This window comes from Peromyscus maniculatus, chromosome 20 (assembly GCF_049852395.1).
Source record: "Peromyscus maniculatus bairdii isolate BWxNUB_F1_BW_parent chromosome 20, HU_Pman_BW_mat_3.1, whole genome shotgun sequence".
NCBI lineage: Eukaryota > Metazoa > Chordata > Mammalia > Rodentia > Cricetidae > Peromyscus > Peromyscus maniculatus.
In genome coordinates, this window is record NC_134871.1 from 40,661,281 (window position 1) to 41,108,852 (window position 447,572).

General features: G+C 41.1%; 1 protein-coding gene and 1 non-coding gene across 3 annotated transcripts; both read right to left on the reverse strand.

Moving 5' to 3' along the window:
• Window positions 1-69,083: 69,083 nt before the first annotated feature.
• On the reverse strand, window positions 69,084-69,186 carry LOC121824591 (U6 spliceosomal RNA). Its single transcript, XR_006066517.1, has one exon. It is a non-coding gene; the product is annotated as a U6 spliceosomal RNA (small nuclear RNA).
• Window positions 69,187-92,491: 23,305 nt separating this feature from the next.
• Window positions 92,492-376,780, reverse strand: Fam135b (family with sequence similarity 135 member B). 2 transcript variants are annotated; one of them, XM_042264605.2, is made up of 20 exons: window positions 376,512-376,780; window positions 268,866-268,961; window positions 212,546-212,625; window positions 183,052-183,191; window positions 178,083-178,153; window positions 173,049-173,222; window positions 167,262-167,388; window positions 140,971-141,124; window positions 138,136-138,185; window positions 128,099-128,254; window positions 127,274-127,347; window positions 121,746-121,900; window positions 116,071-118,078; window positions 113,597-113,763; window positions 110,956-111,047; window positions 106,988-107,085; window positions 105,513-105,664; window positions 101,513-101,623; window positions 99,826-99,939; window positions 92,492-94,180 (listed from the first exon to the last, which is right to left on the reverse strand). In XM_042264605.2, the coding sequence occupies exons 2-20, from the start codon at window positions 268,940-268,942 to the stop codon at window positions 93,975-93,977; spliced, it is 4,206 nt and encodes a 1,401-aa protein (XP_042120539.1). In that variant the 5' UTR covers window positions 268,943-268,961; window positions 376,512-376,780; the 3' UTR covers window positions 92,492-93,974. The 2 variants fall into 2 exon arrangements, with proteins under 2 accessions (XP_042120539.1, XP_042120540.1); XM_042264606.2 differs by lacking the exon at window positions 376,512-376,780 and adding an exon at window positions 304,253-304,459.
• Between the last annotated feature and the right edge of the window lie 70,792 nt (window positions 376,781-447,572).

A 447,572-nucleotide genomic window follows, 5' to 3' on the forward strand; every position in this document is an offset into this window, starting at 1 on the left:
ATCTGACTTGACTTAAGGCCACTCCATGAGATGGACCCAACACTGCTGTTCTAACAAAGAAAATATAGTAATAAAATGACTCCTAATGACATTCTGCTATATTATAGATGAGTGCCTCTGCTTATCAGAGAAACTTCCTCCTGCAGCAGGTGGGAAGAAATACAGAGACCCACAGAATTATTGGACAGAATTAGAGACCTACATGAGATGTCTCCATCATATCCCTCCTATCTGGCCTCAAGGGAGCCTATAGAAGATGAGGCAGAAAGAGTATCCTTTGGGTATATATTATGGCTTCCAGTTTAGTGTTTTTATGGGATTCCTGAGTGTACAAATGAGTGGGTCTCTGTGTCTATATCTGTTTCTAGAGCCTTTTCTTGTTTTTTTCCCTTTTCTTTATTTTATGCTAGTGTCATGTATTAGTTTCTGTTTTATCTTACTATATTTTATTTTAGTATTATTATTTAGAATCCTACTTATTTTCTAATGAGACACAAAAAGGGGTGGATCTGGATGGGATTGGAGAGGAGGGGAGGAGGAACTTGGAGTAGTAGAGGAAGAAAATACCATAACTGGTTTATATTATTTGAGGGAGAAAGCTATTATTAAAAGAGGAAAAAAGAAATATATATTCATAAGCAAAATATTTATGTGTGTTTCTTTTTAATAAAATGTGAATCACATATCAAGATAAATCATATATATTCAGGTACATAAAATATATAAAACAATAGAGTGTGAAGACAAATCAGTAACCAAAGGTGCTCATAACATCAAATAGTTGAGAACAAAGAGCATATCTTTACATAACTGATGCATCAAAATTAAAAGGAATTTTTAAAATAAAATGTAAAGTTTTTTCAATAAATTAAAATGTAATCAATGCATATTAAAATGTCTAAAGTACCACTGAAGCAAAACTTTGGGGAGAGAGGTTTTGCAGTGTTGTGCTCCACTGCATTAAAGGGGATACAGACCAAATCACTTTCTTTCCAGAGAAATGTGAAGGGAAGGAAGCAAAAGTCAAGATCAGTATTCAACGGGAATATTAAAGTTAAGACTAAAGCAACAAAATAACAGACAAAGGAGTTGTTTTTGAATCACTGCAAAGGCTAGTTCTTCAAAAATGCAAAAGAATCTGGAAGCTTATAATAATTCAGAGAAGAAAAAAAAGTCAGACAACATCATCATGACTGAGCAAGGAGACATGACTACAGACTCAACAACTATGAAAAGAGCAGTAATGAAGATGATGAATAGAAAAATTATGGCAATATACTCAACAAATAAGTACACACATCCTTTAACATCATGAGAGGTCAACACTTATTCAAGGAAATAATCAGTTCTATATACTTAAATAAATTGATTGTATAGTCTACAACTCTCCCACAAACACCCCTATAGTCCTCCTTGATTTCTTATCTAACTAAAAAGAAAGAAATAAAGCAAATGGTGCAAAGCTCTTTCCTGAAATTTGATTATAATAGGCATTTGTCAACTAATTTGTAAGGCTCTTATTACTCTAAACAAGTCAGACATTATAAGAAAAATACGCAGAATCCACAGATTGAATCCTTAAAACCAAGAAATCATCTCCAGAAGATAAAAATAAAATCATGAAATAGATAAAAAGAGATAATAAAATAAAAAAGGGAATTTATGTCCAATGTGATAAATCTTGATCACTGGTACGATGATAAGAAGGTGTAACGCTGTCTTAGCAGCTGAAAACCAGCATCATTTTCAATATTAACAACCCCTTTGCACATGTAGAGGAAACAAAAGCCAGAACATCCAACAGTCCTCCTTAAAAACATTCAAAATCTAAGTCATATGAGGGGACTTCCCTCAGAGAAAGACTTGATGAAAGCTGGAGCTGGGGTTGGAGAGATGACTGAACAACTATGGGTGAGCGCTGCTCCTGTAGAGACCTCACTCAAGAACTAAGAGTGTGCACTGCTCCTGTAGAGACCTGACTCAAGAACCAAGAGTGTGCACTGCTCCTGTAGAGATCTCACTCAACACCTAAGAGTATGCACTGCTCCTATAGAGAACCTGACTTTGTTTCCCAGCATTCACTCTGGCAGCTCCCAACCACCTGTAATTCCATTTTGAAAGTATGACCACAATGATCTGGACTCTTGGGCACCTGTATATGCATGCATGTACACACATATTTTTTAAAATTTCCATGGATCTTTAACCAAAAAAAAAAAAACAAAACCCTGGAGTAACATTATATTTTTATGATGAAGGACAGAAAGCATGGAACTAAACAGGTGAAACAATTCTTGGTCAAACTGGTCTAAGAAGAAATTGTTTTACTGTCATTACTTAATGTATTTTTCAACACAGTGACAGTCATGCAGGGAAATGTAAATAAAATCCATGACTGAAAAACAGTTTTGTTTCTCATAAACAAAAGAATTAATTGCCCTTAATTCAATTAATTAATTTTATATCAGTGGCAATTAATCAAAAACAAGGCAAACTCCAGAAATGCTTATGGGTTGCTAAAATAATTATTCAACAAAATTGAATTTTTATACCAGTAAAATACTTTGGAACACAAAAGTGAACAAATTGCAACCCTATAGTCTCAGAAAACTTGTGGCATAATGAGGCAAGCAGACACTGTGCCATCTTCTGTTTGGAAAAGACACAGTGTGGTAATGCCTTCTGTAATGTTGGTTCACTTCCAAAGAGATTAATTTCTAAGTGCTTTATATTAGTGGGCGGGTATAATTGTGACCATCTTGAATATACTATATATGAATGGTTGATTGCCGTAAACTTTTAAACCAGTCAGTATTTTGTGAAGAGCTGTCCTCCATGCTCACATAGGGACAGATGAGCTCACAGGGATATGAAAGGTTTCCTTTGTCCATGATTGAGAGGGATGTTTGTAGTCACCAGGGAGCACCTGGTCCTTTATCAGCTTAATGGTGCATCAGTCCCTGGAGCAAAGGTGGAGTTGCCTATGTTAACCATCTGGATGCATCCCATTGGCTCTCCTCAGCACCGTCACATCACATTAACCCTGTCATTTAACATAGATCTGTACCGCTGGGCACACAGAGTCTACTGCCAGGACCACCTGAGACACAACAAAACAGATAGATTTCAGGAATGACCTTGAAGTAAAATGTTTCCAGATCACTGTCATGCAACAGCACCACAGTGCCTGCTCAGAAACCACAAATAGGCAGGAGGAATAAGAAATCCTATTCTCCACGTTGGAAGAGTCCCTCACAATCCTGTGCTCATTCTTTAACTAATTTTTAAATAATTTCAGATAGTACTGATCCAAAGCTGACTGAAACATCCCTAATATCTCCCACAGACTTGCAGTAATATCTCCATTGAGAAAAGCCATACTGTGTCAAAAGTTTTACTCAGGGTCTTCCCTTCTTGGAGAAACTTGGAACATCTGGCTTTATATCTGTTTATATTAAAAGTTTAGTGCCCATCCCTGGAATCCAGTCTTCTTTTCTAGATCCTACATGTTTCCTGTATCTGTACTCCATATCCACAGAGTACCTACTAGTACATATTTTCAGTGCGAGGGATGTAGCTCATCTGGGAGAGTGCTTACTTAGCATACACGAAACCTTTGATTCAATCCCAAGCAACACATATTCAGGATGAGGTGGCGCATGCCTGTAATTCCAGAACTTGTGGGGAGAAGGCAGGAGAATCAGAAATTCAAGGCTGTCCTGGAGATGCCATCCAAGGCTACATGAGACTTTAACACACACACACACACACACACACACACACACACACACACACACACACACACACACACACACAATATGTGCTATATTATAGTCATTTTCAATTATGGGAGAGAATTTGCTACAAAATTTGCTCTTTACCTCAACACCAGCCAAGCTCTTCAGTGTTATGGTTTGGTTATGTAATATCCCCATGTGCTTGTGAACTGGGTCCTTTCTACTTCCTGCTGTGCTTCCTCATTCCTGGTCAGCCATGAAGTGAGCACTTCTTCTCCACCACACACTCCTGCCACCATGGTGTCCTACTTAAGCACATGGTCCCCAACAACCCTAAGCAGGACCCTCTGAAACCATGAGATGAAATAAACAAACCACCTGTGGTAGTTTCAATATAATTGACCCCTACAAGTTCAGAGGGGGTGAGACCATTGGGAGGTGTGTCCATGTTGGTGTAGGCATTGTTGGAGGAAGAGCATTCAATTCACTTCCTGTTGCCTGTGGCTCAAGATGAACAATTCTCAGCTCCCTCCTTTCCAGTACCATGTATGCCTGCATGCCATGCTGCCTTGCCTCCTATCATGACAGTAATATACTAAACATCTGAAACTATAAGCTAGCCTCCATTACATGTTTTCCTTTATAAGAGTTGCCATGGTCATGGTGTCGCATCCAAGCAATAGAAACCCTAAGACATGGTCCCTTACAGTATTTCTAGTTTGGTCATAGCAGGTATAAAAGTAACTAATATAGTGTGACACTCACTACCTCCCTTATCTCAAGTAATCCCACCAATATGCTCTCCCCATAGGGCACCCACAAAACAATTGCTACTTTAGTGGAACACACCATGTTCTCCATTTGAGTGCAAAGCCAGTGATAAGAGCCTTAAGTAACAGATTTATCACCCACAACAGATAAGGAAAGCATGGGGGTTACTATTCAGTTAATGCCCCCTTAACAAAACAGATTTTGCTTGATGAGATGGTTGTACATATTTGCATAAGGAATCATTTTAAGGAAAGGTGCATGTCTTAGATCAGTTTAAGATGCACATTTCTGATATTTCCCCATTTAGGTGATAGCTCAAGAAGGAAAGATGGTATGTAGACTTTTGGGCATGCTTCCCTCAAGGTTATGGAGCACAAATGGAAAGCTTCTGGCCATGCTCAGTTTCTTTCATCAAAAAAATAAAGTTTTAGTGAATGAAACAAAAGGGAAACTTCGAAAGTGTTAGTACAAAAGTTTCCTCCAAGGGCACAGACTTTGCTTAGCTCCTAACACTATAACACTTTGCAAATAGCTATCCTGCATCCTGTATGTGAGTGGCTAATCCTGCATCCTGTATGTGAGTGGCTAATCTTGCATCTTTTATGTGAGTGGCTATTCCTGAATCCTGTGTGTGAGTGACTAACCATGACATGTCCTTTGCCAAAGTTTACAAACACTAGCCTAATGGAATAAAACTTCTACCCACGATGAATTGTGTTTATTATAGATTAATAAAGCAAATCTTAAGTGTTCTCTATTCAACACTGTACAGATAAAAGCATGGTTTTGTTTTGCTTTCTCTCAATGAGGTTTTTTACCTCTTTCTATCAAATATTTCACATTTTTATCACATGACATTTGTTAAGGAATCAATGATATGTCACAACACTGAGGCAGCTTGCCTTTCATGTGTATTTTCTTATTTCAATCTCTTTGTAACTTGGCAGCTTTAACATTACTGTTTTATGGATCAAACCCACATCCAACACAGATGTTTTACAAATGACATAGCAAGCATCACTTACAAAACAAGGAAGCTCAAGCTGGGCCCACAAGCTTATGAATATGCTACAACTTCACAGTAGAGCCAGTTGACCCTGGATATATATTGACTCTAATAATTTTACCATATGATATTCCAGTAGCCTTAAATACCTTCAAGTATGCATTTTTCATGTACTAAAATTTAAGAATTCGACCCAACTGAGGTTTATTCATTAGATATTTTATTTCTTTATCATTCTTTTTCTGAATTAGAGTTACCTGTAATAAAGTGATTTCTATTCAGTATTGGATTTATATTGAGGATTATTTTTTAAAGTCTTACAAATTAAAATAAGAATATATTACCTGTTGCTGGAGGGCTTCTCTCCAGGTTCCCCAAGCCCGCAGTCCCACAATCCACTTATAAAATAATCACTCAGACGCTTATATCATTTATAAACTGTATGGCCGTGGCAGGCTTCTTGCTAACTGTTCTTTTATCTTAAATTAACCCATTTTTATAAATCTATACCTTGCCACGTGGCTGGTGGCTTACCAGAGTCTTCACATGCTGCTTGTCCTGGCGGTGGCTGCAGTGTCTCTCCTCCTTCTTCCTGTTTCCCCAATTCTCCTCTCTCTTTGTCCCGCCTATACTTCCTGCCTGGTCACTGGCCATCAGTGTTTTATTTATATAGAGTGGTATCCACAGCAATTACCCTTTCTCCAAGTTTTAGAGAATGAAAGAAAGAGAACAGAGAAATAAATATGGGTAGTGCCACCATCAAATACCCATAACTCAGGTGGCAGATTTCCCAAGTACTGGGACACAGCCATAGAGCCATATGGAAATTAGTACTCCTTCATCCTTGATCAACATAGACTATGAATCCAGCTCCCTTAAGAAGGTGTGTGCAGGAAACTGGGATGGATCAATGCCAGGACTTTGAGTCAGAGGAAGCTTAGCAAGTAATTTAAGCTCTCTCAGCCTCCATTCCTAAACTGGCAAAAGAGAATTACTTTTACTTACTTTTAAGGCTATGGTGGAAATCACATTTAAAAATATATAATGCATGGAAGAACTTCTCAGCAAAGTAGCATCCCCTTCTTCTATGAACCCATAATTAAAAGCATAAGGTGGTAAAACCTTTAACCTAGATAATAATAATACCAATTTTATGGATTTTTAACTCAGGACATGCATATTGAGGATACAATCATCCTTAACTGTCCTGATTAAATTTATTTGTCAAATTGGAATGAAAAACTCAGATGTTGGTTTGAATTTGTGATATTTATACTAGCATGAATCTAGGCTGTTCTCTTCTCCTCCTTTCATGAGGTGGGAAAGGTGTCTTCTTTCACAGCAGCTCCTTTCCTCGACCCAGGTTCTTCTCTCTCTCTCTCTCTCTCTCTCTCTCTCTCTCTCTCTCTCTCTCTCTCTCTCTCTCTCTCTCTCTCTCTCTCTCTAATCTGCTTTTCAAGAACTAAGTGGAACCAAGAAGCTCAAAGCCATATTGGCTCTGCCTAGAGTGACTGCACTCTTTGTCCCCAGATTCAATCCATTAGCCAATCCAACTAATTCATTCTGGGAAAAGGGAGGACTTGGCCTCTTTTACGCCTTTCTGAAGGCATAATGACATAGCTCTGAGGGCTTGGAATTAAACGCCCAATCCTCCTAAATGAAGGGGTTGACTTTGTAGCTAGAAGAAGAAGTGTCATTTCATGGGGCACTTTTAGGAAATATTTCCCTTTCCCTAATCATTGTTTAGATTGCACTTTGGTTATTTACGTTTGTCAATGCTTTTTCTTATTCACAAGTGATTGGGAATAATGACTTTAGGAGTGGGAGAACGGTTGGTCACAGTTCCCACTCAGCACAGTGTAAAGTCTGAAGCAAGGAAGGTTAAAGCTGGTTTGTGGAGTGAATGAACACTTGAAATAGGTGGATGAATCAGGACATTATCACATAATGGGCAAATTATCATTGGAATGACAGTGGGAATCCACTAGTCATGAGACAAGGCTTTCTGGTGTGAGTACTAGGGCAAATGATACTTCAAACATCAGGAATTACATGAAAGGAATGGTGTTTGCTTACACTTGTCTAGATCTGTAAGAAGACTGTGTGCTGAAGTCATCATTAGATGTGACAACAGATGTGTCACATGATCCACCCAGACCTCTGGAAGATGGGAATGTGATGGATGGCAGCAGAGACATGTATGAGGTATGAGTAACTTCATCTTGGAGCTATTGAGTCAATCTGCTGCTTAGACCAAATGATACTTCAGGAGACCAATACTGGCTACAATGAAGCAAAAAACAATTTAGTTATAGACACACTACACAAGAGCCTGTGCTGGTTCAGGCTAATACATCTGATTTTGGGGACAGTGTCTAATGTAAGTTGATATGCACTTCTGACATATCAAAGTAACTTAAGAGACTGTGAGATTGTGTCCAGTTTTGAACAACACCTGGGAAATTTAAGGTCATTGTTTGTGTTCAGGCTGATTTCATAAGGGAAAGCAGGTGTGCATATTCATAAGCTGCAAATTGCCATGAGTGGACCCAAAACGTGAATCTGTGCCAAGTACTGGTTAGAACAAGGGCAGTCAGAATGGATGTCTGGTTGATGACAATATCTTGAGGACTCAAGAACACATAGACACATGGAACAGAGGGCTGTATTCTTGAATCCAGACTCACACAAAAAGAAAAAGAAACCACCTTAATGTGTAGTTCATGTCATTTAAAATCTGCAAATCCAAGTTACACATGAAGTAGCTCCAAAGAGGGAAGATTGCTGGAGCCAGCAAAACACAGAAGTCAAAGCATCCACAAAGGAGAGCTGGGATACTGAATACTTTGTGAAGAAAATCCAATGTACAAAGACAAGAAAGGAAAGATACCAAATTGGGATATAGACATGTTTAGCATGATTTAAGAATTGAACAGTGTGTGTGTGTGTGTGTGTGTGTGTGTGTGTGTGTGTGTACATTAAGACATCATGTGGTACTCATTGCATAACTTCTATAATGTATATATTTGGTATGAATGATTAGTTCTCCCCTTTCCTGATTACAGTCTGTTGGCCAGCAAATCTTAAAACTGAAATTTCATTTCTATATATAACTTTGTTCACATTATACACATTGTGGTATATTATATTCTCATTGTTAATTTATATATTTATCTTTCCCATTTTCCTACCCTTTTATTTTTTTTTTTGACAATTTCATATAAGAGTACATGCATACATGAGTTTATACACACAATTTACTGAGTATGTTTAACGTTGTTTATTTCTTCATGTTTTAAGGCTGACCTCTTGATATTGGAAACCATAACAGAGGGCCTATCCCTGGAGAAAACTGGTTCACCCTTTCTCATTAGCCATTGACTAGATGTAGCTCTTCATCTTGGAGTGAGGATTTGTGAAAATTTTCATTCCATTTTTGCATGCCAGCAGTTGTCGTCAGTATGTAAGTCTTGTTAGGAGACCATATGGTTGAGATTTCACTGACGAAGGTTCCTTGTCATTCTGGAAAACACTGGCTTACAGCAGGTATCCTGGTCCTCTGGCCCTTACAGTCTTTCTGCTCCCTCTCCTGTGATATTTTCTGAGCTTTAGGTATAGGAATTGCATTATAGATATATCAGTTGGGACAGAGTGCCCCAGGGTAACTTATTTTCTACATGTTGGCCACTTGTGGATCTCTGTAATAGTATTTATCACTTGCAAAGAGAAGCTTCTTTGTTGAAACGCAAGGACTACACTTCTTTGTAGTTAGAAGGATAAGCACTTTGAATACAGTTAGAAAGAATACAGTTAGAAATTATATTGATTTAGAAAAATGTCAGTAAAAGGCACTCCTCTAGGGTCTATGACATTCCATCCATGGATACTTCTATTTCTCGTCTGAAGGTTAATGCTCTTTACATTTAGATGAATACACAGTGTTCTACATCTTCAAAATACCATTAGTACAGAAAAACACTATTTTCCCCTACTATTTAAAATTTGCATTAGACATTAAAGCCTTTCTTGGAATATTTAACATTTCCTTACATGATTCGAGAAAATAAAAATAACCATCATTCTTAATATAGTAATGCCTAATAAATAAGCATGATATAGATAAAATATCACATGATTAAATAAAAATGACCAAAGCCCACCAGAGAGGCAAATTATCCTGCAAGACCCATCCTGGGTTCTGATCCCATCTTGACACCTTGAAAATATAGCCACACATTTTCTGTTCTTTGGGTTTTGCAACTGTGAACTGTGGAAAAAACCTTTTACTGTAGTGCTGTGAGATGGGAAATCAGGAGAGAAGCATGTCTATTTCCAAGACAAATCAGCCCATAATAATTTCCCCCTTTTGTCAACTGGGATTTTTTATTAATTAATTCACAGAGAGTTCACATCCTTGTGAGACAGAATCTGTTTTTATGATATTCACAGATGAATTTCTGTTACTTTTCCATTTATTTATCAGTATTTCTCTGTGGAATTAGGCTGTTCCAAATTTGAGTTGATCCATGTATTTTGTGAGGGACATCCTTGAAAACTGGAGCATTTGGGGCACCTCTATTCCTGGGGTTCAATTAGTAACACCCTCAGATACTGTGATAAAGTAATAGTTTCTTCCTAAGAACTTACTGTCCTTCAAGCCATTTTTCTGTGTTTTTCATAGATTTACATGTTTTATGTTTATTTCTGTGTACATTATAATTCTTGTTGCTATCATGAACAGGAGGCTGTATATTTTTCTCTCTTCTTCCTTTTCTTCTTTAATTGCTTTATCTTTTCCTCCCCCTGCCACTATTCCTCCATCCCCCTCCTCCTTGTCCTCTGCCTCTTCCTCCTCCATCCTATTCTACTACTTTGTTTTTAAAAGTCTATCCAATTGCACTTTCTCATGTATGTGTTTTGTCCAGATTGTAGGGACCCCCAAAAGACCACCACAGAAACCAAATCTCATATATAAAAGCAAAGAGCCTTTATTTCAAGCTTAAGCATGGTCTCTCCATCTGTCAGGATCAGGGAGAGAGGGGAGAGCAGAGAGCACCAAGGGTTTTTATCATACCAGAGGTTGAGAGTAAGAGGATTTCTGGGGTTCAGAACCCTGATTGGCTGACATTTGTCTAGGAGTGTCTTGGTTAAAGGGAAATAGATGTGTGCTGGGCTCAAGGACATCTGGTGATCTTATCTAATCTTATCTAATGGTTCGACTGTTTGGAATGTCAGGTACTTCCCCTTAGATACTGGCCTGTTCCTGGGTGGTGCCAGGGTGGTGTCAGCTTAGGGCCTTTTCTGGATCTAGGTGTTGCCTGCCAGTAAGCCTGTCATGGCAGCTGTGTCTTGGCCCCTAAGCCTGTCAAGGCAGCTGTGTGGTCAAGCTGTTTTGGGCCCCCTACATATGTATTTGTATGTGTGTAAGCATGCCTTCCAGTGTGTGTGCTCATGTGGCTGTGAAGAGCAGGTGTCTTGGTTAGGGTTTAGTATTGCTGTGAAGAGTCACCATGACCACAGCAGCAACTCTTATAAAGAAAACATTTAATTGAGGGTGGCTTGATTAAAATTCAGAGGTTCAGTCCATTATCATCATGACAGGAAGCATGACAGTGTGCAGGCAGACATGGTGATTGAGCTGAGAGTGCCATATCTTGCACAGGAAGTCAACTGGCTGTCACACTTGTTGTGCCCAGATTGCGACCCCCAGAGAGACCATCAAAGACGAGCATGCTGGAATGCAAAAGCAAGGTTTAATTTGGGATATCCAAATACAAGCCTAGGTAGGGACTTCATCCAACAGATCCAGTACAGTGGAGGCTGGAGGAAGTACCTACCTCTTGCAAGCTCAGTTTTTAAAGGCAAAAATCACAAGGTTACATCATTTAGGGGTGCTAGTACAGGTACAATTCTGATTGGCTCACTTCTAGGGACTTTCTAGAAATCATGGCTTACTCTTTACTTCTAAGGAAGTGGTTGCCTGCCACCATCTCCCATTAGCTGCCCTCAGGTGAGAACATTTTTATGGTCAGTTACCCTAGAAACCAGGGAGAGGACATTCCATAGTCCGGCAGTCATTACCTCGTGACTTCCTTGTGACTCTGTACTTTTACACTTCCTGGTTTCTGGAATCTGGACTCGTGGCCTATTCCAGTAACTCATGGCCTGCACCTAAAAGGAGAAATCTTAGGCCTTAGTTTTAGGGTGAAAGCATTTTGGTCTTTTTTCAGAATATCTGTTTGCCTTGTCAGGAGTTTTACAACCCATCTCCAGGGTCTGGTCATGTTGTCTCTGGAGAGGGGTGTCTCGTGGTTAATCGGTCACCACCAGACATCCTGATTTTGTTCTTTTGAAAACTCCTGACTTCACCCTCTCCAGGAAGGGGGAACTGACTCAGTTCTGTTTATCTTTAAGATATCTCTTCCCTCAGCTCTTTTGGGTTTCTGGGGGAAACTGTGTCTGGGCCTTTCAACATTGAGGGAAGCTTGAGAAAAAGAGACCTTAAAGCCTGCCCCCACAGTGACACCCTTCCTCCAAAAAGGCTATACCTCTTAATATTACCACTCCCTTTGGAGGCCATTTTCTTTCAAACCACCACAGCAGGGATTGACTTCGTAAGTCTAACACTCTCCATCTTTAAAAAAAAAAAAAAAAAAAAAAAAACCCGAATTTATCATTCAACCTGGAGCTCACGGATTTGTTAGACTGGCTGGCCTGCCATTTTGGAGATTCTCCCATCTTTCCCTCTCATGCCCTAGTTCTGGGTTGCAGATATACTCCATCATGCATGGCATTTATTGGATGTTGAAGATTCAAACTCAGGTCCTCAGGCTTATACAGCAAAATACTTTACTCATTGAGCTGTCAATCACCAGATCCTCATTTGAATTTGCAATTGAGATTTACCTAGTCAATTGAGTTTTTAATCTATGAAACTCTGTATCTAGAAAGCCTGTTGAGCATTATTATTCATCATAATCTATAAATCCGTTTTCATTTTCTCTATAGATATTTGTATCTGCATGTGTCAGACAGCTCTTGAATTGCTATGAGGAAAAAAGTTCAAAGATGAAAGGAATGTTTAGATCAGAGATTCAAAGGTTTCAGTCTGTGGGTGCTGGCCTTTTCTTGCTTGTGGCTGTGCAAAAGCACCTTGCGGGGAAGGGCACAGTAGAAAATGTGCTCACCCTACAATAGCTGGGGAGCAGATGCAAAACTAGAAAGGAGCTGAAGACAAGATTTAATCTGTTGAAGGTCTAATACCAGAGAATGACTGTCTTCAACCAGGCTCCACTTTCTAAGAGCCCATCCAGATGTGACTGTCTCGGTGATTTTATCCAAGGGAGAAGCTGCTACCCTCATGATCCAATCACCTCCCATTAGCACCAGCAGAAAGAGACCAAGCCTTCAGTACATGAGCCTGTGAGGGGTAGTCCATATTCAAATCACAGTACTTCAAGAACTAAAGGCCATCTTTAACCTGTTTTCCTTTTCTTTGATTATTTTTATTTTCCATTTCAGTGGCTTGGACTATTTAATGGCATCAAGTAAAGAAAAAAATGGTGAACATTTGTCTTTCTGACTGTACATAGAATACTCCCAACTTTTCTGCAGTTGTCGATTAAGCTGTAGATGTGGATCAACATTCCTAAACCATGTTTCTGTACCTTTACAATTATGTTAGTCTAATAAAGTAAGTTATACCTGGAAGGAAGGTGATAAGTCACTGTGTTTTCATAGATGGTCCTGGTGCTAATGAAATACCCATGGGCACAGGTGTTTGAACCAGATTATAAGAACCATGTTCTTTCCACTCTGGTGTGTGTCTCCAAGGAAAGAACTTTAAAGTGGAAGAGATCTTAGAAGCAATGTGTCCTAAGGTCATCTAGACAAGAAGCAACACTGCCAGGATCAGAGTCCAACTCCCCCTCCAGGTTACTTCAGTGCAGCTTCTGCTCCCAAAGAGCTTACCTCCCTGTGGGCAGTGAGACTCTCCCTCAGAAGCAAGGTCAGTACCTAGGACTCACACTCCCCTTGCAAGCTCATTAAAGCACTCAGGCTACCAACAACTCTCTTTGATTTCTGAAACCCAACAACTGTCAAATGAACTGCTTTGAAGTTCTGTTCCCACCTCCTTTTGAAAGGGGTGATTTAAGTGGAGTGGCTTGGATCAAGGAGGTCAGATGGGGGACTGAAGCACCCACCTTTTAGTGGCAAGCTTCAGGAGACAAAGAGAAGTGAGAAGTACTTCTACCAGGAAAGGGTGTGGGGTGTGGCTAATTGTATCTGGAAGGCAATCATCGAAGAATTCTGCTACTTTAAAGTAGAAAGATATTACATTAAAACAATTCAAATATAATTATATCACTTCCCTCCTTCCCTGTCCACCCTTTTCACACCTTTCCATGTCCCATCTCTTCAACTCCTCCCATGCCCTCCCAACTCATTCTCAGATTGATGGCCTCATTGTTTATTATTATTATTATTATTATTATTATTATTATTATTATTACATATATAAAAGTAATTTATTTTAAACAATATTTAAATAAAATCCAATTATTTTGCTTTATTGAAAATAAAATACAGGGAAGAATACCTGTTAAATTGAGAGAGCATGGCAGTCTCAGCCCTTCCCTCTAAGGCACTAGAAGTTGAGCTCCAGTGTTGACCTTTTAACCCTGACATCAACTACTATTATATCAGGGAGTTCCAGGACTGGGGAGCCCTGCCTTCCTAGGTCTTGTTCCTTGTTTGCTCCTCCATTCTGCTTAAGCTAGTGACTTTCTGACCTACATCCATTTCTTCTTCCTTTCTCTTCTCATTCACTCCTTAAAGCACTGTTTATATGTTAATTATAACCTGAATGCCTGAATTTTGAAGCATACATTTAATATACTCTGTTTATGTTTAGTAATAACTAAAGCTAACATGTGGTGAAATTTTGTTGTCTTTGAAAGTATGTTGAGGGTGCCACATGCTTTAGTCCATCCAATTGTTCACATCTCAGCTGTAGAGGACCACTGGCAGTCATTTCAAATGTGAGGAAACTGAGTGTCAGGAAAGATTTGAAAGTAGTTCTAGGTTGAAGTCAATGGTAGCATTTCACAGATGAGAATACTGAGCTCAGAGTCATCAACTGGGATGGTTCCAGATATATACAATTGATAGATGGTCATACCAACATGCAGTCCATCTGTGTTTGGTTCCTATGCCTCTGCTCCTTGGGAGATCAGCAAAATTCAATAAGGCCTGAGTTTATAATGTTTATATGGCATGAAATAAACTATATTCATTTCTATAAGGAAAGTGATGGCCAAATGGTAAAATATAATGCACATGAAGAGTAAATTCTATGAGCAGATGATTCATATCTGGAATAAGAATAAAAAGAAAGCAGGACCTGAAAGAATTAGGTACAGAAACCTCCAGGACAATTATGATCCACTTTGGTATGTGACAATGTGTTAATAATATTCATTTCCTCTGTTTCAGTTGGCAATAGCTAGATCTGAGGACTTAAAGATGGAAGATTAGTGTGGACATAGTCATCAAAGATGCTGTAGAAACTATATGGCAGACAAAGGTAGCAGTCTCATCCCAAGAAATTGTAAAGTAGAGTTTATTTTAAAACAAGGGTAGCTAATGCTGAACCCTATGCTCAAGTTTCACAGCTTTCTTTCACTGGACAAGTGAGTCTGTTGATCATAATGGAAAACAACAGGAATGCTTTGTCTATTTGCCAGACACCAAAGGCTGTGTGCTATTTCTGTGGACCTCTACAGATGCACAAGAAAGGAATGCTCTGCAGGATGAACAATGGGAACTAAGAGGTTTTAGTAAGATGTGAGCAAGCTGGGTGTGAGGCCAGCACAATGGGTGTTGTATAACTCAGCACAGACATGCAGTGGTTTGGCTGGTAATCATAGCGCTGATTTAGAGCACACACTGTGAGGCAAAAAAAGAATATGCATTTTTTTTCTTGCAAACCAGAAGGAAAGTGAAAAGCAAACCCATTATTTCTCTTTTAAGAGATGCAGAAGGAAAAATCAACAGGGCAAATGTGTCCAAGAATAAGAGAAATTCTATTGCTTGGCTGAGGAAGAATAATTAAGTTGGCAGGATAGTTTCCAGTCTTGCAGCACCTGAAAAGAAGGGGAAAGCTGAATGTCATTACTGCAGCCGAGGGTCTGCCTCACATCAACTCCAGATCTCCTACAGCTTCCAAATCTCACAGTTTTCAAAGCTCAATATGAAATACAGAGCCTCCCAGAGAGTTGATGACTGAGTATCAAGACTTTATAACATTTTATTGTTGACAAGCTCATAGGAATTCACAAACTTTAGACTGACAACTGTAGAACCCGCATGAGACCAGACTAGGCCCTCTGCATGGGGGAGACAGCTGTGTACCTTGGTCTGTTAGGGGGCCCCTGGCAATGGGAAGAGTATCTATCCCTGGTTCATGAGTTGGCTTTTTGGAGCTCATTACCTATGGTGGGTGGAACACCCTGCTCAGCCTTCATGTGGGGGGTGGGGAAGGGGCTTGGTCCTGCCTCAACTGAATGTACCAGACTTTGCTGACTCCCCTTGGGATCCCTTACCCTTATGGGGGTGTAGCTAGAGAGTTTTCCCCCCAGGTCCCGCCAAGCCCCGGCACACGCTTATATTATTTAAACTTTTTGGCCTAATGGCTCAGGTTTCTTGTTAACTGTTCTTATACCTTAAATTAACCCATTTCCATAAATCTGTATCTTGCCATGTGGCTCATGGCTTCTCAGCATCTTCACATGCTGCTTGTCATGGTGGTGGCTGGCAGTGATTGCCTCTGCCTTCCTGTTCTCTCAATTCTCCTCTCTGTTAGTCCCGCCTATACTTCTTGCCTGGCTACTGGCCAATCAGTGTTTGATTTATTGACCAATCAGAGCAACACATTTGACATACAGACCATCCCACAACATAGAGGAGAGAATGGGGGTGAGCTGGAAGGCTAGGGGCGGGCAGGAGAAGAGATGACAGGGGAGATCTGTGGTTGGTATGTAAAATAAATAAAAAAATCTTAAATAAAAATAATTAAAAAAACTTTTTATGGTTGTATTCAAAATTATGTATGTATGTAAGTGCACATAATTTTATGGAGGAACAATTTTAGTAACTTGCTAAATTTCTTGAAGGAGCCTGAGCTCCCAAATGTTTATAAACACTGTCTTTTTAACTGTAACTAGGTGTTAATGATTGTAAAGTTGTTCTCACCTCCCTGTCTTGGGTTCTCACCATGTACCTTAGAATATTTAGAATTAGCACTCTCATCCCAGCAATGTGTCAATCACTGCAGCTGACAGCTGAAACAGCAGATTGAGTCATCAAGGAATCTTGCAGAGCAGAGGTCCATGAATATGTTTGGAGTTGTCTCTATGACCTCTTGCTTGCCTGCATTGCCATCTGTACCCTGTGTCTTTAAAGGGAGCTTCACAGGAGTATGTTCGGTGGAGTCTGGTGAATTCTTCCAGATATCTAAAAGGGTAAATCCTTAGAAAGTTCTTGTAATTCCAAGTCCATGGACTTCACTGTGGGATTAGCCACATGGGGAGTTAGTAATGAGGATACAGTGACATGATGTGCTTAAAGAACAGAGGTTGGCCAATTAGCAGTCAGTTCTGTGACTGGGAAGACAGGTTTAGAGTGTATTGATGAAAAATAAATGATTAAGGAGTAGGGCAGACCATAGCTAGGTACCTTAGCCGGGGACAATCAGCCAGGACTAGGGCCTCACATTTGTATTAGTGCATGTAGACAAATTGCTGAACAGACTTATTAATAAAAAATCCAGAACCAGATACTGGGGTTAAAACCTGAGAGATCAGAAAAGCAGAAAGAAGCCAGCCATTTTCTCACCACTTTGAGATCCTCAGCCAAAGAGACCTACTTCCTGTATACCCACACCTATATGCTTTTCTGTTTGGCCATCTCGTTTCCTCTCCACCCAGCTACATCACTTCCTCTTACAGCCCACCTCTGTCACTTTCTGTCTATCTGTACAGACCTCCAGACCTAACTAGTGTTGAAATTTAAGGCATTTGCTCCCATGCCTGGTTCTGTTTCCAGTGTGGCCTTGAACTCACAGAGATCCAGATGGGTCCCTCCCCCTGGATGATAGGATTAAAGGCATGAGCTACCATTGCCTGACTTCTATGTTTAATATAGTGGATGTTTTTTTTTCCCTCTGATTCTCAGATAAACTTTATTGGGGGACACAGACAAAATATCACCACAAGTGTATGCTTATTTATGTGTAGATAAAGTAAAGATTTACAATAGGTAATAATACATGTACAACATAAAGTGTAGGGATGTATACATATAGTGATAATGCATAGGCAACAGCAAAATATAGGGTAAATAAAATTCTATTCCCATTAGGCAATCAGTATTTCCAGTGACTCATGCTTCACTTCAGAGAGGAGCCAGTGGTGGGTTAGTTTTCACTCTAAGAAAGAGCACACAATTTGACAAACACAGACTCACAAATATAGACTCACAAATGTAATAATACAGCATCAGTCACCACTTGCAATATATCCATCTACTGAAGTTCAAAAGTTCAGGTAAAATAATTAAATTACTTTCCCAAAAAAGTAACTAGGTGAGAGAAAAACTTGATCTCTATACTCCCCTTGCTGATCTCTATGGCTAGAATCCAGATTCAGAGGAAAGAGTCATTGTAAATGACACTTCTCTTTCTGCTTTTGTAAGAGGCATAATGCCATAACACATTTAAAAAAAAAAGCTGGACAGTGGTGGCACACATCTTTAGTCCCAGCATATGGGAGGCAGAGGCAGATGGATCTCTGAGCTTGAGACCAGCCTTGTCTTCAGAGCAAGTTCCTGGACAGCCAGGGCCTCCAGAGAAACCCTGTCTCATTAAACAAAACAAAACAAACAAAAAAAAAATGAAGTCACAATTCTGCAAGTTAAAACAAACTATCAGGCCTTTGTGGAGAAAGACAATGTGCAGTTGATGGGCACTATAGAAGGATCTGTCACCATTGGAACAAAGGTACTTTACCTTTGAGGCTAAAGACTAGGTATCCACATCACTGAGCACTACAACCTTCTCATGTGTACTTATGCTCACTTGATAGTACATGCAGTACCCCTCTCCCATAGACACAACTTATCAAACCATAGTGTGAATATTGGACGATAGGTAAATGTAACAGGATCATTGTGCCATGACACATAGGCCACAGACTCAGATGTGGAAAGATTTATGTCTTTCTTCTCAAGCACTCTTTGCAGGATTTAATCACCATGGCTTGCTTATCAGTTTCTTTACAGAAAGAGTTGGGAATGAGCAGTAATGGTGCTGATCACAAAGACCATAACAGTTCTAAATGTGGACACATGCAAGGAGCCTTGAGCATGATCTGTGGTGATATTTTGTTTGTTCTCTAACAAATAAAGTTTGCTTGGACTTCAGAAAGCAGAGCTAGCCACTAATTAACCATAGAGGTCAGGCAGTGGTGGCATACACTTTTAATCCCAGCACTTGGGAGGAGGAAACAGGAGGTGATTTAGCTGGTCAGAGAGAGGAAGCGATAAGGCAGAGTGGAAACAGGAGCTTACCCCCTTTTCAGCCTGAGAAGTCATGTAGGTAAGAGATGACTTTGGCTAGCTCCTTTATTTCTTTGATCTTTCAGTATTTACCCCTCTATCTGACTCCAGCTTTTTATTATTAAGACCAATTAAAATTTGCACTACATTAATCCAAGTGTTACAAAAGAAAAAGAAGAAATTAAACAAGGACACTTCCTTCTCTAGAGCCAGACGAGAACACAGTGTTTCCTAAGAAAAGCCACCACTATAGAGCAAGCCAGAGGGGCTTCTAACTCAGACATAAGAGTTCAGGTAGACAAAAGGGTGGATATGATCTAATAAAGAGATTAAAATACCAGTCCAGATAAACAGTCCTGGGGAAATTAGTACACTTATATTATCACTGCTGACCAGTTTCACAGCAATGGAAAATTCAAATTGCTAGAAGCTCCTGGGTGGGCAGTGTTTTAATCAGAATACTGCAGCTTTTCCCTGAGCTTGATCTTTGCTATTAACATGTAACTTCCAAGGAAAAGAAGTCGGTTTCTGTGATTAAGGATCTTGTAAGTAAATCCCTTAAACAAACAAGGCTTCTCTGATTACTCTCTCCTCTACCTTGGCCGGAAACTGCTTAGCATGGAAGACTCATCTACCCCTAGTCCTTCCAGCTCCAACCTAAAATCAGCCTACCGAAGGCCTTCAAGTACTGTTCTGAACAAGTGAGAATCAACAAGAGAATGCTCAGGCCAACACAGATTGGCCCTGCTGACTATGAAGATATTTAGCAGCAGTGTGCTGGTTCTCTTCCTAACCCCTTCACCAGAGTATTTGTGTTCTCAGTTCCTACCTGCCACCTGTCCGTGCATGTCAGTCTCAATGTTGTATTTATCATAAGGATAATAACTGACAACTTTCCTCAATTTGTTTTTTATTCTTTCCCATTTAACAAAAAAAAACAAAAAAAAACAAAAAAAAAACAAAACAAAAAAAAAAAGATGCACACCTCTTTAGTCTTTATGTGGGAACATTCATTTCCAATTGTTATAAGCATCATTGGTCCCCAGATTGTTGCCTGGGTTAGATAAGTAACAACGTGTTATCCTCTCCCAGGAGCAGATGAGACTTAACAGCTCAATCTTCTGTATCTCTTATGTATGGCACAAGGAATCCTTTTTCTGTGGACCACACCCACTGCTAATGCCCACATAAAAAAACTATCAGCCCTCTCCCTCCACCGAACTTACTTACTTACTTACTTACTTCTTCCTTCCTTTCTGTCTTTGGAATAATGAAATTGAACCTGTTTGATTTTTTTGGAGCTCTGTGTCACCTGAGTACATTAGAGAAACCATGAGTGGGGCAAAATGTTTCTCTAAATAGATGCCAGCCCAAATCCAAGAAAGCAAATGCTCCCTCAGTTTCTTATAACACTCGCCAGGTACGGCTTTCCCGATGCACTGGTACTTCAGCAACTGTAGGGACAGATTGCTATCAGCGGGCAAAGGGAACTGAAGGAACCAAAAAGAAATCAAGGCCACTGCATGGACAAGAGGTTCCCATTTTGTGGAATGATGAGTAGAAGAAGGGTCTAGAGAGGATAGTGGAAGAGCAGAAACATCAGCCTACAGACAGCCACTGAGAGTCCAGAGAAAAGCATTTTTATAGGTTTCTGAAGTTTCTGAAATTTCTGTCTCACTCTTTTCAGATAAAAACTAGGGCATGGTCAATCTCCCAGGAAGGGTGACGATTAATTGGGGGGGGGGATCTTAATAAGATTTCCTTATTTTTTCCTGGGGTATATAAGAATTAATTTGCCCATTTGTTTGGGTCAGACACAGAAGAAAAGACATTCTGGTTAACTCTAGGTCATATATCCTCTCCTTGCCCACTCTCTGAAAAAGAAACCTCACAGGTACCTCCCTTCCTTCACAGTCATGCAAACACATAAGCTGCTTTCAACAAGGAAGTAAATGTGAGCTCAGACATGAACTGGAGTTAACTGCAAAGCTTAGCATGGAAAGATTCTGAGAATCACCGAATCTGAACCTCAGCTACTCCGGAACAGCTATGATTTTTAATGTCTACTAGAGAAGATGCAGACCTGCTGTTAAAATGCAAGTGTAAGGGTAAGGGTGGAGCCTCAAATATGGTATCTGTGGAAAGACCACCTTGCTTCCTCATCCCCCTGCCATTTGGGAAAGCTATTAAAGGCTCTTCTGTGAGACATTTAAAATACCCTTCACATTTTTTTTCCTGAAACTTGCCCCAATTAAATTGTCAGGGACTAACTTGACAAATATCTTCTAGCAGAAGAGCCTGCAAGGATGCAGCATTCAGCCTTCCACATGCTATACCCCCAGGAAACAGAAGCAACAGAAGGTGGAGAGGATGTTGCACCTTAAGTAGTTCAATTTCAATAATCCAGAGACTAGCATTATCAAATAAATCCCACAAACTGCACCTCATTGCAAATGGCCCCCATGAATAATTGATTTATTGAACATCAACCTCATTATTTAAGGTGTTACATGGAGGCAAGGGGTTCAAGTCTGATTCTGATTGACATCCAAACCCCCTAGTGACCACTGGACTGCATCCTCAGAGGCCATGGTGAGAACCTTGTGGCTGAGAGCACCACACACTTGTAGGTTCCTTCGTTGAGAACCACATTGTGTTAGAAGAAAGCCCAGCCCTGGTTTCTGGGCTTGTCAGGCTCTGCTACACAGTGGCTGTTATATGAAGGAGGTGGCCACTTTCTCTGAAGCTACTGTGCTTCTAAATGTGGACTCTAGTTTACACAAATATGTACCATCACTTTTCTTTGAAAGCATTTTTTTAATTTTTTGAGATTATCATTTAATTACAACATTTCTCCCTTCTCTTTCTTACATTTAAATCTTCCCCTATACTCTTCCTCTCTCTCCTTCAAATCCATGGTCTTTTTTTCACTAACTGCTATTGCATGCATAAATATATATGTATATTCCTAAATATAACCTGCTTAGTCCAAGTATTAGTCATAGTTCTCTAAGAGACAGAACTGATATATATATATATATATATATATATATATATATATATATATATATGTATATATATAACACATACATATGTAACACACATTATATCAATATATAAAACACTGTGATTTATTAGAATGGCTTACAGGTTATGGTCTATTTCAACATTCAATTGCCAGCACCAACATGACCCTTTATGATCATCTATAACTCCAGTCCCAGGGGATCCAATGTCTTCTTCTTTCCCCCATGGGCATTGCACACACATAATGCACAGACATACATGTAGGCAAACACTCATGGACATAAGATTAATAAATAAAAAATTAAAAAGAAATAAACCTCTTTTCCAAATACAGGTACATAAACCTTCCTTTGGCAGATGACCTTGCATGGATGAGTGAACCTGAATGCCTGTGTTTTCAACTATCACTCAAGCACTTTAATGTATTACCAGTAAATAAACCCTTTTCTTCATTAACACATGATTTGAGATTTTTCAAACCTTTGGCCTTAATGCAGTCAAAAGAAAATCAGATCTGTTCAAAATTAGCAATTATTTCATAAAGCACAGAGCTGGGATTTTTTTCTTACCAGATTCCTAACTGTTATCTCTGAGGAAAAGAAGATCTACCTTTAAAAAATTACAGTCTGAGGACATTTTACTGCCAAACACAAATTGGTGACACACACAACTTTTCAGATGAAGCATTATCTAACTGCAAAGGCCATCTGAATTATCCAAGTATGGTATCACCCTGATTAAGACAATGTCAGGGTGATGAGGAGGGTTAAGCGGGGTATTGTGGATTACCTTGTACTTCTTGTAGACTTAAGTTGCTTAACAGATGATGCCAGGCAGTGTCTTGGTTGTGGTCAATGAACTGATTTAGCACAAAGAAACGTGAAGGATAAACACAGGTTCAAAGCTGGATATGATGGCATAGGCATGTAGCCTCAGCACTGGGGAGGCAGAGGCAGGAGGATCATGAATTTGTGGCAACAGGGGAATAGATATTGAGGCTTTCTGTTCAAACACAATCAGGCTGAAATAAAGATGGAAGGTCCACAGCCCTGACCCAGTTGTTGACAGCTGTCCCTGGTGGTGTGGTCCTCAGAGATTGTCGGCAGTCTTTGGCCATGCTGGCCCTTGGACTTGCTGGCCCTTGGACAGGGGCCTGTCCTTCATGTCTAATATCAGTGGCTGAAATGCCTTTAGGATGTGTCCTAAGGCAAAAATTAGTCGTAACTGGTTTCTCCTCTTTACTAGCTTCTGTTTGAAATACAGTTCTATATCCTTTACTTACTTGAATTTTAAGTATCTTCATCACTCTCCCATAATTGAATGGACATGCCCTTCATTTTGGTATCTCCACTTCAGATACACACAAGGCCTCAATAGGTACTTTCCCAAATCAATGGACATTGTTCTTTTGTCATTGCCTTAAATGAAGTAGTTGGAATTCTCTGTTTAGGAGGAGAAATGGGAGAGATATGGGGTATGAGAGAGTAAAGAGTGATTACGATCAAAATACATCATATATATGTATAGACATGGTATCATGGAACCTAGAAACTTTTTATAGTTAGTATGCACTAATACTGCTTTTATATATTTTAATTAAATTTACTGTGACAGTTTCATACATGTATATAATGCATTCAAATTACTCAGATTCCCATCCTACCCTCTCTTATTTCTTTCTCACTTCTGGCAACCCCCTCATCCTTAGACTTCCTACCTTACTATCATGGTGTGTGTGTGTGTGTGTGTGTGTGTGTGTGTGTGTGTGTGTGTGTGTGTGTTTGTGTGTGTGTGACTCTGAGACTCTGAATTTATCCCATTATCACCTGGGTGTTAGGGTACAGAATGTAGGTGATAATTAGCTTCCGCTGCCAATTTGATTTGACTTGGAATCACCTAGATGTGTCAAGTATATTTCCACTGCAGGAAAAAGACCCATACTGTATGTGGGCACCACCTTCTGTTATGACAGTGTAGTGGTTTGGAGGAGAATGCCCTCCCTCATGGGCTCAGATGTTTGAATACTTGGTTGTCAGTTGATGGTTCTGTTTGTTCAAGTTTAAGAGGTATGGCCTTGCTGGATGAAGTATATCACTAGGGATAAGCACTGAGGTTTCAAAGCCAAGTGCTATTCCTCTTTGACTCTCTCTTTCTCTCTCTCTCTCTCTGTTTGTATGTGCAGTTCAAGATGTGCGCTGTCAGCTGTACCTCTTATTTGTTGCCACAATTCCCTTCCATGATGGACTCTTACCCCTCTGGAATCATAAATCCAAATAAATTTATTTTATGTAAGTTACCATAGTCATGGTATTTTATCCAAGCAACAGAAAAGTGATTAATACAGATGGAATCCTAGAATGAATAAATATAGATAAATAAACATTCACGAGTGTGCTGACATTGCCTGTATTCTGCTTCCTGATCTGCCAAGCTATGAGGCAACTCGCCGCCATGAACTCTTGGTGCATTCCCCTCCATGCCAAATAAGTCCTCCCTCCTAGAGTTGATTTTTTTTAAGATATTTGATTTCGACCATAAGAAAATTAGTTAATGCACCCCTCTTTACACATGCATACTTCAAGGCTCATTGGAAGGTGACATATGACAGATGAAATATGACTACCCAAGAACACATTTGCTGGAGAAGCTTGCTGCTCGTTAGTGAAGGAAGGTCATCATTACTGATGATCTGAAGCACAGATTCTAATTTTCAGGTGACACTGAAACCCACGTTTATCTGCCACGATTCAAACCCGCCTAGCACTGACCCCACTTGTGTCTGCCTTTCTGGGTGCAGTATGCACACCTTGATCTTGGGCATCCTTGATGAGAAAGGTCACATTTTGGAAGGATGTCACAATGTTTCCCTAACAGAAAGAAAATGTACCACACAAAAAGCTGCAAAGACTGTGGGCATGAAAATCAGTTAACTTTGACATGAAAGTGATGATTGTCTTTACAAGGAACATGTAGTGTGGCTTCATGTTCACAGGAGGGGTTGTAGAAGAGATACCACTCATTCTTCAGTGGTCTGCCATTACCCCAATTCAGTGAACATGCTGCAGATGTCTACAGCTCAAGCTGGGCTGCTAGACATGCTGAAAACAAATAAACAAAACAGAACAAATGTCGCAGAATTGCCAGAGCAAAGGAGAGGTGTCCAAAGAAGACAGCTGACTTTTGAAGGACAGGCTATCAGCAGCCTTTTATTCTTGTATTTCTAGAAGTGTTTCTTTAATTCCAACAGGAAACTTGCCCCCAATGGAACCTGTATTTTTGTCATCAAAGCCCACAGGGAAATGTTTTCCACTTTATATACATTCACTAAACTCTTAAATGTATGGAGAAAAAAAATGTTTACCATCTTAAATATTTTCATGCATAGATCTTGAATTTTAACTGAAAGATACATGCTTTTGAATTGCCCATGTTATTTTTAAATTCTTGTTAGATCATAAACATTGAAAGTGAGAAACCCTTCCCTTCCATTTGCAGTATTCTTCTCTGTGGAAACTACTGTATTAAATGCATTAACCTGAGTGATCTTTGGAGAATATTGATTGCATCAAATTAAAATGAAGCATAGCCTTTCTTGCTGTGTGAATTCAAAAGCAATGGCAGTGACCTGCATGGTCAAGTTGGGGACAGTCTCAGAGCTTAGAGAAGTGTGCTGAGAATAGTGAATGCTATCCTCTGTGAGATGAGAGGTGGGTGGCTTTCCCTATCCAGTGCATAGGAAGAGGAGGAAGTGAAGAACAGTCACCAGAGCACCAATCTCTGAGTTGCTGTCATTTCCGACTTCATTGCACTATATCCTGGATGACACGGATAAACTATGGCTATGCCTTCCTACGTGTGTTCAGAACCGCCTATTGCTTGTTTCCTCAAACTGCACCTCTCTCCCTTACCTTTCATTTACTCGCTCCTGGTCCCAGAGTATCTCTTCTCACTTGCTTCTCCCCAGCACTCTTCGCTCAAAGTGCAGCCTAAAAATAATAATAATTGTCATTTAAAAAGCTAAAAATATTTCTCCACAGAACCTCTCTAAAATAGCAGCTCATCATGATTCTCTTGCATTAATGCAACATGACACTCAGTGACAGGCTATTCCTACGGTGCAGGCCTCCCTCACAATACAAAGTATGTGTGCATGCTGATTCCACAAACAAGATTCCTATTTGCAATCACTTGTTTCTTTTTCTCCAACTCTTTGTATCTGTGTCTCTGTCTCTCTCTCTGTCTCTCTCTGTCTCTCTCTCTCTCTCTTTCTCCCTCTCTGCAAGATGTGTGTATCAAGATATATGTGTCTATTGGGCATGTGTGCAAACCAAATGGGGGATTGGGTTCCTAGCTCTGCCTTATTTTCTTCAGTTAGAGATCTCACTCACTGAAGCCCCTAATTTTTAAAGATTAACACACACACACACACACACACACACACACGCACGCACGCACGCACGCACGCATGTACGCATGCGAGCACACACACACAGATATATGAGCATGTTAGTAAGTTAGTGTGGGTGCCCACGGAGTCCAGAAAAGGGCATCATTATCCTTAGAGCTGGAGATACAGGCAGTTGTGAGCCACCTGATATAAGTTCTGGAACTAAACTCTGGTCTTCTGTAAAGTAATGGAGCAGATCAAACTCTAGTTTTCTCACCTGTAAATTGCTAATGTCAAGCAGAGTATTGTAACAAAAAGAGAAAAACCACTTTAATAATGTGATCAACACAATATATTTGGTTATGAATACACATTGTTCCATTAAACTAATCATCAAATAATTGTCTTGTCTATATTCTGAGACAATACTAAGAAAAGCTAGCTTCATTGGCCCACAGATGAAAATTAAATAATTATACAAATGCTCACATACAGTTGGAAGAGATTTACCACGAGAAGAAAAAATGTGTACTTTATCAGAAATGAGAGCTACACATAGAGCTAGGTAATATGCTTCTCCCAAGGCAGCTTGTGGTCTTCACTAAGGATGGCTTAAAGTCATAGGACACATTCTTCTTTAGTCTCCTGTTATGATTCTCACTTCCTCTGAAATCCCAAGGGTCCAAGAAACATGTGGTACACACACATACACACACAAATGCGTACACAATTAGAGAGAGAGAGAGAGAGAGAGAGAGAGAGAGAGAGAGAGAGAGAGAGAGAGAGAGAGAGATCCATAAATTGATTCTGTACAATAGAACCTTCTGTACTGGTGAGAACATCCTATGTTTGTACAACCTAATATAGTAACACTAGGTCTTTGTGGCTATGGAGTCCTTAAAATATAAATAATAAAACTGATGAAATTATTCTTTGTTATTTGAGTTTGAAATGAAACTTAATTCATCACACACAGCTAGTGGCTACTTCCTTAAGACCCTAAGCTATCTACTATACTTTTCCTTTTAACCTCAGAATCAGCTCGACTCAAGACAGTCACTGACACACAGTTAGTTTGGTGGTCTGACACATACTCTAGGTCATCAGGACATTTGGGCACCTTATCTTTAGAATGACAGCATTATTTGCCTGCTCAGAGCAACCATTGTCCACACATAGTGCCTACACCAAAGCATGGACTAATCTGTAAGACTTTTCACATCAGACACAAGAATAAAACCATGTTCTCTATCAAATAATCAGTTACCTCCTTTTCTTTCTTTGACACTAGGGCAGTTCTCTCAATTTATATTCTTCCTCCTGACAGGGTCTTGGGGAAGAAAAGTAAGGGATGCCTCTGAACTGAAAATGGTTGCATCTTTAGAAGTGACCTGAATGAGCAACGGAGTCATAATGTGGCTGAGGTCAGATGATCTAGAGGACTCTACAGGCAATAACGTGAAAAGGGCTCCAGAAAACAAGGCAGCATCTATGCCTCACCAAAAAGAGATCTAACCCATTCCCTACCACTTTATTAGAGTTCCGCTGTGGGTAAGTGTTCTGAAGCTATTTCTTCTGAATGGAACATCCCTCCCAAAGGGAGCAGGAAAGCTCAGAAAACGTAGAAAGTCATTAGGTTCAATAGGACCCTACACAAAGTTAAATAAACAGTAAATACACCATCTTCAGTGGAGTTACCTGCCTTTTGAACAGGAAGCTCCTGGGATGCAGCTTTCATGAGTTCACCCACCCATGTGAAGGCAGGCCTTTTCATGATGTGGCTCTCTGTGAGTCACATATTCTCTTGTTTGTAATCTCTAAAAACTTGACTCACCAAGTTAGACTTTGGTGTAATTCTGGTTTTGGCTCACCACTGCCTTATATAGGATGTGAAAACACTTGTTAACATAGCCTTAAGAAAATTTATACAGCAGTTAGGTCCAAGATCTAATAATGTTTATTCACTCCTTGCACATGATGTTGATTTCCTGGTCAGGCCTGCCTCCTGCTATTATTCTTACATAGTACATCTTCAACCATCTTCCTAAATCACCCCCCTGCCTTCAGAACAATATATTAGGGTGGCTGCCAATCAAACACAATCAAAAAGCTAGAAAAGAAAAATTATATAAAATATGCAATTCCATAAGTAGATGGGCTAGGTAGTAACAGCATGCTTTTTTTTTTATTTTTTACTTTTGTCATGCCAACACATTTTAACAAAGAATGAATCAACAATAAATCAAAGCATTGTTTGACAGAAAATACTATATAAGTTGTCATCACCCTCAATGACAAAGCAAAGCATAGGGATGTTCTACTCTCAAAAGAAAAGACAAAGCAGCAGTACTTACTTAAAAAAAAATAGTTCCTTCCTCTTTTCCTTTCTTTTTCTGGTCATGAGAGCCACTCCTTGCCCATGGAAGTATGTGTAAAAATAATTAAAGGAAGAAAAGTAAGTGTATGCAGAGATTCATGGAAAGAAATTTGGAAAATGATGGCTATCCTGAAACAGGATGTACAGGACCTTTGATTGGAAGGGAAATGCAATGTTTGAATGTTTGACAAAGCCCAGTGATTGTATGATAACATGCAAGTTACTTGTGAGTTACGTTTCACTTCTTCACCTTCTTTAAAGAATTTGGGAAGCCATGGAAAGTGTTGAGATAAGGAGAGCAAGCGGTAAGATGTTTCAGAGGCAAATGATTCATGCAATATGGAGAGAAAGGAGAGTTGTCAAGGATGATTCCCAAGTTTCTGTTTTATGTAATGGATGGATAATAGTGTTGTTATAAAAAAAAAATCTATTACACAAGAGGGGGAGATTTAGGAGGAATCATAATGAGTACCTGGGGAACAATCATATTGAAATATTTTGTTCCACAAATATCAAATGTAACTCCAGATCAGTGTTTCTCAGATCTGAAACAGGAGAAATTTCACCCTTGTGGGATGCTGTACTATCTGTAATATTTTGGCTGGACAGGGTACTTCTGACATCTAGTAGGAGGAAGTCAGAATCCAAAGATGCTCCAAAAAGCCTGGCTATTCTGGCTGGGTTTTGTCAATTTAACATAAACCTAGACACATCTAGGAAGAGGGAATCTTAATCAAGAAAATACCTCCATTGGTTTGGCCTGAAGATAAGTCTATGTGGTAATTTCTGATTAATGGTGGACATGGGCAGGCCTAGCTCACCTCAAATGTTGTCTATGCTCAGCAAATTATGCTGGGTGCTATCTATTCCCTGTACTAGGCTGCTTCACCCAGCTTAATATGAGAGGAGGAGCCTAGTCCACCTACAACTTAATATGCCATGTTTTGTTGACACCCATGGAAGGTTTGCCCCTTTCTGAACAGAAACAGAGGGGAGATGGGGGAGGGAACAGGAGATGAGTTAGGAGGGGGAAAAAATCCTGTTAGGATGGAAAATAAATGAAAAAAATTAATAAAAAAGAAGGAAAGAAGAAAGAAAGAGATAGAAAGGAAGAAATCAGGTGAACAAGTCATGGGGAGCAGGCCAGTAAGCAACAGCTCTTCCATGGCCTCTTTATCATTTTCTGTCTCAAGGTTTCTGCCTTTAGTTCCTGCTCTTCCCTGATTTTTTAGATGATGGACTGTAATATAGAACTGTAAGCTAAAATAAGCCTTTTCCTCCCCCATGCTGTTTTGGATCATTGTGCTTTATCAGAGCAATAGAAACTTTAACAGAAGCCCTGGGTGTGTCAAATCCAATAGCATGGATTGGGAGAAACCCCTCCACACACACAAACACACACAACTAAGTGAGACACCTGGAAGGATATTGACTTTGGGTAAATCACTCCTCATTCAAATCTCACATCTCCAACTGCTGTTATGGCACCTTAAGAGTGAGATTTCTCTCCTCAGAGACTAAAATTATAGACTTGGAAAATTGGAAAGAATTCCCATGTTGAAAATCCCACATGAAATGCCACATATTGCACTGCCAGGTGCATAAAGAACCATTAGCAAATGTTTCCTCTCTTTATCTATATTTAAAATAAATAACGATGTTAATAAAATGGGGCCACACAATATGGACAACTTACAATTTTGCAGGATCAATTTCTCTAGCATAGCAATTCCATGAGGAGTCTGGTGGTGAATTTCTCCAATCCCTGCCAAATTTCAAATCTATCCCTGATGTTTTCAGACTTTCTGACTAAAGTTAAAGCTTTTCTTCTTGATCAGTACTTGGGTGTGGTTGTATCTCTATTTCTGTAACCACAGCTCCATCTCACAAGTTGTCAGGATTTAATCACCTTTCAAATTCACTTTGTAAGGCATTTTGGAGACAGAGTCTTGGGTAGTTCAGACACCTGCTGCCATTTTCCAAGTCGGAGATTAAAGCAAGTACACAACCATGCCCAGTTCAAAACTCATCCCAAGCTTAAACCATTTTACCTTTGGTAAAATACTCATTGCCTTCTTTGGTTTACAAGTCCTTTTCATATTGTCTTATTGACAGACCCTGCAGTATTTGTCTCCCTGACTTGTTCTCATCATTGTGCCTCTTATTATTTTTCTGCCTTTTACTTCTCTGTCCTACAAAACCAAGATCTGTGTAGGCAAAGTTCATGCACCCTTTTCTACAACCTCATCTCCAGGGTCAATTTCTGTTACCCTGTCTCCACAATGCTCTATTGAAAGCTATTGGATGATCAACCTTTAGAGTATGTTTTTCTTACTAGAGTTTCATTTAAATGTTCATATTTTTCTAGACTAAATATGTCTGCCATGATCCTTTTACATACACCACATGTTCTGAGTCTTCCGTTTCTGTGATGGCCATTTTGCTGGGAACTCGCCTTTCCTTTCCTGCATAAGAGGCTCCATTTCCAGAGAAAGGATGAGGGTGTATTATTTCTTCTTTCCTCAGTCATAAGATTCAACATGAATTGCCATGAGACTCTGAGTTAAAAAGAGAAAATGAGTCATTGAGTCTTTAGAAGGATTGAGATCATCAGTTCCAGCAGGGCAAACACTCACTTGGGGCATGCCATCTACTCCTGAAACTGTATCACCTTCTAGAAAGAGGAAGGGCCACTTGGCCACAGCTTAGATCCTTAGGATGCTTGTTATTTAAAGATGGGAATGCTTCCAAGTCATTATGTCTAACTCCTGCTGAAAAAACTAGGTGCCTCAAATAGGTTGGAATTAACCTAAAGTTATTCAGATTACAGGTGAGGCAGAATTCTCTGTGTGCCTCCTGATCACCCTTTTTCCAGACTTCGCAAATAACCATAGCTCTTTGTGCCTCACTACACTTTTTTAATCACCAACCTAACTGAAATTCTGTTTTAGAGAAGGTCAGCAGACTTTAGCAATATTTCTTCCATGCTACACTGTAACATCTTAAGAATAAAAAAAAGTCCATTCATCTTCACACTCATACTTTCCAACACATTCTACATCTTATGCAAATATTCATCAAATAACTAGTAGTTAAATACACACAAGAATAATACAGTGATGATTTTAATGGTATATGACTGTGTGGGTGACAGTGTAATTTTGTGTGTGTGTGTGTGTGTGTGTGTGTGTGTGTGTGTGTGTGTGTGTTCCTGTATGTGCCAGAAGAGGTTGTCAGATCCTGTGAGTTGTCATTACATGTGGTTGTGAGTCACTACAGGTTGATCCTGGGGACCAAGCTTGAGTTCTTTGGAAGTGAAGCAAATTCTCTTAACTATTGAGTCATCAGACCAGTCCCAGTACATTAGATTATAATTCTCTCTCCTTCCCTTCTCCAATTTATACTTAATGCAATTAAGTATTCACATAGATGAACATGCAAAACCCTGTCATCCTAGGTGGTCCAAATACCTTCAGGTTTCACCCCATACTTAACTAGACATTCATTGTCGACACTCATTTTCAGTTGGCCTAAGAACCTGCAAGGACAGCGATACTGAAAAGGACAAGCCACCTGAGAAAAAGTCTAATCATTTGAGTAACTTTGCTCCTGTGCTCCATTCCCCAGGAGAGCAAGCTTGTGCTTTCTGTAGAGAGCAGCAGCAGAAATAATCTGTGTTTCAGTGCCATCGACGGTGGCTCTTGAGCATCCATGCCAAGGGTGTGGCCTTGTGCACGTAGTTTTGTAGAGGGTGGGTCATTGTTTAAGCACCATAAAGGAAGACATCACACATTTACTCCCATAGCTGTTGGCATTTTTGATGGTTGCTCTACCTCCATGTCCTAGATCAAACCTAGGACATGGCACATAGTATCATTTTCCCTCCTAATCAGATTTACATAATTGTCTCTGGGGATTAACATGGATTAATTCATCTTGTTAATGAGGTAATGATATTTTCACACACACACACACACACACACACATACAGAGTGCACTGAAGTACTGAATGAAATCTATGTCGATATTATATAGTAATCTATTGTGGAGGGGGTGTAAAACTTTCAGAATCATCATTATCATGAGATGTACATAAAAGAGAATCTATATTATTGTAAAGATCAAAAAATACTGTGGTCATGCCTGGGAAAATAAATCTTCCCGATAGCCCAAGTTATCTCAGAAATCAACAAGTGCAACTATGAGAAGGTGAGTGCTTTGTCTCAGGTCATAGAACCAACTGATGGGAAACAATGACCATGACACAATCCTACGAGCTCCCCTCTGCTACTGTAAAGATCCTGCACTACAACCAACAAACCCACTAGAAAAGTGAAGACATTTCTGTATATACCAAAGAAGAATATTTAGAAAATAAAGCAATGATGATTTGTGTGTCATAAAAGCTATATTATAGCCAGGTGGTGGTGGCACACGCCTTTAATCCCAGCACTTGGGAGGCAGAGCCAGGTAGATCTCTGTGAGTTCATGTGAGTTCAAGGCTAGCCTGAGCTACAGAGTGAGTTCCAGGAAAGGCTCAAGCTACACAGAGAAACCCTGTCTGGAAAAAAAAAAAAACTGTCTTCTATCAATGTGCACATTCCACCAGTTTATGGATGGCCAACTCAGGATGTGTGATTCTATCATCTAAATCCCCATTTTAATGGGCCTTAGTTTGGTGGAAGAAGCATTTATAGATCTGTATAGGTAAGCATCTCATCCAAGGATGCATTACCAGTTCAAGGAAAAGCAGGCACTGGAATTGAGCCAGTGTCCTGTAGGAGTGAATAAAAACACAGGCTCAAAACTTGAAAAACAATATTTGCATCCAGACTGGACAGCCTTAAGAATGTTGTATCCAGCTCTATTCAGAAACTAAATCTCAGAGATCCTTCAGTTTCTCATCATAAAAACCAGTAAAGTAAAGGCACATTTTACAAAGTGGTTGTGGGTATTTATGAATTTATTAAACAACCAAATCAAACTTCATAAACAGAAAGGATGCCATAATACTTATATTTACTTAAATATTAAATGTCAACCTCTCATAGCTTTTATAAATATTTCCTAAATTCTGTAAAGAACACTTGATTTTTTTTTAAATAATGCTATGTCATAAAGGGTTGATGCATCTAAATTCCAAAGACTAGTTTCTCCGAGCCCAAAAGAAAGGGCTCCATAAAGACTAAAATGAGGTCTCAGTGTAAATCCAAACGGTCTCACTAGCAATTTCCCAGGACAGCCTTGCTGTAGATCTCAATTCCCCTCCACAGAATCCTGTTCCCTGTGATTGTGGGCATGCAGCACCACCTTATGGGCATCTGTGAACTTGATTCTCTTCTCTCCAGTTTGGATACCATATTACACTTCTCTGCTAGGCAGAGAGGTTAATCCCTGATCAATACAACTCCAAATTACTCTTCTTGAGTTCAAGCGCTAAAACATCACACTGGGGAGCTCCACACATCCAAAATGTAGAGAAAGATCAGGAAGTGCTTTCTGAGCCTGCAGATTTATCTCTCAAGACTTACTTTGTAAATACCTGAGATAAGAAAAATGCAGAAGATAATCTGGAGGCGGCTTCCTGGAGGAGGTGGCAGGTCACAGTAATAACCAGCAGCACATGCTGGTATGAACGTTTTATATGTTTACCAATGTAAGGCTCAGAAAACAGTGTGCTTATGTAGGTGAAGCTGGTCTCAAACCCCAGGAATACTGGATCCCAAATTCTAACTCTCCACTGCAAGCGCTGTAACTACCATCTTAATTGTAGTTTGCATTTTAAATACGTTAGTGCATGCTTGAGAAATGCCAAAACCCTAATCACCTAGTTCCACAGGAAGGAAACTATTTTTATTTAGTAGAATCATAGCCAACAGATAGGATATTTAAAGTCGAGTTATCTGTAGCCCATGGATAAGTCTGTGAGAATTCCAAGTGGTGTACAACACAAAAAGTAAGACGATGAGTAAAGGGCAGTTACAGAAAGGGTGGCTACAGGGTGCCTGTACCATTAGACTCTGTAGATATAGATGAGCAGGATTGGGAGAGGCATCTTCTGCAGAATGATGAACTCAGACCACACAGGCCAGAGAAGAATGCCCACCACACAGGAATTCAAGAATGAATACTAGGTTTCAACTTACTGAGTTCTGTACCCCAACAGGCCACACTCATAAACTGAGCATCCAAAGCCAACTCCAGACAATGATATTCTGTTTTGGGGGGAGTCTTTGCATTCTTCACATGTCAAAGAAGAAGGGACTAGACCAAAAAAACAAGGATATAGGAGTGGGAGTCAGAAGAGATAGACAGACATTGCCCAGCACAAGAACATTATTGTAAAAGTGACAGAAGACCATGAGACTTGCAGCAGGAGATTAGCATGAGATCATTTCTGTTTTCTAAAGAACTCCAAATACATTAATACTTATGAACTGTTCAAACAAAGTACAGAGGTGGAAAGCCAGCTGGAAGAACATTCTCTGTGTTCCCTTTACATAAGATATCGAAATGGACAAAATCTCTTACACCATCACTAGTCACATCCCTATCTTCAGAGTGGGGTGGGCCCATGTTACCTTCATTGTGTGAGACAGAACGGACATGTAATCATAAATGGGCATGTTACAATGTATAAAAATGTGATTTAGAAAGAAAAGAGATCAAAATTCTGTGCTCTGAGTGTGGTGAGTACAATGCTGTAACAATTGGGAGGGATCATGGAATGACAGAGTCAGAAGGGGTCTCAAAAAGGTTTGAAGCAAAAGGCATTCTGTCTACAGCTGTGTAGCGAATGAAGGATACTCAAAGTCAGTATCGTGATGTGCAGAAAAGCATGGTACAACATAGAAACAGCAGAGAGTGAGACTTCGGATATGTGTGCTTTCTAAACACAAGCCACTAACTGCCCTCAGAATAACTCAAATGCTGCCCTGAGAAATGGATACATCAAAAGCAGGAAAGGAAATGGTGGCAATGACTTTGGAACTGTAATGTGTCTTTCTGTCCTATCCACATGTTCTGCCCAATGTCTTGCAAAATAACAAAATAAAAAAAAATTAAAAAACTGACACAAATCTTAATGCTACTTCTGTACATTTTTAACACATTTTCAAGTAAGTGCATGATGCTGAGGCCACCACAGGGAGAGACATGATATATGTTTGCCCTTAACAAATGCTCAGCAGTTTGAAGAGCTGAGAACCATCTTAGATGTTAGAGTCCTTACAGGCCACGACTGCACAGCTGCCCGTAATAGATGGGGCTTGAGTGATCTGTGCATCGTTCTCTGTAAAAGCAGAAGTGTCTAATTAGTCTCAGGCTCTTAGCTGACAAAAGCTTCTAATTCTGAAGCTAGAGAAGTGGCTAATATGTTACTGTTAAGCAAGTGTTAATTAGGGTGTGTTAATCATTATCATCCCACACATATTGGCATATACACTTTTTGGTTTTTTTTTTTTTTTTTTTTTGAGACAAGGTTTCTCTGTATAGCTTTGGAGCCTTTTCTGAAACTCACTCTGTAGCCCAGGCTGGCCTTGAACTCACAGAGATCCTCCTGCCTCTGCCTCCTGAGTGTTAGGATTAAAGGCATGGGCCACCACTGCCCAGTGGCATATACTGTTATAAACAGGAGATTTACAGGGGGCATTCTCATTCACTGAAATAAAATGAAGTATGTTTAGATGATAAGTCAGGAAGAGCCAGATGGATGACCATCCATTATACACTTGGCGGCACTCACAAACCTAAAGTGAATAAAGATAAAATAACCATCCAATATTTTGTTAAGTGTCTTCCTCCATAGATGTTTTGAGCTAGTCAGGAAAACATATCTCTGGGTTATAGCATTTAAGGTAGGTAAATTTAATACATATTTTCCCAAAATGTGTTATGATTGTATGCACACTGTAAATGGGACTTCTGCTTAGAAGATTCTGGATCCACATAGATAAACAAACAGCATTTCCTGGATACAGTGGGTGAAAGGACATTTTATGTAACTAAAAGGAGTTGGTAGCTCTTCTCAGACACACTAACATCAGAACCTCTACTCCTCTGCCTACAAAACACATTGGAGTTTTCAAGTCCTAGAAGTCATGAGACCAGAACCTAGTGGGCTTCTGTCACTCTCACTTTGAAACATCTGTATTTCCCAGATGTGGTGACACACAACTCTAAAGCCAACACTCAGGATGCTGAAGCAGTAAAAACAGGGATTCAGAACATGACCTTGTCTGAAAAACACAAAGAAGTAAACTAAAGAAGCAAAATAGATTAATACCATGCCTCTGTACTATTTTAAACCTGAGGGATCCATCACCAAATGAAATGCATGGCAATGAAATCAAAGGACTCAGCCTCAAAGAACATTAAAGTTGTTGGTGTTGAGACTTGCTGATGAGAAATGAGTTCCAGATTGATGAGAAGGTCCACAGGTAGCATCCTCAAATGCTTTCATATAGAAAGAGAAAACAAGAAATAAGTAATAATCTAGACTTTAATCGTTCATTGTCAACACATAATAATTGCACCTACAGATTGGAGTGTATAAAGTTTTAATACTTGTATACATATGAGGCAAGTAAATTCATAAAGATGCTGAGGGAAATACTGACAATAGCACATGATTGTGTCATGGTGGGTAAAATATTTCACCTCCAAGCTCAAGTTTTCACATCATCAAAATAGTGATTAATGTGAATAATTATCTGAAAATAGCACAGTATCAGGAAGAGTCAGGCCACTGAATTAGTAATGCAGGATTGTTTGGCAAAATATTTAATAGACATTGACATGAATAGTCACCTCAAAGTAGTGGAAATTAATAAGGCACTGCTTCGTAAAATTCTGACATAAAACTGAGCGGATGGTGTTAACTAAATGGTGGTAATGATCCTAAAATTGCAAAACACCAATATACCAACCAAGTACCTTGTCGTGAGTACTCTGTGTATTCTGTCCTCCCCAAAGCAATCAGTAAAATAAAAACACAATGTTTCAAAGCACTTTGGATAAACTAAAACAGAAAAAAAATAAAAAGTGTGGTGAGATGGCTCAGTGAATAAAAGCACTTGCTATATGAGACTGGAATCCTGAGTTCAAGTCTTGAGAACCACATAAACCACAGCATCAATTTCTCAGAGTTGCCCTCTGATTTCTACACAACTCCATGGCATACCCCACCCTCACACACACCAAAAAGAATTTTTAAAACAAAATAAATTGAGAAATAAAAGAAAAGTAAGCAAAGTAAGTTTAAGAATATTTAAAAAATAAAGCAACAAATACAAAAAAGAAATAAAATTAAAACATTAACCAATTATCAGACTAAATCCTAAATTATCAATGTTTGCATGATAAATCATAACCAAATAGATTAAGGGGTAAGAGGTACAATGTAGAACCACACGTACACTGGACCATTTATATTGTATTTTAAGAAACTCATTCAAATGTAGTAGTAGTAGTAGTTAAAATTTAAATAGGGAAAATATACAACACAAGAAGAATTATCTAAATAAAGGAACAAATTAAAATCAAATATGTTGTACCTCAGTGCACAAAGATGATTACTAGGGACAATGAGGACACACTGCATAAATGATTAAAAGATCAAGACATACTATAGTTGAACAGTACTGGACATGAACATACCTAACTGAAATATTAATACATGAAACAGGAACAGAAGTTATTGAAAAGGAAACAGAAAACTCTGCCATTTTAACAAGATATCTAAAACTCTCTTTTTTCCAGCAATGAAAAATTTCTTACCCAAAACAACCACCCACAATCAAATGGGTCTTTCTACTGTTCTAGTACTGACACTAGGGTTATTTCACAGACCACAAAGGACCAACTTCAAGCATGCAATCCAGTGATCTTTGGTTTATACAAGGCACTATGCAATTATTGTCACATTCTAATTTTCAAAAATTTTGTCATTTGGAGTGTAAATAACAACAACAAAAAAATCCAAAACAATGAGCTCCTTTGTGGCTACTGTCATTTTCCATCACACCTGTGATTGAAATGTGACAGCTCAGGCTCTGTCTGTTCTCAATAGTTTTGCCCATGTTGAGCACAGAGTACAAAGGAAGCAGAGGAATATGGAGTCTTTTGTTATTTCTTCTCCAAGATGTACCCATGTTATCATGTGCCTGGGCTTTATTTCTTTTGTTGATGAAGTGTTCTGATGTATGAAGAAGGCACATCCTGGTTATTCATTCTTTACACCACAGTCCTTTGACTTATCCTTAGTTTAACTTTGCACAGAAAATAATGATGTGCACATACTTTTGTAGCCCTGTCCTGCCATTTCAATTAATTGACAGGTCATATGACATTCCTGACACTTTCCAGCTGTTTGGTTTGGTTTGGTTTGATTTAGCTGTTGCTTGTTGGTTTTGTTGTTTGTTTCTTTGAAAGTATCTTAAGTACCCCAGGATATATTCAAACTTGCAAGGTAACTAAAGCTAGCTTTGAATTCCTGATCCTCCTAACTCTGCCTAGAAAATACCAAAATCATAGGAATGTGCCACCGCACTGGGATATTTTTGAAACCTCCCACCAATTTTCCAAATATTCTTATGAATACCTATTTTTTATTATATGCATCCAAGTGAGTACAATTGGGGTTTAGACATTTCTCCCTCCTTCTCTGAGAGAAACGGGGATAGGAGAACTCCATAGTGAGTAGCTGGGCCAGAAAAACTTTTCTGTCCTTGATCACCTATGCCCTTCCCTGCCCAGAGTTAGTGGTGTGGCCTCATGTGCAAAAGGTCCATAGCATCAACCAGTGAGTTCCAGAAGTTCTCCTCATTCTGTGAAATAGGTGATCCCTGCCATGACAGGTGTGGGCCAGGGAAATTAACATTTTGGAAGTTTTTCCTCCCTACATATGATCTTGTGATGAGATCACAGAGAATCTCCTAGATATGTTCATCCAACTGGACATGTTGATACCAAAATAACTCTTAATGGAGCCCAACACATATCCATACACTCACATACAACATAAGATCTAATTTTGCATTCTTTTTCAGCTTGATCATGTAGTTTTTGAAATATGATTGTAGACAGCAACATTGTGCCATAATGTCAAAAAGGCTGGCATCCATTTAAGGGATTCCTAAAAGGACCTGGTAACAATTAATACCATGTAGTCCTTATAAGCTTAATAATTCTTTCATGAAGACACATCTGTCTACCTTATCTGAACATAAAGCTTCAAACCTTAGGGAAATCCAGAAAGGGCCACTTGCAACCACAGAGACACCAAATAAACCAAAAGTTACCAAATAAATCATTAAAGTCTCTGAAAATTAAAGTGTACCAAGAAGGAAAGTCCTGCATGTTAAACCTGATAATGATAATCGCAACAAGCATGTGCTAAAATCACAAGTATCAAAATCCTCAGATACTCTTTCACTTCCAGGCTAGGTCACCACAGACCCATTCTTCCCCTCTCTTGCCTCCTACAAGCGTTCTCCTAGACATGATATACACATAGGAAAACAGAAAAGTTGAGAGAAAGAGCTGGAATACACAGAAGCAATGGCCCTTGGAACCTGAGTAACAGAACAGTAGTGATGCCTCTGTGTATGTGCTACTGTGCAGATTGGACAGGTGATGGTAGTTAATGCTGACCTAGAATCAGCAACAGGCACAGATAATGTCTGGGACTCCTCAATTACTACCACCACCACCACACACACACACACACACACACACACACACACACACACACACACACACACACACAAACAGATGGAACAAAAGAACCTCTAATGGGTAGCTTCACATTCATGGTCCTAGTTAAACCCAGTGAGTCACAAAATAAAACAAAAATGAAGACATGGAAGTGGAATGAGGATTTGGTGGGAAGAAGGATGGGACTATGGGAGGTAGATAAGAGAGGGTGGAGGGATGAATAGGACCAGCATGTACTATGTACATGCATGAAATTGTCAAAAAGTGAACACATAAGAAGAATCTAGCTAAACCTAAAGAACTGGTAGTGCCCTCTTTATACCAGGGATAGCACTAACAAACACTCCTCTCCAGCACACACACACACACACACACACACACACACACACACACACATACACACCACTAATTTCAGTGGAGAATATTGAAGGAAGTGGCCCATACACCCTTTCATCTTTAATTAGAGCAAAGGATACTCATCATATCACTTCCATATCCTCACCTGTATTTAGAGGGAAGCTGTGCTCCTGGCCCATCTTTCATAAGCATGCGAGCCAGTCTTTTGCCTCCTTTCACCCACTGTCTACAGATGCAATGGACATCTTAGTTTACATGCTCTAATAGATGCAAGGAGGCAGTACTAGTAAATGTGAACCAAAAGATATATGTGGAGAATAAGAAGGAGCCAATGTATACTATTCTACTGTAAGCTATGAGCAAGGGTCAGTTTTAACAAAGTTGTGTTTATAAGTCCTTATAAAAGAGAAATGGAGAATAGGTAAATGTATTAAATTCATGTGAATAATAAAGAAAACCTAGAACTGAACAGCATTCTACTTCTACCATATACCTAAGTTATGATTATAGTCATAGGAGAAGAAATGGTATATAGAAGCAACCTGGTTAGCTGGAATCAGCATCACTCTTAGAAGGACATGACCTAATTAATGATTGGCTAAAGGTAGACTGCTATGATTTGTTGAGACTCAGTTAGTTGCTAGGTTAGAAGGGCACTTTTTCCACGTCAATCTAGGCTACAGTTCACTTTGTAACATCTACGCTGGAGTCAAACGAGGGTAAATATTTTTCAATGTAACCACTCCATGGGAATTTAAGCGTGTGCCTAGTCTTCATGCTACACATTAACCTAAGGAATAAAAACCTACCAAAGTGGTTCTATGGCTTCCACAAAGTCCCATAATGTAATAACCAAAATACAAATATCACAATAAAAATAACCTTTATATTAAGAATCAAACTAGAATGAGAAGAGTTTATCAACAGAAGAAATAGAGTTAAATATGATGTCAGAATAGCTGACAAATATTTCAAAGCAGCTCTTAGAAAAAAAACTATACTGATAATCGAAAAATCTTTGGAAATAATTTTAGAAAATTTAAAATATCCACAGATACATAAAATTTTACAAAACTTAGAATAGAAATTATAGGATAAAAAAACCCCACAATGTAAGAAGACAAAAATTTGTGGAATGGAGTTTATAATGGATGGAGATGAAAAGATAAAGTTGGGCATAGATAAATAGATTCTACACACTCTGAACCATGTAGAGAAAATAAAGCATAACTCAATCGAATAGTCTCAGGCACCCATTGAACAATTATAACACCTATCATGTGTGCCATTCAAGTGTCACATAGAAAAAGACAAGAATAGAACTGAAGAAGCATTTAGTAAACAATGGCTTCACACTTCACAAACTTGGCAAAAGACATAAACCTACAGATTGAGAAAGCTGGGTATAAATAAGATAAACACATAAAAAGTTGTGCCAATGTACATCATAATTGAAATTCTGAATAAAAAAAGGGGGGGATTCAAAGTCAGGCAACACTAGCATTGGTGTGGTTTCCTGTTTTGATGTTAAAACACTTGACAATAACAACTTAAAAGACAGAAGCATTTGTTTTGTCTTCTAGTTCACAGGTAGGTCATCATGGCAGGGAGGTCATGGTGACAGGGGCATGCAGCAGTTGCTCACATTGCACCTGCTGTCAAGAAGCAGAAAGCAAGCCATGTCTATGCATAGCTGGATTTCTTTTTTTTATTCAGTCCAGGATGTGTGGGGTGGTGCTGCCTATATTCAGCATGGGTCTTTCACCCCAGTTAGCTTAATACATAAAAGCCTCACAGATCTACTCAGAGGTATGCCTCCTAAGTGACTCTCAATCTTATGAAGTTGAAATTAAAGGTTGACCTTTACAAAGAACCAATCTAAACTAAAAGGTGATCTGTTAACTGGTACCTCTATAAGCCATTGACTAGAAGGAAATGAAGACATTCTTGGATGAAGATAAACTAAGAGAGTAATTTTCCAACAACCAAACCCTTAAAGAATTGCTGTGGGATGGTCTGTATGTCAAATCTTTTGCTCTGATTAGTCAATAAATAAAACACTGATTGGCCAGTGGCCGGGCAGGAAGTATAGGCAGGACTAATATAGAGGAGAATTGAGAGAACAGGAAGGTGGGAAGAGAGACTGCCAGCTGCTGCCATGACAAGCAGCATGTGAAGATGCTGGTAAGCCATGAGCCACGTGGCAAGGTATAGATTTATGGAAATGGATTAATTTAAGCTGTAAGAACAGTTAGCAAGAAGCCTGCCACGGCCATGCAGTTTGTAAGCAATATAAGTCTCCTAAGTGACAAGTAAAAACTCCTGTGTTTACTTATTTGGGTCTGAGCAGCTGTGGGACTGGCGGGTGACAGAGATTTTTCCTGACTGTGGGCAAGGCAGGAAAACTATAGCTACAAAGAATGACTAATGTGTCTAAATAGAATGAAAATGGCCCAGGAAAGAATTTCAAACATCAGAATAACAAAGTTTCTATGTAATTAACCATACTTCACTTTATGGCTTTCTTTATAGTTTATACTACATATATATAGTTTATACTACTTCACATTATAGTTAAAGCAAAAGGCCATCCCATCATTAACTGTGATACTAACTATATGTGTAAACATAAATTTTCTTTTAAGTATGGATATTAATGCTTCCTAAAGCACAGGAAGTTTTCTACACAGACAATATTGAAATCACACACACACACACACACACACACACACACACACACACACACACTTCCACATGTGACAGATTGTCTATATTAAAATATGTTGATTTATTACTAATAAATTGGCAATGTTCTACAGTTTAAAAGTTTAGAAAAAGAAGAATAGAGAAGGAATGTTTGCAAGGAAAAAATAATCAAGAAAGTTGAAAAAGGAGGGTTAAGAAAGTCATGGGGAAAGATGGGAAAGAACTGAGGTGAAAGTGGAAGGGGTTATTTAGTGGATGGTGAAGATGGTGAGAAAAGATCCAGGAATGAAAGGATTATGTGGGAGGCTGATATGAGAGGGAAAAGATGGAGGCCACAGACAAGCACTTCTCATGCCACCAGCCTCAGCTTTCTAAAAAACCAAGACTGTGGGAACAAGATTTTAATGCTTTTGAGAATGAGGACAAAAAGGGAGACTCCAGCTTGTCCCTATTTCATACTTTACAGGAAGAAAGAGACACATGACTCACAGTGTGGCCTCTCCCACTTCAAAATCCTGCTTTCATTGCCATTCTGTCCCCTGTCTTGCTTCTCCTCTCATTCACAACAAAACAATGACCTCAATTTTGTGAAGCCAAGTCTCCTATGTAATTAATAGGAAAAAGATACAACAATAACAACCTTCCTGTGGGGAAATAAAACCAGAATCAAGGCTGATATGTTAGAAGGGGAATACAAAAGGAGCCCAGGCTTTGATAACCGCCAGGAAATGTTTGCATAATGAGGAATATATAAACTGAAAAGCAAGGAATGCTTAGAGACCAAGCAAACAGATGGATTCATTAAACAATGCTTGTGCTCCATGGGAAAAAATGCTAATTTCAGTATTTTCACTCAAAATGAGAAAAGAGAGCTGCATATTTAAGAGTCTATACAATATGAATGTCTGGAAAGGCCATTTCTTTTCAGATAAAACTGACATTGACCATCCTCTCCCATGGGAAACCAGGATCCTGTATGAGCTGTCTTATACTCCAGCTTCCTTAGGGCTTGAAAATCAGCCAAACAAGTTGGAATATGTGAGCTCCAAATTTACCAAGAAACCCTGTTTGAAAATACAAGATGTTGAATGATCAAGAAAAATAACTAACACTGACCTCTGGCCTACACACATGTGTGCACACAAATGCACATATGCAAATGGACATGTACACATATATAAAAGGAAATACATGCTGGGTGGTGGTGGCACAACCTTTAATCCCAGCACTTGGAAGGCAGAGGCAGGCAGATCTTTGTGAGTTCAAGGCCAGCCTGGTCTACAGAGCAAGATCCAGGAAAGGCACAAAGCTACACAGACAAACCCTGTCTCAAAAAAAAAAAAAAAAAAAAAAAAAAAAAAGAGAGAGAGAGAAAGAAAGAAAGAAAAAGAAAAAAGAAATACATGATATTCCAGGCTTGGATTTATCTCAGATATTTATAATATGGCTCAGAGAATAAAGATTCCTACCATCAAACCTGATAATCAGAGTTTTATCTCTAGAACCCAAATGGTAGAATGACTCAGAATAGTTATATTCTTGCCTCCATCCATGTGCCTTGGCATGTTTGTGACCACACACATATACACACACAAGTAAAAATTGTGATATAAATAGATAAAACATTGACCTACTCAATACACTCTACTAAATTCCAAATGTCTTAGGATAATTAATTAAGAAAAGAATTTGATAAGATCCTAATACTCATGATAAAAATCTTAAGCAAGTTGGGACTAGAGGGAAATTATTTAAATTTCATTTTGAAAATATACAAAAATCTGCACTTAACATAATACTTAATAATTACACACTGAATTCTGATATTGAGAGTAAGATGATTGTAGTGCCTAATTATTACAATGTACTATGAGGTTAAGCCTGACAAATATAGTTTTCTGAGCAGGCAGGATTTCAGATTTTACTTCACTAGTCCTCATGGAAGTTCTGCAGGTACGGGGAAGTTTAGATTCTCCTTTCCTGGTTTCAGGGGGAGAGATCAACACAGAAAGGTACCACTGTCATCTCAAATTTCTTCCTCAACTCTCACCAAAGGAGATAAAATTAGCTATTTGGAGGTTGATAGGCTCCAGGTCTCATTATCCTAAGAAGTCTTCTCTCTTAAACCCATTATTTCCTTTTCTGGTCAGTGTCTATTTCTAGATACTTTAGAGGTTGGAGGCATATTGGAAAGGGAATAGTTATGAGCCATTTTGAGAACCATCTCCATTAGGAGAACCAACTTCTTCTAATACTTCCCATTGCTCTCTGTTTTCCCCATCGTTCTATGTTTCCTCTGCTTAGAAGATGAACAGGTGCACCATTTATCCACCCTTGAAACCATAGTGTCATTTTTATTATAACTAAATATTTCTGTGTGAGTCCTTCCATTTCTTCAGATAGAAAAGGAGATGGCCAGTGCTGAAGATTTGTAGAGAAGCAGGCATTAGATTGTGCTAGGAAGATGCAAATATGGGTGTAGTCAAGAATGTAGCATGAGTCTATCTATTAAGACGCAATTTAAAAAATCTATCCTTCTATTACAAACAATGATGATATAAACATAGCTGAGCAAGTACTCTTGTGGTATGATTGAGCATTTCTTGGGTATATGCCCAAGAGTGGTATAGCTGGATCTTGGGGGAGATTGATTCCATATTTTCTAAGAAAGCGCCATATTGATTTTCAAAGTGGTTGTACAAGCTTGCATTCCCACCAGCAGTGGAGGAGAGTTCCCCGAGTTCTACATCCTCTCCAGCATAAAGTGTCCTCAGTGTTTTTGATCTTAGCCATTCTGACAGGCGTAAGGTGGTATCTCAGAGTTGTTTTGATTTGCATTTCCCTGATGATTAGGGATGTTGAGCAATTCCTTAAATGTCTTTCAGCCATTTGAGTTTCCTCTGTTGAAAACTCTCTGTTTATTCTAAAGCCCATTTCTTAATTGGACTGTTGGTCGTTTTGATGTCTAATTTCTTGAGTTCCTTATATATTCTGGATATCAGTCCTCTGTCAGATGTGGGGTTGGTGAAGATCTTTTCCCATTCTGTAGGCTGTTGCTTTGCCTTGTTGACTGTATCCTTTGCTCTACAAAAGCTTCTCAGTTTCAAGAGGTCCCATTGATTGATTGTTTCTCTCAGTGCCTGTGCTACTGGTGTTATATTTAGGAAGTGATCTCCAAAACCTGGAAACAACCTAGATGCCCTTCAACTGAAGAATGGATAAATAAATTGTGGCACATATACCCAATGGAATACTACTCAGCAGAGAAAAACAATGACATCATGAGGTTTGCAGGCAAATGGATGGATCTAGAAAAAATCATCCTGAGTGAGGTAACCCAGACTCAGAAAGACAAATATGGTATGTACTCACTCATAGGAGGATACTAGATGTGGAACAAGGATGACTGGACTGCTACTCACATCACCAGTGAGGCTACCTAGAAAACAGGACCCCAAGAAAGACACGGGGATCACCCAATGATGGAGAAATGGATGAGATCTACATAAACAGCCTAGACATGAGTGGGAGCAATGAACGGCGAGGGTCAAGGGAAAGAGAGCGGGAGATCCCACCTGGATCAAGAACAGAGAGGGAGAACAAGGAATAGGAGACCATGGTAAATGAAGACCACATGAGAAAAGGAAGAAACAAAGAGCTAAAGAGGCCCACAGAAATCCACAAAGATACCCCCACAAAAGACTGCTGGCAATGGCCGAGAGACAGCCGGGACTGACCTACTCTGGTGATGGGATGGCCAAACACCCTAATAGTTGTGCCAGAAACCCCATTCAAGTACTGAGGAATCTGGAAGCAGACATCCACAGCTAGGCCCCGGGTGGAGCGCTGGAAGTCTAATTAGCGAGAAAGAGGAGGGTTTATATGAGCGAGAATTGTTGAAACCAAGGTTGGATAAAGCACAGGGACAAATAGCCAAACGAATGGAAACACATGAACTATGAACCAAAGGCTGAGGGGCCCCCAACTGGATCAGGCCCTCTGAATAGGTGAGACAGTTGATTGGCTTGATCTGTTTGGGAGGCATCTAGGCAATGGTACCAGGTCCTGGGCTCGCTGCATGAGATAGCTGTTTGAAACCTGGGACTTATACAGGGACGCTTGGCTCAATCTGGGAGGAGGTGACTGGACCTGCCTGGACTGAGTCTATCAGGTCGATCTCAATCCTCAGGGGTGTTCTTGATCTGGAGGTGGTGGAAATAGGGGGTGGGCTGGGGGGAAGGGGAGGGGGCAGGAAGGGGGAGAACAAGGGAATCTGTGGCTGTTATGTAGAACTGAATAGTATTGTAAAATAAAAAAAAAATCTATCCTTCATTAAGTTTTCACTCATACCTAATATTTGCTCTCCCAGCCTATTTGATCAAAGGAAGTCTTAACTTCCTTTAAGACAATGGTTCTCAACCTTTTCAATGCTGCACCCCCTTAATATAGTTCTTCATGTTGTGGTGACTCCCAACTATAAAATTATTCCATTGCTAATCCATAACTGCAATTTTGCTACTGTTATGAATTACACTGTAAATATATGATATTCGGGATATCTGATATGCCATTCCTGTTGGGGAGGGGGAGCTTCCAACCTACAGGTTGAGAACCACTGCTTTAAACTTTTTTACACATAGGAAGTAGTTTCCAACTCTCCTGGAAATGTCTCTCATACCTCTGAAGAAAACTAAGGAAGATCAATTCCAGCAACATTAGAAAAATTGATCATAATCTGTAGACCATTGGGCTATATACCAGGGTTATTTATTGCCACCCTGATATTGGCACCATTCCTTATTGAAGAATCCTGCATAACTTTGTATTGTTATTGTAGTCAGAGAAGGAGAAAATCCAGCCATAGACACACACACACACACACACACACACACACACACACACACACACACATTTTATATATATATATATATATATATATATATATATATATATATATATCTCACAGCTACTAACTAACTCTTCATGAGGACTAGTGAAGTAAGGCAGTACTTTTCGAATGTCTTAAAGTCATTGCAACAAAGTGTCTTCCAAGTACAAGCCAGTTTACATGAACAAGACTAATAATCCTCCACAACATAAAAGTGTATAAAACCAGGCAGTGAAGAAGATATTTGTCTCCTTTCCCTTGGCTTTAGGAATCCTATGGAAGAGGAAGTAGAAATAATGTAAGAGTCAGAAGGGAAGAAGGACTTCAAGAAAACAAAGCCCTCTAAATTAGCAGGATCAATGCACATATGAACTCACAGAGCTGAGACAGTATGCACAGGACCTACATGGGTCTGTACCAGACAGGGTCCTAGAGCCCAAAGGAGAAATGGACACATGCCCCAACCTTAACCCAGTAGCCATCTCCAATAATAGTTGTTTGCATATGCAACTTTAGTTTTTTCTAAGGGAGTCTCACTGGAGAAACAAACTACTCTTAAGGGTAGACTGTATGCCCAGCAGTAGACGGCCAACAGAAAACAAGCTCAATTGCATCTTTGAGGGTTCCTTTCTCATAAAGTCCTGCCATGGCTTTTGTTTTGTATTTTTAAAATTATATCATACTTTTATTTTTAATCTATTTTGATTTTATGTTTTTTTTATATGTTTATATGTTTTTCTCTCTTTTACCATACATGCCCTTTGGGTATACATTATGGCCTCCAATTTAGTGTTTTTGTAGGATTTCTTAGTGTGCAAACAAGTGACTCTCTATGACCATATTTGTTTTTTTGGCACTTTTCCTTTTATATGTTTATTTTACCCTACTCCAATGTGTTAGTTTTTGTTTTATTTCATTTTATTACTATCCCTTAGAAGACTGTTTGTTTTCTAATGAGAGACAAAATAAGTGTGTATCCAAATGAGAGGGGAGGTGGAAGGAACTAGAAGGAGTAGGGGGAGGGGAAGTTGTAATCATAAATATTATATGAGAAAAAAATCTACCTTCAATAAAAGGAAAAAAAATAAAGAGGAGATTTGTCTTACCAGATGGCTCTACAGAGCAAGAATAATGAAAGTATTGAAAAGAGAGTATTTGAGAAAGTACGAAATGTTGATTCTGTCCCAGCTGCCAGAGTGTAAACTCTAATTTTCAAGCTACTAGGGGCACAGGAAAAGGGGCTACTGAGTAAGAATCCAATGTGTGGAGAAGAACATACAATAGATTACTCAACAAATATTTGGGAAAATAGATTTTGTTTTCACCTACTAAGTGACCCAGACCAAGTCCCAGAGCCCTATACCTTCTGACCTTGCAGATAGGCTACTACCATCCCTCAGGGGATATATCAGATGTAAAATCAATGAAAAATTTAACATGTAGAAGGAGCTATGGAGATGGCTCAACGGTTAAGAGTATTGATCACACTTTCAGAAGACCAGAGTTTGATTCCCACACCTACAAGGTGGCTCATAACTGTCTACAACTCCAGTTCCAGGAGATGGGACATGTGCTTATGACATCTGCCATGCACATAGTGCACAAACAAGCATGCAGGCCAACCACCCCTATGCAGAAAACATTTATTTTATGTTTTTGCATTGAAACAATTGCCATATAAGTACAGATGACCATTACTAGTAATTATACTGTGTGAAAAAGGCTGTTTTTCACCTCTGGGTGTGAGATAATGTCTATCTTTCGCCAAGCAAAGAAACATGGAAATCCTCTCTTGGTATAATCCATATTAATATTGCTAGTTTTTATTAGAGCCTTACAATTAAAACATTCAATTATAAATTCATGTTGTATATTTAGAAATTAAATTATAAAACAATACAAATACTTCAAAGTGTGATGCAGCAACAAACTTTAAGTGTTTTCATTAAGTAGGATTCAAGTTTTAGATTCTGTAGTTTGGCTGAATCTATGATGTATATAAAGTTTGCAAGAGGCAAGTGAGAAGAAAGAGATTTGCAAATAAAATGTTCACATAAAGAAGTTTAAACAAAAAGAAAAGCTTTTAGTTAATGCAGGCAAAATACCCATACATACATTTATTTTTTAAAAGGAAAATTTCAAGAAAAAAACTATGGTGAATTGAGATGTATAACACCTGTATTTATTGAAATTGAGATTTATGTTATCTTAGTCATATTATAATATGCAAATTGTTTATTGGTTTAAAGTCAAATACAGGTGGATTTTATGGAAAACAAAATCATGGATAGCCTAAGAATTGGTTTCACATCCCTCTGTAAGGCAGGGATGAAGGCCAGTGAGACCTGGCTGATGTAGCAGATATCAGTGATGGTGTCTCAGCAGGAGAAAGATGTTAGTGTTTCAAAGAAACTACTGAGGCCCTTGTGGTAAGGAACACTGTCTTAGGGTTTACCATTGTTGTGAGGAGACACCATGACCACAGAAACTCTTATACAGAAAACATTTAATTGAGGTGGCGGCTTACAGTTTCAGAAGTTCAGTCCATTAGATCATGATCCGGAGGATGACAGCATGCAGGCAGCTGTGGTGCTAAAGCAAGAGTGCTACAACTTGCAGGCAACAGGAAGTCGACTAACTGTCACAGTGAGGGAAGCTTAAGGGAAAAAAAAGAAAAAGACCTCAAAGCCCGAATCCACAGTAACACACTTCCTCCAACAAGGTCAAACCTGCTAGTAGTGCCACGCCCTTTGAGGGCCATTTTCTTTGAAACCAACACAAGCACCATTTTGCCCAAGGCTATAGGATCAGAACCTGGCACATCACTGCACTAAATCTACTTCTTTTGATTTATAGCTAGTGCATTCATGTACTCAAATTAATTAGCATTTGCTGTCATTCATTGGACATTCCAATTATGTAACAAATAGCAGAAACAACAGATCATGTGATCTTCTCGGGGCCTCCCATGAAACCCAAACTCTGATACATGTCTGAAGAATGTTGTCTAATTCCAGTTTGTGAAATACAAATCACTATTGTGCCAAATCATTGTATACATCTTTCCCACTAGTGGAAATACTCCTTCGTGGAAGGAAGACATAAGGCTCACAAAGCTCATACGAATATTACAAAATGTCATAAGGCCCCTCTCTGGTTTTAAAACTATTTTAGCGAGGAGGAGTTTCTGGTGGAGCTGCCAAAAATTTGTGCGGAGAGCTTGAGAGTTGGGTTTTGTGAGTCATCACTAATGCTGGAGTGGGCTTTTCCATGAGGCAGCTGCTCAAGTCATCCAAGCTCTGTGGGTAACACCAATAAAGTCACCAGTCCGAGGAACTGGCCTTGAATGGAGCTGTTGTTTTGTCTGTCTTTGGAGTTCCTCCTGTGGTGAAGAAACATTGGTAAATGCATTCCCAGGAGCTCCCATGCAATACCATCTAACTAGTGAAGCAGCCTTGGCAAGGAGAAATTTAAAACTGTCTGCCAAGGGCTGGTGTGGTGGCTAAGTGTGTAAAAAAGAGATCTGACGCCTACAAGTTGTCCTCAGACCTTCACAAATACACCATACACCATGCACATATAAATAAATAATAAATGTAACAAAGATATTTTAAAATTCTAGTAAAATGTATAATTAAAAACATACTAAAGATGTATTTGAAACTGCTTTGGTCTAGTTTAAAATCGTTTATCTTACAAATGTAACAGTCATAACTCCTGTATGAAGAAGCCCCTCAGTGTGTTTGTGTGTGTGTGTGTGTGTGTGTGTGTGTGTGTGTGTGTGTGTGTAATAGTTGCATAAAGACATACTTACGGAGCTGAGTGATATACGCTGATAATGTGAGCTACTGTGATACCTCAGTAAAACCCCCCACTCTATCCCCTACAGACAAAGAGAAGCTTAAACCAGGATTCCTGAGTGTAGATAAGAACTTAGAGCCCTTTTCCCCAGGTGGCTGTATCTGCTACAGGGACTTTGGAAAACACAGTCAGGATATTCGACCAAAAGACTAAAAAGGGAGGTGGGTTAAAATAAATTATATGGTCTGTGCCTTTAAGAACTAGCCTCACAAAGAAAGGGGAGCACTCCTTCCAACCTCCCTGCTGTGAGTGAGAGATTTGGAAGAGCCTCCCTGGAGGCTTGTAAACTTAGAAAACACCTTACTTTTGCATTCTGTACCTAAAGTCTCCAGTGGCGGCTTTGGGGATGTGATCTAGGCACAAGAAGACCCTCACTCTATTGTCTCAAAAAGGGGGGCTTAGACAAAGATATCTCAATATAGATAGACCCAGGCCAGTTTCAAGTCCCCAGAAATGATGGCACCAGCCCCAGGAACAAAAGAACAGAGTCAGGATGTCTGATGGTAACCAATTAACCATGAGATGCCCCTCTCCAGAGATAACATGACCAGACTCCGGAGATGAATTGTAAAACTCCTGACAGGGCAAACAGATAAGCTAGAATAAGATGAAGTCCAGGCCCGGGAAAAACTGGACCAATCAAGGATGGACCCGTACTAACCCCCTCCCCTCTAAGAAATTTTATGGGTTTTGCCTATAAAAACTAACTTCCCCAAGAAAGAGTAACTCTTCTCTGCCTCACTTGAGATGGCTTGAGATGAGTTCCCTGTCATGACTTGTAACAGATAAACCTTGCTTTTGCATTCTGGTATGCTCGTCCTTGGTGGTCTCTCTGGGGGTTACGATCTGGGCACAACACTACAATGTGCTTTAGAGAGGTCCCATTAATTGCAAACCTGTGATTCTAATCTATCTATGTATTTTAAACTAAAACCCAGATCTCAGAAATGAGATCTGCCATTTTTGCCTCCAAAATTCATGAGTCTGGGTTTTTAAAGAAATGAGCCTGCTATTCTTTACACTAAAGTTTCTTGACTATAGACTACTCATGTGGTTCTCAACATGGCATCTATTTTTTAAAGCTCTCTGCTTTTTTATGAAGCTAACACCAAGGGATCCTGTGCAAGAAAGTCTTGTTGGTAGCATGTCTCTTCATGAAGTATCACTGTACATCCTGAGAATATGTGGAATTGTGACTGTACCCACACAGGCATGGAGAATCTCCAGGCACCTACAGGACACTTTAACATTTCACATGCCCCCTCCTCCCTTCTAAGGAAAAATCCTAGGCTATGTCTCTTTGATTCATTAAGTAGTTTTAAAAGGTCTTTTTCCATTTCCTTCCTGGCTTTAGGTGAAGGTGAGGTGGACTCTGCAACTAGAAATTGCCTCAGCAAACTCTTGGGAATGGCCTCTCAGCAACAGAATCAGTGCTTTCTGGGTTTATTCATATTAATTTCAATGTGTGAGCAGTACCTTATATCCACACTCTCACTAAGTGAATGAAAAGTTTGGGCAGAACCTATAAAAAATATTTTTGACACAAAAACAAAATCACAGATACTACCAGTCCTGCTCTAGAGCAGTGTTCTTTTTCAGAGTTATTTTTTAGAAAATAGAATATCCCCCTGGCAGTTTAACTACAGGATATAAAGCAAATAACTGGGATGTCGAAACATATCAACTGGACTGGGTTTCCAGGAATGGCTCACAGTACTCACTAGAGAACCAGATCCTTGGGTACCATTGCCCTGTGAAGAACCAGGAAAGGAGAGAATCAAACAGCTGTTGGCAAGTCAAGGAAACCAGCTGTAGCCAGTAAGAACTAGACCATGATCAGGGTCAAAAAGGCAGGTGCCTCTGCCTGAGCCCAGCTCTGAATTCATGTGAAGCACCACATTGGACTGATCTCAGTCATGGCTAGGAAAGGAATTCCAAGTACCACATGGGCATGTGAGGAATACATGGGTGTCTGTTCCCCCACAGACAGGCATGCACACAAGAAGAAGGGTGGGATGTAAATCAACAGAGCCAGCATGTACTGTTCACAACAGACAGCTTTTGTTCATTTCCCAGATAATTCCTAGTTTACAAGGGGGCTGAGAATGCAAGGCTTACTTCTCTCTGTTTTCATCCTCTTAACATCTTATTATGTGGAACTTGTAACATGTAATCACACATACAGAATAAAGAAACAAAATTCCACATCTCTATCAAGGTGCTAATCTTTGAAAGATCCCCTGGTGTTTTATGTTGTGCATTCACACATTGCAAATGCAAAATCTAATAGCCCCAGTAAAGTGTTGGAGAAGCTCTGGGGGGCAGGGAGAGGCAGCCAGCCTGAGCCCTTTCCATATGGAAATGAGTGCAACAAGGGCCAGTCTCATCCCTGACACCTCCTGAGAAGAAAGAGGAGGTTGATGTTTTGAAACAGATGTTCTCTGGCACTCAGAGCTCCCACATCACGTTGAGTGGGCTCCAAGATGGTCGTTAGGCACAAGTTTTAATTATAATTATGAAGTACAAACTCCTAGAACTTCTCCCCAAATCTCATACTCTGATTATATTTTTCAAAAATTGCACCAGCAATGTCTCATCTTTCAGTTTCGTTTTCCCTCCAGTGGAATGACACACCAGGCTTCCCACTGAGCAGCATCTCTATGCCCGAAGCATCACAGCTCACACAATAATCATGTCTGGGCTTCTCTGAGGCTCCTCATAGGATCATCATTCAGAGACACTGGGTCAGGAGGGTGAACGAAAGTATGAAACCTAGGGGAAAATTACAACTTTGCATTGAAGTACCAAAGCAACTAGTAGATGTGAGGTCACATCAGAAGAAAGTCTGTGTGAACATGCCTTCTCTGTAACATCTATGGTCCTTCTTGCTAGTGGGAAACCTTTCTTCACCATCTTTATGATTCAATGCCAAGGGCTCATTTATTGCCTTACCCTTACTCACCTCTCCTACCACTGAGAAATGGTGATGCCAGTAGTAACAGCAAAATCACCCCAATACTTAGTCAACAATTTAAAATCCAAGGAATGTCTTCACACTTGGGTATCTACTGGGGATCCTTCACAAACAACAGATCTAGGATTCAGAGCAGTGGAGGCATTTGGAACCCTATTCACACTTCAAAATGTTTCAATACATTCTGAGCTGTGACCAGAAAAAAGGTGGCTCAGAACCAATATAGATTAAGCTTATATTGGGCAAATCTAGGGAAAGGGCAGGCTTCAAAGGGAACATGAACCAGATCTGGACCTTGAACATAGGATACAGTGGTGTTTTGCACAGTATATCAGTGGAACTCACATGGCTTTGGAAAAGGGGAACACTTTTCTTCCTATTATGACTCTCAGCATTTTAGGGGAAACAGTGTGCATAGAAGAAGCACTTACTAATGCTTACTATTTAACTGAGTATTTTGATGACTTAGAATCTAAAAGTTCAACAAAATTTCCAGAAATACCATACTAATAAACTCTTAATTGTTATGCCCAGATTGTGACCCCCCAAAGAGACCACCGAAGACTTTGGATGTCCAGAATGCAACAGCAAGGTTTATTCTGCAGATACAAGTCTAGACAGGGACTCATTCCTACATCCAATACAGTGAGGCAGGGAGGAGCCCCTCTTTCTCGGGGAAGTTAGTTTTTATAGGCAAAACCCATAAAATTTCTTAGAGGGGAGGGGTTAGTACGGGTCCATCCTTGATTGGTCCAGTTTTTCCTGGGCCTGGACTTTATCTTATTTTATCTTATCTGTTTGTCCTGTCAGGAGTTTTACAACTCATCTCCGGGGTCTGGTCTTGTTATTTCTGGAGAGGGGCATCTTGTGGTTAATTGGTTACCATCAGACATCCTGACTCTGTTCTTTTGTTCCTGGGGCTGGTGCCATTATTTCTGTTCAAGTCCTGGCCTAGATCACAGTCCCCAAAACCGCCACTGGAGACTTTAGGTACAGAATGCAAAAGTAAGGTGTTTTCTAAGTTTACAAGTCTCCAGGGAGGCTCTTCCAAATCTCTCACTCACAGCAGGGAGACTGGAAGGAGTGCTCCCCTTTCTTTGTGAGGCTAGTTCTTAAAGGCACAGACCATATAATTTATTTTAACCCGCCTCCCTTTTTAGTCTTTTGGTCGAATATCCTGACTGTTTTCCAAAGTCCCTGTAGCAGATACAGCCACCTGGGGAAAAGGGGTCTAAGTTCTTATCTACATTTAGGAATCCTGGTTTAAGCTTCTCTTTGTCTGTAGGGGATAGAGTGGGGGGGAGGGTTAACTGAGGTATCACATTAATGACAGATTAAAACATAGAACAGGGCTAGGGAGAAGTTCAATGTAACATGATACTTCCCTAGTATGTTAAAGGCTTGAGCCCTAACATCACTAAGATAAATAAATGAATAAACAAACAAACAATAAATAAATAAATAAATAAATAAATAAATGCTAGTATACAGGAAGCCTTTTTCTCTGTGTTCTGTGCTTTCACTTGACTATCCTGTCTCTTTGAAATGTCTAATTATAGAAAAGCAACTGAAAGAATAAGAAGTCGTTTTTGCTATAGAAGTTACTTCAACATTCATGGAGACGTTTGGGGATGGGGAAAAATAGCACTAGATTCAGAATCTGTGCCTTTTTAAAATCTCAGTTGGCAAAGCCCGAGTTTCACTTATCTGATTCATTTGGTGTTTATTGAGAATTGTGCCTCCCCTATCTATTTAGTCATTCATTACCATAATACTAGAATACATGATCGCTGCAAGTGGGGCCTCTCTCCTTGTTATTTAAACTTCACGCAAAATCCCAGCTCACTTTTAATGGAGCAACACAAGAAAACAACAGACAGCATCTGAACAGAAGTACTTTTGTAGTTTGGATTCAGATATTCCCATCTGCACCTGGAGGCTCAGGGTTCATTTTTTCCCTTGCATGATAGTGTTCTTTCTGCTTTTAACAAGTATAGTATCCAAATCTTTTTTGGAAAACAATGATGCCCATCCTGTGATCACCCATCTGTCTATAGCACCTTCGGGATCTAATGCTTTAGTTGGGGAAGTTGCTTCTCAGCTCCAACATCAATATGATTTGTGAATAATATGAGGTCCAATGATAGAATGGCAGTGGCTCCTGGAGCATAGTTGTCATGTACATTAGCCTAGCCTGTGTCCTTGAATCTGCCTTTCTAAGGCAATGTGAAATTTTCTATCTTGGAAATAAGCTCCTTGTTTTATCAGATATTGTCAATGTTTGTATCAAGTGCAGTGTCCTATAGGTATGTGTTATTATTTACAAAGATCTTTGACATTGGATATCTCATTCTGACCAGCTACTCTGGAGGCAGGCAGTACATAGCACAGATCTGACTGTAGACAGAGACAAAGGTTGAAAGAGGCCAGAAGATTTTTCAAAAGCAAACGTACCCATCTGAATACACAAGTGTGATCAATTAACTCCCTCCCTCTTCCTTTCCATGCTTACTTGGTATGCAAAAGAGTGAAAACTAAAAGCTACATTTCTCCAGGTGTTCTGGTGATAAAAGAATATTTTAAGAGTTATCAACACACCTTATCTGTTGTGTGTCTAAATAGTCTATGTAAAACTCCCCACTTCCTGTTCTTATATCCTCATTTTCCAAACAGGAATATCATGCCTGAATTGAGCCTTCATAGCATTTACCCTACCAAACTAATGTAACACTTGGTGTGAACTTCACTCAGGAGGACATAGGTGGGGCAATAAATATTCATTTTATTTGGAAAAATTATGGTTATGCCACCATAGTTCATGGTACTGAATATGAGGTCGTGTTTCCTTATTCTTCTAGTTCCTGAGCCTGGTAAAAGCAACAGCTCCTGGGATGGACCATTCTGCCCTGTAGCTTTAAAGTCACTTCAAACATCTGAGACAACAGTCTGTTCCTGCTGCCTTCATAGAGATTTAAGACATATTTGTACATTATTAAATTACTTTCTACATAGTCATCACGATGGCTGATGCTTACAATTCAACCAGTAACAAAACTCATATTTTATTGAATCAAAGGAAAAAATAAAATGTTTTCTCTAATGGAAAAACTTAAAAGATGCAAGAAAGTACAAATGCAAAAGCAGAAATTAGGCTTTGAGCTATGAGTTTTTTTTCTCTCTCTCAAACTTTAATTCTAAAACTTGGGCATATAGATAAGGTTAAGAATATAGGTGCTGCCAGGTAGCAGTGGTGCACACCTTTAGTCTCAGCATTTGGGAGACAGAGCCAGGCAGATCTCTGTGAGTTCGAGGCCAGCCTGGTCTATAGAGTGAGATCCAGGACAAGCACCAAAACGACACAGAGAAACCCCATCTCAAAAAACCAAAAAAAAAAAAAAAGGATATTGTTATATTGTTATCAAAGCAAGGTTGCCCGAGGTTTTGTGGAATACAGTTGATGCTAGGAAAGATCTGAGATCCAAGTTATGCGAAGAGGACATAGTTACTCACACTAACTAAGTACAGGGTCTTAGTGTCCATAATCTATAGAAACAACTCCTCATGTACCATAGGGAACATGTACATAAAAATAAGGGGAAGCGAGACCGTCAGAGGTACTATGAACATCAGAGCCTCAAGCAGTGATGCAGAGTTAATATGGGTGGCTTTCTTGTCCACTATAGATTAGGAATCTTCTCATTTTTAACTGAATGGTGGATGTTGATCTTCTAAGCAGAGGCATAAAGAACGGTTGAGGGCAGTTATAGGCTCAGTGGCAGAGTGAAAAAGAAACAAGTGTGGAGCCTCTATAGGCTTCTTGGCTACTCATCTTTCCCTAGCAAAACGAGTTTTCCTTGGGCATCATTTGTTTCAGGCCCCATTCTTCCCCATGAGAGCTGTCCAGAAAACTGAAAATTATATGCATTATAAAGAAATTTCAGTTTCATTTGGTCAATATTTTCAACTCCTTTAGGATTTCCTAGATAGACAGACCTCAAAACACTTCCTTACATAGTTTCATTCCTTGGTGATTTTTCCTCTAGTAACTCCCTGCTAAATGGATGCTACGATTTTTCCTTGAACAAATTATATTATTCTCCTTAATCCTATACAGAAGAAAGAATTTTAACCTTGTTTCAAAACATGCTCTCAAGCCAGGCTTTGTCCACACCTTCCTCCCTCGGGACATCCAGGACTCTTAGAGAACAAATAGACACTCTTTTGGAGAACATATTTTCAAAGGCAAGTGAACACTCTGCTCATCTGGGTTCTTGATGCCATGCTCATTTGCATACATTTCTGGTTGAACTGCTGCTGGTGCTACAGAGGGATATAACAGGTGCATAAACAATACGGAGCTCCTCACCCTAGGTGCACTCTAGAGTCTGTGTTTTACTTGTTGGAGTTTTGATAATAGCAGTATATGATGCTTCCAGGATTTTTTTTCCCAGCTGTAATCCTGTAAAATGTCCATTGTAGCAGGAATCTTAAAAGTTCTTATTAATAAAATAAAACCCGAGAGCCAGGTATTGGGGTGAATACTGGAAGGTCAGAGAGACAGAACAAGCCGCAGCTATCTCACCTCGCCGGATTCTCAGCTGGTCTTTTCTCCTCAGACTGGAGGCCTCTGAGTCCTCATCCAGAATGGGTCTCAGCTGAATTATTGCTCAAAAGCCTGAATGCTTAACCAGCCAAATGCTTAACCAGGCCAAACGCTGCTAGTTTCTGGTCCCCACGCCTTATATACCTTTCTGCTTTCTACCATCACTCCCTAGGATTAAAGGTGTGAGTCACCATGCCTGGCTGTTTCTAATGTGGCCTTGAACTCACAGAGATCCCAAATGGATTTCTGCCTCTGGAATGCTAGGATTAAAGGTGTGTGCTATCACTGCCTAACTAGTGGCTTTTCCAGTCTCTGACCCCAGATAAATTTATTAAGGTACACAATATTTTGGGGAACACAATACCACCACAGTCCATGACTGGGGTGGGATGAGTCATAGGACAGAATAAAACTTGCTATTGTTATTTGGCTCAGTGGACCTTGTGCCAAAGTAACTTCTAAATATTTACGTTCGTACACACAGACATGGAATGCTGTCAACCTTGCTCAAAGAAGCTTCTTCTTACAGTGGACTGAAATTAATATAAAATGCCTTGTTTATCAAGTGCTGAGGACAAGAGACAGAGCTCTCTTCCCCATGTCAATCTCTACCTTCACTATTACCAAGGCCCTGGAAATATCACCACAGGAGAAAGCAGAAAGAATGTAAGAGTCTGAAGATTGAAAGGAGAGCTACAAAATGCTGTCTTCTGCACAGGACATGGTGATTATATTCATGAACTTACAGTGGCCATGATGACCTGAGAAATACCTGAACAAGGTAGCAGAAATTCCAAAATTGTTGGGGTCGATAATCCCCAGGCCTCACCTTACTGAGCAGATATTTAGGAAGTTAATAGTTAATGGGGAAGGCAGAATCACTTTTTGTGTGTGTGTAAAAATGTGGTCACTGGTAGTTTTCCATGTTCCAGTGGATGGCTTCACATACATGCCCATATGGGTAGCACTAGACTTAGTGAATTATCAAAAAAAAAAAAAAAATGTGAAGGACATGAAGTAAGGGGTACGTGTTGAGGGGACCTGGGGAATCAGAGGAGAAAGATGGGGCTAACTATGATCATATAGTACACATGTTGAATTCTCAAGAATAAATCAAATCCTCTAAATCCAACAACTTTCAGGAAGGAATGTGTATTTTAAATCATGGCTTGTGAGGACAGTTTATCATGGCTGCGAATGTATGGAAGTAAGGATGGTCTCTGCTCCTACAGAAACAGAATACATTCCTGATAAAACTGGGTACATTGTTAACATTCAGGAAGCAGAGAATGATGAGTGCTAGTACTTAGCTTGTATCTTCATTATTTCATGTGTTTTTTTCAGTCTGGAACCCCAGAACATGGAATGGTGTCACCTACATTTAAAGTGGGTTTTTCTCCCTTCAGATAAATTTCCTTTTTAAGAGAGATTTGTCTGAGGGACAACATTCTGAAGGGTGTGTCATTAACTTAGTTAAGGTTTCTATTGCTGTGAAGAGATACCATGACCACGGCAACTCTTACAGAAGAAAAACCTTTCATTGAGGTGGCTCATATTTTCAGAGGTTTGGTCCATTATCATCATGGTGTGACATGGTGGCATGCAGGCAGACATGGTCCTGGAGAAGTAGCCAAGTATTCTACAACTTGACTTGCCGGCAACAGGAAGTGGTCTGAGACACGGGGTGGTATCTTGAGCATATATGAGACCTCAAATCCTGCTTCCACAGGGATGCACGTCCTCCAGCAAGGTCATACCTCCTCCAACAAATGTCACACCTCCTAATAGAGTCACTCCCTTTAGGGGTGAGGCCATTTTCTTTCAAACCACCACAGTATTCTAGTTTCTAAATCCAATTCTCTTGACAATGAAGATTAAGCACCACACAGATAGAAGGAGTCAAATGCACGTCCTGCCCCATTTTTGGTTGATATGGTAGCAAACAAGTGTCTATGAGAATGGTGGGATATTGCAGTTTTATAATGGAGGACAGGAATGAAAAAAAATCTTGAAAGGTTTTGGTAGGAACATGAAAATGAGGGAGAGAACATGGGTGACATCTAGGTGTAACACTGGGCTACCAAAAAAAAAACCTTCCCACAGGCTGCAAAGCCCTGCTAAAATGGCTCCTTCACACCCTCCAGAAGAAGCTAGTTGTTAAGAAAAAAACATGCTCAGTGGGTTTTTATTTCCATGAAATTGAAATTTATTGAGCAAATCATAGCCAGTAATTTTCAGTCCATTCAGCCTTTTTCCTTTGAGAAATCCTGTTCTGTAGTCCTTTATAAATGATCAACCCTGAAAATAAATTATCTAAAGAAAGCTCAAGTGGTTTTTTTTTTTTTTTTTTTTTTTGGTTTTTCGAGACAGGGTTTCTCCATGTAGTTTTTGGTGCCTGTCCTGGATCTCACTCTGTAGACCAGACTGGCAGGCTGGTCTTGAACTCACAGAGATCCACTGGGCTCTGCCTCCAGGAGTGCTGGGATTAAAGGTGTGTGCCACCACTTCCCAGCCCAAGTGGCTTTTTAACACAAACTTTACCAAAACAAAAGCATCTGCATCCGAGCCTTAGTAACTTCCCACAGAACATACCCCATGACTTCATATCCTTCTTATTAAAGGAAGCTGGTACAGTGTCAACAGCACCCAGAGAAGATTTGGGAATGAGGAATTTTACTCAGTGCATTGAAGAGGTGGCTTTCCAATGCATCGAGGGTATAATCTGTAAGAAAAACTGTGTCAACAACACAGCTTAAAAACACACAAAGCAAACTGACAGTTCTAGAAGGAGAAGAAAACAAGTTCAACTCCTCTGATTCAGTCATAAATGAAACAATGAAACAAATAAGATACAAGTAAACATGGAAGCCAGCGGCTCGGCTCGGCTCGGCTCGGCTCGGCTCGGCTCGGCTCGGCTCGGCTCGGCTCGGCTCGGCTCGGCTCGGCTCGGCTCGGCTCGGCTCGGCTCGGCTCGGCTCGGCTCGGCTCGGCCCGGCTCCGGCTCCGGCTCCGGCTCCGGCTCCGGCTCCGGCTCCGGCTCCGGCTCCGGCCCCGGCCCCGGCCTCCTCAGCCTCAGCCTCTCAACCTCAGCCTCTCAGCCTCAGCCTCTCAGCCTCAGCCTCCTCAGCCTCAGCCTCCTCAGCCTCAGCCTCTCAGCCTCAGCCTGCTCAGCCTCAGCCTCAGCCTCTCAGCCTCTCAGCCTCTCAGCCTCAGCCTCTCAGCCTCAGCCTCAGCCTCCTCAGCCTCAGCCTCAGCCTCAGCTCAGTTCGCCATTCTCCAGCTTCCACTCCTCAGCTCAGCTGCAGGTTTGCTGCAGGCCCTTCTCCAGCTTCCACTCCGGTGTCCAACTCTCAGTTCTTGTTCACAATCAAGCAGTTACATTACCACAGAGCCTTGTTCTGTGATGTTTAGAACCAAGAACAGGAGTGAAAGAAACAATTTGTCCTTATTAAATGTACATGTGGATGCTATTAGAACATAAATAGTATGTATCAAAACAGCCGTCTCAATCTTTCATGAACCCTACTCAAGGCATGAAGAAATGCCACCTTTACAGTTATTTGCTGTGACTTGCATTGTGCTCAGTGGGCATTGTTTTCAGTTATAAAGCTGCTGGGCTGGGCTTGGGCTGGGCTTGGGCTGGGCTTGGGCTGGGCTTGGGCTGGGCTTGGGCTGGGCTTGGGCTGGGCTTGGGCTGGGCTTGGGCTGGGCTTGGGCTGGGCTTGGGCTGGGCTTGGGCTGGGCTTGGGCTGGGCTGCAGGTTCTCTCTACCAACAAAACAGGAGGAAACAGGCCCAGGGGACACATGTGACCAGAGGACAACCTTGGGTGCTCCCAGAAACTGTCTACCTTGTTTCCTACTGGGGTCTCTCACTGTCCTGCACACTGGATGCTTTAGGCTGACTGGCCATCACGCTTTGGCACACAACACTTGATCATCTCAGCCACCTCCCGGCCCCACCCCAGTGATCTTGTTTGGGTTTGTTGTGGGAGACCCACTCCCATTTTTACCCCAGGGTACTCTTGAGGAGGGAGAAGTGAGAAATATTGAGATAGAAGGATAGAGGGGAAAGAGACGGATAGAAACAGGATAGCTAGGAAGGTCTGCATCCTTAGCCACCAGCCCCTTCTGTCTCTTCTAAAGAAGCAAAGACCGTCCCCTAGCTTAGCCAGGTGCAGACCCTTCCGATCCCCTAGTAACCACACACAAGGTCAAGCGATCCTCTAATGCAGCTCTGCTGGGTAAAGCAAGCTCAGATCTCACTAGGAAACCTTTGTGGGCCTCCACAGTTTGTGAAATAGGTTATTTATTTAGCAACTTCTCAGCCGAGAAACATAAACTCATAGCCCTTCTGTGCCAAAGCCTGAGCTAAGCAATGGAGATTGTGAAGGGACTACTACGCTGGAACTAGCCTTGGCCCTAACGGACCCTGGTCTGCCCAATCAACCCCAGTCTACTGGCCAAGGTGAGCGTTCTCACATCAAATCTGCTCGATGTGAGCATCCATACTCCACACATCACATAACTCAGGCCTAGTAAGACACATATCTCAAAAGAACACAGCTGGAATCTCAGTCAACTCCCAGGACTCTGGGTCCCAGGACCATCTCTCCTTGTTTGTCAAGGACACACCGTGAGACACATCAGATTAGACATATTTCCAACAGAGAGCTGGACAACACTAAATAGAGAGATCTGCAAAATCTCCATGGCAAAGAAAGAGGCAGGGCAGCCCCTGCCTCCAGATTCCTGCTTGAGTTCCTGCCCTAGATTCTTTCCATGATGAACAATGGTCCAGACACAGAAGCCAAGTCAATTCTCTCCTCCCAAGTTGCTTTTGGAGATGGCGTTCATCACAACAGAAAAAAAAGTAGTCAGGTGTCAGTGTAAAGAAAACGTGCTGTCACCCCTCAAAAGGCAGAAAATGAGGATCTGGACAATGTCTCCTTAAGGGGGCAGTCGATCAAGGGCCGGAGAGGGAGAGTGTTTGGGTGGTAACGGCTAAGAAGACATCAGGTCATTTAATATCTCACTCTTTCCAGTTGACATGTAATTTGTGTGTGTGTGTGTGTGTGTGTGTGTGTGTGTGTGTGGTGTAGTGTGACTCAATCAGGTTAAATAACAATTCCAGCATCTCTGTATTGACTGTTTCTTGTGTTGGAAACATTCAAAATTATTTCTTTTCATTATAGCTCATTTTATTAGCAAAACGAAGGATTATTAACACTAAGGATATTCAAAAGACATGTGGAAATGTACCATTTTACATGCTACATATATGTTTCATATATAAATATATATTTATATGTTCATGATGCACATGTGTTGTTATAACGCACATTTATATCAACATCATTATTATATCGTCCATATATGTGTCTGTGTATCGGTAAAACATTTAAAAAGAGTTTCATTGGTGTTACTCTACACAAGGGATATTGCTTCTCCCACAAACCACACTTGCCTAATAAAAGGCCCAGGGCCGGATGTGGGGTTCTTCCCCTTGTGCTGGTGGTCAGGGGTGTCCCTGAGACACCCCGAACAGTACAGGGTATTACCACTGCTCCTACCGACCCTCCACAACTTGATGGTAAGACCCAATGCTGACGACACTACATGCACTGGTCACCGGACAGGGATAAATCAAGTCAGTCCTGACCAGAAATCTTCCAGAGGACCCTGGTTCGATTCTCAGCATCCACACGAAGACTCACACCTGTCTGTATCTCCATGGGCACCAGGCACATACAGGGTTCACAGACATACATGTCAGCAAAACACTCGTAAGACTAAGATGCAATTTTTTAAAATAAAATAATCAAAAGGACACTAATTTGGAAGGGACAAGGGTAAATCTGGGAGGAGCTGGGGAGAGGAGTAGGGATGAATATGATCAAAGTACATTGTTGGCATGTATGGCATCCTCGAGAATTAATGAAATTAAACCCGTCCTCTCCTGTATAATCTTTCATTGCATGGTCTGAAATTTAGAAAAAGGCCTGCATACCAGTCCACCAGGGCTCTGGACTTTCAGCACAATTTCTGGGAAAACAGAATTAAGAGCAAAAAGGCCAGAACATCCCAGACTTGCCCCGCAGGAAGAAAAGTGTGCTTCCATAGGAGAGAGAAGAGCCGTGGATTCCTTCACAGGCTGAATCGAGGAAGCAGACTACTGCCAGGTATACAGCAGGTGGTTAGTGATGGGGAGTGCTACAGACTGAGCCCCCAAGGCCACCATGGAAGTGTGACTCACAGTGCCTTGTGGGGGCCAGGAGACACTTGTGTGTGGAAAGCTGAGGACTCGGGTGGGAGGAGCGATCCCATTGCCGGAAGAAGGTGGAGCATGAAGAGAAGGCGGAGCTACAGCCGTGCACCCGCCTCCCCCGCCCCTCCCCCCTCCGCAGGAAGCACAGACAGCAGAATGGGGGGCGATGTGGGCTAGGAACTACAATCAGGGAACAGAAAGGCTGGTGGCCATCAGGCTGTCAGCCCTGGATCCAGTGTGGTCAGCTCTCGCCTTCAGGCAGCTCCTTCTGTCTCTTCCACATGCTTGCTTACTGCGCCGTCTCTCTGCAGATGACCCTAGGGTACCTCATACTCAGTTCTATGCCCAGTCCCTTCTATTTGCCTTACCTATTACTATTATTATTCATTGTGTGCGGGGGGGCGGGGGGGGGGCGGGGAGTGCCAAGGCACACATGCAGAGGTCAGAAAAGAACATGATGGAATCTGTTCTCTCCTTCCACTGTGTGGGTTCCTAGGACTGAACTCAGGTTGTCGGGCTGGACAACAAGTGCTTTACCTGGAGATTCAGCTCACGGCCCCTCTTCATTATCTTACATGGAGACCCGCAGCCTCTACCCTCCTGAGATGTCCCATTTGCTCCCCCCCTCTTCCTGAATCAAACTCTCTCTGTGTATGACTGTGTTCACATGTTTATCTTTCCCTTGTGGTGAAAACATTCAGATGCCTTTGTGAAGATGTTTTGAAATACTCCATAGACCATTATTAGCTACAGTCACTCGACTGTGCACACCATAACTTCTATTGCTCTTGTCTACCTGTGAATTAGTGCCATAAAGCAGCCTTCCCCATGCCTGGCTCTGCCCTACTCTCCCAGCCCCTGATAACTATCATTAAACATTTATCCTCTAGCATAACCAACTTTTAAATTTCACACGTGAGGTAAGTGAGATCATATGGAGAAATACTTCCTATATAAACAACTCATATCCATAGCAGGACGAACATGTTTATCTGTCCACAATACAAGTGCCTCGGATTGTTTTGTGTGGTGTACAGTCGATAAAATGGGACGTTCTGAGTCCTTTATAATGGGGAGCTGTTAGTATCATATTTAATTTATTTCTAATATATACAGTATATATCAATATAGTAAATGCATTTGCCTAAGTGTGAGAACTTCAAACATCCCTACACATTGCCTTCGTGTCTCTATGAGGAATAACAATGATGTATGAAGGAGATGCTCAGGATGAGAAATAATAACCCATAGGTACCCCAAGCCAGAATGAGCCCTCAAGGGGCTCAGACAGGGAGCTGTGGGCCAAAGCCGGTGACTTCTGGGAAGTGTGACTTATTGATGTTCATCCACTTGTTCATGGTGGCAGGTGTTTTCCTGAAGGACAAAGATGAACCAATCTCAAGATATATGGTGTCCACCTCAAAACAAAGTGGGACAACTGTGGGAGCCCATTCTCGGGTTCCTCGTGGCTTTACCTAGCAGGTCCGCATAGTGGATGATTAGGACCACGGGCCTGAGTGCAGGTGTCTAAGATGGTCTGCACTTGGCTGTGCTGGGGGAGGTCTTTTGCTCCACCCCTTGGCATCTCTATAAATACCCTGGGGCAGAGACAGTCTGGGCCCATTGGAAAAGGTTCCAGGCCCTCTTGAGGCTATCCTTTATTTTCTATCTGTTTATCTCCGCAAGATTCTCCACAATAAATCCTCCTATCTAATCTATCTAATATTTCCTGCTGCTCACACTCAAGAAAACTCTGGGGACTTGTGGGGTTGGTGGGTAAACGCCCCACAGACAACCACAAATGTTACATCACCCATAAACCAGGCTCATGACAGCCTTTCCCACATAGAAGTATCATTAATATTTGCTCCCTGGAGATGATGTATGTGTGAATGCATATTTGTCTACTAGGATTACTTGTTGGAACTGGAAAAATCAATCCCATGATGCACTGCAGAAATATTTTGGTACAAAAAAAAAGTGTTAGGTGCTTGGTAGTGGTCAGCTACAGAGAAGAGAATCTTAAGAAGGAGGCGATATCCTGGGGGTCCTGGGTGCTGGACCAATGAGGAAGGATGGGAAGGAGAGACATGAGGCTCACATGTTCACAGGTCAGACTGTGACAGATGATCTAACTAGCTTTTAGAACAAACCATTAAAAGGTGAAAAGGTCAAGAGCCATGGACAGCATCATAGCTCTCACGAGCCTCAACAGGAGTAAGAAAGAGTCCATTAAGAAGTACAATCTGAGTGACCATGGCCTACAGATATTAATTTGGGTCACTCCTATGGACATGACTGTAGTGGGTATTCATTCCCCCAATAGCTTTGGAGTACTGACTTTTTGGGCGTGGCCTTTTGGCTGGTTATGTGACAGCTTAAATCTGAGGAGGGCACATGTGGTCACTCTCTTGGGTGGTGAAGACCAGATCAGGTGGTGTGAAGCAGCTTGTGATGGGTCCCCAGCTTTCCAAGGATGCTGGAACTGGATTTACCTTATCCTGTATCAGTGAGTCTGTTATCCCCATAAAACCCCATAATAAATTGATATGGAGAGAGCATTGAGGGTTGCTTTACACATGACCCACTGTGGATGCTATTAGGTGCCAAACCAAGGATATAGTTTCATGTCTAGAAAAAATAATATAATGGAATTAAGTCATTTCACATGAATATAGCAAACTGCCCGTCAAGTTAATTTTTCTTTGCTTGCTATAATAAAAAGAGGGCACTGGATCTGTATGACACAGCCACATGGTAACCACAAAAAATAATTACCTGACTCTCCCACTCTACAAAACATCCAACCACCATGCCTTAAAACTGTCAAGGTGCACAGGGGCCACACTAATTTTCTCTGTATCATTCCAACTTTAGTATATGTGCTGCTGAAGCAAGATCTAATTTGCAGGCAAATGGATGGAACTAGAAAGATCATCCTGAGTGAGGTAACTCAGGCCCAGAAAGACAAACATGGTACATACTCATTCATAAGTGGATATTAGATGCAAAGCAAAGGATAACCATATTACACCCCACAACTCCATAGTAGCTAGCTAACAAGGAGGGCCCTAAGAGGGACATCGATCACCCTGGGAAGAGGAAATAGATGAGATCTCCTGGGTAAACTGAGGGTGAGAGAGGAATAGAGGGGAGAGGATGAGGGATAAGAACATGAGGGATCAGGATGGCTGAGTTGGGGGAGGGATGGAGAGGAAGAGCAATGAAAGAGATATCTTGATAGACGTGGCCATTATGAGGTTAGGGAGAAACCCGGTGCCAGGGAAACTCCCAGGAATCCACAAAGATGACCCCAGCTAAGACTCCTAGCAATAGTGGAGAGGGTGCCTGAACTGGCCATCTCCTGTAATCAGATTGGTGACTACCCTGTCTGTCACCATAGAATCTTCATCCAGTAACTGATGGAAGCAGATTCAGAGATCCACAGCCAAGCACCACCAGGCCGAGCTCCTGGAGTCCAGTTGAAGAGAGAGAAGTGGCATTATATAAGCAAGGGGGGCCAAGATCATGACAAGGAAACTGACAGAGACAGCTGACCCGAGCTTGTGGGAGCACATGGACTCTAGACCGACAGCTAGGGAGCCTGCATGGGCGGGGGGTGGGGGGTGGGGTGGGGGTTGGTCCTGTGCCGTGTTTTGTTGATTCCATGGGAGGTCTGCCCCTTTCTGAGGAGTAGATGGGCATGAGTAGAAAGAAGGTGGAAGGAGGGAAGGGGAGGAGAGGAGAGAGGAGCAACTGTGGTTGGTGTGTAAAATAAATTTTAAAAATTTAGCCGGGCAGTGGTGGCGCACGCCTTTAATCCCAGCACTAGGGAGGCAGAGCCAGGCGGATCTCTGTGAGTTCGAGGCCAGCCTGGGCTACCAAGTGAGTTCCAGGAAAGGCACAAAGCTATACAGAGAAACCCTGTCTCGAAAAACCAAAAAAAAAAAAAAAAAAAAAAAAATTTAATTAAAAAAACCTGTCAAGGTGCAAAAACGGAGGAAAGACAGAAGTTTCATTAATATCTTCCTCTATAACCCTACCCGTCCTGTACTCTGACCTTAAGTTCTGAGAACTTTAAATCAATTATGTAGCATCATGCACAACACGGCACATATATTAAAATTAAATTTAAAATTAAAATGTGATGGGATTTATATTGCATTCCAAGAAATATTCTGGGGGAATAAAGACTGGAGGTTCTGTCTTCCTCTGCTGATTCTACATTCGATCCTATTTCCCTCTTTAAATATTCAACATGCTTTTCCTTCCTCCCCTCCCCTCTCTTTCCCTTCTTCCCTTTTGGTTTCTCTGCTCAGGCATCATGGTGCGACAGTAAAGTGCCTTCCATTTCATGTTTTGAACACTGTCCACAGCTTGGGTTACTATACTGATTGTTTCGTATCAGTCCACGAGCTCAATCAGCTTTGAGGTTTTAGATTTTTCTTTTATAGTTATGATTATAGGCAGGTCAGTCACCATCTCCCACCTTGTGTTTTCTCTGTACGTAAGATCTGAAAATAATGTCTGTATCATATAAGTGTTGAAAGAATTAAAATAAACACAATATTTAAGGTAAATACCCCTTAACACAGTAACTGACACTAGATCCACACATGCTTATTACATGTTATTTAGTTAATATTAGAGAATGTCAGTGATCCAGAATGTGGTAAATATTGTTGTTGGTGACTATCAGAACTAAACCTGACAGCATATAACCCAAAGCCTAGCACACACTCTAAATCACCCTTTAAAATCACATCTGTGTCAATATTGAAGAGCAACACTAGCATTCTAAAGAAAAACAGAGCTACACTTGATCCTAAGTGTACTTGTGGCTCTGAATTTCCTGGTTTGCTAAAAGACCTGGAACACGTAGAGAAAAGTGAGCACAGCTCTTTGGTTATTACTGAAGTATGAGAACCACATTGATAATAACTAAAAACTACAATTAGAGACATTTCATCCCAGTGCCTCTGGGTCCCATCAGGTTGGTTTCACTACAAGAGTCCTGAGCCATTTTCAATCTGTGCCTCATTAGATAGTTGCAGCCTGCATATCCTACAGAAACATTTGGAAAAATAAGATTTGTAAAAAGGAGGCATCTTTTCCCCTACAGACCTTTTCCACTGTCTAAATATCTGTTTTGCAGATACAGGGAGATACCCAAGTGTGCTTTGAGACACTGACTCATTCCACAAAAGTGCCTTTCCCCCAGCTTATATGTGAGCAAAGTCCTAGGTGATGTTTGGCATTGCATCTTAAATTATTTACTCTTATGTGTGAGTGTGTGTGGGGTGTCCTTACTTTTTTATAACCTGTTTAGACACTGAGATGATTGAGTGCCCTCTGCACTCCACTCAAGTTAGATCCACTTGTTCCTAAACAGAAGAGATGTCCCCCTTGAACTGCCATTAATTACTTCAGCACTACTGATTAACCTTGACTTACCTTAATTTAATTTGAGAAGAAATGGAAACTGAAAGTCATTACCTAATAGTTATGAGGAATAGAAGAAATTCAGTCATAGACTTTGTGTTTCTTCCTCCAGCCTCTAATCTTGCTCAGCAGACAGTGTATCCAAGAAGTATATTCCCTTTCCAGGTGTGCTGGAGAAATAAAACACAGCTATCTGGATCAGGTCCCAAAATGCTTGGATAGCACAGTGAGAATTAACCTCATCTGACTACAGTGGCTGTTAATACCAGGCTATTCCTCCTTGTGATTGTTAGGACGTCAACTTGATGGCATTTAGAATCACCAGGAGACAAACTTGTGGGTATGTCTTTGGAGGGGTTTCTAGATTTTGCTTAGTGAGGTAGTAAGACCCATTGGAATGTACATTATAAGGTCCACTGAGTTGGGGTCCCAGATTGAATAAGAGAAAAATTGGGCTAACACATGCATTCATTTCTCTTTTTTTTTTTTCTAACCAAAGACTCAATGTGAACAGCAGCCTCAAGCTCCTGTCACCGTACCTTCTCTGCTATGTTAAGCAGAACCCTCAAACTGTGAGCCAAATTAAACCTTTCCTTCTGTATATTTATTGGGTACATTTTTACACATTTTCTCCAGAACCTGAGATAGTATCTAGAGGCATCACTAAAATCTGGAGACTACTCGGTGGATCATGTCATCTGCAGTTGAGATCCTTGATATGGATGAGCATTATAAAATGTGAAGGCCAGTCACCCACAATGAAGAATCATCTAAATCAAAATCTTATGTGTGATGAAGTTGGGAAACCCTGCCCTAATATCATACAAGGTTTGATCTGAGACATCAGTGGCCACCACCACCATCAGACTCACTTCACTTGTGAAACTCTCAGTCATGACGGGTGGCTTACCAGAAGACAGTCCCCATTTCAGATTATTCCTTGCTATGCAACTGTAGGGCCTGTCACAGAGCTCTGTGACAAGCAGGTTGCACTATGCATCCTGCTAAACATCTAGCTAAAGATATTTTATAGGAACAAGGATGCAGTGGCTCCAGATGTTGCTGAGAAAGTCTTTACTTAGAAATGAGGGATTTTCTGTGTTGATGAAGGAATACAGTTAAGATCTTGGTATACTTTAGGGTACAGTGAACATGAAGACCTGGGCCACAATCAGGGTAGGCAGAACATGATAAAATACATAGATCAGTCAAGTTTTAACAGAAAGGACACTTGTTATTCTCTAACTCTGCCATGATAAACTGATATTGCTCTTGCAAAAACTTCCCACCTCTACACACTTCATGTCTCACTTAGAAGTATGAGTTTTTTGGGACTAGTCTCTCCCTTTTGTCAGTGGTTCTTGAAATCAATAGGACTCAGGAGACCATGTATCACTATCAGAATGCCACCCAGATATGATCAGAGTATTTTGGTATTCTGATACTTTAATTACATACCTGAGTGTAATTTCATGCTTGTTTTCCCTATGTGACCAGACAGATTAGGATCTGTGGACTCACTTTTACTGTGAAAATGTGTTTTCCAATCAGTGTTATGCCACAGATGCCAAAGGAATCCACCTGGCTCAAAAAGAAATATCCCAGATGTCCACATCAGAAGGTTCTCAAAGAATGCTGGGAAAGTGGCTTAGGTTAGAATAACAAATGGGCATACAGTGATTATCCTTTGGGTTAAGTTTTCTCTCTACACCTGCAGATTCTATATCTGTGTAAATATTTTAAAAAATTGAAAATATACACATTTCTTCTTATCTTTGGAACCTAAGTAATAAAGAATAAGTGTTGTGGAGTGTTTGTATTGGGTTAAGTATTCTAAGTCATCAAAGGATGATGTAAATATATGGGTAGATATGGATAGGTTATATACAAAAGCTACCACATTTTATATGAAGGCCCCAAGCAAGTATCAGGGACTCTGCAAATATGGTGTCCAAAGGCCAAATATTGATCCTCTCTAGATAATGAAAAGAGCTCCTTAGAAGACGACAACTGTTGACTGAAAACTAGTTGATAAATTACAAGCAATAAATCCCATTCACATATTTTTTAAAGGTGCCTTCAACTTAGGGTTATAACTAATGATGCAATCTGTCCTACAAAGATGGGATTTGTTATTTATTTACTTACCCATTAAATATCAAGACTTAATTCATGCCTAATAGTAGTCTAGGCATAAGCACCCAGTTGTAGTCAATGAATATGCAGTGATATGGATATTGATTCAAGAGATAATGATTAGATAGTAATGGAGTCTTCAGGAATGCCATAGATATGGAAAGTAGTTGTCATTGATGATGCTCAAATTTTTACCTAAGAGATAGGTGGGTGGTATACTACTTACAGAGATCAGTGAAATTAGAACAAATGAACCTGAAGGAGAGAAGATCAAGGAGGGTGATAAAGATGCACTGATTGAAGATGCTGAACTCCTCCAAAGTGAAATGCCCAGTGAGTATTTGTACACATAGTCTTTTTTGGCAGACAGCTCTTCTTAAGCTGGTATTGTTGTGAAATGTTATTTTATCTATGCAAAAATGTGTTACATTTGTTAGTGCTGCATTTGTTTACTGATGTAAGGATGTGTGTTTAATTATGTAAAGATGTGTTGCATCTGTTTCAACTTGCCTGCCTAGGGCACATGATTGGTCTAATAAAAAGCTGAACAGCCAATAGCTAGGCAGGAGAGAGATAGGAAGGGATGTTGGGCAGAGAGAATAAATAGAAGAGAAGAAAAAGGAGAAGAGAATGAGAGAGAAAGAGATCAACACACCCAGGTCAAGAAGCTAGGCAACTGCCTGCCAGCCAGACACAAGAAGCAGTGAAAATAAAATATATAGAAGGAAAAAAAGGTAAAAATCCACAAGGCAAGAGTTAGATAAAGAGAAAGAGATTAATTTAAGTTAAAAGAGGTTGCCAGAAACAAGCCTAAGCTAGGCTGATCATTTATAACTAATAAGAAGTCTCCTTGTCATGATTTGGGAGCTGGTTGGTGGCCTAAAGAAAAAGCCTGCTACGTGTATTCTTGAAACTTTGCTAGCAGCAAGGATCTATACTATACTGAGTTTGCCTTATTTCTGACTACATTTATCTGCCAAGCTGTAGAGGAGATCAACTTGAAGTTGGCTCCAGTGAAAAGTTACATGATATTCTACGGAATAGTGAAAATACTGATGGGCATTAAGATAGAAAGACAGTGATGAAGTGGAGATAGAGGTGGAGATGACAGTGAGTAGAGACTTATTCGTCCTAGTCATAAGGGAATCCAGAAAGCCAGCAGTAATCTCATATCCTTTTTACTTTCACCTTTTAGTCCTTCTAACTGATGCTTTCAATTGCTTCTCTGCCAAGACAGGCCCCAGTGAGAAGTGGCTGTTGTAGCTTTTATAGACCTTTGAAAGGATCTTGATGGAGGTAAGCTCTCAAAGTGCCATGATTGTATCTACAAAGTGTTTCTATTTTTTATTTTTCTTACATTTTCTACTTGAAATGTGGAATTCCATTCAAAATACAATGAAGAACAAGATTTTCTGATGCCCAGAACTCACATTTTCTGTGACCATGGTACTCAGAAATCTCAAAAAATTAATCTTGCTTTCAAAAGAAGAGGAAATATTGAGCCTGAAGACAGTGCACCCACAGAAAATGTGAACAAACAAATATGTCTATATCCTCCCACAAGAACAGAAGTGAAGCTTGGGAATTCCCAGTATCCTATACAAACAGATGGAACATTGGTTTTACATCACTTCAGGCACATAAACATTTAGGTGATGCTTGACCCATCAAAACTTCTCACTTGTAACCCAGTGGTGCTTCTCTATGGGCTGGTTTTGTCACCTGAATACATTTGGTAATGGCTGGAGATATTTTTGTTGTTGTACCAGGGGGAGGGTTGTTGTTTCTGGCATCTATTGAGAATAGGGCAGGCAAGCTGATAACAGTCCCACAATGCACTGGGCTCTCTTGCAGGAAAGAGTCACCCTGCCACATCTGCTCACCTTGCTAAGACTGAAGCCCACTACAGAAAAGGATACCCAAACCAAAAGCTGTCCTTTAGATCTTTGGCCTTTTGTGCCAGCTGCACTACCATTTTGCCTTTCTATGTGTTGTTTTTCAAGCTTAGTTTTGGCTTCTAATGTTCAAGGCATTATGAATATACAAATTCCATTAGATTGGGATATTCTTTTTGGTTTGTTCTCTGCTGTGAGTACTGGGGGTACTCAGTAGATAATTTCAGAGTAAATAGTGCTTGAGTAGGTTCCACAGCCTTCTCTGGATCTAACCAAAACCTTGTTGTCACATAACACTGGAGCTTTACCTTGTGAGATGGCTTCCTTTCCCCACACAGAGGGCTGACTGCCAGTAGCAATACTTCTCTGCTGAGTTACTCCCTCCCTTAAACATCTCCCACTTTGTTTGTATCACACAATTTTCTAATTTATCTTCCCTTGTATTCAACTCCTTTATAATACCCTAAGCCCCTTTAAGGCAGGGATCATGCATAATGTAAATTCCCTGGCACTTATCATAGCTTATAATAGAGAATAGATTCTTAGCAAGGCCAATTTGAATGAACTGATGAATGAATGAATGAATGAATGAATGAATGAAAAGTTCGTGAACAACTGAACTCATGACTGAACAATGTGAGAACATGGTGATATGAGTGCTTTAGTCACTAATATTTAATTAATTAATGAACAGAACCCATCACTCAGCATCTGCTTCCCCTGTGTGCCCATGTTTCAACTCTTCATGAATGAGCCCTTGTGAAGTATGTAACCAGCCCACTAATGGCTACTGTGGACAAAAGCCAGGCTTTGTGACAACAGAAACACCATTTAGCATAGATTTGTGAGAGCTAGAGAAATAGAGAACTAGAGCACTCTCAGAAATTTGCAGTATGCATTGGAGCAGCTCCTAAGTTCCTTAATTTCCACAGGGAAGATTTTCATCCTTGGAGGAGGAAAAGACTTGAGACAGAAACTTAAGGCAATCATGGAGAGGAGTGGTCATATTTTCTGTTTGCATTCCAATACATAGGGTCAGTTGGGCTGGAGGTCAACATGAAAGGATCTGAGTAAATGGCAAAGTGGATATTAAATGATGTCAGGGAATTCATACAATTTAATGCAAACAGGTTTCTGGTCAATGCTCCTACTGCTGAGCATGCTGAGAGCAGCTGGGTTCTCTTGTTGAATGTCCTGGTTAGCTTTCTGTGTCTGTGATAAACATTATGACAAAAATTTGCTGGAGGCAGAAAGGGTTTCTTTCATCCTAGACTTCCAGGTACAAGTCCATAACTAAGAAGTCGAGGCAGGAACCTGGATCAGGTAACATTGAGGAATGTTGCTCACAGGTTTGCTGCCAAGCTCACATTCAGTCACCTTTCTTATGCAGCCCAGGCCAACCAGCCTAGGGATTGTATCACACACAGTGGGCTAGGCCCTCCTGTATCAATTAGTGATCAGGAAAATGTCTCACAGACATGCCCACAGGCAAATCTGAGGGAGGCAGTTCTTTCACTGAGGGTCCTTTTTTTACTAGTTTTGTTAAGCTGGCAAATCAGATTAGCCTTCTCATTAATATATATATATATATATATATATATATATATATATATATATATATATATATATATATATATGTATGTATGTATATACACGACCATGGTTTTTGGAATTTTTCAAGTAAAGAGTGCCTGCAAAGAAATGCCTTAATTTATGCCTAGAAATTACAGAAAAGGGCTTCTGCTGTTGCAGAGGCATTTGTACACATATGACTCTAAAAGAGGAGATGTACAAGGTCAGGACCCCAGATGATTCCATGGACCAGAGAAGAGAGAAAAATGCTTCTCTGGACATAACAGATAGTGGCCCACACAACTCTGAAAGTGCTTCCCTCTTTGCCCAGGAATCTATTCTAGGAGTGGCCTAGGCAAAAGCATACACACGCGCACACACACACACACACACACACACACACACACACACACACACACACACATCAGACTCTCAAGGATGGATCACAGTGCTTGGAAAATTTAGTGGAAACATTTATTCTAATATTCTTAGCTAGCTCAGACCTGACTGATAGAATTTGCACTCCATGGTTCAAATGGTTTATAAAATCATGACCTTCTGGACTTAAACATCTAAAGTGCTTTGCTATGGCACAGTTCATCTTAAAATTTGCGTTGGTTGATGGAAAATGAAATATTTTACATGCCTATTGTCTCAGTGACCTCTGTCAAATTGATACAACCTAATCACCTGAGAAGAGACTCTCATTTGAGAGATTTCCCAGATCAGACTGGCCTGTGGACAGGTCTTTGGGAGGGTTATCATTTTTATTAACTGATGTAAGGGCTCGGCTCACTTTGGGTGGCACTATTCCTTAGGCAGGTGGTCCTCGACAGAGAAGAAAGCTAGTTTAATATAGGCTGTTAATGAGTCATCAAGCAGCATTCCTCCATGGTTTCAGCTTCAGCTCCTGCTTAAGTTCTTGCCATGGCTTCTCTCCATTATGGACAGTGACCTGAAGTATAAATCACAAAGCTGCTTTCAGTCAGAGTGTTTTATCACAGCAACAGAAAGGAAACTAGAATACCTACCCAGATGGATGCTTCCTTAATTAGAACCACAGGCATCCTTTCAATGGATCACCTTTCCACATCGCAGCAGTGATAAGAGCTGCATGGCCCAGGAACCCCTCATAGTCTTCCTATGGCCTCTCTTGGAGGTAAGAGTAGGGTCCTCATTCATCCCACACTGACCCGGAACTTGCTGTGTAGCCAAGAACTTCTTTGAACTTATGATCCTCCTTTCTCTGCCTCCCATGTTCTGAAACTGTAAGTGAACACCACCACATCTGCTTCAAAGCATTTCTGAGGTTGAAACAGAGGGTCTCGAGAATGTCAGGTAAGCTCTCTACTAGCTAATATGAAGTCCATTCAAAGCAAGTCCATTGTTCTCCCTTTCTTCTCCCTGGATATGACTCATCATTTCCCTCTTTTTTCTATACTTTATTAGAAACCTTTTATTAAATATATTTTATTAAGTAAGGTATTTCAGCCGCTCTGTGTGCTGCTGTTTCTCTCTAGGTTGATGATGGTAGTTCTTTGATTGTATGTTTAATTTTGCCCAGTAACAGAGTTACTTTTGTGATGTATGTTCCCTTCAGGGTAGGATGTTCATGTACCAACTAAGATATCTTTTCCTTGCTTTTAATCTTTCAACCTGGCCACCATGGACTCACTCTTGAGCTGTCCAGCATTTGTGCCACTTTCTGGGTGGTAGCTGTGTGTCTCCTCTTAAGCCAATAGTACCTTTCCTTCCCCACCTTGGAGCTTGAATGATGTCAGTGTGGCTATCTAGCTAGCAATGCTGTGGGTTTATATTGATCCACATTAAGTTGATCCTCCCTTTGCTCTGATGACTTTTATAAACATGCAGCCCTGAGAATAAGCATTTCTTTCATCCCCACTGGAGCTTGGGTAACATTATTTTAAACTTTTTATTTCTTGAAAAATCTGTTATAACAGATTGTTAAGAAAATATTTGGTCAAAGTTTAAGGACTTTCTTAAGCCCTTTAAAATACCCAAAGTGGGAAGAATTTATAAAGGAAATTTTTATTATTGCACAGTGTTTTGAAGTTCCAAAGTCAAGAGCCTCATAAGGTGGTGCCCTCATTGCTGCCAGAGTCACAAAGCAGTACAGAGCATTTCAGGATAAGAAATATATATATATATTTCTTCCTGTACTCCTGCCTCTTCTTACATCTGGACTCAGTCACCTTAATAACCCTACCTAATCCCAACCACCTCCCAACCTCCCTTGAATACCATACTTTGGTTAAGTTTCCATGTTCATGACACCTCACATGAGATTTGAAATTCAACATCTAAAATCTTGGAGAATTCTCAAGATACATCAAAACTGTAACAGGCTAGATCTGGACTAAATCTCCCATGACAACCCATGATGAATTTAGACATCTTTGACAAGTATTACAAAGTTGGTAGGTAAGGATTAAGACCAGTAAGTGTTTTGCCTTAACCAGCTAGTGTCATAATTGGATTCATTCATGGGTTAATAGATTATGGTGCCAGCGGCTTCACTACAAAAGAGGGATGAAGGGGGGGGGTACTAAAAATTCATTCTTAAGTAGAAATGCTACATTGCATTTCCATCTTTAAAATATGTTCATGAAATGAGCTTTGTACAAATACAAACATTGAATTCTTCCCCCTGTGACATCTGAGCCAAACATCTATTTTCAAATATCTGGACTCATTGTTAATTGTATCCTTTGGGGTTGGGGGAGAAAAAGACTACAAAGAAATGGTTTTAGGGTGAAGTGGTGGAGGACATGAAAAGAAGAGAACTGACCGAGGACTTCTCATCTTTTGAAAAACTTATGACAGCAGGCCCAAGGATGATAAGAAGTCAACAGCAAACATTCATGCTCAGCCTGCAATCCCGAGACTTAAGGGGATGCAATCCTGAGATTTCAAAATAGTTTCTCAAATCCAAAAGGTACAGAGGAGCCTGGTGATTACAATATGAAGAAAAGTCACTCAGATCTTTTGTCTACTTACTTTTTGTATTATTTGTTTGTTTGTTTTTTAAATAAATAAGCTGGAAGAAAATTCTGGTGAAGAAATTTATGAGAACCCTCCCTACCGTGGGACTTCCCAGTAATGGAGGAGCAGGTGTGTAATTCAGGCTGAGGTGGTCAGTGAGCACCAAACTTAGGCATTGATGGTTACTGGGGCCTCGCCCAAGCAAGTTCTCCTGACTTCTGCAGAGTTTCACAGTGAAATGTGTCTGGGAACAGTTGAGGTACCCTTTTTGAGACTGTTTTGTTTTTGTTGTTATTGTTTGTTTTGTTTTTGTTTGTTGGTTGGTTTGTTTTTATCAATGGTAAAATAAAGTGATTAATAAATAGATTAAAGGGAACTCTCATTCTTTGACAATCTGAGATTTTCATGTAATAAGGAACAAAGGAACTGGCCCTGAAATGTGGCCAAGATGGAAGCTTATTCAGTCTGTAGCCATCAGCACAACTGTTGGGTGAATGGCCTCTCCCACTTCTAATGCTTTCTGCAACTATTTGTTGTATTACTTAGATCTCTATTGAGTATCCAGTCTTCTCACTGCATGACCTGCCTTTTTGTGAATCTATGCCCATAGTAGCAGTGTATCCCCTCTTCCAGTGAGGACACAATAATTATGATTCTCTTCATGTTTTACCTCTAGACATTACATAGCCCAAAATATCCCCTCTTCCAACGCGTAAGTCATACCAAGTCAACCTCCAGAATGACATTCTGACACATATGTACCTTTGTAAGAGCCCTTCCTCCACATCTTCTCACCCTTTTTCCATCCTCCACCAAAAAAACTTCTGGATCTTTGCCTACAACCTTAGAAAGCTTCATGCCAGCATATACTCTCCATCACTTGTGTTCCTGAGAATCATTGCTGATCTTCAAAGCACCTGTGTTCATTGAGTCCATTACACCTTCTATAACTTTGCATGATCTGTGAGTCTGAGTTTATCTCTATCTAAATAGGAGAGCACACAGAAGCAAGAATGGCAAAGCTTTACAATGTGAAGATTCTAGAAACGTACACAGAGAGAGGGTGGCAGCTTGGGCTGCCCTGGAGGCTCTGGAGCATGTTGTTGTAAGGTTTCTAATTCTCTGTAGTGTGGGGAATGGAAGCAAAGGAAGGGAGTTACTTTCTTGTTTGACGATCACACTACATGCTCCCTGATGCCTGCTCTACCTCATTGGAAATAGATTCCGGAAATAAGACATCCAGAGCCGCCTCTGATTGTTTACATGCAATAGTATTTGCTTCAGTATTCTCAGTTGGGAAGAAGTGAAAAAAAAATTTTTTTTTTCGAGACAGGGTTTCTCTGCGTAGCTTTGCGCCTTTCCTGGAACTCGCTTTGGAGACCAGGCTGGCCTCGAACTCACAGAGATCCGCCTGCCTCTGCCTCCCGAGTGCTGGGATTAAAGGCATATGCCACCACTGGCCGGCTAAAACTATTTTCTTTCTTTTTTTTGTTTTTGTTTTTTTTTCAAAGCTGAGGATCGAACCCAGGGCTTTGTGCTTGCTAGGCAAGTGCTCTACCACTGAGCTAAATCCCCAACCCCTGAAAATTTGAATGAGGGAGATTCAGGGGACTATTTCCCTTCCTAGTTTATTTCTATGTTAAATACTCCCCTTTCTTTTTATTCTCTATCTCTATCCACGTTCAAGGAGCAATGGAACTGTACAGTTTGAGAAAATGGAAGGATGATGCAGTCCAGGGTCTCTAGTTGTTCAGAGGTTATCTGAATAGCTCTGTAATCTTGTTCATAAAGCCACTGCTGCTGTTGTACATGAAAGGGAAGTGGAAAGCTGCAGTGATCAATGTGTATTACATTCTCCATTAAGGTCCAAACACTGCCACCATGTGACAGTTCTAATCATCTAATAAAGAAAAAGGATATATTGTAATAAAGGAAGCCAGAACCATTGATGTTATCAGGACCAGCATAATATGGCCTATGAGAGAGATAGACTACACAACAGAGAATAATGAGAGATAAATAATTCTACCTGAAAAGTTAACCAAAAAAAGTAAGAGCATTAATATGAAAACCACCACTTTTTTTAGCCAACATAGTTGTCACCATTATATAATCCCTCATGAGGATAAAAGATGTATGGCAGCAGGGATCTTGCCTGTTTGGGCAGCTGATTATGCCTGGGAAAGTGCTTGAATCATACCCAAAGCATGGCAAGGACTCAATATTTATTATATGGATATATAATAGTGAATGAATCCCAACCAATCTTATTAGAAGTCTTCCTGTGCCCTTACTGGTTGGATTCCTTTGAAATGAAACTAATCGATACTTTCTGTATTAGTCAGCTTTAGATTATTACAACTGCACACCTAAAAGATACAAAGTAGAACTTTGGAGATGTCAGTTCATCATGGTGGGAAGTGTGTGACAGAGCAAGGTCAGTGAGGAAGAAGGGAGACACTGTGTGCCTACATTTGTAGACTCTCTCTCTTGTCCCTCCTTTCTTCTATCTGGACTCCCACACTATAGGGTGGTGCTATTCTCATATAAGGTGAGTCTTATTAATTAATGGAAATGTCCTCACAGGCTTCCTTAGAAATGTGCTTTACTAGACTCTCAGGCATTCTCCAATCCCAACAAGATTAGCCATCATACCATTTCTCAGGGGTACAAAGATATAAAGCATCCTGATAGGACACTATTCCAGCTAGTAGCCACAAGAAGCAGTCTCAAGTAGGAAAAGCAATGATTGGTACAGAGGTTCCTGCTAGCTCACACAATAGCTTTCACAAAACTCTTCTGAGTCAGTCGGTGGACTGAATTAGAATGCATTCATTATGCTAGTAACAGCTGCGTACCCCAAACAGTCACTGCCCCTCACAAATCTAACTGCCCCCTGCCCCTTTTGTTTTTTAAACTAAATTTCATTGTATCCTTTTATTACACAGATTTCAATCAAATCTTTTGAAAGCAGGGCACTGAGTTCCTGCAAGCCAGTGGTTTGCTGGTTTCCAGGCTTGGAGAGCCCTCTGCAGGCCAAGGATAACCTTGTCTCTGATACCTGCATGGTCATAGGCATACAAAGTCCAGAGAAAGAAGTCCTGGGGGACCTTACTTAATAGTCACAGGCTGAGCTGTATGTTTTTCTGTTGTGAGGGGGAGATGGCTTATGAGAGATCATTGGAATGAATCCTTATTGCCGAAAGAAACTAGTTAAATGTCCCAGCAATTCTGCGTGTTTAGAACACAGAGAGAGAGAGACAGAGAGAGAGAGAGAGAGAGAAGAGAAGAGAAGAGAAGAGAAGAGAAGAGAAGAGAAGAGAAGAGAGAAGAGAGAGAGAAAGAGAGAGAGAGAGAGAGAGAGAGAGAGAGAGAGAGAGAGAGAGAGAGAGAGAGAGAGAGAGAGAGAAGGTTTGGGGATTTCTTGTCCAGACTCCATTAAACCCCAAACATGCATCACATACAATCTCATCCATCTACTGACCCCATTTTCATTAGGGGCCTATTGAACACCCAAACACAGGAATGCCAAAGGCAAAGTAGTCCCCCAAATAGACCCTATGTCTTCATGAAGGTGACATTCCAGTGAGGAGAGAGGATCAATAAGATGAATGAGTGAAATGGGCAATAAACTGTAGAGTGGTAAATGCTGAGAGGAAAATGTGGGAGATGGGCACTATAGAATTTCCAGAATGGGGGTAATTAACTATAAAATTTGAGATCAAGTGTCCAAGAAAAGCCTTGGTGAGGGGTTGACTTTGCGATGATACTAGGCAAAAGGTAAAAAGCAAGTCCTCAAGCTATGCAGAGACGTACCACCAGGAAGAGAGAATGCACACTGAGAAGCTCCAGGGAGTAGCATGACTGTGGGGTCAGGAACACCTGCAGAGAATCCTGCATCAGCAGTAGGAACACAGAAGGAAGCTGGGAGTATGTGAGGGAGGAGAGGATATGGGGTGGAAAAACTGAGGGGGTTTCAAAAGCAGCAAAACATTGCTTGTTATCATGGAATGAGATGAAGACTTCAGAGACATTTCCTTGTACGAACTCAAGAAAGCCATTTGATGATAGCCCGCATAGCCTTAGGACCTGAATAACATCACTGAACAGTAGGATTAAGAAGAAACCTGACCATCCATCAGACAACAAATTGATGTCCACTGAACAATGTCTTTCCTAATTGCCCCTACATCTAACCCTAGACACCCTATTTTGACATTGACTGAAGGATTTCTGAAACAAGTCTGTTTTGGGAGAATGGTGAAATTGCTTCCGTGGTTCTCACTGTCCACCTCTGTGCACTGGAGGTACTGCTCATGGAGACATCATCAGTCATTGCATCTCCAGGAACTTGGATAACACAACTAGAGACAGGCGTGAGACCAGGGATGGCTTGCTGGTTCTACCACCAGAAACTGGATCTGAGTCAGACACTGGAGCTCTCTGGCTCATTGGCTCTCCCGCTCCATCATCTCACAGAGCCTGAGTCACTAGAGAAGAATGTAGAGGAGCATCATTTGTTACCTGGGATTATAAGTCAATGTGACCTTCACAGAGTTTTGCTTAACTTCAGAGTTCAAGTGACTCTTGGGATATGTGGATGAGATTAGAGCTAGATACCTCTTGACTGTGGCTGAGGTTGAAAACAGTGAATCATTTATTCAGCTCTTTGTTCTATCCAAATATGAGAAATAATGTCTACCGTTGTGGTTTTACATCTTTGTCTGGAGCAAAATACATAAAAGGCCGTTAGAAAACACCATAGAACTTGCAGAGTGCAGGTTTACCCTGACAGTTTAAACCTATGTCTGTCTGTCTCATTTGCACATTGAATTAGCATTTTTTAACCTGACATCCTGCTGATGTAGATTCCTTAGTATCTCATGAAAAACCCAGTGTGACCTTCCTCATGCTCTCAGAGAGATGGTATTAAGAGCTGGGGCAGTTTAGGGGGCGGGGGCAGTGATGCCTGGTAGGCAGATCCTTTTCTCACCAGGGACTCTTGGTATGTCTCTGGCATGTGCCTAGGTGACTCTGTATTTGCTTCTCCTACTGTATACTGATTCACACTACAGATCAGTTTATGACAGAGGAATATTGAAGGTAGCTTGGTCTACTTTATTCATCACTGCTCCATGTATTTGCCTATCTGCCTATCCAAAGTCACCGGCTGGCATATGGAACTGTGGGGAGCCAGACTGGAGCTTTAGAACTGTGCACTTGTCCAGGAACAGACTTGGCAAGGCCACTCGAACACTGGAGCCAGTACCTTAAAGGAGTTGAGGTCGCAGTTTCAGAGGACTTGAGTGTTCCTCATTGGCTGTGGTTATCAGTCCTAAGGCAGTTGTGTCTGAGGTATCCCTGACTTAGCTCTCTGTTGACCTTAGCTGATTTCCCCCCTACAAATTATGTATAAAGATGCTGTGCCTCTTAAGATACTTGCTTGACATAAGACAAAGTTTATGCAAGATCTCCCAAATCCAGATATTTATCTTCTCTGTCTGTCTTTCTCATCCCCATGCACATTCCCTTTAGGAGGCCATCAATAAGAATGACCTACTGGTACAGGTCATAAAACCTCTGTATCTCAGTTGTCCATTTGTGGTACTCTGAGCTGAGCTCATGATGCCAGGGCAAGAGTTACAGACAGTATAAGCTGGCCATTATCACTGGTAATTTCCCCCTGGAAATGGAGATACCCTGATGGCTTTCAGCAGAGTAGGAAATAAGATAGACTTGCTCCTACCACATAGGCACACTCCACAGAGTCACCATCCAGGGACCGGGGCACTGCTCTAGAGAGTCTTATAAGACTCTCTGAATGTGAAAATCTCTGCATAATTGAGTTCATTGAACAGAGACATAACTACCAGAATCTTCAGTCACTGGATGCCATGTCCTGTTCCCCAACCAGATTCTACTGGTTTTCAGCTAAAGGGCTTTCGGCTACATCAGAACACCCTAAGCCTTCCATATAGTATGCACCCCCAATAGCATCCATGCTGCACATGTCCTCTGACAAACTATGGAAAGAAATTCTTTAGCTCTAAAATGATGTATATCTGTTAAAGGCATGGTCACCCTTTTCTTTGGGATCATTTGAGAAGTTATAAAGTTTTCTGGATATGAGAACTAGTGGAAGAAATTTATTTAGGTCACCAGGGTGTGTTGTTAAAGGGCATATCAGGACCTCAGTTGCCCTTTTCTCTTCTATCACAAGGTGAACAGCTTTGTTCCATCTCACAATGTCACCACAGTCTCAACATTCAGGAAAGGGGACCATGGACCCACACCTCTGAAACTGTAACATAGTAAAGCTTTTCCTCATTATAGGTTGATTGTTTTAGGCACTTTGTTATAGCACTGGAATGTTGACTCACACAAAGTGTGACTATAATCCCAAAGAGTAATTATAATGTTAATGTATCCAATACACACAAGTTCTGGTAAAAGAATCAAAGGATTTTTATTATTGTTATTTTGTTTATCATTTATACACATCACATGTTACACAAAATGCCAACCAGGAAGCAAATGTAGAAAAATAGTGGAACTTATTGGCACGAATGACTTTGTTATGACTAAGGATTTTGTGTCACAGACAATTTGCAAGGATGTTGAGGAAACTGATTATTGTATATATATTTTTTTCAGCAGAGTAAATATGAATTAGAAATCACAGTGGCATCAGGCTATACATACAAGTCCTTTCTTTGAGACCATGACAAAATACCTTACCTTTCTTCATCATCTAAAAGTATATAATATTTGCAAAAATAAATAAAAGTTAAAATAAGTAATCTCATAGCCTTATCCTATGCTATCAATGGACAATGGTCCAAGGCAGTTCCCTGCTTAAGCATGCCATGCTTGTGGAAGCCATTATGTGCCTCTTATTTGCTTGCACAGCTATTGCTTATCTGCTAAATGGAAAAAATGTAGAAGCGTTCCTTAGAGTCTTTAGAAAATCCAAAGACTATGCATACATCCAAGTGGTATGCCATTGGACAGGAAGAGCTCCTTGGCAGACTAGATTTTGATACTATTTTGACACTATTCATTTCTCATAACCTCCTACCTTGGCACTGATGAAGGAATGGTGACTGTGCTGAAGGAAACATTGTAATCCTACCTGAGAGGTAGAGTTGACATCACTTTGACATGTCCTGGCCATCAATTGTCTGTATATGGACCCACAAAGGGCACTAAAAGCTCAATATCAGGAGTGTGGTTCAATGTTAGAGTCACAGGATCATATTTTTATTGTTTCCCCTGCACTCTTAGTTCATTCTATCCTGGGCTACTTAAAAGAGCCGTCTTTTCCTTCTACCAGCCAGATTAAAGGAAACATTCTAACCCAACACTTTCTATAACCACCTAGATTTAGCATGGAGCCAAGGAAATGTCAAATAAATGATGCAAGAAATATATTCAAGAGTGAATTATGGGGGAAAATGGGTAAAAGTAAAGTCATAGACTTTTTAGCAAAATATAGAAAATGATTGTGACTACATTAGCTATGATTTTTAGATGCAAAATAATGCAAATATTTACCTTTGCATATGTGCATGTGTATACATATAAACATATAAGCATTCAATGTTAGATGTACCTTATTATTAAATTTCCTTGGGATATGAATATGAGAAAAATTATTTTTCCATGTGCAATAATTTAGCCTTCAGCAAAAAGACATTAAAAAATATCTCTGCAGTTGGGGGTAGTATAAAGAAGTAAGAGTGACATTTACAGATTTCAGCTTCCAAACACCGTTAAATGTAATTCTTTTCCTAGGTGTGTGTCAAAGTTACAAACTTTTCTCAATTCTTAATAATGGCTGATGATATGCCCTGAGTAGAAAAATGATAATCTAATTAATCACACACTGAATTAACTTCCAAATAGGCGGAGTAAAAACACTTGGGAGTCAGTATTTCAACTGATAAAAGCCTAAACCTAAAGTTTCAGACAAGAGACTGTCCCTCAAGGCATCCTGTAAATCACTTTTAGTCACATAGACTGTTTCTTAATTTATTCCTACAAAATTGCCCCCAGTAACCTTTTTGTTACAAAGTATTTCCAGGTTTCCCCCAGATTTCCAAATTCCTGATCTAGCAAATTCTCTATTCCAGCTTTGTTTCTTCTGTCTCTTCCATATCTAAACTGCTTTTTAATAATCATTTTCAAAATCTGTTTCTTAAGTGAGAATGTAGGCTCTTCTCATGATATGAAAATCTATTGTAAGTTATTATCTCATGATGCTATTGCCCGTGAATTCAGAAACACATGGTATCGACATACGAGAATGCTGAGCTGTCCTTGCATCAATTTTAGTTGCTGTGGCTGAGATAAGAAACTGTAGGAAAAAAAAATGGGCTTTCAAAAACCACACACACACACACACACACACACACACACACACACACACACACACACACACACACACACACCCCAGCCGCATTCTGTGGCAAGCAACGGTTTGAGCCTCAGGTTTTCACAAATAGATTACACACGATGCTTGGCTCAGGGAATGATCTATACATATGGAAGAATTATGATTACAAACGTGATGGGAATCTCCAGAGTTAATGAATATGTAGGACCTTAAAAAACAAAGGTAATAGCAAGATATGGTGACTTGGATTTATTCTTCAGAGGAATATCTTCTCCATGGACAGTTGAGTGGTGGATCAAGCCCTTTCCTAAAGGGACTTGCTTTGTGGATGAATACATGTCTGCTAGCCTTGGATGAGAATAGTAGAAAATACAGACATCAGGGTTTCATGAACTATATTGTAGCTAGAAGGAGAAAAGACAACCTGGAGACAGAGAGACGGAGCAATGCAGATGATCTGCTAATAATGGAACACTTCACCTATCCCCCAGCTGCTCTCACTGACAATGGTCTGTGATACCACCTTTGTTGATGAAGACATTTTCCTGCATTATCTAACTTATTGGTTAGGTAGGTGTTTTTCATAGGATATTGGAATCTCACAAGGTTATGTATGACATGGGAGTGATTGGGTTTTGATTTTTTTTTTTAAATTTCCAATTAAGTAACTACTCTGGGTTAAAATAACCACAGCCAAAAAAAAAAAAAAAGGAAAAAAAGAAAAAGAAATTGAAGTGCCAATGTTCAAACCTCAACTCCAGAATAAACAAATACTTGACTTCACCCCTAATATCATGTGTACGTGATATACAAAATACTGCATGACTAACAGCTTGCTGACTGGATTTCAGGTCTTTTTCACAGGGTCTAGTGCTGCAATGCTGGTCAAAAGCCCATGGCCTGAGAGGTCATAAGTGCTAGGATAGAATCTACTCTTATTATTTTGCTAAATGTATGTTTATACCCATAGGCAGAGGCTGCTCTCAACCCCAGCCAGGGAGCTTCTTTTTATAGTGGACAGCAGTCATTGCATCGATGCATAACTGGTCAGAGTGCTGAGAAGAAGAGGCCGGGTGCTAAACCAAAATGGGACATCTATTCCAGTACTCCACCCTGACCAGGCTCAAGGGGCATTGCAGAAGAACAGAGAGATAAGAATAAAAGAGGTGGGGGATAGGAAAGAATACTGTGAAATGCCCTCTTCTGGATATGACATGGTTATCATGTTTCTGTATTCACACCAACTCTGGTCATTTCCACAAGACCTACACAAGATAAAGGCAGGCAAAACTCCCACATGGACAGGGAAGCCGATCAATGGGCGTCACTCCTTCTCAAAGAGCTACTGGCAGGTGATAGCTTCTGGGGGAAGGGAGAAATCTCCTTTGAAAGAGTGGCTACTCATAGGTGTCTCATGCTCCAGTGAATGGCCACCCATCCAGGCACATACAGGGAGTATTACTAACTGTACTTTTAGTTAGTTTTAAAAGACATGAGGTTAGGAGTGAGAGGGCGGGGAGATGATTTGAGAGAAGTATGAAGGAAGAATTGGGAAGAGGAAGTGTATATGGTCATATTTCATATTTCATTGTATACATGTAAAAAATTCTTAAAGAACTAATCAAGTGAAAATCTATTTCTTTTCCAAGCAGCTATTCTGTGTTTTGTCTTACCCTATCTGATATCATCTTCTCAGGTTTCTCAATGAGAAATGCAGAAGATATGTCTGCTATGTACCTCCAAAGGACAGTTCAGAAATGAGTGGTGGGAAGAGCATGGTCACAGACTTCTCACAAGGCTGGGGGCGGGTGTCAAGGATTCCTAAAACCAGCATAGAAGAGGGGTATTATAACAGACTGGGGCAGGATTGCCACTTGGGCATCTTATTTCCATATAGAGCCCCTTCCCATCAGACACCACAGTGGCAATTTCTTTCTGACATGAGACAAAAAATGGATGTGAGTATAGAATTCTCACACCTCCTTTTGTGGATATTGCTCAGATATTCCCCATCTGCCCTTTAATGTACCATTGTCTCCTCTCCTGCTCTCCTTTTACACACATCTCTCCCCATCCCTTAAGTTCTTTTCTTATTCGGTTCCCTTTGGTAGAGATGACTTCAAACAAACTTCCACCAGACAAACTCTTGATTCAGCCTTCATATCAAGACCTCCACATAAAGTTTCCCCAGGGAGGAATTCCTGAGAGTCTAACCTTTCTGGTGCAGGCTGGAATACTGCCTCTGGGCTCCCATAATACCCCTACAGCATCTGTGAGGCCCATCAATTTCAGTTACCACTTGATTTTGCTAAGCCATGAGCTGCTAGAGATACCAATGCATCTTAGCACAGAGAGGCCCTCATACAGATGTATTTAGTGGAACAATGACTTGATGAAAGAAAGCAATGACAGAGGGTGTGTGGAAGAATGGGCTCCACCTTATAGTTTCACTTTGAAGGCTATCTGCTTGTTCTTCTGCAGACAATGCCAACCAGAATTCTACAACACCCTGCTCTAGCCACAGCTCTAGCCCAGTTCGTCCTTGATAAGATCATAATAACAGGGGGGTCCTTCTTGAGTTCTCTACTTCACATGTCTCTGGGGTCCTCTCTGGCACGGACAGAAGCTCAGAAACTCATGGAATTATAGAAATCTATAGGGTGTGTTTTTCCTTCTATCCTTTCCCACGTTCTCAGCACTACACCTGATTTCAGCCTGCCACTGAGGTCATTGACTCCAGACTGGCTTTACATTTCTATCTCCTCCTTTGAGTTTATTTGGCTCATGAACAACAAATTCCAAATAATCTCAATGTTAGTAATGTTTATTTCTAACTAGTTTGGGGAAACTACAAATCATACAAACAAAACCTAAAAATAGAACTGAGGATGGAAACATACTGGCTCGTTACCTTGGCAGGCATTTTGTTTATCATATTTATAACCAATAATATAATGTCCATGTTTACATTATACATATATATTATGTATATTGATATATATTATATATATATATACTTTAATAGAAAGAGACATAAAAAAGCCTTTTCAAATGAGGCATGACAATTAATACTTGACATTCTTATTTATAATACATGAGTACACTTTCTACATGATGATGGTGGATTCTCAGATGCCAGTTAGGTTTACAAAGACAGCAGGAAACCTAAAAGAGGTGTTCCATGCAGCCGAACGGTTATTGCCATTAGTTCTCACTAGTCCAGACAGCATATTGAAGTTAAAAACGGCATCTGATTATTGGTAAAGACGATGATCATCAGACTCATCTTGGCTCCATAAGTACTACATAGTCTTTCAAATGACCAGGGTTGACAAATGCTACTGATGAGGATTGAAACAAAACAGAAAATGAGCATATCAGACCAGATGGGCAAGGCTCTGCACATATCCAGAAAGGAGAACTTGCTACAGAATAACCATGTTGCATTAAGCAACAGCATCTGTCTGTGTCAGAAGATCCTGGGTTACATGACTAGGAAAAAAAAAGTGTTCTCCAAGAAATGAAACCAACATGTCAGTGCCACTGAGCAAAGAGAGTCCGTGTCAAGCCCTGACTCGGGAACTCAGGAAAATGCCCAATGAGAACTGCATGCATTAAAACTAGGTTATTAAGAAATTCAGAAAAGACCCATAGAGAAGTCCTGAACCCACTGTAGGAGGTCTACCTTTGCAAAGCCTTCAGCTCCCCTCCTAGACCACCCATATGTTTACTCTCCTGCAAACTAACAGTTTGAACTCATTTCCCATGGTCTGAATTTATTCATTGCATGCACCCAGAATCCCATGGATTTCTTCCCATGGGATCAGTGATCTGGAAACCCAGTTCAGTTGCCCAGAGCAGGCAGATTTCCATACTGTGCAGGGTCCTTCTGCAAATAAATGGGGGACTTTGTCTTCAGTGTGATCATCCATGCTGCCCTGGTTCATGCACTTCTTCTGTACAGCTAAATGTTCATCCTTTCTGACTTTAGCATACATAATGCACTTAGATGGGGACAGTTTTAAATATCCTGGTTATTTTCAAAACTTCTGCATCAGTCACTTACCAACAACACTTGAAGTTGGGTCTTCAATCTGGCTTTTGTTCTCCAGTCTAATCTCACTTTTGCCTCTCCTATCTGTTAGTTTTTACAAATGTGGTCTTTCCTAGCCCTTTATTTTCCTAAGGCAAGAAGACATCACTATTGAAAGATAACAGCACCCTTCTTAGAGCTCCCCTGAGGTTCTTTACCCAGCATGCCTCCCTTGGGATGTCTTTCTCCTTCCAGGAAGAAGAGAAACAGCTGGCCATGTTAATGGTTTTGAAATGTTGCTCTTGCTGTCAAGGCCAAACCAGCATTTCTTTGGAAGTGCTTCAGCAGGAGTTTCACACATGAATACATTCATCCCACTATCTCCTTCTGCCAGGTAGAGTCTCTCTCGGTCTTCCCTACTTCAGACAGGACTTCGGGCATTCACAAAAACAATTTGTGGACCAGGCTATGCATAGAAAAAGTTTAAGGAAGTAGGTGAAACAATTGGTTCAATATGCTCCCTACAGCTGTTTCTGTTTACACCAAATCTGTTTTTACTAGCAGTATCATCTTTATCTCCCTCTTCCTTAAGTCACCCTACCTACTGCTGCTAGAAAATAACATGTGGACTTGCCACACTTTCCCTTGTCCTTTAGAAAACATGGAGAAGATAAGAGCATGTATAGAACAAGTTTTTGAACAAGTGGTATGTTGGATCTATTAAGGGTTCTATTTACAGGAAGATACCCCACTTCCACACAGAAGTTAACCTGAGTTCTGAAATGTTTGTGTGCACTTAATTGAATCAACACATGATAAAGCTATGACCTAGTAACAGACTGGGGAAATATAGTTAAGTTGGATCAATTCCCATGAGCCAGGGTGGTTATAAAGCTGGGCTCATCAATGGCAAGTGTTCTGTTTCTTATTTTCTCAGATTATCCTTAGAAACATCTTGAATGAGACTCTAGGTAGCTTGACAAATTCAAGAAAACATTGTTGTCTTTTACACTGTTTGTTCAGCTTCCCCAATGTCTCGATTACAAATTTCTCTAGTGTCCAGTCCCACCCCAGCTTCATCCCTCCACACCCTCCATCTCCTTCTATTCCACTCTGGAATTCAGAGGTATGGAAAAGCATGACGTAGCTAAGAACTGAACTGATCTTAAACAGCTCTGGCCAGTCACCCAGGCTGCTCCCTGGAGGCCACTACTTGAAATAGTTGAGTCCTGCCACCAAGAAAAACTTCTCAAGGAAGAGTTCCGAGTCCAGCACAGCTATATGAGCTGCACGGCCAATCAGAGTGTTGGCAGTGTTGGGCAGAGCATGGAACACATTATGTCTGATCAAAGTGCAGCCCTTAGCTTCCACCAGGGGGCCCAGGAGGTTGTTGATCATTTCTGCATACACTGGCCCTGGAAGGAGGGAAGAAAGAAAGGAAATGAGTACAATTCCACAGTACAGTCTAAAGAACAGCTTTGCATGTGTGTTGGCAGAGCACATAATGGACTAAGTTCAAGCCTTATGCTACTGGGTGCAAATAAATGAGGAATGGAATCCAATTTCTCTATAGAGATCGCAATTGATAGGGTTATCATTCTTTCCTTCAGATAACTTAGTGACCTGGTGTCAGAAGTCAAAGCCAAGTGAGGGAGATTCCTAGAGGAGTACTATCTCTCAGCATGGGAGCAAGAGAAAGAAGACTCAAGTACAAGTCCTCAGAGATTCAATTTCTGCTTCAGAACACCAAGGGGACTGGATGCATATGTAAATCAGTCATGAAAGATGACACTTCCTAATGTCAAATTTTAAGGTCAAACAGCATTTCACGATCCCCTGGTTCTGTTGGAAAGGGAGGGGGTAATGCAGGATTGTTGCTGTTAAGTTGCTTTATTTTTATAATTAAAAGACTCAGTTGACTGTGTTTCTAAAAAGTGACTCAGTTTCAGATTGGCTTTGGATAGTAGGGCATAAAGACATGCAGTAACAGAGATCATTGAGCAATGAACAGTGTGCACACATCAGAGTCTGCAGTCTGCATCTCATCCATCTGCTTTATTCCTGCAGCATCTTCATGGCAAATTTTATGCTCTATTGGGACACCTGCTGGAATGATACTGAGGGCCAAGGTGGGCTTCTGACAGTTCAGAAGGTAGAAACCACAAGCTATTACATAAGCCTCCAGGTGTCCATTCCAACTAAGACTTGTATAATCAAGCCAGTATGGTACTCTGAATTTCCACAGAGAGGGGCAACTCTATCGAATGTTCCAGTCAACTATAGATATTACTCCATTGCACATGAACAACCTCACACTGCTTTCCCCTCTCCTCAACTAATCATTGTGCACACCAACAGGGCTGTTTCCCCGCTGGGAGGGTACTGAACTGCACCACATGCTGAGAACACTGCTTCTAGCCTCTTATTCTCCTCTTTCAAGGTCTTGATAGTTCTGAGGCTGAGGAAGCTAAAATGCCAACTGAAATAATCTTGGATTTCTTTGTGGAAATAGCTGTCCTAATCTTACCAATTTGTCTGGGGGAAAAAATGGCTTGTGGTTGGAATAAAAGAAATTCTACTTCCAAAGAGTCCATATGAATAGCAGCCAATACATGTCATAAAATCATATGCACAAAGTATTGCTATTAGAGAGAAAACTGAAGTCAATCAAAAGTCAGTATAATAGAACCAGATGATGGGGAAGAGGTGGGAAAAGATGGACTCTAGATGTGGTATAGCTGCTGCATTCATGAACTCACAGAAGCTGTTGTGACCTGTACAATATCAAGCCAGTTAAAAATTCTAGCATGGAGGGAGAAAGGGGCTCAGGAGGCCCCACCCATATGAGAAGCTATTGGCACCTGATGGTTCTCAGTAGGTGACTCTAGCTGGTCACCACATATCCATGTGTATATGAGCAATGGTAATTGAACTTAGTGGGTTATTTTTTAAAAAGAAAAAAAGACATGAAATTGGATGGGAAATGTGTTGGGGAGTGCTGGGGGGAGGAGTTGGAGGGAGGGAATGGGGGTGGATATGAGCAAGATACATTATATATATGTATGAGCAACAATAAAACACTTTTTTAAAGGAATGGCTGGTAGGTTAGTAGGTAAACCATGCTTGCTGGTCTGGTCAGAAGAGTCCCTGGTTCTTTTACAGATGCTTTTAACAACAAGGATTATACCTGCATGTTGTGACATAATGGAAATAGAAGCGGAGTAATGTTCTATCAATATTATAATCTGTTTATATCATATAGGCAACAGGGCCCATTAAGTCACTCATAAAATAGACAAAGTTACTCAAAATGTAGTGATTCCTCCAGCAATCATTTTCTGCTGAGACACATTGTTGCCTTTAACCCAGAGGTGGTCTTTGGAATTATTTTTAAATATACAAAGCACATCCTTAATTATTTTTCTCAAATAAAGCACTGCTTTCATGTTGGTTGACTTCCAGGGTAGGAACAAATTGTCTGCATGACAATTTGGTGACAAAATGAAGAAGTGACTGCTATGGATGACTGATTGATAAATAAAATGCCGATTGGCCAATAGCCTGGCAGGAAGTATAGGCAGGACAAAGAGGGAGGAGAATTCTGAAAAGTGGAAGGCTGAGGCAGAGACATGCTGCCAGCTGCTGATGAGGAGCAGGATGTAAAGTACCGGTAAGCCATGAGCCACATGGCAAGATATAGATTAATAGAACTGGGTTAATTTAAGATATAAGAACTAGATAGCAAGAAGCCTGAGCCATTAGGCCAAACAGTTTAAATAATATAAGCATCTGTGTGTTTATTTTATAAGTGGGCTGCAGGACTACCAGGGTTTGGCAGGACCTGGAGAGAAACTCTCCAGCTATAAATGACAAACAGACAGGGGAGGTCAGGAGATTTATCATAGAAATTTTAGGAAGTAGGATTTTCAGCAATACTTAATGAAAACAAAACTAACGAAATGAACAAGATCTTCCCACATCGATAAATCTATGAATTAAGGTAAATGTCATTGACAATTCATTCAAAAATGTAACATAAGCATGACTATAGGAAAAGAGGGGGCTGTATCTCTCCCTATCACTGGAAGCATTTAAATTGTGGATGGATATTCTTTAAAAAAGAGGAGCAGCAAGTAAATGTCTCTAAAATGGAACAGAGTGGTATAAAAGGTGTATTCTTGGCAATAACTTTTGGCTAGCGTTTAACAAAATCTCAGACGCTTGCAGAATGAATCATTCCAAATCCAGGGGGAACCATCCTCTGCAGACCTTACTGAGTACCCAACCTATGCCTTTCTCTTTTCCTCTATGAATGTGGAATTACTTCTTTCACAGTTAAGAGGAAATGCAATGTGTAAAGGGCATAGAACTGTCCCTGACACAGGAAGACCACAGTGCCTGGCACTTCCATTTTAACACAGGGTAGCCATAACTTGTTGGCACATGCCAAGGCTCACGAGACATCATATAGGAGTGTCACTAACACGTGGCTCAAATCTGGCACTGAAACATGCAGTGTAAGCAAATGGGTGTGACTGTGGGTTATATTTAGCAAACAGGGCATAAATTTGAGGGGCTCTGCATGAAGCATTTACAAAGCTCAAGTGTCACCAGAACTACATGAGGTCAAGGAGATGAGACATTAAGCAAAGAAGGCTAGTGAACAACCACAGAAGGAAAAGGCATGGCAGCCTTAACAGTGGCATGGTCTTCTGGCAGTGATGTGTTCTGATCAAGTCTGAACTTAAAACCAGATCACTGACTCTTTTACAAGAGTCTTAGGGTAGAGTAGTATGCTCTGGGCATTAAGAAGTCTAAAAATCAACCATCAAAAAGCATCAAATCAAGTTTGGGTTGAAAATAACTAATAAGTGTCTTTAAATTAGTATCTCAGAAACAGAAGTAAGATTGCTTCTAGGGCACTCTTGTACAACAGAATAGATGGAATAATTATTTCAAAAGATAGTTTGGCTTAAATTAATTAATGTGTTTGCTTGGGTAGCACTACACAAACAGAAAGGCTTCTACTGCAATAATATTTTATGTTTCTAAATGAGAAGGACCATATAGGTTCAGTAAATTGTAAATTTTTATTTAAGTTGTAATATTTCCATAAAATAAGCAGAATTTTAAAAATGATGTATGTCTATATGATAATTTAAACATGGGGAATTGAGTATAACATTGTGCTAAACAAATCATGACTAAAAATTGTAGCATGGTGTGTGTGTGTGTGTGTATGTATTTGTACATTGCTGAATATGTGTGAAAATGGGTGAGTGGAGCAAAAGGTCACCCATCCATCATCAGGTGACTTACTCTATCGCTCTCTGCTTTATTGTTTTAGACAGGGTCTCTCACCTAACCTGGGGCTCACCACTTGGCTAAGCTAAATGACCAGTGAGCCCCAGGACCATTCTTCTCAGCACTGGGATTACAGACATACAAAGTCATGCCCAGCCTTTTAATACTTAGGATCCAAACTCATGTATTCAAGCTTGTACAATAAGCACTTGATCTAATGAGCCATCATCAAAGCCCTTATGGCTTACAAATCTACCACTTTTAAGTTGGCACATTCATACAAAGAGACTAGAAGAGAATGATGAGGGGGGAAATGGGAGTAGCAGAAGAATTAACGTAATTGGATAAAATAGGTTTGACTTTTCTCTATGAATGAATACTCTATTATTTCAGATCTCTGTGTGAGTGTATGTGTCTGTGTATGTGTGTCTGTGTCTCTCTGTGTGTATGTGTCTATTTGTCTGTGTCTGTGTGTGTCTGTGCATGCGTGCTTCTCTGTGTGTGTCTGTGTCCGAATGTGTGTGGGGGTGTTCACACTCTCATGTGTGTGTGAGTGCATCTGTGAATGACATGTGTATTTAAGTGCTTTGAGATTGCAGAAAAGGATTCCCTAGAGCTAGAATTACAGGTGGCTGAGAGCTATCTGATATGGGTACTGGGATAGAACTCAGGTCCTCTGCAAGAGCAGCATATGCTCCTAATCACTGAACTATCTCTCCAATCCTTTTTGGAAGAGATTTATTTTTAATAGTTTTCCATTTTAAAGAGTAATTTTTCTGGCCATGTGTGGTGGCAGAAGCAGGAGGATCTCTGTGAATTTAAGGCTAGCCTGATCTATGCAATGAGTTCAGGCCAGACAGGGCCTCATACTGAGACTTTATCAAAAACAAACAAACAAACAAGCAAACAAATTAAAAAAAATAAGTAATTTTTGTGACATGCCTTAGGTTGCTTTCCAGAACACATACTAGACTGTAAAAACCACAGTGCTATTTTCTGTATTTAAATAATTAAGGTATTTTTTTCACCCAAGTTTCTGTTAGGTTTTCCTTGATTTCAATAGAAATTTTGAATGTTTGCATATGAGTACCTAGTTTGGGGACCTTTGATAGACTCGTAAAAAATCAGAATATAAAAAAGTCAGAATATAACAAAAAGCACTTACTTTTGAAACAGTAAAAAATATTTGTAGATATAAACTAATCAACCAAGGGAACAAGGAATGCTAGCCCATCTCCTGGTCCTGGTTGCCTAGAAAACTCCGGACACACTAATCAGTTGACTTTTCTATGGAACCCCAGTAGTCTCCACTCTCTCTCATTTCCCACCGGTAAAAATTGAATGTGTTACACACTACTTCCTCTCTTTATCCATTGTACTTTGCTCTCAACACCTTTGCTTCTCTGGTGCTCTAACTAGACAATAAAGTCCTTCGAGGGCAGAGTCCATCTCCCATGTCTGTATCTATCCTTCTCTTTTCCACGAACAACACACAAACGGAGCTCACCAGTTTTCCTGGCATCTGACAAGCAAATGGCTGTTCACATCACATGAATGAAATACCCAGACTGTTAACAGGAATGTGTGTACACCGAGACAGTGTGCGTAGCCCATGATTCCATTCTAGACTCAGCGCAGCGGTACAGGCTACCTGGAGTCTGAGCCCAGCTGTTATCAACAAATATTCTCAAGATTTCATAAATTTACTTTCACTTTGAAAATTAGAAAGTCCCTGTCAAAAGGAAATGTAGCTTACCTGTGTGTCTGTCTTTGAGGGCCGTTTTACACATTTCGATCCTGGCTGAATGAAATGGCACGTAGCGGTCTTGGGGAGAAGCAACCAGAACAACGTTTTTAAAATACTGCAGCCCTGTAACAAGAAGGCAGGTGAATACTTTCTATCGAGGTGCTTTACTCTGACACCCGCTCTGGGTTGTACACAGTTTGAAGTCTTCCCCAGAGAGTGGCAGTGAGGGGACACCAGACACTGGGCTGCACCCCTGGACAGAGCTGATGTTCTGAGTACCACCACATACGGCTCAGGAGGAGGCAGAGCAGGCCCCTGTGAGAAGTTGAGCAAGGAACTCGGTATGTTAAAGCTTTTTATTGTGGTTTTGGACATAAAAGTCCTTGACCCCAGGAGTATAGAAGCCATGGAGACTCACTGTGAGCACTGAGGAAAATGCAAAAAGGTATCTAGCTATGAGAACAAAACATGTCTCTGTGAGGCAGGAAATTAGGGAGCCCATAGGGAAGATGGTTTTCTCTTTCTCATTCTTCCTGGATCTTTAATCCTAAGCCTCTCCTGCTCTGTCACCTGAAGTAGGAAAGCCTTTTGCCTCGCCTCCTCCAGCCTCGCCTCCACCAAGCTTGCCTCCTCCAGCCTCACCCAGCTCCAGCATTGCCTTCCTGCATTGTTCCCCACAGGGAGAATGGAATATCTTCCAACCCAAAAGTCAGCACAGCACTCATCATGGACATCTGGGAACAGTGCACAGCACATTGCACTCAACCCTCACCTCAAGATGGAGCTCTTCTTCTTCTCCTATCTATAGCCAAACAAGATGGTGGCTGACTGCCCTTGTTGACCCTCTCTGTAGGCCCTCACATCCATATCCAAGATCACAGCTGAGCATCACACACTGGAGCAGCACCCAGGGCAATGGCTGGCTGATATGGGCACAGGATGGACAAAGGTGACCCCAAAATCTGCTTCAGTACAGAACTGTAACAGCACTCCAGCTCTTGACCACTCCACAGCTGAAACAAGCTTTGACTTCTGTGTTGAACTCATTGCAATTCAGCATCTTCGTATGCCCAATCCCACCTCTCTTTCTCCCCACAATATGTAACTGAATAATCCTCTAGGGGTGGGGGAGACACAAGTACAAAAGGAATAGTGTGAGCTTGTAAATGAACTGAATACAGGGTATCAACAAGTGCTCCCTTCCTGGACATAGACAACTGGTCCATTATTGACACTTTCCTCTGCCATAGTCTCTATGAACTGGGCTGGGTTTTCACACTGCTCTTTATATCATCACCACAGGGTGAGGGAAAATATAAAAGGAAGCTCATGTGGGAACACAGACAATGCTCTACTCACTCTTTTTCAGGATGGGTCTACACCAAGTGAAGAGGATCTATACATACAAGGTGAGGGCAGGATACAGTCCTGGACCTGCCAATACAGTGCACTACATGATTGACCGGAAGTAGAAGCCAAAGCTTCTGTGTACTATATTGAACCTACACACACCATGGCTGCTATGCTACACAGGGGACAGGCTGAGACCGGCTGACATGCTGGGTAACTTTTGGCTTCTCAGCATGTTGAAGAGATGCTGCTGGAAGTCTCAGCATACCTCATAGAAGCAAATGAACACAGTATCAAAGTGAATCTGCTTAAAATCTCAACCTCAGATGCCTAGCAAGCCACACACCTGTTTTTTGGCTAAGTTGATAAAGGAAACATTTGCGCAAATCAGCGTTATCCCTGAAGGTCAGCTGCAAAAGGGAGCCAGATTTCTTCAGTTTCTGCATGAGCCACAAGCCTAGGAAGAGAAAAGGAAAAGGAAGATTAAAAAAGAAAAGCGAAACAAAGCCAAAGAAGATATTTTCGGTGCATGCATATATGCAGATAGAGCACTGATACATAAAATATATTAAAAGAAAGAGAGCCGGGTGGTGGTGCCGCACACCTTTAATCCCAGCACTTGGGAGGCAGAGCCAGGCGGATCTCTGTGAGTTCAATGCCAGGCTGGGCTACCAAGTGAGTTCCAGGAAAGGCGCAAAGAAACCCTGTCTCGAAAAATCAAAAAAAAAAAAAAAGAAAGAAAGAAAGAGAGAGAGAGAGAGAGAGAGAGAGAGAGAGAGAGAGAGAGAGAGAAGAAAGAAAGAAAGAAAGAAAGAAAGAAAGAAAGAAAGAAAGAAAGAAAGAAAGAAAGAAAGAAAGAAAGAAAGAAAGAAAGAAGAAAAGATATTTTGAGTTAGCTTAAAATAGAGTTTGGCTAATATATTGTGCACCCCAATAAGCTTATCTGGGGGTCAGGGAACAGAATAGCCACTATATTAAACATAGAGGTTAGGCAGTGGCAGCACACTCCTTTAATCCTAGCATTCAGGAGGCAGAAATCCGTTTGGATCTCTGTGAGTTCAAAGCCACCCTGGAAACAGCCAGGCATGGTGACATACGCCTTTTATCCCAGGAAGTGATGGTAGGAAGCAGAAAGGTATATAAAGCGTGAGAACAAGGAACTAGAGTCCTGTTAAGCTTTTAGGCTTTTGGCAGCAGTTCAGCTGAGATCCATTCAGGTGAGGACTCAGAGGCTTCCAGTTTGAGGAAACAGGATCAGCTGAGAAGTTGGCAAGGTGAGGTTGGCTGTGGCTTGTTCTGTTTCTCTGATCTTTCAGCATTCACCCCAATACCTGGCTCCGGGTTTGTTTTTATTAATAAGACCTTTTAAGATTCATGCTACAATAGCAATGGGACTTGCTATTAATTAAGTTTAAAATAATTAAGTTTGTATATCTATATTTTTATTTTGGTGTGTGTGTATTATATTTGAGTGTGCACATAGAGATCGGAGGAGAATATCATGTATCTGATGAATATCAGGTGCCTGATTTATCACAAACTATTTTATTCCCCTGAGACAGAGTCTTTCTTTGAACATGGAGGAAGGCTGGCAGCAGCAAGCCCCAGAAACCTTCCCATCTCTATCTGCTTTCCCCACAGCATTAGTGTTACAGCTATGCATGGATGCATGGACACACCCAGATTTTATAAGCATTCTAGAGATTTGAACCCAAGTCCTCACACTTGTGCAGCCAGTGTTCTTATCCAATGACTCATGTCCCCAGCCCCCAAATTTACATTCTTATTGTTGGTAGCAGGAGTATATAAACTGTCCTACAAAATTACACAGCAATAGGCTTCTAAGTCCATGAAACCAGGCATACTCTGATATTCACTTGTTCTCTTTCAGTAGAGGAAGCCAAAGGAAAGAACACCCAATAAAAGTCTACAGACTGGAAAACTAGAATATATATTTCTTACAGATCCAATTCAGTGTTTATGCAGACGCTTAAAAGTGTATATTATGTATCAACAACAAAGGAATAAGGATATGAAAACAGTATATAAATATATATATATATATATTAGAGAGAGAAACATATATCACAGTGGTTGATGTGTAGATGTCCACATATGCAGAATAAAACATAATATGAAGCACATGGAATTAATTACTTTAGATATTCTAGGTTGGATGAGTTTGGTAATATACCTTTTTAAAACTTTTTATATTTCAAGTTTACAATTATGAGGGAGAAAGTAGCTAAATTAATTTATCTTTGTCCAAAGATGGCTTTGGGTTTGTTCCAAAGAAAAGACATTATATTTGTTATGTATAAAAGTACCCAAATAGGCCATGAGCACAAGGACCATCCTTAAAAAACTGGAGCAAATAATCATGAGTCTGAGTCACACCGTGAAGAAAGTTGCATAGTTATTGGGAAATATGGGGAAAACTGAAGGATTAGCATGGAGAGAGAGTTCATTAGAGTTGACCACAATGCCACATAAAGGTTCTAGCCAATCAGGAAATACACAGCCCTGTTTCACTTTTTGAGTTCTCTCTGCTCACTTTGAAAGCTATTTTGGTTTTTAAATTGGGTTGCTTGTTTTCTTGGGGTTTAGGGTTTTTAGGTCTTTGTATGTTCTAGACACCAATCCTCTTGCCAGATGTATAGCTAAGAAATATTTGTCTCCCATTCTATAGGATGTGAGGGGTTGGATCTCGAGGAGTAGAAGGTGAATATGGTCAAAATACATTGTATACATGTATAACATTCTCAAACAATTAATGAAACACATTCCATTGTTAAGAGATATGATTTAACTAACACTAATCATTACTGTATATGGACAAATATCTTGTGTGTGTTTCTGAATATAAAACCATTTGCTAAAACCATTAGCAATGTCTATGTGATCTGCACATGTGTCTAGCATCTTGCTGCATTATGTAAGGGCCTTCATCATCTGGCTGTAGTCAGGCACTCTATCCATCTTGCCCTATGGAGAGCTGTGGTTTTATCCCTGAGAATTTCCTTCAGTTTGCTGATTAACCCAGCCTTCCAGGCCATTACATACACTAGAAAACCTTCCTAGAACCTGCTGCCTTAGAAATCCTGCTCATGTTACATCAAGCCTCTCTCCTCCTCCTTCCCAATTCCTACCCCTTCCTCTGCTTCCTCTTTTCCTCTCTCCTCCTCCTCTTCCTTCCATTTCCTTGTTTTCTTCCTTCATCATCCTTTTCTGGGCTACTGGGGATCAAACCCAGGGTCTTGGGAATACTAGGCTAGCACAGTAACATGAGATACACCCCCAGCTTAGGCCTTGCTTCTTTCCCCTCTATACCCCCAAAGTCTCTTACAATACCATTGAAGTTGTGAGGGCCTCAAAACAAAAGGCAAGCAGGCAGTACAGAATTCAGTTATTTATGACCTAGAATAGATGATAGCAAGTCTGCTTCATAATTTTCCTTTTGAATCCTCAGTGTGCATTCACCCACTTACACAACCATGAATGCATATATGCATGTGCACACCCACACATGTCAGATCTTGGTGCAGGTGAGTTCCACATCTGCAGAGTCAACACACCAAGACTTAAAAGTCTTTTTGCAATAGTTTTGTCTCCTGGACATTTTTCTGGACATTATCCATAGACAATACTGTGTATCATTTTTTGCATAGTATTTGCATTTTGTTAGGAAGTAAAATCAGTCTGGAGATGATATAAAGTATGAGGAAGGATTGTCTAGGTTACATTTAAAAACAATGAGAATTTACAGGAGATACTTAAGAATTTTCAGCTTTTGGTATCTGTGAGGGTCCCAGAACCAATCAGCAATAGATACTGAAATATAAATATGAATGCACACACATATTTCATGAATTTTTAAACACATACATAACATATGTGATATGATTATACACATTATATATATTATATATATGTGTATTGTATATATATGTATACTGTAAACATGTATACACATATGCAAACATGCATTAGGTACACATAATCTCCGTTTCACAGAAAGTAAACGAATATTGCAAGGTGAGAGGCCTTAGTCAAATTTAACAATGAGAAGATAGGCTCCACGCATGAGAGCAAACATACAGTATTTGTCTGGATATTAGCTTAATGTGCTGTTTTTCAATTTTCTCTAGTATTTCTACAAATTTCACTTTCCTTTGTAGTTGACTAAAACTCCATTGTGTATATATACCCACACTCTCATACTAAATCCACCCACCATCCCACATTAGGGAAAGCCCTAAGATTCCATCAGTAACTTCTGTCTCTAGTTGCAACTTCCTGACACCTCTGATGAACTCTGAAGGATAATGAGGGTGACAAAGTCTTACCTGTACTAACCAGGGTGCTGTTGTTGTACAGAGTCCCCAAGTGAGGCCCAGACAGTGACAGGAATGTGTGGAGTTTGTTGAGGTAATACCGGAACCGGGGCCTTGTGAGGACCGATCTGATGATAATGTTACCAAGGGAATGGCCAATGAAGCTGTTTAGAGACAGGAATGATACATGTGAGTGATGGCAGAGAACTGCTGTGCAGGGATGGGTTAGAGTGAGAAGCACCAAGGTCTTAGCCTCTTCCCCCAGGTACAGAGGACCTGACATAACAAATGGCCACTACAGATTCATTTTCATCCAGTTTTTGTGAATGGAAGCTCTAGGCAAATACACTGAGGTGCAGGAGAATTGTAGTGTTTACCTTGTATCTCCATTATTAGAGCAGTCCCCCTGAGGGTCTGGTCCTCAGGCCTCCTCTCAGCCCATCTGGGGACAGCATGGAGTCCTTTCTGAAATCCATGTATCTAAGCACTGTGCTCTCTTGGTCATTTACAAGATAAAATCCCAGTCTTAGCCTTTCCCACGAGGCCATTCATCATCTCAGCTCTGACAACTGCTCTGACTCCACTCATCCCCCCATTTCTCTCCACACCTGCTGAGCTGTCTGCTCTCACTTACACTGACTGGCCATTCTCCTCCATGCTCTGTCCAAACTTCCTGCTTCCTCTGACCCATGAATCCAATATGCCATTCAGATTTCAATTAATCATTTATCAAACCCTATAATATGACAGGTGTGCCATCTTACCTCTTCTCACAACATACATAAAACCAGCAAAATAACGCTACAGATGTTAGCCTACACAATTGGATTGCCTGAACTGTGTCCTGTCATTATCGCACAAATCCTTAATTGTGGGATAAATACATGATCTCATATCCCTGGAGACTAAAAAGAATAACTGACACCATGATCTTAGTCTTAGGTTCATGTATGTATATGTTAAAGCAGACAAGCTGCTTCCTTCAGTCTGAGTTATCTAAATATTTAGACCAAATTGTTGTCATATTTTGAGGATACAACTGGCACTGGCTGAAACCCTCTCATTAGTCAGGGTTCTAGCACATCCACTTCCTGATAGTCCAATTAAGACATAACAAAGTGGAGGCTTAAGGATTTGAAAAGTGTGCAAAAAGTTGCACACTCAGTACATGGCAGTTCCTAAACTTTTGAAAATTCCAACATGAATTCAAATGTAGAGATAGTTATATTAATTTTAAGACTCTTAATTCTCAGCAGCAAAATATGTATTCGTAATGTCCATATTATGAAAGATATATGGGTGAGAAGCTAGACTTGCTACTCACTCACTCATTTGCTCCTACCTGAAAGTAATCAGATTCATTAAGAGCCCAAAAGTCAGTTATCACAGTGGCTTTAAAAAAGCATCTAAAGATTAATATATAGTAAACACTCAAAAACATGTCACCCATCTTCCCTCAGCATTAGCTACCTGTGGTTTCCTTTTACCTAATTCGGGATATGGAGAGGTTGTACAACTGGATGTGTTGAATGATCTCATCCAACAATCGATCTGTCATGGTATCAAAATCTGCAAATGTGTCCATCTGGAAAAAAGGAAAGGGGAAAGGTGTTGGGAGAAGTTATGGCCTCTATATTAGAAATCCTCTTTCCTTAAACAGCATGACATGGAAAGCTGTGTAAGCATCTTGTCAGGGTTCTAGTTTGAGATGTAACTTCAAGACAAAGATCCACTGGGGCTCTAATGAAGAAACTGGGCATCTGCTAAAGGATCTTCAGTTAGGGGGATAAGGTGAAAGATCTGAGTATATATATGTTCTTGGAATGTGGTACCTGCTGTCTCAACATGAAATCACTGTGTCTGCAGTGGAAGAAGCAGGGCCCTATGAAAGGAGACCACTTGCTCACTTTGTGTGAGCCAGATTCACACCAAGACATGCTTGACTCTTACATGTGATACCTCAGTAAACCCCCCCACTCTATCCCCTACAGACAAAGAGAAGCTTAAACCAGGATTCCTAAGTATAGATAAAAACTTAGACTCCTTTTCCCTAGGTGGCTGTATCTGCTACAGGGACTTTGGAAAACACAGAGTCAGGATATTCAACCAAAAGACTAAAAAAAGGGAGGTGGGTTAAAATAAATTATATGGTCTGTGCCTTTAAGAACTAGCCTCACAAAGAAAGGGGAGCACTCCTTCCAACCTTCCTGCTGTGAGTGAGAGATTTGGAAGAGCCTCCCTGGAGGCTTATCAACTTAGAATACACCTTACTTTTGCATTCTGTACCTAAAGTCTCCAGTGGCAGCTTTGGGGATGCGATCTAGGCACAAGAAGACCCTCACTCTATTGTCTCAAAAAGGGGGCCTTAGACAAAAATATCTCAATATTGATAGACCCAGGCCAGTTTCAAGTCCCCAGAAATGATGGCACCAGCCCCAGGAACTCAAAAGAACAAAGTCAGGATGTCTGATGGTAACAAATTAACCACAAGATGCCCCTCTCCAGAGATAACATGACCAGACCCCAGAGATGAGTTGTAAAACTCCTGACAAGGCAAACAGATAAGCTAGAATAAGATAAAGTCCAGGCCCTGGAAAAACTGGACCAATCAAGGATGGACCCATACTAACCCCTCTAAGGAATTTTGTGGGTTTTGCCTATAAATACTAACTTCCTCAAGAAAGAGTAACTCTTCCCTGCCTCACTTGAGATGGCTTGAGATGAGTTCCCTGTCATGACTTGCAGCAGAAGTAAACCTTGCTTTCGCATTCTGGTATGCTCGTCCTTGGTGGTCTCTCTGGGGGTTACAATCTGGGCACAACATTACGCTGGTTGGTTTTTATCATCTTAACACAAGATAGAGAGATCTGGGAGGAGTGAATCTCATTGAGAAAACGCTTCCGCAGACTGACCTGTTGGCAAAGCCTATAGTGCATTTTCTTAACTGACAACTGATGTGGGAGGGCCCAGCTAACTGTGGGCTGTGCTATCCCTGAGTATATATAATTAGGACATAATAAGAAAGCAGGCTAAGCAAGGTATGAGGAGCCGCACTGTTCTTCCAAGTTTCCTGCTTCCTGCCTTGAGTTCTTACCCCTTCTCCCCTCAATGATGGACTGTGATGGGGAATTGCAAGGGAAATAAACCCTTTCCTCCCCAAATTACATTTGGTTATGGTGTTTATCACAGCAATAGAAAGAAAGCCAGGCAAACTCTAAAGTCATTGCTTTTCACCCAGCATTGCCTTCAGGTTAGTCTATAAGTTCACGCACAGACATCATCTTTGAAAGATTTGGAAGCCATTCATGTCTTATGAAGGGTGACCAAATGATAAAGGGGCACAAAAGGAGTAAGGGGAAATCCCATGCATGTCTAAGTTCCTGAAGACATAATAGATTGATTTATATAATAAAATTTTAGGAATATGATTGGGAGCAACACAGACATGTATTTAGGGTTAATATCTATAAGCAAAAACATCCTTCATAAACAGTGCAGGAGCAACAGCATCTTGGGATGCCTGAACCTCCAGCCAAAAACTCTAACAAATATTCATTTCAGTGGTGAAGAAGCAAGTAAACCTGAAAAAAGGAGAAGCAAAGAGGTGAGTGACCTGAAGTACATGGTCACCCATCTCTCCATGAAGCCTGCAGCATGAAAGAGACAAAGCACAGTGGTGCTTTTGCTAGGCTTCATGAAATACAATCTTATCTGTAACTCTGCTTCCCCTGAGGCTGTGTCTGGGTTCTGTGGCTTCTGCAGCCTGAACCTGCATCTCCTTGGCCTTTAAAAGTGGAGAATGCAATGTGTTTCTTCTCATATGCTAAAGACTCTCTAAAATATTGTTAACACACCTAAGATTGGTGCTGCTATTATTATGACCTTCTAGTCCCCAAAAGCCTCTTTGCTCCTTCTGAAATTACTGTTTTATATATTCATTATTTTACAATTATTACTATAATGAAGACTTCACTCACTATGATGAAAAATGCTCTCAAAACCACAGCAAGGTACAAAAATAATACTGGGAACTCCACAGTCAGAGTACTTTGAAACAACTGTTGCATTCTGAACTCTTTATAAGACTTACAATATTTAAGCAGTGAAATAACACAGTAGAACTTAATCAGTATTGAGACAGATCTCTCCAGTTCAGTGACTTGCACAGAGATCTGGATCAAACAAGCTTGAGGAATCCATGTGGAACCCAGATGTCCTAGAACATATCCCAGAGTACATGGAGGGACACACAATGAAGGTTGGATTCCTGGCTCTACCTCTGCTATTAACCACATCCATTGTCCCTGAAGAGAAAACTTCACTAGGGCAAAGTCAACACAAGGTCAAGGAACATTGATCAGTCATTATTCTACTGCCTTCTCTAAATGTCCTGGGACCATCTCCCTCAGGAAATGGCCACATATGAAACACATCCCTCAGGACATAAAAGATCTGGAATTTTGTGTGGTAGTTCTTCGGGTCAGAAGGAGGATTCTCTGCAGAAGCCCTAGGCTGTATGCTCTGTGCTGTAAATAATCAGTGCTATTGGTAAGCAATAGAGCTGCTTTGAAGGTGTAATAGGAAAATGGGACAGGTACCATGAAAATAGTGGGCCTTGGATGATGGTTCTCCTAACTCTTCCTCCATCACATAGTACTCTTTACTGCCTGTCATGTGCCCTGGAACATAGTGTCTAAAACAGGCAAAGAAATTAAGCACTAGCAGTTGAGGGGTAAGCAGGATCTTTTCAGCTTTTGATCATTTATTAATTTATGTGTGTGTGGAGGTCAAGGGACAACTTGGGAGGGTTGGTTCTTACTTTCTAGTATGTTGGCCTCAGGGATTGAAGTCAGGCTATTTAGGCTTGGCAGTGAACATCTTTACTCCGACTCACCTCACTAGCCTGACGTCTCAACTCTGATGTCAGATGGTTCTCTGTATAACTACCACTTTGACTAATCATGAGACCTCTTGCTTATTAACAACTCTATTACCCCAAAGGATGCTTACGAGTCATTTCCCTCACTCTCTGAACATCCCAATCACTTGTTCATAGATTAACAGCCACAGCCTCAGGGTACCATGTCTGACTGTAAAACCAAAGTGACCTGACTTTGTAGGTTGCAGAGCTGTGGGTGACAATGCTCTGTCCCTAGTGTGACTACATGGATGCCCACATAGTTGGTAACCTAAGCCGTCATGCTCCTGATGTCCAATTAAGGCAAAAGGCTCTGATCACCTGATATATGCTAACTCCTATCATCATTTCATATTTTTTCCCTTAGACTCCCAAAGCAATACAGTAAGTTTCTTTTTCTCTCCAAACTACCCAAGCACTTGGATATTCTCCTTGAAGATGCCCCCTTCACTTCACGTGTATACATATCATCTTGGTGTTTTTAGGAGACTCCTTCAAATTCGATGTTCTCTCAACCCAACATCTCTGGCATCATACCTGATTCTTTTCAGACATTAGGAAGTCCAGTTTTCCACCGGGGAGCCCCAGTTCTATGAAAGTCTTCACCAGCCGTAGGTCTGCACTGTTCCCTGAAAATGACAGATAACCCCAGACCTATAATTAATCATAATATGTCACACGGGATTTCTTTCTCACCATTTCTCACATTACAATTGGATTTTCTCTTTATTTTAAAGCCCATCTTCCTCTTTTGCTGCCCTAGCCCATGCACACACACAGAGAAGGGGCTCTTTTAAATGGCCATTCTCTAATGAAATTCTTCCTTGACCTGTCACACTAGTTCTCTTTCTTTGCCAGAACACCATTCTCTCAATAGCTTTTTGAAAGGGCTGCCTAGTGGCTGAGATGGCACGGTGGGCAGTCACCTCTTAAATCACTTGCCTACCAATTGTAGATAACTGGGAAGAGATTAAATTATCAACTACAGTTCAGTTGTATAAATAGAAGAATTATCCCTAAGCCTATGGATAATGGATTAATAAGCTTGCAAGTGTCCAAGAGTAGCTGATAGGGTACTTGATAGGGCCAAGGAATGAAAGGTTTGTAATTCCAGGAAGTAACTAGTATGAGAAACACAAACAGCACACAGAATATGTTGTTGGCATAAAAAGTCACATGGAAAGTGGATTTGTTATATCAGAATAAATTAGGCATACATTTTATTCTGGCCATGGGCATTCTACTATATCTACATTAATATATGGCTTGTTCCTCTTCTGGGTCCCCATAGAGTTGAAAAAGACATGCAACCTGTTTCGATATTTTGGTAGTATGCTTTTCCATGTGAATCAACCCTGCAGGTTATGGTTTTGGAGAACTTCTGTACTGTAAGTGAAATTACAACTGATTTTTTTATCACTCTTTATAAATTTCCCCAAAGACTTAAAGGTGTATTAAAAAAACACATTATATTTGGAAGAATTTAAGATTTGAGACAAACCTTATGTGGATATTCCCAGATGATAACCATCCTGTAGGCTGTTATAGCATATGATCAAACCTGTAAGCTCAAGATCATTGGAAGCTTGTGTTTTTTTAGGGGAGACACATATTTCCTCTTGGGAAGTTAAATTTTATCACTCTATTTATGTCAATAAATAAATATTCTTTGGATTCACTCATGTTATAGCCTAAATTTCCCTAATGATATTTTAGGAGTGGTCTTTTAAAAAGTTGATACTATTTATATTAAACACAAAGACTTTAGGAAAAATATATCCTTCTTTCCTCAAGACACTAGGAGTAAAAAGTTTCTGGAACCTAAAGCTTCCTAGAACAGTTTTAGTTAATAATGTGCTAGACTGAGAACATTTACAACAAAATATGCTTTGGACTTTTAGGCACAATAGAGAGCCTGTGTAAATATTCATAACTTGTCTTAATGTACTCGTTCTTAATATAAATATGCTAGTAGGAAGATTTGAATAAACAGATTCTATAACACTCTGAAGAGGTTATACATGTGCACCTTGAACTACAGAAGTAATATTATGAAAGCTGTCTTTGTGATCACTTGTTTTTCTTTTGACCTGTGGCCCAAGGGATGCTATCATGGGTAGCTCAGCTCTCCGAGTCAGTACAATACTAGCAAATCATCTCTACCTCTGTCACACAATTCTGTTTCAATATGCACAAGGTAACAGATGTAAACCCTATTGCATAACCAGAGTTCTTACTTTAAAGATTTATTTTTATTTATGTGTATATCTAGGTGAGTGATTGACACAGGTACCCAGGTAGTCTCAGATTTGGAAAAAGGCATTTGATACCTTGGTGCTAGAGTTACAGGTTCTCATGACCCATTCATCATAGGTGCTGAGAACCAAACTCAGGTCCTCTGGAAGAGCAGCAAGTGCTCTTAACCATTGAGCCATTTCTTTGGGCACCCAGATTTCGCATTTTGCAAAGAATTTTAGAATTTTCAAAATGAGAGGTAGGAATCACCCTTTAATGACAACGAGCTAATGAATGTCAAGGTCATTCTTATCTTTATAAATCCTAGAACACGGTGGTGTCTAGTATACAAAAGGTTCTGTTAAGTGAGAGATGAACAAAATAGACAACAGAAAATAGTTGCGATCACTAACCTAGGCTCATTAAAATGCATCCTGTATTCCTTTTCCTTCTCTTCCTCTAGAACCATCCTATTGATTCATAAATTCCATTAATTCCGGCATTTCATTGAGGTATTCATTCTAACAGTACATTCACTTCTTCATTCATTTACTCCAGTCTCTCTTTCTCTCTTTTATTCAGAACACCCATTCCATTGATTATACCCTTCCTTCCTTCCTTCCTTCCTTCCTTCCTTCCTTCCTTCCTTCCTTCCTTCCTTCCTTCCTTCCTTCCATTGATTGGTAAAATTCATGTCAATGAATTAACTAATTAATTGTGTGTGTGTGTGTGTGTGTGTGTGTGTGTGTGTGTGTGTGTGTGCATGTGAGTGTATACGTATGATATATGTAAGTATCCTGGGCCACTCCATTTCCTTTGAAAGCAATGTTTTTCTGGTTGCTGTTTGGTTGCTTTTTAGAATGAATACCTGATCTAAATTACTTCATAGACATAAAATGAATGTAGGATAGTAATCTGAGGAGGAAACATCCTTAGAACTTACCATCCAGGCCATGGACACAGACCACCAGGTGAATCCCATCTTCCAAGTTTTCCTCCTCTTCCTCTGGTGGGAAATACGGTATATCAGAAGCTAGTACGGATAAGTCACTGTACAGAAATCCTTCAATCTTCAGTTCTTTTTTAAACTTTTCTTTGGCCTGATAAAAACTGGAGAATATACCAATTAATCACAAGCCATGCTGTGTATTCCATGTTGAGCAGGGAATGATTTGGGCTGATAGGTAGGAGTGCTGTGTATTCACAAACAAATTATCTTCTGAACATCAAATGCTGAATGAAACCTTAGGGGAATTGCTGGCGAGCAAAGCTTTGTTCTTAATAAGATAGAAAGGAAAACATCCCCAAGAAAACTGAAGAAGGAGTTTTTATTTTAAAAATTTCTATTTTAGACTGGTATTGAACAGGAGGCTGGGTAATGAGACTTATAAGACTCTGTGCAGTTACAGGACATGGCCATTTTTAAAATTATCTCCCAAGAGGGGAAGTTCCTTTCCTCTCATACAAGTCCAGCATGGTTTAGACTCCATCTGCTTTTTAAGAACTATTTTCCACCATTCCCAACAGCAATGCAGGTTTTGGGTTTTATTTTTTTCTTTGTTTTGTCTTGGTTTTATTTTCTAGTTAGTATCATAAACTACTTGGCTTGGCTTGGCTTGGCTCTGTTTCTTTGGGCCTTGGTATAGTCAGAATATCAGGATGTCAGAAATGACTTTTAAACCCAGCTAAGATGTTGTTTGTGTGGTTACTTGACAAGATGGTAGTTAACAACACTGATTCACAAATGAGATTGTGATGGTTACAATCTTGGTTTTAGCACTTCTGATAATAGCCAGTTATCTGAAATGCTTGGGGTTAGAAGATTTTTAGGTTTCAGTTGGGGTTGTTGTTGCTGTCTTTAAGATATATATATATATATATATATATATATATATATATATATATATATGTAAATATATATGTGTGTGTGTGTGTGTGTGTGTGTGTGTGTGTGTGTGTGTGTACATGCTGAGATACCTGAGGATTGGACCACGTCTATACACAGAATTATGTTTTATTTTCTATATGGCCTAAGCACATTACCTGAAAGTAAGGTATTTTCATGTAATAGTTTTACTAAAGTTGAACATAAAACATTTTCATGGTGCAAAATTCTCCACACGTGTTGTCACACCAGCCTTATCTAAAAATATTTTAGATTTCAATAGCATGAAAATACAATTTTGATTTAGATTTCTTGTCCAGTAAAGGCAAGGCCCTAGTTTTTATCTAGAGCAGTACAAAACAGGTAAACTTTTAGATCTTAGCTAATGTACAATTGTGGATTTTCAAACTAGTGATGTTCCAGTGTTAGCATCAGCATCCTCATCTACTTCCCCTTGGTGAAGACATTCTCTCCTCTAAAGTGTTTCTTCTGGCCCTTTTCACTCTCCATACAGTCATTGCTTCCAGATAAAACCTTTGGCTCCACTGAGCACGCGGAAAGCATCCCACTTGCCCAGCACTGGCCTTGGTTGCTATTCCTGTCTGCTTGGTTTCCTGCAGGTAGAGCAGAGATGACTCTGACCTAGCTTTGGACAGTGTCTAGATGGACTTCTTGATTCGGTGACCAGTGTCATAGGACAGGCATTTAGTACTATTTATTACACAGAATGATCAATGTTTATCCGCCTGGACTTTTTCTTTATGTGAAAATCAATAACTATTAGTAGTTGGCAAGAGAAGAATGAGTATAAGGCACTCTGACAAAATACTTCTATTATGCACCCAATAAAATATATAGCTGATAATTGATGGTACAAAATGAACATAGCACAAGCCAATGATCACGCTATATATTCTAGGACTGAAAAAAGAGTAGTGGCTTTGAGAGGACCACAATCTTAAAGGGAACTTAGAAGGCAAATATGGTGGAGTCCTATTCCCACAAAGGTCCTAAAATCACCTTTTTCAAAATATGAATAGGTGAAGTTACACTAGTGTCATAAGAGAGTGGTATATCACAATAAAAATGGAACAAAATTTCCATATCTATCCATTAAGAATTTGGTTAATAAGTCATGGTACATCCATACAATAGACTATTATGGAGACATTAAAATACTGAATGAAAATGGACTTATATAGAAAGATATTTCTAATATTTTAAATGGAAAAAATAATTAAGAAGCATCATAATGATCCTGTTTTTATTAAAAATGAATATATTTAGGGGACAAATATCTGTATAGAAGATCTCTGTGTAAAAATTATGTCATGTTGTTATGTTGGGTGATGGGCTTATTTGTAATTCTTCTTTATATTACTTAGACATTCTGAATTGCATGATGTGTACACTATTGCATTATTTAAGTGAACAAAAATAATAAATACCTCCATGTTTAAATAGTGTGTATGAAACTGGGAAAACCTAAATGACTAAGGACCTGTGAGCTGTGAGCTATCCCACAAACTTACCTGAACATTCTTTCACTGACTTCTTCTTCCAATTTGCTGGAATAGGTAGAGACAACTCCAAAGGAGCCTAAAGGTTGATGAGTAATGGGGGCTAGGCTTTGTTTAGAAGAGTGTCCAGCCCTAGCAGGGGTCTCCTTGGGTACAGATGAGAAAGGGAGACATGTGGCAGTGCAAGACACAGACAAGTTAACGACCTCCACTGCCTTTAAGCTGTCCAGAGTAAAGGCCTCGGCGGAGTTCAAGTGGGACCCAGAGATGGAAGTTCCTGTCTTCAGCTCATGGTTTCGTGACACTTGGGAGGCAATCGTGTGAGTCACAGTGGGGCACACAGTGCCTGCTTCATGTTTGACCTCCAGAGAGGCAGTATGTCTTCTATTCAATGTCATGGTATCATTGACACTTGATGAACCATTTTGTACACCTGTAGAATTCAAGTTGACAGCTTCAACAGCTGGTACACTACTGATTTCAGGCACCCTGTGGTGAGACACAGCCCTGATGTCTAAGATGCTGTTGTTGGGGACTATGTGTTTACCCCCACTCAATCCTTTATGTCTGCCTTTTGTGGTTTCATCTGCTGCTCTATGAAAAGATCTGGTCCTAGAATTTTCAAGCACTATAGTACATGGTACTTTTAAGTTAAGACCTTTGGTTTCAACACTTGGTATGTTCTCAGCCATGTCATCCATATAGCAGGGTCCTTGAGGACAGGACTGATTCTCTTTACCTTTGGGGATGTCTATGTACCCAGGTCCCTGGGCTTTCTCAGAATCTAAAGCTATGTCTGCAAGGGAGTGTCCTGCCCTGACATCCTGGACCCTGGAGCCACCATAAGAATGAGAACTGTGTCCAGGTGAACTGGTATCCTTGCTAGAACTGTCCAGGTCTTCAGAAAATCCTCCCGTGCTCTTCATGGTGTCTGCACCTTCAGTGGTATCCTCAGGGCTGCTGATCTGGGGTGCAGAGACAGACTTGGTTAGCATAGTAAGTGCCAACTCCCGCTCCTCATCTTCGAAAGGCAAAGAGCTGATAGAGGTAAGAGAAGCCTGGATGCCACTGGGCAGACTAGTGTTGCTTTCTGTATGGCCACCCTCTAAAGAGTTCCTGTGGTGGGCATGCCTTCGAATCACCTGATGTAAAACTTCACGATCACTAGGTAGCTCCAGGGCCCTGCTTCGGGCCTCAGACCAGGCAACAGAACTTGGTTCACTTTCAATGCCTGAGTCAGATATGATAGAGGCTGACCTCTTGATGATGCCAGAGAGCACTGACAGATCTTCCTGCTCTTCTGAATGTTCCTGCAGGGAAGATGTGGTGTCCCAAGGTTCCATTGGAGCAGTATTCAATGGGTCACAAGGTTCAGCAGGGGTGAGCTTCAGGCTCAGCAGCATGGGCTTTCCCTCCTGGTCTGCTCCCCTTTCTAGAGTCTTGAATTCAATGGCAGCTTTTTGGTTTAAAGAGGTGGCATTATTCTGACTTATTCCTGCTACAGCTTTGCTTGGCAGAGTCTTAACAGGATCATAGCTGTCCTGAGAGCTCCCTTGATCATGCTGTACATTAAAGCCCTGCATGGGCTCAGCTCTAGGGTGGTTCTTATTGCTAGATTTCACATCAATGTAAGTCAATGCTGGGGCCTTCCCATCCTCAGGGCCTGGACTCCTCCTACGTATGTCCACATCTGAATCTCTCACAGCATCAGGCCTTGGACCAGTCCAACATGCATCTTCAGGCTTGAGTGCTTTGCTTTGGAATTCACCAATGGTCAAATACACCTGAGATTCTGAGCACACGTCTACAGGATTCCGTGTGGAGACATTCTCTTCCATCTCTGGACACCTAATAACATCCTCATCGGAGCCTAGCTGGGGTGCTTTTGTGGTCGATAATGGAAGGTTCTTCCTCAAAGATGATTTTTGATTTATAATATTCTTTTCTTTCCCTTTTAGATCCATTATTGCAGGACTTGTCAGTGGGACATCAAAATTAGGATAAACACTCAAATTATGCTCTATAACAAAAGAAGAAAATTGTATTGTAGTTTACAAATTAATATTACAAATTATTTAAATACCTGATTGTATGAAAACAATTCAGCAGTCCTGCATTACTGCTTTTTGAAGGGGATGACCTTCAGATTTTTTAAAGTTCTTAAGTTACAGAAAACGTTTCTTATTCAGGGGTGTACAGATAGTTTATGATAACCAGGTGACTCATGTTAAACTTCCAAATAGTTTATGTTGATGAGCTAAATGAAGATATGAACATGACAAAACCATGTGATCTGTGGGTTGGGACAAGGGAAAAGAAACAACTATCAGACCTGTGTGAAAAGATTACATCTATGTGAGGCCAGTGGCTCACATACTTTTATCCACATAAGAAAACATCAATCCTGTGGCTTAGATGAGCTCTTCAAATTTATAGATTGACAACAAAGATGGGTGCCCCAGGAGAAAAAAAAAGTTTTGAGAATACCCAAATATCTGACTAAGCTTCAACCTATATATCCCCTCTCTCTCTCTCCTCTCCCCATCTCTCTATGTCTCTGTCTCTCTCTGTTTCTCTCCCTCCCTCTCTCTCTTTCTTCCTCTCTTTCCATTTCTCTCCATCCCTTCCTCTCTCCCCTCCTGTTTTCATTTGGGGAGACATGGCTGTCCTTTCTTTGTAACAATAAGACTCTCATCATGAACACAGCTCCTTCCTGAGTTCTGTGAGTCATCCCAGAATATCATTAAATATGGCTGAATTACATGAAGCAAGAATTTGTAGCCAATGGCCAGAATTGCGGGCTGCCAGTTTGCCTGCAGAAGTGAAGTTTTGATTGAGAGATGTTAGTGCCTGCCTTATTATGTAAACTAATAAAAGAGAAAAGCAGCTAGAAAAAAAAGGCATTTATTTTCTCTCATCATACCACTTAGCTTTCATTTATTTGAGTACATTTAGCATTTTCTACCTGCAGATGTGATGAGGTCAATCATAAGCATAGTGTTTATAGAGCAAACTTTGGAGCCTGGAAGATTCAATCATGAACTCCAACATTGCCATTTGTGAGCACCCTAGGCAACCACGGTCTTCAGGAAGCTTTTTGACCTTCCTCAGCTGTGGGTGGGCAGATCCATAGGAACCCACAAGCCTTTCATCATTCATAAATCATTATATGAAATGATGTTATGCATGGGGTGAAGAGTTCTGCTTTCTGCAGAACAAACCCTGCAATCAGGTTATCTGTCCTATGTATTAGATAGTAACACCACAGTGAAGCTTCATAAAGCTTCCATAATCACACGCATCTTCAGAGCCTGATGCAGAGAACCAAAGTATGACGTCTTATCTTATTTTTCTTTAACTATTTTCTCTCTCTTAAAACTTTGAATCCTCTCTTTCTTCTTCTCCTGTTCCCCACAACTGGCCAGTAACAAACATTCTCCATGTGCACCTATCATAATCAAAGATCTGAGATGTGACTCCTGACATCTCCCACATATGCCATATAAACAAGAGGATCTTGTATATGTGTTTTCTTTAAATTGTATAAATCCCTGCTAATAGACATCAAGACTGGTTCCATTCCCTGGCTATTGTAAATAGTGCAGCAATGAACATATATCTCTGTGGTAGGATTTAGAACTTATTGGGTACATGTCCAAGAGTATGCACATGTAGGTCATACAGTGACCTATGATCATCAAATAACTTTCAGTGCAATTTGTAATTAGACTGAGGAAGAAATGAATTTTCCCTTTACCTTGGTACATCCAATGAACCTGGGGATGGTTAGCAAGCATTTACTTTCCTCTGCCTGCAGCAAGACCAGTATATACCACTATACTCTTTTGAAAATTCCCCAGCATCCCTCCCACACACATGTAGTATTGTATGTCCTATGACCATGTGATGATCCACTTCCAAACTTTTGTCCCCCTAAAGGCAACAGCTTGTGTTTTATCCCTGTAGCCTGCAGGCTGACCTCCTGTCTAGGACATATTTGAAGAACTGTGTTCCTAAAAGAATCTAAGACAAGAACAGAAATCTAGCAAAACAAAGAATTTGTGGTCACTGATTGCTTGTATTGGCTTGAATATAATTACTACAATGATGTTTAGTTCCACCCAAGACTATACTAGCATGACTAGGTGATGGGTTGGCAAGAAAGAAAGTGGATATTTGTTATAAGAGTAAATGATATTTTGCCTTGATGGGATTTTCCAAATATTTGGAAGCACTCAAAGCTACAATTTGTCTTGTTAAAAAATCACGTGTGTGTGACAGAATCACATGCATGAAGAATGAAATTTATGCTCATTGAAATATTTATCATTATTTGCAATTAAAAATACTGAGAAACAATCTACACCTAACATCAGAGGTTGTTATAAGCAGTGCTTAATTTTTTCAACTGTTCACTTTTGCTGGAAATTATATAAAAGGTATGCATTAATGAAAACACAAGCATATAAACACACACATTCATGCATACACACACACACACACACACACACACCTTTAAAACTTAGCAGTTGGGTTGGAGATTTAGTATAATTCAGTATATATTTGACTTGTCATATACTTACTTGACACTAGATGTCAGAGTACAACTGGAAACCAAATGCATGTTTGCAAACTTGCTATGTCCCTACAAGTCACCTAGCTTCCAGGCTATAAAGCTGCAGATGCAGAATTTCTGAAATGTAGCCATTTTGGTCCACTGTATAAAATGACAAGCAAAGTAGCCTGGCTTAAAACACCTGAGGAAGATACCAGAGCAGAGCCTGGACTCTGGAGTTAAGGAGTTGACTTTGTTTGCTTATTGATACATGGTCTATCTATACCTCAGTTTCCCTCTCTGAAGCTGCATAAATTATTTAAAGAATTAAATAAATAAATAATTTTGTTAAACCACCAACATAGGGCTTGACATTTTCTAGTCATGGTTGTTGGGTTTCTATGGTCAAGTTACAGGGGAGAACAGAAAGGGAACATTCATTTATTCATGTCTAGTTATTTTGCAGTTGACCTCTGGGTTCACTGACAAACAGTAGAGCCATGCTGAACACTCTTATACAAATAATAGGCATAGCCTTGTTTTTTCTCTCCCTGAGATTTTCATTCATAACTTCTCCCAGTTACACAACCTACTTGCTCAAGTCCTTGACCTGCCTTCTGGCATTAAACAAGTGATTGAATTAGTGAGTGGCCACCTAGAATGACATAGTAACCATCAACCAACCAACAAAACAACTTCAATCACCACCACCACAAAATAGGCACTAACACAGTGTCATTAAAGTTAATAATAGATGATTATATTTAAAACTGTACACTTGAGAGAACAAAAGATCTTTACAAGTCTTTGATCACTCTAGGGTGTGTGTGTGTGTGTGTGTCTGTGTGTATGGGAGAGAGAGTGTGTATGTCTGAGTCTATGTACGTCTCATTCTATAGGTAATTCAATAGGTGAAAACACAGGTACCAGGGACATTTTGATCCAGAAGGGGCCAGGTAGGCATTAAGACTAACTCTCCCTTCCCCTTTAAAGAGAAAATACTACCACAATTTGCTGATACTCTTGTGAACAGTGACCATCAAAGCTTCAGGGGCACAATCTGTTAATGTACCAGTACTTCCATGGAAAGCCTAATTCTCGAGTCTTTTCAAAACAACAGAGAAAGACAAACCTGAGACAGGGCAGTCCACATATCTGTCCTCAAAGATAACAGGCAGGGTGTTCCAGTCACCGTCAATATCCAGGCACTCTGCGGGCAGTGGGGGCATGCTGGTGAGGTACTCCGAGTTCCGGATGTCCAGAGATAGCTGGCTGTGGGTCTGTATCCTGTGGAGCACACAGAAAAGTAATCAACTAAACAGGATTGGAAGTTTTCAATAGTCTTACCATTTTAACCCCAAGAAAGCTTTAACAGTGCTTTTAGCAGATGCTGGTAATGACCATCTGCCTGGCCTCCCATCCATCTAAGATATCCCTCAAAGTGGTAGTCTACTTTGCTGAGAAACTGCTCCAAGAGATAGTGTTGGTGCAAAGGATTGTGGTACTGGGTTATAGCTGACGGTGGAAGGTAATTAGCACCATGCTACTGAAAGACTAGCTAAGAAATGGCTGCAGATCTAAAATGTGTGCTTTGGAAGAGAAAGTTAAATTTACTCATCTATTACTCCAGCATCTTTAGCTTTTTAAACCACTTAGTCTGAGTTATATTGTGGTACAGCTGAGCCACCTTAAGTGTTTCTTGTTATTATGTTGACACTGACAGCTTTTATTAGTGTGAAAGCTACTATAATTCAGGCAGCATACTTTTTTTTCTCTGTAGAGGAACTTTCAAAGCTTATATTTATTCTTCCAGACCTAAACATCCTTTTACCATTAAGAACCTGATTCCAGAATCTGACGTAATTACTACTTTAACATTTAAAAGTTTGAAGGTGCATATGACTTTAATTCCTCCTCAGAAGAGAGTAAATTCATGTTATCTCATGAAAGAAAAGCTAAATAATGGTCTATAGTTTTATATATAAAAACTCAATCACTTTCCATTAAGGGAAGAGGAGAGCTTCACTTAAGGGACTGGAGATTTGGGAGAAGCCTGAGCGTGTGTCTGTCTGCCTGCCTGAGGCTTTTCATGTAGCAGGCAGAACTCTGGACACTCATCCCACTTCCCAGTCATGTGGACTATCTACCTCTATAAAATACTGTGTAACCCTACACAAGTTCAGAACAAACTCTGTAAGCATCACATCATCACCATCAACAGAAGTCCCAAGAGTTCAACATATACACATGTATGACTTATAGCATATACAGATTTCATATAATATGCATAAAGATATTAATTATGGCAATATATATTGGCTTTACAGATTAAATATGTTTATCTTATATTTTCTATTTTTAAGTTTCCCTTATATATGTGGGAGTTTTTTTCCTCCTATTCAAACTCTGGAAGTTGTTACAACTTTATACCTCTTTGAATATCTAATCATTTGGATATTATATATGGATGGATATTAAATATGATTTTGTCTCAGTAAGTTCAACACCCTATCCCACCTTGGGTCCCCTGAGTATATAAAGGTGTAGCCAGAAGACATTGGCTTGTAAGCTGGTGACAGGCCTGCCAGATCCACCTTCAGTGAGGAGAGGTACTATCTGACAGGCTGAGCCTCTAGATGGAATGTAGATGGGCAGGATGAACATCTGTTTTTCCGGAACCAGGATATCTTTGTTTTCTCTTCTCATTTGACATCATAATTCCAGGTTCTCCAACTTTTGGACCATGTGGCTCATAGCAGCACCCCAACATTCAGGTTTTCAGGCTGTCAGTCATAAAACTGGTCCCCCCTGGTCCCCTGGTCCCCTGTTCCCCTGGTCCCCTGGTCCCAAGATTTTCAGATGTGGCTGAGCCACACCCCTAGTCTCTCTGGTTCTCTGGCTTCCATATAGATTATAGTGGAGCTTGCAAGCCTGAACCTGAAGCTCACAGATTCACCTAAACTGACTGGTCAACAAACCCCAAGGATCTTCTACTGTCTCTTCTTCTGCAGTGTTAGTATTGCAAGTGCTTGCCATGACACCTTGCTTCTTACATGGGGGCTGGGGATTTGAAATCAGGTCTTCAGGTTTGCATGGAAACCATTTTCCTAACTGAGACATCTCTGCAGGCACTGGAGAATGATCTATAAATGTTACACAGTGCCATAGATGCTACATGTAACTAATGATTGCAAAGAGAGGGGAGAGTTAGTCTCCCTTAGAAATGAGCTTTTTAATTGGTTATTCCATTTGAAGTGATCAGCCCTACTGATACATTTATGTGTATATATTGAATACACACACATATATGTATTAGGAAAAGGAGACTATCAATTTGAGAGGGAATAAGGGGGAAATAGGAGTAGTTGGAGGGAGGAAAAAAGAAGACAGAAAGTGATAAAATAATATTTTGATTAAAATTAAATTTTCTATAAGTTAAACTGTTATAATAACAGTCCCTTTCAATATCCTATCCCAAGACTCATTCTGCTGATCGCACTTATTCACCTTTCCCATGATTTTTTCATTCTGAAATGAAATCTTTTTCTGTGTTCTTGGTGACATGGTTTATTTTGACAAAAATGTATTTCCTGTTGAGCAGAATCTCCCTGGTAACTTGTCTACTTGATGCTTGTGTGGATATTGATGGCCAATTGACTACTTAAAATGTTGTCCAATCTATTTGCTGTATAAGACATAATCACCTTGAAAACTTCAGCCTGACCTCCACTCCTATGTGAAGCTGCAGGGAGACCAGGATAGACAAATACATCAGTATCTACCCCTTTTAAGTTAATAGACACTTCTCATCACCATTTGGTCAACATATCTATTTATTCGTACAGAGAGATTTTGTCTGTTTGGTTCACCTCTAAATAGCCCACAACTAAAATAGTATCTGGAACACAGACAACAATACATACATACTTTCTGAAAGAAGGAATCTCCTTTTATATCTAAGAAACTAACTAAGAGAGGTTGAGGAATGCATGCCATTTTAGTAGAATCTATAAGTTAAAACATTTGAATGGAATTTGAAATGCTAAGGTCCAACTTCATTTTCAGGCTAATAATACATGAACTGAAATGATCATGAATCTGAGTTTTTTTTGTGGCGCACAAGATACCACATGATTTAGTCCTTCCTGCCCTTCCCTCTTACCTTCCTACTTCCCTCCATCCCGTTCTCCTCAAATTCATAACATTATTGGAAGTGCTTCTTGTTGAATAAACACCTTTTACAGTCTGAGGCACAATAACTCCAAATTAAGGTCAATTGTTACTTCCTCAGTTTATTTTTTTTCTCCCATCACTTTGTCAAAATCAGTCCTTGGACCACACACAATTTTCCATAAAGGACAGTTGATGCTGGCTTACAGGAGCAAGCTGCATATGTCTCTTTCTAGCTTTATACTTCCTGATAACTCATGAATGACCTGAAACACTACTGTGGGGAATTCACATGACAAAAATCAACAAAAGCTATATAGAACATAACACGGTTTGGGAAGTCTAAGAATTAGTGGTTAACTATTTATGAGAATACCAGCCACATCTCTTCTCTCTTCCTATGCCCTTATCTTCTTGCTTATTGTTTTTACGCTGGTAACTACCTGAACGAGTTAATTTATTAATTGCCTATTTGTCAGATAGAATGAGAAACCTACAAGACAGCATTCTTTACCACATCTACTTTCCACTGGGACAATTAATGTTCATTCATCAATCACCATTTACTTTAATGTCACCATTTACAGAGGAGGATCTGCAGCTTGCGCTCTGTCTACCTCGTGTGGATGTTCCCACTTTGTCTTTTCATCTTTTACTTTGGACCATTTTATGGGGAAGAAAACTAAGAGCAGTGTACAGGATGCCACGGTGATAAAAAATACCCTACCAAAAGCTGCTTAAGGGAAAAAGAATTGATTTGGATCACATGTCTAGTTTCTAGTCCATTGTCGCAGGGAAGTCACAGCAGCAGATAAAAGCAGCTGGTCAGTCAAAGTCACGATCAGGGAATGACAGATGCATGCTGCACTCAGCTTGCTTTCTCTACTCTTCTATAATCCAGGGATGCCCTGCCTGGGAAATGGTGTTACCTACAGTGGGCAGGTCATCCCACCTCCATCATTCTGATCAAGACAATCCCCATAGTCATTCCCTCAGGCCAACCCGATCCAGACAATCTGTTATTAGTATTCTCTTCCCAGGTGATTCTAAATTTGATAAAATTGACAAATACCAGTCATCACAACTAGCTCCAGTTGAGAATACATTGACAACAGAAAAAAAAAATTCTCAAGGAATCACTCATTGCACATCACCAGATACCCTGTGTTATGAGTACTTTGCATAGGCATCTAGAGGGCTGGCATTCCAACCAAACTGTGCCTGGAGAGTGTGATGCTTCGTTTTCATTGTTAACTTGATTGAGAATCACCTAGGAGACACACCTCTGGGTATGTCTGTGAGCACTTTTCCAAAGTGTAACTGAAGAGGAGAGATCCACTCTGAATGTGGTACCATCAATAGGCTGCGGTCCCAGACTGAATACTATGGATCAAAAGAGGAAGTGAGCTGAGTACATTTCTTGCTCTGCTTGACTTAGATGCCATGTGACCAGCCGTGATTTCCTGCCAGAATGACCCTTCAAACTGTGGGGTACCCTTCTTTAAGTAGATGTTCTTTGGTATTGTAATCCCAGTGATGAGACATATTAATATTAATATAGAGAGCAATGACCTCTGTGACTTTCACTTCCACATGTGTTCACACTCCCTGAGAACGAATGCATGCATTGCTGTACTTGTTGAAGACTCTAATGGTGTCCAAACAAGCTCTTTTCGTAAGCATATGCATTTTCCTTTCTATCCCACTCATTTTCATAACCTAAAAGCAAACACTAAATGTCGCCATAGTTTGCTTACAGAATAAAACCTGTGGAGGAAACAGGGTTATGTATACAAAGATGAAAGATTTCCAGGTCTGTCTTAGGCAACATGAAAATTCCACCAGCCTCTTTGATAGATGCACTGTGGCCTCTCAACCAGGATTCCCCTTACCATTAGGTTTTGAACCGATTATTCAAAATAAAATATTGGTGGCCAAAAGATTTTGGTGAGGTCTCTACCCATCTTCCCTAGAGAATCTAAGGGAAACCTCATCTCTTATCACCACTCAAACTTTCTTGATACTTTTCAATTCTTTCTGGAAGAAGGCAATCTTAAAAAGGCGTCATTCCTCCTGATTAGAGAGCTTGGGCTTAATTATTATGCTAAATAAATGTTTTAACTACTGCATCACTGAGCTTGTCTGACATAGCATGTGGCCACACCACCTGCTTCTATTCATTTTGCAGAGGACTCAGCACAGATGTCTGCAGAGACCTAGGAAGTCTTGATTTTTCTCTATAGAACCATAATGGCATGCAACAAAAGAAACCTTTGGCTATCGACCTTCCCTGGCACCTGCAGCTCCCGCCTCCCCAGTGTGTACTTTCTTTGCTGGCACAGGACTGTAGACAGAGTGTGCAGGAGGCAGCGGAGTGTCTGTTTCACCGCAGGAGATGAAAGGAAAGGGAAACGGGAACAAAGAAAGAGAGCTGAATGCCCTGGGTGGCCACTTTAACAGGGTGAAGTGGGTGTGCAATTTATTACTTACAGGTTTTCCTGAAAGGTCAAGACTGCAAGTTTTTGGTGCTCCATATAAAAGAAAGCTTCAGAAAACCTTCGGACCTGAGGGATGACAATGTAAACAGCTTAATTCCTCAAGTGGATATGACCTCCATTTTCTCAACTTGAGAGTCTGGAGATTAAGTGTTGTGTTTTCGTGGAAAGAAAACTGTGCCTGCATACAGAGGTCTGTCACAAGAGGCTTTCCACCCTCCACAGCTTCCCATGTCTTTAAAGCTCTTAGCCCAAGCAGTGTAGTATATGTTTATAAACTCACTCCTGTTCTGCTTTCATTTTTACACTCAAGTTTATTCTTTCAACTAGAATATGAGATTTTTCCAAACAGGCATTATAAATAAATGTACAACATGGAGAATTCCAAAAGCCAGAAGCATTTGCTATGTGCTTTGTAGACTCTGATCCTCAGACATTTATTTTTCTTGCCCAGGTGAGAAGATCCACATCACTCCATATATATTAATACCTATACATACATAGCCCAGATGAGGGCAACACCTTACATTTAAAAGTACTTCTTCCTAAGTACATTGAGACACTTGTAATAGTTAATTTTATAAGCTCAGATATCTTCAGACACAGATAAGAGAGATGTTTTCTGAATGACAGAATAGGGTGGAATAGCTAAGAGTGTTTTTGATGTCACAATGATCATTCACAGTTGAGTGAGACCATTGTTGAAATCCATAGATTGGCACAATGGCAAATCATGTTCCCCTCAATGAACCAACTCTTGCAAAATTTCTCAAGTATAAATGCATACAGTCAGAAAGTTTATAGCATTTTTATGATTTACCCTCAAAGCATGGTGTTCCTGGGTGAGATAAGTGGTCACTTCCGAGTGCAGAGTCACTGTCTCCAGGAATTGGGTCCACAGGGCCATCATATGGGAGGCCAGCCAGGCAAGATCCTTGCTGATCTGTTCAGCTATCTTCTCCGGGTTGTTCAGCATCTGCAAGGGTAAAACAGTGTCATTCAAAGACCTAGCTCTATTGTGTTGCTCCAGCCTTCCTCTTGGGATCTTTACCAAATGCTCTGTTCTTTATCCTTTCCCTCACATGCCATAAACAATGTGGTATTATAATAACATGTCTCATGTTATATAATGTAGAATTGTGTTATCCTGTCCCTTTGAATATGGGAGCTAAGAGAGACAGCAATAAGAATAAACTATTTGGCAGTTCCTGTCTCTAGATTAATATTCAGAGTCCATGGTTTCATGTAAGTTTAGCCAGTGTCTATACTGAGTTGATGTCTTCCCTCTCCATGCATGCTTTAAGTGCGAGTTATTTCTAGATTTCCAGGAATATCTTGTCTAGTATGTCCTTTCTCCTTTTATAAATAGTTGCTACCCATTTTCAACTCTCTACCCTAAACTTCTAAACTCATCACCTCAGAACCTAGCTTTCCCAAATATTAGCATCCTAGTCTGGGATTCCTTCAGCATGTCCTTTGCACTACTGCACCATAGGAGGATCAGCCATAGCATCCTCCTGTGGACTCACAAACCCAGAGAAGAGATTCTTGTACTAGAATCTACTCTGTATTTCATTAAACTCTGAACTCAGTGATTTATAATCACAATGGCTCCCACTTACTAAGACTGATCATTTTATACATGCTTCACATTCAATTTATGCAATCATCTTTTAGGTAGACTATTAGAACTATCCTTTCACAGGAAGTAAAATGGCAGTGATTTAATAGAACATCCAATTTTCACCCAGCTAGGATTTAACTGAAGGACTCTCTAACCATGAAACCACATGCTCCACCTCAGTAGCTATTTAAAACTGTCTTAGGAGAAAAGATACTCCTTATAATCCTAGAGTACTTAACTAGCCAGGTCACTAGGCAGCCTCTCTATGTCTATAACCCACATTATCTTCTTAACTATCGCTTAACCAAGCCACTTCTTAAGGAGGATTCTAGCATGCCTTAATTACAATGTAAGTCAGTCAGACTACAGTGGGGCCTGAAACGTTTGGAGAAGACTCTTGATGAGAACATGTGGGAAAGGTAACTGGTTTAGAATGGGGAGGACCATATTCTAAGGGAGAAATTTGCATTACGGGAAGGTGAAAAGATCAAATACTCCTGGGAAGAGTGACAAGAAGCCTGCCCACTGAGCTCCAGGTTTCAACAAGACACAGCAATTACTGAGCATCTTCCTTGTCTTGCTCACATGTTTGGCAGAAGAAGGACACATGATGAGTAAGAGACGGCCCCTGTCTTTGTAATGGCAGAGATAGGAATGTATACCAGAGAGAGTGGTGTAGGGCTTTCACAAAGGCACAGCCATGCAAATCCAATCTCTTTCCCTCCTTTGTCCTGTGCCCCAGTTTCCTCTCTGAAGGCACAAAGCAAACAACTGCTTCCAGACACAGTTTTGTAATTGTTATTGGACGGAGGAGGTTTGATGCTGGATGAAGGCAGACAGGTGAAGTGGGGTATCTAAGAGTAAGAGAGCAGCAACAGAGATGTTTGCTGGATGGTGAGGCTCTTAATACTCAGAGATTCTTGCTTTATTATTATGACTAGCTTCCAGATGCAAGGCTCCAGTTAAACACAGCCTCTTCTAAGAGATGCATTTACCCTTTGATAACCATTGACGACTCAGTCCCGTACAGCATCATAAGTGGTCAGAGACAGAGAAGGAAGGGTGCAGGGGAATAGACCTCAGAGACAAGTAGCATCACTGGAAAAACTCCAGACTGGAAAGTGGGGCTTTTGAATTCAGTCTAAACAGCTCATATTTGGATTCTTCTACCAGAATCTTCACTAATGACAGCCAATCTACTGCATCAACACTCAGCACTGTTTTGCTCCTGGAAATAATCCCTACCTTACCCAAGATGACCATGCCTCCTACCTGATGTACAATCATTGAACCAGTCATGCTGACCTACCTATAGCAGCATGCATAGGTCTTTATATTTGTAATACCAGACCATTGTTCAGGCAGCATCCTCTCTTTGAAATGCCTTTTCCTCTTCTCTCATCTTCTGATTTACTTTCATTACCTCTTCATCACTTTGGCATGGTCTATCATCAACCAGGGAATGACTAAGGAGTCGATTCTATTTCCCCTTATTTATGACACTACTTTATGCTACCAGTCTAAGGCTCACCACTCTCTCTTCCTCTTCTTGAACAGGTGTCCTTGACCCTACAGACCTTTCCCCATGGTCCCTCTAACAAGTGTCACTTGCTTTGCTGCCACTGTCTCAATTTGTCTGCATTGGGAATTTAACCTCTCAGCATCCCTACTTCTAGTACAGTAGCTAATGGACACTCTGAACTCAACAACACTTTATTGCAGTAATAGGTGGATGAGCATCCTTGAGAGATGCTCTATGCCTCAATCATGTATCCCTGACTTGCTTGGCTTCTGGTTCTGCCCTTCAAGCATCTCTCTCCACCACAATGGCACTGACAGATGCAGCATGAATTCTGAGCTCAACTACCAGAGGTGAAGAGGGAAAAAAGAAAGATATTCATTAAATGAGTCTTTGGGAGAATTATTTTCTCCCTAGTTGATTAAAAGCAGCTTCATATGAGGTTACAGAGGTTTCTAATTAAGCCACAGGAAGACTTTCCCAGCATCACCAACACCTGGAATTGTGTAATTACACGTGACAGGTGTGGGCGGCTTTCTGCAGCAGGTGAGGTGGGGTCCTTACCCGCTAACAAGCTAGCAGTCTTAGCCCTCTGCTTTCACAGGTGAGTTCTCTTGTGCAAGACTCACCTACCTACCTTGACCACCCCCAAAGCCTTGATCATCTGGGCTCTAACCACATTCACTCCTCTGCTCCCTTTATCTGTTACTCCATGCTCATTTGTGCTATAGGCTGTGCTATATTGCAGGAAGCCAAATAAAACTATAAATACATATAAATATAAATACACCCTGGAAGAAGCATTCCATTCCCTTATAGCTACATACTTAGCTATAATACACCTACAGAGTACTGTAAAAGGTATGTATCCTAGGAGTCATGTAGGAGCCATGGTAACTTGCTGATGAAGTGATACCTACATTCTGTCTTCCAGGTAATCATCTTTCTTCCTGTTTCCTGAATAAACTTGGCTCTTTCAGAATGTTTCTCCATCTCAGCTTCATGTGACAATCACTGGGAGGTTCGGGTCTGTCCATGTTTCCACAGAAGGCTGCATCCATCTCAGAATCTCTGAGGTGCAGTCCAGATATTAGAACTTTAAAATGCCTCCCAGATCATCCTAATGCAAACCCTGGTCCTAACCCCCTTGTTAGACTATGTATGACCCCTGCCTTTGTGCATTGTTTGAATACAAAGTGAACCTCAAAAGTTCATGTGTTTTGCCCCAGAAGTTGTTGAAACACATGAAGTGTAAGACGCCTACAGCATCTGATGGACAGATGAAAGGACATCATTGTGTGGCATTGTCATCCTTGGTAAGCAATCAGACCCACATAACGTGGGTGATTAAGACCACTAGAGCTTAAACAAGGTCAGAGTCCAGACAGTGTGGATGGCCATACTTATTGCTCTCTGTGTGAGATGTTCTGTGATGCAAGAAGGAAATTCACAAAGTCTCTGCCACACAGGGGCATGCAGGCACAAGAGAGACCCCAGAAAACATAGCAATCCTGAGCCCCCACTACCCCTGGCAGCCTCTCTATAATGCAAGTTTTACTGTACTATGAAGACCTAGAGCTGGACTCCCAAGGGACTGGCTAGACAAGGGAATAGGAGATAACAGTAACTGTAGCAGAAGGCACGTTACTGTTTTGAGCAAGACAATAGAGACAGAAGTCCTAAATGCACACTCAATCTAGTCTTCCATTCATTATGGGGCCCTAACACTTTCTCTGCCTCTTTGAACTCAAGGTCAGTGCTTCCTTAGCAGGGACTTGGGAAGTCATCTTGCTCATCTGGCCCATCTAGACCAGGGCATCCTTTCAGATAATCAACTTTCTAAGGTTGCTTCCTGGCTTAAAGCAAGGTCCTTCCAAACCCTCTATGATGGTTAACTTTAATTATCAACTTGGTGACATCACTTTGGAGACTAACCTCTGGATATGCCTGTCAGGGATTATCTTGATTATGTAAATTGAGTTGGAAAGACACCCCACCTACTGTGGGTGACACCATTCCCTGGGATAGGATTCTAGATTGTACAAAAGGAGACAGTGAACTCATAACCAGCATTCATTGCCCTCTGTTTCTTGATCTCGAGGCCCTACTGTTGTGACTTCCCACAGTAATGACCAACCTCCTGGAGATGCAGACCAAAATAAATACTTTCTCCTGTAAGTCGCTCTTTATGGGCAATTTATTGGAGTAACAGGAAAAACAGCTTAGACCCACCTCTGCAACAGGTCTAACCAACACAGAAAAAGCAAAACCCACGTCTCACATTCTTTCTATGTCCTTTCTTTGGATAATTTCCAATAGAAAGGGGCAGCTCCAGGAACAACTACTGGATAATTGAGTAATTCCCAAAAGTTCATAGGGATAAATAGCAGACAGCCTTTTATATCTTAGAAAAATCTTGTGTTGCTGTCCTGAAAAAAAAAAAAGAAAGAAAAGAAAAACCTAACAACCAGGCTTACTTCTTACTTACTAAGAGCTGCTTAGCAAGGGTCAGAAGACCCTTTAGTGCCTTGGTAAAGGGCATGCTACCCTGTTTGGTTAGTTTGTTCTGGGAAGACCCTCAGCATCTCCCCAGCATGGGCCCCCATCCAGATTTCCAGTCTACCATTTATATCTGGCTTCCATGTTCTCCATGCCACAGTGAAGCTGGGATGCATGTTCATGCTCATGTGTGACCTGGACTTCACACTGCTATTACCTTTACTGAGAGGAGTACCCTTCCCTCCCAGGTATCCGACACTCTCCTCCTGTTCCTATTGGCACCTTAACTTCCCTGCCAAAGCCAGGACCTCCCTCCTCCCTGCTTTGCTGCCCTTTGCTTATACTCCCTGACTCTACTCTGGCCATGTGGGCAGAACCTGACCTATCTCAGAACAAACCAATTTCTCACTAGGCATTAAGCGCTGGGTGGTCTCTTCCTCGGTTGTACAGAGGGAATTTTTGAGGGGCCAGTGGTCAGCACAAAACAGGTGTCTTTTAAACTTTTCTAAGTTTCTCACACCAAATAAAGATGCTTCAGGAGCATTCTGCTGCTATAGACATCTGGGTTTTCCAATGTCTTCATCACCTGAAAACATCCAACTTCACCATGAACAGCAAGGCTTGAGAGAAATACATTCACTGCAGCTCATCATTTGCCACGAGGTGGCGCTGTTTCATCTCTAACCAAATCCCAGCTCTGATTTGGGAGGGTAACTGAATACCCAGCAATATTTCTACCACTTAATCTTCAGGCCAGTCAATCCATTAAACAAATTAAGGAGCAGAAAAAGGCCCAACCCCTCCACCCTTGATACCTTGCACTCCATCACTTCTTAGGTTTCTTACAAAATAAAATTCTGCAACAGATTGTGGTTACAAAATAAATCCTGTAGCAGCAAAAGAACTACAGGATTCAGTGGGACACACACACACGCTTGTTTGTGCGCGCGCACACACATACACACAAACACACATACACACACAAGACATGAAATCAGAACAGGAACTTGGGAAGAGAATTTCAGCCAGAGAAAGAGGGGGACATGAAAGAGGAAGGACAGTAGAGGATAAAATGAATAAAATTAATTATATGCACATGTGAGACTGTCAGAGAACTAAAAAAAGCAAAATCACGAAAACCTTCCCACAATCTGGGACTCTGCTGGAAGGGGTGGAGGTGAGCAGTGTTCCTTAGGAAATGCGTCTGATGAAGTTACTGACAGCTCTGTCCTTCAAATCTCTCACCTTGATCACTGTAGTCACCAGAGGTGACCAAATTGTCAAAGATGAAGGTGTCCCAGGGACCAAGGCCACTACTATCAAGTGGAGGTTGCCACTGCACCCTTGTCAAGTTTGGTAATCTCATCCAATGGCTGCAAGTAGCTCAGAGACGTTAAGGAAGCCCCACTTCTTAGTATCCACTGGTCATTATGAATGTGTGTGAGCACTTCCTGTCCTGTCCCTGGATGCTGAGAGGTTGCTCTGGGCACCTCGTTGTTGTAACTATGATAAAAGCCTAGTCACACTTTCCACCTCGAGTTTCCTCCTGGAGATCACAAGGTGCACTTCAGTCTTCAGTTCCTGGCAAGGAACACCTGAAACCCCTAAACACTCCATAGAGATGGGAGTGTGTGCAGCTTTTGTTACTAAATTCTAACAAAGTTATGAAATGGCTTTAACTGACCGCTAACCAGCCATAGTGTAGAGGCTGCTGCCAGAAAAACAAACAAACAAAAAACAATTCATGGTTAGGAGGTGAGAACTGTCCCCAGATTTCAAGGAAAGAAGTGTTTGGGGATTGAATGAATCATCAATGCCAAGGACCTAATCACGTCTCTATACTGGAGCCTCCATATATGGAAAATTAGTACTGCCATTTCTACCAAAGGATTATACAAAACAAAGTTCATTAAAAATTGTAAAGAACCCATTTGGCAGAAATTCAGAGTTTTCTCCTCCAGGGCCAGCACTTCCTGAGATCAAAATACTTGTCCAGGGTTTCATCGTCTTCTTGGGATGGCTCTTTGCCTGTCACCACTCAGGTTTGACTTACATAGCCATGGAAGAGTGTGAGACCAAGCTCTGCCAATTCAGTGACAAAGAGGACCTTTGCATTAGGAATAATAACCCGGTAGGACCTCACTGAGTGTGGATATGCACCTACTTGATGTGTCCGGGATATTCACCCTTCAGTAGAAATGAAATGTTTTGCCTTACTGGAGTAAGTTGGACTATGTGATAATTTTCTTGGGGCCCTAGATCTGCTTCTAATGTATAGAAACCTTTAAAGTCAGGGATGGGAGAGTTCCCAGGCTGGTGAATGTACCCACCTGCCTGAAGTTGGTATAGTCAACTCAAGAAACAGAAGCTCCACTCTTGCCCTCCTTTTCAGACTTTGACCTAGGCATCCTTTATCTAGCTGTTAACTTGTGCCCTTTGTAATATCCTTTATAGCAGACTGGCAATGATTAGAAAAGTGTACCCTGAGTTCTCTAAGCCATTAAAAGAAACTGTCTAACTTGAAAAGCTTAGGATTGCAACCTCCATTGGGTAGCTGATTGGTCAAAGTAGGAGAGTCCCAGAAATTGCAATGTTGCAAGACTGGGCCTTTAACCTATGGGACCTGTTTTGGATTCTAGGCAGACACTGTTCAAATTAAACTACATGGTTGGGCATGCAGGTAGTATTAAAGAATTGATGGAGATGAGACAATTCCTCATGCATAGATGTTGGAAGTTCATTTTTTTATACATGCCCCAAAGGATGTGCCATCCTCCGACTTCATGACTCCTACTGACTTGAAGAATTCATCCTGGCACCATGATGAATGGGGCATTCAGGCTTCTTGATCATTAGCTTTGGCTTGCTCCCTGGTGTTTCAGTCAAACTCCTCCTTGCAGAGGTGAGACTTCTGCTCCCTCCTGTAGACCTGGACCAGGGACCCTCCCAGTTCTGATCCCTATTATGGCCCTAGTGCAAAAGCACAAGGCTTTGGTATTCGCTCAATCCTTGATTTCATATTTAGCTTCTTTGTTAGAGCCCACTAAGATCTTGCTTCATCCTGAAAAGAATTACTGACACACTACCTGGGTTCTGCCACCTTGTATAGTATCTCTGTCCAGATACGATTCTGTTCATGGATTGATTATTCATCAGTGAAAGCCCAAGAGTGAATATAGACTCCTTCACTAACCTTGTGATCCAGGGGGTGAGAATCACTGTAAGTCCCCAGAGCTGACCCAGGGGCTCATAAGTAATGGAAACTTTAAAATTCTGGCTGAAATGAATCAAATTTCACCTCTTCAACGGGTACCATAGTTCCTAAGGAGACATTCATGAAAATGTCAAAGAGAAAGAGGGGAGGGGTTGACTGACTACACTGCCTTCCAAGAACTCATACAGTGCCAGAAACTGCTTGGTGAAGGAGAAATGCCCAGCCAGAGTGACACGTGATTGTGACAAAAATCCTGAAGTTAGCATTATCTGCATTCTGTGTCCTGAACCAGGCCCCATGTGCAAAGGTCAAAACTCTGCTTCTATTTCATGTCACCAGTTTTGTCTCTTATGGTAGCTTTGTGCTGGGGAGTGTCCCATGGGGACTTGTGGCTCTGCTAGCCTTGTGTCCCTGGTAAAAGAACTCAGCTCTGTGAGCTGGTTCCCAATCCCTTCTCCACAAAACATAATAAGATTTCTTATTTTACAGACTGTTGTATTGATTAAATGAGGAAGTTTCACGTAGTACATATCACACATCAGCCGGTAACTGGCAGGCATGTGCCATGCTTTTCGCTATAAGAAAGAGAGACCAACAAATACCAGATGCATTTCTTTGCCTCTGTCTGTGGTGTTTATGTCTTTGCATGTGGATAGGTAGATGCATATGTGCACAGGTGCCCATGCATGTTTATGCTTATAGAGACCCAAAGTTGACATTGGGTAACTTTCTCGGTGGCTATCACTTTTTATTTATCGAGACAGTCTCTTGCTGAACCCTGAGCATGACAACTCTGACTTGTCTAGCTAGTCTGCTTGCCCCTGGGATACTGTATTACAGGCAGCCACCAGGTCTGGCCGTCCCATTCTTTCTTATGAGTTCTGGAGATCTGAAGTGTAGTCTTCATGCTTGGGTGGCAAAGGGCCTTTATCCTCTGAGCCATCTCCTCAGCCCCTGTTTCTGCTTTATGGATAGGAAAACCAAAATTCATAAAGATTAAACAACTCATCAATACTGTGGTACAAAGGTCTCTTTTGAGGCCAGCTTCTGGTGATGAATAGCTCTGTCACTCACCAAGTCAATCAGCTTCCTTCAAACATTAAATTCCTCTCCTATTGAAAGGACAGTGGTCCTAGCCCACATTAATGAAGTATGGTTGCCCCACTCTACAGTGCCCCGGGGATAATAAATCACAGCAGGTGACTCAAACAGATGCACATTCATACTGCCCCCACTCTCCAAGGGCACAACCGTTGTTTGCTTTATAAAGTTGAAACCAAGTCTCCAATATGAAATTACTATTTTTTTTTCCTTTTGCAAGTTTCTGGAGTCATTTTCCTTCCCTGACTATAGCCTAAAAACCAAGAATAAAATGTTCTTTCTTTTGAAGCCCAGTGAATAAGTCCTCTTAATCACCAGGTTGTAGTTTAGTGTTCACTGTTCACTGGTTACAGGGGTCACGGAGGTAAACATGTTAATCACTAGCTTCATTTCAAACAGTGCCCTGACCTATGGTCCATTTGGGATGATTATGTTTTTAGGGACCCAGAGGTAGCTTTGTCTTACTTAAATAGGTTGAAGCCATCAACCCCTTCACTTGAATGTGCATAGTGTTGGATGCATAACCTTTGGACATCTGCAAACCCCACCTACATGCAATGCTAAGACTGCCATTCCTGAACCTTCTGCCTATGAACAACCATTAAGTTCCTTGTACATGTTCAAAATATGATTAGTTTTCCTCATTGTCAGTCATCTTGTCCAACATGGCCTCGGACACCTTCATTGTTTATGCCACAAAACCTTCCAGGTCTTTCCCCAGGGAGGCAGATTGGAGGCCAGGCCTATCCCCATACTTTGGTACCTGTGAAATCACTTTTTCTCATTGGGAAAAAAACTGTGACTTCAGTAACTGGCATGCTGTGTGGCAGGCAAAACTAGCTCGGTCCAGTATTGTAAGTACTTCCATCTGTTCAGACTCAGGGTCAGCGCGGGAATTACCTGTAACTCTGAGCACAGCTGAGAGAGTGTTTCTTCAACAGCGAGGGCCTCTAGAAGGAAGAACAAGGACCACACAATTAAACAGACCCCATGGAAATGCTGCACTTGCTAAGGAAAGGAGAGGCCTAAATGCCATGCTCTAAATTGTAAAGTCAGAGAAAGGGAGACAAAGGCAACTCCAGAGGACTCTGCTAGTCAGACATTGGAGAGAATCAACCTCATTTGACACCACAGATTGAGTACAAGAGGAAATCCACTACTGGGTGGAATTATAAGGTACAATTGAATTGACCCCTTAGTGTGTCTAGCACTTTGTGTGCCCTAAATGAGTCTGTATTTTTTTATGCTTTTCCAGATGCATGTATGCATGCAGAGAGAGAGAGAGAGAGAGAGAGAGAGAGAGAGAGAGAGAGAGAGAGAGAGAGAGAGAGAGAGAGAGAAGGGAGAGAGAGAGAAGGGGGGGAGAGAGAGAGAGAGAGAGAGAGAGAGAGAGAGAGATGGAGAGAGGGAGGGAGAGAGGGAGGGAGGGAGGGAGAGAGGGAGGAAAGGAGAGGGAGGGAGAGAGAGAAACTCCCACAAATGTATATTTTGTAATAGAGAATATGAATTTGTTCTCCATCTTGGAGCTGAAAAGTCAGAAGCTCAAGGAAGTGGAGTGGCAGGCAGATCTGAGTAGACTTTATGCTCCAGGGACCACACCGCTAATGAGCATCATAACCATCCAAGCCACCCACAGTGCAGCCTGCTATGTGTCAGCTTGTTTGCCTGAACCAGTGGCTGCCAACTTTTTGTGATTTAATGGTCAGAGTTTTGAAAGTGTTTGAACCCTCTCCTAGCCCCCTAATGCCAAGGAATCATTTGCCTGCTGTTGTACTGTCTAGGACAACACAAGAAATTCCTTAGTACCTCTGTGCCCTGCTGACCTACCCATTTGTCAGGTCCACGACCCAACAGTACAGTAGACTTTGTTCCTCTTGAACAGGACTGTATCCTAAGTGTCCAGCACAATGCCCAGTGGACAGAAGATGCTCAACAAAAATATGTTGAAGAATATTTGAGTGAATAAAGAACCTTGGTTCTCTTAGGTAACAAAAGTTTCTATTGCTAATTGCCTCTGAATAAAGTCCACTTTCTTTTGAGTTACGTAACTAGCTCTGATTCTGTACTAACTTTTTGCTTGGCTTTTGTGGAGCTGAGGTAAAACCTAAGGTTTAACATATGCAAAGTGAGTGCTCTACTAAAGAGTCACAGCCTGAGTCCTCTGTGTAGTTGGTAGTTGGTGATAGCCTTTGTAAGATCGGCTTCTGAAAACATCCAAGTCAAAGAGTGCATATTCAACGACCCAGGCACTGGCTTGGCCATGTATCATGACAGATGAAAAGAGATGACAAGAGGCTCTGAAATCCAATGTAAGGACCACAAATACCCCTTTGCTCTGGAGACTAGAGACAGAGCCTAAGGAATCTGAGCGGGACCCAGCTCTCACCAACCCCACAATCTGATGGTAAAAAGAAACTTGCAAATATATCATTGTCATGCAATCAACTTTTAATACACAGGCCACAGACACTACCAAATGATATGGTTCTCACAGAAGTTGGTATCCAGAGGAAGAGACAAAGAAGTAAGCACTCAGTGGAATTCTGACATTGAAATGTGCATTGTCCTTGAATCCTAGGCTCTGGGTTGAGCCTCTGATCCAAAGGACTTTGAGCAGAACCTTTGTAAAGGAGGGGGACAGGACTGAAGCACCCTACCACAGGCAGCCAGAGCAAGATCTCAGGGCTTCTGGCACAGCTACATATAGCTGTGCTGTATGACTTTCAGTAGTCGTATTCCTTCCTGTGTTTGACTTCTCTTATTTATCACTCTAGAGGGATTTGAGGCTCACTCATCTCCATGATGTTCATTTTGGAAAAACAGTCTCTTTGTCACCATAACCAAAATACAGCATGCCACTGCAGGTTTCCAGAACCCTTCACAGGATAGACCAGGGGATAGTTAGATAAACACAAATATAATGGATATGAATGGCCATATGTGTGTTAATATACATGTGCACATGATTGTTTTCTATAGCTGTAACTCTCTTTTGTAAGGCTGTTATACATGTTTATAAATTGCAATTCTATAATTGCATCTTAATTAAAAAAGGCTTTAACCTTGAATATTATTCTAGAAAATGTTAGAAAGTGTGTGTGTGTGTGTGTGTGTGTGTGTGTGTGTGTGTGTGTGTGTTATTCAGTGGTAGTTGGTAGTCTGTAAAGGACTAAAGGACTCAAAAATCTTCCCCTTCCCATGCCCTTCTTCCCCTTTACTTGATTAGACAATCACTTTAGATTATGTAGTTGAGCTTCTACCAATGAGGTGAGGTTCAGTCATCACCTATTTCAGCAATGACAGACAAGAGCTGTGGTGGTCCTGGTATGTTGCTAGCCCAGCTTGGGTTCTGGAACAACCTGTTTTTTGTTTTTGTTTTTGTTTTTAAATCACCTGTATGAGATATTTTTGCTTTGTATGTCCCTTTGTATAATACCAAGATTATTTCTAACAAAAACAACTTAACATTATTGAACAGGATGTGTGGTGGCTGTTCAAGAAATATTTGATCCATAAATGAATGAGTGGCTGTCTTGGGGCATTCATATGTTTTCTCACTACATTTGTCCTTCTAAAGAGTTTCTCTTAATACAATGAGGTAAAGCCCAGAAAGACTTGAAGGACCAAACATGTTTTCACCCTGACCTTTGTAAAAGGATACCACCTTTTATCCATCTGTGCTCCCAAATACAATGTCAGCACCTGGCATGAGACTTTCTTTTTCCATCCCCTTACCCAGCTCCATGGTGGGCAGCTCAGGAATGTCTCTCATGATGACCAGGAAGTAGAGTCGGAGGCCCCGATAGGCATGGAGGAGCAGAAGACAGAGGTCCCGATGCCACTTGTGTGCATGTTGTATGCAGTTCTCTGAGGGGACATAGAAGCTTCCCTGAAGAGACAAAAGAAATAGAGCTGAGGCATCTCTACCTCACCCTGGCTTCACAGAGCCCCTCTCCTCCACCCAACATTCACAGACTATTTTGGGCTTTGGGACAGCAGGTCTGGTTCTTAGATAATATGAAGACTTCAGAAAGAAAGCTGGCTGAGTCTGAGTCTCTTCTGTATCCATGCCAAGTAGGAAAAACCACAGGCATGCCATACCTCTGCTATATCATGTTCAAGTTAAGATATTAATAGTTATAGTATTAAAAGCAATGGTAGACGATGATGACAAAGAAACAGGTAAAACTGACAATGCTCCCACCGAGAATGTTTGTGACCACTGACTATTATCCTTTTAGAAGTCACTTTCCCTGATTCCCAAAGGACACACTGTAGAAGAGGTAGGGGGACAGAAGTGGAATCATTTACATGGGTGGCGGGAGGATTAGGAAGATTATTAGAACAGATAGGCAAGCAGTAGATGGTGCTACAAAGGGAGAATAAAACTGTAATTAAATTTTAAGGAAGCATGAGGTCGAGTCCTCAGTGCTGATGTGCTGAACAAGAGCTCTGAGTCTGCCCAGGTAGGAGAAGGCTCTTCACAGTGGAATCTGTTTGAGGCTATAGAATTGGTAGAAAGACAATTTGGTTTGTGCAACAAGAAAATGCCTAAGTCCACAGTCAGCTCAATGCGAGGGAAAAGTATGAACAAGACAGTTTTGTTTATCTTTAATAACACAATTTGTTTCTCTTTCCAGCCCGAGAGAAAGATATTCCAGAGTGAATCAAAGGATATATTTTTTTCTAAGAGCAGAGAAAGGAATCACGGAGTGGGATGTGGACAGTGGAAAACTGAAGATACTGAGTGGTAAAAATATTTGGTGGCATTACACACCCCGCCACCTCATTCACATTCTCCCTCTTGGCCACAGTGGAAGCAAGCACTGGCTCTTCATGGTTCCCTGCTGCTGCCTTGCCCATTCTGGAGGAAGATTCAGCTGGGAGGGGTGGCATCATCCCTCTTGCTTCAGTGGGTGTGTCTGTGTGGGTGGTGAGTATGGCAGCTTCCTATCCCACTTTGTCTCTGTTCTTGTTGCTAACTAAGCGGGCTGAATTGGTCTAGCAAGTCGATGACAAATCAACACTCGAGTATGAGCCACCTCAGGGAAAGATATGAGACCTTGCGTAAGGAGCTCTTTCTAGAGCAGCCATTAGTAGTTGCCCCCCCCCCACATCTCCAGCATGAAAGGGTTGGCTCAGGATGGAGGCAGAACCTGAACACTATATCTTCATGGCTACTACAAATACCTCTGCTACAGTATCCACTTACCAATGCCTTTATTTCCTGACTTCTATAACCTTGCCTTTTATTATGAGGCTGGCTGGTCTTTCTAATTTGAACTTAAAAGAAAAATTTTGCAAGGATAACAACAAGTCATGAGAGTAGCTTATACGCATGTTGCAGTGCTGAGTAGAAATGATAGAGATGAAATTGGAATTTAAGGAGGTAACATAATTAAACAATTCCAAGAATAGTACGGTTTTTTTCTAATAAATTATAAAAGGATGGCAACAAGGACTTAAAATATATTGATTGACATTTTATAAAGAGTGTTAAGAATGCCATATGGACAATGAAATGCATTGTCTAAAACCATAATAGAAATAAAGAATCAAACAGAAGGATGTCTTAATTACTCAGTGCAAATTGGCTTAGGCTATGGTAGAACACTGAAATAAAGAGAGGATAAAATTGACTGGCTCAGGATGAGCAGTCCCTCCCCAAGAGTCTATATTCTGCCATAAGTCATCTCTGTTTTCCTTAGGTGAACCTTTGTCCTCAGTGTACTGGTTTAAATCTCGTATATACTTGTAAAAAGTTACCTCTCATCATGGAAAGAGCTGACAGAAAGCTAAGTAGATTACCATTAATATTAGCTCTACAGGAAAGAAAGCTTTCCAGCTATTGCTTGCCAAGAATAAATGCTGCATACCCTTAATTATGATTCTTATATGTTAAGTAATATCAGTATAATAAAAATCTTTTGTTAAAGAATAACAAAAAAAGTGATTTGGAATCAAGAAATTTACTCAGAAAATTCAGCCCAACTCTCAGGATCGCCTATTTGCTTATGTTTGTTATCTCTCATATTACATTCAGACTGAACACAAAGTAGCCAGCACAGTTGTAGAAAGACCAGAAGAGCTTGTGTACAGCAGGGAGTATGTTAGACTTCCCAGGACCATAGAGCAATAGGAAATCCTGTCTAATGAGCCCCAAAGACAGCTCCATTGTGTTGATCTCATTTGATCTCTAACTAGTTCTGTAACTAGGTACTCTCATTCCTCTTTTTAAAGTTGAATACAGATTTGGAAAAAGGAAAATAAAATTTAGTATCGCCAAACATAACATGCAATTCTTCAGTGTCCAGTAAAATTATTATAGATCTTTCTAGAAAACATCCACATACATATATGTATATTTACACAGTTATGTGCACTTATTGCATGTACGTATATTTTACAACATGTATAGACATGCCCATTAGGTGGAGAATGATCGGAATAGTTCTAGTTTTTCTTTTATAGCAATGTGACTTAGAGTTCTTTTGGATCAGACCAAAGCCCAAGTCACAAGAACACCTATTTCCATATTTCTATTCCATAGATCAAAAGACTGAGGCTCAAAGAATTAAAGGCCCCAGATGAAGTCACTCTGCTTTCCAGTGGCAGTAATAGCTTTTTGAGCCTATATTAAAGCAAAAGATCTTTGTCTGGGTGCATACTCAGAGAGAGGATGTGGCAGTGGGGGAGGGGAAGTGCCGAGAATTGCACCTGTCCAAGAACAGATGCTCAGCAGAGGTCTACCTGCTCTGACAGAGGCCTTAACACAGAAGTCCCCCATTGTCTTCATTTTCTGTGACCAAGCAGCAATAAAAGCAGGAAGGAATTATAGAGGCATCAGATACAGTAGTCATGATGCTCCTGACAGTCCTGAGAATGCATTTTTCTGTCCTTCCTCCTTCTCAAAATTCCATCCTCTTACCACCATGGTCTTCTTTTGAAAAGCAACCCAGAAATTAATGAAGAGGGTAAAGAATTCTGGAAATCTGCTAAGTTTGGCTTCCATTTTATATTTTTAATTCTTAATAATGTGGCACTTCTTAAATGCAATCTGCTATGATCACATTCACATGTCCACTCTGCTACTCTCTCTACTCCTCTCTTACTCCCCTCCCCCACAAATCCATTCAATCTTCCTCCTACCCTTCCTCACATCATCCTCTCTTTTACTTTTGTTGTTGTTGTTGGTGGTGGTGGTGATGGGGGTGGTAGGCTTTTGTTTTTGTTTTGTTTTGGTTATTATTGCAAACTCCACAGAGGCAGTCACAACTACTGAACTGACATCTTGAGTGCAAATGTAATATCTATGTAACAGAACATTTCAGAAGAAGGAGTGGAAGGGACTTTGGGAGCTGAAGAATGAGGAAGAATATGACAGTCTCTGTTTTGTAAGTTTGAATTTTAAATTAGGCCTCAATGTCTTATGGATGTTTTAAGAAAGACAAAAAAATTGGTGACTCTTCATAAGGCAGATTCATTATCATTATGGAGATGGGTAAGGCATCTAAACACTAATCTAAGCAGCTATACTGAAAACTGGCTGGAAAGTATTATTTCAAAAATAATCCCCAAATAAATCCATTGTCCATAAACTTAACAAGGTGTCACATTATGTGACAACATAATGTACAAAAATCACACAGCAAGCTCTGTAGGCCTGCAGAGCCCATGTGTATGTAGAAAAGCCAGTATCCCTCCATCAGAGTTTCATGAAGTATTCAAAGTATAAGGGAAAGCACTTAGAAGCCAACTTTTCTAAATCTGGATTGAAATCTATAAATAGTGAAAGAGGAATCAAATAGGCATGCAAATTTCCAGTCAATACATGGACTCACATCCCCTGGTCTGGACTCTGTCCACAGGTAGATACACAACAAAAGACAGCTGTAGCTTCCTTTCCATGGATGACTTAAATCCTGTGTAAGTAGGAAATATCCATACAGGTGGATAGAAGTGAAATGGAGTCCTTGGAAAAGGCAACAGAGGAAACAACTTTGCTGTCTGAGATTTTGGTTTGATTCTTTGCTACTGTCACCTTGGATAGAGTGCTGTCAATCTTAGTACTGCAGGAACATCATCTACAAAGAGGGGCCACACACAATACAGGCATCACAGAACTGCGATTAGAGAGCAGATGAGGGCATTCAGGTAAAATGTTGAGTCAGTACCTGGTGAAAAGACACTTGGACATACGCGAGGACTCAGTTCCTGATGGACTCATGAGCATGCCCACAGACAATGCAGCCTACCAATCAACCCACTAAAACCGAATAACTAAGACCAGCTCAACAGGTCTCCATTATTAACTTGCAGATATGTGCAAATATCTCTCTGCTTATGGATTAGTATCCCATTAACGATGTGGTAGAGTTTGTCCATTAGTATCAGAAGCACAAATTTCCCAATGTTGGGAGTGGGTAGAGCAGCAATGTGTGGTATCTAGTTAACTGATCAGATGTTCAAGTTTTACTTTGAATGACATTTATTACCTACCAGACTATAGAAAAGTCAAACATAATTTTGTGAGCTCTGGATCCTACCTGTGTATACACACCTCTCAAATGTATACTGATCCATCTAAGTATAGTGCTGGGCTCCAGATCTCTGCATTGCACACTTCCGATTGGGCTTCTTGCCAGATTCACAGAGGCATCTGAAACCAGCTGATTATGTCTCCCATGTGTAACCTTCACTTCTTTTCCCCCTGGTCTTCACTCCTGGATCTTACACCCAAGAAAGGCAGGAAGTTCTGGGTTGCAAGCTTCTTTACGACTTCGAGAATCTGCTGCAAACTCTTAGAGTTTACCTCTGGCATTGTCTACTCTCTGAGCTAGTTTTAGTTGTCTTCATTGCTCCATCAAATTACTAAAAGAAGGTCTCCTTGCTCTGAGCTCCCCTTTGGTCTGCAGTCATAGACCACATATGCTGTTTTTTTATTTTTTCCCATCACCCACCATTTACAAGTCAAACTACAAATTCTTTGGGTGTGGCATTCAAGGTAATATGCAGTACAAGCCTTCTGTAGTCCCTCATATACCTCTTTGTTGGCTAACCACCTTGACCTTTCTCTACATTGCCTAGACACATCCAAAGTAGAAACACTGCACTGTTTGAACTGGAATCATCCAGCACATTGGTCGCCACTGTATACATAGAGTAGCCAAATGCTGGAGTGTCCAGGGCATCCTGTATGGGTCATGGTAGCTCAAGACACCATGGACCTGGTGAGAATACACCTGTCTCTTAAATTCTAACCTAAACTTTAGTTAAGATCCTATCCTTGTCCTCTTTCAGAACTGTGGGATTTTAACAATTTATGGATGTGAACCAGAATTTTACACTGGAATGATAATGCTGTTCAGGCTTGCTCAGGCTTAATATGAATTGCATGTACACTTTGATAAGTGATCCTTCAACAGTGTTTTATGTATCATTATTATTGATCTCTTTTTAAAATATTGACTATATTATTTATATTAAATATTAATAAATTTTGAAATAAGCATTCCCATGAAAGTAAGCTCTTTTATGAAGATATATCAGTGACTTTGTTGCTATGATTATGTGAAAATACATACATGGAATGGTGTTAGTATTCTATATATTTATTTAAAACAGAATTGTGTGTTCAATCAGACTTTGACCTAGAATGTTGTGATAGTTGACCTTGATCATCATATTGACAGGATCGAGGACACCCAGGAGATTAAGAAATCACACTTCTGAGTGTTCTGTAAGGTCATGCCCCAAGGGTTTTCTTTTTTTGTTTTTTGTATTTTTTTAATTTTATAATTAATTTAATTTTACATATGAGCCTCGGATTTTCCTGTCCTCCCTCCCCCCACCCTACCCCCACCCAATCGCCCAATCCAACCCCCATTCCCACCTCCTCCAAGGGAAGGACTCCCCTGAGGATTCAGCTCAGCCTTCTAAATTCAGTCCAGGCAGGTCCAGTCCCCTGCTCCCTTCACCAAGGCTGAGCAAAGTGTCCCAGCATAGGCCCTAGGTTCTAAAAAGCCAGCTCATGCACTAAAGACAGGTCCTGGTCCCACTGTCTGGGGGCCTCCTAAATAGTTCAAGCTAATGCACTGTGTCACTTATCCAGAGGGCCTGATCCAGTTCCATGGGGGCTCTTCAGCTACTGGTTCATAGTTCATGTGTTTCCACTAGTTTGGCTATTTGTCCCTGTGCTTTTTCCAATCATTTTCAAATCAGGAGGGCCTTGATCTAATCAGTGCTCCATTCATTGATGGATTCAAACATTGATGGACAACCGAGAGGTGGTATAACCATGAGGTCTAGTGCCTGGATGGAAGCAACAGTGCTAGAGTCATGTGTTGAAGGCTGTGTCTCACCCTAGACCTTTGCTAACTGTGTTTCCTACTGTCACAAACTGAGCAACTGTGATCTACCATGCTCCTTCACTGTGAAGTTCTGTCTCATACAGCTCAGAAACATGAAGACTTAGATGACAACAGACACCTCTGAAACCATGAGTCAAAGTAAGTCCTTCCTTATGTCCTTAATCTTGGGTTGTGTCACCAAAAGTTAAGTTTTACCAGCACAAAAACCTGCTAGTAGTTGCTTTGTGACCATCTCTCACACAGCAGCTGTGTGGCTGATAAGACGTTTAGGGCCTTATGTTCCTCCTTCCGGTAATTCACTGACTTTTATATTGTTATTACATTTGTACTAGTAGAAACCAGCAAGAACAATGGGCAAAACATCATTAACAAGTTGCTTATTATTGGTCCTTTATGAGACATCCTGTATTATTTAATAGTTTTATCCACAGTAGTGACTCAGTTCTCGTGGTGTTGGGAACAGAGGCCTATACTGGACATGTCGCTGATCTGGATATCCAGCATGATTCAACATGGCTAATTCTGAACACTATGGGGCTATGAGTCTGCATAAAATGATTGACACTGGACATCTGAGAAACTCCAAAGTAATTAGTGATGTAATCAGTTGAAAAACTATTTTTGGCAGAATGCTACTTTTGTGTGAATTTTGCATAAATATGTCCTTGAGGTCAGAGTTGAGTGCCTTTGGTCTTTAACCAGCCCACCTCGTGTGTGTGTGTGTGTGTGTGTGTGTGTGTGTGTGTGTGTGTGTGTATGTGTGTGTGTGTGCGGGCACACGCCTTTAGCTTGTGTGTCTACCTCCATGAGGCATGAGGCATGTATGCCGATCTGCATGTATGTCTATGCTCACCTTTGTTCAGTCTATGTGTGCTAGCCTGTGCCTAGGCACCTGCATGTAGCTGCCTGACTTGTTTGTTGTCTATCATATGGCTTTTGCCTGGAGTGAATAAAATGTGGCTCATCTCCTAGCCTTCCACTTTTTCCAGTATTGGAGGGTGGACCTCACACATAACAAAGAAATAAAATATGTCTCCTTATTTACACCCCATCTGTAGGGCAGGAAGTAATTTTGCCAGTTGTCAGGCCAGGCAAGCAGCAGGTTAAGAATTTGGGAGTGAGCTAGCACTGAAAGTCTACCTACTCAGAGCTTGACTCTGAAATTCCTCTTCTAGTAGTTTGTTCAGTTTGGACAGTTGCCTGTGTTCACAGACACAAGAAGTAATTGAGTTGACTTTCTCACCAGGTCAAGGTTCAGCTTTAAAGAGGAAACCTGTTCCATCGGTGGCAAAGAGAAGAAATCTCCCTATTGATAGCTTCATCTTCTTGTTAAACTAGCTGTTGTTTGGGAAAAATCACTTTTCCTTTCCAGATTCCAATGTCGTCTCTGCCAGACACACATTGCTGAGGTCTCTCGGATGGTTGGTGCTAATTGGCAGCTTGACAGACTCGAGAATCCCCTGGGAGAAGGGCCTCTGGGCATGCCTGTGTGGGATTATATCTTGATCATAATAACAGATGGGGAAAGAGCCATCTGAAATACGGACAATAACATACATTATGTGAGATCCTGGGTTGTATAAAATGAAGAAAGGGAGCTGTGTACTAGAATGCATCATTGTTCTCTGCTTCTTGACTGGATGATTTAACAGTTACTTTAAGCTATTCTGACCTTGACTTCCTCACTATGATAAACTGTGCCTTGAACTGTGAGCTAAAAGAAGCCATTTCCTTCCCAAATTTTTTTCAGCAACAAAAAACAAATTAAGATAATCTCACTAAGTACTTCCTCAATCATATGACTGAATATCCTCAGTAGGCATGAGTGACTACCAATGAAGGAAAAAAAAAAACAACCTCTGTATGTATTACTCCAAATTAAAACATATTTCTTCTATTTACAGGAGACCTTAGGTTTCACAGATAGATCAGCGTATGAATGGGTTTATATGGCGCAATGGGCAATTCCCTGTCTTGCAAGTGAAGGCATTCTTCAAGGGATTCCATAGTGTCCACTACCATTACACCTCTGTAGCAACATACAGAATTTAATATCCATGTATTCTCTTAACCAAAGATGTTAGCTAAAAGTCTCCAGTTTTTCTCCTCTGTGATTCTGGCTTCCCACTGGTCACAACTGCTAGTCCTTTTAATGCTTAAGATAGCTGTCATCATGCAAAATATTTACAGACATATAATAGGTCTGAAGACATTGAGTAAAAGGACTCCAGTCTCACAATTACTAAGTTGGACTTCCAAACCATGCCTGGCTTAAGGCCAAGTGCTTTTCCACAAAGGAATAGTCTATGCTCACCGGACTCACAGTTCTGAAGTTGACTGGTAGCTTCTGAACTGAGAGACAAGACAGTGTGGACAGAGTTACTGAAAATAGCAGCAGCAAGAAGAAACAGACATCAGATAAATAGGATTAGTTATATAACTTATTAAGAGCCCAACAAAGTCTACTCCAAGCCCCTGAAGTTCCTTCCAAGATCATACTCACTGCAGAACTGTGAGTCTTTATAGTCTTCTCTTGTGTCCATGCCTAGAGACACTGTGGCCATTGTGTGTCTTTATACTGGACAATTGATGAGGTCAGTCCAGTGACTTAATGAGCCAATGTTTGTACACTTTTGTGATTTTATATCATCATCATCAACAACAATTATCATCTACAGTTACTGTCTAATGGTGAGGTCTGAGGCTTATTGTGTGAATGTGTTCTTTATTTCTCTCCATGACACTCTTAGTGGTCTTTGTACATGTGACCCAATTTGTAGGAGATCTGGAAAGTAGATTAGAGCTGAACAGCATTAAGAACATAATGTATGTTCTGGTACCAGAGGCATACACTCTCAGGTAGGTTCTGATGGGTCTCCTAACTTAAGACACATAGAATATGGGGAGTTTATTTGACTGTGGTATAGAAAAACAGAAGGAGCTCATCTGTCTCCAAACTGGTCCCCAGTATGGACGTAACTGTTACATGAATGTGGGATGCCTAATACCAGAGACCACATTTCCACCCAGTACCAACCCATCTTCACTGAGGAAGACTCTGCAATAACACTGGCCACCTCTGGATTTCTGTAGAAAAAAAAGCACCTTGAGATATCATTAAGCCATAGAAGAGACCACAGATCCTCTGTTCCCATTCTAAATAACTTCTACCAAAAACCAGCTCAAAGCTTGTCTGGATAATAGTCACATAATGATAGCAATCATAGAAACCAAAATAATAAATATTATTAGCACAAAATAAATCATACTTTGCTTAGGGCTTTTGAATAAACTCTACAAGATTTGTATCATTATTAACCTCTTGTTGGATGTTGAAACAGCATGCTAGATCTCACAGACAATGCAGGAATAAAGAATTCCCAAAAAAGCTTTTTTTTAAATCAAAATTAATAGACTGAAAATAATCTGAGCAAATTTTAAGTAATGCTGAGTCATGTTGATGGCCATATTTCATCCGAATATTACCACATAGTTTAAGTTTCTGTGTATGCATGTGGTATAAGATCATATGACCATTGTTTTGCTGTCTGTATACTGCATTGCAGCCTTTCTGTATTGAGTTTACTGATTTTGGTGTTAGTTGGCATTGCTTGAATCTTTGCTGGTCCTCTGATGATGACAATGAGTACCTTCCTACGTGGCATGTCACTGTATATCCACAGGCAATGTAGCTATGCCATCTGGTCTCCACAACAAAAGAGCACTGCTGATATGATGAGGAGCAGGCAAGCAAGGATCACATGACAGGTCCCCTGGGGAGTCTCACAAAGAATATGCACCAAAGAATAGCTGTTTGTCTTGGGGAGAGCCACAGGTAGCACAGGCAGCCCAACTCACAGCTATGGTCAGAGGGATGGCCTCAGGAAAAGCCAACACAAAGAGAGAATAACACAAGGATCCAACAGGTAAAGTGATGATGCTGGCCATCGGGCCGCAAACACACTTCACAAATAATTTCCCCTTTCCTGCTCTGGACTGGGCACAGCAGGAGGAAGTAAGGGGGAATTCGAACCCATTTCCCCAGAGTCTTGCAGATGTTGCTGCTTTCTACCTAGATCTCTTCATTATTGTAGATAGAGCCCTGATCTGATACATAGACCCTAATACATAGGACCACAAATGATATTTATTGACCACTTTATAAATGGGAGTATCAATAGTGGCCTTGAGGACAGTAAATGCTTTAATTAAGGAGACTGATGTCAGTACAACATTGCAGTGTAGGCAATAATTAACAATCTACAGTTGACAGAGCTGAATCTACCTATGGAAACATTTCCAGCTTCCTCTCTTTGATTCTCTGTATTTTTCTTTCATTTGTTCATTAAAAGCAATTCCCTAAATGCCATGACAGCCAGTGATTTTATTAGCTGTTGGAAGTGGGATTCTTAATATTTAATCTAATTGAGAATGACTTCAACTCAAACAAGTAATTTAGTTGTCAGATCATCCTAAGACCACAAACATCGTTTTGAAGAACGTCTTTTTATTTACATTCTTGCTAGAAGGAAGGTTCTGATTTAAAGGAAAATATTATAACTCTCTGATTCAATCTGAATATATACTGAATATATATATATATATTTCATCATAATGGATGACTTTTGCATCTGACAGCTCTTAGAATTGGATTTTTAGCTCACTAAGGATCAGAAATGGAGGGATTTCATCCCCCTTACAAATTTCCATGTGTGTATTTAAGTGGGAAAAGATCAGCTTAAGCAAAAGAAAAGGACTATAGTCAAATACAATGAAAGTCGATAAATCATGGAAGGTCAACGAATGAGCTATCTTAGGAATAGGGAAATGGCAGCAGCCTTGAGTGGGCTGTAACTCCTTGTCGATAGGAAGGAGTGATGGCCCCTCTGCACCTTCTACTGCCCTTGAGATCACAGATTTAGGTCTGATCTCACCCTGCTTTGAAGTGATTTTCCTGTAGACTTCAGTGGCTTTGTTTAGAGGCCCTTCTACCACGGGAACAAAAATCTAAATCTTGACTTAGTATTCCCTAAATGAGTATGTTCTGTCCTGGAATCAGTTGTCTTTTCCTAACTGAGCACCAATACTCTGATGTTTTGCCTTAGCTCGTCAGGTTCTAGGTGGTTAGGTATCATTCCAGTGTTTTTCCATAGAGACTTCAGTACTTGAGAGCTTATCTCATCTCAGAACGGTTCTGATGCTTCCCCACCTCAAATGCTGCACTTACTGATCCTTCTTTAATTCATGAGTCATTCTACCTAAAACAGCCATATTTCAGAATTAGACTGTATGTATCATTTGTGCATGCAAGAACAATTTACCCAATATTGTTCTGTCAAAGTACTAAGTGAAAATAGGGATGGAAAAATTATTTGCCTATGATTTATGCATTCTGGCCATTTTAGTCTAGTTTATGAAGCAGCACATAGGTAGATTTCAATATAGTCTGGTAAATTATGGAATAATCTGATGCACAAATGTTTAAATCAGATAGAGACACTCATACCATGCTAGGGCAAGCAAGAAAGGTGCTGTGTGGGAATAGTACTGACAAGCATAACAAAATTCCAATCACATAGATAAGTGTGAATACATATGATGTAAAGAGAAGCCTCTGCCGGAGTAAAGATCCAAATCAATGTAGTAGGATGAAGCATGTTTGGGATACATTGAAGATGGATTGAGGTTTGGCTTAGAGCCATAAGACATAGATTTTTCATGGTTTGGTCTGATGAAAAACACAAGATTTATCACCTCAAATTAGCCAAGGTGGGGATGGAGTAGGGTGTAAGTACAGAAGCAGAAAGAAAGAGATAAGCTGGGAAACTGCTGTGTTAGCCAATAGGAAGCAATTATGATGATGTTTAGGCAGTTGAGGAAGGTGAGGAAGAGATATGAAAACAATAGGAATCAGTCCATCTGAGGTGACAGAAAATGGATTGGGGATGGTTCTGAGGTTTCTGGTGAAGCAGTTAACAAACCACTTAGGGAAAAATTCAGGACACAAGAAGATGTCCCCAAAGTTCTCTAGTCTAGCAGCTCCATTCCAAATCCTCATATAATAGGTTTTGGGACAGTTATTCCTCAATGACATTTTTTCTTCCTATCTGTAAAACAGAAATACTAATAGCTCCCTGGCAGAGTGCTAGAGGAGGATAAATCAGAAAATGTCTGAAGATGCTTAACATGGTTAGGGGTTGGAGGACAGTGAAGATTCAATACTACATTTTAGCAAATACTATTCTTCAGTGTAAATAAGGCTAACCTAAATGTTATCCATGCAGCCATATCTTTTTATAACTATAAATCTACTACATTAGCCACTTGAGACAATATTTTATGAATTCACTGTTCTGGCCACAGAGCAAACATAGAACCAGACTTGTCTTAAGTCCAGGGTCCATTCTCTAGTGCATAGAAAATCCTCAGCAAGTAATCCCACTGTCATGTCGCCAGGCTCCCAGTGTGTGAAGGAAGTGCTATGGCCATTAAATGAAGCAAGAGGATGCAAACACTTTGGGACCAGAAGAACACTTCAGAAACCAAGTCATGTGGTGTCCTTGCTGGAAGCATCAAAGTTAATTTGCAACAAGTTCAACTGATGCCCTTTGGTAAGCTACCTGAACTACCAGCTCTCTCACCTGGTCTCCTTTCTAAAAATGACTTAGGTACTAAAAGCCATGCAGAGTGAAGTTTGGAGTTAATTTCCCAGAGCCCAAAGAACACTTTCTCTCAGCCGGGAGCAAACATTGATTTATGTGAAAGTTCTTTTGGGAAAGAGAATGAGATCAATATGTAACATAATTCTCAGAGTTACCCTGATAGGCAATTCAAGGAGGCAGTGGTAATTGTGAACGGTGAGGAATAAGGCCACTCTCTACTGATAAATGCTGGAGTCAACTGTGAAACTGAATGGCCCAGCTGACATACCCCAATATGTGTGCTTGTAGACAAGGAGACTGCATTGGGAATGTTCTAAATGCCTGAATTCAAGAGGGTCATACTTCTTGCCTACTCTATAAGTAGGAGGTTCTATGTGGACAGGTGGTTGTGGGGTTCTTGATGTCAATTAAACTAGATGGTTCACATGGGGTTGTTTATAAACAAAGCATAATTGTGAATAGATGCTCAAATATCAGTGACACATTATTTTGTATGCTAACTGTGGTGGTTTGAATAAGAATGGCCCCTATATGCTCATACATTTGAGTATCTACTCATCACAGAGTGGTGCTATTTGAGAAGGATTAGAAGGCATGGCTTTGTTGGAGAAAGTGTGTCATTGGGGTGGGATTTGTGGTTTTCAAAAGCACATGCTAGGCCTAAATATTCCCTCCCTCCCTCCCTCCCACCTTCACTCCCTCCTTCCCTCTCTCCCTCCCCCCTCTCTCTCCTTGTAGATCAGGATGTAGCTCTCAGCTACTATTCCAGCACCATATTTGCCATCATGCCCCCTGCCATGAAGATAATGAACTGACCCTCTGAAACTGTAGGCAATTCCCCAATTAAATGCTTTCTTTTATAAGATTTGCCTTGGTCATGGTGTTTCTTCATAGCAATAGAACAGTGACTAAGACACTAACTAAAAATTAATAATAAAAATAATTTTAAAAGTCAGTTTAATTAAAACAAACTAGAAACAGGATCTCATGGGAAGTGAAAGGAGACTATCCAGAGTGGGAACCAAAAGATGATGGGGGTGTGATTATGATGAATGTACACTATACAAATACATGAAAATATCATAATATAATTCTATGAGTAATGTACATTAATAAAACATACTTTCCACAGGGTAAATAAAAAATGGCCACAACAAAAATCTCTATATAAAGTTATTACTAACAAAATTTATAGTCATTGGAGGAGAGGAGAAATTTAAATAAGAGTTGACATATCTCATGAATTTAGGGCTAGGGATCTTCAGAGAACCAGTGCCATGTGTGCACACAGTATTTATTGAATGATGAATACTTGTGCATGTAGACAATGATGAATTTAGGGAAAGACTTTCAGTTTGCATTAAAGTAAACAATATTTGCAGGGAGATGATCTCTGCACTGAGTATAGAGGGAAGGGATGTAGACAAAGCCTCTCTGGACAAATAGTACTTTTCCTGGATCCCAGAGTCCCATCAAGGAGAAAAAGAAATAGTAATAATGAGGAATTATCTCGTGGTTGAGAAGCAAACACAGGGACAGCTGATATTCTAGGGACAGAAATGGCACAGGCTCTGATATCTACCAACTTATCACAGCTTACCACAGCTGTGCGGCCAAGAACAAACTGCACAAAGGCAGTTTGCTGATGCATGTGATACTGGAACAGTTCTAACCACACAGTTGTTGTGAGGGCTAAATATGCCATCTGTCACCATTTTGGTTATCACCAAGATTCAGAAAAGCATACCCACTAAGGTTGAAAGTCTGAAAATTTTGTCTACAATCTCTGTTTACATAAACAATAATTAAATGGGAAATGTGATTTATGGCTAGAATTACCTACATATTGTCACATGATTATATCTAGACAATAAAACATTAGTTCAAGGAGCCCTTGGCCTAAGAGCTAGCAGAGCCATGTTTCAATTCTTACATTTCCCATGAATATGAAAAACTTTCCCTGTTCCCCTTTCTCCTGGGGTTATTAATGTGAGTTTCCTCCCACATAGACAATGCTGAGGATATGGCAGCATTTTGAAAATCCATAGTCCCATATGAAAGCATGGGACACAAGAAGATTGAAGCTGCTATAAAGCACCCATGGTAGACAGAGCTTGGGGTTTCCTCCTTGGTAGCTTTTTAAATGTAAGTAATTAAAATACTATACCAACCATTACCTCTCCATTTCAAATAGTGAGGCCAGTAATGAAGACATATCTAACCCCCATATTAAGCATAATCAGTAGATTTTAATAAAAGAATTAGTGTTCATGGGGATATGATAATTTAATTACTTCTAAACACACAAGAAAAGAGACTTTGGGGGAAAATAAAACTGAATCCATATAAGTGTAGTTCTTGAGTTAACTGAATATCATTTATGCATATGAAAATTTAGTAATATTTTTCTTTCTAGTGCTTCTAATTGTAGCTAAAGAAAATTAAAAACAGAAAAAGGAGAAACAGAAGAAAATAGCTACAATTTATGTAATATTTACTGTATGTCAATCACCATAAGTGTCTTAACCATGAGGAAGATCATCAAAGTGATCACAGGTCAATTGTGTACATATGCAAACAGAGTGAGTACTACAGAATTCTGTGGAGGTCAGTGAGCATTTGAGCTCAAGTCAACAGCCCTTATGTAAAAAGGCACCTACTTCTCAATGCATTGGTTTTCTCATGTGTAGACAGATTTCCATGGGTGCTACGGGATCCAGAAGAATACATACATACATACATACACACACACACACACACACACACACACACACACACACACACACATATCAGACCAGACAACTCAGCTTAAGAAACTGCTTACCTGACATTGGCAGTACACCCTTTGAGAAAGTTAAACTGAAACAAACAATGGGGGGAAGGTCACTTCTAAAAACCCAAGAGTAAATGTAAGTTGGGATGATTTCCATACATTTGCAGGCAGTGATAAATATCATATACTTACTGGCCAGGCTAACCCAGCAAGTGTGGTTCTCAGCAACTGCCAATAAAAATCACAGAGAGAACACTAGCAATTTGGTCTCCATGGAAACAGAAGGTAATATCCCATCCCTGTTCCTAGATGGATCTTTTATTATTTCAATCTCTGAAAAGCGATATTTCAAGGTGATAGAAACTATCAAATATAGTCAATTATTCATAGCAATGGTGATAGAAAGCATGGGTCTTCAATGTTTCTCTGGCCCTGCTGATTTTTCAGGGAAAAAAGAGGATACTGGTGAGGGGAATGGCTGATACTTGAAGACTGTATATCACAACTCCACTTTTGCTCGAGTTGTTCAGCTCGGAACCTGACCCTCACAGCTTTTATCACAGAGTTGACTCCCTGCCTTTAGTCATTTAACAGAACAGCAGTTGGTACCAGTGCCCAGAACCCTTATGAACTCAGCCATCACTTGGTGTGGGCAATGAGTATTGTAAATATCGTAAACTGTAAATGCTGGGATGGGGCTGCAAACATACCAAGGAAGTGCAGTTTAAGAAACAAAGATCAAGAAAACAACTCACAACAAATGGTATGAAGGATGTGGGGAAAGTGGGACCCTCATTCACTCTTGGTGGGATGGAAGCTGGTGCATCCACCCTCAAAATCAGTGTGGTAAACTCTTCAAAAAGCTGAAAGTGATATGAGAGTGTGAGATTCTCTTCTAAGGTATATAACCTCACTATCCTTGAGAATCTGGCTAGGTTCCCAGTACTAGGCATGACTGTTCAGTGGACCTTAAGTCCAACTAGACAGCTGTTGGGCCCCACAAACATGTGGGGACCACTTATTTCACCTTTTGTATTTATTCCATGCTGGTCATTGTCATGATTCATAGGTGTTGAAGCTGGATAGGATGGTTTAATTGCTTCCCTCCCTTGGTAGCTCAGATAATATTTTCTGGAACCATGGAAGCTAAATGACAGGAAAGATGCTTTTGTGTGAGAGCCAGCTATATATTATCATCAACAATAAGAGCCCACCCTCAATCCCTGGGAGACACCTAAGGGCCACATCAAGGTCCATATTGTTTGGGAAGTCACTTGGGCAATTCTGACCAACCATCCAAAAGGAGGTTTCTTAAGTCTGGTACTGAGGTTTTTGTTTGTTTGTGCTTCTTATGAGGAATATTGTCAGCTCAAGTGGTTTGCATACATAATTCCTTACTGCATTCTAAATCATACTCCTTTTTTTTTTTTTTTTTTTTTTTGATTTTGTTTTTTTCCGAGACAGGATTTCTCTGTGTAGTTTTGGTGCCTGTCCTGGATCTCACTCTGTAAACCAGATTGACCTCAAACTCACAGAGATTCTCCTGGCTCTGCCTCCCAAGTGCTGGGATTAAAGGTGTGTCCCACCACAGCCCAGCTTCTAAATCATATTCTTATACCCACAAGTAAATATACTACCACCCTTCATCAAAGACCCCTCTCTTTAAATAAAATGGAGATGATCACAGAAGACAACTGAACACAATTCAGAGATCAACAAACTGTGGAGGAGCCCAGCCCCAGTGGATACACTTATATTATAGCTCCTGTGTCTATGGCTCAGGGAACATTGCAGAAAAGGGGGTGGAAAGATTGTAAGAGTTATAATATTAGGAAGTCATCTATGAAAGTCTCTTCTAGAAATGGCTACACCAACAAGACTGGAACAAGTGTCAATAGACATGCTAGTGTGAAAAAGCAAATTTTCCCCCAGGGTCCCACATCTTGACAAAGAACTCTACAGGCAACTAATGACTCCTGGAAGAAAAAAAATTAGCCCCTTCCAGGGATGAGCTCCCATCCAGGATGTCCAGTGCAGAATAGGTAGCCCTGAAACCATATACATACAAACATAAATGAACTCAGCAGGTTGTATTTAAATATTTGTGCACATGCACACACAATAACAATGATCAGAGAAAAAGAGGCTATCAACTTGATAGTAGAGAGGCCATGTGAGAATGGATAGAGAAAGGGTACCTGAAGGCCTGGAGGGAGGAAAGGGGATATGAAAAGAGTTGTTATTCTATATCAATTAAAAACAATTTTTTAAAAGTTAAAAGTGTGTATAACCTATGACCCAGCTTTACTCCTCCTTGGTATATGCTTAAAAGTCTCAATATCTTACTCTACAGATACCTACTCAGCCATATTCATGGCTGCTTTATTCACAATAACTAAGAAATGAAAACAACCTAAATGTCCCCCAGCTGATTAATGGGGAATGAAAAGTTGTACCTATACATAACAGAATATTGTTAAACTGCGAAGAAAAATGGAATTTGTTGGATAATTGGATGAAATTTAAAAGGATCATATTGAGTGAGGTAATCCAGACCCAGAAAACAAATGCCATATGTTCTCTCTTATTTATGGATCCTAGCGATGGAGCTTTAGATTGGAGTAGTCAAGACGGAGTAACCACAGATACCAGTAAAGTAACAAGGGACCATGGGAGGTAGGGAGGAGCCCTAGGAAAAGGGGTAGTAGGGCACGAGGGCTACTATGCCAAAAAAAGAAGAATGGGGAAGGTGTGCTTTGTCTGGGGAGCTGAGAGGCAGGGCCACACAGAGGGAAAGGGATAAAAGAACACAAAAGATGACTGAAAGCCACAGGGAGATATTATTTTATGATTACTTAAAATACATATATAATATATGTAAGTGTACATGTAACATTCACAGGTATTTGCGAGCAACACACATGGACAGAGAGAGAGAGAGAGAGGGAGAGGGAGGGAGGGAGGAAGGGAGAGAGAGAGGGAGAGAGAAAGAGAGAGAGAGAGAGAGAGAGAGAGTAAAACCTGGATTAAGGAGTAGCTAGAGTTTTCCTGCCTTGCCCACAGTCAGGACAAATCTCTGTCACCCGCCAGTCCCACAGCCGCTCAGACCCAACCAAGTAAACACAGAGACTTATATTGCTTACAAACTGTATGGCCGTGGCAGGCTTCTTGCTAACTGTTCTTATATCTTAAATTAACCCATTTTTATAAATCTATACCTTGCCACGTGGCTGGTGGCTTACCGGCGTTTTTACATGCTGCTTGTCCTGGTGGTGGCTGCAGTGTCTCTCCTCCTTCTTCCTGTTTCCCCAATTCTCCTTTCTCTTTGTCCCGCCTATACTTCCTGCCTGGTCACTGGCCATCAGTGTTTTATTTATATAGAGTAATATCCACAGCATTAAGGTAATACAAAAGGAATAGTTTCAGCCATTCACGTATCAGTATAAACCAATATTGCTAATTCCCCTCAGTAGGGAGCTAGCTCATGGTCAAGTCCTTGCAATTTATGAGAGAAGATTTTCAAGTCTACTTTGCCACAGCTTCTCTCCTTTCTACTGTCACCATACCTCTGCCATCTGTGTCTGTCTCTCCTCTGCTTTAATAACCTTTTTTTTTTTTTTCCGTTTGCCTCTGGCCACCACTCCACTCTTTCTGGGCTCGCTACAACAGCATCCATCCTTGCCTCTTTGCCTTAAACTGTAGGTACCACCAATCAGTACTCCACAAGCAAGGATGATGATAAATAGCATCTTTTGAGTCCCCAGATTATAGTCTGTTTATGACCTCTCTGTGCTAACCTGGTTCACATGGCCCCAGGCCATCAGGCTGTGACAGGATAATAGAGACTGGGAAAGCTATATGAAGGATAAAATACAATAAAATAAAATAAAATAAAAAAACAGTAGGCAGAGAAAGCCTGGAAGCCCGGAAGCCCCTCCCCACCTGGGCTTCAGACAACAAACAGAGCATGTTCAATAAAAGCCCCAAACCCAAACTATACAAAGTTGGGTGCTATGTAAATACTATGGAAAGCACCATGCCATTCCAGGCTCAGTTCTTATAAACATCTGCTTTTCCCTCAGCTTGCTACCCTAACCCATTCTCCAGGGTATTTGATTTTTATTAATAGATTCGTCTATTTCCAGCCAGCTGTCCCTGATCTAATTCTATGCTGTGAAGGCACACGAACCTGGACACATCAGCAGACTCAAATAAATGCCTACAATAGGGCCACTCATGGCATTCCCAGCCCTTTGACTGGCCACACTGGCCTCCTTGGAATTTCCAAATGAAGCAATGAACGTGTGCGTTATCTAGTAACAGGAGTATCTGCATGTACCAGGAGACATGCTGGGTACCAGTGAGATCATGGGCCACACTGGATAGTCTGTGAAATGTGCAACTTCCACCCCGTGACCTGTGATAGGAGCTACTTAGGAACAAGGCATCCTGGGTCAGCCATATGAAATCAGGTTAGCATCCAGTAACAGGAGTATAACATGTAAATAAGTATGACACGCAATAAATACCTTACAGTTTTGATGCAAAGCCTGTTATCACAGATGCATGTACTCCTTTAGAAATGACCCATGGAATTACACTGAACTAATTAACTGCCCAACTTAGCCCATATGCCATACAACAACCTGTTACTTTTTCTGCATGATTTTGTTAACCAGACAGTAGTTTAAATGAGAAAAAGGTCAGCCATTTTACATCCATGAGGGAAACACAGCAATGGTCACCATTCTCATTCTTAAAATACTCAAAACTCATTAGTTTTTTTAACTACAAAACCTTTTTAAAAATAAATATGTTTTGGTGTTTTTTCTGGTCTTTCTGATCATGACATTTTTCTTTTACATTTTACAATTCAAATGAGAATGCTTAATATGAGATCCACCTTTTTAACAAAACTGTAAACACACAGAGCAGGATAGAGTGAAGAGCAACAGCTCTGTGCAACAGCTCTTGGGGACCCTCTCTCATCACATAAGATCAAAACCTCTTCACCTTCCAAACAGTCCCTAGTGATCCCCCCTGGCCCATTCCTTTCCATGTGCTGGGGTATAGCTATATCACATAGTATTTTTTCCTGCAAATGACTTAAGTCATGGAACAGGATCCTAAAAGACACTAAGGACCCTGAGCAGCCAGCGCTACTGTGAGAGGAGGATGAAGCAGGAAGTATCACACACAGCCTTTGGTTTCAGAATGGAGAGTGGAATTACAGGGACTAACCCAGTGAGTAACAGTCATAGACACTGCACAGAAACCAACTGAACAGAACAGCAAGCCCACCCCAAATCATTCAATATAGTAAGCAGTTTCCATTTTTTCACAGAATTCATATTGCCATAATATACCTTTAAAAATAACAGAAATCTGAGCAATAAATCCTCTCTGTCACTGAATAGTGCCAAGGCCACACAATGGGGCAAGGACAGTCGTTCACACAAATAGTGATTGAAAACCACATGATATCCATACATAAAAGATCTGATCCACACTGAACTCATTTCTTACCCCATACACTATAATCATCTCCAGCGTATTGAAGAATGTAGTGTCAGACCTGAAACTATAAAAGCCTTGGAGAAAATGTAAAGGGAAACGTGAGGACATTTATATTGGTGATGCAGCATGGCAGCCAGAGGGAAGAGACAAATGGAGCTGGGCTAAGCCATGCTCCTTTCCTCAAAGGGACAAGCCATGCAGTGCAGACACAATGGAGGAAACAGAGGAAGCAATTTCAACTGTGATTTGATGAAGAGCTAATACCCAGACTGTATAAGGAGCTCCTGTAACTAAACAAAGAAACGAAACTAAATAATTAAACGTAAGCAAATTTACAAACAGACAAATTGTTTAAATGGACATTTCTCCAAAGAGGATGGAGGAGGGGGCCAACAAGTATATGAAAATGTTTTAGGCCGGGCGGCGGCGGCGGCGGCAGCGGCGGCGGCGGCGGCGGCGGCGGCGGCGGCGGCGCACGCCTTTAATCCCAGCACTTGGGAGGCAGAGGCAGGTGGATCTCTGCGAGTTTGAGGCCAGCCTGGTCTACAAAGCGAGTTCCAGGAAAGGCGCAAAGCTACACAGAGAAACCCTGTCTCAAAAAACCAAAATAAATAAATAAATAAATAAATAAATAAATAAATAAATAAATAAATAAACAAATAAATAAATATAAAGGAAAGACAGAAATAAAATGTTTTAGCATGAGTAATCAGTGAAATGCAGATGAAAACCACAAGGCAGGAGCTCACCAAATGCACTCTGGGGAAACACACACAGGTATATAAGAAATGAGACCTGCACAGGGGAACTCAATCAATGACAGACACACATGTATCATCTGGCATTCCATTCACCTGGTGTCAGGGGGCAGCTGGGAAATGACATCTTAAGGGAGAACAGATGGCTGTAGGTGTGAACTAAAATGACCCACACCACACTTCTCATAGTTAACGGGAAGGCTTGTTGTTGGTGATGGTGGTAGTGGTGGTTACAGTGATTGTGTGTGTTGGGGGGAGATATGTGTGTATTTGCACACTTGTATGTACATGTGGAGTCTTGAAGTCAACATCAGATTTCTTCCTCTATTGACTCAAGTATATCTCAACTGACGCAGCTGTTTGAGGCAGTGACAAGGATACAGCAGTAGACACAGCAGGGAAGCCTTAAAAGACTTCTAGGAAGTTCAGTTTTCTTTCTATGTGTTGGGAAATAGAGCTAGAGAAGGCAAGTGGCAGGTCAAGGTCACATAGGAGTTTAATACTGAAGCCAAGAGCAGAACTTTTCAATATCCCACCTACAAAAATAGAGTCAGAGGAGTTGGACTGACATTGATTTAACCATGCAGACGAAAAGAAAATATCCTATCAACAGACGGTTTTCTCAGGGAATTTTGTGCCAAACTCCACTCCAGTCCATTGCAGGGTTTCACCATTTCATCTCTTTAGAAGCCACTGAGGCTCTTCTAGCAACCACCCCAAGATGAATGTCATCTCAAAAAGACTGAATAACTTCTCTAGTGCCATATGATTTTTTAATAGGAAGACACCACACAAAACCTCAGGCCACAGCTCTAAATACAAAGGTCAAATGTCAAGAAGGAATGGAGCCAGAGGACACAGGGATCTGAGACATGGGGCAGGTCCCACTACATCATGGTTCCTTACCTTCCTTGGATGCTATTTTTTCTAACAAGCTCACTTTGCCACGAATCTCTGGTTTTTCCCGGGCCTCTGCTAGGAAAGGCTTACGGAGAGGAGCACCTGTTCCCTGATGCCTCCAGCTGATGCAGCAGCCTGTGCAGATTCCAATACTATCTGCTAATGCCCTGGGCTTCTTGAGATTTGCATGCAAAGCTCCCAAGGGAATGCGGAACTAAGATTGGATTCTCTGCTTGGCAGCCTTGCCTAGTGGGAAGGTGCAGGGTGGGCACACAGGAATGACTCCACATAATTGGATGGGACCCAAATGGAAAACACACAAGAGAAGAACAGAATCTTGAAAACAACTCACTGAGCCAACTTTCCAGAGCAAGCCCAGTGCCAAGACGTACAAGTCAGCCTTTCTCTCTGTACATATGAAAGACAGGCACATTTAATTTTGACACAGAGCCCCAGAGGCAGCCAAGAAAAAAATGGAAAAACAAACAAACAAACAAACAAACAACCCCCCACTATACTGTCTCATCTGTCTGCCAAGCCCAGTTCTGTATGGTATTTACACATACACATCTCTGAAATCTTCCTAAAAGACAGTCCCCATTTCACAGTTGCACAATCTGAGTTTCTGTTAAGCACCAAGTTTCCACAAATTGTAAGTATTTGTCACAGCAGGTGACACATTATAACAGTCTCAGGCAGTATGGTAGGTCTTGAGTAAAAGTTCAGTGGGCTGGAATGTTCTACAGTGTTCGCTGCCCTGCCCAGTGCTGGTTCTAGCGTGTTTGCAATCTCCCAACATAGCCTATCACACTATGGCTCCCTCCCTTACTTTCTGTCTGCTACAGTGAGTGATCTCTCTCCTGAATCTCTAGCTGTTCAACTCTGTACCAGCATGATGCGCACAGTTGTTTCAACCTTCCATTCAACATACATTGCTTGAGCACTGGTTTTGTAGGGCAGGTGTCTTGGTAGGTCCTAGGGGAAGAAGCTAAAAGAGATGGCCCCTACTCTGAGCTACGCAGAGCTCCTGCATGGGAGAGCTAGAGATCCTTCAAGCATTTGAGAAATCAGACAACATCATTTCAGCGGTGCTGGCACGAATGGCTTTGGCTGATGCAAATAGCACTGAGCACCAGAGCACAAGGTAGATGGAATCATGACCCTTTCATACACTTGAGTGACACCAGCTAAGGACCTCAGCATGTGAAGGACCAGCTGTAAATGTTTTGAATTAGGCTGTGAATGCTAACAATTATCTATGTCTCTGGCCATATTCCCTTGGGAAGAGTCTGAGCTGAAGGTTTTTAGGTGGTAGGTCTATTAGGGAGACTCTTTAAGCTACCACATAGTGCTATGAGAGAAGCTGAGCTTGGCACAAGGAAAGTTGAACTGTGAATGAAAACTGGATAGAATGATTGTTCCTGTGTGAGAGTCAGTTGTCAATATCTCAGTAGCAAGGAAATTGCCAGATGACTTGGCGACATACCACACATATACTGAGGGATGAGGGGTCTGCAGTAGGCATTGAGGGTGAAAATTGGTGATACATGGGGAGGTAAGAGAAATGCCTGTGTTATGCTGGGAGACTCATCTTTCCCTCACTCATTTGAGGCTCCTGTGTAGGAGATAAGCACATTAGCTTTCAGGAAGCTTGGTGAGTGTCAGAGGTACTGAGGGTGTGCATTCGTTCTCTGATCCCAGCTCCATACATGAGAACAAGCGCTACCATGGATTCAGTTCCCCATCCTTCCAGGGGAATCATGGCTGTCCCACTTCGGAGACCTCAGGATCTTGAAAACATGTGACATGACAGCTTAACCTGGATAGAGATGTGACTGGGCTCACATTTGCAGCCAGATCTCCAACTAGGAAAAATCCAGAAAAGCAGGGCATTTTACTTCATCGCCTGAACAGATTGGCCCAAGAGTATTCCGTTGCAGAAGGTGATAGGGCTGGCTAGGCACCGTCCTTCACATGCCTGCCACTGGCTTAACCATGATAAATTTATTGTGTCTACTTGTCTGGGCCATGGGGTGTCTAGATGTTTGGTTAAACATTGTTGTGGCTGTCAGGATGGTTGTCTCTGAGAACTGTTTGAACTGAACAAAAGGCCTACCTGAGGGAAAGATATCTCCTTCCCCAGTGTGACAGAACTGGTTCAATCCACTGCCTTTCTGACTATAAAAAAGCAAACAGTTGTTTTTCATAAGTGACAATGTTATCCAGCTTCTGGAAATAGACTTGGCCTGGAGTTCTGCCATCAACTCTTCTTGCTCTCCAGCTTGGTGAGGGAGATTTGCATCCTTCTCAGCCCCCAGTATCATTTGATTCAATTCTTTCCAACAATGAAGGAATCATTGTTATTGGCTCTATGCCTCGGGTAACCCTGAGTAATATTGGTTGCTTACATCTGAACAATACACTAATAAAACATCTTCTGTTAAAGAGCAATACAGATCGTGATGAGAGAAGAGTCATGGCAGGTATATTTCTTGGGAAAAAGCAAAGGGAATGGAACGGTAGACATATTTGTTTATTAAGCAGATCCTAACCACCAGGAACTAGGCAAAGAACTTTACATTTGTAACAACATTGGGTGCACATAAATTGCATATGGGATTAGTGTTTCTTAGTGATGTCACTCTAGAGGTGGGCAGAGAGAGAAACACAGAGAGATTAAAGAATTGGATCTGGGTTTTGAAAGCGGGCATGACTCAAAGCCAACGGACATTCAGTATCACCACATAGTGTGAAGGAAACATCCTTACAGTAGTACCACTACCTAGCTTCTAGAGAGTTCTTATCTCCAAAAGGACTAGAAATAAGAGGGACCATAGGAGAAGAATATTCACTTTGTCTACTACAGAGTTTGACACTCAGAATGCATCTGAGAGATGGTTGTTGAGAAGTGAAAGCTGGATTGACCTTGAAAGAAATGGACAAACACTGCCCTAAAGAGGCATTTGAAAGAAGGAACCTCATAGGACACACTCTTTCAAGGTGAGAATTGCAGGTCATGAGGTCATGGCTCGTATGCACACGTTACCTCTGAGGAAGTCGGCTTGCAGTATCCAGCTCCAAAGACCAAGTTCTCCAGAGAAATAATAGGCTGTTCTGGTCCTGTGTCTGGGCCACCTTTCCCTAACCAGGAGCCTCTTCCCGGGCGAGTGAAACTAGAAAGAAGGGGAAGGGAAAAACAGGAGGTGAGTAAGCTATCATGTGTTAAATCAGCCCCCTGGGGGACCACAACTTAGGTGCATGTGGTATATAGATTTAGGTGTGTTCCAGCAGGAGGGTTTGGATGTTATGATCCCAATGCTGTCTAGTGGTTGGGTATTCTTGGATAGTACACATCAATAGTTATACAGAGAGGTACCCTAATGCCTGTATGTCCATCAGCTGAGAGGTTGTTGAGGCAATGTTCTAGGGACTCATCATCCTGAGAGACAGATAGAAAGAGCTCCTGACCAAAGTAGAAGGACTACCTCCAAGTTAATCATGCTATTTAGAGCTACTTCTGCCCTCATGGGATCATTCCCTGGCATGAGCTCCTTCTAGCCTCAGCCCCTCCCTGCTTCTACTTGCCTTCCTGTGGAAGATGTAAAATAGCATTCATCTCCATAATCCATGCAAGAATCCTGCAATATGTCCTAGATTACTGTAGTCAATAAAGCATTCCCTATTATCTATGCTACGTGGTAATGATGCAATCTCTTCAAGAGAAATATGTGGGTTTTTGTCCAGTTCTGATTCATTATAAAGGTCATCTAAGAGATGTGCTGGCCATGATCAATCTCAAAGGAGATTTGGCAATGTGATGAGATCATGTGGCCTTATCATATTTGGGTATATAGTCATTCCCTCTACCTTAACCTTTTTTTCCTCCAATAATAAATAAGAGAAAAAAAACTGCTTACACCGAGTTTCCCTTTCTTTCAGATATCTATTAAAACTCTACTGACTCAGATGAGATTTTATATATTCAGGGTGGTATGTGAGATCGTGTCTTCTATATATAGCAGGGAAGCTGCACTCATGAAATCTCAAAAACACAGCTGCCTAAACAAGGCTTGCACAATGAGTATACCAGTCACCACACCACTGTGCATAGATGAAATTTCACAAGGCCCTAACCCTAGGTGAAGAGCTACAGGCAACTAATGACTGCTAAGAGGGGGAGAATCATTCATCTACAGGGAAAAGCTACCTGATAGGTTATCCAATACCAACTGGTCATCCCTAAGCATATATATATATATATATATATATATATATATATATATATATATATATATATATGTGTGTGTGTGTGTGTGTGTATGTATATATGTATATATACACGTATACATACATACATATATGTATATGTATATCCCTAAGCATATACATATATATGTATATGTATACTATATATGTATGTATATACATATACATACATATATACATATACTTACACACACACATCTATACATATATATATCATACATATATTCACATATATATATAAAAGCAATACTGAATGGACCCACAAGGTGTATAAATGTAATGGTAATAATTAAAGAAGAAAAGGTCATGAATATGAAAGGGACTGGAGGAGACACAGGAAAAGTTGGAAAGGGTGAAAATAATGTAAATATAGTACTCACATATGAAGTTTAAAAGAAATTAAAAATCTAAAAGCTTATTTAGATGTATATTTTTTATTCTACAATTACCATTCTATAGGTATGTTTTAATCTTCCAAAGAGATGAATGATCTCTCATGGCAAATAAAAAACAAAGGGGTCTCCACCATAAATGTCCTCAGTTGTCATTGTCTTTGCTCTTGTTGCTTGAGACAGCTGGGGCAGATTTCAGACAAGGAACTCATGCTTCTGGCAGCAATATTGGCATCGAAATAAAGTTAAGGTTACTTTTCTAGTTAATCCATGTATTCAAATATTACCAGTCTCGTGCCACATGCCAGACAGTAGATGAGGTGTTAGAGTGGCAAGGTGGTACATGTGTCAGCCTCACCTTAAGCACACATTGGTCTAGAAAGGGACTCAAATGAATAAGTCAGTGTTGGAATGTGATGGGAGATAAACAGTAGCCAATAAGCATAGAGGAGAAGTTTATGAAGTAAGCTGGGTGAAAGGGCTGAGTACTCTGAAGTGGTATGCCACAGTAGACAACCACAGTTATGCAAAACCTAAACCAGCTAGCGGCACCACCTACATATTAGGACCTGGGCTAGATTTGAACCTCACACTTCATCTCCTCACAGAGAATTAGTAATGCGCTTGAGCCATGGGGCATCACAGAGGGTCCTGATATTAGCAACAGTTAGTTTTAAGTGTAAGGTATAGTAAATAATGATATTGAATAAAAGGTAATAACTATTCTTGATAATATAACTGTATCAAAGTCACTCAGTCACAAACTACACATCTACATGTGTATTGGCTCATGGGACATCAATCTTATTTAATTTAATAAAAAATCCTCCAGTTTTAATTGCAGTGTTATCATAAGTAATTTGGGGATAACTTAAAGCATGTAGGAGTAGTATACATTTTGGTTACAGGAAAACATATAATTTCATATGAATGCTTTGAGTTTCTGGGTAGTTTGCTCCTTAGGTTGACTTACCTTAGTTAGGGACAGTTGTATTATATCATACTAACACTATTTGAATTTGCTTTGTTTTGTTTTTTGAGACAGGATTTTATATATGCCAGCTTGGCCAAGTTCCTGGTCCTCCTGCCCTCACTTCCTGAATGCTGGGATTATAGATGTGCCCCACCACATCTGCCTTTGGATATGTACTGAACTCAGAGTTAAAGAAAGTTTACAATTCAGCCAGAAGGTACTTGTAGGAACATTCTAGAAGAAAAAGAAATGCATGTACATAAAGAATCATGACGCCTTCTCTGGGATATCTGCCAACAATGGCCTGAAATACTTGTTGTTTGAGTATGCCTTTTAGTTGGTATTTCTACTGGAGGGAGACCCTAGGAGACACTCAGTTTTACCTATTTGAAGATTAAAGATTGGACTTTCTTTGGTCTTTCTCGGTGAAGGTTAAGGGTCTTCTGAGGTTAAATTTCAGTTCCACACCTGCTGCATCCTTGTTGGACCTAACTGAGGCTGTGAGAGTGCTTTTCTGGAAAAGCTGGTGCTTGCCCCATTTGACAGGTATTTCCCACAAGCTTAAAGGGTTCCCTTTGTTCCCAGGTACCATGTGTCAAGACAGAAATTCTTCTTGCAACACGCAGAGAGTGGAAGGCGGTTCTATTTTTACCCCATCTGTGAAGTTTAGCTCTCCAGCAGCTGTGTGTGCTCCCATCTGGAAGGCTGCTGCCGACAAACTTGCAGAGTCTGCTCCTATCGAACGGTTAAACTCGCTGCTAAGGCATCCCGGCTCCAAACCCACAGTAAGATACCGCCAGAGCTCCTAGCAGCACTAGGGGCAAAAGGTGATGTCAGGTGCTGGGAGCCCATTGGGCATCTCACTTGTCCTCCTGCCTGCCCTACTGACCCTCCTGCTTGGGAGAGCTGGAGAGGAGTAAGTCTTGAGGATTGTTCTGAGGCACAAGCCTTCAGTGTCTCTGTATACTCAACTAATTTGTGTCCAACCCCTGGATACATCATTAATTACACTGTCAAAATCTGACTCCAATTACCTTCCCAAATTCAATTTTCACTGTCACACTCTCCTGTCCCCTGGACAGAACAATGTCTTCTGTAAAGCTTTCCTCTGAGTCACAAGGAGAGGTGCAGCAAGTTTCCTGTCATTTGTCAGTGCTAAATGGGTGGCCCAGAATATGGTGAGTGCTTTACAAAAATTAAAACACATCCATACCCAAGAGCTTCCCATGTGCTGTCGTTGAGTCCTTCCAACATTCTCCTACTGCTGACTGAGACTGAATCCTACATGCTCAAGTGCACAGAGTTAGAAAGTAGAATCTCAGATTTGGCACTTGGTGCCACCCATCCCTGAAACCCATTCTTCTAACTGCTACCTTACCCAGGCCTTCCACTCAGTTTGGAAACTTACCACCTGGATTGCTTCCAGACCCCATGTCTCTTATAGCCAGGGGTACAATACATGCATCTCAGAATTGCTAGTTTCTATATTTCTAGAATTGCTTCAAGAGCCTTTATTAGACACATACTCATCATATGGGACACTCTACATAGTTTTTTTTATTATTATATATAGCCATAATGTCTGTTGGTTTATTGTCACAAAAATTATTTGTTTATATGTAAATTTATGTGTCTGTATGGTGAAACAGATATCCAGAGATGTATGATAAACTATTCAACAATTTCCCAGAAAGTAAATGAAGGAACTAAGCAGGCAGATGTGACTAACTCTAGCTGCATGGGCATAGCTTACTCTCTGGGACCCGGAACCCCTGGAAGTGTCTCTTCCTTCCCCATCTGGGTTGTCTGGCATCCAGTTGAACAGTCTCCACAGATCTCGGGGCACACCTGCTCTGTCTCACCTTTGGCACACTCTGATTTAACTCCTATGCAGGCTAAACCATAACACTTCCCCAAACTTTCACCATGAAACCCAGTTCTACCTTCTCTCTTTCACTTCACCTTAGCCAGCAGCCACACCCACTCTCTTACTGGGTAATGCTTTTCATCCTAGTTACTCAATACATAGCTGGTTTCTCTATCAGTCTTATTTAGAATCTGAAATGACCCAGTTGGCCAGCAGCACCCAGAAAAGCCATTCTCAGATGAATAAAATAGGGTCAAGGATAAAGTCACATCTCATTTTTGATTCCCAGACCCTAACCAAGAGTGGGCCTTTTAGGCTATGGACATTGTAAGAAGTGAGGACTCTGCTTTTTCTCACACACATGGGAACTCTTAGAAACTGTCTAGAGTATAGAAACTGGACAATTTTCCTTCCTCTATGTTACAAGACTTTATCCCAAATATGTCATTGCACATCTGTGCAACTGTTTGCTCTCCCTGTTTTAAAATTATCTAAATGTCCATATTCAGCCATCCTGGGACCATGACGGATAGCCATGCACAGCCCACTACAATAGCTCTTATGAGCTCTATCTCTTCCCTCGCAGAAGTAATGAAACCCACGTTCTCCTCTGCACCTTGGGACTCTGTAGGTGAGTCAATGCAGGGCAATGGCAAACTATCTTACAAGCAGCCCTGCATTTGAGCAAACAGTCACTGGGGGAAGGAATAGATCTGGACCTTTGTTGTGTGGTAGCCCTGCCCTCCACTGGGATTCACGAAAACTTCACACGACTGGCCCTCACTAATCTCAGTTGGCCACAAAATAACAAAAGACATGAATGTGTTAAAGGAACTTGTAGGGAAGGAAGAAAGGAGGTTGACAGGAGTGAGATCGAAAGAAAAAAAAAGTTGGGAGGAAGAATAATCAGAATGCATTATATACACATATGAAAGTGTCAGAGTATAAATTATCTAAGCTTAAGTTGAATATTAAATAATACAGCGCTGGGAACCTTGTAGATACCCAAAAATATCAAATGAATTTAAATTTTTTAAAGCTTTTTATAGATGTTGGTGTTCCTATTTTACACGCAGAGATTACATAGCTCAGAAATATGAGGAGCTTCTCAAGGGACAGCTAGAGACAAGTAAAGCCCAGGGAAGAATCCCAGACCCTGAGGTGTGAGCTACAGTTTACAAGTCTTGCACCCCTGAAATCCCCCAGTGTCCTCTGTGATCCAGGGGCTCTCCCAAGCTTTCTCCCGCCTCTTCTGTGGGTCACATGAAGACCCAAGCTTAAGCCAGCAACCATGGGCGCATGGGATGCATGTTAGGGCTACCTCGAACTCCATACCTGATCAAAGGTTGCTGCAGAGCCACCAGGGCAGCGTGGATGGTCACTGAGATCACTGACAGGTGGAAGTAGTCGAACATGACAGGGACTTGGTGGTGCAGACCCCTCTGGGGGTGAAAGTGCAGGCCAAGTGTACGACTGCTGATCATCGGTGTCCCAGACACATCTCTCAGTCTGGAAGGCAAGTGAGTGAGCTTGTATGAGTATGGTTGGTTGGCTCTCCTGTCACTCAAGTAGCTCCACCTACAGCCTCATCATCTCACTCAATCCTGCAATATTCTGCCTGGCTAAAAGAATTTTTCCCACAGTTGGAAAATGAAGAATGAAGGCTCTGGGCCTCAGTTCTTCTGTCACTGCAGGCAAATCCAAACCTCAGAGATGGTGAAGATGACCACATCTTTCCAAGGCTCCTATCGTGACTGCAAATCTCTTCCCCCCTTTTTTCACCCCCATAGGATGAGCACTACTCATATAATGCTGCACAGATTCTGTGAGGTTGTGAATTGTGTTGGATCTCCTAGCCCCCAAGGGAAAGAGCTATGACTAACTCATCTTTACATCACTGGCATCTCACTGGTACAGACAAGATGGAAAAGCTGATCAAGCCCCTGGTTATGAAAATGACAACTGATTGACTGAATGAACAAAGACTAAATAGTACTCAGAACACACTGCTCTAACAGTCTGACCAGGTTTAAGAAGTTGCCCCTTACCTTTGCACTAGTACTTTGTAATCAATGCATACCCAACCCTAAGAGACAGGCTACGGACAGACAAACCCAGAAGTGCCTTTTGTCTCAAAAAGAGAGATTACTTTTTCTCGAGATATAAGTCCCGAAAAACTGTTTCTGTGGCTCTGCAGGTTGCAGGGAGCCAGAGCTTGAAGAAAGCCACTTCCAGGAGTACAACCAGAGGCATCTCTTCTTCCTCCATGGATAAGCAAATCGATTACAGAGAGGCGAGACAGCAAAGCTCCCACAGCTCATCCCAGGGTCAGTCTTTCCCTACCATCTTTGCTATATGTGGGTAAACGTACAACAGTTATTGAATCCCTGGTGCCCATTGTGACTATGTGTAGCACACTTTTTCTTTTAACCAGGAAATAAAAAACAGACAAAGAAAGGTAGAGAACCCAAGCCATGGGTATTAGCAAGCTGTCGGCCTTCATTCTCACTTTAATTTGGACAACAATGATCTGAAACTTAACTGTAGACTGGGCATTCTGCTTTCCCCTGTAAGACAAGCATATGATGTGCTTGCTAATTTTATTCCACTCATAAAAGAACAAGTGAAACTAATGTGAATTATTTAACTTGTTTACAATCATTAGAAAAGATGGCCATGCCAGACCAGGAATTTCTAACTCTCCTCTGTGCTGTTACTGCACAGTATTGCTTTGAGCTCATTTAGACATTGGCTCCTGACAGTGAGAACAAGAAATTAAGCATAACCCAAGCCTCCTTCAGAAGAAGTAAGGAGGGGAGGGAATCACTGTTCTGTGTTCTGTAATGGACAGTACACATTTATGGAGAAGCAGGCTACTTCCTCAGGAATCTCAGCGTAGAGAAGATGCAGGTGAACATTTGTGGATGCAGCAGCAGAATGCCTGAGGTTCTTATAAAGGAACTAAGCAAACAAAATGATTCAACAACAGCAAATATTAATATCTCACAGAAAGAACAGCCCTCCAGACAGAATTATTTTGCACACTTGCAAGGAATAAAATAAGGCCAGCTGAGAGCTCCCATAGGAAGATAAATTGCCCCTCTAAGTATTAAAGAATTTCCTACATGCTGAGTTGTGCAGAGACTCATAGGGCTATGTGGGGGTGAGTGCCTCAGCCCTGTGCAAGCAGGTACTCATGGACCATTCTAAATGAGACAGTGTAGACAGAATGGTAGTCTCAAGAGTGTGGGATGACTTTGAGAACTGAATAAAGCTTTGGTGAGAAATAGACCTGTTCTATGTGTTGTACTATTAAGCAGCACCCCTTGTTCCTACTCACTAGATGCCAGCATCACCGCTATTTCCAATGTCTGTTGACATGGCCAAAGCCTGAGGACATCATTATTCCACTAATATACAATTAAACAACAGCCTCCCATTTTGTTCCTTTTTGCTTATTCTCTATGCTGCTGAGAAAAGTGAAAAATAAAAATAAAAACATCTACCCAAATTAAGAATGCTTCAAAGCCTGATGTCCATCTTATAAGGTACTGAAATTATGAAAAATACAGAGATTTGTCCCATGTGTCTTAGTTGAAGAGTGCTGGACCTAAGCTGCTATATTTCACATGTTTTTGTATAACTCGTTCCCTGTATCAGGCTATCCATTAACTGCTCTTCTACTGGCAAGAAAAAAACTAATTTACAACATTCACTGTGATATGTTTTTCAAACTTCTAGAAGACTTTGTCAGACAATAATTTCTGTGCTTAAGTTTATGATTGCTGACATGGATGGTTCTACATTCAACTACACGTGTGCATTGTGGAGCAATGGCTGGAAACCATGAGGTAGAGGGGCCTCAGACTGAGTGGTTGCTGGAGAGGTGATGACAGAGATCTCAGATCATATGGGGAGATGTGAGAACAATGGAATCAGAGGCTTTGATGCTGAGGGGAGGTGGACTTCCTTTAGTATCCACCATCACAGAGGAAACACTATCCTAAAGATTCTTAGCAAGAAAGAGACAGGTGTGTGTGTGTGTGTGTGTGTGTGTGTGTGTGTTGTGTAAGTGCACAAGTAATTCTCAAGAAGAAATGTGTGCTGTTGAGCATAGACATGTCAGAAACATGGATATTCCTGGCAGCCCAGGGACCAAGTCTTATCAGCTACAGTTAATGCATGTTTCTTCTCAATGACTCAACAGTACCAGATCTCTTGACATCTTAGCAGAGGTTCTTTGTTTCAGAGTCACAATGACTCAGTTTCCCTTATTGTGAGAACCCTCAAGAAATTCCTAAAGAGAGGGAGTCTGAACTCCCAAGAAGGGGTGGAGGAAATCCCAATTCTACCACTATTAGCCCCTATTCTGCCATTTGTAATCCCTGCCCCCCAGTTCCTGTTCTCCAAAAGCAAAGGAGAAGCAGTTGTTGAAGAATTTAAAGAGACAAGATGTGAGCACTGACTGCTACAGAGAATAGTCAGTGTATGCTAGCATCCTTCTAATAGGATGTAGAGGAAAGGAATGCCATCTCTTTGTCCTCTCAAACCAAAGCAGGAGTTCTGAAGGGTAATTGCCTTGTGCACCTTAGAGCTGTGGGTGTAAAGTTCTGGTGCCTGATGCATCCTGCAGTGTTTCTCTGGATAATAGCTGGGTTTGACTATCTTGGACAGCAAAGCAACTGTGCGGAATAGCTTCCACATTTTTAGGAAGAGAATTAAAATAACTTTACACAGCTCCCATGGACCACATGTGGATTCTCTGGAAGGATTTGCCACAAATATTTTCCTAGAAGTCATGCATGACCACAAGAGGCTTGACTTGATTAGGGGACTTCAAGGATGGGGCAGAGATGGAGTGGAGGTGTGCTTAATGGTCAAACCATCAAGTAACTCACAAGAACCCTGATAATGACTGAGTATTTACCCCAGAAAGGACACCGCTTGCCAGCATTCAAATGTGATTTCCTGGCCCTTACCGTATCTCCTTCCTCACTGTGCCTGATCTACAAGCCACAGAGGGAGGGGCAAATCAAGCTAAGGAAGAAGAACAAAGCCCTCTGCCATCCCCTTTAGGATGTTGAGAACATCCTATACTAAAAGGGCCTAAATGAATGGAAAGAAACCTTAAATGAATGCGAGCTTTGAAGTTTTGATATCATACCTTTTAATTCCTCAGAGAATGATTGATTATTTAATTCCTGAGAGAATATAAAAAGGCTTAAGAGGCAAATAGCCCAGGCCAGGGTAGAGGGAAGAGGCCACGGAACAAACTTGAAGGAAGCTATTAAGAAAAGGAAGAGAACGGCTCCCTGCTTATTTCCTCAGCAAGTTTTACATAAATAGATTTCAGTTCACCGAGAGTTGAAGAACAATAGCAGATGTTCAGTATGAGCGCATGGAAGACCAGGAAGAATGATTTGAAGGGAGTTTTGATCGTCTAGCACATGGAGTCATTACTCTAAAACCCCCAAATCAGTACCACACAGGGGAAAATGTTTTAAGCAGAAGATAGCCATTAATAAGGCAAGAAGCCAGCAATTGTCTGTTTGCAGAACCCGAGCAGCCTGGCTCCTACAAGTGAGCTTTTCCAGGCTCTGGCAGACATGCTGTGATGGCAAATCATGTCCGTCAACTTGACAGCATCGAGAATCAGCTGAAAGCCAAGCTGCTGGGCACTCCTGTGAGCAATTTTCTTGATAAGTTGATTTGAAGTAGGAAGATCCACCTTAAATCTGGGCAGCACCTCTGGTGGCAGCTCCATAAAGGGACACAGAAGAAGGAAGCTTTGCTTTTGGTCTACTTGCTCATTCTCTCACTGGCAAGGCTATCTATTCTGTTCCTGCATCATTCTTTCACTGGTAATCACACCAACTTCTTCCAACTGCGTCAGGATTCTAATGTAAACTGAAAAGCAGCATCTCTCCAGGAGTCCCCCCAGCCCTTCAGCACCAGGCTGGGACTGCAGAGACATTCAGCTTCATGGACTGAGCCACTACCGGATTCTTGGTCACTCTAGCATGAGTCAGCTATTGTTGGACTATCTGGATCACACCATATAAGCCAATCTAATGCGTATGTGTGTGTGTGTGTGTGTGTGTGTGTGTGTGTGCGTGTGCGTGTGCGTGTGCGTGTGCGTGTGCGTGTGCGTGTAATGTTATCAGTCCTGTTCCTTAGAAAACCTTGACTAATAAAATGTCTATCCCATGTTCCTGGTAAATTGGGGCTACTGAGGGACATTACTGATTACTAGTAACTAGCCATTCCAGAGAAATTAAGAAGATTCTAGCTTTGAGGAAGCCCTAAGAGTGAGGAAAGGGTAGAGGAAAAAACAACTCTACACAGACCAAGGATGTCCATGACACTCACTGCTGCTCACTATCCGTAAAGTGCAGGTCCACCTTGAGCTGAAACTCGACCTCGCTCAGTGCATCTTCTACCTGAAAGACAAAGACCAAGAGAGTTCAGAAGTCAATTAGTAATCCAACTGGGACATTTAGCTGACTGTTTCTCAAAGCAGAGAAACAGAATCTCACTATAAAGTGCCACTGATGTGTAGCAAGAATATCTATGTATGAGACATCAAGTTCTGGATAAGCAGACTATTAGAATAGGGATATTAGATGGAAAATGGAAACAAAGGATTCATACAGCCAGCTTGGTAAAAGGATATCTTTAACTATTATTAAACAAGCATCCTTGTAATGCTTAATCTCCATTGTCAAGTTGATGAAATGTAAAATCACTTCAGAGGTAAGTCTCCAAGCATATCTATGAGGGGTTGTTTAGCCTCTGAGTATGCATATGAATGATAGTCCTGGTTAGGTTAACTGATGTGAAGACCCATCTTAAGTGTTAGACAGGACGTTCTCTGGCTAGGTATCCTGAACTACATGAATGGAGGAGCAGGCTGAGCATTTGCATGTACTGATTGCTCTCTGCTTCCAGTTTGTGGATGCACCATACCAGCTGCTGCAAGTTTTTGCAACCTTGACTTTTCCTGCCACGATGGGCTGTGTTTGAAATGTGAGCTGGAATCAACCCTTTCGCCCTTAAGTTGCCCTTGTCAGCTTATTTTTTATCACAGAAGCTGGAAAATAAATGTGAAGCATTTAAGCATTTTAAGTCTCATTTTCAAATGAATTTGACATGGATTCCAGGCACGTGTAAAAGACTAAAGAGCCTCTACCCTGGGAAGGATGGTGGAGCGAACTATCAGTGGAACAAAACTTGTGCAGAGATGCATGAAGTTACCACTTACACTCAAATATCCCCATGTGACTCACATCACCATCCACATGTTAAGGGGAGGAAGTTGGCAATCAGGGAGCTTAAGTGATTAATTTCCAAAGTGACTCAAGCTCCTATGCTAAGTCTCAAACTCTCCTTCCTTCAATGTTTGGGTTTCATCCATATTTGTGCTAATCTTGGCATTTAAAAAAAAAAAAGCAATACGACAGTTCTTTTCACATATGCCCCCCAAAATCGTGTCCCCGGGTCTCCTTTCTCAACTGTATAGGGGAATTGTGTGCTATGCAGCAGTCTTTATTCTCTGTACTCTGTGGATTCATCCCTGTGTCAGCACTGTCCCCGTACCACAGGGCTTAGACCCCTGTCTGCTCCCTGGCTGGCTGAAACCCTCCTCTGCAACTCAAAGTGAGCCACCTCTTTTCCCTCTTCACATTTAGCACTTCTGATTACCATAGCTTGTTCTGAGCTCCTATGTTGGAAACCCATAAAGCAAATCTCACCTCCAGGCAGCTTTTGTTTAGTCCCCGTAGTATTTTTAAAAACATTTTGAACAAGTTGCAAATGCAAGAAATTCAGGTAATTTCACATTCATGTTTGTATTGTGGGTTTATAGCTTCTGGGGGAAAAAAAAGCAAAACATCCCTTGGATCTGGCAAGGCAGGGCTGACATTTGTTAGCTCTGTTTGGATCAGGCAAATCCTGCAAATACCACTGGTTTACCACAATCCCTGGCAGTGCTCTCCTGCTTGAGGCAAAACACCCTGGCTATTTTTTTTGCCATATGTCCTTGCTAATTTCCTTGTTAAGGAATACGTTAGTCCTTATTCGTTGTGGACTCCAACTTGCAGGAATAGTGTCCTGTGTGGAGGCAGTGTCAATGTATCTTTGAGGAATAAAACTGTTCTCCCAAACTCACCTATTTTGTCTTTTGTTTCTTTACAAAAATACTCTCATCCCACAGGGACAGACATCACCTACCCAAAGGCTTCTTTGGAAATAACTTCTTAATTAAGCATAATTCAAGCAGAGACATACGGATAGAATTTATCTTTGGGCCTTTGTGGTATTAAAAAGTGTTATTTTTTAAAGAATACTTAGAAAGCTAACATTTTGCTGAATTCAAGTGCTATAAATAACTTCTCTTATGTTTATTTTTCATAACCAAAAATCTAGCTTTGTATAGAACCAAAGGAGCATGGGCTCTCACTATCAGTTCCCTGGAAATAAGATGGGAGAAGTAAACCCATTAACCACTTTCTGAGCAAGCATTTGCCTGGATACTGAGAACTTCCTGTGAGCATTAGATTTAATGACTGCAATTCTCTGGTAATTGAGACTAGACTGATTCTAATTATGACTTTCCCTAGTTCCTTGCTAAATCTTACTTGCAAGATACCTACACATATATGTTTATAGAAGCCTACATATTATAGTTGCAAGATATCTACATATACATGTTTATAGGAACCTACTTATTATAGTTGCAAGACACCTAAACATATGTTTATCACAGTGATTCTTCTCTTTTCTTCCAGGTCCCCTGTAGCCTGAAGGCTAAGGAGGAAGCTTCTAAAGTCAGAATGCATGAATGCAAATCCTGAATCCAGTTGTTTTCCATTCATAACATGAGAATAAAATACTTCTACTTACTCTATAACATTAGAGTGAACTAAAGAAGTGTACGAAAAGGGTTGACCAATTTCAAATAATGCAATTTGTTATAGTTGTTATTTCTACTTTACTACTGAGCTTGAACAACCGGAGGATCCCCCTTCTCCCACCACATTTACGTGGTGGTCCTATATGCTCTTTGGAAAAACACTTCTTAAATTCCAGATTTAAGCCACAGCTTTACCACACCTTCGTGGTGTGATGGAGACAAGTCACAGCTCTAAATCTCTGCATCCTTATACATCAAAGGGGGTTGAGAAAGCCCCTCACCATACTGCAACGACTCAATGAGATATTACAAAGCACTCAGCAAAAAGCCCAATGGAATTAATCTGACAAATATGAGATGTTACTGGTGATAAGATCAGTGGATGGTTAATACAACTAGACCCAATTCCTATCACTATACAATAGAAGCTTTGCTTCTCTCAACTACATTGGACTATCACTGGTGTCTCCAAGAGCATGGCACAATCTATTTATTTATTTATTCATTCATTCATTTATTTTACATCCTGTCTGAAATTTCCCTTTCCCTCTCTCCTCCCATTCCCTCCCTTCTCTCTGCCCTACATCCAATCTACTCTTCTTGTTTCTGTTCAGAAAGGGACAGGCCTCCCATGGGTATTAACAAAGCATGGCATATCAAGTTGCCTTAAGACTATGCATCTCCCCTTGTACTAAGGCTGGACAAGGCAACCCAGTATAAGTAGTAGATTCTCAAGAGCCAGCCAAAGCATTATGGACAGCCCCTACTCCCATTGTCTGGAGTTCCACAAAGACCAAGCTACACAATTATCACATATATGTAGACGGTCTAGGTTGTTCACATCCAGGCTCCCTGGTTGTTGAACTAGATTCTGTGAGTTCCTATAAGACAGGTTAGTTGTTTCTGTGGGTTTTCTTGTGATGACCTTGTTCAACTATATTCATAGCAACTTTATTCATAATAGTCAGGACCTGGAAACTACCTAGATGCCCCCCAACCAAAGAATGGATTAAAAAAATGCAGTACATTTACACAATGGAGTATAACTCAGCTGTTAAAAAAAATGACATCAGGAAATTTGAAGGCAAGTGAATGAACTACGTAAAAATCATCCAGAATGAGGTAACCCAGACTGAGAAACACAAACATGGCATGTACTCACAAGTGGATATTAGCTGTAAAGTGAAGGATAACCATGTCAGAATCCATAGACCCAGAGAGACTAGGGAACAAGGAGTTCCCAAGAGGAGATGCATGGATCTCCTGGGAAGGGGAAATAGAAAAGATCTCAAGTGGACTTGGGGCAGGTGGGGATGGGAACTTGAGGATCAGGTTGTGGGAATGAATGGAAGGGGAGAGTACTGAAAGAGATGACTGGAGGGGGGCATTTCAGGGTCAGGTAGAAATCTGATGCAAGGGGAATTCCCACAAATCTACAAGGATGAAGCCAGCTAAGACTCCTAGCAATAGTAGATGCATAACCTGAACTGGCCATCCCCTGTGATCAGATTGGTGACTGCTCCAACTGTTATCAGAGAACCTTCATTCAGCAACTGATGGAAACATATGTAGAGACCCACAGCCAAACATTATGCGAGCTTGAGGAATTCTGCTGAAGAGAGGAGGAAGAACTGTAGGAACCAGAGGGGCATGGCCCACTCTTATAGTCCATTTCTACAGACTGCCTTATCTACATGGAGTCCTCCATCTCCTGGGTATAACTGAACTCTGCTCTCTAGGCTACCTTTGGTTGTCATGTGGCTTGGCCATTGACATCCTCTGTGTTTGTTATCTTCTCTGGCTCATTCTACTGTTCCTCCCTCTTACTATTCTGTATATTTTTAAGTCTACCTAAATCTTCTATGTCACTATAGCATATATGAATAAAATATCCACAGGGCCTCTACAGCTACTCCCTGTCTGTATTTATTTTAAAACATCCCATCAGATTCCTTGGCTTCTAGTTAGTTCTCTTTGTAATTGGTTCTGGTTATCATCCATAGCCTCAGTGCAGAGACTGAATCTTCTCCTCTATAATGTGCTTGTTGCTCATTAACTGAGCTACCAGGCCCTTGAAGACAAGGGGCCTTGAAACCTTCTTCACTTCTATGTCTTTTCCAATGACCTAACCCAGAGCTTAAAAAGAACAGGTAATTAAACCATACATTCATGGACAGTAAGCCTGAGCAGAGGTACACCCGGGCAAGTAAGGAGTGACTGTCTGTGACCATGGTTTCATGGAATGAGCAGGCATGAGAATGAAGAAGAAAAACACATCCGAAGCAGGTGAATATCTGAACCATAAATTCTTACCAGATCTCAGAATCAATCAGTAGCTTCTCCTTCACTCACCCTGAATTCAACAACAAGATGGAATGGTTAGTCAGGAAAGACAACCTCTGTGTCTGGCAGGAGAGCAAGACTTACCCTCTCACCGTCTAAGAGCAAATGAGTCCGGAAGAGCATGGCATCATTTATGGGAACTTCTTCATTCCTGTATAAGATCTGGAAGATTCGACTATGCACGGCACTCTCATGGACACAGGCTGAATGCAGGCTGCTGCTCTCTGCAAACAGGAAGGAAATCAGTAGGAGGCCATGAACTTTGGAACAATCCTGAAAATACAGTCCCATCAGGTGTCTTTCTGGTCTTAGGGAATACTGTGATTCTAACCTGAACTACAGTTTCCAAAGCTTAAGATCACAAATGAATGAGCACCTACCGTGGGAATGGTTTTGTTCACTGGAGCAAACTGTCTCTCAAGAGAACCATGTTCAATGTCTCATAAGGCACGTGACTTTAGCAAAGTCATTCTTGCTGTGAGCAGCATTCCTATCTGGAAGTTGGTACCTGCAGAATTCCTCACCTGATCACATGTCAATACCATGAGTCCTTTCACCACAATCCAGGAAACAAAGAGTATGATGAATAAACTAGAGAAGGCAGCTTTCTTTCTGCAAAGACTTCCTAGTGCTCATAGCATCCATCGCCCCTGCAAATGCTGCTATATTGTGTGTGATCGGAGGAATGTTCTGTCGAGAATTTTGGGCAAGTATCACATTCTAATTGTACTGCTGAGAAGCACTCTAACGAACCATGTTATGCTGGAGCTTCAATGTGTTCTATTTCATAATCACTAAACAACATTTCAATGCCAAGTTTCATTCAAGTAGACAATAACATTAAGAGATCTAACTGCATCCATTCCCCAGGGTCTTCATGTGTGTGAAATAGGTACGTGACTATAAATACTACCACACAAATTTTAGAGTGAAAAAGCATGTAATTATTTAAAGATAAATAATGTTAAAGTTTATGCAAGGCAACAATTACTTATTCATAATAATATCTATAATACATACTTAATAGCTTCCAGAGCACTTTAAATGTGTTTTTCTTAATCCCCAAGAAAAATTCTAGGATAAGTATGCTATAGACTAATGCCCTAAAACTAGAGGACAGTGCCTTAGTATTTCTTTATTAGCAATTGGATGTTTGTGTTCACCCCAAATTCACAAGTTAAACCATAAACTTCATGTGATACCACTTGAAGATAGTGGTCCTTGGGAGGTGGCAAGGTTGTAAATGGCCTGGTTGGAATGATGACAAATGTCTCTCAGTGTGGCTATACAACAGTTGTCAAAATGGATAACCAAGAACCTTGAGATTGAATGAGAATTGTTACCCAAAGGCTCTGGATTTTGGACATGTGACCCAGTTAGTGGCACTGTGTGTGGGAGGTGGGGGTTAGAATGCATGGCCTTGCTGGAGGAAATATGTCACTGGAATCAGTCTTTGAAAGTAAAAACCCTCACCTACATTCAGTTTTTTCTCTCTCTCTTTACTTTGAAGTTGTGGTTAATGGCATGAGCTCTTAGATTCCTGCTCCAGCTACCATGCCTGATGCTTGCTGCTGCCATGCTGTCCCCATCGTTATGATGAAATCTAACCTTCTGAGACTGTAAGCCCAAATATATTCATTCTTCTGTAAGTTGTGTTGATGGTAATGTTTTATCATAGCAAAGGAAAAGCAACCAATGCAAGCTTGATTGAAAAAAAAAGGAGCTTACAAAAAGAAAGAAATATGATCACATGGCAAATAAAAACCACTCGTGGTATCTGAGTCCCTAGGAAATAAGGACTGAGAGCATTGGCATACCATTTCAATGCACAGTAGCATCCAAGCACACACTTCTGTAGCTAGGAAGCAGAAACCATGCTAGACCCCATGTTGCCCGCAGGGCTACTGAGACCTGTCTGCTCTAATTTGTACATCATCACGAAGAAATAAAATCACAGTCCTAATCCAGCTCCATGGAGACGTGTTGGATTCAAGTTGACATGGCTTTTAAATAGAATCTCCTCTGCGTACAGATTGCTCTGTTTTTATTGCCCGCCACTGCCCCCTTTTCTTCTTCCTTCCCTTGTCAGAGCCTGGTTGATCTATAAGTCAGACCAACAAAGTGGAAGAGGATGGATGGAGTAAATACTCTGAAGGTCAGAGCGGCATGAACTGTCTGCTGCCGGGAGGGACAGCTGGCAAAGAATCTGTTTCCTTTTTGAGGAGGTGACATCATCTCTTATAAGAGCAGCTTTCTTGTAAAAAAAAAAAATGGGCATATCTACACTGATCAAGTGGAAGTATCATGGGTATAAAGAAAATCCAAGAGACCAGGATCCTATGACCTGGCACATACAGGGGCTGCAGTATACAAGGTGATGGCATTTTAGCTGTGCTGAGAACTGGCTTTCTCAGTAGTTTCTGGTGAGTGCCATGAAATTAGGCAGGTCCCTAAAGACAAATGTCCTCTGATTTAGATCAGATTGGCAGACTAGGTCACAGGGTACCATTTGTCATCACTGAAGAGCCCAAAGCCCCACAATACCCTGCTCATCCCAAGACAGGGCACTTAGCAGGTTGTATGGGACTCTGTGTCATTTTCCATCATCACCAAACAAGGGATTGTATGTTCATTCATAAGGGAATGTACACTGATCACAAGACACTCTCTCTGGTGGTGAACATCACTGAGATTTTGCCTGCCTGTGTAGCCCCACTGGGATTCCCTCTCCTTCAGTGAGGGCAGTCCATGTGTGGATATCCCAACCTTTCTCCCTCTTCTTGACATCCTAAAGGGAACACATTTTTCTTCTCAGCAAAGCTCCTGACTAAAATAGTTGACCCTGGATGCTGTGCTCTCTTTGTGCAGGTTTCCCCATTAGACTAGAGGGACCAATTCACATCATCTGTGCCTCTTCTTCCTCTCATGAGCAGGCACAAAGAACCCAGAGATGGGGAAAATATATGGTCTGTATCCTTCATAGTGCACAGTGGCCAGACCAGGTGATAAAGGTCTATAATCCCAGCTACTCAGGAGGCGGAAGCAGAACAGTTATATGCCTCCCTGAACTATAGACCAAGTTCAAGACCAGTCTGGGTAACTTGGTTCAATGCTATCTCAAAGCAAAAATTCAAAAAGGATTAGAGAATTGTCAGAGGTATAGAAAAGTTACCTGGTCAGTGTAAGGGTTCAAGCCATTATACCAACAAATGAACAAAGAAAAAAAGTAATGCACATGTTGAAGAGTGGTCCTTTTTTATCTTTTGGATGTATTAATGAAAACTGATATTTCATCACACATGGAGCCTACCCTGAGAGGTCTATAAGAGGATGTACACTCAAGTCTTTGCAAATATGTCTGCTTCTCCATGTCAGGAAATGCATCATGTATGTGGAGGGTATGAGCTTTAATTAATAAGATGAAAGGAGAAAGGAAGGAATGGAAGAGGAAGAAGATAGTGGGGGAAAGAAGGTGACCAAGGGGAAAGCGAACAGGGCAGAGAAAAGTACAGAGGTTCCCACTGTACACAAAATACATCTCAACAGCTGCTTCTGGATTCAGGGCAAAGGGCAAGAGAACAAAGTTTTATATCTTTTTGTTTTGTTTTGTTTTTTGAGACAGGATTTCTCTGTGTGGCTTTGCACCTTTCCTGGATCTCGCTCTGTAGACCAGGCTGGCCTCAAACTCACAAAGATCCGCCTGCCTCTACCTCCCAAGTGCTGGGATTAAAGGCGTGCGCCACCACTGCCCAGCCAAAGTTTTATATCTCAATATTTCTCTTTCCCCCTAAAATGAGTCAGATGAATACTTATCATATCTACAGACCTCTTAATGTTTAAAATTCAGTTGATGCTCTTCCTCTGCTGACACACACACACACACACACACACACACACACACACACACACACACACACACACAACACAGGCTCTGTGAGCATAGATGACAAGCTGGAACTGCCAATCTTCCTACAGAACCCAATGCCAACAGCACCCTCATTAATCACTGACAGGGACCAGATTAAATATTGGAAATTCACCTCTGAATTTTCTTGAACTCAACCCACACCCTGTGAGAGAATGCTTCCCCCCCTCCACACCATTAAAAAGCACATTCAAAAAGCCCCATCTGAATGTGAGTGCCCCCAGGACCACCTGGATTTCAGAAGAAAGACTTCTCTTATGGAGGGTCTTATTTAGTTATTTCTACATTCATTCCCACTACTTTTCTGGATGCCTGGCCTTGGGTAGGTAAATAAATCTGAGCTCAAATATCGCAAGAAACTGTCCTTCCTAGTTTCCAGGAAATGGTGAATAAAAAAGAAAGTTTTTAACTGTAAAATTCTCAAAACTCAGATTTCCAAGTAGGATGAAAGTAAGCTTAAAGATGACTGTACACTGTTCATTTTCTGCCTGCTACTAGGAAAGATAGAAAGCTGCTTTGAAACAAAATGATTACTTTTCTTCCAACAATTCAAGGAAGAAGAAAAGCAAAGTCATGTTGAAAAATAAATTCAAAATGTGATTCACATGTTGCTGGCTCGTGGGATTGGGGCATACACTTGATTGGTGTAAATGTTATGGTTGTCCATTCACTCATTAAAGTAGCGTTAACCTGGGTGGGAAACAGGAACTCCTGAGGAACAAGGAGGTTTTGTTGTTGTTGTTTGCTTGGTTGGTTGTTTTTTTCCCTTATTTTTCTTTCTATGTGTGTGAAATTTGTGTGTGGGGTGGGGGAAGGGGCATCAGAAAAGACAAATTTTCCTATCCAAGGAGATATTCACATATTCTTTGGAACAGAGGGGCAACTTGGTGACCAAAATAAAGATAAGTGAAGAAAGTAAAGGCCAAAATGAGAAGTCTCAACACTATGAGGTTCAGGCGCTCCTGGGTAAGACTGGTTTTGCTGCACTATGACTTGTTTCTGTATGACAGGAAAGTTGAACTCTGTTGATCCACAGCTGAGTATGTGAAAGGTGTTTCAATGTGTTTGGTGCTATGATTTCATATTACCACATACTGGGCAGTTAACAGTGAGTAGGAATTTGTTGGCTCTAGAGTTCTGGAGAGTCAAGGGGTCTCTCTCTGGCAAAGACCTCCTTGCTGTATTATCCCCATGACAAAAGTAACAATAACTTGCCATTTTGTGGTGGTAACTATCATACCCTCAGGTATAGTCTTAGCTCTTACCTTCTAAGTCCTACTTCACAACACTATTATGATAACTAAGGTTTATTGCCAGTTTTGGAGATGACAAACATTCAAAGCACAGTCTCTCTACAGAGTTATAAACTAGGAGCTTACAGCAGCATCTCCAGAGATCTAAACAGATCTTGGACCAGCAAGGAGCTCTCCACTAAGTTATGAGGATCTTCATGAGCTCTAAGGATCCTCACTTCTATAGATTTAGCTGCCAACCTAATGCATAGCAGTGAGGAGCTTATCAGATCCAGAATCTGGAAAGGGAGCCAGCATAAACCCGGGGCTTTCTGGACAGTTTGAGATGGGGAAAAGCATTTCTGCTAACAAGGAGTTTATAACAAGCACTCATCTGCAATACTGAAGCAATGTAATTCTGTGAGTACTTTCAATTTGTGAAGCACATCTCACTGGTGACACAACAATAAAATGTCATTTTTACTGCAATTCCAATGACTATTGGGTATTTTTTTATTGCTTTCTATTTAAAGTACTCGACTGTAGATGGGATGGATGCTGATTATTTTTGCATTTAAAGGTGTGGGAATAAATTTATGACTCTCACAGAATCCAGATTAGTCTATTTCATGACTTTTAATAAACTAGATCCATTCATGCATGCTTTAAACAGATACTACTGACCCATATACACCAGATCTAAGCAGAAAACTGGGATTCAGCAATGAACAACATTGTAGGGTTCCTTGTGGTGTGTGTCTGTTTTAGCCAACTGTCTGTTGATTAACGAATGAGATCTTTGATTCAACCCAGTCATCCTTTTCCCCCTAAAGAATGCCTCATTGTCAGTAATATTGCATTATTTGCAACAACTCACAAAGGGTAATTGAAAACTGTTAATTAAGGTGATATTTTATGTACACTAAATTGAGTTGGAAAGTAGATATTTTCACTAACTATATGGTTTATAAAACCACTTCTATAATATGTTATAAATAGGAGACAAATTTAATTTTTTCCACAGTCTGTCTTCCTTCCTCTTTCTTTCTTTTATGATGGCACAGTGCTTGCTTGATATACACAGCGCTCCCAGCAATCATTTTTTTGTAATTTATAATTTGACAGTTTCATAAATGATACTTTCTGGCCACATTCATCCCTCTTTTATCCTCCTACCACTGCTATCAACTCCTCTCCCTCCTCCCACCAAGTCTCCATCCCACTTTTATGTCTTACAGGTTTTGCTTTGTGACAAACAGGGCTGACCTGTATGGACATGGGTGTGAACCTGTCCGTGGCACATGAGTGACTGACTCATCACTGGTTGCATCATGGAAGACAATGACTTCCATTAGCTAAGTTTGATGGGTGGGTACTCCCATAATAGTCTTCCTGTTTATGACTGGAGGTTTGCAGGTCCTAGAACATTGCTAGGAGCTAGCTTTGGATTGGCCATCCATGTTCCAGATTTTTTTGCATGCTTTACATGTATCACTTAACTGTCACCTTGATTATATGAGCTTTCATTTTATTCATGAGGAAGCTTGTGAACATATAGTTTGCTATATACTCAATGTCAAACTGAACAAAAGCCAACATGCTCCAGAATGTGTTCTTTTGTTGTTGTTGTTTCAAATTCTTGTATTTCTTGACATTTACCTGATCATTTACTATTCAGCTACCTAACCATATTGGTAATATGTTAGATTTTATTTTCTTGATGGTGAGAATATAATGGAAGGGGATACTCTCCAACATTCTGTGTGATGATTTCTAACTTCTTTCTCTCATATTTCACTTCTGTTGATCTTTTTCACCAATTTTGTTTTATCAAAGTTCTAGAATCATGGATGAGTAGGCTCTGGGTACTAGAATCACTCAACTCTACACATGCTTAGTCAATAATTCCATCAGTTACTAATGAGAACAAGGCTGGAGGAGGACAACTTGGCAAAGCCATCCCACATTAGTAGGATTCTTGTCAGTATCATAGTTCTAATGTTGAGGATTTCTCACTCATAACTTACTCTGCAAGAAAACTCAAGTAAGAAAGCAGGTTCTATATCTGGCACAAATTCATACTTACAAGAGGGCAACTAAACTCAAGAGCCAAATTAAACACCATTTAAATGTCTGGCAATAAGCAGGAGCTGTTGCTGCAATTTGCTAGGGAGTGTTCTCCTATCAACACTGAGTGGGTTTAATTACTTAATTATAAGCCACAATGACCTGCCTATTAGATTGAGCCCAGTCAGTCCAGCACTTGATAACTCTTTATTGGTCAATAATTTGAGCTGCTCTATACTCACAAAGGCAAAAGCCTAGCATGAAGCCTGCAGCACACTCTAGTCCTCCAACAGCCCACCAGCTGGGCCTTCCTCCAGATTAGTCCTCACTGCTGAGCAATCTCAAGTACTTCAATTTGCATTTCAGTAACCGTGTGCAGTGCACAGTCTTATACCTATGTTTTTTGTTTTTCTTTTTTTAAAGAACAAAAGTCAGATTTGAGTTGAAAAATGTGGGTTTGCTCTTAGCATTGGAATCTATATAGTGTGTACGCATACACAAAGCATCTTCCAGTCTGAACCCCAGTTTTCTCAGCTGTGAGCTGGGACTGGGAGAGCACCACCATCTCAGGGTGGGTCTTTGAAGGTGCTTGATGTGGGGTGTAACAAATGATGGGTAGCCAAAGTGGTGAACAGACATACTATTAGATGAAAAATGGCAACAGATGTGGCTATAACAGGATCAACTACAGGATTTTACCAATAGAAGTCTCATGGGAAAAAGGGGGTAGAGGGTAGAGATCTTCAGTTGCATTTTACATTGAAAAGGAAGAAGACTAGATGCACAGTGGGCATTGCTTGGCTGGTACATGGAAAAGCTCTGTGATCACACCTGAAGGACTATAGAGAAAACTTTTAAATCTCGCATCCCTCCTTCCTTCACAGGCAAAAACAGCACTAGCAATATTTGATCTCTCCACCACCACAGTCACCACACCTTCCATCATTCTCAAATGGAAGTATCTAAGGTCATGCCACCTCTTACCTGTCACTCTTGACTTCTCCAGGCCCCCTTGACTTCTTCAACAACCTCTTGCCTCAGTGTACCAAACTATAGCTCTTTGACCCATTTATTTCTACTTCATAAACTGTACTCTCTTCTCTGCGGAATCTGAGCTGGCTCCAAGAGTTAATACATTTTTATTTATGAGGCAGCAGTTGTAGCCCCACCTCTTTCTGAGTAAGTATGGTGTTTTATGCTCTTGACCTTTATGCCAAAGATAAAGCATAAGCTTATTATGTCCAAGACAGCCCCTCCCATTGTGTTTTATCATATTCTCCTGAGCTAGATGTCAGATGGAGCAGCTAGCTTGCTGATGCAGTCTCTGTTACCGGCTAAGTTGTCATACTGACCTACAGTCTATATCAATACATGGTCCCTTGCACACAGTAGCATAGACATGAACTATGCCTAAAACCATAGCATGGGACTCTCTGAGAAGGGCATAACTGCAATTCCACATTTTAATCCTGAACACACACACACACACACACACACACACACACACATTCCCCTTAATAAATCATCAGGAAACTCAGCAAAATGTGAAACAAAGAGCCTGCTTATGTGATTTGGGCCTTCCCGGACCATCTGCCACAGCCATATGCTTCCCAAGGAGAACTAAGTTTAGCTGCAACCGCAGCTAATCAAACATTTGTAAGTGCCGCAGTGTCCCTGCCTGATGGTGAGTGTTCTCAGGAGCACAGCATGGCTCTCTAGCTCATGGTGACTTTGGCCTAGGTCACAGAATACAGCACAGAATCATGGGTTGTTACACAAATAGTTGGAGTCCCCTCAGCCACTGCTGAACGGGCAGGATCAGGATCGGGTGCCTATTTTGCTTTTGTCTTCTACAGAGGCAGAGTATCTAGCAGGCAGTCCAGCCTCAGCTCCAGGGTCTGAGCAAGCTTGAATTGCCCAGAAAAATATCAGCACCCAACAGGTTTCCTAGAGTGGCAGAGCATAGTCCTGCCCAACCTAAGCCTTGGATGAGTTGCCCATCAGTGCCTTCACCTGGACTCCCCTGCAGCGCTTCAGATTTCCTCTGCTGCCCTTCCCACTTGAGAATTAGTGCACATACCTAGCTCTGGTGTATAGTGCAGGGTGCAGAAAAGATGGTTAAAAGAAACAGCATTTCATAAAGTATAAATGTAAGTTAAACATAATGCATGCCAGGCATGGCAGTGAACAGGGTCCTATATAGACTATCAGTTAGCTGGGCAAAAATCCTTTATGAGCTGTGAGGAAGCTGAAGGCCTGGGGAAGAGACCAACATATTTGGCCACAGTAGAAAGAGGGCGTCAATTATTACACTTGTTCCTACCTGCTGCCATTACTGAATATTGCCCCTTGTCAAAATAAGCAAGGTATTTTTCAAGCCAAGGCTGTTTAGCCTTGCTGCTCCAGACCTGCATGTGTGGCTTCATCTTCTCAAATTTTCATGTTGTCTTTCTAAATTAGAAAGTGCTTTGAGCCCCTTGACTTTCAGGACACTGGAGTGGTCTACAGAATTTATTCACAATACTTGCACAGAGGTACCAAATGCCACAGATTTGCTAGGTAGTTTCTCTGAATGTAGACTTTGGAGTTACTCTAGGGTCAGATATCATCTCTGTGATTTATTGATGCCCTCAGGCTTTCTTGTCAGTCTACATATCTCAGGGACCTGACATGGTGTGTGATCTAGATTCTGAGGTCACTTTACTCAGCCCTGCCCTTGTCTGAATCAAACCATTAATTTTCTATTGGACATAGTGGGCATGGGGTGGAAGAGTTTTTACTACCCATTCTGTGCTCTCTGGGACCATTCCTGATCTGAACTCCAGGACTTCCTGCCTTAGCCCCAAGAAGTTGCCACAGTCTTTGGAACACCTGAGTGTATGACAACACACACTCACTGTGCTCCCGCTTCGATGACAGGAATTTGAGGGATCAGTGAAGGTTTTGATGTCTTCCCGCTTCTTTAACCTATTCCAAGCAACAAAGCTTCCTGACATGCCTTACCCATCATGATGAACCCCCTGACACCATGATCCAGAGCAAATCATTCTCCACTTACAGTGTTTCTGTCATATATTAAAGTTTCGATGACATAAACACAGTTGATGTTGTTGGACACCATGGCCACTGCTCCACTTGGCCCTTTGTAAGCTTTTGTAGGCAAGGGTCAGGGCGTTGCCCACCCTTGCTGATATAGTTTGAAGTATTCATCACAGGTTAGTCATTGCAAAGCTTAATTCTCAGCTGTCTGTGTTACTTGAGTATATAGAGCCCAACTAGAGGAGGCAGGTTGCCGTTATAGAATCCTGGAGTTTGTTCTATACTTGGTTACTTCCTGTCCCTGGTTCTCTGTTTCCTGGTCTGTAATGATGTGACCTCCTCCACCACTGTGCTCCTTGCTGCTCTACTATGTCTCCTGTGACATGATGCACTAAAACCCTCTAGAACCATGAACCCAAATAAAGACTTTTTCCCTTACGCTGTTTCTGTGAGGTCTTGTGTTATGACAGTTCAGCGTAAATAATGCACTTGCCTTAAATGTCTGAGAGCATCCCCAGAGCATGTCAGCCCTACCCACTACTGAGTTGACATATATATTTTCTTTACTCATCACACCTGGTCTTGGGACTGAGAAAGTGCACACTCCTAATCACTAAAAAGTCCTGGGTATTTTTCCTGCCTTATTTTATGTAAGAATTTCCCCTTCCTAGGCCAGGTCTTTTTCAATGATCTTTAAATGTACTCTCTCTATACCTTCTCATCAGAAATAAAATACATAGCAAAGCCAAATTGCTCACCCTCCCCCCACTCCCTCATTTAAAAAATAGTAGCTGACTACAAGGATGTCCCCACTGGCTTTTCTTTTCAGTGTTACACACATTCTGCAGTGTCCCCAAGACTAACTTTTGCCCTTTTCGCCACCTAAATATGTTTCTGTCCAAGTGCTTAGTGCCCTACAGGTTTCCAAATGGTCAAGGAATGTTCCAGTCCATACTGAACTGGTTGTGCATTCTTTCCTGAGATACTCTCTAACCTTGATATTGAACTAATGCTTCACTGGTCCTCTTAAACACACACACACACACACACACACACACACACACACACACACACACACACACACACAATCTCTGGTAGCATTCCTCTGCCTCTTCATTAGTCATCAATCTGTAAGTTGGCAGATTTTTCCTAACAGTTGTGCATTTTTCTCATTACCATATAATACCTCTTGGCTTGTGTTGATTGACCACTCTTCTGACCAGAATGCAAATTTTGTGAGGAAAGTTGTTTCTGCTATGCATTCTCCAAATTGTACATATACGTTGGAATATAGCATGAGGAAAATTAAATTTGACATGATTATAATATAAGGGACTTTATACAGGAAATAAATCTCAGACTCCAGATTCCAGGCTTCTTTGAAAAAAGTAAAGCATGGTCTTTTCTCCAAGATGGCTATGTATAAAATAACATTTATAAAAAACCTAGTATATTGCTTGATATATACAGTTGTTTGATCAACAGAACTGGTTGTGCGGTTCAGATATTAGTGCTATTACTAATAATCACTGAGTGAGCATGTGAGTCAGTCATTGGTAAGAATCTCAGAAGACTGAAGCACAACACATTTACTTTAAGGGTGGCAAACAAGAGCATTCATTTTCAAGGCTCATGACTTACTGCACCCTGAACTTTAACCATGGCAACCTGAATTGTTCCAAGTCACCACCATCAATACTAGAACACATGTGCTGAGGTTTCCTATACGGCTTGAGTAAAAGGGAAGAGGTATCTAAATGGAGTCTAGAGATTATCCTAAAACATTTTAAGATTATAGTTATTCAGACTCCACGCCTTTCCTTAAATCTAAGAATGGAGTGATGCTGATTTCCCAGGCACTAAGTCCTGGCAATGAGGAGGATAATTTCTGATCCCACAGGCCTGAGTCTATACAAAACAAATACTTTCTACAAAGAAAATAGTGAGCATTTGCTCACTTAAAAGTCTGTTAGTATTACAAAATTAAAACTTAACAAAAATAAAGCACACTTAGGGTAGAGAAATTTACCATCTAGAAAGGAAAATGAGTACTTCCCTGTGCTGTCTCAATTGAAACTTGACAGAGGCTAGAATATCTACAAACCTACAAGCAAAGAAAAACACAAAAATAGAGCTGAGGTCTGGCTCCATTGGTAAACTGGTTGCCAAGCCAACATGAGGACCTGAGTCCAAACCTCAGCAACTATATAAAGGAGCCAGGAACAGTGATGCACAGCTGTCACCCCAGTGCAGGGAAGCTAGAGAAAGGAGGATACCTGAGATTTGCAAGCCTAGCTGAATCAGCAAGCTCCAGGTTCACTGAGAGAGTTTGTCTCCAAAAATAAAGTTACAGGTGATTGATGAAGACACCTGGCATTGGCACCTGCCCTACACACACACATACACACACACACACACACACACACACACACACACACACACACACACACCACACACGAGAGAGAGAGAGAGAGAGAGAGAGAGAGAGAGAGAGAGAGAGAGAGAGAGAGAGAGAGAGAGATCTCATTAACACATTGTTGGCAACCATGGTTCAGTTAGGTTAGAAAAGTAGTATAGTATCAGATGGAAAGAGAAAAATGGATTTTGAAAAAAAAAAGATATATGCACATATTTTGAAAGACCTTTGCTGTGTATGTATGTATAGGTATGTATGTTTTATTCATACCACTTCTGATGGAGGAGATAGGTGTCCTCTGTTAGTCCAGGTGAAGATGGTCTACTCAGAGAGCTTGCTTTCAGCTCCCACTGGCTGGTGACCAGTGCATATCTCAGTCCTCAGCAGGATAAAGTCTCTTGGGCAGTGAGACCAAATACATTCAGCCAGCTAAGTGCAAATATTTAGAATTTTCTGAGGCAAGGAAGTGAGCATGTGGACAACAGAGTTGGCCTGGTGCTATTTCAAATGCTGCTCATGACTCCTGTAGAAAATACTTGTGTAGGAAAATATGTCCAATGGAAAGGTGGCAACACAGGGCAGATTGTGTCAGTGAGTTGCTGCTGGGGTGGTGGCACTCATAGAGAGCCTCCAGGCTGCACCAGAGTAACTGCACAAAACTATGTCTCAAAACTATCAGCAAACAAGTCTGAGCACAAATCAGGACATCCCTACATCCCTCTGAACCTCAACTCCTCCAACCATCAAAGGAAATGCTATGAGTTTCCAGCATCATGTTGTTTAAAAGAATAATTATGGGGATCAGAAACCCAGTCTTAGCCTGTAGACAAAACTCTAGCATATTAAACTTAGAAGTTTAAAATGCAGATGACAAAAATTACCTTGAAAAGTTAAAAGATAAACTATGAGATATCTTCTAGATAATATGTCAAAGAATGACTGTCAAAAATATGTTTGGCAATAGGTAAGGGGGAAAATCACATAATTTCTTAAAGAAAAAGAAGCAAGAGTGGAAATGGGAAACCTTTCTGTCCAACACCAGTTCCTATAGCTTGCACAAGCTGACTGCATGTGCAAATTGGTTTCTTTAGTGGAAGGGCCCCCAAAGTGTAGGCTGTGCCCTCTCTATCAGTGAGATTAAAGATACACACAGAACATATGCCAACAAGTTAGCTATGATTTCTTCCCTCAGATTTGAGTAGAAATCTAAGATAGCACTAATCTTTATCTTATTATATTCTGAAGGAGTATTCTGTTAAAGATAGCTTACCTGACAGAATTAACGAATTGGCAAAGGGATGTAGCTGTGCTATGACTTTCAGAAAGTTCTCTTTTTCATTAATTAAATTAATTTCCCAGCCTGATCACATTTTCCCTCCTTCCTCTCCTCCTAATCTCCCCCTACTAATCCCCCCACCCACTCCTTCTCCTTTCTTAGGGTGAAGCAGAAACCTGATTTTTCTAGTCCCTTGAACATTCTGGAGTTAACCCTTCCTTCTGTATTGTTCACACATACATGTGCTCAAGCCCACATCTTCTACGATAGACTATCTTCGGGAGCCTACTATCATGTTCCACTTACATTATTTATTTATTTATTTATTTATTTATTTGGTTTTTGAGACAGGGTTTCTCTGTGTAGCTTTGGCCTTTCCTGGATCTCGCTCTGTAGACCAGGCTGGCCTCGAACTCACAAAGATCTGTCTCCCTCTGCCTCCCGAGTGCTAGGATTAAAGGCGTGCACCACCACTGCCTGGCCACTTACGTTATTTTAACATTAGTTAAGTTACATCTCAGCTGGGAAGCTGAGCCATTCACAGCCACATGGCATGACTTTTTTTTTTTTTTTTTTTTTTTGGTTTTTCGAGACAGGGTTTCTCTCTGCGTAGCTTTGCGCCTTTCCTGGAGCTCATTTGGTAGCCCAGGCTGGCCTCAAACTCACAGAGATCCACCTGGCTCTGCCTCCCGAGTGCTGGGATTAAAGGCGTGCGCCACCACCGCCCGGCGGCATGACTCTTAGTTCTGCCCAAACCCAGGTACTCTGGAAGTTAGTCAGATGATTTCTCTGAAGAACAGCAAAAGTTGGTTTACTAAATTTTTACAAAACATCTTCTATCACCTTTAGGGGCTGGGGTGATGACTCAGTGATTAAGAGTACTTGCTGCTCACCCATAGGACCTGAGTTAAGTTCCCAGCACTCATGTAGGTGGTTCACAACAGCCTACACAAATGGAATATGGAAATAATACAATCTAACCTAGCAGAGTCTGTATGTCATAAGCCCACTGTTAATGTTATACTAAGTAGTAAGAAACCAAAAGCAAATCCTCTCACGCTAGGAACAAAACAAGAGTGCCCAGTCTTACCACTTCAACTGAACATAGTTCTGAAAGCCACAGTAAATAGGAAAAGGAAAAATAAAAGGCATTCAAAAATTGGTTTTCTGCAGTGGATGGCTGCATAAAAAATTTTTTGATAGTGGAAATGCAAAATCATATGTGAAGCTCCACAGCTTCAGAATGGTTACTGTAACATATAGAAGCTCATTGAGATGTATAGACTCTAGGTCTGGTTAGTTTCAGTGTGTGGTCATTTTTTAATTTGCAAGTTCTTCACAAGAAAATTTTAATGTAAATGATCAGAAAGAAATAGGCTAAAATAGTCTCCTTTGGTAGATGTTGAGATTTTATATAGACAGTCTCTAAAAACGTAAACCATATATTGTTAAAACTAACAAAGCAAAACTTCAGTTTGCAAAAATCAAAATTCATAAATGAATCATGTCTCAGAAAAATATTGACATGTTGAAAAAGACATGGAGTTCACAATGCCAGTAACAATTCCTAACAAATCAATAAAGTATTCGACAATGAATTCAACCAAGGGGGTAAATGCTCTATCTCCTATAAGATGTGGAGGAATGGAATTGGAGATGATGAACATAAAAGGAAAGATATTCCATGTCCATGAGTTGGAGGAATTAATAATCATTAAAATATACATACAATACTGCACAGAGCAATGCAAAAACTCAGTGTAATGCTTATCTCAATTCCAAATTCCATTTTTCACTTTAAATGTCTTAAATTTCATAAATAACTACAATCAATTATGTACATCCAAGGAAAATTTTACCAAAGAATATTAGCACCAGTACAGTACCTGACTTCAACATACACACAAAGGTATAGGTATCTAAATAGTCTGGAAAATACTACAACAAAGTTGGAAGCCCAGAAATAAATCAGTATGCTTATCTATCAGTTGACTTTCTACAAAGATGTGAAAAGTAGGCAAAGAAAAAAAAAACACAGCTTCTTCAGTAAATCGTGCTGGAGAAGCACAATATTCATATACATAAAATTACTTTTGTCCTCATTTCACAATATATACAAGGAATGGCTGAAATAGCTAAAATTATGAGGTGATTAGAAGAAAGAAATAAACCAAATATCCACCAAATTGGTCGTCATTCCAAAGACACTGAACTAGGGTTTGAATCCAGACACACACTTTGCAAAATTCAGCCATGTACAAATCCTTACCAAAATAACCCCATTTCTTGCATTATTGCATATTTAAAAAGTGGAATTAAAATGTCACCATGTATACAGTGCTCTAGAAGGTCCTCCAGAAATCTATCAAGGATTTTCTCATGTCAGTGTGATATCTGTTAAAGGATGGTGATGTTGGTTATCTAGCAGGATGAGCACAGGAAAGCTTTACATAAGAGCCTTCCTTTGGGCATACTGGGAGGCAAGTGATCCAAGAGAGAGGAGAAAGGACCCATGGGTAAGACCTGAAAATCTTCTCTGTATGGTCAGGGGGAAGTGAGAAGCTCAAGGTGAGGTATAGTGCTGGGTTTGTCAGGTGGCCAGACAGCAAATTCACAAGCTGGCTGGCTCTTGCATCTCACATGTGTTGTAGGTCCTTGTACTGCTGCAGGGGTAATATGAGGAATAAACAAGATATGCATATACCTACCTTCCTTATTACATTGATATAGATCACTACAGCAGGACAAAAGGCAAATGAAATTGGCCTCTTACCCTGTTAACTAGTAAAGCATGTACCCATTGTTGTATTCTCCCATCAACTGTCATAAAAGCACCACATCAGGCAACAAGGACAGAATGTTTACAGAGCTCCTCATGACTAAACAACACTAACTTCTTTGAGGGGACTGTGTAAATGGCAAAGAGAAGCAAAGCTGAACACTGTTAAAGAAAAACACTAATAAGTCCCATGGGCTCACTTGGTTTTAGTTGACTTAAGAATCTCCATTTTGAGGTCACAAAGCTAAGGTATACATTATAAACATTGTCTCAGCCTTGATGACAATTCTGGCATATGCATTATGACAGCAGTTGCTTAGGCTTTTTTGCAGACTTTTGTGAAAATCATCAAGTCAATTAGCACCTGCAGCTATCTGATGGGTGATTCAAATGAGATCAAATGCTTCGCATCTCTGCATTGTATGGTATCTGTTCCCTTTGCTGTCTAAGCTTTTGAGTCAGACTACTCATCCCTGAAAGTAAATAAGTGGATCTTCTGAGGAATGCTTTGCCCATAGCTATAACACAAGGTTACCTTGACATATTCTGCTTGTTGGAGTATATGGGTATTTCTTCTACCCAGCCCCTCTCCTTTGTCTGTGGCTTAAGAACCAGAATCTTTCAGCCTACTCATAAGGTTCAAATCAACCAATAAAACCAGGACATTTATGTAAGTTGATGACATCAGTAACAGGAGAGACTCGACATTTCCTGGATGATGGCATGACTCAATAGCCCACCAAGCACAAAGCCAAGAAGTTTGTGCACACAGTAAAAACATCTTTGGATGCTGTGCCTATGACTAATGGACAATCACCAAGCATTACTCTATTCAGAAGCAAATCAACAAAAGCCAACTGATTTCTTTATGTGACCTTGGGCAGGGCTAGCTCTCTTTGATTTAATTGGTAGCTTGACTTGATATATGTAGTACAAGAACTTTTGTCTTATCTATGATAAGAGTCTTAATCTCACAGCTTTTCATTGATGATGTAGCATCCCATTTTCCAGAACTATCATGGTGAAAAGATTTATATTTACGCAATATAAATACTAAAGCTGTTTCTTCCACATTTAAAATGGTCATGATTTATTACTGAATGCAGCATTATTATTAAATTCAAGAGGAAATGCAGACATCAAGTAAATAAACAGATATATACTAAAATTAGCTGCAATGGTCTGAAGAGCAGAATAAGAAATTGCGTGACAACAGGTAAGCAGGAGTCAATTAAAAAAAAAAAAGAATTCCATGCAAGAATGCCTGTCAGAGGAAGGCACATTTGAACTGAATCTGCATTAACTGGTGGAACATGAAACAAATGTTGGGAAGGGAATCAAGTTACAGGTAAAGGGATATCCAAGTTCAGAAGTGCTGACCTGGGAGTGAACCCACTGAAGAGGAATAGACTCTGAGGCAGAGTAAAAGCAGATGGTGCAGAGGACACTAGAGCCTGATAAGGTGCTCCCAACTGGTCTAGGGTAGACAGGAAGCAACATATGTGCTGCGGTTGGATCCAGAGCTCCTAGGTTAGACTCCTGACTCCCAATTTACTGTGAGTTTATCAGTATTTTCACTGTACAATGAAGATGGCAATAGTACCAATCCCATATGCTTTTACACATGATCTAAAGACATTTAAGTCAAGGATAGATTCCATACGTGATGACAGTGCCCTGAGATGAAAAGACACCATGCATGGATGTTTCCATAAAGACAAAATCACCTAATGATTCATTTCACACAAAAATTTCTATTATTAATCAATACATGATGAGTGCAAAGAATGTAGAGTAGTATCTGGGGCCAGAGAAAGTACTATGGACGCATTAGCTATTGGGAAGGAATAATGGGAAGGAGTGAGGAGGAAGAACAGGAGGAGAACAGGAAAAGGAAGAGGGCAGAGGAAAGTGAGGACAGGAAGAAAAAAGAAAGGAAGAAGGAGACAAGTGGGGAGGAAGAGGAAGATAAGGAGGAGAGGAAAAACAGGAGAAGAATCATATATTTAATGAAGGTCCAACATAACTGATACTCCCTGTCCTAATACCAAAGGGGTTTCTTTGTGAAACTTTCTTCACCTCTAACTAGGTAAGAATCAATGGCTGAAAACTCATCCACTTCCAGCAGCCCAGTAAGAATATAGCACCACATCAAAAAGGAGCTGGCTGCATAGGCTGAATGCTTTAGGCATGCAGATTTCAAAATATCCCCAAGAACATATGTGTCTTGGGTTGAAATGAGCAAAATCTTCAAAAAAAATATTATCAGGCTAAAGTGAGTGCATTATACCAAAACTAAACACAAAGAAAACCAAATGCATACTCTTAAAGAGTATCCCAAGTAAAAGCAAGAGCTTCAAAGACATACCCTTCCCTACTGTTTCTAAGATGTTTCCAGTTAGCTGAGCAAAGAAAAAAAAAAACTCATAATTTTGGAACTTCTGAATGACTTCTGAATGTCGTGTGGCCACAAAAAAGTGCAAGAGGTGTGTTTCGCTAGTTTCCATTCCTGAGCTTTGACACAAAGCCATGTCGTTTCTTTGATGGTCATCAACAGGAGGGGGAATGTACAGAAGAAATGAAAGCCAGACTGTGGGAACTCTAGTCTCCCAACTGCACTCTCTAGAGCAAACCTGCTCTCTTTTAAAGTGCTTCCCGTTCACATTGTTACATCTCTGTGGGGGGAGAGTTGGCTCCATTTGATTTCCTGAAGTAATATGTTCCTAATTTTTAAGGGGCACACATAAGTAAGACAATGAATCAAAGGAATTCTATAAAAAAAAAAAAAACAAGAGTGCCCTTATTGCCTGATCTTTGAGGAAATAGAAATGGAAGGGTAATGTAACTTGCCTGGTCACTGAGCATAGATTTATGTCTATAAAGACCCAAATGATTCCTTGGACAGGCACACACTTTCACTAACCACCATTTAGCATCACAGGGGATGCCCTGTTGGAATCTTCCAAAATGGAATGTTTCCCACTGCCAATGGCATCCACAGTTGGGCACATGGGGATTGAGAGAGCTCAAAGACACAGTGCCTGATTCCCAGGAGGCCCTCCAAAAACACAAAATCCAATCTGTTCAATACTTTGGTCCCTGGAGCTATTTTTTTTTATTCTCACCAATTCAAACTTGTAAAATAAAGTCATCAGTAGCCAGCACTAATTGAGGACTCAGGAATCCATGCTGTGTGTACTACCACACTTACAGAAAGCATTACTGATAACATGGTATGGAGATGTAAAATGAGGTCCAGGGAGGATAATGAGGAGTTCAATGTCACTTAGGTCAGTTGGACAGACCAGGCACTTGCTTCTAGAGCTTCTGCCCTTGATTGTTCTCCTCTGTCACTGAGGCAAGTCTCTGAAGCGTTATGCTAAATCTCTGGACCCAGGCTCCAAGGACCCTGTCCAATTACCTCCATTTATTTGTAGGTTCCTTTGCTAAATGTGGTGTAACATATACAGACTTTTTCCATACAAGTACAGGCGATACTTCATGGGTGAGGATCCAGTCTTACACTAGGAGGTTTAAAGGCTCCAAGAGTAAGTACATGGACAGAGTAGGGGTATCTGGTGCCTTGGAGACCCATTGAGCGGCACTCTTCAGTTTTCAAACACAGGGGGTTTTCACTGCTGACCCTGGGCATCAGATCCAGATGTGCCCCACAGAACACAGATTCCAGAAGAGGGGAATTTCCCAGGTGGACCTTTTGTTAACCCCTAGGACCCTCTGTGTCTCTTCCTGGGCCCCATCTCCAACATCGATCACTTTATTTCCCACTCACAGCAGATGTCCAAGCCTCACTGCATTATGTATTTATTAACAGTGTCTCATAACACATCCAGTATTGAGGAACTAGAAATTTGAAGTACAGCAGGCACCTCAAGGGAGTTGACACCAACTGTGGTGGAAATGAAGATTGTCCCTCTCTGATGAGGTAGGCGGGTAGTATACAGATATGATATCTTAGAACATTCATGTGAATATTTGGACTCCTAAGAAAACTATCAAGTACATATACTAACTTAATTGCTCTTTGGCTCTCCAGGCTCTTCCCTAATGATGATTTTACATATAGAGAGCTATACCAAAGCCACAGCACAAAGTTGGATTGAGTCAGCTGAGTATGGTCTGGCAACTCCTAGCCCTCTGAGCCTAGACATTTCCAGACACTGTTGGTAAAGAGATTGACAATGATTGCATGCATTAGTAATTTATTTAGAGTTTGTCCTCAGTGAGGTCACAGAGGCAGGGAGAAGCTGGGTGGGAAGAGAGAGAAGCAAGCCTGGCATATTTATTCTACAGGCATCCGACAAGTGTTTCATGTCATATTTCTATCTTTCTTTTTCAGAAGCAGGGGAGCAAAGCCTCCAAGATTCTTCATTAATAGCTACTGGCCCATGGCAGAACTTGTACTTGGGAAACGAGGTAATGAAATTCAAATTTCCTGGCAAGATCCGTTCTCAGAACAAATTCTGTGGCCTGTGAGTAGTCAGTCCTCCAAAGTGAAGACATGGCTTCTAGTGATAGAAAACAAGCTACGGTCGGGTAGATGTGGTTCAGAAGTAGAAATAGCTGCGTGTGGGAGGGACCAAGGCCGCTTTTACAAATTGTGTGGAGGACACTGAGGTGAGAGCCATTCAGGCTTATAGGTATGTTCACTCTTGTACAGCCAGGTGATGGGAGACCACAGGGAGCACTTCTGTCCATATGAATGAAGCAAAATGGAACACTGGAAGGGAATGGACAAGTGTTCAAAATGGTACCAGGAGCAGGAGCAGCTGTCAATCGAAGGAGGGAGTGACATATGATATATTGAAAACTCCTGAAACAGACCCTGACCCTGCGCAGCTTTGAGATGCCATCTCAAGGAAAGAGCACAGTGAGATGCTAACTTGACCAAAAGGAAGCTGAGTCCCTAGGAAGCTGGCAGAAATGGCTGTCACAGCGCTTAGGGGTAGAGGTAAGGAAGCCCAGCCCATTACCGTCCTCAAGCTGCCTGTGTGACTTGGCTGGAGATGAGTGGATGGTATGGTAATGGATTGTCATGCCTCTCTGAATTACCAGGGCTTAAGAAGGCAGCCACTCTGTCAGCCCAGAACTGGCTGTCCTCAGACCCTAGCTGGATCAGAGCCTGAGAGATGGAGTGCTTTACCTGCTTAGCATTCTCCACGAAAACAGGCATATTTGATATTTAGGTGCACTTTAATGGACCATGAAAAGAAATTAGATTGATTCATTTGAGAAATGAATGTCTCTCCCCACCCCTGCACGGTGAAGCTCTTAAGTGCTTCCACTTAGTGGAAATGGAAATTACCTCTCAAAACATTAGGAAAACTAATCACAGTGAATTTTATACATTTCCACAATTTACTCTGCTGTCTTCCCCGTGGCTTTGATGAGCAGACACTAACAGATGCCTGTTCTTAACCTAATCATTTTCCACAGCCCCAATACACTTGGATAGGCACCCTTCTACCATGTCTGCCCTAATTGATCAGTCTCCAAGGGAAATGACTTTTTGTTTTTCTTTATCATCTCAAGAGGAGGAAGAAACAATAGGATTTATTAAACAGAACCCTTTTATAGAGGTAAATACCCAAGGTTAAAGTGTCCTTACCATCCTTCCATTGTCATGGGCATGCTGATTGAGACCCTGAACTAAGAAGAGAGAGAGAGAGAGAGAGAGAGAGAGAGAGAGAGAGAGAGAGAGAGAGGAGATATTTTGAAATAGCATAATTAGATGTTTAAAATATCTCATATCTAGGTTCTTTTCCTGGAATACCTTAATACCCACATTTCAATTAATATTCCCTGTTCTTATTATTCAGGTTTCCTTGTTTCTAAGATCTGAGCAGTTTGTTGTTGGACACAGACAAATATTTTTTGATCTTGTAGATTCAAATAGTATTTTAGAAACAAGAAAGATAATTTGTCATCAGCCCTTTCTACACACACACACATACCCACACACCACACACACACACACACACACACACACACACACACGCGCGCGCACACGCACACGCACACGCACAAACACACACACACACACATACACATAGTGCAAATTTATATGTATGGATGTGATGTTTAATCTTGGCTGACAGTTTAATTAGATCTGGGATCAAGCAAATAAAGCGTCTCTGGTTGGGGCTGTAAGGCATTTCCTGGAAGGAGTAATTGAGAGGGGAAAGATCAAACTTGGTGTCAGCCCAGATATAAAGAGTTCTAAGAGGAAAGCCAGGTTGCTTTTGCTTACTGCCTTTCCTCCCTGATGCTGAGTTCGTCTACTGTGTGGCTGTGTGTCCTATTATTGCCATCTGCCACTTATACAGGATACCAGTTTTTCTGCTTAACAAAGTAACTCAAGACCCATGGCTCGCCTGGAATCTTCTTGCCCTTCAGCACCATACATACTGGAATTGCTGAGGCATCATTCAACTTGGTGGATGGGTAGCTACCAAATTCTAGTAGTTTTTAGCCTCTCTAATGTACAGACAGCCATTGTTGAATTACCCAACATGCATCATGCAAGCCAATCTAATAAACCCCCTTTGTAATACATATTTATTCTATTGTTCTTTTTCTCCAGAGATTGTGACTATTGCAATAGGCATTTATACATATACAAATGCTACCTAAAATCAATTATGAATATGTGCATGCTATGTCTTGCCTAATAATAACAGTGAAGTTTATATTCGTTTAGAGTTACAAGTAAACTGGTGAGATTTCCCATTGTTTCCATTACATACGAAAAAAGCATGGCTTCCAGGGAATATTCCATTGCCATTGTGCTTAGCTAGCTAGCTATGGGTAAGGCACATAGAAAGGATAAGACAGACTGCACAGCCTGGCCCTGAGATGGATGGCCAAACATCTTAAGGAGTTTATGGCAATACAACTGCCATAAGGGATGTCCACATCACAAATACCCCCATCCAACCTTTGCCTCTCTTCACTCACATTGTAGTCCCCACTGTCTCATAGTTGATTCACCTCTTCTGTGGGAACATTTGTGTTGGCTCCATTCATGAGCTCTCATTAAAACCATGGTAAGATTCTTCTTTGATAATAGACTGCAATCTGTCTGGCTCTTTTTCATTATGTATCAATGATTGTACAGTAGCCTCATCAAAAACTCTCAAGTCCTTAGCTACCTGACTTGGAGGTTGAAGACTTTGAGTTAGGTGAGTGGGATTTTAACATGGGTGAATTCAGGGTCTGACTACAGTATGTAAGACCTGCCTCTCAAATAACCAGATCCGTTCATCTAATGATTTCACAGTTTTAATTACATCAAAAGTAGAATAGAAATATAGCATGATGAGTCTTTATTCCCTTTCATGTTTTGTAACAGCTGAGGGTTGCCCTAGACAACCACCTGTAATCTCTAATCTCCTATACTGGAGATAACTGAGACCCTAAAGCCAGGTCCAAACTGTCCTGTGACCTAGTTTCAGATCAGCATATGAATGCTTGTCCAACAGGTCTCTGCAAGGCAAAACCCATGGAGATGGTCTCTCACTAGGCAAGGAAAGGTGGACGCTGGGACAGTAAAGACTACTGCTGGGACAGCACGACCCACATGCTCTCTTCTCACTCATAGCAATGGTGATTCTCTTGGTGGTTTTTAGTTTCACTTTGTCAGTCACACATGGGACAGATATAATCACTCCCAGAAACCCCATTTTTTTCTCAAATATTTTCCCTTAAAATTCTTTGGGAACTGATGCTTCTCAGGTTCTTATCTGGAAACACCAGCTGTTACTCCAGACCCTCGGAACTTTTCTGATTCAGTGCTGACAGGATTGGAGGCAATAAAAGTTAATGGGCACATACAAGAAAGCAACATAGGGGACATTAACTATGCCTCCCAGTTCTGGAAAAAAAACTTTAAGGACAGTGTGGCATGATGGGAAAAGAGTGCCTTATCAAACTTCACACTTTATAGAGAGGCTTAGGAATGCAGGACTCCCTTGTAAGACAAGCAAACAGAGAAATACAAGCTATCTATATAAAGCAACTTATGGCAAATCCCCTATTTCTATAAATCGCCTTTGTTAAGTTTTGGATGATATCATTGTTCTTGAGAATCTGTGCCTATGTCTATCACCTTTTAGCTTTGTAAGGACAGGGTGTGCATGGCTTGGTATTTAGCCAAGCTAGCAAAATGCTGACTATTGTTGTTTCTGGTTTAAAAGTTGTTTTGATTTAAAAGTTGGGAAAAAACATGTTTATTTTTGTTGGAGGTTAGCACTGGAGTGTGGGGAAAACATGTTTGTTTTGAAGTATAAATGAAGATGGCTCAAGATATTTGGGGCTGCCACTTGTGTAAAACTCATCTGGTGGTCAGACTTCTTTGCACAATGATGCCCCTTCCCCATCTCAGGACCTGCACATGGCTGGAGCAGGACTCCACACTTTCCAGAGTCCCTGAATTCACACATAGGTGTTCTTCTTTGTACCTTACACTCATGCCAGTGAGAATATCTAATTCAATTACAGTTGTCGCCTAATCAAGCACCTGTCCTTTCTCTGACACTGGGATCCTTTAGAATGCCCATGGGAAGGATTGTTCCTAACCAGCATGAGCTCAGAGCTTGTCACAATCCACTCAAGGACATGTTCAGCCAACCAAGATGAGAATAAATCACACGTCTCCAGAGAACAATTGCCCCAAATTACCCTTTAGAAAGTATTATGACAGGTAATGCAGGGACACACAGGTTATTCACCTAGAATTTGTTATACAGGATCTAACCATGGAAACCTATCTTGCAAAATTCCATGTGACATTTTTCTGTACCTTCAGAACCTGCATCTAAGCTATATGAACCATGGAAATGTGTGTTTGTGTAAAATTTAGTAAAGAACCAACATGCTTGGAGGAGAGAGAAAGCATACCTCCCCATTGTTTAATTGCCGAGAACACTGTGAATTTGAACAGCACTGGGTTCATGTGATCAAGGTACTTCCCTTCATCTTTCTGTGCTTTTCAGATAAAACTTCTCTCTAGCACATGGCACAAATCCAGGGGGTCTGCCTTTTTCCTCCTATTGTCCAAGTTCTCAATAATACCATAAAACTAATCTACATGGACATGAAGAATCAAGGCCCCATTTAGGCTCTAGGGATTGGGTCATCCTGTGGCCTCTGCCTGATCATCCTCCTTCCATACCCTCATCTTGGATTAGTTTCTTAACCTTCCAGGCCCCACTGTGAATCTCTTCCTCCACCTAGCTGCCCTGTTCCTACTTAGCTATTTGCTCCATCAGGGGTCAGCAAACTCTGCCTCTATTGGATGACTCTCATCACTTTTATTTCATGAGATGACTGTGAGACCATCTGATGCAAACACCTATATCCACAAGGACATGGCCAAGATTCTCCACAAAGCAGAATATTGTTAGGCAAACGGCTACACGATGCATCATAACCACACTTAGCCTACTTAGATTTAGCATTAGCCTACAATTGTGTCTATGAACAATTATCCTAAGCTTTCTTGGAGCTGAAAACTTTATAACTATCTTTCTCAGAGAATTCATTTTATCTATACCACAAGCCTGGGAGGAAAGTACCACCCAGTGACCCCAACTTAAAAAGGAGGAACTAGAAAGATAACTGAACTAGATAAGATCAACTTCTGAATTCACATGACTTGGAAGCGGGGATGAAGGACTGGAATATAGTCATCTCAGTACACATGGCACTCTGTCCTGTTGAACCCTTCCTCACAAAACTCAGTAAGCTTTGTCTACATCCACATTAAAGACAACTGGAACAAAAGAACAAATTAAATACACTATATTGACAAGACACGTCAATTAATGGAAGTTGAAGATGCCGTTGGCCACCCCACCCCTTTGACATTCCTGGATTTTTTAATTTTGGCATATTTTGCTTCCAAAACATTTATATTTATTATTTTCTATGCCAAAATACCTACAAGTGATAAAAAAATACATTGAGATGATTGTCTGTAATCATGGGTGTCAGTGTCCTCTCCACACAGGGCTTGAAGGAAGGGCTTTACAGGAAGGAATGGTGTGCATTCCTTTTCTAGGTGGTGATAGACAGCCTTGTCCTAGATTTGACCAATGAGATACTGGAGAACAATCGTGTACCAATTCCACACAGTCAGGAAGCAATGTAGAATCTTCTTTGTGGTTGATATATTGTGTATCCCAATAAACTTATCTGAGGATCAGAGAACAGAACAGCCACTACATTAAACATAGAGATTAGGCAGTGGTAGCACACGCCTTTGATTCTAGCATTCTGGAGACAGTGATCCAGTGAGTTCCAGGCACTGGAAACAGCCAAGCATGGTGACACACACCTTAAATCCCAGCCCTTGAGATCTCATGTCTTGCTTGGGAAAGACACACACCTTTAATTCCAGGAAATGATGGCAGGAAGCAGAAAGGTTTATAAGGCATGGAACTAAAGGCTTTTTAGCTTTTTAAGCTTTGAGGCTTGTAGCAGCAGTTCAGCTGAGATTCATTTGGATGAGGACTCAGAGGCTTCCAGTTTGAGGAAACAGGATCGACTGAGAAGTTGGCGAGATAAGGTTAGCTGTGGCTTGTTCTGCTTCTCTGGTCTTTAAGAATTTACCCCAATACCTGGCTCTCAAGTGTTTTTGTTTTTGTTTTTATTAATAAGACCTTTTAATATTTGTGTTACACCTCTTTGTTTTATCTCATGGCAATGGAACTATCATGTAAAGTAGTTTGATACTCCAGCTAGATGCAGAAGCTTAGCTATTCTTCGAGCAATGAGCTGAGGGATCCATCTACCCTGTGAGTGAAGAAGTCTTGAGTGCTCTATCCCAGCTGAGGCCTGAGGTGACACTAATGCATCTCAAGGCTAGGCAACTTCAGCCCACTTGAAAAATCAAGCAGAACAGGCCATTGTTTTAAGTATCAAGTTTTGGAAGGATTCATAAACAACATAGGCATATACAGAGGAGTTGAATATAATTAGACAATTCACCTTGAAGGAGAAATAAATATGCGTATATCTCTCACCCATGAAACTGTCTGATCATAAGTCACTGCTGGAATGTGCTAGATTTCTGTTCTAAATAGAATTTGAGTGCAAAACTCAAGGGCATGATCACTGCATCACAATCCTAACTCTGCCAAACTAGACCAGAAAGGGAAAGGGCTTTAACCTGAAGTTGCATTTCTTGCTGTTTTTCTCTGTCTTTGCAGCACCGTCTCAATACGTTCTTTCTCTATGGACCGCAAAAGCTCCTGCATGCCCAGCAGCCTCTGGACCTCACAGCTGGGACTTCCTACTCTCAAGAAGATGTAGCAATGACAAGAGTTGAGTTCATGCTGCTGAGAATCTTAGAGAGGAAAGAGGCCAAGTACACACTGGCCTGCAGATGGCTCTCATCAATCAGCCTACTCTCGCTGCCACCTCTCCCCCAGAGTTTTGCTTTGGCTCTAAGAATGAGACCTTGACTCATCATGTTGACTTACAACCTCTCACAGGGCAGACTCTTGGACTCTTACTTTATGGCAGTTCCCATCACAACACATTCATATTTATCATCTCTATAAGACATATTTGTCATATATGATCTCCACAAAAAAGAGAAAGACACCATAGAGGTGAATTTTTATCTGCCTATTTCAAGTGAAGAGAAAGTGCTGATCATTTACTTAGGACTGTACAGTCAATTTATCTAAAGCAGAGCCCAAATATCCTGCTTTCTTAGTGGATGCCATAGACAAAGGCAGGGAAGGAAGGAACCTAGAACAGGATGGGAAAGAGGGAAATAACACTGAGTCTATACTGGCAGAGTACAGATTGTGGGAGAGTATAAATCCTCCTTTTCTCACCTCAGATGCCTTATTTACTCCCAACAGAGGGGCTTGGACAAGAGAAATAACTTAGGGAGACGGTGACTTAACTGATAACTAACACCTGCTTAGCTCAGACTTGAGGAAGGGGCCGGTGACCAGCTGAGTCTTTCTCTTTCTAGGTCTAGAGTTAGAGGAATAATCAAGAGCCTTCACTCTGTATCTGTGCTTCTCCCTTGTAGCATCTCTACTGCACGTGTTTGACTCCCCATGATGCTTTTGCCCATTCCAAATGGGTTTTATGAAGTATGGCTGGGACCAGCATTCTTCTACAGCTTGTTTCTGACAATCAGGATCACTCTTACTTCTATCAGGGACTATTTTCCTGTTCATCCCTTTCCTTTCTCTTCTTCTGCCCTGAAGGCTGAATCATTTCTTTTAAGACTCACTAGACAGTGTGGCTCTGCCATATTTGTTCCCAAACTGCCCTGTACTTCTGCTCTTTAGTCTCTCACACATATTTCCTGTCACTGAGTTCTATCAGACTGGCTCCTCAAAGCCTTGGGTTTCTTCTTAGATCGCCAGCATCAAAATTAGGCCCTGGATTTTCCTTGACAGTCTTTTTTACAATGGGTAATGACATTCGATCCCTCTATTATGACTAGAAAGTGCCAGTACAACTGCTCACCCACTCAGTCCCCTGAAGCCATAACAACTGGCTTCTCCTTACCTATTGGCTGGATGCTGCTTCTCATCCATTTCATCTATGATGTGACTTCAAACAACCTGCTGCAGACAGTTTCCCCAAGCTACCAGCCACTCCTAAGAGTGATTTTTATTCAGCCAACCCTTCTTAACAACAATGTTCACACAGGGCCACTTCCAATAGTGTGTCTGCCTTTCCTGAACTCACTGGTCCGACTGTTGACAGTGAGAACTAGCCTTTGTTCTGCTAGACCATGATGCACAGGAACACATGATGGATTACTCATGAGGCAGGAGTCCTGCTTTCTACTCACCTGACTGCCCGACGATGGAAGCACTCAGCCTGTGGGGGATCCTTGAGGACACTTTCAAAGTCACCCGGATCTGATAATACCTAAGAAAAGAGCAGAGACCAAGCCATGACAATATGACTTCTTAGTGTGTCTTCTAAAGTGATCTAGACTTAATATGGAGAGCCATAGGAAACCATTGAAGGTCCTAGATACCGCGTAGTCATCTGTGAGCAAAAAAAATAATACATTTGATTGGAGCAATTAACGGGTAAGAGACAGGACATGGTGGGAGGCAGGAAGGTGCATAACCTGAGATCACATGAGAATGAGCAAGGTTGGAGGTGATGTTAATACAGAAAAGGAACAGATGGGTCATGTGACAGTCTTATGAAGACATATGTCTTCTTTAGTTTAGAAAAATCAACTGTCCCAGGAAGATAGCACAGTGTAAGACTGAAAATGCAGATATGATCTGACTTGCTATCTTGTAAAATACGGCACTTACCCCTCATCTTCACACTTCCTTGAGGCATCTAGAAGCTGGGTTGCCATTTCTAAATATATTGCTAACCACTGTCCCCAGTGTATGTGTCTTACTGTATTTTTTCCATGGTGTCCATGTTTGGGAACCCTATAGAGACTCCCATGCTGTTAGTAACCTCTCCCTGTGTCCTCTTTGGTGATTGCTATTAATGCCTCCTTCATTTGTATGCACTTGGGGACCATTTCTGGCATAATTGTCCTCTCCTTCCACACATTCCAAACCCATAGTGAAGTGCAATGTAAATAAGGTAAGGTGAGATGAAGTAAATAGACCATGAACAGGTAGGTCAGTGCCCTGTGTCCCATTGTGTTCCTAGCTAGGGATTTGTGTGCCATTATGTCAGTGGGATCATGAATACTCACAAGACAAGGTATTTCTGGTGAAGGTCTTGGGTGTTACTTTGATGTGTGCATGATGAACATAGGATATGTGGTCCTCAGAGCACAGGCCCTGGCTACATGACGGGAGTCTGGGTGACAGTTTCAAGCTGGCCAAATCTGACTCTGTCATATAATTTATGAACGTTCTCTGACATGTGTGAGCTGAGTATCTTTGAATCTTTTGTATAGTTTTGTCAGCTTCTTTTGTATCCATAAAATGAGAAAAATATCAAAAAAGAACTCTAAATGAGGTGAAAAGCAAAATAAAATAAAGGGAAAAAAAAAACAGCCACTAAGCACAAGGAGACAAAGATAGGGAGACAGACAGGCCAGGCACTTGGAGTGAAGGAAAGACATGGTGGTTACTTTCCTGGCTTCTGCTTTTACCTCCTGTGTCCTAAACAGAATATTAGGTGGGTGTCTTGGCCAACAAACCAGAAATACTAATGACTGGACACACACACACACATTCAAACACATATATACAAATACACACACACACATACACATATACATATACATACACATACATACACATAACAAATGCACACACACACACACACACATATGCAGGCACACACCAAACAAAAAGGGAAGAACATGGCAAAGCAGAAACCTTTTAGAGAACAGCTATATTTGTCCTGCCAGTAACACATAAAAAACAGCAGCACCACCACTCACAGCACAGGGTGCAATTACCAGGCTGTAACAAAACTCCTTCTTGACCCTTAGCTGAGAGCAGACTTCCATCTCCATTGGGATCCACACTTTCATCCTTAGCAGATGATAATGACCCTGGTTTTAGTGGAGACCATACAGGGAGCCTAGAATTCCACTTCCACCCCACAGTATCAAGGGCATAAATATACCAGCAACATTTGTAGGTGTTTTATTTTGTTTGTTTTGAGAATTTCGTACATAGATAATGTATTTGTATCACCTATACCCTTCAAACTCCCTATATGATCCCACCAACTCCTTCATAAATTCATGTTATCATTGTTTTATACAGAGAGAGAGAGAGAGAGAGAGAGAGAGAGAGAGAGAGGAGAGAGAGAGAGAAACTGTGCAGTACAGGAAAGAACATCTTCTCGACATGTTTTCTTGAAGCAATTGAACACCCATAGAAAACAATAATCACCAACAAACAAACCTTGAATTTAATGTCCCACTTTACATTAAAAAAAAAAACCTGTCCCAAAACTGGTCTTGCACTTAACTGAAAATTAGAGACCCATGAAGACACTATCTACACAATGCATTTAACATGGAGGTGGTGCCTACCTAGAGAGTTCACCCATACTGGCTAATGTTCTTAGTACTAGAAAGTACACTGCACAGTACCAAAGGAAAAATGTAAATACCAACCCCAATGCAAACCCTTCTATCTATAATGGTGTCCTACCTGCAAGACATCATAGTGGAATGGTGGCATAAAGCTTGCAGAAGTAACCAATCAATATGTGATTTATTATAAGGCCCACTCCATAAGATGACACTCACACTTGATACTATATGGGTGACCAAGAACCTGAGATTAGATAGCCCAGGGACCTAGAGGAAAACTAAATACTACTGTTCTACAAAGAAAATGACTCCTAGTGACATTCTGCTTCACTCATAGATCCGTGCCAGCCATCATCAGAGAAGGTTCCTCATGCAGCAGATGGGAACAAATACAGAGACCCACAGCTGGACAATATACATAGAATAAGAGACCTAGGAACACTCAGCCCTAAATGGAGTGTCGCCATCAAATCCCTTCCCTCAGTACTCAGAGAAGCCTGAAGAAGAAGTAGGAGGTAGAAACAGTGTAAGAATCAGAGGAGATGGAGGATACTAAGAAAACAAGGCCCTCTACATTCAGGACCATTGCACAAAGGAAATCACAGAAACTGAGGCAGCATGTACAGGGCCTGCAAGATGAGTCTGCACCAGATAGGGTCCTAGAGTGAAAAGGAGAAGTGAACACATGGCCCCATCACTAACCCAGAAGCCATTTTGCTAACCACTTGCAAATGAAAAACTGGTTTTATCCAAGGGAGTCCCACTAGGGACGCAAACTACTCTTAATGGTAGACTGCATGCCCAACAGTAGTTGGCCAACAGAAAAAGAATTCATCTCAGTGGCATCTTCAGAGGTTCCTTGTCTCATGATGTCATATCAGGGCTTTATCTTAAATTTAATTTTTAATTTTAGTATTAATTTTACTTTTATTTACTTGTAATTTATTGATTTATTACTCTACAGGTTTTGCATATTTATTATGTTTTTCAATGTTCTGGTTTTGTGTTTTGATGTGATTCCTGAATGTACAAACTAGTAGGTCTCTGTGATCTAAATCTATATCTGTTTCTTGTGCCTTTTCTTGGGCTCTTTTCCTTCTGTTTATTTGTTTTGTCCTATTCTGATTTGTTTAGTTGTGTTTTATCCTATCATATTTTAATATTTTCTCTTAGAAGCCTGTTTGTTTTCTAATGAGAGAGAGAAAAGGAGTGGATCCAGAGGGGAGGGAGGGTAAGGAGGAATTGAGAGGAGTAGAGGATGGGGAATTATAATAAGAATATATTGTATGAAAAAGAAACTATTTTCAATTAAAATAATAATACAAGCCTATAATGCATTAACAAAAAATAGAAAAGGTTTTAAATATGTCCTAAATACAGAACTAAGAAGACTTCTTAGACTCTTAATCCAAAACATGGCCTATAAAAGCAAACAGGGATGAATCCGATTTCATTAAAATGAAACACTTTTCCTCCATGACAGGTGCAGTTGAGGATCACAATGGAAGCTGCGGTGAAGAAGAAAACATTTACAAATCTCATGTAGATTGCATTCATTGTTTATGAATTCCATCATTGGAGGCTCACATACTTGTTAACATTTAGCTAACGTCAGATTCGAAGCTTACATCTCCTTTGTGCTTATTCACAGACATGAATTTGGCTGCAATCAATAGAAGCACCTGACATTCGGACTGCAATGGAGATTGAGAGAACGAAACTGCAAACACATTTGCATTTGGCAATATTGTGCTTTTGGGTTGATTTCTTTACTATTAAATTTGTCCATCCCAGAGTGGTGCTCCATGGCTGATCAGCGCTCCAAAGTCACGTCCCCAGTAATATTACTGAGAGAAAGTGTATGGACTGTAAGAGAGTCAACCAGGAATGAGTAAGGGGGAAGATGGTTGGAATTAATGCTAATAAATTGAATACATGACAAGTAAGGTACCCCTCCACAGAGACACACACGAAGCAAGGTTAGATAGTGTAAGAGTGAGGAGGGCGTTTATATGCAGAGGGGGCTGCATCAGCATTTTCCTGACTGAACCTATCTGCCTGGCCCAAGGTTAGGTATTGAACTGTTGAAGGAAATGTAAGGAGAGGCTCGTGGGAACCATTGCAATTAGGAAGGGTAACTCAGTATTTGCTAATTGTGGTAACTTTATAGAAAGTAGCTATACTAGCATCTTACCTTGATTATCTGACAAAAAATTATTAGCTAGGATAAAGCACTATTAAAACTCAACAGAAAAAAAATAATCAGAAATAGAACAAATATATAAACCAACATTTCACCAAAAGGAGCAGACACCTCATGAAAAAGCACTAAGTCCTAGAAATGTGCTTAAATTTCCATTCAGTCTTACTCAAAACAATACACAGATTCAACACAATCCCAGGAAATAACTCAATACCCCTTTTCATTTAGATAAAAAAACAAATGTAAAACAGCTGTAAAACATTCACACATACTAAAGGGTTACAATAGGTCTGGGAAAGAGCAGAGCTGCAGGCAGCAGATTTCCTGTTTTCAACTTGCATCTCAACTTATGGTAATCTGAATTGAGTGGTAGTGACATCCACCAGTCATTGACCAGTAGAATTCCTTCAAGAGGGAAGAACAAGAATATAGAGTGAGCTCAGCTCATTCTTGACAAGGACACGAAGAACTCATAGAATCGGGCCGGGCGTTGGTGGCGCACGCCTTTAATCCCAGCACTCGGGAGGCAGAGGCAGGCAGATCTCTGTGAGTTCGAGGCCAGCCTGGGCTACCAAGGAGTCCCAGGAAAGGCGCAAAGCTACACAGAGAAACCCTGTCTCGAAAAAACCAAAAAAAAAAAAAAAGAACTCATAGAATAAAAGAAGAAAGTTATGAGTAGATAATGTTGGGCAATTGTATCTCCATGAAGGGAAAAATGAAATCAGAAATTCACTTAATATCATTCCCAAAAGTAACTGAAAGTGTAGTAAAGAATTAAACACAATACCTAAAAGCTAAAAAAAAACCTCCCAATCAAAACAAATTTAGTATTGGCAATGACTGGTTTTTACTCTGCCATCAAAGGCACAGACAATACACAAACAAGAGGAATCATACCAAAGAAGTGGCTGCACAGCAGAAGAAATAAACAGAACGCATAGCATCCTTCACATGGAGGAAAATAATTGAAAATCATATGCCTGTTATGTCCGGTAATTAATTGTTCCATAAACATAATATGTAAAGAGCTTAGAAAACTCAAAAGCAATAACAAAACAACAAAACTCTCTCTAATTAAATGAGGGGAAAGAACAGTGATCCATATGCATACAGCTGTCATAATGAAAACCATTATTGTGTTCACTTAATGAAAATGTAAAAATTTAAGAAGCATCCACAAAATGTAGGCAAAGGAGATGAAGCAACATCTTCCCACAGGAAACAAAGAAACAAGTTCAAATACCTATTGTGGAAATGCAAACTGAGACCATGGTAAGATGGTGTCTCACGTGTCAGGCTGTCTATTGCAGAAAAGGTAATAGGTAGCCAGCTGTAAAATGAGAATTTGAAGGGTGAATCCCTTGTGTGCTGTTGGTGTGAAGTTCAATTGTAACAGCCATTGTGTAAAGCAGGAAGAGTGGTCGAAAGAGTGAAAAACGCAAGTATTCAATGACCAACAATTGTTTTGCAGTTTATCGTACTTATTCCCTCAGCAGGGTGGGTGCCTGTGACTATATAATCCTATCTCCCTGGTTATGGAAGCAGGAGAGGAAAAGACAGTTCAACCAGAGCTTGAGCTCTATGGAAAGACACATTTCCAAAAATGACATCAAAGCCAAGAACAGCCTGGATGGATCTCTAGACAATTAGGCTAAGCCAAAGAAGCCCATTCCAAGAGGTTGATTTCACTGGCAAAGCCTTCTTAAAAATAACTAAATAACAGAAGGGGCCATACAGATCAGTTGTTGCCAGGGGTAGGAAGAAGATGAGAGGAAAGAGTGGATGAGTGTGCTTCTCCAGGATCAAAAAAATTTTTTAAAAATTAAAAATAAAATAAAGGATACTGGTAATAACTCAACATTCTGTATTTTGGCTGCCCATGTTAACCTCCTAGTTGTGATATGAAATACATTTTTTTTTGCAGGATTCCACTGTTGACAAGAGATGGGTGAAAAGTTACAGGACATCTTTATATTATTTCTTAAAACTATAAAATAAGTGTCCTAATTATTGTTTTGTTATGTTTTACAAAATTGAAAATAATTTAAAAAGCCCCTTTTCTGGGCTTGGGAGATGGACCACTGGTTAATCATTTACCATGCAAGCTTGAGGACTAGAGTTCAGATCTCCAGAAATCAACTTAAATGTACCTGGACCTCACAGCCTGCCTGTGTGATTCAAGCCTCAGGAGGCTGAGCCAAGGGATTCCTGAGAGCAAGCTAGTTAGCGCAACTAGCCATATCGGTAATCTCTGGGGCTGGAGAGATGGCTCAGCGGTTAAGAGCACTGGCTGCTCTTCCAGAGGTCCTGAGTTCAATTCCCAGCAATTACATGGTGGCTCACAACCATCCATATCGGTAAACTCAGATTGATCAAGAGACCACTTCTCATGAATAAGGTAGAAAAACAATTGAGGATGACTCCTGATATTAATCTTGGCCCTCTACATGCAAACATTCTGCACATCTGAGCCTATATACATGCAAACGTGCATTCACACACATGCAGAACACACACACACACACACACACACACACACACACACACACACACACACACACAAAATGGGTGAAAGAAAAGCATCTGCCCTCTTATGAAAACCATAGTGATTGAATGTGTTTGAAATCACAGGAAGCCACACTAATTGGAATCAAGTCAGGACCCACAGGGGTCAGGTAGGTGACACAATTTTAGGAAACTCTGGGTCTTCAGAAGCTAGCTTTTCTTTTTCCACTTTTGACAGAAATGATCATAGAAGCTGTATACCTACATGTCACCATTCTAAGTCATGTTGAAATGGAATCATGATTGTGATCTATGAAGAGTTGAGATTGGGTGGAACATTTTAGAGGTGATCAGAGAACCAGAAGTGGTGGTGGGTGCCTGTACATCCCAGCACTGGGAAGGGTGAGACTGGAAGATTGCTAACTTTGAGGCTAGCCCAAGCTATACAATGAGACCCTGTCTTAAGAAACCAACAGCAACAAAAATAAAAAGAGGTGATTTGGGCAAGATAGCTCGATTGTCATGAATGAACTGACCTATTTATAGACTGATGGATTGTAAGTTGATAAGTCAAGAATGGTTTTGCTAAGGTTGGGGGATTTAGCTCAGTGGTAGAGTGCTTGCCTAGCAAGCGCAAGGCCCTGGGTTCAATCCTCAGCTCAAAAAATAAATAAATAAATAAAAAAGAATGGTTCTGCTAAAAAACAAAATCCAGATTGCTTCTCCCTCCTTTATGTATTCTCTTGCAATGTGATGCCCTGCAGGACTCCAAAACTCAGCAGGGTCTCCACCATATTAAAAAAAAAAAAAAAAAAAAAAAAAAAAAAAAAAAAAAAAAAAAAAAAAAAAACCTAAGTGTGGTGGTATTGTGTTCCCCAAAATATTGTGTATTCTAATAAATTTATCTGGGGTCAGAGAACAGACAGCCACTAGATACAAAGGCTAGAAAATGGTGGCACTCACACCTTTAATCCTAGCATTCCAGAGATAGAAATCCCTCTCGATCTCTGTGAGTTCAAGGCCACATTGGAAATAGCCAAGCATGGTGACACATGCCTTTAATCCTAGAAAGCCAGCCTTTAATCCCAGGGAGTGGTGGTAGAAAACAGAAAGATATATAAGGCATGAGGACCAGAAACTAGAAGATTTTGGCTGGTTAAGCATTCAGGCTTTTGAGCAGTAATTCAGCTGAGACCCATTCCGGATGAGGACTCAGAGGCCTCCAGTCTGAGGAGACAAGACCAGCTGAGGATCCGGCGAGGTGAGATAGCTGTGGCTTGTTCTGTCTCTCTGATCTACCAGCATGGACCCCAATAACTCTCCTCGGGTTTGATTTTATTAATAAGAACTTTTAAGATTCCTGCTACACCTAAGTAGACATGGCTCCTTGATGGTGGAATTTATAGCTCCTAAAGCTGTAAGAAATAATTTCATTGCTTGAAAATGTCCAAGAATCAGGTATTTTGTCACACAGCAGAACCTAGACCAGAACAACTATCAAAAAATGTAAATGTCAGAACAATAACAAATTATGATCAAGGAAAGATGCTTGACTCATCCACTGTCCCAGTGTCCTTTCTGTCCCTAAAACAAATAGCCTGACTAAAAACAATATCAGGGCAGAAAGAGTTTATTAGGCTTCCAATTCCAGGTTACTGTCCATCACTGAGGTGAAGCCAGGGCAGGAACTCAAGCAGCTGGTCCCACCCACCACGAAGAGTTGAAAGAAACTACATACATCCTTGGTTGATTAGGCTTATGTACAGCTGTTTTTTGTTTTCCGTTTTTTAATTCTTATTCCATTCAGGACCCAGCCCATGAAACAGTGCAAGGGTGTGTCTTCCCACATTAATTAACAACCAAGAAAACCTTCCATGGAGAAGTCCAGAGGCCACTTGATCTAGATAATCGTTAAGACTTTCTTCTCAAATGATTCTGGGTTGTGCTATGTTGGTAAGTTAAGGCTGGCACATCTGCAGGGTATGTGAGATGTCACCGCAACTTCAACACAATGTAGGAACATCACTCTTGTTTGTCAGAGTAGGACATTTGGTTTCTCCATAAGCCATCTTGAAAATGTTAGATATTGGTTTTTAAATAAATCAGTTACAATGACAGGAGCAGCATCAATAACAAAAACATGGCAGCATCAGCCACAGCCACAGCACTAGCAATAAAGCACTGTCAACGAGGTAGAATATGTTTGCAGGCTCACTCCCTCGAGGCCAGTCATTGCAGCCTCTCCTCAATACAAATGCACGGTGCTGCCTTTACCCATGCATTTCAGCAACTCTATCAACAAGGGAGTTGGCGTCAATCCTATCAGCACCATAACCATATTCTAATGACCTCTTCTCTGAGCATAGGGCACCTCAGTCATCACCACGGGCTAAGCATCAACCTGCTATCACACTGTATATTTGGAGCAGAAGACTGAGCTCAAGATTTATTAAGCACTGCCATTCTAGGACTGACTAGCACTAAGAACTTGCATGTATGCAGCCCTGTTTGAATTTCCACAAATATGTTAGTCCTCTGTGAGAAATGGCACCATCTCAAGTGCTGAGTATGAACAAAATGGAGCTGTTGGAAAGAACTTAGTTGTATCTTTTCTTCATCTAACGGCAGTGTCATTCATTGTCTAAATTGGACTTCTTTCATAACATAGTTCCAAACCCCTTTCTGAGTTATAGTTCCTTAGAAGCACTTGATCTTGATGCATTTCCTGTTAAGGAATCAACCATCATCTTTAATGTCACGTGCTTTGTAGGTGTGGGTTGATGAAAGTAAGTTTTAATTAGGTTTGCCTGTTTGTTTCTGTCCTGATGAAACAGAATGTTTAAACTTATTTTTAGCCATTCTCTTTTGTTTCATTTGAAGTTTCTATCAGACAATAAGCCCATAAACCACACATTCATACATAACACAGTTGGTGACCTTTGATTTCTTCAGGATGTATTTGATAAATTTACCATTATTTCTGTCCTAAGTATGAGAAAAATTAACATCTAGAAATTAAAAAATCCATCCATGTTCACATAGCAAATAATGTATGCAAACTTTTAAGATCAGCATTGTTTTTAATCTGTAAACCATCAAATGATCTCAGAGACATGTTTTCTAAAGGGTATGATTTAAACATGTTGTGAAGGAGGGCACAGTTAAGTCACTCCCTTGGAGAACAATGGTGTAGGAGGATCAATTCAGCAAGAAGAGAGGGGTGAAGATCGCATAAGGTGCAAAACCAGATGTTATGCTGATGTTTCATAAACCTAATTTGCCGAGCTCCTTTTAGAAACAATACTATTAACGGTAATTTTCTACCAATTCCCATCAGTAACTTGTGCCCTTTCTCTTTACTGATCCTAATCTTCAGAATCTGTAAACATGTCAGTCAAAAAGAATTAGTTTTAGATGAAAACCAAGCTGGGAATAAGATGGCATTGGAGCCTGGAGATTATTTTGGATAACCGGGGTGTAGTCAATCCAATAAGTAGAAGAGGAAAGGGACAGTAACTGGATGAGAGAAGGGCTCTCCTTTGCATTGGTTGCTTTGAAACATGAAAGGATCTTCTTCCCAGGGATGCTGGAGTTTCTAGACCCTGGGAAGATGTAAGAGATTCTCGAAGAAACTCCAAAGAAGGATGCAGGCAGCACTCCCGGCATCATGTGGTTAACTCACAGTGAGAAATATTCCAGATCTCCAGCCTCCAGAATCTTCATATAAACTACATACATCACTTCAACAACTAGAGATGTGTTGCAGCAATGATAGCCAAATGGTACATGCAAGTTTTCAGATTTCTTCATTATAACAAAACCAGTAAGATTAATGAAACTACTATATACCAGCTGTGGCTTAGGGAAGCTGTGTGATCTGTCCATAGACACAGAGACATGTGTTCTAGTTTGGATCCTGGATGCCCGCAAAGGCCCATGTGTTGAATGCCTGGCTATCACCCTGCAGTGCTACTAGAAGTTGGGGAAGTTTTAATAGGTGGGGCCCTAATGGAGGAAAAGTTAGATCATTTAGTACATGGGATTGAGAGGAATATTGAGACCCCAGTCCCTTCATTTCTCTCTTTGCCTTCCAGACAGTATGAGATAAACATCTCTTCTGGCACACACATCAGTCATGATGGACTGTGCTATCAGGGCCAAGATTCTGCAGACTAAACCTTTTAATACCACAATGAATCTTTTCTCTTTATAACTTTGTGGTGGTTTGAATAAGAATGGCCCATAGACTCATATATTTACATGCTTAGTCACCATGGAGTTACACTATGTGAGAAAGGTCAGGAGATGTGGCATTGTTGGAATAGGTATGGTCTTGCAGGAAATAGGTCACTGGCAGTTTGAAAAGCTAATGCTAGACCCAGAGTCTCTCTCTCAGCCTGAGAAGCAGGATGCAGGTCTCAGCTATTGCCCTAGCATGATGCATGCCACTATGTTCCTTGACATGATAATAATGAACTAAGCCTCTGAAATTGCAAGCAAGTCCTCAATTAAATGCTTTCTTTCCTATGAGTTGCCTTGGTCATGCTGTCTCTTCACAATAGAACAGTGACTAAGACAAAGTTGATTTAACATAAATATTTATTACATACAGCAACAGAAAGTGAACAACCTAGTAGTTAATGAAAGTTTTAGGTATTAAAATTCTAGACCATTTGAGTAAGTTGGATTTACTTTGGGGTAAACAAAGTAAGATGTGTTAAGTTTTATCAGTTTGTCTTACTTTTTTCATCAGTCTTTCATTACTGGGAAGCCGACACATACTCTTTCTCTAATCACTAATTTTCTTTTTCTTTTTTTTTTTTTGAAGTGCAAGGAAAATTTTATTTGAATTTGATAGCAAACAACAGAAAAGGTAGAGGGACTGGCATCGGCTCAAGACACCCCAAGACCAAGTTCTCAGCACAGAGGAGGTTTATTTGCCCCTGAGGGGAAAAGGGCAGAGGATAAGAGACAAAGACAGGGGATAGAGGGTGAGGGAGAAAAGGAAGGGGACAAGAGGGAGGGGAAGGGGTATTTGTCCTGGAGGGACATTTTCTAATGGCATCTCTATGCCATGTATCTTCTGCTTTCTTGGAAGTAATTTGAGACTAGGAATAGTATCTGTTGCTCCTCTGTTTGCCTTAGAGCTCTATCAATACCAGTTGCTGGAGAAGACAAGCTACATTCTGTCCTTCTCTCAATCTCCAAAATCTAGCATGGTTAAATATCAACAAATGTGATGTCAATGTATAGACACATTTGGAAGGATGGGTGCACGAAGAATGGATGAATGGACAAATGGCTGCCCGGGAGGATAAATGGACAAGTGGCTGAAAGAATGGATAGACAGAAAAAATCCCAGTGATTCCTCTGGTAAACAACAGAGTTATACAACCCAACCTCAATATCTATATTTCTGTGAGTGACCCAGAATCCACACATTATTTTTCATAAATCCAGAAGCAATGGAATATGATGTGAATGCATATGTACAGCATTTTGCAATAATCACTTTCATTTTGGTATATTATGAAATTACCTTCTGACCCGATAGTATGATCTAAAATTAAATCACTGTGGATGAAAATGTCAAAAGCTGATATTGGAACTACTAATGCCAAAAGTCAAACAGGCTTCAGCATGTAGCTTTTTATCTAAGCAACCTTTGGCTCATGGTTAAAGATGCTCACATGTACAAGCCCCACAGAATCACAGCACATTCCAAGACCTAAATAGTTAGGTGATGTGTGTCTGGCCCCACATTTCACCAGTGATGTGGTGTCTCTATTGTTGGTTCCTAACACATGTGTGAAACAGACACGTCCCACATCTGTGATCCAAATCTTGGCCCCAGTTGCACACCTGGAATAAAGTGGAGAAAAGGGTTGATGTTCTGGGTAGGATAAGACTCGGGGGTTCCCTTGGTATTCATATCTTAATAATACAGATGATGGAGTCATGATGGAGAATCTTTGATATGCTCTGACTGACAATGTGGCTGAAGATGTCTTTTGTGTGGACTTGCAATAGCACAGAGTTGTGGCAGATGCATGAACTCTGATGTTAACCTTGCCACTGTCTTTATGACCTTGAGTAAAACCTCTAATATTCTGCTTGACTTTCTCATTTGTAAAAGGGACAGCCAGGATAGTAAGTACCTTTAGTCCTCAGGGTTAGTGATTATAATAATAAGTGCTTCTGGTGGCTGTCAAATTTTAGGCATAAAGAAGCATTTTTATTTTTCATTATGATGATAATAACAGTGAAGAGAGATGCTTCAGTGAATGTACTTAGGGATCTGGTTATACACTTGTCCTATGACAACAAAAAGAACCACTGCCCTTCCTGTTCTGTCTGTTGATGCAGATGCCAAGATTCTTGTGTCATGATGTTTTTGTGGGTGCCTCATTGATAATGAGAACCCAATACATTGTGTTAACTTACTGTCTACAAGGTGGCTGGAAAACATACTGTCTCACAGCTGGGTCTGCTCAACATGAACTACAAGAGGGAATAATAGAAAGATATTTCAGTAAGAGGGACAATAGTTTCAAATTTCCAATGACTCCAAATTTACAGAGACTCAATTCTTTAATTTGAAATAATGCAATATTGTGAATGTGGTTTTTAAATCACAAATTCATGAGATTGCACATGGCAAGGATTCTATAAGGATAACACTGTCACAGCCTATTAAATACATCCTACAAAGACTATCCCTATGTGAGTAAGTTTATATGAGAATCATAGCAACCTCTATCCCTTCATCACACACAACTGAAAAGCATCCATAGGAATAACTGGAAAACTGATAGAGAACTCAGAATGTGAGTTATTTTCTCTGGGTAGAGCAGGGCACTCTGCTATTTCTCACAAAGTATTCTTTTCTAGAGACCCTGGGTTTAAACCCCAACCCCCCTGCACAAAATAAAGAGCAATTCTAAATAGGATATATATATGGAAGAAAATGAAGCTGGTCTTAAATGGTATGACCAAAAAAATGATATTCAAAGGTTCCAAGTAAACTATCAAAAATAAAAGATACAGAGACTGAAAATTTAATATAAATTAAATGGCATTAATATCAACACATCACAAAGTGTGGAAAAATCTTTGTAAATAGATTTTTGCAATGAAAGTTAGTAAAAAAAATTAAGGAAGAAAGAAGTAAGAGAAAGGTTGAGAGGAAGAAAAAGAGGAAGAGTGGAGAGACAAGTTGGAGGAGTGGGTGACGGGTAACATGAAACATGCCAATACATCTATAACTGGAATTTCAGTGCTAAGATGGGGAAGTGGATCTGAGCTCCCATCCATAACCAAATATCTTGGCATATATGGCTCCCATCCATAACCAAAAAGCTGTCAGCTGCAAGAAAGGGAAAAAATTAGTTTCTCTAATGTAGTTTCACTGGGTATACAAGCCACACTTAAGGGAGGCCCTAGGCCCAGCAGTAGACGACCAACACAAAACAAACTCACAGGTATTTCCGGAAATGTTTTGTCTCGTATTGTTTTGTCTGGGTGTCTTTAACATCTCTAACTTTACTGGTCTTTTGCTTTTATATTATAGTTTCTGATTTTGTGTTTTATGGGTTTTGTTTGTGTGTGTGAGTGTGTGTATGTTTGTGTGTGTGTGTGTGTGTGTGTGTGTGTGTGTGTGTGTGCATTTCTTGTGCTTTTTCTTTGTTTGCTTGCTTTGTTTTATTATTGTTTGTTTTCCTGTTACTTTTTATTTTTTTTTTCTCAGAGCTGAGGACCGAACCCAGGGCCTTGCACTTGCTAGGCAAGCACTCTACCACTGAGCTAAATCCCCAACCCTTCCTGTTACCTTTCTTAAGAAGAGAAAGAAGATGTGAAGTTAGAAGAGTGGGAAGGTAGGGAGGACCCAGGAGAAGAAGATGGAGGGGAAACTGTGATAAGACTGTATTGTATGAAAAAAATTAGTTACAATTAAACAAAAGAAAAGAAGAGCTGACAGGGCAAAAAAAGTATTTTAATGTATTGCAGCCAAACATTTCAAATAGGATGACATCCATGACCTCACGGATTCTAGAACATTATACACCTCAAACAGAAAGAACAGAGAATGAGAGTAATAATAAAGCACATAACTGATTACGACAATTACTTCTGCTGTCATAACTACAGAAGGAAGTTTGCTGGGCAAACTACAGAAGGAAGAGGTTACTGGCGCTTATGGTTCTGGAGGGAGAGTCTCTCATGGCAGGGAAGACTTGGCAGCATATGGCAAGATCAGGAAGCTGGTAGTTTACATCTGGAACCATAAGCAGGCAGCCAAGAAAGGAAAATGGAATGGAGGTGGGGCTACGGCCTCCCAAAGCCTGCCTCCAGTGATGTTCTTCCTCCAGCAATGCTCCATCCCTAAAAGTTCTACAATGGCCCCAAAGAGTTCCACAAACTAGAGACCAAGTGTTCAAATATTTGAACCTGTAGGGGACATTTCTCATTCACACTCTATACTGATAAACAAAAGCTTCCAATGAATGAGGAAGTACATAAATAGACAAAACAAATAAATAGACATAAATAAAACAAATAAACAAAAATAACCTCAGAACAGGAAAGTCTTTTATATAATACAGAAAAGGAAAATAAGAATGATAGTCAACTTCTCATCAGAATTGATTACACACCATACACACATAAACACACTAATGTTGAATAAGCTAAATGGATTGGAAAGGGTACAGGGTCTCTACACACCGTTATGTGCACCGACAATTCATCCAAACTGGAAATTCTCCACATTCCTGGACTTTCTTGTCTCATTTGCCTCTCAATATTTGCACTGCAGTATCATACTCCTCTTCTCACATGATTTGTTACTTAGAGGGTTAGCTGCAATTACCAGATTGCATCCTCTGTGGTAGTTTCATTACCCACAATTCACATGTACCAATTTATTGAATGCTTGCACTGACTCTAAGGTTTGATTATTCCTTCATTTCACATACTAAAAAATTAAAATGCAATATATCTAGACAGTTTGCCCAGGATCGTGATTCAAACAAAGTCTAACTTCAATGCAATGGTTCTTATTTTTTTATTATTTTGGTATTATTCCTTCTTAGGTCTATGTCTCTCCCTGCGGGTCACTAACTCCAAATTTTCAGGTGTGAGTATGTAACATAACTAGGAAGTAAAGGTACCATAGATGAGAGAAGGGAGGTGTTGGTTTTGAGAGGATATGAGGAAAAGGTGGTATGAATGGTAATCAAAGGGAAAAAAAGCAGGAAAAAGGCTCCAACTAGGAAGTGGGGAGGCCAATGAAGATGGAAAAGGAGGAACAAGGCACAAAGGAACCAAGACGGTTTGATAAAGCTTCAAAATTATATTACTTTATATTTACCTAAAATTATACACTCTGTGGTGTGTGTGTGTGTGTGTGTGTGTGTGTGTGTGTGTGTGTGTGGTGTGTTTGTGTGTGGTGTGTTTGTGTGTGGTGTGTTTGTATGTGGTGTGTGGTGGATCTTAATGGAATTTAAGCTACTTGGGTTGACTGAGCTCCTCACAAGCATCCCAGCAACTGGCACAAGGAACCTCCTTTCGAATGGTTCATCAGGATAGCTTAAGTGACACTCAGAACAAGATAGACTATTGGTGTAACCCTTAGTTGTCTCTCAGGGACTGAGGGTGGGCCCCTATTGCTGAAGACACCACAATTTAGGACACTAGACTCAGATGATTCTAGCTGGATCTGACCTGAAAGCCCCTTCCTGCGTTTCTGGCTTCCATAATACTGGAAAATACTAAGGAAGCTACTAAGGGATGGAAGCAATTAAACAATCCCACCCAGAAATGACATCTATGAATCACGACCGTGACCAGCATGGAAAGACATACATAAAGGTACAATAAGTGGCACTCACTTGTTGGTAACAGCCAACAGCTGTCTAATTGGACTGAAGGCTCACTCAATAGGAAGGAAATCATGCCCGGTGTTGGAAACCTAGTCAGCTTTCCAGGACTAATGAGAAAAGAACCTATTTTATTTTATTATTATTCTTTAGATACATGTTTGTTTTCTAATGAGAGACAGAAAGGGGTGTGGATTCAGATAGCACAGAAGATGGGAAGGATCTTGGAGGAGTTGGGGAAGAGGAAACTGTAATCAGAATATATAGTGTGAAAAAATCATTTTTAATAAAAGAAAAATAGTAGGAAAATGAACCTACTACCACCACCCCGCTAGACCAGCATAATTCTTTATATATTCTAAATCTTATCCTTATACCCATAGGTAAGTATAGATACTACCCCTCATGAAAGACACCTGTCTTTATAGCAAATGGAGACCATCACAGAGAACCACAAGTGGATATAATGCTGAGATCAACAGATCATGGAAGTCCACTCCAATAAATACATCTACATCACAACTCCCGCACCTATGGCTCATAGAACATTGTAGACAAGAGGGTGGGCAGAAAGACTGTAAGAGCCAGAATACTAGGAAATCAGCTTTGAAATGGTGTCTTCTAGAAATGGCTGCATAAACAATATTGAAACAAAGGCAATATCACTGGGAATACTAACATAGAAGGAGGAGATTTCATGGGCTCTCATCCCTAGACTACAGGCATCTAATGATGGATAGAAAAGGGAGAATAAACCTCTCCTAGGGATAAGCCTTTTTATGGGCTGTCCAGTGCAAAATGGTAGGCTCTGAAACCATATACACACAAACAACAAAACACAGACTCTGCAGGTTGTGCCTATATATTTAAGCACCCACATATGTAACACTAATGAAGAAAAGGAAACTGTCAACTTGAGAATAGAGGTCCATGGGAGCAGTGGAAGGGAAGATACCTGGGAGGAGCTGGAAGGAGGAAAGGGAAGAGGCAAAGTGATATAATTATATTTCAGTTTAAAACACATTTAAGAAATAAAGAAAAACAGAAGGGCTGGGGAGAAAATACTCACTAGGTAAGAGTGCTTGATGAGCAAATATTGAGGACCCAAGTTTGAGCCCCAGAATCCACATAAAATCTGGTTGTAGTCATGTACATCTGTAACCTCAATTCCACAGGGCAGAGAAAGGATGACTAGGGCTGGAGGGCCAGCCAACCTGATTCACAGGCTGTGAGCTGCAGTTTTAAGAGAATAAGACACAGAATGATAGAGCAGAAGACTTGCTCTTCTCTTCTCCTCTGACCACCACACATATATGAACAAGTGTGTGCACACAGATACATACATATAATACACATATGCAACACACACACACACACACACACACACACACACACACACACACACACACATACACACACACACACCACTAACAAAAAATGGAAGAAATAAAACAACCAACAAATTTAAGTTCCATACCCACCTTTACAGTTAGTAACAGGAGATCTGAGTTTGGGGCAATAAATAAACATGTGTTCAATCCAGTTGTTTTTAAATTAGATGTCTATAGAAGCCCATTAACACAGTCATTGTGTTTTTAAGTGGCTTTTCCCTCACCAGGCAGCAGTGTATTGATTGTGCACAACGTCATGCTCTTTGACTTCAAGTTGATATGTTGAAATCGACTGTGGTTGGAGGAGGTACACAGCATGGAAACGGATACATTATACATCCTTTTTCTTTTCTTTTTTGTTAAAGAAACAATTTATGAACATTTATCTGCATAACACTGCTCCTCCTCCCTCATCAGGGCTAGCACTACATCCTTCTAGTCAAAATAAATCTGAAACTCACATGGAGTAAATAACTAGATTAAGTCTAAGAAAATCATTGTTGGGCCTTTAGGAAAAATATTTTATTGCTCAGAAAAAAAAATATCATCAAATAAGGTAGTACACGTTGGGCTCTTGAGATAATTCTCCTATAAGGTAGAAGAAAGAATGGCCATCCCCAATGTGTGTCTTTTTGTCTGTATACTTGAAGCAACCTCACCATTTGCCTCCTTTCTCATTCATGTAAAGTTAAAACAACCACTGCAAATGATAGTAGTCATGTGTTTTGTTTAGTTTTCCTGGCAACTTGAGATTATCTGATTTTTTTTTTTTGCAAATAACCACCAATTACTTTTGGAGCGGATACAGAAGTTGAAATAAATTAAAACTGAGTTTTAGTAAATGGTGGATATTATTATCTGTATTGCTAGCCTTGCACGTCAAATCCACTACGTGCTGAAACAAAAGTGTAAGTTTTTAGAAGAAGGTCCTGCATGGAACTTGCATCAACCAGGAACATGTGTGTGTGTGTGTGTGTGTGTGTGTGTGTGTGTGTGCATGTGTGTGTGTGTGTGTGTGTGTGCGCATGTGCGTGTGCATGTGTGTGTGCTTGTGCGTGCGTGGTATGTGGTGTGTATATATATATATATATATGCGTATATGTGCATAAATATATATGTGCACATACATCACATACATATGTAACAGTAATAAAGAAAAGGAAACTATCAACTTGAGAGTAGTGGGGGCAGGGGAGCCGTTAGAAGGAGGTACCTGGAAGGGACCGGAGCGGGGAAAGAAAGGGAGAAAATGATGTAATTCTATTTCAATTAAAACCCATTTAGGGAATAAAAAGGAAAGAAGGGCTGAAGAGGAAGATTATTAGGTGAACATCATTGCATTTTTTAAGTGGCTTCCCCCCTTTAAAAAATGTTGGGGTGAATACATATAAATGAGTGCTGGGAGATTGAGAAGAGCCTTCTACTCCACCCCTCCCTCTGCTGTTTCTGTTCCCATTGCCTGGGGGACCTGTTGTTCCTACCTAATGAGTCAGGCAGATGGGAGTTCTAAATTGTGTGAGTGGGCATTTGTTGATGTTGCTCTGGGAAAGTGGCTGCTCCCCATCCACTTTCAGAGAGGCAATATTTTCAGGTAAGAGTTTCTCCCCTCCAATATGCTGGCACATGATGCTTGCCCAAAAGATTCTGCTTGCTTCTCCTCAGAGGAAAACTTCTAAATTCCTCTGGGCATGTGCTGTTGATGAAATGAGACAGGTTCAGGGACCCTCCAGGAAGAGAAGGCTGGAGGATTTTAAGGGAGGGAGTAAACATCTGAAATTTTACAGGATTTGCTGGTCATGGCAGTCAGCTGCACATATGAACTCATGGCTCACAGCTCCTGCAAGCGCACACACAAGGCTTGCACGAAATCAAACCAACCAAAATACCAGCATGGGTGGAAGAGGAGCCCATGAACTCTAACACTTGTCTGAGGAACTATTATCAACTGATGAATAAGGGAGGCAGGAGAGTCAGTTTCCCCCTGAGAGAGAGACTACCCACACTCCAGTAGATGATTTCACACAACTGCACATGTGGGCATTACTAAATGGACTGAGTGTTTCAGTAAAATCAGAGTTTTAAAACTGAAGATACAAAGATGGGTGGGCAGGGGATGGAGGTTAATATGGAAGAAATTGGGGGAGAATATGATCAAAATAAAGCACATGAAATTTTCAAGTAATGACAAGAACCGAAGAGATGAAAAAAATTACAGGAAGTTGGGAGAGAAAAGTGGAAAGGGGGATAGGTCAGGAATAGGAGAAGAGGGAGCCGGGAGTTGATTTGTCAAAACACACTGTATGCATGTGTGAAATCCTCAATAAAATATTTCATCATGAAAGCAAAATGAGCCTGGGTAGAAGCAGACCTTCAAGAAATTTGCACAGCTTGAGATGACACGGGTAATTTAAAACCTCAAGACCAGAAAATCTGCCTTGCAATCTCATACTGTGATGGAGGTCTCTGCAGAGAGGAATTTTTTAATTGACAAATCTGGAATGCATAGCCATTTTCAAGCAGGGAGTGCAATGGGGGTTGTGGCGTAAACACAGCTCACATATATTTCAACAGAGTTCCAAAGAATGAAATGAAAGCACCTGATGGAACCCAAGGTTCCAGCATTGACCCACGCAGACCCGTGTTGAACATCGCATTTGTCAGTGACTAATGCTACATGACCTTGGGTGATTCATGTTGTGTCTCAGAGCATTGGTTTTCTCACATTAAAAATCAATTGTTCTAAGCAACAGATGAACTAATACAGACTGAACACCTGTCACTGTGTGTGAGACACTTTCTGTACCAATTCCTGCAGAAAATATAAATTCACTTATTCCTATACAAATGCAAGACACACTCATGTGTTGCTTTTCAGATAGGCACAGAAAGGAGAAGGGATGACTTAAAGATTTGCAGGGCCTATGTTAGAGCTCAGAGCTACTATTCTTGTCCCACCATTCAATTCTTCACCCCATTGTATTTGGATTTGATTTAATTTTAGAATACACACAGACTATTAAATAACAACAAAACATCTGTCATTTTGCAGATCAGTGAGTGTACTGGTAGGCTTTGTGTCAATTTCACACAAGCTAGAGTCATCAGAGAAGGAGGAGCCTCAGTTGAGGAAATGCTGCCATGAGATCCAGCTGTAAGGCATTTTTTTTTTCAATTAGTGATCAACGGGCCATTTGTGGGTAGTACCATCCCTGAGCTGGTAGTCCTGAGTTTTATAAGAAAGCAGGCTGAGCAAGCCAGAAAGCGGCACTCATCCATGGCCTCTGCATCAGCGCCTGCCTCCATGATCCTGCCATGTTTGAATTCCTGTCCTGAATTCCTTTGGTATTGAACAGCTATGTTCAATGTGGAAGTGTCAGCTAAATAAACCCTTTCCTCCCCAACTTGATTTTTGATCGTGGTGTTTTGTTGCAGCAATAGAAACTCTAAGATGGTGAGCTTATTGTTGCTGACCTTTCAGATACTCCATAAATATCAACAAAAAGAGATACTTCAGAATCAGCCTGTGACAGGGACCATTCCAGATGTTTTAATGAATGTGGTTCACATTCTACCTGAAAGATATCCATATAATATTCAGTGTTAGGCCATTATGCTTGAAAGGAACCTGAGTCCAAAACAGAAAGCATCTTCCTCACAGACCAGCACTCCACAAGAAGAACCAGGATGCAAGCATGCAACTGGGAACTTCAGTGATGAAGGGATTCTTAATGTTGTACTCAATCTGTGCATCCTGAAACCTGGTTGAATGACATCAGAATAATGACTTCAAACTGCATGAAGAATCCAAACACTAAAAAGTCATGATGGAGTAATGGGAGAGGCCATTCCAGGTTCTGATTTTGAACGCAGTCATACTCAGCTGTAAAGTGACCAGTGCTGGGAACACAGCAATAGAACAGTAGATGAGAACAATGGGGTGTGTGATAAAGTGACTCTGCCTTATGAAGCTCAACACAAAACAGAGATAGGCCTCACTGGCAGCATAAGAATGATACCAGGCTCCCATCAAATGAGAAGAGGGCCAGGCTAGCACAGAGTGTGATGATATCTTCAGAAAAAGGTGTGATTGGCCCAATGTAGAAGAGGTTATAAGGTTAAAAGTCACTAGAAAGTCATGGGAGATAAAGACAGACCTTGTATCTCATCTCATGAAATAGCAACATTACCCTAAACCTCAAGGCCAATGGAAAGAGAAGGGAGGCTGGAGCAAGAATTCTCTTCAATGTCAACAGTTTTCATCAGCTCCTTACTGAATGCTCTCTCAAGAGAGAAGGATCCAAGTGTGTTCATTATTTCTACAGTCCCCAGAGGGCACTGGTGCTAAAATGCAAACCTTGGCCCACAGATCTGGTTCAGCCATGAATGCTCTGTAATGAAATTGTGTCCATGTTGTAAAGCCTTAGGCATGAGCTCACCTGACTTACTCAGAACTAATGTCACAGATGTATGCACAGGGTTCACATGCCATTTTGGCTCACCCTTAAAATGAAGAAACAGTGTGGGGAGATGCAGACAAGCTGGGCATGGAGAACAGGACGGGGAATGGGGAAGGGCAAGCGTTTATTCCCTTCTCAAAAGTTACCGTAGCACTGCTATATTAACCTACGACAAAAGACACCTTCTGCCATGGACATAAACCTAGGGATTAATGGCACTAACAGAAATCGAAGAGCTTTACTATACGACCTGATGGAAAACTGCTCAGCTGGTATGAGCTATAATTTCCTTCATGTAATGTGCGAGCAGATAAACAAATCAAAATCGCATGCTTGACTGTGGCTGCTATTGAGAAGATTTAGTATATTCCAGAACATACTCAGAATTGGATAATTGTTAGCTGTATTGATAGTTATCATTATTATCCTAATAAAGAGAGACATGATGACAGGGAGGTATGGCCTTTGGATTTTGGCTGCATCATCTACCAGGTATGTCAAACTAGGGGTATCATTTAACTTGTCAGACTACCAGTTTTCTCATTTATCACAGGTGGACAATAATACCTACCTGCCTGGTGTATGTTCCAAGAAGTATGTGATAGTATACGTGGAAAGGACAGATATGACTAATGGACTTTGAAAATGCAAGGTGACCTAGACCTCCCCCCACTTCTCTCTCTCTCACACACACGCACACACATAAACATGTACCACACACACAAACACATAAACACACACATACTTACATACACTCACAAACACATATATACATGTATATATACATGCTTACGCACACATTCTGACAAAATTACTTACTAATTACCTAGTCATAGTTCATACATGTGGTACAACTGAAACCTATGTAAACTAATTGCTAGATGGATCTTGGATGGAGTAGAGGATGGGTAGATAAATTGTGGCATGGGTACATGGATGGATGGATAGGTGGAGGGTTGTTTGGTAGATGTATGGATTGCTTGATGGGTGGGAGAGTGAAAAGGTAACAAAGAAACGAATGAATGTCCTTGCCATTGTTCAGTTCCACCAGAATGTTCCTCCTCTAAGGACAAATTTCCACCCCTCACATGCGTATCTTCCCCCATGCTCCCCTTCCCCAAGTCTCTTAATTTCCTATGAATATGAAATCAATAAGAATGGCCTGAAACCATTCTGTCAATTTCAATGGATATCCTAGTATGTATAAAAATATCCATTACTTCATCAAATTTTTATTTCCAGAAAGTTGTTCACACAGAATAACAAAATTACTTTAGCTGCATGTGACTGACAGGTGTACTCTTTCATTACAATGAGGAAGGCTCTTTGAACCAAAATACCACCATGCACCATGAGGCTAATGATCCTGCAGAATGGCATACTGGTTGAAGTGATGGGCAGGGTAGGGAAGCAGTTCTGGGGTCACTCAGCTGCAGGGAGTTGCAGGGACCTCACAGTTTCACTCTGAGGTTAACACGGCAGCAGAGGTGAGAGCACAGCTCAACACCCAGCAAAGCAACTGTACTTCAGCCACACTTAGACTAATCAGATCATTATGACAGTGCAGGAAAAGCCCTGGGCTTGGTGTGAAAGGACCTCAGTCAGGAGTTTTAACAGATTGATTCCCTACAGACACACTAAAAATCATGAGACAGACACCACTGCATAAAGCTAAGATGGACCAAATATAAAAATGTCAGCTTGAATCTGGATTTACAGGTTGTTTGGAAGGGAACTTATTTCTTATTTCTCTCTCTCTCTCTCTCTCTCTCTCTCTCTCTCTCTCTCTCTCTCTCTCTCTCTCTCTCCCTCCCTCCCTCCCTCCCTCCCTCCCTCCCTCCCTCCCTCTCTCATGCACACACACACACACAGAGAGAGAGAGAGAGAGAGAGAGGAGAGAGAGAGAGAGGAGAGAGAGAGAGAAGAGAGAGAGAGAGAGAAGAGAGAGAGAGAGAGAGAGAGAGAGAGAGAGAGACTACATTTCCCTGACAGCAAAGCCCTGGCTCCTCTCAGCTTTACACCAGGCACAAGTAGCCAATTCCTATCATTAGTTAGCTTTCATTGTAACCGGAAGTCAAGGTGTCATAAGTTCAAGGTTCTGGCTGCAGGGATACAAGATCAGCCTCTGGTAATTACAACCCACCTCTCTACCCTCTCTAATCTTGTTTTGTTATAACAGCAAACACCAAGTCCTATAAAACCTGAGAAGATCCTATCCATTTGAGCTCCTAGCAGTCCATGAGAAGAATATTGTAACATGACAGCACATGAGCCATTAGGACTCATTATTTTTATGTTCTAAGACCACCTGAACATAGCCAGCATTGCTAATTTATGAAACTCGGGGACCCACAAAGCTTATATGACTTCCCTAGGTTCTACTTTGATGATTAATCCAGCCAAGATGTAATGGAACACTTCCATCCTCACTATCTTATGGCTTCTCTTTCCATGACTCCTGAGCAGGACTTGGAAACTGCACTCTCTCAAGTTCTAGACAAAACTGTCAAAAGGGAGCAGTCGTTTTTCTCTCATTAGCTCAGCCCATGCAACCCATAATGGGTGACAGGAAACACTACCAGACTTCATAGAGTCCCCAGAGTATCCAGTCCCTGGCATGAATATCTCCAATTGTGAACACATTATTATAACAAGATTTACTCTGGCACACATTTCTCATCTGACACACACATACAAGGTATTGAGAATCTGGAGGGGTTTTGATCAATAATATATGAGGCTCAAGTTTACACTTTTCAATAAATAAAATAGTTCTCCAGTCTTCAGGATGACAGAGAATAGCTTCATTTATTTTTTAAGACATGTTTTTATTTATTCTTCAAGTATCTCATTCTTCTTGTATATAATGTATATTGATTATATTTATGTTTACTATTTCCCCTCCAATTCCACCAAGACCTCTCTCACTGATCTCTCTCTCTCTCTCTCTCTCTCTCTCTCTCTCTCTCTCTCTCTCTCTCTCTCTCTCTCTCTCTCTCTCTCTGTGTGTGTGTGTGTGTGTGTAATCCAATTAGTGCTTCCTATGTGCACATGGGGAGCATCCACAGAAGCACAGGAAACCTACCTGGGGCCATGAACCAAAGAAAAAAAATGATTGGACCACTCTTATCAGTCATCAGGGGCCAATAGTTCCTCAGCTAAGGTAGGGCCTATGTTGACTAACTTGATTTCGTGGAAGTCTTATGCGGGCAACTTACATCAACTGTGAGATCATGAGTTCAAAGACTCTGCCATATCCAGAAGATACTGTTTCTCATCTGTCATCCGCAAATTCCGGCTCTCATTATCCCAGATTATCAATGGGGAAAGAGGCACAGTGAAGTCAAAACACTTCCCCATGGTCACACAACAAAGAAGTGGATTTAAAACCAAAGTGTTTCAGACTTTGAGCAGCATACCTTCCATGGAGGAATGGTCTTCCCAAATGAAGCACACACAGTCAGGCGACAGCAACCTCAGGCCGAGGAAAAATAAAGAAAACATGTAATGAAATCTTTGCTATGAGGGACCCGTAGTAGCATGAGCTGCTCGATTGTTTGTTTGTTTATTTGTTTTTGTTTCATTTCCACTTCTACAAAAGGCTAATTGAAGCTAGAGTAAAGGCAATATAACAGAATGTAGGCAAGGATCCTTCAAGAACTTAAAGAAGAGCATCAGCATCTGTGATATGATATGATATTAGGAGACAGTCCTTGTAGAAAAGATAGCTATATTATGCTATTGTCAGAGGACCCTCCTGGGGTCACCCTCACCACCAATTCACTTGTGACCTTAGGTAAGTCAGTCAGTATCTCTGGGATTCTCTGAGTAGATTCCAAAGGGAGGAGACTGACTACATAACTCCACAAACTCAGCACCACCAAAATCCTCTTTCAAGAGGCACATAAGATTGTTCTCCTGCTTTTGGAAGCCCTGGGGAGAGCTGCGCCCATGCTTAGGTTTGCACTTGAAATGCTGTCTCTGAGTCCAAGGCTATAGAACTAGAAAAAAAATCATCCTGAGTGTGGTAGCCCAGACCCAGAAAGACAAACGTGGTATGTACTCACTCATAAGTGGATATTAGATGTAAAGCAAAGGATAACTAGGCTATAATCTGCAGCCCCAGAGAAGCTAGGAAACAAGGAGTTCCCTAAGATGAATGCAGGGATCACCCTGTGAACAGGAAATAGATGAGATCTTCAGGGTAAACTTGTGCTGGGGGTAGAGGGGAGGGAGTGGGGAATGTGAACATGAGTGATCAGAATGGTCCAGTTGAGGAAAGGACAGAGTGGGAGAGCAATAAAAGAGATATCTTGATGGAGGGGGCCATTAGGGGGTTAGGGAGAAACCTGGTGCCAGGAAGACTCCCAGGAATTCACAAGGATGACCCCAGCTAAGACTCCTAGCAATAGTGGAGAGGGGGTCTGAACTGGCCTTCTTCTGTAATCAGATTGGTGACTACCCCAATTGTCATCATAGAACCTTCATCCAATGGCTGACAGAAGCAATTGCAGATGGATCCAAAGCAAGCACTGGGCAGAGCTCCAGGAGTCCAGTTGAAGAGAGGGAGGGGCATTATATAAACAAGGGGAAGTCAAGATCATGATGAGGAAACCCACAGAGACAGCTGATCAGAGCTCATAGGAGCTCACAGACTCTAAACCAACACTAGGGGCCCTGCATGGGACCAACCTAGACCCTTTACATATTGGTAATGGTTGTGTAACTTGGTCTGTTTGTGGGACCCCTAACAGTGGCACCTGTCCCTAGTGCATGAGCTGGCTTTTTGGAACCTATTCCCTACGGTAGGATGACTTGCTCAGACTTGATGCGGGGGTAGGAGTGGGGGGGTCAGTGGTCCTGCCTCAACTTGATATGCCATGCTTTGTTGAAAAATAAAAAAAAAATAATTAAAAGATTTCATTCCTGGAAGTCCATAATACACTGTAGCCTTAGTCCAAGACTGGTTATCTGGGTTGAAGAGAAGGACATATAAGTATTATGAAAGAGCCTGGATGGTGATGGATTTGCACTTATTATTCAATGGACAAGTTTTTGAGGCCCACAATTCCTCTGGTGCATAGGTGCAAAATTGCTGCTACTTTCAGAAGCCCAATGAGGATTTTGTCTCTGAGGGAAAAAAATGTTCACACTTGATGTAATCTTATCATTACCTTGATGGACAGAATCACATAAGTTACATGATACAGTACTCCAAGGGATATCATTAAGTGGATGTATCCTATTCTACAAAAGACAAATATAAAATTGAAGGTGAAATAAGGCAACCTGTTGATATGATAGATCTAAAATTCAGAACTAGACCTGGTTGCAGAGAGCACACTTGCCCTCTCATCATCCTTGTTATATTCAGGTGACAATGGAGATGGTATCACTAACTATGTTTGGTGAGGTGGACCTGTCAAAGAAGTGGATGTGTAAGGTATAGTAAAGATAAGGAGGAGAAAAGAATGTATCAGTGCAGGGACCCAAGAGCCCTTGAACACTAGTAAATGTTGTTGAGCAATACCCAAAGTTGACAGCAGTGCTCTTAAGCTGACTAGAGATGTCTTTTTATGGAGATGGCATAGTGTGATGACCTTTAATTAGATAGGATGGGCACCCTGTGCCATATGCATGGGAGCTAAGCAGAAGCTGCCCTACCACTGCTTGAAGGTGAGATTGGGAAAACAATGGCATACAGAGAGGAAATGATGCTGATTTTATATTTTAGAGTAACAGCCATTCACCAAAAATTAAAATACTTGGTGGAAAAAACTCACTTACTTGAGTCAGAGGTGATAAGAGTACATGATATAAAACAATATAGGAACCTATAGGAACAGCCATGGATGGCAATGCTGTGAAGGGATTTCCCTCAAAACCCATTCCATGAACAAAGATAATTTCATAGAGCTCTGTATGAGGACGGTGCCTCTTTCCAGGTCTTTCTTGGGTAGGGCCAGTCTTTCTTTTGACATTGGCATGAAAACCTACACCCTTCCTGGTAGTTGTGTGCTCTGCTTCTGGTATGCAATGCAGCTTTGTGCTAAAGCATCTTGTTCTGCTTTTTCACCTTTCTTCCTGCCACTCACCCACAAGGCTCCTGTCTTGAACTCTTTAGAAAGCATCTCTTCCCTAACTTCCAAATGAGTGCAGATTATCTGACTTCTGGTGTTTAAATATCTGGTGCTCACCACTGTTAGAAGCCAATGTTATCACATCACTCTCCCTACTTTCTATACACCTTTCTCTGTCCAGACATGGTATGAACTATGCTTGTTCCTTATATTTCTGTCCTAAAGTTCAACTCAATACCTAACACCCAACTAACTCCTTAGAGCATAGATTGGGAAAAGATTGATATAATATTAAGAAATCAATATCTTCTTATCCTAAGCCAACATGTGGTGTCTATTTTGGGAGAACTTGCCTTATTAACTGATATTTGCAGATTGTCCCACCCCCCTTGGCTGTGGAGTGAGTAGATGACTCAGCTGTAAAGAAAGTCCAGTGGTCAGAATTGGACTGTTCACCTTGACTCTAACATCCATCACTCTTTTATTGATCCATCATAGCAGGGAGAGTCTAGAGGCCCTTGTTCTGGCAGTACATTTAGTTTGCATGTCATGCACACTTTGTACTACCAAAGTGTCTACAAACGCCCTTAAAATAGATATTCATCCAGGAACTAGTAAACAAGCAGAAGAAACAGCTCAATATGCACAATTTAATCTAATTATAGTTTACATGCTCACAGTGGCATTTATAAACCCCACTCATGCAGCATACAACCATACGTTTTCTAAAAGTTTAGTAATTAATGCTTTTTGAACATTTAGTGGGTTTTTGTTGTTGTTGGTTTGGGTTGTTTTGTTTTGTGTTTTATTTGTTTGTTTTGGGTCTTCACTTTTCTAATTAATTTAGTGGATATACATTTTTGTTCAACAGAATAAATGTCTTATTTCCAGGTGGATCATATACACTATTGGACATGCCCTAGCATGTAGGGTTGTCAAGAGGTAACTGTCCATTGGTTGGTGAAGCCCTGCTCTACTTGTTTTGCAAGTGCCCTGGATTTGCAGTTTTGTATCATGGTGCACAAGAAGGATCCTGTGATGATATTAAAATGTCTCCTTTAGGATATTTGTTAGCAGCTGATGAGCCAGGAGGGCATCCTTGGTGCTCTACCTCACAATTCCTATGATGCTGAAGATAGGAGACTATCAGCATGCACATGCTGATTCTTAGGTCTTAACGGCCAGAGTCTCCTCAACATCTTTTGCTTCTTCATGTAAATCAAATGCTTCATGCCTAATTAATTATGCACAAATTAACTGGTTAGGGGACATATATTCAGACCTGATAAAGTGAATCATCAAATATAAGAAACAAGATGCACAGCCCTCACCATCAGCAATGTAGACTGCCTTGTTGCTTATATTCTTCTCCTCCTCTCCACTACTCTTCTCTCTCTACCCCAAAGCCAGAGAGTAGATCAAAGATTAGTCAGAAACATCACCACCTAACACTTCTCCCAGGAAGAAGAAACATGAATTGCAGAGACGAGGTAACTGCAATGAATATTGATACTAAACTGGTCTAGAAGCTTGGAGGCAGCCACCTTTCCAACCAGTTAGGGAGGTTTAACTGAGCTTGAAGCAAGACCCTGCGAGTCATCCCATCGGGTGCTGGTACTCAAATAGTACTGAGGACAGAGAACTGTAGAGCTCCAAGAAGATCAGGATTTCTGTGAGTGTGGAAGAGCAGAAGACCATAACACTCAGGGGGAAAAAAAATCCTCAACTTTTACTACAATGAGGCAGACAATTATGTTAGTTATACTTGGAGGAGGGGTTGGGAATAATCCACAAATCCAAGGGCACTTCTTACATCCCAGACTATCAAGGACCCCATTTCTCCAGGTATGCTATTCACTACATTGCTACCATGTGTAGTAGCTTACATGTGTCTTCTAGATAAGCTCCAACATGCATCATTCACACTAGAAAGTAATTAAAGCAACAAGTGAAGGAGCTATTCAATGGATTTATACATTTTTAAAAATGCACAGAAATACAAATGATTAAGGCAAGGGATAAAATAGGAGGAATGACTTCAAAAGTGATTCTCCATGGCAGCCTGCTGAGTGCAAAATTGTCCCTAATCCCATAGCAGCACTGAGGCTGATCCTCATCCGGCAGCATCCCATCTTTGCAGCAGTGACAATAGCCTTACTTCCTTCTTTGATATCAGCTATTCCTGCCATGGAGTCTCCTTTCTGTACTTCCTACTTTGCCCTCTTTCCTCTCACCTGCATGTGACCACCTTTTAATTAATCCTCAGGACTCCTCTTCAATATTACAGCCTCAAATAATCCTTTTCTGAGCACTCAGTTTAAATTAGGAGTCTGCTGTCATTTTTCTGTAATTAACTGCCTTTTATGTCTTAACAGACACTTCAAATGGAGTGGTCTCCTGAGAAAAATAAGTTTTATGAATTTTCTTCCCCTGGACTCATGTTCTATGAGGAGCTGGCTACTCATGCTGGAAGAGGACCTTTTAGAACAGATTTGATGAGCCTTGAACTCCTCTGCCAAGACTGGTGGCACAGATGTTCCCTAGAGGGAAGATAAAAGAAGACACAGCTCACCCTTAGAACACAGATCACCACCTCCTGTGAGATCAGTGGTCCGTGTTTCCATAACTGGCTCGTTCTCTACATGAGAGGACAAGCTTTGTCAACTTAATACAAGCTGGAATCACCTGGGAAGAATCTCAGCAAGAGACCGTTTACATTGGGAGGCCTGTCTTGGGGGGGGGGTTGTTTTGATTATGTTAATTGATATAAGATGATCTACTACTGTACATCTTTAATAGGTAGAAAATTCTAGAAGCTTATTAGGCATGGTATGCAATACTCAACAGGCTTTAAGCAGTACTATTGCTCTAATTTTACTGCTATTATCTCTTGGTTAGAATACATCCAGTGAAGTCACCATGGCCTGGGAGTCAGCCTCCATGATTTTCTCTCAATTAATAACAACATCTTGAGACCTATTACAGACCAGACTTTTCTATAAGAGTCAACCTGATAAAAGAAAAATGAACTTTAAAACAATCATGATAGGACACTTTGACCTGATCCCTCTCTCTCTCACTACTATCTTCCCACAGAAAAGGTAGCTCTCCTGGATGGCAGCCATCGGAACCCCATCTTCTCCAGACTGAGGACACTCATATTTGCTTAGAGTAACCCTGCACACAGAAGAAAACCCCATTTTAGGTCATTTCCTAGTGCTAGGAATCAAAGCCCATCTGCCTTCCCATCCCAGGAGGCCTTTGCTGATGACAAGAGGGCACTCACAGCTCTGTTTCATCTTTAACATTCCTCGCAGAGCACAACCATGGCTCAAGCAGCCAGATTTAATTTTCAGACTTATCAACCCATTCCCTGGGTGCCTGACATTGATATGTGGAAGAATTGCAGAATTCTGATTGGAGAAGAGTAGTAGTCCATCACTTGGCTCCAACACAATATGGCCAAATGGACATTTCCAAACCTGCTCTGGACTCACAGGTCTGCAAAATAGCTGCCACAAAAGCAAAGGGAGTATATCCACACTCCCTCACTTGGGACTGCCTAACCAAGTTTAGAGGTCTTTATGGATAAGCATTAGAAGAAAAATGGCATATCCCTCAAGAGAGATTGACATGGAATGGAGCCCTGAGCCCTCAATAGAGTAGACTGCAAAGCTTCATTTCAAGTATGCTGAATGCTGATTGCTCATGTGTAAAATGGAAAGCTAGCATGTGGCAATATGATGTAGATAAAATGACGGCCAACCCCTAGGATACAGCAGAGGATAAGCCCAGTCTGGATACTTCCTTTTCTTTCCTCTTTTCCTCTTCACTTTCCAATTCCACATCATTTGACAGCTATTTATGGAAGCATGATGAGAGGCAGGATGGGTGGGTATATATATATATGGATGTGTTACCTTTTACATTGTTGTGACAAAATACCTAAAAGAGAATCTAATGGATAAAGGAATTGCTTGTGTCCACAGTGTCAGTTTTGGGGTCCTTCCAGTGAAGGAAACAATAGAGGAACCCATGGCAGAGGAAGTATAAGGAGACAGCTGCTTGTTCATATGGCAGCAGACAGGAAGCAGAGAGCTAAATGAAATCCATTCAAAGATTGGCCTATAGATACATACTTCCACCCAGGCTCCACATCCTTCAAAATAGTGGTATAAGCTGGATTCAGGGCACTCTAAACATGATTGCATGAGGTACATTCTACATTTAAGCCATAAACGTAGACATATGGACAGATAGATGGAGGAATGGATTATATATAGATATGGACAGATAATCTCTCACTGGAGGCAGGTTTGTGAGCATGCTCACATGAGCTAAGCAGAGGCTTAAATTCAAATGTGTGAGAAAGCACAGGCTTCATAGTGATTGGACACAGAGCTGACACTCAAATCTACCAGGTGGTGGTGTTCCCTCACGCCTACTGCAGAAAAACCAAGTGGAGGATGAAGACACATAACAGCCACATAACAATGCATACACACTTCTACCTTGTTCAGAAACATCCTCCCTTAGGGAGATCTATCATTGCCTTTATGCTGTGACTGAAGAAAAGCATAGTCACTTGTCCAAGTATTTAGCATTCTTCAGAGTCTTAGCACAGGTCCTGGACACAAAATGTGATACCATAGCCTAAGTCCCAGTCACTGATCAAACCTTTCTGTCTTCACTTGATATGTTGTTTGTATTTCAAAGCTACAAACTAGAGTATGTTACACAAAGTACTGATTCACCTCTGTCATCATTCTTGTCTTCAGTGTTCAGTATATAAAGGCATCTGGACAAGAGAAACACATTGTCTCCACCACCCTAACCCTCTAAGCAAATTTAATACAGTGCAACTTTTACAAACAGATCAAGCTGATGGGAAAGCTGATGACATTAGGATGGTAGCCACTCCTGTTGATGTGGTCTTCAGAATTGTTAGTAGGTACACACACCACACACGCACATACACACACACAATCACATACACACATAACCAGAGAGTGGGAATTGGGAGGAGAAAGAGAGAGAGAGAGAGAGAGAGAGAGAGAGAGAGAGAGAGAGAGAGAGAGAGAGAGAGAGAGAGAACACATGCCCTGGCAAATACTGCTACAAGGAAATGCCCAAGAGAGGAGAGAGGAAATTGTAGCTTGCATTTGAGGAACTGAGTTCCAATTTGGGACATGTTTGTAAGAGAAAAGGACACAATTAGCAATCAGAAAATCTGAGGTCCTGAGAGAATTCTTCCACTTGAAGGCTCAGTTAATGATGAAACCTGGGAAGTCATTGGTGCATAGATGGACTTTAACCTCATGATAGTTAACTGAGCCTATCTGTGGGTATGGATAAAGAAGCTTTGCAAATTGATTGGCTGAAGGATGGGATATATATTGGAAATACTTAATAGTAGATATCATTCCATTGCTTTAAGTGTCAAGAGCAATACAGTCGTAAATCAGCAAGATAGTTCCCTGTATTCATTAAATAAAAATGGTTCATGGACCCAGGCATGTATGAATCAGGCCCATCCAACCTTTCAAACACTCTTTCTCTGTTCCTTCTTCTTCCTCTTCCTCTTCTGTAGTATCCAAACATTTAAGTCCCAAATCTAAAGGTTCATGTCAATTAAAGTGGGGAGAGACATAAGGTAATCCTATTTGGTTATTGTCAAATATACCTCATTTTCATTGCTCAATCTGTTTTAGTTTTTTATTTTAACCCCACTGCTCTGAATTAAGAGAGTACCAGAAGCTTTCTCAACTATAAATTAAGCACACTGTTTTTGTTCCAAGACTGCTTCCTATGGTGATCCTGTTGCTCACCAAGTTATAGAAAGAGAAATTAGAAGAAAATAAGTTTCCTACAAACATAAACAATTTTCAGAAGGCATTCCTTGGTGGGAACTGAAGCTTGTAAGGGACCTCTTTCTCACACTCTTCAGTAGATATATTCATCATCATTCCAGTCCAGCTTACATAAGTAACCACACCCAACAATGAAATTTAAACATAACAAAGAGTGACTGCTATGCTCTAGGTGGGTACCTGTCAAAGTCCCTTCTCCAGTCTCCAGACATCTATACTCTAGGCCAAAAATGACCACACCACCCCCTACTTAAAGCACACTGTGACAGTCAGCTTTCTGTCACTCTAATAAAATAATTGAGACAACCAACTTAAAAGAGAAAAGAGATATTTGGATCACAGTTCCAGAGGCTCCATTCTGAGTTCCAGTGACTCCATTGCCTGGGTTCAAAAAGCAGTGGTGGGAATGGATGGGACAGAAGATTGCTCACCTCAGAATCCAAAGAGTGAAAGAGAAAAGCCATGCCAGGCTTAAGTCTCCAAATCCTCTCTGTGAGTGAGTGCACCCCCAAAGACCTAAAACTCTACCTCTCAAAACTTTCTCTAAATCCAGCAGTACCAGCAGTACCAACTGGGGTTGACTCCTGTTCTAATTTGCTCTCTGTTGCTGTAATAAACACTGTGGCCAAAAGTAGCTTCAGGAGGGAAAGGTTTATTTGGCTTACAGATTATAGTCCATTATCAAGGGAAGAAAGCCAAATCAGGAACTCTGCAAAAGCTTGCAGCAGAAATCCCCACGCAGAAATACTTCTTACTGGATTGCTCCCAGGGTCACATTCAATTGCTTTTCTTATACAGCCCACGACTACCTACCTAGGGATTATGGTACTGCCTATGGTGAGCAGAGTCTTTCTACATCAGTTATCAATTTTAAAAATAAGTCCCACATACCTACCCACAGACCAACATGATGAAACAATTCTTCAATCAAGATTCCATCCATTGAAGAGTTGAGTATCAAGTTCACAAAAAAAAAAAAAAATAGCACACACAATGCCTTTAACATATGGACCTTTGAGGATCCACCCAAACCATATATTCCATTTTATCCACCCAGCAACACTAACAGAAGGTGGGGTGCCTGCTCCTTTGTGTGCTTGTCTACTTCCTCCAGGAATCCTCGGCAGCTCTTCCCATTTCAGCATCACTGAAGTGACACCATGAGATGAAACACTATTCCCATAAACTCTACCTTTGTTTTGATCCTAACAGGTAGTAAGAACCAGTTTGCATGTCAGCCCTCCTCAGTCCATGGTGAGATCGTCCTTCACAGAACCAGTTCACATCTGTCTGCACAGCTTGAATTTCTCTGGTTTCTCACTCTGAACAAAGTGTTCTGACAAAGGCTAGCCTTGACTTTCTGAGACCAAATTCAAGAAATCTTTGGTCCTCCATCTCTTTGTTACTCTGTAACATCTGAGCCAAGAGATGCTCCCTCTTTCTGTTGTCGCATCCTTTAGTTGCTATGACTCCTTTATCCTGCTTCTCTTTGCACCACCCCAACAGGTCTAGTCTAGACTATTTGCAAATGTTCCCAAATTCGAATGCAGTTAAATCATGAATTTTCTCTTTGGAATATGACTTTACCACCAACTTCACCAACAACAATATAAATAGGATTTGCTTTAGAGGCACATATTCCTGAATTCATGCTCGTGACTCTCATGAGAATACAGGTGATGTTAGCTCTTAGATAAAAATCATAATGCCTAATGTCTGTTGATGGCATCTCAGGAGTGGGTGCAGTGAAGGTACAGGTACATGATCTTGGCTTGTAAAGCCTTTGCTAGATCCACAGTCACTGAATGATATGGTTAGGCTCAGCAATGCCCAGAAACTGAGACATCTCCATCCAGATTCCAGCAGGCACCCAAATGCTATTTTGCCGCAAGACATCTGGACTCACACCAGCTCCTGCTGCCACCTGGTCCTTCTCCTCAACTTTATTGTCCAATTCACCCAGGAGAGAACTGTTCTGACTTTACTCTTCCCCCTTGGCACAACGAAAAACACTAGTTATCTCATTCCACTATCCCAGCATTCTTCAGCTTGTCCCGCTGAGTCGTCCCTACCTCCTCATGCCCACACCCCAACTGTCATCGTTTTTGTCTTCAATGTGATATTTATGTAACCCATACTATCAAGCAGCTCTCTTACATAGATGCATTTCTAGCTCAAAGCAGAACACACATGCCTATCACAGTCAATCCTCCTGCAACCTGGCCAATCCTATCCCTTCGATTCTATCAAAAATCCCACTTGTATGTCATTTTCTTGTGCAGGGTAGTATTGCTCAGAAGATCCTGGGCCCTTTCCATGTCTACCCCTTTTCACAATGTGTTCTCAAGGCTTGAGGTCCCCTTCCATTCTTGCCTGACTAGTGGCATCCTTCATTCAAGTAACATGTCCTAATACCTCGTGGGTGACTAGGTACCTCCATCCACCTTCAACATTTTATCCATGCTTAAACTTCCACTTTATATCTGTCTTTCTCATCTCTCTCTCTCCCACAGGACCTTGTAAAAACTTCCATTCACAACTGGGTCTTTCTCATTATTATGACCATAATCCCTAAGACAAAGAGTATTAAAAAACAGAAAATGCTATTTCTCCTACAAAAGAGAACTGACATCAAGTTGTTGGGCTTTTCACTGGCAAGAATGTCTTTTTCTGAGGAAAAGTTGTGGGTATGAAACATCTGCTTTACATGCTGGAACAAAACCAGACTCAGAGCCTGAGCAGGCCAGCAGGGTTTCTACCCTTGACACACCCCTGATGAAGATGCTTGATTCAGAATTCAATGGGAACAACTGGTAGGTAAGACTCTCTTGGCTAGCTATGCAAAACCTGGGCCTTTGTTTTGCTGTATACTTTATAAATATTCATTGGCAGCTAATAAAGATGGGCAAAGACAAAATCAAATCAGAGAACCTTGAGCATAGGTCCCAGCTAGTAGAGAATAGAGGAGCTGGAGTCAACACTATTATTTATCAAATGTCTTCTTGTGAGCTTCACTGTCTTCGGGGCCACATGCCTTTAACTCTACTAGTTGAGTGTTGGCAAGCTGGCTCAGCAGGTAAAAGCACTTGACACACAAGACTGATGACCTGATAACCCTGAGTTTGGCCCATGTAAATAGCCGGACGCTGTGGTGCACATCTGTAATAAAGCACTGGAGATGGGAACAGAGACAGGAGAGTCACCAGGAAACTCATGGGCCAGCTAACCTGGAGTGCACAGCAGAGCATGGTAGAAACAATACAGAGGCCACAAAAAAAAAAAAAAAAAAAAAAAAAAAAATACTTGTCTCCACAAAGTAGGAGAGACTCATTCTTACAAGTTGTCCTCTGTCCTCCCAATTTGTGCTGTGGCACATACCCACATACACCATACATCCACAATTAATACATAAAAATACAATGTTTAAAAGAGAGATGTGGGTGAGGCTCACCAAGAGCCTTTCTCTAGAGAGAGAACTAGGAAGGTCCCTACTGCCCAGAGGCATTCTGCCCTGCTTTGATCCCACCAGGGGGTAATTGGGCCCTCTGGGTGGCTCTGAGCTCCCCAGCTGTATTCTTCCAGCCCTGCAGTTCAACACTTGTCCCCTGGAAAAGTCTTTGCTTTCCACGCCTGCTGAGTGTGTCCTCACCAGGGGTTAAGAGGATAAAAGGCTCAAAGCAGCAGGCTCACAAAGTCACAGATTAAAAGGCAAATAAGGGAAAAACAGGCCTGGGACATTATTATTATCCATGTGGATTTGCTATAAAAATAATTCACAAAGCCCATGTGCAGAAGGACTCAAGAGACTGAAATCAGGTCAGTCCTCATGGGGATAATAATGACATTTCATGAAGGGCAATCAAACTATTAAAATAATAATTATGTGATTTGAACAAAAATAAAGTTCAAAGATCATGAAACTTACCTATACTCTTTGTGCCTAGCAACAAGTAATACACACCCTAAATCAAACTGGTGTAAACCAAATGGGGGAAATATATTGTCTTCCTTAAACTGAACATCACAGAGCAGACTGAAATGAAATAGCAAATCCATCCCTTCCACGGAGTATCTGACCACGGTCAGAGAGTAATAAGCTTGTGCAGCGTGTTACTCTGCAGAGGCCTGTGAACTTACTCCAGTTCGCCTCCACACTCCTCCTAGCTCTACCATTTTTCCTGAAAAATTGGGTATTCAATATTTTTCCCAACCCTGTACAATCCTCATACCTTCTCAAAAGTGTGAGACAGAATGAAAAGAATCTCGATACAGATTAATAAAAGAAGTTAAAACAAGATTGTTTCTGACAAAACCAGACAAATCAATTAGTTGATCTCTGGCAAGCAAAGATAATTGTATTTTCAGAGTCTATTAAGGCACATCAGGGCCAGTTAGCTAATTTCACAGGGGAACTGGCTGTCACTGGGCATTAGGCAACGATGGGAAACATCGGGCAGAAACACAAGATGGCATTTTCTTCCAGGGATCACTGGATGCATGAACTCAGCATTTTAGTTTGAGCAGAGAAGTGGCAGGTATATTTGTTCAAAGGGGATTTCCATCCCGACAGGGCTACACCAGACCTGACAGTACTGATTATACATCCTTTATGTGAAGCTATTCATCCAAAACCTCTGAAGAAACATCTTCAAAATGAGATGAAGGAGGAGGGGTCAAGAGAAGACAAGGGATGGATCTGAACATCAAATGAGGAAAAACATCACTCAGGAGGAAAACCAGTTGGGCTTAAAACCCCTTTGAGAACTAAGACTTAGAAGCAAGTTTGAATTTCTTTTAAATAATGAATGTTAGCCCCATCTCAGATGTCAATATTAGAAATTGAGTGTTTGCCTTTCTTGTAACTGTTACCTGCAAGTTTATCTTGCATTCAAGAGGTATGGAGGGCTGGGGTATGGAGGCATTTAGCTTAATTATTGCTAGTTTTGAAAATATCTTTGTTAGAAGTTGGCACAAATGTAGCAATGTTCTAGGAGAGCCAGGAGATAGTGGTCATGCTTATGTTTCCATGGAAACTTGGAATATTTGTGTTATATGCGGTTTTATTCACCTTTCAAACAGGATGCTTAAGAGTTCCCCTGAGATGCTGAGCAAGCATTTGGAGTTCATGCAACAACAGAATGTCCAAAAGCTTAGTGTTTTGATCTGTTTTGAAAACAAGCATCTTGAAACATTAAAAAAAGTGAATGTTTTTGCTCTCTTACAGGTACAAGTGGATTAGAAATGTATATAGATGGTTGACAGATATGAACAGGATAGGTCTTGTAATTAAACATCCCTCTATTATTATTTATGTAAATTATTTCCTCAGGAGAACACTTTTGTTTTCTATGAAATGAGACCTTTCCTGCTGCCTTCTTGTTCCCAGCACCATTCTGAAAGCAAGCTGAGGCATCTCTGCATTTTCTACAACAGAAGGATATCCAAAGACATTGGGGAAATGAAACATCATGATCTTCAGGTCAGAGGGAATAGCAAGAAAGGCAAGCAGACTCTTTATTACATCCAAATCAAATCAGTCATCTGAGGATTCACCCCAAGAACTTTAAAAACAATGAAAGTGTTAGGTGCCGTACAGTCTAGTTTCACACCAGTATCTGAGTGCTTGTCCAACGGGTCTCCAGATGAGGCAAAAGCCCACGGGACAATCTCACTTGGCAAGGACCAGTGGACTTTGGGACAGCACAGAATACTGCTGGGATCGCAAGGTCTACATGTTCTCTTTTCTCTCATAATATTGATTCTCTTGGTCATTTTAGTGTCATTTTGTCAATCATACATGGGACAGATGTGATCACTCCGGGAAACCCCATTTTTTTTCTCGAATATCTTCCCCTAAAATTCTTTGGGAGGTGATGCTTCTCAGGTTTCTGGTCTAGGGATGCAGCTGTCACTTCAGACCCGGGAGCTACTCTGATTCAGTGCTGACAGGATAGGAAGCTGATCATTCTATTTCTGTAAATATGTTTTGAAGTATATTCTTGTTCTTGAAAATGTGTGCCTGTGTTTATCACCTTTTAGTTTTGCAAAGACAGGATGTACCTGGCTCAATATTTGGCCAAGCTAACAAAATGATGTGTTCCTTTTGTTTTAAAGATGTTTTGATATAAAAATTGGGGAAAAACATATCTGACATTATTCGTTTTGTCAGAGGTTAAGGGAAAAATTGCTTTTAGTATGGAAAAACATGCTTGGTTTTTACGTATAAATAAAGATGGCTGGAGAAATTTGGAGCCAGCCACTTGTGTGAAACTCATCTGGTGGTCCGACAATTCACTTTTTCAGGCTGACACCCCTTCCCCATCTCAGGACCTGAACCCAAGCCAAGGCTGGACCCTGACATGAATGCTCAGTGGAAATGTTGGGCTTAGTTGCCCTGGTGAGGAGCCAGTTTCAGCTTTCTAGGCAATTCTAACAATATCCCCTGCCCAATCCAAAAAGAAACTCTTGGAGATCAGGCTAGATTGTGGTTTCCTATGATTCTGGCTTTCTGGGAACAGTGGCACTTCAGCCCATGGGCCACATTTTGGGTATCAGTGATTTAAACGGTATGAGAGGAATTAGGAATCATCTTGTCTGTACTAACACCATTTACTTAAGATCTGCACAATGTCATCTGTAATTGAAAGGGTGAAAACAACAACAACAACAACAAAAAAAAAGAGCAACACAAAACTCATCAACTATAAGCCGGCACTTCACTCCCTGTGTGTACCAGGCATTACTGGGGACCGGTATACTTAAAGATGGCAAGACCATTATCATTCTTTAAAATTTTACAGTTACCAAAGGGAAAACAAGCTACCCATAACATCCCTAACATTTCACACTATCCTACAGCCTGAGTCAAAAATAAAATAAAATAAAATTTCCTGTATAAGTGAGCCCTTTCATTTCCATAATACCCATGTCCTGCTTTCCTTCTTCAAATATTGTAATCATCAGTCTTGAGCAGGCTCATCTTCCTGAAATCAGAATCCCTCTGCTCCTGGTTTGTTAGGTCCCCTGAGATACTTACCCTGCTCATCCTTCAAGTGACAGTCTGATACAATTTTATTTTATGATGGCTTCTCTCTGCCAACTGATTGGATTCCTGCATCCATTCCTGGTACCCTACATGTCTGTTTTGGTGTCAACTTTTCAGGTCTCTAGGCTTATTTTCATGTATGTGCTTGCCTGTCTCTTTACGTGATAAACACCTTGAAGTCAAGGCACAATCTTTTCATTGTAGTGTTTGCACACATAATGTCATAATAAATATAACAATGAATGTCTGAATGTAGGTCCCCAAAAGACACCTTATGAATCAGCTAAGTAGTGGGAATATAGGGATAATAATAGGTTATGAAACCATGGCTAAATATAATAGTATCAACCTACCAAAATGGTTTGAGGGCTCGAGGCCTCTTCCACATTCAAGCCTAATCCTGAAAACAGGGTCAAAATCTATGGAATGCATAGGCCCTGGGAGAATCTATTAATACTGATTTTTTTTTCTTTTTTTAAATGTCATGCTGTTAAACTGCCTTATCAATATTTATATTTATACCCATAGATATGTTCTTCTCCTGACCTTGGTCAGAAGTGTTTTTTATTATAGTAGGTAGTGGTTGATGCATAGATGCATTGCTGTTCAAAGTTCTGAGAATAAGCAACTGTGAATTCTTAACTATAGGAACATCTGTGTCAATCATCCCTTCCAAAAATGCTCATGAAACATCTAGAGGGAAGGAAGAAAGGCATATAAGAGCTGATACATTATGGGAAGTGCTGGGAAATGGATGCAACATGGCTGTCACATATACAAACTCACAGCAGCTATGGTACCTGCACAAGATATTCCTAGATGAAGCCTGTTAAAATTCCTGCATTTGGGATCAGGGGATATCTTGATTCCCTACTCCTATGGGAAGCTATTGGGAGTTGATGGTTTCTGTGGGAGAGTCACTATTCCTTGATGATTTCATTGGTTCTATGTACCACAATGGATGACTCCACAGTCATGTACTTGTAGGCAGTACTAATTGGATTCAGTGGGTTAAAAATATCCAAAATTTAAGGAGGGAGTGAGAGAGAGAGAGAGAGAGAGAGAGAGAGAGAGAGAGAGAGAGAAGAGGAGAGGAGAGGAGAGGAGAGGAGAGGAGAGGAGAGGAGAGGAGAGGAGAAGAGAAGAGAAGAGAAGAGAAGAGAAGAGAAGAGAAGAGAAGAGAAGAGAAGAGAAGAGAAGAGAAGAGAAGAGAAGAGAAGAAAGAACATGAAGTTAGAAGGGTTATGGGATGGCAAGGTCCTATGGGGGGTTAGAAGGGTAATGAAAGGGAGATGAAGTTGGAGTTCATGTGATCAAGATACATTGTACACACATATGAAATTTTCAAAGAATAAAAATATGAAAAAATTATACACTAATGTTAAAACACTAGCTTCAAGAGAAAATGACAGCCATTATCAGTTATTAAAAATTGGTTGAGAAATATATTTGAGCTAGAACTTGCCTAGGGTAGAACTTATTTTTTTTGTTTTATTTTTTTCTTTCATTTTTCTTTATTAAGAAATTTCCTACTCACTCCACATACTATCCACAGATCCCCCCTCTTCCCTCCTCTCACCCCCCAGCCCTCTTTCCCAAGCCACCCCGCATCCCCACATCCCTCAAATCAAGGTCTCCCATGGGGAGTCAGCAGAGCCCAGCACACTGAGCCTAGGCAGGTCCAAGCCCCTTTCCACTGCACCAAGGCTGTGCAAGGTGTCATACCACAGGCACCAGGTTCCAGAAGCCTGCCCCTAGACCAGGGACAGATCCCAATCCCCCTGCCTGGTGCCCCCAAACAGTTCAAGCCAAACAACCATCTTCCAAATCCAGAGGGTCTAGTTCAGTCCCATGGGGGTTCCACAGCCACCAGTCCACACTTCATGGCCTTCCACTAGTGTGGCCAGTCATCTCTGATCCTCCCATCATGATCTCGACCTCCCTTGCCTGCAGTATCTCTCCTCTCTCTCAATTGTATTCCCAGAGCTCAGCCTGGTGCCTGGCCGTGGATCTCTGTATCTGCCTCCACCGGTCACTGGACAAAGGCTTTATGATTTTTTAGCTAGGTTATTTGCTAAAAGATCTCCCATGCTCATGGATAGGTAGAATCAACATAGTAAAAATGGCAATCTTACCAAAAGCAATATACAGATTTAATGCAATCCCCATCAAAATCCCAACACAATTCTTCACAGACTTGGAAAGAACAATACTTAACTTTATATGGAAAAACAAAAAACCTAGGATAGCTAAAAGAATCCTGTATAATAAAGCAACCTCTGGAGGCATCATGATCCCTGACCTCAAGCTCTACTATAGAGCTATAGTAATAAAAACAGCTTGGTACTGGCATGAAAACCAACATGAGGACCAACGAATCGAATTGAAGACTTGACATTAATCCGCACACCTATGAACATATGATTTTCAACAGAAGAAGCCAAAACTGTACCATGGAAAAAAGAAAGCATCTTCAGCAAATGGTGCTGGCATAACTGGATCAACATGTAGAAGGCTGCAAATAGATCCATATCTGTTGCCATGCACAAAACTCAAGTCCAAGTGGATCAAAGACCTCAACATAAATCCAGTTACACTGAACTTGATAGAAGAGAAAGTAGGAAGTAGTCTGGAACGTATTGGCACAGGAGAACAGTTCCTAAATAAAACACCAGTAGCACAGACACTGAGAGCAACAATTAATAAATGGGACCACCTAGGGTAGAACTTTTAAGGTGGATATAGGCATCAGAGAAACAAGAAGAATTAAGAAGAAGTTTAAGATTAAATTACACAAGATTTGAGAGCTAGGTGAGGGAGTAAAAGCAAAAGGAACAGAAGGTTTTCAACAGGTAAGTGGAATGTCACAATAACCCCATGGTTTGTCCCTTCCTGAATGGTACTACAGACAGACTGGAAACAAGAGAATAAACCACATCTTATAGACACAGGCTTCCATGCTGACTCAGTGTATGCATTTCTTTTTGCTGTAATTTTCAGCTTGCCATGGTGAGAAGGCTAGCTATTATAGGCTATGAGATATTGATTTCATATAACATACAATATATGTTGTTTTATTAGCATGCAAAGTTACAGATTTTATTTGGGAATTTTCACATATACTCAATATATTTCCTTGTTCTTATCCAGCCTCCACTTCTCTCCCCTACCACTTCCCTGTTTCTGCTTGATGTGACCTTCCTCTCTACAGATGGTCCTCTTTCTGCTTTAATGTAACATGTGTTCTATTACCGTCTCTTATTCCCCTCCTGTTTTAACTCTTCCTGCCATCTTAAAGACTCCATATGTTTGTGTTTGTTCATTTGTTTTCTTTATGCAAGAATGTCTTGTCTACATGAATGTCTGTTAACCACATGTATGTCTGGTGTTCACTGGGGCCAGAAGAGGGCATTGGTTCCCTTGAATTTGGAATTAAAGATAGTTGTTAGCCACCATGTGGGTGCTAGGAATGACAATTGAGTCTTCTGGAAGAGCAGCCATTGTTTTTTAACCACTGAGCCATCTCTCCAGTCCCTTCCTTGGATATTTTATGTGTTTTTAATCCTTGACAATTCATATATTTATAAAATATACTCTTGATCATTTTCCCAGCTTTCCTCCTCTTCTATCCCACTTGTCTTTCACTCTTGCTGAACCGGTTCTCCTTCTGCGTCATGTCTTTTCCTTTGCCTTGTTTTTTTGTTTTAACTAAAGAAACACCCCAAAGTCCTCTAAGCTCCTAGGTGCCAAAGCAGGGCTTCAAATCCAGTTCTGATTTCCAAATTCAAGATCCCCAGTAGACTACGTCTGCCTTTTGTTAGCATGTGTCTTAGTGCCGTATGTGGGTGTGACACCTCGTGATATTTGTCGACTATGGTGAAGACACGTTCTCCTTTGAGAATTTGCCTCAGTCAATATGGACTTCGGATAAATGTAAGTTAAGTGTTTACTCAAAGCAAACATCATCAAAAGACATCCTTCTTTCTGGAACTGGAAAAGCCCTCCTCAAACATGAATGTGCTAGAAGCAAGTAACTCTGTTAGCAGCGACCATTCTCAGGCAACAACCTGCATTGCTGCTCTCTCCACCATCTTCCAGCTCTTACCTTCTCCTTTCCCCTCTTCCTTTTGATATAGATGTCTTATATATACCTGAACAGTCACTGTTGCTTATTCTTTGCACCTTGAACAGTAATGTGTTCCTGCATTAACCACTACCTACTTCAAAAAGAAGTTGCTCTGGAGAAAGTTAGGAGCAGCACAGTTCTATGGAAATAAGCATAACTATTTAGATGGCAGTTTGACAACACGACAATTTATAAAAACAACATCACTACTATCTCCCTCAGGGCCTATGACTTCCCTAGCCAATGGTTTTCACCCATTTTTTTTTATAGTTCCAGGTATGAATCTCCTCCTGAGGAACAGGCCTGAAATCCAACCAAGAAAGTGTGTGGTTACCCTCACACAGTTTGTACACTATTGCACCATTTGGGACATTTTACCAGGCAGGTTGGTATTGTAGCATGCAGAGTCCATCTCTGAAGAAGACTATTGGTGTCTTTTCTCTATTTAGCAACATGAATAGCATCTTCCAGCATAATGAAAAGTTAACCAAGGAGGGGAGTTTCGAGTCAGTTCAAGACTGAGTCGTCTGTAGATGTAACCAACCATCTTATTAAATAAGAAACACAGAACCAATGTAAAGAAGAAAGCCAAGAAGTCAGAGCTCAGAGCTAAAACCTTACCCTTCCTCCTCCGGTTGTCCTACCTCTCTGAAAGAGACCTACTTCCTGTGTGTTTGTCTTTAGATAGTCTTTCTGTTCTGCCTTCTCATTGGTTGTAAACCCAAACACGTGACTGCCTCATCACTACCTTTAAGTACAGCCCTCCAGGTCCTAAAGGCGTGTGTCTCCAGTGCTGGCTGTATCCTTGAATACACAGAGATCTACCTAGCTCTGCCTACCAAGTGCTGGGATTAAAGGTGTGCGCCACCACTGCCATGCTCTTGCTATGGCTCTAATAGCTCTGACCCCCAGGCAACTTTATTTATTAACATACAATTAAAATCACATTTCAGTACAAATAAAATACCACCATAGTCATCTGTGCCTTGCAACCAAAGTATGCATTGTCTTTAGCCATACAACAATACCAAGTAATTATGATGTGAAACAAGAAGCATAAGAGCCTATGTTCCTCATCTTCTTATTCTTCCACTTTGAAATATTAATGTTTACTATGTTTATTCTTTAACTCCATCTTACTGGTCGGAAACTGTCAAGTTGGCACAGCTGTAAACTGTTTTCTTGTGAATTTCAAGTTTTCTTGACTCTCAAAAAAGACTATGGAATAAGACTTTTTAGCAGTAATGGAGCAATTAAGACTTTGATATTTTAGTGGTAGAGTGAATTCTTTTTATACTTACACACACACACACACCTAACTTTTGGTGGTCGAAAGAGGATTTGGATCAGGAATGTCTACTTAATTACTGCATGTTAAGACTTTGCTCTTTGCCATTGAGATATGGTTGAGACATTGATAAGGACTCTTAGGCTCTCTATGGATCACTGGAAGCATACCCTTGGGAGGCTCTGGAACCTGTCTGTCTATCTGCCCTGCTCCATTTTCCCCACTCCATTCCTTCCCTTCATTCTCTCTCTCCATCCTCCCTACAACTCATCTCTATATATCTATCATATATACATGATATATCATATATATACATACATATACACATGTATACATACATATATGTATATATACATTATATATATGTATGTATGTATACTCTATCTCTATCCCTCTTTATTTTTCACCTGTGAATGGCTGATTTTTCTCCATTACATACTACTTCTGTCATCTACAACTTTGTCACAGTTCTAAGGCATTGGAGCTCACTTATCTTGGACTGAAGCTTCCAAACATGTTAACCAAGATAAAGGCTTTCTAACTTGATTTTGTAAGTTTAAATGATGGAGCTCTGACTGGCAGGCCCTCCTAGTAAACACATGTGCAGTATTTATTGAATCATTTAATCACCAATCCTTGCATTCTCCAAATCAACCACATTTAGCAACCACTGCTATTATCCTTACTGACAGCAGAAATCCATTATTTTTTTTTTTGTGGAAGGTACCCTAGGGTCTCATCTTACCCACCAGGCTTGGGATGCAGCCATCCATCTTCCATGAAGTTTTGCTGGAAGTATGGCTCCTTTGGGATCCACACTAAAAACATCCTCAACTAATTAGCCTCAGGGATCATGTCTATCAGAAACTCTCCTAACAGATGCAGAATTCTGATTGGCATTATGCCCAGACCATCTGCAGCTCACTGAAGGCAGTAATCCAGGGGGTTGCTGGTCACTACTTTAGAGATTTATTGTTGATCCAACACTATGGATTCTAAAGCTCATTTTTCTAAAGGTGTAATTCATTTTCTTTAAACTTTTCCAAACCCACCTACAAACATATTTACTATTGTCTACTCTCATACTTTTAATTATAATCTCATGACTTCATCCATATATGAAGAGTGGGGCTAAATGTTAACACTCCCAGAGACCAAAACATGCTAGCATTAAGTGCTGGAAGCTTTGTGTTCAGTTATGGTGAGTAATTAAGAATACATCAATAGACTATATTGTTTGGGAGCCTCTGCCTTCCCCAAGACCCACAACTCATAGGGATGCATCCCACACTTGGCATTGGGATTTTCATAAGACATGGCTCTTGGAACCACATTATTCATCACTACAGAGTTATTCTGCACATAGTCTAGATGCTAGTTAACAAAGAGACTGGTGACGGTTCAAAGAGGTGAGAATAAGTGACTTGGAGTGATCAACCCTATATGGGACAGCTATATCATCCTAACCAAGGCTGAGTAAACATTATGGAAGAAAGGGCAGAAACAATTTGGAATACAAAGAATAGGTGGAAATGTTGTAAAACTTTGCCTTCTGAACATAAAATGAAATGACAGCAGTTATGATTACCTGCACAAGACTTGTACAAGATGGAGCTGTCAACATTTCATCATAGATGTTGGGAGAGTAAGTCATGAGTCCCTTCCTCTCACTGAAGATTGTCAGTACCAAGAGAGTGGGAATTTTCTTTTTCTTTAGTGGTATAGACAGTGGTTAATTGCTCATGCCTCTGTAAATACAGCTCATGCCAGCAACTCTAATTAAACTCAGTGTTTATAATGGCTATTCTTGGTTGTCAGTCTAACTGCATCTAGAATTAACTATAATCTAAGGTGCTGGGCATGCATGTCTGAGGTGTTTTTCTTGATTGGATCATTTGGGGTAGAAAGACTCACCCTAAATCTGGGCCACACCTTCTGGTACCAGCCTATATGAAGGGCAGAGAAGAAGGAAGCTCTTTCATTTTGCCTACATGCCCTCACTCCCACTAGCAAGTTCATTCCTTCACTGGCATTAGAGCCTGCTTCTTCAGGATTCCATTTTGCTGAAGACCAGCTGAGACATCCAGCCTGGTGGACTGAACAACTATTGGATTCTTGAAATTCCTGTAGAGACTCAACCATTGTTGGAATAGTAGGACCAGACCCTGTAAGTCACTGTGATAAATCATATATAGATATTATTGATCATATAGATAAATGGATATAGAGATATATAGATGATACAGATAAATATATTCTATCAATTCTGTTTCTCTAAATAACCCTGAGTAATACTGTATGTCATTAAAAAAAGAAGACACAAGATTAGCAAGTGAATATGTTAGGAGAAAGAAGGGGTTCATCAAGACTGGTGAAAGGATGAGAGAGGGCAATGAGTGACATATGTAAGCAAATTACATTATATATATATATATATATATATATATATATATAATTTGTCAAAGGATATATTTTTAATAACAGAACTGAAAGTTCATTTAAAAATTTCTCTTCTGGCATATGAGTGATCTCTAAGTTTTAATGATTTGCATGTTCATGAGTAAGAATATCTTTATCAAGCATATCTATAATCTCACATAAGTATTACTATACTACATAGAGCATGAACTAGAATATAAAGAAGAATGTTCAAATACAAGATGAGGTTTCAATAACCCATCATTTAAAATAGATATTATATTACTAACATTATTTCTTCTTATTCAGCATGTAAATTATGTGCTCTACAGGTTTTGGTTCTAATTTAGCTTCTTTTTTTATTTTACTTCCGACCAAAGTTTCCCCTCCCTCCTCTCCTCCCAATTCCCTCCTTCCACACCTTTCCTCTGCCCTTTCCCCCATCCACTCCTCCTCCACTCTTTCTCTTCAGATATAGGTGGGTCTCCCATAGATATCAGCCAGCCAAGGTATATCAAGTTGCAGTGAGACTAGGCTCCTTCTCTTCTATTAAGGCTGGATGAGGCAATCCAGTAGAAGGAATGAGTCCCAAAAGCAGGCATCAGATTTAGAGACAGCCCCTGCTCTCACTTTTAGGAGTCTCACAAGAAGACTATGTTACACAACTGTAACATATATGCAGAGGGCCTAGGTCAGTCCCATGCAGGCTCCCTGGTTGTCAGTTCAGTTTCTGTGAGTTCTTATGAGTCCAGACTAGTTAATTCTGTGAGTTTTCTTATGTCTTTTTTTAACCTCTTCTGGATCCTATAGTAAGTCCTTCCTCTTTTGATGAGCTTGGCTACACAATATTTCCCAAACATTCAAATCTAAAAGGAACATTGCAGACATGCTGAAGAAGTTATGATTTTCATATTCATTTTTCAACTCCCTTTACAACTTCACAAAAGTCTGTTCATACCTGAGATGTATTGTTCTACAAGGCTTTGTAAAGGTAACTGTTTCATAAAAGACTGTCAATAGCCCCAGCTAAATTTACAGTTAGGATGAGCTCTGTGATGAATATTCCTCATGGGTTTATAGATCAAATCATCTTTAAAATAAGCCCAACTCAGCCTCTTTATTGCTGGATCTGATTAGGCTGTCATTTTAAATTCCAGTGTGTACATCAACCACCTTTTGCCAGAAGTAGCATAAGTAATGTTCAGACATTTCCTGGTATTGCTATTATTCAACTACTAATATCATCCTGTAGTTCATAATTCTAGAACTCTGTGAGAGTTAGTTTAGTTAAAACTAGAATGCAGTTTGTGGCTATGTCCAAGCACATAGTCATGAACGGTGGTTTCTTGCACCATGAGCATGTCACCAGCCTGGCTGTGCTGAGAATCTTTCATTGTTATTGACATCTGAGTTGTTGAACAGGGCCCAGGACTGTTAGACACAGGAACAAAGTAAGGGCTTCAGACTTAATCTAGGGCTTAATTATTAGTGTAGTTCATTTTATTTATACCCCTTGGCTGAAATCACTATAAATAATATCATCTATCTTGTACACTTTGGGAAGAAAGTAGACATCTTAGACAACAGGCTTAAGAAATATAATAGAATGCATGATTGTGAATTAGAGAATCTTAGGTTCCCCATTCCACTTGGCTGTGCTAAGGCTATGATATTTCCACTCCCAGCTCTAAAGAGGCCTGTGTGAAAAGTTCACATGGTGCTACTTACTTCTAGTGCTAGCTGTAAAGAATACTTCGTAACAAATAGAAAAGTGTCTAATGCCAGGATGACATTAGCAAAACTGCTTCCTTTTCACACAAATGTAAAATTTGAAGAGCAGAGTATGAATGAAACGCCAATGAACCCAACAGAAGCAAGAGTGGAGCCTGGACTCAGCCCTACTATGTTTCATTTCAAGCAAGAAGGGATTTGAAGGAGCTATGCAAGCTGCCAAGGCAATCAGTGGTCCTACCCAGCTGCAAAAACCTATGTGCCATAACAATGGTTAGCATGACAAAATGTCCCAAAGGTACAGTAGTGACACACATCTTGGGATATGTGTCTAATTGGACTTAAGGCCCACTCTAAAGGAGACACATACCTTGTTCTATAAACCCAGATGGTTGGTGAAGTTATGTATCCTAAGAAACCTACTGTTACCACTTTCTTAAACCAGTATACCTTCTAACTGCATTCTAAATATTTATACCTGCAGATAAATGTATCTCTTACCATCGTCAAAGAATCCTTTTGGCAGCAGACACAGATCATTACATAAAGCCACTACTGGTCGAAATACAGAGAAAAACCAATCATGAGATATCCAACCTTAGTTGATAATCTACAATAGACCCATGCCTAACATTCAAGGAACATTGCTGAAGAAGGGGTGGAAAGATTGTAAGAGGCAGAGATCAACAATGTCTGCTGTGAGATAGCGTGTTCCCTACTTGACAAGGAAGTTACATCTGTGAAATCTCAACAATAAATTCACCTAAACAAGACCTGCACAATGACATCAGCTGACATGCCAACATGAGTGGGGGAATTGTCACAAGTCCCAACTCCTAGATTAAGAGCAACAGGCAATCATAAGTGTTGAGAGAGGGAGAATTAATCCTCCCCAAGGATGAACCCCCAATTGATTATCCAATCCCAAGTATCCAGTCATAAACACATATAAATATGCATACGAGCACTAATGATTCAACACGGGGATATATATCATATTCTTTAATTACGTGTACATATCAAAGAAGAAAAGTTCAATCTGACAGGGAGATGGGTACCATAGGAGAAGTTAGAGGAAAGGAAAGAGTACAGTATAAATGATGTAAATATAGGACTTACAATTGTAAACGTGAGGATCATGGTACTCAAAGGAATTGATTTCAGATCTATACTTCTAAAACTGGATTCTTATTTCACTGATTGACTATAAAACTATGCATAAGTTCTTCCACCCAAAGACAGCTTTTGTCTATGTCTCTGATCTGAGTCTATACTGGTCTTATGATTTCCTTTATCTAGCAGAGGCATTAAAAATAGGTTATGTAAATGCCAAGGCTGGGCACCAAGAGGTTTGGGCCAATGACCTAATTACATGTTTCTCAAAAGAAGATACCCAAATGACCAACGGTATTTGAAAAACAAACCAGCATAATGTTGCTAATTAGTAAGTAAACCATCATTAAAACTACAAGGAAATCTCATTTAGCCATAATTAGAAAAACTATTATCAAAATAACATTTAAATGTTGGCAAGGACTTTACACATGTTGACAGTATTATAGAATAGTACAATAATTATGGAAAGCTGTATAGACATTACAAGAAAACTAGAAATAAAATAATAGAATGATCTGGAAACCCACTTTGAGTTTATATACAAAGGAAAAATCATCGGTATATAGCTGATAGTGTTATGATTCGTTGTTTTCAATTAATCTAGATATTCTAGATATCCATCAAGAGATGACTGAATAAATATTATATATATATATATATATATATCACAGTATATATTATGTTTGTATTTATGAGTACAATATATGTATATATGTTTATACACACACACACACACACACACACACATATATATATATATATATATATATTTTCAACCATAGACACAGATGAGCTTGGAGGATACTATATTGGGTAAAATTAATCTCATAAAGACAAATAGTACATTTTGTTTCTTATTTATGGAAGTGAAAATGATGATTTTGTGAAAATAGAGAACAGAATTATATTAGTTACTAATGATATGATGAAACACCATGAACAAAAGCAACTTAGAGAAGAAATGATTTATTTGGCTTACTCTCCCACATTACAGTTTATCACCAAAGGAAGTCAGGACAGGAACTCAAGCATGGCAGGAATCTGGAGGCAGGAGCTGATACAGAGGCCATGGAGGGGTGCTCCCTACTGATTTGCTCCTCATGGCTTGCAAAGTTTGCTTTCTTTTTTTTTTTTTTTTTTTGTTTTTTTGTTTTTTTTTTTTTGTTTTGTTTTTCGAGACAGGGTTTCTCTGTGTAGCTTTGCGCCTTTCCTGGAACTCACTTGGTAGCCCAGGTTGGCCTCGAACTCACAGAGATCCACCTGGCTCTGCCTCCCAAGTGCTGGGATTAAAGGCGTGCGCCACCACCGCCCGGCAAAGTTTGCTTTCTTATAGAACCCAGCATCATCTTCCCAGAGGTGTCTCTCTCCATCAATTGCTAATTAAGAAGATGCCCTACAGGCTTGCCTACAGCCCTCTCTTATGGAGGCATCTCCTTTTTTAAAAGATAAATTTATTTATTTACATTCAAGCTGTAATTACTCCTCCATCCTCTCCTCCCAGTCCCTCTCCCAACACCCCCATCTGTTTCCACCCTTCAATCCACTACTCTTCCGTTTCTGTTTAGGAAAGGGCATGTCTCACAGGAGTATCAATAAAATATGGCATATCAAGTTGCAGTAAGACTAAGCACCTCCCCATGTATTAAGGCTGGGCAAAGTGACCCAGTACAAGGAGTAGGGTCTAAAAAACCAGTAAAGGAGTCTGAAACAGATCCTGCTTCCACTGTTAGGAGTCCCATAAGATGACCAACCTACAAAACTGTAACATATATGCAGAGTGTCTCCGTGAGCCCCTATGAGCCCAGGCTAGTTGATTCTGTGGGTTTTCTTGTAGTATACTTGGCCCCCTCTGGCTCCTATAATCATTGCTCCCTGTCTTTTGCAGGATTCTCGGAGTTCCGCCTAATGTTTGGCTGTGTAACTGCTTCTGTTTCCATCAGTTGATGGTTGAAGCCTCTCTTAGGACAATTGGGTTAGACATAGCAGCTTTATTTGTAATAGCCAGAACCTGGAAACAATCTAGATGTCCCTCAACTAAGGAATGGATAAAGATAATGTGGTACATCTACACAATGGAGTGTTAGTGAGCTTTTAAAAACAAGGACACCAGGAAACTTGAAGGCAAATGGATGGAACTAGAAAAAAAATATCACCCTAAGTATGGTAACCCAGACCAATAAAGACAAGCATGGTATGTACTCACACATAAGTGGATATTAGCTGTAAAATAAAGGATAACTATGCTATAATCCACAGACCCAGAGAGACTAGGTACCAAGGAGGGTTCTTGGAGGGGGGGGGGGAACACCCAGATCTCCTGGGAAAGGGGAAATTAGAAGAGATTTCGTGAGTGGACTGAGGGTGGGAGTGGATGGGAACATGAGAGATCAGGTTGGGGGAGGGAACAGAGGAGCAAAGTACTGAAAGAGACTACTGTAAAGGTAGCAGGTAGGCATTCCGGGGTCAGGTAAAAACCTGGTGTGAGGGAATCTTCCAGGAATCTACAAGGATGACCCCAGCTAAGACTCCTAGAAATAGCAATATGTAGACTGAACTGGCCACCTCCTGTGACCTGATTGGAGGCATTTTCTTAGTTGAGTTCCCTCTTCTCACAACTTTAGCTTGTGTCAAGTTGACATAATGTAGCCAGCACAAGCCCAGTGGTTACCAGAACCTAGGAAAGGCCATAGAAGAAAAGAACCAATGGATACTAGTATTCATCTGGACAGAAGAAATTACTTCTAATATTGAGATCATATTTATAATTTGGAAAAATTACCTGACAACAATTAATTGCACATTTCAAAGTTACTTGGAGAGAAGGTTTGGAATGATCCCATTATTGAGAAGTAGCAAATACTCACTCGCTGCAAAGGAGGTGCCAATTGTTCTAATCTGATGATACATGTTTAAATATATAAATACCACCCCGTACACCAGAGATACTTATACTTTTGTATAAGACGGGGGAAACGGAGTTTGTGCAACTCCAATCCTCACTTCTTGATGCCTGCCATATGATAGGGAGCCACAGCCAGAAGAACCAACAACCTCCTATCCAATGGCCACAGACCTGAGCATATATGTCTTTCTGAGACTAGGCAGGCCTAGGACCATGTAAAAGACTAACCCTAAAAGTTGAGTCCAGCCCAAATTGATCAACCCCAGAATCATGGTATAATTTCAGTGTTGTTGTACAAAGCCACCACCGTGGGTTTGTTGTTGCTGCTGCTGCTGTCCTTGAACAGTAAAAGCAAAGTGGTAGGTGTTCTGGACATCCTTCAGTTCTGCGGACCTGATCACAAAACTCCAGCTTCTATGAGACTTCGTTTTCTTTCCAGTAATGTGGGGGAAAGTGCTTCAACCATTGTGAATGGGTATCTCTGGTCTGGGATCCATCACTTTATGTACGTAAGGGTTTTACTTTTTAATTATTCAGTAACTCTGGGGTGTAAGTCTGTCATAAGGAATCATGGACATTCTGCATTTGAAATGCCAAATTCAGTTATCAAAATAATGGCAGCAATTGCATTTTAATTATGATTGAAAACACAGTGTCCGGTTTTGAAAGATCTGTCATGAGTTTTATACTGTGTGGTTTGGGGAGATGACTTCAGCAAATACTACGAATAAGATTCATTTTTACCAGAACAACACAATCAAACCTCACTTCCCATAACTCAAAATGCTATGAAAAGACCAACAAACGAGAAGAGTTGCAGAAGCTCATGAGGGGGGGGAGAAGAACTAAATAAGCTTCTTAGTCGATGCATAATTAACTCTCAGATGAACTAATAGTTTGAATTTTCCATTGGTTAGGAAAATAATGCAAGTTCTCCATTTATCCCAAATGTCTTATCACCTGACCACATACACATACATATGGACACACACACACAGAGAGAGAGAGAGAGAGAGAGAGAGAGAGAGAGAGAGAGAGAGAGAGAGAGAGAGAGAGAAGAGAAAGGGAGGGAGGGAGGGAGGGAAGGAGGGAGGGAGGAGGGAGTTTGAAGTGTACTCACCCTCTTTGAAAGAGATCGACATTATAGAATTTGTGTAGCTCTACAGAAAACTCAACTGTTCCTTGTACTTCAGACATGATCTTTTCGGTTCATTACCTAAAAAACAAAGAAATAAATTAATTGCTTATGATGACTTCAGTCAAACATAGACAGCCTGGTATCAATAGTCAGACACTTAGCAATTCTTGGATGGACAAGAAAATGTGGCTTACTGGACCAGTAGAGCACCTGTGTCTAGTTCATGATGTGTTCAAAGTTTTTTCCAGGGGGGAAAAAAACCAGAAACACACAGTGCCTTACTGAATGCAATGTGGTTAGCACCTGTTATGCCTGGAACTGAGTCCTGGTCCATGTCCTTTCATCTGTCCATGACATGGAGGCCACATACCCCTAGTTACTACCAGGTATTCACCTACTATCTCACAGGAAACCTTAGGCAACTCATTTAACTACCCTGTGCCTCTATGTTCTTTCATCTGTGGGTGTGGACTGGTAACTGCGTTGGGAATGGATGACTGATGAGCAGATGAAGTGAGCATGCCCCACTGGTCATTTTGCGTGCACCCTGGCATGTAGCAAATTCCCAATAAATGCTAGCCAGCACTGATAATGTGTAATAATCACCGAATGTCACTCCATCATCAATATGGAAGATACTGAAGAGGCAGGTGACTGAAGTGGTGGCAGAACACATGGGTGCTGTGACAGCTGGATGCTAACCCAGTTTGACAGATTGATGCAAAAGCTGATTAAAAAAATTGGGCAAGACACCTGGAAAGAAATAGAATAACAATTGTCCACATCTGATATTGCAAACAAATCAAGGAGAAGACTCCAGGCAGACTGAATTTTTGAGTATATAAAATCAAATAGATGTGAGCTATTTGAAAGAAGGAAAAAATAAATCAATAGAACACTTGTTACATTCTTAATGTTACATACAGTATTTTCTATAGCCTGTTTTTTTTTTGACAACAATGATTTGTGATAAAGATCCTTATCTTTTAAGATAAAGAAAAAATGATGAAGGAAATTCTTTCTTGTAACCCAGGACAAAATATTGCATCCTTTGGCAACTCTCTTCATTTTTTAAAAGTTCAGTTTACAACGATGGGTCATGAAGATGATGCCACCTACCCAGTAGAATTCTGGAGATTATAGAAGGTAATTACTGTGATGTACCTGTGACCCAGCTGTTATTGGTATCTGATATGACCTGTCAGCAAGAGAGAAAGGTTGAGAGAAGAAGACATAAAAGTAGAGGACACATAGGCTTTCACGGCTGGTACTGGAGATGGACATGTGGGTCTTCTATGAAGGCCTCTCTCTTTTTCTCTCTTTCTCTTTCTTTCTCTCTGTGGTTCAGTGCCCAACTATCCAGGGTCATGTGAGGCCAGCTCCCCAAAACAGCAGTACCCCATGCATAATTAAGTAAGCTTTCACTGTGTGTCTCTGTACTGGCAAGGGCTCCCTCCCAGGAATCATTTCTGAAAATGCAGAAGACTGCATATCACACGAGAAGGCCACATATCCTTGTAACCAATCTATATTAACTCTGAAAGTCTGAATTTTCATACAAAAACCTGGAACTTCTACCCTACACATTGTGCTGGGCACTCCAGAGTGAGCAATGGAACCAGCTGGGGTCAGAACCTGCCCTCTTAACACCAATCTTAAGATGTGTCCAGGAAAGGCCAAAAAGCTCTCTCTGTGATTCACATATCACATTGAAAAGAGCACTGCACGCTTCCTATTTCTTTATCACCGTGCAGTCTCGATGATCACAAACCTGCAGGGCTGGCTCAGCCATCTGACCCATTGATTGTGGATGCCAGCCTTTAATTACCCGGTGTCTTTGGATCTATGATCCCTGGAGCCAGATATGTAGCAGGAGTGGGGAGTGGGTGGAGAAGGAAAGGGAGAAGGAGGAGAGGGGGAGATAACGCCAGTATAGATTGGTGCATGTTAAATGAGGCCTAGGGTTTTACACATTCAGATTCACACAGGACACTGCTACCATTCTGGAAACAGTGATGACCCAGGATCCCAAACACCTTGCTTTTCTAGTTCCAGGACTAATATGCAGGTTTTCTGAGACAATGAAGCTGTATGAAATAAATGTGTATAAAAATTTAATACTTGGAGAATTCTATACTAAGATTTTTTTTTTCCCTGTGGAAAGTGCAGGTTCTAATCCTATGATCAAGAACATATTAATAAAGTCAGAGTTCTGGAATTTGTAAATACAAACACAGGAGCCTTTTTCTTAATACCATGTGATAAATTATAACTGACAAATGCCACTAAATGAAGATGCTAAGCTCAAATTTTAAAACATCCATCTTAAATTTCCACTTTGGTCTTTCAGCGTCTAAATTTCTAACTGTAAAATATGAAATTTGTGCTCGATAATCCGAAACCATCTACCTTAGTTCCAAACTTCTCCTCAGGTCTTTCTATCTGAAATTTAATGAGGATCTTAAACTGGTAGCTTTTCAGCATGATCCTCAGCTTCAGTGATGAAAGCAACAACTTTGAGTCCTAACCTAGATCTACTGGGTGAGGACTCACTCAAAGGTTCATCCACCCTCCAGGAATTCTGACATACACACTCATTTGAAAACCACTACCTCAGACACTAGGGTTGGAGTTGACTAGACCTGAGTTAATCTAGTCATTATGAGTCATATAATATTGAATGATGGCTAAACTTCCTGTTCCTTAGTTTCCACATGACTTATCCAGACTATTGAGATCCTTTGCCATGTAAGGCATCCTTTGTGGCTGGTAGGGATAAAGTACGTTAAAGATTTAATACACTATTGGGTATTAAATATACATATAGCATACACACAGCAGTAACAGGCCACATGGCCAACACAACCCACTTTACTTATATCCGACACTCACCAATCACACAAACACACAATGTATGCAAACATAAACTTGCCTACACATGACACAATACCCACGATACTGATAAGATGCCCACAGCAACCAGTACACACACTAATAACCACATCCAAAACACATCCACTCACACTCAACATCCACATAAAAGACACCCGTAATAAAACACCACAATGACCACGCATGCCTAGACAACATACACACAATCACCTTGTACACAACACACAAACTCTGTGATGCCTGCTATAACCAATGCCTCCCATAATTCATGGCTGCAAACATCCTTTTGTATTTGATTCTTACATGCTCATTTCTAAAACCACATTTCCTGGAAGCTATATCCTCAAGCACTATGATTAAAATGCTTACAGGAAAATTCTTCCCTCAAAATACAGACTGAGAAAGGGTGATATAGTGTCCATTGTTTTCTGACTCTGGGAGCTCAAGGAGAGGGAGGGTATATTCACAGGAGGCCCAGAGCCTGTCTAAGGGACTAACCTTTGAGTTAGGAAGTCTTTGCAAAGCTTTTGTCCAGGGTAATTAATGCCAATCTCTCTTTAAAAAGAGCAGAGGATCATTAGGTCTTTGCGATCTGAGATCATTAGAAGTCAGCACACTTGTCTTAGTACACACTTCCACACTATGTAAGGCCTCATGCCTGCCATTTCACTCACTGCCTGCTCTTGGCTTGGGTAGTATCAGTGACGGTCTTCACCTGCACAAGGTCAGTTTGACCTTACACAGCAGGGTAAGAGAAGAGTGAGGGGCATGGAGATGCAACACAGGGCTGCAGAGAGGTTTCATTGTTCAGGAAGAGGGCAGAAGACCTGGTCTCTCCAATGTGAATCTCTCCTTGACATTTTCTCCCTGTCCATCCCACAGAACCTTCTAGAAGCTGAAAGGTAAAATACAGGTTCTTGGGTCAAACAGCCAGATTTCCTCAACACCAAAAGAGACCTAGTAACATGCATGGTAAAGTTTGCAGCCACTGAATCCACTCCTGATGCCCACTGGAGCTAAGGGAGGAGCGAGAGACCAGATGAAGGCATCGATTTCCTATTTGCACAACCAAAGGAAGACAAGTAAGTGCCTACAAGAAAGAATATTAAACCTTCTCTTTGCAGGCCCAAGCTCCTTCCTTTAGAGTTATTAGAACAGTCTAGATTAGCGCACTGCTATGTAAAAGACATCCAATCTGGGAAGTATGTGAGTCTCTGTAGTTGAGTGGGTATGTGAGACATAGGAGGTGTGTGTGTGTGTGTGTGTGTGTGTGTGTGTGTGTGTGTGTGTGTGTGTGTGTGTGTGTGTGGTTTGCAGATAAGTGGCCCAGGATTTATATACTTAACATTACCTTATGATTCAACTTGTAAACCTCAGCCCTCTTCTCCATATAAACAAGATAATCTACCTAACAGGAGGGAGAAGGTTGAAGCATGTTCATCTAAGCCTCAGAACATAAAGTTTAAACCACCAGGAGTAACTACATCTTGTGAGTGCTTCATCTGTGCTTTCTTTTGATATTAGTCTTCAGATTTCATTGATCTCTTTTGTGCCTGTAAATTTCCTTCTAGGTTTTTGTCATCACTATCCAGGAGGGTATAGTCAAAGGTTTTGAAAACTGAACAACATGGGGAGGGGGTGGAAAAATGAGTTCACTTTCTTCCACAACTGTGGTCAGCAGCGCCCTCCTTGAGAGATGGGACCAAGAGAATATCCCATCCTTGAATCAGAGGTATCTGAAGGATTCCTAATTTAGGCAAGATTGTCAATGTCTACCTAGGTATCTTGGAAGCAACTGGACATTAGTCTTTTATCCATCAAACTTGGTTTTCAGTTCTCACAATATTCAGTTCCTCCAATCCAACTCCTCTCCATCTCCATCATGCTGCATTGGGAATGTGGTCACCATCCTTTTTCATGCATCATCTCTTCCTCCTAGGTACCAGCATCTGGCCCAGCCCATGCTCCTGTTAGAATACCCTCACACTCTCACTACAGTGGGAACCTTTCTAGAACATAAATCAGTTTCCAAAACCATGCAGTAGCTCCTCCTTGCCCTCAGTGTGACACAAGAGCTATTTTATAGATATGATTTTCTTATTCTTAAGACGTGATGATTCCTCACCTCACTCCTGTGTTGTGTCTGAGCTTTCATCTCCCTTCCTCAGTTCTACAATGTGAGTTTTTCTGAGGATCCCACCTTTGTATGGGTTCAAAGAAAGAGTCCTCAGCCAAGAAGGGTGGTCCTTATGACTAATGAGAGTCATACATACAAGGGTTTCAGCCACTGCCACCAGATTGCATTCAATTAACTATAGAAATTACTGTTTTTATTTTTCTTCAACATAGTTTTCAGGATTTCAAAAGCCTCTTATGCAATCCATTCCAAAACAACCAGATTGCTTTAGCTTCAAGGTTCTGGGGCGCCTGTGGTGCAGAGGTCCATGACAATTAAATGTTCATGATTATTTAAACTTTTACAATATGTGTAAACCATATAATTAGTGATTTACGTTTTCCAACTATGTTTTCAAATGTTCCCAGTTACCTTCTTAGGAAATCTGATTTAAAAATAAATACATACATATTTTAAAGTATTATAATTCAAGCACTTTAATAGATATTACCTGAGGAAGACTTCTTTAATAGGCAGGCTTTCCATTCAAGTGTGGTTTTCTTCCAAAATTTCAATATTTAAGTTGTGCAGCCTTTGATATTTTAAACTAACACAAAAAGTATGTTGACCTTCACATACATTTACTCTATGAAAAGGGCACACGGCATTAGTGTACTAAAAAGACAGCGCCTAGAAAAAGAAAGATAGGCAAACACCTCTCATACAGCATGGAAGAGTGAGAGAGAACAGGGATGATCACTCAAGGTCAGTGCAGCAAAGCAATGAAGAGCCACACACTAGGAATCAGAACATCATGTCAGCACAAGCTCACTTCACTCAACTATAAGATAAATGACAAAGATATCTGGCCCTGTACCTCATACAGAGATGGTCCTAGACATCTCCACCTGCACTTCATGGAAAGATTGTTCTGACCAATCTTTTACTTCACTCCATGCAGAGATGGTTCACTGATACCTGCACCTGCACTCCATGCAGAGATGGTTACCAGCAACCTGTGTCTCTGCTTCATACAGAGATGATTTGCAGCCATCCACCCATGAAATCTATGCCCTTCTATCTCCCCAGGAGAATTACTCCAAGCAGGCACAGTCATTCTAATGAAGTGTGCTATCACAATTTGCCAGATGTCATAGCTACTGTGAAAGAATCTGCTCAATACCCAAAAAAGATCTCATTGAGAATGAAAATGACCAGCACCATTTGTTGAAGACTCTGAATTTTTGTCAGTGTGTACTTTTGCCTTCTTATAAAAGTATCAGGTGTCTGTAAGTGCATGGAGTTATGTTCAATTCTATCCTACTGATCATTGTGTCTGTTTTTATGCCGGTATCATATTGCTCATATTACTATAGCTCTGTAAATACAACTTGAAATCTGGGGAAGTGGTAACTCCCAACAGTTTTTTTATTATTTAGCCTTGACTCAGCTATCATGGTTCTCTTCATTTGTGTGTGTGTGTGTGTGTGTGTGTGTGTGTGTGTGTGTGTGTGTGTGTGTGTTCATATGAAGTCTAAGATTATTCTTTCAATCTAGCTTAAGAATTATATTGGAATCTTGATGGAGATTTAACTGAATCTATATATTGCTTTTGGTAGGCTATCCAATTTCACAGCATTAATCCTAACAATCTATGAGTATGAGAGGTCTTCCTATCTTCTGGCATCTTCATAAGTTTTTTTTTCCTCAAGGTCTAAGTTTTTAATTCATCTGCCTTTCATTGCTCAGTTAGAATTATCCAAAGATATTTTTGTTATTGTAAAAGATACTGCTTCCATGACTTTACTATATATACTACTAGAGGATAAAAGACAATCATCAATCTCATTTAGATACTAGAGCTGCAACAGTGACCTACCTGCAAAATATAAACTCTGGTCATCAGTGGCACAAATGTAATATGAGTAACCAACCACTCTTTGATTTAAGTCCTACACCATGAGATGGAACCCATACCTGACACTACTAAAGTAGCCAAGAACTTGATTAGATAGATCATGAGTCTAGGGGAAAACCTATTACTATTATTCTGGTTAAAAGAACATAGCAATAAAATGACTCCTAACAAAATATACCTATACCCATAGATGAATGCATTGCTCAACCCTCATCAGAGATGCTTCTTCTTGCAGTGCATGGTAAAGAACACAAAGATACACAACTCAACAATATACAGATAGTAAGAGACATTAGACTACTCAGTCCGATGCAAGATATCTTTATCACACCCCTCCCTTCAAGACTCAGGAGTCTATGTGGAAGAGGGGATGGAAAAATTGTAAGAGCCAGAGGTGGTGGATGACTGCAAAGAAGCAGCATCTTCCAGAACAACAGGGTTAATGCATATATGAATTCAGAGACTAGCAGCACACAAAGGACATGCACAAATTTCAACCAGACAAAACATCCCCAGAAAGGGGAAGTTGACACACAAGTCCTACCTTGAATCAAGAAGCTATTATAATTGATAGCAGATGGCAGAGGGAAGTCAGTTTTCTTCTACGGAGTGACACTGGGTAGGCTTACCAAACATACTCCAGGGTAGGCCTCAGGCTCAGGAGTAGTTGGCCAACATAAAATGGACAAAATGGGGTGTGTGTGTGTGTGTATGGGTGTGTGTGTATGTGTGTGTGTGTGTATGTGTGTGTCTATGTGTGTATTTCCTTTTGTTGTATTGTGCATCTGTGTGTTTGTGTGTGCGTGTGTGTCTGTGTGTGTGTGTGTGTTGTGTGTTCTTTTGTTGTTGTTTGTTTGGGGTTTGAGGTTTCTTTTTAGAACAAAGTAAGAACATGAAGTTGGGTGGGTGTACTGGAAAGAGTTGTGTGAGGGGGAAATATGATCAAAATATACTGTATGAAAAATTTTAAATAAAAGAAAGATTAAAAATGAATGACAAAGAGAAGTTATTCGTTAAGGAGGAGATTCCTCTAAAAGATCCCAATTCTCTAGAGAAGACAACTCAAACACTGTCAATGACTTCCAACTATGGGTGAGACCTTTAAGATCTCTGAGCCTCCATGTTCACATCTGGAATATGGGCCTACATTGCTCTTTTAGGACAGTTGTTTAGGGTCAGTCATAAGCAAATATAAATGGCCAAATGTTAGAAGGCAGATTTTATTCAACTGGGCTGATGCTCTAGAAAGGAGGAAGAAACAGATATAGAATGACTGATCAGAGGTCCTTAGGCCGTTAGAAAACACAGACCAGAGAATAAATCAAGTCACCACTGTAGTGGGAAGCTTTCCTGTGTTCCACCTGGTCTGCAGCTGCTCAGACCCAAGTAAACACACAGGGGTGTATATTAATTAAAATTACTCAGCCATTAGCTGAGGCTTACTACTGACAAGCTCTTACACTTAAATTCAGCTCATTTCTGTTAATCTGTATGTCACCACATGTTCTGTGGCTTTACCTGTGTGCCATTACATGCTGCCCCCTGGATGGCAGGCTGGTGTCTCCTGACTCAGCCTTCCTCTTCCCAGAATTCTCCTTGTCTGCTTATCTTGTCTATACTTCCTGCCTGGCTACTTGTCAATCAGCATTTTATTAAACCAGTGTACAAAAGCATTATTTCACAGCACACAGCAGTATCTAGGGACATGTACCATCAAATAGGCATGAAGAGAGAGATGTAGTGGGCATCTTAGTACTGAAACCTGTGACCTGCAAACAGGCTTGCCTTGTCCTAACAGTACAGAAGACAAATCTCTCAGCCAGAGACTGATTTGGAATTAAGATCTAAGGGGTAGAGGCATTGCCTTATGACTTGGTTTCCCCCATTGCAAACATTGTAGCTTGGTGAATAATAAATGTTGAATAAGTATAAGGAGAAAAACCGAAAATAGTATTGTGTGAGAAAGAAATCCTTATTTATTTCCACCAATAAGTTACCTGTATCTGGCAGACTTCCTCAAGACTTCACTGGTGGCAAGTGCCAAAGAAGTCAGAGCCTGGGACTCAGAAGCTCATCCATTAAGCAAATTCAGTCAAGGACTAAGGACCTATATGCTTAAGGACTTTGTGTCATTTGGCAGAAATCAAAATATACTGTATATATTTTTCATACCTAAACCAATTTAAATAAGAGAACCCAAGTTTGTGTTTTCTAGGGTCCTGTGGCCTCTCATCTTACACAGCACTTTAAATTTCAATGTTGAGATCTATACAATTTCAGAGTTTGGTCTTAAGCTAGCGATTCATAAACGGAAGCCAAAGCTTTGAAGAAACCAAGATAAGGAAGCCCTGTTCAGAGTTGTCACAGCCACAGATCTTGACCCAGAACTCCTTCCCAGCTCATGTTAGGTACTCCAGAGATAGACACTTCTTCATTTGAACTGTAGTAGGCACAACTTTATTGCTCCTGATGTTAACTAAAAAACATGCACGCAAGGGCATCTAAGTGTGTGGGAACACACATACACAAAGCTCCCCATGAGTAGGCTTCTCATAGAGAATGTATCTTCATAGAAATTGCAGTGGCTTCAAGTTTGCCAAATCTGATGATCACATTCTGACCTCACAGGCTACCTCCATCATGCTTTGGACCTCCCAGCTGTCCTTATCCCAAATCCTACAAGAATAATATGTATGTGACAATGGTTTAGCTTTTGAAAATTAATACTAATGCATATTGTTCAGCAATAGTATATGATAGCTATTTAATAAATAGTATATTGTGATAATATTTGAAGAATTAACAATAATTAAATAGACATTATGTAATAACATTGGAGCATAATTGAAGATGAGCTTCAATTTCCAAAGGAATATATTGGATGGATGACAGAAGCACCAGGAGTGCTGGGCCGAGATGAGAGCCCCAGAAAAGATCTTTGTGGTGGGCTGGGCCAAGAGACTAGGACATTGTACCAGGAGAGGCATGCCGAGTGTCCAGGTCACAGTCAGGGAAGCTGGGCCTGACTTGACTTCACGTCTCTCTGACTCTTAGAGAAGACAGAAGTTTCTTCCCTCTTTCCTGAAGAAACCCAGGGCAGTGAGGTGCTAAGCAAGACCCACATTCATTATAGTTGATGGAGAGTGTCTGAAAGCAATGATAGAAATGACCCATGTCAGAAATAGAAGGTGATAGACACACCTGCTTGAAGGCATAGATTTACAGTCTACAGAAGAATATCAGCAGCTGCTGTCTGCCCCAGAAGCTAAAGAGGGGATTCCTGCTTTAGGATCGAGCCTCAAGTCGACGTCCTCTATGCTTCCTGACAGCTTTGGGAGTCTATGAATATCATACCATCTAATTTTAAGGTTCTGCATTCATTAATGGCTATAAATGTTTCAAAGCATTTCCTTTGCATAACTGCAGCGCACCAAATTCAAGTTGAATCACAGGAAGACGTCAGCGGGCTTAGCATAGGTGCTTCTTTATTTAACCCTTTGAGTTCCTCTTCACTATTCAGGCACTAAGGAAATTCAGTGGACCCTAGGCTCATATATCTACTCATCCTTATACATGGATGCAAGCAATATGCTCAGAGTTCCTCGGGAATTCTGCCTCTTGATTTCCAATCCAGAACCTTAGCATTCTTGGTGGCCAAAGTGTTCAGATCCATGATTTCATTTGGTCACACAAAGAACTCAAAAAGATCAAATCAAGGAAACACAATAGCACCCAATCCCCACTGCTGACAGGAGGTGAGGCAAATGAAGTGAGCTGCACCAGGAACTCAGAACTTTAGAAGTTTTAGAAAACTCAGAAAAAGGAGAGCTGAACCCCTTCATATGCTGTGGAGCTTGAGAGGCTGGCACACAGCCATCTGAGAGAAAAGTCATGACTGGAACTTTAATATCTAGGTCCTCAGAGTATGATAGTCTGTAATGCTGCACAGACAGACCCACCTATGCCACAGGTCCAGCCCTGGTACCAGTGTGCATCTATTCCACAAAACACATGAATCCTTATAAAAACCAAGGACTTCAGTTTTAGTCCTCCATTGTTTCACTAACCTCAGAGTCAACCTGCAAAAATTTCTCTTCAACCTTCTTCACTTGAGCACTTTATCTCCTCAGAATATCACTGTGGTTTTGGCAAGCCGTCATCGACAGCAAGGTAAGGCTAACTTTCACCTCTCTACCTGATAGGTTACCTATCCTTGCAAGCCCTCCCCACCTTCCCAGAATGTCTATGCACCACCCTCCCTAGCACAAACTTCATCCTACCATATACTGTGAAGGCACATCTGCATGGCAGCATAGACCTGTTAAAAAGAGGACTACTACCAAATTTACCAGGAATCATGGGAGAGTACAGGTCTGGAGTAGTACTTCGGATGGGCAAGAGAAGGGATGAAGAAGAAAACAAACACACTTGTGAATGAATGAGCCGGTTGACTGTTCTTGGCAATTACATATAGATTATCACTGTTCACTTTGAACCTGCATCTACATAGGCCTTCAGAGAGTCCAAAAGAATTCAACCCTGGGTTTATTTTGTCCTGTGCATATGTCTATGCACAGCAGGGAAGGCAAGTACAATCTATATGCCTGGGAGGACCCCATAGCATAGTCTGCCTGGAGGGATGTAGAGGCTTTTGATGTGTGTACTGCAGAAAGGGGCCACACAGATCTTTCCACTGCTGCAGTATGAACAGTAGAGGATCTGACCACAAGAAAGCAGGACACAGGCTTCACTGATGAGGCGGAGCTGGCATTTCAGTTGCGCTCTGCTTGTGCCCTGGATTTAATGATTTGCGATCTCATTTCATTTAGCATCTGTCATTAGCCTTGTAAGTGCTCCATGACTCAGCCTGCATCACTTCATTCCCACGCTGACCACCCACAAGATCCTGGGGCCTCCACTCCAGCCTTCTCACACACTTCCAGGCAGGCTCCACTCACGAAGAAACAGAAGCAAAGGATGGAAACCATTTACAGGGGATGCTCAGGAATGAATCTGGAATTTTCTGGGACCAAATGGAATCAGTCTTCCCTGGACTCACTGTAGCTGATGTCAAATGTGCATCAGGCATCCTGCTTCAGGTACACAAACTCCATTTGTCTACGTGTCCAGGCCTCTCCTGAAGCTTCAATTGTTGGCTCATGGGGGTAACAACGCTGGAGGAATTTGGACAGACACACAAACTCAACTCCCTCTACTTTTCAGAAGGAAAACTACAGCAACTGTTGATTTATACAGTGGCTTGGTATAGAGGAGTGACAGTTGGTTGCCAATCTGTCATGACTACAAATCTAAGCTCTTTATTAGCCACTGAATATGCACAGGTGGGTTTGCTCCTCAATTTTCTCCTCTGTGCATGGTGGCCGATAACCCTTTCCAGCCAGGACTGTGAGAAAAGCCAAATCACTTCTATCTAATGTCAACAGTTTTGGATCACACAGACAGAAAACACTTGAGGTAGTCATCATTGTCAGCATTGTATTTGTGACAAAAGACAACACATAAAAATAGTGACTTGGAAAACCCTTCGCAATCAGGGTTAGCAATATTGGCCTCTTAGAGTAAATAGAGGGATTTCATTTTATTCTTTAATTTTTATATTCATTTTAATTTACTTATAAGTGTATTTTGTCTTCATGCATGCTTGTGTATCATATGTGTTCCAGATGCCTAAAGAGGTCAGAAGAGGGAGTCAGGTCTCCTGAAACTGAAGTTACAGGTGGTTGAGAACCACTATGTGGGTACTGTGTACTGAACCTACATCTTCCACAAGAGCAGCAAGAGTACTTAACCCTTGAGACAACTCTCCATCTCATTTTAATTTTAGAGTGAGTATTTTCTTCCCAAATCCAATCTATACCATGATCTTGGCAAGTAGTTACCCTAGGGTCATGGAGAGATACCTAGAGGAAAGAAGGCAGACAGAAAGGGAGAATGGGTAAATATGGGTATCAGTTTCTCCTGGACACATCTGTAGTGAAAGGGAACAGGCCAAATCAAAGGTGGGACAAAGTTCACTCATTAGAAAAACCAAAAAGGTATCTCCATTAGTCCCAACCACTGTACTATACTGTCACCCAATCTTCTTGATGTCAGAGAGGGCGACAGACTCTTTCAGTCCCAGAATAAATGGTTCTTTAGATGAAGACTCAGAATCCTGGAGCAAAGAGATGTTCATTACCCACTCTATTTCTTAGACTCCCCACTCACAGTCTTTAAAGCAAGTCAAGCTTTGGTTCAAATCCCAGCTCCAAAATACACTTTCTGGTGTGCCACTTACTACTGTGTACTCAGTTTCCCCATCTGTAAAAGTATGTACCTCCAAAAGGAAGAAGAAGATTCAGGCAATGTCCATGAAGCCTGAATACCCCAGTTCACTGAATCAGTGTCTCCTGCCTGGTCAGAATGCCAAGGCACTACACAGAAGTGAGCAGTGAAGACACAGTCTCGGTCCTTATCCAGAGAACCGTCACATCAGCTGTGGAACGGGATGGTAAGATCCTAACATTCCACCTGGAATTCCATTTCCTCCATGAGTTACATTATTTAGTTACATTGCTTATTGCTATAAATATGCATGATAGTACTCGATACTTGGTACCAAACCTTCGTTGTGCCTCTGAGGCTTTCTCCAAGGTGGTTCTCAAGTGTCTCTGGTCTTAATCCAAGGCCCATTTCCCCAAATTTCTGTCTGCTCCCAGTTCTTGTCCTCTAGTATGTCACCTTGATTTGTTGTTTGGGGGAGTAACGATCTTTCTATAGAATTAACTATTTGCTTGGTTTCTATGTCCTGTCAGGAAATTACAGTCCTGGAAAAGAGCAACTGCCTTTGTTCCTGAGCTACTGTGTCCCCAGAGGAGGACATAAGGCTAAGGACAGACACCGTATATCATAAATATTGAATGCACTAAAGAGAGAATGGGCTGAGTCCTAAAAATAAAATAAAAATAAAAATAAAACAAAGGAGCAAACCCAGATAACTCAGATGCTAAGAAGAGCCATGTTTTTAGCCAAAGAAATAACCAATTCCCATGATACTATATACTTCAAACATTATTTCAGTCCAGCTTCAAACTACAACCTAACAGATTGTCATGAACATGTTTATGCCTTTATGGAAGGATGTGTAAGGGGAGGCAGGCAGCCACAGCTACTCAAGACAGCCCAGCTAATACATGGCTTCATGGCTCTCAAATGGATGGTCTGAGCCACAATTTCCTTAGCCAGAGGAGAATGAAGATAATGAACATACCAGAAAACAGGAGTCAGAGGTGTGTAGGGGACCTCAGAATAAGGGCAGGATTCAAAGGAAAAGAAAAAGGCTGCTAGAAAAAAAAACAGCCAACTTTAAAGATCTTGGGAGTTTCCTTGAACTGTGAATCAGAATGAACTTAAAGTTGGAAACTGCATACTGACTTAGCTATTAATCATTATAAGATGACAATGATCAACCTATTTTTGGTGTGAATTAATCATGAACTTATGCCTTTTACTTTTTAAAAACAATCTTTTTCAATATATGTCCCTGAAAAGGTTGTATAGACCTCTTTTCTGGGCATGAAATGATGACGAATCTACTCAGTCATTCAGCAAATATTCATATTAACTAAAAGCCCATGTTGTATCAACAATTTAGCTCAGTATAAAAGATGTAAGGGAGACCTCAAAACAGGGAGGTACTATATTAGATGATGATCATCACAGTAGAATGGATCAAAGGTATAAGGGAGATATTCAGGAATCCTGTCTCAAGATTGCAGAAGTAGCCCAGTCATTTCCTCATCCCTTAAGAGGTTAACAGTATCACATGTCTGTATCCTGGCTAAGAACAAGAGAAGAGATTTAAGAAATGAAGATTGTCCTTCAAGATTTATTCCAGTCTCATCATCCACTTAACCTAACACACACACACACACACACACACACACACACACACAAACACACCACACACACACACACACACAATTAAATAACAATACTGTTATTTAAACTTTGGGGATTAAAAATGGTAAGTGATCAACTAAATGATGGTAATTAGCATCACAGATGCATAGATCTATGGAGTTGCCTAAATGGGTAGAGAAAATGTAGATCAGCTTTGCTTATTCTGTTTCAGAAATGTCACACCTGAACTTGGCCTAAGCCCCCAAGGGATAAGCATGTTTTGTTTTTGCTACATGTATCCCTTGCTCCCAGTCCTGTGTAAATGCCTGGAGATATAGTTCATCTCTGGTAAATCTACCTCTTACCATCCACCCAACTTTCCTCTAACTGTTCACTTATCACCCCCTAGAAGCACAGCGGAGAGAGAACACAACAGAAATAATAAACCAAGACTTCTGATTTCTACTGAAGACCTTCAGGTCTTGGCAGCCAACTGGATGCTGCTGGAAAGGCATTCACTTCTCAGGACTCCTTCTGCACAATCATCCCAGGTTGGTCCTCCCAACTCAGCATCCCACTATATCTGCTCCTGCGAGGATGGTGCTGTCTTCAGAGCTGGTAGGTGAGGCTCAGAGTCAATGTGCACCCAGAAACAGTATCAGAAAGAAACTGGCAAAGTTGTGAACCAGTATCTTCCAAAGCCCAGCACACTTCCTCCTACCCCTGATCCTAAAATACACTCACAAGTAGTCCCTGATTTTTTGCATTCTCTACCTGGAAGTCAGAGGGTCTTTTTATATGAAAGTCAAATCATAGAATTTCCTAGCCACCAAATTCTGTTGGCTTCCTGTCACACTTTAAATAAATTCGAAGTCCTCTAAAGAGGAAACACAGATGGCCAACATATCCATGAAAAGAGGCCCAACATCTTTAGTCATTAGAGAGATGCCAACTCAAACCAAAGTGAAATATGCCAATTAAAAAAGGGCCAAAGACCTGAACACAAACCTCAGCAAAGAAGACACATAGAAGAAAAAAAACACAGAAAAGAACATATCCCTTACAGTATGTCATCAAGGAAATGCAAAGTAAGACAAAGACATACCACTGCACACCTACCACAGTAGCCCAAAGCCACAACGCCAAATCACCAAATGCTAGAGAGGAGGTAGAGAGAGAGAAAGAGGAATTCTCCTCCATTCCTGGCAAATAATGAGGTCACTTTGGAAAAAACATCTGTGGTTTTATACAAAAATCAACATACTCTTACCATAAGATCCAGCAATCATGTTCCTTGGTAGATACACAACGGTTGAGAAATACTGTCCTTGCAAAAATACCTATATGCAGATATTTAAAGCACACTGATCATGATTATGCAAAATCAGAGGCAAATAAGATATCCTTCAGTCAGTAATAAGCTAAATGAGCATTCATGTATCCAGATAGTGGGATGGTATATAAAGCTAAAGAGACATGGATTCACATCCCATGAAAGTTCATGGAAAAAAAACCTTACATGCCTATTACTAAGTGAAAGACACTGGGATACATGGGCATATACTGTGTGACTGTAACTATGACATTCTGTAAAAGGTGAAATTGTAGAAACTGAAAAAAACTCAGTGGTTGTCATGGGTTTTGGGATAGCAAGCCATGAACAGATGGAGTGTAATGGATTTTTTAATAAGACACTAGTGTTGGTGGGTGTCATTATACATCTGTCCAGATCCATTCAGTGTACAGTATCAAAGGTGAACCCTAATGCAATCCATGAATTTTAGATTATAATGACAACAATATACAACTATAAATTAAACAAATTATATCAATATGTAGGAAGTTATTAATGGTGAAGGAAATTATAGAAGTGTAGAGTTAAAGAGAAAATGGAAAAATATCTATCCCTTCCACTATATTTTTATATGATTGTAACAGTCTCCTTAAAAATATTCTGTCAACATACATACATAAAAATGATACAGTAACATGACTTTACACCCACCAGTATAGCTATGCACTTTAAAAAATTTGAAAAATAATGATTTCTAACAAGGAACTAGAGACACTAAGGTCCCTTGTCCATTGATTGTGGAACTGTAAAGTGATGCAATCAATGTGCAAAGCAGTTTGAAAGCTTCAATGTCTTAAACAAAGAATTGCTGGGTGACCCTGCAATTCTAAGCCTGGTATTTACTGAAGAGAAATGGAAAGAGTTGATCAAATAAAACTTCATGTGTGAATGTTCACAAAAATATCCACAATAGACAAAGGAGGAAAGAAACTAAGATTCATCAACTGATGAATCGTTGGAATAGACATGTCATGTATACACAAGAGAATATCATTTTCCTTTGTTCCTCTAATCTCATAATTATTTATTGCTTGAAATTTTTGAATTTCTTACATGCATAATGTGTTTTGATTAATCTACTCTACCCTCCTCCCCTCCAGTTACTCCCCTATCTTTCTCAACTTCGTGTAGTCTCTTTTTCAAACCCATTTAGTTCACTTTATGCTGCCAGTATTAGTGTCATCTACCAGAGCATGGCTAGTCTTTCAGGAACAACTCTGCAGGAATGTGATTCTCCCTCCCCAGCAACCATGAGTTGTCAAAAGCTCCTCAGCTGGAGATGGGGTTTCACTAGTACCTGCCTCTGTCATGCTTAGATTTTGTCTGGCTTATGATCTTATGCAGGTCTTGGTCAGGAAGTCATGGTTGCATGTTGTCTAAGTTAGGATTTCTAGTTCTGTGATAAAACACCACAATCGAAAGCAACTTAGGGAAGAAAGGGTTTGTTTTGTCCTATAGTTTATTACTTCACCATTCAGGGAAGTCAGAGCAGGAACTCAAGGCAGGAACTGATGCAGAAGCCATGAGGAGTTCTGCTTATTGACTTGCTCCCCATAGTTTGCTTAGTCTTTCTTATAGTGCCCAGAACCACCATCCCAGAGGTGGTACTGCCCACTGTGAGCTGGGCATTCCCACATCAATCATCAATCAAGAAAATGCAACATAGTATTGCTCACAGGCCTGCTGTGGATACCACTCTATATAAATAAAACACTGATGGCCAGTGACCAGACAGGAAGTATAGGCGGGACAAGGAGAGAGGAGAATTGGGGAAACAGGAAAAAGCAGGGAGAGACACTGCAGCCACCGCCAGGATAAGAAGCATGTAAAGACGCCGGTAAGCCACCAGCCACGTGGCAAGGAATAGATTTATAGAAATGGGTTAATTTAAGCTATAAGAACAGTTAGCAAGAAGCCTGCCACGGCCATACAGTTTATAAGTAATATAAGCATCTGAGTGATTATTTTATACATGGACTGTGGGACTGCGGGGCTTGGTGGAACCTGGAGAGAAGCCCTCCAGCAACATAGGCCTGTAGGGTGGGGGCATTTATCTCAACTGAAGTTCCCTCTTCCTGAATGACTCTAGCTTGTGTCAAGTTGACATACAACTAACCATTACAGCTTTCTTGACTTTATGTGCAGAATATTATTTAACTACAGAAAGCAATGGAGTTTTAAAATATGGATGAACCTTACAACATGATGCTAAATGAAAGAAACTATACACAACTGTATAATATGTTTTATGGTTCCATTCCTAAGAAAGATGCAGACTGAGGCAAATCTGCATGGGAAGGAAATAGAGCAGAACCTAAAGACTGGGGAAGCAATGAAGGGCAATGACTGTCTATGGATATGAGATCTCCTTCAGAGGTTCTGGAAGTTTCTTGGAACTAGAAAGTGGTGGTCACTGCCATGATTATGAAAACACCCAAACCTATTGAGCTACATAAATTTTGTCACATATATATTTCCACCCTTAACACAAAGGAAACAAAAACAAGCCCTTCCTCCTGTCCTATTTTGTATCTTCCCTTCTTGGACAAGTCAACACTAACCTTTGGGGGACTCAGCAAGCAGCTGCCAGGATGAACATGTATGTTATTATATTCACTGCCCCATCACCTGTGTGTGTTGCCATCCATTCCTTTCATTGCCACAAGGGTTCACAGTTGGATTAACCCTTAGTTCACTTGTTCCCCAGTAAGGTTATAATACCTAACAAAAATCAATCTAATAATGCAAACTTGGGGACATATTTGAAGCAAAATATATTCAATATATATTTTGAAAATAAAATGTACATGGGTATGGTGCAGTTTATCTATCCACTCATCATAACTTTATTCCAAGAGCAGAGAGTTGGTGCAGAATAAATATTTATGGAAAGTTTCATGGTATAAATAACAGCTAGTGATATCCTAGCACTCACTAATGAGTAGCCAGTCATTCATCAAACATTTCTGTGTGGTTTTATACTATTCTGCTGTGTAAGCAGATCATGAAAGAGAATACAGAAGATATGGAAGCAGCATACCTCAATGATGGGTTCTTTCCCTGTTTCCCTCTGACCTTCCAAATGGTTGAGAATGAGACTTGCAGGGTGGGAGTTTAGGGGCATCAGTAGTCCATTCACAAATTTAAGAGCGACCCTACCCCTCTTTCCTTGCAGCTCTAGGACACAAGTCTCATCCTTTCTATGGTGGACTCCTTATTTCTTGTCTTGGACAGTCATGGACTGGTGAAATGTTAGATTATCTCACCACTACTAAGAACATCATTGTCTACGCATACCATAATTCCCATCCTATATATGAGGATTTTGAAGACTCCAGGACAAGTCTCCCTCAACCTCCTCCAGCACCATCTCTCCTCTATCCCCTCCACTTCTCATCTTCTGGTCACCTGTCAGCTCACAAAGATCCAGCTAGTCCCAGCTCACTGAAGCCACTTCGTAACACAGATACAAGCCCTAACTTTCCCAGCTCTGCATACAGTGTCCACTGCTCAGACCTAATATCTCTATCAAGTCAAGATCCTACTTTTTCTTCAAGATGAATTCTTTGACCAGCTGCTCCTTAAGACTAAGCAGATGAGCTAGTAAGGCATTAATTTTGAACCATTTCCAGACTGCCAACAGTCAGTTGGAGAACACCCATTGCAAGGAAAGAACCCATCTGAGGTATACTCGGCACTGTCACCTGAATAGACTAAGTCTAAGGTTTTTGTATTATTTTTTTACCCTCCAAGTGTTTGAAGGTAGTAGGTACTACCATCATACCATTTTACTGGTCTATAGAAGTTGAGCAGTTTTCTTGAGGGTCACTCACTAAATCAGAAGGGGAGTTAGATTGTGTAGTAATCTCCTCCACTGGAAAGAAACATTCTCTCATGAAGAAAGGAGGGAAGGAGACCCAGGACATAAACAAATCTCACAAAGCCTAGAGTAGAAACTAACAAGATTCATGGGCTCCTCCCCAAGGTTATGGAAACAGTTAACAGCATCTAGGGCAAGGAGTAATCCCCTGGCCAGCCAAGATTCCTGGAAGAGACTCACAGGCCTGCAAGGAGCTCTGGGGATACAGCTTTCCTGAGTCATCACCAGTGCTGCGGTGGGTTTTCCAGTGATGCAATTGCCTGTGAGTTGTCCATGCTTCTGTAAGTAACACCAATCCACTCATTGCTTCTCCAGGCTCAGTATTGGTGGAGTTACTACTTTTCTTGGATCCCTATCTGGGGTAAATAGACATTTGCTCCAAGTTTCCCAGGAAAAGTCTCACAAAACACAGACCCAGGACAGCCTGACTATGACCTTGGCTCCCCACTGAGCCAGGAGACAATTCCAAGTTAGCACTTTCACTCCATGCCTTCACATTAACACCTATCCATGAGAGGCAGGACTAAAGGACATCACTGGAATCTAACATTAAATCTTTAATTGAATAGAACATAGTAACACAAAGAAAACACCTTGCATGTTGAATGTCACACATTCAAATAAGTCTTGGAATGTAACCATCTCATTTGAATAGTGATTGCCTTTGCAAAACTGCTCATCAATCTCCTGGCCCCTAGCCCAGGAACCCCTCCCATGAAGTTAAGATCCCTCTCCCTACTTTCTTCTCCAGGCCTGCATCAAAGAGCTCTATAGACCATAAGTGTAAGTGGCACTTTGCTACCTGTGAAGATATTAGCTAATTAGAGTAATTCACACTAAACTGAGAAGGAAGAAAATAATCAAAAGGGAAGAAAGGAGGAGGCAATTTAGAGCAGTCACTAAATAAATTGCATGCACCCAATACCATTGGAGTTCCTTTTGAACCATGAGGTGAGCACTCCCAATCAGACGCCCACTTTTCTCTCCCTCCCTGAAGTTCTCCTGTATACCATAAGGCCGAGTTTCTCCTCTGAGGGATTTGTCATGAATAAATAACATTTTAGAAATAGATCCAAGTATAAATCCTCTCCACTTCTAACTTTGTGATCTTGGACAAGTAACCAATGATTCATGAAGCATATAAATCCTCATTTGTGAACTATAGCAACTGTTTGGGTTTAGATGGGTATGTCAGAGTAAAGAATAAAGGACAGTGAGAGATACAGATTCACACTGGCCATGATGTCCCAGAACCCACTGCTAATGACCTCAGGAGATAGACCTCAACTCCAATCTGTTCAGGAAAGCAGCAGTGCTGGGAGCCAGGGCTCTCATGCTGCACATACAAGGAAGCAATCACATCAGGACATATATTGAGACATTAAAAGGAAAGGGAATGAACACACAGCCAACCAAGGCCACTTATTTTATAGATACTATTAGGCCACTTGCTTCCTACGTCTTGACCTCTGCTTCTATCCTTTTACACTGCCCTTTTAAAACTAACCCCTGACCGGCCCAGTCTCATGTTGCCAGTATACCAAGTTAATGCTTCCCCTTCTTCCTTGTAGCTTTAGCCTATATGAAAAATATGTCCTGAACCCAAGAGTGATTTACCTAATGAGATGGCAGTTATATTAATTATATTTAATGTTGCCACTTACACAATAAATTTGCCTACACAGCCCTGCCATTATCTCTGCTCTCTAGCCCCTTTCACAGCATGTGCATCTCTGAGAAATTTCTAGCAGATGTGCCAGCCCCAAAATAGAAGAAACACAGCTCAGAGATGCACCTGCCAGGGTAGCCCAAAGGTCTTCTATTTTGCATTGCAAATGTGTTCATCTCTGAGTCAACATAGAATGTCAGAAAGCCAAAAGAACTCTGGAAAAGGGGGGAAATGGGGGGTCAGGAATACCCTGCTTACATCTATGCTCTGCTACTGACCACATGGGCAGTCTTGATACCTTCATCCAAACTCTCAGAGATACAGGATTCAGACCCAAGTGTTGTTCAATATTCCTTTAACTATGTGAAGGTGTGTTACATTTGTTTATTCTGCCTTGTTAATAATGTAAAGGTGTGTTGTAGTTGTTTCACCTTGTTGCCTAAGACACCCGATTGGGCTAATAAAAAGTTGGACAGCCAATAACTAGGCAGGAGAGGGATAGGCAGGGCTGGAGAGCAGAGAAAATAAGTAGGAAGAGAAATTTATGCTCAAGAGAAGAAGGAGGAGAAAATGAGGGGGAAGCCAGGCAACTGCTAGACAGACAGACAGGAGAAACAGTGAACACAAGATATACAGAAGGAAAGAAATGTAAAAAGCCCTGAGGCAAAGCATAGATGAAGAGAAACAAGTTAAGTTATAAGAGCTAGTATGACAAGCATAAGATAAGGCTGGGCATCCATAACTAATAAGATGTCTCCGTGTCATGATTTGGGAGCTGGATGGTGACCGAAAAGAAAGCCTACCACACCCAAGTTGGATGGATCATTTCAGGTCCCAGGTGGACGTCCCTATGAGTCTGTCTCATGTACAACTGTTTCTTGAACACATATGAGCCAAATGAAATGCTTGGCTCTGAATGCCTACATAAGGAAAAAACTCTACCTACACCATGGGGACACCAAGGAGAAAAGGTTCCATACTCCTAAAGTCTAGCTTTTAAGCAGTTTGCTGTTGCTTAACAGATATGTCAGGGAGATTTGATAACATCACAGCCCTTTATTTTGAGTACCTGAAAAATGAAACTAAAAGTTGCTTTGTTCATGTCTGTGATGATTACAATAATGAATAAAATGTCTAACACAATTGTAGGTTATAGCCCTTTGTAACTGTTAGCCTGGTAACCTTGACACAGTCTAGAACTACTTGGGAAAAGAGTCTCAATGATGGACTGCCTGGATCAGGCTGGCATTGGGACATGCCATATCTGGGGGGATTGTCTTGATTGTGTTGATTGATGTGGAAAAAACAGCCTAAAAGCAGGTGGAATCATTCTCTGTGTTTAGTTCTTGAATTGTATAAAGAGGAGAGAAAAAGCCAAGAAGTGTGAGCATGCATGCACGTATCCACTTTCTGCTCTCGATGATGCATGTGACCAGTTACTTTTGTTCCTGCCTTGACTTCCCTGAAAAGAAAGACTGTAAGCTGGAGCTGTGAGCCAAGTAAAATAAAAATTCCTACATCAAACTGCTTTTGTCAAGACATTTTTATCACACTGACAAGAAAGGAAACCGGGATGTTCATGTTCAACAAATTCAGACAATTATTTGTTTATGTCTTTCAAAAGAGATATTGGAGACATAATTCTAATCCCTGGGATTTCTTGGAGTGAAGCTATGCCATGTTTTCTGTATATGTGCCTCAGTTCACCTATATATGCAAGGAAAGGGTTTACTTTATTCTGCTTCCTGGCCTTGGAATTAGACTTGGACACAGTTCTTGCCCTGCTTGAGTTCCTGCCTTGGCTTCCTTCAGTGACCGTGACCTGGGACATGTAAGACAAATAAACCCTTTCCTCGCCAAGTTGCTTTTGGTCAGTGTTTTATCACAGCAATAGTAAAGCAAACAAATGCATCACTTCATGGGTATAAGTTTTCATATGAAATGATGAAAATGATTGGGAGCTAGAGGGCACAATGGAAAAACCTTGCAGCTAAGCTGCATATCAATACATTGTGCATTTAAACATGCTTAATATAATTTTGTGAATTCATCTCCCCTTAAAATACAATGTGCACCATCATGTTTGTATTGCTTCCTGTCATACACTGTGATAGTTAGCAGAACCTGGAATATCAAGGGCATGCCTGTGGGGTATTGTCTTGATCTGTTCTTTGAGGTGGGAAGACCCACCCACTATGAGTGGCCCCTTTTTCTGGGTAGGATCTTGCACTGTATGCATAAACTAAGGGGGCTAAGCATCAGCCTGCATTTATCCGTGCCTACCTTCAGACTGTAGATGTGATTGGATGAACTGGTTCAAGCTCTTGAGGCTTTCGCCTTCCAAACATGATGGAAATGAACCAGGCAAATTCTTTCCATTAAGTTGCTTTTGCCTTGGTGTTTTATCACAACAGAAGGAAAAAATAAAACTAACTAGGACTCATATTTCAAAGCTCAGTAAAATTAGTGTACTGCTGCTAATTCCTCAAAAAACTAGTTACCATCATTTCATATTATGTCTTGGTTCTGAATTCAAGACTGCCCTGCCATTGTTTTCTACGACCTGGCTCAGACTCCACAGATCAAAAGTTCTTTCCCATTGACAGAACTATAGGCGTTTGAAGTTGAAAGTTCATGTCCCTGCAATACTTTTCCTATGCAGACCAGCCACACTTCAGTCTTCCAACCTCAGAATATAAGATTCCATAACTCCTTGCCCTTCATAGCCTGCTGTGCCTAGAAGAAAAGATTCTTTCCCCCCATGTGGGCTCTTCTGTTTAGCCACAGTGGTAACTGTGCTGTGGGAACACTAGATCTATCCTTACCACCTGAAGAAGTGGTAGGGGACTCAGAGCTCTGCAGGGGACTCAGAGCTCACCTGAATGTTAACTTCAGCAGCCTTCTCTGTCTCACACTCCAATACTGCAATTTCAGAGGACGCAATGGTTCTGTATGTTGGCTTTTCTATTCATGGCCCACTGACCCTGGAACAATTTGTTTCATGCCTTTGTGAAACGGGATGTTGTACAACCCCACATTCATCAGAGCCCAGTGTATCATGGTCCACTGTATGAGCTCCCAGCATGGTATCTAACATGCAGCAGGTTTCCTTCTGACCCCATTTGAGAAAAAAACCCAGAGGAGAAAGTAATTACTGAATGGATTTTCAAGGAGATTTAAGTGTGTCTGTAGTCAAAAGGATGCTGTTAAAAATAGCAGGGTTTCTATGGATGATTTCATACAAATCTGCTCAATTTATAAGTCAAAAAATTACCTCCCTTCATCCCTCTGCAGGCCCAGAAAACTGAGGGCAGGTGCACTGTACTCATAAGAGTGAGACACAGATATGAACAAAGACCATCCATACTCAGTAACCCCAGGAAATGAGGTTTAGCTTATACACCTTCAACTCACCCTGAGTGGAACACAGATTTTGCCCTACTTTCTTCCATTCTGTTGCTGTGATAAACACCATGATCAAAAGCAAACTAGGGGAGGAAAAAATTTATTGCATCTTACACTTTCAGGTCACATTCTATCATTGATCTATGTGAGGCAAAGGACTCAGAACAAAGACATGTGGCAGGTACCATGGGAGAAGGATGCTTGTAAGCCCACTGGCTTGCTCAGATAACTTTCTTATAATATCCAAGCATATCTGCCCAGGGATGATGACCCTGCAGTGCAGTAGACCTTTCCACATCAGTCATCAGTCAAGACAATCTCTCACAGATATGGCTATAGGCCAATCTGATCAACACAAATCACCCATTGAGGTTCCCTCATCCCAAGTGAGTTCAGGTTGTATAAAAATGTCAATAAATTCTAACTTGGACAGATCTAATATGGAGAAAATGTAGCCAGAAGCTCATGTGGGTAAGGAAAGGGATTGATAGCGAGCAGAGAATGTGTAAAATATATTCCACAAAGTGAGAGGCATTCATTTCTTTTAAGACAGCACGTTGAAGCCATGGTTTTAAACCTATGATAGAAAGATGCTTGTAGAATCCATTAATATGGGAGCTGACAGATAATAAGAGAAGGTAATGAAGAATGCCTTTGCTTAAAACCTAGATTTATATATCTCCAATCCAAGCCTCCTTTCCCCTAACATGCAATTGGTACATTCTCTGACAGGTTGTTGCTCAAAGATTAACTAGAAGAAAGTTGCCAGTTGAACTTGAATACAGATACCCGGGAGTCTAAATGAAAACTTGTTCCATAGTGGTACCTTGCTTGTGAATATCAACCCCATTCTCCCAACTAACATAATTATAACAGGCGTTTTTGTCACAGAGCAGCTTTTTAATTGGAGCTTATTTCCCTGGCATAGTGCCAGTCAAGGTCTAGGTTCCCAGCAGAATTGTTCATCTTATCCCCATTCTATTTCAGAAGCACTTGGGCTTGACTAACACACCACATGATCCTCTTATACTCTGTGCTTTACCGAGTACATTATTGGTGATCTTCTTTGACAAACAACACAATAAAAGCTCTGACAGGGGATTTAGTTATTAGGCAGACGACGGAGTAGTGTTCAAATCCAATCCATATAAAGTAGGACTAAGCTCCCATCCCTACCCAATAACTCTCTGCAGAACACAAGGTTCCTAGGTTGCTCCTTGAGCCCCAGGCCACCAATCAGGGGCTTCCCTTAGGCCCTAAGTGGTTCTTACCTTCCTAAGGCTCTCACCCTTTAATATGTTGTGGTGATTCCCCAAACATAAAATTCTTTTTGTTGCTACCTCATAAATGTAATTTTGCTACTGTTATGAATCAAATATTTGGGGTTCTAAAGGTTTGACAAAGGGGTTGTGACCCACAGTTTGAGAATTGGTGCCCTGGGTTATACTTCATTAGGAGCATGGAACCTCAAGATTCCATTGCCACATCCTTTCTGTGGACTTCATAGATGAGAGGCAGGGTCCTCTGCAACAGCTCCTTTGGGAGAAAATACTGATGCCTAAAAAAAATAAACAAAATGGTTTTCCTTCTGTAACAGCAATGTCTAGAAAAATGCCAGCACACTGAGTCTACAGTGAATGCCTCTTGGACAAAAGAATCAGCTATCACCAGCACTTAATAACTCCCTGGGATGACAAATAATTTTCAAGTGATTGACGCAGGTTCCTGGTGCACAATTACATTCATGTCAAAACTTCTGACCAAAATAGTCATGTCAGATTAAACCAACCCCAGCTCCGGAGCACATCACATGGAAAGAGAAGGAGAGCCCATCATCTCAGAAGGAGTCTTTGGTCTCCTTGGAAGCAAAGAGGTACTCTTGGCAAGGTTATAAAGAGGTGTTGACATCCAACACCGTGACTTGAAATCATCTGGGTAAACACACACTTTTAATTTCTCCTTTAAGTGAATCATTCATTCACAAGTGTACTCTCCATTGCTTCCCCCAAAGCATGAGTGCTTCCATTAGTGCTGCTCTGAGCAAAGCCATCTTTCCATCACTTAGTTTCCACTCATATCTGTTCTCTAGAGCGCCTGCAGCATGTGGAGCACTGTGTAACAATCCAGCCCAGGCCAAGGGGCGCACAGGTGCTGAGGGAGCCGGCTCTCAGTGCTGGACTTTGCACCAGAAACAAACAGAACTTGGTTAGAATTGCTCCTGGAACCTCAGGGAAGCCACGGCTCAGATGATGCCACAGCTTGCATGTGTCCCCCCCAAGTTCATGTGTTGGAAGCATAATCCCCAACATTGCTTATGGTGGTCTCTGGAGGTGGGGCCTTTGGACGTAATTCGGATCTGCTATGCTAGTGGAAGTGGGGCCTAAAATAGTATTAGAGGGTTTGGAAGACAAGAGACCAAAGTTTGTAGATTCTTTCTGTTTCTCTGCCATATTATAACACATCAGGAAGACTCTTGAAAAATGCAGCGCCTGGCTTACACAGTTCGAACTGTGTGAACTGAAGAGATCCCTTTTGTTTATCACTTATGTGGTCTGTGTATTCAGTCATAGCCACACTAAATGGACCAAGGCAAGCTGGGTGCGGAAAGTATGTGTCCAAGGCAAGGATGCACAGGACAGATACTTCTGCCCCAATCTGGAACCCTCCTGGGCTCAGGTGCACTGCAGATGTTCTGTGATGACTGCAGAAGGGTAAAGCACTCGGGGTCAGCTTAGAAACAGAGACTGGGTGCCATTCCCACAAGCCATGCCCCAGGACCTGCCTAGTTTATCCCAGTCTCACCCTCCACCCACCTCCACTGGAAGCACGTGGGAGGAAGGGAAGAATGGGAGGAGGAGGGGAGATGAGTGAAGAACAAGTAGGTCAGACACCCACTCCCGGTAGCACCGGGTAGAGAGAGGGAGCAGCCTTGTAAGCTGTGGGATCCCCGTTAGTGTCTTCATGCCTGCTATCTAGTCCTTGAGGAAAGCTGTCCATGTCAGGGAGCTCCCTGCCTTCAAAGGCTAGCCAGGCTCTTTCTCTTTGGGCTACACACAGGCTCATTCCTGTCTCAGGGGAAGTGGCTTACTCCCCTGATGTTAAACAACTGCAATCCTCATGGTCTTGTGTCTTATTCCAAACACCCACCATGCATGAGAATTATTAGCATGAGGGCCAACCTTCTAATTCCAGCTTATTTTCTACAGATGGTGACTTTACAGGAACAGAACCAACAACTTCTTTGAGGCCTCTGACAGATTCCACAAACAATATGTTAATGAACAACTTGGAAATCCATACGATGGGGTCCAAGCAGAGCCCCAAGAATCGCCTGACTGAGCAGCACTCATTTATAATGTAAATCTGATGTCTTAGAAACTAAAATACAATTTAGCATTGTAAAAATATAAAGGTTGCTATGCTCAACTAGACTTGGGACATATTGGATTGAATCAATTCCGGGATTGCAGAGCTTCTCCGAACTCTTGGCATGTCATTTCCCTAGATGACACTACAAGCAGACCTAGAACAGGATTCAGCATGGCCTTCTCTGATCATGGAAGTAGTATTATGTAGGACATCACTTGCCCCATAGTCCGTGCTGTACTCTGAGAAAGGCTGATCTGACAGCTCTGTCACCCTGAGAAAATCATTAAAACGTTCTGAGTCTTAGTTGCCTCCACCAACAATCCTACACTAAAGACAGCAGAAGTGTAACTATATGTATCATATGAATCCACACAGTAGGCACACAGCATTCTATTGATCTCCCCAGAGACAACTACAAACTGGAGAGGAACCTATCTGTTGACTGGCCCAGGCTCTGAGCCAAACGCCAGTCTCGGGTGTGTTTTCAATCTACAGTTTTTACTCCCTGATAATGGAGGTGGAAGCAGCCTTTAATCCATCCATACTCCTGCAGCCCAGGCCTGGGACAACAAAGGATGGCCCTGCTGTTTAATGCAGTGTTTTCCTGTAGAGACACTATGCAGCTGTATTTTCTTTCTTTGGAGCCAGGTGATGAATGTAACTGACAAGTCAGAGATGCCACTTGTGAATAATGTGTCTCAGGGCAGAGCCATAGTGGCAAGCTTGTCCCATCATTTCTGAGAATCGTGGGGCTTAAGTGATGGGTCTTCTCAAGACAAGCCAGAATTCTGGGAACTTGTTGTGCTGGGTGGACTTGGGAAACATGCTCCCCACAGACCTGCACAATGTATCCAGGATAACCAGTCACCAACAGTTAGCACTTGTATCCTGTGTCCCCGTCTCTGGGAAAGTGTGAGGAGTGCGGTCCTTTTCTCAGGAAATAGAGCTCTTATGCACAGAAAATAGAAAAGGAGAGAAATGAGAAGGAACAGCTAAGGCTCCACAGCTAAATCACTGGGATCTAAGACACCTGCTGCCTAGGGTACCTGGAACATCCAGACAGACCTGAGTCTTTGTTCCTAGGAACACAGATTTATGCTGTTCTGCTAGGTCTTAAAATGTCATGGTACTACTGATAAGGACTTTCCTGTTTTTCCTGGAAGATGAAATGCCTATCTTCAAGTAACAGTGGTAGAGAACCTGGCCATGACACCCACCATGCATCAGACCTTGTGCTTAGCCCTACCCTCCTCAACTCCCCTCCACAAAGAAAGATGTTCCTTATCAAAGATGAGGAAAGCAAGGTACAAGGAGACCTGCCATTTATTCCAGGCCCTATGGCAAGAAAGGGCATTGCTGGAACCCCACATTTGAAGTCTGATGTCACAGGCTTCTGCTCTCGGGCACTCAGATTCCACTCTCAGTGAAAAAAACTGAACAGTGCAAAGTCAACATAAACCTGGAAGCCTTACCTCCACAGCTCACGCTGACCTTCAAACCTGCCCTTCCCAGCCTAGCGGTGCTGTATGGTATTTTATGCTGGTGGTGACTGTGGAAGTCTCTGCAGCACAAAGATTATGGCCAGAAGCTCCTGAGTACTACGCATAGCTATCTCCATGTGCCTGGCAGATGGAGGAAGCACCAGGTACTTCTCAGTATATGGGGCTCAGATGCTATCTGGAAGAACTCAAGAAAAAAAAAAAGCGGGGGAGGGAGTTGAAAAGACAGGTGATCTTTGTGGCCTAAGAAGGTCCTGCCCTGGAGCTTTGATGGTTACGGAATGATGCAGTGTGGTGTGGTAAGCTGACCCTGAGATGGCCTCACTGATCGTAACCCAGCAGAGGGGCCTGTGTGTAATCCTCTTCTAAGATATGAGAGCATACAAGCATTCTGCTTCTGCCTTGCTTGCTGTCTCTTGTGGGTTCTGATACTAAAAGGAAAAACAATCAGGTGTCATTTTGTGAGCTGTGGTATAGAAAGAAAACAAGGGAGGATTTGGGGTAATGCCCTGCTTTAACTGAATCCTGCTAACAATTGGAGAGACCTGGACGTGGATCTTCCTCAAGAAGATCCTAGTCAGAACACCCCTTAATGGCAGATTGGACCAGATCATCTGATTTAACCACACCAATACCGAAACTCCTCAGTCAAGGGTGGTCTTGCTCGGAAGCTGCTGACAGATTGGTAGTTTGCTCAGGCACAGAGATAACTAGCACTTAGCATACTTGGTATATCTGGGGCACAGTTCTATAGCCCTGCACCCTCACCTGGTTCTGATTCTGGCGTTCACAGTGAGAAGCTATTGGGCCCCAGTCACCCCATGCAGGTGGACTCTGATCCCATCTTACCTCTGTCCCAGCCCACAGCCCTGTCCTCCAACCTGCTTTCCCTTCCCCATGGACATCCAAAGGAGTCAAGTTATCATGAAGGAAATCTTTGGTCACAAGGAGAAAGGATGAATATAAAGTTTCCTCTTCCATGCCAGCTGGAAGTGATGTCCTGAGATTCATCTCATTCCACTCACCAGGTACTGCTCCCACCTGCAGGCGGCGTGGCCAAGAGCCATTGAGATGGCCCCCACCTAGCGGATGCCTGCATGAACTCTTTCTTCTTTGGATCTCTGCTCCGTGATCCTGGCTCTTGCTCCTTAGGAACACAACATCCAGGATTGTGTTCATATAAGGCTCCATCTAAAGCTCTGTCTCTTAGATAGTCTATGAGCTTGAAAGTACAGGTCCAACAGATATATCAGAGGCACTCAGTCAGTGGCAACTATCAAGTTCCTGCTCTCTTGGGCTGCAGTATCTTCTTTTTTAGTTTGAACATTTATAACATCTCCCTCTTTCTCTTTCTCTGTCTCTCTCTATGTGTATATTTATATCTATCTATATTTATTTATTTTTACAGCCTCTCACTTTCCACCTGGGAACATAGCAGAATGGAAGACACAAATCAGTTTCTCATTTAACAAGTTTTGAATCATGTTAAGGGAAATTTCCATCTCTTTTCCTCTGTCTCTCCCCTCCCCCATATTTATAATTTCTTCTATCTTTCCTTTACGTGGATTTAATGTTACACCATTCCTTCCCACTTCAGAGTCTCCCTGTCTCATGAACTGTTTTGTACTTCTAAGTATTTGCCTTTGCTTTGAAAAGCATCCCATCATCTGGTTAATGATCATGTATATTTAACAGTATGAGTTAAGGGATATGGTATCCAATAATAGAGGAAATCTTCCCTCTGACCCCTCCACTGCTGTTCTGTGTGTTACGAAGGCCCCTGCACACATGAGAGCCTTTAATTTACTCATTTTTCTTAACAACACTGAACTCACCTGAGGCGGGTCTCACTGTGTTCACACTTCTTCCAAAGAGCTGAATGACTCTCCCTGACTGAATGAGTGAATCCAATAAAGGAAGAAGAACGGTAAAACTAATTTTCTCATGAACCTAGTGCTAACAAGTTAATCCAAATCTGACATCCATTCACTTCTGTGTTGGAAGGGGAGGCGGTCAGAACAGAACTACATGCTTATTCTACTAGGTCCATGCTCAGCCCTGAGATTGGTGTCATTGGTGCAGTTCAGCAAACCATCAGGCCCACCTCATGAAACAGTCAAGGTTTCATCAACACTCATCAGAGTGACAAGGTAAATCACACAGAGCAAACCTGGGAAAACCAGCTGGGAAGTATGTGCCAACCCCCTAGCTTTTCTCCTGCCAACACTCCCATTCACCGTGCTGACTATACTTTCAAGAGCAAGAACATGAGACACTCAATGTTCTGCAGGTTTAGAAAAGTCTAAAAATCAGTGACTTCAAAACACTGGAGGGTGTCTGGGACATTTGATAATGCAAGACACTGATAAACCTTAGTGCATGCACACACACACACACACACACACACACACACACACACACACATGCACATATGCATATACACACAATTACAGACACATGTACACACATACATGCACACACACACACACACACACACACACAAACACACACCAAATATGGGAAGCCCATTACTATTCCCACCAGCACCAACTGATGTCCTATCAAAAGATCTTAAAGGCAGCAGGGAGCTGGAAACAGAAACCACAGGATAAGGACTGAGACACCAATGACCAATGCTCCATGAGAAGGTGTGAAATGGAGCAGGATGTAGCTCAGTGGTGGAAGAACTGTTGTCTAACACACACGAGGCCCTGGATTAAACTTTTAGTGGTCATTGCAAACAGCGATGGAATTTAAGTGTGCTTCTGAAGCTGTGCATGGTCAGGGACAGGACTGCACTTTTTCTTGATCCTCATCTCTACTCTCTTGTTCCTTAACTAAAAACTCTCTCTCTCTCTCTCTCTCTCTCTCTCTCTCTCTCTCTCTCTCTCTCTCTCTCTCTCTCTCTCTCCCTCCCTCCCTCCTTCCCTCTCTCTCTCCCTCCCCCCCCCTCTCTCTCTCTCTCTCTCTCTCTCACACACACACACACACACACACATACACACACACACACAATACAAGAAGAAACCGGTTGTGCTGTTTTCATCTCTTATCTAGAGGGTAGAGTGGAAGTGAGGTTTCCATACAAGTAAAGAACAAGTAAAGAGCTACATTTTCCTAATTCTGGATTACTGAACTATGCAAAGAAAACAGCCTCATTACCCAAGCTACTACAGGTATGCAATGAGTAAGCTCGCTTCCCCAGATGTGGAACTGACCCTGGTTGTCCCAAGGTGCTCCTCCAGATCCAAGTTTAGCTGCTGCTGGTGACAATGATGAAAGATTTAATTATAGAAACTTTGCTGAAGAAGGAACCTTCCAGGTCAGCTCTTTCAATTTATAGTTTTGAAACTGAGACCCAGGGGAGAGAAATGACAGTCCTGAACACAGAACTGTACCTCACAGCCTGTGTGAAGCCTCCTGTATACATACTATCCTTCCTCCGCCTCCCGGGAGTCCTCCTAAGAAAAGCTGGGCAATGCTTTTTATATCTTAAGAGATTTAAGTGGTTGAAGACAAAGGAACAAGAGATAGTTGAAGAGCATGAAGTGCTATTCCAGGGTCTGTGACATCCCCCCCCCTCTTCGCCCTGGGGAAGTCTATTACTCCTCCAAAGTCCCAGGATGAAAGCAATGGAAATATTAACTTCATTTGCTCTGATCACATATGTCTTAGTGGACACCCCTTCAGAAATATGACTGCATCTTTATCTCTCATCAGACATTTCCACTGGCTTCCCAGTTTTCAGAAACTAAAGTCCAGTTTCCCAGCCATGACATTCAAGGTCCTTCCATCTGGCTTCACTGTGTTCCCCAGCCTCTTCCTTCTCCTGACCCAGCTATATAGAAGCTTCAACCTTTTGCCCAGGCTGCAAAGCTCTCTCTGCTGCTATTCCTCATCAACTTCAACTTAGCTTGTAAGATGCAGAATAGCCATAACACAGTCCCTTTATCGCCCTTCATAATTCTGCAGTAGATAACTAAGACAAGAAGCACAGGACAGTGGAGAGATGAGAACCTTTGAACGTAGGTCAAACAGACCTGATGCATGATGGCTGTGTGATCCTGGGCAAGTTCCCTAGGGTGCCTGAACATTTAATTTTCATAACAAGATATTCATGCAGTCACCTTCTGAGTACAAGTGACTTCCTCACACACAATACCTGTAATATAGTCAGACCACAGTTGGTCCTTGTTACTCCATGCACATATGACAGTATGCCTGGATGTATTCAGATGTCTCCCTTTTTGTCTCGTTTGGTTATTGTTTTTGCCTGTCTTTCCCCTTTCTCTTCACAAAGTAGGTTATATGTTTCATATATAAGTCTCGTTTGTTTACTCATTCGTAAATAAATTATTAGGCACCACCTTGTGGCAGGCATTTCCTTAGGCACTGGAGATATTGTACTGCCGACCAAACATGATTTCTACTCTCAGTAATCACACTTCATATTTAGGAAGACAGACATACACACATATTTATCTTCAATTCCATTTCCAATTCTACCTCATTGATATACACAAAATGGTTATTTTTGTAAGATTTATCTTTATGAAATAATTCCTTACATTTAAAAATTATACTAAACAATTTATATGCACTATTTAGAAATATTTATGAAATATTTCCATGTCTGTATTAGAAAATTATGGCTCTATTTGACTAAATAACTTGTCCTGACATTCTCAGGTAGGAATCAACACAGCACCAAGATTCATATTAATGTATGTCTAACCTCAAAATCCTCCCCTTGACTTCAATGCACTGACTTATTGGATACTTAGTAACTAAATAAGTACAATGATAAGTAAAATAAGAAACATGGGAAAGGGTATTTAGCATTCCATTTCCAAAGTGTTTTCTACAATTGGAACCTGTGATACCCTGAAAGACAGGCATCACAGTGAACATCATGAGTTTCTTAGGTGGTTTTCATAGTAAACGTATAGTGCATAGATACAATCAAACGCCTGCAGTGTTCAGATACCATCTTCTACTTCACTGTCTTCATCAAAACGTGGCTGTCACAAGGCATCTCAAAGTCATATTGCGCCAATAATATTGTAATCATTATTCTCTTACTAATTTTGAAACTCCATCTTTCAAAAGTTGATAGTGAATTCAAGAGCCAGCACTGAGTGGCTGCTCTCATAGTATCTGGGAGCACCCCCAGAGAATTTTATCTGTGTGGACACACTCAAGCCTTACAATGGCCTTGAAGGTGGATGGCATTTCTCTATCAGTACAGATGGGAGGGACTCACACTACAAGTAATCTGACCAAGATTCTAACAGGATCAATGAGAAGCAGGACTTGATCCCTAACCACTTATTTTTGGTATACCATTTCAGTCACCAGCACTTACTTGGAAATATTAAGTACCACTGGCAAGGTTAGCATCTGAGCAGGGTGTCTCAACAGTACGAAGTGGGTAGGGAGCAAGGAGGGGCAGAGCATCTTCAGGTATCCATAAAGACATCCAGAGAAAGTACAGGTCTAGCCCTTGGTGGTGTTCCCCAGAGAGGCCTTATTAGAATGCCCATTGTTCACAAAACCTTCACTCATTGGCTGCATCAAACATTCCATTTGGAATTGTTTATGTACTATAAGGACTGAAGTGTGAGCTCAGCCTAAGGCAACCTCCAAGGTAGACAGAACACAGACATAGTTACAGAGGGCCCCACCTCTCTTCCCGGAGCTTCATTTCTTTCTTCCTCAGTGGTGGACCCTGAAACAGTTCTAGCAGCTGCTTGTCAGGTGCTGTGCTAGGACCTAAAGCCAGGCAAAGGTAAAAGGTTCCACATGCACCATCAAGGTCATAATAACATGAGAGTATTAGAACAGACAAGCACAGTAGAGAAAAATCTAAGCCTCAGATAACTCATCAAGTTATGTGACAACTACTAACATCTGTCATGAAGAAAAATGCTCAGCCCTATTTGTAATCTGGCAAATGCAAATTAAAGTTAACATGCGATGCCTCAATGACTAAGATGCCAAGAGAAAATACAGACAACACCAAGTCGGGGTATAGATATGAAGCTACCATAACATGTATGCATTTCCAGTGGAAACTGATGTGGCCAAATTGGAAAAGCATTGAGCATTGTCTAGTAAAACTCAGAATATACAAACCCTGTGCCACAGCTGAGCCCTTCATAGTACTCAGCAGAAGTGCATGCACACATGGACTGAAAGACATGAATGTGAATGCCGCCATCATTTCCTGTAATGTTCCACTGCTGGAAGTTACATAGATCTCATCAAAATTTACAGATGAATTGTGCTTTGGATATAATATGGCAGAATATGTAGCACTATTCTAGACTGTCTCTATATAACAATATGCACAAATTGCAATATGTTTATGTAAAGTTAAAAGTCAGTAATGAAAGAAGCTATGTTTCTTGGTCACATTTGCATAGATCTGTTCAAAACCAGGTCAAAGTAATCTATGCTGTTGGGTACCAAGAGAGTAACTGTTAATGTATGAAGGTGAATGGAAAGATGTATGGTGGGCTCCTGGGATGTGGATGGTTTTCAGAATATAGATTGAGGGCCTGGATAAACTAGTCTTTGTGCCTAGAAAACTTTTTCAAGGTCATATACATGTATATACATTTTTTTTGTTTTGTTCATTTTGAGACAAACTATCACTCCGTAGCCCAGGCTATCCTTGATATTTAGCTCAGACTGGCTTCAAAATTGTGACAATCTTCCTTCCTCAAGCTTCTAAATGCTGGAATTACAGGCACGAGTCACTATATCCAGCTCATAAATGTATGTTTTATAATAATTATTATAATAAAACATTAATTTCTTCCACAGCATTAATGATGTGTTGCTGAGATATGTTCTTCCATTTGATTTCTTCAAAATTCTTCTTTTAATCTTGAAACAAACTGTATTTGAAAGGGAGCATTTAAATTCCAGTCATACAAGCTCTGAAACTCTAAAAACCAATAGAGGAAAAATGCTTCAGGTACTTACTGAATGGGACTCCAGCTGCTCAGAAAACAGAGCCAACAGTTGACTACAGAGATTTCATGAAACTAAAAGTCTTCTTCACAGCAAAGGGAAAAAAAGTGAAGAGACAGCCTAAAAATCTTTGCTAGCTGCACATTTGACAGAAGATTAATATCTACCATACACAAATTACTCTAAAAACTATACACCAAAAAATAAAATAAAACCCACAGTCAATAAATGAGTTAATGAAATGAGTAGACAGTTCTTAATTGATGACACACAAGTGACCAATAAATATGAAAACCCTCTACATCTGAGAAAGGCAAGTAAAAACTACATTGAGCTACCATTTCACACCAGTCAGAATGGCAGCCATCAAGAAAACAATAATAAATAGTTGTAAGAATGTTTACAAAAAAGCCACTTTCTGCACTGCTGGTGGAAATATAAACTAGTCTATTCAAAATAATAAAAAATTTAAAAAAATCAATCTGCCCTATGACCTTGATATACCACCCCAGGTATTTACTTAACAGAGAATTAATATCTAGCATACACAAACCATTCCAAAACTTTATGCCAAAAAACCACAGTCAATAAATGGACTAGTAGAATTAGACAGTTCTTAACTGATGACACACAAGTGGCCTAAACAACTCCAAGTCAACACATCTCAGGGATGCTTTTACATCATTGTTGTGGCAATATTAGTCACAATAGATAAGTTATGGAACCAACCTAGGTGTCCACCAATAGAGTAATGGATACAGAAAAGGTGGTTTATATACAGAGCAGAATATTTCCCAGCCCCAAAGAGGAATAATATTGTCATTTGAAGGAAAATATGTGCAAATGGACATGATCATATTGTGTAAATATGATATGAGTAAGTCAATATCGTTAAGTCTCAAAAAGAAAAACTGGTCTCGTTTTCTGTCCCTTTTGGGGGTTCTGGACTCTATAGATACATATATGCATACATACATGCATACATACATACATACATACATACATACATGTGTGTGTGTGTATGTATGTGTGTGTGTGGAGAGAGATAGATGAAAACATAAGAACAAAACCATCTACGTGGTCAAAAGGAACTAATGGGAGAGGGAACGATGAGGCAAAGATCAGTGGAGAAAGCATGAACTCAAAATACATTGTATACTTGCATTCAACTTAATATAATAAAATTTAAAATTGTAAACAGTATTTTAAGTCTCAATTTGTGAAGTGAGAATTATGAGGTTCACTTTGATAAAAGGGTTACGAAAATAACAACAAATTCTTATTAATTTAACAAAATCGATCTGCAACACGTTGATGAATGAGTGAGAGTGGGTGAATTTGTGAATGAGAGACAGTGAGTGAGTGATTTAGTGTGTGACAGTGAGTGAGGTAGTGAGTGAATGATTAAGTGAGGCAATGAGTGAGTGAGGGAATCCGTGACTGAGGGAGTCATTTACAGTGAGTGAAGGAGTTAGTATGTGGAGTTGTTTTGTTTTGTTTTTACTCTTTGTTCTTTGGCTCTTTGAGGGGCCCACCATCCAACTCCCAAATAAATACAGAGACTTGTTATTATTTATAAATACCTGGCCTTAGGTTGGCTTAGTTTCTAGTCAGCTTTTCTTAACTTAAATTATCCCGTCTACCTTTTGCCTCTCGGCTTTTATCTTTCTCTATTCCATATACCTTTCTTTACTTCTTACTCCATGTAAGAAGTCTGTCTGTGTAGCTGGGTGGCTGGCCCCTGATGTCCTCCTCTTCTTCTTTTTTCACCTTCTTACTTCTATTTATTCTCTCTGCCTGGTAGCCCCACCTACTCCTCTCCTGCCTACCTATTGGCTGTTCAGCTCTTTATTAGACCAATCAGGTATTTTATACAGGCAAAGTAACATAGTTTCACAGAGTTAAACAAATGCAACATAAAAGAATGCAACGCATATTTGTATCATTAAACAAATATTCCACAGCATAAAAGAATGTAACACATCTTTAATATTCCACAACAAGTAAGTCAGTGTGTGAGTGAGTGGATAAGTGTGTGACAGCAAATGACTGAATGAATGAATAAAAGCATTAGTGCATGAATGAGTGAATTAATGAATGAATAAGTAGTGAGTGAGTGTAAGTGAATGAGTAAATAGTGAGTAAGTTGGATCAATGCTTTCACTTTAAGATGTGATCATCCTACTGTTCACTAAACCATGTAGCAATATCTGCTAAATCCAGACTTGTATGCATGTATCCCATAACACAATGATGATAATCTAGACCTAGAAATCATAGTATCAGAATAGATGGTGCGTTCTGCTCTGATCATTTCCTACATTTCAACTGATACATCATTGCACTCATGGTGTCCATTTTCTCCCTACCAGAACCAGATAAACCTACCTGAAGCACTTCATGTGTTGCTACGTCTCTCAATCCAGATTGTTCCATATGCTTGATATTCCTTCCCTAGCAACCTGTCTGAAACACCTATTTTTCTCAAAGCCTTACACAATGCAAACTCCTCAGAATCCTCTCTTTAAATCCCATTATGCTTTGTCTATTTCCCTAACAGCTGTAACAGCACCACCATAAGAGACTTCCATCAAGTAGGGGTCAATGACATGGCAAGCTCTGGGATAAATGTTTTATATGAACTTGAGATCCCATAATTTCTGAAACAATTTGGATGCACTTTTGATTTCAGGATATCCAAGTGAGGAAACAAACTGGCAAGAGCCATGGAAGTTTGACAATAATATCCTATTTTCAAATCAGGACAAGGAAATAATTGACTGTGACTTAAGTCTACCCACACAGTTGCGAATTGGATGGCTTGGGGTTCAAAACCAGGCATTGAAAATCATTGGCCTGCAATAGAATACACACAGATATAGCATCCATTTACAATAGAGTGTAGGTAACCAAGACAGAGAGGTCTATATAAATCTGGGTCAACCCTGTGTATGCTAACATAGGAATCATAAAATAGGCAAATAACTCAGAGTAACATCTGTAGCTGCTATCTAATGCATCCATAGAAGTCAAGCAGTGTACTCAAAGACATAGAAAATAGTGATGGGAACTGAGCTTAAAATCCACACATCCTTAGTACTTTTATGCCAGGCTCTTTACTCTACAAAACTTACCCCCTTAAAGGTCTAAAAGTATGAACTTGAATGGGAAGTATACCAAATTCACAAATGGCAAGTAAGGGCACACTTTTCTTTTAAGGTGTTATTATTTTCAAACTTGTTTTTATTCTTGCTATTTTTGATTCATCTTTAAAAACACAATTCAAGTATCCTGTTCTCTAGGAAGCTTTCCTCAGGCCTTGCATGGACTGTTTCATTCAACCAACTAAGGACATACTATGCAAGAGGCAAAGGAAAGGCTCCAGGACTTGACTCAGTGGTAAATAACAAGCCATGCTTTTTGCTCTTCTACAGATTACAATATGGAGAATAACATGCATTGCTTGAAAACTGCAATCTCTAGCTGCGGTAAATGCTATGAATGAAGAGGTCTGGGATTTTAAAAAGTATATTGGGCATTAGAACTAGTTATTGAGGTCAGGGACGTCTGCCTCATGCTCAGGAAGAGGTAATTAGGCTGGTACTGTCTGTGCTCTGTGCTAGAGCTCACTGCTCTGTGTGTAGTTTATATTAGTCTAGTCTATATGCGACACAAGGATAGGACCATGCTTTATCAACACCTTTCTCTTCTGCCTTAGAAGACTACCAAGGTGCATATTACAGGTGGCTAACAGGGCTCCCTTAAAGTGGCTTTTATTACCATCGCATTTCTGCCACTCTTGTGGACTAGAAGTTTGGAGCCATTCCTACTAGAGGAAAATACCAGAGATGTCTGCATGACATGACAGTCTCTGTTCTTGCTGCACCCTGGTACCTCAAGAACAGAAACAACCATTTGCTGATGACAAAAGAAACGGGGAAGCTGAGGACCTCCAAGCACTGCCATGCCACTTTGCTCACAGCATCTCTCTGGCTCTCTGATGACAATTACACAAGCTGCAGCTTATGCTAATGACTGCCTGCAAATCCAATTTGACGATTATGTTTTGTATTAAGCCTGGTTACAACAGCAGCTTGCAAGTAGGAGCAGAGAAGAGGGTGTTATTATCCCGGCCAGAGCAGAGATCAAATAAGCAAGTGTTGGCAAAAGAGATCTGTCCTTAGGAGCTTTATGTCCTAGAGCCGTTTTTGTTTGTGTGTGTTTGAAGGAGTGGTGTTTGTGGTTTTGCCATCTGCTAAAGGTCTCTTTTAGAAACCCTGCCAAACCACCCTAGTAGAGAGGAAACTGGGAAGATGAACCTCAAACTTGAGAAGGTAAATTCCAGGTGATACAAAAGAAGACTCCTCAAAACCTCCCCAGTGATTCTGATAAGACCCAAGAATCACAAGGTTCAAGCCGAGGTGGAATCTTTGACATAAGTTCTGATAATCGTGCGGATTTTTCACTTGAGCATGGCACTTGATGCCTTCACTTTCTTCCAGGCCCCTGCTGCTCCTCTAGACAGCTGGCTCTGCAACAAACTGATGCTCCTTCCTGCTTGATAGCCTGCTCCTGAATGCTGGGCACTTTCCCATTTGATAACACGTGTTGGTACTTATTGATCATTTCCTGTGAGCTATACCCAGTAGGGTCCTAGGCTTACAGTTCTTCCAAAGGTCTGATGAATATGGCATGGTTACTTAGAATGTTTAGTATGCACCCCAAGTATCTAATGATGCACACACTAACCCTGAACCTGGGTGGCTGAAAGTAGTAACTGATTGACTTTTCTCATGTTTGTAAGAAAGCAAAAAGTTAATAACTCACTGTATGAAATTCTGAAAGAATTGATAAAACTATTGCTAAAAAAAAAAAAAAAAAAAAAAAAAAAATTAAGAACTCATGTGGTAACTCCAGGTCAGATTTAGAATGTGAGCGATTGACTAAATCTCTATCAATATGCCACCCCCCAAAACCTGGGTAGTCAGAGTTCCAGATCACACTGGCCTCTGAGAGAACAAAATCCAGGAGGAAGAGCTCTCTTGAGCTCCAGCCATTGAAAAGTAAAAGTGTCATTCTTGCCATGATCTGTTCTTCAAGCCATGTGACAGAGCTGGTACAGCTTCCAGGGCCTGAAGAAAGGCTCTGCCTCTCAGTGGGATGTCAGGTCACTTTGTAGAGACCATGTGAGAAGACCATGGAAATATTATTACAAACATCTATAGGAACAACTACTAGATTACATTGGTGAAGACTGACTGTGTTCCATAGCTCTGAAAGATCTGCTTTATCCTCAATCATGAGTCTGTATACAGGATGCTATACTTCTCTGAGCCCTAGCTACCTGACAGAATCCCTTAAGGGACATTTTGCCCTATGCTGAGAGAAGCCCCACAAAGAGCTGCTGTCATTGGAATGGTCATGCTATTCTAATTATCCAAATCTGGAAGGCAGTGGGAGTGAAGGAGTAGAAGACATTGTGTGGTGTAATTTCATGTAGAGCACAGGGTTAAACAGAGATTTGTGTTCACTTCCAGCTGATACAACTGTTAGATGTTGAAAACTAAATGGAACCTCAAAGATTCACTCAGTTACTCACCTGCACACTCACAGAGCCCTTCTGTGTCACTCACTGAAAGAAAAAAAAAATAGCCACCACCACCTTGGGAGCTGCCAAGCTGGTGTTCTGGTTCTTTCCAGGATAAGATATCCTCCAAATATATACCTTTCCTGATTCATGAAACTTCTATTTCCCAACCTGTCTTTGCACTTTTCTAATTTTGCTCAGGATATAGTTGTAGGTGGATTGGGATGTCAACTCTGTGAGTTCAAGGACAACAGAGGTCACACTCACATATACCATGACAATATTTAGCACAGTGTATGCACAGGGCAATACTGCAGGGTGCCCACTGAAGTCAGCGTAGTTAGCAGGAGGCTATAGCTACAGTTCTTCAGTTCATTCAAGGTGACGATTTCCTAGAAAGCCTTGATATTTCTGCAACCCTTCAGTTATCCAACAGAAAGACGCATGAGCAAGAGTGACATTCTAGCATTTACCTATGCAGTAATCATTTCTGAGAAGATTCTAACGGGCAAAAGATAATGTCAGAGAGAAAGGTGAAACACAAAGCAGGAGAGCAGTCACCATGCACTTGTAGCAAAAGATAAATGACACACACATGAAGTGCCTAGCAGGTGCCAACAAAATTAGGTGTCATTTTCCAACAATAGAGAGCAGCTGAAGAGCAAGTATGGATGGCAATTTTATTTCATGCACTGTGTACTGTACATGTGTGTATATATAATCCTTATACAATAGGATGAAATAGTTGTAAACTATTTTGTTGGTGAGAGAATTTATGTTGAGACAGGTCAAGTAAAGATTAGGTAGTGAGAGGATGACAATATCAGGACTATGTCTGATTCTCCTTGATGCTCATGTCAATGACAATTATCAACCAAATCATGGACCTCTGCCTAGCAATGTAGGTTCAAACCAGTGAGAAGAGAAAGAATGGGTTTGTTGAAAATGAAGATGTATATGGAGACACTAGTGAGAAGCTGCTATCCTGGTTCTGTCAAGGTAGAGATGAAAACTCCATAAGGGGTGAAGAAGAGGATTGCTGCAGCTGGTGGAGATGCACCCATCTTTGGGAAGTGTGCTCCGGGGAAATCAATCTTTTCTGCTTGTACCACTGTTGCTAAATCAAGACAGCACTTGTCCTGGGGATGACAGCCCTGACTCTGGGTACACATTCTAAGCTTAGGCAAGCTGTAGTCACAGGGGTGGAATATTATTAGTTTCACTGCGTTTCAGCTCCAGATTTCTCCGTGAATCATGTGTGCATGAATCACAGCCACCACTCTTCATATTTTAGAAGCAGATGTATAATTTTTCTTATCCAAGAAAAAAATCAATTGCTGCCTAAATATGACTCTACTGTTGTCTCTGAAACCGCTTTGATTTATTCAATTCTGAACCTTCCTTTTTGGGGAAAGTGAGAATAATTAGTGAAGTTTAAAAAAAATAAGGTGGTATTTTTTAAGTATTCCATCCTTGCTTCAAAGGCAAGGCAGATGTAAGTATTCCTATTTTGTAGAACAGGAACCTGAGACTCATGTAGCAGTTTATTGATCCAGAGTGTCATAGCCGTTGGTCAGATGGAGCTAGGATTCCACTTAAGTGTGCTACACACTAAATCCTTTGCTGCCATCAACCCTGCTTGGCTTTCTTGGTTACAATGTAAAAAAAAAAAAAAATGATAGCAGACAGACTGACTCCAAATGAGTATTTTCTTCTTCTTCTTTTTTTTTTTTTTTTTTTAAATCTCGTTTACAGATGGCTTAAAGAACATGAACCAGTCCTGTTCTTTGCTGTCTATTGTCATCTTAGGACCCTTGTTTTAATTGCTCAAAGCTAATTCCCTCTGACCCTTTTGAATATATGTAAGAAAAGGATAAACATCCAGCTGGTTGCTCTGAAGGACATGGTCCAAGGACATAGGGACCCATGCTAGCATTGTTCAAACATTGACACAAGTCAGACATGGGCAGAGAAGAACTACCTGCCTGGCACCTGGCACAAACATCTTACGGTACAAACCTACTACTCTTTTCTCCTTGGTAAGGGGACACTTTCAGTTTCCCCAGTAGATCTAAAGCTATGTACCAGGCTTCACGCTAAACAACCCACCACATTTCCTGTCTCTGAGACCCCGAAGCACAACTGAAGCCTACAGCATTTTCTTCATCTTGCTGACCAAGAAACCAAAACTCTGACAGTTGTGTTGCCCACAGATACACTGTTGTATGCTCCATTATTACTATTGTATTACAGGGAATAATTTCATTATGCCAAACTATACTTTTTATCAATATGTAATAATATTTCTCAATGTCTTCAAACATGATAGCAATATCTATAAATACTTCAGAGTTTTAAAACTTTCTATGTACTTTTCAATGATACTATCACTTGGGAACAAAATATCTTAAAAAATTATGTCCCAAATAAGCTTTTCAAACTAAATGAATCCAAGAACACACACAGGCCTCTGGCCTGCTCTTAATGTGATATTTCTAAATTATAGGTGTGTTTGGCCAGGCAGTGGTGGCGCACGCCTTTAATCCCAGCACTTGGGAGGCAGAGCCAAGCGGATCTCTGTGAGTTCGAGGCCAGCCTGGTCTACCAAGTGAGCTCCAGGAAAGGCGCAAAGCTACACAGAGAAACCCTGTCTCAAAAAACCAAAAAAAAAAAAAAAAAAAAAAAAAAAAAAAAAAAAAAAAAAATTATAGGTGTGTTTGTTTTTGTTTTTGTTTTTTATCATGTCCTCATTTTGCTTAAAAATTTTTGTGGAGATTTCAAATCGGATTGCTCAATAGAACTGAATAAACAGTTTGAAACCCTGAGCTTAAGATTAGGGTTTGGGATTCAGCATGCATTTCAAAACTATCTTGCTCTGCTTTCCTTGCTGATTAGAGATAGTTCAGTTTTCGACAATCGTGTATTCTCTGACTCATCCCTCCACCATCTGTGACAACCTGTGTGCCCTGTTGTGATGGGGGTTTCTATGTATTCACTTTATAATACCATGTCAGTAAGGACATGACACCTTCCCTTTCATGCAAGGTGCCATTCAGGGAGCACATTAGATGATATTTATCTTTTGTGGCAGAGGGCAAGCATGGAAATAAGCAACACACATGATAAATCAGTAATAAGAGGACCTGGACTTGGAAAAAGAGGCAATGATTAGGAAATAAGTTGGTAGCTACAAGGCTCATGAATGGGTGCAGAGGTCACACTTTCATGCCCATGTCTCTCATTTCCCCGGAAAACACCCCTAAATAACTTGAATGTGAATTTTGTTACAACATGAGGGCTCCCTCACAATGTAGAAATATGTAGGAATATTTATAAAATCACAGTCTTTCCAGATGGACAGTATGAATCAACACACATGCTTACTTGGCCAGTGGACAATCACTGTGCTCAGGGCACAGTCCTGCATGATGCAATGATCGTACACATCCTTCAGACTTCAAAATCAATTCTAGGCACCATAAGAGAATCAGAACATCATCAACAATTCTATGAATGCAATATTAATTACACAATCAAAGAAGTGCCCCTGTCTGGGCTTAAATCTGAGCAAAACTTTCTCTAACAAAGCTACACCCAATTATTATATATATATATACCAGCAGCTCTTGTATGCTGAGGGTCTGACCATTTGGAAAATCACAATAATCTTTAAATGCAAATTTGCCAACGGCATGCTCAATGTGAACAGGAATCCTACACTTGATTTAGCCAAAGGGCCAGGAAGTGATGTGAATTCCATGGGTAGCAGTCAAGCAAAGGAGGAGGCATTCAGCGTAGCCTGATGTGGCCAGTCTGACTAGCACATGGCTATCAAAGATTGTGAGGATGATAGGACAAGCCATTGGAGTTGAATGATATGATGGCATTTTCATGGGCTACACAACCTTACGCAAATCCCTTAACCTTCCTAAGTCTTAATTTCATGGTCTGTGAAATGAACCGGAGGACCTGAGAGGGTTGCTGTGAGAACAAAATGTGGTAATGTCTTTACTGTAGTAACAGTTGCATTATATCCTTAGAGAGCAAAATTTCCTTCCCTTACTAATTGGTTCTCTGAGCGTTGCATGAATATTGATAAGCAGGATGACATACGGAGAAAAAAAATCCAAATGCCTTGGCTTGTTTTGCAAGCCCCCACCTCCACTCCATGTTCCGACTTCCACCAGCAGCCTGGCTTCAGCTCCTCTTCCTGCCATTGTATAACTCCAATTCTAAATCCTTAGGTCTGCAATGCACCTTCTATTTCTGGTGGGGATATGTTACATTGTCCGGGAGTGTAGAAATAGAGAAGGAACAGACAATGCAGTTGGTAGAGAATGATGTGGACGGCTAGTTCACAAACGTAGATTGCCATCCCAGCTCTGGCACTTGCTAGAGCCACACAGTTGGCAAGCTACTCAACTTCCTTAAGCTTTGGTTTCCTGGGCTGTCAAGTGAAAATAAAACCTATACCGCTGCAGCATAATGAAAATACAAAACCTGCATTGCAGTGTCCTTGTAAGGAAACAATGCTCGGCTGCGAGCCAGATGCCAAGCACAACACACAACTGCCTGCAGCCATTGAATAAATGGTAGCATAAATAAGCCTATGAATGCCTGTACTTATGAACCACAAAATTATAATCATTATTATTCAGGAGAGCAATGGGATTTGGCAATTTGTTTGCATGGTAACGCTGAATTCACCGGTTCTTAGAATGTCTCTGATTAGTCAAAGGACTTGTTTGTGCTTCAATTTGCTCACCTGGAGAAACACCCCCAAATATAAATGCAGTCGCCTTCTGTGTCTAGGAAACCTGTTCATTTTAATTAACCTAAAAGGTTTCTAGCAATTCATGTTGATAAAGCACTTTGACACCCTAAGAATAAGAGGCAATTTGAATGTGAAGTTTTATTACAACAGCATTTTTTACAGTTATTCCTCAAGGATCTCTTGAGCAGAGTGGAGCTCCTGGAATTTCTTGCCTTTCATTAGGGGGAAACACCGTGATGCCCACTTAAGGAAGAGACTCTCAGGGACTGCAGGGAGTTTGGCTGCTGCTTCAGCGAAAACAGGGGGCAGTGTTAGACATTGTAATAAAACAGCAAAGATTAAGTAGGGATAGAATTCTTTTTTTTTTTTTTGGTCCTTGAAATACCAGCTAAATGATGGTTGCTTCAAAATCTATAAATCACCTTTGGTTACACTTCTGAGAGTTATCATAAAGAAAAATATCAGGAAGCGATAATAAAGTAGTTTTAAAAAATGTTTTCTGAACCATTGTTGACAGGAGACAGGGACTACAATATAAATCAAATGCCATTATGAGTATGACACAAACAAACAGGGATCTGTGGACTAAGAGCAGAGTCAGGAAGAAGGGAGACATTTACTGAGAAGGACCATCAAGAATAGGATATCCTAGATAAATAGGCACAGCAGGTTTCTTCCTGAAGAGGGTGAACAGAAATTACTTGAGAGAAGACAGAATGAAGAATCCTATCAAGGGTAAGTGTAGCTAGAGTTTTCCTGTCTTGCCCACAGTCAGGACAAATCTTTGTCACCCACCAGTCCCACAGACGCTCAGACCTAACCAAGTAAACACAGAGACTTATATTGCTTACAAACTGTATGGCCATGGCAGGCTTCTTGCTAACTGTTCTTATAGCTTAAATTAATCCATTTCTACAAATCTATACCTTGCCACGTGGCTCATGGCTTACTGGCATCTTTACATGCTGCTTGTCCTGGCGGTGGCTGGCAGTGACTCCTTCTGCCTTCCTGGTCTTTCTTTTCTCCTCTCTGTTAGTCCTGCCTATACTTCCTGCCTAGCCACTGGCCAATCAGTGTTTTATTTATTGACCAATCAGAGCAACACATTTGCCATACAGAACATCCCACAGCAGGTAAGGTTTTCAGAACATCTCCAGCTTGGGCCCCTTGGGTCCTATGTCTGAGGTGCATGGTGTCTTCAGTAACATGGACTCACCTTCCATCTCTCTTGGGCAACCAAAGGTAACAGCAATAGACTATAAAGTTTGAGGTGTCCCTTGGCCCACCCTTACCAACAACTCAAAAGGTGGCTTATCATGCTTGGAGTTGGGATTTTGTTAGATAATCTATGGCTATTAGGGGGAGCATTGATAGCCCAGGTGTGAAGATATACATACATTCATTCATTCATACATACATACATACATACATACATACACACATACATATATACACAATCAAAGAAATGGAGATCATAAGTTTGAGAGAGCAAGGGGAGGTACATAGGTTATTTGAATAGAGGAAAATGAAGAAGAGAAAATGATATAATTATATTTTAGTTTTAAAGACTTAAAAAAACAGAATAAATAAATTAAATATCCAGGTCATAAAATGGAGTTTAAGGGATTTTAATAATCTATATTTTATAAGGGACTGTACACAAGGGTCAGGAGAAAGGTCCAGAATTGGCTATAGCTTAGCCAAGCAAAGAAATGTTGTTACCCCAGAAACACTCGCTGTATATTTCAAATTTGTATACAAAGTAAAGCCCTACTGTGTCCAAACACTTCTGTAGACGTTGCTACCTTGATGTGCTTCACAACACCCCTTCTTTCCGCTCCCTGTAAGACTGGCCAGCTCTCCCATCTTATCACACTAATCCCTCCTTCACTACCTATCCCCTTTCTTTCTACTCTAAAAAATAAAGCAGGTATTAGAGAAGACCACAAGACAAATATTCAGAAAAATGAAACGTAAATATTTCATTCCTAAACCTTCTTGGTTTCCAGTCCTTATCTCTACAGAAGTACCTATTAATCTATACCTCATGGCATATAAGTATTCATTTTGTTAGTGATACATAATATCTCAGAAATGGCAATTATTAATATTAGGTTCTTCACAATGATTGGTTGCCATTATTAAGAAAACAGTCTTTCTAAACCATGCTACAATAGCTGCATGTATTTGTGACCACATTACTGAGTCTAGACTGTTTAAATGTGTTTACAGATCACAGGGTAGGACTCACCCTTACCAGGGCTCAAGGACATCCCACATTGTTCTATTGAAATTAATTTCCAGTGTGACTGCGTGAGTTCCTTCCAGGATTCAATTTAAAGACACCTCTTTGAAGGCAAGGCAGTGTAGAAAAGAGCAGACAGGTTCTCAAGGAGAACTGACTTTTTCAGAGTCAGGGAAATAATACAGTAAGTTAATATTTGTGTGGCCTTATCATGAGGCCTGGAAAAATTACTAAAATAGACAAAATCCCAAAGACCAGAAAACATCTTCAAAGTGAAGGAGGAACACATAAAAGACTCCAAAAGAACATGTTCTTTGTACAGATACTGAATATATCTCTTGAATCCAGATCATGTATATGAGGGCAAACTCCAAAGAAGATCGTTAAGGATGAACGATCAGAACTTGACAGAATCCTGGGACATCTGAGAGATGAGTCTCCTAATAGCATGGAGATGGAAAGATGCTGAGGGTGTTGAAGATAATTAGGATTGAGCTAGGTGAAAGTGAGGGTAAAAATGACACAATGCCCAAAGCCCATGGGGTACACAAGCATGCCTGTGTATTCACTAGAATACACTCACCTACTCTAGCAGATGTTCTCAAGATTTTAGTGACGTCATGATTCATGCAATGAAACTGTATTGCTTGTGCAAAAGAAAAAACAAATAAGAGAAAACTATTGTACAGCAGTTTTTATTTGACTTCAACTAAGTTAACTGTCTACTCCCACAAGATCAGAACTAACCAGTGATCAACAGCAATCAACTACAGCTCTAATTGGATGAGAAAAATAAAATAGTCTCAAAACATGGTATTCACAAAATCTAGGATATGATTAAAAAATGCTCAACATAAGAAGAAATTGGGATCTATCTTTTGAAAACTGTCAATGGAAAATGAGACTACATTGATCTCGATTTAGAATATATGCAACTGGGTTCAATCACATAATGAAAAATATACTCGTAATAAATTCACAATAAATGAAAAGTCATTACACATCCTTTCTATCCCTCAGATGTCAAAGTGAAAAGGAACAAGGAAAGAAGGTTTTAAAAAGCTTTTTAATCACAGAAAGATACTATATTTTAAAAAGTTAAATTTATCTGGACATGAACTATCTACTTAAGGCAAAAAATAGATAATTATAATTATTAAAAATTAGCATGTAAGCATCAAATACACATCTTCCAGGCATTGTACTAACTGTGGTAACATAGACTCAAATAAATCACTGGTTTTTGCTACAATCAACTTCAATTATAATTGCCTGGGTTATAAAATTAGTTTATATAGTATAGTTGACAATTTAGACATTTTACTGCAGTCTTTTAACTCCTGATTTCTTATTTCCTCTCCTCACATGCTCCCAAAACAGATTGTTTGGGAATTTTCCCATAATTCTGATTTATTGATAAAGATATTTAAAAAATTGCTTCTTCATAGAAAACATATATCTGTCACTAAAACTCTGCTACTTATTTTCATGCACATGTTGAACATTTATAACATTCTGTTCTAGATGCCAAGATTACACACAAATAAGACCATTTATATCTTCCCTGTGGAATCCAGGAACAACTATGTGAGAAAGTCAAGCATAGTATTATATACCATGGGAGAATGGTGACTGAAGTTAAGGGATCAGGGAAGGGCAGGTTATCTCTCCAGTAGGTCAAGAAGTGTTGCTGAAACAGGCAACATGTGAGATATGTTATGAAGAATATACTAGAACTCTGGTCTGTGAGTTGGGTATAACAGTCAACACCCATAGAGCAGCAACATGCAAGCTAACAGAAGCTTTGTGTATTTATCAAACATGTATGGGGCTTCTATCATACAACAGCACCATCTTTAAACATGGCGTGAACCAGACACACTTACAGGCCTCATAAGTTCATGTCCAGGGAAACATGGTAATACCATTTCAGACTATATTAAAGACTTTTTTATGTATGCACTAATAGACTTCATTATGACATTTGCACAATATATATATATGTATATATATATATGTATATATATATGTATCCTTATACCTTGCCCATATTTCCCCCTTGTTATCCTACCTGCAGCATAATCAATCTCTCTCTCTCTCTCTCTCTCTCTCTCACACACACACACACACACACACACACACACACACACACACACAAAAGTTGCACTGCACTTCTTCCCTCTCAGCTATGACAGTTTTAAGGAAACAAGCAGGACAGAGGATGATGAGAGCGAGAAGAGGGATTTTAGAGAAAATTCAAGAAAAACACATTGAATGAGGTATTTAAGTAGAGAATAGAATCAGTAAGAGTGGGTCCTTTGGTCACCTACAGAAGTTTATAGGGAGAAATAAGAGAAAACAGAAAAGCCCTAGCAGGACATGTTTTTAAAAAACTACTCATAGAGCATGCATGGCTAAAACCAGCTGACTGAAGGTAACAGAGAGGCAGGAAATGGAGTGCAAGAGACAGCAGAGTCCAAATCATTTAGACCTTGTAGAGTACAAGGGGTTTGGAAGGTAATGAAACCTAGTTAGGTTCAAGTATGGGCCCGGGAAGGTTCTGAGCAGAGACACAACATGATCTCATTTGCATTTTAAGAGATGCCTTTCACTGCAGGAGAGAAAACAGAATGTAGATGAGCCAAAATGGAATGAAGAATGCTCATTAAAAGGCTGTTACAAGGAGGCAAGTAGAGGGTGCTGGTGGTTGGGACCAGGGTGACACCAAATGAAGTGATAAGACATGCAGAATGTAGGCTGCTCGGAGGGCCAAACCATTACACTCCCTGAGGGTTCAGATGAGGAAATAGGATGGCAGATATTTCTGAATTGCTTGGCCATTGTCATCCACTGGGGAAATTGATCAGGGGTAAGTTATGGGGAAAACAGTCAGGTAGGGTGAAATACGTCATTATGAGATGATGCTCGATACTGAAGCAAAGGGATACTGCACACAAAGGGCTGAAGGTAAGGATCAAAACTGGACGAAAATGTAGAAGTTAATACACCTACAGAAATGTCTGAAGATTTGATGCTCAGGATGTGGCCTAGAGTCAACAGAGAAGAAATGTAAATGCATTTAAGGCAAAAAGCATAGTGCAGAGAGTATTAAACTTAAGAGAAGGCCATGAGCAGGGGGGGCAAGGAAGTCGATGTGAGTGCAATCAGCATGCTTTTCACACATGGGGGAGATCATCTGAGAACATTTTTTTTTTAATTAAAAAGAATCTGGTCATACAACTGAAAACCAAAATTAAATAAATAACAATTCAATTTTTTTTTTTTTGGTGACAGTTACATACATGGGTGAGAAACAGGAGAAGCAAGACATAAGGCCCAAGAAGAACCCAGAAGATTCTTCTAACAGTACCAACAGCTGTCATCAACTCAGACTTATTGCCATGAGCGGCCCAAATGTTTGATCATTTCTCCTATGAAGAAGCCTGCTGCCAGCTATGACAAGCCTTGTGAAAAGGCAATCTTTTGAGCCTAGGGTTCATGGCTTCTTTCCCTCCGGCCTGAGCCTAGGCTGATGCTGGGCACAAAACCAGTGTTAAACCCCCTGCCGTTGTTAATACAGTGCTCAGTGGTTAACCCTCGGCTCCTGTGGCTGCAGTTCACTCCTGTTTCATGTCTTTTGTTGAGATGATTCTTTGCCCTGCAATTGCCATGGCAACTTTTTGAGTGGGGAGAGGTGGTTCGCTCTCCAAACAGGTTGACAGTGACACATGTGACTTCTGTTCATAATTGGTACCTGAACAAATGCCTGGATCATCACATTAGCATGGCTCAGTACTCTCTCACCGGGCCATTAGACCCCAGGAAACACGGATAGCAATTAAGTTCCACGGAAATTGCATTGTTTCCTGCCCATCTGAAATAAGCCTCCATTTATTCAGGGAGAACTTTAGAAGGCACAGGCTCCAGTACAGACATACTTGAAAATCTTTGCTAAGGTCCCAGCACAAAGACACTGTTTTCCCATGTTACAGATCCCCTCGCACAAATTATCCGTTATCATCTCACAATGGAACAGCATGGGTTGGTATGAGGGAAGATCACAGCACATTGAGCAGTGACTGAAGACTGAGGGTCACCTAGCTAATCATGCAGAAGCCCTGACATGCTGAGTCCCAAATCCCATGCTCGAGATAAATAAATAAATACCACAGACCCAGAAAACACAACCACTTAGCAGACTAATGAATGAACAGACAGTTTTCAAAAGATGGAGGACAAATGGCCATAAACATAGGGAAAACTCTTCAACTTCACCAGTCATCACAGAAATGAAAAATAAAAACTACAGTAAGATTCCACCTCACCCCTGTCAAGGAAGTGATTATCAAGAAAATAGTGCAAATACCTGCAGCTGCAGCACTAATCTGACTCAATGGGTTTTGCATATATATGGGCATGAAGCTGGGAAGGAGATGTGTTGAGGGAAGAGGAGGAGGTATTGGAGGATGAGTAGGCATGGATTTAATCAAGATATATTTTATGCATTTACAAAAATTTCAAAGAAAAAATAAAAAAATATATAAAAGCAAAAAGAAAAAATACTGCTGAGGTTGCAGAAAAAAAAAAAAAAAACCCTTATACACTGCTGTTAGGGATGTAAACTGATGCAGCCAATATGGAAATCAGTGTTCAGGTTTCTCAACAAATTAAAACTACAATTATCATGTGACCCAGCTATTCCGTTTCTGATATACCCTAAGGATGATACTCCAACCTACCACAGAGACATTTGCACATCCCTGATCACCGCACCCTATTCACCGAGCCAGGTCCTGGAATTGACCTAGGTGTCCATCAACAGGTGAACTGATACAGAGAATGTATACAAATTAGAGCTTTATGCATGAAAAAAAGAATGAAATTATGCTCTGGAAAATAGGTAGAACTGGAGGTCATCACGTTAGTAGAAATAAATCAGAGACTCGGAATAAATATCAAGTTTTCTTTCACTTGTGAATGCTAGCATGCATGCAGATACATAAAGACACGTATGTGTGGACACACAAATGACGCAAAAGCAAGGGAGGCTCCAGAACACAAGACAATAGTAGGACAGAGAGAGGGACAGGTTTAGGAGGTGAGAGAAGGAAGATAAGAGGATGGGGATGGGGAAGGTAAAATAACGACAGATTCCCATGAACAAGGAGTACGTAGCAATAACTCCTTAAATTCTGTTACAGCTGACAACGGTCTTTGTTGAATCACAAGCAAGCTTCTCTCCATACCTGGGAAGCACATCACACACTAACCCACATCACATCACAGGAGACAGCCTGCTGGACTTCAAAGCACACTGGAGTAATCAAAAAATCCCTGGCTTTTGTGAATGGTGATGCCTCATACTCACGGAGGGGCAGAGCCCTTTCTGCTTGAGTCCAATGCTCTTCCTGGGTCACTCTGGAATGCAATCTTAAATCCCCAGCTCCTGAGCTAGGTATGCAGCATTACACCTCATATGGCCAATGAGGAAACTGACACTCAGAAAATAAGACTTTCCATCATCAGAGTCTAAGTTAAATTGGTACAGCTGGGGTCTATAAAGTCAGTTTGTGTGCCCAGTGCCTTACTCAGCCTTGAAGCAGGAGGGAGGGGCTAGGTCTAGCCCCAATGTGGTATAACAGCCTGTGTTGACCTCCCAAGGGAGGCCTTACTCCCTATGAGGAGGGGATGGGGGGGGATGGGAGTAGGTGGGGGGAATGGGAGAAGAGGAGGGAGGGGGAATGGGTTGGTATGTAAAAGGAAAGAAAATCTTTTTTAAATAATAAATTATATTATTTAATAATAAATTATATATATAAAAGAAAAGAAAGAAAAATGGTAGAGGTGGGCTTTGAACTCCGTCATGTTTGCCTCTGGAAGCCCAAAGTTCTGGCTTTGTGGTTTTTTGTTTTTGTTTTTATCACTCCAGGTGCTACATCAAGTTGTGGGTTGCATGACTAAAGCATCCATGGCCTTTGAGATACAGAACGCTAATGCTGGCCTACAATGCAGAAGAGCACAAGAGGAAACCTTGAGGTGTGAGCATTAACAAGAAGGCAGGTAGAGACAGGCTTAGGGTTAAGAATCAGGGGGATGTTGCTGATAGCCTCAGTAGTAGGAACTTCTCCCCACACTCAGCTGGGCGGTGGCACAAGATTATACTGTTTTCTCTGTATTGACTCATTCCACAGTCAACTGAAAATGTCAGGAAAGAAAGGTGCTTTGCTTACCATGTTATGCTACGAGCCTAACCTGTCCCTTAATCCACAATGAACACAAGCATAAATCTGGGTTGCACTCAACAGCATACACACATTTAGGAGGTAATTACCCTAGATGAATATTTGGGTATTAGTATGAAGTTATAATGACCAATATTCAAATGAAAAATATGCCATGGCTTTTTTTTTTTTTTTACGGAGTCTGAATTTAGGCCTCACAATGGTAAGATTGGGTTTAGTTGAATGTTCTTAATAATACTCATGAAGGCATACATAAGCTGCATTGCATAAGTTGTATATAATAAAAGTCTTATCACCATCATTATCAAAAACAGTTCCATTACTGTCTTTGAAAGATAACATAACTCGTTTCCACAACACAAGCCAAGACTGCCCAGTGCCTTGCCGAATACTCTTTTAGGCATGGAAGTTTATAGAGATGTCCCTTCATAGAGACAGAGATGAGATGTGTCTCTGTGATGACAAAATAAAGTCACTTGCCACCAAAGCTGATGACCTGAGTTCAATCCCAGGACCCATATGATGGAAGGAGAAAAACACTCTTCAAATGTCCCTGAGATCCACCTGTGTACCTCACACACGCTCCCCAATAAATACATTTTAAAAGAAGAAGGAAATATATAAAGTGTCCTTGCAAAGGCAAGGTCAGTTAAAAAACCTATCCAAGCTCTAAGCTATACTCTTGCAGTAGGCCTCCTTTCCTAACTCCTTAGGATGTAGGGTCAGATTCCACATCCTGGAATCCAGCTGGCTGTGATCCACTTCAAGCAAAGCAACTGAATAGAGCCAGAGTTAATGTGTGAGCTCCAGAGCCAAACCTCAGCCTTTGCTCTTTGCAGAGACCCTGTCCCTGTATGAAGAAGCCAAGACTAGAAATGCTGACCTTAGAGAGGGACAGTGAGGACTCAACAACAAGGGCCTCGAACGAAGAGTTAAAGCACCTTGAGCTCTGCAGCCTCAGTTGAGGATTAAGCATCCCAGCACTCCCAAAGTGTAATCAAGTGGCTCCTGTTCTTGCCTGTGATGCTACTCATGACTACAAGGACCTGGGTAGCAGGGATATTGCTTACTGACTTGTCAAAATAACAGGAAGAAACTGAGGGTGTCTGGGCTTCAAACTGTGCTGTCAATCCAGGACTGATGAAAAAATAGTGGTGCCTGAGCCAAAGGGCATGAGAAGCCAGAAATCGGAGCCGATGTTTCTTTATATGTGTGATGGTTAACATGGATCATCACCCTGCAGGACCTAGAGTCACCTAGGAGACAACCTTCTTGGCATGACTGTGAGGGGTTCTCCAGATTTGATTAATAGAAGTCGGAAGATCCATCTTCATTGTGAGCAGCACCATTCCATGGGGTGGGGTCTTGGACAGAGTAAAAAGGAGAAAGTAAACCAAGTCAAGTGTAAGCATTCATATTCCTCTGCTACAGTTGTAATGTGACCAGCTGCTTCCTTGGACTCCTGCTGCAATGGTTCCCAATGACTATAGACTGTTCCCTCAATGTATCACACCAAAAAAAAAAAAAAAAAAACAAAAAAAAAAAAAACAAAAAAAAAAAAAAAAAAAACCTGCTTCCTTAATTTGCTTACATCAGGATAATTAATCATAAAAACAGGAAAAGTCACTAAAACAACATAGATTTCAGAACCACACAGAGTGGAATAGACAAGGATGAGTATATTATTTGGAAAGTTGTGGGCATTGACACCGAGAATGGGACCCTTGAATCAGATTATGAATTGACTGGTCTTCCAATTTATCCATATCATGATATAATGAGTTTAGTATGCATAATGAGCACAGCCTGACACATTATTTGTTTTTTTTCTCAACTATAATCCCCCTCCAACGTATAGAACATAAAGTCCGTGACAGCAAGGATTTTTTTATGGTTGCTTTAGTGACTGATCACTTGAAACAGTATTTAAGACAAGATTTTAATTAAGTAATTGTGTGCAAAGGAGAGAGAAATAAAAATTTGAAATGAGGAGGTAGTAAGAGAAGAAAGAATGTGCCTCTATTTGGGGGGATGATACTGTTAATATTAAGATATATATATATATATATATATATATATATATATATATATCCTATCATTTGTTGTTTCTGTGATTAATTTAGACTTGTTTATTCTCCATAACCTCTTGCATGTGTCAATGTTTCTCTAAGTATTCTTTGTAAAATTCTTTGTAGAGCTGGCTTAGTGATATAAATTCCCTTACTCTGTTTTTATCATGGAAAGCTTTTTATATCTCCTTCAATTTTAATAGATAGTTTCACTGGGTATAATAGGGGGTTAACAATTGTGGTCTTTCAGAATATAGAATACGTATTCCAGGGAAAACGAGAATCAGTTTTTTTCAAGGATGCAGCCACTGTGAGGCTACCCATGTTTGAGTAAATGATCGTACAGTTAGCAATAAGTGGACTCAGTGGGTTTTTTTTTTTAAATAGTGCATTAAGTTGCTAGGGGAAAGAGTGGAAGAATTGGAAGAGATAAATAAGAGATGGATTTGATCATAATACATCATATGCTTGTATAAACCTCCTAAACAATAAAAATTTAAATATGTAAACATACATATACATATATGCAAATACTGACACAGATGTAGTAAAGCTTTTGTAGCCAGTTAAACTGACAAGCTATTAGACTGTAGAAAAATGATATAAAAGTTCATTCAGGGCAATCCATTTTCCAGTTATCCTCCAGGTAGCAGAGAGCAATTATTTTACTTTCCTAAAATTCATTTAGGTTTTGCACCTCACCCCCAATTTCACATGTGAAAAAGAAACAATCTTAAGATGTTGCATGACTTGTGTAAGGCATATCAACACAGGATTAAAATCAAGATCTTTATAGTATATAAGTTTCAGTTTAGAAATATAGTTATTACTTGGTGACTGAATAAGTTCATTAAAGGGCCCCTCTTGGGCACCAAAGTATGGGATGCTTGAGTCCTTTATACAAAATTACATAGTATTTGAATATAACACACATATGTCCTCTTGAAAATTTCAAATCATCTCTACATTGCTTATAGCATGCAGTATGCTGTAAATACTATTCATATTTGTTACAGTATAATATTTAAGACAATAAAAGGAAAAATCTATGCATGATTATATAGAACAGTAATTTTTATGTATTTGCCTTTTTATTAGTTGAAGCTATGGATAAAGGAAACTGTGAAAATATAGCCCTAATGATAATTAAACAAAGAGAAGGAAGCCTTGACTGGATGTAATAGTGCACATCTCCCATCTCAGCACCTTGGGTTTATCTCAAGAAGAAGAGAAAGAAGGAGGATAAGGAGAAGGAAGGGAGGTGTGAAGAGAAGGAGAAAGGTGGCAAGGAACTGGAAGAGGAGGGAGAAACAGAGAGGGTAGTTGATCATCTCTTTATTATCACAATAATTTTACATTTTATGTAAGTAATATTACATTTATGTAAGTCTGTGTTTCTGTGTTTAATATTTTTCCTCAATCCATACCTATTGAGCACTTAGAATATGCCAAACATAATACTACACGCTTTTTAGTTGATATTATTTACCATTTACCATCACTGTCGATATATTTAAAGTGCCAAGTTATTGGATGTAACTGACTTCAGCTTTATCCTTCCAATTCTATAATTGTTATTTTTCCACCCTATCATCTCTAGCTAGTCTCCACCACAAAACACAAAGCAAAATAAAACAAAGACGAGAAACAGACAGAAATATAAAAGCAATCAGAGATTCTGGAGAGTAGCCAGCACATTATGCCAGGCACTCTACAGCAAGTGGAATGTAAAAAGTAATAGATCTTCAATTTGCCAAGTCCCCAGGGTAATGAATTCCAAGCACATCATGCTGCATCGAAGAGCCTTGCTGTGCTGGGGAGTCCCCACTCCCAGAGGGAGAAGCCGATATACTCCAGCTAGGTGTGTAATTCAGTAAGACATGAACAGCAATGGAGTTTGGGAAATATATTGATTTTAATGCAGTACACTGACCAGTCTGAAGGAACTATGTGGTGCTTCTCAGGGAGGCTGGGGCTAAGTCACCTTGTTCCCTAATTGAGGAGGCTCCCTGTGCTATTTGCATCCTGTCATGTTGGTGAATTGAAGACCATCCCCGAGTTTCCTGCTGAGGAGTCAGAGTTCACACAAAGGCTTGAATTAAACAACAGGGAAAGACCCCATGAGGTCCTATCACTAGACAGGGCAATGTATGGAGTCCTGTGTGGTGGGGTGATATGGTCCATTATCTATGCTAATGCCAAACAGTAATAGCTTCATTTTTCATCACATCTGGCTGAAGGAGATTTTTGTCAAAACACCAAAAATAGAATAGGAAACTAATGTCCCAGAAATAAGTGATTGAGAAAGAAATTGAAATCTCGTCCATCCAATTCAAATGTTCTTTTTCTTTTATGATTCCAAATAACTTCTCTGAAAAAGAGGCACAAAACATGATGTCAGTACCTTTCCTTGGTATTACACATATTATACTTAGGTGTCTCAGCCCTACACTAGGAGAGAGAAAAGCAGAAAATAGAAGAGCTAACCAAGAAAGACAGTATGTGGTCTTCCAATATCCTACATCAAACCTGGAAGCCAGCTAATAGAATTGCTAATTAAGCATTCTGAGGCACTCTGTACTTCCATAGTTATCATTAATTAGTTACTTAATTCAGCTAGTATTTACTAAACACTGCTCAAGAAATTGGAGGCAGGAGGGTAGAGAGAGAAAGCCAATAGCACATGGGGCCTGACAGCCTTTTGTTGGAGAGGCACAACAAAAACAAAAATACATACATCGCATATAATATTCGGGTCCTAAGAAGGAAACGGAGGGAAGAAGTCAGGGCTGAAGGTGCTGCTCTGATTGTCATTAGCCAGGGGACACAAGTGACTGCTGTCTTTGAATTTTAGACTGCCTGTCTTCACATCTGCTACGGAAATAGGGTCTCTTCCCGTGCTCCAGTTTGGTGAGCTGAATCCAAGATAAAACAGAAAAGTTGCTCTCTCTCTTTTCCCATGCTAAACAGTGCAACCCAAATCAACCTTGGGAGGAAAGAGGGTATTTCATCTTTCACTCTCAGACAAGAGTTCATCACTGAGAGAAGTCAGGGCAGGAACTCAAGGCAGGAACCTGGAGAAGGTAACTTGAAGGAATTTGAAGGAATTCTGTTCACTTGTTTGATGCCAGGCTGGCCTACCTTTCTAGAGTTGGTACTGCCCACAGTGGGCTGAGTCATCCCACCTATAACAATTAACAATCAAGAGAATGCCCCACAGACAACCTCCCAGAGGAATCTGATGGAAACAGTTCTTAAACTGGGGTTCCCTCTTTCGGCTGAACACCAACATTAGACATCACTACATATCAAAGACTAGAGTGAGAGAAGGGAGGCCTGAAAAGGATTGGAAAGTACTTAAGATGGGTGTCAAGATAGATTTTTGTTGATTAATTTTCCGAATTATCTTGACTAGGCCATAGGGTACCTGAATATGCCCTCAAACATCATTCCCAGTGTTTCTGTGAAGGCATTCCTGGGGAGATTAACATTTAAATTAGACTCTGAGTTATTAAGATAGACTCTGAGTTGAGTATAGCAGACTATCTTCACTAACATGGGTGGGAATCACCCAATCAGTTAAAGACCAACCAGAATAGAACAAAAGGCCTACTCTTCCCCAGACTAAAGTGAACCCCTCCTTTGTGACCACCTTCCAGCTGGGATGCTGGCTACTACAAATTCAGACTCAGCCCAAAGCTCTGCTCTTTCCAGATAGCAAGGCTGCCAGCATTTGGACTGCAGGGACACGGCATTTTTGTTCCATTTGTGATTCCCTGGTAACATGCAATGTGGAGTGTCTTCTCGCTTATTCCCCAGATAAGCACCATCTTAGCAAAATGTCTGCTAAAACGGTGGGTAATTTTTAACTCAATTATTTAGCACTGTAATTATGTTATATGAGTTCTAGACATGTTTTAGGTACTAGTCCTTTGGTAAACATGCCATTTCAAATATTTCTTCATGCTTGTGGCTTTCTATCATTTTTACAGTGTTTAGTGCCTTTTGCCAAACCCAAGTTGTGGGTTTCAGTCAACTTCAGCTTATTAGATCTTTCTCTCACAGAGTCACTAATATCAAACTAAAATGTCTTATCTGGACACAAGATCATTTTAATTTTCTCCCCTTATCTTCTTGAAGTTCTACTCTTGTTCATACAATGTTTAAAACTCTGATCCATTTTGAGTTAATTCTTATAAGCATGTAAACTCTGTGTCCTGGTTTCCTCTCTACTTCTGTGCTGAAATATCCTGACAATAAAGTGGATAAATGGTTTATTGGTCTTACAATTCCAGATTACATTCTGTCAGTGTGCACATGTCCAGGCAGGACCTAGAAGCAGGTAGTCATGTTATATATTCACACACAGTCAAAAGCAAATACAATGCATGCTCAACTCTCTTTTCTACTCCTATTCAATTCAGGATCCAAACTCATGGGAAGGTGCTGCCCACAGTAAGCTGGGCCTTCCCACTTCAATTAACGTAATCAAGGCAATCCCTCACAAACATACCCACAGGCCAACCTGACCTACACAATCTTCCACTGAAATTCCCTTCCTAGGTGACTGCAGATTGTATCAAGTTGACAGAACTACTCAACACAGGCAGTTTCTAGTTTCATTCTTTGCATGTGGTGGTCCAATTGTCAGAGGACCCTTTGCCATTGACTATCTTACCTTTGCTCCTATGTCAGATATTAATTGTGGGGACTACATCTGGTATTTCTACTCTATTACATTAATCAATCTGTCTATTTTCTACCCATCACAATCATGTAATCATGATTATTACAGTTCTTTAACCACTCTTAAAATTGGGTCATAATAATCCTCCAATTTTAGTATTATATTGAGTTATTTGTCTCTCCATATAAACTTGAGAATCTACTTGCAAATACTCATTCAAACAAATTGCTGAAATTTTATTAACAATGTATCAACTAAGTAGAAAGAAGTATTATATTGACAATATTGAATCTTCTTGTCCATGAACATAAAATAAATCATTATTTCTTTGATTTTTTTCACCTGTGTTTGCAATGTTTTTATCTTGATCTTTCATATATAATTTTAGAATCATACATAAGTATTTGGTTTTGTAACGTGATAATATAAATGCTACTGTGTATTTTATTCTCAGTTCTATTTGTCAATTGATAGTATACAGGAAAGAAACTGACCTTCATATATAAATCTTATGTGTTTCCACCCTATTGAACAAGACTACATTCTTAAGATTACTACTGGGTATAATATGCCACAGATACTTGTTGATGACAAAAATGAGTGTAGAAAAACTTATCTGGAAGGTCTGTCTGAAATCCAGGATCAAATCATGGCGGCTTACCCTAAAATGGGCGTAACATTGGGTGAGATAATGGTAGAGACAGTAGTAGAGACAAGTGGACATGAGTTGGAAATTTATGAAATGTTATGGACTATTTGACGGAATCTAGTGATTCAAGATAAAATGTGAGGAAGAGAAAGAGAAAGGTGATATCTTCTCATTAAAATGTGCGAATGGGACAGTCAGGCCCTTTTGAGGCAGATTGCATTAATGACAGAAGCTCCCATGTCAGTCCCTCAATAGAATGTCTTCATGCCCAGGCCCCTGACTCTGCATGTGCATTTTATTCGACTCTCCAACACTCTGGGAGGAAGGCATCATTCATATCCTCACTTTAAAGATGAAAAGAATTAAGACTCAAACAGTCATTTTATTCAATACCATATACTGTAAAAGCAGTAGCACTAGGATGCAAATGTATGTATTTGAATGAAAGTTTGCACTGTTAAGGCTGTGTCTCAAGGATGGAAAAATTACCTTACATTTCCCCTGATTACATATATATCATATGCAATAGACAATTGAACTTCGCTTATTTTATCTCCAGAATATTTTTTTAAAAACTCATTTATCTTCATTTCTCAAAGCCCCTCAACTCTCCTTTGTCTCTGGCCTGGGTGCTGGTAGCCAGCTTCTGACTGCAATCATTGCCTCTTGTTTCTCCTTCAAATGCAGTTTCTATAAGCCCCAAACTCATCTTCCTGAAATGAAATTGCTCACTGTTTTGTGAAGCACTCTTCCACGAATCCATATTGCTTCTGAAACCACTTTTGTACTATGTAACTTGTGTCCTGTACATATACCTTAATGTCTTGATCTTACAGCCATCTATCTAGCCCCACTATCAATAATAAAGTCAGAAAGTAGCTGGTGTATTCCATAGTAAATAAATAAAGACTAAAACCAAATGGAAAATTTCAAGTTGAAGATTACAGATAGAAAACATTGGTTAGCAAAATCTTGGACTATATCGAGCATTTCTCATTTAAACACTACTGAGAATCTAGATTCAAATCTCATCCTTCTTTTTACAGGTTTCTCCACTGTTCAAAGTTCTAAGTTCTAATAGAATCAGTGACCACCCAACCTTTTTTCACATAATGGACACCATGGCTCTTTCTCCTTTCCTACTTAGCTTAGTTTATCACCAATAGACTTGAGCTAAGCCAGGTGTTCCCGCCAGTCCCGAAGGATAAAGTAAAAAAGACAGTTGTTTGTGGTATTTCCATTTGCTAGATACTATGATAAACACTTCGTGTGGACTTTCTAACTTATCCCATATCTAATTAACTTAGTCTTAGGGACTCCACTGCATAAATGGTGATGCTGAGAATTATAGAGTTTAAGTAACTTGAGAAGAATCACAAAACTAGCAGGTATAGGGCTTGGATTAGGAGCTGAGCAGTCTGGCTTTCTGGACCATCAACTCCCAATGCTCCAAAAAGAGCCAGGACCAGCACATGGTCAGTGTTTATCCCTTAAAATGACCTTGCCCCTAGAACCTTCCTTTTAACCTTCATGCTGACAATAGTTCTGCACATTTCTAGACTAAATCTCTGTCATCTTTCCCATTCCATAGTTCCCTAATATCCTTGCAATGGATTTTACTTACTCAGGCTTTTTTTTTTCCTGTCAATAAAACATCATGACCAAAAGCAGCTAGGGGAGGAAAGGGTTTACTTCATCTTACATTTCCAGCTAACAGTCCATCACTGAGGAAAGGCAGGGCAGGGCTACAGCAGAACCATGGAGGAATACTGCTTCCTGGCTTGCTGCCCAAGACTTGCTCAACCTGCTTTCTTTTACCAACCAAGACCACGTGTCCTGGGATGGCACACTTACAATGGACTGAGTCCTTGTACATCAATCTCTAAATAAGAAAATGCCCTACAGACTTGCCTATAGGCTAATCTGATGGAGGTATTTTTTCAATTGCAGTTCCCTCTTCTCAGATAACTCTAGCTTGTGTCAAGATGGAAAAAAAAAACTAGAACAGTATTCATGCTTTTGGTTTGTTTGTTTGTATTTTCATTTTAAGATAAGCACAATATGAACTTTTTTTTAATATTAAGAATCTTCACTGACATAGTCCTGCATACCTCTTGTCACCGCTGAAGGTTGTTTTCATTTGTTTATTTGTTTGTTTCTAAAATTAAAGGTATATTGCTAGGAAAGCAAAGATATTTGCTAGAAATTCTATTGAGGTCTTGATAGTAGAAAAAGAAATCATAGTAACTACAAACACAATATGAGGTACAGGTGCTAGAGGTGGATATTAAGGTCTAGAGTGTATAGTAAAAGGGTAACTGACTCCGTGGTCAGTGGTGGTGGTGCATGCCTTTAATCTCAGCACTTGGAAGGCAGAGCCAGGCAGATCTCTGTGAGTTCCTGGACAGCCTGGTCTACAGAGCGAGTTCCACGACATGCTCCAAAGCTACATAGAGAAACCCTGTTTCAAAAAAAAAAAAAAAAGATGGGCACCAGCCTTCTTTCAAGACCAGTCATATACAAAACCCATCATAGGAACAGGCATTTCTTTGGGATAGTGCTGAGAGGTCATTGGCAAACACTGCTCCTTCACAAGAATATGATACCTGCAATGATTAATCTAATACCCTCAACATCTCCCACTTAGGTTCAAACGGAACAAAAACAGCAATTAAACCATGCCTGCAGAATCATGATCTTCACTGTGTAAGAGAACATGTCTCCACTCAAGCAGAGTAGTGAAAACTCAGTCCCCTTCAGGGAACAGAAGGCCAAGGAAGAGTTATGGGTAAGAGGAGGAGCTCAGAGCCAAGGTTACTCACAGAACCAGCAAGGTCCACGTGCTATTCTCAGCTCTCTCTGGAGTGACTGAGTATGGTGGTCCCTAAAAGAACACTGAATTGAACCACTCAGATTCAGATCCAGCAAAACAGGTGTTATCCTCATGATATCTTAGAAGATATTTCACCTTCAAACACCCCAATTAACTAATCTGTATGATGCAGGAAATTGTGCTGGTTCTGTAATACAAGGTGTAAATTAAATTGTATTCTGTGATGTCAACTTTCCATTACTATAACAAATACTTGAAACAAACCCATTAAGAGAAAGGAAATGTGTCTTTGGATCTTAGCTTCAGAGCCAGTGTCAGAGAGGAATCCAATAATCCCAGAGAGGCATACCCCAATCACATAACTTCTGCTCAGCTCTGAATTTTAAAGATCCACCTTATATCAATAATACTAAACCGCTACTAACTTTCAGTGGGTTATAGGATCTTCATTACAAAGCAGTCAAGCATATGCTCTTCATATTTCTAAGGTAGAAACTGATTCCCAGGGAGGCCATGAGGAATCCTGTTGTTATGCAAGCCATAGAGTCTTGTCTACATCTCCTGTATGTTGACTCCCAAGCCTGCGTGGGCGCTTGGCTGGTTCAGAAAGGCATTGACAAAGAATAAGGCAGGTAAGAAGGATGGACATTGGGCAAAACTTCAAGACCAGTACTCTTAAAATTGAAAGGCTTAATTTTGAAAATGCTTTTTTGGCAGGCAGCCTAAGTGTTTAAGCCACTGAGTTGGCCAAGCTTCTTCCCAGTGGTCAATCCTTCAAGCCTAAGTACTGGCACAGATACAGGTAAGTGGATTATTGGACCACAGCCACATTTCACTAGCCCATTTTCTTCTCCATCCATCACATGGAAAACGGCTGTCCTAAATCTGCCCCCTTGAATGGTGGCTTTTAAGAGATTTAGAGTTTTAGTGCCTCTGGCAAGGATTATAAATGACCATAAAATCCCACCATCTTCTCTGAAAGAGACCAGGGTGTTGATCTGTTTGACCTACCAATTGAAGAGAGGGAGAAACTGAGGCCACGCTCTAAAGCTGTCTGGATATTACAAAGTGGGTAAATGCCCCCACACCAGGACAAGAACTAAGGCTAAACTGCAAGTCTTTCTTCCTCCTGTCTCTCAGGACTGGCTAACACAGGAGGGCATTCTGCAACCATAGCCTCACATCAAGTTCCTGTAGAAAAGTGTCTCTTCGGGGCATTTTGGCTCCACACAGAACTTAGAAGGGCCAGGAATGAAGAATGACTATGGAGCCACTGTATGTCTGCTTCTCTCCTCTATACTCCACACAAGACTGAGGACCCTGACTGTGCAGACTCTGCTCCTCATTGCACCCCACATCTTGGCACGAAGCAGAAATCAATGAACGTGTTGAGTAACTCGGGAGATCTCACTCAAACCTTAGACAACCATTGAGTACTAAGTTACAAAATCAGAAGACAAAAGCTTGGATTCATTGAATGGTTTTCCTCAGAGCCAGGGCAGATATAAATGTAGGACCTAGAAGTAATTTTACTACCTTCAGACAAAGTCCGTGAGAGATCTATTTCAATATATAAATAAGATTGCTCCCAACTCAGAAGCATTGTGCTATCTGTACACAGGTTTTTTTCAAAGTACTCCAGAAGGGAACTACAGCCCTAAGCAGTTGTACTGCCTTTGTTTATTTGCTCAGCAAATTCCTAATGGTAGAAGAAAATTATTAATCGCACTGGTGCATGAATCCCCACAGTCATCAAAGATGGCATTCGAAGAAATCCAAATTAAACAGGCTTTAGTATGCTTTCAACTTCAATTTCTTAATCTGACTCCATCTTTTAAGGTTTCTAGGGAAACAGTTCAGTGGAAGGGCACTTCCTTAGTATGTGCAAGACCCTGGATTTAATCTCCAGCATGGAAAGAAAATATTCTGGACATCTCTGCATCATAGAGGTGAAATAATACATAATAATAGAAAATTGCATCTGTTATCTCATTTAACCCTCACAATTACTTAATCTTTAGATGTCTACTATTACTTTAATATGCTAGTTTTATAGATGAGCTGACTCAGTGACAGAATTTTGTAATTCTAATAGACCAGGTACCTCTAAATCTTGGCTCTCCTTATTCTTGCTGTAATTATTGCCCTTGTGAATGGGTGAGTAGATGGGTGTATGAGCAGATGGGTAGATACACAGATGGGTGAATGAAAGAGAGTAGAGCCAGCTAATAGAGGGAGTGTAGTGTGGAGAAGTGGCCTCCAAGAATTAAGCTGAATCCATAACTCACAATCTGGATACCTATAATTGGTATTCAGTAACATTGATCTGGAGGGAGGCCAGGAATGGTGGTTATGTAGGTGGTCTCTGAACTCCCATATCCATCTCTACCCATAGAAGCCATGTGCCTTTGTAAGTAGTTTCTCTAAGTCTCAATTTGTATTAAAAAAAAAAAAAAAAAACACACCCGAGAGCTATCCATTATCTACTCATAAGAGTGTGTGCGGATCCAATGGTATTCTGGTACATAGTAGGTACTCAGCAAGCATATGGTGAAATAATAAGTGACTTAACAAAATGTTGTTCCTCTCATGAAAGTGGTCTCTGAAAACTCCAGGACTTGGGGTGTCCTTATAAAATCATCCCATCAGCCGGGCGGTGGTGGCGCACGCCTTTAATCCCAGAACTCGGGAGGCAGAGCCAGGTGGATCTCTGTGAGTTCAAGGCCAACCTGGTCTGCAGAGCGAGATCCAGGAAAGGTGCAAAGCTACACAGAGAAACCCTGTCTCGAAAAACCAAAAATATAAATAAATAAATAAATAAATAAATAAATAAATAAATAAAATAAAAGCATCCCATCACTAACTGCAATCCCCAGAGACATGCTAAGTCCTCATGTATACGATTAGATGTGTAACAGAAATGGCCTGCCTCTCAAACATTCAAGTCATCAAGCAGAATTAAGAGCCAATTGTGATCCACAAAGCCACATAATCTCCCTAACCCCTGGTTTGTCTTTGAACTAGAGATTTGCAATTTTCTAAAAACAAGTGAATTTCTGAAAAGGTTAAGAGGAGGGAGGAGAAAGCATTTTTGCCCCCTAGAGATTGCAAGTTTGGACAGCCTGTCAGCTTCCTTGTCTGCCTTTTCTAGTTAATGCTCAGGTTCAGTCTGGGGGGTGGCGGGGATTTTCTCCGAGCTTCAGTGGGAAGTTGCTGCCCTCAAGTTCATGAGCTGATGAGTGCTGATGAGTGGTGGTTCTCTCCCAGTCTGCAGTGTGCAGTTCCACCAATTCCAAATGGTAAATCTGTATCCAGCGAGTGACAGAATCATTGGAAAGCCATTTTAGGCTTCATCGTCAGAATACGGGACAAATGGTGGGTCTCCCATGTTCCCCTGCAGCTCTTTAGAAGTGTATTTTCCACATGAAAGGATAGTCCTGCCTTAGAAAAGAAAGTAAAATGACTCACCATTGTGTTTTACACGCATCAATCAATTCTTCACAGATGAAGGACGGTGGGACAGGGGAGACGTGACCCACACTCTCTCCCTTAAGTTGTTCCCATTTGCTCTCATGTCTGACATGGGAAGATGAAACACAGGAAGTTCTAGGGAAATCATCCTGGGAGGATTGGGGGAGAAGCTTGTGACAAGAAGGTAGTTGTAAAAGGAAAAATCGGAGGAACTGAGCAGAAGGCTTAAAAGTAGAATTCAGAATGCAGAGGAATAAGAGAATAGGTAAAATATTACAAGACAGGAGAAGAACATTAATCCAATCTCCAGCTGGGCACTGATGAAGAGTTAGAGCCAAACGCAAGAGACCTGAGTACAGAATTGATATATGCCAACACAGAGAGGGGAAAGCTAGGCAACATGAGGATGGTGAGGAGCACCAGGTATCTCCATCACAGAGCTAGCAGGATGGTCGCAGAAGGAAGGCTGGGGAATAACCCAGCACACCATGGAAGGTCCCGGAACTCAGAGCAAGGGCATACCACTCTGGTTTCCAGGACTGAATTTCACATACAACAGTATCCAAGCCAATGGCCTCAACACTGCCACAGATAGTTGCTGAAAATTGAGCTTCCCCATGGCTAAGTGAATAGACACAACACTGTGCATGAGCTACTCCAGTTAATTTTGGTCTGCATGGCACTGGCAACCTCCATCAGGCACAGGAGAAACCTGAAAGGGTTTTTAGCAGGAGTTTGCTACCCAAGTTTCCTATTACAAAGCTTTCAGCATGGTTTATGCTTTACAGGATTTACATCAATCATCCATCTCATATGTACATTCCCATGGTCTAGTTTATGTATTGTGTTTTCACACTAGATCTTAAGCTCCCTGATAGTAGACAATGATGTTGCTGTTGTTCCCCTGCTCCCCTGTGCAGCATAAGTAGTGAACACAAAACCACCTGCCATGTGGCTGGAACCCAACATTTGCTGAGTAAGTCAAGTTAAGATGAATATGGGAGTCTGAATGGCAAGGTAGAGGATGAAAGTCTAAGGCAAATTATCAAATTCTTGTATAAGCCAGATGAATGAATGAAAAGACAGCAAAGGTTACTAAAGAGAGACATGAACAGAAGGGGAAAAGTCTCCAAGAGACTGCCCAGCTATGAAAGGGATGACTATTAAGCCAACAGTGTCTAGATGTTGACAGAGAGTATCCTATTTGCTTCCTGGCACCAAAATTATAGCACACCCGGCCCCCTGCCTGTTTATGTAAATAAAGCTTTATTGAAACATAGTCATAGCTGTTTATGTGTTGTCTATTGATTTCTCACTCCAAGAGCAGAGTGAAGGAACTGTGACTGAAGCCATATGGGCAGCAAAACCTAAAACATGAACTATCTTTTATACCCCTGGTTTGGGGGCTCACTTACTTTTCTGCAGTTTAAAAAGTAACATTGAACTCAGAGCAAAGCACAAATGGTGCTTCTCAACTAGTACATGGTTCATGAAGCAAACAAAAATGAACCCTGGGATTTCGGATGTGTATAAATTTCCAACTTGTTCGAGTGGTCACTGATACCTGGGTATAAAATTCCTTTCACAGAAAAGCCCAGATTAACAAGATAGAGCCTAGGATTCTGAATCTGCTCCACTCCTAGAAAAATTAGCCCAAAGCAAAAAAAATGCAGAAAGCTATCTTGTCTCTAAAGCCCTGTGAGGGATAAGGGGTATTCTGCAGGAGGTGCTGTTGATGGAACAAAGGGGGATATCACAAGGCTTGGACCATGTTGCCCCTGACATCAAGACTCCCTAAAGGCCAGTTTTCAGGCATGAGGGAGTCTACACAAACGATTCCAGAGCCATTGCTCACTGCTGTGGATATTACTCTATGTAAATAAAACACTGATGGCCAGTGACCAGGCAGGAAGTATAGGCGGGACAAAGAGAGAGGAGAATTGGGGAAACAGGAAGAAGGAGGGAGAGACACTGCAGCCACCGCCAGGAGAAGAGCATGTAAAGAAGCCGGTAAGCCACCAGCCACGTGGCAAGCTATAGATTTATAAAAATGGGTTAATTTAAGATATAAGAACAGTTAACAAGAAGCCTGCCACGGCCATACAGTTTATAAGTGATACAAGCGTCTGAGTGATTATTTTATAAGTGGATTGTGGGACTGCGGGGCTTGGGGAATCTGGAGAGAAGCTCTCCAGCTACAAATGGCGCCCAACGGCTCGAGTTTCCACCTTAAACCTGAGACTATTTAATAACCAATTCTAAACAGAGCCAAAACCAGGTTCCTGCTTCTTGTCTCATATGAGCAGCTAGACGCCGCAAAACACGGGTTTGAACACTGGCGGGTTCCTGGCGTGTGCGTTTGACCGGCAGTATGGCGGGAATGAGGGGTCTAAGACGCCAGAGGCACATTATGCTGTGTAGTAGATTTAGTCTTTACTAGTATTTTTTTTTTAAAAAAGGTTTCTGGGCTACATGCTGCTTTGATAAAAGCTTAGACCCACTATTTCTGAGACTTGATGACTCCCAGAGCTGGCGGAAAACGTACCACTGCCATGTTGGGAAGCTGAAGTGGGCGGAGCCAGCAGCCACAGCGCTGTTTCAGGCTTAGAAGGATGCAGTTTAAAGCAATAGGCTCACAAAAAGACTGATTCAGATAACATCGTTTACAATGTGTGTAAAATATACGTAGGCTTGAAAGAGACAAAAAAATTAATGTAAAAAGCCACGTAAAGATGAATATTACACAGACAATCTGGATTGTGTTGTCTTTGGGATTTTTAACTGCAAAAAAACATTTGATCAAAAAAGATGTTGAATTAAACCAATATGTATATTTTAAAGGTAACTTGACTTCAAAATTTGGATTTAAGGATATGTTGCTTTGGAAAAGAGGTTCTGCTTTTGTTTCCACAGAAAGCCAGAGGCTATGGATTTGTTCCATATTAAGATACATCAGGTTTGACCAGCCAAGACCCCCTGAAAGATATCCGATGACACCATGGCCCAGATGATCCAACATCCAGAACGGTTTCAAGGCAACTGGCTCCCACAATACAGCCTCAAGGACTACCCCATAGGCCTAAAATTTTCTTTTGCGTCCCCATAAGATACAGCGCCCCCCTCCAGCAGGAAGTAGTAAGAGATGCTACGCCCAAATTCCCAAATATACCAAGCTGGCTTTAGAGGTGGAATTGGCTCACTCCCCCTCTAAACCCAGACATATTGCTTTAAAAAAAAAAATGGTTAAGAGATTCTTGTGTCCCAAATCAGAAGAGCCCTCTGGTGTGGGACAGAGAAAAACCAATATTTTTATTTAAAACAGGTTGATTATAAATGTGGTCTCTTTCTAAAAAAGAAAAGGGGATATGATATAGATATATAGAGATGATAAGATAAAAGGGTAGATTAATGAACCTACTTTTAAAGAACAACTTGTTTAAAATGTTTTACATTGGTATAGATTTTAGTTTATTGATACAAACTTGAAGTTAATTTTGTTATACTGTATATATATATTTCTATTCTTGTTTGAGGTATTGTTTATGTAACTCATTTAAAATTGTAATGGATAATTAAAATAGATTAATAATTAGTCATCTATGATAATCATATTTGTAGCCATGTTAGTTAAGTCTTCTAGGTATACATAGAGATATTTCAGATAGATAGGTAATCTTCAAACACTTCATAGACCTAGAGAATATGGCATTTAAATAACTTAAAATTCTGTTGACATGAGACACAATTGCTCCTGGCTACACCAATTGATCCCGAGAGAATGTTGGGCTTCTAAGACATTTCCATTTGGAAGTTTGTCTTTTGGCACAAAATGGCCTACTGGGCAAAGAACTGCCCTTGCCTTGATGGCTGACAGTACAAATGCAATGCTGTCCTTTCTGGACAAGCAGGACACAAGGAAAGCGACCACTGTACTCTGCCAAGACAGGGTAAGATGGTCTCTCAGAATTCCTGCTTCTGAAAATGTTCTGTCAGATACTCTAGGCCTATAGCCAATTTGAATGCACCAACAATGCTGAGAAACATTAGGTGACTGTCCAGGCTGCCAGCTGTCTTGGTCTACTCTTGCAAGATTCCCGAAAGTTGCTTGCATCCATCTACCATTTCTCAGGTACCATTATGTTCCTTCTCAGGTCTTTGATGTGGTTGAAAACTAGATAGTTGTAATTTCCTCAGTTATGATAAAAGATAAGTTAGATATAAAACCTTAAACTCACAAATATAAGATAGATAGGACATCTTCTTTAATATTGTAACTATAATTCTTGCTTGATAATTGTTTTGTTATATGTAATTTTACCATGTTAAAGTTAAAACCTTCCTTTTTAAAAAAAGAAGAAAAGGGGAAGTGCTGTGGATATTACTCTATGTAAATAAAACACTGATGGCCAGTGACCAGGCAGGAAGTATAGGCGGGACAAAGAGAGAGGAGAATTGGGGAAACAGGAAGAAGGAGGGAGAGACACTGCAGCCACCGCCAGGAGAAGAGCATGTAAAGAAGCCGGTAAGCCACCAGCCACGTGGCAAGCTATAGATTTATAAAAATGGGTTAATTTAAGATATAAGAACAGTTAACAAGAAGCCTGCCACGGCCATACAGTTTATAAGTGATACAAGCGTCTGAGTGATTATTTTATAAGTGGATTGTGGGACTGCGGGGCTTGGGGAATCTGGAGAGAAGCTCTCCAGCTACAGCTCACAGTTGCCAAAATATCACAAAAAAGAAAACTAGATAAATGAGTCAGAAATGACAATAGTGTCAGAGTCGGTAGTAGACTTCAAGGACTCTATTTTAAGCATGCAATTGAACAGGCACTTCAGAGACCATCTGAAATCCTCCTCAGTCTACTGCAGAGAGGATTTATGATCATCCAATGAGCCACCATGGGAATGTACTACCTCACTGACAGTGTCACTGAGGACCAGAAAGATCACGAGACACAAACTTTATTGATTCCCATTTGGCAGATGGAAATGAAATGCTCACTCTTAAGGGTGAGCCTCTTGAAAGACAACTCCACCCAGAACCTCAGTTCTTCAGAGACACTGGTTCAAATGTAGACTAAGGAAGAAGCCAGCAGGGTCTTGATAGGCTGCTGCCCAAACTTGAATATTCTGAGATATCAGGTTCCTGGTTTTCTAATCTAGAGCAAAGAAAGACAAAGAGAAAACAGCTAGGTTCTCTTTGAATCTGTAAACTTTTCTTTGCTATAATGATTAGACAGGAGTGTACCGGTAAATCATTAGAATGATTGTACCAGACCGTCTTGGTACCAATGCAGACAACCTGAAACAGTTACTAGGCATACCATTACTTGCTTCCTTCAGCTGCAGGATGAATATAACAATAGAAGTTCCCTTCTAAGCTTTTTGTGGGAACTCATTTAATACATGCACAAGCACTTTCAATGGAGCCAGGCTGTGAGTGTGATTGTTCCTTTGCTCAACTCGCAGTTTCAACCTTTACTGCAAGTGGAGCATTGCACTAAGCACTTTCTACTCATTATCCATTCCTTAGCAAGTCTATCTCACTCATTATTCCTTTTGCTTCCATTCACGGACACACTGGTTGCTACAGACAGATTTAGTGCCCTGGTTTTGCAGATGAGAACACTGAGGCTCACGTCTTCTGTAAGGGAATAATTTGTTCACAGTAGGCAGAGGAGTCAGGAATGGAAGATTCCATGTTCTGTCTGGATTCAAGGCAGAGAGGGAACCAAGGCAGAGTGCTACACTGCAGGGGTTGACACAGCCACAGACCACGAGTCTCAGTTTTCTCCCAGGCCCAGCCTAGACTGAAACTCACCCATGCCCCCCATTGGAGAGGAGGAAGAATGGGGGCAGACATTCTTAAGGCAGTTCAAAACTGGAAAGTATTAATTAACCCAGGCATAGCAGATGCTGCCATGGGCTGCTGGCTGCCCAACCCAGGGGTTATTCACTCTCAATCCTTTTTGTCCAGGCTTCTGTCTGTAAAGACTGGAGAAAGGAAGGCAGATATTTGCCTCTCGGCATGTCCTTGGCTTGGTGATGTCAGAGCATTGGCCATTCTATCACAATTGAGAGCTATAAATAAACAGCTAAGGATGGCAAGGAACACCTATGGTTAATAAGTCCCAGGTCAGTCCCTTTGTATAAGTATGAAACAAAGAACAAAAGCAAAGTCCTGGACTCTTCTAGTCTTGGGCAGCTCTAGGTTTTGTTTATTTAGTGAACAGTCTGAAGCCTACTGTTCCTTAGAGCTGACAGCGATCCTGGCTGACAAGGCCAAGCCTCTGAGTCTGCAGGGGTATTAAGTTCTTATGGAGAGAGTCAGGTAGTGGACCCCAAGGGGCAAACTCACTCTCTGTAATAGCAATTCTCATTGCTAAAAGAAGGAAGTAAAACAGCTGACAATAAAGGTCCATTCCAGTTCTGAGACATTATAACTTTTATTTTATTTTAATTTAATTTTATTTTATTTTGCATTGAAGGGTGACTGCAAAGGGTTTTGAGCAATACTGTGAGATAATACAGGTAACACACATACAAGAAGTAACCAGAAAAATCATGTAAGCATGGTCTCGTATTGGCATGTAATTTCTCCTGATTTTCAAATTCAGGTTGAAGCTTGCAAAAGCACTTTAATTGGACAAGCAATTTCTATGAGGATACCCCATTTATGATCAAGATTTTTAAAACATAGCTCATTTAACCCTTATGAGAAACGTAGGGAGAAATTTGGAATTCTGCGTAACAAAAGATGGCGCTCAGAGCTCAAAGCCAACACAAATCACCACAGGAACTCACCTCCAACTGTGACTGTTGGGATCTAATCCCAGGCTTGGCTTCCTCTTTCAGCCTTGGCCGCACTGGAACTGTCCCCAATTTTCTTAAAACCAACAGTTCACGAACAAAGATGAATTTCTCTTCACTGTGCCTAACCCACCATGGTAAGAGAAGGTTGCTAATAACCACCCACCTACAGCACCATGACTCATGTGTATGTCATCTTGCTTAATGATGCATAGGCCATTGTGGCGCTGTCAGTACCCCTTCCCCCCAAAAATAAAAGTCTGAATCAAGGTTATGACCAGCTGAGTCACTGATCCAAGGTTGGTTTGGTACATGAAGATACCGATGCTATACTAAGAAGAATAGTGCACTACTTCTTCCTCATGTACACTCATCTACACACAGAAAATGCAGATGAATAATGTTTCTATACACATATATATATATATGCATATGCAATATTTTGTTTCCTTTTTCTTTCCACTGTACCAAAGGCCATCTGTGGGTTTTATTTTTATTTACATTTTATTCCATCACTCTTCGACTCCAGTTTTGTTTCTGTAGCTTTGCAGCATCTTGCCTTCTTAGAAGAGCAAGTCACACCTAAATTCTTTCAAGGATTTTAAGAGAGCAGGATCCAGGCTTCACTGTAGTGATAGAAACTAAGTCAGCTCCAAGGGAGGCAGATTTACCAGAGAGTAGCTATTTGTAATGGGAGTCCGAAGAGAGGCCCAGTGCTGTGGGGTTCCAGCCCTCCTCCTGAGAACAGGCTGGCCTTTGCCGGCTGGCTGACCGCACACAAGAGAAAGCTTCAAGACCCCCAGTCCACGACACAGCTCAAATACCACTCCTCTCTTCCCCTCCTGTAAAGGCGGTTTCTGTTCAACTTCGTAGGAAAAACCAAGAGGTTTTTTTTGTTTTGTTTTTTTTAAATGGTTTTTCATAAGTAAGAAAAAGAAAGCAGTAAGGAGTTTTCCATCAGATCGAACTAGCATAGGAGACAAAGAAACAAGGTGAGTAGAGCTACTGAAGCAAGGTGTGTGCAGGGGCTGGGGAGGAGTGTCTCCCAAAATACCTGAGGGACCGTGGTGCTGAGGCACAGGTACAGGCAAGTGCCCAGCCTGGAGATTCCAAGTAAGAGTTCCTGGGGCTCTGACATTTCCGAGTTGGAAGGCTCTACAGTTTGCTCTATGCACAGAGAGAAATTAGCTAATAGCAGGAAATTTATATTTCATTTTAAAAGCTAGAGAGTAAGAAACAAGATGCAGGGAAGGAACGAGCGGCAGAATCAACCAACACAGATATTGATTGGTAGGGCTAATCTGCAACGTAATGCTTTTTACACCAAAGAGACAGCTAATGAATACGTTTTAAAAGTGAATAGTCTGGAAACGCAATCCCTGTTGATCTGGAAACATTGATTTAAGGTTGGGAAATGGCTTTTCTGGGCAAAGGGGATACTCTGTGATTCTGTTTTCATTATTTAGAGCTTTTAAGAAAGACATGTTTTTCAATGGGAAAAAAAAGAGAGAACGTCGTAACTGAAATGTTCTGCAATCTTAGGTCACAAACATCTCTAGGGCAACAAGTAAGTTTGAGGCTAGCAGAACTCTCAGCCCTGAAAAGATCGCATCTTCTACTTAATATTTGGCATGTGTCGCATACTTGCTTCATCTGGTTCTCTTGCTAAGTAGAGTAAGGAAAGAGGTGGGAAAAACAAAATTCCTTTTCCCCCTCACCATGATGTGTAGAGGTTGAGGAACAGGAAACTACCAGGTAGACACAATCCAAGTCAGGACAACTGTAGCCGAGGGTATGAGCTAGGAAAGATGGAGTCAGACAGGAACTGTGTCAGGGACAGTCTGCTATGTCCAAGCCATTGAGCAGAGTAAGAGATGATACAGTCACTAATGGGACTTGTCTTTGCCATAGAGCAAGAGCTTTCTGAAAGAAGATGCCATCCTGGGGCTGGAAAGATGGCTAAGAGTTTAAGAGCACTCGCTGCTCTTCTAGAGGATCCAAGCTCAATACCCAGCAGTTCAGTAGCTCAAAATTGCTGTAGCTCCAGCTCCAGTGGACCCAGTGCCCTCTTCTGGCCTCCATGGGCACTCTCATGCAAGGGCATTATCATACATGGGCACACACACACACACACACACACACACACACACACACACACACACACACAAATTGTCAGTCACAGTAAAGCAGGAAAACACAGATGCCAGCTTCATCACCATAGGGTTATACCTCAGTAAACCCATGAAAATGTCGTTAAGGTTACTATAAGGAAGTCAAAGCATGGTTCTCATCATAAACTTCCTGAGTGACCATACAAGGGATTAAAAATATATTGAGATCCTTAAACCAAGTAACAATTCAGGTCAGCTCCTAGAAAGAGAGTTAGTGAAGACACACAGAAAGATGGCCATTCAAGGGGCAGGACAAGTCACACTCAGGAGGAAACTTAAGCTGCTAAGGAGCCATTAGGATGATGCTTTACAAAGAAAGGTGATGCATTCATTGTGGGAAGATAATAATAACTACAATTAAAATGCTGACAGCCACAGGGCACTTAAAAAATGTGCCTTGTCTCTGAGTTCTATGATTGTGTGATAGCATTTAACAAGCTTTTCAACATGTGGCAGAAACATACTGATCACCTGCTTTAAGGGAAAGAAAGACTGTGGGTTAGAGACATAAACCTCCATGTTCCCCCATTCTTGCACTAAATACAAGATCTTTAGAGCCAGGGGCTAGGCACTCACTGTTAGATATCAAACCTGGAGAGAGACATAAAGTGAATGCCAATCTTGACCGCGAGTTGGTTATGGTCCAGCCTAGATGAAGAAGAGATGGCTAAAATACCCTGTAAGAATATTTACTAGATGGGTTTGTGGACTAGGTAGATGACCAGGCTTGGTTCTCTCTCCTGAGATAGGAGCAGGATTCTTTCTTGGTCTGTATGTTGAACTCAGAGTAGGACCCACCAAATAACCCTCCTCTGAGATCCGGAACTCAGTTTTTCATTTCTCTAAGGACTCCCATTGGAGGCAAGGGATTAAAAGAGAGTAAAACAAGGCATGCCCCTTGGGGCACAATTAATTTGCATCTCTGAGCCCTCTGGCTTCAGGGTTGTACACAGATAAGGCTCCTTAGGAGTCTTCCAAACAGAGGATGGGTTAGCCGTCCATTTGAAGGAGGCAAACAGAGGTTTACCGAAGCTACAGTGAATTTCCGAGATGGAAAAACACAGAATGGAAGGATTTCAAAATGCTGGGCCATGATCCCAGCAGAGATGCCTGCTGGATGACAGTGGGCCCACTGCCCAGATCCTCAGAACTGAAAACAAGGCAGCGCGGAGTCTCCAGGGAGATCGGTCCAGTACTCTGCAGAGCTGCAGTGAGTGCCCCTGTGCCATCCTCCTGCCCAGCAGTCAACACAACAGAACCTCCTTCCCTGTGCATCCAGGCACTGAGAACCCACCCACACCTCTGTGCTGGAACCTTTGAGCCCACAGAAGAGAAGAGCAGAAGTTGGGAACATCAACAGGCTGCACTCATTGTTTGAAGAACAATTAATGGGGAAACAGCAATAAGCGGGAATCACAGGCTGCAGGACAATTTAGCAATTAAGAAAATTAGAGGCTGCAGTTTCAAGAGACAAACTGTCAAGTTAAAAGCAGGAGGGAAACAAATATAAACTGATCCTCCTCGTCCTCTGCTCGGTTCATCAAAACACGGTTCAATGAGGCATAGGGGGTTGTAGTGTGTGTTGAAGTTGCAAGTGTGGGATGTTTCACACTATCAGACCCATAGGTTGAGTGCCCTCCAGAATCCTCTCCTTGTGGGCATCTGAGAAGTGCTCCCGGTACTAGCCCAATGCTAAGGTCCTACAGACACACCGTCTCATGCCATCCGCAGCTTCAGATGAACAATGCTCCCCAATCTACAGTTGAAAAACTTAGGGTTCATGATCCATCACTTACTTTGTCCTAAGGTCAGACAGTAAGTTCTGTGGTATTACAAGAGAGACTGAAGGATGTTCGTCCCCAAATATTAGGTTATTTCATGATCAAAGGGCTTCTTCCAACCCCTCTCATGCCCACAGGCCTCTCCTAACCCCCAAACAATTCAGTCTCCATTCTTCAGGATGACAGGGGGCCATGCATGAACCTGGCACATGAGTGTAGCCTACACTTCCCAATATACAGCATGCGGCAAATGGGAGCCACAGGAGGCCGCTCTGCCAACAGCAACAGCTTCTCCTCACCTGAACCTGCTCTGGTTCCAATCTTCCTGCTCAGTATGTTAATGTCAACCTCACTGCCAACTTCTAAGTGCACAGCTTGGTACATGAGTCATTTGATCTCTTAAATTTGACCATAAGTGTCAGCCAGGACCAAGTTTATTCTCCCTTTAGCTGGATGAGTGTCAACCTTGCCCCCCTAGGCAGAGGGACTGGGAAGAAACCTACAGTAGAAGGTCAAGTTGAGCCTTTTGGACCATGAATGACTGAGTGGTCTGTTCTTGACACCGCTTGCCTAGTGCTGATGCGAAGACAGGTCAGAGCGAGCGAGAAAGGCTGCATTGTGACCCAGTTAAAGAGAATGGGTTAGACTCTCAGTCAGGAGGGAGAAGTAGGTCAGCGTGGGGCTGATGGAGAAGTGAGCCTGGAGATGATAACGGAGAGGGATCCATGGGAGACAAGTGTGAGGAAGGAACGGGACACAATGAGCGATCTGGTGGCTCAGTGGGCAGGTGAGTCTACAGAGCAGAGAAAGACAGCATGCAGGAAGTGAAGCTGCCTTGAAGAATGGTGGCACAGGATCTGGCTCGCCAGCAATTGCTGACAGAACTAATGACCGAACAGCAGAGTCTAACAAAGAATAATGCAGCCTGTTACAAGACGAGTGGTGAGAGCAAATTAATAATCTGCAGACAGCAGTGAGAGCGCCTTATCAGAAACCTCCCAACTCTCAAAGCCTTTAGTTAACTATATGTCAGGCAGCGGTGCTCTGTGTAATTTATTTCATGTCTTGTTCAGAAGATGAAAGGGTTGCATCACCCCAGCCGCTTAAAGATTTTCTCTTCCTAATGAGAATGATGTGGCGAATTTACATTAACTTTGCTTTGATGGTTTGGGATCAGACATTTGTGCCACCACTGAAGGGCTGACTATGATCACAGGCAAATGCCTGTTACGGAAGTGAGGCCAAGTGGCAGATGCCAGAAGTAAGGATGATGCTCACCGTCTTCCTGGTTGCTTCTCGGCAGCTCGCCTCTCCTTGCTCCGAAGAAGGGCTAGGTCAATCAAACTCTTCACAATCACCACCTTCCCCCCACCCCCCAAGTAGTGATGAGTAGACCGCTCTCAGCCTGTTCTACAAATGTGCAGAGGGAATTGTGAAGCAAAGTCTGGGATTCACGGCCTGCCGCTTTGGAGGACCCCCTGCTCTGGGTGGGTGAATGCCAGTGTCCATCTGGAGCTATAGACTTTAAAACAAGGGAGCCAAAATAAACCAACCACAGGCATAACTGAAACCCTGAAACATTTGACCTGAGTTTATTTAAATTCTTGGAACTGTGTGACAGATTAATAGTCAAGGATCACAGGTGGTTACTGAATTTGAGTTATTAATTTGAGTTAACTAGATTTTTTTTTACATTTATCTTCTAAGTCCATATTAGATTCATTTCAAGTGCTCGATAACCACATGTTGCCCATTGTTAGCATGCAGCACTATGGATCTAGAGCACTTTTATCATCACAACATTTTCTTGGGGGCAGTATTCCCTTAGCTCCAGCTTCTAGTGTCTCTGAAATACAGGGGGGAAAAAGGTGAAGGTAAGAGACACCACAAAGACATAACCAGATGACTCCAGCATGAATTTTAGAAGACAAGAGTGAAGTCCGTGGGTGAAGATTTGAAAGCTGAAAATTTGGAAAACAACTTTATTAGCTGAAAAGAATGTAAACATAACTTCAAAATAAATATAAACACTGGCTGGATTCTACTTCAAAAACACTCCCCAAAGGTATTTATTACAATCAGCTTCCTTAAGTAATAGAAACGCATGAATATGGAACACACACTGAACAATATTACAGAATTGCTGATTTGTTTTAGTGCAGGTATATTGTTAGGGTGTTATTGAAGAAAATGTAATTTTTAGAATAAGCCTGCAGAAGAATTTGGGTTGTACTGCCCTGAAGTCTACATTTCTCAACTCCCTCTCCCATCTCTCATTTACATATTTTTTAAGATAATAGTCTTGTTATCTATCTGTGTCTCCATGCAACCCAGACTGGGCTTAAATTTTCAAGCGCCTGAAGTGCTAAGACTACAAGTATATGCCATAACACACAGATAATTTATTTTTAAATAATATAGAAAAACATCCATACACTCTTATTTTTTTGAAAGCAAACATTATAAAATGTTAACAACTGTGAAACCTGGGTAAAAAAAAAATTGGGAATTCATTCCAACTTTCTGCAGCTTTTTTACATGATTGAAAATTTTTTGTTTGAAAATCTTTGTGACATAGCATCCCAGTGGAATTTACAGAGCTGGTGGTAAGTGTCAAAACTCCCATTTATATTTGAAAGCCTCTGCGCTTGCCAAGCCAGGTGAGGTGATAGTTCCATTCCTCTGACACTGTCTTATTTACACACGTGTATGAGAGAGCAACTGAGAGGAACCGTTGCATCATGTCCCATGATCCATCAGCCTTTAGCTCTCTGTGACTCACTATTCATGGATGGAAGAAAGCCTTCACATTACACAAGTGTGAAATCTTCAGTATTCTCCTCCCACTCTGGAAACAATCAATTTCATTTTAATCCCACTGGACCGAATGTCTTTATTCTCCTCCTCCTTTTTACTTTTCAGGCAGGATGTTGGAATTTACATGCAATATTTTTGTTAGCCCATCAAATTTGAGACTGCTGGCTTCTTGAATTGTGTCTATTCAATGGCTTTTGACTCAAAAAAAAGCTGTCACAAGAAGGTTTCCTACTTAATGTCAAAAATTGCTTCAAAAAGTCAAAATTAAATATATTTACTGAAAAACCAGACTAGCTTCTCCTGTTGGGTAAGGAAGAGGGGAATGTAAGCCATTTGCTGGTTACAGGCTCTGAATGAGCTGCTAGGATGTGACCTAGGGAAATTAAGGAGTTTTTCACAAGGCAACATGGGACAAAGTACTTTTTTAAGCAGGTAGAGAATTCTGCAAGGCCAGAGAATTTACATAAAGGCTGCATGCTTTGACTGGAAACCCTGAGAGATCATGTACTGTATGACACCTTAAACATGAAAAAGTCAAGTATCAAGAAAAGGTTCGCCGGGCGGTGGTGGCGCACAACTTTAATCCCAGCACTCAGGAGGCAGAGGCAGGTGGATCTCTGTGAGTTAAGGCCAGCCTGGGCTACCAAGTGAGTTCCAGGAAAGGCGCAAAGCTACACAGAGAAACCCTGTCTCGAAAAACCAAAAAAAGAAGAAAGAAAAGGCTCAAAGGTAGGTGTAGAAAGCATCACATCTACTTATTACCACTACAGGATGGACTTCATGGGACATCAAGAGATAAACATGGAGCCCATGCCCAAGAACCTAAAGGCCCTTTGATCAATCATGCAAACTACCCTCAAAATGAGCACATAAAACCTATGACAAGCATCACGCTCATATCTAATGATCGATGGTATTGGGGAAAGGGAGCGGGTTTTGCTTTGGATTTCAGCAGGCCTGTTGGCCAGTTCAAATAAGGAGCTACCAGTATTCCCCATATGCAGATCCACCAACTAGGAAAACAGAATGTAAATGATTAACTAGGGCATAGCCAGCAAGACACCAGCCATGTATGCATTGTCCCACAGGTTCACTGGGTGCTACATATGGGTATGGCAGCCAATGAGCAAGGGCTGAAGCTCAAGCAAAAGCAGAGATATTCTCCTCTACATGGGCTATATCAGCTAATAAATGAGGTAATAAAGTAATGACACAAGTGAGTATACATTCCAAAGTAAGGCTAGAGATTGTGGAGGAGATGTCTGGATGAAATATGAAAGACACCATGAGAAGGAATACTGTATTTCCCACAGAGGACCTGTGGTAGGAGGCAAATATAGCTTTACTGGTGTGTTGGTGAAACATTTTAGACCACACATCACAGTAGATAACAGAAACTATGTATACCCCACAAACATACCCACAAATACCAGGTTCTGTACAGATTTTATAGTCATACATCCAACGATATCTCCAGGGTCGGTGTAGAGACAGGGGCTCATGCTGAGTGTGGGCCAGCAGGAGCCCTCCTTCAAATTAAGATACATTATCAGTTTATTAGTAATAAAGTTTATTAGTAACTTTATTAGGTCAGCTTTGTTGTTTAGCTTGTAGAGTGACTGGGTAAAACATTACTCAATTTCCACTCTGAATATAATTATCAGCATTGTTTTCACCTATAATTTCACCATAGGAATCTATCAAACCCACTTGCTCATGTGTATGTGTGGTTTAGTTCAAATGAAATACCTCAATCTACCAGTCAGTCTAACGAGTTCCTGAAAACTGTACGCTGAAATGGAAAGAATGAATAAGGACACCACCACAACCTGCCTTATAAGGGTGTCCCCCACATTCCCTCAATACATCTGTGTTATGCTTTCACAGGTGGATGGGTATAGGCACCAGTAGCCTGCAGGAGGTTGTTAGAAATCGAATTTTTCATCTGTTTTACACTGAGACAGCTAATTGAGATAAAAGGGAGGCCTGCCCCCTTCTAAACAGAAACAGAGGAGGAGTTGATTGAGTGGGAAGGGCAGAGGAAAGAGGAGATGGAAGGAGAGGAGGAAGGGGAAAATAAATGAATAAGAAAATAAGTAAAATAAATAAATTAATTTAATTTAAAAAAAAAGAAATAGGTCACAACCCCCGCCCCCCAAATAAAATCATCACTCAAATCCAAAAAAAAAGTTGCAGTATTTTCTGTCTGTGCTCCAATGAGCATTTTTAAACTTTCCCTGGATTCTTGCCTCACTTAAGAATCACTGTGCTCTGCATTGTGGAAGAAGAGTAATGAAGAGTAAGGAAACAGTTTAGACAAACTAGCTGAGGTGAGCTTTTCAGGGGGAGGAAAATTGCAGGAGGGGACATAGCATGCATGGGAGACATGTGTCTGTGGTCAGGAGGGTATCACTGCATGCATGCATCTGTGCTTAACGTCTCTTGAAAAGGGAGAAAAATGTCTATCATTTGCAGATACTCCTGAAATGTAGACTGGGGCCAAGAGAAAGGAAGCATTGTTTATCTTGAAGAAGCAAGTAAAGATGTAGGCAATAGACCTCTGCCATGTCATTCTCTAGGGCTGGGACCCACAACAGTAGATGCAGGGAGGGTTTGGCCTCAGAGGGAATCCTATCTTCCCACTGTACCTGTGCAACTATGGGGTGGCATGTTTGAGGATGGGGGTATTAAGTAAGAGGTGGTACCCATCTTGGCACTGTTTTGTTTCACTTTCCTAGTGCAGAGGGATGAGGTTGCTCTTGCTTGACTGTGAGTGAAATATTGTGGAAAATGCTCAGTCTGAGGAGAACAAGATTCAGAAGATTCTGAATTGTTACAGTTCCAGTAGGGAAAAGAGAGATGGAGAGCAGCTTATGGAGGTTTTAAGGACATCAAGAACCATGCTGAGTTTACAATACAAAGACTGGATTTTAGCTGACACCATTGCAGAGAGGCAGTGGATAGAGGGATGGCTTCCTCAGCAGCTCAGACAGCTTCAGGGCAGCCTGAGAGAGCCATCTGCCTGGTTTGCTAATTGATGTGTTGATTAGTATAACTACCTTAAGACAAAGGGGACATGGCTTATTATGAATGGAGCATATTTAAGTCTTACATTGAATAGAGCACATAGATATCATGAACTCAGTAGTACAGCCCTTAATAGGAATCAACACATTCTGGAAACAGGAATAAAATAATCAGGTAAATTCTCCTCAAACTTAAAATACTTCCATCTTTTGCTCCACCTAGGCGTGCAGTGGTATGACCAGCTTTGCTCTTGACTGGCAACTGGATCCAGAAAAGGAACCCAAAACTAAGCATTAAACCTGACCAAATGCCCAGCCTACCCCGGCCCACGGGAACACCCTTGCTGCTACAGGACACACCAAAAATAATCTAAAAGCTTTTTGCTGAATATCCTTCTAAGATACACATTGCCAATGTGATAAAGTGTAGCATCTTCTGATGTCTTGAAGCACATTAATGCTCTGGTACTTACCCGGCTCTTCCCTTCACAAACCTCGTGGCTATAGATACCTTGATGAGTTCTAAATTTCCTTGGCCATCTCATTTCTGTCTTTGAGGAGATGACCCTTCTTAAAATGCTCCAGACAGATTCTGCCTAACATCATTGAAAGCAATTTCTTTAAGCCTTTCTGGATGCCAAAGGTTAGCTGTTTGTTGCCAATGAGAACAACATACTGCTACCTCATCAAGAGGTTACCAGAGATCAGTCTGTCATCAGAGGGACTTACATACAATGACAAAATAAATGAGAAAAATATTCCCAATCAATTGGTAATCATGTCCAGATACATTTTAATGCACTGATATGAGAAAGAAAACTTTCCCATCAAATTGTGATTTTTACTGTTTTAATTCAGCCAAGCGTTATGTGAGTGCACATAAAACTATAAACAGAATGAGTCCTTCAAACATAAGCCATCCCTAGAGACCTTGACAAGGAGTGTTATGGGACAGATTTGCTATGCACACTATATAAAGACCAGTATCCCATGTTTTATTTGATGATATCAATGTGTCTTGAGCTAAACTTTAAATAGACTCAGTGATTTTTATTTGAGATTTGCAAATTCATTGTAAAAAGACAGCTGGTCAACAGAAAATAAATATAGCCCCAATTCCTTCTTGGCAACACGGAGGATGCTTAATCTGCTCTGTGAATACAGCTGATGGTGTCGCCTGGACCATTTGTGGAGAGTGATGCAAATAGCTAGGAAAAAAGTATGGACTCTGAATCTGGAATAATATACATCGTAGTTCCATCATTTACCTTACCAACTGTGTGTCCACTTACAAGTGCTGGACTTTCTGAGCCTCTCTTCCTATCCCATAGAATGAGAATAATGACACCTCTATGTCACATTTTGGGAGGGACAAGTGAGAAGTGTCAAATAAATCTTCAGAGACTAGTCTATAACTGTGACTCAATGATAATAGCACTTTTATTCCATTCAATTCCATGTCTGAACCAGACATAAATACTACACACACACACACACACACACACACACACACACACACACAGAGAGAGAGAGAGAGAGAGAGAGAGAGAGAGAGAGAGAGAGAGAGAGAGAGCTCATTTAACACAGTGCTCATCATATAAGCAGAGGACCAGAGTTTGGATTCCCAGAACCCAAATAACAAGTCAAGCATGGCAGAATGTGTCTGTAACTCCAGGATTTTGTGTAGAGGACATGGAGATATGTGAATCCCTGACAATTCTTGGACATTCAGACTAGCTAATTAATTATCTTCTGGTTTAGTGAGAGACTCTACCTCAAAAAATAGAGAGCTATGGAGGAAAACGCTCAATGTCAACCTCAGGCTTCTACATGCACACCTATATGCATAACACAGAGAAAGAGAGAGAGACAGACAGACAGAGAGAGAGAGAGAGAGAGAGAGAGAGAGAGAGAGAGAGAGAGGAGAGAGAGAAATCTAGGCATAAGGCTGGATGTGGTGGTGTATACCTTTAAGCCCAGCATTCAGGAGACAGAGGCAAATGGATCTCTGTGAATTTGAGGCTACCCCACTCTACGCATTTTCCAGACCTTGTCTCAAAAAGAAAATTAAAATGTGAGAGTTAAATTATATTGCAGAACCATCTTCACTATATATCTCTGGTCACCATTCCTTCTAACAGAAAGTCCTTCCTACAGACTCACATTGCTCCCTTCCTAACCTCACTCAAGGCTTTGGACAAGCATCTTCACTAGCAAGAACATGCCCATAGTCCTAAAATAGCAATTTTCTGTCTCCTCTTATCATTCTATATTTTCTGCATAATATCCATTACTTCTTGGGTTTTGTTTTTAAATTTATCTACTGTTTTACTCACTACACTAGGAAGAGATTGAGTATGAATAAAGATTTCATTCAGTTTGTTTGTTCTATATTCTCAATGTGTTGAGCAGCATCCATCTGGATTTGTTATTTTTCTACTCATGATGATAAGCATGCTAAGATAGGCAACATCAAGGAGGGAGGATTTATTTTGGCTCACAATTTTCAATACATCACAGCAGCAATGTCATGAAGGAGATCATAGCAATGTGTAGTTGAGGCTTCACATCTTGGTGGGCCAGGAAATAAAGAGCTCAGACCAAAATCAAAGGTGGATCTGATCTTCAAGGCTTACTCTCAGTGACCTAATTGCCATCCACTAGAACCCATACATCTCAAAAGGTCCCAAAATAGCACTACCAATTATTTAGATACATGAGCCTATGATGGACATCCCTGATTTAAATTAATAATAGCAGATGCTGTCCAACAATAAATGAAAAAAAAATAAGCCGCACATTATCAACCCCACCCCCCCAACTCTCCAGTTCTTTGCCAACTTCTTGCTACATATTTTTACAGACCATTCTACTGTGATGATTCTTAGAAACATTCACTTAGGGACAATAGTTTCCACCCCTCCTGTTACAAAGTTGTATAAAGTTTAGTTTTTGCTCCTAGATGAGTTAGTAGAAAATAGATGGTTTGGGATTCATAATGTGTATTGGCTGGGCAGCCAAAAGTAAGTAATTCAATTCAGTATGTATTCACGGAAGCACTGAACTTTGTAAAAGACACCATGGTTTATCATAGGCCCTGCCCTCAGACTCCTTCCAAGTGGATTTCTCTCTTAGCCACAAAACTCGCTTTTTATTTTCAACTGCAAGAAAGAATCTAATTCTCTACTTGCAAACTCTCACACACATTTCATGAATGCAGCTATAAATCCCAACTTCAGCAATTTTGATTTTGCTATCTCCAACCCATAGCTCCTCACAACTCACAGATTCTGAGGATGGCTCCTAATGAGACACCATATTGTGTCTCTGAAATCTTCAGTTTTGATGTTTCATTCTCCTAAAGGTAATATCACCACCTATTTTGCCCTCCACTCCAGAACCTCAGAATTCAACATGTTCCTTCACAAACCTCAGTACCTCTAGAAGTTTCCAGACTAGCTGTTATTGTCATCTCCTTTCTTCAGACTCTCACCAAAACTTAACTTGAGAACAAACAACACAAACACCTGTGAGGATATGAAGGAGATTCTCTGGCATTGCCGGGTCAACGAACAGAATTTATGGAAGACAGTTTGCCAAACACACTCTTAATGCACCATCTGACAATCATATCCCTTGGTACTTAACTAAATTAGATGAACTCTTGTGTCTACCCCCAAAATTGAAACTGTACACAAACATTTATGGAATCTTTATTCATAAACACCCGAACTTAGAAGCAATCAAGATGTAAATGAATGGATAAGCATATTGTTGCACTTCCAGAAGATAGAATATTACTCAGCACTAAAAAGAAATGGGTGGTCACATCTTGAAAAGACACATCAGAGTCTCAGTTGTATATTATTAAGGAAAATAAGCAATCTGAAAAGAGTTCCTACTGTCTGTATGATTCCAACTACAAGACATCCCAGAGAGGGTAAAACTATGAAGAAATGGAAAAGGTCACTGCTTCTGAGAGATTTGGGGAACCAGATACCACAGTGGCAAATACAACTTACTATACCCAAACCAACAAAATATACATCAAGAGTGAATCCCAACATAACCCACAAAATGGGTGGCATTGCTATACAAGTGTAAGTACATTGATTGAGAAGGTAGCTCTATGATGTGGAATGTTGATATTTCCAGCATGCACTTCAGGTGGTTCACAACTGCTTGTATTTTCAGCACTTAAGAAATCAAATGTTCTCTTCTGGTTTCCACAGGCACCCACACACATGTGGTATACACTCACATAGACACACATAAATAAAAACAGAATTTTTTTTATAGGGAGAGCAGAGCCTGGAGAAATGCCTCAGTGGGTAAAGAACACTAGCTGTGCAAGAGTGAGGAACTAAATTTAGCTTCCAGCATATATTTAAAATGGTTGTGTGGCTACACACAAACACACACACACACACACACACACACACCTGTAACATAGTGCTCGGAATGAAGGAGACAGGGGGATCAATTGGCCTTGTGGCATTCAGCCTACCTACGGGTTCTCAAAGGAATAAGACTGGAGTGGTAACAGAGCAGGACCCTCATGAACTCCCCTAGCCACCACACATGTGCACATGGTCAAACACACCAGCACGTCATTGAGTATTCTTGTGGTTATTCCTGGGACCCGTGTTCTATCTCAATAGTCTACATGTCCCTTTGGTCCTCTTATCTGCTTTCACTCTTATGGCTCTGTCGTTTAATGTATAATTTGAAGTTGAGTTCTGTAATCATTGCTTTTTGCTCTGGAATGATTTGACTCTGTGTGTGTATGTGTGTGTGTGTGTGTGTGTGTGTGTGTGTGAGAGAGAGAGAGAGAGAGAGAGAGAGAGAGAGAGAGAGAGAGAGAGAGAGAGAGAGAGAGCTCACATCAACTTCAAAATTTATTTTTCCTAGTTATCTGAATGTGACATTGGAATTTTGGTGGAAAGTCCATTTTCTCTAAGATCATTTTCAGTAACACAGCATTCTAATATTAGTCTACCATCCCATGACAACAGGAGGTCCCCAGCTACCTGGCTTTCAGTTTCTTCTTTAGTATTCTATTGTCTTGTTGCAGGGGTCTTTCACTGCCTTAGCAAGGTTTGTTCCTATGAATTTGTGGGTTAGTTATTGTTAGTTCGAGATCTCAGCTTATTTATTTATTCCAAGGCAGAGTCTTAATATCTGGCCCAGGTTGGTCAGGAACTTGACATGGAGTTCAGGAAGTCCTCTGATCCCAAGCCTTCTTTCCTGTAACACCTGGGCTGTCAGGCGTGTTGTACCATACCTTGATGAGCTTTTTCCCCCTTAATCTCAGTTTTGTGAATAAAGTTCAGAGGTCGAGTAATTTGGCTATGAGAACGGTGGTAACCATGATGGGAGCTAGGACCTGAGAAATTTGTAACCCTCATATACCACAGCCTCTTACTAAATGAGACTACGCCCAATCAAGCCCAGTTCTGTGGCACCCCAGAAAGAAGTGACTAATTCAACCCCCTGAGGGGTGGGGAGGCTTCTCAGATGAGATGAAGACTGAGATGGATCTGGACCAGTGAGGGAGGTTTCAGATGAAAGTGGTGTGTGCGCGTGCGCATGAGCACGACTATGCTTTAAAAGGAAGGGAGTTGTGCAAAAAGTGTAAATGAATCCACCAATCTCTTTTGGGGGCCATCTCATCTTCTCTGCCCCTGAAAACCAAACTCAGGACTCCAGGAATATCTGTAAAGGGAACTTCCAGTCCTGGGCACACTCATTCCTCAACACTGCAATGTCTGTCTCCCACTACATTCCACTGTTTCAACATAGCCTCAGTTTTAACTTCACATGTGATACATCTTAAAAATAGCATATTGACTTTATGTCTGGATGTACATAATATATTCTATTAACATCACAGAAGTCTCAGAATAAATGTTAGTCACTGGATTTTGAATGAAAACATCCAGAGGGAAGTTGAATTAAACTATGCAAGCAGAGAGGAAAGGGCAGACGAGGAATTCCTGTGAATCCATTCCCCTTCATCTTTGACTCAATAGTCAACAATGTATTGAAAAATAAATAGCTGAAATTTTGACTTCTTACCTGAATAAGTGCAAAGGACATGATTTGCCCTGGATTTATTGTCATCTGTTATTTACTTATTTATTTTAACATAAGCAGTTTGTTAATCCTACATAGTGTTTCTACATAGTCATGTTCTCAGTGAAAAGATGGTGGAGCAGACCAGGCATTAATAATTACCCACAACCCCCTAAATGGATCACCTCCTCCAAGTCATCAAACAAAGATTTAATCACTTCCTCCATACTCACTACTGAGTGCTAAAAAAGTCATTGGTAAACTGGGGTGAGGTTTAGTTTGGGTGATTTATAAACCTTGTTTTTGTTGTTGTTATTGTTTTTATGATCAGAAGCTAAATTTTAAACATACTTCACAAGAGTCTTATGCAGTGTTAGGGAAAGAACATGTTTGTAGTGATTAAGGTAATGTGGAGATCAGGTCCTGTTTTCCGTTCTTGTTTGCTGAGCAATTGAGAGCAGGTTCTGGCCATCTCTGTGCTTCCCCTCCTCCCCTTCCACTGACAATAGCTTCTACATACAGAGCGAGTAAGAGTGTTACCTAAGAATGAACCTTCCTTAGCCCTGGCACACAGAGGGGCTTAGAAAGAACTTCCTTTGCCCTGTATTCACTGCTGACTGAACACTCATGGCTAAAATGTCCCTTATGATTTTATTGGTCACTCTTTACTTCCAATATCCATGCAATTTAAAAACTAAGAGGAAACAAAGAAAAGCAAGGGAAACTTATTGTGTAATTCAGAAGCAATTATATAAATAACCATCCTATTCCTCCCAAAGGCAACCAAAGCTTGCAGGCTAAAATGCCACATTTGACGGATTCTACCCTGGTCCCGCGATTCCAAAGATAATCTTATCTTCATATATTTCCTTTAAACAAACAGAAAAGGGTAATTTATTCTTCAGTGTGTTTTATACTCTCATTTAAAATCAGCAAGGTTTCATAAAAGCCACGATCTCATCTGCCTGCAGTAACAGTTCAAATGGTGTGTGCCCCAGAAACCCATTTCCAGATAACTTATATCCAATCTTTCAAATAGAAGACACTTTAATATTTAATTTCATCAATGTCAGATGCGACTTATTTCAGAAATCTCTCTTCTGTATTACTCTAGCCAAGTCTATAGACCATAGTTCAGTTTTTTGTTTGTTTGCTTGAAGACTCACCATTCTGCTTCTGAATATGTCCTTGCCTAGAGAGGTCACATATGGATGTCCTAGAACCCCTAAAGCATGATCATCTCCCAAATGCCACACAGGAGGTCCAAGATGCTACCTAACAAACACCATCACCCCATTGTCTATCCCATGAGTTTTGCTATTTAAGTAAAAGTCTGACTCATGCACCTTGTTTTTGGCTCCAGGGAATGGAGGAGCGGCTCAGTGGTTAGGAGCACTTGCTACTCTTCCAGAGGACTCAGCTTTAGTTCCTGGCATCCATACAGTACCTCCAAACTATTTGTAACTCTGGTATGAGGAGCTACAAGATCATCTTCTGGCCTTTGGGAGCACAGCACACACATGGTACACATACATACATGCAGGCAAACAATACATACAAAAAATAAATAAATCCTCTTAAAAAGTAAAATGATGCCTCTGTCTTCTTATTAATATTAAAGTATTCAGGCCACTCTTTAATTAGAGCAAACACTGAATACTCTCCCACTATGCACCATAAATTGTGATAGAATTTGTTTATTTTTATTTGTATTGTTTTATTACTAGAAACAGTTCCACACATGAGATGCACTTTATTGCTGCTTAGGGAGTAAAGAAACCAAAGTTAACCCAAGTACAATGATACAGTAGAAGTGGTGGGATAGCCCGTGGTGAAGCAGAGATTTTAACAATGACCTTGGGAAGAATGTTGTTGAATCCACAGACTATGGAAGCTCTGGGGCGAACATGTAAAGCAGCAATAGAGAAAAAAAGTCTAATGACTTGAAAGGAATTGTAGAATTGCAGAGTGGCAAAATTCAATGGGTGAGTTCTGAGAGGAGGCCGTACCCACAGGTTAACTGATATGTAACTACTGCTATGTGATGGAATTTGTCACTGAGCAGGGTAGAAGAGAAGCTTTCTATGCTGGGAAGATGATTTCAGCATAGTACACAACTCATCTAGCAGAACTTCGAAGGCAACCATGATAGAGACAAAACTTGGCTGTTGGAGAAAACCAAGCTCTGGGTATCAGCATTGCCAGTGAATGGAGAATGCATGACCAGGTGGCTAGTGCAGCCTGGCCAGGCTAGCCAGTACCACTAAAGCTAGCATTCCATGGATTGGTGTCTTTTAATATTGTCACAGTTAACATATATCACTTGCATGAATGAGATCCATGGTGATGTTTTCACACGTTCATACATGCCACCTTGTTCATGCCATCAATACTTCCCCCACCCTCTCCCCACTTCCAGTTATTCCCATGTTCTACCAACTGCTTTCCCAGTCTCTGGTCTGCTTTCAGGTTTTTGGTTTTTGTTTTGTTTGTTTTTATTTTTTTCCAGCTCTGTTGTTTTCTGTAGCTTCAGAACCTTTCTATTTATTTTTTGAAGTTATAATTTAATTATAAAATTTCTCCTTCCCTTTCCTCCCTTCAAATCCTCCCATATATCCCTTCCTGCTCTTCCTCCAATTCAAGGCCCTCCCTCTCTCTTTTACTGATTGCTGATGCCTGGATAAATGTAGATGTATACACATATATATTTCTAAATGTAACATGTTCTGCTCATATGCTACCTGTATGTGAAGGGACACTGGCCAGCTCCAGAGTGGCGGGCATGACTCTGGCAGGCCTTGCCCTTCTCCCCCGTTGCCTCTACCTTGCTTAAAAAAAAAATGTTAGATTCCATTCCTAAAGCTAGTCACCAAGGTCTATTCCCTTATTTGACCATTTCCTCCTCCTGAAGCTAAACTATCAGAGTTCAGCAATCAAAAGGCCCCTTTGGCTCACCTAATTAACATGCCCAGTTAAAAATTAAACAACTCATCCTAACATGGGATTTCCCATTTTACCTTTGTAAACCACCATTTGCCTATGTGCCATGTCTGTTTGCCCTCTACCCAGAGGCAGTCCTTTGTCCTCCTCTAGGACAAATAACACTGCCCCCTTGATCCCTTCCTTCCTGCTTGTCCTCTATCTCCTCTACCACTGCATCCTAGCCCACTCTAACTCAAACCTTCCCTCTTTCTCTTCTTAAAATTACACCTGTAAGGTCATTTGCTGCTGCTTTTCTGCCAGAGTCACAAAGAAGCCACATCAACTTTTCTTCCCTGCCGAATAAAGGCTCTCTCTGTGACAACAGATGTTTGGGTGTGGTTTGTGCCTAATCAGGGGTCTGGAAGGGAGCCCCAGCTGTACAGAAGTCTCCTTCAGTATGTATGTTTTTAGGGCTAGCCATTTGGCCTTGAGCAACACATTGGTGTGTTCTCTCCCAAACAGTAAGTTTTTACATAGAGTCAAATCCATTTGGTTGCTTTTATGTATGTGGTGAATTATTTCACCTACCAAAGCCTCCATCTATATTTATCTAAATGACAATATTTCATTCTTATTTGTAGCTAAAATATATTTGCACTCATGGTTTTGAGAGACGAGCAACACACAGTGCACCTAAAATGGAAAAGGACAACAAGGCATGGCTGACTGGCTTCCAGGCACCCCAAGGTTAGGCGACCCTTTCGCAGCAGTGTGATTTTCTTTATCTTGCTCTCAGGCTCCCCTGAGGATCTGGTTTGTATCAAAGGCAGGCTGGGTGAGCACCAATGGGAAAAGGTTATAATGTACTGGAGGTGGTGAGCATCCCTCTATCGTGTGCCCTTCACCAAATTCTTGTGTTGGCTGATAATAGACAGAGCACAGTTAACATAGTCTCCTGAGAACTATTCCTGGCTGATAGTAACTTCTTTGCTCACAATTATTTAAGAAGAAATGTGGCCAAAGACAGATCCACAGGCCATCACACAGTCCTGGACCTTGTGCTATGGGCCAGGTGGAGCCCAGAGATTTATGAACAATCTGGCTGTGACCAGAGCTATACCCAAATCTCTGCCTCTTCTTCTTCTCTTCTCTTCTCTTCTCTTCTCTTCTCTTCTCTTCTCTTCTCTTCTCTTCTCTTCTCTTCTCCTCTCTCCTCTCCTCTCCTCTCCTCTCCTCTCCTCTCCTCTCCTCTCCTCTCCTCTCCTCTCCTCTCCTCTCCTCTCCTCCTCTCCTCTCCTCTCCTCTCCTCTCCTCTTCTCCTCTCCTCTCCTCTTCTCTTCTCTTCTCTCTTCTCCTCTTCTCTCCTTCCCTCTCCTCTTCTCCCCTCCCCTCCCCTCCTCCCCTCCTCTCCTCCTGTCCCCTTCTCTTCTTCCCTCTTCCTCCTCCTCTCTCTCTGTCTCCTCTCTCATCACCCTCCCTCCCTCATTCCTTCTCTTCCTCCCTGCTCTCTTTCAACAGAGAGAAAACATCAGTGGACATTCTCAAGAACCCCATTTCTGGCTCTGTATCTCAGGGACTTGACCAAAGAGACAGATTAGCAAAACCCCTACTCGTAGAGACCAAGGAACTGCCTAGGGTCCCTGGGCTAACAAGTATTAGAACTAGTGTGACCATTCTAGCTCTGTTATCCAGGACTGAGTGACTTTCCAGCATACAAATGTTTGGATTTATGAACTGGGCAATCCTAGGGAAGATGGAAAAGTTGGTAACTCTAGTCACAACTGGGATTTAACCAGTAACATGCCTCCCTCTAAAGATAATGCTTTTTGTCAACATACCCCTGTACCATATGCACTCAGAAGACATGCTGTGCTGGTGTTCACTGAGAATGAACACCATGCAATGTACATGTATCCACCATATGATATACAAGCAAGAGTATCCATAGTTCCAAGGAAGACCCATCCCTCTCCTAAAAAAATACATTTTTTCACTGGGAAACATGAGGTAATTGGGGATTCTGTAATAACCATTGTAAGGAATGACATGATTTGTTTCATTAGGTTTGTGTGAGAAGAGTGACTGTGTATTTTATCACATGTTCAAGGAATCCTTGACATCATTAGGGTTAAGAATCACTATCCAGGAGAATATACCTCTTATCTTTGGATTAAGTAGAACAGGGTGGCTATACTGCTGCCCTGTAATTACTGGTCTCAATAGGAAATGATTCCCAAGAAACTACTCGCCCCTGGGCTAAGCAGTATCACAGGGAGCAGTCGTCTGCTAGATGGCTCAGTCTGCCCTGCTGAAGTCCTGGGGATGAAGGATGTGCTGTGCTGTAGTGTATTTTCTACTCAACTGCAACTGGAAAGACTTTTGCCAATGCTGGTAGCAGATACAGGTGGGGAGGCCTGCCTCCGAGAAGGAGCAGTATCTGGGACTAGGTGTCAATGTGCCCTTGAACCAGATGTACACCTTCAGCCCAGGGTATCCTCAAGTGTGCTTCAGTGGAGCTGTGGTTCCTGATCTTAAACTGAAAATAGAAAGCAGCATTTTATTATTGGAGATTTCTGGTATTAATTCATTATTATTTTTATAACTATTTATTGCATGCTGTTTGTGTACAGGAACCCTCCTGAGTATTGGATGCAGCTATAAACATAGCGAAGTCCAGGTACCTCTGAGCTTGCTGTCTTGTAAGACAGAGAGTCACTAAGACAATAATTTGATATGTCTATGATACTATTTCAACTAATAATAGAATTATTAACACTATGGATAAAAATAAAGCCACTTCAGTACCTAGAAATGTGAAGAGGTTTCCAGAGAAAGCTCTTTGAAGAAAGGGCCTGAGTAAGAGAAGAAGTGAGCCACAGGGACCTTAGGGATAGTGTGACCCTGCCAGCAGCTTAATCATGAAGATCAAAGTCCCTACGACAAAAGGAAGCTATATAGGAGGAAGATTTACTTGTGGTTTTCATTTTGGATGGGAAGAGGTGGAGACCTATGAGTTTAGAAGAGTGCTTGCTTTAGTCTTTATAAACTTTATGATTATATATTAATTTCAGAAATTCATGAGTTTAGGACTTTTCATACATGTATATAGTAAACTTTGATCATACTGACCTCCACATTACCCTCTCTTGTCTCAGCCCCAACCTCGATTGTCTCATCTCTCCTCAAATAATGCCAACACTTTAACTTATGCAATTCTATTCACCTCAGTAATTCATCAGTAGAAGTTTAATTATTTATTTAAATATTTGTTACAGCATTTTAAAATTTCATACATGTGTACATGTACATCAGTCACCTCAGTCCTTCATTCCTTCCCTCCCTCCAGCTCCCCAGCCTCTCCAAATACTTTTCATCTCGGCCCTCACTTTGTGTCTTTTTTAATAACTCATTAAGTCCAATTAGTGATATTCATATGCACATGTCAGGGGCCATCATTCAGTGGGAAATAGACAACTTACCAATGGCCATCTCTCTGAAAGAAAAATGTCTTGTCCCAGCCACGGTGGCTGTCAACTACCATTAGCTCCTCATCCAGGACTGAGTAGTCAGGAGCCCCTTTATCCTTCCACGTTCTTCTTTTTTGTTGACTTGCTTAGGGTAATAACCTCCATTCCTGTCCTCTCAATTAATGTCTGCCCATGGTTTCTTAATTCTACATATTCATCCAAAGCACTTTTTTCCTGATATTTCTCATAGATCTCTACTTACCTAAAATATACGTGGACAGCCTCGGAGATTTTAAATTACTTTTTTTTCAAAAAGAATTCATCATTTTCCCCTTAAAACCTTCTCTCTTGGTCCTATATCCCCCAATCAAAAGTTAACAACAAGCCCATGCATAAGAACAAGGCAGTAACCCCCTGTCCTACATGGTGTAGTGAGTCATCTAGTAAAGCCCTCAGAGTCCACTGACTTGGCACGTCTCCAGTTCTTTTTACCGTCTCCATTGCCACTACCTTGATTTGAGTTGGGACATCTTTGCTTCCATGTACCCTGTAGTTCCCCCTCCAAGCACCGTCTCTGACCTCTCTCTACACTGCTTATCTTCTCTCTGTGCATTTTCTACATTGTAGACAGAATGGAAAGCTTCAAAGGACAAGAAGTTAGCTATATTTCTCACTGTAAAATTTGCCCACAACTCACATTTGGATCCAGATAAAATTAAATTCCTCCCTAAGGTGCCCAACACCCTGTTTGACTCAGTCTATGCTTAACCATCTACCCTTCTCTCCTTCCATCCTTGCCTCAAACCTGCCCCAGGTACTTCACATCCATGCATCCCTCAGTGTGAAGTGCCCTATGCAACTCCTGGTCCCCACACTGGCTTTATCCTTTACCTGAAACACCTCCTAACTCCATACCCCATGTTGTTCAATATTATTTTAATATGTGTTAATTTGTTTATGCTGTGGAACATTTATTTAATGATGCAAAGATGTGTTGCATTCTTTTATGTTGCATTTGTTTAACTCTGTGAAGCTCTGTGTTACTTTGCCTGTCTAAAACACCTGATGGTCTAATAAAGAGCTGAATGACCAATAGCAAAGCAGGAGAAAGGATAGATGGGGCTGGCAGGCAGAGAGAATAAATAGGACAAATCTGGAAGGAAAATAAGAAGGAGCGAAAGAACAAGGGGAGGAGGGACGCTAGGGGTCAGCCACCCAGCCACATAGGCAGCCACTGAGTAAGAATGAAAGTAAGATTACAGAGGTAAGAAAAGGAAATGACCCAGAGATAAAAGATAGATGGGATAATTTAAGAAAATCTGGCTAGAAATAAGCCAAGCTAAGGCCAGGCATTGATAAGTAAGAATAAGCCTCCCTGTGTGATTTATTTGGGAGCTGGGTGGCAGGCCCCCACCAAAGAGCCAAAAGAAAAAAGAGTAAAAAGAGCAAAACCAACAACACCACATATTTGTCTATCTAGCATCTACCAGGCATTCATGTCCTCTGGTCCTCTTTTAGATACCTTTCCCTCCAAGAAGACTCCTGCCAGCCCCTAGTCCAGGCTGAATAGCCTTCTAATCTACTCTCATGGGATAACCCTGAAAGAGCCACTTCTGTGGTTGACCACAGTGATTTCTCCACTCTGTTCCTCTTCAAAATCTCTACATTTCTTAAGGATAGAAACATTATATTTAGTCCTTCAAGCTTCTAGTACATAACAGGGGTTATAAAGTATATTTAAGAAGTGTGTGTGGACCAGATGAATTAGGTGGTATCCAAACTCCTTCACAGCACAAGTTGGGACAGTTACCCCAGGGAATGGAGATCATTCTCAAACTGTGTTGAGAGACACAGTTAATTTGTTTCAGAGCCAATAGATTACCTGTTTTAGACTGCCTTAGATGTTTAGATGAGTGTGTGTGTGTGTGTGTGTGTGTGTGTGTGTGTGTGTGTGTGTGTGTGTGTTACAGATAGTCAAATCCTGGGCTTTGTGCAAGAGAGGTAAGCACTATTTCAACTGAGCTGCATCTCCAGCACTTATATTTATGCTTTTATCTGTTTTTTTCTACCAAGTTTCTCATAGAAGTTGACCTCTTGTCCTAAACTCACAAAAATGAACTAGCCCAAAAAGAATGAATGTCTAGACATAAAAAAAAAAAAATCAAACACTCAAGTCAAAGCTGAAGTCAAAGGAATTTGACTGACTGTTGGAGATAAAGAGAGGCATTGGTATGTCAGTGAAGGCTCCATGGGAGCCTTTCCTTGAGACAGTACTAGGAGGTGCACCTGGTTGGAAGAAGTAGACAAGTCTAAATTAGATCCTTCTTTGCCATTCCAGCCATAGCTTATGTCCATACAGAAACTTCCTGCTGGAAGCTTCCTCAGGGAGAAACAGGGGGCTCTGCCTCTGGAATAGCAATGTACACAATATTCACTCAGAATGGCACACACTCCTTCTCTTCACTATCCTTACTCATCCCCCATAGCTGGAGACCGAGAGCTCAGAAACTGTAACATCAGTTCAACAAAAACAAAATTAGGGGGCTGGAGAGATGGCTCAGAGTTTAAGAGCACTAACTGCTCTTCCAGAGGTCCTGAGTTCAATTCCCAGCAACCACAAGGTGGCTTACAGCCATCCATAATGGGATCTGGTGCCCTCTTCTGGCCTGCAGTCATACATGCTGCATACATAATAAATCTTTAAAAACAAACAAACAAAAACAAAATTAGAAGGAGAGTTCTCAGGGAAAAAGAAACAACCTCCCCCTGTTGTGAAGCCAAACAAAGAAAAACTGTAACTTTGATTAAAATATAAGGCATGGCATCAAAGACTGGAGAGGAAAAAAATGCCAAAATTTACAGTATGATTGAGCACCAACCAGTCAGACCTTCCAGTGAATGCCAAGCCATGGACTCATCCAACAGGGACTCCTCTAGGTTTCTATGTCTCATGAAATGTCTTATAAAGCACTTAGTCTGAGTGGTCTTGGTATCCAACTGTAGACAAATTTCTAAACAGTCTTATTAAAGAACTTATTAAGAAACAAAGAGCCAAATACAGAGGTGCAAGCCATAGAGATCAGAGCAATTGCTGCCAACTAACCTTAGCTTACCACCTTGCTGTAGCTTCCCAAGAAAAACTCTTCTTGTCTCACCTGTGCCTTTATCGCCTTCCTGTTCTGCCTTATCACTGGCTCGAAGCCCAGCCACATCACTTCCTCATCACTGTCTATACAGACCTCCAGATCTCTATGGTTGGTACTGGGATCAAAAGTGTGTGTCACCACGCTTGACTGTGTCCTTGAACTTACAGAGACTCTGCCTGCCACGTGACCGGATTAAGGGTGTGTACTACCACCACCTGACTTCTCTTTATAGCTATGACCTCTGATCTCCAGGCAAACTTTATTATTAACATACAAATAAAATATCACATTTCAGCACAAATAAAATATCACCACATCCAACTGCCAGGATATGCATAGTACATCAGAGGGATATAATGTGTAATGAATAATGATTTAATTTTTAATCTATTATTGAGAATGTCATTGTTTATCTTCTGAATCATACCAAATGTTGGGATCATCACTTACCCTAGATTCTAGCAATCTTGTATTCATTCATACATTCATTCACCCAACAAACATGTACTCAGCTCACATCATGAGAGGACCTGTTGTACTTCTGGTAGTTCCCAGAATCCAATGCTATATTCATTCATGAATCCATTAATTCAATTATGCATACACTGAGCACATGTCACTTGAAAGAATTTGTTCTGCCAATGGGAGTCTCACAGTGAACTTTTTAAAGTACTACAGAGAAAGGTAAAACAAAGAGGAGATGTCGTTCAGAAGTAGGTGACAGGGGGTAGACTAATTTTCTCATAAGGGGACACTGTAGCTGCTGCCAGAATAAACTGCAAATAACCAATTGCTGCTTATGGAAGAAAAGAGGACCCCAGGAGGATGCATTTCTGTCAACTGCTGAGCATGAGCAAAAAGGACAGAGGTTAAAAAATGAATGTGGTGACAGGTGGGGACAGTAATAGCGGCTATGATAAGGGTCTATCTTGGGGTGGGAATAGGTTAAAGTTTGGAGAGAGGTTTTTCAGCTGTGGGTTACAAAAACACAGAAGGGCTTTGATTTATCAAATTTGATTTCAATTTTCCAACCATCTAGCCAGCTGCTGTGTGCAGAGGCTCACCGGGGAGGCCAGAGTGTCAACTCAGAGCCTAATTGATTAGTCTAGCTAAAGTATGATGGGACCAGATCCAGAGTGATTGTAGTGAGTCTGGAAAGATAGCCAGGATGACAACTGTGCCCCTTCCCTTCTTTTCCCTCAGTGCTCCCCAGTCCCTACAATGCTCCACTCAAACATTTATCTGAGAAATGAAGCAGTTATGTTCACTTCTCTGGCATCATTATCACACAACTCGCTGCCTCCTATTCTCTGCATCCCAGGTCCCACGGCCTGATTGACAGCAACTCTTACCTACAAGGCTACCTATTAGGCCATCCTATGTTTCATTTGATCTAGCTTCTCTATCCTCTACTCTGCATCTGGAGAGAAGAGAGAACTCTTTCTATGGCCTCCCACGACCTTCAGGGGAGAGAGGACACTTTCCAGGCTGGTTCACAGACTCAGTGATTTCACCTCTCTCCAACTCACCAGATCTCAACTCATGGCCCTTCTTGTTCTATTTGCATGTCACCTTCTATACCCATTGGCTTTTCCTCCACTCTCCACACGCAAATTCTTTTAAGCCTGAGCTTAGATCTCTTCTATTATACAAAACTAACCTTGACAGCCTCTCCCAGGAAACAGGTAGAAGACCATTCCCCTGGCTCATATAACCTGAACTTGGCCTAGTGCATTCCTCGCAGTTTCTGTTTCATACCTGAAACAAATGCTAAGTTGATTGGCAGGCCCTTGCCCAGTTCATGGTGGAACTTCTGGGCCTGGCATGAGAAAGGACAGAGGACAAGGAAGTTTGCATCAATTCCACACACAGAATGAGCAGGATCCTACTCCACCCACACCAAAGGTGGAAGGTCACACAGATTGATTGATAGTGTCAGCCACCTTTGTGACGTTGCAATCATCCTCTGCTACAACTTCAGAGACTTCAATGCAGCCGCCTAAAAATGGTCTGTGGTTTAGCAGAAACATTCAACATTGCTGAGCACCCATGATCCAGGAAACCCAAAAACATTAGAGATGGCATGAATTCCACTAGCTATCTCCATTAATATCAGAATTCATATAGACACTTTCCAGTTGATTAAATAAAGGGCTTTTTGCAGGCTGGACAGTGCAGCAAAACATTTTACCTGAAGGAAGGTTGGAATGAGGTACCCAACAAATCCCAAAGGCCAAAGATCATGTTCAACACCCTAGCTTCACAAGGAAAGAAAAGAGTTTCTGGGGGCAGTGGTGGCATTAGGCTTTGAAGTGTAGAGGTTTTGGACAAGTTCTAAGGTTTGATGGAGAGGATAGATGGAGAATCAGAGATGGAAGACTACAGATGAAACCCCAGTGAAGAAAGCACAGGTCAGTGTATATGAGCACTGAAAGACAAGTAAGCAGGGCCACTGAAATACTCCAGACCATTTATAGATGATGGAAATGAGGTCTGAAAATGGGGGACAGGTCAACAGTCCTGTAAGCAATGTCAGAAGCAGAACCCATTCCTGAATCAGAAAGCAGAACCCCTCTCTCTCTCCTCCTCCTTCTCCTCCTTCCCTCCCTCCTTTCCTCTGTCTGTTTTTCTCTTCCTTCCTCCCTCCTTCCCTCCACCCATCAATTTCAATGTCTCTTTTGTAGATGAAATACAGGAAAGAAATAGATTTGGGGCATTTAAAATAATTCCAGAACCTTCTATAATTGGCAACTATATTTTTCATTGGGAAGTCACATGCCATTTTTCTTACTTTATGTCTTCTGAGCCTATCTGGGAAAGTAACCATCATTATGATATCTTACAGAGAAGGCAAGTGGCTAAGGGAATAGAATGATTTACTGAAGGTCACAGAGAGCTAACAAGAAGAGGAGGCAGGGCTTTGGAGTGCACCTCATCTGATACTGTGCAATTAAACTCAGGGATGATGCTCATTTTCTAGAAGAAATGAGGTAAAAGAGAGCATGTGCTTGTGTGAAGTACTTTGTGGGTCATGGGAAGGTTTTTATTTTCTGCAAAGCTATTACTTTTCTCTAAGTGTTCAGCATCAACTGTGAGTTTGATGTCAACAGTCATATGCTACAAATGAGGAAACAGAGGCAAAAGGGGAGTCTAGCACCCCAGCTTGCAGTCCTCTTAGGAACTGGTTTCAGTCATAGGTTTTCTGCAGCCTGTTTATACGGCTTCCCATTTGATGAAAGCTGTTAAAAGAGTTAAGCGGGAGGAACAGAAATACATTCTAAATCTAACATACCCTATCTGAAATGCTCAGCAAATGTTATATGAAAGCCATCTAGTGCCAGACTAGAACAATTCTAAAGTGTCTCTTGAAAAGAAATGGACATTCTGGGACAAAGTTTGTGACTATGTTCCCTTTCACTCTGCTTCAGCAGGCTGACCCTAAATGATGCACAGGAGACCAGCAAGTATCCCTCAAGCTTGCTGCAGCACCCTGAGACAGGAAGGTCCCTGGGACAGGTTTTGTAGCACCTCTCCCAGGACAGGTGGTCAGATTGCTGATAAAGCCCATTCTCTCACTCAGCACCATTCACCATCGGTTGTGGGGCCACAAGGGAGGCAGGGTGGGCAGAAGCCCTGCCCTCATGGAGCACGGAGTCTAGAGAGAAAAGACGTGTGTACAGGCAATGACACAGCACAGTCTGCCAGTCACAACAGGTACAGAGTGTCAGGGAAGCATGTGAAAGGACCAGGGAAGGCTCCAGAGATGATGGAGCCTTGGTACTGGGCCACAAAAAAAAGAAGAAGAAAGTGAGAAATGGTTACTTTCCACAAAGACACCAGCATGGGCAAATGCAGAAGTGCAAACAAGCAGGGAAGAGCTGAACACCAGGCCTGGCTCTTTTCAGATATGACAGTTCCCTCAGCAGTGAAATCAAACTGTACGGATTTGGTCAGGCTCATCAAATACATCTGGCGTTACAGAGCAGAGTTGGACTGAAATACTTGCAGCTCACAAAGAACCCACAGTGTGTGCAGCGTTTAAAGAACTCCTCACTTTTGGCCAGTGTCCCTTTGCACTATCAGACGCTTGGTCCACTCTGTGCTGCACAGAACAAACTGTTTGAAGAGGATGGAGCACCACCTTCCATGGCAAAGCTCTTGACCTTCAGCAGACATAAACAAGGAGGACACTCAGTGTTTACCCCCATAAAGCCCTCTTTATATTGCCCAGGTGTCTCTGGAACAAGACAGTACTCCAGCCATGACTCACTGACTAATCTTTCCACTTTTTCCATAGGTGATATCTATGTAATGCCTTACTAATCTGAGGCTTTTTCTTTAGAAAATGATGCTTTTCTTAAAATGGCATTAGTCATCGGGATTTAAGATCCTTCCCCAAGTGTATCCTCTACCATCATATTTGGTTGTTACAAGAGCCTAGCAAACTCTAAGGGTTGCTAGAATCCCATTCTGTAGACGAGAGAAGTCCCAATAAGGTAGGAGCAATTCAAGGTCATACAACAGGTGTATGATGAAACCAGAGTTCAGACCCACTTCTGACTCCAGAATCTTGCCCTCTTTCCTCTACACTACAGTGTACCATCTCCCTATAATATATTGCCCTCATTGTGGTATAAATCCCCAGATGAAATGCTGGCCAGATCACATCCTCTTGGGTAACATAACTACATCATAAATTAAAAGCCCAATTAAAGAACATACCCTTTTAACTGGGTCTTACCACAGTCCCCTGAGGCTAGGATATAAAAAGAGAATCCATTCACAGTCAGTGGCTACCCATCCTGGAAATTCTTCAAAAATCTGCTCAACTCTATGACGAGGTTTTAATGCAAACTACTCATCTAACACAATGTGTTCTTCCCATCGGGTCTTCTGGGGTTCTTCTCCCCAACAAACTGGGTTTAGTCGTGTGCCAAAAACTCCAGCCCTCTCCCTGGCCCAAAGATGCAGTTAACAGTCCATTATATAGTGTATATACTTCAAGTAAATTTAGGGTTTAAAATAAACTTAATATTAAGAGCATTGGAACCCAGTGGAAAACATTGCCTGCTAGTTTATATTAGGGATTGAAGTGGGGTGCTTTTCTCTAGCTGTCTAAAGGTGGGGTGGTTTTTCAGTGGCCAAGGGCCAGAGGGTGTCTCTGAGCACCATCCAGCTTTTGTTTTGCTGGCATCAGGGAGGGAAGAGAAAGTAGGTGAGGAGAATGTAAGAGGCTCTCTTCTCAACACTGGCTGAAAATTTTATTTCAGTTACCATCCGATCCCCCAACAACCAAAGCATCTTATCTATAGCACAGTAAACTCCAGGGGTACTCCTTGGTTCCCAAAGCTTAAGAGTTGCTACTATCTTGTCTAAATACCCCCTGCAGTGGTTGTGTTTAAAGCTGGTTTTACATATAAAGAGCTGTTGTGTGTTATGGTCCCTGTTTGTGCCACAGCTGAACTACACTGCACCCCACCCCTAAAAGAGATGGTCTCTGAGTCAGACTGCCCCACATAGAACAGAGACCATAGCCCGCTCCATCTCAACAAGATCTTCTCTTGAGCTTGCCCTGGGTTCAGTGGCTCAAAGGACCTGAACAGACAGGTCTAAATGAGCCCCTGGGGAACCACCTAATTCACCCAGTCACATCAGTGTTCCTTCTTATCCTCTCAAGACTTGCCCACATGTGGGGCAAGATCAGAGGACAGAGATATCTGGGAGAAAATAGAGAAAGATAAAAACACATTTCGCGGCAGAATCCCCACTTAGTAAGAGAAAGCCATCCAACTAGCATCCACGCTTCCAGAAACGTCACTGCCACAAAGGAGAGAGTTTTACAGCTGGTGACCCCAGAGTGTTCTCACCTACCTGTCTGCCACTGCAGGGCTCTCTCTCACCTCCTAGGGCCCAGTTCCAGCTCTGGTCCCACTCTGTTCTTCTCACCTTCTCCAGCAGCCAACACTGGCAGCGACTGTGGGCGGACCAAGGAGTCCGCGGCACCTGCGAGCTATGTCTCAGGTCTCCACTGTGAGGCTGCCTGGAGGAGGAGCAAGCGGATGCTGCCCTCACCGCCGCCGCCGCCGCCGCTGCCGCCGCCGCCGCTGCCACTGCCGCCTTGGTACTGATGCGGTTGCTATGGTTATGGAACTCCGCAGCTGCCCCCTCTTGGTGCAACAGCTGCCCGGCCACCGCGGCCTCCTGGCAGCCCCAGCTAAGGTGCCCGAGGCAAGGTTGTGAATGTGGTTAAGGGAATTCTTGCCCTGCCTAAGAGAAGAACGGGAGCCTGCACTTGAGCCCTGGCTGGGTCCCCGATCTCTGCTCACCTCAGCGCCCTTGCGCTTCTCCTTCCCCCACCGGGACCTAAGGCCAGACTCCAGCACCACACAGCGCGCGCTCAAGGCCTAGAGAGCCCTCCCTGCCGCTCGGCTCCGTTCCTGCAGCCTCTGCGCAGGGCGGTAGGCTGTGCGACTGGCTGGGAGGTGCCGCTCCTGTCCCCCACCCTTGTCCGCCAGAAGAGCCTAGACGCACCAGGCTGCCCTGAGGCCAAACCCCGCCTGCTCGCAGGCTCTCTTGCCAGCCAGCCCGGCCTGTGGAGGGCGCAAGATGCTGGGCCGGAGAAGTCCGGCCCCATCCAGCCCAAGCTGGCCAGGAGCATGCTCAGTCCCCACGCTGGGACTGTCCTCCAGAGCCAAGACTGAGATGCAGCTGGAAGGAAAGGGTTCTTTTCAGACCCCAGGGGACAGGGCTATTAAACTTGGGAGAAGTCAGGAGAGGCAACAAGTACACGCTGAAACGCTGAAAGTGCCCAGTGACCCACACCACCACTACTAAATATTCAATGGTCCTTAGTCAACAGCTCACCCATCATCTGCAGATGTTCATCATGTTAGACACTGGAGGTTTAGAGTTGTGCCAGTTTGGTCTACGGAAAAGATGAGAACAATCGAAGACATAAGCCAACTCCCATCTGCTGGCCATTCTTCAGCGGGCAGTTTACCTGGGAATGCATCATCTCACCATGACTGTTCGTATGTCCTACTTGTTACAGGTGACAGATCAGCTGTAACGGTGGAACCAGTGCTGGGACTTGGAAGCTCAGTGTTTATTAGACTAGGCTGCACTAACTCACAGCAGCCTGAAAGTCCGATTGTAGCAAGAGGGCAGTGAGGGGAAGACACTTGAGAGAAAGTGGGGGTACAATCAAGGGTGGTGGTGATGAATGGGGAAGATCAATCCAGATTGAAAGGGGCAGGCAGAAGCCCCCAAACTAGACAGACAGGACAGTTGCATTTTGATTTTTTGTTTGTTTGTTTTCTTGCTTGTTTTTAACCACAGGGGACATCCAGTAAGGCTAGAGAGGGCAAAGGAAGCAGAAGGAGCCAGGGAAGGTGAGACACCAGCTAAGTTCACACCAAAGCCTGGGGGAGCCAAGAGAAAGGGTTAGACTTGACCTTGAACACAGTGAGGACACTGAAGACATTTAAGCAAGGGAAAGGCTAGGCCATCACATGAAGAAGATTGCCTGCTTGGCTACTGTGGCCGTGAGTGTTAAGCTGTCACTGTGTTACCCTGAAGGGACTGTTGACACAGAGACCAGAGCAAATGACCCATCTGCTTTGCTTATGCTTCCCCACAGCATCTAGCCAAGGCTGGAACAATGCACACCCGAGTAAATACTGGAAGAATGGCTAATAAAGGGATATTTATTTCTCCATCAGGGAAAATGCTTGCCTTTCTTTTGCAAATATTTGTCCTTGAAATATGATGTAAATCAAATGACATTTATTTTGCATTTCAGGTCTGTGTAACCTTACTTTTGAAAGTCAAAGCAAGCCTCCAATGTTTTTTTTTTCTCTGCACTTATTGGTCTCCAGTAGAGCAGGTATGCTGGGATTATTGTTCCTTTGTATTGGAACATGCCTCAGGCACCTGGATTAGAAAGCTCTCTGCTAGGTTAAATGGGAAAAAAAAAGCAGAGTGCAGAATAATGTTTCAAACAGCATAGCTCTCCTGAATCAAGGAGAGAAACCATCAGGCAAATTTGTATTTTTTTTTTTTTGTCTTGTATTGGGATAGAAATACACTTCGGGGAAGGGCCAGGTAAGAAACTTGGAGAAACAGCCAAGGCCAGTAAGGGAGAGAACTGAGCAGACAAATTTGGAGTGGGAATGAGACTTTCAAGGCACTCATCTGTAAAATACATTTTCACAGTGAGAGAGAGGAGATCTCATATAATTCAACCTACTCTTAAACGTTTTATGTTGCTAAAGTTGGTCTTGAACTCCTGTCTCTATCTCCCAAGGGCTGGGATTACAGGCTTATGTCACCAGGCTTGGATTCTGTAAAACTGTTTTTAATTTTTGAGGCAACATAATTGCATAGATTGTGTGTGCACGTGTAATCTGTTACATTTTAGAATCAGATATATCACCAAACCCACTTCCTGTTCCCTTTGTGGCAAACCAACATTATGGATTATTTCTATGAATCTCTTCCTCTTAAAACCCTACTTGTGGATCAGTCATCATGATATTCATCAGTCTTTTGGCTGAAGTGATAGCATCTGGGTCCAGCCATCCTCTATATTATAACCTCCTTATAGCTGGGCTCATCTACTTCTTAGATAGTGCATTGGCTTAAATTGTTAGCTTGACACAATCTAGGAACACCTGTGAAGAGAATATCAATGAAGTGGGTATTACCTTCATTATGTTAACCATGGTGGGAGACCTGTTCACTGTGGGTGGCACCATTGCCTAGGCAGAGGGACATTAATTTTTCCCAGCTACGGAGTGTAGATGATTTTTATCCACTCCCTCCAGCTCTTGTTCCTAGGACTTCCATGCTATCATGGACCATAGCACAGAACTCTGAGCTAAAATAAGCCCTTTGTCCCCTAAGCTGTTTTTGCCTGGATATTTTATCAAAGCAACATGAGATGAAGTTAAGATAATTCCCAAGCCCAGAAAAACTAAACAATGCAAATAGCCTCTAAGGAAAAGTTACACCAAAGTCCACACTGAGGCTCACTAAAAAATTAATCTAAAGCAGAAATTACAGATGCTGCTAATTGGCCTTCTCAGAGAATGAGTCCTACCCATCAAATCATAGAAGCCAGAGACCCCCGAGTCTCCTAGGCATCCTTCTCTTTGCTTCTTTCACCTAATAGCATCTCATTAAACACAAACTTGCCAGTTCCACAATATGTATATCTTTCAAAATCATCTATGGAGGAGGCCAGTGAAAATTCTAAATCTGGTTCATCAGGGACTTTGGTTATAAAAAATAATTAGAAAAAACGGGTATAGCCTTAGCTTTATGTTTAGAGATAACCAGTTGTATTGGATAGAGGGAGATTGATTCCATGACAGGTATTGAGTTACCCAGTCCCAGAGCTGATAAAGAATTAGATGATAGTAACTGTCCCTTTGAAGGTGTGAGCATCAAAATATGCAGTCTTAGCCGGGCGGTGGTGGCGCACACCTTTAATCCCAGCACTCGGGAGGCAGAGCCAGGCGGATCTCTGTGAGTTTGAGGCCAGCCTGGGCTACCAAGTGAGTTCCAGGAAAGGCACAAAGCTACACAGAGAAACCCTGTCTCGAAAAACAAAAAAAAAAAAAAAAAAAAAAATGCAGTCTGGGATGTAAAAGACCAACACTTTCCCTGAATTTGACTCTGGGGTTCAGGTCATGATTTTCTCCCTTAAAGAAGCAAAGGGGGCTTGAGATTCTTGTTGGTGAGCAAAGACTCCATGAAGAACAGCCAGCATCCCTGGTTGGGAGGCAAGTTTTCAATAGTGACACCCTGTGGTACTGAGAAGTAAATGTCATGAAGAGCTCTCAGACAACACACTCTACATGTGTGGAGAGAGCCGGAAGGCCTCTTATTGGAAAGGAACAAGCCTCATGATTTCAGGTCAGGCTGGGAGGAACAAGATCCCCACACACAAAAAAGAGAGAAGCTTCTGGAATGATTATTTTATGTATATGAGTGTTCTACCTGCACGTATGTATGTGCACTGCATGCATGCTTGGTGCCTACAAAGGCCAGAAGTAGACTTTAGATGCCCTGGAACTGGAGTTAAGGTTGGTGGTGAACCACCATTGAGGTGCTAGGAACTGAGCCTGGTCCTCTGTGAGAGCAGCCAGTGCTTTTAACCATTGTGCCGTCTCTGCTGTGTTTGTGAGTGGAATTCTTATGTAAATAGTCTCTGTTTTATCCTTCTTTCTCCAACTTATACCACAGTATGGAGAACATACAGAAGGTATTTCAGATATTTAAAACAGTATTTGAATAGATTTAAGATTAGTTTTTTCCCAATGTGGTTTTCTTGCTTGCCAATACAAGTAGGCTAATTTTAAAAACCTCTCTGTCTTTATGACAGTTGTGCATTAGCTATGTATGAACAATTGACTAAAAGATGAAAGGATGCCTAGGTTCCTCTTGGCTTGTTTGGCATGGATTTGGGCAGGAACCTAGGAGATGTAACTCTGTTAAGCTTTGGGGGAGCTCTTGGTCCACATAACAGTTCAACCCCAGACATCTGCTTTTAAAATGATGATGTATTTATTTTTGCTTTATGTATGTAAGGGCTTTGCCTGCATGTGTGTATATGTACCATGTCTGTTCCTGGTGCCCACAGGGCCTGAGGAGGGCTTCAGATCCTCTGAAACTGGAGTTACAGATGTCTGTGTGTCTGCCACTGGAACTGAACCGGGTCTTCTGCAAAGTTAAGTGCTCTTAACTGCCGAGCCATCTCTACAGTCATGAATCCACCTTGTTTTAAGCGCATGCTATAATCCATGCTTTCTCTGGAGTACATGTAACAGTAACCATAGCTAGCACATGGGAGAATGCTTCCTGGGCACTAGCACTGTCCCAGATACTGTGTCTAACCTTGTGGAGCCATTACAGTAATTCTGGGATAGCCCTGTGATGAGTAAGCTGAAGCAAAATGGTAGACTTAGTTGAGTTCCCGCAAGTATGATAGTTAGGTCAGGAATTGGATTGTGAGTCCTTGCTCCTTCCCATAGCATAAGCACCTTAGGGTGCCTCCTGGGCTTTGTTTTCATTTTCAATGGAGTTTCTATTCATACATTGTCCAGGTGTCTTATCAGCATTCTGCAACACAGTGCTCTCAACCTCAGCATTCTTAGGAGTTGCATCAAGGCGAACCTTAGCCCCAAGGGGCCATAGAACTGTATGACGCCTATATACACTGTAGGACGCCTAGCAGTATTCCAGACACCAACCTACTATATGCTGGGAGAATTTCCATCCACTCATCCTGACCCATCTCCAGAAACTGAAAATTGTCCCATAAATCTAACTGGGCCCTCACTTACAGTACAAAGAACAAAAGTGATGTGTCACCTCCCATATGTATAGAAAGTAGGTCTAACAACAGCACATCTGCATATAAGCATCTTCTGTTGTATCTACATGACTGAAAACAAAATGCTAAATAAAAGCAGCCAGCAGGGTTCATTCAGAGCAGGCCTGGTTAGACTCCTGAAATCCTCTCTGATGCTCCAAACAGCAATGACACATCGGACTACGTCCTACTTAGATTTTTTCCGCCAACTTGATACAAGCCATGTTCAACGGGGAAGAGAGAATTTCAATGGAGAAAATGTCCCTATTAGATTGTCCCCTGGAAAAGTCTGTGGTGGCATTTTCTTTATTAATAACTAATGTAGGAGGGTCCAACTCACTGTGATCCTTGCAGCTATAAGAAAGCAGGCTGAGCAAGCCTGTAAGCAGCATATCTCCATGGTCTCTACTTGAGTTCCTGCTGCCTCCAAGCTCCTGCCTGAAGTCCTTAATCTGACTTCCTTTCATGATGGACTACAACTGAAAACCGAAGCAATTCCCCGAGTTGTTTTCAGTCAAGTGGTTATTACAGCAGTGAAAAGCAAACAAAGACAGACTATGAAGGTTGATGAAATGGACTCATTTTATATCACTGAGACTTGAGTTTACCTGTATATGTGTCTTGGAGTACCCCATTTGACTAAGGTTAACAGAGAAACAGACTTCTAACCACCAGTCAATTATCCCCAAAGCACACTCAGATTTCCCATGACCACAGCATGCAATAGATTCCACAGTTTACCATCTAATCATTCCACAGAAGAGGAAACTGAAGCACAGCTGGCTATTAGAGCTATTCTAAGTCAAAAAGTGTGGCCTCAGCATTTATATACTTGACCCCCATTCTGGTACACCTTAGTAAATGTCTGTGTACTGGATGACTGATAAAATTCAAAGCACATGACATGAATTTATCACCCTTACTGATGTCCATTGCTTTACAGTTGAGAATGCTTCAGTAACAAAAACAAGACAGGTTAGTTGGAACCAAATCTTTTGTATCTTTGAGAATATCTGCGACTTTGAAAACCAAAGAGAGGTTTCTTTTTGAGCAGTGATCTCCATTAAAAACAAACATCTTAAGTATGAGCTAATGATATTATTTGCAACTCCATAAATAAAATTATATATATATATATATATATATATATATAATCTTCCAAGATTGATGAATCATTCCATTAATGATGGTAGCACTTTGGGGACAAATTCTTCCTTTTATAAAGAACATAGCCTTGGGAATATTCCAGGGCAGTTTCACTTCTGATTGAAGCATTTGAGACTTCAATAATGTTTCTGCCTGCAGAAACTCCAGGCCCTGTTCCAAGGCATATCCTCGGTGAGTTATAAAGAAGGGGTAAGGTTTATTATGAGGCTGATGTTTCCTTTCTCTTTATTTCTGAGACTTGTTTCTTCCACTTTGTAATTGGATATGAACCCTTTTCCTGTAGGTGGTCCAGGACTTTAAAGGTAACCCTGGCATACAACTGCCCTACCAGGAAGTCGGCACCTGACAGGCTCCTGGCATATCCACGAACCATTCCTCCCTGATTCTGCAATCTTATTTTGTCCTCTAAGTTGCAAGGAATTTTATAGTTCACCATAAGTGATAAAACAACTTCCCAGGGATGATGCAAGGGTCTCACATTTTATGGAGCTCCACATCTGCTAGTAAAGTGCTCAGTGATCCTCCAGCCTTGTTTCCTCAACCCTATAATGGGCAGTTCTATTCAGACTCCTGCTAAGTCCCTGCTATTGGATATTCTGCTTGTCACTATCTTACTATGCCCTTCCTACCTCATGCTTTATTGCCTGGAGTGAAAGCACTCCAAGTTCAACACAAAATTCAGCTTAAATCTGTTATTCTCATTTGATGTCACCTTTTCTTCTCTCGCCCAAATATAACCAAATGCATGTTCTAATGTCTTAAGAAGACGTTTAATCACTAAGCAGACCAAATATATGAAAGAGTATACACACCCGCATGATTTCTCACACCTCCACACTCTTCTGAATATTGCACTTGTATTTTGTGTGTCATGTAGAATATATTTTGGAGTTACATTATATGTGTGCTTCAAAAGCCTTTGCTTTCTTCTTTTTCCCTACCTGTGTTTCTGGGAGTCAGTCAGGCTGCAACGTTAACACTGTTCTCCCTGCATAATATTCCATTCTGAAGATCTTGCATAACTCACTCAAGAGTTTCTGCAACCAAGGGACATTTGGGCTCCATGTGTGCACACAAGGCGCCCCTGTGTCATTGGAAATGCTATTTTAGTCTATGCCTAATGGCTCATCATCTATTCTTAGGAAGGCAGTTGCTGAGCTAAGGGAACACATGCATGTCCCCATGTACTGGCTAATTCCACATTGATTTTACAATTGTATTATTTTACACTCTCATCAGTAGGAGCATGGATCCCTATAGCACTGTGTCCTTCTCATACCTGATATGACCAGGCTCTCATTTTTTTTTTAGTCCAATGTATGTAAAATGCATTTTGATTGAGATATTTAGTGGTTGTTTTTTCTTATTATTATTTCTGATTATAAATGATACCAGGTCTTTATCTTCACTTCCTGGTCATTCATGTTTCCTGTTCTCTAAAATGCTGATTCTTATTTTTGGATCGTTTGTCCTTTGGTTGTAGATCTATAGGAATTCCTCCTATATTGTTAGGATGTCTTAGGTTTAGGTGTTCAAATACCTTCTCAGAACACTAGCTCTTGTTTGTCCACATTTCCATGGTTTCTTTTTTTGTTGTTTGTTTGTTTGTTTTTACATCTGGATCAAAGTTTCCCCTCTCTCCTCTCTTCCCAGTCCCTCCCCTGACTCCCACCCTGCATCCACTCCTCCTCCTTTGTTTCTCTTTAGAAAAGGAAGGACTACCCATGGATATCAGCCAGCCATGGTACATCAAGTTGCTGGACCAGGCAAACTGGTAGGAGGAAACTAGGAGGTCCCTAAGCCAGCAACAGTCAGAGACAACCCCTGCTCCATGGTCTCTAAATGAGTGAGCCTTTTGGTATTGTTAAAGCCATCCTTGTGTATTTTGTCCTGGCTTTCTTTGTTTATGTCAAGGCTTCTTGAGACCACTTTCTATATTCAGAATGTTAAGATCCCATACACTTACATTACATATGTGTGTGTGCACAGTTACATATACTCATATTATCCATAAGCCTTTGCCTTTAAAATCTTCTCTCCCATCAAGCAGCCCTTCCCATTGTGAGACCATCCTACTGACTCTCACCAGCCCTGTAAGGGGTCAGGTTTTCGAACACAAGGAGGCTGAGTCAGGGATCACTGTTTTCTCCTTTAGCATTAAGTAGTCTTCCTTCTGGAAAGATGCTACCCCTCATGACACTGCAGTTTTACACTGGGCTCTGCTGTCTAGTGGGGTATTCCAACACACCTGGCTCTTCTTTGGAGTGTTATTCTCGACCATTCAGAATAGCAGGGATTTTGGAAAGAGAGTATTCCTCTATATTGTTATAAAAGACTTTGTTTGGTTTCATGCTGCTCTGTTTTTTGTTCATTAGAATTTTATTGAATCTACAAAGTATTTAGTGGTGACTATCATGTTTACGAAAATAACCATGTGTATGTATGTGTGTATATATATATGGTTATATGTAGTATATATATTTAGACTCCTACATAATAATATAATTTTCTGCTTTATCCATTTTGTTTTGTTTGTTTGTTTGTTTTTTGGTTCTTCGAGACAGGGTTTCTCTGTGTAGCTTTGCACCTTTCCTGGATCTCATCCTGGAGCCCATGCTAGTCTTGAACTCATACAGATCTGCCTGCCTCTGCCTCCCAAGTGCTGGGATTAAAGGCATGTGCCACCACTGACCAGCTCATTTGGTTATTTTTTATTTCAATCTAGGAAATATATATATATGTGTGTGTGTGTGTGTGTGTGTGTGTGTGTGTGTGGTGTATGTTATGACATTTAGTAAGTTTTTATTAGTACACAAAAGGGGGTTCACATACTTCATTTTTATAGCTCCTTCTCACTTCTCTCCCCATCCCCCACTCTCTCCTGGTCACCCCCCCCACTTTGCTGCATGTCTCATGTGTTCTGTTAACGTTTTCCCTCCCCACAGACTCTTTCTCTCCTCTTGCATTCCACCATCACCACAGACAAATGTAAAAATCTTGGCTCTGCATCTGCCAGATAAACAGTGTTTATCTTCCTGAGTCTGGGTTGCTTCTCCCAACATCATTTCCTCTTCTGTGACTTCTGCTTTAAAAACATGTCCTTTTAAAAATATAACTTTCTAATTGTTGATGGGCGAAATGCAATTGCAGGGAACATTTGTTTTTATTGACTGTTTTCTGAATTTGTTTAGGTTTCTATAAAATGCCACAAACTAATTGGCTTATAAAAACAATTTTTTTAGCAATTATAGAATCTAGAAAAATCGATCAAGGTGCTTGCAGCTGATGCCATGTAAGGGCTCTCTGCTTCCATGACAGAGCCTCCTAGCTGACCCCTCACAGTATGAGGGGCAAACAAGCTCCCCCTGGCTTCTATGACTAGAGTAAGCCCATGCATGCAGCCATCACCCCTCAAATCTCCCCTAACTAACACCAAACACATTGGGGATTCTGTTTCAACATATGATTTTGGGGGGAGGGGAGCACTTGGAGTGTATCCATCGTTTCCCTATAATGCAATACTGATTCTTCCAATTTCTTCATTGATTCATTAGGTTTATTATGGGTGCAGTAGTGGTATCTGCACATAATTACAGATGTGAATATTTTTGTACTTTATACAAATCATTTATTTTCCATGCCATTGTTCCCTTGCTGAGTATAAAACAGAGAAATTAATAGTGTGTGATCTTAACTTAATCTCCCTTTAAAGAGAATGCTTGCCAGTGATTCAATATTGTATATACGATTTATTTTACTGGTAGATAATTACTAATTATCAACTAAAGTACATTTATTTTACCTTTACAATAGTAAGTTTTGAAACACTTTCTTTTTAGTTTTACTAAACATTCCCTTCTATATGTATTAAGATAAGGGGGCTACTTCTCCTCACTATATTAATATAATAAATTATATTAATGAGTTCTGTAATGTTAATAGACATTTACACTCCTGGAAGAAGTCTCTCTTGAAAATGTACCATAATTTTACAAACTTTTTTGTTCTCACTACCAGGGCTGTATGTAGAAATATTTTATGTGTATGAATGAAATTCAAGCATAATTTCACTTTGTTCTACCAAACTTGTCTGGGTGTGGAATTGGTTATACCAGACACTTTACACCAAGTTGTACCACCATCCCTGTGGTTCATTTCTTTGAAGTGTTGAGCACTGTATTCATGATGTCTGATTCCTGAATACTTCTGTGAAATCACTGTGAACCTAACATTTTCTTGGCAAGAGGACTGTTCATCAGTGATTCAGTTGCTAAACGGAAGAATAAAGTCACTAAATGAAATTTCAGAGATGAAACAGCTCCTTTGAATTGAAATAACTAGAGCCCATTTATAAGCCAAGAAGAAAGACCCACAAAGGATTGCTGGGGATAAAGGAGAGAGGAAGAAGGAAGCACAGGGAGGTCCTCAAATGGCAGGAGATGAGAGGATGGTTTCAGTGCCCTAAGCCAGGGTGGGAAGATTCATCTCAGAAAGAGGAACCACCTCTACTCTGCAGAGACTGGGAAGAAGGAAGAGTTGTTTCTTATCAAACATGGGACAGAAAGCAGAAATATTCTTGCTTGATGGGACATTTTATTTGGGAGATAGATAGGCAGATAGATGATAGATGATAGGTGGTAGATAGGAGATGAATAGATAGATGATAGATAGATGATAGATAGATAGATAGATAGATAGATAGATAGATAGATAGATAGATAGACAGACAGACAGACAGACAGACAGACAGACAGATAGATAGATAGATAGATAGATAGATAGATAGATAGATAGATAGATAGATAGATAGATAGAGTGTGTGTGTGCTGAGTAAAATGGGGAATAAGATCTGGTATTTAAAAATATGGGACTCCAGAATGGTGTGGTTTGTTGTGAGGGGACAAAGGCAGACCATGGGTGGTAGCTTGGATTCCAGAGGGGCTATAGCATCTGTAGGTGAAGACACTTTGAGATTTTAAAATTAAGGGAAATGTTAAGATGTTGGCAAGAGACAGAACACGAGTAACTGGGAAATGATAAGAGAACTGGGATTGGAGATGATGAAGGCAAAATTTAAGGACCCTAAATAGTGGGAAAGAAAGATGAAGCTTAGAGACAGGCATGAAGGGAGGTGGGGTGCTGTGAAACATCCTCTAGATATTACACGTGTTGCATGCCTGGACCCACAGCAGCTGTGACTGCCTGCACCATGAAATTTGAAGGGGTATAATTAGGAATAAAAAAGGAGGTTATCAGGAGTATGATAGAAGGTAGAAGAGAAGAGTGTGGGGAATATGGCAACAATACATTATGTATTTGTATATGTATTTGTATATGTATATGTATATGTATATGTATATATATGTAATTGTCAAATACTAAAAAGGAAAGTTAAAACAGATTGTCTATAGTACCAGAACAACAAAAGGCAGGCGACCAGAAAAAAAAAAGAGGTTGAGGAGGTTAACAGGTGGGGCTCAGTCAGTAAAATATACTTTCTTTGCAAGTATAAAGATCTATGTTTGAGCCACAGCACCCATGAAAAAGCTGGGACTGTAGCATATGCCTACAGTCCCAGAAATGGGAGGGAAATGAAAACAGGAAGCTCCCTGAAGTTCAATGATCAGGCAGTCCAACCAAATCAGCAAGCTCCACACTCAGTGAGAGATCCTGCCGCAACAGCTAATGGAAAGCAATTGAGGAATGCACTCAATGCTGACCTCTGGCCTCTACACACACACATACTCACACACACACACACACACACACACACACACACACACACACATACACACACACACACACCTGCACACCTGTACATACACGTACATACACACATATACAAACAAAAAAGAAGAGGTTAAATTCATGCATATATGATTGAAAGTTCTTGGTTTAGGGTTGGCTTAGATGTAGGATCAATCCTGAGTGACATCATAGGAAAGGAGACAGAGGAGTTTTCGTGGAAAATCATGATGGAGCCAATGCTGTGTGAACAACCTACACCATTATGATCTTCCCCTCAGGACATTATAGAATTCACATACTTGTATAATGTAATCATCATCACAGCACAATGAAAGGGGACCTACCACTCTTAGAGACAAAAAAGCTGATCCCCAGAGAGGCACAGTACCAGGCTCACTTTGCACATTTCTGACATCATGTGATCCCAGGTCTTTCTGACCCTAGGATCTCTACTCTTAACCATGATCCCACACTATTAGAAAGTTCAGGGACTGGGGTGTTTAATTCACAACACATGCAAATCTTCCAGAGTAAGAGTAGGAGAGAAAGTCTCTGTGCCAGTAATGCCAGCATTAGGATCAGTGGACAAGTGGGAAAAACACTTCCACAGACATTGAGAAAGGGATTAGAATTCATCACAAGACACCCCAAGACCAAGTTCTCAGCACAAAGGAGATTTATTTGCCCCAAAGGGACAGAAAGCAGGGAATAAGGGACAAAGAGAGGAGACAGAGGATGAGGGAGAAAGGGAAGGGAACACGGGAGAAGAGGGAAGGATATTTATTTGTCTCAGAGGACAAAGGACTGCCTCTGGATAGAGAGGAGACAGACTCAGCCCATAGGCAAATGGAAGTTTATAAAGGCAAAAGGGCAAACCCTATGTTAGGCTGAGGTGTTTAATTTTAATTGGGCATGTTAATTAGATGAGCAAAATGGGGGACATGGACCTGGGTAGTCAGCCTCAGAAGGAAGAATTGGCCAAATAAAGGAATAGAACTTGGTGGCTAGCTTTAGCAATGTAATCAAATGATTTTTAGAAAGGAATGGGGAATAGGAAAGAAGGGCAAGGCCTTCCAGAACCATGGTTGCCATGCCTGGGCTGGTTCGAGTCCCTTCAGTGAGAAGCTACTGCATGGTGGGAAATAAGACCTGGAGTCCATGCAGAAGCAGAGCAAGAGATGTATTCCATGGAGATGATTACAGGGAGAGAAGGCACCACGAAGGGCATGCAGGGGTCCATCATGTGTCTGCCATCCTGGAGCAGCTCCGAATGGATTTCTCTTCATTCAGAGTCAACACAAGTCCCCACCTGAGTACTCACCTTAAAGGCAAAGATATGATTTAAGACTAACTACATGGTATGGGCAATAGCATACACAACCAGCTGCTATTGCACCCTGAGCAGATATTCTGCCTTGTGGTCTATGGAGCAGAAGTAGGTGATGCTTGAACTTATGTTTAAAGCATAAGCGTTTTTTTCCAGAAAGACTTAGTGGTATTTCTGATAGAGAAAATACAGGGTACAGAGAAGTGTGGGTCTCACAGAAGCTAAACCACCTTTCACAGCGGCCAAAACATGAGGGAGGTTTGTGTGGAGGTGTAATTGGCAGAGAGTGGGCCCCTCTAACAATGAGAGCAGCAGGGAGGGGATGGATGTTTCGGGTCCCAAGTCAGTGCAATCATAACGCGGATTGCGCAGAGCTGTGGATCCCAGCGAGTCATTGCCTAGCTTTGCCCACGAGGCTTCACAGAGGAGGCGATGTTTGCACAGAATCTGAAGAAATGTTAGATGAGTGGGTGACTGCTGAGCAAATAAGAGGAGGTGAGGAAAACATTCTCAGTGAGAGGACAGCACTGCCCTGAAAAGTCTCTGAGAAGGGAAGTTTCCCGTGCCCAGGAAGGATTATCAAAAGGTGGAGACACTCTGGTGGATGCTTCTATCTACCTCTTTCCAGAGCTAACTGCAAAGTAATCCAAGTAATCCTGCCATATACAGCATGGAGCCCTTCTACCAGAGTGCTGAGGGTAAGATCACTGGGTCTGGCCCCTGTGCTTTCTCATCAGGCAAGTTAAGGTGAGTCCTTCACAAGCAGGTGTCCTTGGTGAGTTTTAAAAACCAAAAAGCAACCTTCACAGCCTAGTGTTCTGTAAAATCAGCTTCTTCCTGCATGCAATTTGAGGGTCTTCTTTCCTTCCTCCACTCCCTGATCTACAAAAAAAAAAAAAAAAAAAAAAAGCAGCCTTCAGGTTCTTCATTTTTTATTCATCCATAGTCTATCAGTTCCCACGATGAGCAAGAGAAATGAATGGGCATTTCACATTTAATGTCTGTCCTGAATCCCCTTTGCCAGTCATGTGGCTTGAATGTTATTATTCCCACTCCGCTGGCAATACAACATAAGCCCAGAGATCAAGAGATTTGTCTAGCTTCATATATCTTCTGTAATTGGAGAATGTAAAAAGGAAGAAAGAAATGGCTCACAATATATTTTGTACTACTCTAGACATAGGGCTTTGATATGTCATCTATGTAGGTTCGAAACCCCCGAGGAGGGGTGTGTGGTAGCACCCCTGAGTCTGTGGCCAAAAACAATAGCATGTGGCAAGTGTTATAGAGATTGGTCCTGGCTAGAAATCCTCTATCTGGGTTTGATTTGAGTTATGTATGATCTGTGCCCTATCCAAACCATGTCCAAAAATAAACAAATAAAATAAAAATAGGGGGAAAAAAGGACAAAGGGAGGGGTGGAAGAAAGGGAGGTAAGGAGGGGGAGGCTGAAACACCTTTTCTTAAGAAATATCTTATTGCTGTGACAAAAATATCTAAGAAAATCAACTAAGGATGGCTTTTTATTTTGGCTCAGAGGCTGGGATCCAGCCCCTCAGGGCAGGAAAGGCAAAGGGACAGTGGCTTAAGGAAGCGAGTCACTGCACCTACATTTGGGAAGCAGAAAGCCATGAATGTTGCTGCTCCCCAGCCTACTTTCTCCTTTTTATTCCACCCTGCACCCCAGCCTGAGGAAGGTGCTGCTGCCCACATTTAGGATGAGTCTTCCTACTTCAATTAAACCAGTCTAGAAACTCCTTCACAGACATGTCCAGAGGACTGCTTGGCCATGACGGACCGCCACAGTAACAATCTCTGGGTACATCCCATTCCCTCTGCTGTTTAACAGGACATTCCTTCCCTTTATCCAAAGTCCAACCATACTTACTTTCCATGTAGCATCCTCCTAATCTGTAAGGTAAATGGCTAGAACAGGGTAGCTTGTCTCTTACTCCATGCTGAGATAAAGAAGCTGGGAATTCCTGATGGCAAGAGTATGTTAACCTCCTGCCATCAGGTATGCCCTTGAGACACTGGTTGTGTCAGTCAACCAGGGGGCCAGGGGGCGGCATTAAAATAGTTATTAAGTCCTTCTCAATTCTAATCTGTGATACTTTCCATGACCTCTGTATCTGGCATGCCTACAACCACACTCTGTCCTCCTATGGCAGAGCTAATGCCCCAGAAGGCAACTTACATCTGTGCTGCTTCAGGGAGAGGCAGGCATGATGAATACAGAGGGATGATAGACTCATTAGAGTGTGGGTAAGAGAACATTTCAGCCCAGAGGATACAGGAGGAAGCACCAACATGAAGCATTTATTCATTCAAGTCAGGGGTTTGACTCTGGTCCAAGCACTGTAGACGGTCTGAAAACATGAGGTCTCAGGGCCTGTGAGGGGATCACTGAATATGGACATATTTTAACAGCCCACAGCAGTGGGCACTGGAACACAGACTTGTTTGTGGAGGCTCTCCGCTGATTAACACACACACTCACACTCAGCTTGGATCTACCAAGTACTTTCTGAAGAGGAGACTTGGGCCAAATATCTGCTGGTTAATGCTTGATAAGCCCTGCTAGTAGGCATAGTTGGGAGAACCCTGAAAGCTTCAGAGGAACTCTGTACATCATGGGTTGTTTTATGAATGCTAAATATCAATAAGTGGATGTTTGCCCTGAGATGTAATAGAATTCAAATTGGTTAGCATGATATCAAGGCAGACTAACACAGGTCTTATTACCATTGCAGTCCAAGTTTCAGACCTTTGGGGGCCTCACCAACACAAATCCCCCATGTCTGATCACACCTTATCATCTTAACTGCCCATTACTTTCGTGTGTGTGTGTGTGTGTGTGTGTGTGTGTGTTTCAAGGGAATTTTTTTTGTAAAGGAAATAAAGGGTTGTTTTTATTTATTAAGAATTTTTTTCATTCATTTTACACACCAATCAAAGATCCCCCTCTTCCCTCCTCCAGCCCCCCTCCCCAGCCTCCCCATCATAACCCATCCCTCACTCCCCCTCACAAGAAAGCAAGGCCTCCCATGAAGAGGCATATCCAGTAGAGACAAGTCCAAACCTGCCTCAAGACTACATGAGGTGTCCCATCATATGTAGTGGGCTCCAAAAAGCCCACTCATGCACCACGGATGGATTCTGGTTCTATTGCCAGGAGGCCACCCCAGCAGATCAAGCTACACAATTGTCTCACTGTGCAGGGGGCCTAGTCCAGTCCCATGCAGGCTCCACAGCCATTGAACCAACTTTCATGAGTTCCCACTAGTTTGGTTTTGTCATCTCTGCAGGCTTCCCCATCATGATCCTGATGCACTTGCACATAGAATCCCTCTTTTCTCTCTTTGACTGGACTCCTGGAGCTCTGCCTGATGTTTGGCACCCATTACATTCTTGTTTGTCAGAACTAGACACCTATAGTCCATGGGCAATCAAGAACAGGGTATATGCCATCAGCTGCCACAAATGAACCTCTAGATAGTTTTGCCTTATTTATTCTATAATCCTGTTACTTCTCCTCTTCAAGATGCTCCTTGCTCCTAATAACTTGGCATGTGAGACAGAATCTTAGGTCTTTGTTGCTTGTATTTGCAAATTATGTAACTAGAGCACTGAGTCATAGATGGTCCTTTTCTTGCAATGTCAGGAGAAGTTGCATCCTGTATCCTTTGTGATGACAAAGTTGGGGAGGTGGGTTGCCATATCCAATAGAGGAGAAAAATTGATTAAAATAAAAGAAGATAAGCTGTTAGCCAACTATCCCAAATATTCTTTAATTGTGTCTAACAACAAAGTGGTCTATTATGTGAAAAAAAAAAATGATTTAGCAAACAGTTTTATGGTATGATCCCAATAGTGTGCAACCTAACAGAACAAAACAATACAACTTGAAAATGCACAAAACCAAGATAGGTGGGGAATCCAAAGTGCTCTATATTCTATCCATTCTCCACACAATCCAGGCATCACAGGAGAATGCATTCTGTCTTTATCATCAAGGTAAAAGTAACGGTGAATTTTTTTTAATCACTTCTACTCAAATGTCCCCAAGTTTGTATTCTAAAAATTTCTGTATTTTAATAGTCATTCATCCTTCCATTCACTCTTCTTATGGACAGGAAAGGTGCTACTGCTTTGGTCCTATTGTTGCCACTACTGGTTTACAGGTGGAGCAGAGAGAGGGTCGGGCACCCACAGGTGCAAACAACATGGTGGAAGGATGGTGGAAGCCCCTTGCACCATGTCCGGCTTTGCATGTCACTGTTACCTGATGCACTGCACAATAAGCAGTTTCTTGTGCCTTATCAGCACCAGGAAAATGAAGGATCAGTGGAGCACACTCAGGCTGGGCAAGGTTCAACATCACTTCTGAGCCAGCCCCTGGCCTGGGATCCAGGACACAGAAATGATAGTGAAAGGGTTGCTATAGGATGGTCTTGAAAACGGGAACTGGTTGTGATTCAACAAAGTCCTTAGCAGGCTTTATCTGCCAGACTTCCTTGGTCCTATGCTGGCATTGCATTTGTTCTGAGGAAGAGAATGAATTTCAGAGCATCTCTGACCCCTGGATACCAGAAGATAAAGCCTGACAAAGATGCCTCTCTCCATCTTTGTCTCAGGATCTCACTGATGCCGGATGTACAAATCACCATTGGAAATTCTGATTCCCAAGGACCTGCTCAGCTTCTGTCTTCCCTTACAAATATAAAGGAGAACAATGGCTTCAGCTTTGCCTGCATCTGGGGGTTCTTTTAAGCAACAAAAGGACAAAAGTACATAAGTGCATTAAACTGTCTACTCTCCACATATGTGCCCTGTTAGTTTCATAACCCAAGCTAGCTTCACACATAGACACTTCATTTTGCAGCAACTCAAGCCATCCCTTAAAGTACCAGTTTCCACACAAATGAATCTTTGGAAGCTGTGAAGGCTCCAATTAAGATTTTGATGTCTAAAAGAAATGCATTTCATCTCTCCCCACATAAAAGTAATTTACTAACATCCTACATAAAGGACCCTTTTCATTTAAAAGAAGAAATCTTAATAATGGATGATTGCTTTATGAATATGAAAATTACATATCTGTTGCATAATCAGACATTTAATTGACACATCATTTCACTTCCCATGGAATATGTGGAACAGATTTGGAATCACATGACTGATTTTTCTTCTGCTTCTTCATGAAAATGAGAGGGCTGTTATTTTGCTAAGGGTATCAGGAAATATTTAATTCAAATCCTCTATTATTGATTAAGCACCTGTTGTATGCAAGCAAGAGATGGTTATAGAAATCACCCTATTCAGGGAGGCATGCCTGCTACACTGAAGCTCAAAACTTAAGAGGATCCTGGACAGATTATTATAATGTCCACTAGGTTAAAATACTCAACTGTGAAAACATAAGACATTTTTAAAGGTATGAGTTTGGTTGTCATTAAAAAAAAAATGGAAACTGAGTGTTTGTCGGAATTTTACTTATTCATGAGGAAATTAGCAATGTGTTAATAATTGAGAGATTCTCAGAAAATCTATTGAAAAAGTTTTTGAGTGTGGAATGTAGGCCTGTCCTTGTACATTCTAGGGAGATGGAAACTTAACACACATTCTAGGATACAAGAGCTTTGGAAGGTAGTCACAATGTGTCTGAGAGAAAGAGGGGGCAGGAAGGAAAGGGGGAGAGAACAGAGGGAGGTTTCAGTGGAGTAAGGATATGAGACAGCACTCCAAAAAAACCATAAATGGCTCTCTGTCACCTCAATTACCTCATCACTCCAGCCTTAGAAGTTCCATATTACAAGCCTGTGGGAGCCCAACACTGAAGTGCTAAATTTCTGGAGGTCAAGTGAAGTACGAGAAAACACTAAATAACCCATTTCTAAGGTACAGCCCTTATTTGGCCATGTCCTTAAAAAAAAATGCTTGTTAATTGTCTTCCTTTAAAACAAGCAAGGATTTAAACTCACAAGGAGAAAGTCCCTACTAAAGATAATTAGATCTAAAATTGACTCAAAGAATTTTCATAAAATATGAATATATATGTATATGAATGTCTATGTGTATGCTGACTTCTAAAATATCATGATACATCATGTCAACATATTGGACAGCCTACTGCACAGAATTTGTTGAGAACATCCAGTGAGCCAGCTCTTCAGTGACCTTGTTGGAAGATGTAAAAGGCACTGTGCCCTTATCAGGGGATTCATAAAGATGTAAAAGGTACTGTGCATTTATCAGGGGATTCATAAAGATGTAAAAGGCACTGTGCCCTTATCAGGGGATTCATTCAGACACATCTGGGTATCATATGAACAGTTTGTGGTCTGAGGCAAGACTCCTTGCTTCTTCTCTGGCTGTTCTTCTGTGGTAAACTGGATATGATGCCTGTAAGCTTTTGCCTGTGGCTTATTTTCTAGTGAGCCCCAAGACTGGATAATCTGCAAAAAAAGAAAGAGGGGTGTGGTGATTTGAATGGGTAATATCGCCACAGGTTCGTGTATTTGGAAGCTTGGTCCCTGATTGGTGGTGCTGTTTGGGGATGTCATGGAACTTTTAGGATGTGGATCCTTGACAGAGGACAGACTCTCTCTACTTCATTTGCTCTCTCTGTTTCCTTTGTATGGTTGATACATGACCTTCCCAGCTTCCTGCTACAACTACCCTCTGTCATGCCTCCCCTGTCATTATGGACTTTCTCTCTGAATCCATAAGCCCAAGTGACTCTCTCTTTATTGTCTTTGGCCATGATTTCTTTTATTTTTTATCAGAACAATAGAACATAATTAATACAGGGAGGGGGTGTCTAAGAAAACTGGGGACTGCAAATATAGAAGGAGGAAAAAGTTACCTAATTGCTGCCCGAGAATTGGTTATGCCCTCCAAAGACAGTCATCTCTGGAATTAGGACTTTTTAATGGAGATGCATGTGGACTCCTGCATGCAGAGCACAGGCAAGCATTGCTGAAGCTTGCAAAGTTCACTGTACTTTTTAACATTTCTACCACCTTGCAAATGATCAATGGATATTGACATACACCATGTTGCTAGTTGGAAAAAGTTGAGGAATGTATAAACAGTAGTTCACTCATGAATAGCAAAACCTAGTAACTGAAGTTATTGAGCTGGGTTGGTTGCTAGATATGGGAAAGAAGAAAGTTGAAAGGGTGTAGATACAGTTTCTTGAAACTCATGAAACCTTTGTCTTTTGTTTTCAGTGTGTGTGTGTGTGTGTGTGTGTGTGTGTGTGTGTGTGTGTGTGTGATGTGCAGAACATAGGTATAACAAGTTGGTCATAACAACCTCCTGAAACAAAGGCATGGTTGCAAGGTAGTTATAACAAGGTAGTCATAACAAGGTAGTCATGACAAGCTGGTCATAGCAAACACAAGGTGTCCTGGAATGGACAGTACAGAACCATTTGTAGTTAAGGTTACAGATGGAGCATAGCCCAATCCTTGAGAAACAGATTTAATCATAAACCAGAATGAATCTAGTTTGTTTTCACTATAAGATAGCTTTCAAGCCTAAGATAGAGGCAGGATGATTTATCAATCTGACTTCTGTATTTTAAACCTCTTGAATACATTTTAATGATACTTTCAACTTATTCCTTGAATATTTAATGTATGCACACAGTATATCTTTATCATATCTACCATAACCTCCAGTTGTCTCCAGAAATTCCACAACACATTTCTCTCCAAACTCTGTGTCTTCTTTTGTACGTATTTTGCTTATTTATTTGTGAATTTTTAATGCACTTAGTACCAGTAATGCTACCCATTCCACATGGGTAAATGTCATCTACTGGTGCATATGCAATCCGTCAGTGGCCACCTCCGTAAAAATAAGTGACTTTCACTCCTCCAGCAGCTATTGACTGCCAATAGCTCCTCAACTAGGGAAAACAATTTCACTTTTGTGATGACCTCAGTGTCAAATCCCTGGTGCTGTCCACCAACTCCAACTCCTCTCTGTTCTATATGCAGGCCAGCTTTTCCCACCCCACAGGGCCAACCATCCTCCCCCACCTCTGCTGTGGAGATGCTGGGTGCAACTGCCTTCCATCAGCCTCAGGCTCAAACAAAACCCACTGAGCAGCTTTCCTGCCATGCACTCTGGGTGTTATGCTTTCCAGTGCATTTTTTCTCTAAACATGTAAAACTGTCACCACTGAGATATTTACAGTCAGTTCTCTAGATGAGAATCTGGAAGCACAGATCAATTAATTATCTCTCCCATCAACACATGGGCAGGCAATGACAGACACTGATTTAAAGCAGAACTCTTCTCTCCTTTCTACTGCGCCTGCCATCTTTTTACAGCACAGGGATCTGAGCTCCTGAGGTTTCCAGCTGTTTGTAAAGTTGCCTGCAGCCTTCTCCAGATCCACAGTGATGCTAATCGCCAACACTGGAAGCCTCATTCTTCCTTCCCTGCTGCTTTACATTTATGGTTGAAAGCCTCTGCTTCCTTTCGCTTTGTTTCCTTTTCATCCCACCCAAGATTCTATTTGCAAAATATCCATATAATAACAGTGTGTGGGACTATATGACACATTCCAAGAACAGGGCAATTTATATGGTCGTGGTATCTCATGTTTTCAGTTATTTTTCAGATACTTGCATAGCCAATACAAACCTACCACAGCCAGAGTTAAATGTTCCAGCTAGCCATGTGTTTATGTGGCCCCACCAGATTTTCGAGAGCTGCATTTAGCTGTCAAATGGAAAAGGAACTTGGATCTAATCAGCCCACTGCTATTTCATGGTGTTGGAAGCACAGAAAGTGAACTGGGATGCACCATACAGTAGGCAAACTTTGTCCACTATTGTTAGGTTGTAGTTTCTCGGAAAACACACCAACCACAGGCTATTTCAGTGTTCCAGGATCCATGCTTATTTCTCACCAGTGTTGCTTACCAAGGCATAGCAATGAAGGGGGGTGATTCTAATCTGCAGGTCATCCAGCCACAGTTGAATGTGTGCCCCAAATAGACTTTGTATCAAATAGCTTTTGCTGTGTAATACAAGCCCAAACTCAGGGTGTCACAGCACAATTAGCCTGAGCTGGGAAGCTGCACTTGGCAGAGTGATTCCCCTGCTAGCCTGGGTTGGGTTTTCACATATGTCTGTTTGTGGCAGACTACCGGAGGGCTGTCCCTGGGGATAAGAAAACCAACTTGAATTACTGGGATGTGGAGGGATAAGGGGGCAAGTGTGCCACCCTTCCCTCATCTTTCTGCAAGTTTTCCTGAGTTTGTTCACTTGACAGTGGGATTGCAAGGGCAATAAATAAAAGCAAGACCTGGATCCTGGAGAGGTGATTAAGTGATTAGGAGTACATGCTGCTCTTCCAGAAGACACAAGTTTGGTTCCAAGCACACACTTCAGGTAACTCATAACCAACTCTAACTCCAGCTCCAAGGGATTGAATATGTCTTCTGGCTACTGAGGACACTGTACTTACATGCATAAATGCACATACAGACACAAATATATACACATAATGCAGGTTCCATTGCTATCACAAGTATCACTATTTGCTTGACCAAAGCAGGGAACATGCTAAGTTAAGAATCAACATAAAAGAACATCATTAAAGAATAGTATTACAGGGAGGTAAGAGCACAAGCCTCCCACAGTCATCCTGCTAATGTTGATGAGCCTTTATCTTAGCACTAGCTTATACCTTTCTGCAAACCTCACTTTAATACAAGAGACACACAGCCCTTTTCTGTGTTCCCAGTGGGGCTCCTAATTTACTTGGACTAATTCCACAGATAACCAGGCTGTGTCTCCAGTCATCAGCTTTGCAGATTCTTTCTCCTGCAACAAAGAACACTTAACTATTTGCATTTATGACTAAAAGAGAGCATTCGAGTGATTATTTGCAGAACAATGAAAGTCTGATTCATGGTTGTTTTTCTTTGTGACTGTTGTTGAGAAATAGCTGGTGATTCTTCTTCCAGAAATCCAAACAACAAAATGGCCTATCAAATCACTCTCCACTGTAAAAGTCAGAAGCCTCCATTGCACAAGTCCAGCTTAAACTAATTGATGCAATAAATAATTAAATATAACCAGCAAAGATGCAGCCTAGAAAATACCTAATTCTGACACAGTTTCCCTTTAATTCTTTAAAAAAATTATTTATTCTGTATGTGTTTGTACATCGTGACTCACAAGCAAAGATCAGAGGACAACTTTGAGCATTCTCTGTCCTTCCTGTGGATTCCTGGGATGGAACTCAGGTTGCCAGGTTACTCAGCAAGCACCCTAACTTACTGAGCCATCTCACCAGCCCCTGGCTTAGTCCCCATCTAAGCACATTTAACAGAGGTTTTTGTTGTTTTTCCATGTGCTCTCCAAGAAGTCCCACCATGTGCAATAAATATTCTGAACTAGCAACAAAAATGGCGTGTGTTCTATTGCTTGATAGACCATGACCTTTGCAGCAGTCCTTTCTACAGGACAGAACAATTTCATACCACTGCCTGAGAAGGTCAACAACTTGGCAGGAAATGTCACATGGGGTGTGATGCTTTATGTATCATTTCACAATGAAGCAGATTCTCTTAGATAATTAGGTAAACCTCAGATGCACTTGCAAAAGGATATTCTAACATTGTAAGGGGTCCCCGTATGCTCTCTGCCTGCCTCCCAAGTTTGATAGAATATTATTCTTATCAATTTTAATATTCCAACAGGGAAGTGTAAGCTCAGGGAAAGATATTGATAATCACTCATGATGAGATCTGTGACTCAGCCATTAGCAAATTCACTCTTAGCAGCCAGCCAATCCTCAAGATGCAGAGATCACTTCAAGTAATTTACGTATGTTGATTGATTTATTATAAGATCAGTGGGTTGAGCATAAGCAAGCCAATTACTGCAAGAGTGTGTGCTAACTTTAACTTCCGACAAAGACAGCTGACATTCAATTAGCAAGAGTAATTCTCTACCACAAAGATTATCACCATAGCTTCATGAAAGAAATTCCTGTGGTATAAAAGCTATAAGCAGATATGTCTAAGGATAACTCACACATGCTCAGATACTCAGGAAATACTGCATGCAGCTGGGCGGCAGTGGTGCATACCTTTAATCCCAGTACTAGGGAGGCAGAGGCAGGCGGATCTCTGTGAGTTCCAGGCCAGCCTGGTCTATAGCGCAAGTTCCAGTACAGGCTCCAAAGCTACACAGAGAAACCCTATCCCAAAACAAAAAACAAAACAAAACAAAAATTGCATGCATTCTCCTGCATGTGGATCATATATATATATATGAAGAGTTTGGAGGGGAGGGTAATAGATTACATGTAATAAGAAAGCAGAACAGAGGTTAATGGGGGAGGAAGGGGCTAGAATAAGGAGGGCAAATCAGTAGGGGAAGGGAATGAGGGAATGGGGAGGAAGAGGTTCAATAAAACCAAAGTCTACATGAAAAAAAGTCATAATGAATCCCAATATTCTGTGTGCTACTTTCAACTAAACTAATAAAAACAAAAGTAGATAAAACTCAACCTTGGACTATACGAGAAAAAATTCTTCATTAGAAAACAGACATTAGTCACATTTTAGGACAGTGAGATGAGGACTCAAGTTTTTACTTTCTAGCTCCATGTGTATCTTGTATCCTCCTAAAAGGATAATGGCCAAGTACTTTGACTAGTCATAGTTTCAGATGTTCTCCTGGCTTCCAATGAAAACTGTGGTTTCTGGTCAACTGAAATGTTAAAGTCTGTTTCAAAAGCAATGGGGTTACATCCATTTTGTCTATTATTAAATAAAGGAGGAACAGTAGAGGAAGCAATTAAATAAGGTCTAAACTACAAACAGTAGCTAAGTCCATGAGAGTCTAGGTGGGGATGAGGAAATTCTAGATGGTGAGAAACACACACAAGGAACCCTTAACTGGTCCAAGGTACTCAAAGAACACATCTTACCACAGACAGGGGTAAAACATAGACAGGAGAAAAGCTGTCCTTTGCGATCAAGGTAAGAGTTTCATTCTTTATCCTGAAAGCAACAGATGGAACAGGGTGAGACCTGCTCTTGCAGAGAATGGACTGGAAATAGCCAACACTGGCTGTGGTAACACTGGCTAGCAAGCAGCTGCAGGAGCCCATGGGATGGAGGACAAGCACAAGCTGAGATTATAAGGATTATGTCCTTAATTATGTCACCAGCCTGCGACGGCATCCCAGCCTAAAAAGTGGGTGTGCCCTCTGCGCTCTCTCTTTCCACATTCTCTCCTTCTGTATTTGCCCCCTCCACACAGTCTTTCTCTCTCTCTCTCTCTCTCTCTCTCTCTCTCTCTCTCTCTCTCTCTCTCTCTCTCTCTCTCTCTCTCTTCACCCTCTCTCTCCCAATAAAGCTCTAGAAAGGTAACCATGGCTCATGATTCTTCCGCCACTGCAATATCCAGCATGCTTTTCTGTTGGCATGGCCACCGCGGACGGTGGCCAGCCACGAGCACCGCCACTTAACCAACAGAGATTATGAATCTCTGGGGCCTGAGGAGATGGCTCAGTCTGTGGAATGCTTACCTTGAAAGCGTGAAGAGCCAAGTTTGGATCATTAGCACCCACGTCAAAGAGAAAGCAAGCAAACAAAAATATACATGGAAATGTATGCCTCTAACTCCAATACTGGAGTAGGACAGAGACAAGAGAATCTCTGGGACTTGCTAACTTTCTAGCTTCACCAAATTGCTGAGATACAGATTCAGAAAGAGACCCTATCTGAAATAATAAGGTAGAGAGTGATTATAGAAGATACGCAACATTGACCTCTGGTGTCCACATGCACAACCTCCCCACACACACACTCAGTATGCGGCCTTGAGGATGAACTCGGAGATAAAGCAAAGCACTGGGCTGGTATGTAAGACCATATAAAGAGGATACACAGTTGGTGAGTTACAGAACAGATTCAGCCAACAGAACTGCTGGGATGGAAAATGCAAATTTCCCATAAAAATCTGTATCTTTGTCTTCCCTTAAAAACCAGGTCCATTGACATCTGCATGACAATCCTTGGCAACCACTGGCTGCAGTCATCAAGGGGCTAACTTTTAAATTGACACTACCTTCTTTCTGCGTTATCCTGATCTTGGCTGTCTTATCCTACTGCCTACAACTGCTCTCTGATTTTGTCTATATGTTTAAACATTTCCTAACTGGCAAAATAGTATTTTCAAAAAGTTCTCGTACACATTAGAAAAATAGACATCATGTCAAAGACACAGGTCACCCATGAACTTGGAAGCTGGCAAGGCTGTACGGCTGACACAAATGAAGAAACAGAACTCCATGTATGTGCACACATACATACTCACAGGCATACACGTACGTACATGCAAATACACACACACACACACACACACACACACACACACACACACACACACACAATCTGCAGGCACAAATTTTCCCAGAATGAAGCTCCACCTACCAAGGCTGATTGCTTACTCAGAACTTCAATAATGCAGAACTGTTGAAATGTTGCAAGACCAGAGCCAAAGCCAAATTATTTGGGGCAATCTTTATCCCCTTTGATAGCTATTTACTGCCCACCTCTGTTTACATGTTAATTTGCTGTAACTATTAGGCAAACCCTTTGCCATGTACCTTCCATCAATCTAAAATCTAAGAATGTCGTCAACACTGAGGCCTACAGCAGAGGTTTCCACAATGTATTTGAAAAAGGTCTAGATTTATAACCTTTTTATTGTGTTACCACAAAAGCTAAAAAAAAAACATTGCTATGTTGGGACATGGACTTGGAGTAACCTAAATCTGTGTGCCCTGGCCATAGTCACTCATATTTGACTCCAGAATAAATGAGCTTTAGCCTTTGAAGTGGCAGCTATTTTTTTTAATGTGGACAACACTCTATCAATATCACTTCCCCTGCATGTTTCTGCTGTGCATAAACAAATTCACTTTATAGGATGAAAAAGTGTGTTAAGTTAAACACAGCACTGACTAATGCATTACAGATCACTTAAACCTTTACCTTTAAAGTCACCTTTGGCGCCATAAAGGAATCATTTCCATTTTGAGTGCTCAGAATCTACAAAGGAGTCGTCTATGTCCTCAGATTCTGAGTCCCGGTCAACAGTGACTCCCAAGACAGAGAAAATGCCACACAATGATGCATTCTGTGAATGTCCCAGGCAGAGCAGTAAGAGGATGCACAGACCTTCTTGGCTTACTTTTATGTATTAGAAAATGGTTTGCTAAGCATTTCCTGGTGGGATGAGCTTGAAACAACAATTTTATTATCTGAGAGCTGCTTCTGAAATCCATCCACAAGCTTCTAACTGCTAGCACTAAAGGTAAATTATTATGCCATTTGTTATCTTAATTTTCTCGAAAGAAAGCACATTTAGAATACATGGTTAAGAAACTCCATTCCCTGTCATTATTTCTAACCAGACTCCTACCTATTACTCCCTCTTTGTCTATTTGCAAAGAATGCTTCTCAATTAAGCTGCTTCGCTTTGAGAATGGAAATTGAGGCCTCAGGTTCAGCTTAAATGACACAATTTACCAGAAGCCGTCTATTTCTCTAAATAATGACTGGTCCAATGTAGGCTTCATTGTCTGTTGTCCGATTTTTCCTTTGAGAAAAAGAGAAAGCTATGGCTATGTTTAAACACAATGAGCAAAGTGGAAAATTGACACAATTATGCAGAAATTTGGGGCTAAAAGGAAAACAATAACCAAATGGAATATAATGGATGTTTTAGCAGATACTGTGCAAATGGAACATTATTATTCATCAAACCCACCCTCACTTTGACTTATTTCATAGATTTCCTGCCCAGAGATCTCATTGAGTCGAGTTTAGTGTCTACTTGCTAAATGGACTCCAGTTAAATCTTGACCACATTGTCTACCAGCTACTGTGTGACCTTCCTAGGGAGATATAAAGAAACCCTATGCACCAAGCCTGGACAGAGATAAGCCAAAAAGAGGATCCCATGGAAGCCTAGCTTTGTGAGATGATGAGATACTCACAGGAGCATGGGTGACTCTTGAGCACCTGAATAATGAAAGTCCCCACTCCAGCAAGAGTGACTAGTCATAGAAGTTGCATCACTGGAGTTCCATGGTCAACTCATGGGCATCTACTGAAGAATTCCACTCCAGTTGCTTAGTTCTTCATCTCTTAGATTACCTGAGAAGAGCTAAGGTCTCTCTTGTTGTTTTTGCAAAAGATGCTGAATTTCATGAGCTCTGTGACTCTAAGAGCTCAGTGAGCTGAGACATGTGAGTCACAAGAGCTCCTCCATGCACCGGTAGAGAACATTAAAAGAGCCCATCATGTGAGGAGCGATCACAACTGCTCTGATACAAGATGGTTATAGTTGTGTGAAACCTAGAGGAAATACAATAGGAACAAATGTGTACACAGTTTGTATTGGATAAACCTAGGTCCTCCTCTGTCCAGTCTCACTAGCTTTGTGAAGAAGGCTTCTCTGAGATCTTTCAGCCGTGCTACTGTCAAGTGGAAATAACAATGAAACATCACAGATACTGTGAGAGTTAAATTTACATATGAGTTTCACAGCTTCCAGTAGCTACCAGATGCCTAGCAAACACATTGCCATGGTCCTGTCCCTCCTTCCAGGAAGTTGCTGAGGTAGGAAGGGCTTTGGATGCATGATGCCCTTCCAAATTCCCTGGAATTAAGAATAATAATTAAAATGAGAGAGGGAATGCCCCACCTCAGATATACTGAACTGCATTTCTTCTATAAAGAGGCATGTGAGGAGAAGGCTTCTGCCTAGACTGCCAAGATTGCAAAGAAAGACCCTCTTAAGTCTCTGAATCAAAGGCATATTGCTGTGGAATAACCCTTTTGTACACTGTAGAGATTTGTCACTGTACTTGGTTTAATAAAGAAGCTAACTGGCCAATAGCTGAACAGAATAAAGTTAGGCAGGAGAGCCAGACAAAGAGAATGTTAGGAGGAAGAAAGGGGAAGTCTGGAATTCCCAGATGCAGAGGGAGCAGGAGATGAATGTGTCATATTAATAAGGATACTGCCATATGGCAGAGTGTAAATAAGGAATGTGAGTTAACTTAAAAATATAAGAGCTAGTTAGTAATAAGCCTGAGCTATTGGCTGAGCATTTATAATTAGTATAAGCCTCAATGTGCTTATTTGAGAGCAGCTGTAGTACAGTAAAACTCTGAATATCGAATATAATCTCTGAGTTATAGGTAACCTAAACAACTGCCATTTTTGATTTCTATTTTCCCTTTCAGAAGTGCCTCTGAATAAAGTCTAACTTGGAAGCAGAGTATGGGAAACTGACAATGGGAAGTCTTCAGTTAGTGTGACAGGGAGTTTCCTATGGGGTGCATGATGTACTCTTCCAGGGATAACCACTTGTTAATTCCTAGATCCTGGGACACCTTGCATGACCACAGGAATGGTACATATGTTATTAAGTGAAAGATCTTGAGATGCAGAGGTTTTTGTAAACTACCTTGACCCTTATAGGTCAGAAATACCCTTATCAGTAATATATAACCTTATAAATACAAAACAAAGGACAAAGGACAAAGGACAGCCAGAAGAAAAGCAGAATTGAGAGTGTGAAAGAAAGAGGATGGACTGGTATGGATCATTAGCCAATATCCCAAGCAACTCTGAGAAACTAGAAAAGGCAAAAGATGGGTTCTCCCTTAGGTTTTCTCAAAGGAACACAGTACTATTAATCCACTACAGCCATAAGTGACATTAATGCATACATGTAAACACTCCTTACCACAGCTAAAGCCATTAGCATAGAAAAGTGATGTTCTACTAGATGATATCAGAAAAAGGCTCCTTGGCCCCAGATTCCCTTCAGTGGAGCAGGGAAATTGACTGGGGTCACAGAGAGATGCTGTTAGCATTGGCATGTTGGATAAACACACATTCTAATTCAGCTCCAGTGTCCCAGTACCTAAGGCCTTGTCAGCTACTGGTAATAGAAACAAGAGTGACCACTTCCCCTAGGGAGATTAGGAGTAGCCACAGAGGTTGCAGCTAAACTCTGGAGGTGTATGGCACATGGCCTATAACAAAGATGACATCTAAGCACTGGATAGTGGTCAGTCTACATGGTCATCCACAGGAATTTTGGAATCAGCATCTGCATCACCAGGTACTAGGTACGTACAAAGGGTATTCACCAGAATTGACCTTCTGCTGCATGTCATACTCAAAACATTGACCATCTAGATCTGTGGATTTGTGTCCTATTCTTGACCTGAAGAACAGTGCTGTGTTGGAGATGGGGAAGTTGATGAGGAAAGAGCGAGAGGCTAAGAGGCAGGTATACCTAAGAGGGTAGACCCTGAACTTCTTGAGATGTACATGGATGCATGATTCATGGCTAAATTACAGCATGGGTCTTCTTATCACTAAAATTGACACTGAAGTTATAGCTCACACTCAGGTTTAAAGGAAAAGGCAGCATAAAAACCTGGAAAGAATTCAGTATTATATTTGTACAATGAAAGCCAAAACCTTTCAAGAGAAAGGCAAGAACAAATATGAAGTGCTCTTTATTCCTTTTTTTCATTTACAGCACCATCAAGGCAGGAGCCTGGCTTTCTCAAAGTGATTAGCACCCTTGTCCCCCAGAGCAAAGGAAGTCCCAGCCATATTTTGAGAATGAGTGATCTGATTGGTTCCTTGTGTCTGCAGTTGTGGAGCAGCCAGAGCTATCAGTAGGCTTCAGGTTGGTCAGTCAGCTTCCAGGAAAGCTGTTTTCCAGCCCTGTCACCAGAAGGGCCAAACCATCTCTGCTGATTCCTAGAGAATTTCCAATTCTGGGGTTAATATGCTTCTTTCGGCACCCACTTTTCCCTAGAGCTGGTGTGATACACATGCTGCTCTCCACAGTTCAGAGCAAGGAAGGCCTCACCAGGCCAGCACTCCTGGAATTTATATACTGTATAGGATTCACTCCACAGCCACACTGTGGAGACAGCTTGGGTGCTATCCTTTGGCTTTGAAGATTAAGAGAAAAGGGGGAATAGATTCAGAGGAGCCACTGCAGGTATTCATGACCTGCTCTAGCTAGATGCTTCACCGTGGACCTCACATGCAAAACCTGGGAATCACTACCAAGCAAGAGGAGATATATCCACACTCACATCAGAAGACCAAGAGTAGAGGGATACAAGGAATTAACCAGGGCCTTTGGACACTAAGGCAAATACTGCTTCTCTGACCCAGGGACCTGGAATGTTGCTGCTACCATTACCCCTCTTTTAACTACCAGTCAAAATGTGAAAGAATGGGTTAAAAAACAATCTTGCCCAACAGTTATCTCTTCCTCTTTTTCATATAAATACAAACTGGGGATAGTGAAGGGGGACAGAAAGAGGTAGAGAAGAAGACAGAGAAAGAAATATTTAGGAAAATAAGGGAGAACAAAAGGAGAAGGGGGAAAAGGGATGGAAAGAAAGGGAGAGAAGGGAAAGGAAGATAGGAATGAAGGGGGGGAGGGGGAACCGGAGGGAGGAAAGAAGAGAAGGAAAAAAGATGGATGGGCAGACAGACCGATGAAAGGAAAAGAAAGGAGTGACATGAAGAAAAGCAACACCCATCCCCTAAAGGTACCATTCAAACCCTGGCTGTGTGGTTAACAATCACTTAGTAGCTTTAATTCTGCCACTTTAATTCTGCGAGCTTAAGCTCCCGATTGCACTGAACCATGGGAATCAGGTGAATTCTTTATAAACAATCTTTTATAGGGCCTGGGACATGGGAGAGTCTCCAAATGTGGATAGCTATTGCAGCAATAAAAGAAAGCCATCCCCACAGGAATATTGAGATAATATGCAGTGAGGAACAAATGTCAGTGAGGAGACTCTGACTCCCTGTGGTCATGAGTCTGTGCCACAAGGCAGGCAGATGTATTTCCTTGATGAAGAAGGTGGGGTCTTCATCGTGTCATATTGTGAGCATATATAGTTAGATGGGTAGGAAAGAAACATTGACACATACACCCCAGTACACATTGCAGTAGTGTTACTGATTTATTTGATCCATTCAGAAAGCTGTATGTGTTCATTGAAAGAAATATAAATTATATCAAAGAAGAAAGAAATATACTCACCTGCCAGCCAAAAACATACTGCTGTTTTACTATCTTTTCCTTTCAACTTTGCTTTTCCTCTTTGTGGATATTAACAAGAAATTTTCTAGGTTGTATTTCACCTCAAAACATTATTACACAATTTAATAGCATTTTATGGTTTGCTCTTTTTATAAGCATCTTGTCCAACTTTGCTTAGACATGTGAGCATAATTTTTACTGTCAGCAAAACATAGCAACTGTAGACACTTTGTTTTATGCTGTTAACATCTTAGTGTTGTTTTCTTTCAAATTTCACAAAATCCTTTGTACTTATATCAGCATTTTGATATTTTCCAAATGGCCTCATTTTATTCCAGCAGTTGAGGACTGTTACTATATGCCAGGCTCTTAGGACTAGAGAACAATTAGATAGAGAAGATCCTGGTCTTCTGGAGCAGTCTGGATGAGTAGTTCTCAACCTGTGGGTCTGGACCCCTTTAGGAGCCTCAACATCAGATATCCTGCATTTCAAATATTTACATTACAATTTATAACAGTAGCAAAATTACAGTTACAAAGCAGAAACAAAATAATTTTGTGGTCGGGGGTCACCACAATAGGAGAAACTTTACTAGAGGGTCACAGCCTTAGGAAGGCTGAGAACCACTGTTCTAGATTGTGAAAGACTGCCCATAACTCTTCCCCAGCCCTTCCACCTCCCTGGGGCTGTGAATACCTACTAGCATTGAGACTTGTAGAAAGCGTGTGTTGATTCACTAGAACAGACTCTTCCGGGAGTAACCCACATCTTTCTAGCATTTCTATCCCTCTACTCCCTGGCCTCCACAAGGGAGACTGATACAGTCTGGACTCCCTCTTTGCAAGCACAGCAGAGGGCATTGTTACATGTACATCTGCCAGCCTATATAGTCCTCAAGCACAGACGTTTCCCCAGTATTTCCATAGCTCTGTACTCAGCTCTTTTTAGGAGCACTCATGAAACCCTTGCTACAAATCTGAGAGATACTTCCTTCCTGTTTCTCTCTTACAGTCTTTTGTAATATGGACGGTTTCATTTATTCCACTGTCAGCAGATCCCCGTGCCCAGATTCCAGGTATGAGCTTGCCACTCTTGCTCCAAACCCTTCCGAGTATTTACTGTTAGGGCAGAGAGTGACCTGACAAGCTGATGTTCAGGCCTCTTGTGAATCCTCAGAGTGCTCCTAACCTCACTAGGTACCCTTGGTAGTGGGCCTAGACATCCCCCAAGGTGAGGATTGTAGAAGGAATTATCCATCCCAGAGACTGCAGCCAGGAGGAGCACAGCCCGATGAGAATAATGGGATGTTTTCCATCTGGGCGTGAAATAGGGTTTTCTCTGTGGTTAATGAGAACAGCCTGTTTCCAATTTGACTAATGCTTTCCATTAGAGTTCTGGCATGGCCCAGCAGAGAGGCATGGCTGGGGCCTCTGCTGTCTCTCGGTGAAACCCAGGAACTGCTTTGTCATTCAGAGCTTTTCTTTGATCCCATCCCACAATCCTAAAGCAAGGTTGATTGAGGCAGATGTGAGAGTAGCGTCTCCATTTGCTGGTGACCTGGAGCAAGATTCTGCACTTCTCTGGGCTTCAATTTATTCTCTAGAAAAATGAGTGGTTACATTCCACTTCCCGAGTTCATTGAGAGAATCAGATTTTAAAACAAGAAGCTGTAAATGACTGCTACAATTTCTTCAGCCCTTACTATGTGCCAAACACATAAGCCATTTTCATTTCCAATAGATTATTGGATCCTTACAGTTTTCCTGCAAGGCATAGTAGCTAGGATCATTACTGTCCCCACAAAGATGGCTTTATCTTAATTCTGAAACCTGATAATAGTCACACTAGGGGGAAGTGAGCTGTAGTGGAGAGTGGTGTTGAAGAAAAAAATCACTGCTGTGGGCCCAATGTCATCCGGAGTTCTTAAAGGTAGAAAACAGAATTGGAGAAAGATGTCACCATGGTTCAAGTTCTGAACGAAGACATTCAGGGACTTTGGCCACTGTCGTCGGCTTGAAAGGTGCTAGAAGAGACCAAGGACCATGAGTTTTCAATCTTCCAAAGCTAAGGATGTTATACCCAGAGTCCCCCAAAAACCATCAAGACACTGAATCCAATGTAAAAGCAAAAAGTCTTTGTATTGTTACAAATTAACTCAGGACTCTCCATCCATCTGATGCAGGAGCAGAGCAGGAGGGAACCCGGGTAGCAAAGGGGCAGGGTTTTTAAAGCAAGGGGGGCTTGGGAGGTCTATAGACTACATAGGAACAGACTCGGGATTGGTTTATGTGAGTGGCAATCATGTTAGTAACTTTTAACTGGCTAGGGTTAGTTGGGGGTTACAGTTACCATTTTTGGGCAAGCCTGGACAAGACCCAGGCTTTGTCCTTGAGCTGCCATGGAGGCTGGCTGACCTAGCACGTACTGACTGTGGGGGCTGACTCAGTGGCCCAGGCTCTGTCCTTGACTCATGCACATAGCTCTAAGTTGGTAAGGGGTCCCAGATAGTAAACAATTGGCTGAACCTTGAGCAGTCAGAGTATGTGTAGAAAGGGAGCTACTGCAAGGACTATGTCTTGTGTTCATGACCCTCCCAGAAACTGCTTGCTCAAGTCTCAGGAAACTGAAACTGAGGCCTGATCTCTGAGAAAAGACCGAGCAGCCTTTTATGGCATCTGCTTGGTCCTTTCAAGGAAAAGCTTTGAAAGAGGAAGTGGAATTTATTCTAGAGCCTCATAAAGTAAACATCTCCAACACAATTTAATGGGCCTCCTCCAGCCCAAAGAGGCCCATCACCACCCCCACCTTAATGCCAGCCCATGAGGGCCCACCACAACCCATACCTTGATGCCAGCCCAGGGAGGCTCATGGGTAACTCCTAACTGATGAGGATGTAAGATACCTAGTGTATGTTGTAGTAAGTCACTTTGGGACAATTTGTATGATGGCCATAGAGAACAATTTTCTGCCGTAGATCCTCTTTCTGTTTCAAACACATGAGGGACCCAAGAGTCAGAGAAAGTGTCTTGCTTGCCACATGTATGTCAGCTGTTCTAAAGACATCTGTGTTCTTAAATCAGTCTCCAACAGATTGGTTACACTTGAGTGTTTGAGGACTGGATCCTGTCATAATTTGAGAAATTCATCTATTGTAGATGCAAACTACGTCCATCATATACAGGAATCAGTGTCTTTTCCTTCATGGGAATTGTATCTCTTATCTTTCTAAGCTATGTTAGGAAGTGGGTATCCCCTGTCCCTGACACAAAGGAAGAGCTTAAATAGAATAATGAGCACATTTCTGATGCTGTGTAGCAACTAATCCCAAAATCACAGTCTTAATACAACACTCAGTTGTGTTGTCCTGGTTTGGTTCGGTTTGGTTTGTTTCCCCCCCCCCCCCCCCCCACAGTCTCAAGGGTTAAGAGTGCGGCCAGAAGCCAAGGTCCAACAATTCTAAGCTCAAATTATTCACTTGACTGCCTCCTCATGTGGAAGGATCCAGTTTCAGACCTCCTTAGGTTACAGGGAGAATTCATTTCCTTGAAGCTGTCAAATGTTGGAAACTTGTTTGAAAGCTGGTGAGAAGCAAGCACCTTGTTACTCTCCTTATCCTCATGTGTGCTTACCTGGTGACTTGTGTCCTTCTCAGACCTTTACCTTTCTCTCTCACCCTTCCTCCCTCCATATTCCACCTGCTCCTGGAAACACCAGTTTTCTTCCTTCCTATATGTTCCATCTTGAAGAATCAGCTTCTCTGAGTTTCAGTTTTCTTCCCTATTTGCAAAAATTAAAGAGAACGGTACACTCAATGCTTAACCATGAGACACCCACTCAGTCTTCTCATCTTTTTTTCTTTCTTTCTTTCTTTCTTTCTTTCTTTCTTTCTTTCTTTCTTTCTTTCTTTCTTTCTTTCTTTCTCTCTCTCTCTCTCTCTCTCTCTCTCTCTCTCTCTCTCTCTTCTTTCTGTCTCTCTCTCTCCTTCCTTCCTTTTTTCCTTCCTTCTTTCTTTCTCTCTCTCTCTTTCTTTTTTCTTTCCTCCTCTAGCAACTTTTATTGCCGCCCCACTTTCATTTTTTTGCCCTCTTTTTCTACCTCCCTTGAACTTGGCTTGAGAAGGGAGTCAGGAGTTTGAACATTTTCCTCAAGGCTGGGTTTCTAAATATTCCACAGGACACCCTCCAGCTTGTGAACAGTTCGCTCCTGCAAAGCTGAATGCCCCATTTGGGTTCTTTGTCACACCTATCATTACGTGAGGTTGTTTGGCCTATTGCTTTGATTATTTGTTCCCAACAGAATGTAAATAAGTTCCTTGGGTCAGAATCTTTGTTTGCCTTATGTGTAACTCAGAGAATTCTGTCTGCTTATAGGTGTTGTTCCACAACTCATCCCAAGAGGTCATTATTACTGAATGGATGAGTATATGGATGAGGCTCAACCAGTAGAGGCATAGTGGGGGGGGGGACAGTTAATTAAAGGGATGTGGTCAAAGCCCTTTAATTAACATTCTACAGTGTTTGATGTAGAATTAAATCTAAAAAGGATCCACAATTCCACAGAGGAGATCCAAATTGGGTTTCTGTTGGCTGTTCCTGTTGCATGCTGACTTGGGATTTCACACTGCTGGAGAACCTAAAGAAAGCAAGTGGCCACTCTAAGCATGACTGTCCTCCAATGAGACACTCCCTGAGCAGTGTCCTCAGTGCTGCTGGCAGACAACCCCCTGACTCTCAGTAAAGCAAAATGCATACAGATGAAAACCCAGATAACTCCCCACCTGACCCCAAACAAATCTTCTAGAAAAAGCAGAGACAGACTTGCATCCTTCTGAGAAACGGAGGTTCCTGAGCCAGAAATAACCCCAGGGAGAGGGTCACTAGCTTGCTTCAAGGCCAAATTAATCCAAGACATGCCAGAGAGTGAGATATATAATTCTTTTCATTTTACAAGTTAATGAACAAATGGATTTCCTATTCATTATTCATTGACTTTTGAAGTTTAATGAACAGCTCAGGGACGATCACTAATTTAGGGTCTTTATAGAAAATGAGGGCAAGCCAGATTCAATATGCATCAAGTATGTAAAAATTATCGGTTTGTTATATATAATGAATTTCTCTTATTGCATTAACGATCTAGAGTTTATCACTTTAAAATTTTAATGAACACAAAATGATACACTCACCAAGCACATTTCACATCCTTACACTATTATAGTCTATATGACCCTCATTGTGCCCATTTCCACTCCTCTACCTCATATCTAATCCAGGGGTCTCTATAGCCCTATCCTGGCACCCATGACCTCTGAAAGCTAACTGGTACTTACCTGGTTAAAGGAACCATGACAGGGAGAGTAGAAACATGCTTGCTTGCACTTCATCCCCAGCATAGCACCTGATTTAGGGGAAAGGGGAAGAGAGAAGAGTGAGGGAACTGCTGTGGAGAGATGAGACTGATGGGCTGCTAACAGTGGACATCAGTTTCTCTATGCTGCTTTTGAAAGATCATGTCCTCTTGCTTATCCTGCATGGGATGACCCTCAGGAAGCACTCTATTCCTCTGCTGTCAGCACCTGTCAGCTCCATATGTGGGACTCTTGAGCAACCCAAGAGTCCCAACAACAAACAATGATGATGCCTGCTGCTTAAGAGTCAACTGGCTCCTCTGGTCTCCCTTCAAGGATTGCATCACTTTCCTACTCCTTCACATAACAGCAGGGCTTGCAAATGGTCTCGGTCTGTTCCATAGAATGAAGTACAGATTTGATTACACTTTTCTTGAACCAATATAATTTCTAACTGTACTCAAAATACTTATCATTATACCCACAGGTAAGAATAACTCTCATCCCTCATCCATATGCTTATTTTTTGCAATAGATAGAGATTATTACAGAGATTCACAGATGGTCAAATTGCAGGGAGCCAGTGGTGCTGAACCCCAATTAAGTCTCTAGACTCAAGAGACTACCCATCCTCCTGTTCACTCTTGGATTTCACCCCAACGATTATTTACTGTCTTGATCAGTTATGTGTTGCTTTGACCCCTAGATAGAGATGAATGAGACATATTGACTGACCTCGAGAAGTTCATACTCCAGTCTTTTCTGACACTTATGTGTGTATGGAACTTCCATGTTCAAGCAAGTGCAAGATCCAAATGCTGTACCCAACCAAAGGAGTACCACAGTCACAGAAGACCATGAGCTGAAAGTTGATGGGTTATTACATCAAGGGAGCAAACTCAGACCCAGACAGTCAAATGTTGAATATTCAGTTCTATTTGTGGATCCTAGCTCCAATTTTTTTAGATAAAAGTATAATCCAAAGTAAGCACAGAAGCCAGGAAAGCAAAAAGGAACAACTGGTGAAGGATAAGTTCTAGAAAGAGCAAGAGCAGGATACATGTACTATAAGTGAGGAAATGTGGAGGGGGCTTTAGCTGGGAAGGAGGGCAGCAATACAGAGGGAGAGGGAAGAGAGATAAATAGCATTGAAGATCTTTGAAAAAGCCATAGGGAAACATTATTTTATAAACTTACTTTAAGTGTGTATACTTAGTATTGTGTTGTTGTGTAGTTTAAATGGAATTAAGCAAAACGGTGAAAATGCTCATCCCAAGAGTCACAGGCGATCTAATAAAAATCCAAGTGCTGGGCATGGGAAACCTCCCTTCAAGGAGTTGGTCAGGATAGCTCAAGAGACTCCCAAAATAATACAGGCTATTATCATTGCCCTTGGTTGCCTCCCAGAACTTGAAGTTAAGACCCTCTTGCTATAAACACCACACACTTAAGACATAGGTCTTAGAGGAATAGAGCTGGAATTGATCTGGAAGCCTCATTCCTGATGATTAGTTCTCACAATATCAGAAGGTGCTATGCAAGCTGCCAGGGGAGAAAAGCAATCATTAGTCCTAACCAGTTTCAGAGCCTATGAGCTACAACAATATCCAGCCCAGCAAGCTATCCACAATGGGGTAATAGTGGCACTTTTATCTAGGGAGTAACCAAAAGCTGTCTAATTGGACTTAAACCAGAAATTCAGGTTTAGTGCTATAAACTCTCCCAGCTACCTATGGTCAGTGAGGTAATGAACCATAGAGGAGAACTCACTACTGCCATTTTCTTGAACCAATATAATTTTGAACTGTACTCAAAATACTTATCATTATACTCACAGGTAAGTATAACTCTCATCCCTCATCAAAAAGCTTCTTTTTGCAACAGATGAAGATTATTACAGACATTCACAGCTGGTCAAACTGCAGAGAGCCAGTGTGCTGAACTCCAATTAATAAATCTATAATGCAACCCTTGTACCTAAGGTTCATGGAAAAATTACACACAAAGACACAGAACTATTGTAAGAAACAGAAGACCAGGACATCTGCAGTTAGACAGATGTGGTAAGGAAGTTGCACCTATGGAACCTCAACAATACAGTTGTCTAAACAAGCCCTGCACCATAACACTATCATGTTTTTGCACATCAATAACACATGACACTTGACATGCCAATATACATGGAGGAAATTTCACAAGGTTCCACCCTTAGATGAAAAGCAAGAGGCAACCAATGGCTGATAAGACAGGGAGAACCCACAGAAGAGCTCCCTGATACACTATCCAATCCCAAGTGGTCATCCCTAAACACATATACACATGGAACTATGCTAAATAGATTCAGTAGGTTACAAATATATGTATGTGTATATTATGTAACCATAATAACCCAAGAAAAAGATCACAATTTGAGAGGGAGTCAGAGGACATAGGAGGAACTGAGGAAGAAGAGAGGAAGGAAAACATTTTAAATATACTACTCATGCATAGAATTCTAAAAAATAACAATTTAAATAAAAAAGCAACAAGACGAAGAAGAAGAAGAAGAAGAAGAAGAAGAAGGAGGAGGAGGAGGAGGAGGAGGAGGAGGAGGAGGAGGAGGAGGAGGAGGAGAAGAAGAAGAAGAAGAAGAAGAAGAAGAAGAAGAAGAAGAAGAAGAAGAAGAAGAAGAAGAAGAAGAAGAAGTCAAAAGATATGAGCTGACCCTACTACTAGTAGTGGATCACTAAGTGTGCCCAGGAAGAACCCTCCTCTCTGGACTTCAACTTGAGAGACCTGATCAGGGTCACTAAGAATAGCCACCATTCCTGGCTCCATGAATGAGTTACAGATGGAAATATGGTTACCTGAGATATTTATTGATTCATCCTCTCAGGGCTACTCAGAGATCACTTTCAGAATCAGGAAGCATAGTGGATGCATGAAGAGGACACATGACAAGATTTGTTCTGGGGAAGATTAGTGATGAGTGGTCATCTTCACGGCAGGATGTATTTTCTTAACAGAAGGCAGGATGAGAAGTGGTGACATCAGCCCACTCAGGCATCAGATGCTACTTTCCCTCAAGCAGGATGGGACAAGGGTTTTTACTGACTAGGTCACACTAGAATAAAGGATAAATAGACACTTGGCGGTTGCTAGGCAGCTGGCAGATGCTGGAAATTAATGTACTAAAGTTGATGGCCAATCTTTCTTAGTACTGTTTCTCTCCACACTAGCAGGGCTGTGGCTTTAGGGACTGGCAAGCTGGAGTCATTAGCAGTTATGAACTATGGTCTTCTAGGAAAAGATGACAATGAGAAGATTTTAAAATCCTGTTTCAAGATGTTCCCCTCATTGAACCACATAAAATCCCCCTGGCTGGTGCCTAATGTGTTCATTCAATTTGAGAGCCAACTAGCCTCCAGTGAGACTGATATGCCAGGTATTTTAAATGAGGCAGAATTTACTTTATATTCACTAAGCCTTTCTAAGCTAGAGATGAATAACTCGCTTAGATGGATGATAGATAGATAGATAGATAGATAGATAGATAGATAGATAGATAGATAGATAGATAGATAGATAGATGATAGATAGATGATAGATAGATAGATAGATAGATAGATAGATAGATAGATAGATAGATAGATAGATAGATAGATAGATGGTGAAACAAAGGCTGAAGGAAAACTGACTCACATGGTGTCTGAAGCAAGATTGGGTGCCCATTGTTTTGAGACATTGCTCAGTGCCGACAGTATCTATAAGGCATCTCTCTCTTTGACAGTAAGATTGCACCCTAGACATGACCGCTCGGTCATTTTTTATTACATTTTTAGTTTTTTTTTTTAATTTTCATAAAATAAGTTTAGATCATATTCCTTTCCTCTTCTTTCTTCTCTCCCAAATCCTCCCAGAACATACTCACCTCACCTCAACTTCACTACTCTTACTCTCCCCCACCCATCTCTCTCTCTCTCTCTCTCTCTCTCTCTCTCTCTCTCTCTCTCTCTCTCTCTCTCTCTCTCTCTCTCTCTCCCTCCCTCCCTCCCTCCCCCCCCCCCTCCCTCCCTCCCTCCCCCCCTCCCTCCCTCCCTCTCTCTCTCTCTCTCTCTCTCTCTCTCTCTCTCTCTCTCTCTCTCTCTCTCAAAAACAAAACAAAACACCAAACCAAAAGCAAAGAAATCACACAAAAGAACCCAATCCATTTTGTGTTGGTCAACTGCTCCTGAACCTGAGGTCTATCCTGCAGTATGGCTGATATGCCCAGTGTCACTTCATTGGAAAAAACTGATTTCCGTGTCCTAGAAAATATCAACTGTAAACAGATTCTTGGTTAGGGGTAGGACTTTGTGTCCACTGCCCCTTCTGCTTGCAGGCATTTTGTCTGGTTTGAACTTTGAACTTGTGCAGGTCTTGCACTTATTGCCACAGTCTTGGTGAGTTCATATGTGTATCAGTCCTGTTGTATCATGAAGACTGTTTTGTTGGAGGTATCCACTATCTCTGGCTCTTGCAATCTTTCTGCCTTCTCTTCCACATAGATCCTTGAGCCCTGAAGGGAAAGGTTTACTAAGAATACCCCTTTGGGGTTGAGCATTCCAAGGTCTCTCACTCTGCACAGTTATGGGTCTCTTGTGTTAATTCCTATCTACCGCAAGAAGCTTCTCTGATAAGGTGTGAGAGATGCACTGATCTATGGGTATAGCAGAATGTCATTGAGTCATTTAATTTTTATGTTCATTTAGCAGGATAACAGTAGTAGGTTTTTCCCCAAGGATCCATGACATATACAGATCTCTCTAGTCTTTTTTTATGGTTTAAGTTTTGTTGTTGTTGTTGTTTGTTTGTTTGTTTTTCGAGACAGGGTTTCTCTGTGTAGCTTTGCGCCTTTCCTGGAACTCACTCTGTAGACCAGGCTGGCCTCGAACTCACAGAGATCGGCCTGCCTCTGCCTCCCGAGTGCTGGGATTAAAGGCGTGCGCCACCACCGCCCGGCTTATGGTTTAGGTATTTTAATTTTTTATTGAAAATGGATTTTGCTCCCACACAATGCATCCTGACCACAATTTCCTCTCCCTCTACTCCTCTCAGCTCCCCCTACCTCCCCTCTCCTCCAGATCTACTCCCCCTCCATTTCCTCTTCAGAAAAGAGCAGGCCTCCAAGAGATGACAACCAAACTGGACAAAACAATGTACAATAAAACAAGACAAAAGTCCTCATATCGAGGCGGGACAAGGTAACCCAACAGAGGAAAAAGAGTTACAAGAGAGCAGGCAAAAGAGCCAGAGATCCACCAGCTTCCATTGTTAGACACCATATCCTCTGCATATATGTTATGGCTGTTAACCTGCTGTTTCTGTGGGATCTCTCTAGTCTTAATCAGTATGATGTTTTTTATGCTGTTGTCAATGGATAGAGTGTAGAGCTTTGTGCCTTGCTGAAGTCTTTCCTTTAATGAATGTCAAAAAACATTTGAGGTAGAAGATTATAATAGGCTATTATCCAGCTGTTGATGGGGTCTCGGGGAAATGAAAGTAGTTTTCTAAGTTTATCTAAACCCTGGATATTTAAAGAGCATGTCTGACTGCCTCCAGGGTACATCTTCAGATTCAGCCACTTTGCCACGGGATGGCCTCCATATCAGAGATCATGCCCTGATCACATCACCCTTTCTGAGCACAATGAGCTGTGACAGAGTTTTGTTTATGCAAAGTTCTTTAAAATTCCCCAGTGTTATCTATCATTCATGTCCCCACTCTGCCTCTATCTCATAGTCCATGTCAAATGCATCAACCAATCCTGTCATCAAACTCACCCATCATCTTTTAGCCTTTCCTTACCTCTCCCCTCCTCCATGGTTACCACCTGATTTACAGCAGTGACCTCCTTTCTGTTCTCCTCAATCATATCTCTGACCTCCCTGACTCTCTAGATAGGAGCATCTAACCTGGTCACACACAAATCATATTAGATAAGCAATCTTCCAATGACACCAGAGCTCTGCTGAAAGCCATGTTCACAAGCAAACCCTAGGCCGGGTCTTTTAAAAAAGTAAATCACATTTATTGTATTTCCTAACCAATTGCAAACACTGAAGAATGCTATCATTTTAAGTTTGTCTCATAAAGGTAGCACTGTGAAGGGTTTGTTCATTACATGTGTAACTCCATTTTCTCATAAATCCCTCTTTCCCATGATTTCAAATAGCACAGATGATCAGAAACAACTACACACATATCATAAAGTGTTTTATTTATTTTGTTTAGTTAACTCTTCATAAGTTTATGGGTAGATATAAACTATAGTGATGAAATATAAAGTTGTATTCTGCTTTGTTCTTACAACACTTGTGAGTCATGCACTTTATGTCATCCAAGTTTGATTACAGAATTGGGACAACAGAAAGAGGTGTATAAAGAAGCTGTCACTGGATTCAGCATTTTACCATTAGAGGAGGTTGTCACAAAGTCCATGCACAATTCTTCCATGACCATCACTATAGTTGGAGATGAAAGTTAAACACAAAGCAGAACTAAATACGGAGAAAGGGAACTCATGAAGGTGAACTGGAACTCACAAGGACAGTCTACCACATTCAATGATTCGATGACTTACAGGGAAATTTGTCAAGATTTACATATAACTGCATGAAGGCCCACAAGTTGAAGGTGACCTGGTGAGGAATGTGGGAGTCATAACCTGTTTTGTCTCTGGAAGATACATGAAAGTGTGAGTAGTTTCCATAAAACCTGTACCCAGTACTAATGTCTAGATCATAAAAATAGGTTCCACTTCACTCCTTCCTTTATTGTCAGCACCAGGCAAGAACCAAGCAGAGAAGGCTATTCTGGGAAATATGGCTATAGAAATTCAATCTGACCCATCACAAACTTCCAGAGGCTCACTGGGAATCTGAGGAAATTCTCCCACCACAAAGGAGCCCATTAGACCCTGAGTTATGTTCAAAGAACCCCCAGGCTTTTGACTCCTGCACAAGGGTTCCCCCATGAAAGGACTCAGATTTAGGGATAGTGAGAGCTCTTCGGTTGAATTTATTCTTAACAACAATCTGATGCTGCTGTTATACATAGAATTATTTGATTTGTGTTTGGACAATTTGTTCTTGTATGGAACACTGCTGGTGTTTATGTTGAGTGTGAATTACATAAATCTGTCATGAATGAAAATATAACCTGTATTCATAGACTGGAAGAGTGATGATTATTAGAATTTCTTGACTGTCCCAAGTGATCTACAGATTCTGTATAATACAGCAACAATCTCAATGATGTACTAGAAGAAATAGAAAAAGTATTCTTAAGATTCATACAGAACCACAGATTTATTCTGGATAGCTAACAAAATCATGAGCAAAAGGAACAAACCTGAAAGTCCTGTGCTACAGGATCTCAAAATCTACTGCAAAGCTCTGGTTATCAAAACAGCATGGTTCTGGCAGAAAATAGGCATTGAGCCCAAAGTGGGCAACTGAAGAACAGAAATAAATACATGGATTAATAACCAATTGATTTTTTTTAGCTTAGAAGTGTGATTTCTTTTTGCAAAAATGATACACAACCTAAACAAACTCATCAGGGCAGTAAGTTCTATCACTTGGTGTTCATTGATGTTTTACTTCTAGCACAAATATGTTTTTTTTTATATTGGAACCAAAGTAAACCAAGCATGCAAATAAATGATATATCTCTAATTCTTACACCCCAAGGTGACCATAGTCCTTACACAGCCAGACATGGGTTTTTTTTAAAAGAAATTTTAAATAACATGTGCATAATGTAGTTTATTTTAAGTTATGTTGTATTTATTTTCACAACTCACTGAATTTGTTTTGTTTTTTATATTAATTTTTCTTTATTTTTGATAATTTCATACATGCATATAATAAAAAATGATCATACCCACTCTTGCCTATTTTTATTTGCCTTCTCCTCCTAAGTCCCCCACTCCCAATCCAGTCCCCTCCCAACTTCATGTTCTGTTATGCTTCTAGTTACGTGTTGATGACTCATTTGGTCAAATGAGTTGCACCCACACATGTATGGATGTGAGGCCACCCACCAGAGCTTGAGAAATTTATGAGGGATCCCACATTCAAAACAAAACAAAACAAAAAGAATGATTCTCCTTCCCCCAACAGCTATCAACCATCAATAGCTCTCCTGAAACTGGTGGGGTGTGGAGAGCATGTCCCTCCTATCTATGCTGGAATTTTGATTAGAATGATCTTGTTTGGGTCTTGTACAAATAACTACAGGTGCTGTCAGCTCTTTGGTGCCACAACCACGTCATATCCAGAATCTGCACTTCACAGCAGTGCTCCCCATCATCCTGCTCTGACATTCTTCCTGCTTCCTCTTCTGCAATGTCCTCCCAACACCAGGCATATCAAGAAAAAAAAAAGATAGAATATTCTTCCTGAGTAGTACTAGATTATTCTTACATATCTGTATGCACATCTGTCCTATGTAAGAAGCTACAACATGCTTTTTTTTTTTTTTAAAGTATCATCGAGGCCAAGAGTGCTAAGCTTCCTCCCAGTGTCTGCTATTTGTATCTTTGGCCACTGAATATGGTATCCAGACAGATGTCAAGTTTCCCAGGTCCTTTATGATGCCAGTAGAAGGTAACATAACTGGTGTGAACAGCTTGTGTTTTATGTCTCTTCCACCCCCACACCCTCAGGAAGTATCAACAGAGGAAGGATTTCCCTAAGACCTAGACACGCATCTATCCTGTTCTCATGGCAGTTAAGCCAACAGCCCTGCCACCGCATGTGGGATAACTGTCTAGAAGGAAACAAAAGGTTTCCTGATTAAGCCTCTTGGTTTGGTTCCACTGAGCATGCATCTTAAAATGTGAAATACAAACATGAATCTGCTCAAGCCTTCTCAGGGCCCATATCTGCCCCCAGAATATGGTCAACATTACTCCTTCCACTAACAAGCACCCTATACTTAGTTACAGTCTTGTAAGAAAGCTGGCATGCAAGAGGTGCCGACACAAATGCAAGTTCTAGTTGGGTTTGATGGTGTTTGCCTGTAATCCCAGCAACTAGGAGGTATGGCAAGCTGATCAAGAGTTCAAGGCCATCCTCAGCTACATAGCGAATTTGAGTCCAGCCTAGGCTCCATAAAACCTTAAACATGGCTGGAGAGATAGTTCAGTGGTTAAGAGTACTTGCTGCCCTTGCAAAGAACCTAAGCTCAGTTTGCAGGACCATGTAGCAACTTACAACCATTTGTAATTCCAGTAATAGAGGACCCAAGGTTCTCTTTGGGTCTAAGTAGGCACTGGGAACACATATGGTACACATATACACATGCAAGTAAAGCATCCATATACAGTATATAAAAGTTCTAAAGAAAAAACTTTGATAAAATAACCAAGACATTCTATGACTTCTACATTTATTTTATTTTAGACCCAACCGTCCTCTAAACTATAGCTGCCAACCTCCACTTGGCCACTGTCAACTCTCATCTGGGTGCAGCAAACCTCCCAACCTTATCTTGTCTCTACTCCTGCCATGTCACTCTGGCTGACCAGAGGAGCCAAAGGAACCATCACAACCTGCATTTGATCATGAACCCCTCTATTTAAATCTCTCCACTAGTCTGGTGGGAAATACAGAGCAGAGTCTACCTTCACCTTGTGCTTCAGACCCTAGCCTGCCTGGCCCTGATGAAGTCCTTGACCAATACCCAGGCTTCCTCCACAGCACCTTTCTACTGGTGTGGGTGTTTCCCACTGGCTCTTACCTGCTCAACCTCTTTATGTTCAGATGCCATCCTTTCAACTCTTTTCTTTAATTGAAACAAAGTCCCCGTGAGTTTCACTTTATTCCAGTTGCTTTTTCCTCAGGAGCTTTATCAGTTTCCTGGGATGACTAGCCTTTTTAATGAAAATCAAAATCTAGAGATATCATAAGAGATAATATTTTAGAATGAATACCAGGAATAAAATAACCACTGGAGGCAGGGCACATTAAAAACAGTTGCAAGAGACACTTTGTTAGCTCTATGGAAATAAACATGAAATTCAGGAAAGTACTAATAGTCCTAGATAAATATAATTAACAAATAGATAATATAAATCAAAATATATCCTTTATCCCTAAAAGACATAAAGACCATTTAAATTCAGTATCATAAACCATTCTAGAGAACATAAAAGGGAAGTGGTTTTTACATTATCTTTACAGAATGCAACATCGAAACAAAAACTTTATATTTTAAAAGATAAGGCATGTACTATTTAGAAGTATCAATTCAAAACCTTAAGTGAAATTTTACATAACTGAGTTCACAAAACAGTATTCCATGACCTAATGAAGTTTATTCCAGAATGCAAGGATGGTTGGTGTTTAATGGTATGCTTTTCTTATTATCAAAACCAATGAAAGTGAGTTTTCCTTTTCCATAAAGTCTACATAAGTAATTTACAAAAATGTTAATGCATACTCCATCACATTTAATAAAGTCGGTGTGTTACATGAGAAATAATTATCTAGTGAAATTAGAGAAGAGGAATAATTAGATACATAACACTTGGAATACAAGTTGTGTATTTATCAGTTTGCACAAATGAGTTGATTGGCAATTCTTAAGAGACTTAGCAAAAACCTACCACAAACAAGATAACTCAGTTAGAAGCTGATGTATAAACTTCATACCACTCATGCCTCGCACCTATCACAATTCATCCACCACCCTGTGTGCAGTCCTCAGTAATGGCAAGTATTGTTGTATTTAACGAGGCAATTCCACATAGTTTATCTGGTAATCAAGAGAGATTTATTTCTGGGATAACTTAGAGCCAAGTGCTGTGGAATGTCGTTCTGTATGCTATTAATATGTGTTGCTCTGATTGATTGATAAATAAAATGCTGATTGGCCAGTAGCCAGGCAGGAAGTATAGGCGGGATAAGCAGACAAGGAGAATTTTGGGAAGAGAAAGGCTGAATGAGGAGATGCCAGCCCACCGTCCAGGGAGCAGCATGTAATGGCATACAAGTAAAGCCACGGAACACGTGGCAACATATAGATTAACAGAAATGGGCTGAGTTTAAGTGTAAGAGCTAGTCAGTAGTTAGTCTGAGCTAATGGCCAAGCAGTTATAAATAATATTAAGCTTCTGTGTGATTCTTTTATAAGCAGGCCATGGGACTGCAGGGCCCAGGCAGGACTGGAGAAACTTCTAGCTACAGCCAAGGGTCAAGTCTTTATTCCCACTTCTGTAGAATGTTTCACATCCTTCTGTCATAGCATTTCCACTTTGTACTGTAAGTATTGTAATTTCTAAATCACATTTGTACACCAATTTGAGTCATTGAGTTCAGGGAATTAGTTCTTCATTTTATTTTCTGTGTATGAGTATTTTGCCTGCATATGTGCCAACACAGTAAAGAAGAGAAGTTCAGATGTATGAAATTCATACAAGAATCAATTGCCTTTAAAACACAAGTGGGAAAACTGGTAAGCAGAATTATCAACATTCCAAGTAGAGAACCAGCAAAATGCTAGAAGAGGTAGGAATCAATTTTATCAAGAAAATGCATAAAAACTTTTATGAGTAACACCTGTAGCATACTCCAGAAATATGCACACACACATATACACACACATCACATACACACACACACACACACACACAGAGAGAGAGAGAGAGAGAGAGAGAGAGAGAGAGAAACAACACATGCACACACAGTGTTATATTTTGTAGTAGAAACAATTATCAATATTCCATCTTAGTGATGTGTACCTTTGATATAATTCTGATGAAATTTTTTTCTCCCTGATGTAATTTCTCTCTGGCCTCAAGCAATTCACTTTTCTGTACTGACAAATGGGATAGTGAGAATTGGCAGTTTTTCTCTTTTCCTCTGCAGAATAAGACCCGAGGCTCATTGGCTCGATACTCTGAACATCAGCCATGTGCTGAGTTGCGTCCAGAGCTAAATACTGGAGTTCAGATAAGAAGGCAGGTCTTATGCACCCAGCCTTGTCATTGGTGTGTCCCTTCATCTCTCTGTCTCCTCTGCCCAGGCCACCCATTCCTGTGGTGGTATTGTGTTCCCCAAAATATTGTGTACCTTAATAAACTTATCTGGGATCAGAGAACAGAAAAGCCACTAGTTAGGCAGTGATAGCACACACCTTTAATCCTAGCATTCCAGAGACAGAATTCCCTCTGGATCTCTGTAAGTTCAAGGCCACATTGGAAACAGCCAGGCAGGGTGACACGCCTTTAATCCCAGGAAGCCAGCCTTTAATCCCAGAGAGTGGTGGTAGAAAGCAGAAAGATATATAAGGCGTGAGGACGAGAAACTAGAAGTAATTGGCTGGTTGAGCATTTGGCTGGTTAAGCATTCAGGCTTTTAAGCAGCAGTTCAGCTGAGAGCCATTGGGATGAGGACACAGAAGCTTCCAGTCTGAGGAAACAGGACCAGCTGAGGAATTGGCAAGGTGAGATAGCTGTGGCTTGTTCTGTCTCTCTGATCTTCCAGCATTGACCCCAATAACTGGCCTCGGGTTTGATTTTATTAACAAGACTCTTTAAGATTTCTGCTACACTTTCCCCTGGTTCTCATAGGGCACACATTCAGGACCTTTTGCTTCCTAATACCTTATCTCTCACTTTAACCAACTGCTACTTGTCCCTCCATGGATCTCAACTGCCACACACTTTAAGCACCTGGTTTCGGAGCTGCCTCTTGCCCCATCTCTTAGCTCCTTGTTTAATATCCCTGTTGTCCATCTTAAGAGCAACCAAATATCTACTGTTAGGATTTGGCACATCTAACCTTCATATGACTTTTCACCATCTTGGACCAAAAGCTAACAGTCTTTTCTTATCCCCAAAGAAAGCTCCCCACATCCCCTGGCTGTCTGTGCCTCCTCAGGCACCAAGGCTGTCTCAGGCTCACCAGGTACATCTGAAGCTTCCTTTGAAGATTTCTGCTTACAGCAGTGATATAATATTACTATGTTAATAATTCTCATAGTCCAGCCCTGAGGAGTCCTTCCCCTTTCTGGGTCCTTTTTACATTAGTCCAGTCACCAACTCCCCAAGGGCTCTTCCTGTCATGACTAGGTTAACTCATTTCATGCTCTTGTAGAGCCCATTATCAGTTATGAATATGGATGGATGCTTGTACACTTTGAGTGGTTCTTTGTGGTGGTGGAAAGAATAGTTCATCTCTGTCCTCTAGCAGGAGAGAGATACTTAAAAATGGAAGACTCAGCTCTGATGTTCTGATATCCATCAGGTATGCAACAAGACCATCCACACCTACTCTAGATGCCTACTTTGGTCAAGTGCTACCAGGAGTTCAGGGCTGACACCAAGAGACTTAGTCTCTACTGGCCACTAGCTTGGGGTCCATTACACAGAAACTTAGGAAACGTTGCCCAATCTCTTGCCCCTTCCATCTCACATTGGACCTGAATCCCTGTCTGCATCTCACTAGCCTCCTCTTGCTTCTTGCTTGCTTTGATTTACATAGACATTTTCCCCAATAAAATACTTACCTATTTAATAACACAAGGGGATGTGATTCTTGTAGCATCCATATACTATCTTTTAGTGACAATACATTAAAAGCCATGAGTCTTGGAAACAGGCACCCATTTAGGATATCACTGATGCCCAGACCTCCCTTGACACTTGACCCATACTATCTTCCGATAATTTCCAGTGAGCACACACAATATCTTGGCTATCTACACCTTTTCTTACTTTAGGGGAGCCAATGCATGCCTCATACTCCTAAAGAATGCCATTCACCCATCCCAACTCATCCACCACCCTGTGCAATCCTCAGCAATGCCAAAGGTCAAGTCTTCATTTCCAATTCTGTAGATCAGCTAAATATTTCACATTCTTCGGTCATAGCATTTCCACTTTGTGTTGTGAGTATTGCAATGTCTAAATCACATTTGTACATCAATTTTAAGCTCATTGGGTTCAGGGCATTCATTCTCCATTTTATTTTCTGTGTATGAGTATTTTGCCTGCATAAGTGTTAGCACACTGAAGAAGAGGCTTCAGATCTCAAGAAACTACAGTTACAGACAGTTGTGAGCTGCTAATGCAGGTGCTGAAAACAGAATCCAGGACCTCTGGAAGTGCAGCCAGTGCTCCTAAACACTAAGGCATCTCTCCAGTCCCTTACTTCTGATTTCTTCTAGCATACTGACTAATGCATTATAGAGGGGGAAAAAAGGCATGGGAAGGAAGGGAAGAAGAACTGGGGATGAGATATGGAAGAAGATGGGAGAAAAAATAAATATAGGCTTACATCCCTAACTATCTAGGCTTCACCTTTACACACCTTGGTGTTCCACATGTAGCTCCATTCTCCCTCCATCCCTTAACTGTAAACCAGGCTCTAACACAATGTTATAAAGAGATGTATACAAATTCCTGACACATAGCAGGAGCTAGAGAAACAAAAGCTACTGGTTTTGTTTAAGCCACGAGTCTTGGCAGGTCAGCCTCTGAAACACATGCTTAGGTCCAGTCTTTCAGCCTGGTTTTCTAAATAAAGAGAAGTATCAACTGCACTGCAGAGAATACGCATTTGTGTCCCAGCGGCCTGGGCCATTGTGTCTTTTCATCCTAGATGATCCCTAGACCAAAGTTATCTTTGTAAGGGTTCAGCTTGGAGACATTACAAAACCTTGACCTGAAATGATGGGTCAAGATTTTTATTTGATATTTTGGGCAAAAAAAAAAAAAAAGAAAAATATTTGGTACTTTTATTGGGAAAAACCTTGTCATGTCACACTAGCTAGATATTATTTGATACCTTCTGACAGCTTTCACCACTTGGATTGAAATTCTGGGAAGCCAGATGAAACATTTAAAATATGTTGGTGCTCTCCCTGTGAAGAGGCAGTTTTCAGATTCTACACTACGGACTCAAAATTTCCATCTCAATCACTCCATCCTGTAGCTCCAGGCCACACTTGGCAAAGGCTCACACAGCCTGAGCTGCTGCCAGCCTCCTGTTTGTGTTTTTATTTCTGCCAAGAATCCCTCCGCACCTGGTCAGCCCACTCTTACTTCTTCACCTTCCTTAGTGGATAATCCACGCTTGGTGCCTCTGTAAGATACGAACTCCTTAGTTTCTTTCTTACGTTCCTTTCACACAGATTATTCAATACCCACCGAGTAGAACACTGAGGATTCAAAAGCTATTAAAACAGTCAAGCTCTGCTTCTAGTTATGAAATACCCTCATTGTGTTAGAGAAATAATAATTGTATAGTTAGATAATTACTGGTGGGCTCCATGTTGCAAAGGAGGCTATAATCCAAAAGTGCATCCACTAGGCAAAATGGAAAGGTCATGCTGTGATAACCCCACCATGACTGACAATCAAATCTTAACACTGCTAACCCAGCTAAGCTAAGCTAATGGAGCTGTCTATGTTAAGATAACAAACTACCATAAATATAGTATCATAACAGCACAAGGTTATCACCTCACTCGGGAGGTCAGCAGACATTAGCAGCGTCCTCTACTCAGAGATCCCCAATGTGGTGACCAAGATGCAGATTGCATCTGTATCCTCATCTGTAAGCTAGACTAGAGAATGGTGAATGAGCTAGTTCCCTTATGCTGCTGGCAGAATTCATTCTCATGTAGGACTAAAGGACCCTTCAAAATGTTTTGCATCAATCAGGACCTCTCTTAATTCCTAGTATCTCCCCTCAAATTCTTATCATGAATCTCATCCACTTTCATACACTCTCCCATTTCAAAGTGCCTGACCTCTCTGAAGGGCCCAACTGTCCAAGACAAGTGATTAAGAATCTTAATTATATCTTCAAATACCCCGTTTCAGACTAGAAGTGGGTTAATTACATGAGAGGTGTGTATATCTGGGAGTGAGAATCCTGGGCTCGTCCTATTTTGGAGAGAATTCTCATGCTAACGGAAGTACAGCTTTCAAATGTGAGAGTGGCTTTCTGTGTGCTGTGAGACAACTCTGCAGCTCAAAGCCTGGTAGGGACCCAGTTTGGAGCCATTTCATTTCCACACATCCTTCCACCAGGAGGTTAGAACACATAGGCAGATCTTCTTTGACTGTGCAAGTCCTAAAACTACCATGAAAGCTCAATAATTCATGCTACCCAAAGTTTAGATGAAGCTGGGAGGGGCCTTTTCCTGCCTCTCCTCTGCTGAGCATGTCTCTCTAGTCAGACCACCATCCATATTAATGGCACCCTGTGCATTTAAAACTCATCACTGACTACTAGAATTCCGTTCCCTGCCAGCCTGAAGGATCAACCAATCACAGGTACCTCTAAGTTCCCCGAGTCCTTCACCTGACCATCCTGCGATCTTAAGATAGAATCCCTCCTATCACCTGTGAGGGAGAGAGGCCACTGGTACAACCTGGAAAACAACCTAGGAATAATATAGGTTATATCAGGCACATTTCCTTGGTTAGAAAGAATCAGGTGGCATTGGCAACTTCAGGGATCAAGGGGTAAATGCACACTCCATGTTCAAAAGGAAGGATCAGAAGTCTTCAATGGCAGAACTTAAGGCCACTGTGGCTAAGAAGGCCGAGTCTGAAACCATACTGTTTCATTGACATGCTGAAGGCTTGGTGATTAGCGTTACTGTCTTTATTTAGTCCTTTTCATTTTGCTTAAAAAAAAAAAAAAAAAAAAAAAAAAGATGCCACAGGAGTATTTCCTACCTCAGACATCTGCTTCAGGGAATTCTAAAGTATAAGAGAGGCCCAGATGACTAAGGTGTTAGCCTAAGTAACTGCAAAATGGAATTTCCATGCATGAATGGTGTGTTATAAAACCTAAGCTCCCATTTTCCACATTGGCAGTTGTGATCCCAATAGGATGCTTTTCCTCATATAGAAAAAGAGGCTCTCCACTCATGAGCTCCCCACAAGCTAGATCAGCAGGACACCCAGTCCTCAAACTAACAGACTTCTGTTTGGTTCCTACCAGCCTGCAGGGTTATTCAAAGAAACCAGCTATGCCTTCCCAGGGGAACTGAGGGACAACTTGCCCTTTGTTCAAAGGACAGCCTGCCTTCTATGGATAGCCTCTGTTCTTGTACTCAAAGGAAACCCTAGCAGAGTCCTGTATGGCACATTGTCATCCCTTCTAAGACTGTCTGTGTAGCTAATAAACTGATGTTTTCCATAGAGACTATAATGAATTCAGGAATCTTGCAATATTCATGTCAAGGGATCACTATTTGGAAGACTAGAAGATGATCATAACACATGGGAAGTTAGGAAGAACAGATACAGGTACAAGAAAGTGCAAAGAGAACACATGGTCTTAAACCAGTAATACTATTTAAGATTGGTGAATATCCAGGAGGAAATGTGAGGAAGCAAAAGGAAAAGCATAAGACATCGAGAGACCTAAACTTGTATGTCATTTCCATGCATTGGGGACTGCAGACCATAAGATGAACAATGCCATGAAGACAGAAGTGAGGTTTAGGAACTGTATCCTGAGGTTAAGCAGTGATGAGAGTAGAGGGAAGGAAGTATGACTAAGGAGAGAGAAAGACAAAGGAAGAGAGAGGCTGAAGACCCATCAGTGACATGGAAGATCTCATAGAAGCCGAATGAAAACAGACTTCAGTAGAGTGAAAATTATCCTAATCAAGTATTTCTAATGTTTATATTTCAAATGAATTGAGAACTGATCAATAATCCTCAACATTGAGATAAAATGGGTGAGTTTGCCAAAAATCAGATCAATGGATGCTGGCTGACCAGGACAGGTTAGAGAGATTGGGATGCAGTGAATATAGATAACTCTTTAGAGAAATTTATTGGAAAAGGAACAAAACTACTGAGGAACAACTGAAAAGAGCATGGCATCAGGGAATGTTGTAGGTGATTTTAAATTGAAAGCTATTATAAGAGCATGCTGACTGTAACCGTCTAAGGGAGTGGTTCTCAACCTGTAGGACATGACCTCTTTGGCAACCCTCTGTCTCCAAAAATATTTACATTATGATATATAACAGTAACAAAAATATAGTTATGAAGTACAAATGAAAACAATTTTATGGTTGAGGGGTCACCACAGCATAAGGGATTATTAAAGGGTCGCAGCATTAGGAAGGTTGGGAACCACTACTCTAAAGAAAGGGACATGCATGAGGCAGGAGGAAGGAGCTAGAGAATACCTGTTGTACTTGACTTTGGAGATGGGGCATAAACAACAGAGCCTTCTGCAAGAAAGAGTAAAGTGAGCTCATTCTGAGCATCAGGAGGTGATGATGGTGGTGCATTAGATGCATGAGGCTGGGGCAGTGTGAGATCTTCTCTCCCCACTTCAGTAAAACAGAAATCAATCATTTCAGCTCAAAGTGCAGATTTTTAAAGCAGATGGAAGACATAGGTTGCCAAATAAAAAGTCCAGTGCCAACAGGGACATCTCTTCTCCAGTTGTTGGGCAGAGGTACCCTTGACACTCCCCAAACAATACAGGCCATTGCCATTGCTCTTAGTTGCCCACCAGAATTTGATTGTAAGACCTATTGCTGAGGAGACAACACACTACTGTCACATACATCAAGTTGGTAATGAGCAGAAAGCATCTTCCCTGCTGGCTACCTTTCACAGTACTGGAAGGTCAAATGCAGACTGCTGAGGAATAAAAGCCATTAATATTTTTACCCAAATTTGAACCCCATGAGTTGCAATAATGACCAGCCTGCATATATGCCCATGGGTGTACTAATGCTATTGGGGTAACCAGTCACTTTCTAATTAGATTTGAGATCAGAACTATAGTAAGAAGCACATTTCCTTGTAAGGTAAACCTGGCCAAGCACCCATGCTGGAAATCTCATATGCCCAGGGGAAAAGCTGACTATTATTATTCAGCTAAATGGGCATACTATCAAATAGCTCTCTAAATTTCTATCTCTATACCTATAGACTGATGCAGGTCTCAGATCTTACCAGAGGAGTTTCTTGCAGTAGGCAATGGATCAAATCACAACTGGTCAAGGAGCAAAGAATCAGTGACTATGGAGAACTCAGTCACAAATGAAACATGTATATTATGCCTCATCCCCAAGAATCAGTATCATCATCATGGAAGAAGGGATGGAATGATTATAAAAAGCCAGAGGTCAGGGAGGACCGGAGAAAAACAGTATCTTCTAGATGTGACAGGACCTACGCATTCACGAACTCATAGCAGCTGTGGGAAGCTTCACAAGACCGGCACAAGACCAAGCCGGTCAGCATTCTAGCATGGAATGGGAGGGGCTTATGAGTCCTCACCACTAGCTGGGGAGTAACAGAAGGTTGATGATTTCTTGGGGGAGGGAGAGTCGTTTTTCTTTAAGAGCATGCTATGGAAGGCTAACCACACTTCAGTGGATGCCTGACACTCAGAGCTGTGTGGACATCAGCACAAACTGGAGCCAATGGATTACTAAATAAAAATACAGAGGTATGAAGTTGGGGAAGGAGGTGAAGGTAGATGTGACAGGAAAAGTGGGAGGAATTGAGGGTGCATATTATCATAGTAGGTTGTATACAATTCTTATATAATTAATAAAATGTTTATAGCTTAAAATGCATTCTATGCATGCATGAAATTTTCAAATATTAAATAAAAATACATTAAAATAAACTTTAAAAAGAAGTTAGTGGGTAAAGAAAAACCAAGAAATGTGGGCCAGAGCAAGAAAATATAACAGCACTGACCAATTTAGTATTACCAATCAGTATTAGTTACAACTAATACAAAGAAACACTGATCGGTATGATAGGACTTCCTCCACTGTGGATGGCTGTTCTAGTAGAAAAACAAGAAAATATGAAAAGTGAGAGTTGGAAACACTGATGGCGCTGCTCCTGCAGTAGTAGTGAGAAAGAAGGGACATGGATGGACATAGAAGCTATGATCAAGAAGAGCCATGCGTCAAAAGCTTGGTAAAGAAAGAAGACAGGGTCAGTGGACTGGGGGCCTTTGTCCCTAGACTGACAGTAAGACACAGAGCAGAAGAGAAAACAGAGTTGAAGATGGAAGAGATGATTGAAGAAGGGAATGATTGAAGTGATGCTATGTAAGGGGATCTGCTGTCACTGTTAAAACTAGAGTAAACTTCAATGCAGTAAATGACTGAAGCAAGGTAGAAATCAAGTTGAGACCACTAGAGAAGAGTCAAGTAGTCTAGAGGATGAGGTGCTAACAGCTTGCTTGTGAGGCAAGAAAGCACATCAATAATTATGCACAGTACTGAGGCAATAAAATCTTCAGGGAAGAAGAAAATCTAATAACAACTACAGCCATAGGGGTTAGATCAGGCTAGATAGGGTCTGATGGCACATGCTTCAAATCCTTTTGGGGTTGGGATTTGTGGGAGAAATTGATAATAGCCGTAAAGCACTGATGAAGGAGAAGGAATTCCACCAGGCCAAATGGTGGGTAGCCAGGCAGGAAAAGATCCACTCCTGCGAAGGCTGAGAAGGAGGAGGAGGACAAGGGGGAAATGAAGTAAGACATGAGGATAAAGAAGACTCTTAGAGAGTGTTGAGGCCACATATTTGCCTAAGGAAGGGCAGCCTGCAGAGTGGGAGCATTCAGGACTGAAGAGAAGTGGGATTTTGTGCCTTCAGGAATGAATAGATGGAGCAAAAGCAGACAGGCACACAGAATGGAGAATCTACCGTCACACATTATTTTTAGAGGGGAAGCAACTCTACCTAAACATTCAAAAACACTTTAATGATTTCATTTGCATTTATGATGCCTCAAAGAAAGCTTCTGGCAGAAGGAAGTATGCAAATGATTTTCCTAAGAAATGATTTTGAAGGCTGAGAGAGGCAGGCACCCGAAGCAGGGGTAGGGATGCTGTCTGAGTTGACACAAGTGTAACCCATGTCTGGAAGCAGAGGGACTATGAGGGTGGCAGAGAGGGTAAAGAGTAGAGCTCCACTTTAGGGATGCCATATTGCCTAAAATTGAACAAAGGGATTCCTAGGGTCCTGAAGACAGCTGGTAAGAGTCATTGTGGAGAAAGTTCCTCATGCTCAACATGCATGTAACTGTGGTGATATTTTGTTTGTGCTCTCACAAATAAAGCTTGCCTTAAGATCAAAGTGTGAAGCTGGGAACTAGAGGCCAGGCAGTGGTAGCACACACCTTTAATCCCAGCACTTGGGAGGAGGAAACAGGAAGTGTTATGGCTGGGTAGAGAGAGGAAGTGATAAGGCAGTGATTTGGTAGAGGTAAGAAGTCTCTCTAGTGGCTGGCTGCTTTGCTTCTCTGATCTTTCAGCATTTACCCCAATATCTGACTCTGGGTTTTTATTATTAAGACCAATTAGAATTTTTGCTATATAAAGCCATTGAATCAAGGCATTTCCTCTCCATGCATCAGGACAGAGAGGGTCAAGTTCACAATTACTCCCAAATCTATGATTCCTCAAGTCAAGTGGGACTTCATTCAGTTTTAGTAGGAAAAAAAAATCTCTGAGCTTTGCCATAGCTCCTATCATCCTGTTTCCTTGAACAGGCCAGGATGGGGCATCCCTGGCTGTCAAGTCAGGTCTCCAGTATCCTATCTGCCTCCTATTTTTCTGGTTTCTTCCCCAACACTGACCATACAACAGATATCCTGCTACTGTTCCTGGACCAGTACCTCTGGATGAATAGGGTACTTAAAATTTTCTGTGACTAGATTTTCCTGGCTCACACTGAAGAAAGGGCTGTACTCCAGGCTGGAGCAAACAATTATAGCTCAAGTTTACAAACAGATGTTATGGAAAAACATGAGCCCCCGCCTCCACTTATATACATGTGAAAAGATCAATTGATCTCTATATACAAGTGGACAGGGAGAGCAGGTGATCGCATTTCTCAAATGAACAGCATAGGTTATAATGAGCAACTGAGTGAAAAGAAAAAAATATTAACCATGATTCATACTACAAATTGCAGGTGGGATGAGTAGTTCTTGAACATCTTGATTAGATTTTAATCTTGTTTTAGCAGCAGCAGATCAAGTTAATGTTTGCTCGGTGCAGGAACAGCACATGGATTGACACATAGGTAATTACGCTATTTATCTTCTTCCAAGGCTCTCTCAACTGGGGAACTGTGATGATCCAGTGCTTGAGAGGAATGGGGGCAAAAAGTTACATGGATGGGAGAAAAGAACAAGAAGTTCTTGATAAAAGGGATTGGCATAGAGACAAGAGACTTGTTTTTATGGAAGGAAGTATGGCTGGTTTCTTGGGGTGCTCTTATCCAGGAACCCCCAAGGCTGCCTGGTCAGTACTCTGGGCTTTAGAAGGTCTAGGTTAATGCATTACTTCTGACTCAGCGTTCCTCCACTTTCTGGTCCTTTTCTCTGCACTGGAGCCTCCTCCCTGTTTTAAGAAATTCTGCCATCTTGATTTTCTTTCCCTTTTCACTGTCACTTTAGTATTTCTTTACTTAAAAAAAAAAATGAAATCACTAATGGACTGAGTGGGTTTAAAAAAAAGACATACTTTTTATGGAGAAAGATGCCATGAATTTGGAAGAGGGCAAGGGGGCCTGCACGGGACTGTTTGGAAGGAGGAAAGGGAATGAGAAATGGTACAATTATAATTTCAAAAATAAAAGACATAACTTCATATATATGAACACTTAGGCGTATTGTGTGTAATTTTAAGTAAATGCAAAATAATATGATTCTTTGAGATTTTATCAAATGAGGAGGACATGGAATGTCAAAGTAACTTTAGTTTACATTTCCTTGATAGAAGTATGGCAAATATGTTTTAGAATGTTTCTCGGCCACTTGCACTTCATCTTTGAGAACTGTATGTTTAATTCTATGCCACATTTTTAATTGGGTTGTTTGGTTTCTTGATGCTTATGTTCTTTACTTCTTTGTATATTCTAGATGCTAACACACCCTCAGATGTAGCTGGTAACACTTATTTTTTTGTCCCATTCTATAGATTCAGAAAGATAAACATCACATGTTTTCTTTCCTTTGTGGATGTTCATTTTGAATCTTCAGATATGTGTGTTCCATTTTAAATGCTCATAGAGGTCAGGAAACTACTGAAGAGTCATGGGAGGGGATTTCAAGGGAGGAATGGAAGACAGTGCTATAAATGGTTAAAGGGGAATAATGGAACAAAAGGGGTTAAATAGAGTAGGTATGTGTGAGGGCTTGGTAGAGGAGGGAATACTAACACTACAGACATTTTGAAAGTCATATGGAAACCTAGTACTGCAGCAGCTTCTTCAAATATCCACATACACACAAAAAAAAACAAAGATTAAATGGAGTTAACTCCAATGATGCCCCTACAAGATGCCATAGGCTAACACATTAAAAAAAACCCGATGTCAGGGATAGGTTAACTCTTTGGGAGTTGTTAGCCAGTGAGCTACCATAGAACCTTAATCATTGCAGAGTATTGCCATTGCTTTGGGTTACCTCTGAGAACCTGATAGCAAAGCCCCATTGCTGAAGACACTCCATAACTGACTCATAAAACATGAAGCTATCAAGGAGCTACTCACCTGGAAGCTTCACCCCTACTGGCTAGCTTTCCTAGTGCTGGGAAGTGCTTGAACACTACCAGAGGGGAAAGTGGCCATCTGTCTTACTCAACTGTGAACATTACCAGCTACAACCCTAACCTGGCAAGCCATGCTCACCGGTGCAATAGTCACCCGAATGTCACAGGAGTAACAGCCACTGTCTTATTGAATTTAAGGCCTACTCTATGAGTTAAAGCCCGCACCTGGCACTAACATTGAAGGCAAGAACTTGTAACTAGACAGGCCATAGGCCCTAGGGCGAAACCTACTACTATTATTCTGCTAAATGGGAGCCGTGCTAAACTGGTTTTTAAAAACTGGTGCCATTCATAGGTGAGTGCATCACTCAGCCTTCATAACACAATCTTTTTGCAGCAGATGGTGATGAACACAGAGATCCAAGACTGTAAAAAGTACAGAGAACGGAGCTGCAGAATACACATCCCCAAAACAGGACCTCTATTATCATAGATCCTCTACTCAGGGCTCAGGAAATTTTGAGGAAGAGGGCAGGGAAAGATAGCAAAAGAAGACATGGTTGATGACTACAAAGGAAATGGTGGTTTCTGGACACAGAAGGGCAGTTGCACATAGGAACTCACAGCAGTTTTGATGATGTGCACAAGTTCTGTGCAAACTCGAGACAGACGAAATCCCAGTATGGAGAGGAGAGCTGGGCAGGATATTCCATCCCTAGCTAAAGAGCTATTGACAACTGATAGCTTTCGAGAGAGGGAAGGTCAATGTTTTTAAAATTGAGGCCCTAATATGTTGACCACAGCTCCAGTAGATGGCCACATATCCAAGAGTATATGAAAAACACCAACTATTCTTGACAGATTTTTTTTTTTTTAAAAAAGACACAATGTTATAGGGGTAGGGCAAGTGAATGAGGAGCTGAGAGACGGGATGAATGTGACCAAAATGCATCCCAGCTAATGGGATAATACCACCAATAATTGGGAGGATCTTTCTTCCTCCATTAAACATCTCTGGGAATTCCTTCGCAGACATACCCAGTGTGTGTGTGTGTGTGGGGTGTCCTAGGTGTTTATAAATCCAGTCAAGTTGACACTGACAAAAGTGAGCCTGACATCATAGAGGTTGAGCATTCCTCAGGTGCTGGGGGATGTCTTTCTGCACACTGTGAATATATGTTGTTCCCATTGGTTAATAAATAAGCTGCTTTGGCCTATGGCGAGGCAGCTTAAAGGCAGGCGGGAAATCCAAGGAGAGATACAGGAAAGAGAAAGGCAGAGTCTAGAGAGGCCAGCCAGCCATGGAAGAAAGCAACATGTAATGAGACACAGGTAAAGCCACAGAACACATGGCAACACACAGATTAATAGAAATGGGTTAATTTAAGATATAAGAGCTAGCTAACAAGAGGCCTGACATAGGCCATACAATTTGTAAATAATATTAGGCCTCTGAGTGATTATTTTAATAGTGGCTGCGAGACCACAGGGCTGGGCGTGACCGTACAGGACCAGAAAAACCTTCCGGCTACACTCAGGATCTTGCCATCTCTCTCTTCAAGGCTCAGCAAACCTAAACTCAGGGGCCCCATGCTGTCTATCACTAAGGCCCCCACAACTAACCGTAGTTCAGGCAGCTGTCGCCGGCCACCTGCTGATCCTGTGGGTCTCTGAAAGTACTAGGTTAAGGGGCAGAAGGGACAGCACAGGGCTGTCAGTGATGGTTGAACACTAGACACACTCACTGAGCCCATTTCTGAGACAGTTCAGCTGGCCACTGGCAGCTGGGTAGAGGTGAGTCCTGTGGCAGACAGAAGGCTCGACTGGGTGTGGGAAGAATGCACCACAAGCTGGTTCCATCTCTGAGGTGCAACTCGGCTCATGCAGGTCCCACAGTTGAAGTTGCCACAGGCTGCTGGGAGGTCCCCCCAGCCTAGGACCATGCAAGTAACAGGAGTCCCTTGAAGTGCTAGACTGTTGTCATCTTGGACATCCGCTCCTCACTCTGGGCCTCAGCTTCCCGTCTGTGCTCTGTACCGGGGCAGACACAGATCCAGAGCCTTCTGTACTTTTTCTAATACCCCAGTTTATTTCTCTACTTGGTAATCTGGCCAACTTGTCGGGGAAACTTGACTGTTAATCCACCAAGCCAGGGGAACAGTTTGGTTTTCTTGCTACGTGCGCTGACTCTTGATACCAGACATCCCATCCCAAAGAGGCATTTACTGGGAGTGAGGTAGAATAATAGGTATGCCACAGATCTTTAAACACATACTATGAACAATATTAAAATAATAAATAATAAATGGATTTTTTTTCTAATTCTAAATCAATGCAGAAAAATCCACAGAGAATAAATTATTCCACTCAAAATAAGGACAGAATTGGTGTTTTTAACTTACTCCTCTGCTTCAGGCAAAAAATAAAAATGGCTTGACACAGCATCCTTCTTGATCCTGTCTTGATATATACCACTGTCTTTCATATTATTGACTCCCTACAACCTCACTGAAAACCTCAGGGACCATGATTACCTCTCCACTTACAGGCAGAGAGGTCATATGACTTGGCCTGGTAGCTCCTGACTGCTGGCCAGTTTCCTCTGACACTCATCTCCACACATGCATCTTCGTTCCTGTGATGCTAGCCTAAAGATGCCCACAGGCCCTGCGTGAGCAGAGAACATAGTTTCTCTGTGTAATTATGCTTCCATTGTAATCTGTGATAGGAAAACATATTAGCATATTCAACAGACATTCAGAATTCGCAGGTATTTACCTCAGTTGTGTTCCCTGTTGCTGTGGTGAAATACCTTCAAGCAACTTACAGAAGAAGGATTTATTTATGTTAGTAGTCAAGACTATAGGGCACTGTTGTAGGGAAGTTGAGGCAGCAGGAATTAGAAGCAACTAAACACATTAGTCAAGGGCAGAGAACAAAGAGTTACTTCATGCATGTTGGTCTTTTTATGGCTTCTACCTCCCATAAAGTTCAAGACCCCAAGCCCAGGGAATGGCACCCCTCATAGAGGACTGGTCCTTCCACATTGACTGAGGCAAATAAGGTAATCTCTCACATTCTTAGAATTCCTTCTTACAGGTGATTCTACATTATGCTATTCTGACAATTAAAACTAAGCATTATAATATTACTACTTATAAAGAAGCCAAATTAATTAAGGTAAAATAAGGGTGCTGAATTAAGAAAAGGGGCCCAGGTGACTCCTGAATAGGGCAGCAACATGGATTCTACAGCTTCTTCTTCACTATTTTCCTCAGGCAATTCACATCCCTCTTATGAGTCCTAGTTGTTCCTGCTATGGAGTGGCTCTCAGCTGCCCTGCAGCCTGGACATTTTGCCCTGGTAAAGTCATTATTAATACCTTACAGAAGCTCATGATCACTTTGGAGTCAGAGGAAATTGGCCCTGTGTGTCACCTTGGGCTTTGAATATGTATCTCTTACCTCTGCCTGGGTCATGAATGCCCCTGGCTGTCACCACCAGTCTTGACTCTCCTACAGACTCCCACAAAGACATGACAAAAGACAAACAAACAAAAAACCTAATCCCAGGGGACGTGGACTCACTAATCTGCATCATGATGCCAGTCCAGGTATCTTCCAAGGCCTTACTTACTTCAACTCCAGTGGGTGCAAGAATGAGTCACATCCACCGGGAGCCTGGGGAGATCTGAGCCTCAGACCTTGCAACTGTTGATTTGGCTTGTCAGATGGCAGCACCTCCAGATCTTCACCGCATTATCACCTGCCCTTGAGTTCCCTTGAAGTAGAACTTGGGAGTGCTGCTGTCCCAAGAGAAAGAGAGAGGATGCACACAGGCTCTGTCCTGATTCTGCTACACACGTGCTGCGGGGCCTTGCATAGGTCGCTTTATCTCTCACAATTCTTGTAGGGTTCATCTTTCTCATGAAGGTGACTTACACAGCTGCCTCCAAGCTATTGACACCAGGGACACATGAAATGAATTCTGCTCAGTGTCTTAGCTACCATCCACCATTTAGAAGATAACTCATAATAACCTCCCCCCCTCCTCTCCACATCCTACTCAGCCCTGACCAACCTGGGACCTGTTTCATCTGTGCTTCTCATGATCATTGTCTGGTATCCTGTGACCTGAGCCTGTCTTATTCCTGAACACAACTTCCAGGGCAATGACATTATCTCCAGATAGTTTCTATCCTGCACTGTTCCCTAGCCACTGACAGCACCTGCTGTCCCCTGAAGGGTCCTCCCAGCCAAGGCACCATGTCCTCTGTGGCTGTCCTCTTCCTGTTAAAGGACCGCCATGGGTGCCAGCTGAAAGCCACCATTCTTTCACTCTGCTCTCCCATCCCTTCTCTGACTCTCCTCTCAGGTGTCTACTCCAGCTGCCAAGCCTGGCAGCATCTCCTGCAGGCGGGGCACCGCAGGTCCTTATGGACCATGGGCCTTATCCAGACTCTTCTGACTTACCCCTAGCTTCCCCTCAGTGCCTTCTCTGCTCTAGCAGGTGGGAGCTGAGTGTGGCAGCAGGCCGACCTTCCATCTATGAAATCTAGCACCCCATCTTTAATGAGGAGGGATGTGTCACATTCTGTAGAACTTCTGCCTACCCCGAAATGATTTCCTTCTATGGGTTCCAATCAAAACCAGCACACTGCTGCTCCCTAGAAAGATTACTGGAACTAAACAGCTTCAATGTGGCTCTCCATCAAATGGAAGGGACAACTCTTTACTGAATAATTAAAGCTACATCAGTCTGAAACTCAGCACAGCCATCATATCGAAGCAATCAGACAGAGGGAGGACCTGGTCCCCAGAGACTCCACAGGGTATACAGGGCTTGACTAACATTTGCTGTGTGGCCAGAGCAATACATCTCTCCAACTGTTATATTGTTAATTATCAATAACAAGGTTAGAAATAACCACCCCTTGCAATTGTGAAACAAAGAATATGGGCACAAAATAGGTACAACAACTGCCAAGTGACATTTATACCTTTCCTGTCCAGAATTCGGTAATATTTGTAGATCTTATCATTCATGCAATTAATTGAATTGTGAGATTCTGTCTGTATGTCTGTCCCACTGTGTGTTGCTTAGGAACATTTTCTTTTGAAGTTACCAAGGCACTAATCTCACCAGACTTTGAGATCCTTCAGAATTGGCCTGTGACTTGTTCTCTTTAGTATCTCAGCACCAGGGGCTGGGTTTGTAGGGCTTAAAGGATGTTCAGGGCTGCTGCATCCCACCCACTGGTACCTTCAGAGCAGAGGCTCTGCCGTGGCAACCAGCACAGACCTTCCTACCAGCATCTCTATTCTTGTGTGACCACAGACGGCATTACAGAAGGAAGCCAAGGTGAGAGCAGGCCAGCCAAACTGAGAGATATCTCCATGACAACAGCTTGTCCATTAAGCAAAAGATACTGACTTGTCAAAGGTCAAGTTGTCCAGGTGAGGCTTTCTTTCCCAGCATATCCCTCAGAAATGTTCATCTTCCTTGTCAGTATCTCTTTCCCAAACCTCAGGGCTGTGAGATTTGAAGACAGTGACCCAATTAGCTACTGAGAACACCTAACGCAAACAATAATAGGTCCAGCCTATATTGTTTGCTCCCAGGGTCTGCGGAAGAGTCTACCAACCAGCTGAGGATTCTAATCTGTGGGATATTCAATGAATCTAAGCACACTGAGTTCTTTAGTCCATTCCCTTTATTCTTCCATGGTGATTCTATCTGCACAGTTTCTTTTCTGCTCTCTTACTTAGCTCCTCAGTCCTTCCTGCTCTTAGTCCCTCCTGCTCTCAGTCCCTTCTCTCATCATTCTACCTAGTTCTTTCCATCTCCGTCCTCATTTTTGTTCTTCTCCATCAATCCTGTTCTCCTCTCCATCAATCCTCTTCTCCCAGTGCTCTCAAAGAACCAGTATATATGCCCACACAGTAATTCTTTTGTAAAGCAATGTGGGGCTTGAAGTTTTCAAGGTCTCAGAGAGAGGTGATAAGGACCCACTCATAAAGCAATTAATTGTCAGCTTCCAATTACAATTCAAAAGGGGAATGACTAAAGGGGAATTCTCTGGTAGGGGCAACTAAAGGCTAAGATCAATTAGGGAATTTATGTGCTAAACTATAATCTAGAAATGGCTAGATAGAATGTTAGGGGTCAGTAAGTCACGAGAAAGTAAACTGTCTTTGGCACTGCTTTTCCCACTCATCCCAGCTGCAGCTGCTTTCTGATAGGGAGGGCACATATGCTAGATGGCTAAGCAACCTTTGTCAGAGCATGTATTTGGTTAGTAAAAGCACTTTCACTCAGAGTAATTGCCAAGGAGAAAATCTAGGAATAGCACCTGGCTGAGGAGGAATAAAAACTTAATTTGCACAAGAAAGAAGCTTGGCACCTATTGCCTGCCTGGCCTGGAGGCAATCTCCTTGGGTCAGTGGGAAGTAACTACCTTAACTCAGTATCTAGCAAATGGCTAAAACTTCATCCCAGGAATGTGAGCAGTAAATCTCCTAAGTTAGGGTCCTGTGTAAATAACTCGGGGTGAAGGTAAGGGGTTGAGGATTTAATTGTTAGTGGTTCTTTTCTCTATCTGTGAGTGAGATGAGCTAATGTTTATCTATGTGCAGTTTTGTCCTTGGAAAAAGGTATCTTTGCTGAAATACTTTCGTCGGGAGAATGGCCCTAGCCAGATATATGTTAATGAAAAATAAACACAGCTGGAGACAGTTGTCCAATTACCCCAAGTGTATAGGGAAAGTTGTGCCCAAGATTGAGATGCAATTGTGAGATTACATATACATGTAACATGGAGATGCATGGTAAGTGGGGAGACTCATATCTGTTATTGCACAAGAAGTTTACAACAAGAAACAGCCAGTTCATTCAAAAGTCAGTAATTCCATAACACCTTATGTGATGGTCCTCTCTATTAGAACCCTTAGTTCTGATAGGCTGACCTTCTGAACACTAGTTGTCACTGCTGTATACTCTCATGGACTTTCACTACCAGCGGCTCTCAAGAAACACCTGAATATGTCCATATGTAGCAACAGAGAACAGGTCTTGATGTGGTTGGTGAGGCAACACTTGGTTTCCCTGCACCTTTTCAGGCTACCAATGTCTTGAGGACAATCTTAGCCCTCACATCACACATCTCAGCTGGGTCTGAGGCTTTAAATAGCTTCACTAGCTTACTATCTATAACTTTATACATTATGGCATACATTGCTTCTAAGGATACTAGTGATAGGAGGACCCTGAGATGGATCTTCACAATGGGTAAGAGAGAAAGCAAGGATGCAATAATAATCCTGAAGCAGCACTTCCAGCCACATGATAGAGCAGCCAGAAGTACGCCACACTGAATTAGACATTTCCTTTACGTGTGTTGCATATCTGAGAAGCTCATTTGCCAAGCCCTCTGCATACAATCAGGAGTGCTTAGGTGCCCTTTAGAAAATGATAGCAGAGAGCCCCAGAGCCCCCAGCCTTGGGCATCAGGGGATGCAGATGCTCCTGCAGCTTGTATCACTGACTGGGGAGAGGGAAACTCTTTCACAGCAGCTGGGGACTTGACTTGTGTATGTTCTAGAATGAGTCATTTTCAACTTCAAAAAACAGACAAACCTCAGTTTCATGATGAAGGACCACCCTTTCTACTTTTAGTGTGACATATTTGGTGTTGTTTTCTCAACCATGATTCCTCTGGGATAAAACAAGGACACCTAATTCTGCAGCAATCCAGGGCCTAAGGATGGTCAGGTTTCTGAGAAATAGATATGAGCTACTATATACAATAAAACCCAATATTAAAAACAGGTTTTAAAAATATATGACAAAAATCTCTCAACAGACATCTTACCAAAGAAAACATACACATGAGAAATGATGCTTGCTTTTCTTTGTCATCATAGAACTGCTAAGCAAAACAAGTAGTACTTCCATACAAGAGAAGAGCCAAGATGCAAAAACGCTGACCTCACAGAATGTGAACAAGAACTCTCCTTCACATTTAATGAATGGATGCTTACAGGAGTTTTATTCACAATTATTATAACTAGGAATCAACCAAGATGGTAGTCAGTGGATGAGGTGATACAAAAGCTATGGTATGTCTAAACAATGGAATATTATTCAGAATAAAAAAGGAATGAGCCATCCAGCCACAAAAAGACAGAAGAATATTAAATGCACATTGCTAAGTGAAAGAAGCTAGTTTGAAAAGGCTCCAATCTATATGACCCTAACTATGGGATTCTGGAAAAAGCAAAAGTACAGGAAGAACATAGAGATCCTCATTTATTGGGGGTCATGTGGGAGAAATGAATGATCTGACAGAGTACAACAGGCTTTGGGGACAATGGAACTTCTCTATGTGAAACTATAATGGTGGGTCCATGTATTGTAGGACCAAGTTGTAGTAACTGTAGCAAATGTGTACTCTACAGTGGAGTTTTGATAGGGGGGTGTTATGTGTGCATGGGGACAGGGCATACATAGGAAATTGTACTACTTTACCCTTAATCTTTTTTTATGGCTTTAAATTTTCTATAAACATATTCCATTTAAAATAGTAACAAAAAATAAAATAAAAATAAATGTTAGAGGGCTTCTTGCTTTGTCAGGGTAAATATTTTATCCCAAAATTCTTGGTATGCACAGAGAGAGAGAGAGACAGAGACAGAGAGACAGAGAGAGTTTAAATGCACCTCTTGCTGCAGGTCATGCTCTCACTGGAGAAGAGTTTTAAGACCTTGAGATTTCTTCAAACAAAAATATTACATTACTTTGGCATCTCAAATGGTATTGAAGAAAACTGAGCTGTAGATGTGAAAGAGGCTCCAGAGGAATACTCTCCTGCACTGATGTATGCTACCCCTCAAACCTACTAAAAATCCACCTTCTGCATCAACATCAATTTGCCTAACAGGAGGAACAGGTCTCAGATTTTATCTTAAAATTACTACAGTAATACTTCTTCTCTACCTAAGCAATCATCAGCATTCTTTGGATACTTATACTTCTGGTTCCTAAATCAATCAGAAGTGTCTAAGTCAAGGATGCAATGGAGTGGTGCGGCAGACCAATGTTGTCTAAGTGTGGCCACTTGGACGTGTGGACATGTGTGTTGGTTAATTTTATATCAACTTGACATAAGCTAAAAGTCATTTGAGAAAAGGGACTCAACTGAGAACATTCTCCCATAAGACTGGCCTGTAGACAAGTCTATAGTGCACTTTCTTGATTAATGAT

Excerpts from the sequence above, each read along its gene's own strand:
- Fam135b (XM_042264605.2), bottom strand. The coding sequence starts at position 268,942 with ATGTCTGAAGTACAAGGAACAGTTGAGTTTTCTGTAGAGCTACACAAA. Across the intron at positions 178,154-183,051 it reads TGCTCTTAGACGGTGAGAGG|GTAGAAGATGCACTGAGCGA; the intron begins GTAAGTCTTGCT and ends TTTGTCTTTCAG. Across the intron at positions 107,086-110,955 it reads TAATGTCTGAAAAGAATCAG|ATGGACACATTTGCAGATTT; the intron begins GTATGATGCCAG and ends CCTTTTTTCCAG.